The sequence below is a fragment of the Dendrobates tinctorius genome, unplaced genomic scaffold (genome assembly GCF_039654945.1).
Source record: "Dendrobates tinctorius isolate UK_male_01 unplaced genomic scaffold, ASM3965494v1 ptg000011l, whole genome shotgun sequence".
Taxonomy (NCBI): Eukaryota; Metazoa; Chordata; class Amphibia; order Anura; family Dendrobatidae; genus Dendrobates; species Dendrobates tinctorius.
Window position 1 is genome coordinate 28,770,225 of NW_027361679.1, and position 507,276 is coordinate 29,277,500.

The window sequence follows — 507,276 nt, forward strand, 5'->3', positions numbered from 1 at the left end:
TTTAGAAATAAACGCAAAACTTATCAACCTAAATTTACCATTGTCATAAAGTATTATTTGTCACAAAAAAAATCTCAAAATCAATATGCTGAAGCATTCCAGACTTAATACCTTGTACATTGGCACTAGTCAAATTTTAACACATTTTCTCGATCACTAAGAGGTTAAATTAAAAGAAGCATTTGTGTTTAATATGGAGAAACCACTTGCTATATTAGTTGTATTGAGCTATTTAATTTTTTTCTTGTTGAATTGGTTTATTACAAACAGTAGAAAGCTTGTAAATTTTGCTAAGAAACCGAATTGGAAAAGAAGGTTAAATTAATTTGATTGTAACTATAGATCAAGAGAGATAGATAGATAGATAGATAGATAGATAGATAGATAGATAGATAGATAGATAGATAGATAGATAGATTGATTTGGTCCCTGGAAAATAAAATGTACTGACTCTATTTTGCCTTTGAATTGGAGAAAAGAAATTCAGGAAGATTTGGCAATTTCTGAGTCATGTACTCTAATTAATCTGGCACAAACAATAAACATCTGTGCATCAATCACACTGAATTTGTGATGATCAAATTGGACTAAAAGTATTTAATTATTCTCTGCAATATACACAGGTGTAAAAAATGCTAACATTTCTTTCTATTGGTTGAAGAAAAAAGAAAAAATCATATCTGTTCAGATTTATAATAACATACCATGTAAACAATATAGGTAAGGCATCATTGACACACTTTTGTGACATGTCCTAGTTCTATCCAATTTTCCCCAGCAGCACATTGATCTATAGGCCAAGTTCACATGACATATAAAAAATCATATGATTTTCAGCCAGAAAAAATGAATGAATTTAATCACAATTGTCATCCATACAGCCTCTTGTTTTATACATCAGATGTTATGAAAATTTATTAGAGCAAATTCAGCATAAGCCCTTCACACCCAGCCTGTTTTCACCTTTTTGACGAGGTCAAATTTTACAATTCCGGCCAGCATAATTTTATGAGGTAATAACTCTGGAACACTTAACCCGATCCCACTGATTCTGAGATTGTTTTTTCTAGATACCTTGAACTTTGTTAGTAGTAGTGATGAGCGAGCACTAAAATGCTTGGGTGCTCATTGCTCGGGTCAAGCAAATTGGAATGCTCTGGTGCTCGACTCGAGCAACGAGCCCAATGTAAGTCTATGAGAAAAAAGAGCATTTTTGCCGCGATCCCCCCGGGGGTCCTTTTAGGGTCTAAAAACGTCTGAAATCAATGGGAACAGTGCTCAAATGACACGGGAACATCATGGGGGAAGACCCCTGGAAGCATTTATGACTCCTAGGTCACTGCTGTGAACAATGTTGTCAGAGTGTTATGCCACTTTTACAGGCTCACACTAAAACATACAAAAACAAAACCAAACAGGATTTTCCTGGGAAATATGTTAAGGAACATCACAGGGTAATGATTTGTATGTAAGGCAAAATAATGAACAGAAAAAAATGTACCTCCACCGCTTAGGCTATGTTCAAGCATAGCATTTTTGATGTGTTTTTCAACTTTTCCATTGCTTTTAAAAAAGACAAATGCATTCACTGGGAAGTGTTACTTTAACATTTAACAACCTTAGATGGCCATGTGGTATGTGACACATCATCAGACACATTATTATAATTATTATTTATTTATTTATATACTGTAGCACCATTGATTCCATGGTGATGTACATGAATAGGGTTACATACAAATTACAGATATCACTTACAGTAAACAAACTAACAATGACAGACTGATACAGAGGGGAAAGGACCCTGCCCTTTTGGGCTTACATTCTACAAGATGGTGGGGAAGGAGACAGTAGGTTTGTGGGTTGCAGCAGTTCTAGTGTTGGTTGAGGCAATATCTTTGGTAGTGTTGGGGAGGTAGTGGTGTCATTGCAGGATGTACGCTTTCTTGAAGAGGTGGGTTTTTGGGTTCCGTCTGAAGGATCCAAATGTGGTTGATAGTCGGAAATGTTGGGGCAAAGGATTCCAGATGATATTCGGGAGAAGTTTTGGAGGCGGTTGGGTGAGGAGCGAATAAGTGTGGAGGAGAGAAGGAGGTCTTGTGAGTATCGGAGATTACGTGAGGGAAGCTATCGGGATATTAGTTCAGAGACACATAGGGAAACAGGTTACAGATGGCCTTGTAGGTCAGTATTAGTAATTTGAACTAGATACACTGAGGGATTGGGAGCCAGTGAAGAGATGTGCAGAGTGGAGAATCAGAGGAGTAGCGAGGAGAGAGATGAATTAGTCGAGCAGCAGAGTTAAGGATAGACAGGAGAGGTGTGAGGGTGTTATCAGGAAGGCCACAGAAAAGGATGTTGCAATAGTCGAGGCAGGAGATGATGAGGGCATGCAAAAGCATTTTAGTAGATTGAGGGTTGAGGAAGGGATGGATTTAGGAAATATTTTTGAGCTGGAGGTGAAAGAAGGTAGAAAGAGCTTGGATGTGCGGTTTGAAGGACAGGGCAGAGTCAAGGGTTACTCCGAGGCAGCAGACTTCCGGTATGGGGGAAAGCGTGATCTCGTTAATTGTGAGAGACAGGTCAGGTAAAGAAGATCTGTAAGATGGAGGAAAGATGATGAGTTCAGATTTGTCCACATTGAGTTTGAGGAAGTGAGAGGAGAAGAAGGATATGCCTGATAGACACTACGGGTTTCTGGTCAGTAGAGAGGTGACGTTTGCGCCAGAGAGGTAGATCTGAGTGTCATCAACATAAAGGTGGTACTGGAATCCGTGGGACTTTGAGTTGCCCCAGGCCAAGTGTATAGATTGAGAAGAGTAGGGGTCCTAGAACAGAGCCTTGGGGGACTCCAACAGAGAGAGTGGGATGAGGAGGTAGTGTGGGAGTGGGAGACACTGAATGTGCGGTTGGAAAGGTATGAGGAGATCCAGGATAGGGCGAGGTCTTTGATGTCAAAGGAGGAGAAGATCTGTAGTAGGAGGCAGTGGTCAACTGTGTCGAAAGCAGAGGACAGGTCTAGAAGCAGGAGTATAAAGTCTTGTCCGTTCGCTTTGGCTGTAAGTAGGTCATTAATAATTTTGGTCAGGGCTGTCTCAGTGGAGTGAAGGAGGAGGAAACCAGACACATCTTGTTTCATTTATGAAGTAGGGACTCTGAGAGTCACAAAGCCTATTTTTATAGGGGCATCAGGAGGCAATAATATTCTCAAATGGCCATCAGCCAGCTGTGCTTTGTTGTTCTCCTATAATGTTATTGCCTATGCATTGAATGCAAGGTCTGCCCCAAAGTTGGATGCACCCCAATACCCCTTTGACGAGACATACAGGAGGGCCTCATGAAAAAAATGTTCCCATTATTAAAAAAATGGGTTTCCCGTAGTGTTTACCTATGCATTGAATGCAAGGCCTGCCCTGCACCAAAGTAACACCCACCCCAATAACCCTTTCAGCAGATATACTTGAGGGCCTCATGACAAAAATGTTCCAATTAGAAAAAAGTGTGTCTCCCATAGTGTTTGCCTATGCATTAAATGCATGGCCTGCCCTACCACAAAGGTACACGCACCCCAAAAACACTTAGAACAGACGTCCTGGATGGCCACATGAAACCAAAGTTCCCATTATTATGAATGTTGTACTTCCATAGAGTTTGCCCATGAAGTGAATGCAATACCTGCTCCAAATTTGGATGCACCCCCAATAACCCAAAACACAGATGTCCTGGATGGCCACATGAAACCAAACTTCCATTATTATGAAGTTGGAACTCCTATACTGTTTGACTATGCAGTGAATTGCAGTGTTAAGCCTGAAGTACCTGTATTTTTGAATTGCAGTCGTAAGCCTGAAGAACCTGGCAGTGGAGAATTGCAGTGTTGAGGCTGAAGAACCTGTATTGGTGAATTGCAGTTGTGAACCTAAAGAACCTGGAGTGGAGAATTGCAGTGTTGCAGTGTTGAGGCTAAAGAACACCTGGCAGTGGAGAATTGCAGTATTGAGGCTGAAGAGCCTGCATTGTTGAAATGTAGTGGTGAGCCTGAAGAACCTGGAGTGGAGAAATGCAGTGTTGAGGCTAAAGAACACCTGGTAGTAGAGAACATCAGTGTCGAGGCTGAGGAAATTGAAGTGGAGAATTGCAGTGTTGAGGATGAAGACCCAAAAGTGGAGAATTGCATTGTTGGAGCAGTTGACCAATCCCTACAGTGCCCATTATTAGGAAATGGGTCTCCCATACTGTTTGGCTATGCAGTGAATGCAAGGCCTACCGTGCTCCAATGTTACATGCACCCCAATAACTCTTTGAACTGACTTCTTGGATGCCCACATGAAACCAAAAATCCCATTTTTTTCATTTGGTACTGCCATACTGTTAGCATATGCATTGAATGCAAGGCTTGCCGTGCATCAAATTTACATGCACCCCAATACCCCTTTGAAGAGACGTAGAGAAGGGCCTCCTGAAAACAATGTTCCCATTATTAGGAAGTGGGTCTCCCAAGGGCGCAAAAAAAGTGGAGGCAATCCAATGCCCCTTGAAAGAGATGTGAAGGAGGGCCTCATAAAAAATGTTCCCATTATAAAGGAGCGGGTCTCCTATACTTGTAATGCCCATACACTAAGTGTATGGGCTGACAAAAATTTTCCCCTGGGGTGGAGCACATCAAAATACTATATAAATATTTTTAACCCCTTAATGACTGCCAATACGCCTTTTAACGGGCGTAGCCGAGACCCCAGAGAACATGATTTGGGTTGGATTTTACCGACCCCGCTTTTGCGATCACTGTTATTAACCGTACAACGGCGACCGCAAAAAAAAGCCGCAATTTTGCATTTACTTTCTCTCTCCTCTCCTTTCGCACATCAGAGGAGAGAAAAATACAGTCCCTCCAGAAAGAAAATGACAGGCGCATGCGCAGTGCGCCCGCCGAATCAGCTGGCAGATTGCATTCATTCATTGAACGTACATTTTGATTACTGTGATAAACCCTATCACAGTGATCAAATTAAGAAAATAAAATAATAGTAAATAACCCCCCCCTTCAGAAGTCTAGTTTCCAAAATGGGGTCACTTGTGGAGGGTTTCTACAGTTTAGGCACATCAGGGGCTTTGCAAACGCAACATGACGCCCGCAGAACATCCCATCAAAGTCTGCATTCCAAAATGGAGTTCCTTCCCTTCAGGGCTCTCCCTTGCGCCCAAACAGTGGTTCCCCCCACAAATGGGGTATCAGCATACTCAGGACAAATTGCACAACAACTTTTGTGGTCCAATTTCTCCTGTTAGCCTTGTGAAAATAAAATTTGTGGGCTAAAAATCATTTTTTGAGGAAAAAAATTGATTTTTTATTTTCACTGCTCTGCGTTATAAACTTCTGTGAAGCACTTGGAAGTTCAAAATGCTCACCACACATCTAGATAAGTTCCTTAAGGGGTCTAGTTTCCAAAATGTTGTCACTTGTTGGGGGTTTCCTCTGTTTAGGCACATCAGGGGCTCTCCAAATGCAACATGGCGTCCGATCTCAATTCCAGCCAATTCTGCATTGAAAAAGTCAAACGGTTCCAAGCCCTGCCGTGTGCCCAAACAGTGGTTTACTCCCACATATGGGGTATCGTCGTACTCAGGAGAAATTTCACAACAAATTTTGTGGTTTATTTTCTCTTTCTACACTTGTGAAAATAAAAACATTTGGTTCTGAAATAAATTGTTTGTAAAAAAAAGTTAAATGTTAACTTTTTCTTCAGTTCCTGTGAAGCATGTAAAGGGTTAATAAACTTCTTGAATGTGGTTTTGAGCACCTTGAGGGGTGCAGTTTTTAGAATGGTGTCACTATTGGGTTTTTTCTGTCATATTGACCTCTCAAAGTGACTTCAAGTGTGATGTGGTCCCTAAAAAAATGGTTTTGTAAATTGTGTTGTAAAAATGAGATATCGATGGTCAACTTTTAATCCTTATAACTTTTTAACAAAAAAAAATTTTGTTCCAAAATTGTGCTGATGTAAAGCAGACATTTGGGAAATGTTATTTATTAAGTATCTTTTGTGACATACAGTCATATGTTAAAGTTTGGGCACCCCTATTAATGTTAACCTTTTTTCTTTATAACAATTTTGGTTTTTGCAACAGCTATTTCAGTTTCATATATCTAATAACTGATGGACTCAGTTATATTTCTGGATTCAAATGAGGTTTATTGTACTAACAGAAAATGTGCAATCTGCATTTAAACAAAATTTGACCGGTGCAAAAGTATGGGCACCCTTATCATTTTCTTGATTTGAACACTCCTAACTACTTTTTACTGACTCCTGAAGCACTAAATTGGTGTTGTAACCTCATTGAGCTTTGAACTTCATAGCCAGGTGTATCAAATCATGAGAAAAGGTATTTAAGGTGGCCTTAATCCAGAAATATAACTGAGTCCATCAGTTATTAGATATATGAAACTGAAATAGCTGTTGCAAAAACCAAAATTGTTATAAAGAAAAAAGGTTAACATTAATAGGGGTGCCCAAACTTTAACATATGACTGTATCTCTCTGATTTAAGGGCATAAAAACTAAAAGTTTGAAAATTGCAAATTTTTTAATTTTTTTGCTGTATTGTATTTCTGTTTTTTTCATGAATAAACGCAAGTCATATCAAAGAAATTCTACGACTAACATGAAGTAAAATATGTCATGAAAAAACAATCTCAGAATCAGCAGAATCCATTAAAGCGTTGCAGAGATATAACCTCATAAATTGACAGCGGTCAGAATTTTAAAAATTGGCCTGGTCTTTAAGCTGCAAATTGGCTCCGTCACTAAGGGGTTAAAGGGCATCAAAAACACCCATTTACACAATAAGTTGGCTGTTGTATCACGGACCACAATTACCCTGGTGATCAAGTGGGGTGTCGGAAGAGACTTGGAGGATGTCCTCCTATAAATCTTTTCCCAGTTTAAAGGAGCGGGTCTAATATAATTGTAGTGCCCATACACTATGTGTATGGGTTGACAAACATTTTCCCCTGGGGGGTACGCATCAACCTACTGTGTAAATATTTTTTTTACAGCTATCATAAACACCCTTGCAAAAATCTATAGTGCTGTTGCATAACCAAATACATTCACACTGGTGATCTAGTGGTGGTGTCAGAAGAGACGTGGAGGATGGCCTACTAAATTTTTCAATTTAAAGGAGCGAGTCTCCCATACTTGTAATGCCCATACACTAAGTGAATGGGCTGACAAACATTTTCCCCTGTGGGTACAGATCCACACACTGTGTACTTATTTTTCTTAAAGTGCATTAAAAACACTCTTTTACACAATAAGTTGTGTCATGATCCAGGTCGGATCTGACAGATTAAATGCACAAAGTAACCTTTTTTTTTTCCCTTGGCTGTGTGCCAAAGGTGGTTTTGCCCCCGGTGGCCATTAGGATTATTGCACTGTGGTGTCTTTTGTTCTAGATTTGCCCCCCGGTGGTGGTGAGCGTCATTACACTTGGTCACTTTAGTTTGTGCACGCAATTATGTTACAGGTGTGATTGCTCTATAAGAGAGTGTCAGGTGTGTCAATCACTGTTGGTGATTAGTCCTCAGTTACATGCAAGCCTGGGTGAAGGATGGAGCTGAAAGAGAGTCCCGGGCAGCTCAGTGAGAGTCCTGGAGTGGCAGCTATGGTGTCTGCGAGGAGGGCTGGCATGGCTTGGTGGAGTTGCAGCTATGGTGTCAGCAAGGGGTTCTTGCATGGCTTGGTGGAGTGGCAGCTATGGTGTAGAGCTGCACTCGTGATGCTGGATTCGGTTGCTGGAAAGCTGGACTCAACATGCTGGACTCTTTGGCGGAAAGCTGGACTCTTATGCTGGACTCTGCTTGCTCCAAGGCTGCACTATGGTGTTGGACCCGGTAGGAGGAAAAGATGCACACAGGTGGTGGGCTCTATTGCTGGGAGCGTAAGCAACAGAGCAAAGCTAAGTGATGTTCCCCTGTTTTGTCTCTTTTCCTTATGTGTGTTTAGTGCAGTGGTAGGATTAGTTTCCGCACCATTCACTTCACTAGTGAGGGTTTAGGTGGAGGGCGAGCTAGGGTTTAAAGGTATCCTGAGCGGCGCCCGGTGCAGAACCGGCCTAGGGAACGCTAGGAGTGTAGAGACACTGACTGGGGAGTGCAGGAGGTCTCCACTTCCCTGTTTCCCTATCACACGGCCACCATTGTTATTGTTACCCAGGTTTTCCCTTATTGTTTAAATTTGCCTTACTAGAGGTGGGGTTTCCAGATTTACGTGTTACGTGTATTACCTAAATTCACCTGTTGGAGGCGTTGCATCCAGCTGCACGTGTTATTATTTAAATTCGCCCCACTGGAGGTGGTGTATCCAGGGTCATGCGTGTCATCTAAATCCACCCTGCTGGGGACACTGTGTCCAGCCGCGTGTGACCGTGACAAGTTGGCTGTTGCATCACGGACTGTGGTAACCATGATGAACTAGTGGTGGTGGATGATGAGGATGAGGAGAATGAGGAGGAAAACACCAAATAGCCAATATCAGGAAGCGTATACCCATGTGTAGGTGTGAAGAATTGAATGGGAATACACCTCCAAAAAAAGACACAGTATTGGAGGTTATGTTTCGCTGTTATCATTTGGTGTAGAGAAGTCTGGTCCAATCCAGCCCTTGTTCATTTTTATAAGAGTTAGCCTGTCTGCATTTCCAGTTGAAAGGTGGATGTGCTTATCAGTTATAATTCCACCAGTGGCACTAAAAACACGCTCTGACAAAATGCTAGCGGCAGGGCAGGCCAGGACCTCCAAGGCGTAGAGAGCCAGTTCATGCCACGGGTCCAGCAGGGATACCCAACAATTGAAAGACACAGAGGAATCACGGAGGACATTGGTACGGTCAGCAAGGTACTCCCTCACCATCTTCCAAAGCTTTGCACTCTTTGTGAGAGTACCCCACGCCTCAGGGTCAGTGCGATGGGAGGGTTCAGAAGGGAAGGAGCAATGTTTGACTTGAACCCAGAATTGGCAAGAATCGATTGAGGATGCCATGTCATGTTTGAAATGCCCCTGATGTGCCTAAACAGTGGACACACCCCATAAGTGACCCTATTGTGAAAACTATACCCCTTATTAAGGAACATATCTAGATGTGTGGTGAGCACCTTAAACCCCCAGATACTTCATATAAATATATAATGTTGAACCATAAAAACAAAAAAACCTATATTTTAAAAAATACAATATATATTTTTCTAGCCATAATTCTTTCATTTTCACAAGAGTAACAGGAGAAATGGACCCCAGAACTGTTGTACAATTTCACCTGAGTTGGCCAATAGCCACTATGTGGGGTAAAAGTACTGTTTGGCTGCATGGTAGAGCTCAAAAGGGAATGAGTAACATTTTGGAACACAGACTTTAATTGATTGGCCTGCAGGCATCATGTTGCATTTGAAGAGCCCCTGATGTGCCTGAAAAATGGAATCCCCCAAATGACCCTATATTGAATTACTATATTGTTTTACTGGTATGTGAATTTTATAATGTGTTTGAATCTTTGAGTAGTGTAGAGTGCATCTGTGAAGACAGAGCATTCATTCTTAATTGTACTAGACATGTTATTCAACAAGTCAGGAGACCTGAGCCATTGTTCATATGAGCCTGAATTTTGAGTCTTGAATTGATGTTTGTTGCAATTTATTCTGCAGCTATCCTTAGAGGAAAGGGATGGAGGGTCATTGAACAATCGATGTTTGCTAATATGTTGATTAACCATCATTTCAGTCCACGTAGCTTGTTGAACTGCAAAAATTGAAAGACAAACTATGCAGATTGAATAAATACATGAGCAAAGAGAGTTATCCTCAGCAAGCTGATCGTTGGGTAAAGACGGGATCAGCTGCTTGGAAAGCATCACCAAACATGGATTAAAGCTTGAGGAGGACAATTTTTGCCTCTAGGACATTACTGCAAGAAAGCTTGGCTGATTGAGTAGACTACACAAGAAGGTTACTGTCATGATCCAGGTTGGATATGACAGAGAAAATGCATAAGTAACCTTTTTTTTCCTTAAGCTTTGCTTAAATTTGGGTTTTTGCCCCCGGTGGTGGTGAGCATCATTGCACTCTGGTTACTTTAGTTTTGTGCACGTAATTATAAAACAGGTGTGATTGCTCTATATAAGGGTGCCAGGTGTGGTAATCACTGTTGGTGATGTTGTTGGTCTTTTGCTACCAGCCTGGGTGAAGAAAGGAGGGAGCTGGAGGTGATTCCAGGATGGCTCATTCGGAGTCCTGGAGTGGCAGCTATGGTGTCAGCGAGGAGTTCGTGCAAAGCTTGGTGGAGTGGCAGCTATGGTGTAGAGCTGCACTCAGTTTGCTGGACTCTGTTACTGGAAAGTTGCACTCAGGTGTTGGACTCGGTTGCTGGACAGCTGCATTCAGGTGCTGGACTCTGTTGATCCAAGGCGGCACTCAGTGCTGGATGCTGTTGCTGTAAAGCTGCACTGAGGTGTTGGTCTCTGTTGCCAGGAGCAAGTGCATCAGAGCAAAGCTAAGTGTTTCCCTGTTTGTCTCTTTTCCTCATGTTGGTGTTAGTGTAGCGGTGGGGCCAGTGCCTGCACCACCCAGCTCCCTAGTAAGGAATAGGTGTAGGGTGTGCTAGGGTGACAGTTATCCTGGTCGGCGACAGGTGAGGAGTCTGTATAGGGATCGTTAGGAGTGTGAGGGACACTGACTCAGGGGATTGCAGGAGGTCTCCAACCCCCTTTCCCTATCGCAGGGCCGACCGTTGTAACTGTTTCCCTTTTCCCTGTGTCTTGTTGTATTAGTTACCGGCCTGCAGGCTGCGTCACACAGGACATTTACACGTGCCGCGTCCTGTTGTTTCAGTTACCGGCCGGCTGGTCGCGTCACACAGGAAGGGGCATGTGACAGTTACACACAGTAGATCACACAAGAAGAAAGACACACAGCAAATTGGCAGGATCTAGGAGCAACATGGCAGATGTGACAACCTACATGGTGAGCTGCAACATGTGCTGCATGTTCACAGATCGACCAGAAGAAGAATCCAACTTCACCTGCCAGAAGTGTAGACTACTGGCCCTTTTAGAAGAAAGGTGCGGGGTCATTAAGAGAGAATTGCAACTTTGATACTCATCAAACAAAATAAAGACTTCCTACACAGAACAGAAGCATCTCTGCTGGTCACAGAAGGTGAAGATAGTGTCAGAGAACCTCCAAAAGCAGACGAGTGGATGCATGTGACCAAACGAAGCAAGAAGACCATGGAGACATCACCAACCACACAACTGAGAAACTGATACCAAGGTCTTGTGGAGGATTAAGATGGCACTACCAGCAAGCAAAGAAGAAAAGTGCACACAGCAACACTCAGAAGTGACAACAAAAAGTACAGCTGAGAAGCGAAGAAGAGTGGTAGTGGTGAGAGACTCACTACTGAGAGGCACAGAAGCAGCAATCTGCAGACCGGACATAACCACAAGAGAAGTATGCTGCCTCCCAGGTGCGAAGATCAAGGTTGTGACCGATAGGATACCAAAGCTCATCAGTTCCAAGGACATCCATCCATCACTTCTGATACATGTAGGCACCAATGACATGGCAAGGAAGGACCGTCTGACAATCTGCAAGGACTTTGACGAGTTGGGGAAGAAAGTAAAGGAACTGGATGCACAGGTGTTTTTTTCTTCTATCCTTCCAGTAGACGGGCATGGCACCAGGAGATGGAACAGGATCCTTAATGCGAACAACTGGCTAAGATGATGGTGCAGACAACAAAGATTCAGATTCCTGGACCACGGTTTGAATTACCTGAACGATGGACTCTTTGCCAGAGACTGACTACACCTCAACAAACCTGGGAAACACACATTCACCAGAAGACTCGCTACACTCATCAGGAAGGCGCTAAACTAGAAGAAGAGGGGATGGGAAAAAAAACATTAGACGTGAACATGAAGCCAGAAATAGTGATGAAGGATATGAGGAGCGGCAAAGAAGACCCAAGACAATATACTTGGAAGGGAGATAAGAAAATTTCTAAAATAATCCACAGGGAGGAGATTGGAACAAAATAAAATCCTCTAAACTGCATGCTCGCAAATGCCAGAAGCCTGACAAAAAAGATAGAAGAACTAGAAGCAGAAATATCTACAGGTAACTATGACATAGTGGGAATAACCGAGACATGGTTACATGAAAGCTATGACTTGGCAGTTAACTGACAGGGTTACAGTCTTTTTGGAAATCATTGTAAAAATTGAAGAGGAGGAGGGGTTTGTCTTTATGTAAAGTATTGTCTAAAGTCCACTTTAAGGGATGATATTAGCGAAAGCAATGAGGATGTCAAGTCCAAATGGATCGAAATACATGGAGGGAAAAATAGTAATAAAATTCTCATTGGGTTGTGTTACAAACCTCCAGATATAACAGAAATCATGGAAAGTCTAATACTAAGGCAGATAGATGAAGCTGCATCCCATAATGAGGTCTTTGTTCTGGGGGACTTTAACTACCCAGATATTAACTGGGAAACAGAGACCTGCGAAACATAAAGGCAACAGGTTTCTTCTAATAACCAAGAAAAATTATTTTCCACAATTTGTGCAGAATCCAACCAGGGGAGCATCACTTTTAGACCTAATACTATTTAATAGAAGACCTGACAGAATAGCAAATCGGCAGGCCATCGGGCATATAGGAAATAGCGACCACAATATTGTACAGTTTCACTTGTCTTTCGCTAGGGTGACTTGTCAGGTTGACTGGGACAATGTCCACAGAAATAAGAATACAGATAATAAATGGGTAATGTTTAAAGGCATCCTAAATAGGCACTGTAAGTGATTTATACCTTGTGGGAATAAAAGGACAATAAATAGGAAAAACCCAATGTGGCTAAACAAAGAATAAGAGGGGCAATTAACAGTAAAAATAAATTTAAACTACTAAAGCAGGATGGCACTGTTGAAGCTCTAAAAACTATAGGGAGAAAAATACTTTATCTAAAAAACTAATTAAAGTTTCCAAAAAGGAAACAGAGAAGCACATTGCTCAGGAAAGTAAAACTAATCCCACACTCTTCTTCAACTATATCAATAGTAAAAGAATCATAAGTGAAAGTGTAGGCCCCTGAAAAAATTGTGAGGAAAGAATGGTTGTAGATGACAAGGAAAAATCTAACATATTTAACTCCATCTTCTCCATCGTATTCACGGTGGAAAATAAAATGCTAGGTGAAATGCTGAGAGACAAAGAAAACCCTATATTAAGGGTCACCAATCTAACCCAAGAAGAGGTGCGAAACCTGCTAAATAAGATGAAAATAGATAAAACTCGGGGTCGGGATGGCATACAACCACGAGTACTAAGAGAACTAAGTAATATTTCTTACATTTAAGGACTCTATAGTGATGAGGGATGATCCTCCGGACTGGAACTTAGCAAAGGTGGTACCAATATTCAAGAAGGGCTCTAAAAGTGAGCCTGGAAATTATAGGCCAGTAAGTTTAGCCTCTATTGTTGGCAAAATATTTGAAGGGTTTCTGAAGGATATTATTCTGGAAACTGTTTAAACTGTTTAACTCCATATCAGCATGGGTTTATGAGGAATCATTCCTATCAAACCAATCTAATCAGTATTTATGAAGAGGTACGCTATAGACTGGACCAAGGTGAGTTATTGGACGTGTTATATCTTGATTTTTCCATAGTGTTTGCTACCGTGCCACACAAGATGTTGGTACACAAAATGAGAATGCTCAGTCTAGGGTAAAACGTGTGTAAATAGGTAAGTAATTGGCTGTTATAACTTTATATACTCCGTGTAATGGAGGTCAGTGACGTGGATCAGAAAAGAGGCCTGAGCTCATAGGTTTTCAGTTCTGTAGTATTTATCAGAATCAAGCAGGTTTACAGATAAGACACAGCAGGGTAAAAGCAGATGAAGATAATAACGCAGTGAGCAAACGTACAGACCGTGGAGATGTATGAAGTCCAAGTTGCCAGATCCGGAGACCTGGAGAGCAGGCCAGGCCTGCTAGCAGGAAACAGTCCTTGAAGTGGAGGTGGGTGCAGAGCTGATCCGAAGAAACAAGTCTTTACAATGAGACCAAGATTCACAGGCAGGCGGGGTATCCCAAGGTAGCGAAGAGATGAGCTAGGTAGCAGTCCTTCCAGCTTGATAACAAGTCCAAGAACAAGTATACTCAAGCAATGAGTAATCATACAGAGCATCCTTATATACAGAGCAGACAGGAACAAGAGAGATCAACACAGGAATTAAGATGGCCCCCTTTGAGGCTCGTGACTCCATCTTTGATGAGGGCAAAAATGAACTAAACTAAGGGCAAAGCAGAAACTGAGCGACAGACATAAGGCAAGGATTTCAGAGAAACGGATGTGCAGGCCAAGTCCTTACATTACTCTCCCCTTAAAAGACGTCCTCTGGACGATCTTAAGTCCTGCTTATTAGGATATCTGCTGTGGAACAGTCTGATTAAGTGAGGAGCATGGATGTTCTCCACTGGTTCCCAGGAATTCTCTTCAACCGAATATCCTTGCCATTTTACCAAGTATTGGAGACGTCTCCTATGAACCCGTGAATCCAAGATCCTTTCCACGATGAATTCCTCTTGCCCGTCAACGAGAACTGGGTCAGGAGGAGCAGAGGTGCGTCCCGGAAAAGGGTTAGGCACTGCCGGCTTTAACAAAGAGACATGAAAGACAGGATGAATTTTCAATGAGTTTGGCAACTTGAGTCGACAGGCTACAGAATTCACTATACTGCTGATCTTATATGGGCCGACATATTTTTGCCCCAGTTTAGACGTTGGGATCCTGAGCTTCAAGTTCTTAGTTGAGAGCCAAACCATGTCTCCTACCTTGTACAATGGAGCTGGCTTATGGAATTTGTCTGCTGCCTTCTTGTTTCTTTCCTGTGCTGAACCTAAAGTGTCTTTAAGAACTTCCAAATTGCGTTGCAAGGACGAAATGCGGTCAGCTACTGCAGGCACAGACATGTCTATTGGAAGTCGAGGAATAATACTGGGGTGGTATCCCTTGTTGGCAAAGAACGGAGACAATTTGGTGGAAGCATTCTGAGAATTATTATATGTGAATTCAGCCAACGGAAGCAAACTCACCCAATCGTCCTGTAGGTGGCACACATAGCAACGCAGATATTGTTCCAAGGTCTGATTGGTCCGTTCAGTTTGGCCGTTAGACTGTGGATGAAAAGCAGATGACAATTTTACTTTGATGTCCAGAGCAGCACAGAAGCTTTGCCAAAACCGTGAGGTAAATTGAACCCCACGATCCAATATTACTTCATCTGGAGCTCCGTGCAAACGAAAAACATTTTGTACAACAATATCTGCTGTTTGTTTAGCCGTTGGTACACCAGCACAGGGAATAAAATGAGCAGCTTTAGTCAGCCGGTCAACTACTACTAGAATTGTGTTTTTCCCCTGTGACAGAGGCAACTCAACAATAAAGTCCATTGAAATAGACCCCCAAGGACGAGATGGAACAGGCACAGGTTGCAAGAGTCCTGTCGGTGAGGAGCGAGGAACTTTTGACCTGGCACATACCTCACATGATGACACATACTGAAGCACATCTTTCCGAAAGGTTGGCCACCAAAAAAAAATGAGACAGAAATTCCTGAGTCTTCTGAACTCCCCTATGGCCGGCAAACTTTGAGTCATGCATTAGTTTTAAGACACTCAGTTTTACTGTTTCTGGAACATACAAACGCTGTTCTTGAAACCAGAGTCCATTCTTGAAAGTTAGATTTACCTGGGTGGGGGGTAGCCCCAAAAGCGAATCTGCAGCATAAGCCTCCTTAATCTCTGTTAAAAGATCTTGATTATGTAGGACACTTACAAAGTTCTTCTCAGATAGAATGGTCCTTGGAGGCGAAGCCGGAGTTGCTTCATCTGAATGAATCCTGAACAGTGCATCAGCCTTTGCATTGCGAGAGCCCGGCCTATAGGAGATGACAAAATCAAACTGGTTAAGGAAAAGATTCCACCGAGTCTGTCTGGGTTTTAGACATCTTGCCGACCTCATAAATTCGAGATTCCGGTGATCCGTGAGTATAACAATCTGTTGGGATGCTCCTAGTAACTGATGTCTCCATTCTTTAAATGCGGTTATAATGGCTAACAGTTCTTTGTTGCCAACGTCGTAATTCCTTTCGGCAGGTGATAACTTTTGAGAGAGAAAGGCACACGGATGCAAGAGATCTTTCTCACCTGTCCTTTGCGAGAGTATGGCCCCTACCGCACAGTCCGAGGCGTCCACTTCCACTATGAAGGCCTTGTCTGGGTCAGGATGTACGAGAACGGGAGCTGTCGCAAATTTAGACTTTAATATGGAAAATGCTGTTTGAGCTTGAGGTGACCAGACAAATGATGTCTTCTTCCGGGTTAAATGAGTGATGGGTGCAACGATTGCTGAAAAATTTTTAATGAATCGTCTGTAGAAATTAGCGAATCCGATGAATCGCTGTACCTCCTTCACTGATTTGGGAGTTGGCCACTCCTGAATGGCTTGCGTCTTGCTTACATCCATGCTGAGACCCTGGGGAGAAATAACATATCCCAAAAATTGAATTTCTGTTTTGTGAAACTCACATTTCTCCAGTTTAATGTATAAATGATTTTGCCGTAGACGATCCAAAACCATTTTCGCGTGTCGCTGATGATCCTCGATATTGCTGGAAAAAATTAAAATGTCATCCAAGTAAATCACAACAAAAATATCAAGTATGTCTCTGAAAACATCATTTGCCAAGTGCTGGAACGTAGCTGGTGCATTACGGAGGCCAAAAGACATAAGTAGGTACTCAAAATGTCCATAACGTGATCGAAATGCCGTTTTCCACTCGTCGCCAGGACGAATCCGTACTAAATTGTATGCTCCACGAAGATCTAATTTAGTGAAGATTTTGGCGTGTCGAACTCTCTCAAGTAACTCGGGAATTAGTGGAAGTGGGTAAGAGTTCCTGATTGTGATTTTGTTGAGCTCCCGGTAGTCAATGCATGGACGAAGTGAACCATCTTTCTTTTTGACAAAGAAGATTGGGGCACCCGCTGGGGAGGAAGATGGTCGTATAAACCCTTTAGCTAAATTTTCATCAATATACTCTTTAAGAGCTTTTAATTCCGGACCAGACAGTGGATAAATACTCCCGAATGGAATTGCGGCACCAGGCAATAATTCCACGGGGCAATCATATGGACGATGTGGCGGTAATTTATCCGCATTTTTCTTGTCACACACATCACTAAAATCCCGATACTCTACCGGTAGTGTCAAGTCGACCGAGGCTGCTGTTTTCACTGGAGTCAGCTCTCCGGACGCTGCTGATTCATTTGGAAATTGTAACTCCTTTGTTGTCCAATTGATCGTAGGATTACGCAGCCCGTAACCAAGGCAGACCTAAAATAATAGAAAAATTAGGAGAGGAAATCAGTAAAAAAGACATTTTTTCTGAATGATCTGCCCCCATATGGATCTTTAGTGGGACTGTTTCGAGTTTCACAGGCCCAGATATCAATGGAGACCCGTCCACGGTCTCCATAAACACCGGAGAGTCCCTCTTTCGTGAAAGAATGCCATGTTTCTCAGCAAAGGAAGTGTCCATGAGATTGCTGCAAGCTCCAGAGTCTATCATGGCGGAGCACTTGATCCAGCGGGAATGTACCTAGATCTTGATAGAAATGCAACAGAGCGAATCTCTCCTGGCTGTGGTAGAACTCGCAGAAAGTAAGGCGATATCCACAGGTGATGAGGCCTCCAATGAATCATCAGGGAAATCAAAATTTGCAGCCGTTATTTCCTGACTGTGTGAATGAGAACCTACCGAAGAAATATCTGAAAAGTCAAGTTCGGTCACTGCAGCTGCGGACTTGCGATTTTTTCCAGGGCACTCCGATATATAATGACCCGACTTTCCGCAATAGAAACACAAGTTCTCCTTGAAACGATATTCCTTACGTGTATCAATGACTTTTCTCTGTACTGCGGCGACCTGCATAGGTTCAGACTCTGTCTGGGATAAAGTCTTGCTCGACGCCTCCCTGGTGGAGGAAGGGAAAGACATGAGGTTATTACGATTAGCCTCAGCCCATTTTTCCTGTCGAGGTTCAGTGAGACGAATGTCAATCCGAGTACAATGATGTATAAAGTCAGCTAGATTAGTAGGTGATTCTCCTCGAGCCAGTTTGTCCTTAATTGAAGCAGACAAACCTCTCCTGAACACTGCATACTTTGAAGAATCGCACCATGTCGTATCCAGCACCCACCTCCGGAACTCCATTGCATATTCCACCACTGGACGCTTCCCTTGACGAAGTGTCAGTAATGCCGTTTCTGCTGTTAAACTTCGGTTGGGGTCATCAAACATTTGAGACATTGCGGCAGTAAAGTCATTTAAAGAATTCAGGCATACATCATTAGTCTCAATTAATGGATTAGCCCAGGCTAACGCTTTGTTTGTTAGCAACATAATCATAGTCAATACTTTATCTCGATCAGTTAAAAACTGGGCCGCACGTGCAGAGAAATACAGCTGACATTGATTCAAAAATCCCCGAAATTTCTCTCTTTCACCACCGAACCTGAATGGTGGGAGTTTAGGAAAACCCGGACCTGGAGCTAGAATTGGAGCCGGGGCAGCAACCACAGCTGCAGTCTCTACATTTGAAAGTCGAGACGCTAAAGCCTGAATAGACGTATTGGCCACATTCGCGTTATGATTGGTTTGCGATTCTAAGGTCCCCAGCTTTGTTTTAATAGCCTGCAGCTCCCCATGAAGTCCAGAAACAAATGAGCAAAGTTTCTTCATTCGTACCTCCATAGAATCTGACCCAGAGATCTCCATCTTTGATGGCTTGAGTATTCTGTTATAACTTTATATACTCCGTGTAATGGAGGTCAGTGACGAGGATCAGAAAAGAGGCCTGAGCTCATAGGTTTTCAGTTCTGTAGTATTTATCAGAATCAAGCAGGTTTACAGATAAGACACAGCAGGTTAAAGCAGATGAAGATAATAACGCAGTGAGCAAACGTACAGACCGTGGAGACGTATGAAGTCCAAGTTGCCAGATCCGGAGACCTGGAGAGCAGGCCAGGCCTGCTAGCAGGAAACAGTCCTTAAAGCGGAGGTGGGTGCAGAGCTGATCCGAAGAAACAAGTCTTTACAATGAGACCAAGATTCACAGGCAGGCGGGGTATCCCAAGGTAACGAAGAGACGAGCTAGGTAGCAGTCCTTCCAGCTTGATAACAAGTCCAAGAACAAGTATACTCAAGCAATGAGTAATCATACAGAGCATCCTTATATACAGAGCAGACAGGAACAAGAGAGATCAACACAGGAAATAGGATGGCCCCCGTTGAGGCTCGTGAATCCATCTTTGATGAGGGCAAAAATTAACTAAACTAAGGGAAAAGCAGAAACTGAGCGACAGACATAAGGCAAGGATTTCAGAGAAACGGATGTGCAGGCCAAGTCCTTACATTGGCTTAGTGAAAGCAGAGGGTGGTTATAAATGGTACAGTTAGGTCCATATATATTTGGACAGAGACAACATTTTTTAATTTTGGTTCTAGACATTACCACAATGAATTTTAAACAAAACAATTCAGATGCAGTTGAAGTTCAGACTTTCAGCTTTCATTTGAGGGTATCCACATTAAAGTTGGATGAAGGGTTTAGGAGTTTCAGCTCCTTAAGATATGCCACCCTGTTTTTAAAGGGACCAAAAGTAATTGGACAGATTAAATAATTGTAAATTAAATGCTCATTTCTAGTACTTGGTTGAAAACCCTTTGTTGGCAATGACTGCCTGAATTCTTGAACTCATTGACATCACCAGACGCTGTGTTTCCTCCTTTTTGATGCTATGCCAGGCCTTCACTGCTGTGGTTTTCAGTTGCTGTTTGTTTGTGGGCCTTTCTGTCTGAAGTTTAGTCTTTAACAAGTGAAATGCATGCTCAATTGGGTTGAGATCAGGTGACTGACTTGGCCATTCAAGAATATTCCACTTCTTTGCTTTAATAAACTCATGGGTTGCTTTGGCTTTATGTTTTGGGTCATTGTCCATCTGTAGTATGAAACGACGACCAATAAGTTTCACTGCATTTGGCTGGATCTGAGCACACAGTATGGCTCTGAATACCTCAGAATTCATTCGGCTGCTTCTGTCCTGTATCACATCATCAATAAATTCTAGTGACCCAGTGCCACTGGCAGCCATGCACGCCCAAGCCATCACACTGCCTCTGCTGTGTTTTACAGATGATGTGGTATTCTTTGGATCATGAGCTGTACCACGCCTTCGCCATACTTTTCTCTTTCCATCATTCTGGTAGAGGTTGATCTTGGTTTCATCTGTCCAAAGAATGTTCTTCCAGAACTGTGCTGGCTTTTTTAGATGTTTTTAGGTAAAGTCCAGTCTAGCCTTTTGATTTATTGATGCTTATGAGTGGCTTGCACTGTGCAGTGAACCATCTGTATTTACTTTCTTGCAGTCTTCTCTTTATGGTAGATTTGAATATTGATATGCCTACCTCCTGGAGAGTGTTGTTCACTTGGTTGGCTGTTGTGAAGGGGTTTCTCTTCACCATGGAGACTATTCGGCGATCATCCACCACTGTTGTCTTCCGTGGGTGCCCAGGTCTTTTTGCATTGATGAGTTCACCAGTGCTTTCTTTTTTTCTCAGGATGTACCAAACTGTAGATTTTGCCACTCCTAATGTAGCAATTTCTCGGATAGTTTTTTTCTGTTTTTGCAGCTTAAGGATGGCTTGTTTCACCGCATGTTTCCTTCACAGCAAAACCTTCCAAATGCAAGCACCACACCTCAAATCAACTCCAGGCCTTTTATCTGCTTAATTGAGAATGACATAACGAAGGGATTGCCCACACCTGTCCATAAAATAGCCTTGGAGTCAATTGTCCAATTACTTTTGGTCACTTTAAAAACAGGGTGGCACATGTTAGGGAGCTGAAACTCCTAAACCCTTCATCCAATTTTAATGTGGATACCCTCAAATGAAAGCTGAAAGTCTGAACTTCAACTGCATTTGAATTATTTTGTTTAAAATTCATTGTGGTAATGTCTAGAACCAAAATTAGAAAAATGTTGTCTCTGTCCAAATATATATGGACCTAACTGTATATTCTCTAACTGGGTTGCTGTGACCAGTGGGGTACCGTAGGGGTCGATGTTGGAACCCATTCTCTTCAAAATATTTATTAACGATCTGGTAGAAGGTTTGCACAGTAAAATATCGATATTTGCAGATGATCAAAAACTATGTAAAGCAGTCAATACAAGAGAAGATAGTATTCTGCTACAGATGGATCTGGATAAGTTGGAAACTTGGTCCGAAAAGGTGGCAGATGCAGTTTAACAATGATAAATGTAAGGTTATACACATGGGAAGAAGGAATCAATATCAATATTACACACTGAATGGGGAACCACTGGGTAAATCTGATATGGAGAAGGACTTGGGGATCCTAGTTAATGATAAACTTACCTGGAGCAGCCAGTGCTGGGCAATGGCTGCCAAGGCAAACAGGATCATGGAGTGCATTAAAAGAGGTCTGGATACACATGATCAAAGCATTATACTGCCTCTGTACAAATCCCTGGTTAGACCGCACATGGAGTACTGTGTGCAGCTTTGCGCACCGGTTCTCAGGAAGGATATAATGGAACTAGAGCAAGTACAAAGGAGGGCAACAAAATTAATAAAGTGGATGGGGGAACTACAATACCCAGAGAGATTGGCAAAATTTGGATTATTTAGTCTAGAAAAAAGAAGTCTGAGGGGCAATCTAAGAACCATTTATAAGTATATAACAGGACCGTCGTGTTACTGCAGTGCAGTATAGCGCAACCTCCATCAGGGGGTGCTGGTGAGGGAAGAAAGGTGGCACACACAGCGTAGCAACACTGAGCAGCAGCACAAGCGCCCGCAGGTGGTGAAAGAGCGGTCAGACAAGCCAAGTCAGAAACAGTCATGAGCAGAAGGACCAGAGGTCACAGCAGTACACATGGTCAGATACAAGCCAGGGGGTCAGCAATGATAGGAAGCAGATAAGACAAATAGAAGACAGAAGCAGGTTTGTATGCAAGCCAAGTCAAAACCAAGGAGTCAGCAAACTTACAGGGAATCACTGAGTCAGGACAGACAGAGGGAATAAGCAGACATGGGGCAAGTCAGGGATCACAGTAGGACTAATCAGGATATACCAGAGTCAGATACACACACCGAAGGCAGAACTATAGCTGACACCGCCTGCAGGATGCAACAGAGCTAAATAGCAAACTGACTGCTGACTATTTTACTACTGTATGTTACTATGCTACTATTAGCAAAAGTGACTATGTACAGTATATCTAAAATATAGCCACACATTGCTAGTTATAGTGAATTTTTACACAACACCTCTGAGATGGTACTTGTGGAATAAAGCCAGGAATTTTTTTTTTCATAAGCATAACACATTTAATATGAAAAAGGGAGATTTGTTAAGGGATTTGGATGTGGTGGTACCCGCCAAGGCCAAGTGACAGATCAGAAGGTGACTATCTCATTCTAACTTCCTGTCAAAATTTGGTCAGTGCGCTACTACACTGACAAGCCCAGACAAGTGCGAGGATGTTGTAGGTTGGATGGCAGACAAAAGCTCCATTGTGTTGACAAGCAGAACCACAAAGTCTTCCACACTGTCCAGTCTCAGTAGCCAAGAGGCTGGGCCTCTGAATCTTCAACCAGGTCCTCCTTCCTCCCACCATCAAGAGTACCAGGAGACATATGACCCCAAAGCTGGCCACTCTGAGGAACTGATTACTTACCCTTGTAATTTGTCAGGACTCTCAACATGCATCATTGAAGAGGGTCATCAGGAGGTGGAGTGCAGTGATGTCCAAACATTTGAGCACCCACGGCCATGAGAAAACCAAATTGAGGAAGGTTAATTCATGTCTGAACAGGTGGAGAATAATCATGATGCACAGTGGTCGATGATGAGGCCACTGATCCAACCTGGCCCAGTGGCACATCTAGTGAGCACAGCAGTGCAGAGAAGGATTGATCTATAGCACGAAAACAGGCAAGAAGAGGTAGTGGTTTGACCATATAGAGAACTTAGTCAATAGTTCCACAAAGCGCCCCCACTTAGCTAGAATAACAGGCCAAGGTGCATTGTTGCCCTGTATGGCAGTTTTTTTCTGAAAGTCTTTCAGACAAAACAACTGTAATTTGCATCATCTGAGAAACCAATCTAAGGAGACCACAGCCAACCTGAGCACCACCAGCATGTAAAAGCACATGGCAGCCAAGCACCCCAGAAGTTGGGCGGAATGCCTGGGTACAAAATCTGTGTCTGAAGGTGAAACCTCTGCTCCTTCCCCTGTGTTACGGCCTTCCCATTCTGCTGTCCATGAAGCAGGTGCTGATGCCTCCTGCCCACAACCTGCAGTTGCAGACACAACAGTCAGCAACCATGTCTAGTTCATTGTCCCAGCGCAGCGTTCAGTTGTCTCTGCCCCAGACGTTTAACAGAAAGCAGAAATATCCACCCATCCACCCACAGGTACAAACCCTAAAGAAAAAAAAGTTCAGCTTCCAAAAATATCCAATATTATTATAATAAAAGCAAAGTCCAGTAAAATGAGAATCACAGGATAGTGAATAGCAGGCAACGCGTTTCGAACAATAACTTGGTCTTTCTCAAAAGCTTCTTAGCATGGGTGACATTACAATTATATACCCACCACAGCCAATGAGAGCTCTCTACCAATCACATGATACATGAAAAAAATTAATAAATTAAAAACACACAAAAAAGGTGGAAAAACATAACACACTACACATAAAAAGTGATGTATCATATGCAATAGCCCTAATAATGGAACATAACCTCTTTTTTTGCATTTAGCCCTTCAGGATGACAAGTGTTAAGACAAAACATCCAATACGCTTCACGCATCATTAAACATCTCTTAGGCTGGTTTCACATTTGCGTTTTTTTGCACTGCAAAAAACCGCATACGTGCGCATGCGCTTTTTTCCCCTATATTTAACATGGGCGCGCATACGTGCACATTGGCATGCACACGTATGCATTTTTCGTGAGCTGCTTTTTTTGTGGTGTGTGATTTTATTTTCCAGACGCTACATGTTGCATTTTTTGGTCCGCCCAACCACTGTAAAAAAGCGCATGCGCACGTATGCTCACGTTTTACGCTAAAAAAGACAATTATGGCCTATGGATGCGCATACGTGCGCATTGGCATGCGCATGTATGCGTTTTTTTAGCGCTGTGTTTTTTTTGGTGTCCACTGGTTAGACAAGTTATAAAATTCCTATCTCAAAAAAAAAAGTCTATATAAAGGAGGTGTCTGCCAACACTGTACAAATATAGTGACAGCTTGGAGACAAGAAATACAGCAACGAGCCCATTTTCAATCAGCGTCAAGAATGTGAGTATTATTAAATCTAATAATGTATGCCTGTCCTTTTAAATTGTGTATGTACTAATGCTTTTTATTATTTTTACATGCAGTATGTCTTCGGAATCAGAATATTCCCCATCCCGGCAGGAACTGGCGCAAGCAGACCGTGAGGTGATTATTTTCATGCGTCTGGTAAGTATACAGTGGGTAAAAAAAGTATTTAGTCAGTCAGCAATAGTGCAAGTTCCACCACTTAAAAAGATGAGAGGCGTCTGTAATTTACATCATAGGTAGACCTCAACTATGGGAGACAAACTGAGAAAAAAAAATCCAGAAAATCACATTCTCTGTTTTTTTTTCATTTTATTTGCATATTATGGTGGAAAATAAGTCTTTGGTCAGAAACAAGCAATCAAGATTTCTGGCTCTCACAGACCTGTAACTTCTTCTTTAAGAGTCTCCTCTTTCCTCCACTCATTACCTGTTTAAACTTGTTATCAGTATAAAAAGACACCTGTGCACACCCTCAAACAGTCTGACTCCAAACTCCACTATGGTGAAGACCAAAGAGCTGTCAAAGGACACCAGAAACAAAATTGTAGCCCTGCACCAGGCTGGGAAGACTGAATCTGCAATAGCCAACCAGCTTGGAGTGAAGAAATCAACTGTGGGAGCAATAATTAGAAAATGGAAGACATACAAGACCACTGATAATCTCCCTCAATCTGGTGCTCCACGCAAAATCCCACCCCATGGGGTCAGAATGATCACAAGAACGGTGAGCAAAAATCCCAGAACCACGCGGGGGGACCTAGTGAATGAACTGCAGAGAGCTGGGACCAATGTAACAAGGCCTACCATAAGTAACACACTACGCCACCATGGACTCAGATCCTGCAGTGCCAGACGTGTCCCACTGCTTAAGCCTGTACATTTCCGGGCCCATCTGAAGTTTGCTAGAGAGCATTTGGATGATCCAGAGGAGTTTTGGGAGAATGTCCTATGGTCTGATGAAACCAAACTGGAACTGTTTGGTAGAAACACAACTTGTCGTGTTTGGAGGAAAAAGAATACTGAGTTGCATCCATCAAACACCATACCTACTGTAAAGCATGGTGGTGGAAACATCATGCTTTGGGGCTGTTTCTCTGCAAAGGGGCCAGGACGACTGATCCGGGTACATGAAAGAATGAATGGGGCCATGTATCGTGAGATTTTGAGTGCAAACCTCCTTCCATCAGCAAGGGCGTTGAAGATGAAACGTGGCTGGGTCTTTCAACATGACAATGATCCAAAGCACACCGCCAGGGCAATGAAGGAGTGGCTTTGTAAGAAGCATTTCAAGGTCCTGGAGTGGCCTAGCCAGTCTCCAGATCTCAACCCTATAGAAAACCTTTGGAGGGAGTTGAAAGTCCGTGTTGCCAAGCGAAAAGCCAAAAACATCACTGCTCTAGAGGAGATCTGCATGGAGGAATGGGACAACATACCAACAACAGTGTGTGGCAACCTTGTGAAGACTTACAGAAAACGTTTGACCTCTGTCATTGCCAACAAATGATATATCACAAAGTATTGAGATGAAATTTTGTTTCTGACCAAATACTTATTTTCCACCATAATATGCAAATAAAATGAAAAAAAAAACAGACAATGTGATTTTCTGGATTTTTTTTTCTCAGTTTGTCTCCCATAGTTGAGGTCTACCTATGATGTAAATTACAGACGCCTCTCATCTTTTTAAGTGGTGGAACTTGCACTATTGCTGACTGACCAAATACTTTTTTTCCCCACTGTATCTGCTGCTTCTCCAAATCTCTTACGTTTTTTTTTTTTTCAGACATCGTCGTCTTCTGCGGACGTGACTACTGAGGGCGAACAGCAGGAGCAGCCAAGCCAAGTCCCAGGTGGTGATACGGAATGTATGTATCAAATGATTTGTAATGTTCTTTATTTTTTATCTTCTATATTTCATCTTTTCTGGGGTTTTTTGTAACTTTTTATTCACTCTAAATTTGATTATTCTAATGAATGTGTTTTGTCAAGGTTCCACAACGGGATGAAGACGTCTTCCTCATCAGCCTGGTCCAGGAGCGTGCCCCGTTGTGGGACAGCCGTGACCGGCTGTACAAGGACAATGTGGTGACACGGCAGCTATGGAATGAGGTTGCCGCAGCGTTGATGGATGGCTAGGACAGCGCCACTGCATCATCCAAAAAGGCGTTTAGTAAGTATTCCCCTGCTCTGTGATGCCGCAGTGACTATTGTCCTTGATGGCACTGTTGGGTTTCATGCTAGATAAATTCTAGCAGGAAACCCAACTGTGTCATCGGGCTCTACAGTGACTGCTTTGGGTATTGTATTGCTGTATTGTGCCGCATTGACTATTGTCCTTGATGGCACTGTTGGGTTTCGTGCTAGATATATTCTAGCAGGAAACCCAACAGTGTCATCGGGCTCTACAGTTACTGCTTTGGGTATTGTATTGCTGTATTGTGCCGCATTGACTATTGTCCTTGATGGCACTGTTGGGTTTCGTGCTAGATATATTCTAGCAGGAAACCCAACAGTGTCATCGGGCTCTACAGTGACTGCTTTGGGTATTGTATTGCTGTATTGTGCCGCATTGACTATTGTCCTTGATGGCACTGTTGGGTTTCGTGCTAGATATATTCTAGCAGGAAACCCAACAGTGTCATCGGGCTCTATAGTGACTGCTTTGGGTATTGTATTGCTGTATTGTGCCGCAGTGACTATTGTCCTTGATGGCACCTTTGGGTTTAGTGATAGCATATGTCTTGCATCAAACACAATTGTTTCATGTTGTTGGTTTATTTTTCCAACGGTGGACAAACTCCGAACATGTTGGCGCTCGATCAAGGACCACTTCAACAGTGATGTTCATGCTGAGGGCCAGGTTCGCAGTGGATCTGCGTCAAGGACTAGAACAAGATACTGTTACTATCACGCGTTGCAGTTCCTAAGACCTGTCCTTGCCACCAGAGCGTAAGTACTATAATTATTATTTATTTTTTTTTTAATTTGTGTTTTTCTAATCCACAGCTGATGCTTCTTGTAAAGGCGTGATAGTAATGATTTTCCTTTCTTCAACAGCACCTGGAGCAGCACCCTGCAACCTGGCCCTGGAGCGTTCCTTCATCGGACATCCTCTGACACGTCCCAGCCATCCGACAGCCAGGAAGCACCTTGCAGGTCAGCCACACAGACAGCTGGTGACCAGGAAGCTGGGCCATCAGGTGTTCCCCTGGCCCAGGTCTCTGCCAATGGTTATGCGGGCACTACCCGCCAGCGGCACAGGGCCTTGGACAGGAATGTCTTGCCTGAGTTTATGCACTTGAGCGAGGCATTTAATGCCAGCCTCAAGTCGCTGTCTGACAGAGTGGAAAGCAGTTTTTCACTCATGGAACGTGGTTTTAACCACAAGGAACACTGCTTCCATTCTGTCGAACAGCGCCTTGACCATCTGGAGGCCGACCTCAACAGACCAGCGCAACATTTTTTTTTAGTAAGATTGAATAGGGCATGGCGGAACACCTTAGTCCTGAACAACAGCTGAATGTGCTGCAGGCCTGCAACAATGCTTTCTTGCAGGCTATGCAGCATAATCGGTACGGGCAGCAGTCAGTGGTGGCATTTCCACCTGTGCCACCGTTGACTCGCTTCACCTCACTACCGACTTGTGCTGCATACCACTGCACGGACACCTCTATTCAAAGCCAGGACACCCACCGTTACACCACCACAAGTCTGAGTGCAGCTGGTCACTTCACCAACACCACCATGGCAAGCGCTGTTCCTGTCTGGAGCTCCACCGCCACCCCCATGCATGCTTGGAGCACAGCCACCACTCCGCAAATGTGGAACAGCCCTGCCGCTACAACAACATGTAGCAGCCCTGCCACCACCACTCCGCAAACTTGGACCATCACTGCCGCCACCAGTCCTCCTGCCAGGACGAGCAGTACCACCACCACCACAGAGCATCAGCAGCAGCCACCGCAGCAGCAGCAGCCAGAGCAGCAGCCAGAGCAACAGCCACAGCAGCAACCACAGCAGCAGCAGCCACAGCTGCAGACGGGGGACCCACATTCTGTATTTGCCCCAAGTTCAAGGCGCCATCAAGCAAGGCGGGCATTGGGCCCAAGTAGGTCCAGGCAGACCAGTTTGCATAGACAAGCACTTGGGACCAATGTACCTGAACCTATTTCATCTCCTCAAACTGTTTCTATTGCAAGTCCCATAACTGGACTCCCTTCCCCCACAAGTTTTGTTGCCCCTTCCCCTAGAACACCTTCTTCAACAGTTAGTTCTGCATCTTCCCTGCACACAACCAACTTGCAACCATCTGCCCCCAAACGCAGAAAAAAATAAAGTTTTTTTAAATATTTCTGGTTCAAAATAAATTTAAAATTTCTGGTTCGCCATAACAAAGTTTGATTAATGTTTTTGGCGCCGCTCACACACACTGCGCCGTACACACAATGCGACTTAAACTTTGCAAGGTGTCATAAAAAGTGTTTGGAGGATTGGCTGTTTTTACCATCCTAATTTCACTTATTGTGATTCTAGGCAAGGGGGATTATTGATATACCTTGTAATTAACAACATACTCTTGTGTTTTGAATCCATTGATGGGTAAAATACACGTCATATGTTAATGTTACCTACCAAGGCCTAGTATAATAACTAGCGTTTTACCGACTAGGATCTGGTTTCCAGAAACACAAACTGGTGAAACTCGGTCCAAAAAAAAGGCGAGTTTCTTTGCATTGTGGTTTGGTTTTGAATGAATCTCCTACTTGTTTTCCACTAGTTGGACAAGTTTTATTTGAAACAAATTTGGTTTCATGAAACCTGATCCTAGTCGCTCAAATGTCATAATCATAACTATTTATCAATCATGGCCTGGTTAATACACATATCATATTTAACCTGCAGCTTTGCTTACGTACCAATGTATTTAACGCAGACTAGTGATGCTGCATTTTAACTCATATGTGTATTTACCTGTGCAGGTTTGAGAACATCATGAATTCACAGGTATACATGGGAAGTTTTTTATTTTATTGGAGAGTAAAAAACAAAGTGCACTCGGTACTGGTATCAAATCAGGTTTTTTATTAACATACATAAATGAAAACATTCTTACACCATTTCATCTTGCCAGTGCACCCATCCTACATCAGAGATAAAGTAGGCCGCAAATTGGTCCCTCATTTGGCCAACTTCAACGGATGACCTGAGAGGGTGCTGAGTGAAATCAGGCAATGGGTTAGGAGCAGCATCATCCAGTTCAAAGGTCGGGTGCTCTTTAGTCATCACAAAATTATGTAGAACCACACATGCCTTCACCACCTCATCGACTGTTTCAAGTTTAAGATTTATGGCTGTGCCGAGAATTCGCCATCTGGAGACAAGAATCCCAAAAGCACACTCGACAGTTCTTCTGGCCCTGGTCAGCCTGTAATTAAATATTTTTTTGGTGTGGTCCAAGTCCCGGCTTGAGTAGGGTTTCAGTAAGTTTGCGCACATTTGAAAAGCCTCATCCCCAACCATTACAAAGGGAAGTGGCGGAGCTTCGGTGTGAGGAAGAGGCCGTGGCATAGGGAATTTAAATTGGTTGCCATACAACCTCCGGCCCATGTCTGAGTTTTTAAAAGCCTGTGAGTCATTACCATGGCCAAATGCTCCAATGTTCACTGCTACAAACATACATCCAGCATCCGCAATGGCCATGAGTACTATTGAAAAGTACTTTTTGTAATTATAGTACTCAGATCCAGTTCTTTTGGGTTTGACGATCCGTATGTGCTTACCATCAACAGCTCCCAAACAGTTGGGGAAATTGCAGACTGTCCAGAATTTGTCAGAAATTTCCATCCACTTTTCAGCGGTGGGCAGGGGCATAAATTCGGGACAAAGAACATTCCAGAGAGCCCGGCAGGTGTCCGCAACAATTCCAGACAAGGTAGAGATTCCAATACGGTACTGGAAGTGTAGTGAAGAAAACGGTTTCTCCAGTCGCCAGGAATCTGTGAACAGAGAACGAAGTAAAATTAATATTTCTGTATATGGTTTTGAAAAAGTATAAAATAAAATATTAGTACATTCACGAAAAATAATTAGCCAAGGTTTTGAATAGTACATGCAAAAGAAAAACATCAGACACCACCCCTTGGTTTTTAAATATTGCATACCGTAATGTCACCAGTAGCCGTTCCTCAGGAGGAATTGCACGACGGAGCTGTGTGTCCTGTCTCCGGATGGATTCTTGGACACGAGGAAGCAAATCCCTGAAGCTTTCTTGGGACATCCGGATATAATCTGTAAATTTCTCCGGGTTTGCCTGTAGCTCACTGTAGAGGGTGTGGTATGCCCCACGGCTCTCCCGGAGTTCAACAATCGGATGTATCCACTTACGCCACCGCTGCCGTCTTCGCTGCCTCTCTCTCTTCCTTTGTTCATGGCAAGCAACTGCATAAGCCTGAGTCATCGTGATGTCCAAATCCAAGTTGAAGTGAAAACTCTTCCAGCGCAGATCCATGTTGACACGAGAACAATCAAGCAAATGTGATGAATACTGTAGACAGGGTCTATATATTAACATACTACACCGCCACTGACGTCCCATTGGTCGTGTGTGTTGCCAGATTGATTTGTTGTTTTTTTTTGGGTAAGGACAAAAAATGTGTAAAAAAATGCAAATGCACTAAAAACGCATGCAAACGCATAAAAACGCTGCGTTTTTTTCCGGCATGCGCAAAAAAATGCTTGAAAAAAACGCTGCATTTGTATGCTTTTGTATGTGTTTTTTCCATGCGTTTTTTTGTGCAAAAAACGCACTGGAAAAAAAAGCAAATGTGAAAGTAGCCTTAAGATCCCCTCCTCTCGCTAGCGGTGTCAGTTTCTCAATGCCAGTTACTTGCAGAAACTCCGTGCTTCTCTGGTGGTGAGAGATAAAATGCTTGGACGCAAATGACATAGAGCATTTACATTAGAAGAGGATACAATATCAGTTATGTGCTCAGAAATACGAACTTTAAGCATGCGAGTCGTACAGCGCGCATAATTCAAGTTGCATTTTATTATTAGTTGGAAAGGTATGAGGAGATCCAGGATAGGGCAAGGTCTTTGATGCCAAAGGAGGAGAGGATCTGTAGTAGGAGGCAGTGGTCAACTGTGTCAAAAGCAGAGGACAGGTCTAGAAGCAGGAGTATAGAGTTTTGTCCATTCGCTTTTGCTGTAAGTAGGTCATTAATAATTTTGGTCAGGGCTGTCTCAGTGGAGTGATGGGGCGGAAACCAGACTGTAGATTGTCAAAGAGCAAGTTAGATGAGAGGTGGGAGGAAATTCATCGTGGACGTGCAGCTCCAGGAGTTTGGAAGCGAATTTGAGCAGCGATATTTGGTGATAGCTGGACATAGCGGTTGGGTCGAGGGTTGGCTTTTTAAGGATAGAAGTGATTGTGGCATGTTTGAAAGCAGAAAGGAAGGTACCAGAAGTTAGTGATAGGTTGAAGAGGTGGATTAGGGATGGGATAAGAGTGGTGGTGAGTTTGGGGAGGAGGTGGGATGGGATGGTGTCGAGTGCACAGTTTGTGAGGTGTGATTTGGAGAGGAGACATTAAGCTCCCCTTTAGTAATGTTGGAGAGGGAGGTTAGGGGGTTTGGACATTGGTCTGGTATACAAAGGGGTTGTGGTGGAACAATGAAGACTTGCCTTGTTTGGTCGATCTTATTTTTGAAGTGTGTGGCAAAGTCCTCAGCAGAGATGAGGGAGGTTGGAAGGGGCAGTGGTGGGTGGAGGAGGGAGTTAAAAGTTTTGAATAACTGTTTGGGGTTGTAGAATAGGGAAGATACGAGGGTTGTGAAGTAGGCCTGTTTAGCAGAGGTGAAGGCAGATTTGAAAGCAAGTGTTGCCAGTTTGAATGCAGTGAAGTCGTCTTGCGAATTTGTTTTCTTCCAATGCCACTCTGCAACTCTATTGCCAGAGCTTTTTAGTGGTATTATTGTGCCAGGGTTGTCTGTTGGTACGTCACACTCTACCATGAACGAGAGGGACGACCGTGTCAATAGTACTCCAATCCCAGCTTCATGCCTGTCCAGCAAGGATGGCCTGAAGAGAAGGAGGAGGAGGAGAAGGCTATGCGTCGTGAGTAGGATAGAATTGTTAGTGTTCTTCCTGGTGAGGACACTGATTGTTTGACTCTTTTTAGTTTGCCACACAAGGCAGAGTTCATGTCCAGATGCCTTTCCCAAGACCCTTGCGTGAAACACATTTTGTCTAGCATGAAATACTGGCTGTGCATCTGTTGTTGACCCACGGTACAAGGAGAAATTTGCTTCTCTCATGTTGGAGGCAGATGTGCCATTTTAAGTGTGTGCACGCTAGATGGCCTTTGTGGAAGACTTGTTAAAAAGATTACCCTCAGACAACGCTGATGGCAGAGGTACTGGCCCTTTTCCCTCACAAGGATTACAGGAGAGGGCCACGCGAACCAAGTGCAAGTGGGGGGGAAATGTCTACCAACTGGGCCATTTTCCTGAACCTGTCACATAAGCAAGGGCTATTTGAGGGTGCAACTATGATAAGGTGGGAGAAGTTGCACCCAGATGGTGAAGGACTCCTTAAGTGACCATGCGAGCATCCTTCCTGATTCTTCAGTGCCCTTTAACTATTGGCTGTTAAAGCTGCAGACTTGGCCCAACCTCTCCTTGAATGCCTTGGAGGTGCTGCCATGCCCTACTGCAAGTGTGTTTTCTGAGCAGGTTTTTAATTTTGCTCAGGTGCAATGTTAACGGATAGGTGCACATGGCTGTCAATGGAAAATGTAGACAGACTGACTTCTAAAATTGAACAAGACTGGATTTGCTCCGACTTTGTAAGCATTACGGATGACCGCAACGTAATGTAAATGCAGCCCAAATGGTTGTTTTTGGATGTTGTCAAAACATCCATCCCTTACCATCCAAACACATTTTGCTCAGGAAATCACCTCCTCCTGCTTCTGCAACAGGTACTTAGTTGTCATCTACTGTATATACTGTATATACCACATGGGTATTGTATAATTTTTACCTTTTGAAAACTTTGTGCATTGTGCAATGGTGAAACTTGTACTCCCTATCTCTAAGGCTAGGTTCACATTTGCGGTTGTGTCCGCAGCGTATCGTCCGTAACCAGGAACGCATGCAAAAATGTATGTAAATGCTTAAAAATGCAGCGTTTTTTGCCGCATAATCTTACGCAAGACGTAAAAAAAAGCCGAGTTTGTATGCGTTTTTGCATGCGTTTGCATTTTTTATGCAAGTTCTTCCCACAGTGAAAAATTTTTCCAGGAGATTTTCTGGGACACAAGCCACGGCTAATGGGCGTGTCTCATGGGATTTCATTATATAGACCCTTGTCGAGCTCAAATCATCAGATTTTGCTCCTGTATCCTGCGTGAAGATGGATATTCGCAAGGAGAGTTTCTATTTTAAATTGGATTTGGATATCAAATTGTTTCTTGTCTTTGCGTTTGCTTGTGAGCAAGAACGGAAAAGAGAAAGACGGAGAAGATGGCATCGGCGCTTTTGGCAACACGCCATTCTTGAAGTCCGGGAGAGCCATGGAGCCTACCACTCTTTAATCAGTGAGCTCCGTGAAAACCCGGATAAATATTTTGATTATACGAGGATATCTCAAGAGAGCTTCAGGGATTTGCTGGGTACAAGGAGCCATCAGCAGGCAGGACACCCAGCTCCGTAGAGCTATTCCAACTGAGGAACATCTGCTGGTGAAACTATGGTGAGTAATATTTAAAACTAAACGTCTGTCATAATTATTATTCTGCAATCTCCTTATTTTTTTTTCCTTTTTTATGTTTCAAAACCCCTGTTGTAAATATTATTATTCATAGTATTTTTTTCTTTCTCTATTTGGCAGATTCCTGGCTACCGGAGAGAGCCTATTATCGCTCCATTTCCAGTTTCAGATTGTCCTTTCCACCCTTCCTGGGATAGTTTCAGACAGTTGCTAGGCTTTGTGGGACATTCTTCATCAAGAATTTATCCTCCTACCCACCACAGAAATATGGCAGGAAACTGCGGAAAAATTCTGTGTAATGTGTAATTTCCCCAACTGTTTGAGAGCAGTGGATGGGAAACATATTTGGATTACCCAACCAGCTCAAAGTGGATCCGAGTACTTTAATTATAAAAAATACTTCTCAATAGTGCTCAAGGCCATTGCAGCTGCAGACTTTAGATTTATTGCCATGGACACTGGTCCTACTCCCAGACCTTTAAAAACTCTGACATGGGCCAACGGTTACATAGTAATAATTTTAATTTTCCCCTCCCATGACCTTTTCCCAACATTCAAGGCCTGACAATGCCATTTGTTGTGGTTGGTGATGAGGCCTTTCAGATGTGTGGAAACCTACTGAAGCAATACTCCAGTTGGGACTTGAACCACACAAAATGGATTTTTAATTATCAACTGACCAGGGTACAAAGAACTGTTGAGTGTGCCTTTGGTATTCTTGTCTCGAAATGGCGCATTTTAGGGACAGCAATTAATCTCAAAATTGAGACAGTCGATGAGGTGGTCAAGGCGTTTGTGGTTCTGCACAACTACATAATGGCTAAAGAGCGACCAACTTTCGAACTTGATGAACCTGTTTGTAACCCATTGCCAGATTACCATCATCACCCTCTGAGGACAAGGGAAGTTGCCCAAATGAGGGATACATTCACAGACTACTTTGTTTCTGAGATTGGACGTGTGGCATGGCAAGAAGCAATGGTTTAGAAAAATGTTGAAATGTTATGTAATTGTGGCACCCCTGAGGGTCCAGTCGCCACAGAGGTACTGCACCTCACCCAGAGGTGTGGTACCCCACGACCAGGTAAGGTGGGTGCACCCGACCAGACTCCAACACCCATGCCCCGCACACACGAATAGTGTAGCAGAGCACCCTTTATGGCTCCCTGCTTAGATCACGAAGAGTGCTGGGAGGTGGGGGGAGCGTAGTTTAGGAGGGAGAATCTAGGCTGAAGTAGGTTGAGTCTCCTCAGAGGGAGGGAAGGAGAAGGACGTGTCTGGAGCAGCTCCTGACTTGAGTTGACAGACATTTGGACAAAACAGCAGATTCTTCACAGGGAAAAATGGTTCTTCCAGGGACACGGTTGGAAAGTTATCCCGTGGGTCCCGTTCTACGCTGACGGCTGTCAGGTGGAAGAAGGAACTGTACTGGTTGCAAAGGGAACGGCCCCTAGGCTAGATCGCATCCTTCAGGGTGCCACTAGCAAGCCGGCAGCTTTGATTGCTTTATGGACCATCACCCCATCCACAGTTAGTCCGACTGGAAAGGCAGCTATATAGAGTCACGGAAACAATGAGGCGTTGTCCAAACAGGATTTGCAGCTGCTGGCCCGGAACGCTGATTGTGAAGAGCTGGAATGGAAGCATCGTATAGTTTGGAGATGGCCAGGAAGGGAACACATTGACAGGGAAGGCTGGAAAGGTGCACTTCATCTTATCTGGAAGTTGGCTGTACCCCTCACCTGGAGGACACAGCACCGAAGCGGGCCTCTGTGCATGCCAGAACTGTGAGTAAAGCCCATTGAACTACATGACCTTGTGTCCTCCACTTTCTTCCTGCGCCTCTCACCCGGCTCTGCTGCATCCTCCATACCACATCACCTCACTATCTACCAACTTATCTCTACTGCCCTGGGACTACTGCCCTACCTGTGGAGGGCTTCAACAACTCAGTTGCGCCCCAACACCTGTCCCAGAGAAGCGACACTGCAGCGCTGGTCAATCTGACCAGAAACCAAAGGTGGCGTCATAAATTACTTCATAAACTCTATCCCCATTTAAATCAACCCCTTTTACATGACCGCCTGAGGCCACGGACTGGGTCACAGCCACTGTGACATTTCCCATTGAAATCAACGGGCCCAGTGCCGAGTACCCCACGGCCTCTGGGGCGCGTCATAATGTTATGGCCTTTTAATTTTAACATGTACTTTAAATGTTTTCTGTAAAATAAAAAAATTTAGTACAACACTTGATTGCTTTGTTTATGTCCCCCCTTGCTTTACACTTCACCTGTTCTATTTGTCAGTGCTATGGTTGGTAACTTCTCATGAGCTCCATCGTCTCTTCAGCCTGCATTAATCTATAGTCCAATAGATTAATGCACACTGAAGAGATGATGGAGGAAATCCACCTCATATCTTTACTCACCTGCCCGTGTGTCAGAACTACTGCACTCAGGATGCAGAAAACATAGCATCTTAAGTGCAATAGTACTGACACCTGGGCAGGTGAGTATTGCAGACCCCTGACCCTTACTGTTGTTTACCTTTTTGATAGGGAGGATTTTCAGTCCTCTTTGTGGTTTTGCCACCTCATAGTTCCATGACAGACACAAGAAAGAAAAGGAAGAGAAGATTGTGTTTCATGGAGCTATAAGGTGGGAAAAAAACAGAGTGTGTATACGTCGATTTGTGTGTTGACGGTGCTAGGTGTATGTTGCCGGTGACGAAAGAGACAAAGAACAAGCAGTGATAGGGGGTAAACAGCACAATTTTATTTGCAAAAAAAAATATTTCTTACAAAATGAGGAGGAAATGTTACAGACCAGGGGGGTGTGGAGATGGGAGGATTGGCTCAGGGTGGACACTGAAGGGGTTCCAGGGGAAGGGGCTAATGGATGTGTGAGGTCTGGAAGATCAAGGATCAAGGTTGACACATTAGGAGTGTAAAAATGGGATGGGAGAGACCTTTTAGAAGAGAGTGACAAATTGGACAAAACAGACACATTGGGAGCTGAGGATGGTGGAGGGAGCACAACTGTTCTTTCCCGCCTCTGTTCCTGCTTCCTCTTTTTCTGCTTGCCATGGGTTTGCTGGCTGATTCTTCTTCTCCTTGGGTGGGAATGGTGGGTTCAGAAGGCGTGGTGGTGGTGGACGAGCATGCAGGACACGGAATCTGCGTGCTGGTGGACAAATGTGAAGGAGCAGGAACCTGCGTGCTGGTGGCGGTGAACGGCTGTGCAGGAGCAGGACTCTGCATGATGGTGGCGGTGGAAATTTGTGCAGGAGCAGGATTTGGCATGGTGATGGAGTGGCTCTCAACTGCACTCAGCATGGGAGTGGCAGGACTGGGTATGGTGGTGGCCATGCAGGGGTATGCAGCAAAACTTGGTAGAGATGTAAACCGGGTAACTGGTGGCACAGTTGGAAAGGTAACATGTGCCTGCAGGTATAACCGAGTCTGCTGCATAGCCTGAATGTAAGCAGCATTGCAGTTCTGCATCACTTTCAGCTGAAGTTCAGGCGTAAGGTTTTCCACCATGCCCCATTCTATGGCCCTAAAAAAATGATGTGCTGGTCTCTGGATGTCAGCTTCCAGACAGTCAAGGCACTGGTGGACAGACTGGAAAAGTGTGTCCATATGGTTTAAACCACTATCCAGTCTGTTGTGAGTTCATTTTCCCCTTCACCATTGAGGTCTGATGAACTCCCTCTTCTGGTGAAGGAAGGTAGTGAGGCTGATTACAAAGCACCTAGCAGAATGATGATGACTGGGTGACTGGGATTGCTGACTGGATATAAGGCAGCCGACGCCCTTCTGCCTTGCGGGTGATTACTCTGAGGGATTCTTGGAGACCAGTCTGATTCCTGCTCCTCAAAAGCTAAGTTTTCTGCTCTACTTTTTGCATTTCTGTTTTGGTTTTGTTTTGCCTTGCTTTTCTGGATTTCTGCCTTTCCCTGCTGGGTGAGCTGAATTCCTTTTTGCTCTGTCTTCAGATAATACCTGAGTACTGATATAGTCTTTTTGAAGCCTAGCGTCTTCAGGGCTTTTTTCCATATCAGTCTGTTGGCTCTGGTTTTTGAGAGGGTTTTGGCGGATTGCAGACAGCAGCTTTTCTATTCGGTCCTATTTAGTTAGCTTGGGCCCCATCATTTGCTCAGCCTATCTTTCTATCTGTGTGAGTGTTTTTTCATCTTGCTTCACCGTCATTATATGTTGGGGGCTGCCTATTGCTTTGGGGTCTGCTCTGGGGCAGTTTAGATTTCCCTTTCTGTCTTTAGGCTATGTAGTTCTCCGGCTGTGATCGAGGAGTCTAGGGCACCGTAGGAACCCCCCACGGCTACTGCTAGTTGTTGTTGTTAGGTTCAGGGGTCTGCAATCCGATAGCTGCCAACTTCTCTGGTTTTCTGGACTTAGCTAGTATTTCTGTTTTTGCCTCCTATGGTGACTCATTCATAACACCAGTCTATCTACCAAGGACTTCATGCCATCCTGGAAAACTGAGCTCAAGTGTAGAAACTCAGGCATGAGTGTCCTGTCCGAGGCTTTCTGCCGCTGTCGGGAAGACCCAACATAAAAAGAGGCGGAGGAGGCCTGCAAAAAGGGAAGACCTGAAGGACCAGCTGCTTGTTCTCCAGCCTGTGCCGCTGGCCTACTTGATGCATCACTAGTGGATAGCTGGGACTGCTTCGAAGCTGTTCGCTGAAGGACCACTCCAGATGATGATCCCGGTTCGAGGGTGCTGCTCCAGGTTCTGTGAAAAGAAAGGAAAACATTACTACCAAAAAAAAAGCAATTGTACAATCGCCAACTCCTGTGGAATAGAAAAATTCAGATTAGGGAACACAACACAATGGAATACAACACAAAAATACTTACGCTCGCTGAGCAATGACAGGCCTCAGGAAAGCCAGCATCCAGTGATACTTATATTTCCTGATCCTTGCTTCACCACCACCACCACTGCGAACCTGGTTCTCCTGTCTGAGGTCCTTGTTGAAGCGATCCTTCATTGAACGAGAACGGGTTCTGACTTTGTTCAGTGTGAAGTGGGATAAAAAAGGGTTAAACATTGCACTTTAGGCCGGGATCACACAACCGTGTGTGATGCGAGAAACTCGCAGGAGTTTATTGCATCACACACGGTTGTGTGATCCCAGCCTTTACAGGTTCACTGCCGCGTCAGACAACATTGCAATACTTATGAAAGTCTGACTCGTGGCGTAGCATTGTACCAGTCATTCATCAGCTCTTGGGCCACCTCATTCCACAGCCGCCGAATCACCACAATGTCTGAGTGGTCTCGCTCCTGGGTGTCCCACAAGGCAAGTCTCTCCTGAACAAGTGAGATCAGGAGGTCATTGTCGATGTAGTCCTCCTCCCATTGTGGAACCTATAAATAAAATAAAAACAAAAAGTCAGAAAAGCTATTAACACTCAAAGAAAAAAAAAACTTACACGCCGTCTTGCCATCGGTACTTGTGCCTCCCTCTGCTCCTACTGCTCCTGTTCCTGCTCCTCTGCACTTGATGAAGACGCGTTCTGTAAAAGAAAAAACATGATTTTGGCACATATGTACAGTGATACTTACCAATCAATTGCAAAGGTACTCACTTCAGAAACCTGTCCTGTGTGCTCAGGGCTAGAGGGCATGGTGATGAATGCTGCAAAAAAGAGACAGAAATGATTACAGACTGCAGGGACAAAAGCAGACACACAGACATTAGCTTGTGTACTCACATTTTGATTTAATTCAGTGTCTTCACAGATGTCTTTCTTGCTGTCTCTTCTAGTGTCCTGAGAGTAATGGACAATGAGTGCCCACACCCTCTTTTTATTTATCTTTGTGGGGGGGTGGCTAATCAGTTTCTAGACAGTTTACTCTGGAAAAACACATGCATACAAAAGCGCAAGTGAACGCGTGTGCTTGCGTACGCATATGTCCTCATAGACTAATGCATTATTTAGACGCATTCCTTCCGCAAGCATCCACATTCGTATGGCGACATCAAATTGCGGCCTCCAAAATTGCAACATGTTGCGTTAGCCTCGCCCCGCCGCAAAACCCGAAAAGACACATGCATTGTCAAATGCTGCCAAATGCATACGAACGCATGTACCTGCATCCACAATATTAAAGATGGGAAAACACGATGCATGCAGATGTATGCGGCAGAAACGCTGCGGACGCAACCACAAATGTGAATCCAGCCTAACTCTTATAATAACTGTAAAATATATTGTGATGTCCATATCAAGGCCTCTTTCAGCTGGTCTGCTACAGACCTATCAGGAACCTGACAGCGCCGGCGTACAGCCTCTGCTGAGCAGGGACTCACCCGCACTGTAGGGACCCCTGGGGACCAGAATAGCGAGAAAGTATAGGTGCACAGGACCTTAGTGATGAAGTTTAGCAAGCCGGCACAAGACCTACGGTCATGTGACTGCAAGAGGGCAGGGTTTAGCGTCCTGCTTTCACAGAAGACAGCAAACTCAGAGTCAGGGAAAACGGAGGTCGTTCACAGTACGGACAGCGAGGTACAGAAGGGGCAAACAGATGGGAGGTCAGACAAAGCCTAAGGTCATACAAAAGAGGACGACGCGGTACCAAGGGGACGAGCAGAGAGAAGTCGGGTCACAAGCAGAGAGTCATTTATGAGAGGTAGCACAGAACAAGAGGGACAGGCAGAACTCGTAACAGGGACAGAACCGAATCAAAAACCAAACAAGCAAGCAAGATATCAGGCACAAGGAACCCGTACGCACAAGGTCAACTAACTCAGCCGAGGGCAGGAGTATAACTGACACCGGACCTAGGTCCAGTGAGCATTAAATAGCCGCCCTCTGCCAGGGAGAGAGTAATTAACCCCCAATCAGACCAGGATGGTCCAAAGCGAAACCCCTTCCTGGATCATGACAGTACCCTCCTCTCAATGGGGGGCCACTGGACCCCCAGGTCTCTCAGGGTACTTGGCGTGAAAGGCCTGGACTAACCAATCTGTATGAACTGATCGAGCAGGAACCCACGAGCGTTCTTCAGGACCGTAGCCTTTCCAATGTATCAGATATTGAAGGGCACGACGGACCAACCTGTAGTCGACAATTCGTTCCACCTCGTACTCCGACTGCCCGTCTTTCAAAACCGGTGTTTGGGAAGCTGATGATCCCTCCCCAGCGGACCTCACAGGTTTCAAAAGGGCCTTATGAAAAACATTTGGGATCCGCAGAGATGGCGGGAGACGCAACCGAAAAGCCACCTGGTTAACTGCCTCGGTAATTTCATAAGGACCGATAAACTTGGGTCCAAGCTTCGCAGAGGGGACCTTGAGTCTTATATTCTTGGTGGACAGCCATACCTTATCCCCAATCTGCAATACCGGTCCCGCTGATCGTTTTTTGTCCGCAAAAAATTTAAACTTGTCCTGGGCCTTCGTAATATTACTCTGGACCTCTCGCCATACCTCCCCCAACCGCTGGATCGTCTCATCTGCCCCAGAACACCCAGAATTCAAACGGGAAAATTCTCCAAAATGAGGATGAAACCCATAATTGCAAAAAAAAGGAGATGTACCCGTAGACTGGTTAACACGGTTGTTAAATGCAAACTCAGCCACCGGTAACACAGAACACCAATCATCTTGTCAGTCTGGAGTCAAGCAATGCAGAATTTGCTCCAGAGACTGATTGGTCCGCTTGGGCTGCCCATTAGTCTCTGGATGATAGGCGGATGAAAAGGACAGACCAATACCCAACCTTTTACAAAAAGCCCTCCAAAATCTGGAAGCAAATTGCACTCCTCTATCAGACACCACATTCAAGGGTACCCCATGCAACCGCACCACATGCTCAACAAACAATCTGGACAATGTTTCCGCATTAGGTAGAGCTGCCAAAGGTACAAAATGTGCCTGCTTACAAAACCTGTCCACCACAACCCAGACGACGGTATTACCCTTGGAGGGGGGAAGGTTGGTGATGAAATCCATGGACAAATGCGTCCTTGGTCTCTCAGGAATTGGCAGTGGTATCATTTCCCCGGCCGGCCGGTTATGGGGGGTTTTTGCACGGGAACAAACATCACAAGCAGACACATATTCCCCAACACCAGAGTCTAAAGCAGACCACCAGAATACTCTAGCAATGGCCTTCCGGGAAGCCGAGATCCCTGGATGTCCACCCAGAACTGAGTCATGGAACTCCCGGAGGACCATAAGGCGAAGCTGAGCTGGCACAAAAAGTTTGTCCACCGACTTAGCCGGCGGTGCAAGAGACTGGGCTTCCCGAATCTCTCGTTCCAACATATTCGAAATACCTGCCACCACCACCCAGGCTGAAAAATGGAGGATGGAGGTTCCGGGGGGGACACCGGATCTAGACTGCGTGACAAGGCATCTGCTCTGACATTTTTAGATCCTGGCCGAAAAGTGATTGAGAAGTTGAATCGGGAAAAAAAAGTGACCATCTAGCCTGTCTAGGAGTCAACCTCTTAGCTGACTCAATATAAGCTAGGTTTTTGTGGTCCGTAATTACAGTTATAGGATGGACAGCCCCCTCCAAAAAATGCCTCCATTCTTCAAAGGCCAACTTAACGGCCAGAAGCTCTCAATTTCCCACATCATAGTTTCTCTCCACAGGAGAGAATTTCTTTGAGAAAAAGGCGCAAGGTCTTAAATTGGTCAAAGTGGCGGGTCCTTGGGACAATACCGCCCCCACCCCCACCTCTGAGGGATCTACCTCAACAATAAATGGTTCAGACGGGACCGGTTGAACAAGAGCTGGGGCCGACATGAAACATGTTTTCAAAAACTGAAATGCCGCTACCGCTGCGGTTGACCAATTCTTGATATCGGCCCCCTTTTGAGTCATGTCTGTGAGGGGTTTAACCACCTGTGAGAACCCCTTAATGAATTTACGATAGTAATTGGCAAATCCAAGGAAACGCTGCAGAGCCTTCAAATCACAAGGTTGAACCCACTCAACAATGGCCTGCACCTTATTAGGATCCATGCGATACCCTTCAGCAGACACGATGAACCCCAGAAATGACAGTTCCTGAACAAAAAACAAACATTTTTCCAGTTTAGCAAAGAGACAGTTCTCCCGGATCCTTTGGAGAACTGCCCGAACATGACCAATGTGAGTCTGTTTATCAGAAGAATAGATCAATATGTCAACCAAATATACCACCAAAAAACATCCAATAAAATCAGAGAACACGTGATTTATGAAGTTTTGGAAGACCGCTGGAGCATTCGTCAAGCCGAAAGGCATGACCGGATTTTCAAACAACCCTTCAGTAGTGAGAAAAGCGGTTTTCCAGTCATCTCCATCTCGGACTCGGATAAGGTTATACGCTCCCCGTAGATCTAATTTCAAAAACCACTTAGCTCCGGACAATTGGTTGTATAAATCAGGAATAAGTGGAAGGGGATACGTATTCCTCACAGTTATCTTATTTAACTCATGAAAATAGAAGCAAGGGCGTAAACCACCGTCTTTTTTCTTTACAAAAAAGAACCCCGCCGCCACAGGAGAAACAGAAGGACAAATGTTTCCCTTACAGAGGCTCTCGGAAATATACTCCTTCATCGCAGCCCGTTCTGGACCCGAAAGGTTATACAAGCGGGCCTTGGGCAATTTAGCACCTGGAACCAGGTCAATGGCACAATCAAATGGGCGGTGTGGTGGTAAAACCTCAGCCTCTTTTTCAGAGAAAACATTCTTATAGTCTATCAGGCACTCCGGAATACCTTCCAGACCCACGGACGACACAGACAAAGTATCAAGACATTTCTCAGAACAATAAGGACCCCATTTAACAATGTCCCGACATTCCCAATTAATTACAGGATTATGCAATTGTAACCAGGGGAACCCCAACACCTGTCCCGCTGGCAGGTTGTCCATCACAAAACATGAAATACGTTCCTGGTGCAAGGAACTCACTTTAAGGAGAAACTCTTCAGTACGAAACATAATGTCATTTTTTACCAGTGGTGTTTTGTCAATGGCCACAAGGTGAATAGGAGTCTCCAACCTAACTGTCCCTAACTTACACCTGGATACCAAATCAGAGTCAATAAAGTTAAATGTTGATCCGCAATCCACGAAGGCAGAAGTGGATGTGGAGACACTCCCAAAACAAAGTTCCACCTGCAACAACATTTTAGAGAAGGCAGAAAAAGGTACCTGAGAGCCTGGGTGACCTCCATGACAATCACCCGGGCTCAGTCGCTTGGTTAGTGGACGGGAGGGGCACACCTTTCTCCAATGTCCAGAATCGCCACAGTGAAAACAGTCTTTTCCCACGCGCTGTGGTCTCCTTTCATTTTCCTTGAGGTCGATGGTTCCCATCTCCGCGATCTCCAAAATAGGACTGGGTCCCCTTCCTTGGGAGAATAACGGTCTTTCACTTTACATCACTCCCCTCGCCCATAGCCGGCGATCCATTCGGATGGCCTGTATCATAGCCTCCTCCAGGGAATCAGGCGGAGAGTGGAGAGCCAAGGCATCTTTCAGATATTCAGACAGGCCTCTACGGAACAAACCCCGAAGGGCGGCATCATTCCAACAGACCTCCGCTGCCCAGCGTCTGAATTCTGTACAAAACCACTCGGCTAAGTGCTTTCCCTGGCACACACTCATCACCATGTCCTCAGCCATACGCATGCGATCAGGCTCATCATAAATATGCCCCAGGGCCTTAAAAAATGCATCCACAGTCATACACTCAGGGGCTGTGGTCGGAAGGGAGAAATCCCAAGCTTGGGGGGCTCCCCTTAATAGAGACATAATGGCCTCCACTCTCTGACTTTCATCCCCAGAAGAGTGTGGTCTTAAGGAAAAAAAAAAACGTATAGCCCTCCTTGAAAACTCTGAACTCTTTTTTATTTCCAGAAAAGGTATCTGGTAACTTCACTGGAGACTCAGGGGAAACTAATGTAATATCCCGAGCCCCCGATGAAAAAGCCCCCTGCACAGTGTCAGCGATCAGCTGCTGAGACTGAGCCAGGACTCGTTGTTCTCCAAGGAGTTTCTGAGACATCTGGGTTAGGTGTTTAACCTGCTCAGAAAGAGCGTGCATAGGATCCATCACACACACAGGTGAATGGAAGCAGAGAAAAAAAATAGTATCGGTCAGTTATAATATCAGGATCCTGACAGCGCCGGCGTACAGCCTCCGCTGAGCAGGGACTCACCCGCACTGTAGGGACCCCTGGGGACCAGAATAGCCAGAAAGTATAGGTGCACAGGACCTTAGTGATGAAGTTTAGCAAGCCGGAACAGGACCTACGGTCATGTGACTGCAAGGGGGCGGGGCTTAGCTTCCTGCTTTAACAGAAGACAGCAAACTTAGAGTCATGCAAAACGGAGGTCGTTCACAGTACGGACAGCGAGTTACAGAAGGGGTAAACAGACGGGAGGTCAGACAAAGCCAAAGGTCATACACAAGAGGGCGACGCGGTACCAAGGGGACGAGCAGAGAGAAGTCGGGTCACAAGCAGAGAGTCATACGAGAGGTAGCGCAGAACAAGAGGGACAGGCAGAACTCGTAACAGGGACAGAACCGAATCAAAAACCAAACAAGCAAGCAAGATATCAGGCACAAGGCACACGTACGCACAAGGTCAACTAACTCAGCCGAGGACAGGAGTATAACTGACACCGGACCTAGGTCCAGTGAGCATTAAATAGCCGCCCTCTGCCAGGGAGAGGCGGAGTAATTAACCCCCAATCAGACCAGGACGTGCCAAAGCGAAACCCCGTCCTGGATCATGACAAGACCCCTTGGTAATTTTTTAAAAACTTTGCACATTGTGCAATGATGAAATTTGTTTTCCCTATCTCATGGAATGAAAATGACTACAAAATTTATTTTGAGGTCCCCAGTACAGTCTCTTTCAGCATGTACACTATCTCCTAGCCTGATGTTGATTTTTGGGTCTGCACTTGGACATTTTGGAGCATCAATGCATTAATATGCTCCACACAATTTTTCAGGTCTCAGCCTTACACATAATAATAATATGAGTATTGAAACATGCTCTATATACTGTATATGCTGCTAGTTCAAAAATGTTACCCACACATACCTTTTTAAACTGAAATTCTGCATAATACCACTGTTAGCATACAACATATACTGCTCAGAAAAGCAGCACCCCAGTAATTGGGTGGAATGCCTGTATACAAAATCTATGTCTGAGGGTTAAACCACTGTGGCTTCCCCTGTGGTACGGCCTTCCCAAACTGCTGTCCATGAAGCAAGCGCTGATGCTTTCTGCCCACAACTTGTAGTTGCACAGACACAACAGTCAGCAACCACGTCAAGTTCATTGTCTCAGTGCACCGTTCTGTTGTCCCTTGTCAGATATATGGCTGTTCACAAAGTGTTAGTTAGATAGGGCATACATATTCATTACCATTTTACATTGTCCGGTCTTGGACAAACAACAATGCTGGCTTTTCCAGGCTCTTAAATGAGACTTGTGTCTCTTTATTAAACTTGCTTCTCTTAAATTTTCCAAATTTGGGTCCTAAAAAAATGGTGGTGGGTTATTGTCCAGTTTCTGTACATTTTAAGCATGTCTAAGAGACTGGGTTAATAGGCTCCACAGACCTATTGTGCAGATTGGTCAATGGCACTTCTGTCTCTTTCCCTTGAGGAGGCTGTTTCCAAGTACAATGAGGCTTGAGCATGTTCCTGACATGGGTTTCAGGCCTGACAGAAAGTCAACAATACAGGCCCTCGCTTGCATACACTGTGTTCAGAATTTAATTCTAATGCTTTTGGTGTCTGGTAGAATCCAATTTACTGATATTGAGCATACAGCTCCCCCAACTCCTCTATTATATTCACCTTACAGCGGCTGTACCCGCTATAACAGTGGCTCCACTGGGATCTGATGGCCAAAATGAACTGCGTAGCTCACAAAACTCAGGTTTCACGGCATCTTCTGACCCTCTGAAATTGTGAAGCAAGGGCCGCATAATGACATGGCGGTGGACGTGGTGGTGGTGGTGGTGGTGGGCGAAGCACAAGGTTCAAATGGGCATGTTTTAGCTGGCATTCTAAAGTGATGTGGAATATGTATTCCACTATCTAGCTAACAATTTGGAATGAGGGAGGGACCTCTCAAAATATAGGAGTGAGAGCTCTCCCAAATGTATGATACAGAGCCACCTCAGGGCCCTCCCCAATCTCAGGTTTAAAGGCACCTTCTGGCCCTCTGAAAATGTCAAGCAAGGGCCGCATAATGACATGACGGTTGATATGGTGGTGGTGGTTGTGGCAGATGAAGCTCAAAATTGAAATGGGCATGTTTTAGCTGGCATTCTAAAGTGATGAAGAATATGTATTCCACTATCTAGCTAACATAGTAACATAGTTAGCAAAGCCGAAAAAAGACATTTGTCCATGCAGTTCAGCCTATATTCCTATAAATCCCCAGATCGACATCCTTCTAAAGAACCTATCAACTGTAAGATACAATATTGTTATGCTTCAGGAAGACATCCAGGCCTCTCTAGAATCCTTCGACTGAGTTTGCCATCACCACCTCCCCTTCTCTCCACCAGACACAGAAAATGCCCCCTTGTGACCGTCATCTTCCTTGGTATAAACAGATCCTCGGCGAGATATCTGCATTGTCCCCTTATATACTTACACATGATTATTAGATCGCCCCTCAGTCATCTTTTTTCTAAACTAAATCCTAATTTTGCTAATCTCTCTGGGTATTGTAATCCCCCATCCCATTTATTAATTTCATTGCCCTCCTTTGTACTCGCTCTAGTTCCAATATATCCTTCCTGAGCACAGGTGCCCAAAATTGTACACAGTACTCCATATGCAGTCTAACCAGAGATTTGTACAAAGGCAGTATAATGCTCTCATCATGTGTATCCAGACCTCTTTTAATGCACCCCATGATCCTGTTTGCCTTGGCAGCCGCTCCCTGGCACTGGCTGCTTCTTCTCCATGTCAGAATTACTCAGTGGTTCCCCATTCAGTGTGTAATGGTGATATTGATCCCTTCTTCCCATGTGTATAACCTTATATTTATCATTGTTATACCGCATCTGCCACCATTCGGCCCAAGTTTCCAACTTATCCAGATCCATCTGTAGCAGAATACTATCTTCTCTTGTATTGACTGCTTTACATAGTTTTGTATCATCTGCAAATATCGATATTTTACTGTGTAAACCTTCTACCTGATTGTTAATAAATACAATATGTTGAAGAGAATAGGTCCCAACACTGACCCTGAAGTACACCACTGGTCACAGCGACCCAGTAGACAATATACCATTTATAACCACCCTCTGCTTTCTATCACTAAGCCAGGGATCAAGCTTGCACAGCTCAGGAGAAAAGGGAGTGCAGCAATTGGTGCAGGCCCTGGATGAGACTCATCTTGCTTCCCCATCAAGATGGTCCATGGGTTCGTCATGAGGGGACACATCACCACGTTCAGCAGAAAGACCTGAGGCGGTCCTAAATACTTTAAACAATGTGGTTACAATTCACTCTCAACCCTCTATCACTATAGCTACAGCGGGCAGGACATCAGCCTTATGCAAGCCTAATCTCTGCAACTCTACATCACAAAATGAATCTCAAACAGAAAGGCCACTACCCGTTAAGCACACCTATGGTGATGATGACAGACCTGCGTCCTTAGCAGATTTATGGGCTTTTCTCCAGACAATCCCAACTAAAAGTGACATTGCAGCTCTGACCTCTCAAGTGGTGGAGTGAAACCAGCAGTTTGCACAATTTAGGTCAGATCTCTCATCTCTTAATTCTAGAGTTGATGTAATAACCCAAACTCAAGGGTACATTGTGTCAGCTATACAGGTCTTGCAGGACACTGTGCACAAGGAGTCCCTACAATTATTCTCACTTCAACAAAACCTTAAAGATTTAGAAAACAGAAACAGGAGAAATAATCTTCGCATCAGAGGATTACCAGAGTCAATCAGTACTAAAGATATCCCATTTGTACTTTTACCTATTTTCGATTACCTCCTCAGATGTTCTCCAGGGATCCCAATAGAAATCAACAGAACACACAGAGCCCTGCATCCCTCAACCCAGGATGAATCTTGCCCCAGGCATAATTTGTTGTGTCCACTTCTATGCCATTTAAGAATCCATTCTTCAAGCTGCAAGGTGGAAGGCCAATCTTTCTTACCAAAACAAATTAATCAGAATTATGCCTGATCTCTCATGCCATACCTGGCACAACACTCAGCACTTAAACCCTTGCTGGATGTCCTGCAGAAAAAGGCAATTCCCTTTCGATGCGGTTTCCCCCTCTCTCTGTCTGTCCAAAGAGGATCAAACTAATTTTTTGCGGTCACCTGAAGATCTACTGACATTTCTATCCAGCTTGGACTTGCCTAAGGTTATACCCCTCTAGCTTACTTTAGGATTTAACTCAGCTGGCCCTGGAGGCAAGGAAGGTTCACCTAGTAGTCTTTTCACACATTAATCCGAATCTTCATTTTGTCCAGGCCTACCTCTTGGAAAGGGGCATCAGGATCCAAGAAAAGCTACTTGACTTTGAATCACCCATGTTAAAATAACATACACGACCCCCTTTTTCTTTTCTTTTCATTTCCAAGGAATCTTTGGACTCAGAAGGTTTTAACTGGACATATGTTGCCCATACCATGTTTATAACCGTTAGATTTAAATTACCAATTGCTATTATTATTATCACTTTTTAGTAGCAAATGACTTAAGGAGGAGCTATATATGATGTTTAGCTTTTGTAACCCCTATATAGGGGCAGAGCCTCTGACGTGCCCAATGTGGGCTCACAAACTCCTGGTTTAGACTATTTCCTACATAGTCGTTTTTGCTTTGCCTTTTCCTCTGTTTATGTTTGTTATTTCTTTGGTTAAGATTTTTTCTTCCCTAACCTTTTTCCGCTCTATATCCCTTTGACCATGAGGACCAGGTAGCTCGGCCATCTTACATGATATCTATTGATGAAGAATCTCATATTGGTTGTGAATGACAGACCTGAATATCGCTTCTATGAATGTGAAAAGATTCCACGCATCCGAAAAACACGCGCAAATCCTTCACCATTTTCACAAGAGAAAGGTACATATTGTTTGTTTGTTAAGACAAGCCATGCTCCTACAATTAAACACAAATATTACACATTTTGGCATTTTGCTCATAACCCTGAAGCTCGCTCAAAAGGAGTTGCTATAGCGATTTACAAATGGTTAGCGCATCAATTCATCAACTTTGTAGTAGATAAGGAAGCCAGGTATATTATCTTAAGGCCCCTTTACATTTAGCGATGCACCAGCGATCTGACCAGCGATCCGACCCGGTCAGGATCGCTGGTGCATCGCTAAATGATCGCTAGTGAGCATTCACACCTGAAGATCTCACAGTGATGCAGCAGCGACGCAGCGCACGATACTCACCTTTCACACACAGCCATCCTGACGTCCTCCCGCCCGCACCAACAGGAAGCCCAGCAGGAAGCGGACGACGAGAAATGGAGCCGGACATTCTCGCACGATCAGCGATAACCAGCGGGGGAGCCGGTCGGAGGTAAGTATCACACATAGCGATGACGTTATAGCGATATCGCTAGCGATATCACTATGTGTAAAACCCCCTTTAGTGTTAGTTATAAGTGTCAAGTTACTTACAATCATAAATGTATATACCCCTAATCAGGATCAAGCCAATTTCATTGATAAGATAGTAGATAATGCCTTTCCCTTAATCCAGGGTGCCGCAATATTTTCTGGGGATGTAAATGTTACCCTTGACCAGGTGTTAGATAATTCTAAAAGTAGATCACATCTCTCTTATGCATTTATTAAACATATTAGGAGAGCCTTTTTACAAATGCAGCTTTATGACATCTGGAGGCTCCAGCACCCATCAGATAGGGATTATAGTTTTTACTCCCATCTGCATGATTCTTATAGTAGGTTAGACTATATCCTCCTCCAACAAAATGCCTTACCTTGGCTTCCAGATTCTAGTATTGGTAACATACTTTGGTTGGATCATGCCCCTGTATTTTGCTTACTAAAAGTACCATCCCTTACCAAAACATCAGGGTCTTGGTGTCTCAATGAGTCGTTATTAGTAAATACATTATGTGCCTCGGACATACGATCCTACATATCTAACGTTATTGTTGATCACAGAAATTATGATACAGCCCCCACAATTAAATGGGAAGCCCTCAAAAGTGTACTCAGAGGGGTATTTATCAATAATGGGTCCCTAATCAAGAAAGACAGAGGTCGGGCAACCAAACTAGCCTTACAGAGAGTCACTAATTTGGTGTTAATTTGTAAAAAGGCGCTCTCTACATCAACCCTCAGAGATCTTCTCAAAGCATGATTAGAAGCTAAAAAAATTCTCGATTCTTCATGTAAATGTTTTTATTTCAGCTAGGTCAGAGTATGTTCTACGAGTTTGGTAACAAACCAAGAAGAATGTTAGCTAAAGCCCTTAATGCTAAAAAGACCCAAACAAATGCTCCCTGTATCCTACTCAAGATAAATTGGTTCATGCCACACCTGAAATTTCAGCTGTCTTCCATTCATATTATTCAAAGCTATATAACTTACACCTACACTTGCACTACACACAGGAAGTTATATTAATACATTAGCCCTCTCCAAAAAATTGGAGGATGAAACAGTGAAATTCCTGGAAATTCCTTTTTCACATAATGAACTAGAAGCCTCTGTTTGAGATCTCCCTAGAAATAAAAGTCCAGCGCCTGATGATTTCAACTGAATTCTATAAAGTATTTTTTGAACAATTGTCTCTGTTAATATTACAATGGTTTAATTCCATATCAGAGTCTACCTTCTTTCCTCCCCATTTCACAACAGCACATGTTGCAGTCATTCCCAAACCAGGGAAAGATCCCAACTCATGTAGAAACTATAGGTCTATATCTTTATTAAATGTAGATTTAAAATTATATGCCAAGCTTTTATAGACTTAAATCCCACCTCCCTCACTTAATACTCCCAGACCAGGTGGGTTTTGTACCTGGAAGGGAGGCATGAGAAAACACCTTGAAAACAATAGATATTATTAATCATGCACACACTCAAAAAAAAACTCCTTTAATGATCCTATCACTTGATGCTGAAAAGGCTTTTGATTGGATCTCATCGTCCTCTCTCTCAAATATATATAGCAAGTTGGTTTGGATATATTACAAAAAATATTAAAACTTAACTTTTAATCACATGTTTAAAAGATGTCTTGTATGCATTCCTTAAGATCCCATCCGGGTACCCCTGTGCTAGGAAACGTGATCTCAAATCATCAGCTTGCAACTTATAGGTATCTCGATCTGAACAATTCCTTCTCATTCGAAGGTAATGCCCTTTAGGGATGCCTTTTTTCAAAGGAACTGGATGGTTAGATTCCCATCTCAAAAGTGAATTAGAAGATGTAGGTTTTCTATATGTTTTTGTTAGAAGGCGTCCATTCTCACCCCGTTCAATCAGGACATCCAGAAAAGGTAATCTGCAAGCGTTGACCTCACAGGTAAAACTAAGGCCCAAATCGTTCTTATTAAGGCCTTTAACAAAGTCACAAAAACCATTCTCATCACCCTTCCAGATTACAAAAACATCGTCCATGTAGCGAAGCCACAGGACAATGTTTTCTTCCGCCACTTCTGAATGTTCTCCAAAAACATTTTCCTGATGTCTGAGCTGGCATGTTTTAGTAGTTGTTCCAATTTTAAGATCAATCTTGAAAAATCTGAAGCCATGAATATTTCCCTACCCTTGCAAATGGTGAATATTCTGAAATCTAATTTTCTACTTAAATGGCCTCAAACAATCATATTAACTACTTGGGCACCCTTATTTCGGCAAAGTTATCAAAGTTGTTTGACTTGAACTTTGGCCAATCTTTGTCCAGATTGGAAGGGGATCTTAATTCCTGGAGATTCCATGGAGAGTTCTCCTGGTTTGGCCAGGTTAACATCCTCAAAATAACTGTATGCCTAGACTTTTGTATTTACTACAAACTAACCCGATTATATCCCATCCTCCTTCTGAATGAGTTTCCAACGTAAATTCAGCTGGTTTGTTTGGTCGGCGGGACGCTGTTGTGAACACCTTTGACCTGGCTTCTGAGTGTGCGCTCCCTCTGGTGGTTGCTGCTGGTAATGGAGCTGGTCTGGCTGACAGAAGTCAATCACCTGAGGATGATGATTGGAGGTAAGGTGTCACAGACTGGAGAAATTTAAGTGAGCAACCTTCCCTCAGTTGTTGCCAGTGATTTGGTTTGCTTCCTGAGCATTTTGGAAGTCTGCTTGCCTTCTGCTCCGTTCTGCATCTTTCAGATAGGTTATTTGTCTGCTTGAATCTTTTTTGCATTTTGATTCATTTTTGCTGTTCTCTGATTTTTGCTCTGCTGGTGTGAGTTCTGCCGGGTTCCCTGTTGGGACCTGTGCTGGACACTGTTTCATATGCCACAGCTTGTGTCCATCTTTTCTGTATCTCTAATCCCCTGTTATATCAGTATCTTTGCTTTGCGTCCAGTTCACACGAGTTCTGATTTAGTGGGGGAGAGGTCGTGTGGCCTCAGTATTTTTGCATATCAGACATGTTGGATTTTTCTTAGGGTTTTTTGCGTGATTGCAAACAGTATCCTTTTCTGTCCTGTTCTATCTAGACAGTTTGGGCCCCATCATTTGCTTACTCTATTTTCTGCCTGTGTTTTGTGCCTCATATTGTCTCACCGGCAAAATATGTTTGGGGGCTATCTATTCCTTTGGGGTTCTACTCCGGGGCAGTTTAGCTTTCCCATTTCTCTCTTTAGGCTTAGTTAATTCTTTGGCTGTGCCGAGGCATCTAGGGCATCGTAGTTACATCCCAAGGCTAATTCTAGTTGTGTTGTCAGTTTAGGGGTCTGCAATCCGCTAAGCTACCAACCTCTCTGGTTATCTGGTTACCTAGCCTATTCACCTGCTATCCTCCTGGGTTACCTAATCATAACAGGACGCCCAAGAAGTAGTACTGTTTTGGTGCTTCCAAAAGATTTAGGGGGTATAGATTTGTCCATGCAAGAATCTAAGCTGTGGGTATGTATGGCCTCTGAATTTTGTCATACATCAGTTTCCACTCTACAATGGACTTGACTTAATTTGGCCCAAAATAACATCTCTATTTCATTTAGTCTCAGGCAAACACTCAAAACTATCCACATTCCCAGAAAAAAGGGAATTCTAATTGACCCATTAGTACCGTTATCTCCAATAGCAGATAACCCAAAATTCCCATCCGGTGTTTCCTCAAGTCTTTTTATGGGTAGCTCTAAAAGAAATCCCTTGCATTTTTATCATGTGACCCCTGAGGGTGTATTACTTCCCCTCTCAGCTATTCTAGGTGATGGTCAACAGAAAGCGAGATATTCTTTTGAATAATTCAACTAGGGCATTTTTTCTCTACATTTGACAGTCATTTAGATTGAGTGGCCCCCTTTCTTCATTTGAATTCTTTTATATGGCTCCCACTAACCCTGTACACACAATCTCAAATATCTATAAGCTTCTATTGGATAGTGATCCAGATATGCTTCCCCCTTTTTGTAAGGAGTGGGAAAGGGAGCTCCATCTATCCTTTACAAAAGAACAATGGTAAAAATGTTTCCATCTCTCTCATAAATCTAATATAGCCACTAAAGCTCAGGAAACTAGTTATAAAATAGTGTCTAGATGGTATCATGTTCCTTCAGTCTTAAATAAATGGTTCCCAGGAGTATCCAACTTGTGCTGGTGATTTTGTGCTCATGTGGGTTCGATGTCGCATAGTTGGAGAGAATGCCCGGCCTTGGTGGCCATCTGGGTGGGTGATTTTAAAGCGATTAAAGTAATGACAGGGGTGTCAATCCACAAAAGCCCTGAAGCAATTCTACTATTTATGTTTCCCATGCCTAAGAATGCTTTCAAGAAATCGTTATTGAGGCACCTTCTTCAGGCTACTGAAGGTGGGAATTCTACGACACTGGAAGTCTTTAGACCCATCTTTGCTAGAGGACTGGTTTGGGGCGGTGGCTAGAGTTCACCAGATGGAATCCCTGACAGCCCATACGCAAGAGGCAGCTAACATAGTGGCTGCAAAACGGTTTCATTGGGAATCCTTATCCTCACCGATGTACCAAAATATGCTAAGATAATTTTTACCTTTTCCTTCTACGATATTTGATATGCCGGTATCATAGTACATACTCCGTCTGCCTGACTCATGGTCCCTATAAACATTTCTTCTCTTTTTTCTTCTCCTTCTTGTTAATTAGTTTATCAGATTGTCAATTGTCTTTTGCAAACTACTGTTGATACTGTGTAGTTCTGGTTGTTTTCATGTAACTAAATAATTCTCTATTTCAGCAGCTAATATGCCAAATGGTTTGCTATAGTGATGCACGGTATGAAAGATGTCATAAATATTACTTGTATGCAATGTTATGAGATATGTAATAATTATTGGTGTGATATTATATATTTATAATTCTTTTGAGATCTTGTTTCCTGACACATTGTCAAGAGGAGGTAATATTAGGACATTTTGCATTCTCATAACATGTTATAAATATGTTTTAAGTATTTACAGTGGATACGGAAAGCATTCAGACCCCTTTAAATTTATCGCTCTTTGTTTCATTGCAACATTTGGCAAATTCAAAAAAGTTCATTTTTTCTCATTAATGTACTCTCTGCACCCCACCTTGACTGAAAAAAAAGCAAAATGTTGAAATTTTTGCATATATATTAAAAAAGAAAAACTGAAATATCACATGGTCATAAGTATTCAGACCCTTTGCCCAGTATTGAGTAGAAGCACCCTTTTGAGCTAGTACAGCCATGAGTCTTCTTGGGAATGATGGAACAAGTCTTTCACACCTGGATTTGGGGATCCTCAGCCATTCTTCCTTGCAGATCCTCTCCAGTTCCATCAGGTTGGATGGTGAACGTTGGTGGACAGCCATTTTCAGATCTCTCCAGAGATGCTTAATTGGGTTTAAGTCAGGGCTCTGGCTGGGCCAGTCAAGAATGGTCACAGAGTTGTTCTGTAGCCACTTCTGTTATTTTAGCTGTGTTCTTAGAGTCATTGTCTTGTTGAAAGGTGAACCTTCAGCCATGTCTGAAGTCCAGAGCACTCTGGAAGAGGTTTTCATCCAGGATATCTCTGTACTTGGCCACATTCATGTTTCAATGGCAACCAGTCGTCCTGTCCCGGCAGCTGAAAAACAACCCCATAGCATGATGCTGCCACCACCATGTTTCACTGTTGGGATTGCATTGGGCAGGTGATGAGCAGTGCCTGGTTTTGTCCACACATACCACTTAGAATTATCATCAAAAAGGTCTATATTCATCTCATCAGACCAGAGAATCTTAGTTCTCATAGTTTGGGAGTCCATATTTTTTTTAGCAAACTCTATGCAGGCTTTCATCTGTCTTGCACTGGGGAGAGGCTTCCGTCGGGTCACTCTGCCATAAAGGCTCAACTGGGGGAGGGTTGAAGTGATCGTTGACTTTGTGGAACTTTCTCCCATCTCTCTACTGCATCTCTGGAGCTCACCCACTGTGAACTTGGGGTTCTTCTTTACCTCTGTCACCAAGGCTCTTCTCCCACGATTGCTCAGTTTGGCTGGACAGCCAGGTCTGGGAAGACTTCTGGTGGTCCCAAACTTTTAAATTTAAGAATTATGGAGGCCACTGTGCTGTTAGAAACCTTGAGTACAGCAGAAATTCTTCTGTAACCTTGGCCAGATGTGTGCCTTTCCAAAATTCTGTCTCTGAGCTCCTTGGCCAGTTCCTTTGACTTCATGATTCTCATTTGGTCTGACATGCACTGTGAGCTGTGAGGTCTTATATAGACAGGTGTGTGCCTTTCCAAATCAAGTCCTATCAGTTTAATTAAACACAGCTGGACTCCAGTGAAGGAGTAGAACCATCTCAATGAGGATCACAAGGAAATGGACAGCATGTGACTTAAATATTAGTGTCCGAGCAAAGGGTCTGAATACTTATGACCATGTGACATTTCAGTTTCAGTTTCTTTTTTAATAAATTTGCAAAAATTTCTACATTTCTGTTTTCTTTTCAGTCAAGATGGGGTGCAGAGTGTACATTAATGAGAAAAAAATGAACTTTTTTGAATTTACCAAATGGTTGCAATGAAAAAAAGTGAAAAGCTGAAAGAGATCTGAATACTTTCTGTACCCACTGTAAATGTAATTAATTACTTTTTACATACAATTATGTTTCTTTTTTAATGTAATATACTGCATATACGGTATAGTATGTATTGTATAACTTCACTTTAAATAAGCACTTATTAATGCTTTATATACAGTACCTACACACTGAGTGGTATGCTCATTATATTTTTATATATTTATTTTTTCATAGATCTAATTTCTACCCAATTCCTCTGTTTTTTTGGATACTGTTCACATTAATGGCAATGCAATTATTGATGATTTACATTTCCTATGGAATTGTGCTGCCGTATGTTTTATGTTCCTTTCAAATATTGTGAGGTCTATACATCTATAAACAGATCCAGGACATTACCTCTATAAATGATATATGTGGTATTTGGAGCCGTGGAATGCGTACCGTGCATGCGCTACCTTGTTGTTGTGGAGCGTCACTCTCCATATGTGACGCTTCGCCGGAGCAACTGCATGGGTCAGCTGACCCGGTCATGTGCTGTCGTGATGCGCACATTGAGTGCAGGTTGCTTCAATGACGCAGCAACATGCCAGTGACGCGTCGCTCTTCATGGTGGATTATTTAGCTCTAATTACCACCATATATAAACACCGCTAATCATGTGCCCTATCACCTCCTGATAAAGCCACATCTGTAGGCAGTTAAACACGTTTCCAGTGTATTCGAACCTCCATCTCTACATACATTATGACTACAGGTATTACACCTATTTCATGTTTATTGTTTACTGTTTCCACTAGTCATTATCTAGTGGTTGTATGTTTGAGACATCATTGATTTATAGATGCCATCATGAGTCTCCTCCTTGGCTAAGGCAAAATACTTATTATATTGTACATCCATTTAATATTTGATATAATGATCAGTATCTGTCAGCCATTGATTTTACTCATGAATATACAGGTGCTTCTCACAAAATTAGAATTTCAGTTCTTTAATACAATAAGTGAAACTTATATATTACATAGAGTCATTACAGAGTGATCTACTTCAAGTGTTTATTTCTGTTAATATTGATGATTATGGCTTACAGGCAATGAAAACCCAAAAGTGATTATCTCAGTAAATTAGAATAATTAAAAAAAACACCTGCAAATGCTTCCTAAGTGTTTGAATGGTCCCTTAGTCTGGTTCAGTAGGCTCCACAACCATGGGGAAGACTGCTGACTTGACAGATGTCCAGAGGGCAATCACTGACACACTCTACAAGGATGGTAAGCCACAAAAGGTCATTGCCAAAGAAGCTGGCTGTTCACAGAGTGCTGTATCCAAGCATAATAATGGAAGGTTGACGTAAGGAAAAATTGTGGTAGAAAAAAGTGCCAAGCAAACGGGATAACCTTGAAAGGATTGATAATGATAAGAAAAAGCCATTCAAAAATTTGGACTGCTGCTGGAGTGGACTGCTGCTGGAGTCAGTGCTTCAAGAGCCATCACACACAGATGTATCCAGGGCATGGGCTACAAGTGTCGCATTCCTTGTGTCAAGCCACTCATGACCAAGAGACAACACTAGAAGTGTCTTACCTGGGCCAAGGAGAAAAAGAACTGGACTGTTGCTCAGGTGTCCAAGGTGTTGTTTTAAGATGAAAGTAAATTTTGCATTTCATTTGGAAATCAAGCTCCCAGAATCTGGAAGAAAAATGGAAAGGCACACAATCCAAGCTGCTTCAGGTCTAGTGTGAAGTTTCCACAATCAGTGATGGTTTGGGGAGCCATAAGATCTTCTGGTGTAGGTCCACTGTGTTTTATCAAGACTAAAGTCAATGCAGTCATCTACCAGGAAATTTTACAGCACTTCATGCTTCCCTCTGCCTACAATTATTTTGGAGATGGAAATTTCATTCTCCAGCAGGATTTGGCACCTGTCCACACTGCCAAAAGTACCAATACCTGGTTTAAAAACAACAGTATCACTGTGCTTGATTGGCCAGCAAACTCGCCTAATCTAACCTTGTCAAGAGGAAGATGAGATAATAAAGAAAGAACAGGGAGCACCACTGTTAGGCATATAGATAGCCAAGTCTACAATATGCAAGGGGAGCTGCACAATGCACAAGAGAGCACAATAATCAGAGAGAAAAAAAGACCAGGCATAACAGGCGCACACCCAAGGCAATAGAAAAAAATATATATACATACATAACAATATAGATACATTTTATTTGCATCAATTACTCCATCAATGCAGCGTGGCATGGAAACTATCAGCCTGCGGAACTGTTGAGGAGTTATGGAAGCCCAGGTTGCTTTGATAGCAGTCTTCAGCTCGTCTGCATTGTTGGGTCTGGTGTCTCTCATCTTTCTCTTATCAGAGAGGAAAAAAAAGACCAGGCATAACAGGTGCACACCCAAGGCAATAGAAAAAAAAATGTATATATATATATATATATATATATATATATAGATAAATTTTATTAGAGGACAAAAAAACTCACAATAAAAACAGTTAGAAAACAGGGCACACCTCTAATGGTCCATTATAGCTGTGACATTTCACAGTACAATATCATTTGCAGAGAACGCACATACATAAGTCTCTCTTTTACATTTGTGTATGTGCGTTCTCACTTTCCCATCCATTTCAGCCTTTTCCTCAGGCCCCCAGACCCCTTTGTAGGGTCCAGTAGAAAATTACTCGCATTTCCCATTGACTTGCATTGTACTTGCTATTCGGAACAAATACGTGATTTTTACAAAGTACTTGTTACGAGTATAGCGATTATGAATATTACAGTACTCGCTCATCATTACACATATATCATATATGAGATTCACTTTTGTAACGAAAAATTTAAATAAATTAACTTTTTAATGATATTCTAATTTTGTAAGAAGTATGTCTGAGCCCACTGTAACTGTTTCAGCTTGTGAAAACTATCCTGGCATTTTTTTCTCACGTATCTTGAAACCTGTGGCCTGCTTAATAATGTGGTAGAAACTTATTCTTCTTAGGTATTATTCCTATATAGACGCAAACAAGAAATAATGGAGACTACCGTATATACTCGCGTATAAACCGAGATTTTCAGCCCATTTTTTTGGGCTGAAAGTACCGCTCTCAGCTTATACGCGAGTCATATACCGGGGGCCGACGGGGGAGGGATGTCAGAGACCATACTCACCCCTCCTGGCGCGTCTCTGCAGCCCCTGCTTCTCCAAAGGTCGTCTTCTTCCTGCGTTCAGCGGTCACATGGCACCGCTCATTAAATCATGAATGTGCGCATATTCATGAGTTTAATGAGCGGTACCACATGACCGCTGAACACAGGAAGAAGACGACCGTGTGCCAGGAGGGGGTGAGTATGATGGGGGAAGAGCAATATTCACCTGTCCCCGTTCCATCGCCGTGCACCGCGGTGTCTCCGGGTCCTCCTGCTGTGACGTTCAGCAGAAGGCGCGATGACGTAGTCAGTGTGCGCCCTCTGCTGAATGTCACTGCACAGACCCGGGAGACAGAGCGGTGGACGGCGATGGAACAGGGACCGGTAAATATTGCCAGTGCCTGGCCCCCAGCGATGGAAAGGTGAGTATGTCATTTTTTTTAATTGCAGCAGCAACGGCAGCAGCAAATAAGGGGCATTTATGGAACATCTTCTTGGGCTAGAATTAACCCTTGTGCAGCAGCAATATATGGGGGGCATTTATGGAGCATCTTATGGGGCTTATACATGAGTCAATAAGTTTTCTTAGCTTTTTGTGGCAAAATTAGAGGGGGTCGGCTTATACGCTGGTCGGCGTATATACGGTATCTAAAATTTCCTATTGTCTTTATTGTGTCAGAAAGCAAACAAAACAAAAGAGTGTAAAAATATATGAGATAAGTGTTTCAGGAAAAATATACTTACTTTCTATGGTACAGCTAAATGTAATACAACCATAATATGGATAATTGAACATAATGTATGTAATTTACAATCCACCCAAATGTCACATCAGATCAGGCTACTTTTTCAAATGTTAAAATAATAGGACAAAAATTCAGCTACTGTATAAATAATTAATTATTAGATAATGATGTAGCTCAGTATTCATAAAGTGCAGTTTGCATAAGTAAAGTTGACTTAGCTTAGCAAAGTCCCAAAGTAAAATGTAAACAACTGCTTAATAGTGCCGGGTATAACTGCTTATGATAAATGAATAGGGCAAAAAAGCATATTTAATACATGATAAGGGTAATATATTCAAACATAAATATTTAATTTAGAGTGGCATGTAAAAGTTTGGGCACCCCTGGTCAAAATTACTGTTATTATGAACAGTTAAGCAAGTTGAAGATGAAATGATCTATAAAAAGCCTAACGTTAAAGATTACAAATTTCCTTTGTATATTAGGCAAAAAATATATATTTTTATCTTTTACATTTTAAGAATTGCGAAAAGGAAAATGGTCCAGGTGATGAAAATTTAACAGCTTTATAAAAACCCAGCCTCCCCTAACTTTGTGCCTAAAACCAGCAGTCGTGGGTTCTTCTAAAGCAGCTGTCTAGCACTCTGAAAATGAAAATGGTGGAGGCCCATAAAGCAGAAGTCTATACTGTACAATGTTAAATAAAATAGCAGCCAATGCAACTTAAAGCAGTTCATCTTAGCCAACCAGTCTCCCCCTCATGTACGTTTCACACTAGCTTGTTATGAAGAAGCTTGTGCGAAACATGCGATAGAGGGCGTCTTCTAGCTGCTTGGCTAGCACTGGTATTATGAACTTCTTTTAATTTCTTTTTCTGCTATTTTGTTTGACCTTGTACATTTAATAAATATATTTGAATATATTACCTTTATCATGTATTAAATAAACTTTTTTTGACCTATGCATTTATCATAAGCACTTATACTTGGGCAAAATGCACATTATGAATACTGAACTACCTCGTTAATAGCTGAATTTTTGTTCCATTACTCTTTCATTTGAAAAAGAAACCTGATCTGATGTGACCTGTGGGTGGTTTGTATAATTTTGTATATTTCTCTAAATTATCCATATGATGATTGTATTACCTTTATCTCTTTTATAGAACATCATTATTATTAACTGCAACACTTATCCCATATATTTGTACACTGTTTTAATACATTTATTTTCTGATACAGTAAAGACACACAAGTCAATACAAAATTTAAAATTGTCTCTTTTTATTATGGGATTTTTTCCTTAAGTAGTTTTCATTTAATTGGGCTCACCTGGAAACTAATTATCACAGATGTTTGAGATTGATTTCCGAAATCCCAGAGACACCATAGCATTTGTGAGTTTATTTGAAAAATAAAAAATTACACCTTTATGACACTTCAATGCAATTTTCCTCATTTGTAATGTGGTGTATATATTCTTAAAGAGTTATTAAATGTGAAACATTCCAGATTTTCAAAATATTACTTTGTCATTAATTAACAAACAGGCTTGGTCAATAAAAAGAACCTTTCAATAGGATCAACCATCTAAATGGACATACTGTAATATGCAATTTCATGGCTTATTCCAGAGAAATACACTCTTTTTCTCATATGTGAATAAACTTTTCAAGACTATGGGCAACAGACTGCTCTGCATGAGAATCAGCCTCCATAGCATAATTTTTAATAAAGGAGGAGTTGCCAATGTGATATTTAATGGCTGATATCTGCTCTCCTGATCTCACTGCAGAGCTGAGTAGGATTGTAACTGATACATCACAGGTTTATGGCTTCAGCTTCCATCTCACAGGCAGCCATTGTTGCAATACAGCAGAGCTGTGAGAGCTACAGCAAAAGTATTTCTAAGAAGAGAAAGTTCAGGTCTACAGTTTGATGTTAGTTACATATCTCACCATAATAATGAGCCCCTTTCATTATAAAAATAAGCATCTCTGTGGGCAGATTCTCATGCAGATCTGTGTCCTGCACATAGTCTTTAAGAGCTCATTTATGTATAACCAAAACATGGATTGCAGATATCAAGGTATCATTTTATAGCTTAGTAGGGTTGATGCTCCTCACAAATTCCCTTTAAGGGGTTAAATAGTCAAATTTACATATGACAAATAATGCACAGTTGTTGCAATAGGCTTTTTCGGCCTCATGTGTGCTCTACTAAGCTTTTTGTGTGTGTTCTTTTTTCTAAAGAATCAGATGAGTGTGATTTAACATTTTTGCCAGCATTATACATGTTTACAAAACATTTGGTAAAACACAAGTCACAATTAACCTCCTTTGCCTCCGTAAAGCATAATAGCGGGAGGAAGAGGAGAATGTAATGGAATATGGGCATATCACTCATCTCAGTTACATCAGGATGATGTTATCTCTCATAGCAATACCATCCAATTGAGTCAGTGTTCTGCAGTCTACCTCCTTCACCGCCATAATATTTAATCTGCTACTTAGCGGACTTTCAACTTCGTCAACAACTGTATCCGCTTAGCCCCTTAGTCCACGAAACCACACCCCAACAGGGCTAAGGAAGACATTTTACAAGAACAACTTCTTCCAGTTTATTTATTGAAAGAGATGAATAATCAGTCTTTGAGCTCAGATGACATGGGGCCAATGGAGATAATTTAAATAGTTACATTTGTTACTGGCTCTGTCACTTGGGGTGGAAGAGGTACTGACAGTGGTAGAGTATATAGCAGTGTGACGGTATATTGCAGTGTGACTGACTACAGTATATGGCAATGTGATAGAAGTATATAGCAATATGACTGAATGTATATAGCAATTTCCCAGTATATAGCAATGTGATAAATTGTATATAGCAATTTGACAGTATATAGCAATGGGACTGACTGTATGCAGCTACTGTATATGACAGTATATAGCAATGTGACTTGCTGCATATAGCAATATGACACTATATAGCAATGTAACTGATTGGATATAGGAAAATTACAGTATATAGCAATGTAACAGTAGTATATAGTTATATGAGTGACTGTATATAGAAATGTCACAGTAAATAGGAATGTCACTGCATATAGCAATGTGACAGTATATAGCAATGTGTCTGACTGCATATACAGTAGCAATGGCCATGTTACTGTGAATAGTTATGTGACTGACTACATACAGCAATATGACAGTATGCAAAAATGTGAGAGTATATTGCAATATACAAATTGGGTATTCAGAGAGGAAGAGGACAAGAACTCTAGTGCCACCTACTGGAAGTAGCAATCCTTAACCCCTTTATCCCCAAGAGTGGTTTGCACGTTAATGATCGGGCCAATTTTTACAAATTCTGACCGCTGTCCCTTTATGAGGTAGTAATTCTGGAATGCTTCCATGGATCACGGTGATTCTGACACTGTTTTCCCATGACATATTGTGTTTCATGACAGTGGTAAAATTTCTTTGATATGACTTGCATTTATTTATGAAAAAAACTGAAATATGCGAAAATTTCGCAATTTTCCAACTTTGAATTTTTATACCCTTAAGTGACAGAGATTTGTCACACAAAATACTTTATAAGTAACATTTCCCACATGTTTACTTTATATCAGTACAATTTTGGAATCAAAATTTTTTTGTTAGGAAGTTATGAGGGTTAAAAGTTGACCAGCGATTTCTCATTTTTACAATACCATTTCTTTTTTAGGGACCACATCACATTTGAAGTCACTTTGAGGTGTCTATATGAGAGAAAATACCCAAAAGTGACACCATTCTAAAAACTGCACCCCTCAAGGTGCTCAAAACCACATTCAAGAAGTTTATTAACCCTTCAGGTGCTTCACAGGAATTTTTTGAATGTTTAAAAAAATGAACATTTAACTTTTTTCACCAAAAAATTGCTTCAGGTCCAATTTTTTTTTATTTTCCCAAGGGTAACAGGAGAAATTGAACCCAAAAGTTATTGTGCAATTTGTACGCTGCTACCCCATATGTGGGGGTATTACACTGTTTGGGCGCATGGCACAGCTCGGAAGAAAGGAGCGCCATTTGACTTTTTCAATGCAAAATTGGCTGGAATTGAGATCGGATGCCATGTCGCATTTGGAGAGACCCTGATGTGCCAAAACAATGGAAATCCCCCACAAGTGGCCCCATTTTGGAAACTAGACCCCCCAAGGAACTTATCTAGATGAGTGGTGAGAACTTTGAACCCCAAAGGGCTTCAAAGAAGTTTATAAAGTACACCCGTAAAATTAAAAAAATCATATTTTTTCCACAAAAATAATCTCTTCACCCCCAATTTTTATATTCTCAAGGGAAATAAGACCCAAAAATTTATTGTGTAATTTGTCCTGAGTACGCTGATACCCCTTATGTGGGGGTAAATCACTGTTTGGGCGCATGGCAGAGCTCAGAAGGGAAGGAGCGCCGTTTGACTTTTTCAAAGCATAATTCGCTGGAATTGAGATCGGATTCCATGTTGCATTTGGAGAGCCCCTGATGTGCCTGAACAGTGGAAACCCCCCACAAGTGACCCCATTTTGGAAACTAGATCCCCCAAGGAAGGAACTTATCTAGATGTGTTGTGAGAACTTTTAACCCCCAGTTGTTTCACTAATGTTTTTAAAGCCCAATCATGAAAATAAAAAAATTATATTTTTTCCACCAACATGATCGTTTAGTCCCCAATTTTTTATTTTCCCCAAAAACAGGGTAACAGGAGAACTTGGACCCCAAAAGTTGTTGTCCATTTTGTCATGAGTGCGCTGATACCCCATTTTGGTATCTAGACTCCCCCAAGGAACTTATATAGATGTGTGGTGAGAGCTTTGAGCCCCCAAATGCTTCACACAAGTTTGCAATGTAGAGCCATAAAAATAAAAAATCATATTTTTTTCCACAAAAATCATATTTTCACCCCCTTTTTTTATTTTCCCAAGGGTAACAGAAGTATATGGGGGTAAACCACTGTTTTGGTGCATGGCAGAGCTCAGAAGGGAAGGAGCACCGTTTGACTTTTTTAGCACAGAAATGGCTGGAATTGAGATCAGACACCATGTCACGTTTGGAGAGACCCTGATGTACCTAAACAGTGGAAACCACCCAATTCAAACTCCAACACTAACCCCAACACACCCATAATCCCAACCCAAACCATAACCCTAACCACAAACCTAACACTAGCACACCCCTAACCCTAATCCCAACCCTAACCCTTATCCCAACCTGAACCCTTATCCTAACTTTGGCCCCAACCTTAACCCTAGCCCCAACCCTAACCCTAAATTTAGTCCCAACCCTAATTCTAACTTTAGCCCCAACCTTAACATTAACTTTAGCCCCAACCCTAACCCTAACTTTAGCCCCAACCCTAACCCTCACTTTACCCCTAACCCTAATGGGAAAATGGAAATAAATACATTTTTTTATTTTATAATTTTTCCCTAACAAAGGGGGTGTTATAGGGGGGTTTGATTTATTATTTATAGTGGGTTTTATGTTTGGCAGCTTTCACATGCTAAAAGATGCTTTTTATTGCAAAAAAATAATTTTTGCATCACCACTAGTGTTGAGCTTTCCGATACCGCAAGTATCGGGTATCGGCCGATATTTGCAGTATCGGAATTCCGATACCGAGTACCGATACTTTTTTCGTATCGGATACCGGAATCGGAAGTCCAAAATGCAATGAGCCACTTTTGTGGCTCTGATTGGCTGCCGAAATGACGTCATCATGATGCGCTGTCTGTGCGCATCATGATGCGCCGTCAGTTCGGGCCTTCGAGGGGGCTGTGCCGACTGTCCGGGTGTCTGTACCGGCCTGCCGGTGGTCTGTGCAGGCTCCGGTGGTCTGTGCCGGCCTGCCGGGGGGCTGTGCCGGCCTGCCGGTGGTCTGTGCAGGCTCCGGTGGTCTGTGCCGGCCTGCCGGGGGGCTGTGCCGGCCTGCCGGTGGTCTGTGCAGGCTCCGGTGGTCTGTGCCGGCTTGCCGGGGGGCTGTGCCGGCCTGCCGGGGGGCTGTGTAGGCTCCGGTGGTCTGTGCCAGCCTGCCGGGGGCTGTGCCGGCCTGCCGGTGGTCTGTGTAGGCTCCGGTGGTCTGTGCCAGCCTGCCGGGGGGCTGTGCCGGCCTGCCGGTGGTCTGTGCAGGCTCCGGGGGTCTGTGCAGGCATCGTTCGATGGGACTACAAGTCCCATCGGGCGATGCCTGTTACCATGACAGTGATTGACACATTAGCCAATGATGGGACAGTAGTAGTCCCATCATCCGGCTAATGTGTTGAATGTAAAAAAAAAATAAAAAAATAAAAAAAATTACATGCTACATACATGCTACATACATGCTACATACATACAACATACATACTACATACATGCTACATGCTACATACATGCTACATACTACATACATAATACATATATACTACATGCATGCAACATACATACAACATATATACTACATACATGCAACATGCATACTACATATATACTATATATACTACATGTAACATACATACTACATATATACTACATGCTACATACATGCAACATACTACATACATGCTACATACTACATACATGCTACATACTACATACATAATACATATAAACTACATGCATGCAACATACATACAACATATATACTACATGCATGCAACATGCATACTACATATATACTATATATACTACATGTAACATACATACTACATATATACTACATGCTACATACATGCAACATACACACTACATGCTACATACATGCAACATTCATACTACATACATGCTACATACTACATGCATACTACATACATGCTACATACATACTACATACATACATTACATGCATGCAACATACATACTACATATATACCACATGCATGCAACATGCATACTACATATATACTGCATATACAGTATACTACATGCATACTACATATATACCACATACATGCTGCATACATACAACATGCATACTACATATATACTACATGTAACATACATACTACATATATACTACATACTACATTTATACTACATACATGCTACATATATACTACATACATAATACATATATACTACATGCATGCAACATACATACAACATATATACTACATTCATGCAACATGCATACTACATATATACTATATATACTACATGTAACATACATACTACATATATACTACATGCTACATACATGCTACATACTACATACATGCTACATACTACATACATAATACATATATACTACATGCATGCAACATACATACAACATATATGCTACATGCATGCAACATGCATACTACATATATACTATATATACTACATGTAACATACATACTACATATATACTACATGCTACATACATGCAACATACATACATAATACATATATACTACATGCATGCAACATACATACAACATATATACTACATGCATGCAACATGCATACTACATATATACTATATATACTACATGTAACATACATACTACATATATACTACATGCTACATACATGCAACATACACACTACATGCTACATGCATGCAACATACATACTACATACATGCTACATACATACTACATACATACACTACCTGCATGCAACATACATACTACATATATACCACATGCATGCAACATGCATACTACATATATACTGCATATATACTACATACATACTACATATATACCACATGCATGCAACATGCATACTACATATATACTGCATATATACTACATGCATGCAACATACATATATACTACATACAATACATACATATAGACATACAGTACATATAACATAGAGTACATACTCACCGTCACTTGTCACTTTGATCCCCGAAGCCATTGTCGCCTGAGGAATAAATATCAAAATAAAAAAACACCAATATACTTACCCCGATCCGCAGAAGTCCACGAGGGTCCCACGTCCATCTTGCATGGAGAACAGCAGCATCAGCTGATGCTACCGTTCTCTACCAGCTCCAGGAATACAATGATGGAAGGTAGGTATCCTTCCGCACTGTATTCCTCCACCACTGTAAAAAAAGTCCCTAGTCTCACACGCAGCAATGGCATAAAGTGAGACTAGGGACTTTTTTTTTTTTTTAAAGTGGTGGAGGAATACAGAGCGGAAGGATACCTACCTTCCGTCATTGTATTCTTGGAGCTGGTAGAGAACGGTAGCATCAGCTGATGCTGCTGTTCTCCACGCAAGATGGACGTGGGACCCTCGTGGACTTCTGCGGATCGGGGTAAGTATATTGGTGTTTTTTTATTTTGATATTTATTCCTCAGGTGACAATGGCTTCGGGGATCAAAGTGACAAGTGACGGTGAGTATGTACTCTATGTTATATGTACTGTATGTCTATATGTATGTATTGTATGTAGTATATATGTATGTTGCATGCATGTAGTGTATGTATGTAGTATATATGTAGCATGTATGTAGTATGCATGTAGTATGTAGCATGTATGTAGTATGTATGTTGCATGTATGTAGCATGTAGTGTGTATGTTGCACGTATGTAGCATGTAGTATATATGTAGTATGTATGTTACATGTAGTATATTTGTAGTATGCATGTTGCATGCATGTAGTATATATGTTGTATGTATGTTGCATGCATGTAGTATATATGTATTATGTATGTAGTATGTATGTAGTATGTAGCATGTATGTAGCATGTAGTATATATGTAGTATGTATGTTACATGTAGTATATATAGTATATATGTAGTATGCATGTTGCATGCATGTAGTATATATTTTGTATGTTGCATGCATGTAGTATATATGTATTATGTATGTAGTATATATGTAGCATGTATGTAGTATGTAGCATGTATGTAGTATGTAGCATGTATGTAGTATGCATGTAGTATGTAGTATATATGTAGTATGTATGTTACATGTAGTATATATGTAGTATGCATGTTGTATGTATGTAGCATGTATGTGGTATATATGTAGTATATATGCAGTATATATGTAGTATGCATGTTGCATGCATGTGGTATATATGTAGTATGTATGTTGCATGCATGTAGTGTATGTATGTAGTATGTATGTAGCATGTATGTAGTATGCATGTAGTATGTAGCATGTATGTAGTATGTATGTTGCATGTATGTATCATGTAGTGTGTATGTTGCATGTATGTAGCATGTAGTATATATGTAGTATGTATGCTACATGTAGTATATATAGTATATATGTAGTATGCATGTTGCATGCATGTAGTATATATGTTGTATGTATGTTGCATGCATGTAGTATATATGTATTATGTATGTAGTATGTAGCATGTATGCAGTATGTTGCATGTATGTAGCATGTAGTATATATGTAGTATGTATGTTACATGTAGTATTTATAGTATATATGTAGTATGCATGTTGCATGCATGTAGTATATATGTTGTATGTATGTTGCATGCATGTAGTATATATGTATTATGTATGTAGTATGTATGTAGCATGTATGTAGTATGTAGCACGTATGTTGCATGTAGTATATATGTAGTATGCATGTTGTATGTATGTAGCATGTATTTTTTTTTACATTCAACACATTAGCCGGATGATGGGACTACTACTGTCCCATCATTGGCTAATGTGTCAATCACTGTCATGGTAGCAGGCATCGCCCGATGGGACTTGTAGTCCCATCGGACGATGCCTGCACAGAACACCGGAGCCTGCACAGACCACCGGCAGGCTGGCACAGCCCCCCGGCAGGCCGGCACAGACCACCGGAGTCTGCACAGACCACCGGCAGGCCGGCACAGACCCCCGGAGCCTGCACAGACCACCGGCAGGCCGGCACAGCTCCCCGGCAGGCCGGCACAGACCCCCGGAGCCTGCACAGACCACCGGCAGGCCGGCACAGCCCCCCGGCAGGCCGGCACAGCCCATCGGAGCCTGCACAGACCCCCCGGCAGGCCGGCACAGCCCCCCGAAAGGCCCGTACAGACCCCAGAGAGGCTGTACAAGGCAAAAATAGGGTTTTTCTTATTCCGATACCGGAAGTCCCATAGACTTGAATGGGACTTCCGGTATCGGAATCGGCGATACCCGATATTTTTTTTAGATCGGCCGATCCATTCCGATCCGATACTTTTAAGTATCGGACGGTATCGCTCAACACTAATCACCACATTTTGAGAACTATAACTTTTACATATTTTGTGTCATGGTCACGCGTGGCTGGACACAGCGCCTCCAGCAGGGCAGATTTAGATGACACGCGAGACCCTGGATACACCGCCTCCAGTTGGGCAAATTTAAATAATAAAATGTGCAGCTGGCTACGCCGCCTCCAACAGGCGAATTTCGGAAATACACGTATGTCTGAAAACCCTGCCTCCAGTAAGGTGAATTTAAACAATTAAAGGGAAGACCTGGGTAACAATAACAATGGTGGCCCTGCGATAGGGAAGGGGGAAGTAGAGACCTCCTGCACTCCCCTGAGTCAGTGTCTCTACACTCCTAACGTTCCCTATGCCGGTTCCACACTGGGCGACGATCAGGAACCTAAAAACCCTGACTCGCCCTGCACCTAAACCCTCACTAGTGAAGTGGACGGTGCAGAAACTAATCCCACCACTGCACTAAAACACACATAAGGAAAAGAGACAAAACAGGGAAACACCACTTAGCTTTGCTCTGTTGCTTACGCTCCCTGCAACAGAGCCCACCACCTGCGTGCATCTTTTCCTCCAACCGGATCCAACACCATAGTGCAGCCTTGGAGCAAACAGAGTCCACCACCTGCGTGCAGCTGTCCAGAAACAGAGTCCAGCATATGAGTCCAGCTTTCCAGCAAGAGTCCAGCATCTTGAGTCCAGCGTTCCAGCAACTGAGTGCAGCATCATGAGTGCAGCTCTACACCATAGCTGCCACTCCACCAAGCCATGCAAGAACTCTTTGCTGACACCATAGCTGCAACGCCACCAAGCCATGCCAGCCCTCCTCACAGACACCATAGCTGCCACTCCAGGATTCTCACTGAGCTGCCCAGGACTCTCCTTCAGCCACATCCTTCACCCAGGCTTGCTTGTAACTGAGAACAATCACCAACAGTGATTACCACACCTTACACTCTTTTATAGAGCAATCACAGCTGTTTTATAATAATGTGCACTAAACTAAAGAAACAGAGTGCAATGACACTCACCACCACCGGGGTGCAAATTTAGAACAAAAGACACCACAGTGCATTAATCCTAATGGCCACCGGGGGCAAAAACCAAACCTAAGCACAGAAAAAAAGGTTACCTGTGCTTTATCTCAGTCCTGATCCCGCATGGATCATGACAGTACCCTACCCTTAATGAGAGGCCTCTGGACCCTCAAGACCGCTCCTCATTAGGGAACCACCTACAGCGGGGACGCCCAGATCCAGAGTTCACCCCAACCACTACCTCACACTTCAGGTTAATGACAAACGCACCGCTGGTATAGGCAATGTATGTTCTGGAGGCACCACATATCTCCAAAGCACCGACCTGGGGAATGAGGTATGTATGTGAATGTTCGGTATGAGCTGGTAAGACTCCGCAACACACTTCCACAGGATGTTTTTTTTGTGGTCACCCATACATGCTCGTTCACACACAGATCCGGACCTGAACGTTTATTGCCACACATTTGTTTGTCATAATTTGGTGAACTCATTCTGGAATCGACAACAGAGGCGTCCCCCTGTGTCACCACACTCACACACCCGCTATTCACCAAGGGAACACCACCCTCCAACCCTTTACACCATGAGGTTTGCGCCTCCCAGGATTGGCTAATGGCGAGGGTTGAGATCTGCCCCTACTCCCCCACAGCGCACCTGCTTCTCACACTGGAGAGGAAGGGGCCTGGGATATGGAGGAAAAATACACTCCCTGGTCGCCTTCTTCCACACGACCAGGATGGGGCGGCTTCTTTGGTGGTATGGAAGATTTGGCGTGAGCCCCCCAGACTATAACACCAGTCTGCTCACTACCGGGACATACCCCTTCACCTCGGGGAACTCCAGACAGCACCATGGGGACACCAACTCCACCCACCTGTCTGGGTGCATCCGCCTGTTTGAGCAAGTCCCCCTCCCCAGCAGCGACTCAAGGGGGCTTCATTGCCAGCCGCTATTTGATTTTCTGGCTGAGTCAGAGGGAAAGCCCCAGACCCTGATTACTGCAACTGGAACTGCTTACACACCATACAGCTCCTCACTCACCTCAGTGAGGCCCAGTAGCAAATGCTCACAGGTCTGAACATGGCCCGAGACTCACCAGAAAAAATGTAGGGTTGGTGATAATGTCATGGTCACAGGTGGCTGGACACAGCGCCTCCAGCAGGGCGGATTTTGATGACACGCGTGACCCTGGATACACCGCCTCCAGTTTGGCATATTTAAATAAAAAAACGTGCAGCTGGATATGCCGCCTCCAACAGGCGAATTTCGGAAATACACGTATGTCTGAAAACCCCACCTCCAGTAAGGTGAATTTAAACAATAAAAGGGAAAACCTGGGTAACAATAACAATGGTGGCCCTGCGATAGGGAACGGGGACGTGGAGACCTCCTGCACTCCCATGAGTCAGTGTCTCTATACTCCTAACGTTCCCTAGGCCGGTTCCGCACTGGGCGACGATCAGGAACCTAAAAACCCTGACTCGCCCTGCACCTAAACCCTCACTAGTGAAGTGGACGGTGCGGAAACTAATCCCACCACTGCACTAAAACACACATAATGAAAAGAGACAAAACAGGGAAACACCACTTAGCTTTGCTCTGTTGCTTACACTCCCAGCAACAGAGCCCACCACCTGCGTGCATCTTTTCCTCTGACCGGATCCAACACCATAGTGCAGCCTTGGAGCAAACAGAGTCCACAACCTGTGCGCAGCTGTCCAGAAACAGAGTCCAGCATATGAGTCCAGCTTTCCAGCAAAAGAGTCCAGCATCTTGAGTCCAGCTTTCCAGCAACCGAGTCCAGCATCATGAGTGCAGCTCTACACCATAGCTGCCACTCCACCAAGCTATGCAAGATCCAGGACTCTCACTGAGCTGCCCGGGACTCTCCTTCAGCCCCATCCTTCACCCAGGCTTGCTTGTAACTGAGAACTATCACCAACAGTGATTACCACACCTGACACTCTTTTATAGAGCAATCACACCTGTTTTATAATAATGTGCACTAAACTAAAGAAACAGAGTGCAATGACGCTCACCACCACCGGGGGGCAAATTTAGAACAAAAGACACCACAGTGCAATAATCCTAATGGCCACTGGTGGCAAAAACCAATCCTAAGCACAGAAAAAAAAGCTACCTGTGCTTTACCTCAGTCCTGATCCCGCATGGATCATGACATTTTGTCCCACAGAGCCATGTGAGGCCTTATTTTTTGTGGGACGAGTTGATGTTTTCATTGGTACCATTTTTGGACACATTACATTTTTTTTCCGCTTTTTATTACGATTTTTGAGATGCAGAATGAACAAAAATCAGCAATTCATGAATTTCTTTTGGGGGGGTGTCTACACCATTACGCGTGTGGTAAAATTGATAAAGATGCAAAAAGCAAAAAATCAAAGCATCAAGTAGCAATCTGTTAAAAATGGGGAGTGAGCTATATAGATCATGAGACTCAAACCCATATGTATGGAGCTGGCTGAAAATGAGACCTTGGTCCAGGGTGCAGCCTGCAGGGCCAATTAGTGAATCCAAATAGTTTGTGAAAAAACTGTGTTTCTGTTGCAAGTCATAAGGCCTGATTTCCATTTAAAAATTATTAGGCCTAATATTGGAGTGCAGACCGGAGGGCCAATTAGCTAATCCAAATCATTTGTTATAAAACTGTGTTTCAGTGGCATATCAGAAGGCCACATTTCCACTTAAAAATCGTTATACCAAATATTGGTGTGCAGCCTCAAGGCCCCATTAGCTAATCCAAATTGTGATAAAATTGTGTTTCAGTGGCAAATTTAAGGGTATGAGCAACATGAGTGTGAAAAAGTGAGGTTGTTGTGGAAGGGGGAATAGACTTTGTGTTGGATGTGTACGTGGGTTAGGTGTTAATGTTAAAAAAAAGCTCAACTGAACAAACAGTCTCATCCTATCCGAACACAACTAACAACATCTGTTACTGGCCTGGCTACTCAACTCCCTTTTCTTGCCAGCCACACAGTAGTACAACTGGTAAATGAGGCTCATAAAAAGAATGCGCTACAGTGGATGGCTAGCTCTGCATCAAGTTGCCTCTCCTCTGTTTCCATCAACTTAACATCTAACACAGTAGAATCCTCAGAGGTGGCACCCCAATCACCCGTGTTCCTCCCCTCATCAAAAATTTCCAAACGCCCAACTGACTGGGCCATTCTGCAGAGCTATTCACACATTTTATTCCATGGGCACTAGAGATCTCCTCCAAATAATCAAAGAATCAAGAGGAGGAAAGCATCTGCACCATTGCCCAAAATTTTTTCATGTTTGATCCAGGGCTGGACTAAGCAGGGTCCTAGCAGAATCCAGACACTCATCACCAAACGTTAAACAACAAGGATGGAGGTGATTCTGATAAGACTCAAATATTAAAGGCACATGCAAACTTTACTGTGATGTTAGGAGGAAGGAGGAGGGTGACCCTCAGGGTGAGGAGTATGAGAACAGAGATGATGATTAGTTTGTAGATTCCACTTAGTGTGAACCCAGAGGTATGCAGATGAGTAGCTTAGCAAAGGCGGTAGAGGAGGAGGAAGATGAGGAGGTTGCACTTCCTAAACAGAAATTAAGTGATGCAATGACAAAAAGCACTGCATCCTCAGCCTCAATTCTGGCTGTGGCCAGCACCGGTCGAGAGTGGTAGTTTACAGTGACTGCAAAGGTTGCTTTGCCTGGGCCTTTTTTCAGACCACAAAGGATGACCCAATACATGTTATTTGTCAAATTTGCGAAAACAAAATGTGAAATCAACATGCCTTAGTCTGGGAATCTTACTGCGCTATGTTGCAGACTATCGGAACTCGATAACCACCGGTCATCCCATGAATCTCATTTGCTGCTTCTTCCTCCGTCGTCACTATGTCAAGTCTTTTTGCACAGGTCTTTTGCTACAGAAACTACACTTGTTTGCTCCCTATATTCTGGGTGAGTGAGAGCCCGTAATCTGTTACGGAAGTAGGCATGACTGCTGCTTTTGTGTTTCCTAGCACAACACATGTTTCTCAATCCACCATAACATCTCTACCTGCACCTCTCTCATAGTCCAGCAGTTTGTGCAGTTTGTGCTGTTCTTTGTACTCCGCACTATCTCAGCACAGCAGTAGTTGTGGTCACATAAAAGAATGTTTCCTCCTACACATGCCAAACCTAAGAGCTTGAACTTCATCATCTCCAATCTGTTGGTCATGGAAATGCTGACTTTCCATCTGGCGGATACAGACAGTTTCAGAAAGTTTATGTACGTTGCAATCCCCCAGTACCAGTTGCTCAGTCACCATTACTTCTCCAAGAAAGCTGTGCCTGCGCTACACCAGCATGTCTCCGATAGGTTCACCCTTTCCCTGAAAAATCTAGGTCTGCCAGGGTGCTTTTCACCACTGACACCTGGACGACCAAACATGGGCAGGGGCATTACATCTCACTGACTGGGCACTGGCTGACTCTGGTGGCTGTGGGGCCAGGCAGTCAATGGGCTGCTCCACAAGTCGTTGAATCCCCAAGGCTTGCAGGATAAACCTCTGAATCTAACACCTCCTCCACTGCTTCTGGCTCATCCACCTCCTTTAGGGGCTCTGTACTCAGCCATGGCATATTGCAGTCAGTCAGTGTTCAAGTTAGCCTTGGGGATCAAAGTCACACAGCTCAAGAGTTCTGGACAGCTATCCAGGTCAAGTTTAAGCAACGGCTGTCTCCACTGAACCTGGAGCCATGGAAGGCCATGTGCAATAACTGTGCAAACTTGGTGGCGGCCCTACACTGGAGCTACCTCACACACATGCCTTGCATGACTCATGTCTTCAGCCTGGTGGTACAGCAATTTCTCCACCAATATCCCGGCATGGATGTGCTGCTACCGAAAGCACGGTCGCTGTGTGCTCACTTCCGATGATCGCATCCTGCAGGTCATCAACTTGCATCACTATAGAGGCCTTAGGCCTACCAGTTAACCGTTTAATTTGCAATGTTCCACCACTGGGGATTTCCACAATGCACATCTTGCAGCGACTGTGGCAGTAGCAATGAGCCATGGTGCAGTATGTCCTTTTGCATAGCCTGGGCCAATGCAGTCTGGTCATGGTACAATTACGTTTGCATAGTGGGCACAGATGAAGGACCTCTACACTCTTCTGCACAGTTTTGAAATGGCTACTAAGATGATTAGCGCTGATAATGCATTCATCAGCATCATTATTCCAGTCATCTACATCCTGGAGCACACTGAATAGTCTGCATGAGGAGGAGGTTGTACAAGAGGAAGATATTGAAGCAGAGGAGGATGCAGAAGGGATAACAATATCTTAAATTTCTGGACTGTTGTTGCACAGGCGGGTGCCATGAGAGGGTGTCTTACAGTGATCGATGGGGGCTCATGGTATGAGACAGACTGTTTGTGAAGGTGCAGGGGCCAAGAGACAAATAGTGTAGGATGAGGTAATGGATGTGCAAAAGTCAGGAGAAGAGGAGGATAATGATCCCTATCTGTTGTCCGTGGTTGGCGGTAGGGGAGGTAGGAAGAAACCTTGAGTGCTACCCCGCCACCAACACACCGTGGACTTGGCCCTCATGTAAGCATCTGACACATTAGCGTATACTTGCTGCACATGATGCAGCACATGATGTATTGATAGGATTACAAATAGTGCTGACTACTGGGTGGCCACTCTGTTAGATCCACAGGACAAGAGTAAATTTTGCCAGATGGTTCACCCTCTGGAAAAGGAAGTGTGCATGCTGAAGTATTGAAACACGCTTGTAGATAATCTTAAGAATGGTTTTCCCCAAGACAGCAGCGTGATACACAGTATGCATCGCAGTTATAGACTTCCAACCGTGGGAATGTCAAGTCGTCAACACAAAAACATTAGCATCTTCAACATGATGCCCATATTCTAAGGGTTAAAATAGCGCTGACTATTATGTTGCCACTCAGATCCACTGGACAAAAGTACATTTAGCCAGATGCTTCCCCCTTGGAAAATGATACACGCAAGTTGTAGTATCAAAACACGCTTGTAGAAAATCTTAAGAGTGGTATTCTGCAACACACCAGTGAGGCACACAATGTGCATCCCAGTTCTAGATGTCCAACCTCAGGGTTGTCAAGGCATCATCACAAAAACATTAGCAGCAACAGTATCAGCAGCAGTGTAAGTGAAATAAGCAATTTCTGTGAGTCATTTCACACATTTCTCAGAGTACAAGTCTGACACATTGTGAACGACTTGAGAAGATGTTGCTGTAGTATCTGGAGCTCAATATCAATGTCAAGGGGGGTTTGAACAATTTTGCATTATGGTCTTTAAAAATGGAAGAGTGGCCTGAGCTCGCCTGTCACGCCTTGGAGGTTTTGTCATGCCTGTCAGACAGCGTTCTCTGAAAACATGTCTTCAGCGCTGGTGGTGGTGTCCTGATGGATAAGCACATCTGGCTGTCCCCTGAAAGTGTAGACTGTCTTTCACTATTTCTCCAATGACTCCAATGTACCTCCAATTACTTTTTTTGCACCCCATTCGTAGACTGGGCAGATTAGGCGATGGTGTTGTTTTTACATGCATTGATTTGATGTTATTGCAGTCTGTGCCATCTTTGTGATGTCTTCTGTGCCTGCTGTACTACTGTTGGTAATGTTTCAAACAATTTTTTTAAATGTGGAGACTCCAAGTTGGGTCTCCAACTGGTGGGTTGCTGGTGGTGGAAGGTTTGTCAGACGCCAATTATACTGTTTCTACTCTTTGGCAATTGATGCCACTTTAATAGAGTGTGACAAATATTTTTTGAAATGTGAAGAATCCAAGTTGGGTCTCCATCTGGTGTGTTGCCTGTAGTGAAAGGTGTCTCAGAGGCCTATTACACTGTTTTTACTTTGCTGAAATCAGTGCCATTTTAGTGCTGTTTGACAATTAATTTTTAAATTTTGGAGACGCCAAGTTGGTTCTCCATCTGCTGGGTTGCATGTGTAAGTAGGGCTCCCAGACAGGCAGGCCTGTACTTACTTTCTGTCAACTGTTACTGTTACTTTCCTTATTTTTTTCTATCAATATTACTGTATAAAACTGATACCTGTGCCATCTGAGTGTGGCTGGAATAAAAAACATAAAGAAATTGGATTTGCTGCAAGAGGTATCTGGTTTCTCAGCTAAGAAGGCTTTCACCGCTCTGTTTCTACCACATACTCATTGAAACTTCCATTCCAAGCTGTAAATGCTGAGCCATGCCATGATACCTCAGGCAAGGCCCATGGCTGACTGCTGCTGTGCCCTTTTAAAATTTCTACTGTGTGTCAATTGATGCCATTTTTAATGTTGTCTGACGCTATTTTTAACTGTTTGGGAAACTTTTTGTTACTCTTTTTGTGTATACGTTTAGTTTTGCCTCCCATTGAATCTAATGGCGTTTGGGTATGTTCATTGAATAATTCGGTGAACGTGTTCGGAGAACGTCTAAACTTTCGGAGAATCAAACTCAATCTTGAAAGGTTCGCTCATCTCTAATACTTACTGCAACCCCTCACTGTAGACAAATTGCAGATAAGATTTACATTGAAATAAATGTTAATCCTAACATTGTATATATTGCCCTGATGATTGGGCAATTCCTCAGGATTGGGTATTGATCCTAGTTGATCCTTCCCTGCTTTCCAGGGGAGTTCTCTTATGGATTTGTAATGTTGGAGAAACTTCCATAGTAATATTAGCATAATATGATTTACAGTACTGCAGGATGTATACAATTTCTGTCTTCCTTATACATTTATTTTTATAGCTTTACTGTGGTACACTGATGAAGGTCGACACAAGACCGAAATGTCTGCATTGTATGAACTAGATTTTGGATGGCATTAAAAAAATCACTTCTTATTCATCCATCGAGTGACAAGTTTATTAATTACACATTTTGATTTGGGACCCTACTTGAGCACCAACGGTTGTGCCGCGTTATGTATCTATACTTATATTTCCCTTTTATGTGGGCACACTGTAATAATCATCTCCAAATTTAATCTATCAACCAGTTTCTAAAAATTTCCCCAAAGGAAACCAGAGGGAGGGATCTTGAGCGGACATTAGGTCACCAGACGAACACTGAACTGTGTAACCCTGACCGAATACCTTAAGGTTCAGAGAATCCCTAGGGGTCTTAGGGTCCCTATACGTCCGACACTGTTCGGTGAACAACCTGAATAAAGCAGGTTGTGAGCAAATTTTAAATAAATGTTATTTTAACCTTGTGACCCTCACAACAGAATCATCTCTACCAAGGAATTCATCACCAACATCGAGATATGACTAGTGGCTGCCAGCAGACCAATATTGACCAACACAGATGGGATACCAAGAATAAGAATAGGAAAAAGTTTGCACGAAATGCTGAGGACTATGAACATGATTGGGTATACTGGTGGCGAGATAGACCAACCACAAGGAGAAATTATACAAGACCATCTACCAGATCCTCTACCAAAGCATCTATATTTGGTTTGGACATCGAAAGAGAAGCCTGGATGTCTTCCTTGAGCATAAAAATATTGTATCTTACAGTTATTAGGTTCTTTAGAAGGATGTAGTTCTGGGGATTTACTCTGATGGAATATAGGCTGAACTGGATGGACAAATGTCTTTTTCAGCCTTGCTAAGTATGTTACCCTTTCGCAAGACCAGGATATTTTTTAGGGCAGCGGAGAAGGGTCACAGGTTCACAGACATGGGAGGAGCCATAGTGATGATGAATCGATCAGATTATATCCAAAGTACTCAGAGACAATTGGAGGAAAACTCTGTAAATCAGAGGCTACCCAACACATTTATCACAGTGATCAAAATAAAAAAATGGTAAATCAAACCCCTTTTATCACCCACTTAGTTAGGTAGAATAAGAATATATATATATATATACAGTGGGGCAAAAAAGTATTTAGTCAGTCAGCAATAGTGCAAGTTCCACCACTTAAAAAGATGAGAGGCGTCTGTAATTTACATCATAGGTAGACCTCAACTATGGGAGACAAACTGAGAAAAAAAAATCCAGGAAATCACATTGTCTGTTTTTTTTTCATTTTATTTGCATATTATGGTGGAAAATAAGTATTTGGTCAGAAACAAAATTTCATCTCAATACTTTGTGATATATCCTATGTTGGCAATGACAGAGGTCAAACGTTTTCTGTAAGTCTTTACAAGGTTGCCACACACTGTTGTTGGTATGTTGGCCCATTCCTCCATGCAGATCTCCTCTAGAGCAGTGATGTTTTTGGCTTTTCGCTTGGCAACACGGACTTTCAACTCCCTCCAAAGGTTTTCTATAGGGTTGAGATCTGGAGACTGGCTAGGCCACTCCAGGACCTTGAAATGCTTCTTACGAAGCCACTCCTTCGTTGCCCTGGCGGTGTGCTTTGGATCATTGTCATGTTGAAAGACCCAGCCACGTTTCATCTTCAATGCCCTTGCTGATGGAAGGAGGTTTTCACTCAAAATCTCACGATACATGGCCCCATTCATTCTTTCATGTACCCGGATCAGTCGTCCTGGCCCCTTTGCAGAGAAACAGCCCCAAAGCATGATGTTTCCACCACCATGCTTTACAGTAGGTATGGTGTTTGATGGATGCAACTCAGTATTCTTTTTCCTCCAAACACGACAAGTTGTGTTTCTACCAAACAGTTCCAGTTTGGTTTCATCAGACCATAGGACATTCTCCCAAAACTCCTCTGGATCATCCAAATGCTCTCTAGCAAACTTCAGACGGGCCCGGACATGTACAGGCTTAAGCAGTGGGACACGTCTGGCACTGCAGGATCTGAGTCCATGGTGGCGTAGTGTGTTACTTATGGTAGGCCTTGTTACATTGGTCCCAGCTCTCTGCAGTTCATTCACTAGGTCCCCCCGCGTGGTTCTGGGATTTTTGCTCACCGTTCTTGTGATCATTCTGACCCCACGGGGTGGGATTTTGTGTGGAGCACCAGATCGAGGGAGATTATCAGTGGTCTTGTATGTCTTCCATTTTCTAATTATTGCTCCCACAGTTGATTTCTTCACTCCAAGCTGGTTGGCTATTGCAGATTCAGTCTTCCCAGCCTGGTGCAGGGCTACAATTTTGTTTCTGGTGTCCTTTGACAGCTCTTTGGTCTTCACCATAGTGGAGTTTGGAGTCAGACTGTTTGAGGGTGTGCACAGGTGTCTTTTTATACTGATAACAAGTTTAAACAGGTGCCATTACTACAGGTAATGAGTGGAGGAAAGAGGAGACTCTTAAAGAAGAAGTTACAGGTATGTGAGAGCCAGAAATCTTGATTGCTTGTTTCTGACCAAATACTTATTTTCCACCATAATATGCAAATAAAATGAAAAAAAAACAGACAATGTGATTTTCTGGATTTTTTTTCTCAGTTTGTCTCCCATAGTTGAGGTCTACCTATGATGTAAACTACAGACGCCTCTCATCTTTTTAAGTGGTGGAACTTGCACTATTGCTGACTGACTAAATACTTTTTTGCCCCACTGTATATATTTTTCCATTTTTCCATTAGGATTACAGTTGGGCTAAAGTTAGGGTTGGGCTAAAGTTAGGGTTGTGGTTATGGTTGGGATTACAGTTAGGGTTGGGATTTGGGTTAGGGGTTTGTTAGGACTGGGTTTGTGGTTAGGGTTATGGTTAGGGTAAGGAGTTTGTTGGGTATAGGATTGTGGTTAGGGTTATGGTTGGGATAAGGGTTAGGGGTGTGTTGGGGTTACAGTTATGGTTAGGGTTGGGAATAGAGTTAGGGGTGTGTTGGGGTTAGGGTTGGAGTTAGAATAGGGGGTTTACACTGTTTAGGTAGTTCATGGGGTCTCCAAACGTAACATGGTGCCACCATTGATTTCAGCCAATTTTGCATTCAAAATATCAAACGTGCTCCCTCCCTTCTAAGCCCTGCCATGTAGGGTATTGGCATACTCAGGCGAAATTGCACAACATATTTTGTGGTCCATTTTCTCCTGATCACCTTGTAAAAATTTAAAAATTTGGTTCCAAAATAAACTTTTTGTGAAAAAAGTAAAATGTTCATTTTTTACTTCCATATTGCTTTAGTTCTCGTGAAGCACCTGAAGGGGTAATAAACTTCTTGAATATGGTTTTGCACACCTTGAGGGGTGCAGTTTTTAGAATGGTGTCACTTATGGGTATTTTCTGTTAAATTGACCCCCAAAACTCACTTCAAATTTGAGGTGGTCCCTAAAAAAATGGTTTTGTAAATTTTGTTAGAAAAATTAGAAATTGCTGATCAACTTTTAAACCTTATAATGTCCAAACAAAAAAGTTATGTTTCCAAAATTATGCTGATATAAAGTTTACATGTGGGAAATGTTATTTATTAGCTATTTGGTGGGACACCACTCTCTGATTTATGGGTGCAAAAATTAAAAGTTTGAAAATGGCAAAATGTTCTAAATCTTTTGCCAAATTTCCATTTTTTTCATAAATAAACGAGTTATATCGAAGAAATTTTACCACTGCCATGAAGTATAATATGTCAAGAAAAAAAGAATGCCAGAATCACTTTGATACATTGAAGCGTTCTAGAGCTATAACCTCATAAAGTGACATTGGTCAGAATTGTAAAAATTGGCTTGGTCATTAAGTACCAAATTGGCATTGTCACTAAGTTGTTGATATAATGTGATCTATATGTATATCTATACCAGGATTATTAGTTACAATAACCACCCGCAACTGCTCAATTATTTTTTTTATAAATGTTATAATACTATTTCTGATTATCCCTCTTGCAGAGCCATCTGTATTGAATGTCATCATGGAAATCCCTGTTTCATGATCTCCTCCCTTTGATTTCCCTTTTCCCAATCCTTCTGCTCGACTGCCAGATATTCCCTTTATTTCTTCTCTTTTTTACTGAACTTGCCACTATAGAGTTAACTAACTCAAATTAGGGTGGAATGCATGACTCTGTGCTATGCATTCCACTAGCAGTGAAATGCATCGACTTCCGGCACTGGAATGCATCCACCTACATCTCCATACAAGTGGAACACATGCAACGGGTGCTTACGGCCCTTGCCGCATACTTGGATATCATATCCTGTAATGTCACTTCCAGATTTCAGGCACTTTTGATTGATCCACTTGCTATGCAAAGTCCTCCCTGTTTCCTTTCTAAACCCAGTGTTCAGCTCTAATATGCACTGTACTATTGGTGGATAACACCTTTGAGAAGGTGGTTCTGGTACTATACACGCACAGGTAGGCAGATCTTAAATATTATGGATCTAACACTGTACCTTCACCGCTGTTTAAGAGCGTTATACCATATTGCACGCACTACTGTACGGACACACAATGGTGGACACCAGATATATTGCCACATACAGATATTACTTTAGCTTCCTGCCTTAGGTGGGTTTTCACTAAATTAGAATCACTATGCACATTGTGGTCTTCTAACCTATCTATATTCTGTAGGTACAAGCTACAGTTACAACGGTTCTTTTTGAATAAAATTTTCCACTTTAATACTATCATAGATAGGTCAATATTGAGATATCATCACTTTTCATACTATAATCCACTCACACTATTTTTCATATCTAATAAGACATACTTTAAATGTCATTGAACTCACTGAGTGACTCAGAGCACAAATCTACTGACTGCAATCGGGTAGGTTCCTTGTTTTCTCGTTTTCCCTTTTCCTTACTTGATTTACCTTACCCTTTTCCCTTTTGACATGTGATATGTTTAAAAAGTGATTCCAATATAAACTATTTACATTGAAAGAAATGTTGATCCTAACATTGTATATGTATATTGCCCTGATGATTGGGCAATTCCTCAGGATCGGGGATTGATCCTAGTTGATCCTTCCCTTCCCTGCTTAACAGGGGAGTTCTCTTAGTGATTTGGGATTTGCAATGCTGGAGAAACTTCCATAGTGATATTAGCATGATATTATTTTCTGTACGATGTAATGTATACAGTTTCTGTTTTCTTAGTACATTTATTTTGTATCTTTACTGTAGAATACTGATGAAGGTCGACAGATGACCGAAACGTCTGCATTTTATGTACTATATTTTTTACTGTATTAAAAAATCACTTCTTATTCATCTGTTGAATGCCAAATTTATTAATTACATATTTTGCATCAGCAACAGTTGTGCCATGTTATATATCCCTAATAAGTATCCAGAGCAGGCAGCTTCCTACCAGAAGAATGAGCTAAAAAAGCAAAGAATTAGCATGTCACTTCTTTTAACTGCTGCGATGTTTCCAAACCCTGAAGAGGTTAAAACAACTGTCATAAGATGGAATATATGCCAAAAACATTGTTTTTACATTGGTGTGCAATATATTCAATTTATGGGGTGTTTTTTGCTTCACTTTTTCAGGATTTCTTTTGTGGAATTGAAAGGTTTAAAAGGCACCCGAAAGACGACAGAACATTTTTTTTAATATTTTAACCATTGTTTTTGATTAAAAAAAGCTAAATGTTTCTTCATTGTTTAATGGAGTAAATATAATGAGAGTAAAAAAGAGCTCAGAAAAACCAAGGGAAAACCCTACAAAAAATACAGGTAGCTAAAACTGTCAGAAAAGCTAACCCACAAAACAACTGAAACTACAAAAAACACATTTTGAGAAAAAAAAACTTCAGTATCCTGAAGTGTCCTTTACTTAAAAAAGATTTGCCTGCATTTAAAAGATGTCATGTGCACAAAGCCTACAAGGTTCTACATTAATTGGCATTAAGATACCACATTAAGTTATACAAAAATGCACCTGTAAAATAGGATTAAAGTTTCTTATTTGTTCATTAAAAGCAACTGTATTTATTGAAAGACAAATTATCAGTTTAATGATTTAAATGTTTTGCTGACACAAAGAGCCAAATCAACAGCTTGCACGCATTTGAACTTGAGTTTGTATTAATTGAAATTTGCATTTCGAATTTGACAGGCAAAGGTTTAATTTTCTCTTGGGTGCAGACAGACTTATCTTCTCTGTAAAAAATATAATCATACTGTAAATAGCACTGCCAACTGCTTCAGTTAAAATAAAATGCCATTTCAATATACATATCGACACACAGTAAATGCAACTTTCCATGCTAGTAAATGTAGATGTTAGAGGTCTGTTTGCAAATGATTTTAAAAGGTTCGGCTCTCTTGCATCCAAATCATACCTTCTTTCAACAATGCAATCTATTTGTGCAAGGTAGGACCTATAAAGAAGATTTGTAGCACTAGGAGGGCTCAGAAACAAGTTGTGGCTTATTTTTGTTAGTCAACAACTGCGTGATTTTACAGATCATACTTCAAAATTATGTGACCATGGCCCACTCAACCCCACATGATATTTAAAACACAGATTAATAAACCAGGGGAACACTAATGCCAGAAGAAGTGCTGTTTATCTACTAATACCAGAAATAATACAGAAAAAAGGAAGCTAACAAACGAAAAAGTGAACCCAAAAGTGGAGACTTTAATAGTTCAGTTAACCCCATTCTGACATTGGACATACTATCCCGTCCATGTGACCCGGGACCGTATGACCGTGGATGGGATAATACTTCACCGCGATAAGCTGCTCTCACGGGGGGGAGTGCAGCTGATCACGTCAGGGTGTCATCTGTTTATCACAGCTGACACCCGGCACTATGTGCTAGGAGTGGTCACGGACCGCCCCTGGCACATTGCGATCAAACATGATTGCAGTGTATGGGGGGAAAGGAAGAATCACGCAGGGAGGGAGCTCCCTGCGTACTTCCCTGAGCCCCTCGGAACAACGTGATGTGCTCGTGTTGTTCCAAGGGCCTCCTTCCTGCAGGCCACCAGATCAAATATGGCCGAGGGGGCCTTCAGTGTCCTGCAGGGAAGAGGCTTTCTCAGGGCCTGCTGAGAGTAGGCGCTGAGAAGGCCTCCTGCAGTGCCTGTCAGATTGCTGATCTGACACAATGCACTGCAAAGTGTCAGATCAGCGATCTGACACTATACAGTGATGTCCCACACTGGGACAAAGTAATTAAGTTAAAAAAAGAGTAAAAATAGTTTTTAAAAAAATCCTAAATAAATAAAAAAACAAAATATTCCCTAATAAATTCTTTTTTTTTTTGGAAATAGAAAAAACAATAAAAGTACACATATTTAGTATTGCCGCGTCTGTAATGACCCGCCCTATAATACTGTCCCACAAGTTAACCTCTTTAGTGAACCTTCAAAAAAAAACAAGGCAAAAAACAATGCTTTATCATCATACCGCCGATCAAAAAGTGCAATAGCACACGATCAAAAAGATGAATATAAATAAACATGGCACCCCTGAAAATGTCATCTTCTCCCATACAGTGTCATCAGCAAAAAAATTAAAAAGTTATAGCTCGCAGAATAAAACGATGCAAAAATAATTATTTTTTATATAAAATTGTTTTTATTGTATAAAAGTGCCAAAACATAAAAAAAGATATAATTGAGGTATCACTGTAATTGTACTGACCCAAAGAATAAAACCACTTTATCAATTTTACAACACGCTGAATGGTAAAGACGCCCCCCCAAAGAAATTCGTGAAATGCTGGTTTCTGTTCATTCTACATCCCAAATATCGGAATAAAAAGTGATCAAAAAATGTCACTTGCCCGAAAATGGTACCAATAAAAACATGACTCTGTGGGTCAAAATATGGAAAAATTATACCTCTCACAATGTGGTGATGCAAAAACAATTTTTACAATAAAAAGCATCTTTTAGCATGTGACAGCTGCCAAACATAAAAACCCGCTATAAATAGTAAATCAAACCCCTGTTATGATGAGTCACCAAAGGAGGAAAAAACAAAATACCAGGTAAGTCCAGAAAAACCAGAGAGGTTGGCAGCTATCGGATTGCAGACCCCTGGATCTATCCACAACAACTAGCAGTAGCCGTGGGGAGTTCCTACGGTGCCCTAGACCCCTCGATCACAGCCGGAGAACTACATAGCCTAAAGACAGAAAGGGGAAAAACTAAACTGCCCCAGAGCAGACCCCAAAGCAATAGGCAGCCCCCACCATATAATGACGGTGAAGCAAGATGAAAACACTAACACAGATAGAAAGATAGGTTGAGAAAATGATGGGGCCCAAGCTAACTACATCGGACAGGATAGGAAAGCTGCTGTCTGCCATCCGCAAAAACCCTATCAAAATGAGCCAACCGACTGATAGGAAAAACAGGCCCTGAAGTCGCTAGGCTTCAAAAGACTATATCAGCACTCAGGCATATTCTGAAGACAGAGCAAAAGATCAACAGATCAGAGACAAAAATGGAATTCAGCTCACCCCCGGCCGGGGATGGCAGAACTCCCAAAAAACAAGGCAAAACAAAAACAAAACTGAAGAGTACAAAGCAGAGCAGAAAAACTTAGCATTGAGATGCAGGAATCAGACTGGTCTCCAAGAATCCAGCAGGAAAATCACCAGCCAGGAAGAAGGGCGTCGGCAGCCTTATATCCAGTCCTCAATTCCAGCCACCCAGTCATCATCTAGCTGCCCAGGTGTTTGGTAATCAGCCTCACTACCTTCCTTCACCAGAGGAGGGAGTTCATCAGACCTCAATGGTGAAGGGAAAAATGAACTCACAACAGTACCTCCCCCTTGAGGAGGGGTCACCGAACCCTCATCCATGCCACCAGGGCGATCCGGGTGAGCCCGATGAAAGGCACGCCCCAATCTTTCGGCATGAATATCAGAGGCAGAGACCCAGGAATTATCCTCCTGACCATAACCCTTCCACTTAACCAAATACTGGAGTCTCCGTCTAGCCAGACGGGAATCCAGTATCTTCTCTACCTCATATTCCATGTTACCTTCAACCAATATAAGGTCAGGAGGTGCCACCACAGGAACTATTGGTTCAACAACCCTCTTCAACAAGGACTTATGAAACACATTATGAATTTTAAATGTGACAGGAAGAGCCAACCGAAAAGAGACCGGATTAATAATCTCCAAAATCTTGTAAGGTCCAATAAATCTAGGCTTAAACTTAGGAGAAGCCACCTTCATAGCGATATTTTTTGATGACAACCAAACAATATCACTCACTTTAAACTGGGGACCAACGGTCCTACGCCGGTTGGAAAACCGCTGGGCCTTTTCCTGGGAGAGAGGCAACTTATCCACTACTTGGTCCCAGATCTGGTGCATTCTCTCCACCACAGTGTCAACACCTGGGCAGGCAGAAGGCTCCACCTGCCCTGAAGAAAATCGAGGGTGAAAACCAAAGTTACAAAAAAAAGTGACGTCAAAGTGGCAGAACTAGCTCTATTATTTAAAGCAAATTCGGCCAAGGGCAAAAATGAAACCCAATCATCCTGATCGGCAGAAATAAAACATCTCAAATACGACTCCAAAGTCTGGCTTGTTCTCTCCGTCTGCCCATTGGTCTGAGGGTGAAACGCATAGGAGAAGGACAACTGAATTCCCAGCTTGGAACAGAAAGTCCTCCAAAATCTAGACACAAACTGAACTCCTCTGTCAGATACAATGTTCTCAGGAATCCCGTGCAAGCAAACCACCTGTTGCAAAAACAAGGGCACCAACTCAGAGGAAGATGGCAACTTAGGGAGTGGTACAAGATGGACCATCTTAGAGAATCTATCACAAATCACCCAAATAACAGTCATTCTCTGAGAGACAGGCATATCAGAGATAAAATCCATTGAAATATGGGTCCATGGCCTCCTGGGCACCGGCAAAGGCATCAACAAGCCACTAGAGCGAGAACAAGGTTTAGACCGGGAGCAAGTCCCACAGGACTGCACAAAATTCCTGACATCATGAGACAAGGCGGACCACCAAAAAGCCCGACTCACCAGATCTCTAGTACCAAAAATACCTGGATGACCAGCCAATGCAGAGCAATGAACTTCAGACATCACTCTCTTCCTCCACTGGTCAGGAACATACAACTTTCCACTGGGACAACGCTCAGGTTTGTCCTCCTGAAACTCTTCCAGAGCACATCTCAAATCGGGCGAGATGGCAGAAAGAACTACCCCCTCGCCTAAGATGGTAGCAGGCTTAGTCACAACAGGAGAATCAGCAAGGAAACTCCTAGAGAGGGCATTTGCCTTGACATTCTTAGTGCCCGGAAGAAAAGAGACCACAAAATCAAAACGTGTGAAAAACAAGGCCCACCTAGCCTGTCTAGGATTCAAGCGCTTGGCCGACTCCAGGTAAATCAAATTCTTGTGGTGAGTAACGACCACGGCTTGGTGTTTGGCTCCCTCCAACCAATGTCTCCACTCCTCAAATGCCCATTTCATGGCCAACAGTTCCCGATTCCCCACATCATAGTTACGTTCGGATGGGGAGAACTTTCGGGAAAAGAAAGCACAAGGATTCATTTTAGATGTCACAGGATCTTTTTGGGACAACACCGCTCCTGCACCAATCTCAGAAGCGTCCACCTCCACCTGAAACGGGAGTGAGACATCAGGTTGCCGCAAAACCAGAGCAGAAGTAAATCAGCTCCTGAAAGGAAGAAACAGCCTCCGGAGACCAATTCAGCACATCAGCACCCTTCCTAGTCAAATCCGTCAATGGTTTGGCAATACCAGAAAAATTAGCTATAAATTTCCGATAAAAATTAGCAAAACCCAAAAACTTCTGGAGGGCCTTCAAAGAAGTGGGCTGAACCCAATCATAAATGGCCTGTACCTTGGCCGGGTCCATTTCAATAGTTGACGGAGACAAAATAAATCCCAAAAATGATATCCTCTGTACCCCAAAAAGGCATTTCGATCCTTTGACATACAGTGAATTCTCCCTCAAAATCCAGAACACAGTCCGAACATGTTCCACATGAGAGTCCCAATTCTTGGAGAAGATTAAAATATCATCCAGATAGATAATCAAAAATTTATCCACAAAGTCTCGGAATATATCGTTCATGAAGCACTGGAAGACAGAAGGGGCATTAGTGAGCCCAAAAGACATCACCAGGTACTCAAAATGTCCCTCCGGAGTATCGGATTGCAGACCCCTGGACCTATCCACAACAACTAGCAGTAGCCATGGGGGGTTCCTACGGTGCCCTAGACCCGTCGATCACAGCCGGAGAACTACATAGCCTAAAGACAGAAAGGGGAAAAACTAAACTGCCCCAGAGCAGACCCCAAAGCAATAGGCAGCCCCCACCATATAATGACGGTAAAGCAAGATGAAAACACTAACACAGATAGAAAGATAGGTTGAGCAAATGATGGGGCCCAGGCTAACTACATAGGACAGGATAGGAAAGCTGCTGTCTGCCATCCGCAAAAACCCTATCAAAATGAGCCAACCGACTGATAGGAAAAACAGGCCCTGAAGTCGCTAGGCTTCAAAAGACTATATCAGCACTCAGGTATATTCTGAAGACAGAGCAAAAGATCAACAGATCAGAGACAAAAATGGAATTCAGCTCACCCCCAGCCGGGGATGGCAGAACTCCCAAAAAACAAGGCAAAACAAAAACAAAACTGAAGAGTACAAAGCAGAGCAGAAAAACTTGGCTTTGAGATGCAGGAATCAGACTGGTCTCCAAGAATCCAGCAGGAAAATCACCAGCCAGGAAGAAGGGCGTCGGCAGCCTTATATCCAGTCCTCAATTCCAGCCACCCAGTCATCATCCAGCTGCCCAGGTGTTTGGTAATCAGTCTCACTACCTTCCTTCACCAGAGGAGGGAGTTCATCAGACCTCAATGGTGAAGGGAAAAATGTACTCACAACAAACCCCCCCTTATCACCCTCTTAGTTAGGGAAAAATAATAAAATTTAAAAAAATGCATTTATTTCCATTTTCCCATTACTGTTAGGGCTCAAGTTAGGGCTAGGGTTAGGGCTAGGGTTAGGGCTGATATTAGGGTTAAGGGTATGTTGCGGTTAGGGTTGGAGTTAGAATTGGGGGGTTTCCACTGTTTAGGCACATCAGAGACTCTCCAAACGCAACATGGCATCTGAACTCAATTCCAGTCAATTCTGCATTGAAAAAGTCAAACGGTTCTCCTTCTCTTCCAAGCTCTGCCATGCACCCAAACAGTAGTTTACCCCCACATATGGGGTATCAGCCTACTCAGGACAAATTGCACAACAACTTTTGGGGTCCAATTTCTCCTGTTACTCTTGGGAAAATAAAAAATTGGGGCAAAAATATCATTTTTGTGGAAAAAATATAATTTTTTTATTTTTATGGCTCTACATTATAAACTTCTGTGAAGCACTTGGTGGTTCTGATATAGAAGAGTTAATGGTTTGCTTTTATATCCCTTTAAATGCCTTTAAGACTTCAATTGCCTTTTGCCTTATTACTGCTAGAAATTATTCTCATGTAGACTACTAGTCTCCGTGTTCAAGGAAACTATACTTGTTATCATATTTATTCTCAACAACATGTTCTGGCTATATTGTAAACAAGATACGACCCTGAGGTGATGGTGGGGGCCAAATGAGCTCCACATATTGAGTCACATATTGCTGTAAATGGTATAAAAACATGTCTTATATTTCATTACGTCAGATAAAGTGATTTGACCACGGCCCGTGTGTGTTGAGTCCTTTGTCTCCAAGCGCTTGTCATCAGAAGGGCGACAAAACCTCTCAATCCGGCCTCACTGTTGATCTGGAAAGATCTGACGCTTGGTCAGAACAAAAACAGCTACGACAGTTTGGTGCCCGAACAGGGACCGTGGAAACCAGTCTATTCGGAATCCGTATGTGGGAGCTTCCTGGGAGGTTGAAAATGCAGAATCCAGGCCGCAGCAGGTGAGAACATTTATTCTTACATTGATTCTGCATCTGCAACCTCTCTAAGGATGTCCACATACCTCTGGGTAAGACTGTAACAGCACGGTTCAAAAGAACCCACATCACCAGTGAGGGGTGAGTATGTCTGTATGAGAGTTGAATAATAGAGTAATAAGATAATAATTGTCATCTGTATTATCTGTTAAACTGTTCTGGCAATATACTAATATACTAACTGGTTGTATACTGTGTAGCACAGAGTCTGGGATAGACTCTGTGCAGTTGTTGTTGTTTTGGATTGGCAGTAAATCATATGAGGCTGTATTTTGTATAGGGCTGTGGTTTTTTGGTTGCTCTGGTTTTCAATGTTTCTTGTTGTTTAAGAAGTTGGCTTTGGTGTTCTCGGAGTGTCAGTGGACACTGCTGTAGGTTAAAGTGTCAATCAAATCCAAAGTGCAAGATAGGCAGGCTGTGTGAATCCTTGTATGTATGTCTATGAGAACCTCTGAATAAGATGAGAGATGAGTAATTGAGAAAAAAAAAAAAAAAAAAAAAAAATCCGTGAATGAGCACGTATAAATGAATCATCACACATCATTTTTGTGTCAAGAGATTTGTTACCTTTCTAGTTGTGGTGGAATTCCGGACAGATGCGTTATAGATATTTCAAATCTGCATCTGAGACTGAATGAATTGAGTAATGATATAGCTCGTGTTATATGTGGCATTACATTGTAAAGTTTCCTGAATGCATTTGGCCATAAAAGGGCAAGACTCTGTTAATCTCATTATACAGTCATCTGCTCTTACAGTGAAATCCCGTGATTTTGAGTTTCTTTGTAGAAATTGATTTTGATAACTCTAAAGAGCTACAGAATTCAGTGAAGAACGCTGCATTCTGATGGGAGGGGGGAAGGATGGAGCTGCGCAGTTTCTTCTCCCTTCGCTCTTATCTCTGCTGAGTGTGAGCTGTGCTCAAAATTCTCTGTAATTCTATCCATAAGGTACGCGCTGAAAGATTTGTGCATTTTAAAGCAACAGTACTTAATTGAAGTTGGAAGTTAAAAGTAAAATATGGTGCCTAATTTAGAAGGAAATTGCAAGTGATTGATGGTCATTGTAAGTGATTGTTTGGTCATTAATGTGTTTGAACCTGCTTCTAGTTGTGTGATTGATTTGTATAGCAAATTGTGTATCAACAGAGGAGGTAGCCGACTGTACGGCTGATAAAGTGGGATAGAGTCCTATCACACCTGGGACTTCTTACTTTAGTCAGCAGGTTTTATTGTTGTGGGTGAGAGGCGAGGGTGAGGAGCCCTCTGGATATACCTTGGCAGGCTCACTCTGACTTGCTAAGTGTGGCCTGTAAGACAGAGGTCCAGGCACACTGGGAGGGCATTTCAGAAGAAAGGTGAGCTGTCTAAGGTTGAAATAGCCTTCCCACAACAATCCATGGAGCTGGGCTGGAAGGATGCAGGCCTGATCCTATTCTAGCCAGCTGATCTAGCAGGTGAGAGGCAGAGAGCCTTCCCGCTACATCCTGTAGGTCTACCGGGTGAGAGGCAAGGAGCCTTCCCGCTACACCTTGGCAGGCTCTCTCTGACTTGCTAAGTGTGGCCTGTAAGACAGAGGTCCAGGCACACTGGGAGGGCATTTCAGAAGAAAGGTGAGCTGTCGGCAGAAAAAGGTTGAAGCCATGGCAACTTTTTCTGTGTACCGTCGGTGCCCCCAATGAGATCCAAGAGAGCTATGCAAATTGAAAAAGACAGAGAAGAAAGGAAGCAGTAATACAGGTTGGACCAATTTAAAAAAAAAAAAAAAAAAAAAAGGCAAAAATACCAGAGTGTGAATGTTTGGATGTACAAAAAGGCACAGACAAGGGAAGAAAATAGCAAGTGAATAAATGATGCTTGAGAATGAATGTGCAGCAGTGTGGAAGGTGTATTATGAATGTTTTGATTGACAAAGAGTAACCAGAGACTCAGACAAAACAGATGGACTTGTAAACACTGTGATCAGACTCAGACAAACCCAGACTGAATAGCTACTTGTGTGACCTGTGCTACTGACCTAAGCGAGTTGCGCTAAATCCTGTCCAGACAAGATCATATGTAGTGACATAAGAAGCTGACATAATAGAGTGGGTAGTGGGGACATTGACCTTTGAGGAGTAAGCTGACAGTAGACATCAGACGACCAACCCCATCAGTGCGACTAGAATAAGAAAGATGCAGGTGTATTATCCCTGGAGCCCCTCTGACCAGCTAGCTTTGTTGAAACAGTTGCCTGACCCTGAAGACCAACCATTCCCGTTTTACAGACACATACAGGAAATACAGCAGACATATAAGTGTACCTGGGCAGACCTAGAGAGGTTGGTGAGTTTAAAGGCAGGTGACGCACTAGGACATATAATTAAGACACACACAGATGTGACAAAGAATCAGGCTTGGGGCATGGATGATAAATCTGCACGGTCTGGGGAGACATACTGTGAGTCACTAAGACAATGGGCTACAGTGGAACAATCAGAGCAGTCTGTACTCCTGATTAACGTGACACAGCAAAGAGGAGAGAGTGTAGAGATGTACTTTGGACGGTTACAGCTGAAATGGGCAGACATGTGGTACATTTGCATAAACCCACTTGATGTTAGAATACTGGTGAATGCATTCATTGACGGTATGAGCAAAGACTTACGAGACACAGTACAGACAGCCAGACCTGAATGGAGACATGTAGATCCGAAAGACCTCCTTAAGGTAGCTAAAGAAATTGAGCAAACAAGGACAATAAGACGACCTGTCATGTATGCTGGAGCACAAGGAAAACAGTGGAGACGTAGTAAGGTACCAAGGGACCTAGAAACAGTGAGGTGCTGGAATTGTGGTACTTACAAAACTTATTGTTAGTGACAATACCCCTATGAATTTACAGGGAGCAGATGTGCTGAGTGCAATCCAGGCCACCATACAGTACTCTCCTGAGGGTATTACAGTCACAAGTCCCCTCTCAGATAAACATTTGTGTAAGATTGTGGCAATGGTGTATATGACAAAAGCGGTGAAACTAACACCTGACACCAAAATGCCTGAGGATGAGGAAATGGGACAGGTGCCAGACACTGTTTGGGCAAGGGGAAAAACGGATGTGGGTCAGTTACCCATTCCCCCTGTCATGATTAAAATGAAAGAAGGAACCACTCCCCCTTGTTTAAAGCAATACCCCTTGAGCCTAGCAATATCAATAGCCAAATCAATTGCCCCGAGAAGAGATATTAGAGAGTATGTTAAGGCAGGGGTTCTGGTGCAAAGAAACCCCCCCTTTGGACTGCAAAGATCTTCCCCCTGTGACACCACTTTGTATCCCATTAGGAAAAAAGAAAAAAAAAAAAAAAAGGAACTCAAGGGTTTGCTGACACTTACAGAAAGGTTCATGACTTAAGGGCTATTAATGATGATACAGTGAGTGTGACCTCAATCGTCCCTAACACACACACACAATACTGTCACAGATCCCAGTAATGTCAAAATGTTTCACAGTCATTGATTTAGCAGGTGCATTTTTCTCTGTACCCCTGCACACAGACTGTCAGTATCTTTCTCCTTTACTCATAGAGGTGAACAATATTGTTGGATAGTCCACCCACAAAAGGGGGAAAGAAACCCCCTGCCATCTATTCAGCAGCGATGGCAGGGATCCTTGAGTAGTGGCCATCACCTCATCCGCTGATTGTACTATTACAGTACGTGGATGACCCTAAGGGTTGCAAGGTCTCACGTGACAAATTACAGTATTACAAACAAAAGGTGACATTTGTTGGGACATTATATTGCCGAAGGTACCAGACACCTGACAGGAAACAGGCAATTCAAGATCTCCCTCTACCCAGGTCACCTAAGCATCTATGCATCTTCCTAGGTTTAGTGACCCGGGACGTCACACAAAATTGATTGTGTCTGTGCGGTAGGAGCAGCCGCACTACTAGGAAAGGCATGTGATATCACACTGACGTTTCTTTTGACAATCTATTCCCCACATGACATCCATGCCATACTCCTACAAGTTCAACCAAAACATCTGTCTATGGCCAGACAGCTCCGACTTGAGTGTGCTCTACTAATTCCTGAGTATGTCACCCTCAAAAGGTGTAACGTTCTGAATCCAGCCACCCTCCTGCCTGTGGATTCAGAAAAGGGGGAATTGGTGACCGTATTAGTGAGTGAGGAAGGATACTTTGACATGACACTTGAACATGTCTGCATAGAACTGATGAGTCAGGAGACAGTTGGATTTGCACACGTTTATGAAAAAAACCTGTTCTTAATGCAGATTTTGAGTTTTTGTAGATGGCTCCAGATACCACCAGGATGGACGATTCTACACTGGATATGCAGTAGTATCCTCACATGAGGTAATCCAAGCTGAACCACTCTCTCCTCACATGGCGCAGGAGGCAAAGTTGAAGGCACTCACTGAGGCGTGTAGAGCCGCTGCAGGTAAAGTCGCTAATATTTACACTGATTCGAATTATGCATGGGAAATAGCCCATGATTATGGCCCTATCTGGAGAAGCAGAGCGTTCCTTACATCAGCCGGTAAGCCCATTAAAAATGCAGAGCTGGTGAAACAATTGATGGAGGCATTGATGTTACCAGTCCAGGTTGGCATTGTCAAGGTAAAAGCACACGCAAAAGGTGACTCCATGGAGGTAGAAGGCAACAGAAGGGCGGACGAGGCTGCTAAAATAGCAGCCAGGCGGCCTAGGAAGCAGTGGACCGTGGCGGGGAGTCAGCATATTCCAGCCACGCTGAGTTTAGATGTCCTGAAATCTCTCCAGCAACAGGCTGCCCAAACAGAGAAGGAACACTGGGGGAGACTGGGAGCTGAGCTGAACTCAAATGGAGTATGGGAGAATAAGGATAAGTTGTGCCTACCGAAGTCCCTGTTTCCGATTATGGCGCAAGCAACACATGGCCCCACGCACGCCTCCAAAAGTCACGTGTGCCATGGTGGATGCCTTCTGGATCGCTCCTGGTTTCAGTTACGCAGCCGCGAAACTTATACAATCATGCCTCATCTGTGCACAGCACAACCCAGGTAAAACAGTAAAAGTCCCTAAGAAAGCGACACCTAGGCCTCTCTACCCGTTTCAGAGACTGCAGATTGATTACATACAGCTACCAAAGGTAGGAGTGTATGAATATGTCCTAGTATGTGTAGATCTCTTCTCTGCGGTAAAATCTGCAACTACTAAAACAACTGCAGACAAACTGATGAAAGAACTGATCTGCAGGTATGGTGTCCCAGAAACCATAGAAAGTGATAGGGGTACACACTTCACGGGAGAAATAATGAGGGAAGTCATGCAGGCCCTGGGTGTACAGCAAGCATTTCATACACCATATAGGCCACAAAGTAGTGGGAAGGTAGAAAGACTAAATGGGACACTTAAACTGAAAATTCAAAAGGCCATGGCAGAGACAGGAAAGAGCTGGGTAGAGTGCTTGCCTCTTGCACTCTTTTCAGTCAGACACACTCCAAATAGAAGACAGACTTGTCTCCATTTGAAGTCCTGTTTGGTAGTGCACCAAAGACTGGTCTGTACTTCCCACAGGTGCTGCAAATGCAACACGGGTCTTTGACAGCCTACGTCCAGGCCTTACAGGAAAGACTTAATGTGGTGCATAAACATGTGTTCTCATCCATTCCAGATCCTAATGCCAGTGCAGATGTGCATCAGCTGAATCCAGGTGATTGGGTGGTTATACGCAGGCACATGAGAAGGAGTCTGGACCCACGATTTGACGGCCCCTTCCAAGTCCAGCTGACCACATCCACCTCAGTAAAACTGGAGGGAAAGCCCACTTGGATCCACACCAGTCACTGCAAGAAGGTCCTGTCAACAGCAGAATGACTGTACTCCTCATCACCTTGCTGGCAGTGACAGGGTTACTGCACTCTACAGAGACACAGGATAAACTCTTAAATGCTGACTGGGACAACAAACTCATTCGGCATCATGCCCTTCTTATAAAGGACATGGAAGGACAGAAACCGAAAGACTGTTGGATCTGTAAACCCAGCCCTGTATCTGCGAGGACTATGCCGTACTTGGCCTTACCTCTGGAGCCATGGGAGGTATTAACCCCACACTGCATACACCATGAGACTTGGACTCAATCTAGGTTTTGGGGAAAAGATGTGCCCCGTGATATATCTGCCTCATTGGCTATAATCGGATGGGCCGCTAATCCATGGTTTCAGTTTAATATAACGCGGCCTAAGGTACAAATGTGGTGGCGGGAATATGACTCAGATGTCGGAAATATGGTCGCCAGGAGGAGGACTGAAATCCCTCACTCAGACTCTATTCCCAATGATGGACTGTGGTTCAGTCTTCAACACACTGGAGCAGACACCTGTGGTGAGGACAATAATTGCTTCCGCATATACACTCGCGTTCAAACACAGGTTAATGAGACGGTGTACCAGGATGGTGTTGAAGGCTGTAAAGCATCTACGGGTAAAATAATAAGGAAAGAAAGGGGTAAATGTACATCTGGTATAAGCGGAAAACAAATGAATAATACTTGGTGTGCCCATAAGCCTATGTCAGGACTTTTGAGTTTATACCAATGTATACAGACCCCTGGTCATGTTTGTGTTCTCCCTGATGGAGTATTCCTGGTTTGCGGACATCGCGCCTACAGGTGGGTGAGCCCAGACATAAGAGGGGTCTGCACTCTTGCCAAGCTAAAACCAGCCACTTTCATAGTTCCTCATAGTAAAATAGACACGGCAGCAGTCCCAATTCATACTTGGTATAGAAGGGCTGCAGACAATAAGCCCCGGCCAAATGGTAGGCCGCATCTAGTAGAAATGGGGATAACAAATAAAATATTCAGTAGTACGCTAATATACCCCTTCATAACACAAATGTGGGATAAATTAATGGAAGCTACCGACTACCTGGACGATCAGATTTTCGAGATTCTTGAAGTTCTTAATGAAACTAATACAATACAGAGACAATTAATGACAGTTACTAACCAGCATTCTATAGTACTAGATTACCTGACAGCAAAAGGAGGAGGAATGTGTCAAATAATTGGTCCCACCTGTTGTGACTATATTGACCCTGCTGGCAATCTCCAGATCAGGGCCAGTATAGACAGAATAGGTGAACTTAGAGACCAATGGTTAAAACAACACAGTGCAACCAGAGACTCCTGGTGGGGTAACACATTCTCTTTCCTAAATCCAGCAAATTGGTTTAATGGCTTAGCAGGATGGATTTTTGGCATTTTGCAGACTTGTATGCAAATTTTCTTGGTTTGCTTATTGCTTTATGTAGCCGTAAAAGCGCTAATATATGTATTACTTAAGCTACTGAATAATGTATGCATAAAAAAAGAATCTAAGGCTGAACCTTCTGTAGTGTATCATAGACCCCAGGTGGCCATTGCTGATGGGGAAAGTGAGTGTCCACACTGAGGGTGGATGGGCGAAGCAGGTAGGAAGCCCCCTTATGGGTACTAGACCCATGAGACAGTAGCTCTTTGTGGACATCAGCTGACCCTGTGGCAAAGGTTATACCATTTACAAAAGAGGGAAATTGATATAGAAGAGTTAATGGTTTGCTTTTATATCCCTTTAAATGCCTTTAAGACTTCAATTGCCTTTTGCCTTATTACTGCTAGAAATTATTCTCATGTAGACTACTAGTCTCCGTGTTCAAGGAAACTATACTTGTTATCATATTTATTCTCAACAACATGTTCTGGCTATATTGTAAACAAGATACGACCCTGAGGTGATGGTGGGGGCCAAATGAGCTCCACATATTGAGTCACATATTGCTGTAAATGGTATAAAAACATGTCTTATATTTCATTACGTCAGATAAAGTGATTTGACCACGGCCCGTGTGTGTTGAGTCCTTTGTCTCCAAGCGCTTGTCATCAGAAGGGCGACAAAACCTCTCAATCCGGCCTCACTGGTGATCTGGAAAGATCTGACGCTTGGTCAGAACAAAAACAGCTACGACAGTTCAAAGTGCTCACCACACACCTAAATAAGTTCTTTAGGGGTCTAGTTTCCAAAACGGGGTCACTTGTGGGGGGTTCCACTGTTTAGGCACATCAGGGGCTCTCCAAACGTGACATGGTGTCCGACTCAATTCCAGCCAATTTTGCATTGAAAAAGTCAAATGACGCTCCTTCCCTTCTGAGCTCTGCCATGCGCCGAAACAGTGGTTCCTCCCCACATATCAGGTATCAGCATACTCAGGACAAATTGCACAATAACTTTTGAAGTCCAATTTCTCCTGTTACCCTTGGTAAAATAAAACAAATTGGACCTGAATTAATTTTTTTGTGAAAAAAAGTTAAATGTTCATTTTTTTAAACATTCAAAAAATTCCTGTGAAGCACCTGAAGGGTTAATAAACTTCTTGAATGTGGTTTTGAGTACTGTCAGGGATGCAGTTTTTAGAATGGTTTCACTGTTGGGTATTTTCTATCATATCGACCCTTCAAAGTGACTTCAAATGTGATGTGGTCCCTAAAAAAATGGTGTTGTAAAAATGAGAAATCGCTGGTCAATCAGCAGGATCCATGGAAGCGTTCCAGAGTTATTACCTCATAAAGGGACAGTGGTCAGAATTGTAAAAATTGGCCTGGTCATTAGCATGCAATCCACCCTTGGGGGTAAAGGGGTTAAGTGAGGCAAGTTTTTTCCAATTACTACTTCTTTACATAGCATTAATGCAGAGTACATTTAATGGCATGTTATATTCAATATATTAAAATAGTGTAACAATATGCCGAAGAATTTGACAACTGATAAGTAAAAGCATGTGAAGTCCGCTGCAAGGATGCATCCATCCTACTCAACAATACTTACTCGTACTTACACAATCATAGCACCTAATATAGGACAATTTGATTGTACAGTGTGCATACACAATTTTTGTATTCTGCTCCATAAATATAGTAGCAATTGATAGAGATATCAATAAATATCTACAATAAAATGGTCACAGCATCTATGCCTCTTGATTCTTGACTTGTGTGCATAGATCTATTTTACAGCACTTCTGTACCCCTTTAGTGACCAGGTCTTAATAATCAGCTATATTTTTCCTTCTTGACTCTCTTCTTTTCAATACTCATATTTGTTTTTTAATACCGTGGCCATATGAGGCTTTGTTTTATGGGAGACAAATTTCAATATTTTTTAGCAATAGTTTAGGTGCAACTAAATTACTGCATTGTTTATATATTTTTTCCTTTTGAGACATACATTATATGAACAAAAGCAATATTTTGTTCATAGTTTTACTGTTCACATTTCACAAAAAATAGCCTGTTGAATAAATTACTAGTTGTGTTATGGCCATATGTTTCTAATATGGTAGCACATATTTTTTTAGTTGGTATATGTTTGTAATAAAATGTATTTTAGATTAAAAGAAAAATTGATTTTCTTAATATTTTTAGTACTTTTTTCTTTGTAATTTTTTTATCACTGCTTTGAAAATTTGATACAATTTTTTTTATTTTTTACCTTTTTACTTATTTCTCTGGGGAACTATTTTATTTTTTATTGTTCAGATTTTCCCACTGTACCTGGAGTATCCATAGGGTCCTGAATTACAGAAGAAGGCAGTCCCCCAAAGTGCCAACCTTCACTCCCAGAGGTGATCTTGATCTAATGTGGCCAAGCAGATTTGCTGCCCATAGAGCAGAGTTCCCCAACTCCAGTCCTCAAGGCCCACCAACAGATCATATTTTCAGGATTTCCTTTGTATTGTACAGGTGAAGCAATTATCACTTGAGCAATACTAATCAAATCCTGAAAACATGACCTGTTGGTGGGCCTTGAGGACTGGAGTTGGGGAACCCTGCCGTAGAGCCCCAGCAATCATGTGATTGCAAGTTATTGCAGATTTTAAGACAAGCAGCTAGACCTTCCCCAGCTGTGAGTGGTATTATTGAAAAGTAGAAGCATAGAAACTTAGCCATGAAGTGGCAAATGATATAAAGTTACAGAGCAGGGTAGACAAGTGCTGAGGTGCATAGTGTTAAAAGTCTCCAACGCTCTGTTGACTCAGGAACTGTAGAGTTCCAAATATCAACACATGAACATCAACACAAAAATTGTGTGCAAGCAAATCATTAAGAACAATGCCAAACATCAAAGTGCTATACATCATACTGTCACTGGACTATGAAGCAGTAAAAATGTATTATGTGGAGTGCCAAATACCTGATAGATAAACCTGGGTTTATCAAATCCCAGGAAACCGTATCTACCTAACAGTATTGTACCAACTGTTACATTTGTTAGAGGAGTTTTAATGTTTTGAAGATGTTTTGAGGATTTTTTTATGAGATGGTTTAGCCCCTTAATAGTTAGGAAATATAAATGTTTTAGCACTAATAAGATGTTTGGAACAATTGTATTGTTAGGATTGGCGGAACGCACCAAATAAAAAATTATAATAAGGTGCATTCGTAATCTGGAGTCCACTGTGCGGTGACGTAGAAACTCCAGCTAGCACAATGGCGGAGAAAGGGTGCGAGAGAAAAACACTTAAAGCACACTGATTTAAAGACATGTTCAGTAGGATGAAATATGGACTTAGGCTCCAGAGTACAACTCTGTATGTGTAAACCAGTAGTCACCACAGGCTTAGCTGGAGAGATAGCATCAACTACTCATGCAGCATGAAACACAGAAAAAACATAGTACAACAAACGTATAAAAATACTCTGTTGTAAAAAAGTAACAGCAAACAGCAAGTGCTAGTAAAAAAATGATATCAAAACATAGTATTTGGGTGATACGTTTTTTTGAAAAAACGTATACTAAGGTGCTCTACCAAACATCAAAGTACTGTATACCCATATCAGAGCAGTCCCTAACCAATGTATTTAAAAACCTGATCATGTGTATAGTACCAATATGAGCAGAATTCAGAAAGGTAATGTCCGATGTTGAAACGCTGTGCAAGATGGCTTATATGTTCATGGCCCACAATGGAGGGGTGGAGACCTCCCTAATCTTGCAAAAACACGAAACCAATTGAATACAAACACATGGGCCATGCACACAGTGAACAAGTCTGTAGGACAGTGTTCACACCACCAAAAGATTGAAACAATCAAGATTATGCCCCCTATGCCCCCTACGATGCTCCATAGATTATGCCCCATAAGATGCTCCATAGATTATTCCCCCATAAAATGCTCCAAAGATTTTGGCCCATAAGATGCTCCATAGATTATGCCCCCATAAGATGCTCCATAGATTATGCCCCATAAGATGCTCCATAGATTATTCCCCCATAAAATGCTCCATAGATTATGGTCCATAAAATGCTCCATAGATTATGCCCCCATAAGATGCTTCATAGATTTTGCTCCCATAAAATGCTCCATAGATTATGCCCCAATAAGATGCTCCATAGATTATACCCCCATAAAATGCTCCATAGATTATGCCCCTTATGATGCTCCATAGGTTATGCCCCCATATGCTGTTCCATAGATTATGCCCCCATATGCTGCTCCATAGACTATGCCCCCATATGCTGCCCCATAGATTATGCCCCCATATCCTGCTCCATAGAATATGCCCCCATATGCTGCCCCATAGAATATGCCCCATATGCTGCCCCCATAAGATGCTCATATATTATGCCCCCATATGCTGCTGCTGCAAAAAAATGCCATATTCACCTCTCCTGCTCAGGACCCGGCACCTGAGATATTCACCTGTCAGGGTTCCATGGCTGCTTACCACTGTCTGCCCTTCCTGTGTCAGTGACTGTTCAGCCAGCAGAGGGTGCAACGCGCACTAACCACATCTTCGCGCCCTCTGCTGCCTAAAAGTCACTAACACAGGACGCAGCAAGACAGCGGTGAGCAGTGATAATGATACCGATCATTACACTCAGGAATATGCACATATTCATGAGTTTAATGAGCATTACCACGTGACCGCTGAAGGCAGGAAGGGAGACTGTGGAGAAGCGGGGGGGGCTGCAGAGACCACGCCAGGAGGGGGTAAGTATGATCTCTGACACCCCTGCTCCCCCGCTGACCCTCAGGTATATGACTCGTGTATAAGCCGAGAGGGGGACTTTCAGCCCCATAAAATGGGCTGAAAATCTCATCTGATACACGAGCATATACGGTAATTACTCCTGCTGAGCTGCTGAATAGAGATGTGTGAACTTGTTTGGAAATTGTTCACCAATATCAAATTCGACATGAACATTGCACATTTTGATTCATGTTCGGATTTCCAAGCATTTTCCTCAAAATCGGCAAAATTTGGTAAATGATCGAATTTCCACTAATGTTTTTGTTAGGACTTTGGTTAGGATAGTGTTGCTATATGATGAGCGGGGGGACGTGTTTGATGAGGGGAGTGGATGGGGAATGTTAGGTGTCGGGTTCCTGCAGCTGCACAGCAGGGATCCAGAGCCTCACATCCTGCGGTCTCTCATTCTCTATCGACTGCATAGGAGCTTGCTCAGCAGCCCTGTCATTCCCGACACTCTGCTCAGACCAGCTCTGTGGGTCTGGCTGTTGCTGCCACCTCTGGGCCAGCAATAGCAGCGCAGACTGACCAGCAGCAACTCACTCCAGAGGCTTAGTCCTTCCGTCGCTCCACTGAGCATGCTCATGAGACGATCTCCCATTGGAGATCGGGAGTCACATGCACAGGTCCTTCTCCAGATCTGATTGGTCCATATCAGGGATCTGGAAGCTTCCAGGAAGGTCCAGGCTATAAAAGGTTCGCATGACCGCTCGGCTGAGCACTAGTATAGACTCTAGTTGCAACCTGTGTGAATGATGACGGATGCATGAACCTGTGAATGACTCATTAAGATTCCCCTCCCTCTGATATTATGTGTGTAGATAGGGACTTAGTCATAGAGTCAGTGCCAGTCAGTGGCACGCTACAGGTCACAGTGCATATCTCCACAGAACTAGCCTCTGACAGTGCGCCCCCTCCTGGGCATTGTCGTATAGCGGCTGTATCAGTCGCCGCACTGCAATCAGCAGCACTTGTCGGCATCCGCGGTAGCGACGCCGCATGCACGGTAGGTCTAGACGAACATTGACCCTGTGTCTTGGGCCCTAGTCCTGTGACCATATACCGTGCGTGCATTCTGCTGAGACCTGTGAGTCCAACAGGCTCGGTATTCATATTTATTGCTTTGGCGCCTCTGTGAGTCAACAGAGTACGCCCAGCGCACACCGGGTGATGTTCAACCCGCGTGCGATATACCGCCATATTGAGTGTCCGCCATTACCTAGCAGCAGTGTAAGACCTTCTGCACGGTGGACCTCGGGTGGTGAACGCACTTTCTATTATTTATTATTTAGTGCGTTCCGCCGTCCCTAATAGGGAAAGATCAGAGTAGCATCAGGCTGTATTTTTTTTAGTTAATTAAAGTGTGGAGATTACAGCAACCAATCAGGGCGCAGAAACCATCCACAATGTCCAGACACAAGGGATTCTGTCATTGACTGCCAAAGTCACATATCCCTCTCCATATTAAAAGCAGACATGTTGTTTCTGCACCATTTTGTCAGTATAACAGCGCAGAGAGGTTGCTCCTGCTGTAAGTAGTCAGAGAGTTCAGATATATAGGATCTTGTGAGAAATCGACCTTCCATCATCTAAATCATTTGTGCTAATAGTGTGGGCCAGAGATTAGACCAAATTTCAGAATCTAAATCCTTTCTGCTAATATTGTGGTCGAAACACCAGGCCACATTTAGGAATCTAAATAGTGTTTGCTAATAGTGTGGGCCAGACACCTGGCGACATTTCAGAATTTAAATCTTTTTTGCTATTAGTGTGGGCTATAAATCAGCCCAAATTTCTCAATCGGAATCCTTTCTGCTTATAGTGTGGTCCAGACACACTATCTCAGCAAATAAATACTGAATGTTAATTTAGTGAAATGTGACTGACAGGTCTGAGCTTAGGGTTGTGAAACAGCTAGTAAAAAGAGGTGAAGGCTACATCCAACATTAGTGGGAAAAAGCGGTTCTGTGGTGGAAGAGTGAATAGGCTTGGTGTTCAAGGTGTACATTGTAGTGAGAAAAACTTGAGGCGCTAATTTCATGCAAGGTGATGATTTATTTCAAAATTTCATATTTTCTCTGTTAAAAACATACGCTTGGCTTATATGACAAAAAATATTAACGTTTCAGCCAAGCGACTAGCCATATGTAACAACCACAGAATATAAACAATAAAATCATAAAATCATAACAATCATAAATCAAATTAAACAAATAAGCAGGATAATATATATCGAGCATCAGCCTAGGGTTGTGAAACAGCTGGTAAAAAGAGCTGAAGGGTACATCCAACAATAGTGGGAAAAAGCAATCCTGTGGTGGAAGAGTGAAGAGGCTTGGTGTTCAAGGCGTACATTGGTTAGGTGGTAATGTTACTGAAAGCTCTACTAAATAAACACCATCTTGTCCTATCAAAAGACAGCTGACAGCATCTGACAGCATCTGTTACTAGATGGGCTTTTCGATTCCCTTTCTTTGGCAGCTGCACAACGGTATGCTTTGTACATGAGGGCCAGAAAGAGCATGTGCTCCAGTGGATGGCAAGCACTGTATCAAATGGCCTATTCTCCTCTTCCTCCAACTTAACATCACACACAGTAGAATCCTCACAGGTGGCACCCCACTTACCCTTGTTTCCCCCCACATCACAACTCCAACGGCCCAACTGACTGTGGCAAACCACAGATGGGCAAGTCTGCAGAGCTGTTCACACATTTTATTCAATGGGCATCAGAAGTCTGCTCAAAAGATTCTCTGAATGAAGAGAAGGAAAGCATCTGCATCGATGCCCCAAATTTTTTTCAGTTGGATACAGGGCTGGATGAAGTAGGTTCTGAGTAGAATCTAGACCCTTGTCACCAGACGTTTACTTCCAAGGGTGGAGGCGATCCTAATGAGACTCAGATACCTGAGGTGCACGTGGACTGTACTGTGCTGTCAGGGCAGTTACTCTCAGAGCGAGAAGTGGGAGAACAGAGATGATTACTCTGAGGTTATAGATCCCACTTTGTGTGAACCCAAAGGCACAAAGCTGAGTAGCTCAGTAGAGGAGGTGAAAGAGGAATAAGTTGAGGAGGGTACATTGCGGGTTCCCACATAGACACGGTGATGCAACCGTGACAAGCACTGCATTCACAGCCCCAATTCTGGCTGTGGCCAGCACTGGTCACTAGTGTGCAGTTTGCAGGAGCGGCAAGAGTTCCCTAGCCTGGGCCTTTTTTCAGACAGCAAAGAATCACCTAACTCATGTTATCTGCCAAATTTGCAAAAGAAAACTCAGTAGAGGCAAAAAACAGTAATAACTTGACAACTACATGTATGTATTGGCACATGCATGATCAACATGCCTTAGTCTGGGAATCTCATTGTGCTAAAATGATGATTAGTGGTCCTCGCCAACCACATCTGCTGCTTCTTCCTCCTCCATCACCATGCCAAGTGTTTTCTCACAGGTCTTCGGCCGCAGATACTCCACTTGTTTAGCTCCATACAGTCAGGGTGAGTGAGAGCCCGTCAGCTATTACCCAACTGGACATGCCTGCTGTTTGTGTGTCACCTCCTCGCACACCTAATCTTTCTCAATCCACCATAAACTCTCCGCCTACACCTCACTCTCAGACCAGCAGTTTGTCCTGTCCTCCATACTCCACCCTCTCTTCAACAGCAGCCAGCCCTTGGCCCAGCAGTTGTGGTCATGTAAAAAAATGTTTCCTCCTACAGTTGCCAAAGCTAAGAGCTTGAAGTCCACCATCTCCAATCTGTTGGACACAGAAATGCTGCCTTTCCACTTGGTGGATACAGATGGTTTCTAAAAGTTGGTGGTTGTCACACTATCCCAGTATAGTTGCCCAGACACCATTACTTCTCTAATAAAGCTGGGCTACACCAGCATGTCACATGCAACATCACCCACTTCCTGAAAAAATCTATTTCTGAAAACAATGGGCACGGGCATTACATGTTGCTGAATGGGCAATAGGTGACTCTGGTGGCAGCCACCAGAGGGACCAGGCACCAGAGGGAGCAGGCGGTTAAGTGGCTTGTCCACAAGTCTTTGAATCCCAAAGGCTTGGGGGACAAACCTCTGCATCTAAAACTTCTTCCACTTTGTCTGGCTTCTCCAACTCCTTAAGGGCCTTCACATGTGCCCTAAACTAGAGTTGAGGGAATTTGTTCTGATCCTCGTTTATTCAGCAAGCTATAGCATTTCCCGAATAAGCTAAATCGGGAACCCGGATACATGGGGCTTGCCAGCAGATCAGCTGATCGGTGCCGCAGTTGCATGTGTCGTGGGTCGTGGCTGTCACAGTCACAGCACATGCATGGAAAGTCTGTTTGTACAAAATTACATAAAAGTTGTTAAAAGGAGATGCTAAAACAGGTAAATCTGATGAAGGCTTAAGGTGTGCAAGCAGTAACCAACTGGTGTTTTTTAATTGTAAAGAAAATGTCTCACTGAAATTTGATCTACATATAGGGAGTTAAAGACAAAAAGCCTTCCATGTGCTTGGTATACATAATTTGCTCTTGCACTGAACATCTGAAGTAGAGGATTACATAGCAAAAATGCATTAAGATACAGAGTTTTCACTTGAATATATAGTGGGTATTTACAGTATATCTTGTATTAAAATGTGGATAAGGAAATCCTACAAATAGTAGAGAAAACCCACTAGAGATGCAAATGAAAACTATTGAGCAGTTGAATTTGATATGCCATGCATGTTGTGACTAGAAATAAACAAATCCAGCCTCCCTTTTTTAATAGGCATACTTATTCATGCTCAATATTTGCAAATCCATAATACAATAAAAGTACATTCACAGTGGCATATTTAGGAGAGATCAAAAGTACCAAGAAGACCAGCTCCAAAGCATTTTGTATCTTATTTCTTCAGAGGGGTGATATTAGAGCAGAGGCATCAGGTATTTAAGTTGGTACTCACCAATAGGCGACATGTAGTGACACTCGCATCATCCATTCAGCCAACAGGAAGACATCGGGTCAGCGCTCCATGTCATCTCCTCCCGCAATCACACCAGACATGGAAATTATGTTGCCAAGATTAAATAATATATAATAATTATTTATCTCTGGAGTATTGATTAGCACAATGTCCACAAGCAGCTGAAACCAGTGATCACAGAGTGTTACCAAAGTTGATATTCTCAACAGACTGATATCTAATCCGGACTCTTCAGGTAAATAGATGTTACTATGTAAATCATCTTGGAAAGATGTGTTGATATTGCACCTTAAACATTGTGCCTTGGATTTAGATTAATAAATTATTGGGAATATTTTCATAAATGTGATAGTCCTCAATTAATTGTTTAATACAATCTGGAGACGGGATATTTTCTGCCAACATATGATATCACTGTTTTCAGCAAACAGTCCCACTTAAAGGGACTCTGTCAGCACAGAATGTCTGTTGAAACCAAGTATAAATGCTCAGTCCTTCACAGAGGGGATAATCATTTATATACAGTGGGTATGGAAAGTATTCAGACCCCTTTAAATTTTTCATTCTTAGTTTCACTGCAGCCATTTGGTATATTCAAAAAAGTTCATTTTTTTCTCATTAATGTACACTCTGCAGTGCACCCCATTTTGACTGAAAAAAAAATAGAAATGTAAACATTTTTGTAAATGTATTAAAAAAGAAAAATTGAAATATCACAGGGTCATAAGTAATAATTTAGGACCCTTTGCTCAGTATTGAGTAGAAGCACCCTTTTGAGCTAGTACAGCCATGAGAATGATGCAGTTTTTCACACCTGGATTTGAGTATCCTCTGCCATTCTTCCTTGCAGATCCTCTCCAGTTCTGTCAGGTTGAATGGTGAATGCTGGTGGACAGCCATTTTCAAGTCTCTCCAGAGATACTCAATTTGGTTTAGGTCAGGGCTCTGGCTGGGCCAGTCATGAATGGTCACAAAGTTGTTCCAAAGCCACTCCTTTGTTGTTTTAGCTGTGTGTTTAGGGTCATTGTCTTGTTGGAAGGTGAACCTTTGGCCAAGTCTGAAGTCCAGAGCACTCTGGAAGATGTTTTCATCCAGGATATCTCTGTAGTTGGACGCATTCATGTTTCCTTCAATGGCAACCAGTCATCCTGACCATGTAGCTGAAAAACAACCCCATAGCATGATGCTGCCACCACCATGTTTCACTGTTGGGACTGTATTGGACAGGTGATGAGCAGTGCCTGGTTTTATCCACACATACTGCTTAGAATTATCACCAAAAAGTCTATCTTTGTCTCATCAGACCAGAGAATCTTATTTCTTATAGTCTTGGTGTTCTTTATGAATTTTTTTTAGCAAACTCGATGTGGGCTTTCATATGTCTTGCACTGAGGAGAGGCTTCCATTGGGCCACTCTTCCATAAAGGCATGATTGGTGGAGGGCTGCAGTGATAGTTGACTTTGTGGAACTTTCTCCCATCTCCCTATTGCATCTGTGGAGCTCAGCCATAGTGATCTTTGGGTTCATCTTTACCTCTCTCACCAATGCTCTTCTCCCACTATTGCTCAGCTTGGCTGGATGGCCAGGTCTAGGAAGACTTCTGGTAGTCCCAAACTTCTTCCATTTAAGAATTATGGAGGTCACTGTGCTCTTAGGAACCTTGAGTACTGCAGAAATTCTTTTGTAACCTTGGCTAAATCTGGGCCTTGCCACAATTCTGTCTCTGAGCTCATTGGCCAGTTCCTTTGACCTCATGATTCTCATTTGTGAGGTGTGTCCCCAGGGGTGGATTAAGGGTAGCCAGGGCCCGGGGCAGTTCAGACTCTGTGGGCCCCCCTCGTCACGTGACGGGGGTCACGAATCGTAGAGCCACACTCTACATAGAGAATAATGGGGCCTCCAGCATCGACCTCCACCCGCAGAGCCACACTCTACATAGAGAATAATGGGGCCTCCAGCACCGACCTCCACCCGCAGAGCCACACTCCACATAGAGAATAATGGAGCCTCCAGCACCGACCTCCACCCGCAGAGCCACACTCCACATAGAGAATAATGGGGCCTCCAGCACCGACCTCCACCCGCAGAGCCGCACTCCACATAGAGAATAATGGAGCCTCCAGCACCGACCTCCACCTGCAGAGCCCCACTCCACATAGAGAATAATGGAGCCTCCAGCACCGACCTCCACCTGCAGAGCCCCACTCCACATAGAGAATAATGGAGCCTCCAGCACCGACCTCCACCCGCAGAGCCCCACTCCACATAGAGAATAATGGAGCCTCCAGCACCGACCTCCACCCGCAGAGCCGCACTCCACATAGAGAATAATGGAGCCTCCTGCACCGACCTCCACCCGCAGAGCCGCACTCCACATAGAGAATAATGGAGCCTCCAGATCCGACCTCCACCCGCAGAGCCCCACTCCACATAGAGAATAATGGAGCCTCCAGCACCGACCTCCACCCGCAGAGCCGCACTCCACATAGAGAATAATGGAGCCTCCAGCACCTACCTCCACCCACAGAGCCACACTCCACATAGAGAATAATGGAGCCTCCTGCACCGACCTCCACCCACAGAGCCGCACTCCACATAGAGAATAATGGAGCCTCCAGCACCGACCTCCACCCGCAGAGCCACACTCCACATAGAGAATAATGGAGCCTCCAGCACCGACCTCCACCCGCAGAGCCCCACTCCACATAGAGAATAATGGAGCCTCCAGATCCGACCTCCACCCGCAGAGCCGCACTCCACATAGAGAATAATGGAGCCTCCTGCACCGACCTCCACCCACAGAGCCGCACTCCACATAGAGAATAATGGAGCCTCCAGCACCGACCTCCACCCGCAGAGCCGCACTCCACATAGAGAATAATGGGGCCTCCAGCACCGACCTCCACCCGCAGAGCCGCACTCCACATAGAGAATAATGGGGCCTCCAGCACTGACCTCCACCCGCAGAGCCACACTCCACATAGAGAATAATGGGGCCTCCAGCACTGACCTCCACCCGCAGAGCCGCACTCCACATAGAGAATAATGGAGCCTCCAGCACCTACCTCCACCCACAGAGCCACACTCCACATAGAGAATAATGGAGCCTCCAGCACCGACCTCCACCCGCAGAGCCGCACTCCACATACATGGCTGCTCTCAGTGCTCTGTGCTGTGCGCACAGGACCTGTGATGAGGTCACAGGAGGGGAGGAGACAGGGGTCACATGATCGGGGGCCCTGACACCTTACCTCCTGTGATCTCATCACAAGCCTTTGCACGCTACCAGCAGCATCAGCGTTCACGCTACTTGTAGATGCTGCTGATAGCAGAGCACATAATGCCGCCCCCACGGTCACTCACTTTTAGGTGGGGAGAAGATGGAGTGCCATTGCAGCAGCCAGCAGGAATGTGGTGGGGGCCCCCTTAGAAGCTCTTGTGGTGGGGGCCCCGGGGCTGAAGCCCCGCCTGCCCTGCCTTTAATCCGGCCCTGCGCAGTGGCGGATTATAATGGGGCAATTTACTGGCCTGGGCTGTGGGCCCCTTAACCCCACTGGGCCCGGGGCAACTGCCCAAATTGACCTCATTATAATCCGCCACTGTGTGTCCCATGACAAATCAAGTCCTTTCAGTTTATTTAAACACAGCTGGACTTCAATGAAGAAAGAGAACCATGTTAAGGAGGATCACAAGGAAATGGACAGCATGTGACTTAAATATGAGCGTCTGAGCAAAGGCTCTAAATACTTATGACCATGTGATATTTCGTTTTTTCTTTTTTAATAAATTTGCAAAAATTTCTACATTTCTGCATTTTCTGTCAAGATGGGGTGCAGAGTGTATATTAATGAGAAAAAAATGAACTTTTTTTAATTTATCAAATGGCTGCAATGAAACAGAAAGTGAAAAATTTAAAGTGGTCTGTATACTTTCCGTAACCACTGTACAGTACCCTCCTGTTTGGTTTCCATCTATCAACTTCCTTATCAATCATTAAGAAGCCATGAGTTGTCCATTAAAGAGTTGACTGGAAATGATTGACTCCGCCGTGAATCACCGAGCTACAGGACTTAGTTTATACAGTCATTCTGTGATGATAGACTCCATTAATGGACTTGCCCATTTTGAGGCTTTACTGCAAAGCAAATATCTTTTTTTATGTTTTCTCATTGCTATATTCCAGGGGCCATACTATTTTATTTTTTTGTCAACATAACTGTGTGATTGTTTTTTCAAAACGAGTTGTATCTGTCAGTGAAAGATTTTTAAGGTAAATATAACTTACTGTGAGTATATGGCTACTGTCCTGTACATAATACAGAAAATTATCAGAGTTGCCCTCTTTTGTTCATTACTAGATTTGAGTGAATCGGGTCAGCAAAATTCAGAAGGCGCCGACTTTGGCTAAAGTCGGGTTTCGCCTATCGAAACCCGACCTTAGCGTGAGGTCGGCCACGAGGTTGCCGACTTGAGCGCCAAAGTTGCGTTTCCCACAATGCTTCCTGCGCCTTTTCTCAGCCAATCATCAAGGACGCACACTGTGGGCAACGTGATTCCATAGGCAGCGGCCCCCACCATCTTAGAGAAGGGCATCCAAGTGATTGGCTGGCTTTGTGTGGAGTCACAGTGGCTATAAAAGGCCGCGCCCGCCAACCGCCATCTTACTTCTGCCGATCTTAGCATAGGGAGAGGTTGCTGCTGCTCGTTCTCAATAGGGAGAGTGTTTAGGCAGGAAAAAAAAAAGTGCTTCTGCTGATAGCGATTTTCACTGTACAACAGAACAGTACAGTGTGCAGTGACAGGGGAGGCTATATTTGTGTGCAGCAGCTCTGTTGGTGATTAGGCTGCCTTATAAGGCTCCCTGATAGCTGGATTGCTGTTTGCACACTGCTGTGCAGAGTTCTTTTTTAAAAGCAAAAAAACTTTTATTCCTTTTCTTTGCACAGTTACCAAGCATTCATTTTTTCACACTTTTGTGTGCTGCAGCGCTGGTGGCTATTAGGCTGCCTTATAAGGCTACCTGATAGCTGCACTGCTGTGTGCAAATTGCTGTGCAGACTGCTTTTTTCAAAGCAAAAATACTTTTATTCCTTTTTTTCTGCACAGTAGTTACTGAGCGTACATTTTTGCACACACTGTATGCGTGTGTGTGTGACATTCCATAAATACATATACGGACATTTCCATTTCTCCATACACCATATTGAGCTGTCTGATTCTCAAACAGTATCAGATATCTGGTGTTCTTATTACGGTCACATCTACACAGAGTCAGGGTGTGTCTGTGAGACTCCGTAAATACTTTTATGGACATTTCCATTTCTCAATACACCGTATTGAGCTGTGTGATTCTCAAACAGTATCGAATATCTGGTGTTCTTATTACGGTCACATCTACACAGAGTCAGCGTGTGTCTGTGAGACTACATAAATACACATGCGGACATTTACATTTCTCCATACACCGTATTGAGCAGTGTGATTCTCAAACAGTATCGGATATCTGGTGTTCTTATTACGGTCACATCTACACAGAGTCAGTGTGTGTCAATGAGACTACGTAAATACACATATGGACATTTCCATTTCTCCATACACCGTATTGAGCTGTCCGATTCTCAAACAGTATTGTATATCTGCTGTTCTTATTACGGTCACATCTATACAGAGTCAGCGTCTGTGTGTGACACTCCGTAAATACATATACGGAGATTGACAGTTTCACCAACGACATATACCACTGTACAATTCTCATACAGTACCGTATATCTGCTTGTTGGATTACGGTGAAATACATACTGGGTGAGCGTCTGTGACTCACAAAATATATACGGAGATTTCACATTTTACATACATCTTACACAGCTGTACGCTCCTCTTACAGTACCATTTCTCTGCTGGTATTTTTGGTACATTTTCCCAAACATGAGCAAGTATGGTGGAAGAGGCCACGGACGTGGGCGGGGGGCGCAGCTGGTACTGATGGTGGTGGTGGTGCATCGGCTGGTTCTGGCAAATGCACATTAGCAGCTAAGACAGGAGGTGTTGAGCCAGCATCATCATCTGGCACAAGCAGGCCTTTAAGGTTCCCTTTTCTGGGAGTAGGTAAACCGCTATTAAAGCCAGAGCATCAGGAACAGGTTTTGGCTAATATTGCTGAAACAGCCTCCAGCTCTATTGCTTCCTCTTCTGAAGTTACAAAAACTGCAAGCACAGAGTTGTCAGTGCAGGCTTCTGGTCAGGAACAACACCTTTCCTTCACCCACACCAAAAGTGAAGGATACTGCAGCACACACTTCAGATTACTCCATGGAGCTCTGTTCACATACCATTCCTGGGTTATCAAGTCAAATACTGAATTCCCCAGTCCAAGATGAATCTGACATGGAGTGCACTGATGCACAGCTACTGCTAGATGATTTTGCAGGTACATTCACCCACAGCACTACATTGCCCTCACAGTCTACTGAGCCCGAGTCAGACCCTGATGAAACTCAGGTGCCCCTTCCCGCATACTATACCACCTTACACGGTGACACAGAGGAAGGTGCAGATGACATTGAAGAAGAGGTCATGGATGACCCAGTTGTTGACCCAGATTGGCAACCCAAAATGTTGATGATCTAACCTTCATTAAAATGAACCATGCATGGGTTTCAAAGGATTTTGTCCCACATTCCCCTGATAACACATGTTGCCAGAAAAAAGGCTCGCTTTTGTCCTCCTCTTCCTCGGACTTCTACAATTCCTCCATTTGCAGCAGCTGAAAGTCCAGCCTACACATCACCATATGCCATTTTTTAAACCTCCCTAACTGGGCTGCCTCCCACCCCCCCAGGACCGGGGTCAACACCTGGCGCACCCGGGCAAGTGCTGTTGCCCTGAACAGGTGTGTGGGCAATGGCACTGGCACAGGGCCTCTCATAGTACAATAAAGCATCTCTGACGGTGGGGGGCCCAGTTGTCGTCAGACACACTGGCGTACTATGAGGGGCCCTGTGCCAGTACTGGCGCCCATGAGTGGGTCCCCCCTGCTTGCTCAGTGACACAGCACTTGCAATACTTACCTCTCCCTGCTCCACCACTGTGTAGTCTGGCCAGTAAAATCCTTCACAGGGATGGCCACTACAAATTTGGTGTACTGATCGATGATGGTTAAGATGTAGCTATGTCCTGTCATCATCAACAACTCCAAGTCATCATTTACAACTGTCTCCTCCATGAGCAAAAAACGTCCATTGTAGTGCTCCAAATCAGCCTTATGTTCTCTGTAAAGCCAAACAAAATGATGCGGAGCCCGCACTCCCGCCGTAGCGCTCGCCAACTGCTGAGAAAAGACCCGACCCATTGTAATAATGCGACAAGCAAAAGTCAAATTCACAAGTAGTGACTACACCTATGCCAACGACAATTTCTTCAACCGTCTTGCCCGAGACACCTCATCCCGCAACGCCTTTACCTTATCCTCCTTCAAGCAGAACTCACATTTTACCAAGTCAATCACGATTCACATAAACAATAGGCACGTACAAGGCCCCTCTCTTTTACCGAGAGCAAGCGGTACAGCAAAACGCTCCGCCACCCATCCCACCACTCTAAGTAACCTCTCCCAACAACCAGAATTTGCCCGACCGATACACAAACAATCATCCAGGTAATGAATCAAGGAATCAAAAGCCGATACTTCACGGACAACCCATTCGAGAAAAGAACTGAATGCCTCAAAAAATGCACAAGACACTGATCAACCCAATGTCAAACACCTATCAACACAAAAAACACCGCCCGGTAACACACCAACAAGTTAACACTAGCCGGATGAACATGGATCAACATAACCGCCGACTCAATATCCGTTTTAGGCAAAAGTGCCCCCTTCCAACATTTACAGACAAACTTTGCAACCTCATCAAATGACTTATAAAACAAAGAGCACAGCTACGGGTCAATTTCATAAGTGACCGACCTACCACGAGGGAAAGACAGATGATGAATGAGCCTAAACTTATTCTGCTGTTTCTTAGGCACTACACCCAGGGGCGAGACTACCAAATCCTCAAATGGAGGATCCCTAAACGGCACAGACATCCTTCCCAACTTAACCTCCTTCCCCAACTGTTACGACACCACCTCAGCATATTGGTCAGCTGACCTCAGATTGTTAATACCTTCCAATATCGGGAAATATCGGATCAGATTGGATCGGACCAATACCCAAAAAGTATCGGATATCGCCGGTTCCGATACCGGAAACGAATGCAAGTCAATGTGACAGAAATATCGGAATTAAAATAAACCCTTTCTTTCCTTGTAGGTTAATTCTACATGAAGGAAAACAACTAAGAATAATGTAGAATGTATTGGGGGAGGTGGAGGAGACATTAAAGACATAGAGGTTTAGCTCAATCAAATGGAATGGCAGGAATAAATATTTTTTTTAAGACGTTCAGAGTTACAAAGATATTGACTATGTTAACCTTTTTTATATTTTGTCAGATATGTATGTTTCACTACTTCCATGCTCTTCACCTTCTTTTTTACTTCTCCCACACTTTCTCCTTCATGATCCTCAGCAGCAGCAGCATCTTTTTCATCAACTTCTTCACCTTATTCATCTTCTTCTTCTTCGCCTTCTTCCTATTATTCTTTTTTTTACATTCTTCATATTCTTCTTATTCAACAATTATTCTTCTTCATGTTCTACTTCTTCATCTTCATCATATTCTTATTTGTGACAGGCACTCCTGTAGTTGTTATCTATAAAAGTTTGAAGATTACACCTTCCGTTCTGCCTGTCACAAAAGATTTACAACAGGATTTGTCCGCGTTCAGTTTGGCCTGCAGCAGCAGGCATTTTCCAGGGGCACCATGAGGAGGAACGGATTCACCCCCATACACTGCTTAGTCTTCTTCTGCTTATAATTTAGATAATATCTTTTGCTCTGATTTTTAGTCTTATGCTTAATGTCCTTCTGCTTTTTGTTCTTCTGCTTTTTGTTCTTCTGCTTCTTGGTCTTCTGTCTCTTGTTGTTCTGCATCTTGGTGGTTGTCTTCATGTTCTTTGTCCTCTTGGTCATCTTCTTCAGGGTCATCTTTTTTGGTCTTCTTTGGGGTGGTCTTCAGTGTCTTCGTCTTCAGGGTCGTCGTCTTTGGGGTCGTCGTCTTCTTCGGGGTGGTCTTCAGGGTCGTCGTCTTCAGGGTCATCGTCTTAGGTGTCATCGTCTTCTTCGGGGTGGTCTTCAGGGTTGTCGTCTTCAGGGTCGTCATCAGGGAGATCCAGAGTGATTACCAAAAACCATTTCAAAAAGCTTGAACTTGGAAATGTAGCAGAAGGTACAAGAAGGCTGAGGAACTGCCGAGAACCAGCTGACGGTACTGGAACCCGGATGGGTAGCAGAAGGAACAAGAGCCAATGGCACTACCGAGGACCAGCTGATGGTACTGGAACCTGGTTACTAAGCAGGAGGTACCTGTGCTAGAAAACACTACCATGGACCAGCAGACGCTGCTGGAACTCGGATACCGAGTTGGAGCACCTAAGCAAAAGGCACTGCCGAGAACCAGCTGATGGTACTGGAACCCGGATGGGTAGCAGAAGCTACAAGAGCTAATGGAACTACCGAGGACCAGCTGACATTGCTGGAACTCGGAGGGGCAGCAGAAGGAACAAGAGCCAATGGCACTACCGAGGACCAGCTGATGGTACTGGAACCCGGTTACTAAGCAGGAGGTACCTGTGCCTGAAAGCACTACCAAGGACCAGCAGACATTGCTGGAACTCGGATACCGAGATAGAGGCACCTAAGCCAAAGGCACTGCTGAGAACCAGCTGACGGTGCTGGAACCCAGAGGGGTAGCAGAAAGTACCTCTGGAAAACAACGTTGCAAGTCCGCGAGCCGGCCGCAGTTACCAAAACCCACAGTCCTACAAGGGGTGTTTGTCCTATTGGCACTATGGAACCAGCCTTTATTGCCAGATCCCACAGCCCACATAGGGAGCACCTAAACTGCAGGCACCATAGAGTCGGCTAACCTGACCGCAACACGACAGGACAATGTATTGGTGACAAAGTGACATTGACACTACCTAGAAACAGCTGGCGTGCTGGAACCAGACTGGGCAGGAGGGAGTACCTGTGCCAAAGTCACTGCCGAGAACCAGCTGACGGTGCAGGAACCAGGATGGGTAGCAGAAGCTACAAGAGCCAATGGCACTACCGAGGACCAGCTGACGGTACTGGAACCTGGTTACTAAGCAGGAGGCACCTGTGCTAGAAAACACTACCAAGGACCAGCAGACGTTGCTGGAACTCGGATACTGAGATGGAGGCACCTAAGCCAAAGGTACTGCCGAGAACCAGCTGACGGTGCTGGAACCCGGAGGGGCAGCAGAAGGAACAAGAGCCAATAGCACTACCGAGGACCAGCTGACGGTGCTGGAACATGGTTACTAAGCTGGAGGTACCTGTGCTAGAAAGCACTACCAAGGACCAGCAGACGTTGCTGGAACTCGGATACCAAGATGGAGGCACCTAAGCCAAAGGCACTGCCGAGAACCAGCTGACGGTGCTGGAACCCGGAGGGGCAGAAGAAGGAACAAGAGCCAATGGCACTACCGAGGACCAGCTGATGGTACTGGAACCCGGATGGGTAGCAGAAGGTACCCATGAAAAACAACGTTGCAAGGCCGCGAGCCGGCCGCAGTTACCGAAGCCCACAGTCCTACAGGGGGTGCTTGTCCTATTGGCACTACAGAACCAGCCTTTATTGCCAGATCCCGCAGCCCACATAGGAAGCACCTAAACTGCAGGCACCATAGAGTCGGCTAACCTGACCGCAACACGACAGGACAATGTATTGGTGACAAAGTGACGTTGACACTACCCGGAAACAGCTGGCGTGCTGGAACCAGACTGGGCAGGAGGAAGTACCTGTGCCAAAGACACTTCTGAGCAGCAACTGGCGGTGTTGGAGCCCAGGGATTACAGTAGAAACAGAGGGTAGCCAGAGGCCTAATTTGAGCAAGTTTAAAATCTGGAGTAGTGTGAATGTGGACAGAGCAGACACAATTGCCAGACACACAGCAGGGGATCAGCTGACTTTACTGAACCCCACTAACACAGGAGCTAATGTTTTTCTCTGTGCAGACGGCACTTCTGAGCAGCAACTGGCAGTGTTGGAGCCCAGGGTCAATCATGGAGTAGGCTGAGGCCTAATTGGAGCAAGTTTATAATCAGTTGTAGTCTGAATGTGGAGGGAGCAGGAGATACTGCCGGACACACAGCAGGGGAGCAGTTGACATTACTGAACCCCACTAACACTGGAGCTAGTGTTTTTCTCTGTGCAGACAGCACTTCTGAGCAACAACTGGCGGTGTTGGAGCACAGGGTCAATCATGGAGTAGGCTAAGGCCTAATTGGAGCAAATTTAATATCTGATGTTGGGATGAATTTGGAGGGAGCAGGAGATATTGCCGGACACACAGCAGGGGAGCAGCTGGCGTTACTGAACCAAACTAACACAGGAGCTAGTGTTTTTCTCTGTGCAGACGGCACTTCTGAGCAACAACTGGTGGTGTTGGAGCACAGGGCCAATCATGGAGTAGGCTAAGGAATAATTGGAGCAAATTTAATATCTGATGTTGGGATGAATTTGGAGGGAGCAGGAGATATTGCCGGACACAAAGAAGGGAGCAGCTGGCATTACTCAACCCCACTAACACAGGAGCTAGTGTTTTTCTCTGTGCAGACGGCACTTCTGAGCAGCAACTGGCGGTGTTGGAGCCCAGGGTCAATCATAGAGTAGGCTGAGGCCTAATTGGAGCAAGTTTAAAATCAGTTGTAGTGTGAATGTGGAGGGAGCAGGAGATATTGCCGGACACACAGCAGGGGAGCAGCTGACATTACTGAACCCCACTAACACAGGAGCTAGTGTTTTTTACTCTGTGCAGACGGCACATCTGAGCAACAACTGGCGGTGTTGGAGCACAGGGTCAATCATGGAGTAGGCTAAGGCTAATTGGAGCAAGTTTAATATCTGATGTTGGGATGAATGTGGAGGGAGCAGGAGATATTGCCAGACACACAGCAGGGGAGCAGTTGGCGTTACTGAACCCCACTAACACAGGAGCTAGTGTTTTTCTCTGTGCAGATGGCACTTCTGAGCAGCAACTGCGGTGTTGGAGCCCAGTGATTACAGTTCAGGTGGTAGAAACTTGAACACAACAAGAGACCTGGATACTGTTGACAACCAATTATTTATTCTGGAAGAGGACTGGCAAATTCCGGCGAGATCCAGGCCTTGTTTATTTTCAGAAAAGTAAGCCGGTCAACGTTATCGGAGGATAGTAGCGTGCAACGGTCTGTTAGTACACCACCTGTGGCACTAAAGATGTGTTCCGATAATACACTAGCAGCAGGGCAAGCCAGCACCTCCAATGCATACTGGCTAAGCTCTGGCCATGTATCCAGCTTAGAGACCCAAAACTTGAAGGGGGAAGAGCCGTCTGGGAGTACACTGAGAGGGCAAGACGTAGTCTGTCACCATCTGACGGAAACGTTGCCTCCTGCTGACTGGAGCCGTCTGTGATGGTGTAGACATTTGTGGAGGGCACACAAAACTTTGCCACATTTGGGCCATACTGGTCTTGCCATGTGCTGGTGGTGCTGCATCTGCTCCCTCTTTGTGCAGAGCTTCCTCCACTGCCTCGACGCACAGAGCTGCTTTGTAAAGCACTAGCAGCACTGCTCTAGGGTGGAATGGAGAACATGATGGGATGCACCAGTGTGTCTTGGTAGTCCCGCATTTTACGCTCCCGGTTCAACGGTGTTATGAGAGTTTGCAAGTTGTCCCGGTAGCGAGGATCTAGGAGGGTGTACACCCAATTATCAGCCATGTTGAGAATGTGGGCGATGTGGCGGTCGCTTCTCAGGCACTGCAGCATGAAATCAACCATGTGCTACAGACTCCCAACTGGCCAAGAAACGCTGTCCCCTGCTTCAGGCATCATCTCTGCCTGCTCTGCATCACCCCACCCTCGCTCTACATACCGACTACTAGAGCATTGTGTACCTCCCTCCTCTGGAGAGATGTCTTCCTCCTCCATTGACTCCTCCTCATCCTCCTCACAAAGTGTCCCCTGCCAAGGCCATTGTGAGGAACCACATAGCCCAGACTATCCAGAAGCAGATGGCATTTGTCACTCCTCATCCTCCACCTCTTCAAAAACCTCCTCCCTTAGTGCTTGCATTGTTTTTTGAAGCAGGCAGATAAGGGGGACAGTCATGCTGACTAGTGCATCATCTGCACTCGCCATCCACATGGAATCATAGAAGGCACGCAAAACGTGGCAGATGTCCTTCATAGAGGCCCACTCAGTGGTGGTGAAGTGTGAACGGTGAGCAGTGCAACTTGTTTGCGCCTGATGCAGCTGGTACTCCATTACAGCTGCCTGCTGCTCATACAACCGCTCCAACATATGTAACATTGAATTCCACCTGGTGGGTAGGTCACATATGATGCGATGTTCCGGAAGGCGGAATCGGCGCTGCAGAGCTGCAATGCGCGATCTTGTCATGCTGGAACGCCGCAAGTGAGCGCACTCTATGCGGACCTTGTGCAGCAGTGCATCAAGATCCGGATAGTCCCTCAAAAAACTCTGCATGGCCAAGTTGAGCACATGTGCCAGACATGGGATGTGAGTGAGGTTGCCTAGGCCCAGAGCTGCCACCAGATTTCGGCCATTGTCACACACTACCAAGCCTGGCTGGAGATTCGCTGGCACAAACCACACATCGCTCTCCTGATTGATGGCATTCCAGAGCTCCTGCTCTGTGTGGCTTCGATTCCCCAAAGAAATTAATTTCAGTATGGCCTGTTGATGTTTGGCCACGGCTGTGCTCATATTGGTCGTAACAGGTAAGTGTTCACAGGTCCATGTGGAGGTAGACCGTGACGGCTCCTGCAGCGCTGATTCTGAGGAACTGGAGTATGAGGCGGAGTCAATGTGTACAGACAGGATTCCTGCAATCCTTGGAGTTGGCAGAACACGTACATCACCACTCTCAAGATCTGTACCCGGCTCCACAACATTTACCCAATGGGCAGTGAGGGAAAGGTATCGTCCCTGTCCATGGTTACTAGTCCACGCATCGGTGGTCAGGTGGACCTTGCTACTGACGGCGTTTAGCAGCGCGTGTTTCATTTTTCCCTCCACATGCTTTTGCAGGGCAGGGACGGCTTGCCTGCTGAAATAAAAGCGGCTGGGCACATTGTATTGTGGGACTGCCAATGCCATGAAGTTCCAGAAGGTGTCAGTCTCCACCAGCCTGAATGAGAGCATTTCAAGGGCCAATAGTTTTGCAATGCCAGCATTCAGAGCCTGTGCTCGGGGATGGTTTGCCGAGTATGGCTGCCATTTATCCCATGCCTGTGCTACCGATGGCTGTAGAGTCGCCTGGGAGTGTGAGGATGACAGGGAACATGGTGCTGTGGGTGTTATTACACTGGGTCTCTGTACAACAGTGCCAGAGGTTCTTCCATGGCGATCCTGTGAGGAAGCCGAACCAGCTGTGTGTGAGCTGGAGGAAGAGGCTACAACACGAGCTGAAGAGGTGGTAGGTGGTGCTGTAGGTTGGCCTACGTCTTCAGTGGGTGTTTGTAACTCCACCACGTGCTTGGTCTGCACATGTTTCCACATATTTGTGGTATTGAGGTTGCTGACACTTTTCCCTCTTTTGACTTTCTGATTACACAGCTTGCATTTGACAAAGCAAATGTCATCTGCAACTGTGTCAAAAAGGGACCACGCACTGCAAGTTCTGGGAGTGCCCGTTTTGGGTTTTGGAAGAGGAATCCTTCTAATGGGTGCCGAAGTGGAGGCTACAGGCAACCAAGTCTGCCCCCTCCCTCTTCCTCCTGTCTTGGCCGTTCGGGGAATCTCTTCCTCAGAGCTGCTCCCACCACTTTCCTGTTCCTCACGCCATGATGGGTCAAGGACCTCATCATCTACACTCCCCTCTTCAAACACCTGCTTTTCCTGGGTAGTCTCACCAGCACAGAAAGTGGCACTTGAGTCTCATCATCAAATGCGTACTGAGGTGTGCTGACCATAGGCACTGGCCCACCTGCCGCTTCAGATTCAGAGAGACAAAGCTGTTGCACATCACTCCATACTACCTCTTCTTCACATTCTAGAATGCTGCCTGGCTGGCCCCCTCTTTCCAAGCCAAGAGATTCAGAGAACAGAAGTAGAGAATGAGATGGCTCCTGTCCAGGGCTCTCTGACTGCCTGGGCAATTTGGCAGGTGGTGAAGAGACAGATGGTTGCTCTTCAGTGCTCTGGACCTGAGAGGATGTGGAAGTAATTGAAGTCGATGCGTTAGCTGCCATCCATCTGACAACGGCTTCAATTTGTTCCTCCCGCAACAGTGGGGTATGGCGAGCTCCTACAAAGCTGCGCGTAAAGGACTGTTGCCTGTTAAAACTGGGGGATGCTGAGTCACTGGTGCCCGCAGCAGGCACAGAATCCCCACGTCCTCTCCCTGCTGAAACTCCACGCCCACGACCACGTGCCTTACTCCCCGCCTTCTTCATCTTGGAAGACTGATAAAGATAGGCAGAAAAGTACAAAGAGGGGGGAGCTTAGTGTGATTATTCCTGAACAGCTGCTAACAGGTATAAGAAACACTAATTTTTATAAAGTGTGTGGACTACACTTTAATATGAGCTAATGTGGCCTACACAACTGTAAAGTGGAGTGTTTGGAGAACTTTATTTACGTGTTTTTTTTCCAAAAAACAAAAAGGATGTGACCAAAGATGTAAAAGCGATAGTATAACAAACTTTTTGGAGCTATTACAATGCAGGAAGGTAACCTACAATGCAATAGATGAGGCTCCAAAAAATAGTCTAATACTAATCTGGCTGGGGCTTCAGGGCACAAGCCAGCAAAAAGGCTCCTCTATCTACTCCTATATAGTGTTTGCAACCAATCTAGCTGGATACGGATGGAAGCACACTAATAGGAGAAATCCAGGAAAAATAAGCAGCACTACAGCAAAAAAGGACAATGTATGAGGCAGTGACGCTCGCTGAGCAGACTACAACCAGAGGTGGCTGCAGAACACACTACAGCGTGAGCTGCACTCACACACAGAGACCTCACAGACAGCCGTGAACAGTGCAGAGAACTGTGCACTAGCACTGAAAGGCTGCAGAAAGGCTCCGCTATCTACTCCTTTATAGTGTTTGCAACCAATGTAGATGGATACGGATGGATGCACACTAATAGGAGAAATCAGTAAAAATGAGCAGCAATAAAAAAAAATGTATGAGGCAGTGACGCACGCTGAGCGGCCTACAACCAGAGGTGGCTGCAGAACACACCACACCGTGAGCTGCACTCACACACACAGACCTTGCAGACAGCTGTGAACAGCGCTGCAAGGCAAAAGAAAGTTTCACACAGGGGTTGCTAAAGTAGCCTGGGTAAAGCACAATATAGCAAATCGCTATTTCTAACTGTCCCTCAGAGTCAGAAGAGCAGCTTCTTGTCCCTAACTGAATTCACAGCAGAGTGAACCCAAAATGGCGGCGGCGGATTTTATAGTGCATCATGACATCATTTCAGTAGCCAATCACAGCCATGTCATTAGTTAACATGCCTACATGCCTAACAGGATGTGCCCACACTTCTTAGGATTCCTCATTGGCTGAATCAAATCAAACTGGCTCATAGCATTATGGGAACTTCCAATTCCGGTATTCGATATGCTAAAAGTATCGGAACTCAGTATCGGAATTCCGATACCGCGAATATCGGCCGATACCTGATATTTGCAGTATCGGAATGCTCAACACTACTACTTAGATAAGGGACCATTGCGGCCAGTTTCAATGGCGTCTACCCCTTTTGAATTAGCACTCTCTGCTTCTCACTTCTGCTTCCTAAAGCATCTGGTAGCACTATGCAAGGTTCCTTTGCAATGGGATCAAAGGTGCTTGAATTTGCAGCAATCTAGCCCCAAATTTACACTGGCCATCATTCAATTTCCAGCAGAGACCCTGCTTCTGGCTGACCGATTGCCCCGACTGACCGCCTTGCCCCTTGTCCACTGCTTTGTGCATTTGACGAACCGGCCCCCCCGACACCCCCAGGAAAGGAATGGCCAAACTTAGTCAGCGTCATAAGCTTCAACCACAGACATATGTCTTTCTTGTCCCACCGAATTGCCGGACAAACCGCCTTCCTATGCCTAAACTGTTTGTCATAACAGAGCCAAGCCTGAACCCCCTACACTCTATAAGCCTCTCCAATCAAATCCAAACAACAAAAAAAGAGGAGACAAATTCTCAGGCGCCTTCTCTCCAACCACACTAGCCAAAATATCGAATGCCTGTAGCCAATTAGCTAATCTGTACGGAATCAATTGACATCTCCGGTTTTCCTCCTCTTTTTGGCTATCATCCTTCTTCCCTTTGTCCAAGTTCAACTTTTCCAAAGGAAGCAGTGAAAAAATCATGACTTATTTGTCCTTCTATATCTTCTCCCACACCTCCTTCTTACGATGAGCGCCCAGTGGGCCCTCAAAGCATACATGTACCTCCCCATGCGCCCTGTTATCTACATGGATCCGATATTCCTTTTCATTTTCAGTCTGAGCCGAAACAGACACAGGGTCAGCTCGGCCAACTGACACCCCGGTAACCTTCCCCGGCAAACTGGTCCCTCGCTCCTGCGACCCCACCCAAGTGGCTAAATGCACCGGGGGCGCTCCAAATCCCTCCATCCGCGACAACAAATCCCGCATGGAAGTCAACATCTCCCCTAGCCCCACAATCCATGAAGGAACTTGGTCCACAACTCCCTGACCTAACGCCACCGGCCGTCCCCCCAACCCACGCCCGACTGCAGGGGACCTCACTAGAAATGAGGACAAACAAAACATCTAGCCAAACTCACCGGGCTCCGATGACGCTGTGATTCCTCCAGCCGCCAATCCCGCATCCTGCTGTGCGTCGACTCTGGAGCATCCCCTCAGACCCTATGTCCCCAGATGTCCGCCATCTTGTGAAACAGGCTTCTTGACACCGCCGCCCTCACTGGGAACTCCGTTCTGGGCTCTTTGCTTCTCCGGCCCCTGCTGAGGCAAGCGGGCTGCACAGCCACGGAGGGCTTCTGTCTGCGGACACCCACCCCCCACAACCCCCACCGACTGCCTGACGCACTGTCCATGCTGATCCACCGCCTTTGTTCTGGGTAGGGTGCCCGAGGTACTGGGCATAGCTGACAGCCTCGGGTGAAGGGGGCTGCTGCCTGACAACCCCCCCTTCGGGTAACTCCCACCGCCGCCCCAATAAGAGGAAGCAGACCGCCTGGCTCCATGAGGGCCTGCTGTGATGTCATTGTTCATCGCCGACCCAGCGAGTGCAGGCCCCGCCTCCTGCTCTGCTTGAGGAGAAGGACTTGCAACCGCCACTGGATCCAGCCCGGCTCCTGGATTCCTCCCAGCCTGGGGCCTGCCCACACGCTTACCAGCAGGCAACCGACCCAGAGGGACCCAGGAAGGGGCTCCATCGCCAGCGCTGGGTCCTGGGATCTGCGTCAGGGGATAAATGCTCTGTGGCCCATGACCGCCACCTCGCACGGGAAGAGACACCAACGGCTGACCCGCTGCTTCCACCGATGATCCCCGCGACCTGCTCCTTGATCCACCCGGCAGGCTGCAACTCCGCTGTAGCGCGCAGCCTCTCCAATCCAGCTGATATGGACTCCATGCCGTCTGGACGTGGGACAGTCTCTGCGGCTCCGTAGCGGGAACAGAGGTAACTGCCACATCAGCCCACTTCAAATACCCCCCTTATTTCCATACTCCACCCCCCAGGGACAGTTAACCCCCTCCCTCCAACCCACTGTCATGTGGGCCTCCACTTACGCCTCTGGGGAGGGGGGTTTGGCTCACTCTGGCCCCTGTCTTTAGGGAGACACTTAGGCCTGTAAACAGAAGTTTACATACAGCTTCTCCTTGTGCAAAGTGCGCTGTATTGTTGACCGATGCACAGTGACACCATCTGCAGCAAGATGATGCTGCAGGTCTTTGGAGGTGGTCTGTGGATTGTCCTTGACTGTTCTCACCATTCTTCTTCTCTGCCTTTCTGATATTTTTCTTGGCCTGCCACTTCTGGGCTTAACAAGAACTGTACCTGTGTTCTTCCATTTCCTTACTATGTTCCTCACAGTGGAAACTGACAGGTTAAATCCCTGAGACAACTTTTTGTATCCTTCCCCTGAAAAGCTTTGTTGAATAATCTTTGTTTTCAGATCATTTGAGAGTTGTTTTGAGGAGCCCATGATGCCACTCTTCATAGGAGAATCAACTAGGAGAACTACTTGCAAGTGGCCACCTTAAATACCTTTTCTCATGATTTGATACACCTGGCTATGAAGTTCAAAGCTCAATGAGGTTACAAAACCAATTTAGTGCTTCAGGAAGTCAGTAAAAAGTAGTTAGGAGTGTTCAAATCAAGAAAATGATAAGGGTGCCCATACTTTTGCACAGGTCAAATTTTGTTTAAATGCAGATTGCACATTTTCTGTTAGTACAATAAACCTCATATGAATCAAGAAATATAACTGAGTCCATCAGTTATTAGATATATGAAACTGAAATACCTGTTGCAAAAACCAAAATTGTTATAAAGAAAAAAGGTTAACATTAATAGGGGTGCCCAAACTTTTACATATGACTGTATATAGGGCAATTTACATTTTCACTTATGCTACATACACCTGGTATCTGCTGATACAGTACCTTTGTTCTAAATTATTTACTACGGTATAATCCATAGTGAGTGAGCGTGTGTGGTTTAGTCCTTCAATATATACGTAGATAAAAAGTTTACCCTATAATATATACACCTCCTATCTTGTGATACATTTTGTATTACAGTCAAATCCATACTGAGTGAGCGTCTGAGGGTGACTACGGAAATATATACGCAGTTTTAAATTGTACCCTATAATATATATACACTTGCTACCTGCTTATCCTGTACCTTTTTTCAACATTTTGTATTATGCTCAAATCCAGAATGAGTGAGCGTGTGAGGGTGACTCTGGAAATAAATCCCAAGATGTAAAATTTGCCCAACACTGTAAAAAGCTGAATGCTAATGATACAGTACCCTTTTTTGCTCTTTAGATTATGGTGTAATCCATACTGAACCTGTGAACGTCTGTCTGTAACTCCAGAAATATATTTGTAGATTTAAGTTTACCCCAATACTGTATACAGCTGTACACTTGTGATACCTTACCCATTTACTGCTTTTTATATAGTGGTCTAATCCATACTGAGCCAGTGAGAGTCTGTTTCTGACTCTGGAAGTATATACTGAGATTTACAGTGACCCCTATACTGTACACAGCTGTACACTTCTGATCCATTACCCTTTTACTTCTTTTCATATTGTGTAATCAATACTGACCCTAAGAGCGTCTGTGTCTGCCTCCTGAAATAAATAATGAGATTTATAATGAGATTTATAATGTTTAAACAATACTATATCTACCTTGTATCTGGTGATACAGTAACCTTTTTCTACTTTTATATTCTTGGCTAATGCATACTGTGACTGAGAGCGTCTGTGTCTGCCTCCTGAAATGTCTACGGAGATTTAGAATGTTTAAACTATACTATATATACCTTGTATCTGGTGATACTGTTCCATTTATCAACTTTTTAGATTATTGTCTAATCCATACTGAGCCTGTGAGCATATGTGTCTGCCTCCTGAAATACATATGGAGATTTTTTCTGTTTTACGTATACTATATATACCTTGTATCTGTTGATTCAGTACCCTTTGTGCCCATTGACACCTTGAACATTGGCCCACATGTGTGATGATTTCTTGCGGATATTCTTTTTATATTATGGTGTGATCAATACTGAGCCTGTGAGAGGCTGTGTGTTACTCTTGAAATATATATGTAGATCGCAAAATGACCCCAACATTGTATACAACAGTACGTTTGGGATCCATTCCCCTTTTACTGCTTTTTATATTGTTGTGTAATCCATACTGGGCCTCAGAGCGTCTGTGTCTGCCTCCTGAAATAAATGCGGAGATTTTGAATGTTGAAACTATACTATATACACCTTGTATCTGGTGATACTGTACCCTTTCTCTGCTTTTTAGATTGTTGTCGAATCCATACTGGCCATGACAGCGTCTGTGTCTGCCTCCTGAAATATATACGTAGATTCAGAATGTTGAAACTATACTATATATCCCTGGTATCTGGTGTTAAAATGAAACGCCACGCAGGGCCGGGGGTTACTCAGTACCGGGCCTTTCAGGCTCTTTTAAGGGGGAAGTATGTCACGGTGATGATTGGGACCCGGTCGGAGGCCCTGGGTGTCCAATAAAGAAGATGACAGTTCAGATGAGGGGGAAGATGGTATGATAATTAATTTGGAAAAGGGGGATCGTGACGCCACCCGTGGTACTCGGCTAGGGTAGCTGACACAGCAATGCAGATCCTCTGAGATGGTGTTAAAGCAGCCAAGATGATGAAGCTCTCCACGGGCAGAGCTGTATCCCAGGGCAGTTGAGATGGTGTTTGTGAGCCGTTGACGGTGATGGTGAGAGTAGCGTGTGTAGCAGGCGAGTTATAAAAGACACCAAGGACACAGTTGGGTGCAGTTTCTGAGTTTTTCCTCAAAAGTTTTGTGCACAAGATGACCCACTTGGTACTGTGTCTTCCAAGGGAGGGGTCTGGCAAACTCCAAGGTAGATCAGGAACACCTGTTCAAAACTCCTCCTTGTTTATCCTTTCTAGGCCTTGTCTCTGCACTGATCTCTCCCTTCCTTCCTGCTTTGCGCCTTCACTAACAGTGTCCCAAGCCGGCAGCCATGGATCACACCGGGCGACGTGGGTCAGGCCCCAGGGTCCATTATTCCAACTGCTGCCTTTTTGAGTATTTAATGCGGCTGCGACTGAGGCACTTAAAGTTACCTCAGCCTCCGTCTTTCTAGCTGAGCCCTGTATTTCTCCATTACCTTCAGGAGCCACCTTCCCCAATGAGGCCTGGTCCTTCCTTCTCCAGAAATGGGCTTCACAGGTGGCTTATTGCACTTCCCGTGCCCCAAGGACCCCTTCCTTCCAGTGTAGGAGCTTGGACAAGATTTTTCTCTCTTCTCTGACCCTCAGCCCTCTCACAGTAATCCTGTTCTTACTCTGTCCTGTCACCGACTGACAAGTCTCTAGAAAGAACCATTTACCTCAGAATAGCTCCACCCACCAACTGTCACCTTGCTCTCTCTGAATGGATGCTCACAATCACTCCACTACCTAAGCTCCTCCCACTGTACCTACCTTCCACACTAACCCCCAACACCCTTTCCTAGTCAGTCTGGGATGAGGCCATCCTCCAGCCGGGTACACCCAGAAAGCACTGCCTAACTAGTGTGTGTGTTGAGTGCAGGGTTAGGAGTCCTGAGTGGTGATCCCTCCTTACCTGAGGGTGGGATACCATACTTTTGGATGAGGTGCAGTACCTCTGTGGTGACCGTACCCTCAGGGGCGCCATAGTACCTTTCTCAACTTTCTATATTGTTGTCGGACCATACTGGGCCTGAGAGCGTATGTGTTTGCCTCCTGAAATGTATACGGAGATTCAGTATGTTTAAACTATACTATATATACCTTGTATCTAGTGATACTGTACCCTTTTGCAAATTTTTATATTATTGTCTAATCCATACTGAGCTTGTGACCATCTGTGTCTGACTCATGAAATATATACAGAGATTTACATTTATCCCTAGACTGTATAGAGCTGTCTGCTTCAGAAACAGTACCATATATCTGCTGGTATTTTGAGTCCATTTTCACAAAAATTATTAAGTATGGTGGAAGAGGCTGCGGACGAGGGTGTGGGGGGCCAGCTGCTACTGATGGTGGTGGTGGTGCATCTGCTGGTAGAGCCAAAAGCACAATAGCAGCTAAGGCAGGAAGTGTTGAGCCTGCATCATCATCTGGCACAAGAAGGCCTTTAAGGCTCCCTGTTCTGGGAGTAGGTAAACTGCTTTTAAAGCCGGAGCATCAGGAACTGGTTTTGCCTTACATTGCCGAAACAGCCTCCAGCTCTATTTCCTCCTTTTCTGAAGTTTAAAAAAATGCAAGCACTGAGTCGTCAGTGCAGGCTTTTGGTCAGGAACCACCCCAGCTAAGTCACAGAAAACCAGAGAGGTTGATAACTATGCAGATTGCAGATCCCTGATCCTAACCACGCAAATAGCAGCAGCCGTGGAGCGTACCTACGATGGTCCTAGATGCTTCATCACAGGCGGAGGACTAAATAAGCCTGAAGCAAGAAAAGGGGAAAACTAACTGGAAAGACAGTCCCCACACATGTATCGACGGTGAAACAAGATGAAAGCACAAACACAGGCAGGAAAATAGGCTGAGCAAATGATGGGGCCCAAACTAACTATAAAGGATAGGAAAGACACTGTCTGCAATCTGCAAAAAACCCTACAAAAAAAAGTCCAACACTTCTGATAGCAAAATTAACCCGAAGTCACTAGACTTCTCCCACTATATCAGCACTCTGAAATATTCTGAGATAGAACAAAAAGAGGCCAATCTAATAAGGGACAAAAATCAAATTGGCAAATACAGATAAATAAGAGTGGAAATTTAGCGCAGCCCCAGCCGGGGCTGGCTGACCACACAAAAAACTGAATAGACCAACAAAATCAAGTGTGAACATTAGCAGAAAAACTTAGCTTTAGATGACTTGAACAGAGCTGAAAACCAAGAACTGACAAGCCAGAAGGAATCACCAGCACCAGACTAGGGCTCCGGCTGTCTTAAATCCAGTCTGTGATTCCTGAGGTCCAATCATCATCCTCATTATCAGGTGGCAAATTTCTACTGATTAAATCAGCCTCACTACCTCCAGTTACAACCAGAGGGAGCCTGGAAGGAGAACTCACAACTGGTGGACTGAAAAGTGAACTCACAACAGGGAGGTGCCTGATCATTGTGTTTGCTAGCACACTAGATCCTGCTTCCTCGTGTTCCTGCCGCAGTCTCTCAGTCCTGTACTAGGTGGTTCCTGACACAGTCTCACAGTCCTGTACTCCGTGGTTCCTGCCGCAGTCCCACAGTCCTGTACTCCATGTTCCTGCTCTGTCCTGCTATCTACGCTCCAGTCCTGCAGTTCTACTCCAGTCCTGCCTCCTGTGTTCCTGCTCCATCCTGCTATCTATGTTCCAGTCCTGCCGTCCTACTCCAGTCCTGCCTCCCATGTTCCTGCTCCGTCCTTCATTCTATGCTCCAGTCCCGCAGTGCTACTCCAGTCCCGTCTTCAGTTATCCTGCTCCGTCCTGCTGTCTATGCTCCAGTCCCGCAACCCCACTCTGGTCCCATCTCCTACAGTCTTGTGCTCCTACTCCATTCCACTCTGAGCCGCCCCTCTCGGTACTGGCTATCGTGGTTCCCGAACCCCTGGGCCTGCTCCTAGCGATCCCTGTATAGGTGTCGGCTCCACCTGGCAGCTCGCCCAGGGCCCCTTGGTGCCACGATCCAGAGGGTCCACTCCTGGAGATTTTCTGCACCCGACCAGCCGTGATAACAGTATTATTGAGCAAAGTGGATTTTTTGTTAATGGAGTATTTTTTAACTGTATGTACAGTTTATTGTCTACTACAATATTAACTAAAAGTTACATACAGTATAAGTCATCTAATGTTAAAAATAATCCACATCAATGGCAAGTTCAAATAAAACACATTAGTCTAAAGATGTGTGCCTGTAAAAGTGAAGAAGATGACTAACACCTTCTGAAGACCCCTGTTATTTCTTGTGTGAACTGTATTTTATTGTGTATTTTATCCTCATGCAGACTGCTGTTTCTTGTTAGTAAGGGGTGACAGGGTTAACTGTAGGGACAGTCCATAGTTGGAGTGGAGTAAAATGGACTCTAGTGGTTAGTTCCTGATTTTATTGTTGTTCTTTTTTGAGCTACAGAGAAGAAAGGACAACTTCAGACAGTTCTGATCATAATTGTGTGTGATGAGCTGATATACTAGGGAGCACGTTTCCAGCAAGCAAGTAACAATGGTGGCAGCCTTTCTTCATAGCGGATAAGTTGGAGACCTAGTGGAAGTGTATTTTAAGCATGCCATATAAATTGTGCCAGAAAATATCTTGAAAAATGTCAGTAACAGAATCACAACTGCATGCTCACACCCAGGGACCCCTATGTAAGGTGTTTTGGGATGAAGAATGGAAAAAACCCAGAGATCAAAACCGCACATGCATTTTAGTGCATTTCCGTAGCGGAAGCGCATCAAAAACACATGTAATCTGCACATGACTATATCAAATAATTTTTGCCAAACCTAAATACCCTAAAGTATTAAAAACAAAGCAGCTTTATTTCTAACATGATTCGTCAGCAAGAGTCAAAAACTGCCATGTCAAAAACAAGATAGAAATGCACTCATTAATGCAATGAAAAATATGAGAAACCTATATTAACTAATAGGTACAAAAATGGTGCATAAAATCTGCAACATTAAAAACTGACAAACAGCTTACAATGGAAACATAACCTAAAGATGTCTTATTCAATAAACAATAGTACAGTGCATTTTAATTATCAAATAAATAATTAGTATGTTTGCACACAGCAGTGTTGCAAACACAACATCCTTGACTGCTTTTAATTTAATTGGAGCCAGCTTTGATCTGAATGCTAATGAACAGTAACCGCAGGTGCAGGGTTCTAGAACCTTTTCTTGGCAAATGAGTCATTACTTATCACAGTTTTGTACATGATATATTTACAAAAGATGGCAGGCAAGCAGCTACTATAGATTATAATGTTTGCAAAAAGCATACATTGTGGCAAAGCTATACTCATACATCTAAATGCCACAAATATAAATTTGTCATTTTGACCTTGCTTTATTGCTATTAATACTATTGGCAATTTAAAACATGTATATCTAAGGCTTTTTAGAATTATGTAAATCCTCAAACTTAAAAGGTTTGTGCAGGTTTGGCATTGAAGTCTGCAGTCACCCTATGTAGTTGCAGACATGTGAATCCTGTCAAAAGTCTCTGGGACAGTATGCATACTTCCGGCCACATTCTAACTAAACATGCACTGCCTCACTCAAATTACTTGAATCTTGATAAGTAGCGCATATGGGCTATGCAAGCAGAAAGACAACTCGATGGCCCTCCAAACCTTTTGTCTACTTTTTCGAATTGAGAACAGCTAAAATTTTAGCCAAACATTAAGGGTTTGTGAATATGTGAGTTTTATTTCAAGATTTCAAAAATTTGTTTTCTAGTGGAAACTACTTAAGGAATGCTAACTTCTTTGGTGACTTTTAAGGTTATGAACACACCGAGTTTTTTTTTCTACAAGTTCAAAAAACACGAGTTTTCGGCAGAAATCTTTTTTTGGCAAGGTTTTGGAACAGTTTTTCTTTTCCTGAAGTGTTTCCTTAAGTAGGTTTGAAGAGTTTTTGAAGCATTTTGGAGAAGGATTTTTTAAAGCATTCTTTGCTGTTTTCTGGAAAACAGAAAAAAAGGAAAGGAGAGACAGAAGGAGAAAAAGAGATTGTGAAAGAGCAGGAGAGAAAGACACCAAACTGACTTGAGATATTGAGAATATCTAGGGTACATTATAACTAAAATTACTTCTAAAGAAGCATACTATTGGAATTTCCTTTTAATGTTGCATAAAGGTGTTCTCACAAAGGTGAGGAAGAAAGTCAAATATTTAGCCTGTGGTAGAAATGTACAGGAGACTTCTTAATTTAAATAAAGCCTTACTAGGCCTTCACTGACAAAGAAAACATCATACATCATTCTCAAATTATACCACCTGGATTATGCTTTCATGTATTGTATTAGTTGATGTTTTTGTAGTCTTATCTTCTGAAAGATATGTTATAAAATGTAAATTCACGAATAAAGATGATCAAATCTTTTGAAATTTAAATATGTCAGGTTCAAGCAATTTTTTCCCAAAATTCGAATCATATGGTCTAATCAGAAGGTTTCAAAAAAGGCTTGAGGAAAAAACTATTCCAAAACATATAATAAACACTTGAAAATCATTTCAGGAAACATTGTGGGAAAAATGAAAACTTCCTCAAAACCTCATCAAAAAAGAGATTTTTATGAAACTGTCATTGCTGAAACTCATTAAAGCATCAATATGAATATAGCCTAAAAATTCACCAAAAAGGTCACTTTTCCTGAAGTGGTTTCCGGTTGATATCATGTCATATTTTAAAGCTTAAAAAGTCCCTTGTGCACATACCCATAAAAGTGTTTGGTGGAAATTTTAGCTATTTCCAACACCGCAAAGTAGATAACAAATATTGTCACTGGCTTGGAAGGTCATTGGTCTTCTCTTAGAGCTTCATGCATAGCTTCATACACAGACCATATGAGCAAACTAAATTCTAGGGAATACTGCATAGTCTCAAATTGCTCTAAAAAGAAGTGTGCAAAACTCTTTGGTTTCCTACGACTGTATCATACATAGTTAGCAAGGCTGAAAAAAGACATTTGTCCATCCAGTTCAGCCTATATTCCATCAGAATAAATCCCCAGATCTACGTCCCCAGTTCAGCCAATATTCCATCAGAATAAATCCCCAGATCTACGTTCTTCTAAAGAACCTAATAACTGTAAGATACAATATTGTTATGTTCCAGGAAGACATCCAGGCCTCTCTTGAACCCCTGGACTGAGTTCACCATCACCACCTCCTTAGGCAAGGAATTCCAGATTCTCACTGCCCTAACAGTAAAGAATCCTCTTCTATGTTGGTGAAAAAACCTTCTTTCCTCCAGATGCAAAGAATGCCCCCTTGTGACCGTCATATTCCTTAGTATAAACAGATCCTCTGAGAGATATTTGTATTACCCCCTTATATAATTATACATGGTTATTAGATCAACCCTCAGTTGTCTTTTTTCTAGACTAAATAATCCTAATTTTGCTAATCTGTTTGGGTATTGTAGTTCCACCATCCACTTTATTAATTTTGTTGCACTCCTTTGTACTCGCTATAGTTCTATTATATCATTCATGAGCACCGATGCCCAAAACTGTACACAGTACTCCATGTGCGGTCCAACCAGGGACATGTACAGAGGCAGTATAATGCTCTCATCATGTGTATCCAGACCTCTTAATGCACCCCTTAATCCTGTTTGCTTTGGCAGCCGTTGTCTGGCACTGGCTGCTCCAGGTAAGTTTATCATTAACTAGGATCCCCAAGTCCTTCTCCATGTCAGATGTACTCAGTGGTTTCTCATTCAGTGTGTAATGGTGATATTGATTCCTTCTTCCCATGTGTATAACCTTACATTTATTATTGTTAAACCGCATCTGCCACCTTTCGGCCCAAGTTTCCAACTTATCCAGATCCATGTGTAGCAGAATACTATCTTCTCATGTTTTGACTGCTTTGCATAGTTTTGTATCTATGTTTCAAACTGCTTTCAATTTTATTTTAGGAATTTCAGAGTCCCCTTACTATAGAAATGGATAATAGCCATGTCAGATTTTTTCATGTTTTAAATATCCAAATTAAAAAGTCTAATTATTATCCCTCGTTGCCATTTGTGATCACTTAAACCGTTCTTTGCAAAACAATACCTAAAACTGATGGTGATGCTATTAAGGCTGTGTGCGCACGTTGCATTTTTTAAGCATTTTTGATGCGTTTTTTTTGTCAAACCGCATCAAAAACGCTTAAAAGAAGCATCCCATTCATTTTAATGCATTTTGGCCTTTTTGTGACAATGGACGCGTTTTTTACCGCTAAGTAAATGCTTAGCGGTAAAAAACGCAGCATGTTCATTAATTTCCGCTTAGGTCCGCGTTTTTAGGTATTTCCTATAGTCCAAAAGGTGCGTGGAGAAAACGCATCAAAAACGCATGTTTTTGCGCAAAAATCGCGACAAAAAACGCACATTTTCTGGGAAGGAGAACCGTTTCCTGAGCATTTAAAAACGCTAACGTGGGCACATAGCCTAAGGGTTACCTAACGTTGCTGTAACTAAGATGAGTAATGTGCCATATAGTCTATAAAGTGCATCACTTATAAATTTCCTGGAAGCAAAGGAAGGCAATATTGGCCTGCATTTGTTACTGCTATAGCCTGTATGGCTAGTGCCAGTGATACTGGTGACATTTCTGCTGCTTCCACTTTTTTAGTCATGGTATGTGATTTGTTGCTTTTGTTTTTAGTTTGATTGTTTTTTAAATATTCAATGCATTACCCTGGCCAGTTATTATTTACCATACATTTTATACAACTCTAAACTTAACTTTGACAATCATTTTAAACCCAGTTATTGAAGCGTGAACAAAAAAGATGTAACTTGGTATACATACAGAAAGCAAAATATAGCTAGATGAAGCAATGCATATGTGGCGTGTATGATTGCCAAAATAGGTGTGCAAAATCAGTCATTCACAAATGTGCAAACATCTTAGACTTTTCATTTTCTACTCTTTTAACAAAATTGAATCCCATTACCAAATATGACAATAACAAATGCTAGGTAGTTGTATGACTAAAATCCAACACCTACCACAAGAAGCTTAATAAATTAGATATCTACAGAATTAAAATTTAGCTAGTAAAATAAATTTATACTGATAATATTTACTGGACTGTGTGTACCTGTAAACATCCATGTTTTCCAGAGTGTTTTTTATTAAAAGCTAAGCCTGATTCCTATTTCATTCCCAGTTAAGTTAAGGCCTGGAAATGAAAAGAGAGGAGTAAATCCAGTAGATGAATGAACCATCCAAAACGAATGAAAACCTTGATGTGGTTAGATGGCTTTTTGACCTGCTGATCAAAAAATGTTAACCAAATACCTTACATTTTTTACCTATAAAGCAAAAGTAGATTTTATGTATTCATTACTCACAGTGTGCAGAAGGATAGTCCATGTATATAGGCAAATTAAACAAATGCGCCAAAAAAAATTGCAACATACTAACTTTGTAAGGTATTCAGTCGAAATTATATTTCTGCATTTAGGGGATTTTTTTGCATTTTTAAAAAACATTTTGTTATTCTGAAGAAATATTGCATTAGAAATGCAAAAGCTCAGTACAGTGCATTGTGACAAGTAAGCAAAAAAAAAAGCACTGCATTGCTGCTGCATTAGGCATGAAAAAAATAACATGTAATTGTAAATCAAATACAAAGGGAGAGATTCCAGTAAGGGCCCCATCACAAATAGCGACGCACCAGCGATCCCGACAACGATTTGACCTTGTGAGGATCGCTGGTGTGTCACTACATGATTGCTGGTGAGCTGCCAAACAGGCAGCTTCACCAGCGATCAGCAACAGCGACATGCGGGTAACAAGTGACGCATGTCGCTTAGTTACCTGCTGTGTATGTTAGAATCCAGCGCGCTGGTGCAGGGAGCTGGTAACCAAGGTAAACATCAGGTTTCTAAGTGCCGCGCGGCGGCATAAGTCGGGTCGAATGAAATCGGCCGACTATAGGGAAAAGTCGGAGGCCGACTGAAACACGAAACCCAATGCAAGTCAATGGGGAAGCAAAGTTGGTAGGGAGTGGAAGACAGTAAACACACCTACAGTGCCCATTTCAATGCCAAAAACATCAATTCTTATAACTGAAGCTTGTCAACCTTAATTTACTTCCTAATAATAGTTATGCATTGAAAACTGGGGGATATTTGGCTAAAGTTGTGGGGGGGTTGGGCTGGTTCCAGTTTTTCGTGTGTCCTGGGCCAAAGAGTGTCAATGCGCCCCTTTAACACATACCACAACTCACAATACGTCACAGAAATATAGGTATAGGTACTTCACTGCTTAAATGACATAACTGATCTATTTTAAATACTACAATAGCTCAAAAACAGGACAGTATATTACTCCATACAGTGTTATGGCCACCATATTGTGCGCCATACAGAAAAATGAGCTTCATATATTTCTCCATACCAAATAATTAGTCACATATAGTGTTGAGTGACTTTGTTTTTTTAGGGTCGAGTTTCGTTTCATGAAACCCGACTTTTCCAAAAGTCGGGTCGAGCAAAATCGGCCGACTTTAGGGAAAAGTCGGGGTCGTCCCGAAACACGAAACCCGATATAAGTCAATGGAGAATTAAAGTCAGCAGTGAGAGGAGGACAGGAAACACACCAACAGTGCCCATTTGAATGCCAAAAGCATAAATTCTTGTTAATGAAGCTTGTCAACCTTAATTAACTTCATAATACTAGTTACGCACTGAAAAATGGGGGTTATTCGGCTACAGTTGTGGGGGGGGAGGGCTGGCTCCAGGTTTTCGTGGGCCCAGGGCCAAAGAGCGCCCCTTTAACACATACCACAACTCATGATGCTCCGATACGGCAGAGAAATAGCAGTATAGTAAATGAAAAATACTTCACTTCTTACATCTCATGACTGATATCCATTTTAAATTCTCCAATACCTCCAAAAACGGACAGCATATAACTCCAGTATTATGGCCAGCGCTTAGTGAGCTATACAGAGTAATGAGGCCCATATATTTCTCCATACGGAATCATTATTCCCATATAATGTTTCAAACCGTATATGATGAGCTCCACATAATGCTACAGTATATGTTGGTCCCAATGGATGAAGCTCCACTGTCTTATGGGCCCAAATAATTCTCCATATATAATGGGCCCCATTTCTACTGCTCTAGTGTATAATGGGCCCTGTAAATGCTGCTCCAGTGTCTGATGTCCACCTTTGGAATGCTCCAGTGTATGGTGGGCCCCATATATCGTTCACCAGAGTATAGTGCTCCCCAAAAATTGCTGTCCCAACACTGAAAACAATTACATAAGTCTCCTTGCTAGGGAATCCCTGCTCTACTCTGAACTCCTTGTCGTCCCCATCTTCCATCTCACTGCACTTGGCTGTTTAGGCCCTCCCACCAGCAGAGACGCTTTTGCGTACTATGCGGTGCCCTGTGCCAGTGTCATCGCCCATGAGTATGCCCCCCCACCTGCTCAAGGAACCTGCACTTTCATCTGCACCTTCCTCTTTGTCACCGTGTAAGGTGGTATAGTATGCGGGAAGGGGAACCTGAGTTTCCTCTGGGTCAGATTCTGGCTGTGTAGAGTGCGAGGGAAATGTAGTGGTCTGGGTCAATGTACCAGCAGCATCATCCAGCAATGGATGGGTCTCAGTGCACTTGTGGCATCCCCAAGAGTACGGTCGCCACTGTGACATTGCCTTCCTCCTAGGGAGTGTGTTGTCAAGCTTGGGAGCAATGAAGGATCTCTCTAGCAGTGAAACCAACACACAACACATTTCCCACTCCAGGCCAGCAGGGAGACCTCTGAACCTGACTGCTGAGGAGCTGCTCTCTGTGGTCGGGAGGAGGTAAGTTTGGGCACTCTGTGCAGGGAAGGGGAAGTGTGTGGACGTGAGAAGGGGAGCTGGAGGATGAGCAGAGTTAAGGCTCACTCCTAGCTGGAGCGCATGGTCCGGATTCCGGTCTCCGAGTTTGTAGGGACACTGACGTTCCTGCAGCAGAAACCGGGGGAAGTAGCAGCTATAAATGCTCTGTACCCAACTAAGGCTCGGAGGCCCCAACATCGACGTGTGCGAGGCAGAAGGAAAAGGCTACAGCTGTCTGCCATACAAGTAAAGTCTGAGGAACATCTGTTAGACAGGAGGCGTTTCAGTGAACCACGGTCCTGTGAGTGCTTCCCCCACAAGTGCTAGAAAGGAGACGTTCAGGAAGGTACATGTTGGCGGAGTGTTGGAAGGGAGCTTTCCATTCTGGTCCCGCAGGTTGGCAGAGGTCCTGACCCAGAGGACACAGCACGGAGGCAGGCATCTGTGTAACCTGCAGACTGTGAGTAAAGCTTTGGAACTGCACGCTCTGGTGTCCTACAGTTATTCCAGCACCGCTACATCTGGGTACCAGCACCTACACTGCCTGTGCCTTTCCCCCATCACTACATCTACACTTCCCTGGGACTCCAGCTCCACCTGTGGGGAGCTTAACCATCTTTGCTGCACAACACCATCAGTCCCAGAGGATCTGCATGCAGCGTCGGCCTAACATCTATGTTGCCGAACACCACAGATGGCGTCAAACTATCTATATAAACTCTTTACCATTATACCACGCCATTTACATGGGCGCCCAGGGCCACCGTCCGGGTCACCGCTGCTGTGACACATCCCACTGACACCGGCCCATTACCAAGTACCCCACAGCTCTGGGAGGGCGACCCATATGCCGACTGCTGATCGGGCGGCGTTATTCCCAAGAACCTCCAAACAGCGTCCCTGAAGGCAAAGTTTTTGGTTTCCGGGGGCAGTATGATTGCAAAGCTGAACCTTAAAGGAATGTTCAAAAGGGCACCACCAGGAGTGGAGCCTGTGGCTTAATTGGACTGCACCCGGGAAACCACTACCATACAAGCTACAGAAAAGATGGACAGATTGCAAGCTTTGTCGATTCTGTGTGTGGTGTGGTATGTCCGTTTGTAGTTGTGCTAGCGACTTCTCAGCTTTATTCCGTTAACGACCGAGACTCCGGCATGGCCCCGCGGTACGCATCAAGCTTACTAGGATACGCGAGGCTGTGACACGTCAGATCGAGCAATAACAGGTCTAGCATTCCAGTACATGTCCGGGGCTGCATGCACGCTACACTGAAAGGACCAGCTTTTGTCGCTTACAGGTGCAGATAACCTGCTGAACTCCGTTAGTGATGGGGATCTGGGATTCAGATTATTCCCCGCGAACGACGATTTCCCAGTAAGTTCAGGTCAACCGCAATTCCGGAGTTAGGCCTAACCGTCATTCCTGAAAAAATTACATGTCCAAACCACAGGTGCTGTAGCTTGCTTAACAGCTCGGCAGCCGTTCTCAGGCCCAGTATGGATTCAACAACATTGTAGAAAGTTGATAAAGGGTACAGTTTCACCGGATAACACGTATATATGTAGCCTAGTTTACACATTAAAAATATATGTCTATAGATCAGGAGGCAGACTCAGATGTTCTCAGGCCCAGTATGGATTTGACCAGATTGTACAAAGTTGAGAAAGGGTACGTTACCACTGGATAGCAGGTATATATAGCATAGTTTAAACATGTAAAATCTCCGTGTTCTCAGTATGGATTACACAGCAATCTAAAAAGTGGAAAAAAGGAAATGCATTTGAGGCGTACACAACTATATACTTTTGGTGTTATTTTTAAATCTTCATATATATTTCTGTCTCAGTAATACAGTCCAGCCTCTCCGCAATAGGAAATGAGATGTATACAATTAGTGACATAAAGGCTATTGATTGCAGAAATCTAGGAATTATTATTCACGGGAAAAACTTCCATCACAATTCTCATAGGCGATGCTGACCCTCAATTAATTTGTGTGTTGAGACAGTGAAAATATTTTTTTGTGAATAAAGTCTTGCTGTATCGCACTTCCGTTGATTCCATCACTGTTACTCATCTCAATCCAATTTTTATCACAGGGAGCGATGTAAACATGGTGCTCACTGGCTATCATGATCTGTCATGTAACTTTGGAGTGCAAAAGACAGAAGCCACAGGCCGTAGGCGATTCTATTTGATTGGCATGAGAGGGCACATTTTGAAATGTGTGCCGGAATGTCACACGTTTGTGAGTAGGAAAACTGTGAAAGCTGATGATAAACCACCACTGCATGTAATTGTGAGTCGACGTCCATAAGAAATGGAAGCCACTGATCATCTGGAGCTAGAGCCCGGCCAGCAGGACAGGGCATAGCTACATCTTAACCATCATCTTTCAGTTCAATCAATTTGTAGTGGCAGTCCCAGTGAAGGATTTGACAGCCCAGACTTCACAGCGGAGGAGCAGGGAGAGGTAAACATTCCAAATGCTGGGGCCCTGCCCAAGCAAGGAGGGCACACTCGTGGGCATCGGTACTGGCATTGGGCCCCTCATAGTACGGCGGTGTGTCTGACGGTGGGTGTGCACCACCACTGTCAGAGACACTTGATTGCACAATGAGGGACCCTATGCCAGTGCCCGCGCCCAAGAGTCGGCCTACCCACCTGTCCAGGGCAACGGCACTCGCACGCTTTTGTGTGCTAGGTGGTGACCCCGGCCATGGGGGGGGGCCGCCCACTTAGGGAGGTTTACAAAGTGGCATATGTAGATGTGGGTCATTCAGCTGCTGCAAAAGGCGAAATAGGTCAAGTTCGCGGAATAGGAGGAGGACCAAAGCAAGCCATTTTTCTGGCAACCTATGTGTCATCAAGGGAAGGTGGGACAAAATCCTTGGAAACCCATGCATGGTTCATTTTAATGAAGGTTAGATCATCCACATTTTGGGTTGACAGACGGGTCCTTTTTTCTGTCAGGATTGATCCAGCTGCACTGAAGACTCTTTCCGATAGCACACTTGCAGCTGGGCAAGCGATCTCCTGTAAGGCATATTGTGCCAATTCAGGCCAGGTGTCCAGGTTAGCGGCCCAATAGTCAAAGGGGAATGACCTGTGCGGGAGAACATCGATATGGGAGGAAAAGTAGTTGTTAACCATAGTTGACAACTGCTGTCTCCTGTCACTATCCATCGATGCTGTATTAACAGTTGTGTGAGCGGTCCGTGAAAAATCAGTCCACAACATTGTCATGAAACCCCTGTCTCCAACGCCACTTCTGCTGTGTGCACCACGAACACCTCTGCCAAGCTGCCCCGGGCCCGTACTGCTCGTGTGAGAACCATCACCGCTGCTGTGTGCTGGGAATGCCTCAACCAACCGGTTAACCAGAGTTGCTTGTTTAGTAGCCAATATTAGGTCAAGGTTCTCCTGTGGCATGATGTTTTGTAATTTGCCTTTATAGCGTGGATCCAGGATGCTGGCCAACCAGTAGTCATCATCGTTCATCATTTTGGCAATGCGTGGGTCCCTTTTTAGGATCTGCAAGGCATAATCTGACATGTGGGCCATTGTTCCCGGTGTCAATGATGCACTGCGAGTGCTGGGTGGAAGAGCACTTTCTGGCAAATCCACATCCCTCCAGTCATGCACAAACCCTGTACCAGACCTTGCCACGCCAACATTTTCACTTGCCCCACGAGATGCATCCTCCTCCCCTAAGTAATCATCCCCATCATCATCCTCCTCCTCCTCTTCTTCCTCCACCTCATCCAGGAGAGGTCCCTGAGCAGACAATGGCTGAATGTCATCAAGGATTCCCTCCACCTCTTCCTCCTCGTCAACATTGGCTGCAGACGCCTGCTCCTTAAGGTGCGTCAAAGTTTGCATGAGCAGACGCATAAGTGGGATTCTCATGCTTAGGATGGCGTCGGCTGCGCTTACCAGCCATGTGCATTCCTCAAAACACTGAAGGACTTTACAGAGGTCTTTCAGCTTCGACCACTGCACACCTGTCAACTCCATGTCTGCTCTCAAAGTGTCTGGCCGTGTATCTTCCCACAAATGCATTATGGCCTGCCTCTGCTCGCACAGCCGCTCAACCATGTGCAGGGTGGAGTTCCACCTTGTTGCAATGTCGATAATGAGGCGGTGGTTGGAAAGGTGGAGCAATCGCTGCAGCTTCTGCATACGAATGGAGTGTACAGGCGACCGGCGGATGTGCGCGCACAGTCTTCGCACCTAGGGCGGACTGAGAGAGGGTTGATGATGGTGATGGTGCTGGTGTTCTTTCTGATAGCCTAGATTCAGTCTTTCGTTGATATAACAGTGGGATTCTCTGACTGCTGTGGCCTTGCAACGACACCTCAACATTTGCTGCTGTGCTAACCGGTGGGCTTACAGTGGGGGAAACAATGTAGCGTTGCTGACTACCTTCTTTGTGATCAGTTGCACATGTGGTACTTGAGGTTTGGTGTTGTGTCCACGCTTGCAAGTGCATGCTGGTTAAAGGTCTAAGCATGCAACTGGTATTCAAATTTTTCAGATTTTTCCCTCGGCTAAAGGTCTTTGTGCACTTCTTACAGATAACCTTGGCCTGATCATGTGATATTTTAACCCTCTGGACAAGCTGTCCAGCAACTCTTTTGATTTTTGGAACCTGTCTTTGGAGTGCTCCGGGCCTGCCAGATAACAGCTGTTGCGATGTCGATGTCTCCTGTGGATGCTCCTCCTCCTCATCTGAGCTATTGGAAGCAGCACCCTCTTCCCCCAATGGATGCCAATCTGGGTCAACAACTGGGTCATCCATCACCTCCTCTTCAATGTCATGTGCACCTTCCTCTGTGTCACCGTGTATGGTGGTATAGTGTGCGGGAAGGGGCACCTGAGTCTCATCAGGGTCAGAATCTGGCTCTGTACACTGCGAGGACAATGTAGTGCTCTGAGTGAATGTACCAGCAGAATCATCTATCAGTGGCTGTGCATCAGTGCACTCCATGTCAGATTCATCTTGGCCTGGGTAATTCACCATTTCACTTGATAATCCAGGCATGGTATGTGAAAACAGCTCCATGGAGTAATCAGTAGTATGGCCTGCGTCATCCTTCAATCTTGGCTGGGGTGAAGGACACAAGGAAAGGTGTGGCTCATGAACATGAGCCTCCAATGACGACTCAGTGCTTTTATTTTTTACAACTTCAGAAGAGGAGGCGATAGAGCTGGAGGCTGAGTCAGCAATGTAAGACAAAACTTTTTCCTGTAGCTCTGGCTTTAAAAACGGTTTGCCAACTCCTAGAAAACTAAGCCTTCGAGGCCTTGTGGAGCCAGACGATGACGCAGGCTCAACACCTCCTGCATTCAGTCCTATTTTGCTTTTGCCACTACCTTCAGATCCACCACCAACACCATCATTACCAGCTGCCAACCCCCGCCCAATTCCACGGCCTCTTCCACCAGCCTTCCTCATTTTTGGTAGAAATGTAGACAAAATCCAACAAACTATATAGTAATGTAAAACAAGGTACAAGGTGTCTATAGGACAGGGGAGATTTTGAATTTCTGCACACACTTGTGGACACTGGACACTTTTGGATTGTGTGAGTCCCACTGAATATCACAGCGCTATGTGACAGGCTCGATGTCGCAGGTGTGAAAAATGTCACTAGAGGATAACGGAGATTTTGAATTTCTACACACACTTGTGGACACTGGACACTTTTGGATTGTGTGAGGCCCACTGAATATCACTGCGCTATGTGACAGGCTCGATGTCACAGGTGTGAAAAATGTCACTAGAGGATAACGGAGAATTTGAATTTCTGCACACACTTGTGGACACTGGACACTTTTGGATTGTGTGAGGCCCACTGAATATCACTGCGCTATGAGACAGGCTCGATGTCGCAGGTGTGAAAAATGTCACTAGAGGATAACGGAGATTTTGAATTTCTGCACACACTTGTGGACACTGGACACTTTTGGATTGTGTGAGGCCCAATGAATATCACAGCGCTATGTGACAGGCTCGATGCTGCAGGTGTGAAAAATGTCACTAGAGGATAACGGAGATTTTGAATTTCTGCACACACTTGTGGACACTGGACACTTTTGGATTGTGTGAGGCCCACTGAATATCACAGCGCTATATGACAGGCTCGATGTCGCAGGTGTGAAAAATGTCACTAGAGTCTAACGGAGATTTTGAATTTCTGCACACACTTGTGGACACTGGACACTTTTGGATTGTGTGAGGCCCACTGAATATCACAGCGCTATATTACAGGCTCGATGTCGCAGGTGTGAAAAATGTCACTAGAGGATAACGGAGATTTTGAATTTCTGCACACACTGGTGGACACTGGACACTTTTGGATTGTGTGAGGCCCACTGAATATCACAGCGCTATATTACAGGCTCGATGTCGCAGGTGTGAAAAATGTCACTAGAGGATAACGGAGATTTTGAATTTCTGCACACACTTGTGGACACTGGACACTTTTGGATTGCGTGAGGCCCACTGAATATCACAGCGCTATGTGACAGGCTCAATGTCGCAGGTGTGAAAAATGTCACTAGAGGATAACGGAGATTTTGAATTTCTGCACACACTTGTGGACACTGGACACTTTTGGATTGTGTGAGGCCCACTGAATATCACAGCGCTATGTCACAGGCAGAAATTGGCTAGTGTATGACAAACTACAAGGTGTATATAGAATTAGGCAGAATAGGAATCTCCCTAGAGTGTAGGTCTGTAAGATCGGAACAAGTCCTCGACTTATCCTTACAGAGCGACACACAGATAGCTTCACTGTGGCCGTGATAACAGCCGTTACACAGTACTGAGAGAGGAACGTGCACGTACACGGCTGTCCGGTGTACGTAAAATTGTCAAGCTCCGTGTTTTTTAAGTATACGGACTGACACACGCTGTCTCTCTATAGTTTTGAATGTGATCAAACAGCAAATATATTTAACTGTGTGAAAACTAGACAAAACTAGAAGGTGCAGGTCTGTAAGAATGGAACATGTCCTCGACTTATTCTTACAGAGTGACACACAGATAGCTTTACTGTGGCCGTGATAACAGCCGTTACACGGTACTGTGTGAGGAGTGTGCACCGCTGTATGGTGTGAAAAAATGCACGCTCAGTACCTCACCAGGACAAAAAGAAAAAATTGGGATTGCTTTTAAAAAAGCAGGTTGCAGAGCAGTGGCTAAACAGCAATGCAGCCGTCAGGAAGCCTTAGAAGGCAGCCTAACAACCAACACCGCTGATCCAGCAAAATATAGCCTCCACTTGCACTGCACACACAGTGACTGGTGTGTTGTACAGGCATAATCGCTAGCAGTAGAAGCAGTTTTTGGTGTCTTCTTCCCTGCCTAACGCTCTCCCTACAGAATCAGCAGCAGCAGCTCTCCCTATTCTGAGATCAGCATGAGTAACATGGCGGTCGGCGTGCACGCCCTTTTATTCCCCCTGTGACGCCCACCAAAGCAAGCCAATCACTTGCATGCCCTTCTGAAAGATGGTGGTGACCCCTGCCTATGTCATCATGCTGCCTACAGTGTCCGTGGATCCTGATTGGCTGAAAAAGAGCGCAAAACAAACTTTTGAAACGCGACTTTGGCGCTTAAGTCGCCGACCTCGTGGCCGACCTCATCCTAGGGTTGGGTTTCGTTTCATGAAACCCGACTTTGCCAAAAGTCGGCGACTTTTGAAATTTTTTGACCCGTTTTGCTCAACTCTAGTCACATATAATGTTCCATACAGTATATGATGAGCGTCACATAATGCCCCATTTGTAATGCTCCAGTGTATAATGGGCCCCTTAGATGCTGCTCCAGTGTCTGATCTGCCCCATTTACATTGCTCCAGTACATGATGGGCCTCATGGATGATGCTCCAGTGTATGTTGGGCCCTAATAATGCTCCATATATAATGGGCCCCATTTGTAATGCTCCAGTGTATAATGTACCCCTTAGATGCTGCTCCAGTGTCTGATCTGCCCCATTTACATTGCTCCAGTACATGATGGGCCTCATGGATGATGTTCCAATGTATGATGGGCTTCAATAATGCTCCATGCATAATGGGCCCCATTTGTAATGCTCCAGTGTATAATGTGCCCCAGTGTCTGATCTGCCCCATTTACATTGCTCCAGTACATGATGGGCCTCATGGATGATGCTCCAGTGTATGATGGGCCCTAATAATGCTCCATATATAATGGGCCCCATTTGTAATGCTCCAGTGTATAATGTACCCCTTAGATGCTGCTCCAGTGTCTGATCTGCCCCATTTACATTGCTCCAGTACATGATGGGCCTCATGGATGATGCTCCAGTGTATGATGGGCCCTAATAATGCTCCATATATAATGGGCCCCATTTGTAATGCTCCAGTGTATAATGTACCCCTTAGATGCTGCTCCAGTGTCTGATCTGCCCCATTTACATTGCTCCAGTACATGATGGGCCTCATGGATGATGTTCCAATGTATGATGGGCTCCAATAATGCTCCATGCATAATGGGCCCCATTTGTAATGCTCCAGTGTATAATGTGCCCCAGTGTCTGATCTGCCCCATTTACATTGCTCCAGTACATGATGGGCCTCATGGATGATGCTCCAGTGTATGATGGGCCCTAATAATGCTCCATATATAATGGGCCCCATTTGTAATGCTCCAGTGTATAATGTACCCCTTAGATGCTGCTCCAGTGTCTGATCTGCCCCATTTACATTGCTCCAGTACATGATGGGCCTCATGGATGATGTTCCAGTGTATGATGGGCTCCAATAATGCTCCATACATAATGGGCCCCATTTGTAATGCTCCAGTGTATAATGTGCCCCTTAGATGCTGCTCCAGTGTCTGATCTGCCCCATTTACATTGCTCCAGTACATGATGGGCCCTATTTTTAATTAACCCAGGTATGTGAAAAGAGCTCCATGGAGTAATCTGAGGTGTGTGCTTCCATATCCTTCACTTTTGGTGCGGGTGAAGGACACAAGGAACGGGATTGCTCCTGACCAGAAGCCTGCAGTTACTACTCAGTGCTTGCATTTTTTACAACTTCAGTAGAGGAGGCGATAGAGCTGGAGGCTGTTTCATCAATGTAAGCCACAAATAGTTCCTGATACTCCGGCTTTAAAAGCTGTCTACCTACTCCCAGAAAAGGGAGCCTTACAGGCCTTCCAGAGCTACACCATGACGCTGGCTCAACACCTCCTGCCTTAGCTACTATTGTGTTTTTGGCACTACCAGCAGATGCACAACCACCACCATCATTACCAGGTGGCCCTCCACATCCACGTCCTCTTCCACCATACTTCCTCATGTTTTGGAAAATGGACCCAAAATACCAGCAGATATATGGTACTGTATCAGAAGCGTACAGCTCTATACAGTCTATGGATAACAGTAAATCTCTGTATATATTTCATGAGGCATACACAGACGCTCACAGGCTCAGTATGGATTACCCAATAAAATAACAAGTTGAAAAAGGGTACAGTATCACCAGATACAAGGTATATATAGTATAGTGTAAACATTCTGATTCTCCGTATACATTTCAGGAGGCAGACACAAACACTCTCAGGCCCAGTATGGATTACACAAGAATATGAAAAGCTGTAAATGGGATATGTAACACAAGCATACAGCTGTATACAGTGTTGGGGTAATCTTAACGTTCCAAATGTATTGCCGGAGTAACAGACAGACATTTCCAGGCTCATTATGGATTACCCCAGAATATAAATAGCTAAAAAGGTTACTGTATCAGAAGCGTTCTGCTGTAAACAGTGTTGGCCAAATTGAAAATATCGGTATATATTTCCGTAGTCACCCTCAGATGCTCACTCAGTTTGGTTTTGACCATAATAAAAAATGTTGTAAAAAAGGTCCTGGATAATAAGATAGCAAGTATATATTTTTTAGGGTACAATTGAAATCTCCGTATAAATAGTCTCGTAGTCACTCTCAGACGCTAACACAGTATGGATTTGACAGTAATGCTAAATGTCGAACAAAGGTACTGTATAGCAAGATACAAGCTGTATCGAGTACAGTGTAAAAATTTGCTTCTCCGATTCACCTTATATATAGAAGGCATAACCCACACACGCTAACTCACTTTGGATGATGTAGGAAAGGTGGACTGACAGACAAACCAGCCTGTAGTGAGAAGCAGAGGTGTAGTGTAGGTGTGAAACCGCTAAGATAAAGAGAAAGGGTGCAGTGTTTTAGCTTGCCAATTGGAGGGCAGTGGAGAGTGTAGGAGTGGGACTGAATAACTGCCATTGGTCAGGGAAACAGTTAGGTGATGGTGGGTGGAGTTACCAGAACTGGAAGTATAAAAGGCTGACGGAAGGTTCTGGAAGAGTCAGTCAGCGAAAGGAGTACAGTAAAGAGGAAATTCTGCTGAGGAAATAGAGACAGTGAAAAAGCTCCAGAGAGGACTGACAGTTGAGGCGGTCATGGGGGGGCGGCCCTGAGCACGGTAGCCGCAGACGAGTACGGCCTGGGGCTATCATATGGACGGTGTGCTCGGACTGGTGCAGCGCTGTGGTGGTTGGGCCTAGGCCAGCCATAGTGGAAGAACCACGATTATAGTTACAAAGGAAGTGAAGGTACCGGGGCCTGTGTACAGAGAAATGTGAAACGGCTGTGGTGAATTGCTGTTGTCGACAGAAGGATAGGCACTAAAAACGGACCTGTTCAATACAAACTCTGTCTCAGTCTCGAGTTTGTCTGCGGCAAGAAGAGGGTCCCCCCCACAGTTGGTTATCCTACAGATGATACCTTAATACAAATTTTTGAAACAAGTTACTATATCAGCACATACCAGGTGTGTCCAGTCTAGGGTTAAATTTCCGTCTATACTTCCAGAGTCAGACACCAACACTCACAGGCTCACTATGTAATACACCAGAATTAAAAAAGTAGAAAAAGGGAAAGGTATTCATAGCGTAGACCAATATACAGTGTTGTGGTACTTTTAAATCTTCGTATGTATTTCAATCTCAGCAAGCCAGTCCAGAAACTCCGCTACTGGAAACTACATGGATACAAGTATAGACGCAAAGTCGAGTGTTAGCAGAAATTTTGGAATTACTCAATGCACGGGAAAACCTCCCGGTAGATGTTGCAGAGGCGATGAAGACCCTCAATTACTGTGTCTGTGGAGAAAGCGAAAAAGGTTCTTTGTGAAGAAAGGATTGCTTTATCACAGTAGCGTGGATCACATCACCGTTACTCATCTCCATCAAATTGTGATCACAGGGAGAGATGTACCCATGGTCCTCACTGCCTATCATGATGTGTCTGGTCATTTTGGAGTGCAAAAGACAGAAGCCACAGGCCGTAGGCGATTCTATTGGATTGGCATGAGAGGAGGCATTGAAAAATGGTGGCAGGAATGTCACACGTCTGTGACTATCACAACTGTGAAAGGTGATCATAAACCACCAATGCATCCGCTTGTAAGTTGACGTCCATTTCAAATGGTAGCCATTGATCATCTGAAGGTAGAGGCCAGCAGGACAGGCCATAGCTACATCTTAACCATCATTGACCAATGCACCAAATTTCTAGTAGCCGTCCCTGTGAAGGGTTTTACTGCCCAGACTACACAGCGGTGGAGCAGGGAGAGGCAATTATTGCAACTTGCAAGTGCTGTGGCCATGACCAAGCAGGGGGGCACAATCGTGGTCAACGGTACTGGCACAGGGCCCCTCATAGTATGCTGGTGTGTCTGACGGCGAGTGGGCCCTCCCACCATCTGAGACACTGTATTGTACTATGAGGGGCCCTGTGTCATTGCCGTCGGCCATCAGTGGGCCCATCCACCTGTTCAGAGCAACGGCACTTGCCCGGGTGCACCAGGTCTTGACCTCAGCCGTTGGGGGAGGGGTGGGCAGCCCAGTTAAGGAGGTTTAAAATTGGCATATGTTGATGTGTTGGCTGGACATTCAGCTGCTGCAAAGGGCGTAATTGGGCAAGTCAGAGGAAGAGTAGGAAAAAACCGAGGCACTTTTCTGGTAACCTATGTGTCATCAGGGGAATGTGGGACAAAATCCTTTGAAACCCATGCATGATTCATTTTAATGAAGGTTAGATCATCAACATTTTGGGACGACAGATGGGTCCTTTTTTCTGTCAGGATTGATCCAGCAGCACTGAAGACTCTTTCAGATAGCACACTAGCAGCAGGGCAAGCGAGTTCCTGTAAGGCATATTGTGCCAATTCAGGCCAGGCGTCCAGTTTAGAGGCCCAATAGTCCAAGGGGAATGACCTGTGAGGAAGAACATCGATATGGGAGGAAAAGTAGTTTGTAACCATAGTTGACAACTGCTGCCTCCTTTCACTTTTAATCGATGCAGTATGAGCAGTCGTGTGAGCGGTACTTGAGAAATCATTCCACAACATGGTCATTAAACCCCTGTCTCCAATGCTACTTCTGCTGTGTGCACCACAAACACCTCTTCCATTGTACCCACTACGGCTCGTGGGAGAAACAGCACCGCTGCTGTTCGCTGGGAAAGCCTCAAACAAACGGTTTACCAGAGTTGCTTGTTTGTTTGCCAATATTATCTCTAGGTTCTCCTGTGGCATGATGTTGTGTAATTTGCCTTTGTAGCATGGATTGAGGATGCTGGCCAGCCAATAGTCATCATCCCTCATCATTTTGGCAATACGGGGTCCCTTTTTAGGATCCGCAAGGCATAATCGCACATGTGGGCCAATGTTCCAGGTGTCAATGATGCACTGCCCGTGGTGGGTGGATTAGCAGTTTCTGGCAAATCTACATCCCTACAGTCACGCACAAACACTGTACCTGACCTTGGAATGCCAACATTTTCTCTTGCCCCCTGAGAAACACCTCCTGCCCAAAAAAATCATCCCACTCATCCTCCTCCTCTTCCTCTTCTTCCTCCTCCTCTTCCACCAGGGAGGCTAGTCCTGATCTGGCACACCCCAATAAGTTTGCTAAGTTGGCAGATGAGGGGAGTGTTAGTGCAGGAGTAGCACTGCTGCAGCAAGGCATGTCCTCTGAAAGCCAGAGAAGTGTCTGCTCCAGTAAGGGGGGAAATAGGAAAGCAGGGCAGGCCAGACAGGTTCTGGTAGTGGGAGACTCAATTATTAGGGGAACAGATAGGGCAATCTGTCACAAAGACAGGATCGTCGAACGGTGTGCTGCCTACCTGGCGCTCGAGTCAGACACATCGCTGATCAGGTCGACAGATTACTGGGAGGGGCTGGGGAGGATCCAGCGGTCATGGTGCACATTGGCACAAATGACAAAGTTAGAGGTAGGTGGAAGGTCCTTAAAGATGATTTCAGGGAATTAGGCTGTAAGCTTAAAGCAAGGACCTCCAAGGTGGTATTTTTGGAAATACTTCCTGTACCACGTGCCACACCAGAGAGGCAGTGGGAGATTAGGGAGGTTAATAAGTGGCTCAGGAACTGGTGTAGGAAGGAGAGGTTTGGGTTCCTGCAGAACTGGGCCGACTTCTCAGTTGGCTACAGGTTCTACATTAGGGACGGGCTGCACCTCAATGGGGAGGGTGCAGTCGTACTGGGGGAGAAAATGGCTAGAAGGTTGGAGGAGTGTTTAAACTAGGGACGGGGGGAGGGTATTCCTTTTATAGGAGGGGAAGACAGTGCAGATAGAGACCTGAGCAGAAATAATGAAATTGGGGGTGGGGGTGGCATGGGGGTGGGTTTAGAACAGTTAATAATTTAAGAAAGAATAGAGGTACAGAGAGATACATAAAGTGCATGTATACTAATGCCAGAAGCCTCGCCAACAAGATGGAGGAATTGGAGTTAATGTTGTTGGAACATAATTATGATATGGTGGGGATATCTGAGACATGGCTGCACGAGAGCCATGATTGGGCGGTTAATTTACAGGGCTATAGTCTATTCAGAAATGACCGAACAAATAAGCGAGGGGGAGGCGTGTGTTTATATGTAAAATCATCCTTAAAACCTATCCTTTGTGATAATATATATGAATCTAATGAAAATGTAGAGTCCCTCTGGGTAGAGATAAGGGGGGGGGGATAATAAATTACTGATAGGGGTTTGTTATAAGTCTCCAAAAATAATGGAAGCAACAGAGAATATCCTCATAAAGCAAATAGATGAAGCTGCGACTCAAGGAGAAGTCATTGTTATGGGGGACTTCAACTACCCTGAAATACATTGGGGAACCGAAAACTGCAGTTCCAGCAAAGGTAATAGGTTTTTGACAACTATGAGAGACAATTACCTTTCACAACTGGTTCAGGACCCAACAAGAGGGGGGGCACTGCTAGACCTAATATTAACCAACAGGCCTGACCGCATATCAAATGTAAGGGTTGAGGGTCACTTGGGTAATAGTGATCATAAATTAATAAGTTTTCATGTATCCTTTAATAAGATGTGTAGTAGAGGGGTTACAAGGACACTAAACTTCAGGAAGGCAAATTTCCAACGGATGAGAGATGATCTTGGTGCAATTAACTGGGACAATATCCTGAGACATAAAAATACACAAAGAAAATGGGAGACGTTTATTAGCGTCCTGAATAGGACCTGTGCACAATATATACCATATGGGAATAAACATGCTAGAAATAGGAGGAAACCACTATGGCTAAATAGAGCTGTAAGGGGCGCAATAAGGGACAAAAATAAAGCATTTAGAGAATTAAAGCAAGTAGGTAGTGATGAGGCATTAAATAAATCCAGAAAATTAAATACATTCTGCAAATCAAGACAGCAAAGATTGAGACAGAGAGACTCATTGTCAGAGAAAGTAAAAATAATCCCAAAATATTCTTTAACTACATAAATAGTAAGAAGCTAAAAAATGATAGTGTTGGTCCCATTAAAAGTAGTCTGGGTGAAATGGTGGATGAGGATGAGGAAAAAGCCAATATGCTAAATGACTTTTTTTCAACAGTATTTACACAAGAAAATCCCATGACGGATAACATGATCAGGGATAAAAATTCTCCATTAAATGTCACCTGCTTAACCCAGCAGGAAGTACGGCGGCGTCTAAAAATCACTAAAATTGACAAATCCCCAGGCCCGGATGGGATACACCCCCGAGTACTGCAGGAATTAAGCACAGTCATAGATAGACCATTATTTTTAATCTTTAAAGATTCCATAATAACAGGGTCTGTACCACAGGACTGGCATATGGCAAATGTGGTGCCAATATTCAAAAAGGGGACAAAAACTGAACTTGGAAATTATAGGCCAGTAAGTTTAACCTCAACTGTGTGTAAAATCCTGGAGGGTTTTCTAAGAGATACTATACTGGAATATCTGGAGACAAATAACCTCATGACCAAATATCAACATGGGTTTACGAGAAACCGTTCCTGTCAGACTAATCTGATAAGCTTTTATGAAGAGGTAAGTTCAGGACTGGACCAAGGGAATGCAGTGGACGTGGTGTACATGGACTTTTCAAAAGCTTTTGATACGGTGCCACACAAAAGGTTGATACATAAAATGAGACAATGGGGATAGGGGAAAATATGTGTAGGTGGGTTAAGAGCTGGCTCAGGGATAGGAAACAAAGGGTGGTTATTAATGGAGCACACTCGGACTGGGTCAAGGTTAGCAGTGGGGTACCACAGGGGTCAGTTTTGGGCTCGCTTCTTTTTAACATATTTATTAATGACCTTGTAGGGGGCATAGAGAGTAGAATTTCAATATTTGAAGATGACACTTAACTCTGCAGGGTAATCAATGCAGAGGAGGACAATTTTATATTACAGGAGGATTTATGTAAACTAGAAGCTTGGGCTGATAAATGGCAAATGAGCTTTAATGGGGATAAATGGAAGGTCATGCACTTGGGTAGAATGAACAAGATGTATAATTATGTTCTTAATTGTAAAACACTGGGCAAAACTGTCACTGAAAAAGACCTGGCTGTATGGGTGGACGACAAACTCACATTTAGTGGCCAGTGTCAGGCAGCTGCTGCAAAGGCAAATAAAATAATGGGATGCATTAAAAGAGGCATAGATGCTCATGAGGAGAACATAATTTTACCTCTATATAAGTCAATAGTGCACCCACACTGTGTACAGTTCTGGTCTCCGGTGTATAAGAAAGACATAGCTGAATTGGAGCGGGTGCAAAGAAGAGCGACCAAGGTTATTTGGGAACTAGGGGGTCTGCAATACCAAGACAGGTTATTATACTTGGGGTTATTTAGTTTGGAAAATCGAAGGCTTAGGGGTGATCTTATTACAATGTATAAATATATGCGGGGACAATACAAAGACCTTTCCAATGATCTTTTTACTCTTAGACCTGTGACGGGGACAAGGCAGCATCCTCTACATCTGGAGGAAAGAAGGTTTAAGCATAATCACAGACACGGATTCTTTACTGTAAGAACAGTGAGACTATGGAACTGTCTGCCATATGATGTTGTAATGAGTGATTCCCTAATACAATTTAAGAAGGGACTGGATGCCTTTCTTGAAAAGTATAATATTACAGGGTGTACACACTAGTTTTCTTAATATTGCATTGATCCAGGGATCTAGTCTGATTGCCATATGTGGAGTCGGGAAGGAATTTTTTTCCTCAATGTGAAGCTTACTATTTGCCACATGGGTTTTTTTGCCTTCCTCTGGATCAACATGTTAGGGCAAGTTAGGATAGGATATGGGTTGAACTAGATGGACTTAAAGTCTTCCTTCAACCTTAATAACTATGTTACTATGTTACCTCGTCAAGGACAGTTCCCTGACCAGACAATGGCTGACTGTCATCAAGGCTTCCCTCCTCCTCCTCTGCTGCAGATGCCTGATCCTTAATGTGCATCAAACTTTGCATGAGCAGATGCATAAGTGGGATGCTCATGCTTATGATGGCGTCGTCTGCGCTTACCAGCCGTGTGCATTCCTCAAAACGCTGGAGGACTTTATAGAGGTCTTTCATCTTTGACCACTGCACACCTGACAATTCCATGTCTTCCCTCAAACTGCCTGCCCGTGTATCCTCCCACAAATGCATTACAGCCTGTCTCTGTTCGCATAGTGTTATGAACAGAGACAGGCTGCTCCATAACCCTCACCAGAAGCCAGAGGCAATCCCGAAAATGAGCTCACAACAGTACCCCCCCTTGAGGAGGGGTCACCGAACCCTCATCCATGCCACCAGGCCGACCAGGATGGGCCCGATGAAAAGCACGAACCAATCTATCGGCATTAATATCAGAGGCAGAGACCCTAGAATTGTCCTCCTGGCCATAACTCTTCCACTTGACCAAATACTGGAGTCTCCGTCTAGCCAGACGAGAATCTAGTATTTTCTCTACCTCATATTCCACATTACCTTCAACCAATACAGGGTCAGGAGGTGCAGCCATAGGAATTACTGGCTCAACATATCTCTTCAACAGCGACTTATGAAACACGTTATGGATCTTAAATGTAACAGGAAGAGCCAATCGAAAAGAAACCTGATAAAGAATCTCCAAAATCTTGTAAGGTCCAATAAATATTGACTTGAACTTTGGAGAAGCCACCTTCATAGAGTTATTCTTTGATGACAACCAAACCATATCACCCACTTTAAACCGGGGACCAATGGTCCTAGGCCGGTTAGAAAACAGCTGGGCCTTTTCCTGGGAGAGAGACAACTTATCCACTACTTGGTCCCAAATCTGCTGCATTCTCTCTACCACAGTGTCAACACCTGGGCAGGCTGAAGATTCCACTTGCCCTGAAGAAAATCGAGGATGAAACCCAAAGTTACAGAAAAAGGGCGACATCAAGGTGGCAGAACAAGCTCTATTATTTAAAGCGAATTCGGCCAAGGGCAAAAATGAAACCCAATCATCCTGATCAGCAGATATGAAACATCCCAAATAGGACTCCAAAGTCTGATTTGTTCTCTCCATCTGCCCATTGGTCAGAGGGTGAAACGCAGAGGAGAAGGACAACTGAATTTCCCGCTTGGAACAAAAGGCTTTCCAGAATCTGGAAACAAACTGAACTCCTCTGTCCGATACAATGTTCTCAGGAATCCCATGCAACCGAACCACCTGTTGTAAAAACAAGGGTACCAACTCTGAGGAAGATGGCAACTTTGGGAGTGGTACAAGATGGACCATCTTAGAGAATCTATCACAAAACACCCAGATACCAGTCATTCTCTGAGAGACAGGAAGATCAGAAATAAAATCCATTGAAATATGGGTCCATGGCCTCTTAGGCACCGGCAAGGGCATCAACAACCCACTAGAGCGAGAACAGGGTTTAGACCGGGAGCAAGTCCCACAGGACTGCACAAAATTCCCGACATCACGAGATAAGGCGGGCCACCAAAAAGACCAACTCACCAAATCTCTGGTACCAAAAATACCTGGATGACAAGCCAATGCGGAGCAATGAACTTCAGACATCACTCTCTTCCTCCACTGGTCAGGAACATACAATTTTCCCATAGGACAACGCTCAGGTTTGTCCTCCTGGAATTCTTCCAGAGCACGTCTCAAATCGGGCGAGATGGCAGAAAGAACTACCCCCTCACCTAGGATGGTAGTAGGCTTGGTCACAATAGGAGAAACAGCAAATAATCTCCTAGAAAGGGCGTCTGCCTTAACATTCTTAGTGCCTGGAAGAAAGGAGACCACAAAATCAAAACGCAAAACAAACAAGGCCCACCTAGCCTGTCTGGATTCAAGCGTTTGGCCGACTCAAGGTAAATCCTCCCTCCAACCAATGTCTCCACTCCTCAAATGCCCATTTCATGGCTAACAATTCCCGATTCCCCACATCATAGTTGCATTCAGATGGGGAGAACTTTCGGGAAAAGAAGGCACAGGGATTCATTTTAGACGTCACCGGATCTTTTTGGGACAAAACAGCTCCGGCACCAATCTCTGAAGCGTCTACCTCCACCTGAAAAGGAAGTGAGACATCATGTTGTTGCCAAACTGGAGCAGAAGTGAACCTCCGCTTCAGCTCCTGAAAGTCCGAAACAGCCTCTGAAGACCAATTCAGCACATCAGCACCCTTCTTAGATAAATCAGTCAGTGGTTTAGCAATACCAGAAAAATTAGCTATAAATTTACGATAAAAATTTGCAAAGTCCAAAAACTTCTGGAGAGCCTTCAAAGAATTGGGTTGAACCCAATCATAAATGGCCTGTACCTTGGCCGGGTCCATTTCAATAGTTGACGGAGACAAAATAAATCCCAAAAATGAAATCCTCTGTACACCAAAAAGGCACTTCGATCCCTTAACATACAAGGAATTCTCCCTCAAATATGGAACACACTCCGAACATGTTCCACATGAGATTTCCAATCCCTGGAAAAGATCAAAATATCATCCAGATAGATGATCAAAAACTTATCCACAAAGTCCCGGAAAATATCATTCATGAAGGATTGGAAGACAGAAGGGGCATTAGTGAGCCCAAAAGGCATTACCAGGTACTCAAAATGTCCCTCTGGAGTATTAAACGCCGTCTTCCATTCATCCCCATGCTTGATGCGAATAAGATTATACGCCCCCATGAGGTCAAGCTTAGTAAACCAGCAAGCACCTTTAACTCTGGAGAATAAATCAGAAATCAGGGGTAACGGATACTGAAATGTAACCGTAATTTTGTTGAGGGAACGATAGTCAATACAAGGCCTTAATGAACCATCCTTCTTGGCCACAAAATAAAACCCCAGCACCTAAGGGCGAAGAGGATGGTCTAATATGACCCTTCTCCAATGACTCCTTAATATAAGATCGCATAGCCTCATGTTTGGGTACAGATAGATTGAAAAGTCGACCCTTGGGAAATTTACACCCAGGTCTCAACTCAATTGCACAGTCATAACTCCAATGAGGACGCAAAGACGCAGACTTGCTCTCACTAAATACATCATAAAAATCAGCCAAATAGTCAGGAACATCATGCGACTGGGGAGAGGTGGAGAAAACAGGAGTGTCACCAAGAGCACACCGACAACCCCAACTCACCATAGACACAGATTTCCAATCCAAAACCGGATTATGGATTTGCAACCAGGGAAAACCCAGAACAATGGTATCATGTAAATTATGCAACACCAAAAATCTGCAATTTTCTTGGTTGTCTGCGGCGACCCGCATTATCACCTGAGTCCAAAACTGAGGTTTATTCTTCGCCATAGGAGTAGCATCAATACACATCAAAGGAATAGGCGTCTGCAGAGGTGTCATAGGAAATCCACAACGTTTAGCAAAATCCAAGTCCATTAGATTCAAGGCCACTCCTGAATCCGCAAAAGCCTTCGCGGAAAATGTGGATAAGGAGCAGATCAGAGTAATTGCCAAAAGAAACTTAGGTTGTACACCACCCACAGCAAATGTGTGTGCAAAACATTTCTCTCGTTTAGGGCAGACAGAAATAACATGAGAGGCATCTCCACAGAAAAAAATACAGCTTATTACGCCTTCTAAACTCCTGATGTTGCGCCCTAGACAAAACTCCATCACATTGCATAGGTTCAGACATTTGTTCAAAATGTGGCAGCGCCTCCCGTGTAGTCTTGCGTTCACATAAATGCTGATCAACTTGAATGGCTAGTGATATAGAACAGTCAAGACCAGAGGGAACAGGAAATCCCACCATAGTATCTTTTAAAGTCTCAGACAAACCCTTCCGAAAGAGAGCTGCCAATGCACTATCATTCCATGTAGTAAGGACCGCCCACTTTCGGAATTTCTGACAGTATAACTCTGGAGGATCCTGACCCTGGTTCAATGCCAATAGGGCTCTTTCAGCTTGATAAATAGCATTAGGTTCATCATATAACAACCCCAAGGCTTGAAAAAATGCATCCACATTAGTCAAAACAGGATCTTCAGGTGTCAAAGAAAACGCCCAATCATGGGGATCGCCGCGCAGCAAGGAGATGACAATTTTAACCTGCTGCGCAGAGCTCTCCGATGAGTAAGGCTTCACGGTAAGAAATAATTTACAATTATTCTTAAAATTCAAAAATTTAGACCGATCCCCAGAAAACACATCAGGAGCAGTGATCCTTGGTTCAACAGCATGTGAATGAGTGAGATAGGCGAAAATTCTGCGCACTTCACCAGTGAGCTGCTCCACACGATCAGACAATTGCTTAATCTCCATCAAGGAGAAAAAAAAAAAGAATCCTCCTACGGCCCCAGAGAAAAAGAGGAGAAAATATACATATAAAAAAAAATCTGACACTTTTTTCTTTTTTTTTTTACAATTCTCTCCTGCTTTTGAGTACCCTAGAATCTGCGGTATGGCTGGTGATTCTGTTATGAATGAGTCACCGAGGAGGAAAAAACAAAAGCAAGCTAAGCCCAGAAAACCGGAGAGGTTGGTAACTAGCGGATTGCAGACCCCTGATCCTATCCACACAACTAGCAATAGCCGTGGAGCATGCCTACAGTGGTCCTAGACACCTCGTCACAGCCGGAGAACTAAATAAGCCTAATGAAAGAAAGGGAAAATCTAAACTGCCCCAGAGCAGACCCCAAAGCAATAGACAGCCCCCATCATGTATTGTCGATGAAACAAGATGAAAACACAGACACAGGTAGAAAGATAAGCTGAGCAAACGATGGGGCCCTCGCTAACTAGAAAGGACAGGAAATAAAAGCTGCTGTCTGCAATCACGCAAAAAACCCTGCCAAAAAGAATGTCCAACACGTCTGATAGAAAAAGGCCCTGAAGTCGCTAGACTTCAATTCACTATATCAGCACTCAGGTATATTCTGAAGACAGAGCAAAAGAGATCAACTGATCAGAGACAAAATGGGGATTCAGCCCAGTCCCAGCCAGGGCTGGCTGAACACAAAAACTAAGTAAACAGACAAAAACTCATATGAACAATAGCAGAGAAAACTTAGCTTTAGGAAGGCAGGAACCAAACTGGAAACCAGGAGCCACAGTCAGGAAAAATCACCAGCAAGAAACTAGGGAGTCGGCTGCCTTAAATCCAATCAGAAACTCCTGATGTCCAATCGCAGTCCTCTTCCTCAGGTGGCCGGTCTCTGCCATTTAGATCAGCTCCATTACCTCCCTTCACCAACAGAGAAAGTCCAGATAGAGAACTCACTAATCCTCTGTCAGCACAGCCAGCTCCATAATTCTCACCAGAAGCCAGAGGCAAACCCGAAAATGAGCTCACAACACACAGCCTCTCAACCATGTGCAGGGTGGAGTTCCACCTTGTTGCAACGTCTATGATTAGGCTGTGCTTGCGGAGGTGGAGCAATCGCTGCAGCTTCTGCATACGACTGGAATGTACGGCCAAGCGACGGATGTGCGAGCACAGTCTTCACACCTTATGGAGCAGGGATGTTAACTTCGGACAATTATTAAGAAAGCACTGCACCACCAGGTTCAAAGTGTGAGCCAGGCAAGGTATGTATGTGAGTTTTGCACGGGCTATGGCTGCCACAAAATTGCTGCCGTTATCACTGACTACCTTGCGTTCCTCAAGATGTAGACTGCCCAGCCATTACTCTGTTTGTCACTGCAAGTAGGTAATACAGATGGTTAGCACTTGGCCAGAGGGTTCGAGTTCGCGGTGCCAGTGAGAAGGAACGGATAGTCCCAGAATCGCATAGACAATGTATAGTCACTGCACACGCTGATTGTACTTAATGTGAAGTAAATTTATTGCTTGACAGTGAGGAAGCGACATCAAACGACGTTTCGGCCACATCGGCCTTTATCACAAAGTCGCCTTTTCAATTGAATGTAGGGTCTGTTTTCACCAAATCGATAGTGTCACTGCTAGGCATAAATGAGTTGATAGCATATTCAAAGTTGCTGCTAAATCCTGTTCCTTGAAGAGGTGGTGGACTGGTAAATATGCCACTGTATTATTGGTGGCTCAGTGGAGTGTGAAGTCTGCACAATGGTGCCAGAGCAGTGCTCTGGCACCATTGTGCAGACTTCACACTCCACTGAGCCACCAATAATACAGTGGCATATTTACCAGTCCACCACCTCTTCAAGGAACAGGATTTAGCGGCAACTTTGAATATGCTATCAACTCATTTATGCCTAGCAGTGACACTATCGATTTGGTGAAAACAGACCCTACATTCAATTGAAAAGGCGACTTTGTGATAAAGGCCGATGTGGCCGAAACGTCGTTTGATGTCGCTTCCTCACTGTCAAGCAATAAATTTACTTCACATTAAGTACAATCAGCGTGTGCAGTGACTATACATTGTCTATGTCACTGCAAGTAGTCGGCCAGTACCTCCGTGGTGTGTCTGTTGTTGCCCAAAGACATCATCTCTAATACAGCCTGCTGACGCTTACCACTAGCTGTTTGGTAGTGGGACACCTCATGTGCAATACTGCCAGCTGCGGATGTAGTGCTCGTGCGACTGCGCTCTGTGGACGAGCTTTCGCTGATAGACGAGGAGGAGGAGCGAACGCCTACAGCCAACTGTTTCCTATACCGTGGGCTAGGCAGCACTGTTCCACCGCCGCTGTCCCCAGTGGAGCCTGAATCCACCACATTAACCCAGTGCGCATTGATGGACACATAACAGCCCTGGCCATGCCTACTGGTCCATGCATCTGTTGTGAGGTGCACCTTTCCACTCACTGACTGTTTTAGTGCATGGATAATGCGATCTTTCACATGCCGGTGGAGGGCAGGGATGGCTTTTCGAGAAAAGAAGTGCCAACTGGGTAGGTCATAGCGTGGGACAGCACAGGCCATGAGGTCGCAGAAAGCTTTGCTTTCAGCCAAATTGTAGGGCATCATCTCTAATGAGATTAGTTTGGCAATGTAGGCATTCAAACACAGTGTACGCGTATGAGAGGATGAGTACTTTCTTGTCCTACTCAAAGTGTCTGGTAGGGTGAGCAGGACTGGAAAGCTGCATATGGGGGAAATAGCAGTGGACCGGATGGAGTGAGAGGTGGTTGGTGATGGTATTGGTGGTGATGGCCTAGATTCAGTGTTGAGTTGCAAAACCATTGTGATTACCTGAGTGCTTTGGCCTTGCGACGACACCACCACATTTAGTGCTGGTGGTGTGCTTAATGGTGGCGGTGGTCTTACAGTGGGGGTAGCAATGGAGCTTTGTTGGCTACCTTCAGTCAGAGCAGGTGCACATGTGCTACCTGAGATTTTGTAGTCCGTCCACGCTTGCAAGTGCATGATTAAATGTCTAAGCATGCAACTGGTATTCAAATTTCTGAGTTGTTTACCTCGGCTAAAGGTCCTTCCACACTTCTTACAGGTAACCTTTGCCTCATCAGTAGGATTTTGGACAAAGAAGTGCCACACTGCACGCCTCCTACTATGGTAAAAATTTTCTGGCCTTGCATGCTGTGCTAAGTTGACCGTCTGGTCAAGCTGTGCTGCAACTCTTTTAGTTTTTGTTCCACGTTTTAGGACAGCTACGGGCCTGCTAGATAACCGCTGCTGCGATGTCAATGCCTGCTGCGGATCCTTCTCCTTATCTGAACTATTGCCAGCGCCACCCTCCTCCCCAATGGATGCCAATCCGGGTCCAGAACTGGGTCATCCATCACTTCCTCTTCAAAGTCATCTGCACCTTCCTCTTTACCTTCCTCTGTGTCACCGTGTAAGGTGGTATAGCATGCGGGAAGGGGCACCAGGGTTTCATCAGGGTCAGATTCTGGCTGAATAGACCGAGAGGGCAATGTAGTGCTGTGGGTCAATGTACCAGCAGAATCATCTAGCAGTGGCTGTGCATCAGTGCACTCCATGTCAGATTCATCTTGGACTGGGGAATTCAGGATTTGACTGGATAACCCAGGCATGGTATGTGAAAAGAGCTACATAGAGTAATCGGAAGTGTGGGCTGCCGCATCCTTAACTTTTGGTGGGGGTGAAGGACACAAGGAAAGGGGTTTTCTATGACCAGAACCCTGCACTGACGACTCCGTGCTTGCAGGTTTCGACCGTTCAGAAGAGGAGGCATTAGAGCTGGTGGCTGTTTCGGCAATGTACGCCTAAACCTGTTCCTAATGCTCCGGCTTTAAAAGCGGTTTTCCGACTCCAAGAAAAGGCAACCTTACAGGCCTTTTTGGGCCAGAGGATGACGCAGGCTCAACACCTCCTGCCTTAGCTGCTATTGTGCTTTTGCCAGAACCAGCCGATGCACCACCACCATCAGTACCAGCTGCACCCCCCTGCCCACCTCTGGGGCCTCATCCACCATACTTCCTCATGTTTGGGAAAATGTACCAAAAATACCAGCAGAGAGAAGGTACTGTATGAGGAGCGTCCAGCTGTGTAAGGTGTATTAAGCAAATTAAATCAACGTATATATTATGTTAGTGACAGACGCTCACACAATATGCATTGGACCGTAATCCGACAAGCAAATATACGGAACTGTATCAGAAGTGTACAGCTGTATACAATTTTTGTGCAACTAACAATCTCTGTATAGGTATTTACGGAGTGTCACACATGCTGACTAGGTATAAAAGTGACTCTAATGCGAACGGCAGATATACAATACTGTTGGAGAATCGGACAGCTCTATACGATGTGTGTATGTAAACGGACTGACACACGCTGTCTCTGTCTAGTTTTGACCATTATCAAACAGCAGATATACGAAACTGTTAGAAAAATGGACAGGACTCAAAGGTGTTGGTCTGGAAAAACTCCTCGGCTTTTTTTTCCAGAGTCACACACAGGTAGCTTCTATTTGTCCATGCTAGAAGGCGGTACACGGTAGTGTGTGAGGAGCATACACCGCTGTACAGTGTGTGTATGGAAAATTGTCAAGCTCTGTGTATTTGTATACGGACTGACACACGCTGTCTCTGTCTACTTTTTACCGTTATCAAACAGCAGATGTACGAAATTGTTTGAAAAATGGACAGGACTCTAAGGTGTAGGTCTGGAAAAACAGAAAAAAAACCCTCTGCTTTTTTTTCCAGAGTCACACACAGGTAGGGTCTTTTTGTCCGTGCTAGAAGGTGATACACGGCAGTGTGTGAGGAGCGTACACTGCTGTATGGTGTGTGTATATAAAATTGTCAAGCTCCGAGTATTTGTATACGGACTGACACACGCTGTCTCTGTCTACTTTTTACCGTTATCAAACAGCAGATGTATGAAATTGTTTGAAAAATGGACAGGACTCTAAGGTGTAGGTCTGGAAAAACAGAAAAAAAACCCTCTGCTTTTTTTCCAGAGTCACACACAGGTAGGGTCTTTTTGTCCGTGCTAGAAGGTGATACATGGCAGTGTGTGAGGAGCGTACACCGCTGTATGGTGTGTATATAAAATTGTCAAGCTCCGTCTATTTGTATACGGACTGACACACGCTGTCTCTGTGTAGTTTTGACCAATATCAAACAGCAGATATACGAAACTGTTTGAAAAACCGTCAGGACTCTAAGATGTAGGTCTGGAAAAATGGAAAAACTCCTCTGCTTTTTTTTCCAGAGTCACACACAGGTAGCTTCTATTTATCCGTGCTAGAAGATGGTACACGGTAGTGTGTGAGGAGCGTACAATGCTGTACGGTGTGTGCATGTAAAATTGTCAAGCTCCGCGTATTTGTATACAGACTGACACACACTGTCTCTGTCTAGTTTTGACTGATATCAAACAGCAGATATACGAAACTGTTTGAAAAACAGTCAGGACTCTAAGATGTAGGTCTGGAAAAATGGAAAAACTCCTCTGCCTTTTTTTCCAGAGTCACACACAGGTAGCTTCTATTTATCCGTGCTAGAAGGCGGTACACGGTAGTGTGTGAGGAGCGTACAATGCTGTACGGTGTGTGCATGTAAAATTGTCAAGCTCCACGTATTTGTATACGGACTGACACATGCTGTCTCTGTCTAGTTTTGACCATTATCAAACAGCAGATATACGAAACTGTTTGAAAAATGGACAGGACTCTAAGGTGTAGATCTGGAAAAACGGAAAAACTCCTCTGCTTTTTTTTCCAGAGTCACACACAGGTAGCGTCTATTTGTCCGTGCTAGAAGGCGATGCACGGCAGTAGGTGTGGAGCGTACACCGCTGTATGGTGTGTGTATGTAAAATTGTCAAGCTCCATGTATTTGTATACGGACTGACACACGCTGTCTCTGTCTAGTTTTGACTGTTATCAAACAGCAGATATACGAAACTGTTTGAAAAACAGACAGGACTCTAAGGTGTAGGTCTGGAAAAATGGAAAAACTCCTCGGCTTTTTTTTCCAGAGTAACACACAGGTAGCTTCTATTTGTCCGTGCTAGAAGGCGGTGCACGGTAGTGTGTGAGGAGCGTACAATGCTATACAGTGTGTGCATGTAAAATTGTCAATCTCCGTGTATTTGTATACGGACTGACACATGCTGTCTCTGTCTAGTTTTGACCGTGATTAAACAGCAGATATACAAAACTGTTTGAAAAAAGGACACGACTCTAAGGTGTGGGGCTGGAAAAACGGACAAACTCCTCGGCTTTTTCTTCCAGAGTCACACCCAGATTGCTTCTCTTTGTCTGTGATACCAGCCAGTACACGGTAGTGTGTGAGGAGCGTACACCGCTAGACGGTGTGTGAAAAAATAAATGCTCAGTAACTCACCAGGACAAAATAATAAAATTTGGAGTGCTTTGAAAAAAGCAGTTTGAACAGCAGTGTGCACACAGAAATGCAGCTAGCAGGTAGCCTTAATTGGCAGCCTAATCACCACCAGCGCTGCTGCACATAAAAATCCTCCCCTTTCACTGCACACTAACTGTACAGTGAAAAGCGCTATCAGCAGAAGCAGTTTTTTTTCTTCTTCCCTGCCTAATGCTCTCCCTGTTCAGAATCAGCAGCAGCACCTCTCCCTATTGTAAGATCTGCAGAATTAAGATGGCAGTCGGCGTTCACAGCCTTTTATACCCCCTGTGACACCACACAAAGCCAGCCAATCACTTCAATGCCCTTCTCTAAGATGGTGGTGGCCGCTGCCCATGTCATCGCATTGCCCACAGTGTGCATCCTCCATCATTGGGTGAGAAAAGGTGCTGAAAGCATCATTTGAAACGCGACTTTGGTGCACTGATCGGCGACCTCATGGCCGACCTCACGCTAGTGTTGGGTTTTGATCGGCGAATCCCGACTTTGGCGAAAGTCGGCGATTTTTGAATCTGACCAACCTGTTTCGCTCAACTCTATTTATGAGAATTAAATCACAAATTTGAATTTTAAAGTAGCTGCAAATGTCTGAAAATTTTATTCAAATTTAATCGGCATTCACTCTGGTTATTCCTGGTCCAGACTGTTTTTTCATTTTTAAATCAAAGGGCTTTAAATTTTCCAGTAACATAAGGTGGGTTTTTATAAAATTAAACCCTGAATGATTTTCTCATAAAAATGACAAAATGTTAAAAATACACAACTTTATTATGAAACATGATTGATAAGCAGCACACAGTAGGTATATGGAGGTAAACATACAATTAGTCATATGAGCTTTAATTTTGCAACAGCATCATTTCATCTTTTTGGCCACACATGTGGGAGAAATATGAACACAAGACCAAATTATAAGCAATAGAAGATCCACGATTGAGAGCTGTGTCATATAATTGTGGTCTGGTCAAAAATTGGATCCTACAGATGATGATATTCGATATTGAAAGCATAACTCTTCTGTCACCTAGAATTTGTTTAACCAGGATAGAGGCATCTCTTTCTATTAAACTAAAGATCTATACTCAAACTGGCAATGCAAGAGAAAGAATTGTACTCTCTGACCATGAGTAATAGAAATTAGTAACAAGAGTACAAATGTATAAATTTTTTGAAATACTCTTCAAATTTTAAATAGTCATATGTTGCCACTGACAAATGCTGGAAAGCCTGGAGACCGGGCAAAAACTGAGAACAAGGATGAATTCCAACTGCCACACAATAAGAGAAAAAAAGGATCTACCTGTGGCAAAACATTTTTGTATCCCCGGTCATAGCATGATGGACATTAAATTACTTGTATTAAAAGGTAACTTCAAGTCTCAGAGAGACAGAAGAGTCTGGGAGTATAAATTTATGACAACCTTTGACACACTCAGTGCAGGAATGAATGTGTCGTATGGATTTATGTCTTTTTACATCAATTAAGGAATTTGCCCTTCAGACCTTTTGGGGGCATCACAACACAGAACCAGACCCCAATTAGAGGATAAAAAAACTTTCAGGCTCCTTATCTATGAACTGCTCCACTATTTATGTTTATCCCTCTCCCATAATGACAATTCTGCTTCACCTCACTTGTCTTATCTATTGTGTTATTTTGCTGCTGTTTTGTGCAGAAATATGTGATTCTTCAGATTTTGTATTAGTATTTCCTGATGAAGAGACATGAGTAGTCTCGAAAGTTTGCAATGTGTCCCCATCTTTTCAGTTAGCCATTAATAGGTTTCAACTACTGAGGACTCTCATTTCTTAATATTTTTCTTGGAGACAACTAGGCAGTAGAAGTCTGCTTTTGGACTTTCTTTACTATCAGAACTCCTATGGTTGAATTGTTAAAGAAGTAAATATATATAATTTTCCAACGTGATCCAGTCAACCAGGTTACTCACCTATTTATGAGATATTTTACATGGAATGTGTGAAGCACCCATACACAATAGATAGCTGTCAGCTAAACAATTATTCAGCGGATTGTTCTGCCAACAGTTATTCTTCCATCTGTGCAGACACAGTGGCACTTGACCAAACTGGATACTCTTGTGTTCTCTGTAAGAGAACCTTGTCACACTTTTTTCTATGGTGGCTTAAGTCAGAGGGAGAAAAAGGATCAGCAATACAAAATCAGGCATGATGGATCCTTCTCTTCGCTGACATCATCTGACATGTGAGAATCAAAGGGCCCCTATCGATATTAAACAGCAGACTGAACCCAATGATATCAGCAGAATTGGCTGAGCCATCCTTAGGCCTCTTTCACACTTCAGTTTCTTTGCATCAGTTCAAATCCGCCAAAAAGTCAGACAAGCGGATCCGTTTTCAACTGATGTGAACGGAAGGCACAGGATCCGTTTTCAGACGGATCCTGAAAATTAGGATATTTAAAGGAACCGCTGGCCGGGAAAGAGAGAGAGAGAGAGAGAGAGAGAGAGAGAGAGAATTTTTTTTTTTTTTGTCCGGCACCCAGAAAGAATTTCGGGTTAAATGAGTGTCTGGAGGATCCGCCAGAGAAAAAAACGTTGCAAGCTCCGTTTTGAAATCTTTGAGGATGGTGACGGACAGCAACTTTTGGCGGATCCTCAAAAAAAACGGATGCAACGGACAGCAATCCGTCACAATCCGCCATTAATGGAAGTCAATGGGAAAAAAAACGGATCCTCAAAAGAAAATTGAGGATCCATTTTTTTCAAAACCTGGCGGATTGTGACTGATTGTAAAAAACTGAAGTGTGAAAGAGGCCTTAGTGTAATGTATATGAAGTCCTTAGCATATAATGCATGCATAACTTTGTGGTACCTATTGTACTATGTGATTGTTAGCAGCTCTAAATTGTGTTTTTAGGTTGTCAAACCTGAGTGTTTGTAGAGCCAATAGTGGTAAGATTATAACTCTAATATTGCTCCACTATGACTTCTCTTTTACCACAAGATAGTGAATATAATGCTGACTGCAAATTACACAACATTTAAGAAAAAATAGGCAATTTTTCTTGATAAACAGTATAAGACTTGACTTGTCAACGTGTTTGAGCAAGAAAACTGAAAATTTGCTATTTATTTGCATATTTCATACTCCAGACATTATACTCCAGTCTGGAGTAACATTTCTGGTGAGACATACAGAGGAGAATGCCAATAATAATATCCCCCAGATTCATTAAAGGGAACCTGTCACCCCCTCCAGGGCTAAAGAGCCACCTTCAGCAGCACTATGGCTGCACTCTGTGAAGGTGGCTCTTCTGTTTCTAACCCCCATTAAAGCCAAAATATAGACTTTAATAAATAGGTCCTCACACCTGCATTCCATCACAGAGGTATGGATTGTCCCTCTGTTTAAGCCACCTCCCAGCTGTCCATCAACCCCCCTCTATAGCGTCCCTGCACCACCTCCTTCTGTGTTATTGCCGTTACATGTTGTCTGGCACCTGCGCTGTGACAACAGTTCTCGGGCATGCGCAGTGCGTGCTGCCCGGGAACTGCCATCAGGCTATCGCGCCTGTGTGTTTCTGAGTCCCCAGATCCCACCCCGCATTGTGAATACTTCATAACACGCATGCAACACAGAAGAAGGCGGTGCATTGATGCTATAGAGGGGGGTTGATGGACAGCTGGGAGGCAGCTTAAACAGAGGGACAATCCATACTTCTGTGACGTAATGCAGGTATGAGGACCTATTTATTAAAGTCTATATTTTGGCGTTAATGGAGGTCAGAAACAGAAGAGCCACCTTCACAGAATGCAGCCTTAGCGCTGCTGAAGGTGACTCTTTTAGTTAAAAACGCCCTGGGGGGGTGACAGGTTCCCTTTAATTGTCCTGTGTCTTTGGCACATATTTTTCCTGTACACCCTTCAATAAGACTGGTGTAAGAATGTGAAGAGCGTAGATTGCTATACCCTAACGGATCTGGGTAAAAGTAGCTGTAAAACACCGAAAGTCATAAAATCTTTGCACAGTGTTGCAACTTTAAAAAAGTTTTATGAAAGAATTCTGGCATGAACACTATGAGGAATCGGGCGCTGAGACATCTATGTGCTGATTGATACTAATTAATTTTAGATATAGACACCAATTAATGTATAACTTTCAAGTGACGCTTTAGAAGAAGCTGTCGTGTGTGTACGTAAGTCATAACACTATTTCCGTCCGTCTTGTAATGCATTTTTTTTTAGCAATTTCCTCTTCATCTTTGCTTGTTCTGCTCACAATACGCAATAATTGTTTCTCTTTGGGTCTCTATGCTTCTGCTCTCCTCTACCACCTTTTTTCCCTCTATAATTTGTTACCTCACTAAAGACAAATCTAATGGCAAATTTTAAGGGTAAATAATCAGTACCGAAAATGGGATAGAGAAGAAATGATTAATAATTAGAGAAAGCAGCACTTTTTTTTTTTAGAAAGTTTCTACAAATATTCTTTACCTTCATTTGTATTATTTATGTAGAAAAATAGAAAATGTAGTTACTATTTGAAGAAGCACACCCAACATTTTTTCCCCTCATCCTGTCACACATCCATGTTTAAACGTGTACTTTAAAAAATACTACTGGTGTCATCAGTGTTTTGGATCAGTATTTCATCAGTATTTGGTCCGAGTGTCAGTTTTTACCATCATTGTGTCATCCGTGTGTCCTTTTTTGCCATCAGTATCATCAAAGTTTTTCACGTCTTGTGTGCCATCCACATGCTGTACGTGTTTTTCAAGGACCTATAGACTTGTATTGTCACCTTATATCCATGATACTGGAGAAAAACGGACACGTCTCTGTGAATTTTGCACGGACATACAATAATTGAAAAAAACATGAACATGAAAATGGCAACACAGATTATAATGGGTACTTGCTATATCCATGAGCAAATAGAGCACATAAGTGCTACATGAATGTGTGAACGAGGCCTAGTGTAGGGTCATTAACATACTCTCCAGCTGCTATCTTCTCTGGTTTTCAGCGTTGCTCCAGTCCTCTTCTACGTCATGTGAGCATTCCTCTTTTTTTCACTTTCTCAATGTAATCTTATGAAACCTTAGAGCAAGTCTCCATATGTCTACATTGAGAACACAACTTCCATTCCACATATAAGCCAATCTGTAATGTAGAGAATTAGAAATTAAGTCCTGTGACCTAGAAAAAGGACCACAGTGGCACTCTATACCTGGGAAAGTGGCAATCAGTAAGTATGTTAGTGTACTTGCTCTATATTTCATAGATCATTAGATAGGATTAGGAGAAAAACAATTGCTGAGATTGCTTCTTGACGTTAAATTGCAACACATGTATTGTTTTATTATTACACAGCAGTGATAGTATTTCACATATGTTATCAGGACCCAAAATGAGTTACTTCTTTCTAAATTGTTGGTCATGTAGTGGTGTGTCCAATATAAATATAATCAGAGCAGATTTTCAGTAGTGCCATGTCATATATCTTCACAAAAATAGCAATAGCTTTATTTACATCGGATTCAAATGAGTTATTGCATAAAAACTAACTTGACACATAGGCATTCAATGTTGTGGCTGTTCAAAGCGCATTACAAAACACGTCACTGGTCAGCGTAAACGTATACAATGCATGTCCATGCTTTTGAACCTGATTAATAGATGTTAAAAAAAGAGTCTTTTGCAAATGCAATCCATGCATCATTGCTGAAGGAGTGCCCCAACTTTTATCAAAGCATGTCTTTGTGAATCCCATTGTTATTAGACATTTTTTCCAAATCTTCCATAATTAAGTCTTGATCGGTTGTCAGTGGTTTTCGCTTATCAGAATCCTTATCGCTGCTTTGTTTTTCAAATGCTGACTCCTGCCGTCCCTGATTTTGGGAAGTTGCTGGTAAGATGGCGTTGCCTTGTGCCCGTTGGGAATACATTGTTCTGCTTTCCATTTCTTCTGAGCACAGTTGAAGCTTAAAGGCGGCTTGAAAACCACGTCTAAAGTTTTCATTGAAGAAACCATAAATAATGGGATTGATGCTGCTATTGAAAAAAGCCAACCAGTGGGCAAATGGATAGATATAAATATTAATAATTTGGTACTGCTTTTCTGTAAGGTTAGCATAGTCTGAAAGCATCATCAAGGTCCACAATGGTAGCCAGGACAAAATAAAAAGCAAAGCAATAATAATAAGCATTTTGATGACTTTCTGCTTCCGTCTGGACACAGCATGCCTTTGCTGTTGGTGATTCTTGCTTTCAACATTCAGCTCACTCTTAAAGAGAGTAATACCAATTCTGGCATACATGATTACTATGAGGGAAAGTGGAGCAAGGTAGATATTAGAAAACAGAACTGTTGTGTAGATTTTTCTCATCTGTGGATTAGGCCAGTCTTCACGACACCAATAAATGGGACCTGTCTGATTGTTAATCCCAAGAATTACTCGAAAGTGTTTATCTTCTTTAACGTGAGACATAACAGCTGATGGACACATAATAGCAATAGCCAAGACCCAGATGACTGCAATAATAACAACGGCTGTGGATATGGTCAGCTTCTGCTTGAAAGGATAAACGATGCAGCGGAATCTACAATGAAAGATATTGTGTTAAATATCACAATACATGTAAAAATCCAAAACACAGGATAATACTCTTCATTATAAGATTAAAAGTAGTGATGAGCGAGTATACTCGTTGCTCGGGTTTCTCCGAGCATGCTCGGGTGCCCTCTGAGTATTTTGGCGTGCTCGTAGATTTAGTTTGTGTCGAGGCAGCTGCATGATTTATGGCTGCTGGACAGCCTGAATACATGTGGGGATTCCCTAACAAACAAGCATTCCTCACATGTATTCATGCTGTCTAGCAGTCGCAAATCATGCAGCTACTTCGACACAAACTAAATCTCCTAGCAAGCCAAAATACTCGGAGACCACACGAGCATGCTCGGTTAAACCTGAACAATGAGTATACTCGCTCATCACTAATTAAAAGCCTTAAAAAATAAACATCTTGAGTTAACCAAAATTATGAATTTGACAATTTTAATATTATAATATGTTTTGTAAGGACAAACAACAAACCCCATTTAGTTTATGGGAATTTACAGTGAAAGATTAATTTGCATTTTATACTTGGAAAACTGTGTTTCCTTAATAACACTGATTAAAATGACTGTCCCGTGACAATGTAAATTACATGGGGGGCACAATCTCTCTGGATAATAAATCCAAAAAGGGTCACAACCCTAACCATATTAATCTATCTCACCTGTCTAGTTGTCAGGTAAATGAAGTCAAAAGAAGTTCTTTTAGGACAATCCAAACTTAGGATAATATTTTATAGAAAAAACTGGTTCTTTTTCTAACAATATTTATTAATTTAAATAAAATAGCATTCAACTGCAACACCAATTTTTGCTACATTTACGCTCCCTGGGACCATTGTTTAACCTTTATTGCAAAATGTACACCAGTGAAAAATAAAAACTTTAGAGATGAATCCTTGTGCTATAAAAGGGTAGCCTGAAACTAAAATTGATTTAAATCCTATATATCTATCTATTTAATAAAATAAACAAATCACTCTTCTAGTATATTTAAATTAAAACGTGATTTCTTTTCCCTCTCTTCTCTCCCTTCTTACTTTTTTTAACTTTACATCCATTCTGATAAACTACTCCCTGCTCCATTGAGCATTCAAAGGTTGTAAATTTCAATGCATAGTCAGTATGAGCTCCCTGTGCTATATTCCTTTCCAATGTTCACTGACAGTGCACTCCTTCGCCAACTCTATTAAGAAGTGATGAGCTGGCACTGTCACTGCACATTGAAAAGAACAGAGATCCACCCAGTTCACAAAACAAGCATCATAAATTATGCATTCTTGATAGAGCTGGGATTTGCCAAGCCCCTGAAGCAAACATCACTGATGACGCTCTGTTTCAGGATGAGTAGCAGCTTTGATATTGGACACAGCTCAGACTCCTTACTTTGAGTATCCCAGCATGCATTTGGAGTGTCTCAAAGAAATTTCATCATAGCAGAAGTTAAGAAAAAATCAGAATTGAGAGGAAACAGTAGGAAAATTGTTAAGTAAAAAACATTAGAAAAGTTAATTGATAATTAAGGATTTAAATCAACTTTAGTTTTGGTTCAACCCTTTAAACCTACTACCATACATTAAGCTACCTACTACACCGTTAATTTACTCACTGCAGAGGGATACCATCTAAGTAGTTTTGATATTGGATTGACACTCCACTTTCTACAAACCCCCATAGTCCCTACACCTAATAAGGAACTGGTCATCCTTCCCTCCATCCTCCCCATCCATCTCACCTCCTCCTCAGAACTGTTCCTCAACATACAATCCTCTGTATCCAAACACAGACAGCCAACTCATGCCCTCACCTGCTCTCACCTACTAACACTTTCTCTGCTCCTTCTCACTGCCGTTGATATCTCTCCAAATCCTGGCCTTCCTCACCACATCCCCACAATCATTTCTACCTCTCACCAACACTCTATCACAAATTTCCACAACATTTATAACCTCTTACCCTGTTGCCAAGCCCCCATTTCCCCCGTCCCTTTAACAGGAGTAGCGATGGGTGGACCTCTGAATGTTTGGGTCTGGCGGGTTCGGCTGAACAGTTAAAAAAAAGTTTGGGATTGGGTACCAGAATAGTACCCAGACCTGAAAAACTGAACTCAAACCTGGACCACATTCACTTGAATGCGGGGCATGAGCAACCATTTTGTGCCATTTACATGACAGCGAGGCAAACACTGCTTCTGATCTGAGGTAAAATCATTACCACTGGTCAGACAGGCGCGGTTCCCATGCTGTCAAATGACAGTGTGAACCTGCAGCTGTGGTAAGAGGTAAAAAGTTTACCTTCAGTCACTGGTATCAGATGATGGGACTACTGCTCCCATCAACGTATGCCTCCTGCTGTTATTAACAGGGGGAGCAGGGGTCAACTGATGGGACTATTCACCAGCCGACACCTAGGCTCTAAATAAATAATTTTAAAGAAGTCTGTGAATTCCCCAAATTTTTGGTGATAAGCCAGGCAAACCTGACAGCTGCATGCTGCAATCCTCAGCTCTCAGCAAGGTTGGTTATCAAGAATAGAGGGGTCCCCATGTTACATAGTAACATAGTAACATAGTTAGTAAGGCCAAAAAAAGACATTAGTCCATCCAGTTCAGCCTATAAAATTCTGTCAGAATAAATCCCCAGATCTACGTCCTTCTAAAGAACCTAACAATAACTGTAAGATACAATATTGTTACACTCCAGGAAGACATCCAGGCCTCTCTTGATCCCTTCGACTGAGTTCGCCATCACCACCTCCTCAGGCAGGGAATTCCAGATTCTCACTGCCCTAACAGTAAAGAATCCTCTTCTATGTTGGTGGAAAAACCTTTTCTCCTCCTGACGCAGAGAATACGCTCTTGCGACCGTCACCTTCCTTGGTATAAACAGATCCTCAGAGAGATATTTGTATTGTCCCCTTATAAACTTATACAAGGTTATTAGATCGCCCCTCAGTCGTCTTTTTTCTATACTAAATAATCCTAATTTTGCTAATCTCTCTGGGTATTGAAGTTCCCCCATCCCCTTTATTAATTTTGTTGCCCTCCTTTGTACCCGCTCTAGTTCTATTATATCCTTCCTGAGCAACGGTGCCCAAACCTGTACACAATACTCCATGTGCGGTCTAACCAGAGATTTGTACAGAAGCAGTATAATGCTCTCATCATGTGTATCCAGACCTTTTTTAATGCACCCCATGATCCTGTTTGCCTTGTCAGCTTCTGCCTGGCACTGGCTGCTCCAGGTAAGTTTATTATTAACTAGGATCCCCAAGTCCTTCTCCATGTCAGATTTACCCAGTGGTTTACCATTCAGTGTGTAATGGTGATATTGATTCCTTCTTCCCATGTGTATAACCTTACATTTATCATTGTTAAACTGCATCTGCCACCTTTTGGCCCAAGTTCCCAACTGATCCAGATCCATCTGTAGCAGAATACTATCTTCTCTTGTATTGACTGCTTTACATAGTTTTGTATCATCTGCAAATATCGATATTTTACTGTGCAAACCTTCTACCAGATCGTTAATAAATATGTTGTAGAGAATAGGTCCCAACACCAACCCCTGTGGTACCCCACTGGTCTCAGCGACCCAGTTAGAGAATATACCATTTATAACCACCCTCTGCTTTCTATCACTAAGCCAGGTACTTACCCATTTGCACACATTTTCCCCCAGACCCAGCATTCTCATTTTGTGTACCAACATCTTGTGTGGCACGGTATCAAACGCTTTGGAAAAATCAAGATATACCACATCCAATGACTCACCTTGGTCCATTCTATAGCTTACCTCTTCATAAAAACTGATTAGATTGGTTTGACAGGAGCGATTCCTCATAAACCCATGCTGATATGGCATTAAACAGCTATTCTCATTGAGATAATCCAGAATAACATCCCTCAGAAACCCTTCAAATATTTTACCAACAATACAGGTTAGACTTACTGGCCTATAATTTCCAGGTTCACTTTTAGAGACCTTTTTTAATATTGGTACCACATTTGCTATGCGCCAGTCTTGTGGAACAGACCCCATCGCTATAGCGTCTCTAGATATAAGAAATAATGGTTTGTCTATTACATTACTTAGTTCTCTTAGTACTCGTGGGTGTATGCCATCCGGACCCGGAGATTTATCTATTTAAATCTAATTTAGCCGATTTTGCTCCTCTTCTTGGGTTAGATTGGTGACCCTTAATATAGGGTTTTCTTTGTCTCTCGCCATTTCAACTAGCATTTAATTTTCCACCGTGAATACCGTGGAGAAGAAGGAGTTAAATATATTAGCTTTTTCCTCATCATCTACAACCATACTTTCCTCACAATTTTTTAATGGGCCTACACTTTCACTTTTGATTCTTTTACTATTGATATGGTTGAAGAACAGCTTGGGATTAGTTTTACTCTCCTTAGCAATGTGCTTCTCTGTTTCCTTTTTGGCAGCTTTAATTATTTTTTTTAGATAAATAATTTTTCTCCATATAGTTTTTTAGAGCTTCAATGGTGCCATCCTGCTTTAGTAGTTTAAATGCTTTCTTTTTACTGTTAATTGCCCCTCTTACTTTTTTGTTTAGCCACATTTCCTATTTCTTGTCCTTTTATTCCCACAAGGTATAAACCGCTTACAGTGTCTATTAAGGATGTTCTTAAACATTTCCCATTTATTTTCTGTATTCTTATTTCTGAGGACATTGTCCCAGTCAACCAGATTAAGGGCATCTCTAAGCTGGTCAAACTTTGCCTTCCTAAAGTTCAGTGTTTTTGTGACTCCCTGACATGTCCCCCTAGCGAAAGACAAGTGAAACTGTACAATATTGTGGTTGCTATGTTGTTTTTTAATTATTTAAATAAACAATTTTAAAATAACTGTGTGGGCTCCACCCTATTTTTGACAACCAGTTAAACTAAAGCAGACAGGTGAGGTTCATATTTGTGCGGTTGATGTCACCTTTGTATTCCTTAGTAAAGGAAAGGCATTTATAAGACACCTATCAATTACTAATCCTATAGTTATATTGTAAATAAAGACACTGGAAGAATAAACTCTATTATTTTAAATAAAAACAAAACACACTTTCTTTTTTATTTAAAAATAACAAAAACCATTATACTCTCCTAGCACCCATTCCATTGAATCCCTCGTCTTATGTAAGAAAAAAAAAATAAAAAAACAATATCCCTCACCTGTCCATCGTTCTGACCCAAACCATAATCTATGTCTGTGAATTGATAGTTTTTTAACCTGGACTGTGTCAAAGTGCAACCGTCTTGGCTGAGAACGACTGATGAATGATCTGTTGCAAGCATAGCATCAGTGACTAGCAGTGATGTCACTGAGGTTACCACCAGTCACTGAGATTGCGTTCCCAGCAGGGCAAATGAACTGCAGTGATCTCTTAATTAGATCACTGCTAGCAATCTCCTGGTGCAACGCTGAGCTCAGAGAGTTCATCACAGTTCACTGTGAGAAATTTCTCACATTGAACTGTGGTGAACTCTCTGAGCTCAGCGCTGCACCATGAGACTTTAAACAAATCAATAATTAAAAGTGATGTGGGTTCTCCTGTTTTTTTGATAACCAGGCAAAACTCACAGCTGTGTGCTGCAACCCTCAGGTGTCAGTTTTACCAAGGTTGGTTATCAAGAATAGTGTGTTGTCGCCACACTGATTTTTTAGTTAAATTAATAATTTTAAAAAACAGCTCAGCATCTCTCCATTTTTGACAACCAGCTAAACTAAAGCAGCCAACTGGAGGATAGTATTCTCAGGCTGGTAAGGGGTCAAGGATATTGGCCTCGGCAGCCTAAAAAATAGCAGCCTGCAGCCACCCAAAAAAGCCACATCTATTAGATGCACCAATTCATGGTGTGTTCACACAATCGCTCGCTGTTTAGCTTCCATCATTGTTCACTAGCAGCAGTTATTATACATCTCTCTACAGTAGACCCCGGGTTGCGATTGCACTTCATAATTTATTTTAATTTAGTGCAATCCGTCAACCCTAACGGGATACTAGCACCATGGTTTGGCTAGTAAATGGTGGATGAGCAGCAACTCAAGTGATATATCCAACAGCTGGAGAGCACGTTGTCCTATCTTGAGCGGGTGGCTTCTGTTGTCGATTTTGCTGCCGTGGCAGCTTAGGCAGCTAGCAAAGTAGCCTCACTGGTTTCTGCTGTGGTGCCTGTTCCCCCTTTACCACATTTTTTGCTGCCCAACAAATTTTACGGGGACAGCAAGGCCTGCAGAGGTTTTGTTAATCTGTGCTCTATTCACCTGGAGTTACCGGCTGCATGATTCCCAACTGAGTGAATCAAGGTGGGATTTGTGATTTTGCTCTTTTCAGGCAGAGCGTTGGAGTGGGCTACTCCGTTGTGGGAGCAAGATGACCCACTGATTCCCAATGCCTTTCATTTTCTGGGTGCTCTGAAAGAAGTCATTTTGGGGCCACAAGTAACCCATGATACCACACCCCAACTCCTGGCATTAACTCAGTGTTCGTCCATGGTTAGTCAATTTGCCATCCAATTTCATACTCTGGCTACTGAGTAAGAGTGGCCTGATAAGGTTCTGATATCTATCCACTACTCTGTCCACTCGCATAGATCTCCGGCACGCTGAACGGGAATCGGAGTGGTCTCAGAGTAGATCTGGGATTCGGTTAGCTCCGAACTTTGCCAATCTCATGAATCCACCAACTCGGGTAGATGATTCTGTAGAGCCCATGGATGTCTCTCAAGTGGAATCTACCACTCACCCTGTACTTTGTTTTGGCTGCAGACAGTCCGGCCATTTTGTCAATAAATGTCCCAAGCATCAGAAGGAGTCACAGCATCTAGTGGCTTTAGGGCGAGGCTCACTAGTTCCAGTAGATGGGCCTTCCAAATTGACCTTTGGGGTCTCTTTAACATTTGGATCGATTACTCTCAATGCTGAGGCTTGCGTGGACTCCGGGGCTGAGGGCAATTTCATGTCTGCTACCTTCGCCCAACGGCACGCAATTCCATTAGTGAAGCTTCCTAAGCCGATGTCCACACCTTACTAAGCATGTCCGTGATGTGGTGTCTTCTCATTGATGGTCAGATGTTACCTGTTCTAGTGATGTGGCAGCTCTGGATTGGCCTGTAGGCGATGTAATGGACAGCTGTGCGTGAGTATTTGGGGGTGGTGCCTAGTGTATAAAAGGCTCTCAGAGGTGCATGCTGGTGCTCTAGTATCATATATGTTATAGTGTGTGAGTGTGGATACTCTACCATTCTGTCTGAAGGTAGTGTGAGTCTGTTTAAGCTCTGGGACTGCACTGATAGGCAGGCAGTTAGAGTCAGGGGAGCACCAGTTTCCTTCATGTGTGCGGTTAGCACAGTTGAGTTACTGGGCAAGTCCAACCCTTAGTCTAGAGGGTATTATATCTAGCGTCATATAAGTTTCATGTGCTTTCTTCCTGTGACATTTAACAGGGAATTGCACTTAGTATTCTTTTGATCAGTGCCTGTGAAATAACGGGGCTTGGTACTCAGTGTTCCGTTTGCACTGTGTGGCGTTAACTCGGTGTGTTCAAGCAATCGCTCGCTGTTTATTTTCTGTCATTGTTCACTAGCAGCAGTTATACATCTCTGCACATTGGACCCTGGTTTGCGAATGCACTTTATAATTTATTCTAATTTAGTGCAATCCACCAACCCTAACACCAACCCTGCTAAAGCTGGCAGCCCACAGCTGTCAGCTTTGACTGGCTGGTTATCAAAAATACAGGGTAACCAACACCTTTATTATTATTTATTTAGAGTGCAAGTGCTGGCTGATTGATACCCCACACCCTTTGCCAGTTTAAGAAACTATGGATTTAACAGGAATTTTGTTAGATTTTCACAGCCTACTCTTGAGGAGTGAGTGTACACATTCATTCTAGAATTGATTTTCAGTTGATTAAAGGGAATCTATCATGTCCTCAAACACTTTTAAACACTATTAATGATAAGGAGTTAATTTGCTGGTTAATTCCACAAATGTGGGGCCGCTATACTGAAAGCCAGCTCCTGGGATGAAACTAACATTATGCCAACTGGTATCCACCAACTTTCAATCATAGAGGCATGCCTTTGTAGCTTTAGTAACCACTCGATATACAAAGACAATTGTCGGACAATATGCCAAGGTGTGCTCGATATGCCGCTCACTGTATTCTGAGAGGTGACTGAGACTTGCCATTACATAAAGATATTTCTACAATGGAGAACAGGCACCAAGGCCACTGTAAACCCAACATTATGAGGGACTACTGCTGGTTTTTGCAAAGGGCACATACGATTGCTTACAAGCACAAAAGCAGATGCGTGAAACACTTTTAACAGTACTGGATCTTGCAAAAGTAAGACTTTTAAACTGGAATACAAGATTTTTTTAAATTTTGTTCTTCCATTACATTTTCATATACTGTTTACCACAAAAACTTTGATGTAGATCAGGTATTTGTTGGCGTAAAACTCATTCTGTATAAAATTATTCAATGCTTTCCATGTGCTTAATTCATTTGGGCAAACTTATGGATAACATCATTTTTTGACACTTTACAATTCTGACTTTATATTTGGAATAAGCATGCAATTTAGTATGGTGGTAGGTCTATGTAATGTCTCGAGATTAAAAATACAGTCAAAAGGTCTTTTCTTGTTATAGCAGCCAATCACATAATTCTGTATCTTAAATAATCAAGGTTTTGGTAATCTCTATGGGTATGAGGCTTGTGTCTAAAATAACATAGGAGCAAAATGGAATTTTAGATCATTCTCTTGTTAACCTTTTATTGCAATGTACATAAGAAGGTAGTAGGAAGAAAATGATGGATTACAATATTACAAAATCAAAAGGCTAAATAGATTGAAATATTAGAGGTTTGGACTCTGAGCAAACACTTGTCTGTGGAATAAAATGGATAGAATAAGAGGGAAATTCAAGAAAATGTTTGAGGGAAAAAGATGCACACTTTGAGCAAGAGCTTTTATATTATTTAACTAAAGAGAATAAGTGTAGATTGTGTGAAGCCCGAGGTGATGTTAAATAAGTTTTAATAACTAATGCACAACCAAATATCTTCTAATGGGTAAAAAGTATTATTCCAATTCTGTAAAACCACAAAAATTGTTAGGGTAGTTATTAGTGATGGGTGAACCCATGGATGTGCGGGTTTGGCCTATAATTTTAACAAAGTTTGGTTCGGGTACCGGAATAGTTCCTGAACTCAAACCCGAACCTGGATCCCATTCATCTGATGGTCCAAACATCCTTTGTTTGCCACCCTGTCATCTGCATGACAGCACGGCAAGCACGAGCTCTGAATGGCGGTAATATCGCTACCATCAGTCAGAGAGCTGAGGTTCCCATGCTGTCAGATGACAGCATGTGAGCCAGCAGCTGTGACTGGTGGTAAAAAGGTTACCACTGGTCACAGTCATTGGCTGATGAGAGTACTACTTTCGTCAGCGTACACCTGCAGTGAGATCAGGTGAGACTGATGAGTATTCATCAGCTGACCCCTGTGCAATAAATAAATAAAAATGACCTGGGATCGCTTCTATTTTGATAACCAATGCAGGCAAAACTAACAGCTGTGCGCTGCAACCCCCAGCTATCAGCTTTATCATGGCTGGTTTTCAAGAATAGAGGGATCCCAAGCCGAATTTTTTATTTATTTAAATAAATCATTTTAAAAAAACAGTGTAGGTTCCCCCCAATTTTTGACAATCATCCAAGCTAAAGCAGACAGCAGGAGTTGATATTCTTAGACTGGTAAGGGGCCATGGATATTGGCATTCCCCAGCCTTAAAATAGCACCCCGCAGCCACACCAGAGAAGGCTCATCTATCAGATGAGCCAATTGTGATGCTTTGCTTGGCTCTTCCCACTTTCCCTGATGTTGTTTCAAATGGGATAATAGGTTTGGGGTTGATGTCAGCCATTTACTGGCTGCTGTCATCAAGCCCAGGAATTAGTAATGGAGAACAGTCAATAAGACACCATTATTGCTAACCCCATAATTAGATTGTAAAAAGAAAATCTAGAATTAAGCCCTGTAATTGAAATAAAGACACTGACAACTTTATTTGAAATAAAATACAGTTATAGTGACCTTTACATCAACTGAAGCCCATATCCCTGTAAAAATACAGAAAAAATAAAACACCACATTCCTCACCTGTCAAACGAGAAGATAGTCCACTGAAGCCAACGTCGACTGTAGAAAAAATAATAATAAACAACCATATTCTTTACCTGTCCGAAGAAACATTCCTATATAAAACCGCCTCCTATGTAGGAATGGCATAGTAATGCCCTTATGGATTCCTTTTTAATGAGCTATGGAAGGGCTGTTTCGGCTATTTGGAAGTTGGACCTCCTTCCAGATTGGTGAGGTTGTTATGATTATTTAATATACACCTCCTATATGTACAGACTTTTACAACAAGATCATCAGTGGTACTGATTTATCTATGTTATATCTGATCCACATTTCTATTGCAGTAATTTTTTCCAGTGTTACTGGTAGTCTCTTTATTCATAATCAGTTCCCTAAACTGATCATGTTATTCATGTGTGGGGATGTGATTTTTATAGTTGTGTTGCACTATTTTAAACTTGTATAATAAATGTTAAGTTTTAGTTTTTAAATCCCTTTTTTAATCGTTATCTATGATATTCTGGGATCTGTGTATAATTATACAAAGGTTGTTTGCTGCTTTTGATCATTTTACAAAACTTGCAACTTGGAGCTAAAAGGTTGCAAAAATGGATCAAAGACAGAAAAAAAAATTCATTTTTAATTTTGTACAAAATTCATGAAGCACATGAACCATTTTGAAGAATTCTGTGTAAAAAAGGCCTATTCTAATTTTTTTAGTAGATGTAAGGTAAAGATGTGCCAAGCAGTTTTACTACTGGCAAACATGCGGGACAAAAGCAGCACTTCACACTGGATTCCTGTTAACAGCCACTGGGCATTGTTGTTACATTTGGGCAAAGTAACTCATGCTCCATAAGCGGCACAATTCCTGAATTAAATTGTGCAAAGTTTCTTTAACAGATACATCCTCTTGAGAAAAGTAGTGGCTATGGCCACAAAGTGTCTGCTCATTTCAACCATTTTTATGTGGTGAAGCATAAGCTCCTGACTTTGCAATGTTCAAGAGAAACAGCATTGACCGACTAGGACTCTGCACTATTTTGCCTATTCTGTCTGGAATAAAAGATTAGCACCTACGCGGTATTGAGTGAAGCTAATTCTATCTTCTTGGATTATGTGGCATCAGTTATATAATCTCCCTTATATTTATCTTGAAAAAAAAGCACTCAAAATACAATGTTTTTTTACAGAGTACTGCTATCTACAGCCTTTATTGTACTGTCATAGAGGGTATTCTGCAAGTACAGTAGCCTTTTCATACTTAAGTGGTCCAGGTTATCTTCAACAAGCATGGAAAATCTAATATTTATTAAGAGGAGTCAGGCATAGATCAGTGCCATTCAGCTGATGCCAATTATTAGATGAGCACCTGCCTCCCTGGCTGTCTGGTGTCTGTCTTGTACTCTGTTCTACTACCACCAGAGCCTATGGTCCATGTCCAGATAGGAATATATTCACTGCCCATCATATCAGCAATATTGCGCTGTTGATGGGGCTGCCAGTGTTGGTCCTACACTGCCAGACATCTCCTTGCCTACCTGTCATGAATGTCTACTAGGCAGCATCTGCCGCTATGATTGCCACTAGACAGCCACTCTAGTCACACATCTCCTGCCTACCCAACGTGTTTTATAGTGCTATACTGTACCGCTGCTTTCAGTGCTTCCTGATCTGTTCCCACACTGCCAGACATCTTTGTCTGCCCCATCATATATGCTATAATGTGATGTGCTGTGTCTCTCTAAATAAAGAGATAAGTTTTAGACACCTTGTGAAAAAGCGGGTCTACAATTAGCAAAGATCAAACCTCTTCACACTCCCCAAACAGGAGATAGCTTTTGCACCATACCTTATAAAAATGTGCACCACATGTGTATAAACAGCTGCAAGTCCGACATCTACCCCCCACACGCACACACATACACAAAGGGATCACTTTTGTCTCAATTTTACAGTTAAAAAAAAGCATAAAATGACTGTTAGTGGAGTGAGTTAAACAGGCTGTTGGTAAAAACCAGGTCATATCTGTTTACCTCTAGCCATATATATTGTGGTCACTTTGGGTATTATTAAAGCTGTGTTTGTGATAAAGAAATTGAAAGGAGTGCAAACCAGTTCTAGGGGGACCTCAGAGTGTTACATATTTCTTTATTGGGCAAGAAAAGGCTTTTCACTATTTCGAATTCTGATGAATTGGTTGGCTGCAAATCAAATTAAAACAAAATATTCTACAAAGCTGGGAAATTTAAGATTGAGTAATCTTCTGAGCACACCGGTTTTGAGCAAAATGTGTTCACACAGCTGGCATATATTGTGTTAAATAGGTGAAGCATTTTTTGTTTAAAATCCACACAAATTGTATATCTTTCAGAAGTGACAATGGAAGGTCTAAGGTTACCATTAAACACTTTGCTGTTTTACCTATGAGGCTCTGTTTTTTTTTTTGCTTTCTTCTTCACAGCATGTTGTTTTTCTCATGAAATTGCTGTATATCTTTTCCATTAGGGTTTAATGAATTTCCTATTTAATCTCCTCTAAATAAAATTAAATACATTTTAAAATCCTCAGTTTTCTAAAGCAATTTAATGTTTTCTTCTAATTGATCTACACCGCTGTAAACATCCCTTTTAATCCTGCAAGGATTATGACACCCAAAGCCATTATTTCTACAGCCCGGCTTGTATTTGAAAGTTGTGTTTCTTCTCAACAAATCATAGATTGTTGAATTGTAGATGTTGAATATTGAAAGCTACCTACTGAGTTCTATTTGAGGTGTTGGGTTTAATAACAAAATACTATACCTTACTCTGAATTACAAACACAAATTGCACATTTATGGCATATAATACATTTTTGCTTTAACCCCTTAGTGACCAAACCAAATTTTTTTTAACTCTGACCAGTGACACTTTATGTGGTAATAACTCTGGAATGCTTCAACAGATCCCACTGATTTTGAGATTGTTTTCTGTTACACATTGTACTTTATGACATTGGTAAATTTTGGTCAATACTTGTGTTTATTTATAAAAATATCCGAAATTTAGCAAAAATTTTAAAAAATTTGAAATTTTCAAATATTGAATGATTACCCCTTTAATCCACATTGTCATACCACACCAAAACAATAGTAAATAACATTTCCCTCATGTCTGCCTTATATCAGCACCACTTGTAAAATCTTGTTTTATTTTGTTAGCATTTTAGAATGTTATCAGCGTAGCAATAATTTTTCATATTTTCAAGGAAATTTACAAAACCTATCTTTTTTAGGGAACTTTTCAGTTTTGGAGTGACTTTGGAACTGCTATATATTGGAAACCTCCAAAAGTGATACCAGTTTAAAAATAGCACCCCTCAATGTATACAAAATCATTTCCAAGTCAATTATTAACCCTTCAGGTGCTTTTCAGATATTAATGAAAAGTGGCATAACAGGAGTGGAGAAATGTATTTTTACCATCTAAATGTTAACTTATGAACAGGCAGCAATATATGGCAGACTCTATGGTCATTATTTGGCCATGAAATTCCATGGCAAACATCAGGACTAAAGTTGAGCGAAGCGGGTCGGTCATATTCAAAAGTCGGCGACTTTTGCTGAAGTCGGGTTTCATGAAACGAAACCCGCCCACAGCGAGAGGTCGGCCACGAGGTCGGCGACCAGAGCGCCAAAGTCGCGTTTCAAAAGATGCTTCCAGCGCCCTTTTTCAGCCAATGATGGAGGACGCACACTGTGGGCAATGCGAAGATATAGGCATCGGTGACCAACATCTTTGAGAAGGGCATGAAAGTGATTGGCTGGCTTTGTGTGGCGTCACAGGGGCTATAAAAAGGCGTGAATGCCGACCGCCATCTTACTTATGCCGATCTTAGCATAGGGAGAGCTGCTGCTGATTCTGTAGGGAGAGCGTTAAGCAGGGAAGAAGAACCAAAAAACTGCTTCTGCTGTTAGCGATTTTCACTTACAACACAACAGTTTGTGTGCAGTGACAGGGGAGGCTCTATTTTTGAGCATCAGCTCTGTTGCTTATTAGGCTGCCTTATAAGGCTCCCTGATAGCTGCATTGCTGTTTGCACACTGCTGTGTAAACTGCTTTTTTAAAAGCAAAAATACTTTTCTTCCTCTTTTCTGCTCAGTTACCAAGCATTAATTTTTCCACACTTTTGTGTGTGCACTGTGCAGCAGTCCTGCTTATTAGGCTGCCTGCGTCCATACTTGGACTGAAAGCATCATTGTCAGTGTCCTCAAATCTATAGTGAGATTCAAATTCTCACCATTCTTATAGACACCCTACACCTTGCCATACACCATCCAATTTCAGTCTGTTACATTGAGGTGTAATCTCTACTAGGCCTGGGACAATAGTTCAGCGTCCTCAAATCTATAGTGAGATTCAAATTCTCAAGAATCCTATAGACACCCTCCACCTTGTCATACACCATCCAATTTCAGCCTGTTACATTGAGGTTTAATCTCTACTGGGCCTGAGACAATAGTTCAGCGTCCTCAAATCTATAGTGAGATTCAAATTCTCACCAATCCTATAGACACCCTACACCTTGTCATACACCATCCAATTTCAGTCTGTTACATTGAGGTGTAATCTCTACTGGGCCTGAGACAATAGTTCAGGGTCCTCAAACCTATAGTGAGATTCAAATTCTCACCAATCCTATAGACACCCTACACCCTGTCTTACACCATCCAATTTCAGTCTGTTACATTGAGATGTAATCTCTACTGGGCCTGAGACAATAGTTCAGCATCCTCAAATCTATAGTGAGATTCAAAATCTCACCAATAGTAGATACACCTTCTACCTTGTTTTACAGTACCATATTGCTGGTGGTATATTGGGTACATTTTCACAAAAATGAGCAAGTATGGTGGAAGATGCCATGGAAGTGGGCGGGGGTTGCCAGCTGGTCCCGATGGTGGTGGTGTTGCATCTGTTGGTAGTGGCAAAAGCACAATAGCACCTAAGGCTGGAGGTGTTGAGCCTGTGTCATCATCTGGCTCCACAAGGCCTCAAAGGCTCTCTTTTCTGGGAGTAGGAAAACCACTTTTAAAGCCGGAGCTTCAGGAACAAGTTTTGGCTTACATTGCTGACACAGCCTCCAGCTCTCTCGCCTCCTCTTCTGAAGTTTCAAAAAATAAAAGCACTGAGTCGTCAGTGGAGGCTCCTGGTCAGGAACAACACCTTTCCTTGTGTCCTTCACCCCTACCAAAAGTGAAAGATGTGGCAGGCCACACTACTGATTACTCCATGGAGCTCTTTTCTCATACCATGCCTGGGTTATCAAGTAAAATTGTGAATTCCCCAGTCCAAGATGAATCTGACATGGAGTGCACTGATGCACAGCCACTGCTAGATTTTTCTGCTGGTACATTCACTCAGGGCACTACATTGTCCTCGCAGTGTACTGAGGCAGAATCAGACCCTGATGAAACTCAGGTTCCCCTTCCTGCATACTATACCACCTTACACGGTGACACAGAGGAAGGTGCACATGAAATTGAAGAGAAGGTGATGGATGACCCAGTTGTTGACCCAGATTGGCATCCATTGGGGGAAGAGGGTGCTGCTGCCAATAGCTCAGAAGAGGAGGAGGAGGATCCGCAGCAGGCAACGACATCGCAACAGCTGTTATCTGGCATGACCGTAGCAGTCCAAAAACGTGTTACAAAAACCAAAAGAGTTGCAGGACAGCTTTGCCAGGAGGTCAAATTAGCACAGCGTGCAAGGTCTCAAAATGTCTTCCATAGTAGGAAGAGTGCAGTGTGGCACTTTTTTGAACAAAATCCTAATGATCAGGCAAAAGTTATCTGTAAGAAGTGTGCAATGCCCTTTAGACGAGGGAAAAATCTGAGAAATTGGAATACCAGTTGCATGCTTAGACATTTAACCACCATGCACTTGCAAGCGTGGACGGACTACCAAGCCTCATGTACCACATGTGCACCTGCTCCGAATGAGGGTAGTCAGCAACGCTACATCGCTTCCCCCACTGTAAGCCCACTGGTTAGCACACCACCAGCAGAAAATGTCGAGGTGTCGTCGCAAGGGCAAAGCAGTCATGGAATCACATTGTTATTGCTACGAAAGACTGAATCTAGGCCATCAGCAACACCACCAAAACCATCACCAACCCTCTCTCAGTCCGCCATGTCCACCGCTAGTTCCACCATATGCAGCTCTCAAGTCCAGCTCACGCTACCAGAGACTCTGAGTAGGACAAGAAAGTACTCATCCTCTCATCTGCATACACTGTGTTTGAACACCGACATTGCCAAACTAATCTCATTAGAGATGATGCCCTACCGGTTGGTTGAAAGCAAAGCTTTCCGCTAGCTCTTGGTTTACGCAGTACCATGCTATGACCTACTTCTTTTCGAGAAAAGCCTTCCCAGCCCTCCACATGCATGTGAAAGATCGCATTGTCGATGCACTCAAGCAATCAGTGAGTGGAAAGGTGCACTTCATAACAGATGCATGGTCCAGTAGGCATGGCCAGGGCCGTTACGTGTCCATCACTGCGCACTGGGTTAATGTGGTGGATGCAGGGTCCACGGGGACAGCGGCGGTGGGACAGTGCTGCCTAGCCCACGGTATAGGAAACAGTTGGCGTTCGACCCTCCTCCTTCTCCAGAGGCGAAAGCTTGTCCACAGAGCGCAGTCGCACGAGCACTCCATCCGCAGCTGCCAGTGTTGCACGCGAGGTGTCCAACTATCGAACAACTAGTGGTAAGCGTCAGCAGGCTGTGTTGAAGATGATGTGTTTGGGCAACAACAGACACACCACGGAGGTACTGGCCGACTACTTGCAGCGACAAACTGAGTCATGGCTGGGCAGTCTACATCTTGAGGCAGGCAAGGTAGTTAGTGATAACGGCCAGAATTTTGAGGCAGCTATAGCCCTTTCAAAACTCAGACACATACCTTGCCTGGCTCACACCTTGAACCTGGTGGTGCTGTGCTTCCTCAATAATTATCCGAAGTTAACACCCCTGCTCCATAAGGTGCGAAGACTGTGCTCGCACATCCACCGGTCGCCCGTACACTCCAGTCGTATGCAGAAGCTGCAGCGATTGCTCCACCTTCCCAAGCACCGCCTAATTATCGACGTTGCAACAAGGTGGAACTCCACCCTGCACATGATTCAGAGGCTGTGCGAACAGAGGCAGGCTGTAATTCATTTGTTGGATACACAGGCAGGCAGTGTGCAGACAGACATGGAGTTGTCTGGTGTGCAGTGGTCGAAGCTGAAAGACCTCTGTAAAGTCCTTCAGTGTTTTGAGGAATGCACACGGCTGGTAAGCGCAGACAATGCCATCATAAGCATGAGCATCCCACTTATGCATCTGCTCATGCAAACTTTGACGCACATTAAGGAGCAGGCATCTGCAGCCGAGGAGGAAGAGGAGGAGGAAAGCCTTGATGACAGTCAGCCATTTTCTGCTCAGGGAAGTCTCGTGGACGAGGTGGAGGAAGAAGAGGAAGAGGAGGAGGAGGAGGATGATGGGGATGATTATTTTGGGGAGGAGGATGCTTCTCAGGGGGCAAGAGAAAATGTGGGCATGCCAAGGTCAGGTACCGGGTTTGTGCATGACTGGTGGGATGTGGATTTGCTAGAAAGTGCTCCTCCACCCACCATTGGCAGTGCAGCATTGACACCTGGAACATTGGCCCACATGTGTGATTATGCCTTGCGGATCCTAAAAAGGGACCACCGCATTGCCAAAATGATGAGGGATGACGACTACTGGATGGCCAGCATCCTCGATCCACGCTATAAAGGCAAATTACACAACATCATGCCACAGGAGAACCTAGAGCTAATATTGGCTAACAAACAAGCAACTCTGGTAAACCGTTTGTTTGAGGCATTCCCAGCACACAGCGGTGGTGATGTTTTTCCAACGAGCAGTAGGGGGCAACATGGAAGAGGTGTTCGTGGTGCACACAGCCAAAGTAACGTTGGACACAGGGGTTTCATGACCATGTTGTGGACTGATTTTTCAAGTACCGCTCACACGACTGGTAATAATGCATCGATCAAAAGTGACAGGAGACAGCAGTTGTCAACTATGGTAACAAACTACTTTTCCTCCCATATCGATGTTCTCCCTCACCGGTCATTCCCCTTTGACTATTGGGCCAGTAAACTTGACACCTGGGCTGAATTGGCACAATATGCCTTACAGGAGCTCGCTTGCCCTGCTGCTAGTGTGTTATCTGAACGAGTCTTCAGTGCTGCTGGATCAATCCTGACAGAAAAAAGGACCCATCTGTCAACCCAAAATGTTGATGATCTAACCTTCATTAAAATGAACCATGCATGGGTTTCAAAGGATTTTGTCCCACCCTCCCCTGCTGACACGTAGGTTGCCAGAAAAATGGCTTGCTTTTGTCCTCCTCTTCCGCGGACTTCTCCAAGTACTCCTTTTGCAGCTGCTGAATGTCTAACATCAACATATGCCAATTTTTCCACCTCCCTAACCACAGGGCCGGGGTCACCACCTGGCGCACGCACCCGTGCGAGTGCCGTTGCCCTGGACAGGTGGGTGGGCACACTCTTTGGCAACGGCACTGGCAAAAGGTCCCTCACAGTAGAATCAAGTGTCTCTGACGGTGGGGGTGCACCTGTTATCAGGTGATACTATACCCTTTCTCAACTTTCTACAATCTTGTCGAATCCATACTGGGCCTGAGAATGTCTGAGTCTGCCTCCTGATTAGAGATGAGCGGTGTTCGAGTCGACCTGTCCGTCAAGTTAAAATTCCAGCTGTTTTGGGCAGTGTTCGAGCCGTTCGTCAAACTCGAACACTTTGCTTAAAATGTGGCTGTTCGAGGTTCCGTTCGAGAACGGTTCGTTCACCAAAAGCGTAACTTCATTTTCACACTAATAATGGTTTTCAATGTTAATAGACTGTTTCATGGCATAGTAGCGGTGTGTGGTAGCAAGCGGTGTAGTACACCTGTCAAGGAGCTACATCGTGTGTGTTTCTAATTATTTTTTACCGTATCTTGTCCAGAAAATCCTTTTGGGCCTTGAAGCACTGTCTGCTACTCAGCAGAGGAGCCCACCAGTGAACCAAGCTATGCCGCCTGTTTATGTAATAACTGCATGCTATTCAGCATAGGAGCTCAGCTGTTAAGCAAGCTACAGCACCTGTGGTTTGGACACTTAATTTTTTAATTTTTTCTGGAATGCCGGTTAGGCCTAATTCCGGAATTCCAGTTGACCTGCACTTACTGGGAAATCCTCGTTCGCAGGGAAGAATTGTAATCCCAGATCCCCATCACAATGCGGTTCAGCAGGTTATCTGCACCTGTAAGCGACACACGCTGGACCTTTCAGCGTAGCGCGCATGCAGCCCCGGACATATAAGGGCATGACAGACCTGTTATTGATCGATCTCGTGTGCCAGAGCCTCACGTGTCCCTCTAGTAAGCTTGACGCGTACCGCTGGGGCATGCCGGAGTCTCGTTCGTTAACGGAATTAAGCTGACAAATCGCTAGGACAGCTAAAAACGGACATCCACCACCACCCACAGAATCAACAAAGCTTGCAATCTGTCAATCTTTTCTGTAGCTGGCATGGTTGAGGTTTCCCGGGTGGAGTCGAATTAAGCCGCAGGCTCCACTCCTGGTGGTGCCCTTCTGGACATTTCTTTAAGGTTCAGCTTTGCAACCATACTGCCCCCAGAAACCAAACACTTTGTCTTCATTGACGCTTTTCGGAGGTTCGTGGTAATAACACCGCCCGATCAGCAGTTGGCCTAATTTATGGTGGGAAGTCCAACGGTATATGATCATCTTCGATTTCAGAATTTTACTGTTTTTTGGAATTTTACATTTTTATTCCAGCCTTTCTTGACTTCATAAGGCATGACATGCCTATATCTGTGTCTCCTCCTCCTCCTTTTACTCCTCCACCTCTTTTCTATATGTAGTTGCCATTTTCCATATGTTATTTTTGTATTCTGAGCATTTTATCTGCTTTGGGACACCTTTTAAGGTGTTTTGTAATTGTTTTCTATGTGTTTGTATGTGTCTGTGTTTGCCTGCCATTGTTTTCAATGGTACTCGACGTTGTTTGTCGAACGTTCTACAAAAATTCGACGAACTTGCCTCGTGTTCGACGAACCAAAACGAACTGGAACACTAGCGGGGTGACTCAACACTTCTCCTGAATATATAGACGTACATTTTTTATGTTTAAGCTATGCTATATATACCTGGTATCTGGTGATACTGTACCCTTTCTGCCAGGAAGTCCTCGTCCACCCACCACTCTAAGTGTATCATTGACACCAGGAACATTGTCCCACATGTGTGATTATTTCTTGCGGATCTTCTTGTTATATTGTGGTGTGATCCATCCTGAGCATGTGAGAGTCTGTGTGTTACTCCTGCAATTTATATGTAGATTTAAAAATTACCCCAACACTAATGTATACAGCTCTACGCTTGTGATACATTACCCATTTACTGCTTTTTATATTCTGGTCTAATCCAAACTGACCAAGTGAGAGTTATTTTCTGACTTTGGAAACTGTGGAAATAAATACTGAGATTGACAACAATGACCCCTACACTGTGTAAAGCTGTAGTCTTTAGATCCATTACCATTTTACGGATTTTTATATTGTGTTGTAATCCATACTGAGCCTGAGAGCGTCTGTGTCTGCCTCCTAAAATATCTACGGAGATTTAGAATGTTTAAACTATACTATATATACCTGCTATCTGATGATACTGTACACTTTTTCTACTTTTTATATTCTTGTCCAATCCATACTGAGCCTGTGAGCGTCTCTGTGTGGCTGATGGTATATATAGGGAGATTGACAATCATCCTTTGACTGTATAGAGCTGTACACTTCTGATACAGTACCATATATCTGAGGTTATTTTGGGTTCATTTTCTGCAACATTTTGAAGTTTGGTGGAAGAGGCCACAGACGTGGGCGTGGGGGGGCAGCTGGTGCTGATGGTGGTGGTGCATCTGCTAGTAGTGGCAAAAGCACAATAGCAGCTAAGGCAGGAGGTGTTGAGCCTGCGTCATGGTCTGGCTCCAGAACACCTGGAAGGCTACCTTTTCTGGGAGCAGGTTAACCGCTTTTAAAGCCGGAGCATCAGGAACTGGTTTTGGCTTACAATGCCCTCCTCTTCTGAAGTTTCAAAAAATGCAAGCACTGAGTCGTCAAGTGCTGGCTCCTGGTCAGGAAGAACCCCTTTCCTTGTGTCCTTCACCCCCACCAAAAGTGAATGATGTAGCAGGCCACACTTCACATTAGTCCATGTAGCTCTTTCTATCATACCATGCCTGGGTTATCAAGTCAAATCGTGAATTCCCCACTCCAAGATGAATCTGACATGGAGTGTGGGTGGCCAGCTAGGGCAGTGGGGTTAAGCGGTACTGGGCCGGTGTCTCAGAGGGATGTGTCACGTTGGTGGTGATGACCCATTCCGTGGCCCTGGGCGTCCATGCAAAGGAGTGAATAACATTTATAGGTGAATGATACGTGACGCCATCTGTGGTTTCAGATCAGATTGACCCGCGCTGCAGTGTCGCTTCTCTGGGACAGATGTTGTGGTGTAGCTAAGATGTAGAAGCCCTGCACAGGTAGGGCCGTAGTCGCAGGGCAGATGAAAGAGTTGGTAGATGGTGTGCAGTGCAGGATGTAGCAGAGCCGTGCGCCAAGGGCAGAAGAAAGATGACACATTCCTGCAGTTCCTTTACCTGTACTTGGTAAGTGCCGTCCAGGACCCAGAGTACAGATGGAGAAGGAGTTGGTCAGCCTGGAAGCAAATTTGGAATTCTCTCTCTGCAGATAGGTAGTGTGGCCTCCGTTCTAGCGCTTATCTGAGGTACTCGCAGTACTGAGTTCACTGAAGTTCCCCCTGTTGACTCTATTTTGGAACTTTTTCGTATGGCAGGCGGCCATAGCCTTTTCCTTCTGGCTCACACACTTCGCTGCTGGGGCCTCCGAGCCTTAGTTGGGAACAGAGCATTTACAGCGGCTACTTCCTCTGGTTTCTGCTGCAAGACAGTCAGTGTCCCTACAAACTCAAAGACCGGAATACCGACCATGAGCTCCAGCTAGGAGTGAGCCTTAACTCTGCTCATCCTCCAGCTCCCCTTCTCACATCCACACACTTCCCCTTCCCTTCACAGACTGCCCTAACTTCCCTCCTCCTGACCACAGAGAGCAGCTCCTCAGCTGTCATGTTCAGAGGTCTCCCTGCTTGCCTAGAGTTGGAACTGTGCTGTGTGTTGGTTTAACTGCTAGAGAGATCCTTAGTTGCTCCCAAGCATGACATCACACTCCCTAGGAGGAATGTAATGCCACTGTGGCGACCGTACTCCTGGAGGTGCCACAAGTGCACTGATGCCCAGCCACTGCTAGATGATTCTGCTAGTACATTGACCCAGACCACTACATTCCCCTCGCACTCTACACAGCCAGAATCTGACCCTGATGAAACACAGGTTCCCCTTCCACATACTATACCACCTTACACGGTGACAAAGAGGAAGGTGCAGATGAAAGTGCAGGTTCTTTGAGCAGGTGGGGGGGCATATTCATGGGCGACGCACTGGTACAGGGCCCCTCATAGTACGCAAAAGTGTCTCTGCCGGTGGGAGGGCCCACCCGCAGTCAGACACACCGCCGTACTATGAGGGGCCCTGTGCCAGTGCCGTCGCCAACATGTGGGCCCCCTGCTTGCTCAGGATCACAGCACTTGCAAAGTTGAAATGCTTACCGCTCCCTGCTCCACCGCCGTGACGTCTTCCGCGTTTCCTGACAGTGACATTCTGGTCAGAGAGCGCGATGACATCACGTCTGTACGCCCTCTGCCTAAACAGTCCAAGTGCAGTGAGATGGAAGATGGGGACGACGAGGAGTCCAGACTAGTACATGGATTCCCTAGCGAGGAGACTTATTTAATTGTTTTCAATGTTGGGACAGCTATTTTTGGGGAGTACTATACTCTGGAGCATGATATATGAGGCCCACCATACACTGGAGCATTCCAAAGGTGGACATCAGACACTGGAGCAGCATTTACAGGGCCCATTATGCACTGGAGCATTAGAAATGGGGCCCATTATATATGGAGCATTATTTGGGCCCATAACACAGTGGAGCTTCATCCATGGGGACCAACATATACTGTAACATTCTGTGGAGCTCATCATATACTGTTTCAAACATTACAAGGGACCAATGATTCTGTATGGAGAACTATATGGGCCTCATTACTCTTTATGGCGCACTATGTGGTGGCCATAATACTGTATGGAGTAATATACTGTCCATTTTTGGAGCTATTGGAGAATTTAAAATGAATATCAGTGATGAGATGTAAGAAGTGAAGTATTTTTGATTGTACTATACCGCTATTTCTCTGCTGTATCAGAGGATCATGAATTGTGGCATGTGTCAAAGGAGCCCAGTGACACTCTTTGGCCCAAGGCCCACGAAAATCTGGAGCTAGCCCTACCCCCCCTACAACTTTAGACAAATAACCCCCAGTTTTCATTGCCTAACTATTATTATAAAGTAAATTAAGGTTGACAAGCTTAAGTAATAAGAATTGATGTTTTTGGCATTAAAATGGGCACTGTAGGTGTGTTACCTGTCCTCCACTCCCTGCCGACCTTGGTTCTCCATTGATTTGCATTGGATTTCGTGTTTCAGTCGGCCTTCAATTTTTCACGATAATCGGCCGATTTCGTTCGACCCGACTTTTGAGAAAGTCGGGTTTCATGAAACCAGACTCGACCCAAAAATAGGCAAAGTCGCTCATCTCTAATCTGGACCACACAATCAAGATCTCAGGGTGCTAATGAGGTTAAAGAGGGAGCCTCTACACTCTTTTAACCATCTAGATGCTGTAGTCATTATTGACAGCAGTATATAAGGGGTATATACTATAGGGCTATAGTCGATACCAACACTGTGGCTGATGCAGCAAGTTGTCAGCTACTGGGTTGTCACCTGTTGGAAGATGGTAGTCTCTTATAAAGCAGGTCAGTAAAAAGATGTATTGGTTGTTACTAAGGTGTTAAATATTAGTTATTGCAAATATTACTTTTTAAAATTTGTATGTATAATTCAAAATACAATTTGCCTTAGGAAAAGTTAAAGAGTGGATGAACTTCCGAAAACAATTAACATCTCTAAAGAAAAAACTTATACACATATGATTTTGTATTCAAGCTGCTAGCATGTGACTGTTGAATACAATCAGTAACATACAGTGTCTGGCGAAAGTATTCGGCCCAATGGAACTTTTCAATTTTTTCCCACATATGCTTCAAACATAAAGATACCAAATGTAAATTTTTGGTGAAGAATCAACAACAAGTGGGACACAATTGTGAAGCTGAACGAAACTTATTGGTTATTTTAAATTTTTGTGGAAAGTCAAAAACTGAAAAGTGGGGCGTGCAATATTATTCGGCCCCTTTACTTTCAGTGCAGCAAACTCACTCCAGAAGTTTATTGTGGATCTCTGAATGATCCAATGTTGTCCTAAATGACTAATAATGATATATATAATCCACCTGTGTGTAATCAAGTCTCCGTATAAATGCACCTGCTCTGTGATAGTGTCAGGGTCCTGTTTGAAGCACAGAGAGCCTCATGAAGACCAAGGAACACAACAGGCAGGTCCGTGATACTGTTGTGAAGAAGTTTAAAGCTGTATTTGGATGCAAAATGATTTCCAAAACTTTAAACATCCCAAGGAGCACTGTGCAAGCGATTATATTGAAATGGAAGGAGTATCATACCACTGCAAATCTACCAAGACCCGGCCGTCCCTCTAAACTTTCATCTCAAACAAGGAGAATACTGATCAGAGATGCAGCCAAGAGGCCCATGATCACTCTGGATGAACTGCAGAGATATACAGCTGAGGTGGAACAATCTGTCCATAGGACAACAATCAGTCGTACACAGCACAAATCTAGCCTTTATGGAAGAGTGGCAAGAAGAAAGCCAATTCTCAAAGATATCCATAAAAAATGTTGTTTAAAGTTTGCAACAAGCCGCCTGGGATACACACCAAACATGTGGAAGAAGGTGCTCTGGTCAGATGAAACCAAAATCAAACTTTTTGGCAACAATGACAAACGATATGTTTGGCGGAAAGGCACACACAGCTCATCACCCTGAACACACCATCCCCACTGTCAAACATGGTGGTGGCAGCATCATGGTTTGGGCCTGCTTTTATTCAGCAGGGACAGGGAAGATGGTTAAAATTGATGGGAAGACGGATGGAGCCAAATACTGGACCATTCTTGAAGAAAACCTGTTGGAGTCTGCAAAAGACCTGAGACTGGGATGGAGATTTGTCTTTCAACAAGACAATGATCCCAAACATAAAGCAAAATCTACAATGGAATGGTTCACAAATAAACGTATCCAGGTGTTAGAATGGCCAAGTAAAAGTCCAGACCTGAATGCAATTGAGAATCTGTGTAAAGAGCTGAAAACTGCTGTTCACAAAGGATCTCCGTCAAACCTCACTAAGCTCTAGCTGTTTGGCAAGGAAGAATGGGCAAGAATTTCAGTCTCTCGATGTATAAAACTCATAGAGACATACCCCAAGCGACTTGCAGCTGTAATCGCAGCAAAAGGTGGCGCAACAAAGTATTATGTTAAAGGGGCCGAATAATATTGCACACCCCACTTTTCATTTTTTGACTTTCAACAAAGATGTAAAATAACCAATAAATTTCATTCAACTTCACAATTGTGTTTTACTTGTTGTTCAGTCTTCACCAAAATTGACATTTGGTATCTTTATGTTTGAAGCATGATATGTGGGAAAAGGCTGAAAGGTTCCAGGGGGCCGAATACTTTCACAAGGCACTGTAAATAGTCACTGCAGCCAATCACTTTAAACCTTTCTCTGCATATTAATTAAAGTTAAGTATTATGTCGGATCACTGACATTATCTTTCCTGGCAGATGATTGGTATGTTATTCAGCCATCATTTGCCTCTAGCAGCCAGGGTGGAGCCTCAAAAATAACATGCACTCTCATTTTAAGCAACCATCAGCATGCCCATGACAAAATTATGGGGCATCAATGGGTTTCCATGACAGCTGGGATTGTGCTGAAGACCACGGATGAGCGAACGTGATAGGAAAACATTTGCCAATTTCAAATTCGGCATGAACGTAGCACATTCGGATTCGTGTTCGCTTTCACAAGCATTTTTACTCAAAGTCGGCAATATTCGGTCACAGTTCGGTAAATCATTGCGTTTCCACTACTGCTTTTGTTATTACTTTGGCTAGGATAGTGGTGCAGTATGATGAGTGGGGTGAGGATGTGTTTCATGAGAGGAATGGGGAGAGGTTACAGGGGCATGTGAAGTGGTTAGAGTAGTGGGCATTCCTTTTTTTCCCTTAACTTTGTTTGTTGATTCTGGCAACCAATCAGGGCACAGAAACCATCCACAACGTCATGACCCAAGGTCTTCTGTGATTGGCTGAAAAAGTCACATGTCAATGGCCTTATAAAAAGCAGACTTATTGTTTTGCTGGCGCAATATCCTCAGTGTCACAGTGCAGAGGTCGCTCCTGTGCTAGTGCTGCTGCTGAACGTGAACTTGTCAGTTACATTAATTAGGATCTGTTGCTGTGTGAAAACAATCTTCCAACATTGAAATAGATTGCTACTTCAAATTGTTTGTGCTAAAACTGTGTTTCAGTGACAAAGCACAAGGCCAAATTTCCACTTAAAAATGGTCAAGTGGTGGTCAAAAGGCTGCTTCAGAAATCTTTGAAACCCGAAAGCTTGCGGGAAAAATTTCTGTATCTAACACATCCTCCAGTGCTTGTGATTCCTCTGCCCCCTCTAGGGCCTTCACCTGTGCCCTCAAATTCTCCCTTAATCAGACACGCATTTCAACAGTGAAGCTAGAATTTCCTCCACCTCTGTACTGTGCAGCTGTAGCTCACCACAATCAGGCAGTGTTTAAATTATTATGCCTTGGAGATCGCAGTAACACAGCTCGATAATTGTGGGCAACTATCCAGGCTGAGTTAAAGCAATAACTGTCTCCACTAAACCTGGAGTCTGGGAAGGCCATGTGTGAAAACGGTGCAGACTTAGTGGCGGCCCCACACCATTCAAGCCTTGCACATATGCCTTGCATGGCTCATGTCTTCAAGCTGGCAGTACAGTATTTTCTTCACCACTATCACAGCCTAGATGCTCTTCTGCAGAAAGTATGGTTACTGTGTGCTCACTTCCGATGATTGCACCTCACAGGTCAACAACTTTCATTGCTACAGAGGTCTCTGGTCTGCTGTTTAACTGATTGATTAGCAATGTTCCAACATGGTGGAATTCCACTCTGCACATGTTGCAGCAGTTGTGGCAGCAGTGACAAGTCTAGGTGCTGTATTTTCTTTTGCATAGCATGGGCCAAGGCAGTCCGGAAGTGGTGCAAATCATGCTTGCGGAATGAGCACAGGAGAATGACCTCTGCTCCCTTCTGAAAAGTTTTGTAATGGCTACTATGATGGTTAGCAGTGACAATGTCATCATGAGCATCACTATTCCAGTCATCTACATGCTGGAGCACACTTTGAATAGTCTGCTTGAGGAGGTGATGGTCCCAGAGGAAGAGGTGAAAACAGAGGAGGATGCAGAAAGGATAACAATATATCAAATTTCCTAACTGTCATTGAGACCATGCGTGGCATACAGTGATCAAAGGTGGCTCATGGTACCAGACAAACTGTGAAGATGCAGAAGCCGAGTAACAAATGGTGGAGGATGGGCACACTGTCCGTGGTTGGTGGCAGAGATGGGGGAAGTAACCTTGTGTTACTCCGCCATCAACACACCATGGACTTGTACCTCATGGATGTACCTGACAGATCAGTGCCTTCTTGCTGCACTATCTTTAATACAATAGTGCTAACTACTGGGTTGCCACTCTGTTAGATCCAAGAGTAAATTTACCTGGATTCTTCCCCTCTAGGAAAGGGATGCACACATGCTGTCATATCAAAACACGCTTGTAGACAATCATAACAGTGGTTTTCCCCAAGACAGCAGTGAGGCACACAGTGTGCATCCCAGGTCTAGACATCCAACCAATGGGAACATCAAAGCATCATTACAAAAACATTAGCAGAAGCAGCAGTGGAAGTGGTATGAGCAATCTCCATCATTTAACACATTGTTTAGACCAGCCCATGCACCAGCAGAAAAGAGAACAAGTCTGTCACATTGTGAACGATTGTACAGGATGATGCAGAAGTATCTGGAGCTCAATACATTTTGGTCTTCAGAAATGGAAGAGTGGCATGAGCTCACCTGTCATGCCTTGGAGGTTTTGCCATGCACAGCAGCCAGCGTTCTCTCAGAACGTGTCTTCAGCACTGATGGTGGTGTCCTGATGGATAAACGCATCCGGCTGTCCCCTGAAAGTGTAGGCTGCCTAATTTTCATCAAAATGAACAAGTCATGGATGTCCAATGACTTTTTGCAACCCATTCTCAGATTGTGCAGATTAGGCAATGGTGTCATTTTTAGTGTTATGTATTGATCTTGCGTTATTACATCTGTACTATTTTTGTGATGTCTTCTGTGCATGCTGTTGCTACTGCTGATGATGTTACAAACAATTTTTTGAAATGTGGAGACTTCAAGTTGGGTCTCCATTTGGTGTGTTGCCTGTAGTAGGTGTGCCAGAGGCCTAAGATACTGTTTCTACTCTGTGGAAATTGATGCCCCTTTTGTGCTGTGTAACAATTATTTTTTAAAATGTGGGAACTCCATGTTGAATCTTCAATTCAAAGTTTTAAATGCTGGCCCAGACCGTGATACCTCATTCACAGCACATGGCTGTCTTCTGCTGTGTCATTATTAAATTTCTACTGTTGGTAAATTGATGCCACGTTTCCTGTTGTCCACCTTTAATTTTGGGAAATATTTACTTTTAGTCAACTACCAGTGTTACTATCTTAAATATTTCTTTTTAACATTAGAACGCTTATTGCTGCTGTGCTATTTGCAAATTTCTACTGTGGGTCAATTGATGTCAGTTTTATGGTGTCTATCCCTAATTTTAGCTGTTTGGGAAGCTTTTTTCACTCCTTAAGGTGTTTTGTATACATTTGGTTTGGCCTCCCATTGAATCTAATGGTGTTCTAGTACGTTAGTTGAACCGTTCATCCAGCATGTTCGGTGAACATCCAATCGTTCCGCGATTTGAACTGAACCTTGAAAGGTTCGCTCATCTCTACTGAAGACCTATATGCTTGCTGTGACTATTCTCCTGTGAAAGTCACCGTTTAGCATATTTTTGCAATACACATCAGTACTCATGCACAGCTATATACAGTTGTGTGAAAAAGTTTTTGCCCCTTCCTCATAAAATGCAGTTTTAAGTGAAAGGCTTCATTATTAAGGAAAAATAAATCCATACCTTTAGGGCACTGCGTGAAAAAGTGATTGCCCCCCAACAACTCATATATTATCAAATTAATTTTTGGGAAGCTGAGTTTAAATTCCCTAGCCACACGCATGCCTCATTAATGCCACACCTTTTCTCAATCAAGAAATCACTTAAATAGGACCTGCCTGATGTAAACCAAAAGCTTTTCAAAAGATAAACATCATGCTGCAATCCAAAGTTCCAAATTCTGGAATTAATTCGAAACAAAGTAATTGAGATTTAAAAGTCTGGAAAAGGTTACAACTAGAGATGGGCGAACCCGAAGAGTAAAGTTCGACGTCCGTACCGAACACCTACTGTTCGAGCAAGGACACTGAACATGGACACCAGGAAGTTCTTGTTATTGTTTGCGCTCAGCTGCCGCGTGTTTGTCATGCTGTCATGTGCATGGCAGCGCAGTAAGCACCACTTCTAATCAGTGGTGAAATCATCCCCGCCGGTCAGAGAGCTGCGGTTCCCTTGCTGTCAAAAGACAGCATGAGCACTTAGCTGTAATAGGAGGTATAAAGTTTACCAACGGTTACTGGTGTAAGTGGATCAGACAACTGCTCCCATTATCCGACACCTGTTACCCCTAATATCAGCGAGAGCAGGAGTAGCTGATGGGAGTATTCATCAGCCGCTCCTGTGCCGAAAATAAATAATTTAAAACTAATGGCATGGGTTCCCCTGTATTTTTGATAACCAGCCTGGATATTGAGGGGCCCCAATATCCATGGCCCCTTACCAGCCTGAGAATACCATACCCCAGCTGTGTCCTTTAGCAAGCCTGGTTGTCAAAAATGGGGAGGACCCCATGTCTTTTTTTTAATTATTTATTTAAATAATTAAAAAAACTGCATGGGGATCCCTCTATTCTTTATAACCAGACTTGCTGAAGCTGACAGCTGAGTGTTGCAGCTCCCAGCTGTGAGTTTTGCCTGGCTGGTTATCAAAAATACAGGGGAACCCATCCATTTTTTTTAAATTATTCGTTTACAGAGCAGGAGCCAGCTAATGAATACACCCATCAGCTGTTCCTGCTCTTGCTGTTATTAGCAGTAGCAGGTGCTGGATGATGGGAGCAGTAGTCGCATCAGCTGACATCAGTGACCGGAGGCACAGCTGAGCGCTCGTGCTGTCTTTTGACAGCATGGGAACACCAGCTCGATGACTGGCGGGAATGATTTCACCACCGATCAGAAGTGATGTTTACCGCGTTGACATGCACATGACAGCATGACAAACACCTGGCAGCCGAGCGCAAACAATAACACGGACTTCCTGGTGTCCGTTTTCAGTGTCCTTGCCCGAAATATCAAATATATACACAATATATAACATATATATATATCTATAATAATAAATGCCCTAAGCAACTTCCGGTTGTAACAACTTCCGTCCAGTTGTAACCGGTGACGTCACCGCACACCTCTTTCCATGTTAACCCTCAACACACACAGTTCTCTCACCTTTCATCATCTCCACTCACTCTTTCACTCCACATACGACCCTTTCTCTCACTCCGTCTCTCATACTCACGCCGTCATCGCTGCTGATCCATGATCCCCGACATCTTCTTCCACCGGCGCCATCCTGGATGCAGACGTCCTCCACGCCGGCGACATGTTCTTGCGGCGACGCCATTTTGGATCCGCGAAATCCCGCGATACTCAAGATGGCATCGCCGCAAGAACATGTCGCCGGCGAGGACGACGTCGGGATCCAAAATGGCGTTGGCGAAAACTCGCGAGATTTAGCCGACGCCATTTTGGATCCCGACGACGTCCACGCCGGCGACATGTTCTTCCGGCGACGCCATCTTGACTATCGCGGGATTTCACGATACTCAAGATGGCGTCGCCGCAAGAACATGTCGCCGGCGTGGACAACGTCTGGATCCAGGATGGCGCCGGCGGAAGAAGATGTCGGGGATCGTGGAGCAGCGGCGATGACGGCGTGAGTATGAGAGACGGAGTGAGAGAAGGGGTCGTATGTGGAGTGAAAGAGTGAGTGGAGATGGTGAAAGGTGAGAGGAGTGTGTGTGTTGAGGGTTAACATGGCAAGAGGTGTGATGCTATCGCATCCTCTCGATGCGATAGCATCGGGCCATAATCTAGTAATGTATAATTATACAATATAATATGCAAAATATTGAGATGAACTTTTGTTAATGACCAAATACTTAAAATAAATCTTGCCAAATCAGACAAGGTGATCTCAGGAATTTTTTTCTCATTTTGACTCTCATAGTTGTGGTCTACCTATGATGTAAATTACAGGCCTCTCTCATCTTTTTAAGTGGGAGAACTTGCACAATTGGTGGCTGACTAAATTTTTTTTCTCCACTGTATGTTCTGGACAATCCAGCAGGACTGGTGTTGGGATTCCCCTGCTTATGGTTACCTCATCCTGTTATTGACTGGGAATCTCGGGAAATTGTAAAATGGGGGCCTAATTGTTCTAAAGGTTGTCTTTCTACTGTAATGGTATTCCAGAGTACCTGAGAGATTTTAAGGATGTGTTTTCCGAAAAAGAAGCTGAGGTTTTACCACCTCACCGCTCCCATGATTGCGCTATCAATCTTGTTCCGGGTGCTATATTGCCCAAGGCCCATCTGTACAATCTTTCTGTCCCGGAGCGTTCCGCTATGAAAGAGTATGTCTCTGAAAATTTATGTAAAAGACACATTCGTCCCTCTGTCTCTCCTATGGCTGCTGGATTTTTTTGTTATGTAAAATGATGGTGGTGGCCCTTGCCTCGATTTTCATAAACTTAAGATTACTGTGAGAAATACTTACCCTCTCTCACTCATCTCTGATCTTTCCAACCAATTGTCTGGGGCTAAGTGGTTTTCCAAGTTAGACCTCAGGAAACCATATAATCTTATTCGTATTCTGGAGGGGGATGAGTGGAAAACAGCATTTCTCTGAGGGATTGTTTGAAAACCTGGTTATGCCCTTTTGGTCTCACCGATGCGCCAGCTGTGTTTAAGGATTTCATTAAGAGTGTTTTTTCCAACTTCATCGGGGATTTTGTGGTGATATATTTAGATGACATCCTGGTATTTTTCATCCAAGAACTGTCCTTTCTTGGGGTCATTCTGTCTGCTGAAGGGTTTCATATGAACCCTGGAAAGATACAGGCTATTGTTGATTGGCTGCAACCCAAACATCTGAGAGGTCTTTGATGCTTTTAGAGGTTTGCTATTTATTATCAGAGATTTATTAAAGGGTTTTATCAGGTGGTCAAGCCTCTCACTGATCTCACTCGTAAGGGGCTCATCTAAAAAACTGGTCAGTCTTGGCAGTTGAAGCATTTTCTTCATTGAAAAAATGTTTTATGTCTGCTTCTGTGTTGATCCAGCCCGATCTGTCTCAACCATTCATTGTTGAGGTAGATGCATCGGAGGTGGGAGTGAGGCCAGTGTTGTCTCAGGGAGCCGCCACTTTGACTAACTTGACATCTTGTGCATTTTTCTCCAAGAAATTTTCTTTTGAAGAATGGAGGCACTTTTAGGAGGGGGCTGTTCATTGGATTACGGTGATCATGGACCACAAGAACCTGTCCTACATTGAGTAGGCTAAACGCTTAACTCCTAGGCAGGCAAGGTGGTCGCTTTTTTTTCATGGTTCCATTTTTCCATCACCTTTCGGCCTGGTTCCAAGAATGTCAAGGCTGATGGCTTGTCTCACAGTTTGGATCTGGGGTCACCTCCCGAACCTCCCTCCTCCATTCTTCAGTACGGGGTGGTTGTTGCTGTGGTGTCCTCCAAGTTGGAGTGGGAGATTCGTGAGGTTTAGTCTCTTGCTCTTCCGTCATTGACAGAGAATAAGCTCTTCGTCCCTGTTCAGTATCAATTTAGTGTTCTCTGGGAGTTTCATGACTCTGCTCTCAGTGGTCATTACAGCGCAGGTGCAGCGTTCATTTATTTTTCTTGCACCTGCGCTGTCATATTCTTTCAGTGGTGCAGCAGGACCTGTGATGACATCAGCACCATGTGACCAGTAGGGGCGGAGCTAACCAGAGCAGTGGGTGCAAGCAGGACCTGTGATGACGTCAGCACCATGTGACCAGTAGGGGGTGAAGCTAAGCAGGGCAGTGGTGCAGCAGGCACCAGAAAAAGAAATGAACGCTGAGGAGGCAGCGCCAAATTCAAAAGCTGGACATGACTGACATATGTGAGGCGCCTCTGTCAGAGGGGGAAAGCCCTGCCCCCCTGACAAATATGGGGTATGTCTGACCAATTTTAAAAACGATTATTTTGGCAGTGGAAGGGATGCTGAATAAAAGAGCCACCTTGACAGAATGCAGCATTAATGCTGCACAAGGTGGCTCTTTTACTTAAAAATGCCTGCAGGGGGTGACAGGTTCCCTTTAAGATGTCCAAAGCAGTAGTTCCTGTCTCACAAGCTCTGTGGCTAGAGGACTGTCTACCTTTAACCCTTTACCAGAAGCTACATGATGGGCCTATTAGGGTTGAACCTGTTATAGAGAAAAAGATATGAGATATTTATTTATTAATCATACTTACTTACTGTACATGGTGCCATCATATTCCACAGCGCTTTACAGACATTGTCCATTTTCTCCCCATTGAGACTCTCAATCTAAATTCCCTATTAGTATATCTTTGCAGTGTGAGAGGAAACTGGACTACCTGGAGGAAAGCCACACAGACATGGGGAGAACCTATAAACTCCTTGCAGAAGTTGTCCATGGTGGTCGAGAGAATCAGAACAATTATGCAAATGACACTCTGATCAAAGTTTGATTACAGTGTCAGGATAGTGTGATCTGATTCCCTTGGATGAGGAGAATCGAAGCACCCTGTGAGGAAAAGATGGAGAACAACAGTGCGCTGAAATCATTGTACTGCACTCCGATGTCATCCATTGAATTGCATGGTTGAGTGATCTGAACACCGGTTCAAACTTATGATATGCTACAACTTTTTCCTCAGACCGACTCAATTCAATATGAAATTCTGTATTTGTGAGGCCGCATAGAAAAACAATAGTCCGAGTACGATTCAATGCTTCGTCGGATTGCACTCGCAGGGAAAGTAAGTCCTTACTGTGTGTGATTAGAGAGGATTACATTTACACTTTCCACTGAAGCTAATATCTTCCTACTATTCAGAAACTAAAGTGATGTTTTAACAGTGTCTTGTGTAACTGGTAAGTCCCTGCATAGAGGAGATGCATGCAGCCAGGAGACCAAGGACCTGCCCTCTCTTAGCAGGGAGTTATGTGTAAGCCCCCACAGCCATGCAAAAAAAAATGAACCCACTTTGCAAGAAATGGTGTAGGGCAAGGGTGTTTTTTTTTTTTTTTATATTACATTTTTTGAGAATCAACTCTGCATCACATATTTATCTATTCATCTTTTATTTACCACCACTTTTTTTAGTAAATGCTTCTAGCACTCATATGCTAAATTCCTTATTTAGTTATAAGACATATTCAATTGCTTGCAAACTGCCCCAACTTTTGCTGTAGGAAGCATAAAACCGAATCTTATTAGCCTTTCTTCAAATGCCCCTTCTTTTATTGGTTTGCAATGTGTATAATTGGATCCCAGATGTAATATAGTTTCATCCACAATCTTTATTACTGTGCTTACGGCTGGATTGCTATTTAGCAGAAAGGTGAGAAAGGGAAAAAACTCAGCAGCACTTGTGCTTTGCCAGTTCCTTATAGCAACAGGTATTACGTTTTTGCAGCAGAAATCTAGATTTATTTTTGATGCGTTCTTTTTTTTTTTTTTGTATATGCAGTTGTGTTTTCATTACTAAATTACTGAATGGGTTCATGTAAAATTGTGTCAAATGTAAATAAATGTGTGACAATCACTTTCTGAAAAATTACTTTCTCTAAAAGACTCAAGTAGGGAGAAGTCACTTTCTCCAAAAATCCAAACATATCTTCAGATAATGATGAATCAAATACTGATATGCAGTATCAAATGTTAAGGCAAAAACATTTGGACATTATCATTGGTCCACAGCGAAAGACACCGAGACATTTATCTATATTTTTGGAGCATTGGATTTCACCTATACTGCTGCTTTATATTTCCTCTGTTCTGAGACCACATGGGCTATACTTGCATTTCCTATTATGTTGAAAGTTATTATTAGGCACTAGGATTCTCCCACTGTGCTGGATAGATTCCAGGCACTGTGGTCCCCCATTCAGCTCCAGCCACTTAAATGGTTGCTCAGCACAGCTGTCAGCCCCAGCATCTTGCTGAGGCTCATAGTACATGTTTGGCTGCTGCTGGCTCTTCAGCTAACTCTATGGGAGTCAGTGATACGCAGGTGCAGTCCTGCGCTCTGGAGTCTAAGTCCTGAGATCACTTTACTGAGCATGTCCGTGATGTGGCGTCTCCTTAATGGTGGTCGGACTTTACCTGCTCTGGTGATGTGGCAGCTCCGGACTGGCCTGCGGGTGATGTCACGGCCAGCTGGGCGTGAGTGTTTGGGGTGGAGCCTAGTGTACAAAAGGCTCTCAGAGGCGCACGCTGGTGTGATAGTATCACATATACTATGGTGTGTGATTGTGGATACGCTACCATTCTGTCTGCAGGTTGTGTGAGTCTGTCTTAGCTCTGGGACTGTACTTGTAGGCAGGCAGTTAGCGTCAATGGGGGCAATTAGTCTCTTGGCTTAGCACCAGTTTCCTTCATGTGTGAGAGTAACACAGTTGAGTTACTGGGCAAGTCCAACCCTTATCGTAGAGGGTATTATATCTAGCGTCGCATAAGTTTCTCATGCCTTAACCCTGTCATGTTTAACAGGGTATTGCACTTGGTATTCTTCTGCTCTGTGAAGTAACAGAGCATGATACTCAGTGTTCCGTTCACACTGTGTGGCATTAACACAGGCAATCGCTCACTGTTCAGTTTCTGTCATTGTTCACTAGTGCCATTTAAACATCCCTAACAGTTATGATCATTTTGTTGTTTATTTCTTGCGTATAAGCACATATTTCAGCAGTCCATTAACCCTTTAGCCACCTCCTACATATTTACCTTTCCTTGGTGTATGACTTGGTCCAATATTTTTGTGTCTTCACCAGTGAACCATTTGCACCTTGATACTTACGTGGTTTGCATTTTTATTGTACATGTTTAGATTAACAATGTTTTGATATTTTTATATATATATATATATATATATATATATATATATATATATATATATATATATATACAGCTGTGCTCAAAAGTTTACATACCCCAACAGAATTTTTGCTTTCTTGGCCTTTTTCAGAGAATATGAATGATAACATCAAAACTTTTTCTCCACTCATGGATAGTGGTTGGGTGAAGCCATTTATTGTCAACCTACTATGTTTTCTCTTTCTAAGTCATCATGACAACCAAAAACATCCAAATGACCCTGATGAAAAGTTAGCATACTCTGGTATTTTTGACCTGATAGCATGCACAGAAGTTGACACAAATGGATTTGAATGACTACGAAAGATAACATCCTCACCTGTGCAGATCAACAAAAAAATTGTCCACAACTGCCAGTAAAATTGTTTGGGATTCAAACAAAAACCCACAATTAACATCAGCTGAAATGATGGACTCTCTGAAAACTAGCAGCGTGGCTGTCTCAAGATGCACAATAGGAGGCACTTGAAAAAAAATGGGTTGCATGGTCAACTCACCAGAAGAAAGTCATTACTGCACAAATGCCACAAAGTATCTCACCTACAATATGCAAAATGGCACAGAGACAAACCTCAAAACTTCTGAAACAAGGTAATTTAAAATGATGAGATCAAAATTTAACTTTTTGGCCACAACCATAAATGTTACATTTGGAAAGCTGTCGACAAGGCCTATGATGAAAGGAACATCATTTCTACTGTAAAGCACGGAAGTGGATTGCTGATGTTTTGGGGATAAGTGAGCTACAAAAGCACAGGAAACTTGGTCAAAGTTGAAGGAAAGATGAATGCAGCACCTTATCAGCAAATACTGGAGGACAATTTGGAATCAACAGCCTGGAAACTGAGCATGGGACGTACTTGGATGTTCCAACATGATGACAATCCAAAACACAAGGCCAAGTCAACCTGTCAGTGGCTACAGCAGAAAAAAGTGAATGTTCTGGAGTGGCCTTGTCAGTCTCCTGACCTCAATATCATTGAGCCACTCTGGTGAGATCTCAAGCACGCAGTTTATGCTAGACAGCACAGGAATTTACAGTAACTGGGGGCATTTTGCCAAGAAGAGTGGGCAGCTTTACTATCTGAGAAAATAAAGATCCTCATCCCAACTATAACAAAATACTTCAAGCTCTCGTTGATGTTAGAGGTGTCAATGCACAGTATTAAGAAATGGGGCATATAAACTTATGATCAGGGTCATTTGGATGTTTTGGGTTGTAGTTTAGATTTAAAAGGAGAAAATACAGTAATTTGGCAATAAATGGCTTCATCTAACCACTAACCATGAGTGGAGAAAAGGATTTGGTGTTATCATTCGTATTCTCTGAAAAAAGGCAAAGAAAGCAAAAGTTCTGCCGGGGTATGTAAACTTTTGAGCACAACTGTGTTTATATACATTTATCTTTCATGCATTTGCTCACATTATTTGGGAATTATACACTCCTAATGATTGTAGGTCTAATATATTTTTTAGTTCCCCACATATGATTTTCAGTCATGGCTAAAAGTGTTGGCACCCTTGAAACTGTTCCAGAAAATGAAGTATTTCTCCTATAAAATTATTGCAATTACACATTTTGTTATACACATGTTTATTTCCTTATGTATATTGGAACAACACATGTCCAATTTGTCTTTTTTCAATTATTTTTGTGCTGTTCCAATACACACAAAGGAAATTAACATATAACATAACATGTGTAACTGCAATAATATTCTGGGAGAAATACTTAATTTTCTAGAACAATTTCAAGTATTGTAACACTTTTGGCCATGACTGTATGGGAAATATGTTTTTTAACAACTATTATACCCTTGTTTGGACTTTTTGCATATTATCACAGAAATAAATTTGATGTTCATTAATTGCAAAAGGAATTTGTGTGTCTTAGGGTTTGTTTTGCTACACCCACATGATGGGTGGGGTATGTTTCCAATTTTGATTTTAAAAATAATTTTAAAAAGGAGAATTTTTTTTCATGGCATGAAATAATCTTTATGTAGTTATCCTATGGTATTATTATTTATTGTATTACTTGGTGAATGGAACAAAATGAGAAAGAAGTAATTTGTTCATTCTGGTAGAGATATTTCTTTATAACCATTCCTGTCAAGATTCTTTAAATAGTTAAACCTAATTCACACATCCATTTTTCGTGCAAATGTGTTATCCATTTAAAATAGGTAGCACATGGACACCTTTTATTCCTCAAATAATTTTCATTTTGTTATGCAATTTCCTCACCCTGGGGTGCTAGAACGGATGGAGACCCTGGAAGGCATTTGGCCTGTTCCAGGGATCACGAAAATGATCAGGCCATACACCTTTCAGGGTCTCCATCCGTTCTAGCACCCCAGAGTGGGAAAATATGCAGAACAGCTAGTAGATGATAGGTAGCAAAGCTGTGTTTGGTCTCCAAGCATAACAGGGGCCAAAAAGTTATGTCCCCTCATAGGTTTTGGAAGTTTTAGCTTCAAACACCCAAAAAGAGGGCGATAAGACCCCTCCTGGGGGTCAAAAAGGTGTGACCAATCAAGGGGAAAAATGCTTGTGCTGCCATGTGCTCTTTCTCTCTCTTTGACATGCTTGCTGTTCACTTCTACTGAACCAGCTGGCAGCTCATGCCCCCATGTGGCCCAGCACACATGGCCAAACATCAAACTGGTAATTGACATGATTCATCTGCTTATAGCTTTTGTACTATCACATGTATTTGCATATCTGACAACTGTATATAAATTAAATACAAAATCTAACCTTGGGCTGCTCTTTAATCTTAATGTCCAAATCCAAGCATTCATCTTCCCGGCTTTAATTTCACACGCTTTCGGGCCTAATATAATCCAATTAACGGAATATGCTTATATCTGACAAGGAATTGGTAGTATTCCTACTGGGCTGGCAGCACTATGTTTCACTGGTGCTAGTGAAAGGGGCCTCTCAGCCTGTCAGGGTTGTGAACAAGTGTTGTGCTACATCAGTGAGAGCGTGGGCCACATCCTCTCACTCACTGTGCCTCCCTGGGCCCATGTGGACAGGGGGGTGTCTGTGGATAACTATTCCAAGCTGACTTTACATGTCCCCAATGTCAAGTGCAAGTCAGAAGACCATACCATGTGATCTCTCCTACAGTACGTAACAATGACATCAGGTGGGGTGATGAGGCACAGGTTCATCACAATGAGTTTTTTTTTCCATTATAGTCTTATATTATCAGTAAAGTATTTCACATTTATATTGCATCAGGTGTGCATACCATTATTTGTCTCGTCTGTTTCCTGGTTGAATATTGTCAGTAAGGCACTGTTAAAAATTAAAATTAAAGAAACAGGAAGTTCCTGCTCAGTGTGTGTGCAACTGAAGCACATTCGTTTTACTTTTACTATGCAAATTGACAGGCAAGATACAAAGATCCTAAGCTATAAGAAATACCAGTTGTAAGCTGTTCCTGAATAAATACTGTATTTTTCGGACTATAAGACGCACTGGACCATAAGACGCACGGCAAATTTTCAGAAGGAAAATAGGGAAAAAAATAATAATGTGTCAAATGGGGGTCTGTCTTACAGTCCAAATTCAGCATACCTGGGAAGGGATCCGGCACATGCGGAGGAGTGGTCACAGGGGTCATTCAGTGGTCCATGCTGGTGCGGTGGCGGCAGCTCTGTGCTGGGGCAGGTTGGTTGTGCTGGGGCAGGTGGGCTGTGCTGGGGCAGCTGGGCTGGGCTGGGGCAGGTGGGCTCTGTGGTGTGGTGGCGCCAGGCTGTGCTCTGGTGCAGGGGCGGTGGCTCCGATGCAGGAGCAGCAGCTCCACCGGCATTTCCTCAAAGCCCAGAGGCCCCCGCACATCCGCTGCTGGCTGCCATGTTGCGATGGCCTCCGGGAACATGGACGCTGGGAAGATGGCCGCCGGTCCGGGGACGGCGCATGCTCAGGTTCAGATCTCACCCCGAGATCTCTGGAGACGAGATTCAAATCTCGGGACGAGATCTGAACCTGAGCATGCACCGTCCCCGGACCGGCGGCCATCTTCCCGGCGTCCATGTTCCCGGAGGCCACCGCAACATGGCGGCAGCCAGCAGTGGATGTGCAGGGGCCTCCGGGCTTTAAGGAAATGCCGGCAGAGCCCCCCACAGAGCACAGAGAGCAGCTACCCCTGCACCGGAGCACAGCCCGCTGCCACCACCACACCACAGAGCCCCGCAGCACCCGCACCAGCCACCAGCCATGGTCGCAAGTAAGTATATTGTGACCATAAGACGCACCCCCCACTTTCCCTCAAAGTTTTGGGGGAAAAAAGTGCGTCTTATGGTCCGAAAAATACGGTATATATTCACTGTTGAATGGCTGGAAAATACAGAGTTTAATACGCTACCAACAGGTTTTGGGCACATAAACTCAAAGACCCAGAGAGCAGCCCAGAGGGGAAAGAGCAACAGTGTAAAAATAATAAGAAGAAGCAAATATGGCTGCCAGCAGCAAGCCTGAGAATTTCACACTGTGAAATATAACTAACCAGAACAACCAATCCTGGAAATTCAAGGTAAAGATGTTGCTGATAAGAGAAGGTATGTGGAAATACACACAGTAGTCTAGACCTGAGTGACTACCAGAAGACTGGGTAAAGAAGAATCAGAAAGCACAAAGCACAATCTTCCTCAGGATAGATGATGATCAGATTGAGCATGTATATAAATATGAAACTGCATAAGAAATGAGTGAACAGCTGCAAAAAGTGAATGAAATGATAAATCTCAGCAAAAAGCTCTATTTCATAAAAAAAAATCAGTCTAGGTTAAATAAGGAGCAATACATGTAGGATTACATAAGAAATACTCTTGAAATTGTGAGTCTCCTGCGGGGCATTGGAGAGGATCTAAAGGAATTCCATGTTACTGCACTACTACTATGATGTCTACCAGAAAGGTATGAACCACTTGTAACTGCACTAGATGTATTCTCACATTATGAGGAAAGCTTCTAGATAAGTATAAGCAAAAGACAGAAAGTGTAACAGCAGTGGGGTATCCAAAGAGGAATTTTCTTTAAAAACCCAAGATCTACCCAAAAAAAAAAGAATTTGAAGGAAACACATGAGTGGTTTGTTTGTACGATATCAGGTCACATAAAGGCTGATTGCAGCATTTGAAAAGCTAGAATGAATCAGATGAGAATGCAAAGAAATCATCAATGGGATAAAAGTGTCATTATTGAAGTACTGAAACTGCTTTTACTGTTAATGCAAGTACATCAAAGAATGCATGGTTTATAGACTCAGGGGCAACTATTCATATGACTAATTACAGAAGCTTTTTCTCTAATCTTGACCAAAGTTAGTCAGAGAAAGTAATCTTTGCTAATGGTCAGTATGTGAATTCAGAAGGAAAAATCAAACATGAGTGGTACCAGCTAAAATGCAAGGAAGGTGTAGAAACTGCTAATCATGAACAGCACAACAATTGAATCCATGTATGGAACAGGCATCTTACACATGGCAACGCAGAAGCAATAACAAAATTAGCTAAAAAACAACTTGCTGATGGTATTACAGTCAATCTGTATAATCAGACAATGAAATTAGCTAGTTGTTTTAAAGGGAAAATGTTAAGTAAATCCTTTGCTAAGAATAGTACTGCAAACTCAGAACAGCTTCTGGAATTATTTTTTTTTATACTGTTGTCTAGCTGCTTGACAGCAATGACAGCAATGATGAAGTTACAGGGAAACTTGAAATATATCTCACTGAAGTATATAACAAATTTGGGAGAATGCCAAAAATACTGCATGAAGATAATAGAGCTGAACATGCAAGTAATGAGACAAAAAGTGTTTGAAGGAAAAATGTAATTGTGCATCAGGCCACTGTGCCATACAACTCTGAACAAAATGGTATAGCGGAAAGAAGGAAGCAGATGCTTTGTGAAAGTGAAAAAAAAATCTGTGTGCTATTTGACACAGATTTGCCAACATATTAAGGTGAAGCAATTATGATATCTTAATATCTTCAGGATAGACACATTCAGGACTCTAATGGCTACAGCTGTTGTACAAAGATGTTTGCCAGACATTTGGACATCAAGATTGCTTTTTTAAATAGTGACATTAAATAGGACTTGTATATGGCTCAACCTGAGGGATATATTAAAGAGGGTGAAGAGAATCTTGTTTGCAAACTTCAAAATCTCTCCATGGTCTTAAGCAATCAGCAAGAGCGTGAGACACAAAAAAGAAAAAAGTCTTACTGGAAGAAAGATTTAAAAGAAGTCAAGTAGATCTGTGTTATACACAAAATGTATAAATGAAAAGTGGATGAATAGTGTCTCATATGTGGACAATGTAATTATGGTTCATCAAGAGGAAACAAATTGCACAGATGAATAAAATTCTGAATCAGCATTTTGAAACTAAAGTCCTTGGAAATGTGTCATATATCTTATGAATCCAGGTCCAAAGAGAAGAAGATGGAACCGTTCTTTTAAGCCAAAGTGGAAAAATTAACTCAATTCTGAATCAGTTGTTATGGTCAGAAGCCAAAAGTATATCACCCACAATGTAACCTTCCTACTTAAAGTTGGTATGAAAAGAAGATCTGTTGCCTAACAATGAGAAACACAGACAAGCAGTAGGGACACTTCTATATATCAACTATGACTCTATTGAATATCGCAACAATTGGAATTCTCTGCAAATATGTGGAAAAAACATGCCAGAAAGACTGGAATGCCGTTAACAGAGTTCTTCGATCTTTGAAAAAGATTCAAGATATCAATTTAAGGATATCTGCAACAGAAGATCTAAAACTTCCAAGCTGTGTTTATGTAGTCTGGGTAGGTGACTTACATCATCATAATGTCATGATCTAGGTTGGATGACAGATTAAATGCACAAGTAACCTTTTTTTCCTGTGAGCTGTTTTGCTCAGGGTTGGTTTTGCCCCCCGATGGCCAGTATGGCCAGTTTTGCCCCGGTGGCCAGTATAGTCATTGCACTGGTGTTTATAGTTATAGGTTTTCCCCCGGTGGTTGTTAGAGTAATTGCACGGGAATCACTAACAGGTGTGTTTGCTCTATAAAGGTGTGTCAGTAGTGCTCACTGACATTGGTGATATTATTATTGTTGGACTTTCCAGCCATCCTGGGTGAAGGAAGGAGCTGGATGGGAAGCTGGAAGAGAGTCCAGGGCGGCTCATTCAGAGTCCTGGAGTGGCAGCTATGGTGTCAGCGAGGAGTTCATGTAAAGCATGGTGGAGTGGCAGCTATGGTGTCAGTGAAGAATTCCTGCAAAGCTTGGTGGAGTGGCAGCTATGGTGTAGAGCTGCACTCAGTTTGCTGGACTCGGTTGCTGGACAGCTGCACTCAGGTGCTGGACTCTGTTGCTCCAAGGCGGCACTCAGTGCTGTTGCTGTAAAGCTGCACCCAGGTGTTGGACATGGTGGAGGAAGATGCACTCAGGTGTTGGTCTCTGTTGCCAGGAGCAAGTGCATCAGAGCAAAGCTAAGTATTTCCCTGTTTGTCACTTTTCCTCATGTTGGTGTTAGTGCAGTGGTGAGGCCAGTGCCTGTGCCACCCAGCTCCCTAGCAAGGGATAGGTGTAGGGTGTGCCAGGGCTACAGGTTCCTGAGCGGCGCCCAGTGCGGAACCAGCATAGGGAACGTTAGGAGCGTTAGGGACACTGACTCAGGGGAGTGCAGGAGGTCTCCACGTCCCCCGTTCCCTATTGCAGGGCCCTCTGTTGTAAATGTTTCCCTATCCCCTTTGTCTGGTTGTATTAGTTACCAGCCTGCGGGCCGCGTCACACTGGACAGTTACACGTGCCGCGTCCTGTTGTTTCAGTTACCAGCCTGCTGGCCGTGTCACACAGGACGGGGCACGTGACATATAAATCGACAAGCAGCTATTTGTTCAAGTGTGGAGAAAGTTACATTTTTTGGTCTAGCAGAAAACAGGTGTCTGTAACTGTGTCATCTACAGAAACAGAGTATGTGTCTGCAGAACACGCAAGTCAAGAGGTAATTTGGTTAAACCAATGGTTATATAATCTTGGTAGACCATCAACTCAACCAACTGTGATTTATAAAAACAGCCAAGGATGCAAACCTGCATGGAGTGAGAAGATTAATGTGAGAGCCTAACACATTGACAATAAATCTCATCAATCTGCGTGATTTGATAGGATGTATCATAATTCTTTTTTTACTGAGTGACTGAACAGATAATAGTAGATGCTATGAAGAAAACACTTCCAAGACCCAAATTTGAAGAATTCAGAACCACTATGGGACTAAAAGGATAAGTAGCTGTTGAGTGAGGGTGTGGGAATAATTCTTATTATTGTATATGTTGCATCAACTACTATTTATTACTGTTTAATAGTGCATGAGTTTTGTTCAGTAGCAACTGTGTTATATTGGCAGTAAAGTACTGTTGGAAAAAAAAGGAACCAGGAAGTTACTGTTCACTTACTGTGTGTGTAGCTGGAGCACATTCATTTTACTTTCATATTACAAGCTGACAGACAAAATGCTAAGATCCTAAGCTATAAGAAATAGCAGTTGTAAGCTGTGTTATATTTGTTCCTGATTAAAAATATATTCAATGTTGAATTGCTGGGCAGATAGTAATTCACTGCCAGCAAACAAGGGCCAGATGGGTGGTGGTGAGCAGAGGGACTGAAGAGGTGGCGGTGAGGTGAGGTGACAGGCAAGAACATAAGTAACATTAAATTTGCAGAGAACAATTTCTCCACAAAACAAATTTCCCACAAAAATCTGTGCGATCAGGCGAATTAGCGCAGTCATCTCCAGTAGTGGTTATAGATTATGTAGGGAAAATTTGGTGGCACATTCCCTTTATAGGAAATCTGTCAGCAGTTTTTTGCTATATAATCTGACATCAATGTAATGTAGGAGCAGATAACTTGATTAAAGGGATGTGTCACTTACTAGGCTGAGTTTGGCTGTTTCATTAAAATCAGTGTTTTATCAGCAAGAGAACAATTCCCTCAACACTGATAATCAGATTTTTGTAACTATAAATTGTACATAGGAAGCTGCTAATCAGCGAAGTTTAAAGGGCTGCAATCTGAGCTCTGCTAAATCTGCAACAGACAAAGCTTTGATTCTATCATAAATGCTGCACCCAGTAATGCTGGTGACACATCCCTATAATCAGGGTCTCTGTCCCTACCTCATGCGACTGTCAGATTACATAGCAAAAATCGGGGGCGTGGCCTGGGCTCTGAGCATGTAAGCAGCAAGAGCTCTAAGCTCCCACAGTCACATTCTAAAGCTGCAAAATAAGCGTGCATAGGGTTAACTAAAATAACCTTGCTGGACCCTATTTTATTTATGAACTTTGGGTGCCCATTTTGAGACAAAAAGCAGGACTTTGGTCCAAAGAGGACTGAAGAAATAAGCTTTTACAAGTCTGGATGGCTGCAATGCAGCAGAAGCTGAGGGACATCACCCCACATCATCTGCCCTCCTGTGAAGAGACCGGAGGGCCAGCGCAAGCTTTACTGAAGCCAGGATTGATCTGGAGGATCACTATTGGTACTGAGGACTTTATTTGGACCCCCCAGTAAGGTACAACATAAATCCAGCTGTCTGCACGGCTTTCTGTCTGTGGTGTCTGGAGGATAACAGTGTGGCTGTGGCGGAGGGATACAGACTCCTGCATGTTCATCCCTGCTGATTACACCTGAGTGCTGTTGAATTCTGACTGCTGTAACATCAGGGTGAGGTTAGTGGGGACAGAGGAGCTTCCCTTGACATATTCTAGCGTGGCACGCTGAAGAGGAAAGCAAAGACACCGGCGGGGACTCTTTCTTTGCCAAGGAGCTAAAGGGCGGAGGGATACCACCGGACTTCTAGGATCAGACCCCGGAATCGGCCAAGAACAGCACTATACAGACTCATAAAGGACCGGATCAGAGGCGACTAGCACCGGGGGAGCCACTAAAAACTGCTGAGGTGAGGCACACCTGAAATCCGGTCACTAGAACCTGACTCTGCACACTGATCACAGCCGCAATAGAACTCAATGGGAAGTAGTTCCGGCTGTGTCCAGCCTGTCAGCATTGCAGAAACCTGACATCACAGGCCCCGCAGCACACAGCAAGTGGCCCCCGGTACTACAGGCTCAGCTATACCCCAGAACAATGCGGCGCAGCAGGTAGTCATCCCCAAGAGTACTGAGGAGAAGGATATAGATTGCAGGGAGGGCCCTCACTCTCCCCACACAATAAAAGACTACTGACTATTCTGCACTTACCAGCAGCGCAGACTTATAACACAATAGTGACCGCAGTTTCTGGCTGGTGGCCCCGGTGCCCTATACTCATCTGTGCAGTGCATCATAATAGAGGATTATCCATTCTTCAAGCAAGGATCAGAGCTACAGTGGACTGCTTGCATTGTTATTGAGGAATTGTGTGACTTTTGGTGCTCTTACTGAGGGTTTCTCAGTTGACTCCTTTTCTGAAACTTGTTTTTAGACCATTTTGCTTAACTTGTCTGATTGATCAAGCTAAAAGGGTTATAGATCTGAGGCCAGGGAAGGCTGCGTGGCAAATTAAGATGCAGTCAAGCAGGGGCAGAATTAATAATAGCTCACACAGGGTGATGAGGCACAATTTGGGGGCATATTCAAAATCCTATGAGGATATCGCTAATGTGTTAAGCCCCACAAAATCTAGGTCACCTTTGAAAAGAGATGAGCCCAAAATGCCTTCTATAAAACAATCCTATAACCCTGCACCTGTTAAAGCTGCAAAAGGGGATCAGGTATCAATAACCCATTGACCAAAACACTTCCTGAAACACAACCTGAAACACTTAAAAAAAAGAAAAATTTGGGGGGACACATTAAAACTCCTCCTCCAAATCAGCTCCTCATGGAGGAAATGGACACTTCCAAATCAAACAAAAGGAAGGGCACAGACGATCAGGAAAACACAGAGAGTCTTTCTTCTGAGAACTCCGACAGTGTCTCAGCTAACTATACCCCAAACACAAGCCCTGAATGGCAGAGGCCTAGAAGGGACACTGGAGGTCCATTTCCTTCTTTTGAGGTTCCCCCTCCATCCATCAACCTGGGGGAATACAAGGGGTCCAATAAACAAGCCACCGAAGGATTCATGGCGGATCTCTTCCAGTCCTTCAGTGATGCCCTAAAAATAGGGTTTGAGACTCAGGCTAAGGCCTTACAGGAAACTTGCAGGAATCTTAGCCAAAAGGTTGAGAAATATGAGGTAAAGATGGTACAGGCGGAGAAGGACATAGTCTACCTCTCAAAGGAAAATTGTCTCCTCAAAACTGAGGTTATTTCCCTTAAAAACAAATTAACGGATCTGGAGGACCGAAGCAGGAGAAATAACTTAAAAATACGAGGTATTCCTGAGTCGGTCTCCCAGGCAGATCTTTCAGATTGCACTAAAAATTTATTCAAAAAATTATCACCAAAATTGACAGAATTAGAAGTAAATATTGATCGTATACACCGCCTCCCACGTTCAAAAGGGGTCCCACAGGAAAAGCCTAGGGACACTATCCTCAGAGTCCATTTTTTTGAAACAAAGGAGAAGGTTCTAAAATCTCTGAGAGAGAGGTTCACCTCCAGAGCCATATAAAGATTGAAAGATTTTCCAAGACTTCTCCAAAGAGACAATGGACGCAAGAAGGTCCTTCAGAGATTTGACCTCTAAACTTAGAGAGCTCAGAGTGTCATATAGATGGGGTTTCCCATCCAAGCTATTAGTCTGGTATAATGACAAAAACTACACCAAGTTCATTAAATTTCTGATGGATGACCCAGCATTTAGGGATAGGGATTAGGACTGATTTTTATCTTATGTTCGAATTTCCATGGTGTATACTATTAATTTCCTTTTCATGAATATGAATATCTTATGACCCGTATTTACGGTTTATTGATGTCACTGTGGGAACTTGCCACTTAATTTTTTCTCACTTTTTCCCCCACACTAAAGTGAGACACCAACCGGTTTGGAGTCTTCCAGGAGAACGCTCAAGTTCCTAATTTTTTTTTCTGTATTTCACTGCTTTGCTTGTTTCCATTTTTCTGTTTTGATATTGCACTCTAACGATGAAAATCTTATCATACAATGTTAGGGGCTCAATAGTCCGAATAAGAGGTATGTAGTATGGAAGAAGATCAACTGAACCCGTGCCAAATTGGTATCCCTCCAGGAGGTTAAACAGGCCTCCGATCAACACCCGATCTTCCAGCACAAGAACTTTCCACACATGTGCAAGTCACTGTCCACAAAGAAAAAGGCTGGGGTCATTACACTGGTAGGTGGCACCGTTCCTTTTCAGCTCATCAAAGAGATACCAGACTTGTTGGGCAGGTTTCATATACTCATATGCTTACTCCATGAAAGGCCATGCACAATAGTGAATGTATACGCACCTAACAAGGGACACATTCGTTTCTTGAACAAGCTAATCAAAAAAATAGACAAAGTCAAAACAGGTGATCTGATCTTACTAGATGATTTTAATATTGACCCAGATAGTAGCATGGATTCGTCCTCATTAGTTCGCCAAAAGGTTCCAGCTTTGAAAAACTGGTTAATTCAAAATGAGCTTTATGATGCTTTTCGTTGCTTGAACACATCGTCTCGTGAGAATTCTCACTTTTCAGATGTACATAAGACAGCATCTAGAATCGATCTACTACTTACTAATATATTTACTTTAATCAAAATTAAAGATATACGGTTCATGCAAAAGACCATCTCGGATCATACCCCGGTTCTCGCTGAGTTCCTCGTGGGTCCTCCCTCTGACAAGCCATTCCGCTGGAGACTTAACCCAGCTTTGTTATATATACCAGAGTACAAGCAAGAGATAGAAAACGTTCTCTTAAACTACTTCAAGGAAAATGTATCTGGTGAAGTAAATCAGTTCACGGTCTGAAATGCCCATAAGGCGGTCCTGAGAGGATGCCTTATGCAGATCCTCTCTAAACATAAGAAGAGAAATAGGGAAAAAATTACAAACCTACAGGCCCAAATTAATGATCTAGAAAAAAAACAAACCAACTTGAAGTTCCTTCCCAAACCATCCAGACTGAGATTTTGAGACTGAGACACAGTCTGAGATCTGAAATCTACCAGGAATACGATGCAGCCATCAAAGCATCTAGGTATAAATCGTATACATCTCGCAACAAGCCTGCCAAGTTTATGATGAGGAAACTAAAAAGAGAAAGAACCAAAAAAAGGATAATTAAGATTGTATCTCCCTCGGGTGATCCCAAAATTCACCCTAGGGACATTGTCAACTCGTTTGCAGATTTCTTTAAAAATCTTTATAACCTGAAAGATGACCCCCAAACACCGGTGGTTAACTCGAATTTTGTGGATTCTTTTCTACAGAGTATCGATTTACCAAGAGTTGATGAGCTGGACTTGAATTATGTCAATAGCCCTTTTACAGAGAGTGAAATAGTTGACGTTATCAAGAAACTGCAGTCCCAAAAATCACCAGGGCCGGATTGCTTCTCTGGGGAATACTATAAATCCTTTTCAAAAATTCTGGCTCCACAGGTCCGCCTTTGGTCTGGCATCCTCTCGGGGTTCCTTCTCAAAGGAGATGTTAGAGGCAACAATTGTCATGATTCCAAAGGAGGGGTGAGACCCCGAGAGGATGCAGAACGATAGGCCAATTTCGCTCATAAACAGCGATATTAAAATCTACTCAAAGATCATCGCAAACCGACTAAAAAACATCCTTCCACGTCTGTTGGTGGATGATCAAATAGGGTTCACAGAGGGCCGCCAGGCCTCAGATGGGACTAGAAGGGTGTTGAACCTGAAAAATTTAGCTAACAATTCGAGAACCAAAACTGCTTTTCTGGCACTGGATGCCGAGAAGGCGTTCGATAGACTAAACTGGCTATATTTAAAAACAACTCTCGCTAAATTTGGCTTTGGCGGGAAGTTTCTATCAACAGTCTTCGTCCTATACTCGGGTCCTAGTGCCAGGATCTATGCAAACAACTTCCCTTCTGACTCGTTCGACATTACTAATGGCACAATACTAATGGTGCCCCCTGTCTCCCCTTCTATTTGTGCTTGCCATAGAGCCCCTAGCCAAAAAAATTAGATTAAACAATGATATTAAAGGCTTTGAAATGCCATCACAAAATTTTAAAATCGGGTTATTCGCAGATGATCTCTTCCTCACACTTCTTGATCCCGCAAATTCCATTAACCCCTTCATGACCCAGCCTATTTTGACCTTAACGACCTGGTCATTTTTTGCAATTCTGACCAATGTCCCTTTATGAGGTAATAACTCAGGAACGCTTCAATGCATCCTAGCGATTCCAAGACTTTTTTCGTGACATATTTGGCTTCATGTTAGTGGTAAATTTAGGTCGATAATTTTTGCATTTATTTGTGAAAAAAATGGAAATTTGGTGAAAATTTTGAAAATTTAGCAATTTTCAAATTTTGAATTTTTATTCTGTTAAACCAGAGAGTTATGTGACACAAAATAGTTAATAAATAACATTTCCCACATGTTTACTTTACATCAGCACAATTTTGGAAACAACATTTTTTTTCGTTAGGAAGTTATAAGGGTGAAAAGTTGACCAGCAATTTCTCATTTTTACAACAAAATTTACAAAACCATTTTTTTTAGGGACCACCTCACATTTGAAGTCACTTTGAGGGGTCTATATAGCAGAAAATACCCAAAAGTGACACCATTCTAAAAACTGCACCCCTCAAGCTACTCAAAACTACACTGAAGAAGATTATTAACCCTTCAGGTGCTTCACAGGAACTAAAGCAACATGGAATCAAAAAATGGACATTTTAATTTTTCCAACCAAAATTTTCTTTTAGCATCAGTTTTTTCATTTTCACATGGGTAACAGGATAAAATGTATCCTAAAATTTGTTGGGCGATTTCTTCTGAGTACACCGATACCTCATATGTGGTCATAAACCACTGTTTGGGCGCACGGCAGAGCTCAGAAGGCAAGGAGCACCATTTTACTTTTTGAATGGAAAATATGCTTGAATATTTAGCGGTTGCCATGTCGCGTTTGGAGAGCCCCTGTGTGCCTAAACATTGGAGCTCCCCCACAAGTGACCCCATTTTGGAAACTAGACCCTCCAAGGAACTTATCAAGATGCATAGTGAGCACTTTGAACCCCCAGGTGCTTCACAAATTGATCTGTAAAAAAAAAAAAGTACTTTTTTTTCACAAAAATTTTATTTAGCCTCAGTTTTTTCATTTTCACATGGGCAACAGGATAAAATGGATCCTAAAATTTGTTGGGTAATTTCTACTGAGTACATTGATACCTCATATGTGGTCATAAACCACTGTTTGGGCGCACGGCAGGGCCCGGAAGGGAAGGAGCGCCATGTGACTTTTTGATGGGAAAATTAGCTCCAATCATTAGCGGACACCATGTCGCATTTGGAGAGCCCCTGTGTGCCTAAACATTGGAGCTCCCCCACAAGTGACCCCATTTTGGAAACTAGACCCTTGAAGGAACTTATCTAGATGTGTGGTGAGCACTTTCAACCCCCAAGTGCTTCACAGAAGTTTATAACGCAGAGGAGTGAAAATTAAAAATAATTTTTTTTTGCTCAAAAATGATTTTTTAGCCCGCTATTTTTTATTTTCACAAGGCTAACAGGAGAAATTGAACCACAAAAGTTGTTGTGCAATTTGTCCTGAGTACACCGATACCCCATATGTGGGGGGAACCACTGTTTGGGAGCACAGGAGAGCCAGAAGGGAAGGAGCGCCATTTTGGAATGCAGACTTTGATGGAATGTTCTGCGGGCGTCATGTTGCGTTTGCAGAGCCCCTGTTTGCCTAAACAGTACAAACCCACACAAGTGACCCCATTTTGGAAACTATAACCCCCAAGGAGCTTATCTAGATGTGTAGTGAGCACTCTGAATACCCAAGTGCTTCTCAGAAGTTTATAAATGCAGAGCCATGAAAATAAAAAAATATTTTTTTTCCTCAAAAATGATTTTTTAGCCCGCTATTTTTTATTTTCCCAAGGGTAACAGGATAAATTGGACCCCAAAAGTTGTTGTCCAGTTTGTCCTGAGTACACTGGTACCCCATACGTGGGAAGAAACCACTGTTTGAGCGCACGGCATGGCTCAGAAGGGAAGGAGCGTCATTTGACTTTTTGAATGGAAAATTAGCTCCAATCGTTAGCGGACACCATGTCGTGTTTGCAGAGCCCCTGTGTGCGTAAACTTTGGAGCTCCCCCACAAATGACCCCATTTTGGAAACTAGACCCCCTAAGGAACTTATCTAGATGCATAGTGAGCATTTTGAACCCCCAGGTGCTACACAGAAGTTTATAACGCAGAGCCGTTAAAATAAAAATATTTGTTTTTCCTCAAAAAATAAATTTTTAGCCTGCTATTTTTTATTTTCACAAGGGTAACAGGATAAATTGGACCCCAAAAGTTGTTGTCCAGCTTGTCCTGAGTATGCTGGTACCCCATATGTGGGGGGACCACTTTTTGGGCACACATTGGGGCTCAGAAGGGAAGTAGTGACGCTTTGAAATGAAGACTTGATGGAATGGTCTGTGGGCGTCATGTTACGTTTGCAGAGCCCCTGATGTACCTAAACAGTGGAAACCCCCCACAAATGACCCCATTTTGGAAACTAGATCACCCAAGGAACTAATCTAGATGTGAGGTGAGCACTTTGAACCCCCAAGTGCTTCACAGAAGTTTATAACGCAGAGCCTTGAAAATAAAAAATATATTTTTTTCCTCAAAAAATGATTTTTAGTCCACTATTTTTTTATTTTCACAAGGGTAACAGGATATTTTGGACCCCAGAAGTTGTTGTCCAGTGTGTCCTGAGTACGCTGGTACCCCATAAGTGGGGGGGGACCACTGTGTGGGCACACATTGGGGCTCGGAAGGGAAGTAGTGACGCTTTGAAATGAAGACTTGATGGAATGGTCTGTGGGCGTCATGTTACGTTTGCAGAGCCCCTGATGTACATAAACAGTGCAAACCCCCCACAAATGACCCCATTTTGGAAACTAGATCACCCAAGGAACTAATCTAGATGTGAGGTGTGCACTTTGAACCCCCAAGTGCTTCACAGAAGTTTATAACGCAGAGCTGTGAAAATAAAAAAATTATTTTTTTTTCCTCAAAAAATTATTTTTAGCCCACTATTTTTTATTTTCACAAGGGTAACAGGATAAATTGGACCCCAAAAGTTGTTGTCCAGTTTGTCCTGAGTACACTGGTACCCCATATGTGGGGGGGGCACTGTTCAGGGACACGTTGGGGCTCGGAATGGAAGTAGTGACGTTTTGAAATGCCGACTTGATGGAATGGTCTGTGGGCGTCATGTTACATTTGCAGAGCCCCTGATGTACCTAAACAGTGGAAACCTCCCACAAGTGACCCCATTTTGAAAACTAGACCCCCCAAGGAACTTATCTAGATGTGTGGTGAGCACGTTGAACCCCCAAGTGCTTCACAGAAGTTTATAGCGCAGAACCGTGAAAATAAAAAATTTTTTTTTTTCCACAAAAATAATTATTTTAGCCCCCATGTTTTTATTTTCCCAAGGGTAACAGGAGAAATTAGACCCCCAATGTTGTTGTCCAATTTTTCCTGAGTACGCTGATACCCCATAAGTGGGGATACACCACTGTTTGGGCACATGTCGGGGCTCGAAATGGAGGGAGCACCGTTTGACTTTTTGAACGCAAAATTGGCTGGAATAAATGGTGGCTCCATGTCGCGTTTGGAGACCCCGTGATGTGCCTAAACAATGGAAACCCCTCAATTCTATCTCCAACCCTAACCCCAACACACCCCTAACCCTAATCCCAACCCTAATCATAACCCTAACCACAACACTAATCCCAACACACCCCTAACGAAATCCCAACTCTAACCCTAACCACAAGCCTAACCGTAATCCCAACCCCAACCCAACCCTAATCCCAATTACAACCCTAACCCTAATTCCAACCCTTAGTCCAACCCTAACCCTTAGTCCAACCCTAACCCTATTTCTAACCCCAACCCTAATTCCAACCCTAGCCCTAACCCTAGCCCTAACCGTAGCCCTAGCCCTAGCCCTAACCCTAGCCCTAGCCCTAGCCCTAACCCTAGCCCTAGCCCTAGCCCTAGCCCTAACCCTAGCCCTAGCCCTAACCCTAGCCCTAACCCTAGCTCTAACCCTAGCCCTAACGCTAGCCCTAATGGAAAAATAAAAAAAAAATATTTTGTTTTTTTATTATTTGTCCCTACCTATGGGGGTGATAAGGGGGGCGGTGATTTACTTTTTTTTATTTTGATCACTATGAAAGTTTATTATAGTGATCAAAATAAATGAATGAATCTGCAGCATTGCAGATTCGATTCGGCGCACTGCGCATGCGCCCGCCATCTTCTAAGATGGCGGCGCCCATGACTCTGGACGGCGGGACACCGGGACGGATAGCGGGAGATCGGAGGCACAAAGGAGGGTGAGAGGGGGTGATCGGAGGGTGAGAGGGGATGATCGGAGGGTGGGGGGGCAGATTATGACGTCGGCTGCCGATCGGTGCCGTCAGACGTGGCGGCAGCCGATCGGTGCCGTCAGTCGGTGTGGGGGGGCGGGTCTCGGTGTCCAGCCATGTCCGATGCTATTTCAGCATCTGCCATGGCTGGATTGTAATATTTCACCAATTTTCATTGGTGAAATATTACAATCGCTCTGATTGGCAGTTTCTCTTTTAACAGCCAATCAGAGCGATCGTAGGCACGTGGGGGCTAAGCCACACCCCCAGGTGTTAACTCTGAAGGGTCCTTTGTGTGCAGGTCGGGTGACCTTTCAGTGACCCCGGTCACCCGACCCGCAGGGGGGCAATCAATTCATGACGCCACATAGGCTTCATGGGTCGTATTGTCACGACTTTTCATGACACCTACATGGCGTCAAAGGTCGTGAAGGGGTTAAAGCCCTTTCAGATGAACTAGAAAAATTCTCTAGAGCATCCTATTTTAAGATAAACCCACACAAATCCAAATTTATAACTCTAAACATGAAACAATCCGAAATTAACGAAATAAAGACTCAAACCCAGTTCATTTGGGAGGAAAAAGAGATTGTCTATCTAGGGATTAGAATAGCAGGATCAATCCAAGCCACAGTTAGGGCCAATTTAGACAGCATTATAAAGACTATTACAGGCAATCTATCCTTTTTGGCTCAGTTAGAGACTTCCATTTTTGGGAAGATACTGGCAGTCAAAGCCTTTATCCTTCCCAAAATTTTATACATATTTAGGACTTTGCCAGTTAGCTTTCCACGCCAATCCATTGATAAAATTCAAGAGCTCATCCGACTATTTATTTGGAAAGGTAAGAAAGAAAGAATATCTGCAGACTCACTTTATAAAAATAAAAAACATGGGGGCGCAGGACTGCCCAACATATACGCTTATTATCAGGCCTCACTTATTAAACAGAGCTGGCAATGGTTTATGCAAAACATGACACATCCGGCTTGGTATGACTTGGAGAGAGATGCTAGTGATAGAGGTTCCACGCGAAAGCTTTTCTTTTACTTCCTTCTGCAAAAGCACAGTGCAAACTCATCGCATCCTATATTTCGGTTGATAATCTCAGCCTGGAGGGAACTCATTAAGCAGACTAAAAATATCAAAAAAGCAGCGCAAATCTTAAAACTACCCCTATCTTCATTTGCACTGATGAATGATCTCCCGATGCCGGAGGTACGGGGGAAATCTGGAATCAAAAAGGTGGGGGATGTTTTTAGTGGAGTGGAGTTCTTGAAATTCAGTGAGATCAAGGCTAAATATAATCTACCATCATCTGAGCTGGTCTTTTACACCATGTTGAAAGACAGAATTTTGAAAATCATAAAAGGGAAGACTTTAAATTATGAAATGCTAACTTCACTGTTGTGCAACTTTAAAAATAAAAACCTCTGGAGTCTGCGTAATTTGTATAGATCTGTCGTCAAGGACCTAAGGAGCCACAAAAACATATACATGAAGAGATGGGAGTCCGATTTAGGTGCTGATATCCATCTCGAGAATTGGAACAATGCCATCAAATTCACTTACAATTCCAGCATATCAATGGGTCTTCACAAGGGTTATTTTAAACTGTTAAATAGGTGGTACTATACCCTGACAAGGTTATCACATTTTAACACAGAATTATCTTCCTTGTGCTGGAGAGGCTGTGGACATCAAGGGAACCTCTACCATATATTTTGGGGTTGTTCAAAGATCAAAAACCTCTGGTTCCAGGTCACACAGCACATTAACCTCATTGCTAAGGACTTCACAATTATGCCTGAAAGAGCACTTCTTTCATTAGATATGGAACAATTTGATGATTGGGTAAGACATATTGTCATCCACATCCTCCTAGTGACTAAGACCATGTTAGCACAATGGTGGAAGAAAGTCGAGGTTCCTAAGTTTTCGGATGTACTTGATAAAATAGGCCAACATTGTGATTTAGAACTCAGATTTGCGATTAACAACAATCACATCCACAAATATACAAAAAAATGGAAGACTTGGAACAACAAATTCCATATCAAATACACCTATTAAGAGGTATTATATTTTGAGGCCTAAACATGGCCGTTGTAGTACCGGGATGTCGTATCTCCTTCCAAGAATGTTACCCCATAATAAGGATTGTCGATTTTCTTTTCCTTTTTTGTTGTTATTTTCTTTATGCTATTTAATGCCTATTTGTGGGTTCTCTAGTTTTAAATTTTTTCCGTACCTGTACAAGGTTCTTTACTTCCCATTCCCTTTCCTCCCTTCCTACCTTCCTTCCGTTACCCTGTTTAATGACTGAAAACCAATAAAATTATTTGAAAAGATAAGGCTGGTTTCACATTGGCGTTTTTGCACGCAGCGCACCGTGCGCATGCGCACTGCGCCCCTATGTTTAACATGGCGTGCGCAGTGTTTTGCGCATGTTAGCGTTTTCGTGCGCATGCGTTTTTTTGTCTGTTGCGCCAGGCGCGCCAGACGCAACATGTTGCATTTTTTGGTCCGCCCTGTCTTGGCAAAAAAACGCATGCGCATGCTTGCGCACGGAATGCACAAAAACCCCCCATTGGCGCCTATGAGAGCGCATGCGTGCGCATGTGTTTGCGCACGCTTGCGTTTTTTTGCGCATGCGTTTTTAAGGTCAACACGTCTGGAAAGTTGTCTAGACGCTAATTAAGCAGGTGATAAAAAGTTTGAGTGGGCGGTGGAATTCACCAGTGCTCTGGAGAGTAGAGAGCGAGCCAGACACAATCAAATTTTCTCCACAAGAACCTGCTGATAATGTAAGTATAAAAGGCCTGTTTCACACTTCCGTTTTTTTGGTCCTCTAAAAAACGGATCCGCCGCTAAAAAAACAGATCCGCGATTTTTTCGCGGATCCGTTTTTTTTTTTCCCATAGACTTACATTTGCGGCTACCGCGGATCCGTCAAAAAAATGGATCCGTTTGCGGGGAAAACGGCGGATCCATTTTTTTAGCGGACCATCCAAAAAAACGGAAGTGTGAAACAGGCCTAAATACCTACACTCACTGGCCACTTTATTAGGTACACCTGTCCAACTGTGTGTTAAGACTTAATTTCTAATCAGCCAATCACATGGCGGCAACTCAGTGCATTTAGGCATGTAGACATGGTCAAGACAATCTCCTGCAGTTCAAACCGAGCATCAGTATGGGGAAGAAAGGTGATTTGAGTGCCTTTGAACGTGGCATGATTGTTGGTGCCAGAAGGGCTGGTCTGAGAATTTCAGAAACTGCTGATCTACTGGGATTTTCACGCACAACCATCTCTAGGGTTTACAGAGAATGGTCCGAAAAAGAAAAAAAATCCAGTGAGCGGCAGTTCTGTGGCCGGAAATGCCATGTTGATGCCAGAGGTCAGAGGAGAATGGGCAGACTGGTTCGAGCTGATAGAAAGGCAACAGTGACTCAAATTGCCACCCGTTACAACCAAGGTAGGCAGAAGAGCATCTCTGAACGCACAGTGCGTCGAACTTTGAGGCAGATGGGCTACAGCAGCAGAAGACCACACTGGGTACCACTCCTCTCAGCTAAGAACAGGAAACTGAGGCTACAATTTGCACAAGCTCATCGAAATTGGACAGTAGAAGATTGGAAAAACGTTGCCTGGTCTGATGAGTCTCGATTTCTGCTGCGACATTGGGATGGTAGGGTCAGAATTTGGCGTAAACAACATGAAAGCATGGATCCATCCTGCCTTGTATCAACGGTTCAGGCTGGTGGTGGTGGTGTCATGGTGTGGGGAATTTTTTCTGGGCACTCTTTGGGCCCCTTGGTACCAATTGAGCATCGTTGCAACGCCACAGCCTACCTGAGTATTGTTGCTGACCATGTCCATCCCTTTATGACCACAATGTACCCAACATCTGATGGCTACTTTCAGCAGGATAATGCGCCATGTCATAAAGCTCGAATCATCTCAGATTGGTTTCTTGAACATGACAATGAGTTTACTGTACTCAAATGGCCTCCTCAGTCACCAGATCTCAATCCAATAGAGCATCTTTGGGATGTGGTGGAACGGGAGATTCGCATCAGGGATGTGCAGCCGACAAATCTGCGCCAACTGTGTGATGCCATCATGTCAATATGGTCCAAAATCTCTGAGGAATGCTTCCAGCACCTTGTTGAATCTCTGCCACGAAGAATTGAGGCAGTTCTGAAGGCAAAAGGGGGTCCAACCCCTTACTAGCATGGTGTACCTAATAAAGTGGCCAGTGAGTGTATATGTGTGTCTGAATGTTGAATTAAAAAAGTTCAAAACTTTTCTATGTACTAATTTCTCTTTTTATTTTTTCCAGCATGTCTTCTTCATCTGAAGAGTTCATACCCGAGACTGGGCACGAGGCCGAAGAAGTGAGTACCATGCTTCCCTATGGATAGTTAAAAAAAAATGTACACATGTGGCTAATTTTTTTTATTATTTTTCAGAGCTCATCCTCCACCACGCCACCACGCCAGGAGGAATGGCAGGAGCAGCAGCAAGGCCAAGTGCGGGCGGGAAGACGGGATGTAAGTACAGAATGTTTAAATTTTTGGGATAGCTTAATTTCTATATGCAATTTTTTTTGGGAAACCGTATTGTTTTTTTTTTATATTTTTTTATTATTGAAAGGTTTTTTTTTCATTTTTATGAGTATTTTTGGGTTTTTGTTATGCTTGTGGTTTTAGTGTGGTTTTTTTATTATATTTACAGCAACGGTTTTTTTTTTTTTTTTTTTTTTTGGTTTTTGAAAAGGGATTGAAAATGTTTTTTCGGTTTTTTTAATGTACAGTCATATGTAAAAGTTTGGGCACCCCTATTAATGTTAACCTTTTTTCTTTATAACAATTTTGGTTTTTGCAACAGCTATTTCAGTTTCATATATCTAATAACTGATGGACTCAGTTATATTTCTGGATTCAAATGAGGTTTATTGTACTAACAGAAAATGTGCAATCTGCATTTAAACAAAATTTGACCGGTGCAAAAGTATGGGCACCCTTATCATTTTCTTGATTTGAACACTCCTAACTAGTTTTTACTGACTTCCTGAAGCACTAAATTGGTTTTGTATCCTCATTAAGCTTTGAACTTCATAGCCAGGTGTATCAAATCATGAGAAAAGGTATTAAAAGTGGCCACTTGCAAGTAGTTCTCCTATTAGATTCTCCTATGAAGAGTGGCATCATGGGCTCCTCAAAACAACTCTCAAATGATCTGAAAACAAAGATTATTCAACATAGCTTTTCAGGGGAAGGATACAAAAAGTTGTCAAAGAGATTTAACCTGTCAGTTTCCACTGTGAGGAACATAATAAGGAAATGGAAGAACACAGGTACAGTTCTTGTTAAGCCCAGAAGTGGCAGGCCAAGAAAAATATCAGAAAGGCAGAGAAGAATGGTGAGAACAGTCAAGGACAATCCACAGACCACCTCCAAAGACCTGCAGCATCATCTTGCTGCAGATGGTGTCACTGTGCATCGGTCAACAATACAGTGCACTTTGCACAAGGAGAAGCTGTATGGGAGAGTGATGCGAAAGAAGCCGTTTCTGCAAGCACGCCACAAACAGAGTCATCTGAGGTATGCAAAAGCACATTTGGACAAGCCAGTTACATTTTGGAAGAAGGTCCTGTGGACTGATGAAACAAAGATTGAGTTGTTTGGTCATACAAAAAGGCGTTATGCATGCGCTGTATTGTTGACCGATGCACAGTGACACCATCTGCAGCAAGATGATGCTGCAGGTCTTTGGAGGTGGTCTGTGGATTGTCCTTGACTGTTCTCACCATTCTTCTTCTCTGCCTTTCTGATATTTTTCTTGGCCTGCCACTTCTGGGCTTAACAAGAACTGTACTTGTGTTCTTCCATTTCCTAACTATGCTCCTCACAGTGGAAACTGACAGGTTAAATCTCTGAGACAACTTTTTGTATCCTTCCCCTGAAAAGCTATGTTGAATAATCTTTGTTTTCAGATCATTTGAGAGTTGATTTGAGGAGCCCATGATGCCACTCTTCATAGGAGAATCAAATAGCAGAACTACTTGCAAGTGGCCACTTTAAATACCTTTTCTCATGATTTGATATACCTGGCTATGAAGTTCAAAGCTCAATGAGGTTACAAAACCAATTTAGTGCATCAGGAAGTCAGTAAAAAGTAGTTAGGAGTGTTCAAATCAAGAAAATGATAAGGGTGCCCATACTTTTGCACCGGTCAAATTTTGTTTAAATTCAGATTGCACATTTTCTGTTAGTACAATAAACCTCATTTGAATCCAGAAATATAACTGAGTCCATCAGTTATTAGATATATGAAACTGAAATAGCTGTTGCAAAAACCAAAATTGTTATAAAGAAAAAAGGTTAACATTAATAGGGGTGCCCAAACTTTTACATATGACTGTATTTTATGTGTTTTTTGGTGGTTTTTTTTTAAATAGCATGGCTTGATATTTTTTTTTTTTTTTTTTAATATTTTCTGCAATGTGTACTTTGCTGGTTTTTTTTTTTTGGTATTTGAAAGGCATTAAAATAACCGAAAAAAACATTTTCAATGCCTTTCAAAAAGCAAAAAAAAAAATCCAGCAAAGTACACATTGCAGAAAATATTAAAAAAAAAACAAAAAAAAACAAGCCATGCTATTAAAAAAACACACCAAAAAAACATTGAAAATGTTTTTTCGGTTATTTTAATGTATTTTGTGTGGGGTTTTTTTTGGTGTGTTTTTTTTAATAGCATGGCTTGTTTTTTTTTTTTATATTTTCTGCAACGTACTTTGCTGGATTTTTTGGGTATATGTAATTTATTTGTATTTTATTTTCATTCATGCATTTATTTTTATATTTCAATGTATCAAAATTTTTTTTCTTTATTTTCTAGGCTCCACTGCGGGAGGAGGAGCTCGCCCTGGACAATGACGAGCTCATTCGTCTAGTCCAGGAGCGAGTTCCGTTGTGGGACACCCGTCACCAGCTGCACTCGGACAGCGTGGTGATCCGGCGGCTCTGGAACCAGGTGGCCGAATCGCTGATGGATGGCTGGGACAACGCGACTGCCAGGGTCCGCAAGGAGTTTCGTAAGTATTTCACTGCAGTGTGATGCAGCAGTGATCTTGGCCGTGATCACACAACTTGGTGTGATGCTATTAACCCCATGGAGTTTCTAGCATCACACACAGTTAGGTGATCACAGCCTCCAGCGCATTGTCTTTAATTTTTTTTTTTTTTGTGTTTTATTGTTTCCCTACAGTGAACAAAAGTCAGAACCCGTTGGCGCTCGATGAAGGACCGCTTCAACAGGGATATCCGCCAGGAGAGAGAGGTTCGCAGTGGTGCTGCGTCAAGGACCGGCACGAAATACCGGTATCATCGTGCCATGGCCTTTTTAAGACCGGTCCTTGCCTCCCGAACGTAAGTATATTCTAGTTGTATTGTGTTTTATTCTGTGCTTTTCAATTCCACAGGACTTGGCGATTTTTATGCTATGGTACTAATTTCTTTCTTATATTTTCACAGCACCTGGAGCAGCACCCTGCAACCTGGCTCCGAAGCGGTCCTTCATCCAGCTGCCACGGACCCCTCCCAGCCATCCATCAGCGACGAAGCACCTTGCAGGTCTGGACCACAGTCATCTGGAGACGAGGAAGCTGGTCGCTCAGGTGTTCCCCTGTCCCAGGTCTCTGCCACTGGTTTTGCGGGCACTTCCCGCCAGCAGCGGCAGAGGGCCTCGGACAGACCTGCCATGCCCGAGTTCGTTCAGTTGAGCTCGGTCTTTCAGAGTAGCCTCAAGGCACTCTCTGATAGACTTGATAGCGGGTTCCTCCTTTTGGACCAACGCTTCAAGTCTATCGAGGGTCGCCTTGAGCGCCTGGAAGCCGACCTCGCCAGACCAGCCCAGCATTTTTACACACAGCTCGGGACTCGGCGGAACACCTTACCCCTGAACTCCAGTTAACTGTCATGCAGGCCTGCAACAATGCTTATATGCAGGCTATGCAGCAGACTCGGTATATGCAGCAGTCAGCGGTGGCATTTCCACCAGTGCCACCGTTGACTCGTTATACTGCAATACCGACATCTGCTGCATATCACTGCATGGCCACCACTGTTCCAAGCTTCGCCGGACCACTGCATACCACCCCAAGTCCGAGTGCAGCTGGACTGTCACCCGCCATCTCCATGCCAAGCGCTGCTCCTGCCTGGCCCACCACTGCTGCCGCCACTACCACAGGATGGCTCGTCACCACCCCTGTCTTCAGCGCCACCAGCACGAGGACCACCCCTGCCTGGACTGCCACCGCCACCACCACGGAGCATCAGCAGACGGGGGACCCGCACTCGATATTTGCGGCACCGCCCATAACCTCCACCACCACCAGCATGCAGCACGATCCTGGCAGGCGGTCCCCAACCACCATGCGGTCCCCCAGCTCCAGGCGGTCACACAGGTCACGGGGGTCCAGTATGTCCTCCGGCACAAGACGGGAAGGCAGCCGCCGAAATCGGAGGGAAAACAGCAGGAGGTCTCTCACCCTCCCTCCTCCCTCACCTCCCACTTCCCAAATTTCCTTACCTCGCCTCCCTTCTCCCACTTCTTTAATTCCTCCCTCCCCTCTAACCACAACCTCCACCAGCCATTCCTCATCCCTCCACACCCCCCAATTTCCACCATCCTAAATAAAAAAAATTGTTAATTTTTTTTCATAAAAATGTTTGGTTATTTTGTGTTTCATCACCTGCACACACTGCGCCGTACACTTTGTGTTTGTGACACCACATAGCTCCAGTACTGACACGTTTCTTGTGTCATTCTTGGAGCTATGTGATGTGACAAACACAAATATATGACTTGTATTTTCATCCACCAGTCTCTTCTGTCTGTTGGTATTGGTCAGAATGATGGTGGAGGGTACAAGGCATATATATTCTCAACTTGCAGGTATCATAAAGACTGATTTGAGGATGGTATTTTATTATTTTATTTATGAAGTCAGGATGCTTTTTTTTTGGGGCATCATCACTTCATGACACCAGGCCAGGGAATGGTAGAAGTTGTAAACCTTTCTCATCTCTCCAGTCTGCATGCAAGAGTGGAGATAGTACAACCAAAATATTTAACATGACATGGTCAGTTATCAACCAGAGTGAAGGATGCTAACATTTATTAACAAACATATTTATACCATCTGGTCCTGCCATGCTACACGACCCACATCGGTTACGAAGAAATCCGCAAATTTGTCCCTCATTTGGGCAACTTCCACTGAAGACCGAAGAGGGTGCTGATTATAATCAGGCAAAGGGTTGGCAGCAGGTTCGTCCATATCAAAGTTCGGTGGCTCCTTTGCCATTACAAAGTTGTGCAGAACCACGCATGCCTTCACAACCTCGTCCACAGTTTCCATTTTCAGGTTGATGGCGGTGCTAAGAATTCTCCATCTGCCCACTAAAATGCCAAAGGCGCACTCTACAGTCCGGCGTGCCCTTGTCAGCCTGTAATTGAAAATTTTCTTGGTGTGGTCCAAGGCACGGCTGGAGTACGGCTTTAGCAGGTTCTGGCACATCTGAAATGCCTCATCCCCAACTAAAACAAATGGCAGTGGTGGAGCATCAGTTTGGGGAAGAGGCTGTGCCTGTGGAAAATTAAAATGGTTGCTGTACAACCTCCGGCCCATATTGGAGTTCTTGAAAGTGTGCGAGTCGTTGCTCCTTCCGAAAGCCCCAATGTCCACCGCCACAAACCGGGAGTCAGCATCCGCTATTGCCATAAGGACTGTGGAAAAGTACCTGTTATAATTGAAGAACTCGGAGCCACTTCTTGCTGGTTTCGTGATTCGGATGTGCTTCCCATCCACGGCTCCTAGGCAGTTTGGAAAATTGCAGAGTTCCCAAAATTTTTCAGCTATTTGAAGCCACTTTTCGGTGGTGGGTAAGGGCAGATACTCCGGACAGAGAACTTCACACAGAGCCCTGCAGGTGTCGGCAACTATCCCGGATAAAGTGGAGATTCCCAGCCGGTACTGGAAATGCAGGGATGACAGACTCTCTCCAGTTGCCAGGAACCTGTCAATAAAAAAAAAAAAAAAAATTATATTTCTGTCTAGGGTATAAATAAAAACCCTGGAAATCAAAAGTACATGGCATATCTGTTTTGCATGATTTTTAAATAAAATATAGCAGAAAAACATTTTGCAAAGAATTTTGATTAGTAAATGAGAAAATCCAATGAGAAAAAAAAATTAGGGAAAAAAAAAGGTTCACTAAAAATGAAGCAACAAAATATTACCCCAAAAAAAAACAAAACATTTTTTAAAAATCCAAATTAATTTAGGCACAACATTACACTCCATAAGGTGACGAGCAGTTTCAGTAAAAATGATGCAAAAAATTATTAACCAAAAACCAAAAATGTTAAAAAAAATAATTTATAAAAAACCCAAACAATTTAGGCACAACATTACATACCATAAGGTGCCGAACAGTTTCTCTAAAAATGATGCAAAAAAATATTACCCAAAAAAAATTTTTTATAAAAAAACACCAAAAATTAAAAAAAAAATAAAAATAAATAAATTTAGGCAAAAAATTACATACCGTAAGGTGACCAGGAACCTTTCTTCTGGAGGAATGGCACGCCGAAGCTGAGTGTCCCATCTCCGGATGATACCTTCAACCATTCCCAGCAAGTCCATGAAGCTCTCCTGGGACATCCGGATATAGTCTCCAAATTTCTGCGGGTTGACCTGGAGCTCGGTGTACAGCGTGTGATACGCTCCACTGCTTTCCCGGACTTCTATTATCGGATGCCTCCAAAAGCGACGCCGCTGCCATCTCTGGTGTCTCTCCCTCTCCCGCTGGCAAGCAAAGGCATACGCCTGAGACATCGCGATGTCAAGATCAAGCTTGAAATGGAAATTATCCATACGCATATCCATCATATCCACTGGCAAAGCAGCAAAATGTGAGGAATTCTGCTGTACAAGGTCTATATAAAGACACTCCCACTGTTGTCCCATTTGTCCCATTGGTGAACTCTCTCTTGTTTGTTAAAAACAGTTTTTGAAATATCACACCTAAAAATGCATGCGCGTGAAAAACGCATGCGCAAGCCAAAAACGCATGAAAAACGCAAGCAACGCTGCGGTTTTTTAACGCATCAGCGTTCGCTTGCCGTAAAAAAAAACCGCAGCGTTGCTTGCGTTTTTCATGCGTTTTTCTTGCGCACGATGCGCTGCGCAAAAAAGCGCCAATGTGAAACTAGCCTTACATAGCAAAAATCTGCTGACAAATTCACTTTAATACTGTATCATCCAAAAACAGCTCTTTAGAGTCTAAATAAATGTAGTTATATATTTTTAACATGCATTTTCAGGCTTTCCTTAAAAAAAATTGACCAAACAGGATTATACAATATAATTGTCTTTTTTGTGCATTTTACATGAATTTCTTAAATGTAACAAGTAAAGAAAAATTTAAGACACCTGTCATAGAGATTTATAGATGTTGATTTGAAAATAACTCACCTGTCTACAGCTATCGCCACCAATGTGAAAACAGAGGCAGAAACAGAAATTCCTTGAACCATTCCACTCATTTTACATATTGTATTTCCAAAAGGCCAACCTTGGAAGACAGAAAAAATGACACTAATGCTTTGGGCTATTACTGCAGATTAAATTTTCAACTGAAAATCAGACACATATATGAGGTGAGATTCACACATGCATTACAGGGTTAAGGACTTTTTCATAATAAACATTTTGCACTAAAACTTCAAGCCTATTATTTCAAAGAATGTAAATAACATTTTAATAAAGCTAGAATTTGTATTATTGTTTCCATTTTCATTAAATGCTTTGAAAACACTTTGTGTTGATACAAGGTGATATAAAACAATAAAGATTGTTATTAAACAGCTTGATACATACACTCCCTGACAGAAGTTATGTCGCTTATCCATGTTATGTAAATAAAAGCTTATAACCTGACGTTAAATTCATCCATTGGTTGTATAAATTATTCTTCTGAAAGCTGAAACCCTCCGAAATGTGGTTTAGGTTAAGAAAATAAATTGGCATCAATGCAGAAATATTGATCATTTAATGGACACAGAATGGTCAGATTTTGGCAAGACAAAAGTTTTGTTGCGCGGTCATATAATGCACCCAATCCTAGTTTACATCCTCACCTGTGCTCAGTAAATGATTGGTTAATTTGTGGGTTTGTATAAAAAGAAACCCAGCACCCCAGATCTTCACTTGAGCTGCAACTTAAGCTCTGACAACATGCCAAAAATCCACCCTGCGACCAAAGCCTGGATTATCAAGACGCTGAAGACCAGAGCCACTGCAGAGGTGACTGGCACCTTTAATGTGTCTCAGTGTCAAGTACAAAGAATTAAAAAAAGATTTGAAGAGACTGGAGATGTGTTTGACAAGCCCAGGTTCGGCAGACCCCGCAAGACAACTGCTCAGGAGGAATGTTTGTTGGTTAGAAAATCGAAAGCAAGCCCCTCTTCCACTTCAGCAGAGCTCCAACAGGCCTGGTCACCTCAAGTCCCTGTGTCAACTAGAACAGTTTGTAGGATTCTGTCTCGTAATGGCCTCCATGGTCGAATCAGTGCACAGAAGCCAGCACTAAACAAATAAAAAACCGTGTGGCATTTGCAAATTCCCACAGCCTGCTAAACAGATGGACACTGGAAAAGTGGCAGAAGGCGGATTCCTCTGATGAATCTTCAGTAGAATTACACCACAGCCGCCGTAAATACTGCAGGAGACCTACTGGAGCCCGTATGGATCCAAAATACACCCAGAAAACAGTTAAATTTGGTGGTGGAAAGATCATGGTCTGGGGTTACATTCAGCATGGGGGTGTGCGAAACATTTGCAAGGTGGAAGGCAATATCAATAGCCTAAAATATCAAGAAGTATTAGCTACCTCTTATATTCCAAATCATAAAAGGGGTCAAATTCAGCAGCAGGATGGTGCTCCATCTCATACATCCTTCTCTACAACAAAGTTCCTCCAGGAAAAAAAGATCAAGTTGCTCAAGAACAGGCCAGCCCAGTCACCAGACATGAACATCATTGAGCATGTTTGGGGTAGGATGATAGAGGAAGCTTGGAAGACAAAACCAAAGAATCTAGATGAACTCTGGGAGGCATGTAAGACTGCATTCATTGCTATTCTTCATTAAGAAATTGTATGAATCATTGTTGAACCGCATGGATGCAGTCCTTCAAGCTCATGGAAGTCACACAAAATATTAAATACGACTCTAATAGTACCACAACTTCATTCACCAATGTTATGCAACATATATTTGTATTTTAAGTTAATTATTTGTTTAAATATCACATTACTTCTGTGGCTGACAAAACTTTTGTCTTGCCAAAATCTGACCATTCTGTGTCCATTAAATGATCAATATTTCTGCATTGATGCCAATTTATTTGCTTAACCTAAACCACATTTCGGAGGGTTTCAGCTTTCAAAAGAATAATTTATACAACCAATGAATGAATTTAATGTCAGGTTATAAGCTTTTATTTACATAACATGGATAAGCGACATAACTTCTGTGTATATGATAGTTCATAAGATGGGATTGTGGGACAACCCTTTTAACATGAATACTAGCATAAAAATCATTACCGTATTTTTTTTTAAAAAGGTGGTAATATTAAACTTTAGATTGCCTGATTCATGTAAATGTAGTACTTTGCCTAATTAACATCATTTCTACAAGTGGTATTGACTCCTTCCCAACATGCGCTGTGTATATATATATATATATATATATATATATATAAGGCACCACGGGAGCAGCGTTCCTGCAAATTGCTGTATATATATATATATATATATATGGTGCCATGATCGTAAAATGCTCATGCTGATCGCAGCTGCAATAAAATGCTAGTATCAGCTCTATATGAGCTGAAACTCTGCAGCAATGCCCATGTGCTAGCATGTTATCAAAATTACCAATGTAAATAAAAATGGTATCTCTGCAAACCTCATCTTGTCCCACAAAAACAAACTACAATACAGCTCCATCAGTGGAAAAATAAAAAAAAGTTATAGCTCTCAGAATAAAGTGATGCAAAAGTAATAATTTTTTTCTTTAAAATAGTTTTATTATGAAAAAGCTCAAAAACATAAAAAATGTGGTATCGCTGTAATCGTACTGACCCGAAGAATTATGTAGCCTTATGAATTTTACCACACGTGGAATGGCTTAAATAAAACTCCAAAAAATAATTACTGAATTGCTGGGTTTGTTTATTCTGTCACCCAAAAATCGAAATAGAAAGCGATCGAAAATGTCATGTGCCCAAAAACGGTACCAATTAAAATGTCAACTAGTCTCACGAAAAACAAGATGTCATATGACTGAGTCAGCTGAAATATGGAAAAATTCTAGCTATCAAAATATGGTGATGCAAAAACTTACGATAAAAAGCATATTTTAGTGTCTGACAGCAGCCAAACATAAAAATGTGATATAAATTTGATATTGCTATAATCACAGGCACCAGAAGAATTAAGTTGTCTAATCGCTTATACTGCATGAGAAATGGCGCAAAAAAACAAATAAAACCAATTCCTCACCTGCTGTTGATTTGTTCATTCTGCTTTTCAAAGATCACAGTAAGTCTCCCCTCACATTTATACTGGGTTCAGTGTTGCTGAGTGTTTGCACCAGAATTTCCATGTAAATCTCTGATATATGTTTTTTCAGATGGAACCCCTGATGGAAGGTACTCTACAATGAGGCAAATGGAGGCACAGTGGGCGCTGTCTGGCCAGTTATGATCCGGTGGTGTCTGTTTTTTCAGGCGTGCATAAAAGCGCAATCTGCCACAGTTATGTACATTTCTAAAAAGAAGGACACAGCTGAGCAGAGGCCAGATGGAGTCCAGAGTAACTCTGCTACTGAATTATATAAAAATTGATCCATCGGGGTTTCAGCTGAATCACGTCACTCAGAGATTTAGATGGAAAACGAGATTTAAGTGATCATGGTAGAACGCCGGATAAATGTAATCCCAAAAATTATGTAAAATGTCCCGAACAAAAGCTTCAACTCAATCCACAAAAAAAGCAAGTTTCCACTCAACTGTGTCATATGTTAATGGAAATATAGGGGCTTCCATAATATTAGTAGTACAAAGTCTATGGAAAAGTGCTATAGCTCTCCACCCCAAAAAGAAATTCAGCAATTTCTGCACTTACGAATCCGAATGCCCCCTCCCTTCTGAGACCCACAGTGTGCCTATACCACATTTAGCAACCACATGACTGGTATTTATGACAGTCCACCTAATTTACAGTTGCACGTCTCAAGGAACAGGAGCTGGCCACCACAACATACTGAGTACCACAGCGTACTGGGCACTACAACACACTGGGCACAACAATTGTAGTTTGCAATTTTAACTCAGCAATATCCACTTCTGCTTGTATCTGGAAAACACCCAAGGAGTCAAAATTTTCACTACACCTGTAGATAAATTATCAAAGAGGAATAATTTCCAAAATGGGATCACTTGATGGGGATTCTGTTCTTCTAGCACTTAAGGGTTCTGTATATGGAGTCCACAAACTATTCTAGCAAAATGCGTGCTCCAGGAAGAAAAGAACATTTCGTCCCTCCCGAGCCTCACCTAAGCAATACTGTACAGCCACATATGGGTTATTCCCAAATTTAGCAGAAATTGGGGAACAAATTTTGGTCCCATTTTTACCCATTTCCCAGTGTAAAAAATGTAAAATCTGGGGCAAAAACTCAATTTTGGTGGTAAAAATTTAATTATTTTTTCTTCACTGCCCAATGTTGTACAATTCTGTGATCCACCTGTGGTGTCAATATGATCAATTCACCCATAGATGAATTAATTAAGATGTGTAGTTTGTAAAATTTAGTCGCTTAACGGGGTTTCTGTTGCTCTGGCACCTCAGATGCTCTACTTAACATGGTACCCTTCAACCAGTCCAACAAAATAACAAGGAATAAAAGGTTGAAGGAAATAAATTGCATGTTCCTGGTGCTGTCTGGGAAAAAGTGAAAAGTTGCCTCGAGTCTGAGGATCTTTGGGTGTAGCTGAATTGAGCTGCTTGGGGAAAATTGTAAAAACCAGGAATTGAAGCTCATGGGAGATAATTTGCATATTCCTGGTGCAGTCTAGGCAGAGTGAACAGTTGAAACGAGTCTGAGGATCTTTGGGTGCAGCTGGATCAAGCTGCTTGGAGGAAATCGTCAAATCTTTATGGCGATTCCACAGAAATTCATTTTGTTTCACATGGAGGAGATTACCCATATGGTGTGGTGCAATGTTTGCTATATGTTTACAGACTAGCCTGAGGAAAAGGCAAACTTTACAGTACTTGCTAGAAATGCAAACTTGTGACTCTGCTAGAGGAAAAGGCGCAAAGTCTTCTGGAGAGAAAAGCTACACTGAAGATCATCGAAGAAGATGAGGATTTCCTTGACAGAGTAGAAGAATCTCTTCAGAATGTTGCAAGAGAAGTGCTTCTGCAGAAGCTAATGACAGAGTAGAAAAAACTATTTTGAATGTTCAAAGAGAAGCACATTTCAATGTACTGGCAGAAGAAGAGAAATGGAAGCAAGTGATCCAGAGAAGCAGGAGGATGAGGATGCAGTCAGCACCCATAGTGCTGAAAAACTGCTACTAAACTCTCTTGCAGGACAAGTATGAAGATGTACATCAAACAACCCAGGAACAAATCAGAAGCCTCTTGAAGGGAGAAAAAGTAGCGCTGTAGTGAAGAAGAAAAGGAGAGTGGTGGTCATGAGGGATTTCCTACTGAAAGGAAAAGAAGCTGCTATCTGCCTACCAGACATTACCTCACAGGAAATGTGCTGTCTTCCTGATGTTCAAATCAAAGATGTGTCTGCTTGAGTATCAAGACACTTTAGGGCTACAGATGACTTCTCAAGTCTACTAATACACATAGGATTAAATAACACAGCAAAAAAAGACCTGGAAACTATATGCAGAGACTTTGTAGACTGAGGCCGGAAAGTCAAGGAACTGGGAACGCAGGTCGTCTTCTCATCTATCCTCCCAGTGGATGCACATGGATCAAAGAGATTGAACAGGATTCTACAGGTGAAAAATTTGCTACAACTATGGTGCCATGAGCAGCATTTTGAGTTTCTTGAATATTGAGTTGAATTACCTTTGTGACAGACTACTTGCTAGACATGGGTTGCATCTTACAAAAACAGGAAAACACTTATTTGATAGACATCTTGCTACATTCATCAGAAGTGCTTTAAACTAGAGCAACATGGGATGAGAAATATATGGCCAGGAAAAAATATACAGGCAATTAATTCTTTTGATAACCCTGCTATTGGAAGAGGAGATAAAGAACAAAAATAACAAATTCTCTATGAAAATAGAGAAGCAAGAGAAACCGACTTCAAACTAAAATCTGTCTGTACAAATGCACAGAGCATGGGGAGAAAACAATGAGAATTGAAGTTGCTAGCACAGGAAGAGGGATATGATATCATAGGCATCACTGAAACTTGATGGGATGATACACATGATTGGAATAATAACCTTGAAAGCTACATCTTATTTATTATAAATAGGATTGATAAGAGGGGCGGAGGTGTTGCATTGTGTGTTAGGAAAATGTATTTCTTCACAGAGAGAGGAGGAAAACCAGCAAGGACTGAGACTTTAAGGTTGGACTTCAGAAAGGCAGATACTAATGGACTCAGAAAGAGGGCAGTAAAAGTCCAATGGATGGATGTTCTAAACGACAGAAATGTCCAAGAACGATGGGAGATTTTGCTAAATGAAATTCTCACTGCACATTTGGTAACGATCCTGAAAAGAAGGAAGAATTGCAAGTATTTAAACAGACCAAGATGGATGAACGTAGAATTTAATCACTTGTTAAAAAGGAAAAAAAAATGTATATTAAATGGAAAGAGGGGAAGCATATCTAAAGAAAAATAGAATGCTGTCTGTAGAAAATGCAGGACAATTGTTAGAAAAGCTAAAGCCAGTAATGAAGTGAGACTTGCACGGGAGACCAAAAACAATAAAAAAGGATTTTTGGGGTATGTCAAAAGCAAAAAAAAGGATTTTTACAGGGTAAAAAGGGTTAAGTTGTCAAAAATGATGCTGAGAAGTGAACTTTTAAATTCTATTTTGCATCTGTGTTCTCTTAGAAAGCAATTGTAACATCAACTGATCTTCGTGGTTTCATCGAAGGAATAAATGAATCCACACTATCTATAAACAGAGAGATGGTGAAGGAACACTTAGCTAATTTAAATTAATTTAAATCTCCTGGTCCAGATGAGTAACATCCTAAGATACTGAAAGAGAAATGATACTTCTTGGATATCCTAAGGTACTGAAAGTGATAGCAGAGAAAATTTCAGTATCACTAACCAGAATCTTTGAAAAATCCTGGAGAACAGGAGAAGTCCCAGAAGACTGGAGACTGACAAATGTTGTCCCTATTTTCAAAAAAGGAAAGAAGATGGAGCAAGGAAATTGCATGCTTCTATGCCAGGACAGATCTTTGAATAAATTATTAAACAACATGTATATATGTACTTGGATAACAGCATGGGTTTGTAGCAAACAAGTCAGGCCAAACTAATCTAATTTCCTTCTATGATGAAATCACTGATGATATAGTATATATCAACTTCAGCAAAGCATTTGATAAAGTATCTCATACTATCCTTATTGAAGAAATGACCAAGTATGGGATTGACAAGGCTACAGTTAGATAAATACATAACTGGCTAAGTGATCATACTCAAAAGAGTGATAATAAATGGTTGCACATCCAATAGGAAGAGTATTTTGAGTGGGGTATCACAAGGCTCTGTCCTGGCCCCAGTATTGTTCAACAATTTTATAAATGATCTAGTTAAGGGAACTGAAGGTAAACTGATCAAATTTGCAGATGATGCAAAGCAAGGAGGGATAGCAAACAGTAAAGAAGACAGAGAAAGGATTCAGAAGGGTATAGATACAATGAAAAATAGGCAGCAACTAATAAAATGTTATTTTATATGGAGAAATGCAAGATTCTACATCTGGAAAGAAAAATGAAAATTACATCTACAGAATGGGAGGAATAGAACTAAGCAACAGCACATGTTAAAAAGACTTGGGTATACTAATAGATCACAGACTGCACGAGGAGAGATGGGTGGACTCCTGGATGTTCGGGTTCGGCCAGTTACAAAAAGTTCAGGTTTGGGTAACAGAACAGAACCCAAACCCGAACCCATTCACTTGAATTGGGGGGCCCGAACATCCAGTGTTTGCCATGCTGTCATGTGCATGACAGCGAAGCAAACACCGCTTCTGATCGGCAGTGACATCATCCCCGCCGGTAAGAGAGCCACGGTTCCACACTGTCAAAAGACAGCATGAGCACTCAGCTGTAATCAGAGGTATAAAATTTACCTCCGGTCACTGGTGTCAGCTGATGGGACTACTGATCACATCATCTGACACCTGCTGATGCTAATTACAGTGGGAGCAGGAGCGGCAGATGGGAGTATTCATCAGCTGCTTCTGCGCTATAAATAAATAATTAAAAAAAAAATGGCATGGGTTCACCTGTATTTTTGCTAACCAGCCAGGCAAAACTCACAGCTGGGGGCAGCAACCCTCAGCTGTCAGCTTCAGCAAAGCTATTTATCAAGAATAGAGGGGTCCCCATGCTGTTTTTTATAATTATTTAAATAATTTAAAAAACAGCATGGGGTCCCACATTTTTGACAACTAGCCCTGCTAAAGCACACAGCTGGAGGCTAGAATTCTCAGGCTGGTAAGGGGCCCTGTAGCGGGGTGACAGTTGGGGGGTTGATGTCACCTTTGTATTGTCCGGTGGCATCAAGCCCCAAGTTTAGATTAGTAATGGAGAGGCATCAATAAGACACCTATTCATTACTAATCCCATAGTCACATTGTAAGAAAACACAGGCAGTTTCTGTAATAGCTTACGCTTTTCTTTACTTTACTACTAACCATGAGAAAGAAAGGATGTTGCTGATCATAAGACCTTAAACAATTCTCAGTGACACTGGAGATGAAAAAAGACTGACTACCATGGTACAAGGTGTGATAATTCGCGAGATGTTATAGCTGCAGGGCATCATGCAGAGGACCATAGGGCAATGCAAAATGACCTTCTCTTTGCTTCAGCAGTGTAGAAAATGGTGCCAGGCAAGTTTTTTTTTCCGAGACGTGAATTGAATCTCAAAATATTCGAATTTGTGTGAAACTGAGAAGTTCAGGAAATTCAACTTGAATTCGATCCACTGTGGATCGATCTGCTCATCTCTAATGTTCTCTTTTTCCTTTTAAAATTCTAAGTCTTTCCTAAAAGCTTTGCACTGTGACCTTCATTCTACTAGGAGAAACGGTTAAGTCATTCAGTGTCTGTGGAACATCTGGTGGAAAGTTATGCGGCATTTATGGAATTCTCAATTCCATATCAGGCTACTTTTTCAAAATGGGCTCTAAGAAACATAGAGTAGCGCATACACATAGGATAAAACTGGAATTAAATGGTTGATTTTGACCATAATTAATGAATTGGCTGATTTGACGAAATGAAGAATTCTCTTGACCAATGACCAACTAAAAAAAAATTGTAGTCACTCAAAGCACTATTATAATATTAGCCGATCTAGCCAGTGATGTATTTGAACAAATGATCATTCAGTTTTCCAATGAAAAATCATAAGCCTATTTTCATCTAATGTTTACAGGGTCCTTAAACCATAATAATTGCTGTTCCTATAATATAATTTAGATGTCTGCCGGATGAAAATGTTTTCATAGTAGAGATTAAAGAACAATCCTCTGCTAGATACTCTGCGTTTTTCTCAGTAAGTAAAAAAGGATCAGGCATGTTGATATCCAATATGCCAGACTTTTCTTTACTCTGTCGTTAGGGAGACACTGGTCACCACAATAAACATCAGCTTGGTTAGCCAGTTGGTTTGGATAACATTCATCAATTGTGGCCACTTTAGGGCTAATAATAAAGGACAGTCAGTATAGAATTGTCTTGCTCCAAGTGAAGAAATTCATGATATCATTGTATTCTATTCAGCATTTCAATTCTGATAGACAAGAACACTTAATCACTTTTAGAGCTGGATTTTGAGTATCATAATAGTTTTCAAACAACGAATGGCGCTGTATATTTTCTGCATCTTCACTTTCTTTTCTCAGTTTACACTTCTTCCTTTAATCAGCAGGTGGAGATTTAATTATAATCTTTGTGCTGATGACACCCATCTTCTCATCCTCTCTTTTTGACTAACAACACCAGCTATCTCCAGCTGCCTCTTCCTCACTGTCAATGTTGACTCATGAAAGCCTGAAGTTGTAATTTCCATTGTAGATAAGATTGCTTTAATAATTGCTGTATTGGATTAATTGCATTGACTTCTTGGTTATTGATTAACATGCTATAAATGTAACTGACTGATTTACTCCATAGAGCCTTTATTGTTCACATGTAATCAATGAAATAAAGTATTATAGCTCCAAACCAACGTTGTCATTGGACTAGTTGTAAAAATTGGTGCTAATAATCCTATCAACAGGTTTTTGCTACCTCATCCGAAAGCAACATAATATAGTAAAAGAGACTCTGATTCAAATGATGTATCACAATTCCTGCACCCATTAAACCAACAGAGTTTTTAGTTGTATATAGCAGAGCTGAGGAAGCTAACCCCACTGACATTACAAATCCCAGTGTACAATATCTATGAACATTGAACTACTTGTCAGAGGTGGGAGTGTAGTCAGACCAGGGCTCATGTGAGAACCAGTTCTGGCAATGATAATGTCCTAGTGTTAAAACCTTCATTGTAAGTAATTGTCACATCGTCAAAATGTGTTTTAGCCCCTATCTCTTGCTGTCTTCAAATTACATAGCGAAAACCTGCTGACCGATTCCAGTTAATCACCAAAGCCTACAAAATTTAAAAATAAAATTGTAGCTATTAATTCTGGATCATTATATATGCGAGCCACACTCTCGATGTAATATTTGTACACTCCTTTCATTATAATCAGTGTAAGTTAGTTGGCAATTACTCAATGAAGGAGCAAAAGACTAGCTCGTTGTTTGAAATTATTTTTAAGTTTGAAAAATCATTGTGTAAATAGGACATGCACTACTGAGATTGACACTCTATGCACACAGAGGTATTACAGAAAATGTGATGCTCATTGGTTGAATCATGTAGCCAATTGATATTTTTTTAATAATTGTCATCGGCTTATGTAAATCCAAAGCCAAAGTCAGATTACAAAAAAATAAATTATTTTTTCTGAGACGAAAGGAATGAGAAGTTTAAATTCAAACTTCTGGATACTTCTATCCAGCGCCATCATCTAGCAAGAGGGACACACTACTACATTAGACCCCATAAATTGGCAGGTTCAGTCTGCTTCAATCTATTTTGATTGAGCATCAAGTTTTAAGAAAAGATGAAGTGCATCCCCCAGAGACACAGTAAAATAACAGGGGAAATACACACCAAGTTTAACTGTGTGTATGTCATTACATTTCTTATTAGATTGTCATTTGTCAATAAATTTCATGCACATTGCTGACCCGATTTGAAAATATATATATTTTATAATTTGATTTTGGTGTTTTTTTTTTATTAACTATTCCTTTAATAATCTTTTTGTGTATGTATAACATTATGTAATACATCAGTAACAGAAAGCATTGGTCATACCTGCGATGATGTTATCTAGCAAAGTTGTAGGCATACAGAAGATTCCAACCAGCAAATCACTGACCGCAAGATTCAGGATGAAGAGATTAGTAATAGTTCTCATATGCTTGCTACTGAGAACAATGAAGCACACCACTCCATTGCCTACCATGCATAAGATAAAGATGAGTAAGTATGAGATAATGAACACCGCCGCCACAGAGGGCCGGTGAAGATAATAATCTACGTAAGTTATGTTTTCTTCTGTATAAGCCTGCATCCTGTTGATGGTTTTCTTAGGAGTCCATAGCAAAGATACATTGATGTCCATTTTTTCATTCATGGTTATCCTTAAAGAGAAAGAGAAGGAAATGAGTTGTAAATAAAGATAGCATTTGATGTATTCTATATATCACAGAATTTCAGAATATTCAAAAACTCTAAAATTTAGTTTCAGTAAAACAAAAAAGATACTTAAAGGCACTGTCCGACGTGGGCCAATTAGATGTCCTTGGCTTCTCTCATATCACTTGGCTTCTCTCAGTTCACTTGTATTGAGAGAAGCCATGCAAACCGCATTTTTGCAGCCAAGTGACCGCCAGCTCTCACTAGCAATATCGGTAAATCCTGACACTGCACAATGTCAGGATTCAGAAGTCCACAGTCAAGTATTGTGACTGCAAACCTTTATGGGAAGACAGGCGTAAGCCCTTCAAATATTCATACTATTCTGCGTGTTTTAGCAGGTCAGTTTGTCGTAAACTTCAAAGTACTTACTATGTGAAAGGCTTTGACATTTTTTCTGCCAGGAATTAAAGATCCTTCCCTTTTTAGCAAAAGCAATGTCTAATTTTAGCAGTTTGTCCATGTTTTGGTATGATAATGACACAGCTAATGGGATCAAAAGTGTAATTTTACATGTATTGGATTAGTGCCAAAGAGCGACCTAACACTTCCATGTGAAAACTGCATGCTCAGAGGATTGCTATTTTCAAGGTTGACATAGCTAATTATGCAGGTTATGACCAATTTGTGTGAAAATATATGTCATGCTATAAATAACACAACTGGCAATTTTCAGGTCAATGCTGAGACCGGCATGTTGATGAGCATTTTTCAAGCAGCTCTTCTTTACAAGGCTCAAAGCTATCAAATGTAAAACAATTATCCTACTCTGTATTGATCTAATTAGCGACACTGTTAACTGACTCTAGTAATCAATTGGAAAGAACCATAAAAAATTACCTTAAAATGGGTTTCCATCTGAATTTGGAAACACCGAGTTCGGCAATGATCTAGCCAACACCACAGAGTGGCTGGGGATTCATACTATAAGTAAACTTTAATTTTTAATTTTAGAGCATGCATAATTTAAAAAAAGGATGGACAACCCCTTGTGTTTTTCTGTTTGCAATTTAATAATAGTTTTTTTTTTGGCATCGATTCAGCAGTTCTACACAAATTTGCCCTATTAACATTTTTTTTTTTTTTAAAGAAGGTATGTTCATTACAAAAATGGAAAAAAAAAAACATTGAGTTGCTTTCTTCCATACACTATTGATTTTTTTTGTTTTGAATTTACAAAAATACTTATACTTAATAGAATTCTCTGTAGTCTTTTTTTTTACTAGTCAAACGACATTCCTCCCCATGAATATTTTAAATTCATTTGTGTGTTATATATTTAGAATTTGATTAGTACCTAATACTGTGATTTAACATAAATAAAGAATTCATTAGCAAGTAGTTTATTTCCAAACTTTATTATTATATACGATAATTTCACTGATTATTTCTAGCAGGAGATGTCAGGGAGAAAGAAAGTATAAGTACAATCTAACCGCACACAGCTTTTTAGTTACTAGCTTTTTGGTAATTAAATTTATGTTATTAAGCGAAGTAAAAAAAGAAATAGAAATGGAAAAAAACAAACAAAACAGAAAGGATGTCTACTGTATATTAGAAAATACATGTATAGTAGCTGAACTGAAACTGTATACTAAGCTTAATGTCAGAAAAGGCAAAGAAGTGGCTGCTTTAGAAATCACGCTGAAGACTTTAGAACACAGAAAGATAAGTGATTATTGAATGTGACTAAGAGGTGACAGACATAATACTCCCTGCTTACTGTTTTCATTCTGTACAATCCAGGACTTGGACATAAAGTGCTGAACAGCAGCAGACAGTGACACTTTTCAAGTCTATATTTATAGGAATTTATTCCCCATTCAAGAACCTTGACTATTAGAAAGAGATGAGTGGATACAAAAAATAATATCTTTTACTGGAGTGTCTTGCAAGTCCATTCATTACACACCCAGACAACTATTTTAAAAGGCCTGTGCACAATGCTCCATTTGTCCTTTGGTGGCTGTGCTGAATAGAAAGTGAACACCTGCTGGATTCACTCACGGAGTATAGCATTTATTTGCATCACCCTCCAATAAAGATGATTGCCTTTTTTGAAATTTGAATTTAACAACTTCAACAATTTTCCCAAATGTTGACCAGCATGCAATTGCCCAGAAAATTAAAACCCTGTCATGGGCAGCCCATTCTCCAGACCTGAACCCCATTGAAAACCTCTGGAATGAAATCAAGAGGATGATGAATAGTCACAAGCCATCTAACAAAGAAGAACTGCTTAAATTTTTGCGCCAGAAGCATATATATATATATATATAGATAGATAGATATATATATATAGTACCTATAAATAACATATCTCTGGAAAAAGTACACATATTTGATAAGAATAATAGTAATATATACAGTATATATTGCACCCATAAATATTTTTTGGGGAAAAAAAGTACACATATTTGGTATTGCCACAGTTGGAATGACCTGCCTGGAATGTCACACTAGTTAATCCCTTCTGTGGACACCATAAAAAATAAAAAAGCTAAAAATGATGCTTTATGAATCTACAGCCAAACAAAAAGTGAAATAAAGCAAGAACAAAAAGACCAATGTAAATAGTAATAGTATCGATGAAAATGGCATCTTGTCCTGCAAAAAACAAGCCATAATCCAGCTCCATCAGATAAAAAATGAAAAAGTTATAGCTTTCTAAAGAGATGAAAAAATATTTTTATAAAATCGTTTGAATTATGTAAAAGCACGAGAACAAAAAAAATATAAATGTGGTATCGCTGCAATCATATTGACCCGAAGAATAAAGCTGCCTTATCAATTTTACTACATGCTGAACTGCATAAAAAAACTATTTTTGATTTCCTGGTTTTTGTTCATTTTGCCTTCCAAAAATCAGATTAGAAAGCGATCAAAAAATGTCGTACCTAAAAGTGGTACCAATCAAAACATCAACTCATGCCGCAAAAAAATAAGCCCTTACATGACGTTGTCAAAATAAGAAAAAATTATAGTTATCTAAATGTGGTGATGCAAAAACTAGTTTTTACGAAAATGTGTCTTTTTATGAGTGACAGCAGCCACACATAAAAAACAATATTAATCTGGTATTGCAGTAATTGCTAAATTAGTAAAACTAATTCATCACCTGCTGTTAATTTGATCATTCTGTATTACAAAAATCGCAGTAAGGCTTGGCTCACATTTATCCTGCACTTACACCAGTGTTTCTGTGTAAATCTTTGAAATACTTAATTCAGATGGAACCATCAGTGGAAGATTCCACTATAATGTGGCATATGGAGGCACTATGGACACTCTGACCTGCGAGGAGGTGGTGTCCATTTTATTAGTGCATAAAAGTGCAGTCTGTCAGTTTTTTTGCACTTCTGAAAAAGGACATCATTGAACATATGTCAGACAGAGTCCAGAGTAACTTTACTGCTTCATGATAGTGACTGGATCCTTCATCATGTCACTTGGAGATTTAGATGAAAATATTGATGGAAGTGCTCAGAGTAGAGCACAGGATAAATATGATTCCAAATGTTATGTAAAATGTTTCCAATGAAAGCTTCAACTCATTTCACAAAAAGTCAAGTCGCCTCCCAGGTCTTCATCTGTCAATGGAAATATAGGGAGCTTCCATGTTACTGGTAATACAAAGCCTCTGGAAAAGTGCATGGGCTCCTCGCCTCCCAAAAGAAATTCAGCAAATTTGGCACTTTCAATTGCCCCCTACCTACTGAGCCCCAGATTTCCGATTCTTTCACAAATAAAACACACATCTTAATCAATACATTTTACCACAATCATGAAGTATGATATGTCACAAAAAACATTCTCAGTATCAGTGGGATCCATTGAAGCGTTCGAGAGAAATTACCTCATAAAATGACACTAGTCAGAATGGTAAAATTATGCCTGGTCATAAAGGTGAAAACAGGCTTGGAGTGAAGGGTTTACTTAAATTGTAAAAACAGTCCATTTATTGACTCTTTTTTGGAGTCAGATGCCTGCCTTGCTGGTGTTCACATACAGATGTGCAAATTGAAGAAGGCGTGACTTTCCGCATTACCCCTATTAGTTGAGTATCAAGAGCTTTGGTTTTTGCTAAATGAACACAAAATGATGTTATCAAGAGTGTAGACCTGCGAATATTTCAATACTCGGTTTGGATCACGATTGCCAAATTTGCAATATTTGTCGATTTAATCGACGATTCAATTGCAGAATATAGCCGAATGCAATTGGAGTCAATGGGAGGCAAAAACAAATGCATACACATCACAAACGCTGGTGTTTTCTATGCTGTGAGAAAATGCAGGCCGTGGTTATGATTAGCGGTAACCTTACCGCTGTCAGAACGCTCTGGGGTCACTCTGTCAGATGTCAGCATGACCCCACAGAGACCTGTGGTAAAAAGCTTACTGCAGGTCAGCAAGTGCAGGCAGATAAGAGACTACTCCACCAATCAGGCCATGTCTGCTGTCGCTGAAAACAGTGATAGCAGGTGCCACTGATGGGAGTAGTCTCTCGGCAGCCGGTGCCTGTGCTCAAACTATAAAAAAGAAAAAAATTGTTATCACTGCGTGGTCATGCTGTCAGATGTCAGCAAGACCCTGCAGAGATGCAGTGACCAGCAGTGGTGACCCATGGTAAAAAGCTTACCGCAGATCAGCAGTGCCGGCTGATGAGAGACTACTCTCATCAGGCTATGTCTGCTGTCACTGATAACAGTGAAAGCAGGAGCTGCTAATGGGAGAAGTAGTCTCGGCAGCCGGCGTCTGTGCTCAAACTTAAAAAAACATGCAAAATAATTAAGTGCAAATTCCAATAAAAATAAGAAACACATTATACTCACCTAACACTAAATCCCTGATGCCCTTGTCTCCTAAAAAAAATATAAAATAAAAACAACAAATACTCACCTTAACGCCCAATCCACGATGCTCATGTCCCATATAAAAAATCAAAAATAATTAGTGATAGCCGAGCACTAAAATACTCTGTTACTCATTGCTCGGATCAAGCAAATTGGAATGCTTGGGTGCTCGAACTGAGCAATGAGCCCAATGTAAGTCTATGTGAAACTTGAGCATTTTTCCTGCGGCCATCCCCGGCGGTCAGCAGAAGTACTAGAAATTGCAGAAATCGATGGGAACAGTGCTCAAATGACAAGGAAAAAGTATGGGTAAGACCACTGGAAGCATTTCTGACTCCGAGGTCACTGCTGTGAACGATGTTGTTAGAGTCTTAAGCCCTCGTTACACACAGCGAGATCGCTAGCAATATCGCTGAAACGCCACTGGTTTGTGACGCAGCAGCGATATCGCTAGCGATATCGCTATGTCTGATACTTACCTGCGACCGGCTCTCCCGCTGGTTATCGCTGATCGCGTGAGAACATCCTGGACCATTTCTCGTCGGGCGCTTCATGCTGCGCTTCCTGCTGTGACGACGAGCGACGCGTGGACGCGGGCGGGAGGACATCAGGATCGCCGCGTCTGACAGGTAAGTAGCGACCCCAGACCCCTGCGATGTTGCTGGTGAGATCTGCCTGTGTGGCAGCTCACTAGCGACCACTTAGCGATGCACCAGCGGTCCATATCGTTGTCGGAATCGCTGGTGCATTGCTTAGTGTAATGGTACCCTTACGCCACTATTACAGACTCACAATAAAGCATACAAAAACAAAACCTAAATGGATTTTCCTGGGAAATATGTTAAAGAACTTCCTTTTCATGGTAATGACTTGTATATAAGGCAAAATACAGCTCTAGCAAAAATTAAGAGACCACCATATCAAAACCCTGTCATGGGAAGCCCATTCTCCAGACTTGAACCCCATTGAAAACCTCTGGACAGTAATCAAGAGGATGATGGATAGTCAAAGCCATCAAACAAAGAAGAACTGCTTAAAGTTTTGCATCAGAAGCAGTGTGAAAGACTGGTGGCAAGCATGTCAAGACGTATGAAAGCTGTTTTTAAAAATCATGGTTATTCCACAAAATATTGATTTCTGAACTCTTCCTGAGTTAAAACATTAGTATTGTTGATTCTAAATAATTATGAACTTGTTTTTGTTGCATTATTTGAGGTCTGAAAGCACTGTTTTTTTTAATTTTGACCAGGGTCAGACTGGCCCACCGGAGAACCAGAGGATTCTCCGGTGGGCCCTGGCATTCTGTGGGCCCTGGCACGTGCTGGCATACAGGGTGCAGTTGCCTAGGGCCCCTGCTGCTCCTGGGACCCCCAGCCAGTGGCATCTGCAGCTGTTTTGGGGGCCCCTGCCAGCAGAGGAGCAGCGGGTAACAGGAGGCTGGAACCCCTGTCCCCGCTGCTAAAGAGAAATGAATATTCACTGCTTCCCATGCCACATGGGCGTGGAAAGGGGTGAACATCATTTCACTTTAGCAGGTGTCCAGGCTGTCAGTGACAGTGTTAGCCGCAGCAGTCGGCTAACCACCAGGGCCCCCTGCTCCCTTCCAGGGGCCCCCAACTCTGGCAGCCGCTATGCAGCAGTAAGTGAGGGACGGCGCCGCCCTCAATTGTAATGGGAGAGAGAGCGTCAGATCATGCTCTCTCCCATCAGTCCCTCTGATTCTAACTCACAGCCGGTGCATGATGACGTCACCATCGAACACCCGCTGTATGTCTGGCAGACGGCAGCTCCTGACACTGAAGCACAGCTACCGCCGGAATCAGCTGGAATCAGCGTGGGAGCGAGGAGGAGAGGTGAGTATTGTGGATTTTTTTTTCTATCTATAGCTATCGATCTATCTATATCTATCTCATATCTATATCTATCTATCTTTATAGCTATCTATCTCTATATCTATCTGTCTGTATGTCTATCTCTATCTAGCTATATCTATCTATCTATATCTAACTCATATCTATACCTATATCTATCTATCTCTATATCTAGCTATCTCTATATCTATTTCTATATCTATCTCATATCTATATCTATCTATCTATCTCTATATCTATCAAGCTATCTCTATATCTATCTAGCTATCTATCTCTATATCTATCTTTCTATATATCTCTATATCTATCTATCTCTACAGTTGTGGCCAAAAGTATTGACACCCCTGCAATTCTGTCAGATAATACTCAGTTTCTTCCTGAAAATTATTGCAAACATAAATTCTTTGGTATTATTATCTTCATTTAATTTGTCTTAAATGAAAAAACACAAAAAGAATTGTCCTAAAGCCAAATTGGATATAATTCCACACCAAACATAAAAAAGAGGGTCGACAAAAGTATTGGCACTGTTCGAAAAATCATGTGATGCTTCTCTAATTTGTCTAACTAACAGCACCTGTAACTTACCTGTGGCACCTAACAGTGTTGGCAATAACTAAATCACACTTGCAGCCAGTTGACATGAATTAAAGTTGACTGAACCTCTGTCCTGTGTTCTTGTGTGTACCACATTGAGCATGGAGAAAAGAGAGAAGACCAAAGAACTGTCTGAGGACTTGAGAAACCAAATTGTGAGGAAGCATGAGCAATCTCAAGGCTACAAGTCCATCTCCAAAGACCTTAATGTTCCTGTGTCTACCGTGCGCAGTGTCATCTCATGGCACTGCGGCTAACCTCCCTAGATGTGGACGGAAAAGAAAAATTGACAAGAGATTTCAACGCAAGATTGTGCGGATGTTGGATAAAGAACCTCGACTAACATCCAAGCAAGTTCTGTTGTGAGTTCTTTCTCTGGTCCACCAGTAGTGAGTTCTCCTTCCAGACTCCCTCTGGTGGTAACAGGAGGTAGTGAGGCTGATTTAATCAGTAGTGATCCACCACCTGATAATGAGGATGATGATTGGACTTCAGGAATCTTAGACTGGATTTAAGACAGCCGATGCCCTAAGTCAGTGCTGGTGATTGCTTCTGGCTTCTCAGGTCTTGGTTTGTTTTCAGCTCTGTTCCAGCCTTCTCAAAGCTATGTGTTTTTGCTAATGTTCACACTTGATTTTGTTGGTCTATTCAGTTTTTTTTGTGTGTTCAGCCAGCCCCGACTGGGGCTGTACTAAATTTCCACTCTTATTTATCTGTATTTGCCAATTTGCTTTTTAGTCCCCCATTTTAGATTGGCCTCTTTTTTGCTCTGTCTCAGAATATTTCAGAGTGCTGATATAGTGGGAGAAGTCTAGTGACTTCAGGGTTAATTTTGTTATCAGACATTATTTTTGCAGGGTTTTTGGCAGATTGCAGACAGTGTCTTTCCTTTCCTATCCTTTGTAGTTAGTTTGGGCCCCATCGTTTGCTCAGCCTAATTTCCTGCCTGTGTTTGTGTTTTCATCTTGTTTCACCGTCAATACATGTGTGGGGGCTGTCTATTCCTTTGGGGTCTGCTCTGGGGCAGTTAGTTTTCCCCTTTTCTTGCTTTAGGCTTATGTAGTCCTCCGGCGGTGACGAGACGTCTAGATCATCGTAGGAACGCTCCACTGCTACTTCTAGCTGTGTGGATAGGATCAGGGATCTGCAATCTGCATAGTTACCAACCTGTCTGGTTTTCTGGGACTTGGCTTTTTGTTGTCCTCCTCGGTGACCCATTCATAACAAAGTTCAAGCTGCCGTGCAGTCTGAGGGTACAACAGTGTCAACCCATACTATCCGTAGGCGTCTGAATGAAAAGGGACTGTATGGTAGGAGCCCAGAAAGACCCTACTTCTTACCCCGAGACATAAAAAAGCCAGGCTGACGTTTGCCAAAACTTAGCTGAAAAAGCCTAAAACGTTTTGGAAGAATGTTCTCAGGTCATATGAGACAAAAGTAGAGCTTTTTGGGCAAAGGCATCAACATAGAGTTTACAGGAGAAAAAAGAGGCATTCAAAGAAAAGAACACGGTCCCTACAGTCAAACATGGCGGAGGTTCCCTGATGTTTTGGGGTTGCTTTTCCACCTCTGGCACTGGACTGCTTGACTGTGTGCATGGCATTATGAAGTCTGAAGACTACCAACAAATTTTGCAGCATAACGTGGGGCCCAGTGTGAGAAAGCTGGGTCTCCCTCAGAGGTCATGGGTCTTCCAGCAGGACAATGACCCAAAACACACTTCAAAAAGCACTAGAAAATGGTTTGAGACAAAGCACTGGAGACTTCTAAGGTGGCCCGCAATGAGTCCAGACCTGAATCCCATAGAACACCTGTGGAGAGATCTAAAAATGGCAGTTTGGAGAAGGCACCCTTCTAATATCAGGGACCTGGAGTAGTTTGCCAAAGAAGAATGGTCTAAAATTTCAGCAGAGCATTGTAAGAAACTCATTGATGGTTACCGGAAGCGGTTGGTCGCAGTTATTTTGGCTAAAGGTTGTGCAACCAAGTATTAGGCTGAGGGTGCCAATACTTTTGTATGGCCCATTTTTGGAGTATTGTGTGAAGTGATTAATGTTTTGCTTTTTGCTTCATTCTCTTTTGTGTTTTTTCATTTAAGACAAATTAAATTAAGATAATAATACCAAAGAATTTGTGTTTGCAATCATTTTCAGGAAGAAACTGAGTATTATCTGACAAAATTGCAGGGGTGTCAATACTTTTGGCCACAACTGTATATCTATCTTAGATCGAGATAGATAGATAGATAGATAGATAGATATAGAGATAGATAGATATAGATAGATTTAGAGATAGATAGATATAGAGATAGATATAGATAGATTTATATATATAGATAGATATAGAGATAGAGATCAATAGATATAGATAGACTATGATATCTTTATATCTATCTATCTCTATATCTATCTATCTCTATATCTATCTCTATCTATTATCTATCTATTTATCTATCTGTATATCTATCTCTATCTATCTATCTATCTATCTATCTATCTATCTCTATATCTATTTATTATCCATCTCTGTCTATTATCTATCTATATCTATCTCTATCTACAGTGCCTTGTGAAAGTATTCGGCCCCCTGGAACTTTTCAACCTTTTCCCACATATCATGCTTCAAACATAAAGATACCAAATGTAAATTTTTGGTGAAGAATCAACAACAAATGGGACACAATTGTGAAGTTGAGCGAAAGTTATTGGTTTTTTTGCTTTTTTTGGAAATACAAAAATTGAAAAGTGGGGAGTGCAATATTATTCGGCCCCTTTACTTTCAGTGCAGCAAACTCACTCCATAAGTTCATTGTGGATATCTGAATGATCAAATGTTGTCCTAAATGAATAAGGATGATAAATATAATCCACCTGTGTGTAATCAAGTCTCCGTATAAATGCACCTCCTCTGTGATAGTCTCAGGGTTCTGTTTGAAGCACAGAGAGCATCATGAAGACCAAGGAACACAACAGGCAGGTCCGTGATACTGTTGTGGAGAAGTTTAAAGCTGGATTTGGAAACAAAATGATTTCCAAAACTTTAAACATCCAAGGAGCACTGTGCAAGCGATCATATTGAAATGGAAGGAGTATCATACCACTGCAAATCTACCAAGACCTGGCCATCCCTCTAAACTTTCATCTAAATCAAGGAGAAGACTGATCAGAGATGCAGCCAAGAGGCCCATGATAACTCTGGATGAACTGCAGAGATCTACACCTGAGGTGGAACAGTCTGTCCATAGTCGTATCCTGCACAAATCTGGCCTTTATGGAAGAGTAGCAAGAAGAAAGCCATTTCTCAAAGATATCCATAAAAAGTGTTGTTTAAAGTTTGCAACAAGCCACCTGGGAGACACACCAAACATGTGGGAGGTGCTCTGGTCAGATAAAACCAAAATCAAACTATTTGGCAACAATGCCAAACGATATGTTTGGCGTAAAGGCAACACAGCTCATCACCCTGAACACACCATCCCCACTGTCAAACATGGTGGTGGCAGCATTATGGTTTGGGCCTGCTTTTCTTCAGCAGGGACAGGGAAGATGGCTAAAATTGATGAGAAAATGGATGGAGCCAAATAAAGGACCATTCTTGAAGAAAACCTGTTGGAGTCTGCAAAAGACCTGAGACTGTGATGGAGATTAGTCTTCCAACAAGACAATGATCCCAAAAATAAAGCAAAATTTACAATGGAATGGTTCACAAATAAATGTATCCAGGTTTTAGAATGGCCAAGTCAAAGTCCAGACCTGAATCCAATCGAGTATCTGTGGAAATAGCTGAAAACTGCTGTTCACAAACTATCTCCATCCAACCTCACTGAGCTCGAGCTGTTTGCCAAGGAAGAATGGGCAAGAATTTCAGTCTCTCGATGTACAAAACTGATAGAGACAAACCCCAAGCGACTTGCAGCTGTAATCACAGCAAAAGGTGGCGCATCAAAGTATTAAGTTAAAGGGGCCGAATAATATTGGAGGCCCCACTTTTCAGTTTTTGTATTTCCACAAAAATTTAAAATAACCAATAAATTTCATTCAACTTCACAATTGTGTCCCTCTTGTTGTTGATTCTTCACCAAAAATTTACATTTGGTATCTTTATGTTTGAAGCATGATATTTGGGAAAAGGTTGAAAAGTTCCAGGAGGCCGAATAATTTTGCAAGGCACTGTATCTATCTATCTCTATATTTATCGTTCTATCTTTCTATAGCTTTCAGTCTCTCTGTACAAAACTGATAGAGACAAACCCCAAGCGACTTGCAGCTGTAATCACAGCAAAAGGTGGCGCATCAAAGTATGGGATGAAACTGGGATGGGAGGAGACACAGATTCGATATTAGAAAAAACTTTTTGACAGTTAAAGTGATCAATGAGTGGAACAGGCTGCCACGAGAAGTGGTGAGTTCTCCTTCAATGGAAGTCTTCAAACAGAGGCTGGACAGACATCTGACTGGGATGATTTAGCGAATCCTGCTTTGAGTGGGGGGTTGGACCAGATGGCCCAGGAGGTCCCTTCCAACTCTTCGATTCTATGATTCTATGATTCTATCTATCTCTATATCTATCTATCTATCTATCTACAGTGGGGCAAAAAAGTATTTAGTCAGTCAGCAATAGTGCAAGTTCCACCACTTAAAAAGATGAGAGGCGTCTGTAATTTACATCATAGGTAGACCTCAACTATGGGAGACAAACTGAGAAAAAAAAATCCAGAAAATCACATTGTCTGTTTTTTTTTCATTTTATTTGCATATTATGGTGGAAAATAAGTATTTGGTCAGAAACAAAATTTCATCTCAGTACTTTGTGATATATCCTTTGTTGGCAATGACAGAGGTCAAACATTTTCTGTAAGTCTTCACAAGGTTGCCACACACTGTTGTTGGTATGTTGGCCCATTCCTCCATGCAGATCTCCTCTAGAGCAGTGATGTTTTTGGCTTTTCGCTTGGCAACACGGACTTTCAACTCCCTCCAAAGGTTTTCTATAGGGTTGAGATCTGGAGACTGGCTAGGCCACTCCAGGACCTTGAAATGCTTCTTACGAAGCCACTCCTTCGTTGCCCTGGCGGTGTGCTTTGGATCATTGTCATGTTGAAAGACCCAGCCACGTTTCATCTGCAATGCCCTTGCTGATGGAAGGAGGTTTTCACTCAAAATCTCACGATACATGGCCCCATTCATTCTTTCATGTACCCGGATCAGTCGTCCTGGCCCCTTTGCAGAGAAACAGCCCCAAAGCATGATGTTTCCACCACCATGCTTTACAGTAGGTATGGTGTTTGATGGATGCAACTCAGTATTCTTTTTCCTCCAAACACGACAAGTTGTGTTTCTACCAAACAGTTCCAGTTTGGTTTCATCAGACCATAGGACATTCTCCCAAAACTCCTCTGGATCATCCAAATGCTCTCTAGCAAACTTCAGACGGGCCCGGACATGTACAGGCTTAAGCAGTGGGACACGTCTGGCACTGCAGGATCTGAGTCCATGGTGGCGTAGTGTGTTACTTATGGTAGGCCTTGTTACATTGGTCCCAGCTCTCTGCAGTTCATTCACTAGGTCCCCCCGCGTGGTTCTGGGATTTTTGCTCACCGTTCTTGTGATCATTCTGACCCCACGGGGTGGGATTTTGCGTGGAGCACCAGATCGAGGGAGATTATCAGTGGTCTTGTATGTCTTCCATTTTCTAATTATTGCTCACACAGTTGATTTCTTCACTCCAAGCTGGTTGGCTATTGCAGATTCAGTCTTCCCAGCCTGGTGCAGGGCTACAATTTTGTTTCTGGTGTCCTTTGACAGCTCTTTGGTCTTCACCATAGTGGAGTTTGGAGTCAGACTGTTTGAGGGTGTGCACAGGTGTCTTTTTATACTGATAACAAGTTTAAACAGGTGCCATTACTACAGGTAATGAGTGGAGGAAAGAGGAGACTCTTAAAGAAGAAGTTACAGGTCTGTGAGAGCCAGAAATCTTGATTGCTTGTTTCTGACCAAATACTTATTTTCCACCATAATACGCAAATAAAATGTAAAAAAAACAGACAATGTGATTTTCTGGATTTTTTTTTCTCAGTTTGTCTCCCATAGTTGAGGTCTACCTATGATGTAAATTACAGACGCCTCTCATCTTTTTAAGTGGTGGAACTTGCACTATTGCTGACTGACTAAATACTTTTTTGCCCCACTGTATCTATCTATCTATCTATCTATCTATCTATCTATCTAGCCATAGATTTATCTATCTCTCTCTATATCTATCTCTCTCTATCGGTCTATCTCTATATCGGTCTATCTCTATATCGGTCTATCTATTATCTATCTCTATATCTCTATCTATCGCTATATCTATCTATCCATCTTACTATCTATCTATCTCTCTATATATATAGCATTATATATGAGGGGGTGGCAGCATTATACCCTATGAGAGGGGGCAGCATTATACCCTCTGAGAGGGTGGCAGCATTATACAGTATGAGGGGGCAGCATTATACCTTATGAGGGGGGGCAGCATTATACCCTATGAGGGGGGTGCATTATACCCTATGCGGGGGGCAGCATTATACCCTATGCGGGGGCAGCATTATACCCTATGAGGGGGCAGCATTATACACTATGAGGGGGTGCATTATACCCTATGAGGGGGGCAGCATTATACGCTATGAGGGGGACAGCATTATACTCTATGAGGGGGGCAGCATTATACCCTATGAGGGGGGCAGCATTATATTCTATGGAGGGCTACATTATATTCTATGAGGGGGCTATATTCTGTGAGATGGCTGCATTATATTTTATGAGGGGGCTGCATTATACACTATGAGGGGGGCTGCATTATACACTATGAGGGGGGCTGCATTATATTCTATGAGGCAGCTGCATTTTACTATATGAGGGGGCTGCTTTATATTCTATGAGGGAGGCTACCCCAATTCCTGCTACATAATTAAGACGTGTACTACCTTATATTATACCCGGATATTAGCGTGTTTTACGGCACAATTGATGGTCTTGTATTTATTTCTATGTAGCTACATAGTGGGCCCCAAGAATGATTTTCTCTGGTGGGCCCAAGGTGTTCCAGTCCTACGCTGATTTTGACCATTTCTCCTTTTCCAAAAAAAAAACAAAACAAAATTTATTGCTTGGAAATTCGGAGACATGTTGTCAGAAGTTTGCAGACTAAAAGAACAATTTACATTTTACTCAAAAATATACAGTCATATGTAAAAGTTTGGGCACCCCTATTAATATTAACCTTTTTTCTTTATAACAATTTTGGTTTTTGCAACAGGTATTTCAGTTTCATATATCTAATAACTGATGGACTCAGTTATATTTCTGGATTCAAATGAGGTTTATTGTACTAACAGAAAATGTGCAATCTGCATTTAAACAAAATTTGACCGGTGCAAAAGTATGGGCACCCTTATCATTTTCTTGATTTGAACACTCCTAACTACTTTTTACTGACTTCCTGAAGCACTAAATTGGTTTTGTAACCTCATTGAGCTTTGAACTTCATAGCCAGGTATATCAAATCATGAGAAAAGGTATTTAAGGTGGCCACTTGCAAGTAGTTCTCCTATTTGATTCTCCAATGAAGAATGGCATCATGGGATCCTCAAAACAACTCTCAAATGATCTGAAAACAAAGATTATTCAACATAGCTTTTCAGGGGAAGGATACAAAAAGTTGTCTCAGAGATTTAACCAGTCAGTTTCCACTGTGAGGAACATAGTAAGGAAATGGAAGAACACAGGTACAGTTCTTGTTAAGCCCAGAAGTGGCAGGCCAAGAAAAATATCAGAAAGGCAGAGGAGAAGAATGGTGAGAACAGTCAAGGACAATCCACAGACCACCTCCAAAGACCTGCAGCATCATCTTGCTGCAGATGGTGTCACTGTGCATCAGTCAACAATACAGCGCATGCATAACGCCTTTTTGTATGACCAAACAACTCAATCTTTGTTTCATCAGTCCACAGGACCTTCTTCCAAAATGTAACTGGCTTGTCCAAATGTGCTTTTGCATACCTCAGACGACTCTGTTTGTGGCGTGCTTGCAGAAACGGCTTCTTTCGCATCACTCTCCCATACAGCTTCTCCTTGTGCAAGTGCGCTGTATTGTTGACCAATGCACAGTGACACCATCTGCAGCAAGATGATGCTGCAGGTCTTTGGAGGTGGTCTGTGGATTGTCCTTGACTGTTCTCACCATTCTTCTTCTCTGCCTTTCTGATATTTTTCTTGGCCTGCCACTTCTGGGCTTAACAAGAACTGTACCTGTGTTCTTCCATTTCCTTACTATGTTCCTCACAGTGGAAACTGACTGGTTAAATCTCTGAGACAACTTTTTGTATCCTTCCCCTGAAAAGCTATGCTGAATAATCTTTGTTTTCAGATCATTTGAGAGTTGTTTTGAGGATCCCATGATGCCACTCTTCATAGGAGAATCAAATAGGAGAACTACTTGCAAGTGGCCACTTTAAATACCTTTTCTCATGATTTGATACACCTGGCTATGAAGTTCAAAGCTCAATGAGGTTACAAAACCAATTTAGTGCTTCAGGAAGTCAGTAAAAAGTAGTTAGGAGTGTTCAAATCAAGAAAATGATAAGGGTGCCCATACTTTTGCACCGGTCAAATTTTGTTTAAATGCAGATTGCACATTTTCTGTTAGTACAATAAACCTCATTTGAATCCAGAAATATAACTGAGTCCATCAGTTATTAGATATATGAAACTGAAATAGCTGTTGCAAAAACCAAAATTGTTATAAAGAAAAAAGGTTAATATTAATAGGGGTGCCCAAACTTTTACATATGACTGTACCTATAAAGAGAAAAATCAGACAAACTGAACATTTGAAAGTGATTAGGGATGAGCGAGTACTGTAGTATTCGGACTCACTGAACTCGTTACGAGTACCTCCTAATAATCGGGTACTCGTAACGAGTATCAAGTCCAATGTAAGTCTATGGGAAATGCGATTAATAGGTGGGGACTGTGATGGACTGGGCGGGGACTGTGCGAAGACTGTGCCAGGCTATGTGGGACTGTGCTGGCCTGTGTGAAAACTGTGCCGGCCTATGCGGGACTGTGCTGGCCTGTGCGGGACTGTGCCGGGCTGTGCGGGACTGTGCTGGAGTGTGTGAAGACTGTGCGGTGCTGTGCAGGACTGTGCTGGGCTTTGAAGGTACTGTGCGGGACTGTGCTGGGCTGTGTGGGACTGTGGTGGGCCTTGCTGGGCTGTGCGGGGACTGTACCGGGCTGTGCGAGACTGTGCTGGCCTGTGCGAAGATTGTGCAGTGCTGTGCGGGACTGTGCAGGGCTTTGAAGGTACTGTGCGGGACTGTGGTGGGCCGTGCTGGGCTGTGTGGGGACTGTGCGGGGACTGTGCCGTGCTGTGTGGGACTGTGCAGGGCTTTGCAGATACTGTGCGGGACTGTGCTGGGCTGTGTGGGACTGTGGTGGGCCTTGCTGGGCTGTGCGGTGACTGTGCCATGCTGTGCGGGACTGTGCAGGGCTGTGCGGTGACTGTGCAGGGACTGTGCGGGCTGTTGCGAATATTGCGAAGCGAGTAGTGAAATACTCACAAGGATTCAAGTACCGCGAGTACTGCATTACTAGCTGAGTACCGAATAATCATGAGTATGCTCGCTCATCCCTAAAAGTGATCTCTTAATTTTTGCCAGAGCTTTAAATAGCCAAAACAAAAATGCTCCTCCACGCTGTGGGCTATGTTCACACGTAGCGTTTTTGAAGCGTTTTTGAACATTATCATTGCTTTCAACGAAGATAAATGCATTCACTGGGAAATGTCTTTTTAACACTTTACAACATTATCTGGCCATGTGGTGTGTGACACATAGGTTGAGTTCACACGTGGCGTTTTTTTTCGCGTTTCCGCGGCAGTTTTAACCGCGCGATTTTGCCGCGAACATGCGAAAAATAAGCATCCCATGCATTCCTATGGGATTCCGCAATGCTGTGCTAATGCTGCGGTTTTTACCGCGGCGGAATCGCTTTGCGGTAAAAACCGCAGCATGCTCATTAATTTGCGGAATCGCGGCGATCCCGCACCCATAGGAATGCATTGTTCCGCTTATTTCCCGCATGTGGCTGTGCACACCATGCGGAAAGTAAGCAGAACATTGGCGGATGGTACCCACGGTCCGGAGGAGAGGAGACTGTCCTCCGGGCTTTGGGTACCATATCCCTGTAAAAAATAGAATTTAAAATAAAAAATATTGTTATTCTCACCCTCCGACGTCCTGCGCAGCCTTCCCGCTTCTCTTCACGCTCCGGTCCCAGTAGTCCTTTGCGAAAATGCCCGCGATGACGTCCGTTCTCACGGGATTGCGAAGTCTCGCTGTCATTCGCGCGACGTCATCGCGAATGACCGCGAGACGTCGCGATCCCGCGAGAACTGACGTCATCGCGGGCATTTTTGCAAAGGATTACTGGGAACGGCTGCGCGGGACGTCGGAGGGTGAGAATAACACCGTTTTTTATTTTTTTTTACATTCTATCTTTTACTACTGATGCCGCATAGGCGGCCTCAGTAGTAAAAAGTTGGTCACACTCGTCAAACACAGTGTTTGACGAGTGTGACCAACCTGTCAATCAGTTCTCCAAGCGATGCTACAGATCGCTTGGAGAACGCTAGCATTTTGCAAGCTAAATACGCTTGCAAAATGTTAGTTTTTCCGCGGGAAAATCGCGGGAATTTAAAATGCGATTTTCCCGCGGACTGGAATTCCGGAATTCTCGCAGTAATTTCCGCGAGAGTTCCGGTACGTGTGCACTTAGCCATAGGGTGCCAAGGAAATGCATGGTAAAAATTAAGTCGCAAGTTTTTGAAGGTCTTACACCTCCTAATTTTGTTCCTTTTTGGTCATAGATATTTTATCATTTTCTTTTTTTAAGATTAGTTATCATTTACTGGTTGCTCAATGGCACATCATATTGCAGTTTTAAATGTTTGTTTAGTATTTATCATCATGCATATCTCGCGTTATGTATGGTATGCTATGTCGTTTACCGATCAGATTAATTGATTTTATATTTTGATAGATCGGGCATTTCTGAACATGGCGATACCAACGGGCATTTCTGAAAGCGGCGATACCAAATGTGAGTATATTTTTTTAACCCTTTAATTTTCAATGGGGCAAAAGGGGGTGATTTGAACTTTTAGTTTTTTTTAAGTTTTTAAAAAAATATTTTTACATTTTTTTTTTTACTAGTCCACGAGGAATAATTCACATGCCTTGAGCAAGTGGTAAATCTAAATTTAATGTCAACATATTTTGCATGGTTAATCCTTATGCCAAAAGGAACAAATTTGAGGGGTAAGACTTACCAATTTGTAAAGTTAATTTTTCCTTAGCACCCTAGTGACACATCATCAGACACATCCTGTTTCATTTATGAAGGAGGGACTCTGTAAGTCACAAAGGCTATTTTTACAGGGCCATCAGGCAGCCTTTATTATTCTTAAAGGGCCAGCAGTCAGCCCTCACTATTTTGAGAGAGCCATCAGCCAGCTATGCTTTGTTGTTCCCATTATTAAACAGTGGGTCTGTTATTGTGCATGCAGTCAGTGGCAGGGCTGCCCAAAATTTGGATACACTCCAATACTCTTTTGGAGAGACATACAGGATGGCCTCCTGAAAACAATGTTCCCATTATTAAGAAGTGGGTCTCCCATAATGTTTGCCTATGCAGTGAATGCAAGAGCTGCCAAAAATTTGGAGGCACTCCAATGCCTCTTGGAAGAGACATGGAGGAGGGCCTCATAAAAAAATGTTACCATTAGAACGGAGCGAGTCTCCTATGCTTGTAATGCCAATGCCAAAGTGTATGGGCTGACAAACATTTACCCCTGGGGGATATACATGAACATACTGTATAACCATTTTTTTAAGGGCATCATAAACATCCTTTAAAAAAATGATGTGGGTGTATCACGGACCATGGTCAACCTGGTGATATGGTGGTGGGAGATGAGGATGAGAAGAAGGACAACAGCAAATGGCCAAAATCAGGAAGCATATACCCATGTGTGGGAGTGAAGAGGTGCATGGAAATAGACCTCCCAAAAAACAACACTGGATTTGAGTTTAATTTACACTGCTATCATTCGGTGGTGTTGAGAAGTCCAATCCAGCCCTTGTTCATTTTTATAAGAGTCAGCCTGTCAGCATTTTCAGTTGAGAGGCGGATGCACTTATTAGTTAAAATTCCACCAGCATCACTAAAAACACACTTTGACAAAGTGCTAGGAGCAGGGCAGGCCAGGACCTCCAAGGCATAGAGAGCCGGTTCATGCCATGTGTCCAGCTTGGATAAATAATAATTATAAGGCACGGAGGAATCACAGAGGATGTTGGTACAGTCAGCAAGGTACTGCCTCAGCATCATTTCAAACTTTGCACTCCTTGTGAGAGTACCCTGTGCCTCAGGGCCTGTGCAATGGGAGGATCTGAGAAAACTCTCCCAGAACTTTGACAGTGTTCCCCTGCCTCTGTTGAATTGGAGTTGTGTCTCTCTTGCCTGTACTCCTTGGTTGTCCAATGACCTCTGCCGCCAGCATTTTCAGATGGGAATTTTTTTAATAGTTCCGCAACAAGGACCTTCTGGCACTGCCCCATTTTAGTAGACATGTCTGCCTCTGGAATAAGAGACAAAAAGTTCTCCTTGTAGAGTGGGTCTAGAAGTGTCACCAATCAGTAATGACTGTCACCCAAAATTTTGAGAATGCGTGGGTCATGGGAAAGGTAGCGTAACATAAACTCAGCCATGTGTGCCAGACTGCTAACAGGCAAGACTTCTATGTCCTCACCAAGAGAAAAACTGACCATGCTCTTCTCCTCCCTGTCCTCAGGCCATCCATGCTGAACAGACGGTATGACAGTTGTGCAGTGTAGAGTCTTAACGCCTGGGGACATCAGACACCAGTCGGTAAGCCGGAAGCTGCAAATACTGCTGAAGCATGGCAAGGGCGGTGGAAGCTGAAGCTGACTTTCTAAAATGGGCACACAGGCGATGTACTTTCACAAGCTGATCTGGCCGCTCCACTTAGGTTTTGAGAAACTGCTGAACCATGAGGTTAAGCATATGTGCCAGGCATGGTACATGTGTGAACTCGCCTCACCTCAGAGCCGCTACCAGGTTCTGGTCATTGTCACACACGACCATGCCTGGCTGTAGGTTCAGCAACAGATCTGCCTGCTCTTTCAGAGCTGTCCACAACTCTTCAGCATTGTGCGGTTTGTCACCTAAGCATATCAGCTTCAGCACAGCCTGTTGCCGCTTGGCTGAGGCAATGCTGCAAAGCTTCCAGCTTGTGACTGGTGTAGTCATTTCAGAGATGAAGTCTGAAGAGGAAGAGGAGGAGGTGTAGTAGCTGTAAACTGTGGGGGCAACCCTGATTGACCTAGGGCCCGCAATAATTTGTTGGGAGGTCGTGTTCCATCCCAAGGTCCGACTGGGTCCTGCTTCCACTATGTTAACCCAGTGTGCCATCAGTGAGATGTACCATCCCTGCCCACAAGCACTTGTCCATGTATCCGTGGTTAGGTGGACTTTTCCAGCAACAGCATTGTTGAGGGCATGGCTAATGTTGTGGGACACATGCTTGTGTAATGCGGGGATGGCACACCAGGAGAAATAGTGGCGGTTGGGGACCGAGTACCAAGCGATGTCCCCACGTGCCTAAAAGGCAACATTTCAAGTGCAAGCAGTCGCAAAACATGAGAAATTAGTAGTATGGCCTGTGGGGCATTGGCTGCGTATTTGAGCTTGCGTTTCAAGGACTGGGGTATGGACAACTGAACGCTGTACTGGGACAAGGATGTGGACATGCTTGCTGATGGTGCTAGTTGAGTGTGTGCAAAAACAGGTGCAGGGCAGGAGGCATCTTCACATGCACTATGGACAGGGCACTGGCTTGCACGCACAACAGTGAAAGAAGCAGTGGTGTCACCCGCAGACACACTGTTCCTGGACCCTGTGGTTAGGCCCACAAAGTCGAGTGCTTTGCTGCCATGTGCCTGATCATGCTGATGGTGGTCAGGCTGTTAGTTTTGCTACTCTTGCTGATGCTGGCCTTGCAGGTGGTGCAAATGGCTTTTTGGGGCTATCGGCAGAGTTTTTAAAAAACAACCAGACTCGGGAAGACCTAACAGTTGTAGACCTAAGCACATAGCTAAAATAACAAAGGAGTGGCTTCAGAACAACTCTGTGACATTTCTTGACTGGCCCATCCAGAGCCCTGACCTAAACTTAATTGAGCTTCTCTGGAGAGACCTGAAAATGGCTATCCATCAACTTTCACCATCCAACCTGATGGGTCTTTATCTGGTGTCCTGTTCCTGCTCCCTATAGGTAAGCGCCGCCCCACCGGAGCTATATATCTGTTATGATATTTATTTAACCATAAATACTCTGAGCTGTGGGCGACTCTCTGCCAGGGTATTATTACATGTTGCCGGCATAGCACACTAGGTCTGTCATTATTTACATTGGTCTTGGTTGCCCCTATTTTTGACCTGTATATTTGCCCTGTTATTTTACATGGCTATAAGCACTTTATGATTCATTTTAGGGGTTACTGTGTGCCTAGTTATTAGCACATTTTGCTGGCACTGGACTCTGGGACTTTTCCCTCACTTTTTTCTTCCTTCTTTGTATCTCGTACTGTCTATTTATGTACTACATTATGACTGTTTTGACTTTTTGATATGACATTAATAAAATTTGGTATTTTATATACATGCTTCTTTGTTCTACTATTATTATATCTATTCCTGATATTGCAATTTTCTTTGATGAAAGAAATGTTTCAGCTCACCCCTTAGCGTCCTCCAGATAGCAGGAACCACACCGTCACACGGAGCCACCCTGGCCTGGCGGATACAAGTACAAACACACAGTAATGTCCAGCGATCTCAGGCAGGAAGGTAGTTATAAAAAATATTTCTTTTCATTAAAAAACATGTTACAGGTAGTGGATACCCCAGTGGATGGTAAAAAATCCAACGTGTTTCAACTCAAAAGAGTCTTATGTTTAAGACTCTTTTGAGTTGAAATGCGTTGGATTTTTTACCATCCACTGGGGTATCCACTACCTGTAACATGTTCTTTTAACGAAAAGAAATAAAGGAATATTTTTTATAACTACCTTCCTGCCTGAAATGGCTGGAGATTACTGTGTGTTTGAATTTTGTTTGATGGTTCAACCAAAACTTTCAAGCTGCACATTCACTGTCTTTGGGTTATATTTGACACTTTGTGATATACTGTATATATAGTGTCAGCAGGGCCAGGATTCAGCACTTGTGATAAAAAGAAAATGCAGCAAGGGCCAGACAAGGGATAGTGATTAACTGAGGGGCCAGAGTGGTAAGCAGTAAGGTGCGTATAAGTATTTTGTTATGCACACATCTTAGTAAACACCGGTATAAAGAAACCAGGTAACAAAAAAATGCAAAAATCCCACACAGTTCCTGTACAGACCATAGTATCCAGTAACACAGACCCTAGAGGCTTCAGTGCAACCTGGATAAACCCTGAAGGTAAAACTAGAGAAGACAACTCGGACCTGGCTCCCTAAAAGGCTGTCGAGTGTATCATGAACCTCCTAAGGAACTGAGGGAGAGTGCAGTGTAAGAAAGAAACCCCAGCAGTAAACTTATATGACTGGCCTAGATACTCAGAAATAGGACTAGAACTCCAAGCAGAATCCATTAAAGACTATTACCAGAAGAGAAGACCAGCAGGGGATACATTTAAATAGTAGCACCTGCAGGGTGGTAGAACAAGCTTGATAACAAATGAAAAACACCTGCTGTCTGAAAAGAATAGACAAAGGAAAAGGTAGTTAGCACCTGGACACCAATAAATATTGATGTGGCTTAGCAGACAGAGATGCCGATAGATGAGGAGAGGACTACCAGATCGAATCCCGAGGCATGAGATATTGTTTTTTATTTTTTACATTTTAAGATTAATATGCTCTAGAGTCTGAAGAGACCAAATAGCATAATAAAGGACATTACATTTCAAGATAATAAATTCTATGCTAATCAAATTTCCTGCAAAAATTCATGCAAATGGGCCATTTTGTCTGATTTTCTCATCTCCACTGCAGAAGATTGAGAACTAGATTGGGGTGCCAAGGATGTGATATTATTTGAGGGGGAGGGAGGTGAAGACAGCATTAAATAGAGCAGCCAATGTCCGGGCAAAAGATATTCTGTGGAACTTTTGCTTTTTCTGTGGACAGCCCAGGTGCAGGTGAAGCTGCAATTGATAATGGTCTATGGAGCACAACAGTACTTGTGAACTGTGGTCAATCAATAAACCAGCCAGAAGGGAACAGGTATGATCATAGGGTGAAATAAATAAGGATGAATTGATTAAAAAGCCTTAACCTTTTTTAGTTCAGGAAAAAACATTCACAAACCTATTGCAAGCCTCAAGTAATGCCTAATTTCTGTATTAAGGGAGCTAGCGTGGCTGGAACACTGCCCATTAAATATCTAGTTGTACAGTTTTTAACAGAAGCAAAGAAGCATCTGTATTTTCACAGTGTAACAGAAATGGATAATCCAGACATCCATAGAATAAATCCTTTATTTGATGATCAACCTGAGCCTAATGTGTTTTGAAGCTTTCAGCTCCTTTTTCAAATCATACAAGTGCATCTTATCTTTTTAAAAAGGAGCTGAAACCGTCAAAAGGCACTATATTTAGCCTAATGATCACTGAATAAAGGATTTGTTCTTCCTTGTATGTCTACCTGATTTGTTTCTGTTAAAGTGTGTTAATATTAATTTCTAATCATATCTGTTAATAGCCATTAGTCTACTGAGAACAGTGGTGGTCTGTTTGTGGCATGTCCTACGTGTGCTCCACAGCTTTGGGAATTCTTTTCTTCATTGCCTGGGACCAATTTATTGCAGTGTGCAGGCTATGGGATTGGAATGTAAGCCATATACTTTACATCCTGGAACACATAGTCTAATAACTAAGTTTCTCCATAAGCACAGGAATTCCCATCACCTGCTCATTTGAGAAAAACATACTGTCAAAATGAGCAAGATTCAAGCTGTACTTCTTGAAATATCTTTCTGGTAGCCAGTCCGCAGCCAATGATAGTGCATGACTGTTGTCATCTTCTTCTACTGCTTTCCATACTCTTTCTCTTCTCCCTTAGTTGTATCCTCAGTAGTAGTGTTGAGCGACTTTTGTTTTTTTAGGGTCGAGTTTCGTTTCATGAAACCCGACTTTTCCAAAAGTCGGGTCGAGCAAAATCGGCCGACTATAGGGAAAAGTCGGGGTCGTCCCGAAACACGAAACCCAATGTAAGTCAATGGAGAATTAAAGTTGGCAGTGAGAGGACAGGAAACACACCTACAGTGCCCATTTGAATGCCAAAAGCATAAATTCTTGTTACTGAAGCTTGTCAACCTTAATTAACTTCATAATACTAGTTACACACTGAAAATGGGGGTTATTTGGCTACACTTGTGGGGGGGAGGGCTGGCTTCAGGTTTTCGTGGGCCCAGGGCCAAAGAGCGCCCCGTTAACACATACCACAACTCATGATGCTCCGATACGGCAGAGAAATAGCAGTATAGTACAATGAAAAAAACTTCACTTCTTACATCTCATGACTGATATCCATTTTAAATTCTCCAATACCTCCAAAAATGGACAGTATATAACTCCATACAGTATTATGGCCAGTGCTTAGTGCGCTATACAGAGTAATGAGGCCCATATATTTCTCCATACGGAATCATTATTCCCATATAATGTTTCAAACCATATATGATGAGCTCCACATAATGCTACAGTATATGTTGGTCCCAATGGATGAAGCTCCACTGTCTTATGGGCCCAAATAATGCTCCATATATAATGGGCCCCATTTCTACTGCTTTAGTGTATAATGGGCCCTGTAAATGCTGCTCCAGTGTCTGATGTCCACCTTTGGAATGCTCCAGTGTATGGTGGGCCCCATATATCATTCACCAGAGAATAGTGCTCCCCAAAAATTGCTGTCCCAACATTGAAAACAATTGCATAAGTCTCCTTGCTAGGGAATCCCTGCACTACTCTGAACTCCTTGTCGTCCCCATCTTCCATCTCACTGCACTTGGCTGTTTAGGCCCTCCCACCAGCAGAGACACTTTTGCGTACTATGCGGTGCCCTGTGCCAGTGCCATCGCCCATGAGTATGCCCCCCACCTGCTCAAGGAACCTGCACTTTCATCTGCACCTTCCTCTTTGTCACCGTGTAAGGTGGTATAGTATGCGGGAAGGGGAACCTGAGTTTCCTCTGGGTCAGATTCTGGCTGTGTAGAGTGCGAGGGGAATGTAGTGGTCTGGGTCAATGTATCAGCAGCATCATCCAGCAGTGGCTGGGCCTCAGTGCACTTGTGCCGTCCCCAAGAGTACGGTTGCCATTGTGGCATTGCCTTCCTCCTAGGGAGTGTGTTGTCAAGCTTGGGAGCAACGAAGGATCTCTCTAGCAGTGAAACCAACACACAACACATTTCCCACTCCAGGCCAGCAGGGAGACCTCTGAACCTGACTACTGAGGAGCTGCTCTCTGTGGTCGGGAGGAGGTAAGTTAGGGCACTCTGTGCAGGGAAGGGGAAGTTTGTGGACGTGAGAAGGGGAGCTGGAGGATGAGCAGAGTTAAGGCTCACTCCTAGCTGGAGCGCATGGTCCGGATTCTGGTCTCCGAGTTTGTAGGGACACTGACGTTCCTGCAGCAGAAACCGGGGGAAGTAGCAGCTATAAATGCTCTGTACCCAACTAAGGCTCGGAGGCCCCAGCATCGACGTGTGCGAGGCAGAAGGAAAAGGCTACAGCTGTCTGCCATACAAGTAAAGTCTGAGGAACATCTGTTAGACAGGAGGCGTTTCAGTGAACCACGGTCCTGTGAGTGCTTCCCCCACAAGCGCTAGAAAGGAGACGTTCAGGAAGGTACATGTTGGCGGAGTGTTGGAAGGGAGCTTTCCATTCTGGTCCCGGAGGTTGGCAGAGGTCCTGACCCGGAGGACACAGCACGGAGGCAGGCATCTGTGTAACCTGCAGACTGTGAGTAAAGCTATGGAACTGCACGCTCTGGTGTCCTACAGTTATTCCAGCACCGCTACATCTGGGTACCAGCACCTACACCGCCTGTGCCTTTCCCCCTTCACTACATCTACACTTCCCTGGGACTCCAGCTCCACCTCTGGGGAGCTTCACCATCTTTGCTGCACAACACCATCAGTTCCAGAGGATCTGCATGCAGCGTCGGCCTAACATCTATGTTGCCGAACACCACAGGTGGCGTCAAACTATCTATATAAACTCTTTACCATTATACCACGCCATTTACATGGGCGCCCAGGGCCACCGTCCGGGTCACAGCTGCTGTGACACATCCCACTGACACCGGCCTGGTACCGAGTACCCCACAGCCCTGGGAGGGCGACCCATATGCCGACTGCTGATCGGGCGGCGTTATTCCCACGAACCTCCAAACAGCGTCCCTGAAGGCAAAGTTTTTGGTTTCCGGGGGCAGTATGATTGCAAAGCTGAACCTTAAAGGAATGTCTAAAAGGGCACCACCAGGAGTGGAGCCTGTGGCTTAATTGGACTGCACCCGGGAAACCACTACCATACAAGCTACAGAAAAGATGGACAGATTGCAAGCTTTGTCGATTCTGTGTGTGGTGTGGTATGTCCATTTGTAGTTGTACTAGCGATTTCTCAGCTTTATTCCGTTAATGACCGAGACTCCGGCATGGCCCCGCGGTATGCGTCAAGCTTACTAGAGGGATACGCGAGGCTGTGGCATGTGAGATCGAGCAATAACAGGTCTAGCATTCCAGTACATGTCCAGGGCTGCATGCACGCTACACTGAAAGGACCAGCTTTTGTCGCTTACAGGTGCAGATAACCTGCTGAACTCCGTTAGTGATGGGGATCTGGGATTCAGATTATTCCCCGCGAGCGAACGATGATTTCCCAGTAAGTTCAGGTCAACCGCAATTCCGGAGTTAGGCCTAACCTCATTCCTGAAAAAATTACGGGTCCAAACCACAGGTGCTGTAGCTTGCTTAACAGCTCGGCAGCTGTTCTCAGGCCCAGTATGGATTCAACAACATTGTAGAAAGTTGATAAAGGGTACAGTTTCACCGGATAACACGTATATATGTAGCCTAGTTTACACATTAAAAATTTATATCTATAGATCAGGAGGCAGACTCAGATGTTCTCAAGCCTAGTATGGATTTGACCAGATTGTACAAAGTTCAGAAAGGGTACTTTATCACTGGATAGCAGGTATATATAGCATAGTTTAAACATGTAAAATCTCCGTGTTCTCAGTATGGATTACACAGCAATCTAAAAAGTGAAAAAAAGGAAATGCATTTGAGGAGTACACAACTATATACTTTTGGTGTTATTTTTAAATCTTCATATATATTTCTGTCTCAGTAATACAGTCCAGCCTGTCCGCAATAGGAAATGAGATGCATACAATTAGTGACATAAAGGCTATTGATTGCAGAAATCTAGGAATTATTTTTCACGGGAAAAACTTCCATCACAATTCTCATAGGCGATGTTGACCCTCAATTAATTTGTGTGTTGAGACAGTGAAAACATTTTTTTGTGAATAAAGTCTTGCTGTATCACACTTCAGTTGATTCCATCACTGCTACTCATCTCAATCCAATTTTTATCACAGGGAGCAATGTAAACATGGTGCTCACTGGCTATCATGATCTGTCACGCAACTTTGGAGTGCAAAAGACAGAAGCCACAGGCCGTAGGCGATTCTATTTGATTGGCAAGAGAGGGCACATTTTGAAATGTGCACCGGAATGTCACACGTTTGTGAGTAGGAAAACTGTGAAAGCTGATGATAAACCACCACTGCATGTAAATGTGAGTCGACGTCCATAAGAAATGGAAGCCACTGATCATCTGGAGCTAGAGCCCGGCCAGCAGGACAGGGCATAGCTACATCTTAACCATCATCTTTCAGTTCAATCAATTTGTAGTGGCAGTCCCAGTGAAGGATTTGACAGCACAGACTACACAGCGGAGGAGCAGGGAGAGGTAAACATTGCAAATGCTGGGGCCCTGCCCAAGCAAAGGGGGCACACTCGTGGGCGTTGGTACTGGCACTGGGCCCCTCATAGTACGGTGGTGTATCTGACGGCGGGTGTGCACCACCACTGTCAGAGACACTTGATTTCACTATGAGGGACCCTATGCCAGTGCCCGCGCCCAAGAGTCGGCCTACCCACCTGTCCAGGGCAATGGCACTTGCACAGTTTTTTGCGCTAGGTGGTGACCCCGGCCATGGGGGGGCTGCCCACTTAGGGAGGTTTACAAAGTGGCATATGTAGATGTGGGTCATTCAGCTGCTGCAAAAGGCGAATTAGGTCAAGTTCGCGGAATAGGAGGACCAAAGCAAGCCATTTTTCTGGCAACCTATGTGTCATCAAGGGAAGGTGGGCCAAATCCTTGGAAACCCATGCATGGTTCATTTTAATGAAGGTTAGATCATCCACATTTTGGGTTGACAGCCGGGTCCTTTTTTCTGTCAGGATTGATCCAGCTGCACTGAAGACTCTTTCCAATAGCACACTTGCAGCTGGGCAAGCAAGCTCCTGTAAGGCATATTGTGCCAATTCAGGCCAGGTGTCCAGTTTAGCGGCCCAATAGTCAAAGGGGAATGACCTGTGCGGCAGAACATCGATATGGGAGGAAAAGTAGTTGTCAACCATAGTTGACAACTGCTGTCTCCTGACACTTTCCATCGATGCTGTATTAACAGTTGTGTGAGCGGTCCGTGAAAAATCAGTCCACAACATTGCACGACGAACACCTCTGCCAAGCTGCACCCGGCCCGTACGGCTCGTGTGAGAACCATCACCGCTGCTGTGTGCTGGGAATGCCTCAACCAACCGGTTAACCAGAGTTGCTTGTTTAGTAGCCAATATTAGGTCAAGGTTCTCCTGTGACATGATGTTTTGTAATTTGCCTTTATAGCGTGGATCCAGGATGCTGGCCAACCAGTAGTCGTCATCGTTCATCATTTTGGCAATGCGTGGGTCCCTTTTTAGGATCTGCAAGGCTTAATCTGACATGTGGGCCAATGTTCCCAGTGTCAATGATGCACTGCGAGTGCTGGGTGGAGGAGCACTTTCTGGCAAATCCACATCCCTCCAGTCACGCACAAACCCTGTACCAGACCTTGCCACACCAACATTTTCACTTGCCCCACGAGATGCATCCTCCTCCCCTAAGTAATCATCCCCATCATCATCCTCCTCCTCCTCTTCTTCCTCCACCTCGTCCAGGAGAGGTCCCTGAGCAGACAATGGCTGAATGTCATCAAGGATTCCCTCCACCTCTTCCTCCTCGTCAACATTGGCTGCAGACGCCTGCTCCTTAAGGTGCGTCAAAGTTTGCATGAGCGGACGCATAAGTGGGATGCTCATGCTTAGGATGGCGTCGTCTGCGCTTACCAGCCGTGTGCATTCCTCAAAACACTGAAGGACTTTACAGAGGTCTTTCAGCTTCGACCACTGCACACCTGTCAACTCCATGTCTGCTCTCAAAGTGCCTGGCCGTGTATCCTCCCACAAATGCATTATGGCCCGCCTCTGCTCGCACAGCCGCTCAACCATGTGCAGGGTGGAGTTCCACCTTGTTGCAATGTCGATAATGAGGCGATGGTTGGGAAGGTGGAGCAATCGCTGCAGCTTCTGCATACGAATGGAGTGTACAGGCGACTGGCGGATGTGCGCGCACAGTCTTCGCACCTTCTGGAGCAGGGCTGTTAACTCTGGATAATTATTGAGGAAGCACTGCACCACCAGGTTCAAGGTGTGAGCCAAGCAAGGTATGTGGCTGAGTTTTGAAAGGGCTATGGCTGCCACAAAAATACGGCCGTTATCACTAACTACCTTGCCTGCCTCAAGATGTACACTGCCCAGCCATGACTCAGTTTGTCGCTGAAAGTACTCGGCCAGCACCTCGGCGGTGTGTCTGTTGCCCAAACACATCATCTGCAACACAGCCTGCTGATGCTTTCCACTAGCTGCTCGATAGGGGGACACCTCGTGTGCAACAGTGGCAGCTGCAGATGGAGTGCTCGTATGACTGCGCTCTGTGGACGAGCTTTCGCTTCTGGAGGAGGAGGAGGGTCGAACGCCTACAGCCAACTGTTTCCCATACTGTGGGCTAGGCAGCACTGTCCCACCACCGCTGTCCCCTGTGGACCCTGCATCCACCACAGTAACCCAGTGCGCAGTGATGGACACGTAACGGCCCTGGCCATGCCGACTGGACCATGCATCAGTTGTGAGGTGCACCTTTCCACTCACTGACTGCTTGAGTGCATGGACAATGCGGCCTTTCACATGATGGTGGAGGGCTGGGATGGCTTTGCGAGAGAAGTGGTGACTGGGTAGGTCATAGCGTGGTACTGCATAGGCCATGAGTTCGCGGAAAGCTGCTCTTTCCACCAACCGATAGGGCATCATCTCTAACGAGATTAGTTAGGCAATGTGGGCGTTCAAACCCAGTGTACGCGGATGAGAGACTGAGTACTTTCTTGACCTACTCATAGTGTCTGGGAGGGTGAGCTGGACTTGAGAGCTGCATATGGTGGAAGTAGCGGTGGACAGGGCGGACTGAGAGAGGGTTGATGATGGTGATGGAGTTGGTGTTCTTTCTGATGGCCTAGATTCAGTTTTTCGTTGATATAACAGTGGGATTCCCTGACTGCTGTGGCCTTGCAACGACACCTCAACATTTACTGCTGTGCTAACCGGTGGGCTTACAGTGGGGGAAACAATGTAGCGTTGCTGACTACCTTCTTTGTGATCAGTTGCACATGTGGCACTTGAGGTTTGGTGTTGTGTCCACGCTTGCAAGTGCATGCTGGTTAAATGTCTAAGCATGCAACTGGTATTCAAATATTTCAGATTTTTCCCTCGGCTAAAGGTCTTTGCGCACTTCTTACAGATAACCTTGGCCTGATCATGAGAATTTTGTTCAAAAAGTGCCACACTGCACTCTTCCTACTTTGGCAGACATTTTGCGGCCTAGCACGCTGTGATATTTTGACCCTCTGGACAAGCTGTCCAGCAACTCTTTTGATTTTTGGAACTTGTCTTTGGAGTGCTCCGGGCCTGCCAGATAACAGCTGTTGCGATGTCGATGTCTGCTGTGGATGCTCCTCCTCCTCATCTGAGCTATTGGAAGCAGCACCCTCTTCCCCCAATGGATGCCAATCTGGGTCAACAACTGGGTCATCCTTCACCTCCTCTTCAATGTCATGTGCACCTTCCTCTGTGTCACCGTGTATGGTGGTATAGTGTGCGGGAAGGGGCACCTGAGTCTCATCAGGGTCAGAATCTGGCTCTGTACACTGCGAGGACAATGTAGTGCTCTGAGTGAATGTACCAGCAGAATCATCTATCAGTGGCTGTGCATCAGTGCACTCCATGTCAGATTCATCTTGGCCTGGGTAATTCACCATTTCACTTGATAATCCAGGCATGGTATGTGAAAACAGCTCCATGGAGTAATCAGTAGTATGGCCTGCGTCATCCTTCAATCTTGGTTGGGGTGAAGGACACAAGGAAAGGTGTGGTTCATGAACATGAGCCTCCAATGACGACTCAGTGCTTTTATTTTTTACAACTTCAGAAGAGGAGGCGATAAAGCTGGAGGCTGAGTCAGCAATGTAAGACAAAACTTTTTCCTGAAGCTCTGGCTTTAAAAGCGGTTTGCCAACTCCTAGAAAACTAAGCCTTCGAGGCCTTGTGGAGCCAGACGATGACACAGGCTCAACACCTCCTGCATTCTGTCCTATTTTGCTTTTGCCACTACTATCAGATCCACCACCAACACCATCATTACCAGCTGCCAACCCCCGCCCAATTCCACAGCCTCTTCCACCAGCCTTCCTCATTTTTGGTAGAAATGTAGACAAAGGGGGCGGGGCCTAGCTCTTCATGTGAGAAGTCGGGTGGCTGTGCTTCTCTGCCACCATTAGCCTCAATTATCCTGCACAGAGCCCGAACCAGCTAATTCTTTTACCAGGATCAGATGTCTGAAGGTCCCAGGAGTCAGGGGTGAGCTTCTGCCAGACTCAGAGAGACAGACATGGGCCGCAAAAGGCAGAAAGATGTCGGAGCCTGCAGCAGTGCCTCAGTCCAAGCTGGTGCTGAGAGAGAGGAGGAGGCGGGAAGAAGAAACACAGCCTTTGCACAGAGGCTGGAAGTCTCAGCCCAGCTGAACAGGTATGTGAGGGGCATAGAGACAGATGAAGAAGGAAATGGAGAGAGTGAGAAGCACAGAGATGAGGAGGAAGACGATGAGGAGATGCCTGTGCTGAATGCAGAGCTGGAGCAGGAGGAAGAGGGGGATGGTGACACTGTGCAGTTAGCTGAAAGTGCAGATGTAGCAGAGCCCACCCTGCGGGATGTATTCCAAGCTGTCTTATACTGCAAGACACAACAACAGCACACTCAGAGGATCAAGGTAGTAGCCAATAAAAATGATGACCTGGAAAACCGGTCACGTAGGAACAATTTGCGCATTGTGGGCATCCCTGAGAGAGCTGAGGGTGCTGACCCCACAACCTTTATTGAAACCTGGCTGCTGGATAAGTTTGGTGCTGATAACTTGTCGAGAGTGTTTGCGGTGGAGCGTGCCCATCGCGTACCCATGAGACCCCCAGTGCCGGGAGATGGACCTCGCACGATGCTAGCCAGAATGCTGAATTGCAGAGACAGGGACACTATCTTACGAAAGGCTGCAAAGTTGACAGATCTTAACCTGGAGGGCAAACGAATCGAAATATACCCGGATTACTCAGCCGAGGTGCAAAAGTTGCGACTGCGGTATGGCAAAGTGAAGAAACAGCTCCGCTCTTTGCATTTGAAATACTCTACAATTTATCCTGCTAAATTAAGAGTGGAAGCTTTTGGAAAGGTCATTTTTTTCCCGTCACCGGTTGAGGCTGCTTCATGGTTGGATCGCAACCGGAGCAAATTGAGAGAAGATAATGGCAATATGACCACATGACCCTGCTAGAGTGATCACTGGACAGGGTTGTGGCGCTGCTTTACTCTGCGAAATAGGAGCGCAGAGGAGGGGGAGAACTCCCCACTGGGATCTACGTATTATGGTTAATTGTTTGACTAATGGTTCGGGACTATGCATACTGTTGACAATATGGCGGAGAGGCTGCCAATGATGGAGGAGGACACGACGCATGTTGAAGTGCGGAATACTGAGAAGTTGCTCAGGTTCTTTGAGCTCCCACTCTCACGTTGGGGAGAGAGTGACAACTGCAAAAGGGGAAGGGTGGGGGGAGGGGAAGCGGAGAGGGATGGGGGGAGGTGGGTGGGGCGGATTTGTAGGGAGATGGGGGTTTTCATGCTGTTTGACCGGGTATGATTGGGACCACAATGTAATGATGTTACTTGATGATGGATTGTTCTTTCTAATGCACAATGAGTAACCGTACTGTTCAGATGTTAAGTTGGAATGTACGTGGTATATCTGATAAGGTTAAGAGGGCGGCTGTTCTGAATCATATCAAATCCTGTGAACCTATGATCGTGTGCTTGCAGGAGACACATCTCACTAGAGACACTATGCACTGGTTGTCAAGAGCCTGGATGCTAAAGACATATCATTCTACTTATTCCTCGTACTCCAGGGGGGTGTCAGTCCTAATACACAAAAACACACATTATGAAGAGCTGGAAGTGCATGTAGACAGTGAAAGGCAGTATGTATGGATTGCTTGCAGATTGTTCAGACACAAAATGATTTTAGTGGCTTTATATATCCCTCCACCTTACTCTAAAAAGAAACTACAAGCAGTACTGGAACTGACGGGCAGATGGGGGGAGACTCCATTGTTGATTATGGGAGATGTTAACAACACTATGAATGATTATTGGGATAAAGTACGACCGGCAGGTACGGAAGCTGGACAGGACAGGATGACTGCCTTTGGCAAGTATTGTGGGGAACTTGGGCTGGTAGATCTGTGGAGAGTACGAAATGAGGGTAAGAGGACTTTTTCATGTCATTCGGCAACACATGGAACACTGTCGAGGATAGACCTGGCTTTGGGGGATACCGCTATGGACGGGATGGTGGGGGAGGTGGAATACCTACAGAGGACTCTCTCGGATCATGGTCCTATGGTGGTCACGCTTCTGGTGAGATCTGCTCAGGGTCAGAGGGAAGGTTGGCATCTTCACCCGACGTGGCTTAAAGTGGTGGACATGGGTGGCATAACCAAAGAGCTAGAGCACTTCTTCCAAATGAACGAAGGGAGTACTGAGGCCACAACGGTATGGGATGCCATGAAGGCATTTACAAGGGGACTTTTTATAAGTGAGATTGCGAGGTGTAAGACCAAAACTAAATTGGCAGATCAACAAATAAAGGATGACCTGACAAGAGCGGAGGCAGACATGATTTTGGCGCCAACGAGTGAAGCTCACAATAGACTAAAATTGGCTCAGGAGGCAGTTGATAAACTGCACATGATGCAAACTGAGAGGAAAAGGGCATTTCAGCAAGCTCAATTCTTTGAAGAAGGAGAGTAGGTCACTTGTTGGCGGTGATATCTGCGGCACAAAGGGAGTCTTCCAGGGTGTATAAACTGAGAGATCAAACGGGGGCGACTCTGACAGACACAAAGGACATACTGGAGGTCTTCAAGGCATATTACATGGCACTGTACACTTCGAGAGCACGGGACACAGAGGGGGATGTGGAGAAATTTTCGGAAGGCATTTCACTACCTAAATTGTCTGAGGAAGATAGGTTGAGGTTGGAAGAACCTGTGAGTGTGGAGGAGGTGGAATGTGCAATACTGTCTATGCCCAATAACAAATCACCGGGAGCTGATGGTCTACCTGGGGAGGTGTACAGGGAGTTAGTGGAACTGCTGGCTCCGAAATTGAAATCTGTGCTTGATGAGGCTTTAGTGACGGGGCACTGCCGAGATCAATGGAGGAAGCGGTGATAGTAGTTCTGCCGAAGGAGGGAAAAGATCCCATGGATGCGGAGTCGTACAGGCCCATTTCGTTGTTGACAACGGATGTCAAAATACTCGCTAAGATCCTGGCCACCCGGCTCACCGGGGTTGCGCATACCATTATACACGAGGACCAGTCGGGCTTTATGCCTAACCGCTCCACGGCTGTTAACTTAAGAAGATTATTTCTTAATATGCAACTGCCTGCTGATAATGGTGGCAGGAGAATAGTGATGTCATTGGACGCTAGGAAAGCATTTGATAGCGTGGAATGGCAATACTTATGGAAAATCATGGAACTGATGGGATTCGGCCCCGCGTTCATGGCCTGGGTGAAGTTATTGCACTCATCCCCAAAGGCGGTAGTTAAGGTGAATGGAGAACAGTCCGGGATGTTTGACTTGCATAGGGGCACAAGGCAGGGGTGTCCGCTGTCCCCGCTATTGTTCGCGGTGGCAGTGGAGCCCCTGGCGGCCAAGATCAGAGCTGAGAGGGGAGTGGTCGAATTTAAATTTGGGAAGCTGGAAGAAAAAATATCATTGTATGCCGACGACATCCTGTTGTTTTTGGAAAGTGCAGGAGAGACACTGGGGTGCGCGATGGATGTAATTAAACAATTTGGGAGCATTTCGGGACTGGAGATAAATTGGCACAAGTCTTGTGTCATGGCTGTGGATAGAGCAATAGAAGCGGAGGAGATAGATGAGAGGGGGAAATAACTCCAGCTAGTTTCACAGTTTAAATACCTAGGGATATGGGTAGCTCTTCCACTGTCCCGATTCACGGGTCTGAATTTGGTTCCTCTGCTAGAGAAATTTAAAGGGGAAATAGGTGCATGGTGCAAATTGGCTTTAACGGTAACGGGTAGAACTAACCTGATTAAGATGGTCCTTATGCCACAACTAATGTACGTTTTGCACAATTCGCCGATATGGCTACCAAAAAAACGGTTTCGGGGCATTGATTCTATCTTCAGATCCTTGATATGGGGCAAGAAGCAGGCACGGATTAAATTTGGAACTCTGCAAAAAGGAAAGGAAGAGGGAGGACTGGCCGCACCAAATCCATGGGTCTATTTCTTGGCAGTACAGGGCCAGCATGTCAGGGGATGGAGAGAGCTCGATTGTGGAGGAGCAGCTCACCGGGTGCTGGTACATGTGACAGGGAGACGCCCACTTATCCAGGGTCTAGAGGATGATACCTTTAAGAAACTGGGAGCACCATATCCTACCATAGGCATGATTCAGAAGGTTTGGGACACCATTAAAAGGATCAGAGGGGTGGATGAGCTGACTAGGTACTCACCGGTGTGGGACAATGAGCATCTGCCGGAACTTAATAAGCTGCGTCAAATGGGCAATTGGAAGGCGAAAGGAGTAAGATATGTGTGCCAGCTGCAGAGTGGAACGGACCTGAAGACCTTTGAGACATTGAGAGAGGAATTTGATTTGCCTTCGGTATGGGGGTTTCAATACTATATGCTTCGACAAGCTTGGAGGGCACAGTGTAGATTGGGAGCCATGACGGTTCAGGGCGACATTGTACTAGACTTTGTGTGTATGAAGGGAGGGATAAGGGGAGTTATATCGAGCATATATCATGATCTACTACACTCCTATCTGGGGGACAATCACCTCACTGCAAAGAGTAAATGGGAAAGGGAGGTGGGTACCCTCACAACAGAACAATGGGAGACTATTCTTGAATATGTCCCGAAGATCTCTCTAAGCGAGCAGGCACGGCTCTCCCAATTATATGTAATACATAGAACATACAAAACACCGCTGGTCCTATTCAAGGCAGGCTTGAGGGGAGACTCTAGCTGCCCTAGATGTGGCACAGACCAGGCCGGACTGTTACATATGTTATGGTCGTGTCCGCGGCTGGTGGCATACTGGCTGGTCGTTATCAACAAAATTGAGAGAGCTTATGCATGTACGTTCGACAGGAATCCAGTGCTGTGTGTTTTGTGGGAGGTGGATGGGATACCTGTCTCAGAACATTACAAAGTGGCAATAGCGAGGTTGCTGTATGTGGCACGCAAACTAATAGCACGAAAATGGAAGGATTCGGAACCCCCCACTAGGAGGGAATTTATTGCTCAGACACGTACGGTAATGCATTTAGAGGAAAGCATTTACAGGCGAAGGCATGGTGAAAGCACTTTCGAAAAAATATGGTCCGCCTGGATGGCGGTGATATGATTGCTAAGACTCTCAAGTATACCCGGCATAAGGAGTATTGGGGGAGGGGGGAGGGGGGATGGCTTTGATTGTATTACTACAAGATATGTGAATTGTTACATGTATATTGATATCCACTGTTTATTGTTTAAAATCTTTTGAAACCTAAATAAAAATAACTGGTTTAAAAAAAAGAAATGTAGACAAAATCCAACAAACTATATAGTAATGTAAAACAAGGTACAAGGTGTCTATAGGACAGGGGAGATTTTGAATTTCTGCACACACTTGTGGACACTGGACACTTTTGGATTGTGTGAGGCCCACTGAATATCACAGCGCTATGTCACAGGCAGAAATTGGCTAGTGTATGACAAACTACAAGGTGTATATAGAATTGGGCAGAATAGGAATCTCCCTAGAGTGTAGGTCTGTAAGAACGGAACATGTCCTCGACTTATTCTTACAGAGTGACACACAGATAGCTTCACTGTGGCCGTGATAACAGCCGTTACACGGTACTGAGAGAGGAGCGTGCACGTACACGGCTGTCCGGTGTACATAAAATTGTCAAGCTCCGTGTTTTTTAAGTATACGGACTGACACACGCTGTCTCTATAGTTTTGAATGTGATCAAACAGCAAATATATTTAACTGTTTGAAAACTAGACAAAACTAGAAGGTGCAGGTCTGTAAGAACGGAACATGTCCTCGACTTATTCTTACTGAGTGACACACAGATAGCTTCACTGTGGCTGTGATAACAGCCGTTACACGGTACTGTGTGAGGAGTGTGCACTGCTGTATGGTGTGAAAAAATGCACGCTCAGTGCCTCACCAGGACAAAAAAAAAAAATTGGGATTGCTTTTAAAAAAGCAGTTTGCAGAGCAGTGGGTAAACAGCAATGCAGCCGTCAGGAAGCCTTAGAAGGCAGCCTAACAACCAATACCGCTGATCCAGCAAAATATAGCCTCCACTTGCACTGCACACACAGTGACTGGTGTGTTGTACAGGCTAAATCGCTAGCAGCAGAAGCAGTTTTTGGTGTCTTCTTCCCTGCCTAACGCTCTCCCTACAGAATCAGCAGCAGCAGCAGCTCTCCCTATTCTGAGATCAGCATGAGTAACATGGCGGTCAGCGTGCATGCCCTTTTATACCCCCTGTGACGCCCCCCAAAGCAAGCCAATCACTTGCATGCCCTTCTGAAAGATGGTGGTGACCCGTGCCTATGTCATCACGTTGCCCACAGTGTCCGTGGATCCTGATTGGCTGAAAAAGAGCGCAAAACAAACTTTTGAAACGCGACTTTGGTGCTTAAGTCGCCGACCTCGTGGCCGACCTCATCCTAGGGTCGGGTTTCGTTTCATGAAACCCGACTTTGCCAAAAGTCGTCGACTTTTGAAATTTTTCGACCCGTTTCGCTCAACTCTACTCAGTAGTAATGGTACAGTTCAGGGTCCGTATCAGGCACCTAGTGCCCATGCACAGACCCCGAACACTGACTTTTCCCGGAAGTGCATGTTGCTGTTCAGGTTCGGCAGAACGAATAAAGCTCATTCACAGGCATGTTAAGTATTGACATGCCCTCAGCTGTCAGCTTTACCTTGGCTGGTTATCAAAAGTAGAGGTTTCCCTACACCAAATTTGCTTAAATTATTTAAATAAATAATTTTAAAAATGGGGTAGGGTCTCCCTAAATTTTTATAACCAGCCAGCCTAAGCAGACCGCTGATGGCTGGTATTCTCAGGCTGGGAAGGGGCTATGGGGCCCAGTCTGCAGCTGCCCCAGAAAAACTACATCCATTAGATGTGCCAATTCTGTTTTTTAATAATTTTCCACTTGCTCTGGTGTGTAGGGTTGATGTCAGCTTATGTCCACTTACTCTAAGCTCAAAGGTTAGTAATGGAGATGTGTCTTTAAGACACCCCCATTACTTACCCAGTAGTCAAAAGTAAGAAAGACACAGAGAAGTCCTTTATTTGAACAAAACAATTCCCCACAATCACCCTTTTTTACTCATTTAGTTGTCCGATAATCTATAATGCTGATGTTCCCCTGCTCTGCTACATCTAGTTGCATTGCTGAGAGGTGATAAATGCTACCGCTCATCTTTGCAAACAGCTATTACTGTGCTGAGCTTGAGGCAGCCCCCACCCCAAGGAAGCCCACATGAAATGCGCAATGGGGCTGCAGACACAGTGTCCTAAAATGGAGGTTATGGGTAAGAGGTGTTTGAAGAACAATACATGTTACTGTTTGTCCCCTTAAAGTGATATTCGCCTAATTTTTGTATTTATTGTATGCATCTCTCCAATTTGGATCCGTCACTTTATGTCTCTATAATTTAATATCATCCACTAATATCACTTATTAGCACCATATAATTTTGTTAATTTGAGATGTTTAGTGCCGTTTTCCTCTGGGACATATGCATACATATGGAGACAGTCTTTGTACAAGCACTTGCACTTTGATTTAATCTGCTGCTGCATGTTGCTCTTCCTGTCCACTAAAATACAAGTGGACTCTTTGTTCTACATCTGCGTAATCAACTATTCATTTTATCAAAAATATTTATTCTTTATTTCTATTTTTCTTTTATGTATTACATGCTTTTGAATAAACTTTAATATATTTTGAGACTTTTTGTGCTCTATTTTTTTCTGCGTTTTCATGTTTTATGGGAGTGTCCCGAGCTATTATAGCCCCCCTTACCACTAGGTATATTGTTTAATGTTTACTAATATGATTTCTGTTCTAAAGATTTTGTTTGTAATGGCGGTAATATGTAAGGTTACCACCGATCAGAGATGGTGTTTCGCCTGCTGTCACACAGATTACAGTGTGGGAAAAGTGGGATGTTTGGGCCCGAATGGGGTTTAGGTTTGGGTTTGGGTACCATTCTAGTACCCGAATGAAGCTTTTTTATAAAATTTGTCCTAATCAAAAGGACCCGAAATCCATAGTCGTCAGTTAGCCTTTTGTGTGCCCATCTATTTGTGTGGAAACTGAACTCCTGCACCATAATCAATGCTGAAATGTATGAAATGGACTAATTTTTACAAAAAAGAATAGTGTGCACACAGCCGCCTGAATAAAAGATATCTAACATGTAAGCATTATTTATTTAAAAAATCAATCTCTGCCTTATACTTTCATGTGGCAGAGATTGTGGCCATTCCTTTTGAATTGACCTTGTACTGCAAGTTGCACTCCACCATTGACAGCAGCAATTACAGTCAGGGACTTTTTTGGCTTTCACGTTCATTGAGTCAATATCTTGCATGTCAGTGATGTACGATTGAAGGCGCACCTATTGTTTACTGATAGGGATACCTCTACATCTTCATGCACACTCTCTACATCCTCCTCAATAGACATCTTCCCATCACCACCAGCAATATAGCAAATCTTTAGGTCAAATGTCCCACAAGATGATTTAGTCAACTACAAGTGAGCTACCGATAACTGACAATGCCAGAAACATCATGGCTGCTTTTCAGTTATACAAAGTGACACATATTTGCTGCATGGCTTCAATTTAATCATGCAACTTTTTTTTCTATAGAGTTATGCCCACTGGAGCAAGGTAGTGCTCATTGCTAGAAGAATGTGCCACTAGCAGATAAAGATGCAAAAAAGCTTAGAGGAATATCAACTTCTCAAATTTTCGCCCTTTATCTTTTAGCGCCCCATGGTGCTTCTCATTGCTTTGGGATGTGCCTACCCTGGCTGTTTCACATTCTCTTATTAATGTGCATATGCCTATTTTGAGTTTTCTTTGGGTGCCTGGTGGTCAAGATAGTTCAACATTGTAGTCATGTGATTGCAGGGCTTTCAATGAATATGTTTTTATCTTAATTTAGTATAAAATTGCTTTCATAATTAATAATACCAGCATCTTTAATTTTGGTGAATGTGAGGTTGTATTCCTCTGATTTGTCTGAAAGTTCTTGGTTAGACCAAATCAGTGTCAGCATCATCATCTCATCATTATCTACTGGCCCTGATGGTGTATCTCCAATGTGACTGAAAGTATGTGCTACCCAGCTTGCCCCTATACTGACAAATATATACAATGTGTCACTGAAAGAGTGCGTTGTACCTCAGTGTTGGAAAAATTCCATAATTATCCCTGTCCCCAAAAAAGTGGGATCCTCTGAGTTGAATGACTATAGACCAGTAGCACTCACATCTGTAGCTATGAAAGTCTTCGAAAGAATTATGATGTCCCACCTGATAAAATTCACGCAGAAGCTATGGGACCCGCTTCAGTTTGCCTATAAGGAGAATCGTTCGGCAAACGACACTGTCAATCTGGCACTGAAGTACATTTTGGATCATACAGATTAACTGCACTCATATGTCCGGATTCTTTTCATGGACTTTAGCTCAGCGTTCAATACCTTTGATCCGAATTTACTTCATAAGAAAATGGTAGCTCTTGGAGTCCCTCTCAACTTATGCTTGTGGATTTATAACTTCCTGACAGCCAGGATACAGAGTGTAAAAGTTGGACCATTCACTTCGGACACCTTGGTCACAAACATCGGGGCACCTCAGGGGTGTGTTTTGTCCCCGTTACTGTTTTCTCTCTATACGAATGATTGCATCTCTTCAGCAGACTCAGTAAAAATCTTGAAATTTGCCGATGATATGACACTGATTGGTCTCATCAGGGGAAATGCTGAAGACTTGTATCGGAGTGAGGTGAAAAGAATATGTGACTGGGGTAAAGCCAATAATCTTGTACTCAACACTAAAAAACTGCTGAGATGGTTGTGGATTTTAGGAAAGATCAACATGAGATACTTCCAATCTACATCCATGACAAAGTGGTTCTTAGGGTCACAGAGACCAAATTCCTTGGTGTTATCATCTCTCATGATCTTAAATGGGGGAAAAACGTGGATGCTGTTATAAGAAAAGCACAACAGAGGATGTTCTTCCTGCGTCAGCTGAAAAGATATGGTTTGTCTAAGAATCTGCTGATCTTATTCTTTAATGCTGTCATCAGATCTGTGATTTGTTCCTCTCTGATAGTCTGGTATGGGGGAGCCACTGCGCATGACAAACTCCGCTTGCAAAGGACTTTCAGAACAGCAGAGAGAATTATAGGTTCCCCCCTGCCTAAAATCCAGGATCTTTATGATAAGAGTATTTGATCCCACGCATTGAAAATTTCATCCGATCCCACTCACCCGGGACACTCCTCATTCCAACTACTCCCTTCAGGACGTCGCTTCAGAGTCCCCAAATGCAGCACCAACCGCCATATGAACAGCTTCTATCCACTCTCTGTTCAACAATTAAATCGTCATGTGTAGACTATATACTGTATCTGTCTTGTTAGATGTTACTTGTTGTATCTGTTGTTATATATTATGTTGCCTCTTTGCCACAAAGAATTCCTTGTATATATGTAATATGTACTTGGCGATAATAAATTTGATTGATTGATTGACTGATTGTTCTACTTACTATACAATACATTCATCCACCTTTATTTAGACAAAAATTAATATGCTTTATCATCTGCTATATTCTTTTTTACAGCTGTGTTTGGTCTAAAAATCAATATTTTATAAGTATAAAACTGGAAAGACATAACAATAAGGCACTTTTTTTCCAAAACAAAATTCTTGGCTTTCATGACTCAAATTTTAAATACATCTCAGCTTTTTAATAATTTTAAATTATATTATTTTTTAGGAGAATCATCTGGGGTAAATTACCAGAGCAGCACACTAAGCAGGATTAATGATTGTTAGAGTCAGGTAGGTTCCGACCCACCTGCCCATGACTTCGGACACATACTGCTCTGGTATTGTTCTTTATATTCCCTGTATTCACTATGAAACACATATCCGGTAGCTTAACAGACACATGGATACTGGTCGATGCCGTGAGATGCATCTTCAAGAGATGGTGAAATAAACAGTTATCTTCATAAGGAATAAGTTCTTCAAGGGTTTCAAGGTCAACAAAATTGAATTTATATTATTTATGGCTAAGTGTTCTGGTGATGAGTTTGTGTTGCCGGTTCTTCATCTAATACTCAAATTTCTCCAATACAGGTTCTTGATTCAGGTGTGTCATTTGTTGGCACTAAGTCATATCAAGGGAAAGGCTAATCAGTCATGGAATAGAACCATGATTCTCTGTTTCCCATGAACTGGACACCATGTTACTCCTAGATAATACCATAGAAAATTGAAAAAACATGCAGACTCAATGTCATTGCCACAGGAATAGATGGTCGTCATCAATTTCAGGACACTGTAGATCATTTATAAAATCAGGTTTGGCAAAAAATAAGACAAGCAGGTGAATTCTTATTTGGCTCCATGTAAGAAATTTAAACCATTATTATGGACTTACCTGCAATTACAGAATAGTGCGCTGATTCGAAAAGATTAAGAGAGATAATTTATGGACATTATTTTTATTTTGAAATGCATGAAAAGTTTGTCTGTGCAGACTCTCCTGATCATTCTATTCTCTATACAAGAAACAAAAGTCTCCGTTGCAATGTAAGCCTATGGAGCCTTGCTATGACGCTCCATAGGCTTACACTACAAAAGCTACTTCCAGGTTACACAAGGGCAGGGTGACCCAGAGATTCTGTAACGCCATGGTGTTTATACAAAGAGAACCAAAACTGCTCTGGATTCTGGAGAAGCAGTAGGTGAGTATATTTGCACACTGGCACTACAGCGCATACATATATATACATTTTTAGGGAGGAAAAAAGTTCATAGGAGGACTTCTTTAAACAGGTTGTAGGCTATAACTTACATTTATTCATAGCCTCAGGTTGATGTCATTTGTACATTGCAAAGGTTGTGTTTTAAGAGCTTGGAAGGGGATTAATACAGTCTGGAGAAACCTCAAGGTTGTCCACCATACTTTTTCCTATTGCGATTCCCTGCCAATGAAATTTTGAGGAAATCAGTCATATATTGTCTATCTCTGAATACTGTGTTTAAATGATATTCGTTGTCATATTAAGTAATCTTGAAGTGACAATTTAATACATACAATATATTTTATTTTAAATACAACAATAATAATAACAAATATAATCATATAAATAAGGAAATACTGCAACGCTAGTTTTTTTGGTGCTCGGATAGGTTTCCATCCGTAAGTATCAATACTATAAAACCATCACACAGTATTTTGTTGTGTCATCCAATTTACTGTATAAAATGTGTTATTTCAGTCATTCACACCTTCATCAGTCACCAAATAGGACAAAGTGGTGCTGTAGAAATGTGACAGTAAAATAAAAATAAAGATACACTGTAATGAGCAGGTAATAAAAGTAATTTGCAAATCTTTTTTTCTTGTATTCTAATTACCACTAAAATAAAATACCTACTAAAAGGAAAACAAGTAGCAATAACCCCAGAGTTTGTGCAATAAACATTTCTCATAAAACTGTGAACACATTATCACAGAGATGTGCTTCTAGTTTGCCATAGAAACACTGAGAATACTGAGATGTTATCAGGGGACTTCTTCCGATTTAGAAAGAAGTAGAGCATGCCTTATATACTCTACTGCACAAGCCTGAAAGAATCTTACATGAGCGTGTTGCACTTTAATTGTCTACTTAGCAACAGCCAAAGCTTTACAGAAAAAAGCTTCCATTTGAGAAAAGGAGCAAACTGAAAGTGATGACCCATGAGCACCAATCTGTTTCACAATACACTTTTTTTATTTTAATTTATTTTAAGACATTGTTTTTAAATCATTTCAATATGTAAAAACCTATAAGCACCTACAAACTAGTACAATTGTATAATGCCAACTGTATATTTGCTTTTTATCCCGTTCCTTCTGCTGGCTTCTGTAAATACCCCATCACTAGGCTTGTTGAATGAATGGGGTACTTCCTGATCTCATGGTAGAGCTCCTTTCCCCAATCAGATGGCTCCCCTTGCTGCATGCTGCTGATTTCATTGTCTTGCCTGACAATAGGGCCACCTCTGCCATTAAGGGAATAGCGCATCGTGCTTCAGGTGGTTGTCTGAACTGTCTCTAAGTGGGAGGCAAATGCTGTCCCTAAGGAGTGGCATTTGTCCAGTTCCCCCCGAGATGGCAATTAACTGACAGCTGGCTCACAGAACATGGTTAAAGCCAATTCCTGTTGTCTGTATCCAATTGTATTTGCTTTCTGCAAACAAGAATACAATTGATGACATGGGCGATGCCAGCTTAGTAGAGGAGTTTCAATGTGAAGTGTCAGAATAAGGTCACCTCATAAGACTGCTGACCCCACTTCTGCATCACAGAGGAGACAAAGCCGACAAGATGTTAAGTACTCCAGACAGAGTAGTCAAAGAATGCAGACTGTTACAGTAGATAAGGGAGGGAAGGGTAATATTGCTAGTAGGGTGCACTATGGGAGAACATGGTGCAAGAGTGGGGAGAAAAGTGACAGAGAGCTTCATGTGGGACAATGTTGAGAAATTGTATGTAGAGAGGGCAGCTTGTGAGTGACTGTAGGGAGAGCAGCAGCTGGGAGGTACAGGATGGAAAGGGGCAATTTGGGGGGACAGCATGAAGAGGTGCAGCTTTTGGGGAACAATAGGCGGATGGGGCAAAATATGGGAGCAGTATGTGGGGAAGAATATTAAAAGAGGCAGCTAGTTGGGGAAAGTATGCAGTGGAGGCAACAAGTAGGAGACCCTATGGAAAGGGTGCAGCGCATGGAGGCAGTATTGAAATAGCAGCATGGAAGAATACTTAAGGTGGACATAGGTACAGAATGAAGTAGAGTCCATAGTTTATAATGGGGCAGTGTGGTAGTTATAATTCATAAGGGCATACAGTATTGAGGTTAAAGTTTATAAGGGGGATATTTATAGATAATAACAGGAGAGATCTAAACCTGTCTGTTCCACCAGTATTGCAAATTACCCAGAAACAGAAAACGCACTATACACATGAAAATTAAAACACATATTTTATTAAGACAATTTAAAATCACCAACTGATGAAAACCTCTGTTGTCAGACACAAAACGCTGAATTCATCCAAATTCATAAACAATTTTAAGGAGTCAAGATAATGCTTTGAGACTAATTAAATAAGTAATATCAAGCATAAGCCAAACTAACAATTTTATACATATAGCCTGAAAAAATCATGTCAAAAAAAAAAAACAAAAAGAAGAAAGGCTTCTCTTGAAACCATTGCATAATTAGCTCTCACTAACTCTCTGCAATTATCAGTGACCGCTGGGTAATAATCATTGCAACCAAATATGCGGTGAATGCCCTGACAAAATCCACAGTCTATAAGCACTGCTTAATTAAAGCATATATGTGCCATAAGTATGAAAACCAGCGATCAAACAACAAATCACTTATACGACTCACATGGATGTGTACAGCTACGTGTCTCACTCCCCGACGCGCGTTTCGTCCTCTTCCTCAGGGGGCCCCAAAAAATTTTTTTCATTAGGAAGTTATAAGGGTTAAAAGTTGACCAGCGATTTCTCATTTTTACAACACCATTTTTTTTTAGGGACCACATCACATTTGAAGTCACTTTGAGGGGTCTATATGATAGAAAATACCCAAAAGTGACACCATTCTGAAAACTGCACCCCTCAAGGGTGCTTGGCAGAGCTTGGAAGGGAAGGAGCGCCGTTTGACTTTTTTCAACACAAAATTGGCTGGAATTGAGATCGGATGCCATGTCGCATTTGGAGAGCCCCTGATGTGCCTAAACAGTGGAAACCCCCCACAAGTGACCCCATTCTGGAAACTGTTCCCCCCCAAGGAACTTATCTAGATGTGTGTTGAGAACTTTGATCCCCCAAGGGCTTCACAGAAGTTTATGACGTACAGCCGTACAATTAAGAAATCATGTTTTTTCCAAAAAAATGATCTTTTCACCCCCAATTTTTATTTTCCCAAGGGAAACAGGACCCCAAAGGTTATTGTGCAATTTGTCCTGAGTATGCTGATACCCTATATGTGGGGGTAAATCACTGTTTGGGCACATGGCATAGCTCAGAAGGGAATAAGAGCCGTTTGACTTTTTCAACGCAGAATTGGCTTGACGCCATATCGCATTCAAAGAGTCCCTGATGTGCCAAAACAGTAGAAACCCCCAATAAGTGACACCATTTTGGAAACTAGAGCCCCCTAAGGAACTTATCTAGATGTGTGGTGAGAACTTTGAAACCCCAAAGGCTTCACATAAGTTTATAACGTACAGCTGTAAAATTAAAAAATCATATTTTTTTCACCAAAATTATCTTTTCAACCCCAATTTTTATTTTCCCAAAGGGAAACAGGACCCAAATAGATATTGTGCAATTTGTCCTGAGTACTCTGATACCTCATATGTGGGGGTAAACCACTGTTTGGGTGCATGGCAGAGCTCAGAAGCGAAGGAGCGCCGTTTGACTTTTTCAATGCAAAATTGGCTAGAATTGAGATCAGGCGCCTTGTTGCATTTTGGAAAGCCCTTGATGTGCCTATACAGTAGAAACCCCCCTCAAGTGACCCCATTTAAGAAATTAGACCCCCCCAGGGAACTTATCTAGATGTGTGGTGAGCACTTTGAACTCCCAAGCGCATCACAGAAGTTTATAACGCCTGAGTGTGGAAATAAAAAAATCATATTTTTTCCACAAACATGATCTTTTGGTCCCCAATTTTTTATTTTCTCAAGGGTAACAGGAAAAATTGTACCCCAAACATTGTTGTCCAATTTGTCCTGAGTATGCTGATACCCCATATGTGGGAGAAAACTACTTTATGTGCACACATTGGTGCTCGGAAGGGAAGTAGTGACATTTTGGAATGCAGACTTTGATGGAATGGTCTGCGGGTGTCATGTCATATTTGGAGAGCCTCTGATGTGCCTAAACCTTGGTAACCCCCAACAAGTGACCCCATTTGGAAACTAGACCCCCGAAGGGACTTTTCTAGATGTGTGGTGAGCACTTTGAACCCCCAAGTGCTTCACTGAAGTTAATATCGCCCGGGCATGAAAGTAAAAAATCATTTTTTCCACATACATGATCTTTTAGTCCCCAATTTTTTTATTTTCCCAAGGGTAACAGGAGAAATTGGACCTAAAAGTTGTTGTCCAAAATGTCCTGAGTACACTGATATCGCATATGTGGGAGAAAACTACTGTATGGGCACACGTCGGGGGTCGGAAGGGAAGTAGTGACGTTTTGGAATGCAGAATTTGATGGAATGGTCTGCAGGTGTCATGTCGCATTTGGAAAGTCCCTGATGTGCCTAAACTGTGCAAATTCCCCACAAGTGACACCATTTTGGAAACTGGACTCCCAAAGGAACTTATCTATAAGTGTGGTGAGCATTTTGAACCCCCAAGTGCTTCACAGAAGTTTAAAATGTAGAGCCATAAAAATAAAAAAATAATATTAATTTCCACAAAAAATTATATTTTTGCCCCCAATTTTTTATTTTCCCAAGGGTAACAGGAGAAATTGGACCCCAAAAGTTGTTGTGCAATTTGTCCTGAGTATGCTGATACCCCATATGTGGGGGTAAACCACTGATTGGGCACATGGAAGAAGTTGAAAGGGAAGGAGCACCGTTAGACTTTTAAACGCAGAATTGGCTGGAATTGAGATCAGACACCATGGTGCGTTTGGAGAGCCCCTGATGTGCCTGGACAGTGGAAACCCCCAATTCTAATTTCAACCCTAATCCCAACACACCCCTAACCTTAATCTCAACTCTAACCCTAGCCCTAATGGGAAAATGGAAATAAATACTTTTTTTAAAATTGTATTATTTTTCCATAACTAAGGGGGTGATAAAGGGGGGTTTGATTTACTATTTATAGCGGGGTTTTATGCTTGGCAGCTGTCACATGCAAAAAGACGCTTTTAATTGCAAAAAATAGTTTTTGCATCACCATATTTTGAGAGCTATCATTTTTCCGTATTTTAACCTAGAGTGTCAAGTGAGGTCTTATTTTTTGCAGGACGAGTTGATGTTTTTATTGGTACCATTTTTGGGGACTTGACATTTTTTATTCACTTTTTATTCCGATTTTTGGGATGCAAAATGAACAGAAAGCAACATTTCATGAATTTCTTTTGGGGGGAGGCATTTACACCTTTCCGCGTGTGGTAAAATTGATAAAGCAGTTTTATTCTTTGGTTAAGTACAATTACAGCAATACCTCACTTATATCATTTTTATATGTTGGCGCTTTTATACAATAAAAACAATTTCATATAAAAAATAATTATTTTTGCATCGCTTTATTCTGCGAGCTATCACTTTTAAATTTATTTGCTGATGATGTTGTCTAGCAGCTCATTTTTTGCGGGACAAGATGACGTTTTCAGCAATACCATGGTTATTTATATCCGTCTTTATGATCTTGTGTTATTGCTAGTGTTGAGCATTCCGATACCGCAAGTATCGGGTATCGGCCGATACTTGCTGTATCGGAATTCCGATACCGACTTCCGATATTTTTTCAATATCGGAAGTTCGAAGTTGATTGACAGCCTGACGTCATCATGATGCGCGGTGTGTGTCATTTCGGGCCTTCCGGGGGTCTCTGCCGGCCTGCCGGGGGGCTGTGCCGGCCTGCCGGGGGGCTGTGTGGACTGCCCGGGGTCTGTACCGGCCTGCCGGGGGGCTGTGCCGGCCTGCCGGTGGTCTGTGCACCCTGTGGGGGTCTGTACCGGCCTGCCGGGGGGCTGTGCCGGCCTGCCGGTGGTCTGTGCACCCTGTGGGGGTCTGTGCCGGCCTGCCGGGGAGCTGTGCCGGCCTGCCGGGGGGCTGTGCTGATGTCCGGGGGTCTGTGCAAGCATCGTCCGATGGGACTACAAGTCCCATCTGGCGATGCCTGCTACCATGACAGTGATTGACACATTAGCCAATGATGGGACAGTAGTAGTCCCATCATCCGGCTAATGTGTTAAATGTTAAAAAAAAAAATACTACATACATACTACATACATACTACATGCATGCTACATACATACTACATGCTACATACATACTACATACATACTACATACATACCACATACATACCACATATATACCACATACTTACTACATACATACTACATACATACTACATACATAACACATACATACTACATACATACTACATGCTACATACATACTACATACATACTACATACATACTACATGCTACATACATACTACATATATACTACATGCATGCTACATACATACTACATGCTACATACATACTACATATATACTACATACATACTACATACATACTACATGCATGCTACATACATACTACATGCTACATACATACTACATATATACTACATGCATGCTACATACATACTGCATGCTACATGCATGCTACATACATACTACATACATACTACATGCTACATACATACCACATATATACTACATACATACTACATACAATACATTCATACAATACATACATAGACATACAGTACATATAACATAGAGTAACATACTTACCAATACTTGTCACATTGTTCCCCGAAGCCGTTGTCTTTTACGGAATAAATATTAACATAACAAACCACAAAAATACTCACCCACGATCCGAAGCAGTCCACGAGTGTGTCCCACGACGATCTTGGGTAGAGAACTGCAGCATCAGCTGTTGCTGCCGTTCTCTACGGGCTGCAGGAATCCAATGACGGAAGGTACGTATCCTTCCGCACTGTATTCCTCCGCCACTTAAAAAAAAAAGTCCCTAGTCTCACTTTATGCCATTGCTGCGTGGGAATTTGGATCTGCGGGTCTGCAGGGAGGAGGTTCTCAGAACAACTCGAGTACATCGCTTTGTTCCGAGGGGCTTAGGGAAGCACGCAGGGATCCCCCTCCCTGCGTGATCCTTCCCTATGCTCCAGGTACACTGCGATCATGTTTGATCGCAGTTTGCCAGGGGTTAATGTGCCGGGAGCAGTCCATTACTGCTCCTGGCACATAGTGTCGGGTGTCACCTGTGATAATCAGTTGACACCCGGCCACATTCAGCTGTGCTCCGCCAATGAGCGCAGCTGATCGCTATGATGTACTATCCCGTACATGGGCATATGGGACCAGGGCATCTGGATGGGATAGTACATCAGTTGTCAGAAAGGGGTTAAGACCAACAGTATGGGAGTCACGGAGCACATTTAGGGGCAATTGTATATTCAAGGGCAAAAACTAGTTTAGATATTTTAATTCAGAGACATTTTTAATGATACTGTTATTTTTAAGGGCACTATGCCATTATGTGCTGCAGAAACCAGAGAAGAGGGAAATCTGAAGAAGCATGCTGTGGATGTGAAAAGTCATCTTGGCGTATGGACTGGATGAAGAAGAATGGCATGAGAGTAACTCAAATCAGAGAAAACATCACCTATAAAGTACCTTACTGTAAATATTTATTTGTGCTACTACTACTTCCTGTAAGAGTCAGTGATAAGCGGTCATACAGGAGCGCTTAGGAAGCAACCCAGGGGCAGTCAAGGATGTCAGGTCTCCACCGTAGCTCCAGCCAATAATCTCCAATGGAGGATAGTAGCAAGGAAAAAATGGAAGACAGTCTTAGGAGCGCAGGAAAGAGACTCGGACAAGAGACGGGTTTAAACCACAACGTGTTTCGACAGAGGATCCATCTTCATCAGGTGGAAGTTTCTCCTAAGACCGTTTTACATTTTCTCCTTACTACTACTTCCTGTGTCTTTCTGTGAAGTACAGTTCCAGTATGCTAAGCAGTTAAGCAGTCTGATGATGTATGCTAAGAACTCCCAGCATCTCATCACTCTTGTTAAGGACATACTGGAAGCTGTAGGTTCATATGACACAAATGTATGTTGGCCTTAGCTAATATTGCAATTGATTGCTGTATTAATGGAATTGTCCCATTTCCAGTCCTCAAGCTCAGTTTGTCATAAAAAAAAATAATAAACCGCAATTTAGTCAACACATTTTTTTTATTACAAACTGTGATTGGGGCACTGGAATTTTCTAAAAAAGGACAACACATTTAGGCACTGCACTTTATTCATGATGATAGTTCAAGTGAAGTATTCTAATACTGCTGATGGTTCTGGTGCTGTAATCATGTGCTAATAGTTAATCTGGTGATATATTCATGTACTGTTGGTGATTCTATTGATGTATTCATGAACTAATAAGTGCAGATTCCACAGATGCACACAAATAAGATTTGGTTAATCCAAAGAAAAGGAGAAAATCAACACCCTGAATCAAGTACATTAATTTAAGCAGACACCATGAAATTCAAGACCAAAAAAAGACTACTTAAAAAGAAAAACTCTGAGGATAATTCCCATTACAAATATATTCAATTTTTATTAAATATTATAGACACAAACAAGAATTTCCTTTAAAAACATGACAACCAAAAAACAAAAATAAAAAATAGAGGAAATGTAAGGATTGAAATCCAAAAAACAAAATATATCTGGAATATAGGGAAGCAGGACATAAATAGTGAATTTAAAGTGCAGTGCATATGTGCATAATATTCAGTCTACTACATCCATCATTTCAGAAACTCATTTCAACTAAAGTCCATTACAAAGACATCATAATCAGTAAAGAAACATAAAGTGCACAGTGCAAATTTCATACAAAGAATAAAAGGTTTAGTAAACTGCTGACATGAATTCATACTGTGCTTGCAGGCACTGCCACCTCACACTCCAATGCTCGTTTCACACTTTGAATGAAGGGAGTACTTGTCTAGGCCTGTGTGTGTGCACAGTATAACAAATCGGAGGCCTATAGTGTTGATACTGGTGCTGAAGCTGAGCCATCATACTAACAGCCCTACTAAGGGCTAATCATTTGCTTTGCTGTTTGCATCACATACAATCTTCAATTAGCCTAGGGAGGGAGAGAGTCGCAAGAACGCAATACAGTCTTTACACAGGAATTGGGGTTGTGTAGTCCATTGGCAAATATATAGCTGTAACTTTTTTGGGGGGATGGGCTGAAAGAATGGAATATATTTTGATCCATCAAGTATTACTTGCTTTTTTTGTGTTATATAACACTCCCAAATGTCATTGAAACATTTAAATTTATTACCCATACAATATTCCACAGTATGGAGTACATTTCTGTGATCTACAAAAAATGAGAAAAAGCGTTTAAAAATTTTGTAGGGTTACAATTTCACAGCCATACAGTGTTACATGGTCTGGGTACATATTGCAATCTCTAAAACTAAAAAAAGGGCTTAAAAATTTTGTATGGCCACACTTCACCATACAGTATTACATGGTCTGGGGTGCATTTCTGTGAGTTATAACACTCAAAAAGTGTTACATTTCTTTGCTGTATTCAGTTAGTCATCTATACAGTGTAACATGCTTAGTGGATGACAAACATGGCAGAAGCATGCAAGACTCCCAAGCGATTGACCAGAGGAATATCAGAGCCAGAGGAAACTGGCGCAACAGCAGAGATGGGAGGAGTCTGTAGTACTGATCTGGCAGATATATCAGACACACCAAGGCCCAAATGCAGGCAGCATCCTTTACCGCTGGGGTTTTTGAGGACTCAAGATTCAGGAACTGCAATGCCTAGGCTGGTCGTAAGAGACAAGGAGGTGAGCCAAAACCAGGTTTGGACAAATGTTATCGGGCCTTCTAGCCGTAAGGCACCAAGAGTTGGCATCCTGCGGGGTGATGGTTACTTACAACCATTAGCAGAGAAGGGGGTCCAATGAAGAGTTTGAGACTCATCATCACATCTCACTCAACCATCATGGAGTAGAGACTGAACACTTGCCTTGAAGGCTGCAAGAGATGTCAGCTGTAACTAGGGTCATGTTCCTCCAAATGGAGGGAAAACAACGCTGTCATACAGTGGGTGTGATCCCAGGAGGAAGAAAGCATGATGAACCCTTCTTGAGGAATGAATGGGCCTGGCATTTCTTTGGTATATAACCCTCAAAAAAATTGTTCAAAAATATATCCTTATTATATTGCTCGCCCATAGAGTACCACTTGTTCTTTGGTACATTTTGATGGTATGCAACCCTCAACTATGTCAGAAATGTATTGGTATTGTATTGCTCCCCTATAGACTTTGCCATGGTCTGGAATACATTTCTTTGGTAGATTACCTTCAAAAAACTTGATCAAATATGTATCAGCATTATATTGCTCACCAATAGATTATTCTGTGGTCTTTTGTTGGTCAGAAATTTATTGGTACTGTATTGCATTGCTCCCTATAGACTTTTCCATGGTCTGTAGTAAATTTTCTTGGTAGATAACAAAAAAATTCAAAACTATATCATTATTATATTGCTCACCCATACACTATTCCATGGTCTGGGGTACATTCCATTCATATATAAGCCTCAAAAAATTTGATCCAAAATTTATCTGTATTATATTGCTCATCCATGCATTATTCCATGTTCTGGGATACATTTAGGTGGTATATAACCCTAAAAAAGTTGATCCAAAATGTATCAGTATTATATTGCTAACCCATAGAGAATTACATATTCTTGGGTATATTTTGATGGTATATAACACTCCAAAAAAGGTAAAAATGTGTTGGTATATAACAATCAAAAAATGTGTTAAATTATTGGTATTATATTGATCATCCATACAGTATTGCATCTTTTTTGGTAATTTTTAAAATCCATTTTAAATTTGGCCTTAAATACAAGTCATTATACAGGAAAAAATGTTTCTTAACATTTTTTCCTGTGAAATGCAATTTCTCATTGGTTTGGAATGCTTTACATATTCTCTGAAAAAAGTCCAAGAAGGCAAATATGATGGCAGAGTATGTAAACTATTGAATACAACTGTATGCAATACTTTCTTGAACTAATTTTTCTCCATCCTTATGTGTTGTAATATTATGAAACATTATAAACTCTCTTGAAAGACTGAGATTTGTCTCAGATCCTGGATTAGATGGTGATATGTAACAGAATATTACAGAGGTATATTTCTCACATGCCAGATGATGAAAGAAAAGGAGATGATTAAATTTATTGCTTGATCTAAAGTAGTATATCAAAGCCTTGGTAATTTTGAAGCTGACATGCACCCTATTTCTCCCCAATATGTTTGATCATAGTAATTTTAAATATAAACTTTTAAGATGAAGATGATTTCCCTCTCTATATGCCCATATTTTGTAAATGTCACATAGAAAAACAAGAACACACTAATGATTAATCTATAACTCACTATATGTGCAGAAAGAAAACCAGAGGCAAAGTCACACAGTTTTTTGAAGCAAAAGGAAAATGGTAATGCTGGACTACAGCAATGCCCCGAGTTAGAGACATTCAATTATAGGCCAACATTTCATATCTGACAATAGCCCTATGTCAGTAAACCAAGTAACAGACCATTATTTTCTTCAAATAATTGAATGGAACAAATGAATCTAGCAGTAATTATTTTAAAATAATAAATGATGTAAAGATACATTTTGCATTTACCTATTGTTTCCTATGGGTGAAAAAACATTACGGATACTATGAAAAAATGCCGAAAGAAGTGATATGCACTCAGCGGTTTTCCAAATCAGTCAGGAAAAAAAATGTGCGTGCATGAGAATTCTGAAATTGACTTTGCTGGTAATGTAAAATGAAGTTTAAAATTTGCATTAAAAAAACAGCAAAATATGCTGCACAAATGCAATGTACCAGTACCAGCAAAGTCTGTGTTTTCAGAAATCTCATGCACACACCTTTTTGCAAACTGCAGCATGTCACTTCTGTTAGTGTTTTTTCAGCATATTTGTAGCAATTTTCACCCATACAAAACAATGGATAACTGAAAAAACTCAGCAACAAACGAAGGTATCAGTTTTTGCTGCAAAAACTTAAGAAAATTAAATCATGATTTTTTGGGGCCACTAAGCTTTATCAACTTGCACAAGAAGCAACAAAAACGCAGCAATGAAAACGCAACTAAAAACGCAGCAAAATCTCAGCAAAACCTGCATTATGTAAGCAGCTGCTTTACTGCCAAGAGAGAAGGTTTTCCCTCTGGAACAAAATGCAGCAAAAATGCCATGTTTGAACAGAGCTTTATTGTGAACATGTAAGCTGGTTGAAGAAGATATGATCTCTTAAAGGCCTAAAGTAAAAGAAGACACATTTCCTTTCTATTTTAGGCAGCAATATATATATATATATATATATATATATATATATATATATATATATATATATCTTTTACATTTTAAAAATTACAAATAGGAAAATGAGCAGATGCAAAACTTTGGGCACCCTTTATGGTCGGTACCTAGTAACACTTTCCTTTGAAAGTGTCACAGCTTGTAAGTACTTTTTGTAGCCAGACAAGAGTGATTCAATTTTTGTTTGAGGGATTTTCATCCAATCTTCTTTGGAAAATTCTTCCAGTTCTGTGAGATTCCTGGGTCGTCTTACATGCACTGCTATTTTGAGGTCTAGCCACAGATTTTCAATAATGTTCAGATCAGGGGACTGTGAGAGCCATTCTAAAACCTTCACCTTGCTCCTTTTGAAATAGTCTATTGTGGATTTTGACATTGTAGTAGCCATCCTCTTTTCAACTTCAGCTTTTTTACAGATGGTGTTATGTTTGCATCAAGAATTTATTGAAATTTCATTGAATCCATTCTCCCTTTACCCATTAAATATAGCCTGCACCATACACTGCAATACAACCCCAAAGCATGATTGATCTATCCCCAAGCTTAATGGTTGGTGAGATGTTCTTTTCCTGAAATTCTGTGCCCTTTTTTTCGCCACACATACAGCACAGACCAAAAGTTTGGACACACCGTCTCATTCAAAGAATTTTCTTTATTTTCATGACTATGAAAATTGTAGATTCACTCTGACGGCATCAAAACTATGAATTAACACATGTGGAATTATATAACTAACAAAATTGTGAAACAACTGAAAATATGTCTTATATTCTAGGTTCTTCAAAGCAGCCACCTTTTACTTTGATTACTGCTTTGCACACTCTTGGCATTCTCTTGATGAGCTTCAAGAGGTAGTCACCGGAAATGGCTTTCACTTCACAGGTGTGCCCTGTCAGGTTTAATAAGTGGGATTTCTTGCCTTATACATGGGGTTGGGACTATCAGTTGTGTTGTGCAGAAGTCTGGTGGATACACAGCTGATAGTCCTACTGAATAGACTGTTAGAATTTGTATTATGGCAAGAAAAAAGCAGCTAAGTAAAGAAAAACGAGTGGCCATCATTACTTTAAGAAATGAAGGTCAGTCAGTCCGAAAAATTGGGAAAACTTTGGAAGTGTCCCCAAGTGCAGTGGCAAAAACCATCAAGCGCTACAAAGAAACTGGCTCACACAAGGACCGGCCCAGGATAGGAAGAGCAAGAGTCACCTCTGCTGCGGAGAATAAGTTCATCCGAGTCACCAGCCTCAGAAATTGCAGGTTAACAGCAGCTCAGATTAGAGACCAGGTCAATGCCACACAGAGTTCTAGCAGCAGACACATCTCTACAACAACTGTTAAGAGGAGACTTTGTGCAGCAGGCCTTCAAGGTAAAATAGCTGCTAGGAAACCACTGCTAAGGACAGGCCACAAGCAGAAGAGACTTGTTTGGGCTAAAAAACACAAGGAATGGACATTAGACCAGTGGAAATCTGTGCTTTGGTCTGATGAGTCCAAATTTGAAATCTTTGGTTCCAATGACCGTGTCTTTTTGCGACGCAAAAAAGGTGAACAGATGGACTCTACATGCCTGGTTCCCACTGTGAAGCATGGAGGAGGAGATGTGATGGTGTGGGAGTGTTTTGCTGGTGACACTGTTGGCGATTTATTCAAAATTGAAGGAATACTGAACCAGCATTTTTACCACAGCATCTTGCAGCGGCATGCTATTCCATCCGGTTTGCGTTTAGTTGGACCATCATTTATTTTTCAACAGAACAATGACCCCAAACACGCCTCCAGGCTGTGTAAGGGCTATTTAACCAAGAAGGAGAGTGATGGGGTGCTACGCCAGATGACCTGGCCTCCACAGTCACCAGACCTGAACCCAATCGAGATGGTTTGGGGTGAGCTGGACCGCAAAGTGAAGGCAAAATGGCCAACAAGTGCTAAGCATCTCTGGGAACTCCTTCAAGACTGTTGGAAGACCATTTCTGGTGACTACCTCTTGAAGCTCATCAAGAGAATGCCAAGAGTGTGCAAAGCAGTAATCAAAGCAAAAGGTGGCTACTTTGAAGAACCTAGACTATAAGACATATTTTCAGTTGTTTCACACTTTTTTGTTAATTATATAATTCCACATGTGTTAATTCATAGTTTTGATGCCTTCAGAGTGAATCTACAATTTTCATAGTCATGAAAATAAAGAAAACTCTTTTAATGAGAAAGTGTATCCAAACTTTTGGTCTGTACTGTACATTTTATTATTTTGGCCAAAGAGTTCCTTTTTTACTTCATCTGTCCACAGGTCTTATTTTCAAAATACATCAGGCTTGTTTAGATGTTCTTTTCAGTACTTCTGATGCTGAATTTTATGGGGAGAATGCAGGAGAGTTTTTCTTCTGATCACTCTTCCATAAAGGCCACATTTGTGCATGTGTCTCTGAACAGTAGAACAATGTACCTCAACTACAGAGTCTGCTAAATGTTCCCAAAGTCTTTTGCAGTCAAGCTAGGGTTCTTATTTGCCTCTCTAGCAATCTCACAAACATCTCACTGAAATTCTGCTTGGTCTCCACTGTTCCTGTTAACAGCCATTTCTTAATTTCACTTCGACCTCAGAAAAGGGCAGCTTGAAACTGCTTTGCTATCTTCTTATAGCCTTCACCTGCTTTGTGGGTCTTCACCTTTTTTTCATCCATCAATGGCTATGGTTTTTGGCACAAGGTTAGAGGAGGCTGGGTTATTATAAAGCTATGAATTTTGGATTACTTCCTCTTTCCTAATGATAACAGTGAAAAAGCCATAACCCTAACAGACTAATTAAGGTCTGAAAAATTGGTCAAAGTTATCTGAGCACACAAATCTCCAGGGATGCCCAAAGTTTGCATCTGACAATTTTACTTTTTGTAATTTTTAAAATGTAAATACACATTCATGTAATCCTAAGCAGATATGAACAGCTTTAGGAGGTTTTATCTACATATAATAAATACTGTAAAAAAATTAGCAATATGTTTAAAGCAAGAATTTAAAACTAGCTATTAGCCTTTATGTACATAGCCAGCAGTAGAATGAGCCTTCTAATGGCTCAGGTGAGTGGCCTTCATCTATTCTCTTCTAAACAATCTTCTAAGCTGATTTATATCAATATTTATTTCACATGAAAATTAAGTTTGGTGATCAAGTATCCAAAAATAGTATAAAAATAAAATCAAAAAATAAAACAAGCAAATTCTAAAGTTACTTTATGAATGGGGACAGTGAATTGATTAGAACATACACTATACAATTATTTAAAGGCTTTCAAACTTGAACAGGAAACAGAGGCATGATAAATACCTCTTGAGTTAAAATTAAAATTTGCATCAGAAAATTTATGCTAGATTTTGGGATTTTTTCATAAAGAGCATAGTACATTACAAAGTACAACATTAAATCATGTTCCTGTGACATGAGAGAAACAGATGCTTTATTTATCTTTTCTTTTCAATGATCTTTTTATTGATTAATCAAATGATAACACCACATAGAAATAACCAATTTAAGGTAATATGGATTGTAATGGTGTAAAACATTTAGCAAATGCAAAATATTTTCATTTATGAAAGAGTAGAACTAACAATAGAGATGAGGGGGAAGAAAGCTATAAAGAAAATGGGGGAAAGCAAGAAGGAAAGAGAGAGGTGGGGGAGGGAAAGTAGAGGAGAGGTAGAGAGAGAGGGTACGTGTTCTGAAACATCACAGACGAGGTTTCGAGTTAATCAAATATTCATACTTGTAGAGGCTTGAGGGTAGATCTATACTTAATCCAGGAGCACCAATTCTCTTCAAAAGATAACTGTGAATGGTTCACTGAGGCAACAATCTCAGCCATATGATATAGTTGGTCAATTTTTGTCAGCAGTTGATGAGAAGTGGGTATCTGGGTTGTACCTCAGTAAGTCGGGATTAGGAGTTTGGCAGGAGCTATAATATTGTGGACTAAGGTGGGAGTCTTCTTTTGTTTGAAGTATATAGGGAGGTTCAGCAGAGCTGTCTCGGGTGTCAGCGACACTGGGGACTCTGCGATATCTCTGATGAATTTCTCTGTTGCTACCCAAAAGGGTCAGAGGACAGGGCAAGTCTACCATATGTGAAGGTAGTCACCCCCCTCTTCCTCGCAACGCCAACGCCTAGCCCGAGCTCTCGACCGCCAGGTACAAGTCTGTGCCGGTGTAATGTACCATTGTGTAACTATTTTAAAAGCATTTTCTTGGGTTTTCACGCAGCTCGTTGGGCCGTGCGAATGCGTATAGATATGGTCTATTTGTGATTGTGTGAATTTGAATCCTTGGTCTTTTTCCCAGAGGGCAATGTATGCTCTTTTCAGGGATAGGTCTTTAGATAAGAGTGTCTGGTAAATTGTAGAGAGGACGTTGGTTGGTCTTGATACTCTGGAGCAGAGAACTTCATATGGTGTAAGCTTGCGTGAATTATCCGGGCAATATTGTATACGTTTCAATAGCTCTCTCAAAGAATTATATTGGAGAAAAGTGAAGCTCGAGGGGGTCAAGAGATCACTCATTTCAGTCAGCGGAAGGAGTGCCCCATCCGCCATCATCTGATCAATGGAGATTTGTCTCTGGGCTAGGTCACCTCCTTCCCTTAATGTGTCCAGAGATGGAGACAAGGCGTCGGACAGTTTCAATAGTGGAGATGAGGGGGGTACCAGGAGGGTGTGGAAGCTCGACAAAACCCTGAGCAAAGCCAGAGAGAGGGGGTTGTTGAGGGGGAAGGGATTCCATCCCCTAGTATATGTCAACAGTAGAGACCTAAGGGGTATAGGAGATAGAATGTTTTCTATGTTGACCCAATGTTTGTCACTAGAATTCCTAATCAGGTCCACTGATCGAGAAAACACCACTGCATAGTAATGGCTTTTGATGTCGGGGGCTCCCATTCCCCCTCTATGTTTTGGCAATGATAGTGTGCACGAGTTAAACGGGGTCTTGCGCCACTCCAGATGTATTTGAAAAATAATGAGTTCACTCTTGTTAGGGACGGCGGAACACACTAAATAAATAAATAATAAGTGCATTCGCCGCCCGGAGTCCACCGTGCAGTAGGTGTTACACCGCTGCTAGATAATGGCAGATGTGCTATATGGAAGTATATCGCACGTGGGTTGAACATCACCCGGTGTGCACTGGGCGTACTCTGTTGATTCACGGAGGCGCCAAAGTATTAAACATAAATACCGTGCCTGTTGGACTCACAGGTCTCAGCAGAATGCATGCACGGTATATGGTAACAGGACCAGAACCCATGACACAGGGTCAGTGTCCGTCTAGACCTACCGTGTGTGCGGCGTCGCTGCCGCGGATGCCAACAAGTGCTGCCGACTGCAGCGTGACGACTGACACAGCCGCTATACGACAGTGTCCAGGAGGGGCGCACTGTCGGACGCTAGTTCTGTGGAGATATGCACTGTGACCTGCAGAGTGCCACTGACTGGCGCTGACTCTATGACTAAGTCCCTATCCACACATGTAATATCAGAGGAAGGGGGATCTTAATGAGTCATTCGCAGGTACACGCATCTGTCATCATTCACACAGTTAGCAACTAGAGTCTACACTAGCGCATGGCCGAGAGACCATGCAAACCTTTTATAGCCAGGTCCTTCCGGAAGCTTCCAGATCCCTGAGATGGACCAATCAGATCTGGAGAAGGACCTGTGCATGTGACTCCCGATCTCCAATGGATGGGTAAAGTTGAGAATAGGTATGTGAATTTGGGAAGGATCAAGCTTTTTAGGAGATTCTTCCTTCCCGTCCACGACAGAAAAGGGTCTCTCCATGATTTAATAACGGACTGCTCCCTGTCCAGTAAGGGATAATAGTTAAGCTGGAAAAGTTCTTTATCCGATCTAGCTAATTTTATACCTAGGTAAGTAATCTATCTACTAGGCCAGGCAAAGGGGTAGAGCTCCTTCAACTTATCCAGCGTGTGGGTGGGCACGTTTAGGTCTAGAGCATCCAATTTTGGCGCATTCACCTTAAAGTTTGTGAGGTTGCCATATTCCTCAAGAATTCCCAGTAAGGCAGGAAACCCTCGTAGCGGATTCGTCATCAAAACCAACAAGTCATCAGCAAAAGCCGCAGAATTATGGTGATTATTTCCAATTTTGATGCGCTCAATCTCTTTACTTTGCTGGATTGCACACAACAGCAGCTCCATCGCTAGTATGAAAAGGACCGGAGAAAGAGGACATCCCTGTCTTGTTCCGTTTTGGATGGTGAATGCGTCTGTCAGGGAACCATTGACTCTAATACGTGCAGTAGGGTCTCTATACATTTTCATAATGGCTGAAAGTAATGGTAAGGGGAAGCCAAAGCAAGTCAATGCCTCTCCCAGATATGCCCAGTCCACCCTGTCAAACGCCTTTTCAGCGTCAGTCCCAAGAAGCACCAAGGGAAGATTTTTTTTGCTTTGCAAAATGCATGAGATGAAATATTTTGTATGTGTTATCCCTTCCCTTTCCCCCTCAAAGCCTGTTTGGTTTAACGAGATTAATTCTGGCAAGAATTTTGTGATTCTTCATGCAATCATACTAGCGAACATCTTTAGGTCAACGTTTAACAAGGAAATCGGTCAATAGCTGCTGCATAATTCAGCATCTTTACCTTCCTTGAGTATTAATGAGATTCTGGCTTCCAGAGCCTGAGTAGGGAAAAAGCTATCTCCTAGCATAGAATTACACACATTTAACAGTCATGGGAGTAGGATCAAGGGGAAGGATTTGTAATAAAAGGAGGAAAGGCCATCAGGGCCCGGCACCTTGCCCGACTGGCATCTCGACAGGGTGGACCAGAGCCTGTCCAACCGAAAAGGTTCGACTAACCATTGCTGCTGTGAATCCGAGAGTTTTGGTAATCCCAGATGGGTCAGGAAGGACACTATGGATTGTCTCTTCCTGGTCAACTCCTGGAAGGACTCAGGTGGGCGCAAATTATAAAGTTGCTTATAATAGTTTAAAAATTCCGATTTTATCTGGTCATAGTAAAAGGTGCGCGTACCTCTCAGATTTTTAATCAAGTGAATATATGTGTGAGCTTTTTGAGAGCATGAGTTTAGATGCCTTGTCCCCATGTACAAACATTTTGGTCTGCCAGGAGTAATACCATTTTGCAGTCTGTAAGTTAAGGATATCTTTTAGGCATTGTTTTTTCTGTGATAATTTGGCTAGTGTTTGAGATTCAGTTTGTTGTTTATGTTGAGCCTTAAGATCCGCTATTTCAGCATATAAAGTGTTGTTGTTTTTGTTTGTGTAGGTAGGAAGAGATTGATATCAATTCTCCTCTGATAACTGATTTGTGGGCTTCCCATAGGATCGGGGCTGACACCTCCCCATTGTCATTTTGGTCAAAGTAATGGTTAAGTGTCTTGGTTATACGGTCCTGCATTGAGGGGGTGTTCAGAACCAATTCGTTAAGTCACCAATATCTACAAGGAGCAAAGGGTTTTATCAATGTCATTTCTAAAGTTACTATTGAGTGATCTGAGAAAGATGCTTTATTTATCAACCAACAATTTGTGTTGGAAAGAAATTGAAGAAAGATGACTCAACAGTAATGACAAAACGTATTTAATGGGGTTGTCCGGTGAAGACATGTTATCATCTCTTTCGGATGCCATTAATCCTGTGCTCTGCGTTGATCACTTATATCGAGTTTCCATCTAAATCTTCAAATGAGTTGATTCATATGAAACTTCCAACTGATGAATTTCATATAATGAGGCAGGCAAGATTCATCTGGAATCCATCTGGCCTCTGATCAGCTGTGTTCTTTTCAGAGGTACACAAAACTATGGCTGACCACGCTTTTATGCACACTTAAATACAGATAAAGCCGATCATAGTGTCTCCATCTGCCTCATTATAGGTACATTTCCATCAAGGTTCTGTCTGAATCACACATTTCAGAGATTTACAAGGAAACCACGTGGTAAGTGCTCAGCATGGAGCACAGGATAAATGTTAGCTTAGCCTTAAGGCCCTTTTACATTTAGCAATGCACCAGCAATCCGACGAGCGATCTGACCCGGTCAGGATCGCTGGTGCATCGCTAAATGATCGCTAGTGAGCTTTCACACAGAAAGACCTCACAGCGATTCAGCAGCGACGCAGCGGACGATGCTCACCTTTCACACACAGCGATCCTGACGTCCTCCCGCCTGCCTCCACGCGTCGCTCGTCGTCACAGCAGGAAGCCCAGCAGGAAGCTGACGACGAGAAATGGAGCCGCCCAATCTCGCGCGATCAGTGATGGACAGCGGGGGAGCCGGTCGTTGGTAAGTATCACACATAGCGATATCGCTAGCAATATCGCTATAACGTCACAAAACCGGTGACGTTATAGCGATATTGCTAGCGATATCGCTTAGTGTAAAACCCCCTTTACTGCAATCTTTGGATGGTAGAATAAACAACAAAAGAAGGTCAAAAATTGGTTTTATCTATTTATTATCCCGTTTCTTGTGCTGTTTAAGTGATTAGACAGCTTTATTCTTTCTTCAGGTCAGCGTGATGACAGCGATATCAGATTTATATAGTATTTCATATTTGGCAGCTATCACATACTAAAAACAGCTCTTTCTACAAAGAAAAGTTTTTGCATCACCATAGTTTGAGAGCTATGATTTTTTTATATTTCTGCTGAGAAAGTTATATGAGGGCTTGTTTTTTGTGGGATGAGTTGTAGCTTTTATTGGTACCATTTTCATGCACATAACATTTTTACTAAAATTAATCAAGCATTTATTAAATTACAAAAAGGATATAAAATATAAACATGTTAAAAGGAGAATTAAGACAAAAACTATACCACTTAGGGATCCCACTATACAGTAAGTATAAGCAACAAATGTCCATGTTAGGCTGGTTTCACATTTGCGTTTTTTTTCGCGGTAATTTAGCGCTAAATAGCGCATGCATTTTTTTTTCCTATACTTTGCATGGGATGCGCTTATGTGCGCTTACACATGCGTTTGTACGCGTTTTACCGCGCATGCGTTTTTTTGCGGTATGCGCTCGGGCGCACAAAATGCAACTTGTTGCATTTTTTGTGCGTCCGATTTGCCTCAAAAAAACGCATGCGCGCGCAATGCGTTTTTTTACAGCAAGACACCCATTATAAGTCTATGGTGAGCATATGTGCGCATTGGCATGCTTATGTATGCGTTTTTTTGCACATGCGTTTTTTTTTTTACCATTAGTTTAGACAATGGAATTTAGGGGTTTGGGTAAAGTTAGGGTTAGTTAAGGGGGTTTAGGGTTAGGGTTAGGGTCAGGGTTAGGGTTAGGGTCAGGGTTAGGGTTAAGTATGGTTTGGTTAAGGGTTAGGGTCAGGGTTAGGGTTAGGGTTAGGGTCAGGGTTAGGGTTAAGTATGGTTTGGTTAAGGGTTAGGGTCAGGGTTAGGGTTAGGGTTAGGGTCAGGGTTAGGGTCAGGGTTAGGGTTAAGTATGGTTTGGTTAAGGGTTAGGGTCAGGGTTAGGGTTAGGGTTAGGGATAGGGTCAGGGTTAGGGTTAGGGTTAAGTATGGTTTGGTTAAGGGTTAGGGTCAGGGTTAGGGTTAGGGTTAGGGTCAGGGTTAGGGTCAGGGTTAGGGTTAAGTATGGTTTGGTTAAGGGTTAGGGTCAGGGTTAGGGTTAGGGTTAGGGTTAGGGTCAGGGTCAGGGTTAGGGTTAGGGTTAGGGTTAAGTATGGTTTGGTTAAGGGTTAGGGTCAGGGTTAGGGTTAGGGTTAGGGTTAGGGTTAGGGTTAAGTATGGTTTGGTTAAGGGTTAGGGTTAGGGTTAGGGTTAGGGTCAGGGTTAGGGTCAGGGTTAGGGTTAAGTATGGTTTGGTTAAGGGTTAGGGTCAGGGTTAGGGTTAGGGTCAGGGTTAGGGTTAGGGTTAAGTATGGTTTGGTTAAGGGTTAGGGTCAGGGTTAGGGTCAGGGTTAGGGTTAAGTATGGTTTGGTTAAGGGTTAGGGTCAGGGTTAGGGTTAGGGTTAGGGTTAGGGTCAGGGTTAGGGTTAAGGTTAGTTAGGGTTTGGGTTAGGGTTAAGTATGGTTTGGTTAAGGGTTAGGGTCAGGGTTAGGGTTAAGTATGGTTTGGTTAAGGGTTAGGGTTAGGGTTAGGGTCAGGGTTAGGGTTAGGGTCAGGGTTAGGGTTAGTAAAGTCATGGTTTGGGTTAGTGTGAGGGGCCACCTAATGTTGGAAAAAAACGCAAACGCGGTAAAAACGCACTAAAAACGCATACAAACGCATAAAAATGCTGCGTTTTTTTCATGCATGCTCATAAAAATGCTTGAAAAAAACGCAGCAGTTGTATGCTTTTGTATGCGTTTTTCAATGCGTTTTTTTGCGGGAAAAACGCGCTGCAAAAAAAAGCAAGTGTGAAACAGGCCTTAGACCTAGAAAGAGAGCTGTGCAGCATTAAATAATGACAAAGATGTCAAATGATCATATAGTAGGCATGCCATACAATCAAGGCTAGTTAAATAGTAGTAGTACTATACAAACAAGCCAGACTATTTGAGAGCAGCAATAATAGTGCCAATTTCAATATAGACAAAGGCCTAGTGGCCATAGAAAGAATTTATACATTGACATGATGCAGCCATAGATCAGATGAGGCACCTGTCTAAAATAAATGTCATATAAGGCAAACATGAAAAACCTCAAAGGGTAAGACCTGGGTGACAATGTGAGCAACTGGAGAGGTAATACAGAAAACCATTACAATTACATCAAGTGATCATTGCTAAAGCTCTAAAGCTGGTACTATAAGCTATTAAATCATGGGGGTGTGCTTACTTTTTTCACATACAACTTCATTTTGGCCAAGTTTTTGACAAATATTTACAATGACATTATGTAATATTTCACATATTTTCATTCACGTGGAGCTATATTTGTTTAACTTTAAAACCACCTTAGGAGCAAATTTTCTTTTTATTATGTCCTGATACAAAAAAACTATATAATTTAAAAAGGGTGTACTTAGTTTTTGTCATGACTCTATGTGGTGTGATTTTATAAACTGTGGATAACATTTTATAGGCCAGTCAACATTCATAAAAGTAGACTAAATTAAAGAAAATTAATAACCTGGAAGATTATGAAAGCAAAATAAACGTTCTACCTGTAGCTGAACTGAGGAAGCTATTCAAGTGGAAACCATTTTAAAGACTTGCTAAGTTTAGCTGAATTGATCTACCATGTCTGTATAAAAATGATTATAAATCTTTACAGACAAGGTCCAATAAAACATTTTAAAAAAAACTTTTGTGTTCTATCTGGTTTCGTCCTTTAACCCTTTCGCGCCTGAGCCTGTTTTTGCCTTCGTGACAGGCCAATTTTTTCAATTCTGACCAGTGTCACTTTATGAGGCCATAACTCTAGAACGCTTCAACGGATCCTGCTGATTCTGACATTGTTTTCTCATGACATATTGTACTTCAGGATAGTGGTAAAATTTCTTAGATATGAACTGCGCTTATATGTTAAAAAAATCGAAATTTGGCAAAAATTTTGAAAATTTTGCAATTTTCAAACTTTTAATTTTTATGCCCTTAAATCAGAGAGTGATATCGCACAAAATAGTTAATAAATAACATTTCCCACATGTCTACTTTACACCTGCACAATTTTGGAAACATAATTTTTTTTTTTTTTGGAAGTTATAAGGGTTAAAAGTTGACCAGCGATTTCTCATTTTTACAACAAAATTTACAACACCATTTTTTTTAGGGACCACCTCACATTTGAAGTGAGTTTGGGGGGTCAATATGACAGAAAATACCCAAAAGTGACACCATTCTAAAAACTGCACCTCTCAATGTACTCAAAACCACATTCAAAAAGTTTATTAACCCTTCAGGTGCTTCACATGAATGAATGGAATGTGGAAGGAAAAAATAAACATTTAACTTTTTTTCACAAACATTTTACTTCAGAACCATTTTTTTTATTTTCACAAGTGTAAAAACAGAAAATGAACCACAAAATTTTTTGTGCAATTTCTCCCAAATATGCCGATACCCCGTATGTGGGGCTAAACCACTGTTTGAGCACACGGCAGAGCTCAGAAAGGAAGGAGTGCCGTTTGACTTTTTCAATGCAGAATTGGCTGGAATTGAGATAGGACGCCATGTCGCATTTGGAGAGCCCCTAATGTGCCTAAACAGTGGAAACCCCCACAAGTAACCCCATTTTGGAAACTAGACCCCTTAAATAACTTATCTAGATGTGTCGTGAGCACTTTGAACCCCCAAGTGCTTCACAGAAGTTTATAACGTAGAGCCATGAAAATAAAAAATCATTTTTGTTCCACAAACATGATCTTTTAGCCCCCAATTTTTTATTTTCACAAGGGTAACAGGAGAAATTGGACCCGAAAAGTTGTTGTCCAATTTGTCCTGAGTACACTGGTACCCCATATGTGGAAGAAAACTACTGTTTGGGCACACGGTGGGGATCGGAAGGGAAGTAGTGACGTTTTGGAATGCCGACTTTGATGGAATGGTCTGCGGGTGTCATGTCGCGTTTGCAGAGCCCCTGATGTGCCTAAACAGTGGAAATCCTCCACAAGTGACCCCTTTTTGGAAACTAGACCCCCCCAAGGAACTTATCTAGATGTGTGGTGAGCACTTTGAACCCACAAGTGTTTCACTAAAGTTTATAATGTAGAGCCGTGAAAATAAAAAAATCATTTTTTTTCCACAAAAATGATCTTTTAGCTCCCAATTTTTATTTTCACAAGGGTAACAGGAGAAATTGGACCCTAAGAGTTGTTGTCCAATTTGTCCTGAGTACGCTGGTACCCCACATGTGGGGGGGGACCACTGTTTGGGCACACGATGGGGCTCGGAAGGGAAGTAGTGACGTTCTGGAATGCAGACTTTGATGGAATGGTCTGCGGGCGTCATATTGCATTTACAGAGCCCCTGATGTACCTAAACAGTGGAAACCCCAAATTCGAATTCCAACCCTAACCCCAACACACCCCTAACTCTAGCCCTAACCCTAGCCCTAACCCTAGCCCTAACCCTAACCCTAGCCCTAACCCTAGCCCTAACCCTAACCCTAACCCTAACCCTAGCCCTAACCCTAACCCTAACCCTAGCCCTAATCCTAGCCCTAACCCTAGCCCTAACCCTAGCCTGCCTACCTGCTTTTTTTTTCTTTACTTTTTTTTTTTATTTTTGTGTTTTTTATTTTTTGTATTTTTGACTCATAGTAACGACACTTCTCCTCTGATCTCACACTGGCAGATGATCAGAGGAGAAGCAGCGTTACTATGTGACAAGATCGCTGCCCGGCACATAGTAACGCCACTTCTCCTCTGATCTCACACTGACAGATGATCAGAGGAGAAGCAGCGTTACTGTGTGACAAGATCGCTGCCTGACACAGCTGTGCCAGGCAGCGATCAGCTGTGCCAGGCAGCGATCTAGTCACACTGTAACGCTGCTTCACCTCTGCTCATCTGTCAGCATGAGGTCAGAGGAGAAGTCGCGTTATAATGAGGGAGATCGCCGGGAAACAAGCAGCTTTCCCAGCGAGCTCTCTCATTGGCTGCTGTGACGCGACGTCATCAGGACCTGAACCAATCAGGTCTCGATGACGTCGGGGGTCCCAGCATGTATTGTGCACCGGGATCCCCGCGTTATAAGATATGAGGGGGTCCCGGGGGGCACAAAACCGCCGACAGTAGATAAACGTCGGCGCTGCACAAAGCCCAGCAAGCGCCAACGTTTATCTACTGTGGGCGGTCGCGAAGAGGTTAACCCCTTCTCACCGTGGCTAATTTTAGTTATTGTGTTTCAATTTTTCCTCTCCTTCCTGGATTCATATTTTCTTTTATATTTCCAGCAACATAGCTGTATGAGGTTTTGTTTTTTATGGAACAAGTTGAAGTCTTGAAAAATACCATTCACTCTTTCACATAATATACTGGAGAATAGGGAAAAACTGTAAGTTCAATTAAATGGCAAAAAAGCAATCACAATTCCAACACAATTTTTTGGGTATTTTTATGGTGATCATTATAGTGGTAAAATAACCTGCCACCATGATTCTTCTTAAAATTTTCAAGTTAGGACTATTAGGATGACTTCAAACTTGTAATCATATTTTTTAATTTACTGATTAAAAACAATTAAGAAAATATATATACAAATATATTTATATTTTTTGGGGGCTATGGAACTGTTTTAGGATTTCTTTTTCCATGGCCAGCTGAAGTTTTTATTGATACCATTTTTGTGTACAATGTTATGATCTTTTAGTTGCATTTTTCAAGGCAAACACTACAACTGAAAAATGGCATTTCTGGCTGTTCATCTTTCTTTTATTTTAAAGTGTTACTATACCAATAATGAACATATGATTAAAAAAGATGCACAGGAAACCAAACAGAGACAGGAAAATAATAGAAGACAGTCAAGTGACCCTGTATAAAAATGAGGATAGTATATAAAGTTTATAAAGTGCAAAAGTGGCAAAAATGAACATATGAGAAAAAAACATGCACAGAAAACCAAATAGAATATAAAACGTAATGTTTATTGGAAATATATAAAAAGCAAAAAAGAGTAAGACGTGAAAATGGATTGCATGGTGGAGACAGTGAATGGTTAGCAAAAAAAAGAATCACAGTTACATAGATGACACAAAATGGTAAAAACAAGATGCACAGGTAAGTAAAAGGGATATGAAAAAATGCATTAAGTGTCAGAAACAATACCCAATCTAAAGCTGATGAGTGATTACTCAAAATGTCAGAGGGAACCAACAAATAAACTTTGAGATGGTAGGTGATCTAATATATAAAGCTCAAGTATGTGTATGTATGTGTGTATGTATGTGTGTATGTGTGTATGTCCGGGATTGGCATCCGCACCGTCGCAGCTACAGCCACAAAATTTGGCACAGTCACACATCTGGACCCCGAGAGTGTCCTAAGCTATGTTGTGAGGTGAAATTTTAACCCCGCACGTACCAATTCACCAAACAATTTTGCCCCTATCTACATAATGGGGAAAAAGTGTGTGTATCAAGCCCCGCCCCTCATTATGTCATAATGGTTGCCATGGCGATGCTGATGTCATCATAGGTTGCAAGCCCCGCCGCTCATTATGATGTCATAATGGTTGACTATGGGATGGAGGATGTGTGATGGGTATATGGGCACTGGACTATGGGATGGAGGATATGTATTATGGGTATATGGGCATGAGACTATGGGATGGAGGATGTGTGATGGGTATATGGGCACTGGACTATGGGATGGAGGATATGTATGACGGGTATATGGGCACGGGACTATGGGATGGCGGATATGAATGATGGGTATATGGGCACGGGACTATGGGATGGAGGATATGTATGATGGGTATATGGGCATGGGACTATGAGATGAAGGATGTGTGATGGGTATATGGGCACTCGACTATGGGATGGCGAATATGTATGATGGGTATATGGACATGGGACTATGGGATGGAGGATGTGTGATGGGTATATGGGCATGGGTCTAAGGGATGGAGGATGTGTGATGGGTATATGGGCACTCGACTATGGGATGGAGGATATGTATGATGGGTATATGGGCACGGGCCTATGGGATCGTGGATATGTATGATGGGTATATGGGCACGGGACTATTGGATGGAGGATAATTATAATTTGCTATAACTAACCACAGTTAGTTACTATGCCCGGGCAACGCCGGGCTCTTCAGCTAGTACTAAATAAAGTCTGTGCAGAGCATATTTTACCAGGGAGCTGTGGTGCCACCACCCCAACATGCGTTTTGGCTATAGTGTCCTCTTCTGTTGGCACTGAAGAAGGCACTGTAGCCATAATACACATTGGGATGGTGACACCAGAGCTCCTAGGTAAAATATGCTCTGCACAGTCTTTATTTAGTCTCACTTGGACATGTTGGGCACTCATTGTTTTCCCCGCATCAAAAATTTCCAAATGTCGAACTGACTGTGGGGAACCTCACATGGGTCATTTCGATGAGCTGTTCAAACATTCTATTCCATGGGCATCAGAGTGTTCAGTTTGCAGCAGCAGCAAGGGTTGCATAGCGTGGGCCTATTTTGAGACCATGCAATGTCTTGTCACACAGGTCTCCAGCCGCAGAAACTCTGCTTGTTTACCCCATACACTTGGGGTGAGTAAGGTCCCATCAGCTGTTAAGGAAGTGAACATGACTGTTTGCCTTTTTGTCACAAATCACAATACATCTTTCTCAATCCATCATAACATTTCCACTTGCACCTCACTCACAGTCCAGCAGTTGTCCTATTCTCCATACCCTCTCTAAACACAGCAGCCAGCCCTCTGTCCTTCAGTTGTGGTCATGTAAAAGAATGTTTACTCCTACACATGCCAAAGCTAAGAGCTTGAATTCCACTGTCTCCAATCTGTTAGCCATGGAAATGCTGCCCTTCCGCCTGGTGAATGCAGACAGTATCAGAAAGTTGATGGCCATCTCCAGCCTCCAGTACCAGTTGCCCTGTCACCATTTCTTCTTTGAGAAAGCTGATTCTGCACAAAACTAGCATGTCACAGACATCACCCATTCCTCGAAAGACTCTATGTGTTAGGAACGGCAGAACGCACTAAATAAAAATAATAATAAAGTGTGTCCGCCTCTCGGGGTCCACCGTGCAGTAGATAATATGACTGCTGCTAAGTGGTGGCAGGAGCAATATGGCGGAAATGCGCACGTGGGTTAAACATCACCCAAGTACGCAGAGCAATCTCTGTTAAGTCACAGAGGTGCAACAAAGACAAATACAATAAGGCTGAGCCTGTTGGAGTCACAGTACTCAGTGTAAATGCACACACGGTATCTGGTCACAGGAGCAGAGCCAAAGAGAGTGGAACTGCGTCCGTCTAGACCTACCGTGCATGCGACATCGCAACTGCGGACGCCAAGGAGGGCTGCAACTGCAGCGTGACGTAGGACACTGCCGCTAGATGACAAAGCTAGTACGCAAGCGCAATGTCAGACGCTAGCAACTGTGGATGATGTAGTAGTGGCGCGTTGGAGCTGACTCTAAGCTTAGTCCCTGTCCACATACATAATATCAGAGGGAAGGGGTTTCAAATGAGTCATTCACCAGAATCATACATTCATCATCATACACACAGTAGCAACTAGAGGCTATACTAGCGCATGGCGGAACGGCCATGCGCGCTTTTTATAGCAGCTGGGACCTTCCGGAAGCTCCCAGATCTCCGAGATGAACCAATGAGATCTGGAGCAGGACCTGAGCACATGACTCCCGATCTCCAATGGAAAATCATCTCATGAGCATGCTCAGTAGGAGGACAGAGGGACTTAGCCCCTGGAGAGATTTGCTGCAAGGCAATCTCCTCTGTGGTAGATAAACAGCAAGAGACCGCAGATGTAAGGGTCTGGATCCCTGCAGAGCAGATGCAGAAACCTGACACCTAACATTATCCCCCTCCTAGGGCCCCCTCCTCCTTGAGCCTTCCGATCCACTACCTTGTGTCCATCAGAGGCACAAGCCTCAGACCTGTCCGAAGGCAAGACGGATGTACCGGTAGGTGACAAGGAAAACCGGGACAAGTGGAAGGCATCAGAGGCGGCAAGGTTGCCAGGTTTGAGAAGGGACACGTGGGAGACAACGGGGGCGGCAAAATCACCAGGAGCAGAAGCTAAAGTGGAACGCCGCAGTGTGTCAGCTGGCATCTCCACTCTCTGTTTAAGGAAGCTACTCCAAGCACAAAAAGCGCAGGCCCGAATATACTTTTTAACGTCCCGAGCCCTGTGCAGCCACCAATATGACCCCGCCAGGAGTTTTGTGGTCTGCATGTAGCCACAGTGACCACCCCTCCTGGAGGCATGTGCCCACGCGAGAACCCTCGGCTGAAGGCGGGGAGGGACAAAGGTCTTGCCCGGCGGCACAGAGTTTGGCCATTGAGGGGCACTTTTGTCCTGAGAAACAGTGTGTTGACAATGGTAACCGCAAATGGAGTTTTGTGCCAGATGCTCCTCGAGAACGGCGAGAGACACCACCATGGGCTCTGGGAGTGGAGTCTCTGGCTTGGGTGGTTCCAGAGGCTCAAAAAAGTTGGGAGCCGAGGTAACCTTCCGTTTGGATTGAGCACGCTCCAGGCCGTGCTTCCAAAAACGGAGATCATTGCGGGTGGAAATGGCAATCAGCTCTTCCAAACTTGCAGGAACCTCTCTGGTAGAGAGAGCATCCTTAACATGCTCCGCCAAACCTCTCCAAAACACAGGGATGAGTGCTTTGTCAGACCACTCCAGCTCGGAAGCCAGTGTCCGAAAACGAACGGCATACTGACTAACCGAGAGGGATCCCTGAGTCAAAGCAAGTAGCTGAAGAGAGGTGTCATGTGTGACCCGTGGTCCCAGGAAGACCTGCTTAATAGCTGTCAAAAACTGAGCAGCGGTCCGAACCTCTGGGTCACCATGCTCCCATAGTGGCGTAGCCCACTCCAACGCCTTTGCCCGACAGAAGGGAAACAATATACCCCGCCTTGGCCCATTCCATAGGGAATCGCGCAGCCAGTAACTCCAGCTGGATAGAGCACTGGCTGACGAAACCCCTACAGGAGGCGCCATCGCCAGAAAATTTATTGAGCAACGGGAGGCGGGTAACTGTCGGCGCGTGGGAGGGCGTGGACATACGTGAAACCGCGTCTGTGATTGCCTGTACAGCAGCTTCAGTGGATTTCGCAGCTGAGATTGCACTCTCAAGAGTAGCAAACCGGCCCTCCAGCTGCCGAATATACTGTAAGAGTTGCTGCTGTTCTGCCATCACTAGCCAGACCCTGGTGCTAGTATAATGTTAGGAACGGCGGAATGCACTAAATAAAAATAATAATTAAGTGTGTTCGCCGCTCGGGGTCCACCGTGCAGTAGATGATATGACTGCTGCTAAGTGGTGACAGGAGCAATAAGGCGGAAATGCGCACGTGGGTTAAACGTCACCCAAGTGCACAGAACAATCTCTGTTAAGTCACAGAGGTGCCAACAAAGACAAATACAATAAGCCTGAGCCTGTTGGAGTCACAGTACTCAGTGTAAATGCACACACGGTATCTGGTCACAGGAGCAGAGCCAAAGACAGCCGAACTGCGTCCATCTAGACCTACCGTGTGTGCGACGTCGCAACTGCGGGCGCCAAGGAGGGTTGCAACTGCAGTGCGGCGTAGGACACTGCCGCTAGACGACAAAGCTAGTACGCAAGCGCAATGTCGGACGCTAGCAACTGTGGATGATGTAGTAGTGGCGTGTTGGCGCTGACTCTAAGCTTAGTCCCTGTCCACGTACGTAATATCAGAGGGAAGGGGTTTCGAATGAGTCATTTACCAGAATCATACATTCATCATCATACACACAGTAGCAGCTAGACACTATATTAGCACATGGCGGAATGGCCATGCGCGCTTTTTATAGCAGTCGGGACCTTCCAGTAGCTCCCAGATCTCCGAGATGAACCAATGAGATCTGGAGCAGGACCTGAGCACATGACTCCCAATCTCCAATGGGAAATCGTCTCATGAGCATGCTCAGTAGGAGAACAGAGGGACTTAGCCCCTGGAGAGATTTGCTGCATGGCAATCTCCTCTGTGGTAGATAAATAGCAAGAGACCGCAGAATGTAAGGGTCTGGATTCCTGCAGAGCAGACGCAGAAACCTGATGCCTAACATTATGTCTGCCAGGATGCATTTCACCACTGACACCTGAACAGGCAAACATGGGCAGGGGCATTACACCTTGATGAATAGGCACTGGGTGACTCTGGTGGCTGTGGGGGCAGGGTTTCAAGAGGCTGCTCCACAAACATTTGAATCCCCGAGGTATGCAGGACAAACATCTGTTTCTAACAGTTTCTCAACTGCTTCTGGCTCCTCCACCTCTTCTATGATCTGCACATGTGCCCTCAACCTCTCCCTTAATCTGACACGCATTTCATCAGTGCAGATAGAATTGTCCCCATCTCCGTAATGCACACCCATAACTCACGGCAATCAGGCAGTGTTCATATTAATATGTCTTGGAGATCGCAAGCACAAAGCTCAAGAGTTGTGGACAGCTATCCAGGTCGAGATAAAGCAGTGGCTGTCTCCGCTGAACCGGGAGCTAGGGAAGGGCGTGTAAGATAATCGTGCAAACCTGGTAGCAGCACTAAGCCAGGTCAACCTTACAAATGTGCCTTGCAAGGCTCACATCCTCAACCTCATGGTACAGCAATTTCTCAGCCACTATCCTTGCCTGGATGCACTGCTGCAGAAACCATGGTTGCTGTGTGCTCACTACTGCTGATTGCACCCCACATGTCATCGACTTCCATCACTACAGAGTTCTTTTGTCCTGCCAGCTAACCATTTGATTTGCAATGTTTCGATATGGTGGAATTCCACTTGTCACAATCTATTTTTGGATCTGTGGCAGAGTCTGGATTCTTATAGAAACCTTTTTCCTTTTGCCCCGGTGGCCGCTGGGGATACTACAACTGTTGCAGTGACTGTGGCAGCAGTTACGAGCCCTGGTGCAGTATGTCCTTTTGCATAGTCTGGTCCAATGTAGTCTGGACATGGTGTAAATCATGCTTGCAGAGTGGTCACAGATATAGGACCTCTGCTCCTTTCTGCACAGTTTTGGAATGGCTACTTAGATGGTTAGCGCTGATGAATTGATGCCATCATCAGCATCACTATTCCAGTCATCTACATGCTGGTGCACATTTTGACTAGTCTGCATGAGGAGGTGATGGTCCCAGAGGAAGAGGTGGAAGCAGAGGAGGATGCAGAAGGGATAACAATATCTCAGTTTTCAGACTGTCGTTGCACAGACGGGTGTCATAGGAGGGTGTATTATAGCGATCGAGGAGGACGCATGGTACCAGACAAACTGTTAGTGAATGTACAGGAGTCTAGTAATAAATGGAGGATGATACATATGCAACAGTCAGGATATGAATAGGATTATGATCCCCTCTCTGTTTATTTTTTTGCATATCTGTTTTACTCGTCAAATTTTACATCTGTACATGTGACACTAATACTGCACCAACCCTGCTAAAGGTGCTAGCTTTTTAGTAGTGTATTTGCTTAGCATTCTTATTTTGCCTTTTTTAGTAATACATTGAAATTTGTTGAAAAAATAGACAAACTGTAGTAATTTAACTGTACATACTTTTTTTTTTTTGCACATTTTCTTCTCCAACTTGACAGTCATGCATGCCACACATATAATAAGGCCTGCTGCTACCTTTAGCTTTCTGTGCCTGTGCCTACCTAGTATTTCTTACTATATACTTTTTGACAAGGGTTAAATAAATGGAATTGAAAAGAGCATCAAAAGTGAATTATAGTATTGTACAAAATGTATGGCAAAAGAAAATTTGTTATAGCAATGGACAGAGTAATGTAAAAGAAAAAAACATACCACAGCCAATAAAGTGGAAGCTGTTTTCAACAGCAGAAGCGCCTTCATTGCCTCCAGCAAGCAGATTAATTTGTCAAAGTTGACAGCATTGGGGAAAATGACATATCACTTGACTTTATCACAGCAAGATGATGTTACTTCTAAGGCCATAGTCACACTACAGTATAACACAGCCGAGTGCTATGAGATAAAACATTGCATAGCACTCTGACCAGTGTTATTCTATGGGGCAGCTCAGATCTGCAATTATTTTCTCATGCCAATTTGGCATGAGAAAATAATCTCAACATGCTGTGATTGGCAGCGAGACTCAAGTCACTCGCACCCATGCAAGTTTACCTGTACTAGGGAAATATCAGACTGCACTCAGATGTCATCCCAGTGCAGTCCGATATATGCCAAGAGAGGCAATGGTGTGGATGGAGAAATTAGTTTCTCCGTCTCCTCCTCACCTGTTCTGCGATTCTCTTATGAGAGACATGCGTACAGAGCACTGACACTCGGATCACGCTCCCAACAGACCAGGAGCCAAGGGCCATTAGCATAGCACATCCGATACTTTTGCATATGTTAGTCATTTTTCAGCCTTAGGCCGGCATCACACTACTGTAGTCTATGGGCAAGTGTTATGTTAGAAAACATCACAGAGCACTCGGCCAAGTGTTAATCCAAGGGGCAGCTCACATCACCACTTAATTTCTCAGGCATATTTAACATGCGTGTAAAATCGCAGCATGCGATTGCTGTGCCATTTTTACATACTGATGTCCCTTGCCATTTCCCATGGCATTCACGCTGATGTCAGAAAGGTGAAGTGAGTTAATTGGCTGTGAACTCGCAGGACCTGTCTGAGGGCACTGCAAGCAGGAGAACTTTCCCATGCTTTTGGTGCCATCAGACAGGTAATAGGAGCTTACAGAGAGACACTGAACACATGGTGAGATGGAGACTTATGTGTTGTTTAGCAATGATATTGCTGAGGTGTTGTTTCAATGAATAAACACTCAAATACAAAAGATATAACACGGAGGACCGTGAGAACTGCACAAGGAAAAACAAAAAAAGGTCCTCCAATGCAAATAAAGGTTTTTAAATTTCATTTAGACATATACCAAAAAATGAAAAATAAAATGGAGTCGGCAAACCGTACTGGAAAAAATAGCAACAAAACACAACCTCTAGGTGAAACGCATTTGGAGCAAGTAATTATATGTATCACATCCAGAACACAAGAGACTAATACATATACATGAATGTACTAATAAAAATTTTTTTAATACATTTCACTTGCAAGAAAAAATTGTTTAACATTGCTGGTTTTTCACATTTAATTATTATCCAAATGGGAAATAATCCACCAAAAGAATATAAACAATAATAAAAGAATTTATAAGGAAAATATAAATGTGAAAAAAATACATCACGTGCACATGAAAGTTCTAAACATCATAAATTTCTCACATCTATCCATACTCCACAGGGAAAATATCCCACAGTATAATAAAATAAATAATAATGCATAGGGAGAGGATCAAATGTGAAAAAAAGTGAAAAGAACGCCTCATAGTTCCATAAGTAGCGTGCTGCTAAAAGTTGCTACCAAAGCAGAACACCCAGAGTCCCCCTGACGCGTGTTTCGATGCAAATATCTTCCTCAGAAGGGGTGCTGCAATCAGGCAGTGTTCATATTAATATGTCTTGGAGATCGCAGGCACAAAGCTCAAGAGTTGTGGACAGCTATCCAGGCCGAGATAAAGCAGTGGCTGTCTCCACTGAACCTGGAGCTAGGGAAGGGCGTGTGAGATAATCGTGCAAACCTGGTAGCAGCACTATGCCAGGTCAACCTTACAAATGTGCCTTGCAAGGCTCACATCCTCAACCTCATGGTACAGCAATTTCTCAGCCACTATCCTTGCCTGGATGCACTGCTGCAGAAACCATGGTTGCTGTGTGCTCACTACTGCTGATTGCATCCCACATGTCATCGACTTCCATCACTACAGAGTTCTTTTGTCCTGCCAGCTAACCATTTGATTTGCGATGTTTCGACATGGTGGAATTCCACTTGTCACAATCTATTTTTGGATCCGTGGCAGAGTCTGGATTCTTATAGAAACCTTTTTCCTTTTGCCCCAGTGGCCGCTGGGGATACTACAACTGTAGTTGCTTTGCTGCTGGTTCTGCCCCTGATGGCGACTGGGGTTACTGCATGTTTAAATTAGCCAGCAGGTGGTGATCAACCCCCTCCTTCCTATAAAAGGAGGTCAGGTGCTTAGCTTCTTGTGGGTAATATTGTTCATTTGCTAACCAACCTTGGTGAAGACTGGACCTACCTGGTGGAGAGGGGGTTCAGCTTATCTGGAGCAGTGGAGTTGCTGCTGGATGCTGATCGGATCCTTACTCTCTTGATTGGAGCGTTTGCAGCATAGCAAAGCTAAGTTTTGGGTTTTAGTTGCTTTAACCCCATGGTGTCTGTTTTATTTTCCTTTGTGTGTTATTGGGTGCAGTTCACTTTATTCCCTGTCTCTCCTCCTGGGGAGGGGGTTGGTGGTTTAGCTCAGGGCTAAACAGGAGATAGGGACAAGTCGGGGACTTGGGCCTCACTACCTTCAAGTGTACCCCCAAGTTAAGGCTCCCCCTTAGCCTGAGGGGCAGTTCAGGGGCCCAGTTTCAACGTCTCCTGCTTTTTCCCTACTGCCCGTGACACCACTCTGCACATGTTGCAGTGACTGTGGCAGCAGTTACGAGCCCTGGTGCAGTATGTCCTTTTGCATAGTCTGGTCTAGAGTTGAGCGAAACGGGTCGAAAAATTTCAAAAGTCGCCGACTTTTGGCAAAGTCGGGTTTCATGAAACGAAACCCGACCCTAGGATGAGGTCGGCCACGAGGTCGGCGACTTACGCGCCAAAGTCGCGTTTCAAAAGTTTGTTTTGCGCTCTTTTTCAGCCAATCAGGATCCACGGACACTGTGGGCAACGTGATGACATAGGCAGGGGTCACCATCTTTCAGAAGGGCATGCAAGTGATTGGCTTGCTTTGGTGGGCGTCACAGGGGGTATAAAAGGGCGTGCACGCCGACCGCCATCTTACTTCTGCCGATCTCAGTATAGGGAGAGGTTGCTGCTGATTCTGTAGGGAGAGCGTTAGGCAGGGAAGAAGACAAAAAAATTGCTTCTGCTGCTAGCGATTTGGCCTGCACAACACACCAGTCACTGTGTGTGCAGTGCAAGGGGAGGCAATATAGTGGTGTATCAGTGGCGTTGGTTGTTGGGCTGCCTTCTAAGGCTTCCTGACATTCCTGCATTGCTGTTTACCCACTGCTCCGCAAACTGCTTTTTTAAAAGCAATCCCAATTTTTTTTTTTTGTCCTGAGAAGAAAAAAAAACTGCTTCTGCTGCTAGCAATTTGGCCTGCACAACACACCAGTCACTGTGTGTGCAGTGCAAGGGGAGGCTATATTGTGGTGTATCAGTGGTGTTGGTTGATGGGCTGCCTTTTAAGGCTTCCTGACAGGTTGGCATTGCTGTTTACCCACTGCTCCGCAAACTGCTTTTTTAAAAGCAATCCAATCTCCCTTATCCTCTAGTCCCTTTTGTCACAGCTGTGCCATCGAGCCTGTGACATAGCGCTCAGATATCAGTGGGCCTCACACAATCCAAAACTGTCCACAAGTGTCTGCAGAAATTCAAAATCTCCCTTATCCTCTCGTCACTTTTGTCACAGCTGTGCCATCGAGCCTGTCACATAGCGCTCAGATATCAGTGGGCCTCACACAATCCAAAACTGTCCACAAGTGTCTGCAGAAATTCAAAATCTCCCTTATCCTCTCGTCACTTTTGTCACAGCTGTGCCATCGAGCCTGTCACATAGCGCTCAGATATCAGTGGGCCTCACACAATCCAAAACTGTCCACAAGTGTCTGCAGAAATTCAAAATCTCCCTTATCCTCTCGTCACTTTTGTCACAGCTGTGCCATCGAGCCTGTCACATAGCGCTCAGATATCAGTGGGCCTCACACAATCCAAAACTGTCCACAAGTGTCTGCAGAAATTCAAAATCTCCCTTATCCTCTCGTCACTTTTGTCACAGCTGTGCCATCGAGCCTGTCACATAGCGCTCAGATATCAGTGGGCCTCACACAATCCAAAACTGTCCACAAGTGTCTGCAGAAATTCAAAATCTCCCTTATCCTCTCGTCACTTTTGTCACAGCTGTGCCATCGAGCCTGTCACATAGCGCTCAGATATCAGTGGGCCTCACACAATCCAAAACTGTCCACAAGTGTCTGCAGAAATTCAAAATCTCCCTTATCCTCTCGTCACTTTTGTCACAGCTGTGCCATCGAGCCTGTGACATAGCGCTCAGATATCATTGGGCCTCACACAATCCAAAACTGTCCACAAGTGTCTGCAGAAATTCAAAATCTCCCTTATCCTCTCGTCACTTTTGTCACAGCTGTGCCATCGAGCCTGTCACATAGCGCTCAGATATCAGTGGGCCTCACACAATCCAAAACTGTCCACAAGTGTCTGCAGAAATTCAAAATCTCCCTTATCCTCTCGTCACTTTTGTCACAGCTGTGCCATCGAGCCTGTCACATAGCGCTCAGATATCAGTGGGCCTCACACAATCCAAAACTGTCCACAAGTGTCTGCAGAAATTCAAAATCTCCCTTATCCTCTCGTCACTTTTGTCACAGCTGTGCCATCGAGCCTGTCACATAGCGCTCAGATATCAGTGGGCCTCACACAATCCAAAACTGTCCACAAGTGTCTGCAGAAATTCAAAATCTCCCTTATCCTCTCGTCACTTTTGTCACAGCAGTGCCATCGAGCCTGTGACATAGCGCTCAGATATCAGTGGGCCTCACACAATCCAAAACTGTCCACAAGTGTCTGCAGAAATTCAAAATCTCCCTTATCCTCTCGTCACTTTTGTCACAGCTGTGCCATCGAGCCTGTGACATAGCGCTCAGATATCAGTGGGCCTCACACAATCCAAAACTGTCCACAAGTGTCTGCAGAAATTCAAAATCTCCCTTATCCTCTCGTCACTTTTGTCACAGCTGTGCCATCGAGCCTGTCACATAGCGCTCAGATATCAGTGGGCCTCACACAATCCAAAACTGTCCACAAGTGTCTGCAGAAATTCAAAATCTCCTTTATCCTCTCGTCACTTTTGTCACAGCTGTGCCATCGAGCCTGTGACATAGCACTCAGATATCAGTGGGCCTCACACAATCCAAAACTGTCCACAAGTGTCTGCAAAAATTCAAAATCTCCCCTGTCCTATAGACACCTTGTAACTTGTTTTACATTACTATATAGTTTGTTGGATTTTGTCTACATTTCTACCAAAAATGAGGAAGGCTGGTGGAAGAGGCCATGGAATTGGGTGGGGGTTTGCAGCTGGTAATGATGGTGTTGGTGGTGGATCTGATGGTAGTGGCAAGAGCAAAAGAGGACCGAATGCAGGAGGTGTTGAGCCTGCGTCATCGTCTGGCTACATAAGGCCTCGAACGCTTAGTTTTCTAGGAGTTGGCAAACCGCTTTTAAAGCCAGAGCATCAGGAAAAAGTTTTGTCTTACATTGCTGACTCAGCCTCCAACTCTATCGCCTCCTCTTCTTCAGTTGTAAAAAGTAAAAGCACTGAGTCGTCATTGGAGGCTCATGTTCATGAACCACACCTTTCCTTTTGTCCTTCATCCCAACCAAGATTGAAGGATGACGCAGGCCATACTACTGATTACTAGAGTTGAGCGACTTTTGGTTTTTTTGGGTCGCGTTTCGTTTCGTGAAACCCGACTTTTCCAAAAGTCGGGTCGAGCAAGATCGTCCGATTATAGGGAAAAGTCGGGGTCGTCCCGAAACACGAAACCCAATGTAAGTCAATGGGGAATAAAAGTCGGCAGTGAGAGGAGGACAGTGCCCATTTGAATGCCAAAAGCATCAATTCTTCTTACTTAAGCTTGTCAACCTTAATTAACTTCATAATACAAGTTACGCACTGAAAAATGGGGGTTATTTGGCTAAAGTTGTGGGGGGGGCTGGCTCCAGGTTTTCATGTGCCCTGGGCGAAAGAGCGCCCCTTTAACACATACCAAAACTCATCATGCTCCGATACGGCAGAGAAATAGCGGTATAGTACAATGAAAAATACTTCACTTTTTACATCTCATGACGAGGCCCATCTATTTCTCCATACAGAATCATTGGTCCCATATAATGTTTGAAACAGTATATGATGAGCTCCACATAATGCTACAGTATATGTTGGTCCCCATGGATGAAGCTCCACTGTCTTATGGGCCCAAATAATGCTCCAAACATAATGGGCCCCATTTCTAATGCTCTAGTGTATAATGGGCCCTGTAAATGCTGCTCCAGTGTCTGATGTCCACCTTTGGAATGTTCCAGTGAAAGGGGGGCCCCATCTATCATTCTCCAGAGTAACGTGCTCCCCAAAAATTGCTGTCCCAACATTGAAAACAATCAAATAAGTCTCCTCGCTAGGGAATCCCTGTACTAGTCTGGACTCCTCGTCGTCCCCATCTTCCATCTCACTGCACAGTATTTCAACCTTGCAAGTGCTGTGATCCTGAGCAAGCAGGGGGGGCCCACTCGTTGGCGACGGCACTGGCACAGGGCCCCTGATAGTATGGTGGTGTGTCTGATGGCGGGTGGGCCGAACCTGCACTTTCATCTGCAGCTTCCTCTTTGTCACCGTGTAAGATGGAACTGTATATGGGAAGGGTAACCTGAGTTTCATCAGGGTCAGATTAAGGCCGTGTAGCGTGCGAGGGGAATGTAGTGGTCTGGGTCAATGTACCAGCAGATTCATCGAGCAGTGGCTGGGCATCAGTGCACTTGTGTCGCCCCCAGGAGTACAGTCGCCACAGTGGCATTACCTTCCTCCTAGGGAGTGTGATGTCATGCTTGGGAGCAACGAAGGATCTCTCTAGCAGGTTAACTGGGCGGCGTTATTCCCACGAGTCATGACCCTCAAAACAGCGTTCATGAAGGCAAATTGTTTGTTTTACGTGGGCAGTATGGTTGCACAGCTGAACCTTAAAGGAATGTCCAGAAGGGCACCACCAGGAGTGGAGCCTACGGTTAAATTCGACTCCACCTGGGAAACCTCAACCATGCCAGCTACAGAACAGATGCACACACTGCAAGCTTAATTCCGTTAACGAACGAGACTCCGTCATGCCCCGCGGTCCGAGTCCGGCTTACTAGAAGGACACGTGAGGCTCTGGAACATGAGATTGGCCAATAACTGGTGTGTCATGCCCTTACATGTCCGTGGCTGCATGTGCGCTACACTGAAAAGGCCAGAGTTTGTCGCTTACAGGTGCAGATAACCCGCTGAACAACGTTAGTGATGGGGATTACTGATTACAATTATTACCCGCGAACAATGATTTCCCAGTAAGTGCAGGTCAACTGCAGTTCCGGAATTAGGCCTAACTTACGTGTGCAAACCACAGGTGCTATAGCTTGCTTAACAGCTCGCCAGCCGTTCTCACGCCCAGTATGGATTACACGTGATTGCACAAAGGTTAGAAAGGGTACCGTATCCCCAGATAACATGTATGGATAGCGTACACATTCAAAATATATGTCTCAGGAGGCAGGCTCAGACGGTGTTAGGCCCAGTATGGATTGCACGTGATTGCACAAAGGTTAGAAAGGGTACCGTATCCCCGGATAACATGTATGGATAGCGTACACATTCAAAATATGTCTCAGGAGGCAGGCTCAGACGGTGTTAGGCCCAGTATGGATTGCACGTGATTGCTCAAAGGTTAGAAAGGGTACCGTATCCCCAGATAACATGTATGGATAGCGTACACATTCAAAATATATGTCTCAGGAGGCAGGCACAGACGGTGTTAGGCCCAGTATGGATTGCACGTGATTGCACAAAGGTTAGAAAGGGTACCGTATCACCGGATAACATGTATGGATAGCGTACACATTCAAAATATATGTCTCAGGAGGCAGGCTCAGACGGTGTTAGGCCCAGTATGGATTGCACGTGATTGCACAAAGGTTAGAAAGGGTACCGTATCCCCGGATAACATGTATGGATAGCGTACACATTCAAAATATATGTCTCAGGAGGCAGGCTCAGACGGTGTCAGGCACAGTATGGATTTGACGGCCCAGATTACACAGCGGAGGAGCAGGGAGAGGTAAATATTGCAAATGCTGGGGCCCTGCCCAAGCAAGGGGGGCCCACTCGTGGGCGTCGGTACTGGCACTGAGCCCCTCATAGTACAGCGGTGTGTCTGACGGCGGGTGTGCACCACCACCGTCAGAGACACTTGATTACACTATGAGGGACCCTGTGCCAGTGCCCGCGCCCAAGAGTCGGCATACCCACCTGTCCAGGGCAACGGCACTCGCACGGTGTCGTGCGCTAGGTGGTGACCCCGGCCATGGGGGGGAGGCAGCACAGTTAGGGAGTTTTAGAAAGTGGCATATGTTGATGTTGGACATTCAGCTGATGCAAAAGGCGAAATAGGTCAAGTCCCAGGAAGAGGTGGACCAAAGCAAGCCATTTTTCTGTCACCCTATGTGTCATCAGGGGAAGGTGGGACAAAATCCTTGGAAACCCATGCGCGGTTCATTTTAATGAAGGTTAGATCATCCACATTTTGGGTTGACAGACGGGTCCTTTTTTCTGTCAGGATTGATCCAGCTGCACTGAAGACTCTTTCCGATAGCACACTTGCAGCTGGGCAAGCGAGCTCCTGTAAGGCATATTGGGCCAATTCAGGCCAGGTGTCCAGTTTAGCGGCCCAATAGTCAAAGGGGAATCACCTGTGTGGGAGAACATCGATATGGGAGGAAAAGTAGTTTGTAACCATGGTTGACAACTGCTGTCTCCTGTCACTTTCCATCGATGCGGTATTTGAAAGATCAGTCCACAACATTGTCATGAAACCCCTGTCTCCAACGCCACTTCTGCTGTGTGCACCACGAACACCTCTGCCAAGCTGCCCCCGGCCCGTACGGCTCGTGTGAGAACCATCACCGCTGCTGTGTGCTGGGAATGCCTCAAGCAACCGATTTACCAGAGTTGCTTGTTTATTAGCCAATATTAGGTCAAGGTTCTCCTGTGGCATGATGTTTTGTAATTTGCCTTTATAGCGTGGATCCAGGATGCTGGCCAACCAGTAGTCGTCATCATTCATCATTTTGGCAATGCGGGGGTCCCTTTTTAGGATCCGCAAGGCATAATCTGACATGTGGGCCAATGTTCCCGGTGTCAATGATGCACTGCGAGTGCTGGGTGGAGGAGCACTTTCTGGCAAATCCACATCCCTCCAGTCACGCACAAACCCTGTACCAGACCTTGCCACGCCAACATTTTCACTTGCCCCACGAGATGCATCCTCCTCCCCTAAGTAATCATCCCCATCATCATCCTCCTCCTCCTCTTCTTCCTCCACCTCGTCCAGGAGAGGTCCCTGAGCAGACAATGGCTGAATGTCATCAAGGATTCCCTCCTCCTCTTCCTCCTCATCAACATTGGCTGCAGACGCCTGCTCCTTAAGGTGCGTCAAAGTTTGCATGAGCAGACGCATAAGTGGGATGCTCATGCTTAGGATGGCGTCGTCTGCGCTTACCAGCCGTGTGCATTCCTCAAAACACTGAAGGACTTTACAGAGGTCTTTCAGCTTCGACCACTGCACACCTGTCAACTCCATGTCTGCTCTCAAAGTGCCTGGCCGTGTATCCTCCCACAAATGCATTATGGCCTGCCTCTGCTCGCACAGCCGCTCCACCATGTGCAGGGTGGAGTTCCACCTTGTTGCAATGTCGATAATGAGGCGGTGGTTGGGAAGGTGGAGCAATCGCTGCAGCTTCTGCATATGAACGGAGTGTACAGGCGACCGGCGGATGTGCGCGCACAGTCTTCGCACCTTCTGGAGCAGGGCTGTTAACTCCGGATAATTTTTGAGGAAGCACTGCACCACCAGGTTCAAGGTGTGAGCCAAGCAAGGTGTGTGGCTGAGTTTTGAAAGGGCTATGGCTGCCACAAAATTATGGCCGTTATCACTAACTACCTTGCCTGCCTCAAGATGTACACTGCCCAGCCTTGACTCAGTTTGTCGCTTCAAGTACTCGGCCAGCACCTCGGCGGTATGTCTGTCGCCCAAACACATCATCTGCAACACAGCCTGCTGACGCTTTCCACTAGCTGCTCGATAGGGGGACACATCGTGTGCAACAGTGGCAGCTGCAGATGGAGTGCTCGTACGACTGCGCTCTGTGGACGAGCTTTCGCTTCTGGAGGAGGAGGAGGAGGAGGAGGGTGGAACGCCTACAGCCAACTGTTTCCTATACCGTGGGCTAGGCAGCACTGTCCCACCACCGCTGTCCCCTGTGGACCCTGCATCCACCACATTAACCCAGTGCGCAGTGATGGACACGTAATGGCCCTGGCCATGCCGACTGGACCATGCATCAGTAGTGAGGTGCACCTTTCCGCTCACTGACTGCTTGAGTGCATGGACAATGCGGTCTTTCACATGATGGTGGAGGGCTGGGATGGCTTTGCGAGAGAAGAAGTGGCGACTGGGTAGGTCATAGCGTGGTACTGCATAGGCCATGAGTTCGCGGAAAGCTGTGCTTTCCACCAACCGAAAGGGCATCATCTCAAACGAGATTAGTTTGGCAATGTGGGCGTTCAAACCCAGTGTACGCGGATGAGAGACTGAGTACTTTCTTGACCTACTCATAGTGTCTGGGAGGGTGAGCTGGACTTGAGAGCTGCATATGGTGGAAGTAGCGGTGAACAGGGCGGACAGAGAGAGGGTTGATGATGGTTATGGAGTTGGTGTTCTTTCTGATGGCCTAGAATCAGTATTTCGTTGATATAACAGTGGGATTCCCTGACTGCTGTGGCCTTGCAACGACACCTCAACATTTGCTGCTGTGCTAACCGGTGGGCTTACAGTGGGGGAAACAATGTAGCATTGCTGACTACCTTCGTTGTGATCAGTTGCACATGTGGCACTTGAGGTTTGGTGTTGTGTCCACTCTTGCAAGTGCATGCTGGTTAAATGTCTAAGCATGCAACTGGTATTCAAATTTTTCAGATTTTTCCCTCGGCTAAAGGTCTTTGCGCACTTCTTACAGATAACCTTGGCCTGATCATGAGGATTTTGTTCAAAAAAGTGCCACACTGCACTTTTCCTACTTTGGCAGACATTTTGCGGCCTAGCACGCTGTGATCTTTTGACCCTCTGGACAAGCTATCCAGCAACTCTTTTGATGTTTGGAACCTGTCTTTGGAGTGCTCCGGGCCTGCCAGATAACAGCTGTTGCGATGTCGATGTCTGCTGTGGATGCTCCTCATCTGAGCTATTGGAAGCAGCACCCTCTTCCCCCAATGGATTCCAATCTGGGTCAACAACTGGGTCATCCATCACCTCCTCTTCAATGTCATGTGCACCTTCCTCTGTGTCACCGTGTATGGTGGTATAGTGTGCGGGAAGGGGCACCTGAGTCTCATCAGGGTCAGAATCTGGCTCTGTACACTGCGAGGACAATGTAGTGATCTGAGTGAATGTACCAGCAGAATCATCCATCAGCGGCTGTGCATCAGTGCACTCCATGTCAGATTCATCTTGGCCTGGGTAATTCACCATTTCACTTGATAATCCAGGCAAGGTATGTGAAAACAGCTCCATGGAGTAATCAGTAGTATGGCCTGCGTCATCCTTCAATCTTGGTTGGGGTGAAGGACACAAGGAAAGGTGTGATTCATGAACATGAGCCTCCAATGACGACTCAGTGCTTTTACTTTTTACAACTGAAGAAGAGGAGGCGATAGAGCTGGAGGCTGAGTCAGCAATGTAAGACAAAACTTTTTCCTGATGCTCTGGCTTTAAAAGCGGTTTGCCAACTCCTAGAAAACTAAGCGTTCGAGGCCTTATGTAGCCAGACGATGACGCAGGCTCAACACCTCCTGCATTCGGTCCTATTTTGCTCTTGCCACTACCATCAGATCCACCACCAACACCATCATTACCAGCTGCCAACCCCCGCCCAATTCCACGGCCTCTTCCACCAGCCTTCCTCATTTTTGGTAGAAATGTAGACAAAATCCAACAAACTATATAGTAATGTAAAACAAGGTACAAGGTGTCTATAGGACAGGGGAGATTTTGAATTTCTGCTCACACTAGTGGACACTGGACACTTTTGGATTGTGTGAGGCCCAATGAATATCTGAGCACTATGAGACAGGCTCGATGGCACAGCTGTGACCAAAGTGACTAGAGGATAAGTGAGATTTTGAATCTCTGCACACACTTTTGGACACTGGACACTTTTGGATTGTGTGAGGCCCACTGATATCTGAGCGCTATGTGACAGGCTCAATGGCACAGCTGTGACCAAAGTGACTAGAGGATAAGGGAGATTGGATTGCTTTTAAAAAAGCAGTTTGCGGAGCAGTGGGTAAACAGCAATGCCAGCCTGTCAGGAAGCCTTAAAAGGCAGCCCAACAACCAACACTACTGATACACCACAATATAGCCTCCCCTTGCACTGCACACACAGTGACTGGTGTGTTGTGCAGGCCAAATTGCTATCAGCAGCAGAAGCAGTTTTTTTTTCTTCTCAGCAGGACAAAAAAAAAAAATTGGGATTGCTTTTAAAAAAGCAGTTTGAGGCCCAATGAATATCTGAGCGCTATGTGACAGGCTCGATGGCGCAGCTGTGACCAAAGTGACTAGATGATAAGGGAGATTGGATTGCTTTTAAAAAAGCAGTTTGCAGAGCAGTGGGTAAACAGCAATGCCAGCCTGTCAGGAAGCCTTAGAAGGCAGCCCAACAACCAACACCACTGATACACCACTATATAGCCTCCCCTTGCACTGCACACACAGTGACTGGTGTGTTGTGCAGGCCAAATCGCTAGCAGCAGAAGCAGTTTTTTTGTCTTCTTCCCTGCCTAACGCTCTCCCTACAGAATCAGCAGCAACCTCTCCCTATGCTAAGATCGGCAGAAGTAAGATGGCGGTTGGCGTGCACGCCCTTTTATACCCCCTGTGACGCCCACCAAAGCAAGCCAATCACTTGCATGCCCTTCTGAAAGATGGTGGTGACCCGTGCCTAGGTCATCACGTTGCCCACAGTGTCCGTGGATCCTGATTGGCTGAAAAAGAGCGCAAAACAAACTTTTGAAACGCGACTTTGGCGCGTAAGTCGCCGACCTCGTGGCCGACCTCATCCTAGGGTCGGGTTTCGTTTCATGAAACCCGACTTTGCCAAAAGTCGGCGACTTTTGAATTTTTTAGACCCGTTTCGCTCAACTCTACTGATTACTCCATGGAGCTGTTTTCACTTACCATGCCTGGATTATCAAGTGAAATGGTGAATTACCCAGGCCAAGATGAATCTGACATGGAGTGCACTGATGCACAGCCGCTGATGGATGATTCTGCTGGTACATTCACTCAGAGCACTACATTGTCCTCGCAGTGTACAGAGCCAGATTCTGACCCTGATGAGACTCAGGTGCCCCTTCCCGCACACTATACCACCATACACGGTGACACAGAGGAAGGTGCACATGACATAGAAGAGGAGGTGATGGATGACCCAGTTGTTGACCCAGATTGGCATCCATTGGGGGAAGAGGTTGCTGCTTCCAATAGCTCAGATGAGGAGCATCCACAGCAGACATCGACATCGCAACAGCTGTTATCTGGCAGGCCCGGAGCACTCCAAAGACAGGTTCCAAACATCAAAAGAGTTGCTGGATAGCTTGTCCAGAGGGTCAAAAGATCACAGCGTGCTAGGCCGCAAAATGTCTGCCAAAGTAGGAAGAGTGCAGTGTGGCACTTTTTTGAACAAAATCCTCATGATCAGGCCAAGGTTATCTGTAAGAAGTGCGCAAAGACCTTTAGCCGAGGGAAAAATCTGAAAAATTTGAATACCAGTTGCATGCTTAGACATTTAACCAGCATGCACTTGCAAGAGTGGACACAACACCAAACCTCAAGTGCCACATGTGCAACTGATCACAACGAAGGTAGTCAGCAACGCTACAATGTTTCCCCCACTGTAAGCCCACCGGTTAGCACAGCAGCAAATGTTGAGGTGTTGTTGCAAGGCCACAGCAGTCAGGGAATCCCACTGTTATATCAACGAAAGACTGATTCTAGGCCATCAGAAAGAACACCAACTCCATCACCATCATCAACCCTCTCTCAGTCCGCCCTGTCCACCGCTACTTCCACCATATGCAGCTCTCAAGTCCAGCTCACCCTCCCAGACACTATGAGTAGGTCAAGAAAGTACTCAGTCTCTCATCCGCGTACACTGGGTTTGAACGCCCACATTGCCAAACTAATCTCGTTTGAGATGATGCCCTTTCGGTTGGTGGAAAGCACAGCTTTCCGCAAACTCATGGCCTATGCAGTACCACGCTATGACCTACCCAGTCGCCACTTCTTCTCTCGCAAAGCCATCCCAGCCCTCCACCATCATGTGAAAGACCGCATTGTCCATGCACTCAAGCAGTCAGTGAGCGGAAAGGTGCACCTCACAACTGATGCATGGTCCAGTCGGCATGGCCAGGGCCGTTACGTGTCCATCACTGCGCACTGGGTTAATGTGGTGGATGCAGGGTTCACAGGGGACAGCGGTGGTGGGACAGTGCTGCCTAGCCCACGGTATAGGAAACAGTTGGCTGTAGGCGTTCGACCCTCCTCCTCCTCCTCCTCCTCCTCCTCCTGAAGCAAAAGCTCGTCCACAGAGCGCAGTCGTACGAGCACTCCATCTGCAGCTGCCACTGTTGCACACGATGTGTCCCCCTATCGAGCAGCTAGTGGAAAGCGTCAGCAGGCTGTGTTGCAGATGATGTGTTTGGGCGACAGACACACCGCCGAGGTGCTGGCCGAGTACTTGAAGCGACAAACTGAGTAATGGCTGGGCAGTGTACATCTTGAGGCAGGCAAGGTAGTTAGTGATAACGGCCGTAATTTTGTGGCAGCCATAGCCCTTTCAAAACTCAGACACATACCTTGCTTGGCTCACACCTTGAACCTGGTGGTGCAGTGCTTCCTCAAAAATTATCCGGAGTTAACAGCCCTGCTCCAGAAGGTGCGAAGACTGTGCGCACACATCCGCCGGTCGCCTGTACACTCCGTTCGTATGCAGAAGCTGCAGCGATTGCTCCACCTTCCCAACCACCGCCTCATTATCGACATTGCAACAAGGTGGAACTCCACCCTGCACATGGTGGAGCGGCTGTGCGAGCAGAGGCAGGCCATAATGCATTTGTGGGAGGATACACGGCCAGGCACTTTGAGAGCAGACATTGAGTTGACAGGTGTGCAGTGGTCGAAGCTGAAAGACCTCTGTAAAGTCCTTCAGTGTTTTGAGGAATGCACATGGCTGGTAAGCGCAGACGACGCCATCCTAAGCATGAGCATCCCACTTATGCGTCTGCTCATGCAAACTTTGACGCACCTTAAGGAGCAGGCGTCTGCAGCCAATGTTGATGAGTAGGAAGAGGAGGAGGGAATCCTTGATGACATTCAGCCATTGTCTGCTCAGGGACCTCTCCTGGACGAGGTGGAGGAAGAAGAGGAGGAGGAGGATGATGATGGGGATGATTACTTAGGGGAGGAGGATGCATCTCGTGGGGCAAGTGAAAATGTTGGCGTGGCAAGGTCTGGTACAGGGTTTGTGCGTGACTGGAGGGATGTGGATTTGCCAGAAAGTGCTCCTCCACCCAGCACTCGCAGTGCATCATTGACACCGGGAACATTGGCCCACATGTCAGATTATGCCTTGCGGATCCTAAAAAGGGACCCCCGCATTGCCAAAATGATGAACGATGACGACTACTGGTTGGCCAGCATCCTGGATCCACGCTATAAAGGCAAATTACAAAACATCATGCCACAGGAGAACCTTGACCTAATATTGGCTAATAAACAAGCAACTCTGGTAAATCGGTTGCTTGAGGCATTCCCAGCACACAGCAGCGGTGATGGTTCTCACACGAGCCATACGGGCCGGGGGCAGCTTGGCAGAGGTGTTCGTGGTGCACACAGCAGAAGTGGCATTGGAGACAGGGGTTTCATGACAATGTTGTGGACTGATTTTTCAAATACCGCTCACACAACTGGTAATACTGCATCGATGGAAAGTGACAGGAGACAGCAGTTGTCAACTATGGTTACAAACTACTTTTCCTCCCATATCGATGTTCTCCCACACAGGTCATTCCCCTTTGACTATTGGGCCGCTATACTGGACACCTGGCCTGAATTGGCCCAATATGCCTTACAGGAGCTCGCTTGCCCAGCTGCAAGTGTGCTATCGGAAAGAGTCTTCAGTGCAGCTGGATCAATCCTGACAGAAAAAAGGACCCGTCTGTCAACCCAAAATGTGGATGATCTAACCTTCATTAAAATGAACCGCGCATGGGTTTCCAAGGATTTTGTCCCACCTTCCCCTGATGACAAGTAGGGTGACAGAAAAATGGCTTGCTTTGGTCCACCTCTTCCTGGGACTTGACCTATTTCGCCTTTTGCATCAGCTGAATGTCCAACATCAACATATGCCACTTTCTAAAACTCCCTAACTGTGCTGCCTCCCCCCCATGGCCGGAGTCACCACCTAGCGCATGACACCGTGCGAGTGCCGTTGCCCTGGACAGGTGGGTAGGCCGACTCTTGGGCGCGGGCACTGGCACAGGGTCCCTCATAGTGCAATCAAGTGTCTCTGACGGTGGTGGTGCACACCCGCCGTCAGACACACCGCTGTACTATGAGGGGCCCAGTGCCAGTACCGACGCCCACGAGTGGGCCCCCCTTGCTTGGGCAGGGCCCCAGCGTTTGCAATCTTTACCTCTCCCTGCTCCTCCGCTGTGTAATCTGGGCCGTCAAATCCATACTGACACCGTCTGAGCCTGCCTCCTGAGACATATATTTTGAATGTGTACGCTATCCATACATGTTATCTGGGGAAACGGCACCCTTTCTAACCTTTGTGCAATCCATACTGGGCCTAACACCGTCTGAGCCTGCCTCCTGAGACATAAATTTTGAATGTGTACGCTATCCATACATGTTATCTGGGGAAACGGTACAATTTCTAACCTTTGTGCAATCACGTGCAATCCATACTGGGCCTAACACCATCTGAGCCTGCCTCCTGAGACATATATTTTGAATGTGTACGCTATCCATACATGTTATCTGGGGAAACAGTACCCTTTCTAACCTTTGTGCAATCACGTGCAATCCATACTGGGCCTAACACCGTCTGAGCCTGCCTCCTGAGACATAAATTTTGAATGTGTACGCTATCCATACATGTTATCTGGGGAAACGGTACCCTTTCTAACCTTTGTGCAATCCATACTGGGCCTAACACCGTCTGAGCCTGCCTCCTGAGACATATATTATGAATGTGTACGCTATCCATACATGTTATCCGGGGATACGGTACCCTTTCTAACCTTTGTGCAATCACGTGCAATCCATACTGGGCCTAACACCATCTGAGCCTGCCTCCTGAGACATATATTTTGAATGTGTACGCTATCCATACATGTTATCCGGGGATACGGTACCCTTTCTAACCTTTGTGCAATCACGTGCAATCCATACTGGGCCTAACACCGTCTGAGCCTGCCTCCTGAGACATAAATTTTGAATGTGTACGCTATCCATACATGTTATCTGGGGAAACGGTACTCTTTCTAATTTCTAACCTTTGTGCAATCACGTGCAATCCATACTGGGCCTAACACCATCTGAGCCTGCCTCCTGAGACATATATTTTGAATGTGTACGCTATCCATACATGTTATCTGGGGAAACAGTACCCTTTCTAACCTTTGTGCAAGCCATACTGGGCCTAACACCGTCTGAGCCTGCCTCCTGAGACATATATTATGAATGTGTACGCTATCCATACATGTTAACCGGGGATACGGTACCCTTTCTAACCTTTGTGCAATCACGTGCAATCCATACTGGGCCTAACACCATCTGAGCCTGCCTCCTGAGACATATATTTTGAATGTGTACGCTATCCATACATGTTATCCGGGGGTACGGTACCCTTTCTAACCTTTGTGCAATCACGTGCAATCCATACTGGGCCTAACACCGTCTGAGAATGATAGATGGGGCCCACCATACACTGGAACATTCCAAAGGTGGACATCAGACACTGGAGCAGCATTTACAGGGCCCATTATACACTAGAGCATTAGAAATGGGGCCCATTATGTTTGGAGCATTATTTGGGCCCATAAGACAGTAGAGCTTCATCCATGGGGACCAACATATACTGTAGCATTATGTGGAGCTCATCATATACTGTTTCAAACATTATATGGGACCAATGATTCTGTATGGAGAAATAGATGGGCCTCGTCATGAGATGTAAAAAGTGAGGTATTTTTCATTGTACTATACCACTATTTCTCTGCCGTATCGGAGCATGATGAGTTGTGGTATGTGTTAAAGGGGCGCTCTTTCGCCCAGGGCACATGAAAACCTGGAGCCAGCCCTCCCCCCCCCCACAGTCTGTAGCCAAATAACCCCCATTTTTCAGTGCGTAACTTGTATTATGAACTTAATTAAGGTTGACAAGCTTAAGTAAGAAGAATTGATGCTTTTGGCATTCAAATGGGCACTGTTGGTGTGTTTCCTGTCCTCCTCTCACTGACGACTTTTATTCCCCATTGACTTACATTGCGTTTCGTGTTTCGGGACGACCCCGACTTTTCCCTATAATCGGACGATCTTGCTCGACCCGACTTTTGGAAAAGTCGGGTTTCACGAAACGAAACGCTCCCTAAAAAACCAAAAGTCGCTCAACTCTAGTCTGGTCCAATGTAGTCTGGACATGGTGTAAATCATGCTTGCAGAGTGGTCACAGATATAGGACCTCTGCTCTTTTCTGCACAATTTTGGAATGGCTACTTAGATGGTTAGCGCTGATGAATTGATGCCATCTTCAGCATCACTATTCCAGTCATCAACATGCTGGTGCACATTTTGACTAGTCTGCATGAGGAGGTGATGGTCCCAGAGGAAGAGGTGGAAGCAGAGGAGGATGCAGAAGGGATAGCAATATCTCAGTTTTCAGACTGTCGTTGCACAGACGGGTGTCATAGGAGGGTGGATTATAGCGATCGAGGAGCACTCATGGTACCAGACAAACTGTTAGTGAATGTATAGGAGTCTAGTAATAAATGGAGGATGATACATATGCAACCGTCAGGATATGAATAGGATTATGATCCCCTCTCTGTTTATTTTTTTGCATATCTGTTTTACTCGTCAAATTTTACATCTGTACATGTGACACTAATACTGCACCAACCCTGCTAAAGGTGCTAGCTTTTTAGTAGTGTATTTGCTTAGCATTCTTATTTTCCTTTTTTTAGTAATACATTGAAATTTGTTGAAAAAATAGACAAACTGTAGTAATTTAACTGTACATACTTTTTTTTTTTGCACATTTTCTTCTCCAACTTGACAGTCATGCATGCCACACATATAATAAGGCCTGCTGCTACCTTTAGCTTTCTGTGCCTGTGCCTACCTAGTATTTCTTACTATATACTTTTTGACAAGGGTTAAATAATTGGAATTGAAAAGAGCATCAAAAGTGAATTATAGTATTGTACAAAATGTATGGCAAAAGAAAAGTTGTTATAGCAATGGACAGAGTAATGTAAAAGAAAAAAACATACCACAGCCAATAAAGTGGAAGCTGTTTTCAACAGCAGAAGCGCCTTCATTGCCTCCAGCAAGCAGATTAATTTGTCAAAGTTGACAGCATTGGGGAAAATGACATATCACTTGACTTTATCACAGCAAGATGATGTTACTTCTAAGGCCATAGTCACACTACAGTATAACACAGCCGAGTGCTATGAGATAAAACATTGCATAGCACTCTGACCAGTGTTATTCTATGGGGCAGCTCAGATCTGCAATTATTTTCTCATGCCAATTCGGCATGAGAAAATAATCTCAACATGCTGTTATTGGCAGCGAGACTCAAGTCACTCGCACCCATGCAAGTTTACCTGTACTATGGAAATATCAGACTGCACTCAGATGTCATCCCAGTGCAGTCCGATATATGCCAAGAGAGGCAATGGTGTGGATGGAGAAATTAGTTTCTCCGTCTCCTCCTCACCTGTTCTGCGATTCTCTTATGAGAGACATGCGTACAGAGCACTGACACTCGGATCACGCTCCCAACAGACCAGGAGCCAAGGGCCATTAGCATAGCACATCCGATACTTTTGCATATGTTAGTCATTTTTCAGCCTTAGGCCGGCATCACACTACTGTAGTCTATGGGCAAGTGTTATGTTAGAAAACATCACAGAGCACTCGGCCAAGTGTTAATCCAAGGGGCAGCTCACATCACCACTTAATTTCTCAGGCATATTTAACATGCGTGTAAAATCGCAGCATGCGATTGCTGTGCCATTTTTACATACTGGTGTCCCTTGCCATTTCTCATGGCATTCACGCTGATGTCAGAAAGGTGAAGTGAGTTAATTGGCTGTGTGAACTCGCAGGACCTGTCTGAGGGCACTGCAAGCAGGAGAACTTTCCCATGCTTTTGGTGCCATCAGACAGCTAATAGGAGCTTACAGATAGACACTGAACACATGGTGAGATGGAGACTTATGTGTTGTTTAGCAATGATATTGCTGAGGTGTTGTTTCAATGTGTAAGGGAGAAGTCTCCAGGTAACTAGAGAGATGGGCGGGCCATCCATGACAGAGCTTCACTCTGTTAGCAATGTACAATATGCAGACTTTTCAGCCTCACAGTTATATCTCACCCCATCAGGGTTCTCTCATGGCTGCTTCTCCATACTGCAGGCATTCATTCCCTCCAGGGAACTCTCAGGCACTTGCAGCCATTACTCACAGCGTCCACATGTGCTGTCAGGCAGGAAGCCCCATCTCAGTGGGACCTTCCACGCTGGACCAACCGGGTCCAAGCATTCACCAACTGTGACCTACCCTGGCCACATTATATGGTTCATAGCCACGCCCACCAGGTCACATGACTCTGACCTCATCACAGGTCCTTCAAGCATTTACACACTCTTTCCAACAGTGCTTTAAACACATCCCCTGGGTGGGTTTGTAGGCAACCAGGATACATAACGGCCATACCATATACTGCCATTCATCCTTTCTCCTGGGACATCCACACAGCACCCCCTAGCGGACTCAGTGGTTACTACACCACATACCTCCCCCTCTGTTCAAACTCGTGGGATTGATCACACAGCATTACACCAGGGTCTCGCGACCGGGCACTCATTGCACCTTGCCCCACAGGTCGAGAGAGCTGTCTCCATCTATCATACGGCCTCATCTCTACATTAGGCCTCCCCCGCCCCCAGCGGTCAGAATATCGGCCCTGATCTTTGGCCCTCCAGTCACAGCCTGTCTGCATCATCAGACACTGTCTAGTCACCACATTCCTCTCCCTGTTTGTTCCGTTCGCTGACCAGCTCCCCTGGTTGGTACGGTCATCAGTCTTAGTTGGCCTACTGTCTGGCCTGAGTCTGACCCCTTTCAGCGTCTCACAGGAACTAATGTCTCTCAGCCTCGTATGGCCCGTCGAACTGCAACTTGCTGACATTCTTCGGCCACTTGCCACGTCACTACTTGGAGGAACCCTTCGGGTCCTTACATGTTGGGTTGTAGGCGGCCGCCACCTAGTATTCTGTACTTCTTTATTAATTTGCCAGCGGTCCAGCCTTAACTGCTCAATCTCTTGCAGGTAACCCACTCAATACTCCAAGAGCATCCGAAAGTTTCTCAGAGTGATATTTTTCATTTTTTGATTATTTAAAAAAATAAAAGTCTGCGCTATATTTAATTGGACTGTTGATTATTAACAAGTTGCCATCTGTTTATATAGTGAAGTTACTTTAACATTACTAAAGCTGTGTTTGTGGTAAATAGATTGATAGAGATTGTACACAGTTTTAGGAAACCTCAGAGTGTTGCACACATCTTGTCAGAGCAATTTGAATAATAACAAATTTGATGCAAATTTACATTTTTGTTAAATTTTGCCAAACCTGTTAAATTCTATTTTGAAAAGATTTGATAAACTCCAATCTCACTCTGATATCACAGATATTAATTTTCTCTATCTTTTTTCAATGGAGTAAAAGGGGTGATTCAAAATTGTTATATATATATATACTGTATATATATTTGATACGTTTAAAAGACTTTCTGTAGGCAAGTCAATGATGCTTTCCATAAAAGTAACACAAAACATCAGAACACTAATCTTAAAAATAAAGTTTATTCCCGATTTATTCTATACTGTCTAAACATGTTCCATTGTAATAGGATTGATGGAAAAAAAAGACATTTATTAAGATCGATAGATAGATAGATAGACAGTAATGTGCAGGGGGGTGGGAGAGCTTTGTCTGCAGCAGCATGTACAGAAGCAGTGAGTGACATTCTCTTCAACCTTCATTCTATGTCAGGGCTTCTGGGACTGAGTATGCCTCTGCCATCATTGCACTCCATGCCGTTGCAGCACAAATCATGATGTCACCCAATTGCTGTCTAGGAATTGGGCGATGCACTTAGTGACATCACTTTTAGCGCATCAACAGTGTGACTCCCAATGGTGTAAGAAGCTTACTCAGGAAGTCCTAACATAGAGTGAATCAAGTAGATGCCTACTTGGTGCTGGAAGCCCTAGCAAAGAGTATATCATGCTAAAGGGAATACATGTGATAGGGAAAGGAGAAAGAGAATGGTGCAGAGGACCGGATGGTAAGCTATGTTACTGGTAAGCACTGAAGTGACTATGATCTGAAGAGACAGAACAAGGAACATTCATTTTGTTTTGGACCAGTTCAATGCAAACTAAAATTTCCCACATGATATGCCAAATTCAAAACTTGGCAGATTTGATCATCTGTAGTAGACAGTAAAATTAAAGTGTAGCTGTCATGTAAGGTAAGCTTGCACCAGATTGTCCGTCTACCTCTAGCTTGTACTCAACTCTCCATCGATGTTTTACAAATATAAATTGCCATCTCCTACCTAGCAAAAATCTGTTGTCACTGTGTAGAGTAGAGGACTGGGCTGTGGATGCTGACAGGGCATCGGGTCCGGAACTGCTGGGGATGAGCCTACTGTTGCAGGGGGGAAAAAGACTGGAGATGGAGCAAACCCTTCACATGTGTAGAAGGGGCGTGTCGAGCCAGGGACATATAAAAGGGTTTGTGTGAGAAAAGAACGGGGCTTCCCGCTAGAGAGAGGAGTCACGGCCAGGTGTGGCAAGGACTCTCAGGCTTCAGCAGGTGTGCGAAGGAACACACACCGAGTGGAGGATTGTAGTGAATTCCTCTTTGTGGCACTGCAGCATAACGGACTAGGAGCTCAGCTTTTAAGACCAATGACCGCCCGCTGCCACCAGAAGTGAGACCAATTTGCTAGGTGGGGAAGATGGAGGAACTCGGCACCGGCCTCAGCCGGCAACCAACCATCCCACTCAGGAACAGAGAAGAAAAACTGAGTCACGCTAAGTGAAGTGGATATATATATATATACATACATACAGTATATACTTTATATAAACTGCTATTTTGAGTTACTATTTCCCTTTCTACCCCTCAGCCTTTACATGTTTATTCCCTGTTGCTTCCTACGAGGAGATTACCCCTGTACTTATAAAATGAGCAATTGTCAACCCCTGCCCTGTGATTCTGTGTCATTGCATCCGAATACCTGTTTTACAACTGAATACCAATTTTACTGGTGACCTGAAAGTGACTGATCGGTTCACGAGGAGAAAAAGGCCAAATTTCTCTGATAAGATTAAAAGTTTCTTATGTTTGCAAATACTATTGATTTATGAGAAGAAAAAAAACATTTTACGGAATTGTAGATTGCAGAAATCCTAAACATCTACTTAATGCTGAATGTCTTGGTCATAATAGTATGGCTTATGTTATAAAGGCCACATTTAATTGGCTGGGATAAAAGCCTGAAGAAAAGTTAAAAGTGATTATTTTTACATGTCAGTTAATCCCTTTGGGGAAAAACTAGGGTAAATCGTTATTGTTATTACCTTTTTGCATGCAAAATAAAAGGTATTTAGAGAAGATCTCCAAAGAGTAAACTGTTTATGAAAGGCTTCATTATACATACAAGTGCATAATAACAGCTGTTATGAATTCAAGATTATAAAGTAATATTCTAATTAGAAATGCAGAAGATCAAAGTGAGATTATCATAAGTATTTATAGTATATCATTTAGAGTTGATTTCAATGGAATTGCAATAACAACTATTTATATGGGAGAAGAGCCAATGCTGATAACAAAGGAGGACATATTTCTACCATGCTGTAAATTGAAAGGGTAATCTACTCGTACCACCAGTCTTTAATGGGAACTCAAAAAGATACATTAGATCACTTATCCACTGACATTTTACTGTAGATGGAGAATAGTTGAACACATGGTTAAACATGGCAGTGTGCAATCTGCCTTATTCCAATGACCTTTCAGATTACTTCTATATTGATGCAGCAGTGAGGGTTAAGTCCAGAAATGCAGCATACCATGGTAGCATATGTAATCCATATAGCTTCTCACAGTAGCAAGAGCAACATGCGGCCAGATATCGTTGTGTTAACCCTTTAGTGACAAAGCCAGTTAGGTACTTAATGACCAAGCCAATTTTTCTTGACATATTGCACTTCATGTTAGTGGTAATATTTCTTTGATATAATTTGCGTTAATTTTTGAGAAAAACAGAAACTTGGCAAAAAAAAATTAAATTTTGCAATTTTCAAACTTTTAACTTTTGTGCTCTTAAATCAGAAAGTTGTATCATACAAAATAGTTAATAAATAACATTTCCCATATGTCTACTTTACATCAGCACAATTTTGGAAACACATTTTTTTTGCTAGGACGTTAACAAGGGTTAAAAGTTGACTAGCGATTTCTCATTTTTACAACAAAATTTACAAAACCACATTTTTAGGGCCCACCTCACATTTGAAGTGAGTTTGAGTGGTCAATATGGCAGAAAATACCGAAAAGTGACACCATTGTAGAAACTGCACCACTCAAGGTGCGCAAAACCACATTCTAGAAGGTCTTTTTAACCCTTCAGGTGCTTCACAAAACTAAAGCAATGTGGAAGGAAAAAATAATCATTTTACTTGGAACCAAACTTTTTTAATTTTCACAAGGGTATGAGGAGAAAATGGACCACAAAATTTGTTGTGCAATTTCTCCTGACTACGCCGATACCCCAGATGTTGGGGAAAGCCACTGTTTTGGCGCATGGCACAGCTCAGAAGAGAGTGAGCACTGTTTGTCTTAGAATGCAAAATTGGCTGGAATCAATGGTGGACTCCATGTCGCCTTTGGAGACACCCTGATGTACCTAAACAGTGGAACCCCCCAATTCTAACTCCAACCCTAACACATCCCTAACCCCATCCCTAACCCCAACAAACCCCTAACCCGAAACCATAACCCTAACCACAACCCTAACACCAGCACCACAAACCTAACCCCAACACAACTCTAACCCCAGCACAACTCTAACCCCAGCACAACCCCAACCCTAAACCAAGCTACAACTCCAGCCCTAGCCCAACCCTAATCCTAGCAAAATTCTAACCCTAGCTCTAACCCTAGCCTCAACTCTAACCCTAACCTCAACTCTAACCCTAGCCCCAACCCTAGTCCTAACCCTAAGCCTAGCCCAACCCTAATCTTAGCTATAACCCCATCTATTACCCAAACCATGACCCTAGTCCAACCCTTTCCCTAGCTGTAACCCCAACTATAACACCAGCCATAACCCTAACCCTAGCTCCAAATCTAACCCTAAGTATAACTCCAACTATAACCCCAACCATAATCCTAGCCTTAACCCAAATGAAAAAATACATTTTTTAATTTTATTATTTTTACCTAACTAAGGGGGTGATAAAAGGGGTTTGCTTTACTATTTTTTTTAATTTGATCACTATGATAGAGTCTATCACAGTGATCAAAATGAACCAATAGGAGAAATCTCCTATAGTTGCTGGGTGCGCCCACCATTTTCTTCCCAGAAGAAGACACTGACGGCTGGGGGACAGGACCAAGGAATGCAGGAGGGTCAAGGGACACATGGACACCGGAGGTGCCAGGGGTCCACATTTCTCTCTCATCTGATGTGCTAGATCATATCAGAGGAGAGAGAAATTAAATGGGAAATAAGACTTTTGTGGTTGCCGTTATTCCGTGAATAACGGTGATCGCAACTCTGGGGTCAGTAAAGACCTTCCTGAATCATGTTCTTTATGGTCTCAGTTACCCCTGATAACTGAGAACCCAGAGAATTTCTGATGCTGCGTGTGCTATAATCTTATTTTTGACCGCGGATAAAAAGTGGCGTTGAGGAATAAGTACCCTTAACTGCCACCATTAAAAGGCGTATCGGCAGTCATCAAGGTGCTACAAAAAACATCTCTTGCGACATTTTGTAGAAATAGCCATACCACTGGTTTTATGACCAAATCTATTTAACACTGAGTTGTTGGTGTAGCCATAATGAAAAATAAAGGGGTTTGGCTATATTATTTCACATCACACCATGATCCTTGAAGTAGTACTGTGATATTCCATTGTAAAAGACCTCTTCTTGATCTTAACCATGTGGTGGTCTACAGACCAATCTCTGGCTATCATTGCATTCAAGACAAAAGTGTGACTCATAGCTGAAGAGGATAGACTTTCATTCCAACATCCATTGCCATATTGCTCTGCACCACTTTTGAGTGCAGTGCTGTGAGGTCAATTAAACACCTGTATGTAGATATCTGACTCACAGGACAATGTCGTGCAAAAGCTTTTTGATGGTTTGTTTAGACACTGACAGGTTAGGCTAGATATATGACATACAATTCTGCTGATAGAACAGCATGCATCACTACGTGCCATTCTTCTAATCTGATATTCTTCAAATCTGATGATCCTTCCATGCAGAGGTTTATCTCTATGCACTTCTGGCTGTCTTTCCACGTTCATCATTATTCTCCCAACTACTGAAAGATGCAAATATTTTTTGCTGCCTTTGTATGCATTATTGCCTGTCTGAATAGTAAGTGACATTTGCAAGAACAGTTAAGTAACTGTATTTTGCACGAACAGACAGCAAAATAAAAATTTCCATTGCTAAACAATCATCAAACATAATAATAAAATCAACATAATGGATCAAGAGAGTGGAAATCTCATCAAAGAAAGTTGTAGAATTTTTCATAACTGCAGCGAAAAACAAAAGGCAGAGTTGAGAGGAGCTGGAATCAATTAGAAACAACCAAGAAGGGACTCAGAATTAGGGTCCTGGATGTTTTAAACAGCATCATACATATTGAAATTATTTTCCCTGACTATATCATTTTCAACACTTTCTAGAGTTTGGAGGTGTAAAAGATGAAGTGGTAATAAAACACTAAGTAGCAGATTCAATGCTTACCCCAATCTTAAAGGGTTTTTCCCATGAACAAAAGTTAATTTTAATCAAAAGATCTCGGAATAATAATAACTTCCACAATTTGATGTGTTTAAATAAAATGTTTCAGTGCTGAGATAATCTTATAAATGTGCCGCTGCTGTGTACTGTGTAATGACCGTGTCTGACCATACAGGGACATGGTCTGATCATACCACAGCTCCTGAGCAGGGGAGGAAGCAAAAGTGTATACAGACATTACAGCAGGGGATTGCTGTGGATTTTTTCTTTGAAATAAAACATAGTTTAAAAAAAGGCAGGGAAATGTTTTACCTCACAAAAAGAATCAGCAGTGATCCCGCACTGTAATGTCTTTATAGTATTTTGCTTACCCTCTTAGAATAAAGTTCATTTTCTTCCCGATGCATTCTGCTGCTGACATCATAATGCGCTATTAACCTGCAGATTAAGAGCAAACCAACAGTTTAATAGCATTATTTCTGCTGACAGGTTCCCTTTGAGAGCACCCTAAAAAGATGAATTAAATGTCACGCCGCCTGTCACGCCGCGCTCACATGGGGGCAGGACCTCGGTCCCGACATCATCTCTTCCGGAGCCGCGGCCGCTCTGGAGGTCCCGTCGGGTGCGCACGTGCACCTCTCGTGCTTAGGTTCTTGTGTGCACTATGTTCTGTGTGCGCACGCGCGCTCTTCTCAGCTCTGTTCCCAGGCCTGTCCTTTCTATGGTATTGGAGGACTTGACCCGGAAGTCCTAGTGATCATGTGCTATATCAGGCTTCCCCTTCCTATGGGAGGTACCTGATTATTGTTGTGCTTCCTGGCTTGGTCTGCCGTGTCCCTGCCTGGCTGCGCGCTGTATTCGGGTCCTCTGCCTTGTACTCTATTGTGCCTCTTGGCACACGCTCTGAACCTGTACTCTGCCTTGTACTCTGTTGTGCCTCTTGGCACATGCTCTGAACCTGTACTTTGCCTTGCACTCTGCTGTGCCTCTTGGCACACGCTCTGAACCTGCACTCTGCCTTGTACTCTGTTGTGCCTCCTGGCACATGCTCTGATCCTGCACTCCGACTTGTACTCCGCTGTGCTTCCTGGCACAGGCTCTGATCATGCACTCTGCCTAGTACTTAGTTGTGCCTCCTGGCACACGCTCTGATCTTGTGCTCTGTCTTATGCTCAGTTGTGCCTCTTGGCACACACTCTGTTCCTGTACTCTGTTGCACCTCCTGGCACACCTGCTGCCTAACTCAGTACTCTGATGTGCTCCTTTGCACGCATCCTGCTTTGCTCATACCCGGACGTACTAGTCGCTGCACACCATACATGCTCTCATGTACCCGTCTGGCACTATCCTGTATCTAGCGCATTCCCGTGTCCACGCTTTACATGTTCCTGCAGACACACTCACTCGTGTCTCCTGTGAGCCAGTCACCTGGTGCCAGCAGTCATGGTACCTTACCCCCTTGGGCTTGCCCCTGACACTCCCTGTATAGGGGGTGGTCCTCACTAGGTCAGCTTGCCCTGGGAGGGTTGGTGCCACGACCCAGAGGGTCCACTCCAGGAGTCATCACATTAAAGCTGCTACACAGTTATGCTGCTACAAAATATAAAGTGAATGCAATGTTATACAAAAACACAATCAAATATTCAATGTGAATTCGACATACGCAATAAATGTGTCACACAATCAGAGTGCACTATTGGTGTAGTAATAGTATCCTGCTTCATAATGTTACAGTGGGGAAAATAAGCATTTAATACTCTGGTAATTTTGCAAGTTTTCCCACCTACAAAGAATGGAGAGGTCTGTAATTTTTTATCGTAAGTACACTTCAACTGTGAAAGACAGAATCCTAAAAAAAATAAAAAAAATCACATTGTATGATTTTTACATAATTAATTTAAATTTTATTGCATGAAATAAGTATTTGATACAACAAAAAAACAGAACTTAGTACAGAAACCTTTGTTTGCAATTACAGCAGTCAGATATTTCCTGCAGTTCTTGACCAAGTTTGCACACACTGCAGCAGGGATTTTAGCCCATTCCTCCATAGATTTTCTCCAGATCATTCAGGTTTTGGGGCTGTCACTGGGCAACAATGAGTTTCAGCTCCCTCCAAAGATTGTCTATTGGACTCAGATCTGGAGACTGGCTAGGCCACTCCAGGACCTTGAAATGCTTCCTACAGAGCCCACTACTTAGTTGCCCTGACTGTGTGTTTCAGGTCATTGTCAGACTGGAAGACAATGCCATGACCCATTTTCAATGTTCTTACTGAGTGAAGGAGGCTGTTGGCCCAAATCTTGCAATACGTGGCCATATCCTTCCTCCCTCAATATGGTGTGCTTAGTCAGCCCTTTGGTTTTGGCCATATGTTGAAGTATGATTGATTGAGTGTCACCAACTACCAATATGCTAATTATGCAAATTGTCTCTTCAGAGAGGAAGAGGACTAGAACTCTAGTGCCACCTATTGGAGGTAGCAATCCTAAAAGTCAATGTTGACCCTTTAACGAGCCTAGTTACATGACTTAGGATAAAAGCCAAGCCAGAATCTGGCTTTTGTCCTAAGTCATGTAACTAGGCTCCTTAAAGGGTCAACATTGACTTTTAGGATTGCTACCTCCAATAGGTGGCACTAGAGTTCTAGTCCTCTTCCTCTCTGAAGAGACAATTTGCATAATTAGCATATTTCCCAGAGGAGCATTGCGGCTTTAAGTCTCCTCACCTCGACATGCTTAGCATATCATTCTCCGCAAAGAGAAATGATACTTCTTCAACTACCAATATAGACACATTGCTCATTAGAAAGTATTCCCAAACATAATAGAAAAAGTTCATAATGAAATCAGAAGGATCAGGGTGCTCATCGGAAATAAAATTTCCTGGGTGCACTGTGGAACACAAGCAAATCTCAGAAGTATTAATGCATTCTAACAAAAAGAATGGAGCGCAAAAGGTTTGCCATAAATGGTGTGTGCCTCCAAGTGGAGACAGCAGCGAATCAACCAAAAAGGTGCCAACTCAGAACCACCGAACAACAGCATAGGTGCAATGCTCGTTTGATCTCCAACAGTATAGAGCGAGCATATACAAGCACACACCAGAAGTTTACATTCCCTAGTGCACTATAGAATGCACAGTGCTTCCCAAGAGTGGTGATGCGCTCCAACACTACAAAGTCAAAGCACTAGGACACACTATGGAATAATCTAAGGGATATGAATGTTTATAGATAACGAAGTACTCGCAATCTTGAATACCAGCCACCAACACATATGTGTGCCCTCCAATAGGAAACTATTTAGGGCCCATCTTAGGTAAGATATTGTATACCATAACAGATTTAGTATTCCACTTGAGCAATAAGAGCATATACAGTAGTATGGGTACAATTCTAGCTATGTACCTTGTTTTTCGGACTAAAGGACTCACTTTTTTCCTCCATTTAAGAGCAAATGAGGGGTGCGTCTTATAGCCTGGAGGATGTAATATATATATATATATCCCCTGTGGCTGTGGATGGGAGAGAAACGACCATGGCAGAGGAGAGGGTCACAGGAGGCAGGAGCAGATGTTCCAGTTAACACTGTGCTAGCTGTTAAAGTAAATGAATATTCACTGCTCCCCACACCCATAGTCCTTCTCACCTATATGCAATGAAGCCAGCAACCAAGAGGTTGGAGAGATTATGGGCATGGGGAGCAGTGAATATTAATTTTCTTTTATAGCGGGCACAGTGTAAGGGTACCGTTACACCTAGCGATGCACCAGCAATCCCGACCAGCGATATGACCCGGTCAGGACCGCTGGTGCATCGCTAGGTGGTCGCTAATGAGCTGCCACACAGGCAGATCTCACCAGCGACATCGCTGGGGACGGGGATCGCTACTTACCTGTCAGACGCGGCGATTCTGCGTCCTCCCGCCCGGCTCCACGCGTCGCTCGTCGGCGCCACAGGAAGCTCCGCAGGAAGTGGCCGACGAGGAATGGTCCAGGAGCTTCTCGCGCGATCAGCGATAATCAGCGGGGGAGCCGGTCGGAGGTAAGTATCACATGCAGCGATATCGCTAGCGATATCGCTATAACGTCACAAAATCGGTGACTTTACAGCGATATCGCTAGCGATATCGCAGTGTGTAATGGGGGCTTTAGCCACAGCCGCCAGCTCCTGCAGCCTCTGAGTAATCATTTCTGCACATTTCTGCATTTCTGCATATTAACCCCTTAGTGACAAGGCCAAATTTTTCAAGTCTGACAAGTGTCACTTTAATGGTAAATTTGAGACTTTTTCCTGACACATTTTACTTTATGTTAATGGTAAACATATGCCAATATTTTCTGCATTTGTTTTTAAAAATATCAGAAATTTGTCCAACAAAATCTAAAAATCAGCTATTTTCAAACTTTGAATGATGATCCCTTTAATCCAGTCATACCACATAAAATAGTCATTAAATAACACTTCCCTCATGTCTGCTTTACATCAGCACCATTTTTTAAAAAAACCTTTTATTTTGTTAGAATACTAGAAGGTTTAAAATTGCAGCAGCAATTTTTCATTTTTTCAAGGAAATTTACAAATCTAATACTGTAAGAATCGGGTGTTCATGTAATGTTGCATGAACCGTTAATCGGCCTAAGTATGTAACAGTACAGACACAGAAGGCTATTAAATGCATAAAGCATGTGAGAACATGATGCGAGGAGCCTGGTTATGGTGAAAATTTTGAATGGGTCACACAGTGATAGATTAATTCGCTGAGGCGGTAGACTAAAACTGTGGGGACTTGGGATTAATGGTATCAACCTGGGTAGTGCATTCCAAAGAATTGGCGCAGCACAAGAAAAGTCTTGGAAACAGGTGTGGGAGGTTCTAATTATTGAGGATGTTAACCTCAAGTCATTAGAAGAGTGGAGGTCACGAGTAGGGTGGTAGACTGAGACGAGGGAGGTAGGGTGGTGCTGAGCCATGGAGTGCATTGTGGGTGAGGATAATAAGTTTGTACTGGATTCTGGAGTGGATGGGTAACCAGTGTAATGACTGGCACAAGGTAGAGGCATCGGTATAATGATTGGTGAGGAATATGAGGGGAGAGTTTGGTAAGTGGGAGACCAATTAGCAGAGAGATACAATAGTCCAGACAAGAATGAAAAAGAGAAACAGTAAGAGTTTTTCCAGAGTTGAAAGTAAGAAAAGGTCAAATTCTAGAAATGCTTTTGAGGTGCAGATAGCAAGAACGAGCCAGTGATCGGATGTGGGGGGTGAATGAAGGCTCGGAATTAAGTATGAATTCATACAAAGTGACATGACAGGAAGGAAAAATGTTATTTTTACCAACTGAATGTTGCTAACTTTTGAACAGGCTGCTATAGTGGGCAGATTCTAAGGCTGATATTTGACCATTAATTGCCATGGCAAACATCAGGAACAAACAATCAAGATCTCAGAGTGTCAGTGGGGTTAAAATGGTGTCCCCACACTCTGATACCCATTTCCTTGCCATAATCACTATTGACAGCAGCATCTAAGAGGTTAAAAAGAGAGGGTTGGTGCTATAACCAACTTTCAAACTTTCAATATTTGCAGATGACACTAAACTCTGCAGGGTAATCAATACAGACGAGGACAATTTTATATTACCGGAGGATTTATGTAAACTAGAAGCTTGGGCTGATAAATGGCAAATGAGCTTTAATGGGGATAAATGTAAGGTCATGCACTTGGGTAGAACAAACAAAATGTATAATTACAGTATGTGCTTAATTGTAAAACTCTGGGCAAAACTGTCACTGAAAAAGACCTGGGTGTATGGGTGGATGACAAACTCACATTTAGTGGCCAGTGTCAGGCAGCTGCTGCAAAGGCAAATAAAATAATGGGATGCATTAAAAGAGGCATAGATGCTCATGAGGAGAACATAATTTTACCTCTATATAAGTCACTAGTGCGACCACACTTAAAATACTGTGTACAGTTCTGGTCTCCGGTGTATAAGAAAGACATAGCTGAACTGGAGCGGGTGCAGAGAAGAGCGACCAAGGTTATTAGGGAACTAGGGGGTCTGCAATACCAAGACAGGTTATTACACTTGGGGTTATTTAGTTTGGAAAATCGAAGGCTTAGGGGTGATCTTATTACAATGTATAAATATATGTGGGGACAGTGCAAAGACCTTTCTAATGATCTTTTTACTCTTAGACCTGTGATGGGGACAAGGGGGCATCCTCTACGTCTGGAGGAAAGAAGGTTTAAGCATACCCACAGACGCGGATTCTTTACTGTAAGAGCAGTGAGACTATGGAACTCTCTGCCATGTGATGTTGTAATGAGTGATTCCCTACTAAAATTTAAGAAGGGACTGGATACCTTTCTTGAAAAGTATAATATTACAGGGTATATACACTCACTGGCCACTTTATTAAGTACACCATGCTAGTAAGGGGTTGGACCCCCTTTTGCCTTCAGAACTGCCTCACTTCTTCGTGGCAGAGATTCAACAAGGTGCTGGAAGCATTCCTCAGAGATTTTGGACCATATTGACATGATGGCATCACACAGTTGGCGCAGATTTGTCGGCTGCACATCCCTGATGCGAATCTCCCGTTCCACCACATCCCAAAGATGCTCTATTGGATTGAGATCTGGTGACTGAGGAGGCCATTTGAGTACAGTAAACTCATTGTCATGTTCAAGAAACCAATCTGAGATGATTCGAGCTTTATGACATGGCGCATTATCCTGCTGAAAGTAGCCATCAGATGTTGGGTACATTGTGGTCATAAAGGGATGGACATGGTCAGCAACAATACTCAGGTAGGCTGTGGCGTTGCAACGATGCTCAATTGGTACCAAGGGGCCCAAAGAGTGCCCAGAAAAAATTCCCCACACCATGACACCACCACCACCAGCCTGAACCGTTGATACAAGGCAGGATGGATCCATGCTTTCATGTTGTTTACGCCAAATTCTGACCCTACCATCCGAATGTCGCAGCAGAAATCGAGACTCATCAGACCAGGCAACGTTTTTCCAATCTTCTACTGTCCAATTTCGATGAGCTTGTGCAAATTGTAGCCTCAGTTTCCTGTTCTTAGCTGAGAGGAGTGGTACCCAGTGTGGTCTTCTGCTGCTGTAGCCCATCTGCCTCAAAGTTCGACGCACTGTGCGTTCAGAGATGCTCTTCTGCCTACCTTGGTTGTAACGGGTGGCAATTTGAGTCACTGTTGCCTTTCTATCAGCTCGAACCAGTCTGCCCATTCTCCTCTGACCTCTGGCATCAACAAGGCATTTCCGGCCACAGAACTGCCGCTCACTGGATTTTTTTTCTTTTTCGGACCATTCTCTGTAAACCCTAGAGATGGTTGTGCGTGAAAATCCCAGTAGATCAGCAGTTTCTGAAATACTCAGACCAGCCCTTCTGGCACCAACAATCATGCCACGTTCAAAGGCACTCAAATCACCTTTCTTCCCCATACTGATGCTCGGTTTGAACTGCAGGAGATTGTCTTGACCATGTCTACATGCCTAAATGCACTGAGTTGCCGCCATGTGATTGGCTGATTAGAAATTAAGTCTTAACACACAGTTGGACAGGTGTACCTAATAAAGTGGCCAGTGAGTGTACATTAGTTTCCTTAATATTGCGTTGATCCAGGGAGCTAGTCTGATTGCCATATGTGGAGTCGGGAAGGAATTTTTTTCCCCAATGTGAATCTTACTGTTTGCCACATGGGTTTTTTTTTGCCTTCCTCTGGATCAACATGTTAGGTTATGGGTTGAACTAGATGGACTTTAAGTCTTCCTTAAACCTTAATAACTATGTTACTATGTAAAATAAATCAAGGCTGATACAGCAAAGTGTCAGCTGTAGTGTACAGTCGACAGCTACTGCATTTTCACCAGTGGGGGGTTGCTATTGTCTGATATCTGAGTTCAGTAAAAAGACATATTGGTGGTCACGAAAGGGTTAAAGAGAATGAATATTCACTGGTATCCACACCAATGAGAGTGGAGAGCAGTGAATGTTAATTTTCTTTAATACTGGGTACACGTGATCACCCGGCAGCTGCAGCTAACTGTGTGCCCGCAATTAAAGAAAATGAATATTCACTGCTCTCCACCCCCATAATCCAGGGCATGGAGAGCAGTGAGTATTCGAGCAACTGAACTCAGTGTGTGAGGGTGCATGGCAGTGACATCATGCGCTGCTTTCACACTGCAGACAGCTGCTAACATCATAACAGGATGCTGCTGAGAAGGAGGAGAGGGAAGGTAAGTAGGATTGTTTTTCTTTATGTGTGCAGTGTGATGGGGGCCATATACAGTATACCAGGATGGGAGACCATGTATACCAGGATGGTGGATGGGGCATGTATACCAGGATGGGGATGGTGGCCATGTATACCAGGAAGGGGATGATGGCTATGTATACCAGGATGAGGATGAGGGGGCCATGTATACCAGAATGGGGATGGGGGTCATGTGTACCAGGATGGGGTTGGTGGCCATGTATACCAGGATGGGGATGAGGGCCATGTATACCAGGATGGGGATGGTGGCCATGTATACCAGGGTGGGGAATGGGGACCATGTATACCAGGATGGGGGACCATATGTAACAGAATGGGGATGGGGGGCATGAATACCTGGATGGGGTGCCATGTTTAACAGGAATAGGGGCCATATATACCTGGATGAGGAGCCATGTATTAATGGATGGGTGCATATACATTCGGAAAGGTGGCATATATATACCAGGATGGGGGATATTACCACTACAGCACTGTCAGCAGCTACCCAATAACAGTGTGTCATGACATTTTTTGCTTCAATTGTTTTTTATTTTTTCCTCTTAAACCTAGGTTAGACTTACAGTCTTAAAAATATGGTATATGGACATACATTAATAATATGAGGATCATACAAGACATCCCTGATTGTACAGCACCACAACATATACAGTAAATATTTATTAATATATATATATATATATATATATATATATATATATATATATATATATATATATTCTAGCTATGAACTCATTCTATGCCCTGGTGGCGAGCATTTTTATTGGTCTCCCATCCTGGTATGTGCTGCCCACCTCCTATCCTGGTGTGCAAGGCACCCCTCATCCCTATCCTGGTATGCATGGTACCCTCCCCTCCCCCCCAATCCTGGTAAGCATGGCACCCTATTTCTCCTCCTGGTATGCATGGTCCCCTCACCCTCTTTTCATGGTATGTATGGTCCCCTCACCCTCTTTTCGTGGTATGCATGGTCCCTTCACTCCCCTTTTGTGGTATGCATGGTCCCCTCACCCCCAATCCTGGTATGCATGGTCCTCTCACCCCCAATCTTGGTATGCGTGGTCCCCTCACCTCCCTTTCCTGGTATGCATGGTCCCCTCACCCCCCTATCCTAGTATGTAATGGTCCCCCTCACCCCTATTAAACTACACACATACAAAAAAACATTTATACTCACCCTGCTTTCCTGTGCTCCAGCGCTGTCACATTCTGCTGGAGGCTGGGGGAGGAGTCTGGCGCCAGAGTACGCGCATGCCCATAGCGCTGTCCGGTGCCATATTGCTGTAGACACTGCAAATGTGTCTTCAGTAAAATGGTGCCGGATCACGCTATGTGCATGTGCGATTCCGGCCGCACTCCTGCCCCGGTCTCCGGCTGAAGAGAAGCGCCGCGGCAACGCTCCTCCCAGTCAGGTAAGTATGTAAGTATGGTGCCCGAGATCGCGGTATGTACGCTTACCACCATCTCCGGGCGCCATACACACTCCTCACCGCTGGATGCCTCATTCTGTCTGGAGTCACAAAGGAGGAAGAAAAAAACTGGGTTTTTCAATACATGCAAAGTGTCCTTTGGCCCTGAAGAAGTGGCAGATCTGCAATGAAATGCATCGGCACAATAAAGTTATGAAGAATATTTCTGTCCTTGTGTGGTCAGCGCGGATATATTGAAAAACGCAGTCTTTTTCTTCCTCCTTTGTAACATTCGTATCTACGGGAGTCTGCAGCGACCACTGGTTTCTTTCACATTTTGCAAGGGGTTGTAACTGTTCACAACCTGTAAAGCTGAGTGCAATAACCATGTATTGTCACCCAAAAAAAAATCAATTTTATCGCCCTATGTGTGCTCTCTTTCCTTAATTTCATTCTGTCTGGAGCCAGACTGCGCAGGCGCATCGCTCTTGCGCAGTCTATAAAGGCTTCGGACAGAGTGACGCTTACAGCGTTATATTATATACTGTATATATATATATATATATATATATATATATATATATATATATATATATATATATAAATAAAAATCCTTTTTATATTTTTTCTCATCTCTTTCTTTCCCTCCTCTTCCTCCCTGCTCTTTAAAAAAATCAAGCACTTGCGATAATAACCACAAAGTTGCCTGCAAGAGAAAACATCATGGCAGGCACATGAAAAATTACATATATGGCATGGACGTATACAATAAGGGATGTTAACAATTTTGAATCACTGGGTAGAGAACAGAAAACACAAACTAAATGTGTGTTTGCAAGATATAGGGACCTGCACATAGATAAGTGGAGATATGCGGGGTGTCTTATCCATGTCTGTCTAAGGCTGGTTTCACATTAGCGCTTTTTAAGCGCACGCACGGCCGGGGGTAGCTCCGCCCCCCCGAGCTGGCTCTCTGCCCGGCGTGCCCGCCCCTTGCTTGTAGCGCCGCCTCCTAGCGCACAGCGGCGCCTGCGATCGGCGCACCCTATCTTTAGCATAGGGTGCGCAGATCGTGCGCAGGCCGTGCGCTAGTTGCGCTTTGACCTGCGCTGCGCACTTTTGACGGTGCGCCGTGCGCGCCAAAATCAAACTTTTTGGATTTTGGCGCGCACGGCGCACCGTCAAAAGTGCGCAGCGCAGGTCAAAGCGCAACTAGCGCACGGCCTGCGCACCCTATGCTAAAGATAGGGTGCGCCGATCGCAGGCGCCGCTGTGCGGTAGGAGGCGGCGCTACAAGCAAGGGGCGGGCACGCCGGGCAGAGAGCCGGCTCGGGGGCGGAGCTACCCCCGGCCGTGCGTGCGCTTAAAAAGCGCTAATGTGAAACCAGCCTCAACAGGTTACCTTTTTTAAGTTTTGATATCCTTATCTGTATTATTTATGTGCATGTTATTAGTATTGTGCTCGCAGTATATGCCATTTCCATCCAAAATGAAGAAGCAAAGATGCAGCACTCACTGGATAAGTTTAAAAAACCACAGTCCTTTATTTAGTCATCAGCAATGTGGACAAGGTTCAAACAGTTACTGGACCCGTTGAAGCATGGTTAACGTGAAACGGCCGTCGTCCATGTGTGTTTCCTGCATGCCTGCACGTACCAGCCCGATTTGAACCTTGTCCACATTGCTGATGGCTAAATAAAGGACTGTGGTTTTTACAACTTATCCGGTGAGTGCTGCATCTTTGCTTCTACATTTTGGATTCTGCACATATGTTTTTCTTGCAAACACCAAATACCGGTTTGATCTCCGAAGTGTTTCGAGTATAAAAGATCTTTATTCATGAGTTAGTAGGAGCGCCTTGGTGCCATTCTTTTGCTCTCATATTGAATATGCTATTTCCATGTCTGGTGTTTAATGGTATGTCTGAACAAGACCTAACATTATTAAGCACAGGATAATATTCCTACACCAATAGTGCACACTGATTGTGTGACACATTTATTACATATGTCGAATTCACATAGAATATTAGACTGTGTATTGTATAACATTGCAATCACTTTACATTTATTATGTACCATCTTTTAGATGGGTGGATTAGACTTCAACCCTATAGTATTGTGGAACGTTATACTGTATTGGCCATTTGCGCTTTTTAAGTGTATCCAATATGTCTTTCTTTTGGCTTGTGTTTCATTTAATAAAAATATATTTCTTATTCAGGTGATCCTTGTCTTTGCTTTTAAAACAGTTTTCTCTGTTGCATATGTTGATGCTCTCTAAATGCTGAGCTTTGTATAACCTCACTGTTTGGGCAGCGTTCTTTGTACTATAAATTGGCAGTAAGCTACATGGAGCAGGAGGATTGCATGGCACAAGACAACCTGTGCTCTAGTGATAATCTTCGGCTCATAAAACACTGATTTTAATGAAACAACACCACACAGCCCAGTATGTGACACATCGTCGGAAGTCTGGTCTTTAAATCATTAATATCCTGATAAAAATCCAGACACTAACAAGCTGTACTTTATTGCTAAGAGTAAAAGAAAGAGTTTAAAGAATGATGGTCATGAAAAATTTGTGTAAATAAAACTACTATTACCCTGGCAGTTATGGTTAGTTTGTCTAGCTTTCTCATTTTTTACAAATATTAAAGCAGTGTTAGATAATTGTTTTTACCTCTATTACAATTTACCTAGACATGAGCAGTTCTTTTGAAATTTGAGCTCGCTGACTTGGCTGAATTTTAGCAAATGTTAGGTCAAATAACTTTGTCAAATCACTTTGTGCAAATTTCAATACTGGAAAGCTTTTAATTGCTTGTAAAATACGCATGGAGAAAGGAGAGATAATACTGCTGACCATTGGAGGTGTCACTTTACAGGCATGAAAGAAAGAACCATGCTGACCATAAGAGTTTACACTCTACAGGATACAGAGGACCCTGATGATCATAAGAGCTTACACACTATACAGGCAAAAGAAAGAGAGAGGACCCTACTGGCCCCTTTACAGAGGAGAGAAAAAGAGAGAAAGGACCCCACTAGTCATAAGATAGTCTTTTCCGGTAACTATGGAGATAGGTATTGACTGCCGTACAAACTATGCTTCACGGGGAAACTCTAATCTGTGATGACCAAGGTTCTGACCACTACTGTACAAGGTGTACTAGTTATGTTGCCTTTTTTTAATCCAAGCTAAGATCTACGAGATTTGTTTTAGATTGTATGTATGTGTGTGTGTGCGTGGGGTTACTTTTAGGGACAATTGAAAAATATTTTATCCAATCATCTTGTGAAATTTGTAATAAAAACCTAAAAATACTACAAACTTAAAATACTTGGGATACAGAACTGAATTTGTCATTCCACACAACTGTAGAATATGTTGATGAAGATGTATAAAATTAGACATTTTTTTTCGATCATTTGAAATGTAGACTATTGGTTATTGCTGTCAATGGCAAAAAGGTAATCTCTGTGGTAAACAAGACGAATGACTTTTTTTTATCCTGTAGCTAAATGTTAACACCTATAAAGATTATATTTAAGCTAAAAATACACTCACTGGCCACTTTATTAGGTACACCATGCTAGTAAGGGGTTGGACCCCCTTTTGCCTTCAGAACTGCCTCAATTCTTCGTGGCAGAGATTCAACAAGGTGCTGGAAGCATTCCTCAGAGATTTTGGACCATATTGACATGATGGCATCACACAGTTGGCGCAGATTTGTCGGCTGCACATCCCTGATGCGAATCTCCCGTTCCACCACATCCCAAAGATGCTCTATTGGATTGAGATCTGGTGACTGAGGAGGCCATTTGAGTACAGTAAACTCATTGTCATGTTCAAGAAACCAATCTGAGATGATTTGAGCTTTATGACATGGCGCATTATCCTGCTGAAAGTAGCCATCAGATGTTGGGTACATTGTGGTCATAAAGGGATGGACATGGTCAGCAACAATACTCAGGTAGGCTGTGGCGTTGCAACGATGCTCAATTGGTACCAAGGGGCCCAAAGAGTGCCCAGAAAAAATTCCCCACACCATGACACCACCACCACCAGCCTGAACCGTTGATACAAGGCAGGATGGATCCATGCTTTCATGTTGTTTACGCCAAATTCTGACCCTACCGTCCGAATGTCGCAGCAGAAATCGAGACTCATCAGACCAGGCAACGTTTTTCCAATCTTCTACTGTCCAATTTCGATGAGCTTGTGCAAATTGTAGCCTCAGTTTCCTGTTCTTAGCTGAGAGGAGTGGTACCCAGTGTGGTCTTCTGCTGCTGTAGCCCATCTGCCTCAAAGTTCGACGCACTGTGCGTTCAGAGATGCTCTTCTGCCTACCTTGGTTGTAACGGGTGGCAATTTGAGTCACTGTTGCCTTTCTATCAGCTCGAACCAGTCTGCCCATTCTCCTCTGACCTCTGGCATCAACATGGCATTTCCGGCCACAGAACTGCCGCTCACTGGATTTTTTTTCTTTTTCGGACCATTCTCTGTAAACCCTAGAGATGGTTGTGCGTGAAAATCCCAGTAGATCAGCAGTTTCTGAAATTCTCAGACCAGCCCTTCTGGCACCAACAATCATGCCACGTTCAAAGGCACTCAAATCACCTTTCTTCCCCATACTGATGCTCGGTTTGAACTGCAGGAGATTGTCTTGACCATGTCTACATGCCTAAATGCACTGAGTTGCCGCCATGTGATTGGCTGATTAGAAATTAAGTCTTAACACACAGTTGGACAGGTGTACCTAATAAAGTGGCCAGTGAGTGTATATTCTAAATAATGCTTTATAAATGCAGTATATGATTTGTTTATATAATGTTTTGTATTTATATCATTTTCATATTTCTAACTTTATTTTTATTTTGAGGTTTATTGTGACTCATTACTTATATCTCTTATAATTTGCCAAACTGCTTTCAAAAAGTTGAAAGCTATCATGCTAGATCTAAACAAAAAAAGAGTTGAAATTAAATATGACTGACCACAATGAAATCTTCTACTTGGTCACTGCACTATTTTCGCACCAATTTAAGCTTTAAGAACACTACATTTGTCACAGGTACATATTTCACTGTCAGAAGCCTAAAAAAATTAAAGCAGTGTCAGAAGTTCTTTAAGCAGTTATGATTAAATTAATAGTCATGTCAAAGCGACAGGAATGGTGAGAATCTCCATATTATTGCTAATGACTTGTAATGACTAGTGATGCGCAAATACTAAAATGCTCGGGTGCTCGTTGCTCAGGTCGAACAAATTGGAATGCTTGGGTGCACGATCCGAGCAACAAGCCCAATGTAAGTCTAAGGGAAACCCACACATTTTTGCCGCGACCCCCCGGGGGTATTTTTAGGGTCTGAAAACGACCGAAATTGATGGGAACAGTGCTGAAATGACATGGGAACATCATGGGGATGACCCCTGGAAGCATTTCTGACTCCCAAGTTACTGCTGTGACCAATGTTATCAGAGTCTTACGCCATTTTTACAGGCACACAATAAAACATACAAAAATGAAACCAAAATTGATTTTCCTGGGAAATATGTTAAGGAACATCATTTCCATGGTAATGATTTTTATGTAAGGACAAATAAATAACTAAAAAAAAAATGTTCCCTGTTATGATTGAGTCACCGTAGGAGGCAAAAACAGAACTGCTAGCTAAGTCCAGAAAACCAGAGAGGTTGGCAGCTATCGGATTGCAGACCCCTGATCCTATCACAACAACTAACAGTAGCCGTGGGGGGTTCCTACGATGCCCTAGACCCCTCGATCACAGCCGGAGAATTAAATAGGCCTAAAGAAAGAAAGGGGAAATCTAAACTGCCCCAGAGCAGACCCCAAAGCAATAGGCAGCCCCCAACATATAATGACGGTGAAGCAAGATGAAAACACTAACACAGACAGAAAGATAGACTGAGCAAAGACGGGGCCCAAACTACCTAGATAGGAAAGGACAGGAAGGCTGCTGTCTGCAATCCGTGAAAAACCCTATGAAAATAAGAGCCAACCGACTGACAGTGAAAAAGGCCCTGAAGACGCTAGGCTTCAAAAAAAGCTATGTCAATACTCAGGAATATTCTGAAGACAGAGCAACCAGCAAAAGGAGATTCAGTTCATCCCAGCAGGGAATGGCAGAATCCAGAAAAGCAAGGAAAACAAAAACAAAACATAAATGCAAACAGGCAAAGCAGAAAACTTAGCTTTAGGGAAGCAGGAATCAGACTGGTGTCCTAGAAGTCCACAGAGAAATCACCCGCAGGGCAGAAGGGCGTCGGCAGCCTTATATCCAGTCAGTGACTCCACTCAGCCAATCATCCTCATTAGACTCAGGTGCCTGATAATCAGGCTCATTACCTTCCTTTACCAGAATAGGGAGTTCATCAGACCTCAGTGACGAAGGGGAAAATTAACTCACAACAGTTCCCCCACCACTTGGGCTATGTTCACATGTAGTGCTTTTGATGCATTTTTCAACTTTAGCATTGCTTTCAACCAAGACAAATGCATTCACTGGGAAATGTCATTTTAACATTTTACAACTTTACTGTAGCTGGCCATGTGGTGTGTGACACATCATTAGACACATCCTGTTTCATTTATGAAGGAAGGACTGTTAAAAGAGGAGAGCCATCAGGCGGAGTTTAATCTTCTTAAAGGGACAGCAGTTTGTCCTCACTATTCTTAGAGAGGCACTAGTCGGCTATACTCGTTTTTTCCCATTATTAAATAGTGGGTCTCCTATACTGTTATTGCCTATGCATTGAATGCAAGGCCTGACCAAACATTGGATGCATCCCAATAACCCATTGAACAGACCTCCTGGATGGCCACATAAAACTAAAGTTCCCATTCTTATTTATTTGGTACTGTTATACTGTTAGCCTATGCACTGAATGCAAGGACTGCCCTGCCACAAAGTTACATGCACAAAAATAACCCTTTGAACCAATGCACTGAATGGCTAAATGAAACCAAAGTTCCCATTTTTCTTAATTTGCTACTTCTACAATATTAGACTATGGAGTGAATGCAAGGTCTGCCCTGCTCCAAAGTTACTCGCACCACAATATCCCTTTGAACCAATGTACAGAATGGCCACAAGAAACCAAAGTTTCCATTTTTCTTAATCTGCTACTCCCATAATATTTACTGATTGAATGCAAGGCCTGCCCTGCCTCAAATCTACATGCACCACAATGCCACAATAACCCTTTGCACCAACTTACTGGATGGCCACATGAAACCAATTTTCCCATTTGTCTTAATTTGCTACTCACATAATGTTAGCCTGTGCATTGAATGCAAGACCTAACCTGCCCCAAAGTTACACGCACCCCAATAACCCTTTGAAACAACGTATTGAATGGCTACATGAAACCAAAGTTCCCATTTTTCTTAATTAGCTACTTCCATAATGTTAGCCTATGAATTGAATGCAAGGCCTGACCTGCCCCAATATTACACGCACTCCAATAACCCTTTCAACCAACGTACTGGGTGGCCACATGAAACCAAAGTTCCCATTTTTCCTAATTAGCTACTCCCATAATGTTAGCCTATGCATTGAATGCAAGGCCTGCCCTGCCCCAAAGTTATATACACCCCAATAACCCTTTGAACTTGTCATGATCCTAGTGCAGGTTTTGGACCTGCATGACAGGGGTTAACTGTTGTGACCTCTCTTTAGATCAGGGAGGTTTGTGTTATACTTTTGCCCTTGGCTGAGTAGATTGACCCTTGTCTGCTTGTGCCTTGTGCCTGCTCTGTGTTTGATTCACTGTTGCTCATCCGGTCCATCCCCCCATCTTGGTTTGTGTCTAGTGATTCTGTACTGTTTACTGTATGCCTGGTACTTGACCCCCGCTCCGCTGTGGCTGCCTGCTTTGTCTGTCCCTCTTGTATCTCATCTGTCCATCCCCAGTTCTGACCCCTGGCCTGCATCTGACTCCTCTTCTGTTATACTCCCTTTGGTACCGTTGCTGCCCACTCAGTCCCTACCTCGGCTTGGCTGACCTTTTCCTGACGACACTCTCTGTTGTCTCCCTGGTGAGTGTCACGGCGGACTCTGCCCCAGTCCCGCCCCCTGTGGTCACATGCCGCAGGTCCTGTGACCCTGTGGGTACGCTGACTCCCGGTAGCCAGCGGGGCGCAACCTGGCCCCGCTCATCTGTCTTAACCGGATGCGTGCTGTGTGCACATCACCGGTTAGTGCCCGTGACAGAACCAATGTGCTGGATGGCCAAATGAAACCAAATTTCCCATTATTCATTTGGTACTCCCATAATGTTTGCCCATGAAGTGAGCGCAAGTGTTGAGGCTAAAGAACCTGCATTGGAGCATTGCAGTGTTGAGGCTGAAGAAACTGCAGTGGAGCATTTCAGTGTTGAGCCTGAAGAACCTTCATTGGAGAATTGCAGTGTTGAGGCTGAAGCTGCAATGGTGAATTGCAATGGTGAGCCTAAAGAACCTGCAGTGGACAATTGAAGTTTTGAGGCTGAAAACCCGACAGTGGAAAATTTAAGTGTTGAGGCTGAAGACTCAACATTGAAGAATTGCATAGTTGAGGATGAAGACCCGGCAGTGGAGCATTTAAGTGTTGAAGCTGAAGACTCGGCATTGGAGCATTGCATAGTTGAGGCTGAAGACATGCTAATGGAGCATTGCAGTGTTCAGCCTGAAGAACCAGCAATGGAGAATTGCAGTGTTGAGGCTGAAGAAAATGATGTGGGGCATTACAGTGTTGAGCCTGAAGAACCAGCAATGGAGAATTGCAGTGTTGAGGCTGAAGAAAATGCAGTGGGGCATTGCAGTGTTGAGCCTGAAGAACCAGCAGTGGAGAATTTCAGTGTTGAGGCTGAAGAACTAGCAGTTGAGAATTGCATTGATGAAGCTGACCAAACAACAAAGTTCACATTATTATGAAGTGGGTCTCCCATACTGTTTGCCTATGCAGTGAATGCAAGACTTGCCACAAATTTGGACGCACCCCAATACCTCTTGGAAGAGTCGTGGCGGATGGCCTACTATAAATCATTTCCCAATTTAAAGAAGCGGGTCCCCTATGGTTGTAATGCCCATATACAAAGTGTATGGGCTGACAAACATTTCCCCTTGGGGGGTGCACATCAACATACTGTGTAATTTTTTTTTTACGGGCATCATAAACGCCCTTGAAAAAAAAAACCTGGCTGTTGCATCACGGAACACATTCACCCTGGTGATCTAGTGGTGGTGTCAGAAGAGATGTGGAGGATGGCCTACTAAAAATATTTTCCAAATTTAAAGGAGCAGATCTCCTATGGTTGTAATGTGCATACACAAAGTGTATGGGCTGACAAACATTTCCCCCTGGGGGGTACACATCAACAAAATGTGTAATAAAAATTTTTCCGGGCATCAAAAACACCCTTTAACACAATTAATGTGGCTGTTGCATCACAGACCATCGTCACCATGGTGATCTAGTAGTGGTGGCTGATGAGGATGAAGAGAAGGAGGAGGACAACAGCAAATAGGCAGAATCAGGAAGCTTATACCCATGTGTGGGTGTAAAGAGGTGCATGGGAATAAACCTCCCAAAAAATGACACTGAATTTGAGTTTGTTACGCTGCTATCATTTGGTGGTGTTGAGAAGTCCAATCCAGCCCTTGTTCATTTTAATAAGAGTCAGCCTGTCTTTATTTTAAGTTGAGAGGCAGATGCACTTATCAGTAATAATTCCACAAGCGGCACTATAAACACGCTCTGACATAACGCTAGCGGCAGGGCAGGCCAGGACCTCCAAGGCTTAGAGAACGACTCCTTCCTATTTGCATAGTCTTGGAATATTTGTTCCTGTCATGTGTTTTTTATTTTGTTTGCTGCTATTTATTAAAATTTACATTGTTTTTTATTAAATTATCACCTGGTACTCCATTTTTTTCTTTATTTTCCATGTACTCTGGAGTTGGTGTAGGCATATATAGGGTGGGCCACCATTGGTGCCCCACTCCTTAGCATCTATTATGTGGCTGGGTTTGTTATCATATAGTATATACCTGTCTTTCATCTCCCCTATATAGTATATACCTGTATCTCAACTCCCCCTGTATACAGTATATACCTGTATGTCATCTCCCCTGTACATAATATAAGTATATAGTATATACCTGTCTGTCATCTCCCCTGTATATAGTACATAGCTGTATGTCACCTCACCTGTATATAGTATATATATATATATATATAGTATATATATCAGATTAGATATTTATTATATATATATATACTGTATGTATATATTAGATATTCATTATTTGGGGCTTTGCGTGTGGGGTGAGTCTGGCTATGTGGATGGCATGGGGCCATGTGGAGTGCATGGGGCCATGTAGAGTGGGAGGGGCCATTTGAAGTGGGTGGGGCCATGTAGAGTGGGCAGGGCTTGATGCACACACATACATGCACTCAGTTTTATATATATAGATTTATAAAATTGTTCAGAAGTTATAAATTATTTCATACCAGCCAAGCACAAATAATAGGTGGGTTGTTAAAAAAAACCTGGAGGTTGTCCACAAAAGTTGTTAGCCTACAAGAGGCTTCATGGTCAGGATATTTCTGTTTTTTTCTAACCAAAAACAAGGAGGGCTCCAATAGAACAAAATTAAGTGGAGAGAGTCAATCTAGGCCATAATTTGGCAACAAAGGCTCAAAAAATGGAGGATTTGAAAATAACAGACCAACTCACAGTTTCAAATGCATTTTCAACATTGGTGGAAAGCAACAGTTTTGGAAAGAAATGGTTATGTGCACAGTGGACAAAATTGAAGGTTTCATGATGTAGCCTTATGTCTTTTTTATCATTAATTTGATTTAGTATGTATGTACAATTTCTGTGAGTAAAGCTGCATTAATGTGTGGATCTTTGAAATTCAATTTTGCAGACTTTGCTGAATGTTCCCCAAAAATTTGATTTGCAGTGAAAAATCTGTGAAAATATCAATAATGGAAACCTTTCATGACTAGAGTTGAGCGATACCGTCCGATACTTCAAAGTATCGGATCGGAATGGATCGGCCGATCTTAAAAAAAAGTATCGGTATCGCCGATTCCGATACCGGAAGTCCCATTCAAGTCTATGGGACTTCCGGTATCGGAATAAGAAAAATCCTGTTTTTCCCTTGTACAGCCTCTCTGGGGTCTGTACGGGCCTTTCGGGGGGCTGTGCCGGCCTGCCAGGGGGTCTGTGCAGGCTCCGGTGGTCTGTGCCGGCCTGCCGGGGGGCTGTGCCGGCCTGCCAGGGGGGCTGTGCAGGCTCCGGTGGGCTGTGCCGGCCTGCCGGGGGGCTGTGCCGGCCTGCCGGGGGGCTGTGCAGGCTCCGGGGGGCTGTGCCGGCCTGCCGGGGGGCTGTGCAGGCTTCGGGGGGCTGTGCAGGCATCGTCCGATGGGACTACAAGTCCCATCGGGCGATGCCTGCTACCATGACAGTGATTGACACATTAGCCAATGATGGGACAGTAGTAGTCCCATCATCCGGCTAATGTGTTGAATGTAAAAAAAAAAAAAAAAAATTACATGCTACATACATACAACATGCATACTACATACATGCTACATTCATACTACATACTACATACATGCTACATACATACTACATATATACTACATGCAACATACATACTACATGCATGCAACATGCATACTACATATATACTACATGCAACATACATACTACATATATACTACATGCATGCAACATGCATACTACATATATACTACATGCATGCAACATGCATACTACATATATACTACATGCTACATACATACTACATACACTCACTGGCCACTTTATTAGGTACACCTGTCCAACTGTGTGTTAAGACTTAATTTCTAATCAGCCAATCACATGGCGGCAACTCAGTGCATTTAGGCATGTAGACATGGTCAAGACAATCTCCTGCAGTTCAAACCGAGCATCAGTATGGGGAAGAAAGGTGATTTGAGTGCCTTTGAACGTGGCATGATTGTTGGTGCCAGAAGGGCTGGTCTGAGTATTTCAGAAACTGCTGATCTACTGGGATTTTCACGCACAACCATCTCTAGGGTTTACAGAGAATGGTCCGAAAAAGAAAAAAAATCCAGTGAGCGGCAGTTCTGTGGCCGGAAATGCCTTGTTGATGCCAGAGGTCAGAGGAGAATGGGCAGACTGGTTCGAGCTGATAGAAAGGCAACAGTGAGAATTTCCCACACAGCAATGGCATAAAGTGAGACTAGGGACTTTTTTTTTTTTTTTTAAGTGGCGGAGGAATACAGTGCGGAAGGATACCTACCTTCCGTCATTGGATTCCTGCAGCCCGTAGAGAACGGCAGCAACAGCTGATGCTGCAGTTCTCTACCCAAGATCGTCGTGGGACACACTCGTGGACTGCTTCGGATCGTGGGTGAGTATTTTTGTGGTTTGTTATGTTAATATTTATTCCGTAAAAGACAATGGCTTCGGGGAACAATGTGACAAGTATTGGTAAGTATGTTACTCTATGTTATATGTACTGTATGTCTATGTATGTATTGTATGAATGTATTGTATGTAGTATGTATGTAGTATATATGTGGTATGTATGTAGCATGTAGTATGTATGTAGTATGTATGTAGCATGCATGTAGTATATATGTAGTATGTATGTAGCATGTAGTATGTATGTAGCATGCATGTAGTATATATGTAGTATGTATGTAGCATGTAGTATGTATGTAGTATGTATGTGGTATGTATGTAGCATGTAGTATGTATGTAGTATATATGTGGTATGTATGTAGCATGTGGTATGTATGTAGCATGCAGTATGTATGTAGCATGCATGTAGTATATATGTAGTATGTATGTAGCATATATGTAGTATGTATGTAGCATATATGTAGTATGTATGTAGCATGTAGTATGTATGTAGCATGCATGTAGTATGTAATATGTATGTAGCATGTAGTATGTATGTAGCATGCATGTAGTATGTATGTAGTATGTAGTATATATGTAGTATGTATGTAGCATGTAGTATGTATGTAGCATGCATGTAGTATATATGTAGTATGTATGTAGCATGTAGTATGTATGTAGCATGCATGTAGTATGTATGTAGTATGTATGTAGTATATATGTAGTATGTATGTAGTATGTATGTAGCATGCATGTAGTATATATGTAGTATGTATGTAGTATGTATGTAGTATATATGTAGTATGTATGTAGTATGTATGTAGTATGTATGTAGTATATATGTGGTATGTATGTAGTATGTGTGTAGTATGTATGTAGCATGTAGTATGTATGTAGCATGCATGTAGTATGTATGTAGTATTTTTTTTTTTTTAACATTTAACACATTAGCCGGATGATGGGACTACTACTGTCCCATCATTGGCTAATGTGTCAATCACTGTCATGGTAGCAGGCATCGCCAGATGGGACTTGTAGTCCCATCGGACGATGTTTGCACAGACCCCCGGACATCAGCACAGCCCCTCGGCAGGCCGGCACAGCCCCCCGGCAGGCCGGCACAGACCCCCACAGGGTGCACAGACCACCGGCAGGCCGGCACAGCCCCCCGGCAGGCCGGTACAGACCCCCACAGGGTGCACAGACCACCGGCAGGCCGGCACAGCCCCCCGGCAGGCCGGTACAGACCCCGGGCAGTCCACACAGCCCCCCGGCAGGCCGGCAGAGACCCCCGGAAGGCCCGAAATGACGGCGCATCATGATGCGCACACACCGCGCATCATGATGACGTCAGGCTGTCAATCAACTTTGAACTTCCGATTCCGATGCCGACTTCCGATATTGAAAAAATATCGGAAGTCGGTATCGGAATTCCGATACAGCAAGTATCGGCCGATACCCGATACTTGCGGTATCGGAATGCTCAACACTAATTACAGCGATATTGCTAGCGATATCACTTAGTGGGACAGGGCCTTTAGCAAAGTATACCTCTGATAGTGAATCTAAGGACACCATTACATTTGTTTGTGGGAAAATGGTGGGATGTTGAATTTTCTTTTTAATCCTGGACAATGTCTTTAAGTAGAAGCAGGAGTTTGAAGCACACATTTACTTTCTCAAATACACAGCAATGTTTCACATATAGACCTATCTGGAAAAAAACACTAATGCGTTTTTATTAAATAAAGCCAGAAATTGAATCAGCAGGAAGTTAATGCATAGCCCGTCAATTTAAATTTCACCTATTTTTAATCCACTGGTTCAATAAACTAAACAGAAACTGCAGTATAGCGCAGTTTTTTCAAAAATAAGTGTTCTCTTAAAATTAATTGTTATGAAATGTTAATAAAAGATACAGTGAATACATGAACGGAAACAGAAACATAACCCTACAGGCACCAAGATATATGTAAAAATATTTGAATAATTTTATACTTTATTACTGTCAAATTGAATATTTTTTAAACTGTTCTTGCACATATTTTGAATCAACTTGTAATAGCAAATACTGTAAACAAACACTGCAAAGAAATGAAAGAACTACTGTTGATTTTTTTTTCCCACAATATGTCAGACAAACAGAGAGAGAACTAAATCCGGCCATAAATTTTAGCAAACCTGTTTACAGTAGTCAAAATAAAGGCGTTTGTAAATATGTGATAATACACATCTTAATATACTCTGTGTACTTCTGGAAACTGATGTTGTTTGTGGACCGTAGAGTAAAGTGGACTTGTTTGCAAAGCAAAGGTTAATTAGTTAGCTATGTGAATTTATTAGATAGGCTGCAAAATGTCAGACTGTTATTACCAGGGTGCATAAACAGAGACTGGCCCCACTCTATGTAATGTCTGTTGCTAAGATTTTATGAGTAGTAAGCGATCATAGTCTACTCAGCTCAAGCAAGACACTGGAAAAGTGACAACAATGTCCCAACCTGGACTCAGATCGGACACTTTGTATCACCTCTGGATCAATAGAAGAAACCAATTTAACATTTTTCTAATTTTTCAAAAAACAGTTTTAATACTATAACATGCTAACAAAACCTATTGAGAAGCAGTAATATGCATCTCAGCTACCGGATGACTACACATGCTGCAGAGAATAGGGACAAGCAAAAAATGTAAATACTTGTTAAAATGGAAAAAAGAAATGTATATTAACTCCTTCACCCCAAAGCCTGTTTTCACCTTCCTCACCAGGCCAATTTTTTTCAATTCTGACCACTGTCAGTTTATGAGGTCATAACTCTGAAACACTTGAATGGATACCACTGATTCTGAGATTTTTTTTCTTTACATACTGTACTTTTTAATAGTGGTAAAATTTCTTTGATATTACTCATGTTTATTTGTGAAAAAGTCCGTAATTAGGCGAAAATTTTGAACATTTTGCAATTTTCAAAATTTTCATCTTTATGCCCTTAAATCATAGAGTAATATCACATAAAATAGATAATAAATAATATTTCCCATATGTCTATTTTACATCAGCAATTTTTAAAATATAATTTTTTGTTAGGAGTTTATAAGGGTTAAAAGTAGAACAGCGATTGCTTATTTTTTCAACAAAATGTATTAATTTTTTAGGGCCCACCTCACATTTGAGGTGACTTTGAGGGGCCTATATGACAGGAAATACCCCAAGTTGACACCATTTTAAACACTGCACCCCATAAGGTGCTCAAAACCACATTCAAGAACTTTTTTAGCTTTTTTTGCATTTTTATTAGGGTAACAGGAGAAATTACACCATACAATTTGTTGTTCAATTACTCCTGAATATACCAATACCCGATAGGTGGAGGAAAACTACTGTTTGGGTGCACGGCAGGGCTTGGAAGTGAAGGAGTGCAATTTAACTTTTTGAATGCAAAATATGCTGGAATAATTAGCGGACACCATGTCGGGTTTGAAGAGGCCCTGACATGCCAAAACAGTGGAAACCCACTGCAATTGACATCATTTTGGAAACTAGACCCATCAGAGAAGTTATTTAGATGTATAGTGAACACTTTGAAACACCAGGTGAATCACAGAAGTTTATAACGCTGAGCCATGAAAATAAAAAAAATCCAATTTTTCCAATGTGTTTTTCAGACCCAAATTTTGAATTTCTACAAGGGTAACGAGAAAATGTACCCCAATATTTGTTGTGCAATTTCTCCTGAGTACACCGATACCCCACATGTGGTCAAAAACGACTTTTGAGGTACAATGCAAAGCTAAGAAGGGAAGAGCGTGATATTACAGTGCACATTTTGATGCCCTGGTTTGACGGTGCCATGTCACATTGGCAGAGCCCTTGAGGTGCCAGAAAAGCAGAACCCCCATAAATGACCCAATTTTACAAACTAGACCTCTCATTAAATTCATCTAGGGGTGCAGTGATCATACTAACACCACAGGTGAAGCACAGAATTTTATATCATTGGGCAGCGAAGAAAGAATAATTTACATTTTTACAGGTAAGATTGAGTGTTAGCCCCAAAATTTACATTTTTATACTGGGAAATGGGTAAAAATGGCGCAAAAATGTGTCCCACAATTTCTACTGAACGTGGTAATACCTCATATCTGGCTCTACAGTACTGCTTAGCCATATAGTGAAACTAGGGAGGAGCACAGATTTTACTAGAATAGTTTGCGGACTCTAATTACAGAGCCCATAAGTGCTAGAAAAGCAGAATCCCTCCTCAAGGGCCCTCATTTTGGAAATTATACCCATTTGGTAATTTTTTTACAGATTTAGTGATGATTTTGACTCCAGGGATGTTTTCCAGAAACAAGCAGTAGTGGGTGTTGCTGACTGAAAATTGCAAACTGCCATTGTAGTGATCAGTATGTTGAAGTGACCAGTACATTATAGCTAGAGATTAGCAAATTTGTTCAGATTTTGTCCTGAATCTGATTTTGACATATTTGAGCCATATTTGAACAATATTCTTGACGAATGTATGTCTTATGATCGGTTCCGAACATATTCGGTAATTTCTACTCCCATTGACTCTAATGATGTTTGGCTGTTTTGGCGAATATTGGAATCCAATCGTATTTTAGCGACCAGTATATTATTACTAGCTCATGCTTCTTGAGACATACAACTGTAAATTTGTAAATTAGGTGGGCTCTCATCACTGCAGAAATGCTAAATATGTGAGCATTAAATGTGGTTTAGACACTGGGACTGAGAAGGGAGAGGGGCATTTGGATTTGGGAGTGCAGAATTTGCTGAATTTCTTTTGAGGGGAGAGGAGCCATTTCGCTTTTACAAAGCCTTTCTGCTACCAGTAACGTGGAAGACCCCTTTTTTCCATTGACACATGACGGACCTGAGTGGGGACTTGCTTTTTTCATAGATTAAGTTGAAGATTTTTATTAGAAACATTTTACATAACATTTAGGATAACATTTATCCGGCACTCTATGCTGATCACTTATTAGATGTTTCCATCTAAATATCCAATTGATGTGACATAAAACCACAGAATCGTAGAGTAGGAAGGGACCTCCTGGGCCATCATGTCTAACCCCCTGCTCAAAGCAGGATTCGCTAAATCATCCCATACAGATGTCTGTCCAGCCTCTGTTTGAAGACTTCTATTGAAGTATAACTCACCACCTCTCGTGGCAGCCTGTTCCACTCATTGATCACTCTAACTGTCAAAAAGTTTTTTCTAATATCTAATCTGTGTCTCCTCCCATTCAGTTTCATCCCATTGCTTCTAGTCTTTCTTTGTGCAAATGAGAATAAAGATGATCCTCCTACAATGTGACAGCCCTTTAGATATTTGTAGACAGCTATCAAGTCTCCTCTCAGTCTTCTCTTCTGCAAGCTAAACATTCCCAAATCCTGCAACCTTTCCTCATAAGACAGAGTTTACAGATCGGTCACCTTTCTGGTCACTCTTTTCTGAACTTGCTTCAGTTTGTTGATGTCTTTTTTAAAATGTGGCGCCCAAAACTGGACACAGTATTCCAGATGAGGTCTGATCAAAGAGGAGAAGAGGGCAATAATGACTTCATGTGATCTAGACTGTATGCTTCTATAATACATCCTAGAATTGCATTTGCCTTTTTTGCTGCTGCATCTCACTGTTGACTCATATTCAGTCTGTGATCTATTAGTATACCAAGTCTTTTTCACATGTGCTGTTGCTTAGCCTTATTCCTCCCATTCTGTATATGCTTTTTTTCATTTTTATTGCCCAGATGTAGTACTTTGCATTTTTCCCTGTTAAAAAACATTCTGTTAGTTAAGTTAGTCTGACATGACTTATTAGTTACAACCCCATGCTGATTCTGTTTAATCACTTCATTCTTTTCTAGGTACTTACATACATGTTGTTTAATAATATGTTCAAAGATCTTTCCTGGTATAGAAGTCAGACTCATCGGCCTAAGTTGCCTGGGTCCACCTTCTTCCCCTTTTTGAAGATCGGAACAACATTTGCTTTTCTGCAGTCTTCTGGAACTTCTCCTGTTCTGCAAGAATTTTAAAAGATTATGGAGAGGGGTTCAAAAATTTCTTCTGCTATCTCCTTCAGTACTCTGGTGTGTAATTCATCTGGACCTGGAGACTTGAATTCATTTAGGTTAGCTATGTGTTTCCTCACTATCTTTCTGTTTATAGATATCTTGGATTCTTCTATTCCCTTAATAGGACAGTGAAGAACAGTTGATGTTACATTTCCTTTCTGAGAGAAAACAGATGCAAAATAGGAATTTAAAAGTTCGGCATTCTCAACATCCTGTCTTACCATTTAATCATTTTCATACTGTAAAAATCCTATAGCATCTTTGACTTTTCTTTTACTTTTGACATATCCCCAAAATTTTTTGTTATTGCTTTTGAAGTCTCTTGCAAGCCTCAATTCATTGTCAGCTTTAGTAATCTGATTTGTGCCCTGCAAGTTCTGCAGACAGCAATATATTCTTCTTTAGATATGCCTCCCTCTTTCCATTTTATAAACATTTTTTTCTTCCTTTTTAGCATGTGCTTAAGTTCTGTGTTCATCCATCCTGGCTTCCTTAAATGCTTCCTATTCTTCCCTCTTTTCGGAATTGTTAACAATTGTGCTTTGAGAATTTCATTTTTCAAGATTTCCCATCCTTCCTGGACATTTTTGTCTTTAAGGATATCCAGCCATTGGATCCCTCCAATTCTCTTTCTGAATCCCTTAAAATCTGCATTTCTGAAATTTAACCTTGACATCTGAGTCTTCACAGGTCTTCCTCCTCTAGTTATCAAAAATTCTAAAATAGCATGGTCGCTACCTCCTAGGGTCCCAGTCACTTTTACCTCCTCAACCATTTCATCCCTGTTTATAAGGATTAGATCCAAGGTAGCAGTTCCCCTTGTTTTCTCCCCTACCTTTTGGAAGATAAAGTTGTCAGCAAGAGAGGATAAGAATTTCCTTGACCTGTTAGTTTTGCCTGAGAGAGATTCCCAACAAATGTCAGGATAGTTGAAATCTCCCATGACAACTACACCGTGTGCAGAACTAATTGGCAAGTTGTATTTGAGAGGATTCTTTTTATTATTGAATAACAACTATGTTCTCAATCAACCCAAAAGACTCATAGTTATCAAAGCTTAATATTTTTTAAAGTTGGAGTGGGTTTTTTTTAGATTTGGCTATCATAGGAGGATATCTGTTTGTGCAGGTAACTATTACAGTGCAGAATTATTAGGCAACTTGATAAAAACCAAACATATACCCATTTCACTTGTTTATTTTCACCAGGTAAACCAATAGAGCAACACAAAATTTAGAAATAAACATTTCTGACATTCAAAAACAAAACAAAAAAATCAGTGACCAATATAGCCACCTTTCTTTACGATGACACTCAAAAGCCTTCGATCCATAGATTCTGTCAGTTGCTTGATCTGTTTACGATCAACATTGCTTGCTGCAGCCACCACAGCCTCCCAGACACTGTTCGGGGAGGTGTAATGTTTTCACTCCCTGTAGATCTCACATTTTATGAGGGACCACAAGTTCTCTATGGGGTTCAGATCAGGTGAACAAGGGGGCCATGTCATTATTTTTTCTTCTTTTAGACCTTTACTGGCCAGCCACGCTGTGGAGTATTTGGATGCATGTGATGGAGCATTGTCCTGCATGAAAATCATGTTTTTCTTGAACGATACCGACTTCTTCCTGTACCACTGCTTGAAGAAGGTGTCTTCCAGAAACTGCCAGTAGGTCTGGGAGTTGAGCTTCACTCCATCCTCAACCCGAAAAGGTCCCACAAGTTCATCTTTGATGATACCAGCCCATACCAGTACCCCACCTCCACCTTGCTGGTGTCTGAGTTGGAGTAGAGCTCTCTGCCCTTTACTGATCCAGCCTTGGTCCCATCCATCTGGCCAATCAAGAGTCACACTCATTTCATCAGTCCATATAACCTTACAAAAATCTGTCTTAAGATATTTCTTGGCCCAGTTTTGACATATTATTTTATGTTTCTTGTTGAAAGGTGGTTGTTTTTCAGCCTTCCTTAGCTTGACCATGTCCCTGAGTATGGCACACCTTGAGCTTTTTGATACTCCAGTAACGTTGCAGCTCTGAAATATGGCAAAACTGGTGGCAAATGGCATCTTGGCAACTTCACGCTTGATTTTCCTCAATTCATGGGCAGTTATTTTGCGCCTTTTTTTTTATCAACATGCTTCTTGCGACCCTGTTGTATATTTGGCATGAAACGCTTGTCAAATCTTTCTTCGGACCCATTTTGCCAAAGGAAAGTAAGTTGCCTAATAATTAAGCACACCTTATATAGGGTGTTGATGTCATTAGACCACTCTCCTCCTCATTACAGATATGCAAATCACCTGATTTACATAATTGGCAGTTGGCTTTCAAGCCTATACAGCTTGGAGTAGGACAACATGTGTATAAAAAGTATGATGTGATCAAAATACTCATTTGCCTAATAATTCTGCACCCAGTGAATGTCATATTTTTTCGAGAACTTGGCCATTTGATGCATAAAGAGTTCATCCATATCTTCAGCTTGCACAGGCGGCCTGTAGTAAATGCCTACAATGGTGTCCTTTCCATTGTTCTGTCCTTGTATTCTTACCCAAACAGTTTCCACAGAACTCCCAGTCTCTGAAGCTTCAATCTCTGTGCAGATATACGCGTTTCTAACTTACAATGCGACACCTCCTCCTTGTTTATCAAGTCTGCTTCTTGCAAATAAGTTGTATCCTTCTAGCCTTGCATTCCAATCATGTGTATTGTCCCACCTAGATTCAGTGATTCCAATTACATCATACTTCTTTTCCTGCGATAATAGTTCCAATTCTCCTTGTTTGCTGCCCATGCTTTGTGCATTAGTATAGAGACATTTTAGTTTGTGATTGGTTTCTCTTTCTCCAATATTTTTATTATTTAAATTCTTTTGCCTTTGTTCTTCCTTTGCACTTCTAATAGCTTAGTTCTCAATAGCATTTATCAGGTAAATGGCTTTTTCTGGCCTTTTGCTTCCCTTCCCACATTGTTCTAGTTTAAAGCTCTCCTGATGAGTGTAGCAAGGCGACTTCCAAATACATGTTTTCCAGTCTTCGTAAGGTGCACCCCATCTCTAGCAAGAGTAGTCCATCGTATAGCTAATTCACTCCGTGATCCAGAAATCCAAATCCTTGCTGACGGCACCATCGACGTAGCCAGTTGTTCACCTGCAGAATCTTATTCCACCTCCTTGCTCCATGGCCATCCACTGGGAGGATGGAAGAGAAGACCACCTGTGCTCCCAGTTCTTTCACTTTCTTACCTAAGTTTTCAAAGTCACTGAAGATGGTTTCCAGGTCATTTCTTGCTGTGTCATTTGCCCCCACATGTATTAGCAGGAATGAGTAGTCATCTGTAGGTCTGAAGAGTCCTGATATCCTGTCAGACACATCTTTAATTTTTGCACCTGGAAGACAGCACATTTCTCTTGAGGTTATATATGGTCTGCAGATAGCGGCCTCTGTTCCTCTCAACAGGGAACCCCCATGTTGACCACTCTCTGTTTCTTCTTCACATTTTTCTTTCTCCATCCAGGAGGATTCTGAAGGCGTACAAGGTTGCTGTTTGCGGGCAAAGTCTTATCCTGATGTATATCTTCATTGTTCTCCTGCGTAAGAGCCTGGTACTGGTTCATTAGCAGTATGGGCGCTGACCGCCTCCTGATCCTCCTGCCTCTCTGGGTCACATGTTTCCATTCCTCTGTTTCTTCAGGTGCACTTCGAATTTCTTCTCTTTCGGTAACATGAAGAGATAATTCTGCTCTGTCTAAGAACTCTTCACCTTCCTTAATGATCTTCAATGTAGCTAACCTCTCTTCGATATTTTGCAACTTTTCCTCCAACAGGGACACAAGCTTGCATTTGTGGCATTTGATGTTTGGCTTTTCCACTGGTAAGTCTGTGAACATGTAGCAAGAAATACAGCTCACCAAATGGCTCCTGGCCTCTTCCATATTGTTATTGCTAAAGAGATTTCAAAGCGATGAAAAATGAGCGTGCGGTTTACCGATTTCCTCTTTTCAGTTGCAATGGCCAAAATCCAGTGATCGTTGAGCTCGCGGAGACCACTTATCCCAGAAGGCACTGGAAATATGCAAATTTTCTCCTCAGGTCTCTTCCGGAAGGATCCTGTCACGATGACCCATCCTGTGTGACGCGACCCGCAGGCTGGTAACTGGCTGGTAACTAAAACAATACGCCGCATGTGATACTGTCCTGTGTGACACGGCCCGCAGGCCTGTAACTAAAACAACAAGACATGGGGAAAGGGGAAACAGTTACAATGGTGGGCCCTGCAATAGGGAAAGGGGACGTGGAGACCTCCTGCACTCCCCTGAGTTAGTGTCCCTAACACTCCTAATGTTCCCTATGCCGGTTCCGCACCAGGCGCCGATCAGGAACCTGTCGCCCTAGCACACCCTACACCTATCCCTTGCTAGGGAGCTGGGTGGCGCAGGCACTGGCCCCACCGCTGCACTCATACACACTAAGGAAAAACAAAAACAGGGAAACACTACTTAGCTTTACTCTGTTGCACTTGCTCCTGGCAACAGAGTCCACCACCAGAATGCAGCTCTCCTCCTGAATCACTGCCACCAAGCTCTGTCAGAGCTACAAGGAAATCCCCTTTGACTCCTTCCACACCAGGGCTAAGACAGTGCTGCAAGGAATGCTCTCCAGCTCCTTCCTCCACCAAGGATGGTTGAAATTAACTCTATCACCAACACTGATTGCAACACCTGTGACTCTTTTATAGCAGACAAGCGAGAGCAATCACACCTGCATTATAATCATGTGCACTTAACTAAAGAAACCAGAGTGCAATGATGCTCACCACCACCGGGGGCAAACTTAGAACAAACGACACCACAGTGCAATAATACTAATGGCCACCGGGGGCAAAAGCCAAACTTAAGCACAGCTTAAGAAAAAAAAAGGTTACCTGTGCTTTTTATCAGTCCTGATCCAGCATGGATCATGACAGTACTCTCCCCTTAATGAGGGGCTTCTGGACCCTCAAGACCACTCCTCACCAGGGAACCACCTACAGCGGGGACGTCCAGATCCAGAGTTCACTCCAGCAACTACCTGCACGTCAGGCTGATGACAAACGAGCCCGCAGGCATTAGCAACGTTTCTGGAGGCACCACACATCTCTGAAGCGCTGACCTGGGGAACGAGTTGTGTATGTGTATGGTTGGTATGAGCTGTTAACACTCCACAACACACTTCCACTGGATGTTTTTTGGTGGTCACCCATACACGCTCGTTTACACACAGGTCCGGACCTGAACGTTTATTGCCACTCGTTCGTTTGTCATCATTTAGAGAACTCTTTCTGGGATTGACAACAGAGGTGTCCCCCTGTGTCACCACACTCACACCCCTGCACTTCACCAAGGGGTACACTGTTGTGAGCTTATTTTCGGGTTTGCCTCTGGCTTCTGGTGAGGGTTATGGAGCTGGATGTGCTGACAGAGGAGTAGTGAGTTCTCTATCTGGACTCCCTCTGTTGGTGAAGGGAGGTAATGAAGCTGATCTAAATGGCAGAGACCGGCCACCTGAGGAAGAGGACTGCGATTGGACATCACGAGTTTCTGATTGGATTTAAGGCAGCCGACTCCCTAGTTTCTTGCTGGTGATTTTTCCTGACTGTGGCTTCTGGTTTCCAGTTTGGTTCCTGCCTTCCTAAAGCTAAGTTTTCTCTGCTATTGTTCATATGAGTTTTTGTCTGGTTTACTTAGTTTTTGTGTTCTGCCAGCCCTGGCTGGGACTGGGCTGAATCCCAATTTTGTCTCTGATCAGTTGATCTCTTTTGCTCTGTCTTCAGAATATACCTGAGTGCTGATATAGTGATTTGAAGTCTAGTGACTTCAGGGCCTTTTTCTATCAGACGTGTTGGACATTCTTTTTGGCAGGGTTTTTTGCGTGATGGCAGACAGCAGCTTTTCTTTCCTGTCCTTTCTAGTTAGCGAGGGCCCCATCGTTTGCTCAGCCTATCTTTCTACCTGTGTCTGTGTTTTCATCTTGTTTCACCGACAATACATGTTGCGGGCTGTCTATTGCTTTGGGGTCTGCTCTGGGCCAGTTTAGATTTTCCCTTTCTTTCTTTAGGCTTATTTAGTTCTCCGGCCATGACGAGGCGTCTAGGACCACCGTAGGCATGCTCCACGGCTACTGCTAGTTGTTGTGGATAGGATCAGGGGTCTGCAATCCGCTAGTTACCAACCTCTCCGGTTTTCTGGGCTTAGCTGTTTTTTTGTTTTTTCCTCCTCGGTGACTCATTCATAACAGTACACCACCCTCCAACCCCTTCCACCACTAGGTCTGCGCCTCCCAGGGTTGGCCAATGGCGAGGGTTGAGACTTGCCCCTACTCTCCTGCAGCACATCTGCTGCTCTCACCGGAAAGGAAAGGGTCCGTTGAAGAGAGACGGAAGAGACAGTAGTTCCTAGGTAGCAGCCCTCACACGAGTGCCCCCAGCTGACCACTTCCATCGCCCGTCAATCTATTACTGGGTTGTATCTTTTCAGCCAAGTGAGGCCTAAAACAATAGGTACTGGCATTCCCTCCAAGATGTAGCATGACAAGGACTCCTCATGATGTCCTATACGCAGATGGATACTCTCTACGACTTGGGTCAAGCTCCCCTGGCTCAGTGGAAGAGTTTATGGCCTGGACGCTTATAGGCTGGGCTAGTGTCCTACACCTCAGACCATGAGTCTGGACAAAGTGAGAATCCACCAGACTGACTCCTGCTCCACTGTCCACAAGCACCGTCATCACCTCCGGTATCCCGCCAGCCAAGACCTCTGCTGACATGGTACCTTGGGAGGGCAAAATGGAGGAAATATATACTCCCCAGTCGCCTCCCTCCAACAACCAGGGGAATGCGGCTTCTCAGATGGCACAGATAAGTTGGCGCGCAATGGGAAAGCCTTCAGGACATGACTAGTCTGCCCACAGTACAAACCTGCCGACACCACTTCCCGAACCGTAGACAGCTCTGAATATAAACTAGCTCCTCCTAATTGCATAGGTTCATCTGGAGACTTGGCATGAACTGGGCAGGCTCTCATAAAATGGCCAGGCTTCCCACAGGAAAAGCATACCCCCCACCAAGATGAGCTGCAGACACCCCCTTTTTTTGTATCAACAACACCGGGCTGTCTGGGTTCCTCCATCCGCACTGGTGGGTCCTCCTCCCTAGCGAGGACATCAGGGGCACTTTTTGTATATGTCTTTCCCTAAGGCGTCTATCCACCCGGATAGCAAGGGACATGGCGGCCTCCAGCGTTCTGGGGGCAGCGTACTGCACCAGAGTATCCTGCAACTTTGGAGACAAACCCTGCACAAATTGACTCCTAAGTGCAGGGTCATTCCACTGAGTGTTAGTGGCCCATCTCCTAAACTCTGAGCAGTACTCCTCAGCAACCCAGGCTCCCTGTTTACACCTACTAATTTGGGAATCTGCCAGGGTGACGCCATCAGGATGCCCATACACAAGCACCAAAGCCGCAAAAAACTCGTCCACGGACACCAATGATGGAGAATCGTCCGGTAGGGAGAAGGCCCAGGATTGGGGATCCCCTTTAAGAAGGGACATAATGATTCCCACCAGTTGCTCTTCACTCCCTGATGAACGAGGGCGCAGCCTGAAATACAATTTACAGGCTTGCTGAATCATAGAATCATAGAATCGTTGAGTTGGAAGGGACCTCCTGGGCCATCTGGTCCAACCCCCTGCTCAAAGCAGGATTCGCTAAATCATCCCAGTCAGATGTCTGTCCAGCCTCTATTTGAAGACTTCCATTGAAGGAGAACTCACCACTTCTCATGGCAGCTTGTTCCACTCATTGATCACTCTAACTGTCAAAAAGTTTTTTCTAATATCTAATCTGTGTCTCCTCCCATTCAGTTTCATCCCATTGCTTCCAGTCTTTTTTTGTGCAAATGAGAATAAGAGAATAAAGTTGATCCTTCTACAATGTGACAGCCCTTTAGATATTTGTAGACAGCTATTAAGTCTCCTCTCAGTCTTCTCTTTTGCAAAGTAAACATTCCCAAATCCTGCAACCTTTCCTCATAAGACAGGGTTTGCAGACCGGTCACCATTCTGGTCGCTCTTTTCTGAACTTGCTCCAGTTTGTTGATGTCTTTTTTAAAATGTGGTGCCCAAAACTGGACACAATATTTCAGATGAGGTCTGACCAAAGAGGAGTAGAGGGAAATTATGACTTCACGTGATCTAGACTGTATGCTTCTGTTAGTACATCCTAGAATTGCATTTGCCTTTTTTGCTGCTGCATCACACTGTTGACTCATATTCAGTCTGTGATCTATTAGTATACCCAAGTCTTTTTCACATGTGCTGTTGCTTAGCCCTATTCCTCCCATTCTGTATATGCTTTTTTCATTTTTATTGCCCAGATGTAGTACTTTGCATTTTCCCTGTTAAAAACCATTCTGTTAGTTGCTGCCCACTTCTCCAGTTTATTTATATTTTTTGAATCCTCTCTCTCTCTTCTCTAGTATTATCTATCCCTCCTAGCTTTGTGTCATCAGCAAATTTAATCAGTTTACCCTCAATTCCTTCATCTAAATCGTTGATAAAGATGTTGAACAATACAGGGCCCAGGACAGAGCCCTGTGGTACCCCACTTGAGACATTCTTCCAACTGGATGTGCAGCCATTTACGACCACTCTTTGGGTCCGATCACTAAGCCAGTTATGAATCCACATAACAGTTGCCTTGTCCATTCCATACTTAGTCATTTTTTCAATAAGGATTGTATGAGATACCTTGTCAAATGCTTTGCTGAAGTCAAGATATACTATATCTACAGCATTTCCTTGATCCACCCAATCAGTGATTCCGCCATAGAAGGAAATTAAGTTAGTCTGACATGACTTATTAGTTACAAACCCATGCTGACTCGGTTTAATCACTTTGTTCTTATCCAGGTACTGACATACATGTTGTTTAATTATTTGTTCAAAGATCTTTCCTGGTATAGAAGTCAGACTCACTGGCCTATAGTTGCCTGGGTCCACCTTCTTCCCCTTTTTGAAGATAGGAACAACATTTGCTCTTTTCCAGTCTTCTGGGACTTCTCCTGTTCTCCAAGAATTTTCAAAGATTATGGAGAGGGGTTCAAAAATGTCTTCTGCTATCTCCTTCAGTACTCTGGTGTGTAATTCATCTGGACCTGGAGACTTGAATTCATTTAGGTTAGCTATGTGTTTCCTCACTATCTTTCTGTTTATAGATTTCCTGGATTCTACTATTCCCTTAATAGGACAGTGAAGAACAGTTGATGTTACATTTCCTTTCTGAGAGAAAACAGATGCAAAATAGGAATTTAAAAGTTTGGCTGTCTCAACATCCTGTCTTACCATTTCATTATTTTCATCCTGTAAAAATCCTATAGCATCTTTGACTTTTCCTTTTACTTTTGACATATCCCCAAAATCCTTTACTATTGCTTTTGACATCTCTTGCAAGCCTCAATTCATTGTCAGCTTTAGTAATCTGATTTGTGCCCTGCAGGTTCTGCAGACAGCATTATATTCTTTAGATATGCCTCCCTCTTTCCATTTTATAAACATTTTTTTCTTCCTTTTTAGCATGTGCTTAAGTTCTGTGTTCATCCACCCTGGCTTCCTTAAATGCTTCCTATTCTTCCCTCTTTTCGGAATTGTTAATAATTGTGCTTTGAGAATTTCATTTTTCAAGATTTCCCATCCTTCCTGGACATTTTTGTCTTTAAGGATATCCAGCCATTGGATCCCTCCAATTCTCTTTCTGAATCCCTTAAAATCTGCCTTTCTGAAATCTAACCTTGACGTCTGAGTCTTCACAGGTCTTCCTCCTCTCAAAATTCTAAAATAGCATGGTCGCTACCTCCTAGGGTCTCAGCCACTTTTACCTCCTCAACCATTTCCTCCCTGTTTATAAGGATTAGATCCAAGGTTGCAGTTCCCCTTGTTTTCTCCCCTACCTTTTGGAAGATAAAGTCAGCAAGAGAGTATAAGAATTTCCTTGACCTGTTAGTTTTGCCCGAGAGAGATTCCCAACAAATGTCTGGATAGTTGAAATCTCCCATGACAACTATGTCATATTTTTTGGAGAACTTGGCCATTTGATGCATAAAGAGTTCATCCATATCTTCAGATTGCACAGGCGGCCTGTAGTAAATGCCTACAATGGTGTCCTTTCCATTGTTCTGTCCTTGTATTCTTACCCAAACAGTTTCCACAGAACTCCCAGTCTCTGAAGCTTCAATCTCTGTGCAGATATACGCGTTTCTAACATACAATGTGACACCTCCTCGTTTATCAAGTCTGTTTCTTGCAAATAAGGTGTATCCTTCTAGTCTTGTATTCCAATCATGTGTATTGTCCCACCAAGTTTCAGTGATTCCAATGACATCGTATTTCTTTTCCTGTGTTAGTAGTTCCAATTCTCCTTGTTTGTTGCCCATGCTTTGTGCATTAGTATAGAAACATTTTAGTTTGTGATTGGTTTCTCTTTCTCCAATATTTTTATTAATTAGATTCTTTTGTCTTTGTTCTTCCTTTCCACTTCTAATAGCAGGGAAGTGGAAAGGAGGGAGAATTGATCTCTCCCTCCAGAAAATCTGTCAAGGAGGGATATCTTGGGTTCTGGCTGAGCCTGTCTCTGAACCAAGACCCCAAAGCCCATCAACTGCTGCAGTTGCTGCACCAGCTCACCGCGCAACACCCTAATCTCCTCAGTAAGGGTCTGCAGCATTTGAGCAAAGGTCTGAACTGGGTCCATGGTTCAGCAGAGAAAAAAAAGTTATGGGTTGGTGATAATGTCGCGATGACCCATCCTGTGTGACGCGACCCGCAGGCCGGTAACTAAAACAACAAGACACGGCACGTGATACTGTCCTGTGTGACATGGCCCGCAGGCCGGTAACTAAAACCACAAGACATGGGAAAGGGTAAACAGTTACAACGGTGAGCCCTGCGATAGGTAAAGGGGATGTGGAGACCTCCTGCACTCCCCTGAGTCAGTGTCCCTAATGCTACTAACGTTCCCTATGCCGGTTCTGCACCGGGTGCCAATCAGGAACCTGTCGCCCTAGCACACCCTACACCTATCCCTAGCTAGGGAGCTGGGTGGCGCAGGCACTGGCCCACTGCTGCACTAATACACACTAAGGAATAACACAAACAGGGAAACACCACTTAGCTTTACTCTGTTGCATTTGCTCCTGGCAACAGAGTTCACCACTGGAATGCAGCTCTCCTCCTGAATTGCTGCCACCAAGCTCTGTCAGAGCTACAAGGAAATCCCCAATGACTCCTTCCACACCAGGGCTAAGACAGTGCTGCAAGGAACGCTCTCCATCTCCTTCCTCCACCAAGAATGGTTGAAATGAACACTATCACCAACACTGATTGCAACACCTGTGACTTTTATAGCAGACAAGCGAGAGCAATCACACCTGCATTATAATCATGTGCACTTAACTAAAGAAACCAGAGTGCAATGATGCTCACCACCACCAGGGGCAAACTTAGAACAAACGACACCACAGTGCAATAATACTAATGGCCACCGGGGGCAAAAACCAAACTTAAGCACAGCTTAAGAAAAAAAAAGGTTACCTGTGCTTTTTATCAGTCCTGATCCAGCATGGATCATGACAGATCCCTTCACTATAATGAGGCAGCAGAGTTACTGTAGACTCTGTTTGGTCTCTGTTCATTGTTGTTATTTTTTTCAGAAGTGCACAAAACTTGGCTTGAGCTGGCTTTTATGCACGCCTAAACAGACAGACACTGCCAGATCACAGGTCCTATACTCAAGGAGGAGATCCCAAAAGGGAAAAAAACACTAGATTCCTGCGCTGCTATATTTCAACCATCAAATAGAGGAAATCCAGTAGATTGTAGAAATTGGTTCCAATATCAGTACTTTATTTATGGTACATACAGAGACAACGCATTTCGAGGTCCATTCAGTGACCTCTTCTTCAGGTCGAATGTACAGGTCCTATGGCATCCACAATTCTTCCATCTGCCTCATTATAGGGAATGTTCAGCCCAGGGTTCAGTCTGAATCATGTATTTCAGAGATTCACACAAAAACCCTGGTGTATGCATTCAGCATAGACCGCAGGATAAATGTGAGCTGAGTCTCACTGTGGTCTTTGGCAGGCAGAGTGAACAATTCAACAGCAGGTGAAGAATTGGTTTTATTTATTTTTTACACTGCTTCTTGTGCGGTATAAGTGATAAGGAGATTATGAGGTTTTTATGTTTTGCTGCTGTCACACTAAAAGATCATTTTTATTTCAAAATCTGTTTTTGCATTGCCATATTTAGACAGCTATAATTTTTCCATATTTCATCAAAGTCATGTGACAGCTTCTTTTTTGTTGTCGTTTTTATTGATACCATTTTGGGGCACATTACATTTTTTGATCTCTTTCTATTCTGATCTTTGGGAGGTAGAATGAACGAAAGCCAGCAATTTAGGATCTTTTTATGTATGTATATACCATTCCGTGTGTGGTAAAATTGATAATGCAACTTTATTCTTCAGGTCAGTACATTTGCAGGGATACTCTTATTTTTTATGTCTTTGCACTTTTACTCTATTTTATAGAAAAAAAATATATTTTCATCCCTTTATTCTGAGAGATATAACTTTTTTATTTTCTGCACAAAAAGTTTTATTGTGGCTTTTTTTGCGGGACAAGATTATGTTTTCAGCTGTATGATTTTTATTAACATTTGTCTTTTTGATTGCGTTTTATTGCACTTTTTGTTTGGTGGTGTGATGGTAAAGAATAGGATTTTGCCTGTTTTCTTTTTTTTTGCTTTTTTTACAGTTTTCACTGAAGGTGTTAACTAGTGGGATAATTTTATAGGTCGTGTCACTCTGGACTCAATGATGTGTATTTTTATTGTTTTTTTTTACATAAATATGTATTTGTTTAAATTTTTTGTTCTTTATTTGGAGATTTTTTAAAATATTTTTAAAACTTTTTGATAACTTTTTTTTTACTTTTTTTTACCAGGATAGGACATCACTGTATAGTAACAGATCACTAATCTGATACTCTGCAATGCTTCTGCACTGAAGAGCATCAGAACAGTTCATGACAAGCATGGGAGGAGCCATGTCAGCTCATGCTCTTAGCAGGTGCTCACAAGACATCTTCCCTGCAGGACCATGAAGGACCTCACAGCCATCTTGTGGCCAAGGTCACCATCAACACAATGCATTTGGAGCTCTGCAGCACTGCACATTTGTGGTGCATGTTCAGAAAGAGTTAAATGGAAAGAGGGGGACATATCTAAAGAAGAATATAATGCTGTCTCAAGGAAATTCAGTGCAAACGTTAGAAGAGCTAAAGCCAGTGATTAAGTGGAGCTTGCAAGGGAGACCAAAAGCAATTAAAAATATTTTTGGGGGTATGTCAAAAGCAAAAGCAAAGTTAAAGATGCAATAGGATTTTTCCTGGATGAAAAGGGTAAAGTGGTCAAAAATGATGTTGAAAAGGTTGAACTCTTAAATTCCTATTTTGAATCTGTGTTCTCTAAAAAAGCAAATATAACATCAATTGATCTTCATGGTGCTATAAAAGGAATAAAATAATCCACACTATCTGTAAAATGAGGGATGGCAAGGGAACATTTAGCTAATACAAATCAATTTAAATCTTCTAGTCCAGATAAATTACATACTAGGGTACTGAAAGATTGAGCAGAGGAAATTGCAGAACCACTAACCAGAATCTTTGAAAAATCCTGGAGAACAAGAAAAGAACCAAAAGATTGGGGAAGGGCAAATGTTGTCCCTACCTTCAAAAAAGGAAAGATGGAGCCAGAAACTTACAGGCCAGTTAGCCTTACTTCTATACTTGGAAAGATCTTTGAACAAATTATTAAACAGCATGTATGTAAGTCCTGGGATAAGAATACAGCAATTAACCACAATTAGCTTGGATTTATAGCAAACAAGTAAGGACAGACTAATCTAATTTCCTCCTATTATGGAAATACTGACTGGGTTGATCAGGGAAATGCAGTAGATATAGTATATCTCAGCTTCAGCAAAGCATTTGATAAAGTATCTAATAGTTTCCTTATAAAAAAATGAACAAATATGGGATTGAGAAGGCGGCATTTAAGTAGATTCATAACTGGCTCAGTGATCATACTCAAAGAGTGGTTATTATAAATAGTTGCATATCCAATTGGAAGAGTGTTTCAAGTGGAGTACCACAAGGCTCTGTCCTGGCCCCAATGTTGTTCAACATTTCATAAATGATCTAGATAAGTGAACTGAAGGTAAACTAATCAAATTTGCAGACAATGCAAAGCTAGGAGGGATAGCTAACACTAGAGGAGAGAGAGAAGGCATTCATAAGGCTCTAGATTAGCTTGAACAATGTGCAGTGACTAACAGAATGGTATTTAACAGGGAGAAATGAGTCAACAGTGTGATGCATCAGCAAAAAAAGGCAAACACAATTCCAGGATGTATTAAGAGAAGCAAAGAGTCTAGGTCATGTGAAATAAATATTCCCCTATTCTCCTTCTTGATCAGGCTTCATCTGGAATACTAACAAGAAATGGCCAAAATTTTAAGCACGGAGGACAGTGAAAATACCAAACACCTATGCAGAGCCAAGAAAAGTCCTCCAAACATAGTATTGCATATAAAAAATAAATTTATTGAAACATACATTTAAAAATTAAAAAAAAATGTTTTGGAGATGTATACAGACCATACAGAAAAAAGCAAACAGCACACAGGTCTTAAAAATAGATGGATAGTACCCCAGTATTGTCCAGTAACACTAATTTATTTACTCATTTTGCATCCTACTGTTGCAGTCTAATTTTCTGCACTGTGCACTTTATTTATTTACCATTTTAGGGAATTCATTGCTTATTACTCTTTATGTGTGTACTTTATAACCAGAGATTACTGTGCAGGTATTCACAGATTGTATATTTAAGGATGCAATATATTTTTTTTTGGGGGGGGATACTATCCATTTTTGAGTCCAGTGTTTTGATTGCTTTTTTCTGCATGGTCTGTATACATCTCCAAAACACTTTTTTTATATTTTAAGTGCATGTTTCAATAAAAAAAAAATTATATGCAATACTATGTTTGAGGACTTTTCTCTGCTCATATGGAATACTGTGTCTAGTTATGGGCACCATATTTATACAAAATTGAAAACTAGAGCAAGTTCAGAGAAGAGCTAATAGGATGATGAGCGGACTGCAAAGTATGTCATATGAAGAAAAGTTCAAGGATCTGGAAATATTTAGCTTTCAAAAAAGAAGGCTAAGAGGAGACTTAATATCTGTTTACAAGTATCTGAGGGAATATCACCATGTAGAGGGAACATCCTTATTTTCATTTGCACAGGGAAACATGAGAAGCAATGTAATTAAACTGAAAGGCAGAAGATACAGATTAGACATTAGAAAAAAGTTTTTGAAAGTGAGGGTGATCATTGAGTGGAACCGGCTGCCATGAGAGGTAGTGAGTTCTCCTTCAATGTAAGTCTTCAAAGAAAGGCTGGACAGACATCTGTCTGAGATTGTTTAGTGAATCCTGCATTGAGCAGAGGCTTGGACAAGATGACCCTGGAGGTCTTTTCCAACTCTAACATTCAATGATTCTATGATTCTAAGTTCGGGTTCTGGTACACCACCCAAATTTTATTCCAAAGTTAGGTTCAGATACCAGAACTTTACCTGAAATTGAACCAGAATCCGAACCACATTGAAAACAAAGGGGACCCGAACTTTTGAGCTGAAAAATCTCTCTCTCTGCAACGGACTTCCCCGGAAAGCCCAACATTGCAAAGGACTTCCTGGAGAATTCTGTGTTTGCCATTCGGCGTTTAGCACTGGATACTAACTTTCCAGTACGAAACACAAACTTTTGAGTTTGGGTTCATTCATCTCTGGGAGAGATGTCTCTTAATAGTATATATATAGATTATATTTTCAGTAATCATGATAATTTTTATTTCTAGAGCACCAACATATTCCAGAAAACATTAGGAAAGGACATGTACAGATAATATTAGCCATTACAGATTAACACATAATTCAACACATACCAAGAAGAGTGAAGGGCCCTGCTCGCAAGCTAGCTATCTATGAGGAAATAAGGAAGACACAAAAGGTGAAAAGTTCTTGTATTGTATGGTCCAGCCATTAATTTAATAAATACATATATATTGAAATAATGCTTCATGAATTGGCCAACAGCCAGTATCTGTACAAGTACAGATACAGAGTGCTATTAATTGTATGAAGGCTGTGGAAACAGATAATATAAGGGACCAGATTCTGCGAAGAATTTATGAATGTCCAAAGGGTATTGTTAGATTTGTGAAGTGAAGGATTGGCGGAAAAACAATTTTAGAGCAATTCCCTTAATGCCAACTGATAATTGGATGCCAATTTATAAACCCAATACTATAGAAGAGTTTAGGTATGGTTTGTGTATCGACAAAATAAAATATTTTTAAGTAAAATCTGACATATTTTTGAAACTTGAAAAGTATGTCATGAAAAAATCATTAGCTGTTAACAGTTTCATTTTTCTTTTTGGAACCTATGATTTAATTTATTTTAAGAAGCAAATGTTTCCCAGTTATGCTTCTCTTTCTTAGATTGTATTGTTTTCTGACCTTTATCAGATTGAAATGTAATGGGTTGCATTTCTTTAAAAAATAGCGTGGTTGCAGCCTTCCCGAAAGTGCACCACTCTTGCATGAGTTTAGTACAATATTGCAATACACCCTCATTAACCCCTTCCTGACATCCGACGTACTATCCCGTCCACGGTACCCGGGCCCGTATGACCGTGGACGGGATAGTACGTCTACCGCGATCAGCGGCGCCCACGTGGTGAGCGCCGCTGATCGCGGCCGGGTGTCAGCTGATTATCACAGCTGACACCCGGCACAATGTGTCAGGGGCGGTCACGGACCGCCCCCGACACGTTAACCCCTTGCACACCGCGATCAAACATGATCGCGGTGTACCGGGAGTTAAAGGGAAGCATCGGCAGGGAGGGGGCTCCCTCCGTGCTTCCCTGAGCCCCCCACGGCAGCGCAATGTGCAGCGCTGCTGCGGGGGGCTCCTATCCTCCAGGCCCCCGAATCCAAGATGGCGACGGGGGCCTTCGGGGACCTGAGGAAGCTGGCTTCCTCAGTGCCTGCAAAGCGCAGGCATGAGGAAGCCTTCGGCACTGCCTGTGACAGATCGCTGATCTGTCACAGTGATCTGTGATGTGACAGATCAGCGATCTGTCACAGGACAGTGATGTCCCACCTGGGACTATGTAATAAAGTAAAAAAAATTAAAAAAAAATGTAAAAATAAATTTAAAAAAATCGCCAAATAAATTAGTAAAAAAAAAAAAAAATATTCCCCAATAAATTCATTTTTTGAAAATAATAATAAAAAAAAACAATAAAAGTACACATATTAGGTATCGCCGCGTCCGTAACGACCTGCCCTATAAAACTGTCCCATTAGTTAACCCCTTTAGCGAACCCCTTAAAAAATAAAAATAAAAAACGAAGCAGAAAATAATGATTTATCATACCGCCAAACAAAAAGTGTAATAACGCGCGATCAAAAAGACGCATATAAATATCCATGGTACCGCTGAAAACGTCATCTTGTCCCGCAAAAAACGAGCCACAACACAGCATCATCAGTGAAAAAATAAAAAAGTTATAGCTCGCAGAATAAAGCGATGCAAAAATAATTATTTTTTATATAAAATAGTTTTCATTGCATAAAACCAACAAAACATAAAAAACGACCTAAATGAGGTATCGCTGTAACCGTACTGACCCAAAAAATAAAACCGCTTTATCAATTTTACCGCACGCGGAACGGTGTAAACGCACCCCCCCAAAAGAAATTCATGAAACGCTGGTTTTTGTTCATTCTGCGTCCCAAAAATCGGAATAAAAAGCGATCAAAAAATGTCACATGCCCGAAAATAGAACCAACAAAAACATCAACTCGTCCCGCAAAAAATAAGACCTCACATGACTCGGTGGGTCAAAATACAGAAAAATTATAGCTCTCAATATGTGGTGATGCAAAAACTATTTTTACAATAAAAAGCGTCTTTTAGCGTGCGACAGCTGCCAAACATAAAAACCACCACAAATAGTAAATCAAACCCCCCGTTATCACCCCCTTAGTTAGGGAAAAATAATAAAATAAAAAAATGTATTTATTTCCATTTTTCCATTAGGGCTAGGGTTAGGGCTAGGGTTAGGGTTAGGGTTAGGGTTAGGGCTAGGCTTAGGGCTGAGATTAGGGTTAGGGGTGTGTTGGGGTTCGGGTTGGAGTTAGAATTGGGGGTTTCCACTGTTTGGGCACGTCAGGGGCTCTCCAAATGCAACATTGCGTCTGATCTCAATTTCAGCCAATTCTGAGTTGAAAAAGTCATATGGTGCTCCTTCCCTTCCAAGCTCTGCCATGCGCCCAAACAGTGTTTTACCCCCACATGTAGGGTATCAGCCTACTCAGGACAAATTGCAAAACAATTTTTGGGGTCCAATTTCTCCTGTTACCCTTAGGAAAATAAAAATTTGGGGGCAAAAATATCATTTTTGTGGAAAAAAATGATTTTTTTATTTTCACGTCCGAGCGTTATAAACTTCTGTGAAGCACTTGGGGGTTCAAAGTGCTCACCACACATCTAGATAAGTTCCGTGAGGGGGTCTAGTGTCCAAAATGGGGTCACTTGTGGGGAGTTTCAATAGTTTAGGTACATCAGGGGCTCTCCAAACGCACATGACACCCGCAGACCATGCCATCAAAGTCTGCATTCCAAAACGTCACTGCTTCCCTTCCGAGCCCCGACGTGTGCCCATACAGTAGTTTTCTCCCACATTTGGGGTGTCAGCGTACTCATGACAAATTGGACAACAACTTTTGGGGTCCAATTTCTCCTGTTACCCTTGGGAAAATGAAAAAATTGGGGACTAATTGATCATGTTTGTGGAAAAAATACGATTTTTTTATTTTCATGCCCGGGCATTATAAACTTCTGTGAAGCCCTTGGGGGTTCAAAGTGCTCACCACAGATCTAGATAAGTTCCTTAGGGGTTCTCGTTTCCAAAATGGGGTCATTTGTGGGTGTTTCCACTGTTTAGGTACATTAGGGGCTCTCCAAAGGCAACATGACACCCGCAGACCATTCCATCAAAGTCTGCATTCCAAAACGTCACTACTTCCCTTCCGAGCCCTGACGTGTGTCCATACAGTAGTTTTCTCCCACATATGGGGTGTCAGCGTACTCATGACAAATTGGACAACAACTTTTGAGGTCCAATTTCTCCTGTTACCCTTGGGAAAATGAAAAAATTGGGGACTAATTGATCATGTTTGTGGAAAAAATACGATTTGTTTATTTTCATGCCTGGGCATTATAAACTTCTGTGAAGCCCTTGGGGGTTCAAAGTGCTCACCACAGATCTAGATAAGTTCCTTAGGGGTTCTCGTTTCCAAAATGGGGTCATTTGTGGGTGTTTCCACTGTTTAGGTACATTAGGGGCTCTCCAAAGGCAACATGACACCCGCAGACCATTCCATCAAAGTCTGCATTCCAAAACGTCACTACTTCCCTTCCGAGCCCTGACGTGTGTCCATACAGTAGTTTTCTCCCACATATGGGGTATCAGCGTACTCATGACAAATTGGACAACAACTTTTGAGGTCCAATTTCTCCTGTTACCCTTGGGAAAATGAAAAAATTGGGGACTAAAAGATCATGTTTGTGGAAAAAATACGAATTTTTTATTTTCACGCCCGGGCGTTATAAACTTCTGTGAAGCACTGGGGGGTTCAAAGTGCTCACCACACATCTAGATAAATTCCTTAGGGGGTCTAGTTTCCAAAATGGTGTCATTTGTGGGGGGTTTCCACTGTTTTGGTACATCAGGCGTTTTCCAATCGCGACATGGTGTCCGATCTCAATTCCAGCCAAAAACGTCAAATGGCGCTGCTTCCCTTCCGAGCTCTGCCATGCGCCCAAATAGTGGTTTACCCCCACATGTGGGGTATCAGCATACTCAGGACAAATTGCACAATAACTTTTAGGGTCCTGTTACCCTTGGGAAAATAAAAATTGGGGTGAAAAGATCATTTTTGTGGAAAAAATATGATTTTTTAATTGTACCGCTGTACGTTATAAACTTCTGTAAAGCCCTTGTGGGTTCAAAGTTCTCACCACATATCTAGATAAGTTCCTTGGGGGGTCTAGTTTCCAAAATGGGGTCACTTGTAGGGGGTTTCCACTGTTTAGGTACATCAGGGACTCTCCAAACGTGACAAGGCGTCCGATCTGAATTCCAGTCAATTTTGCATTGAAAAAGTCAAACGGCGCTCCTTCCATTCTGAGCTCTGCCATGTGCCGAAACAGTCATTCCCCCCCACAAATCAGGTATCAGCGTACTCAGGACAAATTGCACAATAACATTTGCAGTCCAATTTCTCCTGTTACCCTTGGTAAAATAAAAAAAATTGAACCTGAAGTATTTTTTTTGTGAAAAAAAGTTAGATGTTCATTTCTTTTTAAATATTCAAAAAAATTCCTGTGACGCACCTAATGGGTTAATAAACTTCTTGAATGTGGTTTTGAGCACCTTAAGGGGTTCAGTTTTTAGAATGGTGTCACTTTTGGGTATTTTCTATCATATAGACCCCTCAAAGTGGCTTCAAATGTGATGTGGTCCTAAAAATAAAATGGTGTTGTAAAAATGAGAAATCACTGGTCAACTTTTAACCCTTATAACTTCCTAACAAAAAAAAATTTTGGTTCCAAAATTGTGCTGATGTAAAGTAAACATGTGGGAAATGTTACTTATCAAGTTTTTTGTGTGCCGTATCTCTGTGATTTAAGGGCATAAAAATTCAAAGTTGGAAAATTGCAAAATTGTCAAAATTTTTGCCAAATTTCCATTTTTTTCACAAATAAACGCAAGTTATTTGAATGAAATTTTACCACTAACATGAAGTACAATATGTCACGAGAAAACATTGTCAGAATCACCGGGATCCATGGAAGCGTTCCAGAGTTATGACCTCATAAAGGTACAGTGGTCAGAATTGTAAAAATTGTCCCGGTCATGAACGTGCAAACCACCCTTGGGGGTGAAGGGGTTAAAGTGAGAGGAGCTGACTTTTATTACTAGACACAGCCCATAGACAATAATGCTATTGACAAAAAAGCTCTTTAAAGATAAGGATATCTTATGAAAATATTTTCCCATATTGCAGCGCACTCATATCTTACAGCAATAAAAAGTTAGAAAATTAAATTAGAAGGATAGTTCTCTGGATAACAATGCTATACCATAAGGTGGGTTGGTAACCTAACCAGAGTTTATTATCAAAGGCTTTAAGAAAACATCTGTCTTGGATTTGTTAAACATATGTGAGTTAAGCTTATATTTCTGCGCTTGTTTGATTTTCTTCCACTTTTTCCTGTTTGTCAGCTTTTATTTTTATTACAACATTTTGAATGAATTATTGTTTTCTTGCCTTGTTTGTAAAGGAATTAAATGTATTTATTTGTATCAATCTTTTCCAAAGTTGATTATTTTAAAAACTTTTTTTTCAACGTATAATAATCTTTTTGGTTTGTTGATTCCTCGCTAAAGATGGTCATGTAGCGGGGTCCTGCTGATGTGAAATCCACCACCCACTCCATATGCTTGTATTGCGGCAGATAGTCCTCATCCAGTCATGGAAACAGCATAATCTTGTTAATTTCACTCTATTTTAAAATACTGTTTTTAGACTAGCATTTCACAAAGTACTATCTTTAAAATGCTAAGGATGGTTATTTTGTAAGGAAAAAAGTTGCAATTGTTGCAATTCCCAAGTTATCTACTTTGATATATGTCTTTTTTAGGACATTTTCACAATGCAGTGCATCCCAACGTTCCATCTGAATGCCTAAAACTCGATTCAAACAAACCTCTGATGGACACATAGGCTGTCTTTACTGTCTGTGCTGTTTTCTAAATGTATATCTGTGGTCATCTGAAAAAAATGAATACTTTCATGAAAAAGCACAAATGAAGTCAGTTTTAAAGAAACACTTCCATCAAAGTTTCATTCCTCTTAATATAGTGCAGTTATCATATGGCACGGTCTACTTAAAATAAGTTATTTTTGTCTTTTATCCAGTTAATTCTTCACTTTTCCTTTAGTTCTATTACATCATGGGATTAAAAACATACTAGCTGAATCCTTCTAAGCTATGTGGAAACAGTCTCTGTTCCCTGCATGAGTCATCATTTGAACTACAATTCTACTCACTTCAAAGTCAATGGCAGGAGGGAGGAGCGGAGTAGCTGGTTCAGGAATTGAATATTGGGCGCAGATGGGTTGCCAGGTACTTTTTAGTAAGTAGAATTGTAGCTTTAATGATGACTAATGCAGGGAAAATAGACCTGTTTTTACACCGAGCTTGGAAGGATTCAGCTAATCTTTCTTTATTCAGATTATATCATAGACCTTATGGAAAAGCAAAGAATATAATGTGTAGAATGGCAAAATGAGCAATTGTAAGATCATGATGCCACTTTGAAGGGAAGGCTTCTTTAACTCTGTGTCACAGCAATATTTTGCTCTATTTGGTATAAATCAAGTTTTCAAGGGGATTTAGTTATAACCCCCCGAAGTCACTGTTGAAACACAGTGTGAACAGGGCCTTGTACTTCATTAACTTTATCTGATTAGAGCTAGATTGTTGATGAGAATTTTAATAACTTTATAAAGGCTGTATACTTATGAAGATCTTTGAGTGGAACCATTTATCTCTTCCTTCAGAAGCAATATGTCTCAAATCGCTTCCCATAGATTGGAAATGTCATCATCTGAAAAAACATCTGTTGTAGTAATAGGAAGTTAAACATGATTTACCGCATGACTAACCACCCACATTTCACAGCAGAGAATACCAGTAAGAGTTAAGATAAGAAGGTGGCATTTTGCTGAGGGCATTGTAGTATAAGATGTATGAAGGACAAATATAGCTTATATTGTATCTGTATGTTAGGATTCAATATGAAAAAACAATGCTGGACCATCTTTTCTTACATCTCTTTCTAATCCTATGTAATTCCTTCTGGAAATGCATAAATAAATCTTTAAAATCACCCAGAATAGATACGGAGTCTAGATACCAAGTAGACCTGGAAAATGTCTAACTTTTCACTATACAAAGATTTTTTTTTTTCTAAAACTTAAATATCCCTTACTTGAGTAATACATACCAATTATTATTGTACCTATGTTTTTAGATATATTTCAAATTGCTGCCAGTAATTTAACTTAGATTATATATTCCTACTATAATATGATACCACAATTAACAAAAAAAGATGAAACACATCAACCAACAGTTTTTCTTAAGTATGAAACTTAATTACTTAAAGCAAATGCAACCATAAGTCAAATTTTTGCCTAAAGAAATGCTTACTTTTAGTTATAGTTTCCTTATCATCTCTGCCTAAAGGCTTTTTTTAAAAAGGTTAGGTGGTCCTCTAAAAGAAAGTTTACTGCCTCAGCTTTAGTTTGCACCTGTATTCACAGGCCCTGCTAAATCACCCATGAGATTTAAGTAGCATTGGGTATGCCATGTCACCATGGGAGTGATTCTGTGACCCTTCAGGTACATTTTGCATTTTATGCAGTATTGCTTTTAATTTATTTAGGATGCCATAATGGCACAGCGAATATTAAAAACGTAGAGTAGGACTGCCCCATATGAGAATGCCGTGACGTGGCGGGGTGGCTCAAAAAATTGATCAATTATTTGCTAAATGTCTCATTTTAATGTACAGTTAGAAATTAATATGTGTATATGCACTTTATGTATTGCTTTCTAACCTTAGGCAGTGCTGGCTTCTCTTTTATTTGATATTGGTTGTGGCTGACCACCACAGTTTGTCGTGTGCGGTTTTTTATGCACGCCATTCTTTCTGTATCTTTTTTGTGATTGATCTAGGCTGCTGTGCACACACACAGCAGCCTTACCCTGCCCCTGGCTCTATTTTATTTTTGCACCTGTATCTGGGCCTGTTTCACCCTTCATCTTTGGTTGCTGTTCTGGCAGTGCAGAGGTTAGACCTGATATCTCCATGTTCGGACCTGGTCAGCTTTTATCTGGGCTTGCCCTTTCTGGCACCATGGGAGTGATTCTGTGACCCTTCAGGTACATTTTGCATTTAATGTGGTCTTGCTTTTAATTTATTTAGGAGGCCGTAATGGCACAGCGAATATTAAAAGCGTAGAGTAGGACTAACCCATATGAGAATACCTTGACATGGCGGGGTGGCTCAAAAAATTGATCAATTATTTGCTAAATGTCTCATTTTAAAGTACAGTTAGAAATTAATATGTGTATATGCACTTTATGTATTGCGTTCTGACCATAGGCAGCGCTGGCTTCTCTCTCTTTTTTATTTAACAGTTTTTCTTAAGTATGAAACTTAATTACTTACAGCTAGAGTTGAGCGACTTTTGTTTTTTTAGGGTCGCGTTTCATTTCGTGAAACCCGACTTTTCCAAAAGTCGGGTGGAGCAAGATCGTCCGATTATAGGGAAAAGTTGGGGTCGTCCCGAAACACGAAACCCAATGTAAGTCAATGGGGAATAAAAGTCGGCAGTGAGAGGAGGACAGGAAACACACCTACAGTGCCCATTTGAATGCCAAAAGCATCAATTCTTCTTACTTAAGCTTGTCAACCTTAATTAACTTCATAATACAAGTTACGCACTGAAAAATGGGGGTTATTTGGCTACAGTTGTGGGGGAGGAGGGCTGGCTCCAGCTTTTCATGTGCCCTGGGCGAAAGAGCGCCTCTTTAACACATACCACAACTCATCATGCTCCGATACGGCAGAGAAATAGCGGTATATAGAGTTGAGCGAAACGGGTCGAAAAAATTCAAAAGTCGCCGACTTTTGGCAAAGTCGGGTTTCATGAAACGAAACCCGACCCTAGGATGAGGTCAGCCACGAGGTCGGCGACTTACGCGCCAAAGTCGCGTTTCAAAAGTTTGTTTTGCGCTCTTTTTCAGCCAATCAGGATCCACGGACACTGTGGGCAACGTGATGACATAGGCACGGGTCACCACCATCTTTCAGAAGGGCATGCAAGTGATTGGCTTGCTTTGGTGGGCGTCACAGGGGGTATAAAAGGGCGTGCACGCCGACCGCCATCTTACTTCTGCCGATCTTAGTATAGGGAGAGGTTGCTGCTGATTCTGTAGGGAGAGCGTTAGGCAGGGAAGAAGACAAAAAAACTGCTTCTGCTGCTAGCGATTTGGCCTGCACAACACACCAGTCACTGTGTGTGCAGTGCAAGGGGAGGCTATATAGTGGTGTATCAGTGGTGTTGGTTGTTGGGCTGCCTTCTAAGGCTTCCTGACATTCCTGCATTGCTGTTTACCCACTGCTCCGCAAACTGCTTTTTTAAAAGCAATCCCAATTTTTTTTTTTTGTCCTGCTGAGAAGAAAAAAAAACTGCTTCTGCTGCTAGCAATTTGGCCTGCACAACACACCAGTCACTGTGTGCGCAGTGCAAGGGGAGGCTATATAGTGGTGTATCAGTGGTGTTGGTTGTTGGGCTGCCTTCTAAGGCTTCCTGACATTCCTGCATTGCTGTTTACCCACTGCTCCGCAAACTGCTTTTTTAAAAGCAATCCAATCTCCCTTATCCTCTAGTCACTTTTGTCACAGCTGTGCCATCGAGCCTGTCACATAGCGCTCAGATATTCATTGGGCCTCACACAATCCAAAAGTGTCCAGTGTCCAAAAGTGTGTGCAGAGATTCAAAATCTCCCTTATCCTCTAGTCACTTTGGTCACAGCTGTGCCATCGAGCCTGTCACATAGAGCTCAGATATCAGTGGGCCTCACACAATCCAAAAGTGTCCAGTGTCCAAAAGTGTGTGCAGAGATTCAAAATCTCCCTTATCCTCTAGTCACTTTGGTCACAGCTGTGCCATCGAGCCTGTCACATAGCGCTCAGATATCAGTGGGCCTCACACAATCCAAAAGTGTCCAGTGTCCAAAAGTGTGTGCAGAGATTCAAAATCTCCCTTATCCTCTAGTCACTTTGGTCACAGCTGTGCCATCGAGCCTGTCACATAGCGCTCAGATATCAGTGGGCCTCACACAATCCAAAAATGTCCAGTGTCCAAAAGTGTGTGCAGAGATTCAAAATCTCCCTTATCCTCTAGTCACTTTGGTCACAGCTGTGCCATCGAGCCTGTCACATAGCGCTCAGATATCAGTGGGCCTCACACAATCCAAAAGTGTCCAGTGTCCAAAAGTGTGTGCAGAGATTCAAAATCTCCCTTATCCTCTAGTCACTTTGGTCACAGCTGTGCCATCGAGCCTGTCACATAGCGCTCAGATATCAGTGGGCCTCACACAATCCAAAAGTGTCCAGTGTCCACAAGTGTGTGCAGAAATTCAAAATCTCCCCTGTCCTAGAGACACCTTGTACCTTGTTTTACATTACTATATAGTTTGTTGGATTTTGTCTACATTTCTACCAAAAATGAGGAAGGCTGGTGGAAGAGGCCGTGGAATTGGGCGGGGGTTGGCAGCTGGTAATGATGGTGTTGGATCTGATGGTAGTGGCAAGAGCAAAATAGGACCGAATGCAGGAGGTGCTGACCCTGCGTCATCGTCTGGCTACATAAGGCCTCGAACGCTTAGTTTTCTAGGAGTTGGCAAACCGCTTTTAAAGCCAGAGCATCAGGAAAAAGTTTTGTCTTACATTGCTGACTCAGCCTCCAGCTCTATCGCCTCCTCTTCTTCAGTTGTAAAAAGTAAAAGCACTGAGTCGTCATTGGAGGCTCATGTTCATGAACCACACCTTTCCTTGAGTCCTTCACCCCAACCAAGATTGAAGGATGACACAGGCCATACTACTGATTACTCCATGGAGCTGTTTTCACATACCATGCCTGGATTATCAAGTGAAATGGTGAATTACCCAGGCCAAGATGAATCTGACATGGAGTGCACTGATGCACAGCCGCTGATGGATGATTCTGCTGGTACATTCACTCAGAGCACTACATTGTCCTCGCAGTGTACAGAGCCAGATTCTGACCCTGATGAGACTCAGGTGCCCCTTCCCGCACACTATACCACCATACACGGTGACACAGAGGAAGGTGCACATGACATAGAAGAGGAGGTGATGGATGACCCAGTTGTTGACCCAGATTGGCATCCATTGGGGGAAGAGGGTGCTGCTTCCAATAGCTCAGATGAGGAGCATCCACAGCAGACATCGACATCGCAACAGCTGTTATCTGGCAGGCCCGGAGCACTCCAAAGACAGGTTCCAAACATCAAAAGAGTTGCTGGACAGCTTGTCCAGAGGGTCAAAAGATCACAGCGTGCTAGGCCGCAAAATGTCTGCCAAAGTAGGAAGAGTGCAGTGTGGCACTTTTTTGAACAAAATCCTCATGATCAGGCCAAGGTTATCTGTAAGAAGTGCGCAAAGACCTTTAGCCGAGGGAAAAATCTGAAAAATTTGAATACCAGTTGCATGCTTAGACATTTAACCAGCATGCACTTGCAAGCGTGGACACAACACCAAACCTCAAGTGCCACATGTGCAACTGATCACAACGAAGGTAGTCAGCAACGCTACATTGTTTCCCCCACTGTAAGCCCACCAGTTAGCACAGCAGCAAATGTTGAGGTGTTGTTGCAAGACCACAGCAGTCAGGGAATCCCACTGTTATATCAACGAAAGACTGATTCTAGGCCATCAGAAAGAACACCAACTCCATCACCATCATCAACCCTCTCTCAGTCCGCCCTGTCCACCGCTACTTCCACCATATGCAGCTCTCAAGTCCAGCTCACCCTCCCAGACACTATGAGTAGGTCAAGAAAGTACTCAGTCTCTCATCCGCGTACACTGGGTTTGAACGCCCACATTGCCAAACTAATCTCGTTTGAGATGATGCCCTTTCAGTTGGTGGAAAGCACAGCTTTCCGCGAACTCATGGCCTATGCAGTACCACGCTATGACCTACCCAGTCGCCACTTCTTCTCTCGCAAAGCCATCCCAGCCCTCCACCATCATGTGAAAGACCGCATTGTCCATGCACTCAAGCAGTCAGTGAGCGGAAAGGTGCACCTCACAACTGATGCATGGTCCAGTCGGCATGGCCAGGGCCGTTACGTGTCCATCACTGCGCACAGGGTTAATGTGGTGGATGCAGGGTCCACAGGGGACAGCGGTGGTGGGACAGTGCTGCCTAGCCCACGGTATAGGAAACAGTTGGCTGTAGGCGTTCGACCCTCCTCCTCCTCCTCCTCCTCCAGAAGCGAAAGCTCGTCCACAGAGCGCAGTCGTACGAGCACTCCATCTGCAGCTGCCACTGTTGCACACGATGTGTCCCCCGATCGAGCAGCTAGTGGAAAGCGTCAGCAGGCTGTGTTGCAGATGATGTGTTTGGGCGACAGACACACCGCCGAGGTGCTGGCCGAGTACTTGAAGCGACAAACTGAGTCATGGCTGGGCAGTGTACATCTTGAGGCAGGCAAGGTAGTTAGTGATAACGGCCGTAATTTTGTGGCAGCCATAGCCCTTTCTAAACTCAGCCACATACCTTGCTTGGCTCACACCTTGAACCTGGTGGTGCAGTGCTTCCTCAAAAATTATCCGGAGTTAACAGCCCTGCTCCAGAAGGTGCGAAGACTGTGCGCGCACATCCGCCGGTCGCCTGTACACTCCGTTCGTATGCAGAAGCTGCAGCGATTGCTCCACCTTCCCAACCACCGCCTCATTATCGACATTGCAACAAGGTGGAACTCCACCCTGCACATGGTGGAGCGGCTGTGCGAGCAGAGGCAGGCCATAATGCATTTGTGGGAGGATACACGGCCAGGCACTTTGAGAGCAGACATGGAGTTGACAGGTGTGCAGTGGTAGAAGCTGAAAGACCTTTGTAAAGTCCTTCAGTGTTTTGAGGAATGCACACGGCTGGTAAGCGCAGACGACGCCATCCTAAGCATGAGCATCCCACTTATGCGTCTGCTCATGCAAACTTTGATGCACCTTAAGGAGCAGGCGTCTGCAGCCAATGTTGATGAGGAGGAAGAGGAGGAGGGAATCCTTGATGACATTCAGCCATTGTCTGCTCAGGGACCTCTCCTGGACGAGGTGGAGGAAGAAGAGGAGGAGGAGGATGATGAAGGGGATGATTACTTAGGGGAAGAGGATGCATCTCGTGGGGCAAGTGAAAATGTTGGCGTGGCAAGGTCTGGTACAGGGTTTGTGCGTGACTGGAGGGATGTGGATTTGCCAGAAAGTGCTCCTCCACCCAGCACTCGCAGTGCATCATTGACACCGGGAACATTGGCCCACATGTCAGATTATGCCTTGCGGATCCTAAAAAGGGACCCCCGCATTGCCAAAATGATGAACGATGACGACTACTGGTTGGCCAGCATCCTGGATCCACGCTATAAAGGCAAATTACAAAACATCATGCCACAGGAGAACCTTGACCTAATATTGGCTAATAAACAAGCAACTCTGGTAAATCGGTTGCTTGAGGCATTCCCAGCACACAGCAGCGATGATGGTTCTCACACGAGCCGTACGGGCCGTGGGCAGCTTGGCAGAGGTGTTCGTGGTGCACACAGCAGAAATGGCGTTGGAGACAGGGGTTTCATGACAATGTTGTGGACTGATTTTTCAAATACCGCTCACACAACTGGTAATACTGCATCGATGGAAAGTGACAGGAGACAGCAGTTGTCAACTATGGTTACAAACTACTTTTCCTCCCATATCGATGTTCTCCCACACAGGTCATTCCCCTTTGACTATTGGGCCGCTAAACTGGACACCTGGCCTGAATTGGCCCAATATGCCTTACAGGAGCTCGCTTGCCCAGCTGCAAGTGTGCTATCGGAAAGAGTGTTCAGTGCAGCTGGATCAATCCTGACAGAAAAAAGGACCCGTCTGTCAACCCAAAATGTGGATGATCTAACCTTCATTAAAATGAACCACGCATGGGTTTCCAAGGATTTCCCCTGATGACACATAGGGTGACAGAAAAATGGCTTGCTTTGGTCCACCTCTACCTGGTACTTCACCTATTTCGCCTTTTGCATCAGCTGAATGTCCAACATCAACATATGCCACTTTCTAAAACTCCCTAACTGTGCTGCCCCCCCCCATGGCCGGGGTCACCACCTAGCGCACGACACCGTGCGAGTGCCGTTGCCCTGGACAGGTGGGTAGGCCGACTCTTGGGTACGGGCACTGGCACAGGGTCCCTCATAGTGCAATCAAGTGTCTCTGACGGTGGTGGTGCACACCCGCCGTCAAACACACCGCTGTACTATGAGGGGCCCAGTGCCAGTACCGACGCCCACGAGTGGGCCCCCCTTGCTTGGGCAGGGCCCCAGCATTTGCAATCTTTACCTCTCCCTGCTCCTCCGCTGTGTAATCTGGGCCGTCAAATCCATACTGTGTCTGACACCGTCTGAGCCTGCCTCCTGATGTATAGACATATATTTTGAATGTGTACGCTATCCATACATGTTATCCGGGGATACGGTACCCTTTCTAACCTTTGTGCAATCACGTGCAATCCATACTGGGCCTAACACCGTCTGAGCCTGCCTCCTGAGACATATATTTTGAATGTGTACGCTATCCATACATGTTATCCGGGGATACGGTACCCTTTCTAACCTTTGTGCAATCACGTGCAATCCATACTGGGCCTAACACCGTCTGAGCCTGCCTCCTGAGACATATATTTTGAATGTGTACGTTATCCATACATGTTATCCGGGGATACGGTACCCTTTCTAACCCTTGTGCAATCACGTGCAATCCATACTGGGCCTAACACCGTCTGAGCCTGCCTCCTGAGACATATATTTTGAATGTGTACGCTATCCATACATGTTATCTGGGGATGCGGTACCCTTTCTAACCTTTGTGCAATCACGTGCAATCCATACTGGGCCTAACACCGTCTGAGCCTGCCTCCTGAGACATATATTTTGAATGTGTACGCTATCCATACATGTTATCCGGGGATACGGTACCCTTTCTAACTTTTGTGCAATCACGTGCAATCCATACTGGGCCTAACACCGTCTGAGCCTGCCTCCTGAGACATATATTTTGAATGTGTACGCTATCCATACATGCTTTCTGGGGATACGGTACCCTTTCTAACCTTTGTGCAATCACGTGCAATCCATACTGGGCCTAACACCGTCTGAGCCTGCCTCCTGAGACATATATTTTGAATGTGTACGCTATCCATACATGTTATCTGGGGATACGGTACCCTTTCTAACCTTTGTGCAATCACGTGCAATCCATACTGGGCCTAACACCGTCTGAGCCTGCCTCCTGAGACATATATTTTGAATGTGTACGCTATCCATACATGTTATCCGGGGATACGGTACCCTTTCTAACCTTTGTGCAATCACGTGCAATCCATACTGGGCCTAACACCGTCTGAGCCTGCCTCCTGAGACATATATTTTGAATGTGTACGCTATCCATACATGTTATCTGGGGATACGGTACCCTTTCTAACTTTTGTGCAATCACGTGCAATCCATACTGGGCCTAACACCTTCTGAGCCTGCCTCCTGAGACATATATTTTGAATGTGTACGCTATCCATACATGTTATCTGGGGATACGGTACCCTTTCTAACCTTTGTGCAATCACGTGCAATCCATACTGGGCCTAACACCGTCTGAGAATGATAGATGGGGCCCACCATACACTGGAACATTCCAAAGGTGGACATCAGACACTGGAGCAGCATTTACAGGGCCCATTATACACTAGAGCATTAGAAATGGGGCCCATTATGTTTGGAGCATTATTTGGGCCCATAAGACAGTAGAGCTTCATCCATGGGGACCAACATATACTGTAGCATTATGTGGAGCTCATCATATACTGTTTCAAACATTATATGGGACCAATGATTCTTTATGGAGAAATAGATGGGCCTCGTCATGAGATGTAAAAAGTGAGGTATTTTTCATTGTACTATACCGCTATTTCTCTGCCGTATCGGAGCATGAGTTGTGGTATGTGTTAAAGGGGCGCTCTTTCGCCCAGGGCACATGAAAACCTGGAGCCAGCCCTCCCCCCCCCACAGTCTGTAGCCAAATAACCCCCATTTTTCAGTGCGTAACTTGTATTATGAAGTTAATTTAGGTTGACAAGCTTAAGTAAGAAGAATTTATGCTTTTGGCATTCAAATCTGCACTGTTGGTGTGTTTCCTGTCCTCCTCTCACTGCCGACTTTTATTCCCCATTGACTTACATTGGGTTTCGTGTTTCGGGACGACCCCGACTTTTCCCTATAATCGGACGATCTTGCTCGACCCGACTTTTGGAAAAGTCGGGTTTCACGAAACGAAACGCGACCCTAAAAAACCAAAAGTCGCTCAACTCTAGCGGTATAGTACAATGAAAAATACATCACTTTTTACATCTCATGACGAGGCCCATCTATTTCTCCATACAGAATCATTGGTCCCATATAATGTTTGAAACAGTATATGATGAGCTCCACATAATGCTACAGTATATGTTGGTCCCCATGGATGAAGCTCCACTGTCTTATGGGCCCAAATAATGCTCCAAACATAATGGGCCCCATTTCTAATGCTCTAGTGTATAATGGGCCCTGTAAATGCTGCTCCAGTGTCTGATGTCCACCTTTGGAATGTTCCTGTGTATGGTGGGCCCCATCTATCATTCTCCAGAGTATAGTGCTCTCCAAAAATTGCTGTCCCAACATTGAAAACAATCAAATAAGTCTCCTCGCAAGGGAATCCCTGTACTTGTCTGGACTCCTCGTCGTCCCCATCTTCCATCTCACTGCACAGTATTTCAACTTTGCAAGTGCTGTGATCCTGAGCAAGCAGGGGGGGCCCACTCGTTGGCGACGGCACTGGCACAGGGCCCCTGATAGTACAGTGGTGTGTCTGATGGCGGATGGGCCGAACCTGCACTTTCATCTGCAGCTTCCTCTTTGTCACCGTGTAAGATGGAAATGTATATGGGAAGGGTAACCTGAGTTTCATCAGGGTCAGATTCAGGCTGTGTAGCGTGCGAGGGGAATGTAGTGGTCTGGGTCAATGTACCAGCAGATTCATTGAGCAGTGGCTGGGCATCAGTGCACTTGTGTCGCCCCCAGGAGTACGGTCACCACAGTGGCATTACCTTCTTCCTAAGGAGTGTGATGTCATGCTTGGGAGCAACAAACGATCTCTCTAGCAGGTTAACTGATTGGGCGGCGTTATTCCCACGAGTCATGACCCTCCAAACAGCGTTCATGAAGGCAAAGTGTTTGTTTTACGTGGGCAGTATGGTTGCAAAGCTGAACCTTAAAGGAATGTCCAGAAGGGCACCACCAGGAGTGGAGCCAACGGTTAAATTCGAATCCACCTGGGAAACCTCAACCATGCCAGCTACAGAACAGATGCACACATTGCAAGCTTAATTCCGTTAATGAACGAGACTCCGTCATGCCCCCCGGTCCGAGTCCGGCTTACTAGAGGGACACGTGAGGCTCTGGCACATGAGATTGGCCAATAACTGGTGTGTCATGCCCTTACATGTCCGTGGCTGCATGTGCGCTACACTGAAAAGGCCAGCGTTTGTCGCTTATAGGTGCAGATAACAACAACGTTAGTGATGAGGATCACTGATTACAATTATTACCCGCGAACAATGATTTCCCAGTAAGTGCAGGTCAACCGCAGTTCCGGAATTAGGCCTAACCGTCATTCCTGAAAAAATGAAAAACTTACGTATGCAAACCACAGGTGCTGTAGCTTGCTTAACAGCTCGCCAGCCATTCTCACGCCCAGTATGGATTACACGTGATTGCACAAAGGTGAGAAAGGGTACCGTATCCCCAGATAACATGTATGGATAGCGTACACATTCAAAATATATGTCTATACATCAGGAGGCAGGCTCAGATGGTGTTAGGACCAGTATGGATTGCACGTGATTGCACAAAGGTTAGAAAGGGTACCGTATCCCCAGATAACATGTATGGATAGCGTACACATTCAAAATATATGTCTATACATCAGGAGGCAGGCTCAGACGGTGTTAGGCCCAGTATGGATTGCACGTGATTGCACAAAGGTTAGAAAGGGTACCGTATCGCCAGATAACATGTATGGATAGCGTACACATTCAAAATATATGTCTATACATCAGGAGGCAGGCTCAGACGGTGTTAGGCCCAGTATGGATTGCACGTGATTGCACAAAGGTTAGAAAGGGTACCGTATCCCCAGATAACATGTATGGATAGCGTACACATTCAAAATATATGTCTATACATCAGGAGGCAGGCTCAGACGGTGTTAGGCCCAGTATGGATTGCACGTGATTGCACAAAGGTGAGAAAGGGTACCGTATCCCCAGATAACATGTATGGATAGCGTACACATTCAAAATATATGTCTATACATCAGGAGGCAGGCTCAAACGGTGTCAGGCACAGTATGGATTTGACGGCCCAGACTACACAGCAGAGGAGCAGGGAGAGGTAAAGATTGCAAATGCTGGGGCCCTGCCCAAGCAAGGGGGGCCCACTCGTGGGCGTCGGTACTGGCACTGGGCCCCTCATAGTACGGCGGTGTGTCTGACGGCGGGTGTGCACCACCACCGTCAGAGACACTTGATTGCACTATGAGGGACCCTGTGCCAGTGCCCGCGCCCAAGAGTCGGCCTACCCACCTGTCCAGGGCAACGGCACTCGCATGGTGTCGTGCGCTAGGTGGTGACCCCGGCCATGGGGGGGGGCAGCACAGTTAGGGAGTTTTAGAAAGTGGCATATGTTGATGTTGGACATTCAGCTGATGCAAAAGGTGAAATAGGTCAAGTCCCAGGAAGAGGTGGACCAAAGCAAGCCATTTTTCTGTCACCCTATGTGTCATCAGGGGAAGGTGGGACAAAATCCTTGGAAACCCATGCGTGGTTCATTTTAATGAAGGTTAGATCATCCACATTTTGGGTTGACAGACGGGTCCTTTTTTCTGTCAGGATTGATCCAGCTGCACTGAAGACTCTTTCCGATAGCACACTTGCAGCTGGGCAAGCGAGCTCCTGTAAGGCATATTGGGCCAATTCAGGCCAGGTGTCCAGTTTAGCGGCCCAATAGTCAAAGGGGAATGACCTGTGTGGGAGAACATCGATATGGGAGGAAAAGTAGTTTGTAACCATAGTTGACAACTGCTGTCTCCTGTCACTTTCCATCGATGCAGTATTACCAGTTGTGTGAGCGGTACTTGAAAAATCAGTCCACAACATTGTCATGAAACCCCTGTCTCCAACGCCACTTCTGCTGTGTGCACCACGAACACCTCTGCCAAGCTGACCCCGGCCCGTACGGCTCGTGTGAGAACCATCACCGCTGCTGTGTGCTGGGAAAGCCTCAAGCAACCGATTTACCAGAGTTGCTTGTTTATTAGCCAATATTAGGTCAAGGTTCTCCTGTGGCATGATGTTTTGTAATTTGCCTTTATAGTGTGGATCCAGGATGCTGGCCAACCAGTAGTCGTCATCGTTCATCATTTTGGCAATGCGGGGGTCCCTTTTTAGGATCTGCAAGGCATAATCTGACATGTGGGCCAATGTTCCCGGTGTCAATGATGCACTGTGAGTGCTGGTTGGAGGAGCACTTTCTGGCAAATCCACATCCCTCCAGTCACGCACAAACCCTGTACCAGACCTTACCACGCCAACATTTTCACTTGCCCCACGAGATGCATCCTCCTCCCCTAAGTAATCATCCCCATCATCCTCCTCCTCCTCTTCTTCCTCCACCTCGTCCAGGAGAGGTCCCTGAGCAGACAATGGCTGAATGTCATCAAGGATTCCCTCCTCCTCTTCCTCCTCATCAACATTGGCTGCAGAAGCCTGCTCCTTAAGGTGCGTCAAAGTTTGCATGAGCAGACGCATAAGTGGGATGCTCATGCTTAGGATGGCGTCGTCTGCTCTTACCAGCCGTGTGCATTCCTCAAAACACTGAAGGACTTTACAGAGGTCTTTCAGCTTCGACCACTGCACACCTGTCAACTCCATGTCTGCTCTCAAAGTGCCTGGCCGTGTATCCTCCCACAAATGCATTATGGCCTGCCTCTGCTCGCACAGCCGCTCCACCATGTGCAGGGTGGAGTTCCACCTTGTTGCAATGTCGATAATGAGGCGGTGGTTGGGAAGGTGGAGCAATCGCTGCAGCTTCTGCATACGAACGGAGTGTACAGGCGACCGGCGGATGTGCGCGCACAGTTTTCGCACCTTCTGGAGCAGGGCTGTTAACTCCGGATAATTTTTGAGGAAGCACTGCACCACCAGGTTCAAGGTGTGAGCCAAGCAAGGTATGTGGCTGAGTTTTGAAAGGGCTATGGCTGCCACAAAATTACGGCCGTTATCACTAACTACCTTGCCTGCCTCAAGATGTACACTGCCCAGCCATGACTCAGTTTGTCGCTTCAAGTACTCGGCCAGCACCTCGGCGGTGTGTCTGTCGCCCAAACACATCATCTGCAACACAGCCTGCTGACGCTTTCCACTAGCTGCTCGATAGGGGGACACCTCGTGTGCAACAGTGGCAGCTGCAGATGGAGTGCTCGTACGACTGCGCTCTGTGGACGAGCTTTCGCTTCTGGAGGAGGAGGAGGAGGAGGAGGGTCAAACGCCTACAGCCAACTGTTTCCTATACCGTAGGCTAGGCAGCACTGTCCCACCACCGCTGTCCCCTGTGGACCCTGCATCCACCACATTAACCCAGTGCGCAGTGATGGACACGTAACGGCCCTGGCCATGCCGACTGGACCATGCATCAGTTGTGAGGTGCACCTTTCCACTCACTGACTGCTTTAGTGCATGGACAATGCGGTCTTTCACATGATGGTGGAGGGCTGGGATGGCTTTGCGAGAGAAGATGTGGCGACTGGGTAGGTCATAGCGTGGTACTGCATAGGCCATGAGTTCGCGGAAAGCTGTGCTTTCAACCAACCGAAAGGGCATCATCTCAAACGAGATTAGTTTGGCAATGTGGGCGTTCAAACCCAGTGTACGCGGATGAGAGACTGAGTACTTTCTTGACCTACTCATAGTGTCTGGGAGGGTGAGCTGGACTTGAGAGCTGCATATGGTGGAAGTAGCGGTGGACAGGGCGGACTGAGAGAGGGTTGATGATGGTGATAGAGTTGGTGTTCTTTCTGATGGCCTAGAATCAGTCTTTCGTTGATATAACAGTGGGATTCCCTGACTTCTGTGGCCTTGCAACGACACCTCAACATTTGCTGCTGTGCTAACCGGTGGGCTTACAGTGGGGGAAACAATGTAGCGTTGCTGACTACCTTCGTTGTGATCAGTTGCACATGTGGCACTTGAGGTTTGGTGTTGTGTCCATGCTTGCAAGTGCATGGTGTTTAAATGTCTAAGCATGCAACTGGTATTCAAATTTTTCAGATTTTTCCCTCGGCTAAAGGTCCTTGCGCACTTCTTACAGATAACCTTGGCCTGATCATGAGGATTTTGTTAAAAAAAGTGCCACACTACACTCTTCCTACTTTGGCAGACATTTTGCGGCCTAGCACGCTGTGATCTTTTGACCCTCTGGACAAGCTGTCCAGCAACTCTTTCGATTTTTGGAACCTGTCTTTGGAGTGCTCCGGGCCTGCCAGATAACAGCTGTTGCGATGTCGATGTCTGCTGTGGATGCTCCTCATCTGAGCTATTGGAAGCAGCACCCTCTTCCCCCAATGGATGCCAATCTGGGTCAACAACTGGGTCATCCATCACCTCCTCTTCAATGTCATGTGCACCTTCCTCTGTGTCACCGTGTATGGTGGTATAGTGTGCGGGAAGGGGCACCTGAGTCTCATCAGGGTCAGAATCTGGCTCTGTACACTGCGAGGACAATGTAGTGCTCTGAGTGAATGTACCAGCAGAATCATCCATCAGCGGCTGTGCATCAGTGCACTCCATGTCAGATTCATCTTGGCCTGGGTAATTCACCATTTCACTTGATAATCCAGGCATGGTATGTGAAAACAGCTCCATGGAGTAATCAGTAGTATGGCCTGCGTCATCCTTCAATCTTGGTTGGGGTGAAGGACAAAAGGAAAGGTGTGGTTCATGAACATGAGCCTCCAATGACGACTCAGTGCTTTTACTTTTTACAACTGAAAAAGAGGAGGCGATAGAGCTGGAGGCTGAGTCAGCAATGTAAGACAAAACTTTTTCCTGATGCATTGGCTTTAAAAGCGGTTTGCCAACTCCTAGAAAACTAAGCCTTCGAAGCCTTATGGAGCCAGACGATGACGCAGGCTCAACACCTCCTGCATTCGGTCCTATTTTGCTCTTGCCACTACCATCAGATCCACCACCAACACCATCATTACCAGCTGCCAACCCCCGCCCAATTCCACGGCCTCTTCCACCAGCCTTCCTCATTTTTGGTAGAAATGTAGACAAAATCCAACAAACTATATAGTAATGTAAAACAAGGTACAAGGTGTCTATAGGACAGGGGAGATTTTGAATTTCTGCTCACACTAGTGGACACTGGACACTTTTGGATTGTGTGAGGCCACTGAATATCTGAGCGCTATGTGACAGGCTCGATGGCACAGCTGTGACAAAAGTGACTAGAGGATAAGTGAGATTTTGAATTTCTGCAGACACTTGTGGACACTGGACACTTTTGGATTGTGTGAGGCCCACTGAATATCTGAGCGCTATGTCACAGGCTCGATGGCACAGCTGTGACCAAAGTGACTAGAGGATAAGTGAGATTTTGAATTTCTGCTCACACTAGTGGACACTGGACACTTTTGGATTGTGTGAGGCCCACTGAATATCTGAGCGCTATGTCACAGGTTCGATGGCACAGCTGTGACCAAAGTGACTAGAGGATAAGTGAGATTTTGAATTTCTGCAGACACTTGTGGACACTGGACACTTTTGGATTGTGTGAGGCCCACTGAATATCTGAGCGCTATGTCACAGGCTCGATGGCACAGCTGTGACCAAAGTGACTAGAGGATAAGTGAGATTTTGAATTTCTGCAGACACTTGTGGACACTGGACACTTTTGGATTGTGTGAGGCCCACTGAATATCTGAGCGCTATGTCACAGGCTCGATGGCACAGCTGTGACCAAAGTGACTAGAGGATAAGTGAGATTTTGAATTTCTGCTCACACTAGTGGACACTGGACACTTTTGGATTGTGTGAGGCCCACTGAATATCTGAGCGCTATGTCACAGGCTCGATGGCACAGCTGTGACCAAAGTGACTAGAGGATAAGTGAGATTTTGAATTTCTGCTCACACTAGTGGACACTGGACACTTTTGGATTGTGTGAGGCCCACTGAATATCTGAGCGCTATGTCACAGGTTCGATGGCACAGCTGTGACCAAAGTGACTAGAGGATAAGTGAGATTTTGAATTTCTGCAGACACTTGTGGACACTGGACACTTTTGGATTGTGTGAGGCCCACTGAATATCTGAGCGCTATGTCACAGGCTCGATGGCACAGCTGTGACCAAAGTGACTAGAGGATAAGTAAGATTTTGAATTTCTGCAGACACTTGTGGACACTGGACACTTTTGGATTGTGTGAGGCCCACTGAATATCTGAGCGCTATGTCACAGGCTCGATGGCACAGCTGTGACCAAAGTGACTAGAGGATAAGTGAGATTTTGAATTTCTGCTCACACTAGTGGACACTGGACACTTTTGGATTGTGTGAGGCCCTCTGAATATCTGAGCGCTATGTCACAGGCTCGATGGCACAGCTGTGACCAAAGTGACTAGAGGATAAGTGAGATTTTGAATTTCTGCAGACACTTGTGGACACTGGACACGTTTGGATTGTGTGAGGCCCACTGAATATCTGAGCGCTATGTCACTGGCTCGATGGCACAGCTGTGACCAAAGTGACTAGAGGATAAGTGAGATTTTGAATTTCTGCTCACACTAGTGGACACTGGACACTTTTGGATTGTGTGAGGCCCACTGAATATCTGAGCGCTATGTCACAGGCTCGATGGCACAGCTGTGACCAAAGTGACTAGAGGATAAGTGAGATTTTGAATTTCTGCAGACACTGGACACTTTTGGATTGTGTGAGGCCCACTGAATATCTCAGCGCTATGTCACAGGCTCGATGGCACAGCTGTGACCAAAGTGACTAGAGGATAAGGGAGATTTTGAATTTCTGCAGACACTTGTGGACACTGGACACTTTTAGATTGTGTGAGGCCCACTGAATATCACAGCGCTATGTCACAGGCAGAAATTGGCTAGTGTATCACAAACTACAAGGTGTATGTAGAATTGGGCAGAGTAGGAATCTCCCTAGAGTGCAGGTCTGTAAGAACGGAACATGTCCTCGACTTATTCTCACAGAGTGACACAGATAGCTTCACTGTGGCTGTGATAACAGCCGTTACACGGTACTGTGTGAGGAGCGTACACCGCTGTATGGTGTGAAAAAATGCACGCTCAGTACCTCAGCAGGACAAAAAAAGAAAATTGGGATTGCTTTTAAAAAAGCAGTTTGCAGCTCAGTACCTCAGCAGGACAAAAAAAAAATTGGGATTGCTTTTAAAAAAGCAGTTTGCAGAGCAGTGGGTAAACAGCAATGCAGCTGTCAGGAAGCCTTAGAAGGCAGCCCAACAACCAACACCACTGATACACCACAATATAGCCTCCCCTTGCAATGCACACACAGTGACTGGTGTGTTTTACAGGCACAATCGCTAGCAGCAGAAGCAATTTTTTTTTCTTCTTCCCTGCCTAACACTCTCCCTACAGAATCAGCAGCAACCTCTCCCTATGCTAAGATCGGCAGAAGTAAGATGGCGGTTGGCGTGCACGCCCTTTTATACCCCCTGTGACGCCCACCAAAGCAAGCCAATCACTTGCATGCCCTTCTGAAAGATGGTGGTGACCCGTGCCTATGTCATCACGTTGCCCACAGTGTCCGTGGATCCTGATTGGCTGAAAAAGAGCGCAAAACAAACTTTTGAAACGCGACTTTGGCGCGTAAGTCGCCGACCTCGTGGCCGACCTCATCCTAGGGTCGGGTTTCGTTTCATGAAACCTGACTTTGCCAAAAGTCAGCGACTTTTGAAATTTTTCGACCCGTTTCGCTCAACTCTACTTACAGCAAATGCAACCATAAGTCAAATTTTTGCCTAATAAATGCCTACTTTTAGTTATAGTTTCCTTATCATCTCTGCTTAAAGGCTTTTTTTTAATAAGACTAGGTGGTACTCTAAAAGAAAGTTTACTGCCTCAGCTTTAGTTTGCACCTGTACTCACAGGCCCTGCTAAATCACCCATGAGATTTAAGCAGCATTGGGTATGCCTAAGTCATGGCACTGTTCACCGAACATAGAGACTCATTCTGTGTACGCCAGTAAAGCGGTTATCCTTGTTTCAGTGCTTACCTTCCAGTTACAAGCTCATACTAGGTACAAAAGAATGCACAATGATATTCACATATGGTACATTTGCCTTAATGCTTTTACTGTTCTTTGCGTAAATTAAATATTTATTACATAATTAAATTTACATTATGAATTAAAACTGTTAGTCTCTTTAGTTTAGAATACAAGATGTCCAATGAACTACTTTATAATGTACAATTTAATTTTTCAGAAAAAGTGATTGGAAGCCATTTGATTGGATGCTGGATTATATGTAAATGGAAATATTTTTTTTCTGCGTTAAAATGGATATAACTTGTTATTACTGTATTTTCCCTTTTGCACTAAATCAGGCTTGCTAAAGATGTTAGTGACAAATACATTTTTCTTATAATTCCCACTTCATATTAATATTGGAATGTAGATGGTTGAGATTTTAGAAGCACAACTTGATTCGTAACTATCCTGTATTAGAACTTAGCCGTGATCATTTTAGAAAGCATGGCTGCAAATGAGTACAATATTAGAGGCATGCAAACATACTAAAGACTATTTATCAGGTGTATCATTGTGATTTTTGTAACATATGATGTGACCATGCTTATCCAAAAAATTTTAAGAACTAGTTTTAGGAAATATACTGATCTTTTTTATGTGCAAGGGTTGGTCCTTAGCTTTTAAGGCACACCTTAACCTGGCTTCTAACTCAGGATTCTGAGGAACAATTGCGTTCCATTTACCTTATTCAGCTCTCCGTAAATCACATACCTGTTCTAGCTGGATTTTTCATGAATAAAACAAACACTGATTATTGTCTATATGGCTGTTTTTTTCTTACTGAATAGTGTGTAAAAAAAGTTATGACCGTCGTGTATCAAAATTACTCAAAAAAATATGTGGCACATGAAAATGGCATCAACAGCAACCATTGCAATCCATGGGCAGCCAGTGTGCTGTTTTTTTACATTTTAGAGGCTAGGAGAAGCTTTGTAACTTATTTATTTTTTAATACAAAAAACACAGATAAAACACTAATGGTAAAAACTGATCCACTGATCAGGGACTGATGAAAATCGGTCCATTTTGCTGCCTAAGTGAAAATCTCTGATGTCTGAAAGCGGTCTTAGACCTTCGATAATGATTGCTAATAAGAACCAAGGCTGTCAATGGGAAAATTGTGAGGGTACTTTATAAGGGAAAAAATGAATGAAGACTATATAGCAAGGTAAAGCAACTAGATTGGCTTTGGTTCAATGAGAGAGTACCGTGGTATACATGACATTCAATGGAACATTTTTTTTTCTCATTACATTCAGAATCTTTCTATGCCTCTGTCCAACATTGAAGATTGTCAGTATATACTTCATGAATTTATTTTGAAAGTAAAAGAAGAATTTTAAAAAGAAGTATTGCATTATGTATAGTTTTTATTACTTGGACTTCTAGCTATTAACATGACAATATTATCTTTTTATATAACAGTTCCCATGATTTCTACAAAGCAGTACATTTTTCATTTTCTGTTTGCAAAACATTTTGCATTCTTAGATTATTGCCTAGTGTGCTTTCTAAATGTTATTAAACTGGACAAATCAGAAGCTATTTTGTATATTGAAAGAATTTAAAGCATTGAATGCTGCACTCTATTATTAATTCCAGGAAAATCCCATCAAACACGTTAACTTAACCTTCGCCTACGAATTCACACATGCTATAATACAAAATAAAATAATCATAAATAAGCTGCTTTGTATTTGCTATTGAGAGCAGATATTATTACCACAGATAGTATTGTATTTCCCTCTTATTAATGTAGGATACTGAAAAAAAAACGTTCAAAGGCAGTTTGCTATTTATCAAGCTGTTATTAATTTTTCAGTTAAGAAAATTCAGTAAAATTAATTCTGAAAGCATTTTCAAATAATAAAGTTACTGGGATCTAGGTGGATAAAATGATTGATGGATAGGTAGTTAGAAAATATAAGTTGAGTATAGTATATTCAGTTATGATGATGATTATTATGGTGATAATAATTATGACGTTAATGATGGTGATTTGGGATGAAACATAACTTTATATGTTGGTACAAAACTCTGAGCATGGACATCAGAAAATAGAGGGTTTTTTTCTTCAGGTGTAAGTCTAAGTAAAAGTCTTAAGACCAAATTCTGAGTATGGTAGAGGCAGTCTGTCATTACAAATGTTTTTGGAAGAATAAGTAATTCTAAAGGCTCACTGAATTTAAGCCAGTGTAAAGGAGCCAGAAGTTTAACACGAAGTTGCATACCACGTAATGTTATAGACCAATGTCGCTGAGTTCAAAGGCACATAGTGAATAAAAGTCACCAATGCTCTTCTGACTCAATAACCACAGTGTTTCAAACCATCTTTGGCATTAACATTATTACAAAAACATGTATTTATATGGCTGAGTAGTAGCATTGAAGTATAATGTCACCAACCACAATGTCAACCAATAGATGACAGTCCGATGGATGAGTCTGGAGTGGGAACTGCCAAGAGAGTGTTACCTGCCTGATTGCATTGCAAACACTGTAAAATTTAGTGGAGGAGGGCTATGGGGTTGTTTTTAAGGACTTTGCAAAAGGCAGGCCATTAGTTTAAGTCAGAATACTAAGATATTTTGGACAATTAAATGTTAGGCGTCAGGTTTTCTCCCCTGCACAGGAGGAATCCCGAGCCTTGCCTTCTGCGGTCTCACATTCTTTCCCGACTGCAGAGGAGGCTGCTCAGCAGAGGAGTCAATCCTGACGTCTTGCTCAGGCTAGGGTTGTTGGTTTGGTTGCTGCTGCCACCCCTAGTCCAGCTATAGCAATCCACACTAGCCAGCAGCGAGCAGCTCCTGGGACTAAGTCCTCCTGTTGGTCTACTGAGCATGCCTGTGGGATGACCTCTCATTAGAGGTCAGAGGTCACATGCTCACATCCTGTTGCTGCTCCGATTGGACCACTTGGAAGGTCCCGGAAGGCTGCAACTATAAAAGCTTTGCATGGCTGCCTGGCCATGCTCTAGTATAGAAATATGTACTTGTGTGTGATGATGGATGCATGTTTCTGGTGACTAACTCCTTATGATTCCCTCCCTTTGGTTGTGCATGTAATAGGGTTATCGGAGTTAGAGTCAGCTCCTAGTAGTGGCATTGTCTATGCGCCACAGTGCACTTAGTTCTCTTCACTAGGGTTAGCGCCAGATTGTGCCATCCAGCACAAGGCACAACTGTACCGCATTTACAGTAGCATCCATAAGAGCGGTGCCATGTGCAACTAGTGCGCTTTCCAGACCTAAGCTTAGGCTGGTTAGTGGCATCCGCCAGAGCAACGATGTATGCACTTCGTGCGGTTAACCTTTTGTTGCTTTTCCTGGCACCGCAGTTGCGGCACCAAAGGCTAGTGGGTCTGGAGGGACTCTAACCCCGTGTCCTTGGAGCAGGGTCCTGTGACCAAGACACTAGCGCTCACCCTGCGGTATTACGGCCCTGTGAAGCAACAGTGTTCGCCTTTTACATACCGGGTGAGGGTAACCCGCGTGTGTTAATTATACTGCCATTTTGAATCCATCATTTCCTGGCAGCAGGTAACATCTCTGCATGGTGGACCTCGGGCTGTGAACGCACCTTGTCTTTACTTCAATATTATTTAGTGCGTTCCACAAGCCCTTAATATTATATACTTCCAACTCTGTGTGAATGCCTTTTTCTGTTCCAGCATGACTATTCTCCAGTGCACAAAGTGTGGAAGAACCTGACTGGTCTGATAAATCTAAACAGAAATAGTAAACAATGTCCTCTTGTCCAGCACCCATATCTGATCTTACAACTTTGCCAGTGGATGAATGGACATAAATTCCCAAATATATACTCCAAAATCTTGAAGCATACGGGGACCAAAACATTCCCTTGGCAAATATTTTGGGATCCCTGTTGGAGAATTTTGCATTGGGATCCAATAGCTTTAAATTATGGAACTGGGTTTACAGTAGATCTAAAATGTATTATAATATAGGAGAGATTTACCTAAATCTTTAACTAAAGATTTACTTTTCTATAGTCTAAGGATAAATAGCAGGTAACCATATAAGCAACATCTGTACTACATAACTAATTCCCTAATGTCATATTCGCCACTGTTTCATGTAAAACTTGTTCAAAAGTCACTTATTGTTAAGAATAGTAAGACTTTTTTTTCAAAAATTTTATTGATGTAACCTATTGTTACAAATAAAGAGCTAAGATTTACATTACAGTATTTAATGAGCTAAGATAGGTATCCAATGGATTACAGCAAATATATTGCAGGGCAAATGCAACCTTGATTTGAAATTGAGTTATATATTAATTTACTTGTGGTGTGGAATGAGATTTTTTTCTGCTGTTATCTAAATTAAATAAATGAGCTTCATCTCTGAACTGTGCTCTGAGAGGGTATTATTGATCAACTCTTTTCATTTATCAATGTCCTTATGTGAACCTTGTGTGGATAGTTATAACTAGTAAAGGGTATATTTCTGCTGACATAGTCAACTCTACATTTTTGTTAATTTGTCCCACACCCATCAACCCCACTAATGAGCTGTTAAAAAGTTTATTTGGTTGGCAAAAGTACATAGTGTACAAAGCTAAAATACCACAGCTCGATATGTTGATAGTGATAGAAATTGGATACTTCAGATGAGCTTCTGTTCACTTTCATGCAGATTTGAGAACAACTATTACACAGCATTACTGACCTGTCCTGAATCGTACCAGCTACTGGTTCCTTTACTAGGGATAGTTCCCTTTGTGCAAGTCCATACCTGGCTACTGATTTGACCTGGCAACTACATTTGACATAATTACCCACTGACTTTTAACCCCTTAGTGACGGGGCCAATTTTTTAAATTCTGACCAATGTCACTTTATGTGGTGATAACTCTGGAACGCTTCAACAAATCCCATTGATTTCGAGACTGTTTTTTCGTGGCACATTAAAATTTATGATAATGGTAAATTTAGGTTGATTTGTTTTGCATTTATTTATAAAAAATATCAGAAATTTCTAAAAAAAAATGCAATTTTCAAATTTTGAATGATTATCCCTTTAATCCTGATAGTCATTCCACACAAAAACATTAATAAATAACATTTCCCACAGGTCTGCCTTACATCAGCACCATTTTTAAAACACTAATATATTTTGTTAGCCTTTTAGGACTTTGAAAAATGTAGCAGTCATTTTTAATTTTTTCAAGGAAAGTTACAAAGTTTAATTTTTTGAGGGACCTATCCAAGTTTGAAGTGACTTTGGGGGTTCCATATACTGTAAAACCCCAAACGTGATACCATTTTAAAAACAGTGCCCCCTGACATATGGAAAACTTCTGTCAGATAGTTTATTAACCTTTCAGCTGATTTTCAGGAATTAATGCAAAGTGGTATAGCAGGAGTGCAAAAATGTTTGTTTACCACCTACTGTAAATGTCGCTAACTTCTGAACTGACCACTATAGCCAGCAGATTCTAAGGCCACTATTTGGCCATAAACTGCTATGGCAAACATCAGGACCAAACAATCATGATGTCGGTGTGTCAATTAGATTAAAGCAGAAGCCCCCCCGCAATCTATTAACCATTTATTTGATGTAGTTACTTTTGACATCAGCAACTAAGAGGTTAAACAGATATGGATGGTGACAACACTGATCGTTTGTGAAACAGAAAGTTGTCAGCTATAGTTTACAGTTGACAGCTGCTGGATTGTCACCTGTATGGGGATGATATTCTCTTATATCTCAGGTCAATAAAAGACATAATGGCTGTCATTAAGGTGCTGTCTAAGTGTTCAGTGTGGCGACTCATCACTTTAGCAAACTCCTGCTTCTTTATCATCTGTCTGCATTTATTTCCTGAATCAGACCTGCAGTTAACCATTCATCTGCTGTAGGCATTACAGACTCTTCTTCTCTTCTTTGCTATACTGGTGCTTTCACACAACAATAATGCTGCAACTATGCATAATTTTTTTCTGCAAGCAGAAATCCAGTTTGCCTGTTCATTACTTCTGCTTGTGGTTAACCATTTTGTTTGATGATTACCTATGTGTGTGGTATTGACCATCTGTCTACTGCTAGCAATAAACTCTGCCATTACCATTTGTTTGGTGAAAGTCCTGGACTGATTATACATCTACAGTTACTGTCATAAACTCTGGCTCATTTTCTTCTGGTGTTCTCTGTTCCACATCTTCCCGTGATCCTTCACACCCTGCTGTCCTGGTACCATTTAGAAAGTCTTGTCCGCTGTGCTGTCAGCTTTGATCACGTTGCGCATCCTAACTTGTGGCTTAGAGAATCAATCACATAATACCATAACACACAATGTATGGAGTTGTGGGGTTCCAACTCTGTACAATGTCTACTCTCGCTGACCAGAAAATCAAATAACAGTACGGAAAATGGTGTTGGACTCTAACTCATATTGATAATGGCACATTATAAAATTTGTCCTATGATATCATAGTCTTAGACATCCATTTAAAATTCTTTTAAAAGCTATGTTTTATTTTATTTTACAACAAAACCTACATCCACCACACAACACTACTACTGGGTGGGCCATTTATATGGATACACCTAAATAAAATGGGAATGGTTGGTGATATCAACTTCCTGTTTGTGGCACATTAGTATATGGGAGGGGGCTAACTTTTCAAGATGAGTGGTGACCATGGCGGCCTTTTTGAAGTTGGCTATTTTTTCCACCTCTCATATACTAATGTGCCACAAACAGGAAGCTGATATCACCAACCATTCCCATTTTATTTAGGTGTATCCATATAAATGGCCTACCCTCACCCTGTATATTATACTACCACATATCATATTATATCATCTCTTTTTTTCTCATTTATAGTAATGTTCTTGTAAGGGAGAATTCTACTGTCTAAGGGAAACTGTAAACTTTGATCACATTTATAGCCATGTTATGATTTGATATTGTTTGAGTAGAACTGTGGTGCAACCTCATTTTAATATGAACTGGCAGCCAAATCATTTGTATCACAAAATTCATGTACAAATAACCGAAATTGCTTTGGGAAATTCTTCACAGCTTAAAGAAGTTGTCATATCATCTTTCTTCAGTAGTGCAACATTCCCCTACCTTCCAGTTTCTTGCTTACTGGGGAGGAGGGTTTGTTCCTGATGATTGATAATTCAGACCAGCAGCATGGCTGCGCCACTAGTCCAAACTGTGGGCTCTCCTACACTTTTAGCAGAGGCAACTATGCCTTTGCAACATCAGAGGAGTGCAGGCGTACTAAAACAACTTGTATTATGCCATCTAGCTAGCTTACGACCAGTACTTGCAAGCTCTGCAGCAAAAAGCTAGCAAGTGTTGTGCTCAATTCCTAATAAAACTATGACCGCTGATAAAATGCAGAGGTCTCCAGTAAATTAGGCAATGAGCAGTAAACTATTTAATTGAAAATCCATGGATTGTTGAGGGAGAGAAAATTTAATCAGAGATATATTGCATCTGCTCAAGATGAGAAAAAATAACACATCTAAGTACAGAAGATAACAATACAACTTGGAAGAAACAAATGGATTCAAACAGGGACACATATATGTGAAATTAATATTTACATACAGTTGAAACCAGAAATTTACATACACTATATAAAAACACACATATACATGTTTTTCTCAGTATTTGAAATCAGAATAAACCTTTCCCGTTTTAGGTCAATTAAGATTACCATAATTATTAATATTTGTGAAATGCCAGAATAATGAAGGAGAAATAATGTTTTAAGGCATTTTTATTACATACACTAAAATTACTATGCCTTTAAACAATTGTCGACTGCGCATATGATGATGTCATGTGTTTGGAAGCTTCTGAAATGCCAGAATAATGAAGGAGAAATAATGTTTTAAGGCATTTTTATTACTTACTGCAAAGTCAAAGGTTTACATATTATTATTACTAACAATTATTATTATTTTATTATTTTTATACAACTTACTATGCCTTTAAACAATTGGAGTTTTTTGGCAAGATCTAAGTAAATTAGAGACACACCCATGGATGCATTTTAATACACACCTGAAGCGCACTGCTTCTTTGTGTAGCATGATGGGAAAGTCTAAAGAAATCAGCCAAGATATTAAGACGTGGAATTGCACAAGTCTGGCTCATCATTGAGTATAATTTCAAGATACCTGAAGGTGCCTCAGTCATCACAACAGGATGGGAATGTCCAACCATTATACCGCTCAGGAAGGAGACGGATTCTGTGTCCCAGAGAAGAACGTGCATATCAACCCAAGCAGAAAAGACTTTGTGAAGATGATGTCAGAAGCTGGTAAGATTGTGTCAATATCCACAGTGAAATGATTACTGTATCAACATGGGTTGAAAGGTCACTCTGCCAGGAAGAAGCCATTACTCCAAAAGGAGCATAAAAAGCCAAATTAATGTTTTCAAATACACAGAGGAACAAAGACATTGTAGACATGTCCTGTGGTTTGATGAAACTAAAATTGAACTTTTTGGGCATAATGACATTTGGAAGAAAAGGTAGAAGCTTGGAAGTCTAAGAACACCATCCAAACTGTGAAACACGGGGTGTGGCAGCATTATGTGGTAGTGTTGTTTTGCTGCATGAGGGACTGGCGAACTTCACAAAATAGGTGGCATCATGAGAAAAGATTATGTGGCAATAGTGAAGCAACATCTCAGCCAGGAAGTTAATGCTTGGGTGGAAATGGGTCTTGCAAATGGATTGACCCAAAAGCATACTGTCAAAATGGTAACAAAGTGGCTTAAAGATAACAAAGCCAATGTTTTGGAGTGGCCATCACAAAGCCCTAATCTCATTCCTATTGAAAATTTATGGGCAAAGCTGAAAAAACAGGTGCGAGCAAGATGACCTACAAATGTGGACATGGATCAGTTACACCAGTTTTGTCAGGAGGAATGGGTCCACATTCTGATGAACTGCTGTGAGAAGCGTGGGGAAGGTTATATCAATATGTTTGACCCAAGTCATTCAGTTTAATGCCAATGGTATCAAATACTAATGAAATGTATGTAAACTTTTGACTTTGCAGTAAGTAATAAAACTGCCTTAAAACATTCTCTCTCTCATTATTCTGCCATTTGGCAAATGTTCTTAGTTATGATAATCCTAATTTACCTGAAACAGGAAAGGTTTAAGATGATTTCATGTCAGATATTGTGAAAAACATGCATGTGTGTCTTTTTATATAGTGTATTATGAGACAGTGAGGGGGATCATATGCAACGGTGGATATGTATCCCCCAAGATGCAGACGGAGTCTTTTTAGACCTATTAGACCTGGTGGAGTGCCTTGCATTCACAGCAGAACGCCTGTGAATCACAAGGCAAAATAAAAGTAAGTGTGGCCTTGTCAAGCTATTTGGCCAAGGCAATGTTCAGGAAATCCCGGTAAGGGCTTTAATTTTTGAAGTGGACTACAGGATGGTAGTAGGGCAATCGGCTTTCTCCAAGCTGGGTCTTACAAGTGGCCCATGGGAACAGATTCGAGTTAAAAACCCTCCAGTATAGGTTTTGGGTGTGTCAGTGTTTGTTTGAAAGTAGCAGAACAAGTAGGTCTGCAGTGTCCAGCCTGTGTGAGGTATCACAGAGCCAAGAGCAGTGAACATCTGGCACCTTGCAGCGTGATATGGTGGTGCAGTCACCCTCATCAACTGGTCTTGTGTATGGACTATTGTGACGCCCCAGCTGCAATCAAGAGGATATCGTGTGCTGTGCACTGTGTGAGTTGTTTGGACATTAAATACATTTGCTGTGAACTTTCATTTGGTTCCTGCCTACTTGTCACACTACACCAATTCCACTGTAATACACATGGTGGAGAATGCGGACAGTGTGAACTGAGGCATATCTCAAAGCATGGTGCATCTTGGTGATTTGGCTTTTGTGAAATTCATTGTGCAGCAAAAATTACTAGGCAACATGATTCTTCGGGTCACTACAATTAGGGCAATACTAACATTACATTTTTTTATTGATAATATTATTATTAGTGGTTCAAAAAATGTATAACTTTTTTAAAAAAATTGGTTTGTCATTTCCCAAAATCCAGGGCTTTTTTTGTATGTAGACCTGTAGTTTAAGTGTATCACTAGGGTGCATCCGTTGTTTTGGCATCAGTCTTAATGGCTAAGTAATTTTATATTTTAATAAATTGGATAATATGAATGAGACAGTATCAAATATCCATATTTTCTATTAACTGTAATTGGATGAAAATGGTGGAACTGATTCACATTTGTATATAGAGTCATGGTTGAAAATGTTGGCACCTATCACGGGTATGTCACGGGAAAACAGGAGATGAGGAAACTGGGCTCCTGCACTGCCCCTAGAACTAAAGGGGGGCCCTATCTGTCCTTAACTTGGGGGTACCCTTGAAGGTAGGGAGGCACAATTCACCGACCTGTCCCTATCTCCTGTTTAACCCTGACCTAAACCCCCAACCTCCACTCAAGGAGGTGTACAAAAAAGGATATAATAAAATAGAAAAACAGCAGGGGTTAAAGTAGACAACTGCACATAGCTAACTTAATAGACAATACAATATATGTGTGAGATAAACACGACACTAATAATGAAGTAAACAACACAGTAAACTTCACGAAACTCCTAGGTGAAGTCACGAGTAACAACAGAAACTACAACAGTGGGCCAGTTTGCAAAAGGAAATCAAATTCTAAAATCAGCACCCAGGAATGTTCTGGGCCATACTAAAAGGAAGCAGGCATTCCCATCAACCTCAGCCAGAAATCAAAACATTAACTCTTGCCAAGTTGGACATCAGTGAATGAACCAACATCGACGCCCAACCTCAGGCTCAGGACCAGAAAAGTCTAAAACTGCACAACAGACTCCCCAGTGTGAACAGAGTCTGAAGCCGGCATGACAGCACCCTTGAAATTGTTCCAAAAAATAAAGTATTTCTCCCAGAAAATTATTGCAATTACATGTTTTTTTCATTCCCTTTGTATCTATTGGAACAACACTAAAAAATAGAAAAAAGGAAAATTGGATATAGTTTCATGCCAAACCCCCAAAATGGCCAGGACAATAATAATTAAAGGGGTTTTCCACTATTAGGACAACCCCTTCTTGATCTACATTTTTGTCCCTGATAATGTAAAAAAAAATATTCTCATCTCCTGTGCCAGCACTGTTACTGCTGCGTTGACACTTGCAGTCCCGGGGTTGTGACATGTGACCCCGGTGCCCAAACATCACGGTCTCCACCCTCGGACAAATCGGACATGAAGTGGAAGCCTGGGCTGCAGCTGGTCTCTCACTTCCTGTTCATGTTCTATTCAACAGTAGGTGAGGACAGTGACACCAGCAGTGATTGGACACCGGAGTCACGTGTCACAACACTGCACAAGAGCAAAGGAAAGAGTGATTGCCAACACCGCAAGAATGGCACTAGCGTGGGAGGTGAGTATAGGCTTTATTTTATCGGGGGCCATGTGTGGGGATTGAGTAGAAGTTGTTCAAGTAGTCTTTAACATAATATTAAATCAAGTATGAAAGAGGCAATAGGTGAGGAAGATTGTGAGGAACTTGAAACCTTTTGGGTATAAGTACACAAAGAGGTAAAGTCCAAAAAAATACTTTTTGAAGTAATTTGTAGACCCCTTATGTCATTGAGGAGTTGTAAGGTCACCGGCATGATGACAGAGACTGCACAGGCTGTCATAGCAGTGATTGGAGATTGTAACTACTCAGGCATCAGCTAGGATCATGGTTCTGCTTCAACTGCAAAAGGGGAGAAAATCAGCTTATTGTACTATAATTTTATTTGCCAGTTTATAGAAGATCCAACAAGAGGCAATGTTCTGCTTGATCTGATCAGTTCGAACAATTTAAAGCTTATTGAAATGTCAATATTCGCCAAAACCTTGTAGTAGTAACTACTGCAATATAATTTTATTTAGCTTAAACTGTAAAAAACATACCTGGGAAAGTAGAAATAAATCATTTTAAAAAGGAAAATTTCCTTAGGTTGATAGCTATGGTTTAAGATATTGATAAAGAGCAGCTACTGTCAGTTAGTGACAGTGATACTGAAAGTGGGTGCTTTAAATCGATATTTTCCTGTTATACTGCAAAATGAATTCCTATAGATAATAAATACATATGTTAAAAATTAAACATCACATGAATTACCCCTACTATTAAAAAAGCCAAAACACTTTTTCTACTGTTAGAAAAATGAAACAAAAGACATTTAGAATTTTAAATCTGGTGATTTAGCTTTAGAATTTAAAACTACAAAGAGCTGAATAGAATCTAAAAAAAGTAATACAATTTGTTAAAGTAGAAAATGAATAGCAGAATGCCAAGGAAAACAAGACAAGTTCACAAATTCTTCAAATAAATAATTACGAAAAATTATGGCTTCAAACAGGTGGGTCTTCTAAACTAGTGTAATGGAGAGTTAGCTGCTGTGGATCAAGAGAAGGTTTAATTACTAAATGGTTTAATTAGCTTTATAAATATACAAAAAGAGGGAATGGCTGATGTTGACCCTAGTGCTTTAACTCCATTATGATCGCTGTCCCACTCCTGGCATTTTAACCCCCTAAATACTGTGATCACTAGTGATTGCAGTATTTAGTGGGCATGCAAAGGGAGGGAGCTCCTATTTGCACTCCCTCATTCCTATCCTGGTAAACATGGACCCCTCATCCGTATCCTGGTATGCATGGCCCACTCATCCAGGGTTGGACTGGCCCACCGGGAAACCAGAGAATCCTCTGGTGGGCCCGCCCCCTCACCAGTACCACAACTCCTGCCCCCTGCACATTAATGGCTGCTCTGCCTGTATTCTGATCACATGCAGTGATTGCATTATTTTATACCCAATGCTGGTGGGCAGTCTGCACTGCTCAGCAACAAGTTTGTGAGGTTCATGTGCTCTCATCACCTGCTGCTGCTGCTGGCTTCTAGTGATCGCATTATGCTCACTGCTCTCTCAGCTGTGGAGTGCTCGATGAGATCCATAGAAGCTGGAAGCAGCAGGTGATGAGAAAGCGCTCACCTCACATCACTTGTTGCTGAGTAGTGCAGACAGCCAGCACCAGGTGTGGAATAACACACTCACAGCACAGCCGTCTCAATCACAGACTGTGAGACTGTACACAGACAGCATGGGGGCATCTAGCACAGAGTTGATTTTTGAGGGAATGATGTCACCAGAAGGGGCGTGGTCTCCTTCAGTCCATTGAAGACCCCAAAGCAGGGAGCAGTGTTGTACTGAGTGAGGCTGCTGGAGAGGAGGGAAATGAGGGGCTGCACCACGAAGCTGCGTGATGAGAGGACTGAAGGCTGCACCATTGGCCTGTGTACAGATGGGAATGAGGACCCAAGACTCAGTGTGAGTGGTCTGAGGATGTATTTTGGAAAGGGTTGATGTAATTTGAGTGAGGCTGCATAGGGAAGTTGATGAGGGGCTGTGTGGAGAGGACGGGTGATGAGAGGCTGTGTGGTGAAGGGGGTATGATGATGAGGGGCTGTGTGAAGAAGGGGGCATGATGAGGGGCTGTGAAGAGAAGGGGGCATGAAGATGAGGGGCCATGTGGAAAAGAAGGCATGATTATGAGGGCTGTGTGGAAAAGGGAGTATGATGATGAGGGGATGTGTGGAGAAGGGGTCATGATGATAAGGGGCTGTGTGGCAAAGGGGGCATGATGATGAGGGGCTGTGTGGCAAATGGGGCATGTTAATGAGGGGCTGTGTGGCAAAGGGGCATGATGATGAGGGGCTGTGTGGTAAAGGGGGCATGATGATGAGGGGCTGTGTGGAGAAGGGGGGAGTGAGAAAAAAGCCTCTCATGCAGCGTTGATTTTACCGTGAGAAATTTCTCAAAGTGAACTGCGGTGAACTCTCTGAGCTCAGCACTGCACACTGACACTTTCTCAGTCTGCTAGCGGGGATATCACTGGGTTACAGCCCGCAGATGTCAGTTTTGCCTGGCTGGATATCAAAAATACATGGGAACCCGCGCTGCTTTTTTCTAATTATTTATTTAGAGCAGAAACGCCGGCTGATGAATACTCCCATCAGCCTCTCCTGCTCTCAGTTATTAGTGCCAGTGACTGGACGTAAACTTTATACCTCTGATCACAGCTGCAGGCTCATGCTGTCAAGTGACAGCATAGGAACTGTGGCTGTCTGACTGGCGGTAATGATTTTGCCACCGAACAGAAGCAGTGTTTGCTACTATGTCATTCACATGACAGTGTGGCAAACACTGGATGTTCGGTTCCCCATTCAAGTGACTGGGGTCCAGGTACTGTTCTGGTACCCTAGCCCAAACTTTTTTTTTAACTGTTCAGCCGGACCCGAACATCTAGGGATCTGTCCATCTCTAATGCTGTGTTTAGTGTATGACTTGTGTGTGTGTCCAGTATGTGACTGGCGGGTATGTATCCTGTGTCCAGTGTGTGACTGGTGGGTATGTATCCTGTGTCCAGTGTGTGACTGCTGGGTATGTATCCTGTGACTGGTGTCTAGCATGTGATTGTTGTGTATGTTTCATGGTTCTAGCGTGTGACTGGTGCGTATGTTTCTTGTGTCTAGTTCATACAATCTTTCTGCTCTTATAGAATATCATTGTCCTCAGCATCACTTGTCTTGTTTACACAAAATTATCTGCTGCCAATAGGGATGTTTTTACATCAAGCATAAAAATCATTGCACCCAACAAATGAGCATTTTGCTGGTTTGTCAGGTGACTGTTTGTTGGAATATGTTTGGTGCAACAACTCCATTCCTGTCTATGAGTGTTTAGTTGCTAGATTTGTATGCTGTTCTTACAGTTAGAACAAAGAAAAACTCCCAGAGGCTCACACTGACAGGGAGAGCATTTGACTGTATTTCCTGTTTTTCCTGTGTCTGTGAGAAGCAGCCTGCTGCAGATGCTGCACAGCTAGAAAGACACACAAGATTTATACCTGATCTGTTAAGCTTATCATATATATTTTCCTGTTTGTTCCTGAATAAAGAAGCTCTGTTGTCACACGCTTGGAACGTATCGTGAGTAATCGGCTGCCAACAGGTTATGGGCCCAGAGTGACACAGAACCCCATAGTAACACAGCAACAGAAGCCCAGAGCAAAAGCAGCACAGAGCAACAGAGATGTCCACTAGCAGCAATCCTGTCAAGTTCTCAGTGCCAAGCCTCACCAACCAGAACTGCTAGTCCTAGAAATTCAAGGTGAAGATGCTGCTCATAAGAGAAGATACGTGGAAATATACTCAGGAACTAGTGCCTCAACCATTGCCAAATATTCGGCTAGAGAAGCATCAGAAAGCGCAAAGTACGATCTCCCTCAGTGTAGATGATAATGAGATTGTGCATATATGCAAGTGTGCAACTGCAAAAGAGATGTGGGTTACAGAAAGTGCATGAAAGATCAAATTTCAGCAATAAGCTTTATCTCATGAGAAAGCTGTATCAGTCTAAGCTAAGTGATGGACAGAATATGGAGGACTATGGAAAAAATATCCTAGAGATTGTGGAGCATCTTAGGGGTACTGGAGAAGAAATTAAAGATTTTCATGTTGCTGCACTTCTATTAAGTGGTCTTCCAGAGAGTTATGACACACTCGTTACTGCACTAGAAGAATGGCCAGATAATGAGCTGACACTAGAGTATGTTAAAGGCAAACTTGTGGATGAATTCAAGAGAAAAATGCAGCAAGTAAGCAGCAGTAATAAATCCAGAGCTGAAACAGCATTAAAGACACACGATTTCTCTAAATATAAGAGCAGTCTAAGAGAAACTCATGAATTTTTTTTTTTGTCTGTAAAACGCCCGGCCACTTTAGAGCAGACTGCAGAATTTGGAAAGCGAGAATGAGTCAGCTTAAAAAGCAGAACAGTCATCAATGGGTTAAAACAGCTGTAAGTGAAAATTCTGCATGTGTTGAAGCTGCATTTAATGCCGGTACATGCCCATCTGCAAAGCATATATGGTTTATATATCCTGGTGCAAGCAGCCATATGACAAATAACAAGGATTTCTTCACTGACCTTAATGAAAGCAAGTCGGAAAAGGTCATCTTAGCTAATGATCACCATATGACTTCAGAAGGTGTAGAAGATGGCTACCTCCACTGTCCAGTTTCCTCAGCACAAAGCAGAAAGATCCCAATAAAGGATGTTCTCTATGTGCCCAGCCTTGAAAACAGTCTTCTGTCAGTAAAGAAGCTCACACAAAAGGGGAATGTAGTTAATTTTAAAGATAATAGCTGCATCATCTCAAAGAAGGGTCACACTCTTGCCAAAGGTAAAATCTAAGATGAACTTTGTCAGCTAAAATGCAAAGAAAGAGTGTAAGTGCTAGACAAGATCTACATAAGAACTGTATCCATGTATGGCACAGATGTCTTGGACACAGAGACCCAGAAGCAGTAAGGAAGCTAGCTCAACTTGCAAATGGTATTGCAATAAACCAGTGTAATCAAATGATGAAGTGCACTAGCTGTCTTAAAGGGAAAATATCCAGAACATTCTTTCTTAAAATAATCATCACTGGATTTGCACAGCCACTGGATATGGTACATACAGATGTATGTGATCCAATGAGTGTTCAAACTCCTAGCAAGAAGAGATATTTTCTCACATTTATTGAGGACTACTCCAGATATACAGTCACCTACCTACTTCAGATAAGGGATGAAGTTCCACAGAAACTTGAAGAATATCTTGCTGTAGTGTTTAACAACTTTGGAAGAATGCCAAAAGCCCTGTGTGCAGATAATGGAAGCGAATATACAAGTGATAAGGTGAAAACCATTTTGAAAAAGGATGGAATTGTGTTTCAGACTACCATTCCATACAACCCAGACCCAGAACAAAATGGCATTGCAGAGAAAAAGAACCGTACTCTCTGTGAAAGTGGAAGAAGTATGTTTGATGTGAATCTACCTACAATGTATTGGAGAGCAGTCATCATGACAGCTTGCTATTTTCAAAACAGAGTGCCAGGTAAAGCCACAGATAAAACTCCATATGAGCTATGTAACTGCGAGAAGCCTAACCTGAAGCACCTCAGGATATTTGGAAGCAAAACGTTTATGAATGTTCCCAAAAAAAAACATTCCAAATGGGAATCACATGCAAAGCAAGGAGTCCTAGTGGGCTATAGCGAAAATCAGAAGGGATACAGAATCCTGCACCCAGATACCAACACAATAATAATCATCAGAGATGTAGTGATTGATGAAAACTCTGTTTCTCTCAAATTCCATGAAGTTACACAAGTTATTCAACCTAAGAAGCAAGAACAAGAATCTCAATCACCAAACCCAGACACGGAAAAGGAAAACACTGAAGTGTGGATAAACTCTGATGCCACTAAGGAGGACACAGAAGAACCAAGTCAACCTCCAGTCAGGAGATCAGAAAAGCAAAAGCTCTGGTCTCAGATTGAAACGCGTCGCTTATACCTCTAAATGCCCATTGCCAATGGAGTTTTTACCACATAGAAAGAAATAATTTTTTGATATGCATCAATAAAGTTTCAAGAATTTTTTTAAGGAGCTGAAACATTTATTACATTCATTATTGAAGTCATCTTGTCCTATCAAGACAGATTTCCGTGCACCTGCTGGTCTGGTTGGTGAGCTGGATGTGGTTTTAACCACTTTTTCCCCTTTTATCCCAGCTAGACACCTTTCTTATATGGTCAGATCACTCCCTGAACCAGAGACACAATCATGGCAAGAGATACAAAACTGCCTGTTCACAAGAAGCAGAAGTGGATAAATGCTGCTAATGAAGAGATGGAGTCCCTTCACCAACTCCAGACATGGGAACTTTCTTAGCTACCAAAAGAATAAAAAGCTATCAGATGTAAGTGGTTCTTCAAAAACAAACATGACTCAGAAGGTAAAGTTCACCAATTTAAGGCAAGATTGGTCGCAACAGGGTACTCGCAAAAATATGGCGAAGATTATGATGCTACATTTTCTCCAGTTGAGAAGCAAACCAAATTCAGAACTTTTGTCCGTAGCTGCAGTTCAACAGACAACAGTGAGACATTTTGACATCAAAACAGTCTTCCTACATTGTGACATTGAAGAAGAGTTGTATATGAGCCAACCTGAGGCATATATTAAAAAAAGTGAAGAGCACTTTGTAAAATGCAAAAATCTCTCTATGGACTTAAGCAGTCGGCAAGAGCTTGGAACTCGAAAATGAACAAAGCTTTGATGGATGAAGTATTTAAAATATCTCAAACTGATCCATGTTTGTATACGAAAAATGTAGCGAAGGAGTGGATGTATGTTCTCCTATAATGTAGACAATGTAATCATGTGTCATCAAGATGAAAAGGAAATTGCAAAGCTAGGTGAATTTCTCAACCAGCACTTTGAGACTAAGGACCTTGGAAATGTGACATATTATTTGCGAATCCAAATCCAGAGAGAGGAAGATGGGAGTTTTCTTCTCAACCAAAGTTCTAAAATTTCCACAATCCTAAACCAGTTTAGAATGTCAGAAGCCAAAGGTGCGTCAACACCAATGGATCTGTCCTGGTTAAAGTTGGAAGGATAAGAAGATCTGCTACCCAGCAATAAGCGTTTCAGACAAGCAGTGGGGGTGCTTCTGAACATAGCAACCACAACTCGTCCGGATATCACAGCCACAGTTGGAATTCTCTTTCGACATGAAAGCAAGCCACACCAAAGAGACTGGAACGCAATTTAGCGAATTCTTCAATATCTTAAAGAAACTCAAAGGCTAAATCTTAAGATATCTGCATAAGGAGATCTCATTCTCAGAGGAGATTCAAGTGATCGGAAATCAGCAAGTGGTTACTTGTTCAAGCTAGGAGAAAATTCAATTTCTTGGTCCATCAGAAAACAAGTGTCAGTCGCATTATCTTCTTCAGATAATGCAAGTCAAGAAGTAATTCAATTTCATCAAGCCATTAGCACAACCAAATTATCTATGAGGACTACCACGGATGAATTAAACTTGCCAGCAGTGAGAAGATTAGTGCAAGGGCTAAGCACATTGATGTAAAACATCACCACTTACGTGACTTAGTGAAACGTGGTGTACTTGAGTTTGTTTATTGCGAGTCTGACAAGATGATAGCTGATGGTATGACAAAGCTATTATCAAGAGCCAAGTTTGTGGACTTCAAAACTGCAATGGGACTAACAGGATAAGTAGTTCTTGATTGGGGGTGTTGGAATATGTTTGGTGCAACAACTCCATTCCTGTCTATGAGTGTATAGTTGCTAGATTTGTATGCTGTTCATAAAGATAGAACAAAAAAAACTCCCTGATGCTCACACAGGGAGAGCATGTGTTTGTATTTCCTGTTTTTCCTGTGTATGTGTATGACAGAAGCAGCCTGCTGCAGATGCTGCCCAGCTAGAGATACACAAATGATTTATTCCTGATTTGTTAAGCTTATTACATATTGTTCTTGTTTGTTCCTCATTAAATAAGCTCTGTTGAAACAAGAGAGAGAGCAGCATCCAAACCATGTGAAAAAAAGTGAAAAAAGTTTATTCTGCCATCATAACATATGACTAGAGTTGAGCGATACCGTCCGATACTTCAAAGTATCGTATCGGATGGTATCGGCCGATCTTTAAAAAAAGTATCGGTATCGCCGATTCCGATACCGGAAGTCCCATTCAAGTCTATGGGACTTCCGGTATCGGAATAAGAAAAACCCTTTCCTGCCCTTGTACAGCCTCTCTGGGGTCTGTACGGGCCTTTCGGGGGGCTGTGCCGGCCTGCCAGGGGGTCTGTGCAGGCTCCGGTGGTCTGTGCCGGCCTGCCGGGGGGCTGTGCAGGCTCCGGGGGGCTGTGCCGGCCTGCCGGGGGGCTGTGCCGGCCTGCCGGGGGGCTGTGCCGGCCTGCCGGGGGGCTGTGCAGGCTCCGGGGGGCTGTGCCGGCCTGCCGGGGGGCTGTGCCGGCCTGCCGGTGGTCTGTGCAGGCTCCGGGGGTCTGTGCAGGCATCGTCCGATGGGACTACAAGTCCCATCGGGCGATGCCTGCTACCATGACAGTGATTGACACATTAGCCAATGATGGGACAGTAGTAGTCCCATCATCCGGCTAATGTGTTAAATGTAAAAAAAAAAAAAAAAAAAAATACTACATACATACTACATATATACTACATACATACTACATACATGCTACATACATACTGCATGCTACATACATACTACATACATACTACATACATACTACATGCATGCTACATACATACTACATGCATGCTTTTTTTTTTTTTTAACATTTAACACATTAGCCGGATGATGGGACTACTACTGTCCCATCATTGGCTAATGTGTCAATCACTGTCATGGTAGCAGGCATCGCCCGATGGGACTTGTAGTCCCATCGGACGATGCTTGCACAGACCCCCGGACATCAGCACAGCCCCCCGGCAGGCCGGCACAGCCCCCCGGCAGGCCGGTACAGACCCCCACAGGGTGCACAGCCCCCCGGCAGGCCGGCACAGCCCCCCGGCAGGCCGGCACAGACCCCGGGCAGTCCACACAGCCCCCCGGCAGGCCGGCACAGCCCCCCGGCAGGCCGGCAGAGACCCCCGGAAGGCCCGAAATGACGGCGCATCATGATGCGCACACACCGCGCATCATGATGACGTCAGGCCGTCAATCAACTGAACTTCCGATTCCGATGCCGAATTCCGATATTGAAAAAATATCGGAAGTCGGTATCGGAATTCCGATACAGCAAGTATCGGCCGATACCCGATACTTGCGGTATCGGAATGCTCAACACTACATATGACGTTTTGACCAAAACATGGTCTTTTCAAGTACTTGAAAAAGACCATGTTTTGGTTGAAATGTCGTATGTTATGATGGCAGAATAAACTTTTTTTTCAGTTTTTTCACCTGGATTGGATGCTGCTCTCTCTTTTTTCTGTGGATATTTTTGTCCAATTAGGTCTATGGACATTGAGCGTGCATACTGATTATTCCTGTTGTGCTGTTGGCTGTTCTTCTATGATTTAAAGAAGCTCTGTTGACACACTCTTGGAGTAATCCACTGCCAACACTTTTTCAACAGTTATGTAGTAGGAAAATATTCCCTGATTATCAGCTTGACTAGATGGAAGCTAAGGGAAGACTCTACAGCTAGTAACCCTTAAGCATGGTGGGCCCCAAGAATGATTTTCTCTCGTGGGCCCAAACTATTCTAGTCCAACACTTCCCTCATCCCTATCCTAGTATTCAGGGCCCCCATCTCCATTCTGGCATGCAAAGCCCCCTTCAGAAAAACATTTAAAAAAACCCTCAAACCATTCAACTTACTTTCCTGCGCTCCCTTGCAGCTTCCTGTTCCAATGTCAGAGCAGCTGATTTAAGCTTGTAAGCAGCACATGGCAGTGACATCATGTGCTGCATACAAGCAGAAGACAGCTGCCGGAATACTCACTGTTTCCCACACTGGGACTATGGGCATGTGAAGCAGTGAATATTAACTAATCATTAATAGCGGGCACAATGCTAGCCGCAGCCACCAGCTACCACTGTGGCTAACTGATCATGTGTGTCTGCTATGAAAAGGAATGAATATTCACTGCTGAGAAGTGAATATTCATTCTCTTTAATAGTGGGCACATGTGATCTCACAGCAGCTGCAGAAGCCGGCAGCTGCTATTCCTGTTCCCGCTATTAAAGATCAATGAATATTCCCTTCTCCCCACACCTATGGGAGTGGAGAGCAATGAATATTCATTCCCTTAAGTAGCGAGCACATGTAAAAGCCTACCAATATTACCACACGCGGAATGGCATGAAAAAAACAAAACAATTCCTGAATTTCTGCTGTTTATTCATTGTCACGCCGCTGCCGCGGCCGCCGCGGTCACTGCCGCGTTCCCCGCCAGCTCCCACGCCCCGGGTCTCACTGCTGCTCCCTGCTCCCCGACACACTTCCAGGCTCATCACGGTGGCACCTGTCACGCTAATTTTGCCACCTCCTGGTAAAACTTTTGTGCCGGAGAAAAACCGGAGATGGGTCTTACGCTGGGGGTATGCCTCCAAACTTTCAGGTCATGTCGGCCTTAAGAAGACGCTTGTCCTTGTGTCCCGCTACTATTGGTGGCCTACCCTTCTCCAGGATGTCCGAAGTTTTGTTGCCTCTCGTCCGTCCTGGGCCAAGAACAAGGTTCCTAGGCAGCTGCCCTCTGGTCTTCTACACCCGCTCCCAATTCTTTCGGCTCAATGGCAACACATCGCCATGGACTTTATTACCGATCTACCTAGATCTACAGACCGCACCGTCATCCTTGTGGTTGTAGACAGATTCTCCAAGATGGCACATTTCATCTCTCTCCCTGGGCTACCCTCAGCGCCTGACTTGGCAAAAGTTTTCATCCATCATATCTTTCGTCTCCATGGTCTGCCTCAGCATATTGTTTCGGTCAGAGGAGTCCAGTTCACCTCTCGATTTTGGAGAGCCCTATGCTGGTCTATGAACGTCACCCTTGACTTCTCCTCATCGTACCACCCACAGTCCAACGGTCAAGCAGAGCGGACTAACCAGAGTTTGGTGAACTATCTCCAGCATTTTTCTAATGCCCACCAGAATGACTGGGCTGACTTACTCCCGTGGGCCGAATTCGCTTACAACAATCATGTCAGCGAATCTTCTGCCAAGTCACCGTTTTTTGCCATCTACGGGCAACATCCGGGTGTACCCCTACCGGTTCCTCCTGTCTCGGGTGTACCGGAGGCTGATCTTCTGTCTGGGGATTTCTCCAGGATCTGGCAGGAGACCAAGACCGCTCTTGAGTTAGCACGTGAAAGGGTGAAAAGACACGCAGACAAGAGGCGCTTGGACTCCCCTCTGTATCATCCAGGTGACAAGGTTTGGTTATCCTCCAAGTTCATTCGCTTAAAGATCCCTTCGCATAAACTGGTAACCCGGTACATTGGACCCTTTGAGGTCTTGGCTCACCTACAAACTGCGGCTTCCCGCCTCGCTCCGCATCCCTAATTCCTATCACGTGTCCCTTTTAAAATCTGTCATTCTCAATCAGTTCCATGCCTCTACTACCCAGTCACCTCCACCTGTCTCCGCTGATGAGGTTTGAAGTTAAGGACATTTTGGCCATGAAAAAGCAAAGAGGGAGGACCTTTTTCCTGGTTGATTGGAAAGGCCTTGGTTCCGAGGAGAGATCCTGGGAGTCTCAGGAGAATATCCAGGCTCCTCGAATCTTGGCTAAGTTTCTTTCCAGCCAGCGGAGGGGGGCGTGTAAGGAGGGGGGTACTGTCACGCTGTGGTCCCTGCCGGCTCCCACACCACTGACGCGGCCACCCTGGTCACTGTCGCAGTCCCTGCCGGCTCCCATGCCACTGCCGTGCTCGCCCCGGGTCTCACCGCTACTCTCCACTCCCCGACACACTTACCCGTCGCACACTCCCGCTCTGTCACCTGCTTCCCGACAGGCGCGCGCTCCTGCCTTGCTTCCTGCTCCTCGTCAGGCGCGTGCTCTCCTCACTCTGCCCTGGGGGGGTCATGACCCGGAAGTCCTTGGCACATTCTCTATATCAGGCCGCCTCTCCCTCCTGGCGGTGCCTGACTATCATTTGTGCCTAACAAGTGATTCCGGCCCCACGTCCCGCTGTGCGTGTTCCTGCCTGCATCTCCGCTTTCCTGCCTGTATCTTATCCGCTCTCTCCGTTCTCCTCTCTCCTAGTGCCTGGGAGCCCATGGCTCTGACCTGTCTTGTTCTGGTGTCCTAGCTGTGTCCTCCAGTGCATGCCTGGATCCTGCTGTCTTGTCCGTGTTTCCAGCCCCCTCCGTCGTCCGTGTTCCTGTCCTTGGGTGGTCCTCCGCCAGCTCCTCCGGTCTCCTGCTGTGACTCCTGTCTCGGTCCCTGGGTACCAGCTGCCGTGGTGATAGTCTCCTGCGGGTCTGCCCCTAACACTCCCTGTATAGGGGGTGGTCCACCTGGTCAGCTCGCCCGTGGGGGGTTCGTTGCCATGGTCCAGCGGGTCCACTCCAGGAGTACTTCTTAAAGTCTCACATTCATTCTGCCTCAAACAATTTGGAATAGAAAGCGATCGAAAAATGTCATGCCCAAAAATGATAGCAAAAAAACATTGACTTGTCCCACAAAAAATAAGCCATCACATGACTGTCAGCAGATATATGGATAAATTATAACTTTCAAAATATAAACAAAAAGCGTCTTTTAGTGTGTGACAGCAGCCTAACATAAGAAAACAATATGTTGTAAGTTAGGTATCGCTGTAAGTGCACCAACTCGAACATTAAAGTCAGATAATCACTTACACCACATGAGGAACTGCATAAAAAATAAGTAAAACAATTCTCAACCTACTGTTGATTTGTTTATTCTTCCTCCCAAAAATTGCTGAAAGGCTTAGGGCATATTTATCTTGCATTCTACGCTGAGCGCTTACTCTGGGGTTTCCATGTAAATCTCTGAAATACATGATTCAGATGGAACCCCCGGCAGAAGATTCTCTATAATGAGGCAGATGGAGGCAGTGTGGATGCTGTCTGGCCTATTATCTGGAGGTGTCCGTGTTTTTTGACGTGCATAAAAGTTATGTCGGCCACAATTTAGTGCACCTCTAAAAAGAAGGACAACACTAAACAGGCCAAATGGAATCCAGAGCAACTCTGCTGTCTATTATAGTGACTGGATCATTTTGAGGTTTCATGTGAATCTTGTCTCTCAGAGATTTTGATGGAAACCACAATGTATTTGCTTAGCGTTTAGCGGTGGATAAATGTTATCCCAAGTGTTATGTAAAATATTCATAACAAAAGCTTCAAATCAATCCATAAAAAAGTCTCCATTTAGGTCTGTCATCTGTCAATGAAAATATAGGGGGCTTCCATGTTACTAGTCGTGCAAAGTCTTTGAAAAAACAAAATGGCTCCTCACCTCCAAAAGAAATTCAGAAAATTACACGCTCCCACATCCAAATGCCCCTCTCCCTTCTGAGCCTCACAGTGTGCCTAAACCACATTTAGCGTCCACATGTTTGACATTTCTGTAACAATGAGAGCCTGTCTAATTTATTATGGGTGCGTGTCATCAGAAGCATGAGCTGGGCATGTAATGTACTAAAACATATTGATCACTACGACATACTGCTCACAACATACTGGTCATTACAACATACTGGTCACTACAATGGCTATTTGCAATTTTCACTCAGCAATATCTGCTTCTTGTTTCTGGAAAACACCTATGAATTCAAAATCATCACTACACATGTAGATAAATAACCAAAGGGGCATCATTTTCAAAATATGGTCACTGGAAGAGAAATTCTGCTCTTCTAGCACTTAGTGGTTCTGTATATGGAGTCTACAGACTATTCTAGGAAAATCTGCGCTCCATGAGGCAAATAGCAGTCCATCCCTCCTGAGTATTGCCATATGATTAAGCAGCACTTTACAGCCAAATATGGAGAATGTTTACTTTCAGCAGAAATTGTGGGACAAATTTTAATGCTATTTTTGCCCATTTCCCCTATTGAAAATGTAAAATATGGGGATAAATCTAAATTTTTGTGGTAAAAATGTAATTATTTTTTCTTCACTGCCCAATGGTATAAAATTATGTGAAACACCTGCGGTGTCAAAATGCTCATTGCACCCCTAAATGAATTATTGATAAGTGTAGTTTGTAAAGTGAGTTCACTTATGGGGAGTTTCTGCTGTTCTGGCACTTCAGGGGCCAATGTGACATGGCACACTCAAACCAGTCCAGAAAAATCTGAAAAGTAATATGATGTTTCTTCTCTTCCGACCTTTGCACTGTTACTCAAATGTAGTTTTTTACCCCCTATGGGGCATTGGTATACTTTGCAAAAATTACACAACAGTTTTTGGGGTCCATTTTGTCCTGTCACCCTTGTGAAAATAAAAAATTGGGGATAAAATAATATACTTGTGGGAAAAATGTGATTTATATATTTTCACAGTTCTACATTATAAACTTCTGTGAAGCACCTGGGGGTTCACGGTGCTCACCACACATATATATATATACATTCCTTGAGGGGTCTGGTTTCTAAAATGGTGTCATTTGGGAGGGTTTCACTGTTAAGGCACATCAGGGACTCTCCAAATGTGACATGACACCCGCAGACCATTCCATCAAAGTCTGAAATACAAAGCTCTCATTCCCTTCTGATGCTTGCCATTCACCCAACCAACAGTTTTTCCCCCCAAAATGGCATATCAGTGCACTCAGGTGAAATTGCACAAGTAATTTTGGGGCCCATTTTTATCTGTTACCCTTGATAAAATGCAAAATTTGGTGCTAAAAGACATTCTTATGGGAAAAATGTGATTTTTTTTATTTTCACAGCATAATGTTATAAACTTCTGTGAAGCACCTGGTGGTTCAAGATGCTCACCACACATCTAGATAATTACCCCGAGGAGTCTAGTTTCTAAAATGTTATTACCTGTTTGGGGTATTCACTGTTTAGTCACATCAGGAGCTCTCCAAATGTGACATTGCATCTGTTAATAATTACAGCAAATTTTGCATTGAAACTGTCAAATGGTGCTCTTTCCATTCTGAGCCCTGTCATATGTAAAGTAGTTTTCTTCCACAAATTGGGTATAGGCATACTCAGAAGATATTGCACAGCAAATCATATGGTGCAATTTCTCCTGTGACATTTGTAAAATAGTAACATTTTGAGCTAAAACACACTTTTGTGAGAAAAATATAATTTTTTTATTTTCTCGGCTCAACATTATGAATTTGTGTGACACACCTGGGAGTTCAAAGTGCTCACCACACATCTAGACAAGTTCTTTGAAGGGTCTAAGTTCAGTGGTTTCTGCTGTTTAGACACATCAAGGGCTCTCCAAATGCAACATGGTGTCCGCTAATTATTCCAGCAAATTTTGCATTCAAAAACAATAGTTTTCCCCTACATATGGGAAATCTGCATTTTCAAGAGAAATTGCTCAAAAAATTGTATGGTTGAAGTTTTCCTGTTACCTTGTAAAAATGCAAAATTTGTAGCTAAAAAACATTTTTTGTGGGAAAAAATATATATTTTTTTATTTTCACAGCTCAATGTAAGTCTAGTTTCCAAAATGGTGTCATTTGTGAGTGGTTTCTACTGTATAAGCACATATGGGACTATCCAAATGCGACATGGCGATAGCTATTTATTCCAGAAAATGTTACATCCAAGTCAAATGGCACTCCTTCTCGTCTAAGTCCTGCCGTGCGCCCAAACATTGGTTTTCCCCAACACATCGGGTATTGGCATGCTCAGGAAAATCTGCACAACAAATTTTGAGGTTTATTTTTTCCAGGTACCTTCGCAGAAATAAAAAAATTGTCTCTAAGTTAAAAATCTTTGTAAAAAAAATTCAATGTTTATATTTTTGGTTCCACTTTCTAAAATTTTCTGTGAAGCACATGAAAGGTTAATAAACTTCTTGAATGTGGTTTTGCGCACGTTGAGGGGTGCAGTTTTTAGAATGGTATCAATCTTGGTTATTTTCTGTCATATAGGCCCCTCAATGTCACTTCAAATGAATTTTTAAATTTTGCTGGAAAAATGCGAAATCGCTGGCTAACTTTTAACTCTTATTACTTCCTAACAAAATAAAAATGATGTTTCCAAATCTGTGCTGGTGCAAAGTAGACAGGTGGGCAATGTATTAATTAAATATTTTGTGTGACATAACTACCTGACTTAAGGGCATAAAAATTAAAATTTGAAAATTGCTAAATTTTCTAAATTTTTGCTAAATTTACATTTTTTCACAAATAAAAACAAGTTATATTGAAGAAGTTGTACCACATGGAGTACAATATGTCACAAAAAATTTCTCTGAATCAGTGGGGTTCAATGAAACATTCCAAAGTTATTACTACATAAATTGACACTTGTCAAAATTTTGTAAAATTTGGCCTGGTCATGAAGGTGCAAACAAGCTTGGGGACTAAAGGGGTTAATATATTAACTAGCATACTTAGTTGGCTAAATATTGATATTGTCCAAATGAAGTTTTTAAGAATCATAGTGAATTTTTTGAGATTAGTTATTAATAATAAGCTGAGCAAATGTTCCAAAGACTAATGTGATGCAATATTCAAAAGGGGCTGTAAATCTTTTAAAGGTATTTCCAAACCACAAAGCTTAATTATCATCTATTGTGGCTAATATCTTTGAGGCCTGCAAGGGACTATGTACAGGAGTATGTAATACAAACTTATATAAGTAATAACTGTTTTACCAAGAATAAAAGTTGGCAAACCAACCTGATTTGTTTTTATGACAAACTGATTAGAAACCTGTACAGAGGGGTAGCTGTAGATATGCAGCAGTATTTTTGGGCCTTGCAATGGACTTTAAGACAAGTGCTAGATCCCCTTATTTAAATTATTCATGACTGATATAGAAAATTAGATTAACAGTGTTGTTTATGCTTTTATACATGTTTCCATGGTGCAGTCCATTAAAGATGTTCAGAAATTGCAAGATGACTTTGACAAATTAAGTGAGCATAAATTTGTCCAACAAGATTTAATTTGGATAAGTGTAACGTTACATACATGATTACTAATAATATCCTGGAACTATTTGTTCTAGGGGGTATAAAACTAGGAGAATCACAATTGTATGTCAATAAGCTTAAGAAGGATTATTTTCTTCTATTAAACGAGGCTCGAGTGACAGAGATGTTGTTAAGGTTGGCGGATTGCACTAAATAAAATATAAATGAAAGTGCAATTGCAACCCGGGGTCCACCGTGCAGAGATGTATAACTGCTGCTAGTATGAACAATGGCAGAACGAAGCAGCGAACATTCTCCTTAATCAGACAGAAAAGAATGCAGAATACCCAGCTCTGTTATCTTCACAGAGAGGTAGTACAAAAGGGTTGAGCTTGTTCTCTAACTGAACAGTGCTAACGGCACACTAGAACAAAACAGATCCTAAGTCAAGAGAAATAACTCAAATGATGCTAGGTACAAAACCCTATTAACTTCACAGAAAAGTACAACACATACGTTGAGCTTGCTCTGTAACTGAACTATGCTAACTGCACACATGAAAGAGACAGATGCTAAGCCAAGCGGAATAACACAAAAGAAGCTCAGACTCAGAAGGTAGACAAATACACACACGTTCAGACAGAGTGGTAGAGTATCCACTCACACACACCGAACCTGAAAGATACTAGCGCGCCAGCATGCGCCACTGAGAGCCTTTAAAACACAAAGCTCCACCCCAAGGACTCAAGCCCAGCTGGCCATGACATCGCCCATGGGCAAATCCGAAGCTGCCACATCACCAGAGCAGCTAACGTCTGACCACAAATGAGAAAAAGCCACATCACAGACATGCTCAGTAAGGTGATCTCTGGACTTAGACTCCAGAGAGCAAGACTGCATCTGAATATCACTAGTTACCATAGACTTGGCTGGAGAGCAAGCAGTAACCAAGCGTACACCACAAGCCTCAGCAAGATGCTGGGACCAATGTCTATGCTGAGCAGAAACCGCAGCGGCCAGACTTGAAGCGGAGACCAGAGTACCAGGTAATGCTTGGGATCTATCCTGTAAAGCAGGAGAATCCCGGCGCCTAACAGTTGTACTATTAAAAGTGACAGTGTAGCCTCATCGGACATATGCAATTTAATTTTAGGCACCAATTTTTAGAAAGAATACCTTGGAGTTATAAAACATATAATGAAGAGCAATAAAACTGATGAGGGGGAGGAGGGATTACATTTAAAAATGAGCTAACCCAAAGTTAAACCTTCTGAGCTTTTAACGGACAGTGACTCTCCTAAACTAAACACCATTTCAGACTCTCTTGCAATCAGTTGCAGAGAGAGATACTTTTTCCTCTTTATCCAAAGTTTGGGTCTCCATTGTTTTCTATGGGGACCGGGTTCTGGTTCAAGTTAAGGTACAGTTCTGGTACTTGAAGCAAACTTTGGACTTTAAACTTTCACAGTATCGCTCATCCCTAATTACATTTATTTAGCCTTGGGTGGATGTGATGAACATGAACATAAATGGCCAATTAAAAAGAGGACACTAGAGAAAAAAGGGTTCAATCTTTATAGGAGCAAAGGTTTCATTACCAATATAATGATTAAAAAATGGAATAGCTGGGTAACATCAGGATCACAAGGGTAAAATCTGTTCTTTTACAGTGGTTTATGCATTATGGCTGTACCCATACCCATCTGCTATACAGTATCTTCTTTCAACCCTCGGTTAAAAATGCATCTTTTCTTCACCCATACTGCTATATACAGTAATTGAAATAAATTGCTAAATAGTTCTCACAGAGCCATCACCTTCTATAGAATCCATATATTTTGTTAAAATAAAGTATATCTTCTACAAAGGGAGAATGCATTTAGCATGATACCGTTTGATGACACATGTTCTGACTAGTTAAAGCACCATAGTTTATACATGCTGATGGCTTTTAAACTGTGTCACAGACACAAGCAGGCATGTAATACTCATAAGGCTGACTAGGCTGAAGTCTAGCAGCCCCGCAGGGCCTAGGTTCCCGTTTATTTTCTTTCAGAGACACTATTATCTGTGTTCTAGCTCATCCATGCTAGCTGACTTGAGGGTTGTGACATCATGTCACCTCTTCCCTTAATACATCTCCATGAGCAATACCGTCTAAATGTGACGTTGACCACTTCACTGAGCCATTAGGGCAGGCCTATACAATTATTATTAAAAGGGCAATACAGGATATTGAGCTAAATACTGCACACTAGTATCTACAGTACTTGGATCAGGTTGCCAGCTGAAGTAGGTTAAAAGACTTAGGTGATGGAGGGGGGCCCTACGTCCCTGAAAGTCTAAGCGGTCCTGCCATAGGTCAATACAGCTCTTAATACAAGAGCACAGTTCCAATTGCTACCTCTTATACTCCTTGCTTCTACCAAAACCTAGAATACTCTGATTTCATATACGGGAAGCTTTTCGGAGAAACCAAATGCATGCCTCTGGTTAATTTCATCATTTCGCTAAGTGGACAACGACTTTGTCAAAAATCAGTATTCTCTTTCATTCATCTGTCATTAATGCCATGAACACATTTATTCCAAACCATTAGCAATTCAATGGCATAACTGATCCAAATTCTCCCTCACTAAGTGCTCTGTTGTTAAGATACATCGTCTAGCATGAACTCTGCATACAGTATTTCTTCCATAGCGCACGTGGAGGCATTTTTCAGCTATTGCTTTTAATGTTTTCCGCATCACTGTGCTATACTGCTTCCAGCAGATTTGACTAGAAGCCAACCATCATTCTTTTCATCTGATACAAACAACCTGAAATAGTGCAGCTTGTCTATCAGAACATAGTGCTTTTTGACTAAGGGCTAATCAATTGAATAGTCCACGTGTATTGATCAACACCAAAGTCATTTCTTCATTAAACTCACAGCTATTTCAGATACTGTACATTTCCAATCGTGCACAAAGGAAATTAAATAGAAATGGTAAGTTCTAAAATGCATTTTCTACTCTACATAGAATGTTTCAAATATTAAAAATGACATTTTCAACCTTTTCTCAAAACAATTGAGAAGACAACAATGTTCTATGATTTGGGTCCAGTACTGGAAGACACAGACAATGCCATAGAAAACTCTCTAAAGTAGTTGCACAGATGTAACAAATAAAACAGAAATGAAAATGTTTTAATGAGATTCTTCCATCTGTTACCATTGAAAACAGCAGAACAAGATTTTTCAAACCAGTGAATTACCCATCAATGGCCAAATGGAAAAGCATGAAAATCAACTAGCAATGTAATATACGGTAACTGTAGTCCACAAAATGAGATATTTATATATTAAGTGTTATAAAGTGTTCTTAGTGTCCTCTTTTTGATTCATTTATAGATCTAGTTTAAGGGGGATCTGTCACTTCCTATAAATAGGAAATGCAGCAGGTAATGTGACAGTTCATCTTATTATGACACTTAAATCATTATATGGTCACCAACCTATCTGATTGGGGATGGTGCTTGCTTGTCTGCAAAGAAGCATTCTAAGTTAACTTGGCTAATCATCTACAACCCCAATTCCAAAAAAAGTTGAGATGCTATCTAAAATGTAAAAAAAAGAAGAATGAAACTAATTGGAAATTTGTTATATAAAGATGAGGGAACTCGAACTTTAATGTTCGGGGTTCATACCAGACAGTTAGTGTCCAGTGCTGAACACTGAATACGGACTTATTCCGGAAGTCCGCTTTAATGCTCAGAGTTCCGGGGAAGTCTGGGAAGAGAGAGATAGACAGAAATTTCTGGCTACAAAGTTTTGGTCCCCATACATTTCAATGGGTTTCGGGTTCAGGTTCAAATTCAGTTAAAGTTCTTGTGCTTCAACCAAACTTTGGACTAAAATTCAGGTCAGGTACCAGAACCTGAACTTCCACAGGTCTGCTTATCCCTAGTGTTACAGCTATATTTTATTCACAACAGAATATAAAACACATATGAGTAGAGATGAGCGAACCTTTCAAGGTTTGTTTCGAATCAACAAATATCCTGATGTTCACTGAACGGTTCGACAAACATACATTGTAATGATAAGTAAGATATGACTGTAAGGTATGACTTAAGGGTCCCTGATTATTACACTACAGATGAGAACCAGCCTGTCACATAGCTGCGACCCCTCCTCTTTTCACCCACAGCTTACACTCACACCGCAGCTATGTGCCTGCTTGTAACCCTACACCAGATGCTTCCTGTGCAAACATTCTTCGCTCCACAGCTAAAGAATGTTAATTAAGCTAAGGGGGAAGAATGTCTTTGTTTGAAGCACCATGCGGCTGGATATAAGTATGGGTAATATTAAAGAGACTGGATCGCGAAAACGATATGCGACAGAGATATAAAAATCACATATCCGCGTAGGACATGAAACCAGCATTCTGGCCCATAATTTTCTTGGCTCCAGCACCCACAGAAAATGAGAACTGGATTTCCCCTAAATGGTGTGACATAACTACTGCATGTTTGGACTTGAATTATACCCTCCGACAGCCTAAAGTAAATGATACTATGTGCATGTTTATACGAGGTACCCTCTGCGAGATATAGTCATTCTAATTTTTGTAGTCAGAATTGTAACTTCTAGAGCAGGGGGAGGAACATCCCTAGTCCGCCCCTTTCGTGATGTCACAAACCCATAGCTATAAGGCATTCCCTCCCTAAAATTAGTTATTTGAGCTGGAGGTTTGATGCCATAAGGACCTCAGATGCAGGGCGACATGTGGCCCCACCTCTCTACATGGTTAGCCTAAAGACCATTAAGCAACTGTAAGTGTTGATCTCTATGTTAATTCCATTTATTTTATATTTGTATTGTACATACCTAATGTCTCAACTTTGTAACATCTTTTATCTGTGTAATCACTGCCCCCTTTTGACTTCATGCTCTAAAAATGAACACGTGCCTTTAAGATAATTCCTACCGAATTGGGTGGGCTTCGAACCCCTCTATTAAGTTTATAACTTAATCAGAGAAACTCTGGAGGTGGTTGCAGCAAAGTGTGATCTGGTCCCTGGGTACTGCTGAGAGTGACGGAAGGGATTTTATAAGCTAATTGGGTGGCTGCGGCCAGAGCATTTTATAATTCCCTCAATGCAGCGTGCCAGGTAGCCAGACCTCATTGAATCAGCCGGCCGGTGATCAATTATCCCAGGTGTAGTTCCTTGACTGACCTGAGGGTAAGGGGGGTGTCGGGGAGGTGTGAGTTCCAAAGTGGAACTGAAAAGTTTCGTGAAGTATCGTGGGTAGAACTGAGTGAAACAGGTCGGTCAGATTCAAAAGTCGCCGATTTTCGCCAAAGTCAGGTTTCATGAAACAAAACCTGACCACAGTGTGAAGTCGGCCATGCGGTCGGCGACCCAAGCGCCAAAATCGGGTTTCGCCGAATGCTTCCACGTGACTTTTTTCAGCCAATGAGAGAAGCGGAGTGTAGAGTAGCGGGAGCGTAGCTGGAGTGGGAGTGGGAGAGAGAGAGAGGGAAGAGAGAGAGAGATTTCGCTGCCTCTAAGGATAAAACTCATGTTAGGTGTGTTTAAAGTCCTCCACTCACTGCCAACTTTTCTCCCCATTGTCTTGCATTGGGTTTTATGTTTCACGACTTTTCCCGACTTTTCCCTATAGTCGGTCGATTTCGTTCAACTCGACTTTTGAGAAAGTCGGGTTTCATGAAACCCGACTCGACCCTAAAAAGGCAAAGTCGCTTATCTCTAATCATGGGCAGTGGTGGGACAACCAAAATAACCCTCTGCAATAAATTGTTAGGGTAAGACTAGCTTGCTGTTTTTTTATCACATGGTGCCAGCGGTGGGATAACTAAGATAAGCCCCCCTGTGCCTGTGATAGCTGTGTGTCGGCAGTGCGTCACATCTCTCCATCCGTGGCACACCGGTGTCAGCGGCGGGTCTGTGACACATAGGTGGCAGCAGTGGGATAATCATAGAGCATTAGTGATCTGGTTTGAGCAATCATTCCTCTCACTAAAAACCTGCACAGTTCCTGCGGGGCCCTGCGTCATGGAGAAAAGACTCAGTGTTTACTAGTCCTGAGACAATTGTGTGTACTTGCAAGTATCCCCCCTCCTTTTTACTTTTCTATTCTATCTTTCATTTGGCAACCATGGCTACGCGGGGAGAAGCCTATTAAAAATAGATTAACAAGGACGCCCTCAGGGCCCTGTGCATGGCAAACCAGATTGATGCTGCCGACATGACCAAAGCCCAGTTGGTCATGGCTCTGGTACAATGGGAGGAGAGCCATGGCACGGAAGGCAGCACCAGTGCTGATGGTGCAGCTGCGGAGGTCCAGCTGGTGCAGGTCGGCCTGACCGGCAGCCAGGAAGTCATGGACTGCTATCTCAAATGGCCATACAGCAGCTCCCTGCCAAAGATCATGTTGGATGTCTGCAGCTGATCCAGCAAGCTTGAGAAGAGCAGAGCGCTAAGCGGGAGGCCGAAGCTCAGAGAGCCCATTAACTGCAGCTGTCCCAGCTGAGGGAAACACCCTCCACAGCCCAGAGCAGTGAGCCCAACAGCGCTCAGAGTCCGGAGACCCGGCCAGAGCATTTTCCCATGATGGAAAAGGACAGGGAAATGGACAAGTTTCTGCGGGCCTTTGAGAAAGCCTGCAGACAGTACCAGCTGCATCCGGACCAATGGGCCAGGTACTTGACCCCAGGGCTAAAAGGCAAAGCTCTGGAGACATTTGCTTCTCTCCCGCCAGATGAAGGTAACAACTATGATGCCATCAAGCAGGCCCTAATCGCCAAATACCGGCTGACACCTGAGGTATACCAAAAGAAGTTCCGGAACCTCCAACATGGCCCACATGATAGCTATAGTGATGTGGTGCAAGGACTCAGGACCCACTTTTACCAGTGGATCCATGGACTGTCAGTTGATTCCTTTGAGCTGCTATGGGACCTGATGATCAAAGACCAGTTCCTGCATCTTTGCCCAGCTGAGGTCCGACAGTTCATCCTGGACCGGTAACCAATGATTGCGGACAAAGCCGCGCAGATCGCCAACAACTATGAGACTAAACGGAAGCTAGAGACACGGAGGCCAGTCATCGCCAGCTGGAGAGGGGGTAAGCCTGCAACCAGCCCCAGTGCTCCTGCCAGCCATCCTTCCAGAGGCCCTGTCCCTGTTGTCAACACTAGGCCTACTATTGACAGTCGCCAGTGTTACAACTGCAGATGGACCTGTCATATAAGTGCCACCTGTCCGGAAAGGCAGAAAAAAAACCCAGCCAAGGCCCCTGGGCACAACGCCTCTGCTCTTTTGGTGGGAGGTGTGGTTGGGAGGATTGACGACAACGTTCAGCATGTCCAGGTGGGGGCCCATTTTGCTACAGGCTGTCCCTTGTCAGTGGCCCAGGTATTTCTTGATTGGGGTGCTGGGAGTGGGGTGAGGGAAGTGGGAGTATCCGAGAACCTGCCCACTGATGCTTTACTGGGGACTGATTTGGGGAGGATGGTTGCCTACTACGTCCCTGACATCCCTCTCCAATCTGATAATAAGGATGACTTTAACCCTGATGATGATGATGTTGATGATGATGGGAAGCTATATGTGTTACCTTCCAATGCCTTGATGAGCAATGATGCAACTAATAACCATTCTTTCCCGAGGAATGATGCTGATGGTGATGTAAATGTACCAAAGAAAACTGATAACCATTCTTTTCCTAGGGATGATGCTGATGATGATGATGTATCTGTGCCGACTGAACCTGTTAACCATTTCTCTGAAACGGTAGATGTGTCCACAGGTACAGGAGTGCTCAGCCCCGTCGCTCAGCGGAGATGGCTGAGGAACCCCTAGCAGGAGCAAGCGTGGGTGCTCAAGGAAACGGGGAGGTGCATGGGAACCGTGAGGAAGGTGATGCCCTGCAACTGACCAGTGCCACCGAGGAAGGTAACTGGCCCATGCGTAGCACTGCTCCTGAAGTATTGGGGGTGGATGGGGAGGTAGAGCCCATAGCAGCACCGACTGGTGGGTCTGTAGAAATCCATGGGGAGACAGCATTCATAGTTGCTGTCACACACAGTCAGAGTGCCCTGATCGCAGGTAGCACCCTGCCTTCTGGACCTTCTCTCACTAAAGGACAGACTGAACCAGAGGTGAACCCAGAGCAGGTTCCAGAGGGTCCCAGTGAGGAAGGAATCCTGACGTCACTTATGGATGCCTCCAGCCAGGAGTTCCAGGCCGCACTGAACTCAGATGCGAGCCTGGAGAAATTGAGAGACCTCGCCAAGACGCCCACCTCTGAGTCTGATAAGGAGAGGGTGTTCTGGGAATGAGGAAGGTTGTACTGGGAGAATCCCAAAAGGAGTGGTTGAGGGAAAGACAGCTCGTCGTCCCCTATCAGTTCAGAACTGAGTTGTTGCGGATTGCCCATGAGATTCCACTCGCTGGACACTTGGGGGTCAGCAAAACTAAGGCACGGCTGTGTCAACACTTCTATTGGCCCAAGATGGGGACAGATGTAATAACCTACTGCCGCCCCTGTACCACCTGTCAAAGAGTGGGTAACATGGGGCCTGCTGTTAAGGCTCCCCTTATCCCTTTGCCAGTGATAGAGGAGCCTTTCCAGAGAATCGCGGTGGACATTGTGGGCCTGCTGGCCATCCCCAGTAGCTCTGGAAAGCAATACATTCTCACCGTGGTAGACTACGCTACCCGGTACCCAGAGGCAGCAGATCTGTCGTCAACCTGGGAAGATAAGGTGGCTGATGCACTGGTAACCATCTTTTTAAGGGTGGGATTTCCCAGGGAGATGCTTACCGATCAAGGGACCCAATTCATATCTCGCCTAATGGAGGCTCTCTGAGAAAATGCAGGTGAAGCACCTGGTATCGAGTGCGTATCACCCACAGACCAATTGTTTGTGAGAACGCTCAACGGTACCCTCAAACAGATGCTTCGCATGCTGGTTGAGACCCAAGGGTGCGACTGAGAGCGGCACCTCCCACACCTGCTGTTCGCTTACAGAGAAGTTCCGCAGACCTCAATGGGGTTCTCCCCCTTCAAGCTCCTGTATGGCAGGCGAGCTCAGGGACCCCTAGGGTTGATAAGAGAATCTTGGGAAGATGAGCCCAACCCCACAGAAGTGTCCATCATGGATTATGTCATGCGCTTCCATGACAAGTTGCAGACCTTGACGCAGTTGGTGCATGAAATCATGACGCAGGCTCAGGCTGACCAGAAGCACTGGTATGACCAGAACGACCTACCAGGTGGGTCAAAAGGTGTGGGTGCTGGTCCCCATACCAACAGATAAGCTTCAGGCAGCCTGGGAAGGCCCATACTTCGTCCACCAACAGCTCAACCTGGTCACCTATGTGGTCACGCTTGACCATGCTCGGGGTAGGTGCAGGGCCTTTCACGTCAACATGCTAAAGGCTCACCACAACGTGAAACCTGCGTCCTACCAGTCTGCAACCTACCCGAGGATGGGGAGGAAGATCCCCTCCTAGACATGCTGGCCCATGCCAAGGCCAATGGGTCCATTGAGGACATGGAGGTAAGTGCCTCCTTAACCGTACCCCAGCGGTCGCAATTGTTGGACACCCTGGAACCCTTCTGGGCTGTGTTCACCAACCAACCTGGGAGGACAGAGTTAGTGGTTCATGAGGTGGACACCGGGAATCATGCCCCACTACAGCGAACACCTTATCGGATCTCTGAGGATGTGCAACAAGTCATGCACCAAGAGATCAGTGAGATGTTACAGCTGGGAGTGGTTCGACGGTCAAAAAGCGCATGGGCATCGCCTGAAGTTCTTGTGCCTAAAAAATGATTGGACCACCCGGTTATGCGTGGACTACAGGGGGCTCAACGCCATCACAACCTCTGATGAACACCCGATGCCACGCATCGAGGATCTGCATGAGTGGTTGGCGAAAGCAAAATACATATCCATCATGAATTTGAGTCGGGGATACTGGCAGATTCCCCTGAGCCCTGAGGTGCAGGAGAAATCCGCCTTTATCACCCCCTTTGGACTGTACGAGTCCACAGTAATGCCCTTCAGCATGAAAAATGCCCCTGCCACTTTCCAGCGGATGGTCAACCACCTGCTCCGGGGACTGGAGGAGTACGAGGTGGCGTACCTGGATGACATTGCCATCTTCAGTTGCCAGCTATATTAGTCTGTCTTCATGCTCTAAAAATGAGCACGTGCCTTTAAGATAATTGCTACTGAATTGGGTTGACTTTGAACCCCTCTATTAAGTTTATAACTTAATCAGAGAAACTCTGGAGCTGGTGGCAGCAAAGTGTGATCTGGGCCCTGGGTACTGCTGAGAGTGACAGAAGGGATTTTATAAGCTAATTGGATGGCTGCTGCCAGAGCATTTTATAGTTCCCTCATTGCAGCGTGCTGGGTAGCCAGACCTCATTGAAGCAGCCGGTGACCAATTATCCCAGGTGTAGTTCCCCAACTGACCTGAGGGTAAGGGGGGCACCGGAGAGCTGCGAGTTCCAAAATGGAACTGAAAAGTTTTGTGAAGCATCGTGGGCAGTGGTGGGACAACCAAAATAACCCCCCTGCAATAAATTGTTAGGGCAAGACTAGCTTGCTGTTTTTTTATCACATGGTACCAGCGGTGGGATAACTAAGATAAGCCCCCCTGTGCCTGTGATAGCCGTGTGTCGGCAGTGAGTTGCATCCCTCCATCCGTGACATACCGGTGTCAGCGGCGGGTCTGTGACATACATGAACCCCATTGACTTCAATGGGAGGCAAAACCAAACACATGGACAACACCTTCGGGGGGCAAAAATAGCTAAAATTAGGGGAAGACACAAGGAAAGGTGGCATCAAGTGACCCATCAATTGCACTATAAGTAAATAATTAAAAAAAAAATGATGTGGGTTCCCCTAAGTTTTGATAACCAGCCATGCAAAACTTATAGCTGTGGGCTGCAATTCTCAGCTGTCAGCGTTAGCAAGGCTGGTTATCTAGAATAGAGGGGTCCCCACGCTGCATTTTTAATTATATTTGACAGCCAGTATAAATACAGCTTGGAGAGTCCCCTTATACATGATTAAACCTTTAATGGTTCACTGTAAAAATATTGCAAACCCGGACATAAACATATAAAACCAAAACACACAAATAAAGTGCTCGTGCTACACTAGTACTCATTTAAAAAATGGTTTGGTCTCATCCATCCATAGATTCTATTAGTAGCCAGGTCCCAAGGACAGGAGCATTTGAATGTATATAAAGGGGGTTCCTCTCACTCCCTGTCATGCCCCTGCATGATTCCCTTCTTCACAAGGACAGTACCTAAATGTAATCTGCTACTGGCATCCCACCATGCATGTATGAATAGTTATCTTCGCAACACGTTTCTTCCCCAATAAGGGGGATTCATCAGGGGAACAGTAATTAATTAGTGGGTATAGAAAGACCCTGCAGTGGCAAGAATTCGGTATACTAAGCGTGGTCAGCTGTAAAATCACCCATATTGGGGGAGTGGTATCAATGAGCCTGTCTCAATGGCTCTTATAAATAGGGAAACATGCTTCACTCTGCTCACAGCATCTGACATCACATCCTCTTTAATTATTTAACATGACGAATGGATGCCTGGAAGTACCTCCCAATATGTCTCCTTGTATGGCTGCTTTGCTGTGCGTTCAACCCCTTGGAACGCACAGCACCTGGAAGTGACCGCGCCATCTTGATAACATTACTTCTGGGTCACGGCACAGACTCCCATCTGACCTACGGGGGCAGGTTTTCACATCCTCCCAGCACCATCACTCCACAGCTCGCCCTAGGGATGCACAATGTTCGGAAGCGACCGCGCTTCAAGAAAGAAGTTGGGAAAATGGGGTTATGAGGGAATAGGGCATGATGTGATTATTGCTATCCATCCATATCCCATATTCCTCATAAAAACACCCAAAATTAAGTTGTTCATTCAGACCCCAAGGGTGACAGGTGTCAAGCCTTAATATCCACCTTGCCTGTAGAATCATTTTATCAAAATCACCACCCCTGATTGGCGGTTTCACTAGATCAATGCCCATAAATCTCATTACCCCCATATTACCTCCATGGAATACATTGACATGTTTAGCCAATGGAGTGCCCCTCTTATTCCGAATGTCCCCCAGATGTTCCCCACCCCCCTTCTCAATTCCCTGATTGTTTTACCAATATATATGACACCACATTCACAAATCGCTCTTCCCTCCCTATCTTGGCATTCCCCCAATACTTAGCAGATTTTATCTTTGAAGTCATGTAAATCCCTGAGGTATTGTTTATGCCTTCTTTCAATCAAATTGTTTTTGAATTTTTCAATGGAGTTTTGTAACTGTGTTTCTTTTACACTAAAAAGACTCAGTTTTAATTTTTTTTGCAATCTCAATTTGTTCCTTCAATTTTTCATTAAGTTTTTCAAGATTAGAATTTTCTTCATTTACCAATATTTGCATAAATCTTTTTTGGGAAAAAGAAGCTACTTGTAGCTTCCTGAGTTTTATGCAAATATTGGTAAATGAAGAAAAATCTATTCTTGAAAAACTTAATGAAAAATTGAAGGAACAAGTTGAGATTACAAAAAAATTTAAAACTGAGATGGATTTTAATGTAAAAGAAACAGTTACAAAACTCCACTGAAAAATTCCAATACAACTTGAAGGAAAGAAAGCATAAACAATACCTCAGGGATCTACAAGACTTTAAAGACAATAAAATCTACCAAGTATTCGGGGAACACCAAGATAGAGGGGGGAAAAAAATGAATCTCTCGTCGACAGAAATTGAGGTCTCGGATACGGAAATGTGACCATCTACCTCAAGAGGACGACAGGGGTAGGAGTAGAGGTTACCCCAGGAGTGGCAGGTACCATTCATCTGTGTCCAGACCAGGTGTTTTACATCGGGCATACCCATTGTGGAATCACAATAAGTTCAACAGAGACTGAATTGTCAGATTATTAACATGTCAGAGAGGCAAATAAGTGATAGAGAAATGTCAATCTTAAGTAAAGGAATGTTATTTATACCAACAACAGACTTTAATACCTTTGATATGGTCAAGGACCTGAATTTGTTCATTAGAAAACTGAGATGGCACAAGCTCTTCAAGCAGCAGGATAGGAAGACCTATGTGGATTTTGATGTCCCCCAATATGTTACAGAATGTCTGGTAATTGGCAGACTTAGATGATATAGCAGAGACATCTATGGGACAGGGCCCATTTACTAATCTAAAAAAAACCAGTTCTAAGATGTCAACAGTAGGTGGGGTTGTTTCAGCCACTGATATATTCCTTGATTTAACTGCTGAAGAGATTAAGAAACAACAGGGTCAAGTTTGTCAGAGACATAATCTTACCAAAGAGGAAGTGGCTGCTCTTTGTTATCTTGAAAATGATAAGTCAATTATTTTGAAACCTTTATATAAAGTGGGAAATGTGGTAATGATGAGCATTGAAGTATCTAAAAATATGTGTTTATCTCCATTGAATGACAAGACTACGTATGTTCGGGTCCGTACTAATCCACATCTAATTGTATATTGGTTCTGAAAGAGATTCTTGAGAAAGCAAAAATAGACAAATTGATTGATGAAAATGAATTCTCGTTTCTCCTCCCTTGGCACCTGGTCATGGCTACCTTCTATGCATTACCAAAGGTGCACAATGGTCTAAACCCCCTCAGAGGGAGGCCTATCATGTCCGGCATAGGAAGTGTAGGCCAGAATGTGGGCACATATATTGACAGCATTCTAAGACCATTTATTAGTTCACTCCCATCATACATCAGTGACACTATGGACCTCCTTCGAAGATTGGAGGGGATCTCAATAGATCCAGGGGTTCTTTTGGCTACCATAGATGTGGAAACCCTCTACTCATTGATACCACATCATTGGGGTATAACTGGGGTAAAACACTTCCTTGCTACTAGAGGATGCCAATATGTAGCCCAAAATGAATTAGTGATGACCCTCCTCGACTTTGTTTTGAAAAACAATTTTTTCTCTTTTGATGGTAAAATCCTTCACCAGCTCAGGTGCACCGCTATGGGCAATTCCTGAATGCCCAGCTATGCCAACTTGTTCCTGGGCTGGTGGGAGGATACCATTGTTATCACAGAGACCCATCAGGATTATACTGTAAACATCGATTTGTGGGTAAGATTCATCGACAATGTTTTTATCATATGGAAAGGTACTAAAGAAGCCTTCCAAAGATTTGCGTCAACATTAAATAACAATGATATTGGGTTAAAATTTACCTACGAGATTGAAGAAAACAAATTACCATTTTTGGATGTCATGATTACAAAGTCAAGGAGGGGTATAGTTTGGAAACTAACATCTATCGTAAATCAACTTACACTAATTCTTTATTAAGGTGGGAGAGTCATCACTCCTATTCACAGAAAAAAGGTATACCGAAAGGGCAAAACCTGAGGTTAAGACGTAACTGTTCAAACTTTAAAGTCAAAGCAGATGACCTAAGACAGAGATTCCTTGAAAGGGGCTACCCTGACAGGGTGCTGAGGGAGGCTAATAAGCAGGTGAGGATGACGTTACTTACGCCATGTGGAAAAAACAAGCTGATAAGTAGACAAAATTTTTGCTTTTGATAATGGGGCACCAATGATGATAAAAATCTTAAAGAAACGTTGAAACATTCTAAGAATGGACAGTGACATCAGGGACTTGGTAGGGAAAGTACCACAAATTACATGCAGGAGATGTAAGACTTTGGGGGATCGGCTGGTACACAGCCACTTTAATACACCACAAAAGGAATGATGGCTCCCTAGAAATCCAAAGGGGTTTTTTTAAATGTGGAGACTGTGTGGTATGTGATTCCATTCAGATTGGAAAGGAATTTTATAATGAAAATACAGGGGATCAAACCTTCAAAATCAATGATTTCATCATCTGTAAGAGTAAAGGGGTCATATATTGAGTGATTTGTAAATGTGGCATTATGTATATTGGTAAAACCATCAGGGAGTTGAGAAGGAGGGTGGTGGGGGAACATCTGGGGACATTTGGAATAAGAGGGACACTTCATTGGCTAAACATGTCAATGTACTCCATGGAGGTAACTGGGGCTAATGAGATTTATGGGCATTGATCTAGTGAAACTGCCAATCAGGGGTGGTGATTTTGATAAAATTATTCTACAGAGGGAGGCAAGGTGGATATTTAGGCTTGAAACCTGTCACCCACAGGGTCTGAATGAACAAATTAATTTTGGAAGTTTTTTATGAGGAATATTGGATATGGATGGATAGTAGTAACAATAACATCATGCCCTATTCCCTCAGAACCCCCTTTTCCCAACTTCACTCTTCCCTCCCCCCTCCCTCCCCTTAGCTCACAGTTTTCATCAGAGCATATCTAACCCCCTTTTCCCCCCCTTCCCTGGCAAACGTGGAATTTTATATTGAGGAAGGAATTATTTTGATTCTGATACCAGTGGAGGAATCATGGGGTATACGGTGTTCTATGGTTTCAGACTGGGGTTATACATTGTCCAAAAAGAATCTTACTCTGGGGTCTATGAATGGAGGGCTTCCAATAAAAACAGATCTGACTGGTGGTTTATATGACCTACAAAAAATAAGGGGCTGTGGCAAAAAAACATTCCCCCATAGATGATTTCCTGATTAGAAAAGACACCACTAGGTTAAAACTAAGGGGGCTAGTCTATAGGGAATTATTGTGTGTGAACTCTGGATTGTTTATTGTAAGCACCCTTGTAGTGTGGCTAGGTGAAATAAGTTTACTTAATAGGGGTAGTATTACATTTTATTAAAAATAATTTACTGTTTTTGGTCTGCCAATAAGAGGGATAATGAGACAAGAGATCAAGTATATATTAATAATCTTCAGTAAAATGGATTGAACCTGAGGTGCATTCATAATACTAGCAAGTACATATGGGGGAGGTTCCCTATAAGAGCAGGAATTACTTTGTTGCAGCGTTTTCCCAATTAGAATGGTTAAAAGAGTCATATCTCCATGACAACAGAGGCGCCGATGAGATATGGTGATCAATGACGTCATGGCGATGTAGAGCGCCTGCCCACAGAGGTAAGTTGATGTGTTTCATTGTAACCCAGAGGCTACGTTGCCAGAGCAGTGTGGTCGCTTCTGAATGTTGTGCGTTCCTTGAGCCGCAGAGTGATGGCACCGGGAGGATGTGAAAACCAGCCCTGTAGGTCGGATGGGAGTCTGTGCCGTGACCCAGAAGTGACGTTATCAAGATGGCTTGGTTACTTCCGGGTGCTATGCATTTCAAGGGGTGCAACACACAGCAAAGTAGCCATACAAGGAGACATATTGGGAGGTACATCCAGGCATCCATTCGTCATGATAAATAATTAAAAGAGGATGTGATGTCAGACACTGTGAGCAGAGTGAGGCTGCATGTGCCTCTATTAAGAAGAGCCATTGAGACAGGTTTATTGATACCACTCCCCCAACATGGGTGATGTTACAGTTGACCACGCTTAGTATAACGGACTATTGCCCCTGCAAGGTCTTTCTATACCCACTAATTTTCTATTGCTGTCCCCCTGATCAATCCCCCTTATTGGGGAAGAAACGTGTTGGGAAGATAACTATTCTTACATACATGGCAGGATACCAGTAGCAAATTACATTTGGGTATTGTCCTTGTCAGGACGGGAGTCATGCAGGGGCACGACATGGAGTAAGAGGAACCTCCCCTTTATATACATTCAAATGCTCCTGTCCTTGGGACCTGGCTACTAATAGAATCTACGGATGGGTGAGACCAAACCATTTTTTAAATGAGCACTAGTATAGCACGAGCACTTTATTTGTGTGTTTTGGTTTTATCTGTTTATGTTCAGGGATGCAATATTTTTACAGTGAACCATTAAAGGTTACGTTTTAATCAGGTATAAGGGGACTCTCCAAGTGGATTTCTGACAAGCCCTGAGAGTAATAGAAACACTATAGCTGTATTTATACTTTCATTTATTTGTATCTGTTATGGCTGACTTTCTGTTGGCAGGCCCAGACACAGAATCTTGGTTAACGGTGGCCAAGATATTTTTTCTGAAAAGGTGTTTCCACAAAAAAAAGTATACACCGACATATACTACAACCTTTAAAGAATTGAACAAAGTTTATAAAGAACAGATAGTTTCATGGTGGGAATTACAAAGTTTAGAGAATTATATCAAGAATGGATGTTTTTGGTTGTCATTATGATTTAAAAAGAGAAAACACAGTAGTTTGATAATAAATGGCTTCACCCAACCACTAACCATGAGCGGAGAAAAAGTTTTGGTGTTATCATTCATATTCTCTGAAAAATGGCCAAGAAAGCAACAATTCTGCCGGGGTATGTAAACTTTTGAGCACAACTGTACTTAACTATAATGCTGGGTTCACATACGAAAAATTCTAACCTCTAAGCATTACATCTGTGAGGGTTTATATCTTCATACCCCAAAATGGTACTCAAACATACTCCTTGAGGTATCCATTTACTGTAATTTATAGAACTCTGACTTGTTTCTTGATCGTTTACCACGCTGCTTTTTACCACACAAAAAAAAAGATACAGATGGAAATGGGGTTAAACAGTTATTTATTTCAGTATTTGTCTTATTTGAATAAATAGATGTGTAGACATGCTAGAATATTTTTTTTCTAGATATGAAGATGTAATTCCCCTTCCAACTAAAGGCTTAAGGGGGTTTTACACGTAGCGATATCGCTATAACGTCACCGATTTTGTGACGTTATAGCGATATTGCTAGCGATATCGCTATGTGTGATACTTACCAGCGACCGCCTCCCCCGCTGTCCATCGCTGATCGAGCGAGAATGTCCGGCTCCATTTCTCGTCGGGCGCTTCCTGCTGGGACTTCCTGCTGGCGCTGACGAGCGACGCATGGAGGCGGGCGGGAGGATGTCAGGATTGCTGTGTGTGAAAGGTGAGTATCGTGCGCTGCGTCGCTGCATCGCTGTGAGATCTTCAGGTGTGAAGGCTCACTAGTGATCATTTAGCGATGCACCAGCGATCCTGACCGGGTCGGATCGTTGGTCGGATCGCTGGTGCATCGCTAAATGTAAAGGGGCCTTTAACTGTGATCATTTTCCAAAGAAAACAAGGCTTTTAGCATAATACTACTGAGTGTCAGTACACAGGTGACAGTACACAGCAGACCTAACATACCATAACACACAGATGTAGCATTTTGTAGCATGGCACCCATGGCACAATGCAGCAAAAAATAAAAAAATTCATACAGAATCCAAGCTCAACAGATATATTGTCACATTGAATGGCTTATGAGGTGCTTGCAACATCAATGTATTTGCATCATGGTATAAGAATACTGCATCTGTAGATCATGGTATGACACACAAATAATCTCACTTGATACATTTGGCAATATTATGACATTTGCATAGTTACAAACATAACTTAATAAACTAGGTGGCATCGCCACAGCATCAGAGTGTATAATAATAAGTTCTGAACTTATATACACATGCATATAAATCACCAGCAAAAGGAATATTACTGCCACAACTTATTTTTTTGCACATCTTTAAATATACTTCTAAATTGCATTTCTTTCTCAATGTTATTACCATGCCTTAGTTCTGCAGTTACACACCGTTACCTGGATTGCAAAAGTGCCACAAATCTGATTACATTAAAACAGTAAAAGTTTTGCTAGATGAAAAATAAAAAAAATGATGTTTCTGCTTTTCTCAACTGTTGATCAAGACCAACAATTGTCACAAGTATGTAAAGTTTTCCTATCAGCAATCTTTGTTGAAGAGAACCTGTCCCCATGAAAAGGCCGTCTAATTTGCAAGCAGGAACAGCTGATTAGACTGATATAGTATAGTAAGAAAAGATTCAGGATAACCTGTGTATTAATCATTTAAACATCTTTTCTTTCTGGGATTTTTAGTCCAGTGGGCGGTCCTATCACTCTGCATTCAGGGGTGGCTGTCAGTCACTGATAGGACCACCTACTGGACTGATTGGATTGTATTTTCATGATGGCACGTTCCCTTTAAGCCATTTCTAAACATTTACAATGAAGAAATGGTTATGAGATCAATCTTAACTTACTACACGAAACGACTGTATCATAAAATATTGCAACACGGCTAGGTCATGACAAATGATTAAATTACCCTTTTCCTTCACAGCAATAATAAATATGTTTACTATAAGCACAAAATAATGAATATTCAGGTCTACACCGCCAAGCTAATAGTAAGATGTGCCAATACAGAGTAAAGAATGCCTGATTAATGAGAGTGCATCAAACACTGAAAAGCCTTCAGTAGCACGTTCCTGCTGACCTGTATAATGTTTGTGAGTTCTACCCAAAGGTACTGTCACACTTAGCGATGCATCAGCGATCCCGACCAGCAATATGACGTGGTCAGGATCGCTGGTGCATCGCTAAGTGGTCGCTAGTGAGCTGCCACACAGACAGATCTCACCAGCGACATCGCTGGGGACGGGGGTCGCTACTTACCTGTCAGACGCGGCGATCCTGCGTCCTCCCACCCGGCTCCACGCGTCGCTCGTCTCTCCACAGAAAGCCCAGCAGGAAGCTGACGACGAGAAACGGCCCAGGACGTTCTCGCGCGATCAGCGATAACCAGCGGGGGAGCGGTCGGTGGTAAGTATCAGACACAGCAATATCGCTAGCAATATCGCTATAACGTCACAAAACCAGTGATGTTATAGCGATATTGCTAGCAATATCGCTTAGTGTGACAGGCCCTTAAGACTCCTTTACTCTAACACCAGATGGAATAATTGGCTGGGCAGTGACAACCATTATAAATATCCCAAAATTTAAAGGAGAACCTCAACAGGAAACAGTTTAGCCTTGTGTTCGATCCCCATTTCCAGTATGCAGAAAGAAAAGTAAATATCAAGTGGAAATCTCAATGTGTGACCATGTAGTCGCATCAGCCTTTGCTAGGAAAGCGCCAGACATATTGGTCTCCTTTCAAAGCCCAACCGAATAATCATGTACAAATCTAAAGGACTATACATATAGAGTATTTAACCTTTTTCCCCTCTCCAACAAGTCACTCTAATCACTGTTCAGTAGGCAGAGATTTCCAGCTCGTTTTCAGAGATGAGTTTGTTTTGTGTCTAAAAACAATGACTACAAAGTCAATGAGATAAAAATTGATCTATATTGACCCAGCAAATATGTTGCATAATTAAGAATGGAAATTCACATAGGATTCATTGTCTCTACTGTCTTTGTCTGTCTTCCTTCTGGAAAACTAATTTTCATACAAAGGTAGAAGCAACCTCTTAGCTTTCGGGATTATAAAGCAAAGCTATTTTGCATACTTTTTTTTATACCAGCTCCTTCTAAACTTGTAAGAATTTCTACTGTTGCTCAATAGTTTGAGGATTTGTTAGCACGTCCCTTTAGTTCTACAGGGCTATAACTTGGGTGGGTATCATCACACCTGAATATTTGGTGGCCTAATTAAAAATGTAAAATCTTTGGTAAACCTTAAGTAAAATCTATCCAGTTTTCCTACTTCCAGTAGGCACATAAGGCAAGAAATACGAGTAACGGGAGGAGGAATTGCTTCTTTAGGACTCCATCTAGGGTGATTTCTAGCTGATCTTTTTTGGGAGATGGCTTGAACTGTTGAGTACTGTGCCGTGCTAATAGTAACATAATTCTCATCAACATAATACATGTTGAAATGGCAGAAAATTATTTCAACATGGAGTTTAAGTATTTATATAGCACAGCTATATTAATTAATGAACACTAATGCTATATAAAATATCTTCTGCATACAGTACCATCAAATCTAAGCAGAATATTAATATTATTCCCTAAAAGAGGTGTACTAGTAAGTTCTAATACATTCACCAAACTGTTCCTTAAAGTACCAAACGTGAGCTTAGAAGAAAGTAATATGACTGCAAAGAGGCAGTAAAGTCTTAGGGCCCCGTCACACATAGTGATCTCGCTAGCGAGATCGCTCCTGAGTCACAAGTTTTGTGACACAACAGCGATCTCACCAGCGAGATCGCTGTGTGCGACAGCGATCAGCGACCGCCCCCCCTGCCGGTATCGGTGATCGCTGCAAGAAACCTCTGGACAGTTTTTTCGTCGCTGATCTCCCGCTGGCCAGCACGCATCGCTGCGTGTGACAGGTGGGAGACCAGCGATCAGCTGGTAACTAACGTACACATTGGGTATCCAAGGGACGTGCGTCCCTTGGATACCCGATGTGTACGTTAGTTACCAGCGAGTTACAGGTGCCGCCACCTCATGCTGGGGACCAGGAGCCCGTGGAGTATGTACCTGCCGCCGCACGCTGGGGACCAGGAGGCAGCAGGACGCCACCAGGAGAGGCCGGGGATGCAGGCGCGCCCTCTGCTGTTGGAGGACTGGAACAGCAGGCACACTTGTCCGCTAATCCCGGGCTCGCTCCTCACCTCGGCATCGGCGTGCTGATCGCTGGTGAAGCTGTCTGTGTGACAGCTCACCAGCGATCACATAGTGACTTACCAGCGATCCTGAAACATTGATATCGTTGTCGGGATCACTGGTAAGTCACTATGTGTGACTCCAGCTTTAGCCATGACTATACTATGCCATTCAGAGGTCATGTTCTACCCACCATGACTGCGCCAAAGTAGTACATGCTTTGATCTTAGCACCCATATTATGCTCTTTATGGACTGTTTAGTAGCTGCAATTGTATTAAACAGGATTACTCTAATTTTACAGTGTAACACTGATATCTATAGCATGTACATGGAACATTTCAGCTTAATGTAGGTAAATGGGATCACATTGTAACCCTTAAGGTACTGCAACCTTGTCAAGCCGGTGAAAAAATCCAACTGCTTCTGAATTTTTCCCCATAATCATGAGTGATCATAGTTGCCGTGGTACCCTGGGGTCATTTGATTAACTCAGGGTACAGTGGCCTATTAGATCCTGCTATAAGCAGGGTCTAACAGGCGAAGGTTCTGAATTTTTGCAATTTTTTTTATCATGGTTCTGTGTCCACTGCCAAAATCACCATGTAGCCCGAGCCTGAATATTACCTAAAGATAGTAAAGAAATACCCACCAATATTGATAAATCCCATCCAATGGCGTATCCTGCAATATTGACATTCCTGTCTTAAAGTATTCTAACGTCCACCGGAATATAGCATAGAATTTTTCATTTCCCAGGCTCTTACATTAGTAGAATATTTATTATATCGCAATTTTTAGAAAACTGGAATAATTGCTGATATAAAAGGCACTCAAGGCTGACTATTGTCTAAGCAGAAATTACTGGGTCAGGCATTGTGCTACTGCCTGGTTTTCACATGTGTTGTGCGTTTCTTGTGTACTTTAAAACAAGCATAAACCTTAGTTAAGAACGATTCATTTCTCTGTCGCTGTTTTCTGTGTTCAGTTGGTAAATCATATTGATTTTTTCAGCAAGTCCTGTGTCAGGCTTAAAATGACTTGCAGCCATGTGAAAAATAAAGCTGCCGTTAGAAACCAGCTGCCTATTTTATTTGCAGGGGGTACCATGAAAATTTGTTCTGTAGTTTATAATTTACTAAAGTTGTCAACCAAAATTTTTTTTAAGCTAAATAAGGTTGGTGAAATTTGATTTGCAGGATCCGTGGGCCACGCCGGTCATCTGTGTCCTCTGGACAGGAGTTCTAAGATTTGCCGCTAACGTGGCAGTATCCACAGCTCTTCCTTTGATTAGTCAGCCTGGTATTGTGACACTGGTTTCACATCTCAATGATGATGTCACACCAGACCAGCTAGTCAACAGAAGACAGGAGATGCCGCCAAGTAAGAGGCGATTCTTCGGGGACACTGATAACTGACGTGGACGATGGATGGGGTTGTGCTAATTGATTCGTACTAACTCTCGTTAACACCTTTGAAATTGTGAAATCAGCCGCCATGTGATGCCTTCTGCTCAGTGGGATTGTTATTGACACTGGGAAGTCAGGTGCCACATGGAAATTTCCAAGATATGAGTGTGTTATAAATCTAAGCCTTAGAACAAACGTCAATAAAAAGACAGTATCGCATACAATTCTCCATCGTTCTCCTGGTAACGTTCCTAGTGTCACCCAGTGACCAGTGTCGCGCCATGTCATAAAAGTTGTGTTAAGTTAAAAGCAACATGTTGCGCATGTGTGTAACATTACTATGGAAACAAAGAGCTGCAAAAAAGCCAAATGTGAACACAGATACAAATATAAATGTAATTTTCTCCATATACCACATTCTGTTAGTTGCTCCTTGGCAACAATGCTACAAACTGAATTATTTCTCTCAATAACAGTGTTTACTGACAATGTGACAGTTTCTCTTCTGTTGCCGAGGAACAATTGTGGAATAAGTGACAGAATTGGAAATACCATGAGCAAAAAATATCTGTGAGAATGAACCAATCATTTCATTATATTGGCTTCTGTTATATTGTTAGGGAGGCTCAAATTCTGCCTGAAAATAAACAGGAGGGGAAAGAAGCTCCATCCTATTTATCTGAAGCCATCAGAATAGATGATAAAGGTGTAAATATAGTTTACTACATTGGAGTGATGTGTGTATCCGCTCTACCTGATAGATAATATATAGATGATAGATAGCTATGTAGATAGATACATACACAGATATGGGATAGATGGATAGATAGATAGATAGATAGATAGATAGATAGATAGATATGAGATAGATAGATAGATAGATAGATAGATAGATAGATAGATAGATAGATGGATATGGGATTCAGTGTTTCTCAACTCCAGTCCTCAAGACCCACCAACAGGTCATGTTTTCAGGATTTCCTTGGTATTGCACAGGTGATGGAATTAATGCTTGAGCAGGTGTTGAAATCACCTGTGCAATACTAAGGATATCCTGAAAACTTTACCTGTTGGTGGGTCTTGAGGACTGGAGTTGAGAAACACTGGGATAGATGGATAGATAGATAGATAGATAGATAGATAGATAGATTTATAGATACAGTACATGAAGATAGACAGATAGACAGACAGACAGACAGACAGATAGATAGATAGATACAGTAGATAGATACAGTAGATAGATAGATAGATAGAAAGATAAATAGATAGATATGGAATAGCTAGATACAGTAAATGGAAGATAGACACAGATAGATAGATAGATAGATAGATAGATAGATAGATAGATAGATAGATAGATAGATATGAGATAGATAGATATGGGACAGATAGATAGATAGATAGATATGGGATAGATAGAAAGGTAGATAGATAGATAGATAGAAAGATAAATAGATAGATATGGGATAGATAGATAGATAGATAGATAGATACAGTAGATGGAAGATAGACAGATAAATAGATTTTAGATAGATAGAGTATATGGAAGGGTGAGTCAATAAAAATTACTAAAAGACTTGAATTTATTTACATTTTCCAAAAGTGGGATAGATATAATGATTTGATACTTGTCACCCTAAGTGATGCCACCATATAATTATAATTGTTTAGGGGTCATGACAAACATTCCATATACAGTATATGGATGTTCAGCTTGTTAGATCTCTGTAACTAAGGCTTTGAAACCTTTGCAAAGAAACTTCTCCGACGTTTATCTATCAGCCCCTTCCAATTCCTGAGGCCATTGCCATTCATAGTGTGTGCTGGGCACTGTGCCAGGCAGGGACAATGTGACCCCACACATTGTAGCAGCACGATTTGCCATCAGTGCCTGTAGCTGTTTCCTGTGGGAATTCCTTATAGTAATCCAGGACACAATGTTCCGTCCCTGGTGCTGTGAGAAGCCCATCTGCTGCCCCCCACACTGCGTGTCCATCTTCAGAGGACTTCTTCTCCCACCCCACATCTGCACCAAAGCTTGGCGTGAACCTCAAGGACAACACAAGGAAGTTCTAAGCATGAACCTGAGCCATGGAAGAACTAAGCTCAAAATCTTCTCTATTCGTGTGAAGCAGGAAACTGATGGTAATTACAGGCTGACAGTCAGTAGAAATGGCTACTTGCCTCATGCACTTTTCTTAGCCCAGATGATCAGTGTCTGGAGCTTGACTTTCCCAGTATCTTCCCAGCTGTGCCTGCACTTACCTGTAGTGAGGGCTCTGTGCTCAGCAGATGGGCTTCTTCTCCAGCAGCGGGGATATGTCTCCTGCAATAGATGGAATCGAGTCTCCTGGGGAGAAACCTCTGGGAGCTCCTTCTTCTGCTCCTCAGCTCCAGGCTGCAGAGGGAGCTTCTCCAGCACCGCAGCCAGCTGCTCCACAAGCTGCACATCACCACGTTTTCTCCTCCCGTCTTTTTGTTGCTGGTAGTGGAGATTGTGATGATGAAACACTCACGTCATAGATTTGTGAAAGGGCTGCATGGATGGTGGGTGTGATTGTCCCTGCACCTCCCTTTTCCATAGTGGGATGCTGAGAGCTCCAGCATCCTGGGAGGAGAGGAGGTGACAGCTCCCACTTGTCACAGCTTCCAGGCTGATTGTTTAGATCACAGAATGACTGGTAAGTAATAGTTAATAACAGAGGATAGATTAACTCCGATAATGACATGATAGAGCAAGAATAGGAGAGACATGCGGAGCAGTTACATCACTGGTCCAGGCACCTGGATGTCACCTGCACTTTGTATTCCGTCTACAGTGAATCATCCTGTGTGCTCTCCTTAGTATTCCCTCCTTGTAGCCAAACAATGATCACTCCAAGTACATCGAAACAAGGATATAATCATCCAGGGAATGGAACATGGAAATAATTATTATGGCAATCAGGGACGTAAGGGGTTAAAATAAAACTGAATGCTCATTTTATATATATATATATATATATATATATATATACACACACACCTACAGTGGGGAAGAAGTATTTAGTCAGCCACTAATTGTTCAAGTTCTTACACTTAAAAAGATGAGAGAGTCCTGTAATTGACATCCTAGGTAGACCACAACTATGAGAGTCAAAATGAGAAAACAAATCCAGAAAATCACCTTGTCTAATTTTGCAAGATTTATTTTGTAAATAATAGTGGAAAATAAGTATTTGGTCACCTAAAAACATGCAAGATTTATGGCTCCGACAGACCTGTAACTTCTTCTTTAAGAGGCTCCTCTGTCCTCCGCTCATTAATTAACCGGTACCTTATAGATTTTTGCAAATTTATTTGAATGGAATTAAATTGTACTTGAGTTTAAAAAAAAAATCCAGATTGTCTAGAATGCAAGCATTTTTTGTATTTCGCTCCCAAAAGTGTATTGTAAGGTGGTTTGCTGCCTGACATTTTTTTGACTGTTAAGAACAAAAGGTTACAAAAAATGAGAAAAAAAACAAAACAAATATCTCACTGCTCATGTCTCCAGCCACCTCCACTGTTCCCTGTCCCCTGTCCTGCTCTCAGCTCCTGTAAGAAGGAGTAAGAAGGCTGTAAGAAAAGTTGCCAAGGACTGTACGGACAGCGGCGGAGGTGATCAGTGAGCATTAGTAGTTTTGCTTTTTTACATTTATCATGCCCTAGACTCTCTGCAGATTGGGGAGCATAATGACAGACATTCAGTGTGCAGATAACAAATTCTCAGAAACGTGTACTCTGAACAATCTGCTCTATTTGGCAAATTTGAACCTACTTCCACTGATCTCTAGTACCATATATCATTATGCAGGTCATACAAGTGAATACAGTACTGATTAGATACAGTCACAAGCTTACAGTGACATTCAGTGACTTCTGACAGCCAGTATTCCTGCCTGCAGAAATTGCTTTCCATACATCATCTGCTCCTCACATTAGAAAATACTAGTGCCATACAGTGTATGCCTTAAAATATTGGCATCTCACCCAATGCCACTAAAATCTTTGCATTGCATATTGTACCCCTTTTATATAATGACGACACCTGGCACATGGCACCTTCTGACCATAATGGTATCCCACATGACACTGCCTTGATATAAAGGTGTCCCAGACTGGACCCCTCAAAAATGACACACACTGTGCCCATCTGATTATAACGTTGTTTATCACTGAGCACTTTCAATATAATGCCGTCTACAATGTGTCCCTTAATAAATTATTCTGTCCACAATGTGCCCCTTAATATACAGTGGGTATGGAAAGTATTCAGACCCCTTTAAATTTTTCACTCTTTGTTTCATTGCAGCCATTTGGTAAATTCAAAAAAGTTCATTTTTTCTCATTAATGTACACTCTGCACCCCATCTTGACTGAAAAAAACAGAAATGAACAAATTTTTGCAAATGTATTAAAAAATAAAAACTGAAATATCACATGGTCATAAGTATTCAGAACCTTTGCCCTGTATTGAGTAGAAGCACCCTTTTGAGCTAGTGCAGCCATGAGTTTTCTTGGGAATGATGCAACAAGTTTTTCACACCCGGATTTGGGGATCCTCTGCCATTCTTCCTTGCAGATCCTTTCCAGTTCCATCAGGTTGGATGGTGAACATTGGTGGACAGCCATTTTCAGGTCTCTCCAGAGATGCTCAATTGGGTTTAGGTCAGGGATCTGGCTGGGCCAGTCAAGAATGGTCACAGTTGTTCTGTAGCCACTCCTTTGTTATTTTAGCTGTCTGCTTATGGTCATTGTCTTGTTGGAAGGTGAACCTTTGGCCAAGTCTGAGGTCCAGGGCACTCTGGAAGAGGTTTTCATTCAGAATATCTCTTTACTTGGCCACATTCATGTTTCCTTCAATTGCACCCTCATAGCATGATGCTGCCACCACCATGTTTCACTGTTGGGATTGTGTTGGGCAGGTGATGAGCAGTGCCTGGTTTTCTGCACACATACCACTTAGAATTATCACCAAAAAGTTCTATCTTCATCTCATCAGACCAGAGAAACTTATTTCTCATAGTCTGGGAGTCCTTCCTGTGTTTTTTTTAGCAAACTCTATGCAGTCTTTCATATGTCTTGCACTGAGGAGAAGCTTCTGTAGGGGCACTCTGCCATAAAGGCCCAACTGGTGGAGGGCTGCAGTGATAGTTGGCTTTGTGGAACTTTCTCCCATCTCCCTATTACATCTGGGTAGCTCAGCCACAGTGATCTTGGGGTTCTTCTTTACGTCTCTCACCAAGGCTCTTCTTACATGATAGCTCAGTTTGGCTGGATGGCCAGGTCTAGGAAGACTTCTGGTGGTCCCAAACTTCTTCCATTTAAGGATTATGGAGGCCACTGTGCTCTTAGGAACCTTGAGTACTGCAGAAATTCTTTTTAACCTTGGCCAGATCTGTGCCTTGCCACAATTCTGTCTCTGAGCTCCTTGGCCAGTTCCTTTTGACCTCATGATTCTCATTTGGTCTGACATGCACCGTGAGTTGTGAGGTCTTATATAGACAGGTGTGTTCCTTTACAAATCAAGTCCTATCAGTTTAATTAAACACAGCTGGAAATCGACAGCATGTGACTTAAATATGTGTGTGTGAGCAAAGGGTCTGAATACTTATCATCATGTGATATTTCAGTTTTTCTTTTTTAATAAATTTGCAAAAATTTCTACATTGCTGGTTTTTTTCAGTCAAGATGGGGTGCAGAATGTACATTAATGTGAAGAAAAAAGTAGCTTTTTTGAATTTACCAAATGTCTGCAGTGAAACAAAGAGTGAAAAATTTAAAGGGGTCTGAAAACTTTCTGTACCCACTGTACAATGTGGTCCCATACTGTGCCCATTTAACACATGGTGTCGTACAATGTGACTTATAGATGTCTTGATATTCTATGCTGTGTCCTCTGAAATTTGTGTTCAACCATAATGTATCCCTCAATATGTCCTTTCCAAATAAGATAATAGGGCTATAATTTGAATGAAGCAACAAATATGTTATATAAAGCTAAACTAATTACAATTCTGTGCAGCCCTCTTCTCTCAAAGGAAAGCTTTCAATATGTCATCATAACTCATTTCTTAATGCTGTTCCCAAAGGAAAGATTTCCATTTGTCATATCTGAGATTTTTCTACTTCAGTACTGGAAAAGGCAGCCCCTTATGCTGAGCATTACTTACAATGGACCTTTGTTTATTGTCCTGTACTATGAAATCCTTACGTGAGGCGTCAGGGGTCAGTCCAGCTATAGCTCCTGCTTGATGCTACCCTGCTTCATTTTCACATCCAGAACAAGACTCAATGATTTGAAAGTATTGAAATCACACATCTTGTCACATGGACAGAAAAAAGGAACATCACAGTGCTCTGGGCAATTTGTGCAAAACTCATCGGCTAAACAGTAGCACTGAGAGAGAGAGAAAAGACAAAACAAGTGTAATGTCTGCAAACCCAGCTGATATTCTATCTTCCCAGTACTGCAGTTTGACTGATCAGCAAAATCAAAGATAAATGACTGAATCTTTTCCTGATAATTTGCTATTTTTTTATACTGTGACTTAACTTTCCCATTTTCTCAAAGTATTGTAGTGCAGCGGTAGCACACTTATGCAGTGAGCAGGCAGTGACCCAACAAAGTTCCAACCCAAAAGTCTCTTTAATGCGATACTTCACGACATTAAATGTCCAATTCACACACTAGCGCATATAATCTGATAGTATTAGTGTCCGTTTCACCGCACTACATACTACACAGCATCCTTTCATTTACAATCAGTAAACACGCTAGACTTCCCTTTGACCAGTAGCCATGGGTGACTGCACCGCCATGTCAATGTCTCTTATTCACAGCTTTTATGCAATACACGATATCCTCTCATATCGCAGCCAGGAACCATATCCTCCTGTTTGCAGGCACTAAACATGCCAGTCCTCCGTTGACCTTTTGCCTTTTTGCCATGGGCGTCTACACTGCTGTGTACACTGTGGTGCCAGACCTTTCAGCTGCCTTGGCTGTTCGGCTCTGCTTGCCTGTGTTGCTTCACACACAGCTAGTGCTCTGCAGGGCCTCCTGCTCTGCACTGCCACCAAACACCAGACTCAGACTGACATTACACCTGACACACCCAAACCCTTTCCTGCAGGGCTTTTAGCAAAGAAACCTGTGACCTTCAGCCAAATGGAAAACCCAGGCTTGGAATGAAATGAACTGCACGACTACCATCCTGCAGTCTGTTTCACAACACAACATCCCAGAGCATGTTTCCCTACATCTGCCTTTGACACTAGCATGTCCAAGACTACACTTATTTTTATTATTGCTAGTCTGCATTGCAGTCACCGCCATGCCCGTTAATGCCATGCACTCCTATGGCCTTCGTATGCTTCCATGCACATCCTGGGGAGAACACACAGTGACCCCTACCTGTGACATCGGTCACTGCTTCACCATTGCAGTCACAGCTACACCTGCAACTGCAATGCCCCCTCATGACCTTAGTACGCCGTCATGCACATCCTGGGGAGAACAGCGACCCTTACCTGTGACACCGGTCACTGCCTCACAGTGTGTTAAGAAATACACAAATTTCCCATGAAACACCTGCAATACAATATCATATCAAGTGGTCAATCATACCATTGGTGTAGTCAACCAAATTGGCTCTATTTTTAAAGAAAGTCTATTATATACTTTACTACCCTAATACAGAATCATCATTTTGTATGATAATGTGAGATAGCATCTCTTTTTCCTACATTAGATGTATACCATTCATTTAGCATATGCACCCTCACAGAGGCCAAATGGGTTATTCGGCCCACTGTAATCTTTAAGGGGATCCTGTGATGTCCCCAAACTCTATTAACATGCAGGTATGGGGTTAATCTGCAGGTTAATAATGTTCTAAAGCTGCACAGCCACCACACTGAAAGCTTTGCTACCAGGAGGGAATTAACTTTATTTCTATTGGCAGCTTTTGCCTTTCAGTTATAGGGATGAGAAAGTGTCGCTTTAGACACAGCTCAGAATACACCTACTGTTTGTCACGGACCCCTAACACAGACTTCACCAGGAAGTCCATTTTAATGTCCAGGTTCAACAACCTGAAGAAAACATGGTGAGAAGTACTGGCGGCTCTGATCAGAGGTATGATTAATTCCTCCCATCAGAGAGCTGCAGTTCCCACGCTGTCAGATGATAGAGTGAGTCCCCAGCTTTGACCGGAAGTAAAACATTTCACTGGCATCTGCTGATCGGACTACTACTATAATCAGCCTATACCTGATGCCGCTAATAACACTCAGCGCTGGTGGCAGCTAATGGGAGTATTCATCAGGGGCACCTGTGCTCTAAATAAATAATTAAAAAGAAAAACAATGTGCTAACCAGCCAGGCAAACCTGACAATAGAGGGGTCCCAATGCCATTTTTTAAAATGATTTAAATCAATAATTTTAAAAAAACGGCATGAGGTCCCCCCCATTTTTGACAACCAGCTAAGCTAAAGCAGACAGCTGGGGGCTGGTATTCTTAGCCTGGTAAGGTGGTAAGGGGCCATGGAAATTTCCCTAAGCCTAAAAATAGCAGCCTGCAGCTGCCCAGAAAAGGAGCATCTATTAGCCTGGCTTTTCTCAATTACATTGTGGCAACGGTAAGTGGGGTTCATATTCGTGGAGTTGATGTCACCTTTTTGTCCGGTGACATCAAGCCTGTGGCTTAATAATGGAAAGTCGCCTATAAGATGCCTATTCACGGTGCCATGGTGAACTGCTGTGAACTCATGGCTGCATCATGAGACTTTTTCTCACTGTCCTAGTGATCTTCTCAATGAGGTAACTGCAGTTCATGGGCCTGGCTGTGGGCACAATCTCAGTGACCTGTGGTAACCTCATTGACATCACCACGTTACCTCGACTGAGCTTGCAGTAGCTCATTCCTCAGTAGCTATCAGCCTGGATTGTTGTATCGTGGCGCCATCCAGGTTGAAAAATGTTTATCCCCAGACATGGATTATGGTGTGAAACAGAACAATGGACAAGTGATGGATATGGTTGTTTTATATTCTTGTTTTTTTGCAGGAGACTTTGACTTCCATGTAATGATTGTTAGGTCAGTATAACTGTGTTTTCTATTTATAAATAAAAAAGTAACAGTGTTTTTTTATTTCAAATAAAGGACTTTGCCCTGGCTGTGTCTTTATTTACTGTATAACTATAGGATTAGTAAAGGATGGGTGTCTTATAGACACCTCTCCATTACTAAGCTGTGGGCTTGATGTCACCGGACAATGCAAAGGTGACATTAACCTTAATTAATAATTTAATAAAAACAGATTGGTGACCCCTCTATTCTTGACAACCAACCTTGCCAAAGCTGACAGCTGAGGGTGGGAGCCAGCAGCTGTCAGTTTTGCCTGTCTGGTTATCATTAATGCAGGGGAATCCATGCCATTTTTAAAAATTATCTTTTAAATAATTATTTATTTAATTTAGAGCGCAGGAGTCTGCCAACACAAGTGACCCAAGGTAAACTTTTTACCTGTGATCACAGCAGCGGGCTCACGCTATCATTTGAAAGCATGGGAACCCCAGCTCTCTTACTGGCGGTACTGATTTTTCCAGGCACTGTTTGCAGCACTGTCATGCAGATGACAGTGTGGCAAACACAGAATGTTTGGGCCCCTTTTCAAATAAGTGGGTTTCAGGTTCAGGTACTCTTCTGGTACCCAAACCAAAATTTTTTTAAATCTTCGTCCGAACCCCCCCCCCCGTACCCAAACATCCAAAGGTTCGCCCATTACTCGTCACACGTTAACAGTATTCAAACTTCACAATTACTGGTTGATTATTAGAGAGAAATATTTAGATGTTTTATGATGAGCTTTTTGATAATAAAGGGCAATATATAGTTTTTGCACTGTATGTGTCTGCCCAGGATTGTAACATGCTGACATAATTCTTTACAGGTGGTAATTCACATCATAACCACAAGGTGGCCATACATAAACATATTTAAGCATAGCTACAGTACATTGTGACAGTGGATCACAAAATTGAGTGGTCTTCATAAGCTGGTAATCTCATGTCAAGATCACATGTGTTGAGTCAAGAGGAAAGTTAATCAAGAGATATCTGTATTGCTGTGCTGTTCCATCACTGTGGTTTTGATTCATTAACTTTGACATTTGTATCTGTTACCCTTGGCTTGTGACATTGTCTCTGTTCTGTTACAGCATTGTGCACAGAATTCCCATACTGTGGAATAAATCTTTTCTATGATGAATTGACTATCTAGATATAGTACAGTTGTTAATTCTATTGTGTGACGTCTTTTTATGAATTGTACCTGTCCACCTATCTGAAAAAAAATGAGAACACAGTTTGAAAGATCAAGGGTTCACAGTTTGCACGTAATATTAGTTTCAAAATTATGATCATTCATAAACTACAATAAGTAGGCAGCACTCTTGCAGGTCCCAATAAACTAGCAGTGATGTTTATTCACCTGATGATCCAAGGTTCACTTATCTATATATGTGTTAATATAAGCCTTTATATATCTGTAATACAGGAGTTATCATCATTTTATAATACAGCAGTTATCATCATTTTATAAAACAGCAGTTATCATCATTTTATGACATCACATTGTTTATAATATCAAGCACCAGAAGGTTATATTCACACTTTAAATATTTTCAGAAAGATAAGCAACAAATCCACATAAAATCTGTGACAATGTTTGTAATGCAATGGGATGAAATCTGTGGCCAAAGTATTGCATATGATGGAAACCGATGTGAAAATCGGCACAAGAATGTGCATGTTGCCGATTTGAAAATCCACAGTATGCTGTCATTTTGTGGGCAGAGATTTCCAGATACTTGTGAATGGAGGAATTTTTTTAGTGTCTGCATAATCGTACTGGACTTGGGGAATCATATTGCCAGGTCAGTTTTACTCTACGTTAAATAAATAAAAAAAATTGTGACGTAATTATTATTATTATTATTATTATTATTATTATTATGCATTTATATAGCGCCATTTATTCCATGGCGCTTTACAGGGAAAAGGGAAATATAGACAAGTACAATAAACATGTGTAAGACAAGGGACACACAAGTACATAAGGAGAGGGGACACTGCCCGCGAGGGCTCACAGTCTACAGGGATGGGTGAGGATACAGTAGGAGAGGGTAGAGCAGGTCTTGCTGTGGTTCAGTAGACTGAGGATCATTGCAGGCTGTAGGCTTGTCAGAACAGGTGGGTCTTCAGGTTCTTCTTGAAGGTTTCCGTTGATGGTGAGAGTCTGATTCAAATAATAACATGAATAGTGTCAGTCAAATGTACAACTTGTCCTGCGAAAAAAAAGCCCTCATACCTCTATGTGGATGGAAAAATAAAAAAATTGTGGCTTTTGGAAAAAGGAGAGGAAAGAACGAAAACAAAAAAATGGAAATTTGCCTCACTTGGTGGGTCTTACTTCTGGGGTGCATAATTTTGGAATGGAGGGACACAGGAGAAAAAGAAAAACTGTTGCAGTATCAGTAGGGCAGTGCTAATTGGAGGAGATACTAATTTTAAATTAAAAAACCTTGTGAAAGGTTCTCTCTAAAGAGGTTTCCACTACATGGAAAATCCCTTCTTAAATTATGTATTCCCTTTTGCAAAACAGAATATAAAAATGTATATACTTACCTCCCTCACTAGCAGCGTTCCCGCGATGATGGTGCTGGGCATGCTGGGGCTAACATAACATTGTTATGTTGCATGAGCTCTGCAGTGAGTTGGTCTGGGATCTGGTCTTCCTGCCTGAGTTATGAGATGTTGACCTGGATTTGTGACTGCTGGATCAGTGATCAGAGACAGGTGATCAGTATGACGAGTATACTATTATTTATAACATTCTAAACTGTTTTCAAAATCCTTTTTCCTAGTTGGACAATCCCTTTAAATCATCATATGTTAGGAACACATCCAGCATTTTAAATACATGTCCAGTGTCCGCCAGGGCTGAACAGCAGGCGCAGTAATTCACATTAATTTACAGCAATCAGTGCTTCTCTTTTTCTGATCAGAAGCGGTGATTGGTAGATGACATTGAACGCCATACAAGTCAGTACTTCCACTAAAAAAATAGAAAAGTGATGACTGCTGTAAACGTATTTAAAATAACTGCTTCCTGACAGTTTTACACAGCTCACATAAGATGATAAATGTAACTAACTAGTCCAATGAAAATTTATGTTTTTTAATCATTCTCCCATTGTGGTCAAATGTATTTACTTCAAGCTGATGTGTATACTCATACTGTGCAGTGACATGCCTATGTTCATGTAAGAGGGAATGGAAGTGCTCCACCTTAGTGTTTTTCATTTTTGTGTTTTTATAGTTGAGCACTACAAAATATTACTGTATATAGTAATAAACTGTTATTCATATTTTTATGGTATAGATGGTCGCAATATTATTTGTTCTTGCCGTTGTGTCAGTGACTCGGTGGAGTATACCATTTTTTTCTCTTTTGACAGCTTTTACTGTATCAAAGATCACAGATAGCTATTGATCCATCTGATTAGCTGAGCATTTTAATTTGTCAATTACAATGCTGTGTAATTGACAAAGGGGAGGAAGGCAGTTCCCCGCTGGGGGAAGGAGGGAAAGGAAGTAGTTGCAGCAGCCTCCTGTGAGCTGGAGCTGCTGGCAAGAAAAGAGGAAGAAAGAAGGATCAGTGGTTCAGAAGGAAGATAGATAAGAACCGAAGGTAAAGAGGAGAGAGGCTGGGGATTAGGGCTAGAGCGGAGCCCTTCTCTAAGTTTAATGCGCCAAGGCCTGGCGCAGGTATCCGAGGCTGTGTGTGATACTTATGATCCTTCAGCAGAAACCGGAGGAATAGAAGTTGTGACCACTTTATTCCCACCTAAGACTCGAAGACACAGCAGCAATGTGTGTGAGCCGGGACATGATTGTATGGAGTCCCCTAAGCAGGCTACAGCTGCCTGTCATGCAAGTGGAGTTATAAGTAACATCAAGAAAGAGGAACTTAAGTGTCATTCAGAAGTACAAGTACTTCAGATTAGTGCTAGAAAGGAGACGTTCACAAAAGGCACATTTGAAAGGGAGTGCTGGAAGGGTGTATTCCATCTGTCTGGAAGTTGGCTGAGCCCCTGACCTGGAGAGCACAGCACTGAAGCGGGCACCTGTCTGTGCCCAAAACGTGAGTAAAGTATCGGAACTGCATTCAGCTGTGTCATTGCCTTCTTCCTGCACCAACCTACTCAGCACTGCTACATCTCTGTGCCTAACAATACACAACCTACCTCAACATCTACTCCCGCTGCCCTGGGACTACAGCTCTGCCTGTGGAGAGCTATTACATCTTTGCTGCATCACACCATCTGTCCCAGAGGATTTGCACTGCAGCGCTGGTCCCCTTCTGACCAGATACCACAGGTGGCGTCACGAACTACCTACACATAAACTTTACTCAGCTTCATTCCACCTATCTTACATGGACACCCAGGGCCATGGACCGGGTCACCGCCACCGTGACATATCTCCTTTAAGACACCGGCCCGGTACAGAGTGATCCCCATACCTGCCCTGGGGGTGATCCAAATCTACTCCTTTTAGGAAAGTCCAGGGTGCAGAATCATAGACCATAAGCATTTTAAAACTGACTACATCAAGTTACAAATTATTAAATACGGCATATTGTGGGCATTATTTCCAATTTTACTATAAGGTCTATATTTTTTTCTTATTACACAACACACAGGATGCTTTCATAATTCCACATCTGATGATCTGATGATTTTTGGTGCTGCTTCTGGTTCAATTGTCCAAAGTAAATTACAGTGAAAGCTCTTAGGCCCAGTGGCCTAACTAGAGTCTGATGGGACCCAGTGTAATATTTGGACCGCCCCCCCACCTAGTATATATATACAGTTGTGGCCAAAAGTATTGACACCCCTGCAATTTTGTCAGATAATACTCAGTTTCTTCCTGAAAATGATTGCAACCACAAATTCTTTGGTATCATTATCTTAATTTAATTTGTCTTAAATGAAAAAACACAAAAAGAATTGTCCTAAAGCCAAATTGGATATAATTCCACACCAAACATAAAAAAGAGGGTGGACAAAAGTATTGGCACTGTTCAAAAAATCATGTGATGCTTCTCTAATTTGTGTAATTAACAGCACCTGTAACTTACCTGTGGCACCTAACAGGTGTTGGCAATAACTAAATCACACTTGCAGTCAGTTGACATTGATTAAAGTTGACTCAACCTCTGTCCTGTGTCCTTGTGTGTACCACATTAAGCATGGAGAAAAGAAAGAAGACTAAAGAACTGTCTGAGGACTTGAGAAACCAAATTGTGAGGAAGCATGAGCAATCTCAAGACTACAAGTCTATCTCCAAAGACCTTAATGTTCCTGTGTCTACCGTGCGCAGTGTCATCAAGAAGTTTAAAGCCCATGGCACTGTGGCTAACCTCCCTAGATGTGGATGGAAAAAAAAAATTGACAAGAGATTTCAATGCAAGATTGTGCGGATGTTGGATAAAGAACCTCGACTAACATCCAAACAAGTTCAAGCTGCCCTGCAGTCCGAGGGTACAACAGTGTCAACCCGTACTATCCGTCGGCATCTGAATGAAAAGGGACAGTATGGTAGGAGACCCAGGAAGACCCCACTTCTTACCCCGAGACATAAAAAGCCAGGCTGAAGTTTGCCAAAACTTACCTGAAAAAGCCTAAAAGGTTTTGGAAGAATGTTCTCTGGTCAGATGAGACAAAAGTAGAGCTTTTTGGGCAAAGGCATCAACATAGAGTTTACAGGAGAAAAAAAGAGGCATTCAAAGAAAAAAACACGGTCCCTACAGTCAAACATGGCGGAGGTTCCCTGATGTTTTGGGGTTGCTTTGCTGCCTCTGGCACTGGACTGCTTTACCGTGTGCATGACATTATGAAGTCTGAAGACTACAAACAAATTTTGCAGCATAATGTAGGGCCCAGTGTGAGAAAGCAGGGTCTCCCTCAGAGGTCATGGGTCTTCCAGCAGGACAATTACCCAAAACACACTTCAAAAAGCACTAGAAAATGGTTTGATAGAAAGCACTGGAGACTTCTAAGGTGGCCAGCAATGAGTCCAGACCTGATTCCCATAGAACACCTGTGGAGAGATCTAAAATGGCAGTTTGGAGAAGGCACCCTTCTAATATCAGGGACCTGGAGCCGTGTGCGAAAGAAGAATGGTCAAAAATTCCATTGTAAGAAACTCATTGATGGTTACCGGAAGCGGTTGGTCGCAGTTATTTTGGCTAAAGGTTGTGCAACCATGTATTAGGCTGAGGGTGCCAATACTTTTGCCTGGCCCATTTTTGGAGTTTTGTGTGAAATGATCAATGTTTTGCTTTTTGCTTCATTCTCTTTTGTGTTTTTTCATTTAAGACAAATTAAATGAAGATAATAATACCAAAGAATTTGTGTTTGCAATCATTTTCAGGAAGAAACTGAGTATTTTCTGACAAAATTGCAGGGGTGTCAATACTTTTGGCCACAACTGTATGTATATATATATATATATATATATATATACAGTGGGGAAAAAAAAGTATTTAGTCAGTCAGCAATAGTGCAAGTTCCACCACTTAAAAAGATGAGAGGCATCTGTAATTTACATCATAGGTAGACCTCAACTATGGGAGACAAACTGAGAAAAAAAAATCCAGAAAATCACATTGTCTGTTTTTTTTTTCATTTTATTTGCATATTATGGTGGAAAATAAGTATTTGGTCAGAAACAAAATTTCATCTCAATACTTTGTGATATATCCTTTGTTGGCAATGACAGAGGTCAAACGTTTTCTGTAAGTCTTCACAAGGTTGCCACACACTGTTGTTGGTATGTTGGCCCATTCCTCCATGCAGATCTCCACTAGAGCAGTGATGTTTTTGGCTTTTCACTTGGCAACACGGACTTTCAACTCCCTCCAAAGGTTTTCTATAGGGTTGAGATCTGGAGACTGGCTAGGCCACTCCAGGACCTTGAAATGCTTCTTACGAAGCCACTCCTTCGTTGCCCTGGTGGTGTGCTTTGGATCATTGTCATGTTGAAAGACCCAGCCACGTTTCATCTTCAATGCCCTTGCTGATGGAAGGAGGTTTGCACTCAAAATCTCACGATACATGGCCCCATTCATTCTTTCATGTACCTGGATTAGTCGTCCTGGCCCCTTTGCAGAGAAACAGCCCCAAAGCATGATGTTTCCACCACCATGCTTTACAGTAGGTATGGTGTTTGATGGATGCAACTCAGTATTCTTTTTCCTCCAAACACGACAAGTTGTGTTTCTACCAAACAGTTCCAGTTTGGTTTCATCAGACCATAGGACATTCTCCCAAAACTCCTCTGGATCATCCAAATGCTCTCTAGCAAACTTCAGACAGGCCCAGACATGCACAGGCTTAAGCAGTAGGACATGTCTGGCACTGCAGGATCTGAGTCCATGGTGGCGTAGTGTGTTACTTATGGTAGGCCTTGTTACATTGGACCCAGCTCTCTGCAGTTCATTCACTAGGTCCCCCCGCGTGGTTCTGGGATTTTTTGCTCACCGTTCTTGTGATCATTCTGACCCCACGGGGTGGGATTTTGCGTGGAGCACCAGATCGAGGGAGATTATCAGTGGTCTTGTATGTCTTCCATTTTCTAATTATTGCTCCCACAGTTGATTTCTTCACTCCAAGCTGGTTGGCTATTGCAGATTCAGTCTTCCCAGCCTGGTGCAGGGCTACAATTTTGTTTCTGGTGTCCATTGACAGCTCTTTGGTCTTCACCATAGTGGAGTTTGGAGTCAGACTGTTTGAGGGTGTGCACAGGTGTCTTTTTATACTGATAACAAGTTTAAACAGGTGCCATTACTACAGGTAATGAGTGGAGGAAAGAGGAGACTCTTAAAGAAGAAGTTACAGGTCTGTGAGAGCCAGAAATCTTGATTGCTTGTTTCTGACCAAATACTTATTTTCCACCATAATATGCAAATAAAATGAAAAAAAAACAGACAATGTGATTTTCTGGATTTTTTTTTCTCAGTTTGTCTCCCATAGTTGAGGTCTACCTATGATGTAAATTACAGACGCCTCTCATCTTTTTAAGTGGTGGAACTTGCATTATTGCTGACTGACTAAATACTTTTTTTCCCCACTGTATATATATATATATATATATATATATATGTGTGTGTGTGTGTGAAATAAGAGAATCATTCGCACTTCCAAAAATCATACGTTGATATAATGCATCTAGGCAAAAATTTATAAAACTGAACATATTCAGTTTTTATCATTTTGCCTAGCGACATTAGACCATTGTATGACTTTGAACCTGGGTGTTATATACTGAGCTGGTGGATTCCCGCAGCTGCAGAGACTGTATACAATTTTGTTTTGTTTTTCCTGTTTTGTCCCAGCGGCTGCATTTATTTTCACTTTGCCTTGGTTTATACCACGTCTAATAAACCAGTGGAAGATTTAAAGAGACAGTGTACCTGTGTCTACCTCTGTGTGCAGCCAAGTGAGCTGATCTACCACAATATGTATGTATATGCGCCCTCCATCCTAGTATATATGTCCCCCTCATCTTGGTAAATATGTCCCTCATCCTGGTATATATATATCGCCCATTCTGTTATATGTCCCCTATCCTTTGCCCCATCCTGTTATATGTATAACAAACCATTATACTCACCAGGTGCATGCATAGAAGTCATGGGGTTCCATAAAATAAGTATAATACACCCCCCATAGTCCTCCATATAGTATAATCCATCCCATAGTCTTCAATATAATATACTGCACAGTCCATTTTCATCAATTTAATATAATGCACAGTGCATATTAATCCATATCAGTATAATACACAGTCCATATCCTTCATACAATATAAGGCACAGCGCATAGTCCTCCATATAGTATAATCCAGAACTTATAGTCATCCATATAGTATAATTCACAGCCCATAGTCATCCATTAAGTATAATGCACAGCACATAGTCATCCATAAAGTTTAATCCATTCCCATAGTCATCCATAAAATATAACAGACCCCATAGTCATTCATGAAGTGTAATCCTGTAGTCATCCGTAAAGTATAATGCACAGTCCATAGTCATCCATGTACTATAATGGACCCCAATACTCATCCATAAAGTATAATGACCACATAGTCATCCATAAAGTATAGTACACCCCATAGTCATTCATTATCTATAATGCATCACCATAGTCTTCCATAATATAAAATGCACCCCCATAGTTATCCATAAAGTATAATGCACCCAATAATAATCCATAAAGTATAACGCACCCCATACGTATCTTCCCTTCTCTCTCTTGCCATCAGTTATTCTTATAAATTCGACTTGCAATGGGAGAGCATGACATCACTGCCATGCACCCCCTCATGTGCACATTGACATCAACAGCTGGCGTCTGATTTGGTGGCAGCGTGTATTGTTGCAAACATACCTGATTGGTCTGTGTGGTGCAATGCACTTCAGCGGAAAGTGCGTCTAAGGACGCAGATCCAGTTGAAGTTTGTGCTGGCATCATAATAGTCATCCATAAAGTATAATGCACAGCCCATAGTCTCCCATGTGTTATAATGCACCCCCACAGTCATCCAAAAATCAGGTTTTTATGTTTGGCAGCTGTCACACACTAGAAGACGCTTTTTATTGCAAAAAATTGTTTTTGCATCACCACATTTTGAGAGCTATAATTTTTCCATATTTTGGCCCACAGAATCATGTCAGGTCTTGTTTTTTGCGGGACGAGTTGACGGTTTTTTTTGTACCATTTTCGAGCACATGACATTTTTTGATCGCTTTTTATTCCAATTTTTGGGACGCAGAATGAACAAAAAGCAGCAATTCATGAAATCCTTTTGGGGGGTGTTTATACCTTTCAGCGTGTGGTAAAATTGATAAGGCAGTTTTATTCTTTGGGTCAGTGCGATGACAGGATACCTCATTAATATTTTTTTTCATGTTTTGGCGATTTTATACAATAAAAACTATTTTATATAAAAAATAATTATTTTTGCATTGCTTTATTCTGAAAGCAATAACTTTTTATTTTTCCAGTGATGGAGCTATAGGGCAGCATGTTTTTTGTGGGACAAGATGACGTTTTCAACGGTACTATGTTTATTTATATCCGTCTTTTTGATGTGTGTTATTCCACTTTTTGTTCAGCGGTATGATGATAACGCATTGTTTTTTGCCTTGGTGTTCCATAAAGGGATTAACTAGTGGACAGTTATATAGGTCGAGTCGTTACGGAGGCCGCGATACTAAATATGTGTACTTTTATTGTTTATAATTTTTTATTTAAACATTTATTTATTGATGGAATAAATATTGATTTTTTATTATTTTTTACTATTTATTAAAATATTTTTATAATTATTTAAATTTCTTTTTATTTAATTCTTACTTTTACACCTTGTCCCTCTCTAGGACAATCATTTTGTGCAGCCTGATCACTTCTATAGCATGGAGAGCTGCATGCTGTAGAAGCTGTCAGCGCTGCATGGATTTCTTACTAACCTGAGAGACTTCCTGACATGCACTGCACATGACAGGAAGTCTCTCACCTTTGGAGACCTGGATGTCGTCATGATGACATTGGGTCTCCATGGCAGCGATCGGGTCTAAATGGCAGCGATCGGGTCCCCGCGTCATGCCGCGGGGTCTCAGATCCAAAGGCAGAGGGGCTTTCACAGCAGACAGCCCGTCTGTCTGCTCCCGGAACGCTGCTATCATGTTTGATTGCAGTGTTCCGGGGGGTAAAGTGCCGGGAGTGGTCCGTGACCACTCCTGGCACTCAGTGCCGAGTGTCAGCTGTGAGAATTAGCTGACACCTAGCTGTGATCAGCCACAATCCCCCCGTGAGCACGGCTGATCACGTATGACGTACTATCCCGTCCATGGGCATTAAGGCACAGGGCACATGGACAGGTTAGTATGTCATATGTCAGAAAGGGGTTAAACCAAACAACCAAGCTTTTACCACCTCCTTTAACTTAAAAATATTTCCAGAATCCATCCTTTCCTCAATTCTGAATCTGGTAAAGTGTTTGTGCATTCCCTAAACAACTTCTTTCACGACTACTGAAATAATGTCCTCTGTGGCCTCCCAGCTAACACTCTCACATCTCTCTAGTCTGCCCTTATCTCCGATGCCCGACTAATCCATCTTTCTTCTCACTACTCCTCTGCTTCTCCGCTCTTCAAATTCCTTCATTGGCTCCTACTTTCCTAGCGTATCCATGTTAAACTAATAACATAGACCTGCAAAGCTGTCCAGAATCTGTCTTCTTCATACAGCCAGTCCTCCCAAGACCTTCTTCTCTCTTTCTCACTCATACGTTCCTCACCCAATCACCTCCAAGACTTCTCCTGAGTATAACCCTTCCGCTGGAATTCTGTGCCCCAACATCTTTTTATATCTTCCACATTTGGAACTTTCAAACATAACATGAAAACTCATCTCTTCAAGAAAGCTTACAGACTCCATTGACTCCGCTGCCACTTCACCATCATGGGAGCTGCTGCAACTCCCCAATCTAAAGTCTGGTTATTCATCACACTGTAAAATGTAATCCCACAAGGGCAGGCCTCTCTCACCCTCTATACCAGTCTGTCACTTTTACTTTTTTCTTTGTAATTTATATATTTTTTTCTATTTTAACCCCTTTCACATGTATATCACCATGGAATCAATGGTGCTTTAAATGTAAATAAATACAGGGTGCGCCATTGTTATGGATACACCTAAACAAAATAGGAATGGTTGGTGTTAACAATTTCCTGTTTGTGGCACATTAGTATATGGGAGGGGGGAAACTTTTCAAGATGGTCGGTAACCATGGTGGCAATTTTAGATCCATCTTTATTTTTTCCAATGGGAAGAAGGTCATGTGACACATCAAACTTATTAAGAATTTCACAAGAAAAACAATGGTGTGCTTGGTTTTAATGTAACTTTATTCTTTCATTAGTTATTTACAAGTTTATGACCACTTATAAAATGTGTTCAAAGTGCTGCCCATTGTGTTGGATTGTCAATGCAACCCTCTTCTCCCACTCTTGACACACTGATAGCAACATTGCAGAAGAAATGCTAGTCTGAGGGGGTCAGATTCCTTGTAGGAATGCTCGGACCTGACACCCATAATGTGGTGGTGCACCATCTTGCTGGAAAAACTATGGGAACATGCCATCTTCTGTGCATAAAGATGGCAAGACACAATATTATGTAGCAATTTCAGATATCCAGTGGCATTGAGATTTTCCATTGATGAAGAATGGCCCCACTATCTTTGTACCCAATATACCACACCATATCATCAATTATGGGTGTCAGGTCCGAGCATTCCTACATGAACAGTTTCCTGGAAAGCGGATTGGTCGTCATGGGCCAGTTGAATGGCCACAAAGGTCTCCCAGTCTGACCCCCTTACACTTTTATCTTTGGGGTCATCTGAAGGCAATTGTCTATGCTGTGAAGATACGAGATGTGCAGCATCTGAAACAATGGTTACTGGAAGCCTGTGCTAGCATTTCTTCTGAGGTGTTGCTATCAATGTGTCAAGAGTGGGAGAAGAGGGTTGCATTGACAATCTAACACAATGGGCAGCACTTTGTGCACATTTCATAAGTAGTCAAAAACTTGTAAATAGCTCATGAAAGAATAAAGTTGCATGAAAACTAAGCACACCATTGTTTTTCTTGTGAAATTCTTAATGAGTTTGATGTGTCACATGTCCCTCTTCCCATTGAAAAAATAAAGTTGGATCCAAAATGGCCAACTTCAAAATGGCCACCATGGTCACCACCCATCTTGAAAAGTTTCCCCCTCCCATATACTGTGTCACAAACAGGAAGTTAATATCACCAACCATTCCCATTTTACTTAGGTGTATCCAAATAAATGGCCAACCCTGTATACTAATAATAATAACTAAATGGAGAAAACACCAGTGGGTTTCCGTGTCACTGAACAGTCTCCTGCCCTTTGTTAGTCTTATTATCAATACTGAATTGCAATGAAAGGGCTAATGGATGAAATCGGAAGTTTAGAAATGCAGTTTTCAATCACATCCTCCCACAGGCAATATTTGAAAGCTGTGATAACATTCAAGCATTTCAAGATGCATAGAATATATTTATCATTAAGATAAAAGAGGATATTACTGTACATTTTGTCATTCAATGTGACAGCTACACAATAAATAGAGACTCTGTGTGAGCTTTTTTCACAGTAATGTGCTAATGTATGGAGCATTTCCAAGTTAGGATATATTTCCCCCTTGTATTTTTCACAGCATGTATTACATTTAATCCCTGTCTAATAATGGTGTAATATATAAATCCTATCCCATGACTATAGTGTAAAGAATAAGCACTGCGTTATGTATTGTATTATATATTTGTATAATGATGGCAGATCATAACAACGTGAAGATGCTTGAACCTGTCATACACATTTCTATGCCTAGATGTTTAGAAGTTTAGAACCATGTATTAAAGCTACCTAATAAATTCCAAGCTGACACTTCTATTACTACTATTTAGTGTATACTGGTTACTGCATTGTATATGCTAAGAGGATTTATCTATATACAGTGCCCACAGAAGCCTAAGGCTGTGTGCCCACATAAGCATTTTTTTGCGTTTTTTTAAGCATTTTTCCATGCAAGAACGCTTAAAAACGCATACATTAAGCATCCCATTCTTATAATGCATCCTGCAATTTTTGTGCACATGATGCGTTTTTTTCTGCATAAAAAACACAACGCGGTAAAAAAACACAGCATGTTCATTAATTTTGCGGTAAATATCGCATTTCCAACTATATTCTGAGACTGGGGATGCTCCGGAAAAAAAAAACGCATAAAAACTGTGCAAAAAACGCGTTTTTCCTGGGAAGGAGTCCGGTTTTTAGTCAGGAATTTTCTGCATACGTGGGTACATAGCCTGAAACTGCACAGTACCGTATTTATCTACTGCATACAGTACCATGCAGTGTTAGGCAGATATGGAAAAATGCTGGGGAAGTAAAACATTAAAAAATAGAAGTTTCAAAAGCTTAATTTTATCAGTTAACAAGTAAATCTGAATCATTGAATATTTGGGGTGACCACCTTTTGCTTTCAGGACATCATCAATTCTTCTAGGTAGACTTGTACACTGTTTTTTATCAAACTCAACAGGGATGTTGTTTCAAATGTCTCGGAGAACGATCCACATATTTTCTATGGATGTAAACTTGTATGAATAGTTCTCTCCCTTCATGTAATCCCAGACAGATTCAATGTTATTGATGAGGATTTTGTGTGGATCATATCATCACCGGAGAGGTTACCTGCTGCCTGACATATTCTGCTGTAAGGCTAGTTTCACACTTGCTTTTTTTTGCAGCGCGTTTTTCCCGCAAAAAAACGCATTGAAAAAACGCATACAAAAGCATACAACTGCTGCATTTTTTTCAAGCATTTTTATGAGCATGCATGAAAAAAACGCAGCGTTTTTATGCGTTTGTATGCGTTTTTAGTGCGTTTTTACCGCGTTTGCGGTTTTTTCCAACATTAGGTGGCCCCTCACACTAACCCAAACCATGACTTTACTAACCCTAACCCTGACCCTAACCCTAACCCTAACCCTAACCCTAACCCTAATAAATTCCAAGCTGACACTTCTATTACTACTATTTAGTGTATACTGGTTACTGCATTGTATATGCTAAGAGGATTTATCTATATACAGTATCTGCCCACAGAAGCCTAAGGCTGTGTGCCCACATAAGCATTTTTTTGCGTTTTTTTAAGCATTTTTCCATGCAAGAACGCTTAAAAACGCATACATTAAGCATCCCATTCTTATAATGCATCCTGCAATTTTTGTGCACATGATGCGTTTTTTTCTGCATAAAAAACACAACGCGGTAAAAAAACACAGCATGTTCATTAATTTTGCGGTAAATATCGCATTTCCAACTATATTCTGAGACTGGGGATGCTCCGGAAAAAAAAAACGCATAAAAACTGTGCAAAAAACGCGTTTTTCCTGGGAAGGAGTCCGGTTTTTAGTCAGGAATTTTC

At 43.1% G+C, this 507,276-nt stretch overlaps 2 protein-coding genes across 2 annotated transcripts; one reads left to right on the plus strand and one right to left on the minus strand.

Annotated features, from left to right (window-relative positions):
- The first annotated feature begins 92,941 nt into the window (after positions 1–92,941).
- On the plus strand, positions 92,942–101,371 carry LOC141101416 (uncharacterized). Its single transcript, XM_073590507.1, has 2 exons — positions 92,942–93,581; positions 99,161–101,371. Exon 2 carries the CDS (start codon positions 99,360–99,362, stop codon positions 100,941–100,943), a length of 1,584 nt encoding a protein of 527 aa, XP_073446608.1. The 5' UTR covers positions 92,942–93,581; positions 99,161–99,359; the 3' UTR covers positions 100,944–101,371.
- Positions 101,372–174,734: 73,363 nt separating this feature from the next.
- On the minus strand, positions 174,735–485,777 carry NPFFR2 (neuropeptide FF receptor 2). Its single transcript, XM_073590523.1, has 4 exons — positions 485,357–485,777; positions 255,487–255,815; positions 244,220–244,319; positions 174,735–177,233 (listed from the first exon to the last, which is right to left on the minus strand). Exons 2-4 carry the CDS (start codon positions 255,806–255,808, stop codon positions 176,378–176,380), a joined length of 1,278 nt encoding a protein of 425 aa, XP_073446624.1. The 5' UTR covers positions 255,809–255,815; positions 485,357–485,777; the 3' UTR covers positions 174,735–176,377.
- Between the last annotated feature and the right edge of the window lie 21,499 nt (positions 485,778–507,276).

Coding starts and splice junctions, on each gene's coding strand:
- NPFFR2 (XM_073590523.1), bottom strand. CDS start 255,808: ATGAATGAAAAAATGGACATCAATGTATCTTTGCTATGGACTCCTAAG. Junction 244,320..255,486: donor GCTAGATAACATCATCGCAG/GTATGACCAATG, acceptor CTGTCTTCCAAG/GTTGGCCTTTTGGAAATACA. Junction 177,234..244,219: donor GTGGCGATAGCTGTAGACAG/GTGAGTTATTTT, acceptor CTTTCATTGTAG/ATTCCGCTGCATCGTTTATC.
- LOC141101416 (XM_073590507.1), top strand. CDS start 99,360: ATGACTGTACTCCTCATCACCTTGCTGGCAGTGACAGGGTTACTGCAC.